At 41.9% G+C, this 576,716-nt stretch overlaps 1 protein-coding gene across 5 annotated transcripts; it reads left to right on the plus strand.

Moving 5' to 3' along the window:
* Positions 1-112,812: 112,812 nt before the first annotated feature.
* Positions 112,813-373,291, plus strand: COL11A1 (collagen type XI alpha 1 chain). Of its 5 annotated transcripts, none has more exons than XM_059728451.1 (68): positions 112,813-113,213; positions 134,612-134,779; positions 155,017-155,230; positions 157,716-157,878; positions 184,623-184,751; positions 199,657-199,773; positions 200,041-200,193; positions 200,383-200,478; positions 204,301-204,555; positions 210,148-210,210; positions 212,747-212,788; positions 213,231-213,293; positions 216,000-216,074; positions 217,359-217,442; positions 218,503-218,559; positions 221,885-221,938; positions 222,862-222,915; positions 223,042-223,095; positions 225,432-225,485; positions 229,570-229,623; positions 229,751-229,795; positions 231,505-231,558; positions 231,655-231,699; positions 232,106-232,159; positions 232,626-232,670; positions 235,627-235,680; positions 240,244-240,288; positions 242,187-242,240; positions 242,393-242,437; positions 249,348-249,401; positions 250,575-250,682; positions 256,587-256,640; positions 259,946-259,999; positions 262,376-262,420; positions 262,563-262,616; positions 262,714-262,758; positions 268,324-268,377; positions 272,153-272,206; positions 275,121-275,174; positions 276,588-276,695; positions 277,208-277,297; positions 277,579-277,632; positions 286,866-286,973; positions 291,508-291,615; positions 292,676-292,729; positions 306,567-306,620; positions 308,704-308,811; positions 314,120-314,173; positions 314,821-314,874; positions 314,983-315,036; positions 329,550-329,603; positions 330,163-330,270; positions 330,471-330,524; positions 331,191-331,244; positions 332,691-332,744; positions 348,695-348,748; positions 349,340-349,447; positions 349,537-349,590; positions 358,383-358,436; positions 359,802-359,909; positions 360,630-360,683; positions 360,781-360,816; positions 360,939-360,992; positions 361,733-361,982; positions 365,671-365,783; positions 366,614-366,682; positions 367,682-367,915; positions 371,537-373,291. In XM_059728451.1, exons 1-68 carry the CDS (start codon positions 113,099-113,101, stop codon positions 371,681-371,683), a joined length of 5,586 nt encoding a protein of 1,861 aa, XP_059584434.1. In that variant the 5' UTR covers positions 112,813-113,098; the 3' UTR covers positions 371,684-373,291. The 5 variants fall into 5 exon arrangements, with proteins under 5 accessions (XP_059584434.1, XP_059584435.1, XP_059584436.1 ...); XM_059728452.1 differs by having other exon boundaries at positions 200,041-200,187; XM_059728453.1 differs by lacking the exon at positions 204,301-204,555.
* The last annotated feature ends 203,425 nt before the right edge of the window (positions 373,292-576,716 follow it).

Genomic DNA, 576,716 nt, shown 5'->3' on the forward strand with positions numbered 1-576,716 from the left:
GAAACCCCGGGGATGGTTTACATGAGTTTGTTTTGGTTTGGCAGCACACATGACTTCAGCCCAGCTCACCTATATATACAAATCATACAACATAATTTGGATCAGGATTTGTCAGATCTATTCCGCTACTGTGATTGTATTAATTAGTTTGTGTGATTATTCAATACTGGATCAGTTGCTCCTTAAACACTAGATTAATGATTCAGTCCAACTTCCAATTCCTGGACCTTGCACTAAATAGAAAAAGTTTGAGTATCACAGGTATGAATGCTTATTTTTCACAAGAAGAGATTTTGTGAAGTGAAACTTTAAGCTTCCAGATTCTTAAATCTGAAACTTCCATTTGGCTCTTAAATAAGATCTTAATATATTTCTTATACATTAATCTGTGGCTTGTTACTATAAATTAATGGGGTGAATAAGTAGGATACTCACCATATTTATTTGCTGCTTAAAGTATTTTACGCCTCTACACTCTGTAATTGCACAGTCTGAATATTTTATATGTCTATAGTAGTCATCTCAGCTAGCTACCATTTTCCTATGTAGTCACATTCCACATCATGGCATCATGAAATATTGTTGCTATTTGCCTTCCTGCCTAAATGTTATCACGTAGCCCAAGAAAGTGAAGTTAAAGTGAACTTTTGCTGCCATTCATGTACTGATAGGGGTGTGGACTGTGTGCTAAATTCACTGATAAACATATTTGCTAGTGAAATTGAAATAATAGGTTCAGCCCCCCCCAACATATCTTGTCCACTAAAGGCTACTATACTGTATGAATGGTAAGGTATTATAAAGTGGGGGTTCTTCTAGCTTACCACAGTCAGGAAATTACTAGAACATATGTGATGGACTGCATTGCCCAAGTTCATTTCAGGAATTTTTAAATCCTTATGTATGTTCCTAAGGGACAAATGAAGATAAAATTAAAGGTAGTATGTTTGTTGTCTTCCTACAGTAGTCTATCCATATGAATGATTCCTGCAACAAGAGACCTTAAGCACCTACTTTATTAAAATTCACCATGGAACGAGCTATGGAAAATGATTTTTAAGTACTAGATTTTAGTTAATATATTTCTCTGTGATTTATTTAAAGCCATTGAAAGCTACAACAGTAGTTCTGAAGTAATGAACATCCCATTTATTGTAGAACCTGTGTCTTGGCTCTATGTTTGCTGATTTTGTCCAAAGTATATAACATAATTAAATGACATTTCCAGACAGAAGTCAGTACTTTACAGCTAGATGTACATCAAAGAGAACCTCTTTTTCACTGGCTGGTAACTACGTGCTATTGGTTCTCAACATAAATGTTTTTTGGGGGTTACAGTTTTTGCTTATATTTCCCCTGAACTCATTTGGCAAAGATTCTATTTTGTGGTGCTATGCTTCCATTTTATGCTCTATTCTGTAATTTCTACAAATCCCAAGTTACAACTGTGGCAAAGTTAAGACTATCTAATGAGGAAGTCAGTTTTCAGAAGAAGTGTGATTCATACATGTTTCAGCTGAAGGGAAATACTAAATATTAACTTTGATAATTACTTTGCCATAAGGCAAATGAAATAGGTGAAAAAAGTCTGTACAGAAAACATATTTGCTCTGGATGTGATGTTAAACTGTGTCCAGCAGTGGGGCAGTTTTAACTGTTAGGGTAATAGTAAGACAAGTACTCTCTGTCATGACCCAATGATTGTGTGTGTGCTTCGGCACTGCAGAATTATTTCCCACCGCATGGAGCTTTCTTTGCACGGTGCAATTCTCAGCTGCAGAGAGAAAACCCTGGTGCAAAGGAGTTCCCGCCACCCGTATGTAAATTTGTTTCCCGCTATTGGCTGTTTCTAAATTATTCCCACATGGCAGCTAGCGATTGGCTTGCTAGTCGTATAAGAGGTTTGAGCAGTTTCCGCCCAAGTGGCAGAGGACTCCACAACCATCTCGTGGGGACTCTGAGCACGCGGCAGAGTAATAGAAACTTTGTGTGTCTCTCAGAGGAGTTCGACGGCCTGATCAACCACCAACCTCTTCCCGTCTCGTTCGTTAAATTCTTAAGATGTACCTACGGTTTTGGACGCTCGTCAAGGGTATCCAGAGCTCTGTCATGTTTGTTTTTGTGGAGCCTAGCAAACTCCGTGCGTGTGTCTTCAGTGGAGCCTAGCAAACTCCACTTGTGTTTGTCTGTAACTGCAACTCAAGAAAGTTTTTCCTGCCTGCACCGCGACCACCTACGGCGTAAGTAAAACAATCTTTAATTAACCGCTACGAGTCCGTGCCTAATTCTAGTCCGTCGTGCAAAAGTACCCGTCCTACCGTTGCGGGCTCCCGGCCACAGCCCGCCGCGCGCCCCCGAAAGCCTCGGACCGCTCCCGGCCCGCACATGGCGATGAGGATGGGATCTGGGGAAGACATGTTGGAACTAGAATTAGTTAAGAACTGCCCTTGGCGCAGTGGAAAACGCCAAGTAGAAAACATCATGGAACTGGAGGTGCATATCGCTTACCACCAGGTGGGTGGAACGGGTGAAAGGTCTATCAGCGGACATCTTTCGCTGAAGGGAGAAGAGGGAGCTTCTGAAGACGGAGTCCCAAGACAAAGGGAAGTGTATCTTCACCCCGCGGCATTCGGGTGTATAATGAATGATGAGCGGGTCCTGTTTAGGCCCCTCGAGACTGTGTCCCTCGCCAGAGTCAACCCGGTAGGCGCAGTAAACCCGACCCTCACCCAGGAGTGTGCCCGTTGCTCGCGATGTGCTCAGGAGAGTGAAGAACCAGTGCCGATCGACCGGTTCGCCCCCCTTTATGGTGGCGTCTAAATTGAGGGGTTGCGAGCGTCTATCCGAGCTCTGCGAGGATCTGGAGATGGAGGAACGCACCACAGATGAGAAGGTAGCCCCGAGGTATGACAAGGGGAAAATGTTGGTTGCAACTTTCCATACTGTAACTGATCTAATGCAGCAAAATGCAAGTTTAAGAGCCCAACTGCGTATGACCGTTCAAGCGGTCAAAAAGGTGGCTGCGAAAGATCTTGAGACGCCACTCCAAGATGGCTCTGAGCAAGAGGGTGACTGCGTGGAAGAACCAGAAGAGAAGGGTGGAGCTTCGGAGGAACACGCGAGAGTTCAGCCGGCGACCCCGCCCGCTGACGCAGCGTCACTTCCGGCGACCATGCCTTCTTGCCGACGGAAGGGAGAATTGAGCGGCGGAGTGCATCCGCCCCTCCTGCCTGAAACAATAACAGCACTGACTCCAGAAGTAACAGCTCGTCCTGTAGCCACGATCAACCCAGTGACTGATGCACAGGGTGCAGTTTGCGCTGCCACCTGTTGCACTCATGTTTGGGCGGAGCTACAAGTGCTTTACGGAAAATCTGGGATGAAATCCAACGAGGCTCTAGCCTCATGGCTAGGACTCATGTCCATGGAGTTTGAGTAATCTTCTTCATCAGTTGTCACTACTGCATATCCTGATGGAGCCAAGAATATCCAGTGATCAGGAACATCGATACCCGACCGAGGCTCAAAGCGCAAGACATCGCGAATCCGATCTCCCACCGTTGCCACAGAGAACACCAGAGGAGTGATTCATGTTTGGATTTCTCCTACAGCGTTCTGGACTCAATAAGCGGCAACTTCAGATTTTAGGGGACTCAAGCCAATGGCAACTGGCCTATGAGTTAGGTTTTCATTATTTAGAAGAACTGGATGATGAATCCTCAATGCTTTCATCTTGTTGAGTGTACAAGAGAGGGTTGTCCAGAGTAGAGTCATGTTCAAACACCTGTATTATATGTTTTGGGATTGATAGTGAGTTTAATTGACAGCCTTGTCGTGCGGTTCCATGTGAATTTTGTAATATTAGTGAAATAACTTTTAAGAGAATTCTTTTCACAGATCCGGAATTCAGAGTGTGTGGCGGAGAGAAGCCCCAAGAAGGACAACATCATTGAAGAAGTGAGGGCTTGACGTGCGACTTCGCCATGACGCCCACTGAAGCCCTAATAGTTCAATTCTTTATTATGAATACAATTATGTATGTATGTATTTGTGCCGGCTATTATTTGATTCGATCCCTGGAGGACAAATTTATTATGTTGCCTGATTTTGTGTTTACCCGTTTAGTTCAACAACCCATTGTAAGAGCTACTGGTGACCCGAGTGACCAGCATGTAGTATAATTCAGCTGTGCCTTCAGCAAGGGGGGATGTCATGACCCAATGATTGTGTGTGTGCTTCGGCACTGCAGAATTATTTCCCACTGCATGGAGCTTTCTTTGCACGGTGCAATTCTCAGCTGCAGAGAGAAAACCCCGGTGCAAAGGAGTTCCCGCCACCCGTATGTAAATTTGTTTCCCACTATTGGCTGTTTCTAAATTATTTCCACGTGGCGGCTAGCGCTTGGCTTGCTAGTTGTATAAGAGGTTTGAGCAGTTTCCGCCCAAGTGGTAGAGGACTCCACAACCATCTTGTGAGGACTCTGAGCACGCGGCAGAGTAATAGAAACTTTGTGTGTGTCTCTGAGGAGTTCGGCGGCCTGTTCAACCACCAACCTCTTCCCATCTCGTTAAATTCTTAAAATGTATCTACAGTTTTGCATGCGCGTCAAGGAGATCCAGAGCTCTGTCATGTTTGTTTTTGTGGAGCCTAGCAAACTCCATGCGTGTGTCTTCGGTGGAACCTAGCAAACTCCACTTGTGTTTGTCTGTAACTGCAACTCAAGAAAGTTTTTCCTGCCTGCACCACGACCACCTATGGTGTAAGTAAAACAATCTTTAATTAACCGCTATGAGTCCGTGCCTAATTCTAGTCCGTCGTGCAAAAGTACCCGCCCTACCATTGCAGGCTCCCGGCCACAGCCCGCCGCGCGCCCCTGAAAGCCTTGGACCGCTCCCGGCCCGCACACTCTCTAGCTACTACAGTCTCTGGGTTGCCCTTAGGCAAGACGTTGCACCCATCAGCCTCCCTTATCAGGGTTACAGTTGAAGCCATTGGGGGTGCAAGATGGTGGATCATCTCACCTGGTGCAACTGGGACAACAATAGAGAAGACTTGCTCAAGTTAGCTGAGCACTGCAACCTGCAGCAAGAAGTGCCAACCTACTGCACTATTTTGCCAAGTATAATCATTGGTCATTCAAGAATTAAGAAAATTGCACAATGGTGTGAAGGAGGTCCCTGACACAAAGGGTGAGGACACCTAGCCTGGTAAGGATAGTCATGGGCAACAGGTGATTCCTGACCGTTAGCATGATACTGTCTGTATTCAAAAGAAAGCAGTCAAACTGGCAACATGAACTGTGAGGATTCTACATCAAACTGGGAAACTGGACAATATCAATCATGAAATTAAGAGATTAAAAATCAATATTCTAGATCTGAAGATCATCTATTCAAGAGGTCAAGTGCACAAAAGAGGAGTTGGGTTCATTTTGGATGAAGAAATCTCAAAATATTTGCATGTTTTTTGGGCAATACCTGATACAGTGATGTGTGTGCAAATAAAAGCTAAACCATTCAACATTGCAATAATACAACTTTATGCACCGACAGCTGAAGCTGGGGAAGAGGACATTGATCATTTCTATGAATGCTTTGATAAGGCAAGAAAGCAATGCAAACCTCAAGAAGTGATCATAGTGATGGAAGAGCTAAATGCAAAAGTTAGTTGAGAATGAGTGGATAATATTGTTGTCCACCTAATGGATTTGGTGAGAAAAATGAAAGAGGAGAGAGATGGATTGATTGGTGTGTTGCAAATGATCAAGTCATTATAAACACATGGTTTGAATACCACACGAGTAAAAGACATACATGGAAAAGTCCTGGAGATAATGTTAGAAACCAAATTGATTGCATCACCATCAACAGAAGATTCAGGAATGAAATTCAACAATTGAAAACTTACCCAGGGGCTGACTGTGGGAGTTATCATGTACCTTAGAATGCACCATCAAGATAAGGTTGAGGAAACTTAAGAAACCAAAAGTGACAAAGAAGCTCAATTATTCAATTCTAGTGGAACAAGATCTAATTAAAGAAAGGTGCACAGTTGCAATCAAAAACAGTTTTCTAGAACTTGAAGATGAAGGAAATATGTCAAACTGAGAAACTTTAAAAGAAGCACTAGTTAAATAGCCAAGGAGGTTATTCCATCAAAAGTAAGGCAAAAGAAACAGAAATGGATGACTGAAGAAATCCTTGAACTTATGGAAGAAAGAAGAAAGATGGAAACCCGTAGTATGGAAGAGTATAAGAAACTGGACAAAATAGTTTGATCAAGGTGCAATGAAGAGAAGGAAAAATGGCTTAATGAAAAATGTACAGAAATAGAAAAAAAAAAGGATAAAGATGTTACACCAATGTATAGGAATATCAAAGACACTACAGGCAAAGGAGGATGTACTGCTAGGTGATGTATAAAAGCCAAGAATCATGATGTGATTATGGAATGAGAACAAGTATTGAAAAGATGGACAAAGTATATTGAAGGGTTATTCTTTGACAGTTGAGAAGAAAAGCCATCTATTAAGAAGAACATGATGGTTTGAAAATTCTTGAGTCAGAAGTATGAACAGAAAAGTTTAACAGTAGAAACTGAATAATTTATCACCAATAGCCAGTTTTTTTCATAGAAAAAGATGCTCTTAAAACCAATTCAGAATTGGGAAGGAAAAAAATTAGTCTTCCTCAACAATAGAGCTAATTAATGTCTTTTTTCCACCCAAGTTCTTAATTCCAGTGACGATTTTTTTCCATTTTTATTTTGGTCATATTTTTACTTGGGGGGGAAAAAGGGGGGGAAACAAATGGTTTCAGTTTTGGGCAATAAAAAAACTGATAAGGTTTTGGCTGAAAGCTACTAAAACTCAAGATCTTTAGCGACATGAAAAATATTAAATATTTTTTCTGAATTTCTACAGAAATGGAAAATTCCAAGGAAAGAAGAAAATCTTAGCAAAAGTTCCCATTTAATAAAATATCTATTTTTGCAATGAAAATAAATATTTGAAAAAGTTTCAAATATTCTATCATACAATGCTTTTCTAAAAGGGCAATAATGGACAACTTAAGGGGAAGAATATGGGAACAGAACTATTATCATATCTTACCAATATGTGTATTTTAGATATGTTTCATAAATGTAATGAAAACATACCCCAACAGGTGAAAGAGCTGGGTACATAATAGTAACATTAAATATAAAAAATATGGTGACATTGAAGGATATTAGCATACTGATTACAAAACAAGGAATCATACCCAGAAGAAGGAGCTAAAGTATGATATAACACCAATATAAAAACACACCATTGGACCAGGTGGGCTTCTGCTTACCTCCATGTGCAGCTTCCTGCTGGAGTGCTGGCAGTCCATGCAGAGGCATGGAGCCGGCCCGACACAATAGCATGTGGCTCCTGGTCCGTGCACCATCAGGCTTAGCTGGCTGGCTCCGTGCCTCCATGTGCAGCTTCCAGCATTCCAGCAGGAAGCTGCCCATGGAGGCATGGAGTCTGCATGGCCCAATGGTGCATGGCTTCCACCTGCAGTGCCGCAGTCCACACATACCAGCATGAAGCCAGCCCTGTCTTGTCTGAAGGCATACGCTGGAGGGCTCAACCGACTCCATGCCAGCAGGCCTTGGGACTCAGCCAGAGGTATGAACCACCAGGGGTTCTGCCTCCTGTGGTCACAAGCACACTGAGGGCACATTGCCTGTTGCTGCTGAGTTGCCACTGGTGGGGGCTGTGCACCACAAACCTCACACCCACCCACAAACCCCACACATCCCTTCACAGTTCTCCACCCACAAACCCTACTCCACACACCATTAGAAATCCCCTACACACACACACACACACACACACACACACACACACAAAGTAATTGCATATATTTCTTAAGAAGATTCAAATAATGTTATATTTAGTTTAATTTGTTGTATATTTTTTTCTTTGCAGAATATTGAGGTTTTCTGCAAATAATTTTGAATTTTTCTGTGCAAAATTCCCTGGGGTGTATAGAGTGGTGTCAGCAAGAACTCTTATTCCATGATGAAAAACCCAAAATCAAATGCCAAAATATATAGAAATTTAGAATTTGTTTTATTATAGTGATGGAGGAACTGGCAGGATTCCAAATTTCTTTAAAACTGTAAATATATCAATAAAACATTGTGTTCAACTGATACAGATAGATAGATAGATAGATAGATAGATAGATAGATAGATAGATAGTGGCTTTTCATTTTAATCATGAATTTGGGGGGTTTAATCAGATAATTTGCAATTTTTTGTCAAAAACTTTGTGATTTTTTTTATCAAAGAAAACCAGGATCCCTGATATCAGACTTCATAGATTCATAGACACTAGGGCTGGAAGGGACCTTGGAAGATTGAGTCTAGCCCCACACCCCAGGGCAGGAAGTCAGCAGGGATCATAGGTTCCCAGCAAGATAAACATCCAAATGTCTCTTGAAGGAGTTCAAAGTAGGTGCTTGAACCACCTCCGGCACCAGTCTATTCCAAACCTCGGGGGCTCGGACAGGAAAGAAATTCTTCCATATGTCCAGCTTGAAACGGTCTTGCAGGAGTTTATAACCGTTCGACCTCGTCATCCCTTGGGGCACTCTATTGAACAAATGTTTCCCCAGATCCTGGTGAGCACCCCTGATAAACTTATAGGTGGCCACCAGATCACCCCTGAGCCTGCGCTTTTCCAGGCTGAACAGTCCCATGGCTCTCAGAATCTCATCATAAAGTCTGTTTTCCTGACCTCTGATCATATGTGTGGCTCTGCTCTGGACTTTCTCAAGCTTCTCCACATGTTTTTTGAATTGTGGAGCCCAAAACTGGACGCAGTACTCCAGCTGTGGCCTCACCAAGGCTGAGTACAATGGGAGAATGATATGCTGGGATTTTCTTGAGAAGCATCTATGGATGCAAGCCAGCGTTTTGCTCACTTTACTAGCCACAGAATCACATTGAAGGCTTATGTTCATCTTGTGGTCAATCATGTCCCTTTCGTCCATAGTGTTAACCAGCGTAGCACTGCCGAGCCTGTAAGCATGCTGCGGGTTTTTCCTTTCAAGGTGGAGAACCTTGCATTTTTCAGTGTTAAATACCATCACATTCTCATCCGCCCATTTCCTGAGCCTGTCAAGGTCTGCCTGGATCACCCTCCTGTCTTCAGGTGTGGACGCTTTACCCCAGAGTTTGGTGTTGTCAGTGAACTTGGTCAGTCCGTTTCTGACACCAATGTCTACCTAACCAAAATTAGAATAAAATGAGGTTATTCAGAAAGAACATATTGCATCCCTTCACTTTTTATAATGTTTTGCTTCTATTCTGTAGGGGTTTTTTTATTTGTTTGTTTTTTATATTATGTTGGAATGGTATAGGTAGATGGCACATATTGGAAGGAGGTACTTTATATATTCTCACTTCCATATGGAGATGTACATGGAGTCATATTCTGGCATCACATCCTTCTGCGATTTAGAAAAAAAACCACACTCTTTCCAAATTCACTGCCAATTAACTTTCAGAGCTTGATTTGTGGCATGTTCTAGTCTTCCAAGCTTTTTTTTTTCCTGGCTTTACTGCTCTAAACAATAGGGTATAAATGCTATGAGCAAAATGGGATGGCAAATTTGCACACATCCTATCCTATGTGTACTGGCAGACCCTACTTGTTCACAATTTCTGTAAGATTTCTGTACTCCACTTCTGAGGAGATTCATTTCCGATTGCACTAAACAAAGACATGTAACATTTTTAGAGAACCTTTGGATGTAATTACATAGGCTGCATGTGACTGGTTAGGGCTAGCCTGTTAGGTAAATAATCATGCACATCGGGGTCTATTCAAGTAGAATCTGATGAAAAGCAGGCATACTTGATTTTCAAGAACTAGTCTTTTGGAATAACATTTGAAAGTCTCTTTTAAAATAATTCTTTCAGCTGCTTTGAGGCTTTATCATACTGTTTCACAAATTCTCTGCTATTCCCTAAGGATTTTCTAACTCATTAAGTCCATCCCTAGCTACTGACTTGTTATTTCCTTTTTAAAAGCTATTCTATATCTTTGGCTTCTCCTTTAAGGAGTAGAACCCTTTTGAAATAACCAGTAATGAGGACAAAAGGATACAACCCCCCCCCAAAAAAATCTGCATAATTTAATGATATACCTTCTAGCAAAATTTTAAAGACATTAGATATTTTAAATCCTTTTTAGAATGATTGTCAATGAAGTAACATCACTGTCCACAAATCATACTGTCAGTATATTAGTTATTTGAAGAAAGAACTCTGTTAAGAGAATTAAAAGAAGTTTGGTCCTGGATGGTAATATATTCAAATTTATAGCAAAAAGAAGACTATGCAAGCCAGCAGAGAGTCTCCAGTTCACCAGCGCAGACAGAAGTGACACTTTTTGCCCAATCTGGCCACAGAAAGCAGTCTATAGTCATGACCAAACACAAGTACATGGCTGCAGACAGCTTCAAAAATGGCCAATTGGGCAAAAATCTGAAGCCTCATTGCATGAGTGGTCAGATAGAGACATTTTCTGTAACTTCTGTCTGCCAGCCTGTTGCTATTTCCAGAATGGAAGCGGGGAAAAGGAGTGGAGGGTGTTTGATTTGGGGGTTTTTCAGCCCCCACTGAAGGTTCTAGAGGTTCCCCACCCTCCACTGCTGGCTGGGGAACCCCTAGAACCAGCTCCCTCTCCTCCCTCCCATTCTGAAACAGGGATAGGTGCACAAGGAGGAGGAGCTGTTGCTAGGGGAAACTGGCTGCAGGATCCCAGCCAGCAGCTAGATTCCCCTCCGCCCTGGAACCAACAGTGAACTTCTGTTCGGTCCAGGGGATTGTTGTAACTCAAAACACTTCCTGCAAAGTGGTTTCAGTTACAGCAGGGAGCTGTACTTTTATTTGCAGAAGAGTGTTCAAGTGATGGTTTGTAAATGAAGGCAGGTGTCTTCCTGCAACATGAGGTAAGAGGACTGTATCTGAAGAGAGAGACAGAATTTAAGAAACACCCCTGTTACTGACTTTTCCTATGAATAGCTTAAGTGGCTCCCTGATCAGTATGGATGCTGTTTCAAGTCTCATTCTCTCCGTGCATTCAACAGAAATTATAGGTGATTAATTTTGTACTGTGGATTATGTTCAGGGAGCTCAACTCTGGAAGGCTTGCAACTGTAATATCTCGGTCCCCTCAACTTCTCTGACTCCTGAAACTAGTTAAAAAAGCAATAGTGCATAACATTTTCATACTTTCAGTTTTACTCCACAATTTCTAAATGGGTTTTCAACTTGTATGTTGTCAGATTTTCTTATTATTCTTATTTTTAAATAAAGCAAGCTAGATATATTTGTCTTTCATGGTTGATCTGTCTCTCAGCTTATGTAGGCAATTTACCATCTCATGCGGTAATAAATTCAGGTCTGTCAGGTGCATTATGCTTCTTCTTTTGGCACCATGATGGAAGTGAGTTGCCAAATGCTATATACTCGATGAAGCTTCCATGGCTACAGGTTTGATAAGCCCACAGTGAGACAGTTAGGCTTCCCTCAGATTTTACTGTAATGGAAAATGGAGTCACAATTTTATATATATTAAGTGCACTACATCTACAATTAATATGTATATCACTAGATTTTGGATGAAATCGGATTAATACATGTTCAAATGCTTACATTCACACTCACAGCAAAAGAACCCATTTTCTTACTAATGCATCCATTTTTATTAACAAAAACACCGTTTTTGGTGCATTTTAGTAGGGCAACAGATTCCTCAGATTTTGTTTAGTCTACAGGTCATCTTTTGGGCAAGTATTTTTGTAACATATGCCAATAGTTAGCTGCATAACTACTGCATGCCAGAGGCTGTAGAGAAAAATCCCTCCACTTACTGTGACTAACAGAATAATAATACAAAATGAAGAGAAAAATGTACAGTAATATTCTTCAGTAGACATTTTGTGGTTACAATCAAATTTGCAGCATTCTGCATTTATCATCATTTCTTCCATTGCCATATGAGAACAATTTTCAAAAACAAAGCAAATTTTCAGGAGCGATTTATGCAGCTACAAGTTTGAATCTCTTTGATTTACAATTAAACTGTGGTTGTTGAGTAACTTTTGAAAATGAGACCTAGGTTTCTAAGTTATTTAGGCATTTTTAAAAATAATACTGAATATCTATTTTAGTTACCCTGTTAGTGTTGGCAACAACTTCTTATGATTCAAAAAAGATGCTTCCCAAATCCATCATTTAGTTCAGGGATGCTCAACCTGCAGTTCATGAGTCATATCAAGCACATGGTGGCATGCCATCTGATCTACAAGGCTCCCCAAGTGTCTGAAAATGTGGTGGCAAAAGAGTGGTAGCACTGCTCCCTGCTGCCAAAACTCTGGACTGTGATAGATTGTGTCTGTCAATCAAAAGGATTTGAGCAGGCAGTAAACAGCCCGCAGGTGGCAGCAGGCCCAATGAGGTGGTCATATATTAAACGGGAGGCCATCTGATTGGTGGAGAGGGCTGGGAGCCTGGGTATAAGGCTAGGCTCCAGAGCAAAGTGAACAGTTGCTGCAGGAGGCCAAAGGAACATCACCCAGATGGATGTTCCCAGAATATCTTGGAGGTACAGGGCAGGAACTTTGGGGATAATGGAGGTAGGGCCGACCCTAGCGGGGTGTGAATCAGGGCAACTACCCTAGGTCCCATGCATTGGGGGGCCCTGTGGAGCCAGGTAGAGTGGCCATGGTGACTCTGTGCTGCTGCAGTCTTCACACCTGGCTGCTTGGCACACCCCCCCGCCCCGCCCCACCCCGCCCCCTGCCACTGAATCTATTGCTGAATCCAGCATGTCTGGACACTCTCACCCCACCCCACCCACCACCACCAAATCCACCACCGGCTTCCTCATGCCTAAGGTAGGGCCCCATGCAGGCTGATTTGTCCTGGGCTGCACACCTTGCTCAGGTCATCTCTGGGTAGAGGTTCCCGGTCCTGGGGCATGACCTAAAACTACACCCTGCTAGGGAGGATGGTGTGGTGGAGTTGCTTGTGGCAAGGCACCTTCCAGAAAATAGCACACTTATGCCTCCCCAGTGAAGCCAGAAAACCTCAGCCCCTGCTGCTTTGTGGGTGACCCCACGGAAGGGAAAAGTTAGGGGAGCACACCCCAACAGAAAAGCCTGCCAAGTTTGAAGGATGTAGGTGCAGGAGTTTCTGGGAAACTGCACCTCAAACTGTTCAAAGCAAGACGTGTGACGTGTGATGTGTGACGTGTGTGTGTGTGTGTTAAGGCACAGTGGGATGAAAACAGCAGGGATGGTAGCCTGTAACAGGGGACCTTTCCAGTGTCAGTTAGATCTCCACCCCTACCTTTTTGGGGGTCAGCTACCCTCCCCTCTTTTTTCCTACCATGCCCTGATGGAAAACTGATTCAGACTTTTCCCAGGTGGGAGGCTGCCCAATTTAGGTGTCTTGGGGTGACATCTATTCCACAGTTTCATACTTCCTCTTACACTTTGGCCCATGCCTCACAGATTGCATCCTTTACCCCCTCCAGCTGTGGTCCCCTCTCTGGAACCTTTGGCTCCCCCTTAGGCCCTTGCCCCACCTTCAGGGCAGTCAGAATCCCAAGCCTCTTTCTCTGGGCATTCCTTGAAGGTGGGCCTCTGGGCCTTTGACCCCCCTCTGAGTCCTGGCCCCAGTATGGACAAGACAAGGGTACCTCTGATATTTTTTATTAGACCAACCGAATAGTTGGAGAAATATATCTTAGCAAGCTTTCAGGTTTTAAAACCCTTTGTCAGGCTGAGGAAGCATCTGCAGTTGGGGTGTGTGTGTGTGCTCTTCCTGGATGGAATGAATAATAAAGAATCCAGAAGCTAGTATGCAATGCAGGCAAGAAACCCAGTCAGTGAAAATGTAAATTGAGGTGTCAGCAGGTGAGAGAGGCTGGAGGGATGGACAGGGTGGGGGGAGGAGAAATGGGGATGTAGCAGTTAAAAGTGGAGAGATACCTGGAGGCATACACCACTCTGGCATGCTATTGCAAGGAGTCAGTTAGGCAGGCCAAGACAGGACTGGAGCTTAGGCTGGCTATAACAATTAATGATGATAAAAAGTCCTTCTACAGATACATAGCAAGCAAAAAGAAAGTGCAGAGTAGCATAGGACCCCTACAAGACAAATCAGGTCAGTTGGTAGTTGACGCAGAGAAAAAGGCAGAGCTCTTCAATGAGTTCTTTGCTTCAGTATTCCTTAATACTGACCAAGACTATTCCCCCACCTTGAGCATAGACAATTATCCAAAAGGCACCAGACCACCAAAAGTTAGTGCTGACTTAGTTAAAGAGCACTTGGAAGGGCTGGATGGGTACAAGTCAGCTGGCCCGGATGACCTTCATCCACAGGTGCTGAAGGAATTGGCCACCAGTGTCATTGCTGAGCCACTGGCATGGCTGTTTGAGCTCTCATGGTGCTCCGGTCAGGTCCCTGGGGACTGGAAAATGCCAACATGGTGCCCATTTTTAAGAAGTGGAGAAGAAATGAGCTGGGTAACTTTAGGCCAGTCAGTCTTACCTCTATCCCTGGGAAAATACTAGAAAAAAATCATCAAAGAGCATATTTGTGAAGGCCCAGCAGGAAAAACTATGCTGAAAGGAAACCAACATGAGTTTGTCACAGGTAGATCCTGCCTGAAAAACCTTATAGCCTTTTATGACCAGGTCACACACTGCCTTGACACAGGAGCTGAGGCTGATATCATCTACCTGGATTTTAGGAAGGCCTTCGACACAGTTTTGCATCCTATTCTCATAGGAAAGCTAACAGGCTGTGGAGTGGACACCTATACGGTCAGGTGGGTGGCTAACTGGCTTAGGGACTGCACCCAGAGACTGGTGGTTGATGGGTCATTTTCAACCTGGAAGGAGGTGGGCGGTGGGGTCCCATAGGATTCGGTCCTTGGGCCGGTATTATTTAATATCTTCATCAGTGATTTGGACAAGGATGTGTTGAGCACCCTCCCCAAGTTTGCAGATGATACCAAATTATGGGGCAAAGTTAATACACCAGAGGGCAGGGAGGAGATACAGGCCAACCTGGACAGGTTAGATCAATGGGAAGAACATAATAGGATGCAATTCAACAAAGATAAATGTAAAGTACTCCACCTAGAAAGGAGGAATCCCTGGCATACCTACAGGTTGGAGGATGTCCTCTTCAGCAGCTCAGAGGCAGAGAGAGGTCTTGGAGTCATAGTTGACTCCAAGATGAACATGAACTGGCAGTGTAACCAGGCCATCAACGAAGCCAATCGTGCCTTGTCATGAATTAGCAGATGCATGACCAACAGATCGAGGAAGGTGATGCTCCCCCTCTATGCGGCTTTAGTCAGGCTGCAGTTGGAGTACTGTGTCCAGTATTGGGCACCGCACTTCAAGGGACACACAGAATCTGGAGAGGGTTCAGAAGAGGGCCACTCACATGATTAGTGGTCTCCGTGAAAGACCCTATGAGGAGAGGTTGAGGGATCTGGATCTCTTCGGCTTTTACAGAAGATGGCTGAGGGGTTACCGTGTAGCCACCTATAAGTTTATCAGGGGAGGACAGCAGGGAATTGGGGATGTGCTGTTTACCAGAGTGCCCCAGGGAGTAACTAGGAACAATGGGTGCAAACTAGTGGAGAGTAGATTTAGGTTAGACATAAGGAAATTTTTTTTTACAGTAAGGGTGGCCAGAGTCTGGAATGGGCTTCCAAGAGAGGTGGTGCTATCACCTAACTTGGGGGTCTTCAAGAGGAGGCTTGACAATCACCTGGCTGGGGTCATCTGAACTCGGTCCTCTTTCCTGCCAGGGGCAGGGGGTCAGACACGATCCATTGGGTCCCTTCCGACTCTATAATCTATGAACCTGGGAAGTCAGATGTTTGGCAGGTTATAGTATGTCAGAATTACAATGTCTATATTGAATCCATTAATTTCTGTATCTAGGAGGCTGATGAAGTTAAGTTCATAGGCTTGTCTGTGAAAAGTGGTTTGTAAATTCAAACAAGCACTGAACCTCACTAACCTCATCACTAGAAGCCAACTTCCTACAGCCCAAAACACACCTATTGGATCCAGACCATGCCATGACAAGAAATGCAAAACCTGCCAACACATCTCCAGTACCCCCACAATTACTACAACCCATAACAAAACTATCATCTTTCCTGGATCTTTCTTGGATCTTACCTGCACCTCCAGAAACATTTTTTATCTCATCCAGTGCACCAAATGCTCTGATGGAAAATACATAGGAGACACCAAGCAACAACTTCACACCAGAATGAATGCACACTGGAAATCTATTACAGACAAGAATACCCAACTACCTGTGGGGGCACATTTATCACAAGAAAACCAGTCTGTCTCCATTCTCTCAGGCCTGATCCTCAAAGGGAATTTACAAACCACTTTTCACAGATGAGCCTATGAACTTCACTTCATCTACCTCTTAGATACAGAAACCCATGGACTCAATATAGATATTGGATTTATGACATGCTACAACCTGCCAGACATCTGACTCCCCAGGTAGCAGGTACCTCTCCACTTTAACCTGCTACATCCCCCATCCAGCCTGACTCTCACCTCCTGATGCCTCAATTTACATTTTCACTGACTGGCTTTCTTGCCTGCATTGCATGCCAGCCTCTGGCTTCTTTACTATACCTTCTATCCAGGAAGAGCACACATACCAACTGCAGATGCTTCCTCAGACTGACAAAGAGTTTTAAACCCAAAAGCTTGCTAAGAGATATCTCTCCTACTATTCAGTTGGTCTTATACATAATATGAGATTGACTCAAAGACCCTTGTCTGCTATGTGTGGGTTAAGGCAGAGCAGGATGAAACCAGCAGGGGGTTGGTAGCCTGTAACAGGCTGGAGTACCGAATCCAGTTTTGGGCTCTACAATTCAAAAAGGGTGTGGAGAAGCTTGAGAGAGTCCAGAGAAGAGCCACGCACATGATCAGAGGTCAGGAAAATAGACCTTATAATGAGAGACTGAGAGCTATGAGACTCTTCAGCTTGGACAAGCACAGGCTCAGGGGTGATCTGATGGCCACCATCAGTTTATAAGGGGTGTTCACCAGGATCTGGGGGAATGTTTGTTTACCAGATCATCCCAAGGGATGACAAGGTCGAATGGTTATAAACTTCTGCATGATCATTTCAGGCTGGACATAAAGAAGAACTTCTTTATCCAAGCCCCCAACGTCTGGAATAGCCTGCCACTGGAGGTTGTTCAAGCACCTACTTTGAATGCCTTCAGGAGAAACTTGGATGTTTTTTTTCCTGGGAACCTATGACCCCAGCTGACTTCCTGCCTCTGGGGCAGGGGGCTGGACTCAATGATATTCCAAGGTCCCTTCCAGCCCTAATGTTTATGAAATCTATGAAACAGGACCTTCCCAGTGTGAGTGAGATCTCGGCCTGCCCACCTGTTTCTGGGCCACCCACCCACCACGCCTTGATGAAAAACTGATTCAGATGTTACCCAGGTGGGAGGCTGCCCATTTAGGCCCCTAATATCTAGGGGTGACATCCATTCCTCAGCTCTGTACCTCCCCCTGCACTGCAGCACATGCCTCACAGATGGCATCCCAGGCAGCTAAAATCACCTGGAGCCTCACAACTCCACTGCAACCAGCAAGCCTCAGGCCTTTCAATGATCTTACAGGTCTAGTCTTTCCCTAGCCAGGAGTGTGCATGTATGTGGTAGCTGGAGGTTATAAGGTGCCGCCTACCGCACCACCGGTGGTCCCACCAGGCCTTCCGACCACCGCAGGGTGCAGTTTTAGGTCATGCCAAGGACCTGGGGCTTCCTCCTTCCCCATAGACCCATCCCATACCTCCAAGTTAATCTTGGCATTGGAGCTCAGCAGGGAGATGTTCTTCCCCTGCTGGCTGGTGATGCAGTGAGTGCCACCTCCAGCTCTGAGAGTGGGGCATTAAATGATTTAAAAAAAAAAAAAAGGAAATAGGTGTGGACAGAGTGAGGAGGGTGGCACTCACTCCATCTGTATGTGGAGCTTGAGGAACCCCAGCAATGGGAGGTTCACCTTCAGGAACACCCGTTCCTCCACTAAACCAGGATCCAAGGAGGTGCGGTGGTATTACAACATCCCCAGCAATGCTGAACATCCTCTCACTTGGAACATTGGTCAGTTGACAGGACAGGTTTTCCCAGGCAACCATGGCCACATCTGGCTGTGGGTTGCCCAATAGGCCCAGGGTTTGCAGTCCAATGGCTCCACATCCTCAGTGAGATAGCACCAAGGCTTCGGTGACTACCTACTTGCCCGAGGCTGGGGTCTGGGGTCTCTGTACCTCAACATTGAAGCTATGCCCTTGGCCCACACTGGCAGCAGCTGGCATGGAGGAGACTGGTTGGTGCTGCAAGTGCTGGTACAGGAAAATGGATCCCCCTCTTTCACATCCCCTTGCTTTTTCCCTTCTGCCTCCCCAACTCTGCTCACCAGCACCTCTGTCCACTGATCAAGGGGTTTAGTGTGCTGCACATGCTACCCTTCACCCTCGGGTCACACATGCTTACCAGCACATGGACCATACTGGACCACAATGGATCCAGCCATCTCCTGATGCTCTCCTTCAGCTGCCTCACCAGTGCCTGCACCTCTGGTGAAAGCAGCTTGCCCCAGTCAGGAACATTGATCCCCTGGAACTTCTCCATTTGGTTCTCAAGCTCCTTGATTATGGAGATCACCTGGCTAAGGAGGGCATTGCCAGTGCTGAGGGTTTCGGTGGCCTTCAGGAATGGCTTGAGGAGCACCAAGACCTGGGAGATGGTAGCCTTCACTGCTTTGCTAAGGGGACTGCTGATCTCAATCTCCCCAAGCAAGGCCATCTCATGGATAGCCTTCTGTTGCTTCACCAGCCTTTCCAGCATCATGGTATGTGGAGTTCCACCGAGTCTCCACATCCTTCATGATTTCTGTGCTGCAGGACTCTCAGCTCTTCCTATTTGTCCTGCAGCATCTTGCCCCCCTTGATGCTGCAGTGGAAGTAGGCTGCCACCTTCCTGAATTTTGAAACGAGCTGTCATCACCAGCAGCTCTGTTCCCCTCCAAGGTGTCCCTGACTATAAGTTGGAACTTGTGTGCCACACAGTGGATGCCAACAAAGTTCACATCATGCACTGCCTTGACCTTATTGGCCCCATTGTCAATGACCATGAACCTGTGGGGGAGCTCACCCTGCCCAATGAGCCACCTCCACAACATGCTGTTCATGGCACTATGATCTCCCTTGCGGTGTGGGAGTCATCCATCTCCTCCACTTGAAGGAGGGCCCATAGATGGCCTGATTGATCGCACCAGTGCCCTATGAGGGAGAGGTAAGCATGATCTCCACCCTGGCTCCTCCAGATGTCTGCGGTGAAGTGCAGAGCTACCTGCAGACCTGCCTTGCACAGCTTCTGTCTCAAGTACTCCCTGAATGCCTCATACAGGGAGGGCACCACCATCCTGCTAAAGGTGGTGTGTACATGCACTTAGTACTCTTTGTGACTGTGTACATTTTCTCTATCCAATACCAAGCAGCTAAGGGAAGTTTAATTTGCCTAGCCAATTTTCTGCTGGGTCAGGCAAAGATGGTGACCCTAAAGAGCTACAAAAAATGGCTCACAGGGGCCAGCTCCACTTCAGTTTGGACACTTCACCTTACAAAAACAAAAATATAGACCAGTTTGTGTGCTGGGCCAGCTAGGGTGTTTTATGCACAGAACTCTGTGCAGTATAATAAATAGACTGTATTTGGATTGTAGAAGATAGCTCCTTATTAAAAGCCCTGCTTGTAGCCATGTTGTATACTTGTGTGCAGAGTTCTTACGCCCATGAAGCTTCCTGGAAGCACCTTGCTATCACCGCCCACATTGTCCCTCCTACAACTCCTGTACCATCCTGAAAGCTGTTACAGAGTAAGCTCATCTTTCCCAAGGTAAAAGATGGATGGCTAGTCCTAAATAGGTAATCCCATGAAGAGCATTGGGGGCAGAAGGTTTCAATCTCTGGTGCTACAGGTGTTTTGTTATTTATAAAGGTTTTCATGCTCAGCCCCTTGGAGCAGGGGGCAGAGCACACACTTGAATTTTCACCTTGTGTTCTTTAACTTTTTTATAATAAATGTTTTAAAAAGTTAAAGTTATCACTCTCTTTCCTTTCCATTCCATTCTCTCCTGTTCTTTCATCACTCACTGCTTAATTGGGAGCTTTCTTAAATTTCCTCACTGGGAAACTGCCCTAAACAGCAAATTCCTCTCATTTGCTGAATGGCCCATACACAGCTAGCTGCTCACACACTGTCCTTTCCAAGTCCTTGAAGGGGGGGCATGCCTATTTGTTATACCCAACTTCTACAATTTTTAAATATTTTTCTGATTGTTATAAGAGCAGAAATACAAAATTAATCAATGTTTGGGATTTTATAAAGATTTTTATTTTGCTCTAAAATATATCCCAATGACAAGTGAAATATACCCCAGTAAATGACAAGTCAGGCAACCTGCAGGACACCCAAATTTTTCCTATAACTTCTTATTGAAATCAGTCAGTTCTGCCTGAACAACACAATGGCACAATATGGTTGCCTATGTTAGTATAGGAAATTGCAACCTAATAGCTGATCTCTAAGTATTATAAGATACAAATAAAATTAAAAGCAGTTAGTATGCTTTAATGAACTTGGTACTAGTTAAAGTATTGCTGAAAGTGACTTGCAAAAATTAACCTATTTGTTCTATCCCGTTCCCCCTAATAATTTTAAGAAGACATATAATTTTCATTCTATAAATACAAATTTCTATTTCCACTGAAGTGTATAATATTTCACTTGGCTTCTAGGTCTGTTTGGAGTGATTAAAGGCATTTCCCAGAAAAATTCCACAGTCCTCTAGGTACATCTAATATGGAAGCTCTGAAAGCAATTTAGGAAGTGGAATCAAGCAATTAAAAAGAATCTTATTTCTTAGATCTGTGGACATTTTGGACCTGGCTTTCCAGTACACCAGGAAGCAATGTTTTGAAGCAGGGTCTGGCAACCTAAGTCCCAGAGTCATTTCATACAGTTAATGGACAGCATTTCATCCAGCTAATGCCTTGGCAGCATTCAGCACTGGGGGCTTTAACAGCAGTCATTTTCCTGTGCCACCCCAAGGAAAACCTTTAGCTGTGGGTGGTCCTTTCTGGCTGCTGTGCAGAAAATCAAGAGAGGCAGGTGTTTCTTTGTGTTACCACCAGGAAAAGCAGTAGCAGTGGTTGGGTCCTAGCACCTTTCCTCTCACCTCTGGCCCACAGCCCACCTGTAGCAGGAAGTTTGGTACTCCTATTACATTAAGGGACAGCAGGCTGCAAGAGAATCAAGCTGCAGGTGTGGCAGAGGGCAATCAAGGGAGCCATATGACCTAAAGGGTCATGCAGGATATAAGACCAGGGTCTATGGTAGGCAGGTGGTCTAACTGGAAGCAATAGAGAAAAGTGCTCCTGAGCAGCAGGGTTGTAGCAAGGCTGCTTACTAATATTTGAGCTGGAGTAAGCAAGACTGGTGGTTTAGGGATTGAGACTGTAGGGACAGTGGAGAAATCAGCTGGCCCAGGAATGGGGTCAGGGCCTGATGGTTAGGGGCCAAGGCCAAGGAACAAGGCCATAGCCACAGAGTGATGAGAACAAATGAGGCCAAGAGCCCATAGCCCAAAACAGGAGGAACCAGGGCCAGGGGACCATAGCCCATGAGGGGTGAGGTGCTCTTTTGAATAAAGTGCTCTTTTGAATTAAATATTAGATGTTTTTTAAAGTGGGTTTACTTTTAATATTGTTTACATGCAAAATTTAAGGCCAAACACTGGCTTCCTATCATAAATACATTAAAAATGATGTGCTGATAGTAATATTATTTAAACCTGCCTAACAACATGTTTGCACCTGAACAAGTGAAATATGAATTTCACACACCTAGACATGCAATCTATTCCCTTTCTGGGAATTTATTCTGTTGTGAATCACATATCTATGTAAACCATATAGGCTTCTGCTGCTAAATCCTTTTTGTCCTAACCATGTCACTATATTGCTTCCAAACTGATTTACTTAGAGCTGGGATGAAATCTTTAAGGTCTATAGCAGGGTAAGCTACAAATCACTCTTTTCCCCAAGTACATGACAATAGGGTACTCAGGCACACTTCAAGGAACTCCTCATTAATCTCCATTTTCAGCAAGAGTCAGGACTTATGCCATAGCAATTATTTATGTAGAACTTCAGACAGGTTCATGCAACAATGGTAAAATGCATAGACAAACCTGCCAAATGAACAAGGGTTTTTGGATGTTTGATTCAGTTTGAGATCATCTCTGTTTCAGAAATATTCATTTAAAATAAAATGTTTTATAAGTATAGATCTATATCTATGTCTATAGGTAGATAGATAGATATAACGAAATAAATGTTATCTATATATATAGAGATAGGGAGTTTGAGATATATAAAATCATGTAAGGAAGCTAGTAGGAGGGAGATGAACACTCAGAATTGAAAGACCTGAACAAATGGAGAGTATTTATTACTAACCAGTTACAGGATGTATTCTCTCTGTACTGATCTAAAGGCCTAGGCCTATAGCAAGATGTCATTCTCCAAGAATAATATACTATTCCATTTTTTTAGCCAGATAAGTTAAAATGTTGTTTTTACTGCATTTTCAAATATTTTTCATGCAGTTCACTTGAACTAAGCAGAAATAAGAATTTGTACACTATTACTAGTTCATCTCACCTGCTGGAGACTTGCCTAGTCTAGCCATCTGGTCTTAAACATATGTAAGTTGCTCACTTTAGTGCAACAGTTAATTTTTTTTTTTAAAGTTACTGAAAGTTAAGTTGAGATCTCTATGCTAAGAAATTTGGAAGTTATAACATTTTGTCATCTGAATTTTTTTGTGAAGTGGTTGCTCTATAGCAAGAAACCTTTTTGCCTGCCCCTCCCACCCCCAAATATGAAGCTCCTCCATACGGCAAAAGCCCCTTTTGCAGTAGTTGCCCCCTTTTGGGGATGCTTTCTCTTTTCTACCTTTTTTTCCTTCCTTCCTTCCTCTCTTTCTTTTATTATATTATTATTATTATTTTTATATAAGGTGTACTTGCAGTGAAAATAGAGCTTGTATATGTTTTTACAAATGTACTTTAAGTTTAAAAGTAAGTTGTACTGTGTAACAATGTTAGCAAGGTCAGGAATCTCTGTATGGAGTGGGTCCCTGAATGAATCATGGTTGATCGTGTAACACAGTAGCTGGTCTGAATAAGCAAGTTAATGAGCAGCAATTAACACCTACATACCACAGACTAAGGAGAGGAAAAAATCAATACAGAGCCAGAAACCCCTCTGAAACTTCACTGTTAAAGGTACAGAAGCCCCAGTTTAAACTAATCAATGCTGGAAACAGACCCTTGGAGCTGAAATACCCCTGATCAACCACTTCCAGAGCTCTATTCATCACAGCAGTGAATCAATCAGAATTCATCAATGGACTCCCGAGACTGCATGTACCTGTGGACATGACCCCTGGGGCTGATAGCTGCCATCCAGCAGCTACCAAGAGGGACTTCCCTCAAAGTCAATGACACCTGGATTGGTAAGCCCGAGAACTGGGGAGTCACCAAAGTCTGCCAGAGAGGGATAAAAAGCAGTGAAGAATGACCCCCAGTGGCACCCTCTTTAACTTGACCAGCACCCTGCCTGTCCAACCAGAAGGACCAACAGATAACCCCCTTCTGAAGCAACATCGCACTGAAAGAAGCCTCGACTGACCATCAACGGCAGACTGCAGTGCTTGGGGATAGGTATATCTTGACACGGGTGCTTAGTGTTCATAACTAGCTACTATGTGTGTGTGTGTGTGTGTGTGTGTGTGTGTGTGTGTTTGAGGGGATCAGCACCAAGTTATACTATGACTTTTGCATCCGTCCAATAAACTAGAATTTTATGATGATCCTGTGAGTTGGTCCGTTGTAGCCAACAACTCAATAGTCAGGTCCATAGGCAATAAAGAAGGAAGAAGCATATGTGCACAACACATTAGCAGAAAAGATTTATATTAGCTGCGTTTCAACCCAAAGACTTTATCTTTTTTTGTTTACTCACTTGGTCTTAAGTTTGTTTATTCTGGTGAGCGATTCACTATCTGTCACATGCCTTGTGTGTCATGTCCTTTCAGCATGCACCCACATAAACTTCTCAGGGACACCTCTTTTGTGTGTAATTCCCTTGGCTCAAGTTTTTGCTGTGCTGCAGGCTATGTTCCAGATACTTTCCTGGGTATACCACTAGTGGGTTGAGCTATATCTGCTCATAAAGCTCTGTTTCTCCACGGAGTATACCTTTCCATGAGATGACATCATATCATCTCACATTTCTAATCAGCTTAATACATCTAAGTCAGGGGTGGGCAATTATTTTGGGTAGAGGGCCGTTTACTGAGTTTTGGCAAGCCATCGAGGGCTGCATGATAGGCAGCCAGGGACAGATAAATATTAACTTTCTAAATTTTTTAGGGGCCCCACAGGCCAGATAAAATGGCCTGGTGAGCTGCATCTGGCCCCTGAGCCGCATTTTGCCCACCCCTGATCTAAGTGAACTGTGGTCAAAATTCATGGAAAAAGATCATGCACTTATTGAGCAGCTAGATGCAAAGTCATGACAAAAAAATCAAAAACAAATCCTCAGTAAATAAATTTGAAGAAACAGTTACAAAGAACATATTTTTATATTATAATTTGAGTTACAAGTTGTATATAATTTGATATAGGAAAAATATGAAAAATACTTAATAAAGCTCACTTTTGAAAGGGTATTGTTCTTGTAATGTTTTTTATTAGGGCTGTGCAAATTTTCACCAGCAGTTTTGTTTCAATGCTGTTTCGACTCGTTTCAAGCTCAAAATAGTGAAATTGAAATGACACAGAGAGCTTCTAAATAGCCTCAAAACAAAACAAGGCAAGTCAAAATGTTTCAAAATTTTCAAAATGTTTCAAGTTTCCAAGCTCAAGCTGGGCTTGCTTTCAGGGAAACAGGAACTAAAGTAAGGAGAGGGAGGGGGAAGAAGGGAGAAGGACTGCTCTCATTATTGACTGTGTAGCTGGCCAGTGACTGTCACCCTTCCTCGAGGTCTCTTCCAATCCCAGTGCTCTGGGGGAGGGATGGAAGAACTGCATGAAAGGCAACATTGTTTGAACTGCCCTGCTTTCTGCCTTGATGTCAGTTACTGAGCTGTGTGTTCCAGTTTTGCCTGTGAGCACCTAGAGGTGCAGGGCCCCAGAACCCAGACTCCCTCTGAACCTATCTCCTTGACAGCTGGCAGGCTTTATGGCCACAGCACAGCCTAGGAGACCTGTAGCTTTCACACCCGCTGTGCCCTAAGGCAGACACAGTCAGTTGCACAAGCACCCATGTCATGAGTTTTGCCTGTCAGCAGTCAGAGGTGCAAGGCCTCAAAACCCAGAAGCCCCTACACCTATCTCCTTGACAGCTGGCAAGCTTCGTGGCTTCAGCAGGGGCTAGCATGCCTGCAGCATTCACGCTGCTGTGGCTTAACACACACACACACACACACACACACAGTATGACTCCTGCTCCTGTCACACCACGCACCACCACTCAGGGTAGGGGGAACTTCCTTCAGCCCAGCAAGCAGTCAGGATGAAAGTAGCTCCCCCAACCCTGAGTGGTGCTGCACAGTGTGATAGGAGCTGCAGCTGCAGCTGAGGGGAGAAAAACAGCCCTGCTGGGCCCAGTGTCTTCTGCCCAGTGCATGGAGCTCTGGCTGCAGTGCCCAGACACCTTCCACCCAGATGCCTTTTACCTTCCAAGGCATCTGGGAGCTGCAGCTCCACACACTGAGCAGGAGCCACGAGACTGAAGCTTTCTGCCCCCCCCCCTTAAAGCAGTGTGGCTGCAACTGGAGATGAGGGGGGCAGAGTAGCCCCCACCCTTCCACCTGGCCTGGCCCTGGCCAGCCTGAAGCTGGTTGTGTGCCTATAGTCCCAGGAGCTGCACAGGACAGGCAGCACGGCGGCGGCTGCCAGGCTCAGAGACAGTCCCTACCCATATTGCCAGGCTGGGCTGTCACACAGCCATGGGCTCAGAAGAGTGCTGCCCTCATGGGCTGGCCCCAAAGGACCTTTCCCAGCCATCTGGGGCTCCATGACAGCCCTGCCTGGCTTGAGCATGGGGAGCTGCACAGTCCCCATTGCCCCAGCCTGGGCTGCAGCCCACTGGGAAAGGTTCAGCCCTGGCAGCCCAGCCCAGCCCAGGCTGGCCCCTCTGCCTCTGCAGCACTCACAGCCTGGCCATGCCCCTCTCAGATCAGCACTATAGAAGGCAAGGGAGGGCAGCTCTAGCGCCCCCACCCTCCTCCCCAGGGCCTAGCCTGAGCCACTGCAGGCATGTGCCTGCATTTCTGGGATGTCTGAACAGTTACAAACTGATTCAGCCTAGCCAGGTTAGATTAATCTGCAAAGATTCAATCAATTCAGGCTCAGGCTTTTTTGGATGTGTTTCACTAGCCTTTGAAGCTGGTTTATGTGCACTAAACTTATGTTCTGTTACAGGTTTAAACCAGTTTCTGATCACTTAAACCTGTTACGTGCAACTTCTGTCTCTAGCCTAAGATGCCATCCTGCTCTATCTTCTGTGATTCACACTGGTGTGAATCTTGAGTAATTTCCTTAATTTCACATAGAAACTTTTACAATGGTATAGCCAAGATCAGAATTTCATGCTTTCATGTTTCTTCTTTTGCTAAAGAGTAGCTGATGGTGATGTGTGTGTGTGTGTGTGTGTGTGTGTGTGTGTGTGTGTGTGTGTGTGTGTGATTGTCCATTTATCTCCCTTTGACTTCTTCAGGCCTCAGTCAGCCTTTTCCATATATGTATCCTTATGGGAAATTAGGACATCACTTAAAATACTGTTTCTGCCTTTTGGGATGATCAAGAGGAGTGTCAATTTAAGGCCAGAAACAGTATGCTAATATCTCTCAAAGGAGTATTTTATAGACTCAAGACTCTTTCTGAGGTTTGCCTGAGACAATCATTGGTTCTAACAGTAGTCAACCATATAATCCTCCTTTTTTTCTCCCTTCCTCTTCCCTTTTTGTCTGTACAGAGATACCCATTGATGCTTATGCCCTTAAAGCCCTAAAGCAGCTAAGAACACTTTACTGCTTCTAATAATCCATCCTTTCGCTAAGACTAGAGGAGCCTATTTTCAAGAAAGATGGTGCTTCCCTTCTGTCACTGTAATTCTGGAACTTTCAAGTCAGCACTGTTGTGGCTCGTAGCTCTCTGCTTGAGGAACTGAACTGTGGTCTCTTGTTTTCTGTAAGTACCAGAAAATTCAGGAAAACTATTAACATTAAAGTATGCCTTTTCAAGGGCAGTAGGCTCACATGGCAATGTGCTGAGCCACCACCAAGGAATGCTTAAGAGTCTATTAATATAGGGACAATTTTGTAGATTTTTTTCCTAAATATATAATCTTACAAAACGGCTTTATTTTCATGCAGCTAACAGTGGAAAAATGTGGGCTAGAAAATAACTAGCATAAGCATGATAACTTTGGCTTAAATAAAAGTAGGATTATGAAGCTTGTAATTTGGAAATTTGCAGTTAGATCATAAAATAACACATTGGTAAATGTTAAATATTAAGGCATGTGATGACAGATATGTCTATGTTTGTGCAGGAGGGATGTAAATAGAGTAAGGCTGACTGACAGTTATTTGATTTGCATATCCAGTCTTGATAAATAAATCATGCAGGCATCCAATTTTACTTCTAACTTTTCTAAAAACAACAACAACAACAAAAGGGTTGTACTTTATGAGTATGTGGATGGGTATGCACATGTGTTTCCTAATGCTCTGAATTTTATATTGGTGATAAGTCAGATCCAAATTAGAGTGTTATTTTTTTGTTGTGGCTGTTGTTTCTACTCAAAACTTCTCAAGGTGTGAGTAGAGCTATATCCCATCCCATGAACAATGCATGCCCCCATTGGCTGGTGGGGGGCACAGTGGTTGTGGGAGCATAGTGGTGGTAAATGGGGGAGCTCCCACAGATGCCACCGGAAGCAAGGGGTGGAGCACTAAGGACACTCCCTCTTCTGTCATGTGGTGCCACTGATTCCCTGAGCTACCACAGGCCAGATCCAGTGTCTCCACAGGCTAGACCTGGCCCAAAGTCTGTAGGCTGCTGACACCGAGTTTCCTTTAAAGTGCCATATTTTTTATTTAACCATGGAGATTCATAGATAAGGGATAAGAGATAAGGGAGGCCTTGTCCAGTTACTTATGTCCTGGGCCTTTTTATAGATTCTGCCAGTGGTTTTTAACAATTGGCCAGGAGCCCCTCAAAGGAAATGGCTCCCCCTGCTCATCTTTTATTTTCCTGTAAAAAACAAAGAATCCTTTCCATATCCTCAGCTCATCCTAGAGGCTTCTGAGAGCAAGTAGCAACATCACAGGCTTCATCACCCTTTCTTTGTCTTCCGGTATTGTCTCTGTGTCCTTGTAGTTGGATTCCTACTGCCTCAGTTTTGGTTCACAGGCAGATAGGTTCTCTGCCTGTGGTATACACTGTTTTCTTTTCCTGTCAGGAACATAGGCTAAGAAGCTTATTAACTTCTTGCCAATACTCAGCATTGAAAGAGGCAAACGGAAGAGTCTTTGCCTTACACTGAAAGTGGAGCTAGAACTTTAGATAAGCGATCTCTAAATTTAAATTTTAAAAGATCTTAAAGAAATATTTTAGGATGTATTATGTATACTTTATTGTAAATATACACACAAACCAAGGTCAGAAATAGATGCAGAGGTAAGAGCTGCCAATAGATGTGTTCTTCATGAGAGAGAGTTTAGATTCCCTTTTTAATTATACAGGGTGTAGAGGGGTTTTACATGTTTTAGGTGTTTTATTTATTTTCAGTACTGCTTAATTTTTTTGTATGGTAGGGAATTCATCTGCTTACACCTCAGAAACAGAGATATATCAATTGCCATTCTGCTTTCCTTTAAAATATACATTTCTGGCTGAATGTGTGCATGTGTGTGTTCGTCATATGTGTGTGTACACATACATATGATGTCACTATTAGAGCTAAGTACCTCTAGGTCTGTAATGCTTGTCCAGACAAATGCACATTCCTGTCTATAAAGTCCTAGCTGGAATGTCTAGCTTCAGAATTTTACATTTTGTGTAGTCATTTCTATTTCATATTCTTAGCCCACACTATAGTTGAAAACAGCAGAAAGTCTGTTTTAAATTAGATGATGTGCATATAGTAGCAATAAAAGCCACAAAAAAAGCAAAGATATGCTATATATAAATACCCAGGACAGCAAAGTGTGAAAGGCAGGCATCTGTTAAAAGACCCTTTCTATCTGATACTTGGATTTAACTTATGCTAAAAATCCTAATAAATACAAAGGAACTGAATTAACTCGAGAAACTGTCAAACATCATATTTGTATTTTGCTTTTGTTACAACTTTTTAAAATCTGTAGAAAGAAGCAGAAATTGCTCTTCACAAGCTCTGTTCCACGAAGATTTTATTTTATAAGCATAATTTTCATCCTTCAAGTGCCCAGTGTGAAAGACATAATGCAGAGCAAGCACCAAATGCTGGGACATACAGAATAACAGATTTAGTCATTTAACAGGAAACTTGAAAAAAGGATAGACATATTAGAGAGGATCTACAGGAAAGCAAGGAAAATAATAAAAGTTTTAGAAAAATGACCTGAGGAAAGGCTGAAGGAACTAGGTTTGTTTAATCTGCAAAAGAGAACACTGAGGGACACAACAAGTCTTCCATTTCATAGAAGAGTGTCCTAGAAGGGTCTGTGATCTTTTGGTATCCATGGTTACTTGGGAAAGGACAAGAAGGGATCATTTAATTTGCATGCCGTAAGATTTAGGTTGGGTAGAAAAGTTTCTACCTTGTTAGAGTAATGAAGCACTGAAACAAGCTACCTGGGGAGGTGTCCAATCGCTTTTGCAGGATGTTTTCAAACACAAGTTAATTAAACACCTGTTGGGTCTAGTATATCTGGTCCTACTTTACTGTAGGGGGTGGGATTAAGTGGTCTCTTGAGATCCCTTCCAACCTGTATTTCTCAAGTTCTATAGTCTAGCTGTTGAAGGACACAGGTATACATAAAACATGAATGTCTATAGATCATAAATGTATGTCTTGTAATTATATCTGTTAGGCCAAGAGAGGTCACCCAGTTCAGGAAGTAAAGTTTCTTGGTTTAGTTTAAGGAACTGCAGTGACTCAGGTACAGAAATGTGCTTTCTGAACTTCTCTTTGACTCTAGTTGTGGTCACATGTTAATGGATGCTTTTTGAAACTCTCCTCTCCTTTTTCAAAAATGCAGAATATTTCCAAACTTAGCAGAAGTGATAATTAAATCATATGAAGTATCAACTTTTGAGAAACATTACTATTTAACCCAGAAGAATGTGATGATTAATTCAATGGTAGTTTAGTGTTTATTTTTAGGAAAATATTAAACATGCTATTTCTTTATGCACAGACATACACACAAGCAAATAAAAAAAAATAGCAAAGATGATGCCCCATCTTTAAAACAAAGGATGAGATTAACTTTTTTTTTTTTATGGTTCTTGGTTTATTAGCTCAGGCAGTTGTTGGTATTTGTGACTACAAAACCTGCAGTCTCTCTTAAGTGGTGACACTTTTTGTAGGGGGACCTAGCTGATGACTCAAGTCTCTCACTTCTCCCTTTGAATGTCCTGGACAGGCAATGAACGTAGGTTTGGATGCCTCTATTTTAATGTTCCCCCCACTTCATCAGCACCCAAGGCTCATGTGCTGCACCTAGTAGTCTCATGTATCTGTGTTTGAGAAGTTTTAATCCCCTGTTAAAAATCTGTAAGACAAACAGAGCTCTTACTGATTTTATTTCAGACCACAAGGTATTCAGAAATCTATCTTCAGAGTGGCCAATGCCTATTTACAGCAAATCTTAGCCAGGTAGTAGCTTCTGTCAATAGGTCTGGCTGAAGTAATATGTAAGTGAAGTATAATCTTAAATGTTGGTTCAAATGACTGGGAGTTGACTATATATTTCCTAATGTGCTGTAATGTCTACCCAAAATAATCTAATTTATTTTAGGAGGGCATGTGGATTGTCTTCTTTGCTTGTGCATCTAGTCACTTATTTACCTTTACAAAGTGCTAGTACATACAGCTGTGTGGAAAAGATCTATGCTAGGCAACTATTTCAAAGTTGGTTAATCCTTTCTGGTTGGCTAGGCTTTTTTTTTTACCCATGCAACTTAATTAATATTGTCATTTGACTTTACTGTTTTCATATGCAAAATGTTTGTAGGATTATTCCTGTAATCCATTATTTATGCGAGTCTTCCTGTTGGCCTCAAAGGAACATTTTAGCAGGTTTATTTCTCAAAATACTGAAAATAGATTTACAGAAAAATCAGTAAAGAAATCCAAGTTTGAAAGGGATATTTGACTTCAATGAAAGTATGCATGTAAGTAAACCTGAGCACACAATGACGTGTTTGTAGGATTGGTACAATAGCTACTTATTACAGTGACAAAATTAAACTCATAGGGTGCCTGCAGATATAAAAAAAATGGTGCTTTACTTTAAACTTCTCATGCTGAGACCCATGCATGCCCAGAAGAGGCAGTATATTACTTCAACCTGACTCACCTGACATGTGTAAAGATTGAGTGCTTTTGTGGGGCTTTTTGATGCTTTTAGCTAATAACTGATTGAAATCAGCTTTTGCTAAAAGTGGCGAAAAGCCCCACTAAAGCATCTGATTTTTACAGATGCTGCAGACCTGGGTTGAAGTTACATGCTGCTTCTTCCAGTAAAGCACATTTGTTTTTGTGGGTTTTTTTTAAACTTCTGCAAGCAGCCTTAATTTCCTGTTCTCCAAGGGTATTTCAGAAAGTAAAGGCAATTTTTAAATAAAACCATTTTGTGTGCAATGACTGGGAAACTGGGAAGCAGCGAACATTAATGGTGATCTTGTCAAGTGAACCCATCATTTATGACTATACAGAAAAATGCTATGGACCAGTAAATGATCACTGCACATAAGATAATGTTATTTCAAAACTGTCAGTGCTTTCTGAAATCCACTGGTATTTTCTTCTATCATCTATAACTAAATATTAGTATTAGTATTATCAGTAAAGCCTTCATTATCTCAAAAACTGTAGGTCTCAAAAGATTCAGATTGGGATACAAATGAACAAGGAAAACATCTCAGAATGTCCATGAAAATATTTCTGTGGATGGCTTAGACAGGCATGATCCTGACTTGAGCAGACAGTTGGACCAGATGATTTTCTAAGGTCCCTTCCAACCCTATATTTCTCTGATTCTGTGTTTAAGAAAAAAAATCCCTTCTTTCTCTAAGTTATTGTCATACTATTTAAGGCCTCATGTTTATCTACTTATTTCTTTCTCCTCCCTTTATTCCTTTCCTCTATATACACCCCTCCCCACCCCACCCCCCAGTGTGTCTGTCTGTCTGATATTTTTGTTTTCCTCTCTTTCACATATTACCCAATAATAAGAGGTGCAAAGACTGTTTCTGCTATAAACAAGTAATGTCAATGAATCTTTAAATACAAGTATCCAATTAAGGATGCTTATTTGAAGTGACTGGGATATAGCAAGGATACAATCAAAATGGGAAAGTGTAACTGGAGGACTCTTGGGGCCAGTCTGTTATTAGCCTACCCACCTGTTTTTGGGCCAACCACCCACCTCTTCTCCTTGATGTTAAATAATTATGGTGTTAATTAGGTGGGAGGCTGCCCATTCTTGTCCCAATGCCAGGGGGCACTATCTGTGACTCCATTCCTCCCCTACACTGCAGCCCAAGCCTTGCAGATGGCATCCAGGTTAATGTTACTCCCTGCCTTAGACCGGAGCAAACCGAGTCCAAAGTTGGGCTCCACACACACTCATACCAACTCCCCTCTCACAAGAGGCCTCTTTCACTCCGCCTCTCTCTCACCAGGGACTCTAGTGTACCACCCATTACCAGGCCACACTCCACCACCCTGCTCCTCCTTGAGCAATCCCTTTGGGCCATCAGGTTTCACTACTCACCAGCCTTGCCATGCAGTCCCTTCAGTTCCCATGAGTTCCCCTACTCTGCATGGCCCAGCTTTGTGCCAAACCCTGGGCCAATTCCACACCATGCCCCTCACCAGGCAGCTCTACACACACACATCCTGGGCTCCCAGCCCTCTGGCTTCCCCCTTACTGGGGTCCCACACCCACCCCCTCACTGGGGCTCCTCATCTCCACCCCCTCACTGGGGCCATGGGGTTTCCCTCCCTGGTGGGACTCAGGTAGCCATAGCCATGCCTGGCCCCCTTGTATCCACAGTGTTGTGGGGGCTAGAGGTTACGGTGCCCCAACCTGCCTTTCATCAGGGTGGTAACTGGCCTGGTATTTCCTGGGGGTTCCCACACCACTGGGAGCCCCAGCAGGCCACTCACTCCTGGCAGAGTGCAGTTTTAGGTCATGCCCAGGACCAGGAGCCTCCAAACCATCCCCTTAAGCTCCTACCCTTACCACCAAGATGTAGCATTCACCTTACACCCAGTCAATGTTACTGCCTGGCCTGCCAGCAGCAAACTGCTCTGTTTATATAGGCGGCCAGAGATCTAAAATGGCTGCCACAATCAAGCACCTGCTGGCTGCTTGTCTCAGCCCTCAAAGTGGCAGGCACCAACAGTGCCCTGACACAGAAAGGAGTACCAAAAGACAAGACAAGACAAGACAAGAAGAGACAAGACAAGACATTCTTCTGCTTGGTCATTAACTTCTTGATATATCTGTCAAGAATACTAAAATATTTCTTCCTAAACATTATTATATATTATCATCTTCATAGTTCAGCCTCAGTCATTGTTTCAAGTAAAAAATACTTTTTTAGTGGAAAAATACCAAAACTTTCCCCCTCAACCCCTCCCCCCTCCCCAAATTTGTTCACATAGCTATTTTGTGGCAACTAAAAAAATGGTAGATCTTCCACGTAAGAAGTTTTTAAAGAAGACTATCCAACCAGCCCTTGCCACTGCTAGCTTGCAGGCAGCCCCATTAGCTGTTGCCATGGCAGTTCGCATCAGGCTGGAACTAAGATGTAGACTTCTATTGCCCCCTGGCTGGAGAGTGTGTCTTTGTAGTGGCTTCATTGTGCTACAGCCAAGAGGCTTTGCATGTGCCTGAGGCCCAAATCTGCTGAACTTTTACTCTCACACTCCACAAAGTTAGTGCTATGACCCAATGGGATTCACATTGAAAGGAATCAAATAGATTCTGTTATCTGTCATCTTTAGCCTGTCCTTTTGAAGAGCACTTTGCTGTCTATTTAAGCTACACTATTACTGTGGTAGCTGCTTGGTGTTATGACTGAAAAGTCTCAACTTTCCCCATCAAATATCAATCATCCAATATTCTCCATATTACATTTAGTGCTTAGATAACAACCATCTCCCAGCTGTGCTTGTACTGCAAACACTGAAAGGAGAACAGTTTAAATTGCATTTTTAATCAAAAGAGATCAGAATGATTGCTTCTCAAACCAGTAAGCAAAGTATATGCTTATCAGGAAATGTCCTAGGCAGTCTTGCTTTTTAAGCATGGGTTGCTTATTAAAGTACACAGAAGTCACATGACTGCACTCCAGACTAATATTCTGAGTTGCATCCTACTGTTATTTCTATTTTAAATCCAGATTGATTCATTTTTTTAGATGCTTTTTTCAAATCTTCATTTATCTGACACATTTAACCTGGAATTCAGGCTAAAATATAGGTATTAATCAATTTCAATTAAAAAAAATGTAATCTAAGTGCTAGGAAAGGCATTGTGTGATATTGCAGCACTATAAATAAATTCTAACTAATAAGTAATAATAATTAATAAGTAAGGGGTTTTTTTCATCACTTTCCCCCACCATAAATACTCAAAATATAAACAGATTAAACCTATTTGTGTACTCATACCTTCATGTAGAGTTATGCAAAATTTATGCTGGTCTCCTGAGAATAAAATTTGGACCAATATAAATCCATTTTTTTGACACTAAGTAGAGCAGAGATATGCAAAATATCATTTTTTTTCATAATTCTGGTAAGATGAGCTTAATGGTAAAATCAATATAAGAAATGATAATAATTATATATATATATAAATATATATATAGATATATATCTATATCTATATATAAGATTGGGTGTTGGTATTTCTTATTTTCATAAAAACATCCTACAGCAATCAGTGTGATTAGATAGAGTATATATACATTTCTTAAATTACAGGAAACTGCAAGTACTAGCAACGAATTGTTATCTCTAGTTGAGTATCATATTGATTATCTATTTCCCTTAAATGTTTCACCATTACATATTTATACCATATTTACCCAAATCAGGATGACTCTGATTTTAAGGTGACCCCCCCTCAATTAGATTCTGTCCATGGAAAAAAAATTAAATGTTCTAATTTTCCATGGATATAATCTAATTATTGGAGGGTCTTCTTAAATTTCCCCACTGCTTCAGTGGGGACAATAGTGGCAAGGCAGGTGGGGCAGGTGGTAAGGGAACAGATAGTGGGGAAGGCAGTGGGGGGCAGGTGGTGGTCAGTTATGTGGCCCTTGCCTCCCCACCACTAGCTCTCTGCTGCCTGTCTCCCATGCCTGCACACCCCACCACCTGCCCTCTTCAATGGTGCCTGCATGCCAACACCAGCTCCCCTGTTTCCCTTTTACTTGCCTTCTGTTTTTGTACTCCCTGGCACCTGCACCACCCCCAGTGCTGATCCCATCCCTACACCACTCCACTGCATGCAACCACTATGTACTCAAAGATAAAGGGCTTTTGGGCTATTTTAAATGGAGGGCAGGGGGCGCGGGAACAGGACACACATCTTTACACAGGTAAATATAGTTAATGCTGATTTTTCATGGTAACTGCCTCAGAAGAACTGTTCTTTCATACTAAAGCAAGAAGCAGGAATGGACACTGGAAGAGGAAGTCATCTTAATCCATTTCAGTCTTCACATCTGATTTACATTTCCTTCATTGTCAAATTGCAACTTCAGTATCGACCATATTTTTTATATTGTTCCAAAACTATATAACAAGGAGCAAACATTTACAGTAGGAATTGTTAAAAAGGGGATATCTCTTCATATGACCTGTTTTAGGATTTTTGTCTTTTTTTAAAAAGTCAACTTTTTTTTTGTCTTTTTCATGGAAAACCAATTGAAAGTGTTCATTTGAATGATTTCATCATCATGTTCTCTGTTTTTGCATATATGGGCTTCAAAACTATCAAGGACATTCCATAAAGTCTTACTGCCCAAGAGGTAAAATAACACTTCATCAAAAGTTTGCTGATCTGCCCAACAATACTTATAGCTGATATTTCCTTTTTTTGGGTAATGCACATATACAATGTGGTTGTTCCATTCAAGAGAGTTGAAAATAATGACTATAACAGCTGTAGTTTGGAGACCATCTGCAATATATGATGGAAGGCATATACCAGGAGCTATAGGAAGTGGGCAAAGTATATTAGAATATTGGCTCCAATTGCCACAAGGAAAATGAGAATTAAGCAACACAATTTTTTTTTCCTTTCTTTCTTGGAAGGCAGTGTACATGTGGACAGTCACAGTGTCTTGTGTCCTCTCTGCCCATTTCAACAGGACCTGGAGGTGATGTTTCGTGGCAGCTGCACCATGAAAAGCCCACCCAAACAGACAGACCTTCTACAAACTGTCCATCTCCAAAAAGAAACAGTAACCAATAGTGCTACTGCTTCATGGAGCCCTGACCACAGGCACCTTTGTTTGCCACTTATATCCAGCAGTGTCAGTGGCCTGCCACTTCTGCAAGAGGAAGGTAGAGGAGAATAGGTGGAGGGAAAAAAAATATGGAGGGGCAGACTGTATGCACACGCTCTGCCCCCCGTCTCCACCCAACAGGTAAGTCTGTAGGGGAAGGTGTGTGGGGGGGGAGATCTGGTGGGTGCAGATTGAGATCCCCATGGTGAGGGAGGAGTGGAACAGGGGCTGGGGTGAATGGGGCCCTGGTTGAGCTGGGTGGTGGGATAATCAGAGCCCAGAAGGCTCATTCATGGGTGCGGGGGGGGGGAGGGGTCTCCCACCACTGTACACACCTCAGCAGAGGCCCGGAGGGCAAGTATCCCCCTGTTCGTGCATGAGGTGGAGGTGGCTGCAGCTGCAGGCTCTGCTCTGTGCCCCACTGCCTCCAGACCCAGGCGATGCCATGTGCATCCCACCATGGGGTGGGCAGGGAGCATGGCACAGTGGCTTTGTGCCTCTCCCAAGGCAGCTGTAGCAGAGAACAAAGTGCAGTGTGCAGTGGCAGCTGCCTCTGCACCATGCACAGATTGGGGCACGTGGCCCCCGGGCCTCCACTGGGCTGCATACTGTGGTGGGAGCGCTCCTATGCCCCTGGACAAGCACCCAGACTCCAATTGTCCTTCCATCTGGCCCAGCCAGGGCCTTATTCACCCCATCCCTTGCCTATGCTTGTGCCCTGCTCCCTCCTTTAACACAGAGGCCTTGATCTGCACGCCCCCCCCCCCCCCCAGCCCCTTCTCCTTCACAGAATACACTAACTGGTACTTGCCTGCCTGTGATTCTGGCTACATGTGCACCCCTCCCCACCCCTGCAGCAGCTGCCTGGAGCCCGCTGCCCCACATTTCAGGGGTTGAGCCCCCTTACCCCCAGCCTTCCACTGCCTATGTAGAGGAGACTTGCCTTCCTGACCTTCCTGGACTGCTCCCAGTTGCAGCCACTCTTTGGAGCCCTCAAGCACCATCTTTAACACAATGGATGTGGGATTTCTCCCAGACTATGTGTATTTTCTTTATCCCAGATTGAGCCATAGAGGAGAGCATTATAAGCCTGGCAAATTTCCTGCTGAGCTAGGCCAAGATGGTGACCTTAGGAGCCACAGAAACTGGCTCACAAAAGCCTTCTGTGGTGACACCCTCCAACTCTTTATGGTCCTAATCCATGTGTTTCTTCTGAGTTTGGACATTTTACCATGCAACAAAATGTGGACCTGTTTATGTCATACTGGACTATGGAGAGGCACTCTGCAAGGTGGAATATGGATGACTAACCCGAAATGTATAACACTATGAAATAAGTTAAGAGGGAAGAGATTTCAATTCCTAATGATAAGGATGCTTTGTTATTGACAAATATTTCATGCTCAGCCCTTTGGGGACACACACTTTTTCATTTTCATCTGTTGTTTTAAGCCGCATGTGTGCAAGAATTTCCAGCCAGCTTTCTTCCTGCTGTAACTCTTGCTGTTCAGACTGATTGGGTCTCTGTGCTCTCAAAAGTTGTTGCCTGCAGCCAGCCCCCTGGAATCTGGCTTAGATGCAGAAAGAACAACTCAAATTCTTGCTTGGTGGTAGAGCTCAGAGTGGTTTTTTGTCTCTTAAAACAGTACATTAGTGAGTCTGTATAGCAATCAGCCCAGCTCAGTGAAATTGTCCAGAATGATGGTAAGTTGCACATTATATGTAGCCGACACCTCTTAAGCCACTATGAGAGGGCAAATCTCACAACCCCATGTTTATAGCTAAGAAGCCCCAACCTGTGGCACCACATCTTTCTCTGTTGATGTGTCCCTTATTTACTTGTCTCATTGCCAAGTGTAAGCGGCTGCAGCTTACCTCTTGCCAAATTTGGGCACCTGCAACTCAACCCTTGCCAAGTTCAGGCACTGGCAGCTCACCTCTGTTATCTCTACTTCGCTATTGAGTTCGAATTTTTTTACAGTTCAAGTTGATCAGCTACTATTTTTTCTTTGAATCCACATTTTTCTCACTGCATATTTTTCTCATCATTCAGCAGAGAGTGAAGCCTAGTACTCCTAAGCTCCTTTATGGTACCTTAGCTTAAATATAGCTTAACATAACTGTGGTCTAGAGTAACTGGAGTGCCTACATCATCTTTTTAAAAAAAAAAAAAATTATAATAAAGGTTTAAAAAAATCCCTCCCTCCTTCCCTTCCTTCCTCAGCAATATTTGTTGACTTCATATGTTATCTGTAACACAGAGAGAAAAGTAGAGATTGCCCTACAATACTACAATCTGTAGCTCCCACACAATTACTGTCCTGCTGTGGAGTTTATTAGTTTACTTTAGTCTCATTGCCCTGCATTTGTAGATGCCAAAACCTTTACTGCACAGCTAATTGGTCAGTAAATATCTCATGTAGCTGTCAGTAAATGTCTGCAGTAAATGTCTCATGTCGATGCACCTACTATGTAGATACTATTCCAAAGTCAAAAGGCTCATGATTTACGATATAGTTCAATAGGCTGGGCCCCAGAAAAATCAACAATGTTTCAAGCCATGTTGAACCCAGAGCTCAGCACTTTTCAGTATGAGCAATGCGCGGGGCCATGCATCCCCTGGAAGCACCAACCGTGAAACCGGAAGTGCCAGCAGAAGTGCATTTCTGGTTTTGCCAGTTTCACCGCTGGTGGTTCCAGGCTCAGCAATTGACCACTAGGGGACCCCCTCCCCCCAGTCAGTGATCTGGTGCCCCCCAGACGCAGGAGGCATCATTCACACATGCTTGTCAGTATGTGTGTGTACTCCAGATACACCCCCACAAAGGATCCACATGCTAATTAGCTCCACAGTCATGACTGGAACCAGGTAGGGGGTCTTCCAAAAAATTATATGAAGATGAAGCACTGGGCCACCTGTGCTGAGGGGGAATGAGTGCAATGGGCACATCCATATATGTTATTTAGATGAGTTACACTAACCTATCTTTGTGTGTTTGTCCAATATAGGGGAGGTGTTTAATAGTCATGCTCAGGGTTGGCTTAATTTAATTCATTTAATTGGTTTCCATTACTGAGCACAAGCTGCTTTTGGCAGAAGTTTGATGATAGAAAATGTATTTAATGAGGTTTCCTTATATGTGAATGTAAGACAAGGAGCCTTTTTTCCCCATGCTCATTCAGGAGGAAAAAAACTTTTCTTATATTTGAGTAAATACAGTATTTAACTTCTCTAAGCAATTCCTAACCTGTTCTTCTCCTAATTTAGGCTTTTTTTTCTCCTTCCCTATCTTGCTGCCAACTGCACTCATCTCTTGATAGCTTCCTCTGCTTGTGAAAACTGAAATTTAAATAAACTATTAAATACATCAGCCTTCTCTGAATCATCTGAGACTAGATTGCTTTATGCATTCTTTAAGAAACCTATGGTTTCTCTCGTCTTCCTCTTCCTCTTTGACATAATTGTAGAATTCCTTTGTATCCAAGTCTCCACTTTTTATAGGATTTCTTTTTGAGTTTCAACTCATTGAAGAGAGGGCTTTCAAGCCAGGTGCATCTTCTGTTGCACTTTCTGTTCTTTCATTACTTTAGCATAGCTTGTTTCTACACCCTTAAAAGGGTCTCCTTAAATTACAACCAGGTGTCCTGGACTCCTTTCCCCTTGACCAAATGCACAGAATGTGGACTCACCATCACTAACACCCTGTTCCACTAGAAAAACAGGCATAAGATATCATGGCAACACCCACAATTTAAGAATTGACACCAAATTGACTGTGTCCTTGTGCATGCATTGCAAACATGTCTGCATCACCCAAGCTATGCTAGGAGTTGATTCTTGCTGAATTGATTACCAACTCATCCACTTAGTTATGTCATTCAAACTGGTTCCCAAATGATGGCTGCAGTAGAAGCAATGCCTATGGAAGATCAACATTGAAGTCAAGGACCCAAGCAAGTGAGACCCCCTTCCACCAGTGCCTCAACAAAAAAATGGTGAATTCCATTCAACAACAATGTGAGAAAGTCAGCAACCTGTGGGGTGCCCTCAAGGCCACTCTTATCAATGCCTATGAAGAGACACTTGGATTCTTTACCAGAAACCATCAAGACTGGCTTGATGACAATGACAGGGATATCCAAGAGTTGGTCCATCACAAGCACAAGGCCTGGTGTGCTTGGGAAAAATGACACCAACTGCAAGCAAAAGAAATCGAATAAGCCAAAGTAGAGGTCCAAAAGAGGATATGCAATATGAAGAAAAAATGGTGGGAAGACAATGCTAAGGAGTTTTAACATCTCACTGGAATCCATGATATGTGCAGCTTCTTGAGTGCCACCAAAGCTATTTATGGTGCAAGCACTCAGGGACCAACCCCCTTGGGACTTAAGGATGGAGGAGACCTGATCAAGGAAAGGGGAGCCATCAATGCTCATTGGAAGGAGCATTTTGAAGACCTTCTCAATCAAGACTATGTTGTTGACAAGAGTGTTCTCGACTCCACTCTGCAACACCCTGTCAGGGATGCTGCCGTTGCTGCTCAGTGTGGGCAGGCAGTCTGAAGCAAGCACGGGGCAGGCTGGGGTGGGGGTTGTGTGTGTAGGTCCTGGCTGATCCACAGCTGGTCCACTCTGGCCAGGGTGATTTCAGAGTGGGTGCAGGGCAGGCCAAGGGCAGGGCTGTGCACTCAGAAACTGCTGGGTACAGGTGACTGTGGTGGGGAGGAGCTGTAGGGTACACAGGCTCTGGGCTGTTGCTGACCGGAGCTGACCAGCCCATGGCAGCTCCCCAAAACTGCCTCTGTGGCCCATGGGCCCAAAAAATTGTCTGCCCCTTGTTTATGGTATCAAGAGGCACAACTAATATCATCTTCACAACTTACTAGATGCAGGAAAAAATGCCAGAAACAATGTAAGCCTCTTTATGTGGCCTTCATTGACCTCACAGAAGCTTTCAATTGTCAGCTGAGAAGTGGTGAGGAGGACTCTTCTAAATTACAGATGCTCCCCAAAATTTGTCACCATTCTCTGCCTACTGTATGATGGTATGCAAGGGGTGGTTCTCACTAATGGAAAACCAGGATAAGCAGAAAATGTGTTGCCAAACAAATCAAGAATCCAGAGCCACACAGCCCGCATGGAAACACAAGTTCAAGCTGCAGTAGAGTCTGTTGACCTCATCAGCCATTGTCAAACACACAGATAAGACAATCATGGAACACAATTATCCTCAACTGCAAGGGACTGCTGAAGAAGAAGGATATAGGACAACACCTTCATTTTTCTGTTGCCTGTCCTTTCTGAACAAGCTATATCCATCTGTAGCATTACTTCAATCATGTGAACTATTCCACCATGTCTCTGTAATCCCTATTACATCATAATTCTCTGATTGTTCAGGACTTCCAGTTTTTTCTGTTTGATCTCTATACTTGCTGTATTAGTGTGTAAGCATTTCAGACATCTGACTGTCCTATCCTGTCCCTGAGACCATTGTTAAGGCTACCATTATTACTTACACATACTACTTTTTTATCCAGGTTCCCAGGCTCTTTACTTACCTCCACATACTCATTTTTTATTCAGGTCCCCAGGCTCTTTACTTACCTCTGGGCTTTTTGTTTAACCTAACAAAAGGAAATCTGAGAGGAAATCTGAGTGTTTTCTATAAATATATCAGGTGGATAAAATCAGGAAGGGAGAAGAGCTATTAAACAAAACTAAATGCAGTGTTTGCATGTGAACAAATGGGTGTAAACTGGCCATGAATTATTTAGGCTGGGTATTAAGAGAAGACTTTTGAACATTAGAGGATTGAGGTTCTGAAACAGATTTCTGATAGAAGTAGGGGAAAAAACCCTTTAACGTCGATTAGTTAAAGATAGAGCCTAATAAATTATTAAAGGGATTATATGACATGGTTACTTGTGAGACCAGGGAACTGAACTTGATGGCCCAAAAGATTCCTTCCACTCCTATATTCCACTCATATTTTTTAATTCTCTATTCTTTGATTCTCTCTCTTGGTCTTTATGCATCCTAACTTGTACTTGGTTCTCTAATTGTGGCTGGACATTGAGAAGAAAGCTGAAGTCAATAATTCTCCACTAGGGTGTCAGATACCTTGGGGTTCCATTAGATCCTCATAAGGAAGCCGTGCAATATCAGCACTGTTAAGAATGCAAACACCTACTCAGGATTGACAAGCACATACAAATCCATGGGGTCAAAATCTTTCTGACCTGTTATAGTTGTTCTGAGTTCTTTGCAACAGAATCACTCTAACATTTTTCTATAGTCAAGAAACAAGTGAAAGATGAGAGCTGGGATTTTCTGAAGGGTGCCGTGAGACTCAAGAGGGGTAACTTGAGTCTATAAAGGTTGAGAATTGCTGTCTTAAGTGAATGGTTCCTAGTGGTGTTCCATTGACAGCAGAGAATGTTGTACCTTGTTTTACGCTTATGTAAGTTGCAGAAAAGCTACCATCTCCTTTTTACTTTCTTATACTAAACACTTCCTCTATGTATATACCCAGGTGGGGGAGTGACAATATTCTCACAAATATTCCATGACATGTGGATTTTCATAAATTTCAGCTGTTGACCACATGTTCAGTCTTCAGATCTTGCACAGAAGGGGGTATTCTCCTGCATCCTATATTTTATTCATACATGTAAACACATTCTATAGTACAAATCATATTTCTAAAGACATATTTTATTTAAAATATATGAGGCCAGCATATTTTATTTTTAATTCGAAGGTTTTAACTAATAAAACAAAAAAGGATATCTCAGTATATATTATATTTTCAGTATCTTGTCTTCCTGTTTGAACATCAGGTTTTGTGCTAAAAGCAGATGTCTTTGCCATGTGTCCCTCAGTCAGCTTAATTTATTCACAGTCTGAATTCATTCCCCAAAGAACTATTTATTAACATAATTTTGTTTTTACTCTTTCCATATAATACTCAAATCATAGTAATAGTAAGAGTATAAAAAAATTGATTAAACCTAGAAAAAAATGTAGATATGTATGTTAAAAGTAATGCTTCTTAATAATGCTTCTGTTTAATTTCAAAACAAAAATCTGTGTTATTCTTTAGGTGCAGAACTTTATGCTTTTCTGGGCAATTGAAACTAAAAATCCAGTGAGTGCAAGTAATACCTAAATCTGATGTTGTTTCCTCTCATAGTCATTATCTGTTTTTAATTAAAATTTCAAATAATCCAGCTATCATTCATTCATTCATGGTGATTCATTCATGGAGGTTGGTTACTACGTGTGTTACAGATGTCATTATTACTCTTTTCTTAGAAATAATTTTAAAAATGAATTGTTTTGCCTCTTTTTTGTGGGGGTTGGAAGCCATCTTTCTATCGATAAGTAAATAAAGCACATCAAAAGGTGAAAGAATGGAGAAAACATCAATATTTAAATTCTAAATTGGATCAATGAAGCAGTCCTTTATGTTTCCAAGGTAGGGTTTGGTGTGCCTGAATCAGTGCACATAAATATAACCCTCTTGCTCTCTATAACCTTTATTAAAATTCAGTAAAAATAAACTGTTGAAAGTTCTGGAATGTCAGGATGAGGGTTTGTAACTTAAGGGTTTTGTTCATCAGTCTGCACTTCTCATTTCTAGCTATACAGTAGAATTTCTGAAATACTAACATGAATTGTCCTTCTTTCCTATCAATCTGAGAAATAGAGAAGTGCAACTTATTCCCCAGCCAGGTCTCACTGTCCTTCCATTCCCTACTCAATGTCCTGCTTATAATCAGTTCAAGTATATCATGATTTAGTTTTATAATATTCTTCAAAAAATAATAGATGCTCCAAGAGTAGAAGTGAGTCACTGCCCTTTGCATTCAATATTCATTGGATAAACTGGATAGAGAGTAGTGCAGTGAGGAAATTCCTGCCCCTCTTAAGGAACAAAGGTTTAGGCTAGAACCCTAAGCAAGTCATATCAAGAATCACTATACTGAGGCTGCATACTTACATTCACATTAACTGGAAGAGTTCCCCTAGGTTTGTTCTCCTCTTAAAGGGTATAGGCTGGAGAAACTTACCCAGGGCAGTGTGTATGACATTTGAATCTTGAGACGCTGAAGAATGAAGAGCTTGCAGTGCTGATATTGTACAACTGGGAGTACGGGAAGGGAGGGGGCTGTACACACATACCAGTGTGCTCTGCAGGCTCCCTTAGTGTTCCTGGCAACAGATGGCAGCAGTTCACAGGATAACCCTGATTGGCTGGGGGGGGGGGGCGGTTCCCCACATGCTCAGCAGTGGACCTGGAAGTGGACTGGAAGTACTTCCAGTCCACTTCCGGGTCTGCTGCCAAGCACATGGGGTGTGTGTGTGGGGGGGGGGGGGGGGCACGCTTCTGTGGGATGGTCCATCCACCCTACCATCACAGCATTCATAAGCCATACCTGGTATTATAGTATTATAGTGCTTAGGGTCAGAAGGGACCTAAATAGATCATCAGGTCTGACCCCCCTTCCCTGGGCAGGAATGAGTGCTGGGGTCATAACACCTCAGCCAAATATCTATCCAGCCTCCTCTTGAAGACCCCCAAGGTAGGAGAGAGCACCACGTCTCTTGGGAGTCCATTCCAGAGCCTGGCAGCACTAACCATAAAGTAATGCGTCCTGATGTCCAGCCTGAACCTTCTCTCTAACAATTTGTGGCTGTTATTCCTAGTAACCCCTGGTGGTGCCAGAGGGAACAGAGCCTCACCCAATTTCTGCTGGTCCCTCCTGGTGTGTTTGTAAATGGCCACCATATCCCCTCTCAGCCTTCTCTTGTGAAGGCTGAATAGATTCAGGCCCTTTAGCATCTCTTCATAGGACCTGACCTGCTGCCCCTTGACCATGCGAGTGGCTCCTCTGGACCGTCTCAATGCTAGCCACATCCCTCTTGAAGTGCAGCACCCAGAACTGGATGCAGTACTCCCAACTGTGGCCTGACTAGTGCCACAGAGGGGAAGGATCACCTCCTTGGACCTGCTTGTGATGCATCTGTAGATGCACAACAAAGTGCAGTTAGCCTTACTGACAACTTCCTCGCATTGGTGGCTTATGTTCATCCTGGAGTCAAAAAGACTCCAAGAACCCTTTCTGCCACTATGTTGACAAGAAGGGTGTTCCCTAGCCTACAGGTGTATTTCTGGTTCCTTCTCCCTAGATGCAGTACCCTGCACTTGTCTGTGTTGAATTCCATCCTATTCTCATCTGCCCACCTTTGTAACCTGTCTAAATCTAGCTAGATTCTGTCTTTCCCCTCCAGCGTGCCCACCTCACCCCACATCTTGCGAATCCCACATCAATGAATTTGGACAGCATGCTTTCCACACCCACATCCAGATCACTGATAAAGATGTTGAAAAGTATAGGACCAGGACCAAGTCCTGGGGGACTCCACTGCCCACATCTCTCCAGGTCAAAAATGACCATCCACCACCACTCTCTGGGTGCGACCATCTAGCCAATTTGCCACTCATCTGACTGCGCAGGTATCAATACCACAGTCACCTAGTTTGTTTTTTTTAAGAAAATGTGGTGAGAAAAAGTGTCAAAGGCCTTCTTAAAGTCCAGAAAGATGACATCCAACTTGACGCCCTCATCCACAGACTTCATGACCTGATCATAAAAGGAAACCAGATTAGTCAGGTAGGATCTGCCCTCAATAGATCCATGTTGGTTGCCCCTGAGCATTACCTCGATGTATGTAGAAAAAACATTTAAAGCTGTGTCTATGGCCAAATCACTGATTCTCCGAATCAGCATTGAATCTTCAGATTCAGATTCATCCAAATCAAATCAGAACAGTGATCTGAATCCATGAATCATATAACTGTCCCCCAATTTGGGCAGAATCTAAGTCCAAATTGAATAAGGCCTGTTTTGCACACCCCCTAATGCTTATATATATGCACTTTAGGAATAATACAATTGTGAACTATGTGTAAATGCCACATACACCACTTTTGCTGCTAGAAAGCGCTGCCTTTTAACTGAATGAAGGGGAGTAGCATTTCACCTCAATTGTCCATAAACTGACAAAATTTGTATAGTCAACTTCTATTTAATTCTCTACTGCTTATTATAGTTCTAAACTAGGAACTGTTTTCTTTAGAGAGAACCATTTATAAAGCTGTCTGGAGAACAACAATTCCATTTCCTGATAACTGTCAAGATTTTGAAATGTGTTTCTATTTCCTATTACAATGAAAAGCTTCTATTTTTTTCACAAAACACAATGGTAATAAAACAGTTGCTTCTGGATCATGTTTTTAATTTGGGCCTCTCTCTCTAGACTTAAAATATTCCAAAATAGTAAATGGCAAATTGTGTCTTTATATTTGCACATGTCACTATTTTAAAGTTTGTCCTTTCCAATCCCATTATTTGGACCACCAGTGCAGTTTCAAATAGAAACTGTAGGAAAGAGGAAATACTTATTTCCCCACATTAGGTATTAATTGAATAGCTTAGAATGTCTAGGTTATGGAAGAAAGCCTGATTCTTTCAGTTCTAATATTAACTAGGCCAATGAATCACTTGAAGAAAGTTATCAGAGGACTGTTTTATGGACGTTCTATCAAATAAATACCTCATGAGTCTAGGGTACATAAGCAAAGTTTACCTTCCATTGAGCTATGCTGATTTGCATCAGGAGAGTATGTGACACAACAGGCTTTAAATTATGAGTTTCTCAATGTTGTGATGAAATGGAAAGCAAAACAAAAGTATCCAGCCTTATAACCCAGGTCTTCACCTTATTTTACCATCTGAATTTTGTTGTTACAAAGTATTTTCTTACACAGTGCAATCTGTGCCTCAAATTCCAGCCAGCAAAAAGAGTGGCTTTGTATTCTGCATCCTCTGAGAATAAACCTGGAAAAAATCTGAAAACAGAATCATTACTCATCAAGTAGTCTATCTCAGAAAGGAGGCCCGAGAGAACATTATGCTTTTCTGTATAGTCTCCTTTCTCCAAATACGATTGGCTGACTACGATTGGGTGTTGATTTTCCAGGGCTTTCCAATTTGGCATATCATTTGCACTCATGCAAAGTAAGTTCAACATAAGTCTAAAATGTTGTTAAATCAGAATATATGCACTTTCCACAAGCACCCATGAAAACATCACACAAAAAGGTGAACTGGCAAATCTATATGTGTTTCAAAGTATTCAGTCATGCATTTCATATTGTTCTTTAAAAGTATTTATAGTTTTATATTTACTATTCTGTTATTTTTATATTCACGATGGATACTTACCATAAAACCTGTTATTCCAAGTGGTGCTTAAATGCAGAAAAAATATAAATCTGTCCTCCTGTCCCTTTAATTTTCCAACCATCATCATGTTGCTGCATAAGTGGGGGTGGAGGGAAGACATACATTTTAACTTTGTGAGTGGAGAGAGGTGGAACTAAAATTGTATACTCACACTAAAATAGTTTATCATGTTGCAGAAGAAAACAAGATTCTTAATGCTGAAATCTTGCAATATAACCCAGTGAGGAAAAAGAATTGGTAGTAGTACTGGGCGATCATTTGTTAATGCCAAACAGAAATATTTGCCCAGCACAGTAGCATAATGTAAGGTGCCAGGATTCTGGTATGTAGATAACATTATATTAGAAGCTATAAATACCACATTCCCTCACATACCATATGCGCCAAAAATCAGCCCTCCAGTACTGGGAAGTGCATCTTAAGCAGGGAAGCGAATTTTCTACACTAAAAGGAAGGTAAAATATAAAGACATTGTCAAATGGTCACTGTGCTTCTTCCCCAGCCAGCCTCAGGGAGGGCAGATGCACTGTTCACACGAGGGATTCTAGTTTTCTCTGATTAAAAATCACAACTTCTCTGGTTTAAAAAAATTTCAAATTCTCTGACTAAAAATCCCAAATGTGTGTTTTCTGTGATTAAAATAAAACACCACCACCTATATATATAGGTAACAGCTGAACACAATGTTTTATTTGTATATTTACAATTTTAAAGCAATTTGGAAGCCTAGCAGTGCCTCAATCACTATAATAAATTGTAAATACATGTACATTTTGGCATTTGATTTGGGAATTTTATTATAAAAAAACAGAGCTCTCCCTGCCTCCATCACTTAACAGAACATGGGTCTAGCTGTGGCTGTCCCCGTGACACTGCTTTCTGGTACTGAGCAGCCCTGATATGCCAGGGCCATGCTCATGCCATTGCCCCTCACCCCCAAGCCAAAGCCCCTCACTCCTGACCCCCAGCTCTCCCAGCCCTCCAGGTGCCCTCACTCCTCAACCCCCAGTCCCACTGGAGGAGGCCTCTGGCTTACAGGGCCACGAGGCCAGGGACCCAGGTCTGCAGCCCCCTACCTCCCCAGCAGTGCCCAAGCCGCTGCTGCTGCCTATGGGAAGCAGCAGCTTCTGCAGCCAGAGCAGACAGCAGAGCCTAGCTCCCCCTCCCCCACAGGTGGCACAGCTGGAGTGGAGCCCATGGAGCAGGGGGAGCAAGCTGGCTGCTGTGGGCTCAGAGCCCCCTGCCCTGCTCCCCTCCCCCAAGCCATCTGCGACCCAGAAGGCAGGACACAGTGTGGCAAGGCAGAGTAGGGCAGGGAGGCTTGGTGCCACCACTGGAGCCTTATGCTACCATGGCACGTGGCGAGGCACCCCCTGCCCACCTGGCAGCAGTAGTGGTGGCAGTGTGAGGTTGTGCCCCCTGCTGCTGCCAGGTGGGTAGAAGGCACCTTGCTATGGCAGCATGGGGCTCCCAGCAGCATCATCAAGCCTCCCTGCCCCGCTCTGCCAGGTCCCACCCATTGGGCAGTGGCGACTCCAGGGGGAGGGCAGCAGAATGGAAAGCCTCGAGCCTGCACTGGGCAACCTGCATCCATGCCTGCCCTGCATACAAATCTGGGGGAAATGTGCTCTCCATGCCCCCACCCCATCAGGAGTGAATGGAGTGGCAGAGAGCCAGCCCCCACACCAACCCCACTGGGTAAGCCACCTGCACCTCTATCCCAATTCATTTCTGGGCCCTGCAGCCATGCATTCCCACTCTATCCCTAGGCCCCAGGCCCCATGCACCACCCTGCGCTGCCCCAGGTGGGCAGCTTTCCCAGCCCCAGCTCTGCCCATCTCCCTTTCTCCCTCACTGTGGGGCACTCAATCCTCCTCTCCCTCCCCCCACACTTACCTGCAAAGAGCTGCTCTCCATGCTGTCTGGCTGCCACAATGGATGTGTGCACATGCACATGCATGTAGCACCCCCCGCCTGATAGCCCTCTTCCCAGTCCCCCAGTGCCTTGCAGGCTGGAACTCTGCCAGCCCGCAAGAGGAGACATGCCATTACCTGCATTTTTCTCCTTAAAAAGAGGAAATCCATGTTTTATTGCATTTTTCCATGGTAAAAGGAAAACCTGGAGCCCTGCAGCTGCAGTTAGGATCACTTGCAGTCAGCATTCAGCCATGAAACTGGAAAACCCTTTTATTTTGTTTGTCTTCCCAAAACAAGGTGCATATCTTATTTGAGGACATGTGGTATGCAATAAAATAAGGTAATTATTGGTCTGACTTAGTATTTGTTTTACCACCAAGGTGCCAGACCTATACAATGGCCTTGATTCTAATTAGTGTTGATCATCCTCAGTATATACTGACTTTAATACCTGCTCTGCAGCTTGACCAATCACATTAATTATGACCAAAAATGGCGCAGGTACATACCTGAAAATGAACTGGAAAAAAATGGAAGAAATCCAAATTAAATATCTGTTATACAAGCACTTCTAAAATATATATCAGGTATCAACATCGAACTCTCAAGACAGGGAATTTCTATAAATGCATTTGAAAATGGCACTATATTTGAAGTGTGTAGTAGACCTAGTGGATTTTGGTGTTGTAAAGCAATTAGAACATTCTGGATAAAAAAAAAAAACTTAAGTAAAATCTAGGAAGCCATGGATTTGGAGATGATAACTATTCCTTGACATTATGATGCATATGTATTATTCATATTAACTATTGCTCAACAATATTCATTTTTGGATATTAGAGGTTCTCCTCCTTTAAGAGAAGGAGGGCTGATTGCTCCACTGAAGCAGGCAGCAGGCTATGGGTAAGTCCTGTGCCCATTGGTCCAAGCTTTTAAGGTTCTCACAATAATTGCAGAAATTCTAATAAGCAGAAGGGCAAGCAACAGAATAGTACAGAATACAGAAAGTACTAAAAGTACAGACTAGCCCTTCATTAACCTGCTATAATTCATTGTTTTGAAGCATGCATGGGGTGTTGGGCAGATGATCAGTAGGACCATAGCCACATGGTTCTAAAACCATTGGTTAGACTTAAGTATAGGAAAAGCAAGGCATATTTTATTTATTATTATTACTGTTTCTGTTTGTTTATGGTGAGAGTTTTCCAGCAATTCTAGGAATCCCAAAGACCTCAGCAAGCACAAAGGATATAATTGCAGCAGCACTTCTCTACTGGATCCTGCCACCTGGTTGGAGGGGAGTCACATCTCAGTCAGTCTTTCACATAGGTCCCTTGCTCAAATAATGTTTCCCTGGCTTTGGACCTGTGAAAGGATGATTTTTTGAGCCTAAGCACTGATGGGGAACATAATATATTAATGTGAACTATAACAGGAAAACAAACTGAGTGTCAATGAAGTATTTCTTGCATACTCCCTTTCCTATTAGCCCCATTTTATTATAACAACAACAACAGCAAGGAGGCTGAAGGCTGATAAAGATAACTATTGTCATATATAAAATACCAATTGTAAACTGAGGTATATTGAGTATTGCACTTTTCTTTGACACCATAACAAAAAACAAAACAAAACAAACAAATACCTCTTCCCCTCCAAAACAAACTAAATATCAAGGCTAGGAATAGACATTACACACAAAGCAGCTTAAGTGATCAGAAACTGGTTAAAACATGTAACAGAACATAAGTTCAGTATACATAAACCAGTTTCAAAATGGCTGAAACTGGTTTGAGATAAATCTGGTTGAATGTAGTATCAGACTTAACTGATTTGGATCAAACTGCTTTATGCAATGTCAGTCCCAGACCCCTTGTTGGTTTAAGTTAAACCAGAGCCCCCTAGCATCTGTGCCTTCAACACAGTTTCGCACCCTATCCTCATTGGGAAGCTAGCAGACTGTGGAGTGGACGCCTACATGGTCAGGTGGGTGGCCAACTGGCTTAGGGACCGCACGCAGAGAGTGGTACTGGATGGTTCTTTCTCAGCCTGGAGGGAGGTGGACAGTGGGGTCCCACAGGGTTCAGTCCTTGGACCAATATTATTCAATATCTTCATCAGTGATTTGGACGAGGGTGTGGAGAGCACCCTCTCCAAGTTCGCTGATGATACCAAGTTATGGGGCAAAGTTAGTACACTGGAGGGCAGGGAGCAGATCCAGGCTGACCTGGACAGGTTGGATTAATGGGCAGAGAGAAATAGGATGGAAGTTAATAAAGACAAATGTAAGGTACTCCACGTAGAAAGGAGGAACCCCCAGCACACCTATAGGTTGGGGAGTATCCTTCTCAGCAGCTCGGAGGCAGAAAGAGATCTTGGAGTCATAATTGATTCCAAGATGAACATGAGCCGGCAGTGTAACCAGGCCATCAACAAGGCCAATCGCACCTTGTCGTGCATTAGCAGGTGCATGACTAATAGAACAAAGGAGGTGATGCTCCCCCTCTATGCAGCACTGGTCAGGCCACAGTTGGAGTACTGTGTCCAATTTTGGGTGCCGCACTTCAAGAGGGATGCGGGGAATCTCGAGAGGGTCCAGAGGAGGGCCACTCGCATGATTAGTGGTCTTCGTAATAGACCCTACGGGGGGAGGTTGAGAGAGCTGAATCTCTTCAGCCTTCACAAGAGATGGCTGAGGGGAGATCTTGTGGCCACCTATAAATTTATTAGAGGAGGTCAACGGGGAATAGGGGAAGCGTTGTTTACTAAGGCGCCCCAGGGAGTGACTAGGAATAATGGGTATAAACTAGTTGAGAGTGGATTTAGGTTAGATATTAGGAAGAAATTTTTCACAGTAAGGGTGGCCAGGATCTGGAATGGGCTTCCAAGAGAGGTGGTGCTATCACCAACTTGGAGGTCTTCAAGAGGAGGCTAGATAGTCACCTGGCTCGGTCCTCTTTCCTGCCAGGGGCAGGGGGTCAGACATGATGATCCATTGTGGTCCTTCTGACTCTACAATCTATGAATCTATGAATCTCAGATGCTTTGCAGACCTGTACTGGACTGGGCTGTGCTCTCTGCTCCAGAGAATAGAGCTGGCCCTGCCCCTCTACTCTCTAGCCAGAGCTCCAGCAGAGACTGCAGGCACAGCAGGGCCTGCCCAACTTCCCCCTGAGTACCTCCCCCGCAACCTGCCCTTGCTGCTCAAGCAGGGATACCTCAGCTCAGCACTCTCCCTCCCTCCTATCTCCCACAGCATGGACCCCAGCCCTATGGAGCATGTGGTATGATAGCTAATGCTGAGAGGTGTCTGTATGTGTGTGTCTTCAGTTTTACTGGGACAGGCAGACACAACAGTAACTGCTTAGGGCTTTTTGAAGTTAATCAACAGGTCAGCTGGTAATATCCCTCCATTCCTTCCTTGGAAAAAGCTATTTAAGAAGAGCTTCAAATAATGAGAGAGGCTTTTGTTTTGTTAATGGGCTGATAAATACTGTGTTATCAGCTCCAGGCTGGCTCCGTCACCTGTCAGGTTTGCAGACAGCATGCGGAAGCAGGGAGAAGGAGATTGAAAAGCTCAGTATCATGAACAGATTATGCACTGTGCACCACCATTCTCTGCACCTCCTTTGCCTCAGAGTACTAGCCAGGGGCTGGGGCTGGCAACACTCCCAACCCTTGAGCAGTGAGTGGGGAAAAACCTGGGACTGTGCAGGAAGGATGGGGTTTAAACCCTTCCTTAATCAGAGGTCCTGCCAGGAGGTGGCCATGCTCCCCCTCAGCTCAGCACTGTTGGAGGGGAGGGAAGGCTGCTGTAGTGCCCCTGGCTTCTAGTCTGAACTATGGCAGGCATGTGCCTACATTTCTTCAGTACAGAGTGAATGCCTGTGCAGTTGCAAACTGATTCAATCTTGGCAGGTTAGACTAACCTGCCAAGATTGAATCAATTCAGGCTCAGGCTTTTTGAATGTCTGTCCCTAGCCCAGAGCATGAAATATTAAGGGCTGCACATTCAGGGCAGTGGTTCTCAACATTTTTAGGCTCAAGGCACCCTTCCATACACTCAAGATGCCCCTTGGAAAAAAACATCAACTGTTAGTTTTCACTCATTTTTGGCTATAGAAAAATACTACAGCAAATTTTCTGCTGCAAACAACTCAGAAAGAATATGAAAATAATAGGCCAGAGTGTTTTTTTAAACACTACTGATTGTTAAATGAACTCATGGTGTTTGTCTTGTGAATCATGTTTACATACCTAACAGTACAAATATTGCATGGCACCCTTGATAAGATCTCAATGCACCCCTGGATGCCCTGGCACCCTGGTTGAAAATCACAGCTCTAGGGGCTGATCTTCCAAGACAGAGAGTCTGGGCAGGGTACTATGAAGCTCTTATTAATGTTATGCACACCCACTTGGAAGCAACACAGAATTTAGGTAAAAGGAGGGGTAGAGCTTAACCTTATGCAGGTTAGAGATGCAACTGAATGAGAGATGCTTAAGCTTTTGTGAGCAAGAACTGACTTCATCAGGTACCATTTAGGCAGATCTCCTCCAAGAACCTGAAGTATTCAGTGATCACCAAACACCACATGGCACAGACAATTAAAAAGAATTAAGAAAATACCTGAATAAAGGAAGAGATACGTTAAGAATTCTACCAGAGCAGAAACTTTTTTGTGTTTCCAAACCAAATGGGGAATATTTAAACAGCACTTTACTTTGTATGTGCAAGAAATAGGTGCCAGCAAAAAGAAAGACAATCTGACAATAGCTGGTTTTAAGGTTCTTAATGTATTTCTTTGTTTTCATTTAACTCCAAAGAAGCTAATTATGAAATCACAACAAAAAAATTCAGAAAGTGCAACATGCGCCTAAAAAAAGAAATATGCAAGAGAGATGTCTTAAAACAAATTCTACAGAAAGAAAGTGGAAATATTTAAAAGTTAGACTTTAACTTTGGGATTTCATTGGCCACTTTATAAAAGAGCAGTTCAAGATTGGGATCTGGAACAAAAGGCTCAGAGTTTACTGGAACACATAAGCTTAACCCTTGGCAAAGCAACTATAATTTGTCAGGCACAGGAAAAATCCAGTTCAGAAAGAAATTGCTGAAGGGTGGTTAATTCTCTGGCCCCGCAGGTATTAAAAAACAAGTACCACAAGGACAGAGGCCTGAGTCCATCCCTCCAGTCCCTTCCACCCCCCTGCCTCTCTTCCTCCTCACCCCAGATGTTCACATGCAGTTGTGATCGTCATAAGCAAAACAATGCCCGTTATATGGGAAAAGATGCAGGAACTGTTATCAGATTATATTACTTTGCAAACAGCAAGGGATTGTGCACAGCATGGTCAAAGAAGGTGACAGAAGGCAGGGTAAATATGCGCCTTTATAGATTTACTAACTAAGATATAGAGAGAGAGCACAATGAACCCAAGTTCACTTCAGCAAATGCTGTGCTACAAAGACAGTGAAAACAGCACCCTTACCAAAGAGGAATAGCATTGCAGAAGAAGAATATTGAACCAACAGCCAAGATACAAATAGAATATCTATTAATTTTAAGCTAATCACTGGTATATAAGCCAAGACATTGTTAGTATTAACATTAAAAAGAAGTCACAAGTGCTGGAGGGTAAATAGGTAAAAGTCTGGGTGAACTTATTCTGATCAAAAACCTATGTAAAAGGTAAATAACAAATGGGGAAAGATACAAATCATAATAGTACCAGGGAACCTATTGTTAGGTTAAAAGCCCATCAAGATCTTGTTCACCAGTTTATGCATTCCTTGGCAGTACTAGGGACCCACCAAGGATGAGTTTGTGGTTATCTTCCAGGGAACAGACAAACTCTTAACAGATTGCAGAACAGAGCTGAAAGACCCCAACCTTCTCAAACTGAATGCCTCTAGTAAGGTTTCTGTTATTATAAAGGAGCAGCTAAAAGAGGAGCTGGATAGGATTATTGTGTTGGGAATCATAAAGCACACAGAAGAACCAAAAGTGCAAACACTTTTCTTAGTCAATGTAGGAAAAAAAGAGGAATTCTTTTATTTTGTATTGAACAATCCCCCTGTACCTCCAAAAAAGAACCCCTAAACAAATATAAAAAAAGGGAAGCATTTCCTGATCCCTACAAAGGGAGAAATATTGGGGAGATGGCTTATGCTGAATATTTTTCTAGGCTGGATGTACCTGCAAGGCTATGGCAGCCCCTATAGCAAAGTCAAACACATACTTGGGCACATTCATTGCTCAGTTTGGAAGACATAGCCTTTTTGGACTTGTGTTTCATTTAATTGTATTAAATATTTCACTAGAACATACCACCATTTTTGATGGGACTGAATGTATTAAGATTTATAGAGATAACTTGATCTGAAGGAGGGAAAAAACAGTAGAAAAGCATAACCAGCTAGCAATAGATGGTTGGCTAAAGCTAAACAAACAGCATGTAAATTCTGTGCAACAGAAGTAACACATCTGCAAGAAAAGTTGGTACATTGTGCTGAACAATTAAATAAGAATGAGGTTGAGGTGATCAACTAGATGCCTTCCCAAACAAAGGCAAAGCATAGAGATTCCTTGCTATAATGAACTATTTAGGGAAAAAAGTGTTCAGCCTAGCTGCCATAACCAGCAAGCAGAGAACACTACTACACAAGGATGGTCATGGACTTAGGAAGTGAATCTTAAAAAAGAAAAAAAAGTTTAAGAAATTGAAGGAGTTAATGAAAGAGTCTCCAGTCCCGAGGCCCCTAAATTATCCATGGATACGTCATGGAGAGTACTGACATAATTAATACATTAAAATAAAGGAAGCTGTTTTGGCTTTGCTCCATGGATGTAAAAAGTTTCATGCTTTTATTTATGGAGACAATGGATATACTGAGGGTTAAGCACCATGAAAGAAAAAACAATTTCTTAAACTAAAAAACAATGTGTGCATATAAGCAAATGGTTTAAATTGGACCTAAATAAATTTAGGCTGGTCATTGGCGACTGGTGCCACCTTAGTCAGGGGGGGCATGTGCCCCCCACCAGTGACCAGTCAACGACCTGGGGCGTCCCCCACAGCCAATCTCACTGACCTGCGGGGGGGAATCCAGCGTAGCACTTCCAAGTGGCCATGGCACTACATCTGGCACTCCCACTCCCCGGACAGCACTCACAGGGGGGGCACTGGCACTCCTGCCTGCTCCCCCTGCCCAATGCCTAAGCAGAGAGCATGGCCAGTCAGGGGGTGCAACAGCACTCTCAGGGGATGCATGTGCACCCCTGTGCACCCCTTACATGTCACCACTGAGGCTGGTGGAAAAGCTTTCCAACCAGTGTGTGGTGGCGAGGTGCTCCCTCAGGGACCAGAGGCACCAGGGGCAGACCCTAATGCTCACAGAGAGGGGGACAGGGACCCTGATGCAGCTGCAAAGTTACCTAGGAGGTGGTCTGGGGCGGAGAGAGAGCCACGTGAGCTAGTGCTGCGTCAGCTCTTCAAGCAGCTGTCCATTAAGCTGGGCAGAGGCCAGCTGATTACGTCATCCGGAGCCACCACCACGGGATATACAAGGTGGTGGCACCTCAGGGTAACAGACAGGCCATAGCCCAGCATTGGTATGGCAACCTGAAGATCCACACAGTTGGTGAGTGGACAGCGTGTAGAGGAGGCAGAGCCCTGAGAACATCTGCAGCGAACCTGTGAGTATCCCCATCTTCAGGTCAGGGGGAAGGAACACCACTGAACCCCTCCTTTTACCATTCCATCAAATTGTGGCAGGCAAGTCGGGGGCCCCTACCATGGAGTGGGAGGATATTAACAAGCACCAGCCAGGGGCACTACACAGTGAAATGCAGTTTTTGTAGAAATAGGAGGGCAAAAAAATCTAGTTAGCTGAAAGATGCAACTTAATCAGTTCATGAAAGAGATTATATGGTATTGTTTCCTGTGATAGCAGAGGCCCAGATTTAATGACCCAGGAGGTGCCTTCCAATCCTGTATTCCTATGTAAGAAAAGACAGTAAAAAAGGATAGAAAATTTTGGTGTCATTTTAGTGTGTCATGTTGTAGCAAAATGAAAATCAACTCAACTGTTTTATGAAATCTGGTTAGATCATGCCTGTCCATATTTCATATGACCAAGAGCCTTTCACAGTGCAAGCAGAACTCTGCAGGGGTGGCTCCACTGGCAACAGTGGTAGCACATAGCCCTTATTCCCCCAGTCATATGGGATGCACAGGCAATATGGAGACTCCCACCACACAACAGTAGGTGGCCAGGGTGGCCTGTCAGACACATGCTGTTCCCTTATAGGCCACTTGTGGTCCCTGGGCCGCCAATTAAGCAGCCAAGCTTTAAATGAAAGTTGCAAACATTTGAAGCAAGTACAATGAGAATATTTGGGGAACCACCACTGTTATACATTTCTCTTTTGGTTTGCCATAAGGGAAATGACATATTTTTTACTATCATTACAGTTCATGATGTGATAAGTGTGCTACCTCACAGCTCAGGAAAAAGCAGGATGACTTCTTGCTTTCAAAAAAGCTTTACTGCAACAACTAACAGACACCCAAAGAGGGCTGACAACTTCCTGTTGATATCATCATATCTTCATGCCAGGGTATTTGTCTTGGTATAGTTAATGCATATGGAACTTCATCAGCTTTTAGGCATTTCTTATATTCACCTGAACTTTTTTCAAGACATAAAAAGATGGATGGGTATGTGGTTCTGTAGTATTACTTCAAGGATTTCTGGTCTGCTATTTCATCTAGTATACAGATATGTTGTAGTGTCTGTATGACTGGTAAGCCAAACAAAGGTACATTAAGATTACGGATCACATAGTTTTCCTGATCTATAGTTCTTCACTTCAGTGTCACTTTTGCATTGAAGGATTCCAGTACTTTGAGGGTAATGCCACCTAGTCCCTGTAACCTTTTAGTAAGAGGAAGGATCCCATCCCTATGCTTCCACTCCTGTATCAATTTTAAATGGAATTGACTGCTCATTGAGCTCTATCTCTGTCATCCAGACCCCTGCATCTGATAAAGGCTCTGTAAGTCCTTCTAAAACACAGTACAATTTTCTGAGTCCTGTTCTGTGACTTTATGGACTCCTGGGTTGAGCAACAAACTAAACCATAGTGACATTTCTTTTTACATCATCAACATATGTCTTCCTTACAGGACACTTAGCATAACCAAACCGTGCCCAGGGATTTTACCACACCTGCAGCACTGGCCCTCTTTCCCATTTGGTTGTTGCTGTGGGTGCCAGTGGGACTACTTCCTTTGTTCATTGGTTAGGGACCTACCAAATTCATGGCGGAAATGGGATGCATGGCAGCTCCTTTATTCTTTCATGTTCCCCCCCCCCCCCACCGGCCCTCCCCCCCCCCACCATTGATTGGCAGAGAAGCCTCACTACTCCCTCCTGATTAGCACAGAAGCAAAAACTATGGTTTTAAACATGCCATGGTTTTTGTCTCCCCACCAGTCAGCAGCAAGCATCGGGGCCCCAGGGGCCCCTCAGCCAGTCAGTGGCAGGAGGCAAAAATGGCACCATATTTAAAACTAAAGTTTTTGCCTCCCCACCAATCAGGAATAAGCTGCAAGTGCAGACCTTCCAACAATCAGCAGTGGAGAGGTACACGGGGGAATCTGCAAGATTAAAGGAGCTGCCACACACCCCACTTCTGCCGTGAATTTGGTATGTCCCTATACATTGTGCATGTCAATTCTATTTATTTTTGGTTGTAGTTTCTTGACAATGTGCATTGCATCCATATGCCTGACAGGGCTTGGAATCACTTCTGATTTCCCTTTGTTGCTGCTTAACTAATGCTGATTGGTGGATTTGTGTGACAGCTTTCTGGAGTGTTAAATCAGGGTCCAACTGTAGTCTCTGCGACAGTTCTTCATTGTGAAGATGCATAACTAAGTGGTCCCTAATTAGTTCTTCCCTGAGCTCCCCATATTGCCATGGAGAATGAATCTAGCTCATTCACAAATCACATTTCTTTTGCCTAAAAAATGTTCAGCTAGTGCCTCTACTGCATCAGCATATTGCTTTTTCTCTGCATTGGTAAGAGGCAGTGACATCACAATTTCATCGGCCTAATTCACATTGAGTAGATGAAAGAACTTACTTCATAAGGTTCAGACTTTTTGTCCAGACCTGACACTTCCCTGAAGCAGTTAAAATGTCTGATACATCTAGGCCACATTCCAGGGGATTGGAAATCAAACTGTTCTGGTGGTGTAACTTTAACTGCCTGCATTGTCTCTGTAGCCAGCTTTTGCCTTGAGCTGGACTCAGCTGCTGCTGGAGCTTGGTCTGTCATTTGGGAATCACCTGATTGCTGATTGACATTTGTGTTCCTGTTGGTGGCAGGATTCAGCCACTCCTGACACCATGTGCTATCTCCGACTTCAGGAAAAGGCAGGGAGACTTCTCGCTCTCAATAGGGCTTTATTGCAACTACTAACACACAAAAATGACTGACAGCTTCCTGCTGATGTCATTATGTCAGCCCTCAAGAAGGGAATTAACCCTTACTACTACAAGAATTAGTCAGAATCATTCCTAGTTGGTTCATTGTTTCCTCTTCTTTTTTTGAGGGATTAATAAGCAGGTAGAATGAAGTCTGAGAAGAAAATGCTCTGCCTAGCACACAGATAATGCAATTACTGCTTTGATAAGTTGTACCTTTATTTAAATCATTTGCCATATTTTCTCACATCCCATGTGTCCCTAAATAAAATCTGTACCTTATTTTTGAAAGGCAGAATGTAGAAAAAAGGTTTTTCCAGAGTCCTGGATGACTGTGTGACAAGGTAAGTCATCCTGGAAACACCAATTGCTCAGGAAGTGTGGCATCACAGGAGGCAGTCTGCATGAGGCAGCAGGAACTTCCCTCTGTGGCAGGACAGCAACAAGACTAGGCTCCAGATCCTTGCAAGGATATTAGTAAGATTGGGCACTTTTACACGTGCTCCTATGCGTTCTGATTAGAGCACATAGGAGCAGACTCAATTAATCCAGTCTGCTGGAGTGTTCTGATCAGAACGCTACGGTGTATTGCAGTGTCTTGTGTATTCAGCATCCAGTGTTTCCAAATGGCAGCAGAGGTGCTTTAACTAAACCGCATCAGATGAACTTTACAAAGCACTCTGCCACCTTGTTCAAATTCAGCACGCTGAATATATGATGCTGAGGGCGTTTTAATTAGAGTGGGTTTCAGGGTGTTTTAACTAGACTACCCCCCACCCAAGAGCACATGTATAGGTGCTTATTGTTATTTCTTTATTGTAAATAGATCTTTATAAGTTCCTGTATATAAAAAAGTGTTGTTTCCTCACCACAAGTCCCATCAAGAGACTACATATTATAGTCAGCAGCATGGGCAACTGGTGCCGCCTTAGTCAGGGGTGCCATGTGCCCCCCCTGTGACAAGTCCTACTAGCGTGTCCACACACAGCTGATCCCACCGACTGGGACCACAACCGGTCAGGGGGTGCACCCCTGTGCAGCTCCTACATGTCACCACTGGTCAGCAGCTCACTCACTCTAAGCCAGACTCCACCTTTTCTGCTTTCAGACCACAAAGACCATCTTGGCAGCTGTATGAGTCACAGTCTTTCCTTGCTTCTATGCCCCTCCTTTATTTCAATGAAGACAAATCAGCATCCCTGATTAAATACACACCCCAATTCTGGAGGTCTGATTTATGGGAAAGGTGTGTATATATAGATACACACACACACTATACATAGAATATATAATAGCTTGTTTCCTTTTTTCTACCCTCGCAAACTTCTTACCAGGCAGCTGCTAACTTTAGGTGAAAATTTTTGAACATACTAAATTATTAAACACAGACACGCTTTTGTGCAGCTAGTGGAAAAATCCTAGTGTGTTTTGGTAGCTTGCTATGTATGTTGATAATAAGAGGCACGTTGGGTGGCCATCTTACTAAAGAAAAATAAAGACTATAATTTCCCTGAGATCTGTGGGAAGCCATTTCTCTTTAATGAGGCCCAGAGTTTGTAACTTTAGGGATTTTGTACAAAGAAAAATCATTATTGATTGAAAACAATCTTCATTTTTTTTCTATTAGTCAATATTGTTTTATTTTTGTATTACTGTACTTCTTCAGTAAAAGCTAATCTACTCTGTAAGTTTAATGATCATTCTCTTTCCACTGTTTTTTTAAAAATTGAATTAGCATAGTTGTGTAATAACAAGCAGTGGTCTGGATGCTCTGCAAGGTTTCATAGTTTCACTGCCAACTTGCTGAATACAGTCTATTACTGCCAGATGCTGCTTAAGGAAAACTTCTGTGTGATATAAAAAGATGTGTGTCACTACTCACTGGGCGTGCCTACACATTCATTAATGTGCCATGATTATAGCACATTAAGTTTAGTAACTGTAATAACAGGTACTAACTTAATGTACCATAATTGGCACTACTGTGCATTAGCACAAACACTTTAATGCGCTTTAGACTAGGTCTACCATACATAAGTGCATCAGCTGTTTTTGCCAGCTGCTCTAATGTGTAGTAGAATTAGCCTTCTGCACATTAAGCATCTCATGTAGACATGCCTCCTTTGTACACATAGAAAAGCGAAGAGACCATTATACAATTTAGATGTTTTCAAATGCAACAAAAATAATTATGAAAGAAAACCAGCCACTGTTTTAACAGTCTTAACAAAAATCAGCTAGTTGTATATAAGGAGCTGATATATTTATAAAATCTTCCTAAGGTGAGTCAGCCTATATTTCACCAAAGATACCAGACAGGGATTCCTACTCATATGAGCAGTAGTCCTACTCATAAAATGGCAGAGGATGTAGGATTAGAGCACCAGAAATTCTCAGGGTAGGGTTTATTGTTAGTATGGCTGATTTGGATTTTTCCATCATTTCTTTTTCCAAGGGAAAATTGGGTTTTCAGCAAAAATCTATTTCTTCATAGAAAGGATCTATTTTCCTTGAAATTTTCTATTAGAAGAAAATTACCATGCAAATGTAGTGGATCTAAATTTCAGTTAAAAAAAAAAATTCCACAGAGAAAAAAAATTATCCAAAATCTAGTGAATAGATATTTTTAGTAGGGCAGTTTTGTAAGGTTGATGGGTTCTGAGATCTAGTAGACATTTCTATAATATAGGAGTCTTCAGATATCCATAAAAATACTGGACAATTACTTCAGCATGCTTCAGGGAAGCTGAACCAAATTTCTAAGGTTCTGAATTTCTCAAAATATATAAAATATATATATATTTTTTGGTGATTCTGCTATTTCCTTTAAAAAATTATATTGTTCTTGTAGTCCTAAAACAAAAGCTATGAAGCGGGTAAGGGGGGGGGGGGAGGGGAGAAAAAAAGGTTGGGGAGGCTGGAATGTAGTGTTAAAGTTTGGGTGATTGAAAATCAAAGTGACCTTATTTTGCCCCATTTCTAGTTTAGCTGCATTTAGCTGCTTGTCTTTTGTCGGGGGAAAACAACTCTTTTATGCATAGGATTAGGTTAATTTATCTCCCTCTCCTACTGTTAAGTTTGTGCATTATATGTATCAGGCATATTTTTAGACTTGCTTGCTCTTTGAAATATTTATGATGGCCTCATACAGAAGAAACTAGTTTGAATGCTGCTATTCCTGTCTGATATCATTATTAGAAGTGGAACACATAGCATTTCCATTCTAAGATTGCAGGAGCATTTCTTTTCTCAGGGGTAAACTTTAGATGCTAAGAACTTTATAATTATTTTACCTTTCAGGCTGAAATTTGGCAGGATTGTTCTCAGTTCAAGAAGGAGACGTATTGGTTAAGTTGAATAAAATTGACTCATCTATATTTGAGTAGAATTTTTTAAAAAGTGAATGAAACAAGTCTTCCCCTTGTAAAAATCTTTCTGAGTATGTAACCTTAATTTCCCTCTTTTTCCAGATCCATTATGATTTAATGTTTTGTTCCATGAGAATATTATACTTCATAATTTAATAACTATTATGTTACATGTTTTTTCAGCAATCTTTATAATACATGTGTAGCTCTTTAGATGTATAGAAATGCATAGGTTATAGCTGTACTAGTTTGGTGATTCTGCTATTTCCTTAAAAATATTATAATGTTTTCTTATAGATTCATAGATGGTAGGGTTGGAAGGGACCTCAGTAGGTGATAGAGTCTGACTCCCTGCCCTGGATAGGAAAGAGCGCTGGAGTCAGACGACCCCAGCTAGGTGCTTGTCCAGTCTCCTTTTGAAAACCCCCAGGGTAGGGGAGAGCACAACCTCCCCTGGAAGCCCATTCCAGATTCTGGCAACTCTCACCATGAAGAAGTTCTTTCTAATGCCCAACCTAAATCTGCTGTCCATCAATTTGTGGCCATTGTTCCTAGTTACTCCAGGGGGTGCCGTAGTAAATAGAGCATCTCCTATTCCCTGCTGCCCTCCCGTGATGAATTTATAGGCAGCCACAAGATCACCTCTCATCCTTCTCTTGCGAAGGCTGAAGAGATGTAGGTACCTCAGTCTCTCCTTGCAGGGCCTTGCTTGCAGGCCTCTGACCATACGAGTGGCTCTCCTCTGAGCCCTCTCAAGATTCTCCGCATCCCCCTTGAAGTGCGGCACCCAAAACTGCATGCAGTACACCAACTGTGACCTGCACAATGCCGCATAGAGGGGAAGCATCACCTCTCTGGACCTGTTCATCTTACATCTGCTAATGCATGATAAAGTGCAGTTAGCTTTTTTAATCACTTTGTCACTGTTGCAGGGCACTACGGTGCCCTGCTACATTAAAGAGCTGAAACTGCTAGGGGAAGAGCCCTAGCAGTGAGTTGGAAGCCCCAACTGCTGGTTACCAGGGCACCTAGATCAAGTTAGTGGCCCACACTTGCCAGTGTCAGCTGACCGGAAGGGGCAGGGCCTGGCTCATATATAAACCCCAGGGCTGGGGCCAGGAAGGCAGTTCCCTGCTGGCAGCCAAAGGGGAAAGAGCTCTCCCAGAGCAAACAAAGGGGAGAGGCCTGACTGCACAAGAAGCTCCTGATACTGTTGTGGGACAGAGTGTTCCCCAGTAGGGTTTGAATGACGTTATAGCCAGGCGGCTTGAATTTATGTTACAGCCCAGGAGCTTGTGTTTTGTTTATTGTTGTATAACACCAGTGATTTGGGTGAGGCTATTAGGGGATGGAGGAGGCCTCATAAGGGGCCCACAGCAGTGTGGGGACCCCAGGCCAGAGAGGGCATGGCATTTGGGGTGCACAGACCCCAGGCACCAGAGTGGGCGCAGCACTTTGCAGGGCTACAGAAAGCCCAGGCGCCAGAGAGGGTGTAGCACTTTGCAGGGCTGGGGAGAGCCCGAGTGCCAGTGATGCGCTGAGCAAGACAGGGCTGCAGAGAGTCCAGGGAGGACAAGGGGGCCAAATTGCAACAAGGCCCAGACCAAACAACGTCAGTACCATCTGCAAGGCTTGGGGTGTGGTAAAGGGGTGGTTGCAGCCACGCATAACCCATAAGGCTAGGGTGCCCCAAAACGCTGTTGTGACATATATCTAGGAGCAGGACCCACCAGGGGTCTGGAAACCCATGGGGTCCAGAGAGTCAATCAAGACCATGTCCAAGACAACTGAAAGGCAGCCTCCCTATCAATCATTCAATCAAAGACTTGGTAGGTGAGAATCAAGGATGCCCATTGGGCCAACTTGGCACAGTAAGGGGGCCCTGGGAAGATCACGGCCATCCTGCAGGACCCCATCCCATGACAGTCATGTTGATGACTCATGTTCATCTAGGAATCAACTATGACTCCAAGATCCCTTTCCACTGCTGTGCTGCTGATAAGGTAATGCCCCAGCCTGTAAATGTGTTGGTGGTTCTTTTTGCCCATTTTTCCAACCTGTCCAGATCCACCTGGATCCATTCTCTGCCCTCTGCTGTGTTAATTTTGCCCCATAATTTGGTATTATCTGTGAACTTGGACAAGGTGTCTCTACACCCTCATCCAAGTCACAGATAAAGATACCGAATAGCACCAGTCCAAGGACTGAGCCTTGTGGGACTCCACTCCCCACATCTTTCCAGGTCAATATCAACGCATCCACCACCATTCTATGGGTGTGACCCCTATGCCAATTTGCCACCCACCTGACTGTGTAATCATCTAAATAACAGCCTGTTAGTTTATTCATGAGAACAGAATGTGATACAGTATCGAAGGCCTTCTTAAAGTCTAGGTAGATGACATGTACCTAGACTCCTGCATCTAAGCATGTTGTGACCTGGTCATAAAAAGAAACAAGGTTAGTCAGGCAGAATCTACCTGCAATGAACCCATGCTGACTTTCTTTCAGCATTATTTCCCCTGTTGGGCTCCCACAAATATGATCCATTACGATTTTTTCCAGAGTTTTCCCAGTTTTAACTGGTTCAGACAAGAAGGCAGAGAAGGGTGGCACCTTTACAACTAATTTGTTTAGAAAAAATAAGCTTTTGTAGGTGACAGCGTACTTTATCGGATGCTATGAATTGACTTGCAGGGAGCGGGGATATTAAATCGACAGGAATGAAGTATTTTAAATACAAAGGATAAGGAAAAGGAGAGGAAAGAGAAGATTATCTACTGTCAGGAGCAGTTCTTGCAGGTGTGGGGGATGAGGTTACATCCCTATGGTATGCAACACAAGTGCAGCGAGATCTTTGTGCTCATCAGCTTGTCAGCATGGCTCCTGCCAAGACTGCCACTGGCACAACTCTGAAATCAGGAATGAATGTTGTCACTGTTCAGCCCCTTATTCCCTGCCGCTGAATTTAGCAGTGGGCAATGATGGGGTGTGGGAGAAGGAGGGGATCAGTGGCAGCATTCAAACCCTGGATTCCAGATCTATGCCAAAGCAGTGGTTCCAGGAAGAGCTCAGTTCAGAGAGCTGACTGCATGACCCACACAACTGAAGGGAGGGTGCAAGCACTCCCTTACCCCCTCTAATAGATTCACTCATGGCAACAGTGTTTATATTTAAACTGAACTTGAGCTGAATTTTACAAAAGTATAAATTAAAGTGATTGAGAGGGCTTGCCAAAGCTATGCTACATTGACTATCAAGTCTTTCAAAAATCTGTATTAATTATTGTGGTAGTTGTATTTTCCTTGATTTGGTGACAATGTATAACTGTTATTCCTAGAGTTCCTATTTTCCTTGAATCTACGTTTATATTATAGTAAATGATTGCTTTAGTCCACATTAAACAATCACAATTCTAAGCATTTATACTTTCATGTTCAACAGTGTTGATGACATACATCAATCACAGTCCTGGCAAAAATCAAAGGTTATTCTAAGTGTTCTTCTCTTAGGCTAAATAAGGGAGTAATTTTGCACCCTTTTGCTTATTAGGGTTTGAGTGTTGTATCTGTGATGATCCAGGAAATGTCCAGAGGCAAGCTTTTAAAAAATATATATCTTTTACTAAATCAACTGTATTGTTGGGAAAGTGTTGGACAAGGTTTTGGGAATCAGGTGCCCTTCCTCAGGTCTGACAGACCTTTATGATTACATAACAACAAAGGAGAAAAGAGGAGGAGGAGGATCCATCTTCTGTATCAATAGTTTTTAAGGAACTCAGGCAAGATGAAACAGAATCACTTAGGTGCCAATTTCATGTATATACCTAGTAGGTGGAATAGACTGTGGCCCTTTGTGTATATTGTTTGTAAAGAGACAGGATTACATCAAAGATTGTGTCACTTCTGTGGCTTCTGTCATTTTAAATTCACTATGCCCATCCTTGTGCTTCCTTCATTTTATCCAGCTGCTTCAAGTATCATCTACATGGTAAGCTATGTAAACTGATTGCCAAAGATGTCTTGCTCAGTTCTCCATAAGCTACAGCCTTCCTGCCATGACTTTCACAACAACCTAGGTAGAACAGCAGGAACACAGATAAATTACACTAACTTTAAAGTATGTTCACACAGGGACTAGGGACAAACATTACACCTAAACCAATTTAAGTAATCAGAAACTGGTTTAAATCTGTAACAGAACAGAAGTTCAGTGCACATAAATCATTTTCAAAATGGCTGAAACTAGTTTAAGATAACCTGGCTGGTTTAAGTGTCCCCCAGCATTCCTGGGCTGGGCTGTGCTGTCTGCTACAGCAGAGAAGTGTTGAGTGGTGGTGGAGGCAGGGACTGCCTCTCCCCTGCCAGGCAAACCCTGGCTGGGGGCTGGGGCCAGGCAGGGGGGTTAAATCCTCTTCCTCTGGTTAAACTCCCCTTCCCCAAAGTACAAAGCTGTTCTACCCTGCTAAACTTACTGAAATTTACTACCAGCTGTGACAGTAGACTACAAATCCCAGAAACATCTGGAAGCAGGAAGAGGAAGCGATGAGCAACCCTGCAGAGTCCTGCTTCTGTGACTCTGGACTGCAAATCCCAGAAACCATGGGGGCAAGAGGAAGTGAACACACAGCCCATGCTGGTTACATGTGAAAGAGCCATGCTTTAGCACCCCACAGCTTCTGGCCTGAGCCACTTTAGGCATGTGGCTGCATTTCCTGAAACAAAAGTAAATGTGTATCCAGTTGTTTCTCAGTTTAATCTCTGCATCTTAGACTAACCTCCAAAGACTGAATCGATTCAGCCTCAGTCGTTTTGGCTGCCTGGGAGATTGGTGTAAACAGACATTCTCATAAATCAGAATAAACCCTTTTGTCTTATTATGCATACTCCTTCTGCCCTATAATGTCCAGTTCTTGGATTGTTTACTATATGCCTAATGCTGTAGCTTCTGGAACAGGTGGGTGAAAAGAAAAAGACGAAATGATTTTGATACCAAGCAAAAGCTGGACATCACCAGTGAATATTTTTGTGTTCTGGCTGCTTGGTTCAAAAGCAAAGCAAAGTCAATCAGTGAACAACATGAATGATGAAAGCTTCCTTTCGTCCTTCATTCTACTAAATAAACTATCAAAATGGCAATACTTTAATTTTTAATCATGAAGAGCAAATACATTTTAATTTATTTAGCTACATAAGCCTGAAATAAAAACAATGACTAAATTTTGATGTGGACTTGTATTGCCCTTTGCTGTAGTTTCTAAGAATCCTTTAAAAAAATAAACAGCATCAGTTAACTACACTATGTAACTATGTTCCTTTTAGATACTCTTCTCTACCAGTTCTCTTCTGCAGTTTAAAGGCCCCTTAAGTGATGCAATAATGATGATCTAACAGGGCACAGAGAGTTATTGGCATGGTTCTGCATCTTTAAAAGAAAAACTAAGAAAGAAAGAAAAGTGAAATTCTTCTGAATCCAGATAATTAAGATAGATCAGATAACCTTAAATTACATATAAATAGGTCTACATTGTGGTGATTTTCAAATTAGTTTAACTGAACTGTTCTAAATGTCAAATTATCTTCTCAGAGATGTAGCAAGCCTGTTCAGTGCCAGAGGAAGAGGGGTGGGGAAAGGTATGCTGACGACTGGAGACCCAGTGGGAGAGGAGAGGGGGTGAAGTCTTGCCCCTGATGCCCTCTTTGCTTCCTTTCACCCCAGATATACAATTGGGTGGAGGGCTGTGCCTGCTGTGGCAAAGACTCTTGTTGGGGCACTCTGGTGCCCCCACATAGTTGGCACTGGGGGCTGCTGCCCTACTTGCCCACGTTAGTTATGTTATTGCTTCTCCTTAGCAGGAACTTCTAAGAAAATCTCCATGGTAGTTGGAGGAGACATAACCCTATCCTTAAGACAATAGCAGAAGCAATTTGTGGCTGTAACTGGCGCCTGAAGACTCTTAAGATCTCTATAGCTGTTCTTTGAGAGAGGTTGGCTAGCTAATGTGTGGATCTACTGATAAAGGCCCTAGTGTCACTGCTGAAGATCACTGATGAAGGCCTGCTGTTTGAAGCACTTCAACTGCCTTTGAAGTACTCCAAAAAGCAAGGATGCAGGTAGTCACATCTGAAGATGCACTTCAGAAGTAGCCTAAGTGCCTCAAACATGACCCTTGAAAAAGCATATCTTTGAAGTGCTTCATTGTGAAAAACTTCCTGAAACATCTGTAGCCTCCAGTGATCCTTTGACACCTCACAGTAATTCCCCCCACCCCGCTTCATGGGAAGCTGGAGGTGAAGCGGGGAGACCAGTGGCTGCTCTCCCATGCACTTTGCTGTCCTCCAGACCTTCTGGAGACCAGAGACTGAAGGACATGCAGATTGCTGCTTTCCAGCTCCCTGACTGGAAAGCACTACCACTGTATACCTTCACAGGTATTTTGAGGTGTTCTTCGGAGGTTGATGGGTGCAGGGTAGTGCTTCACATCTCCACAGTGCTGAAACACACTGAATTTGATGTGCTCCAGGATATGGAGAGCTTCAGATGCATGCCTCTCCATACCCTCAGTCTATCCTCAAATCTTCCATGCATGCTGTGGCTCTGTAGTATATAGTGGATTTAAACATTTGCAACGGCTGATCTACATTGTACCCCGAGTTTAAAATGGAGTGTAACTGCTGCAGTTCTCTTGTGTTAAAGTCCCTTCATGGCCTTCCATGGAAAATAATCCTAAAGGAACCCAACACAGTGGGACCGCTCAGTTTAGGTTGGCATATAAAGTTGCTTTACATTTTTCATGGTAAATTTTTCTATTTAAAAAAAAAAAAAGATAAATTCTGAGTGATGTGTCAGAAAAAAATAAATACATTTTTAAAAGAAAAATAATTTAACTTTTTCTTAATATTTCTGAAATGTGCTATTTTTCAATTCAAAATTGTCTAAATATTCCCACATTCTAATTGCCTAGGAATTCTTTCCTAATGTTTTAATATTTATTTCAGTTTTTCTATGTTTTCTAACATCCAGTTCTTCCTTTTTTGACTGTGTAAAGAAGATGCAGGAAGCAGGTCATAATGATATGATTGCAATGCTATAATTTTGGTCTTGTGCATCTAAATGATTGCATTCTTTTAATATGCCATAGTAAGTCTTACATTGCTGCATTTTAATAGTAAGTCTGGTAAACCACAATTGTGGAGTTGAGTAATGCTTGTTTTGGCTGTGTAAAGTAAGATATCAAAGTGCTGTAATGATCAACTTGCCATATTTGGCACCATAAAGTTCAAGTTATACTTGCAGCATAGGTTGAATGGATACTCAGATACAATCATCCTGAAAATAGTAGGGTACTGTATATAACTTAAAAGAATTATTGGTTGTAAAGCAGTCTGGACTGGCTATAACATAAACTCAGCTGTGTTGAGGTAGGGGAGCTGTTTCTCCTGCTCCATAACAGACCTTTTGTTTCAGAAGCCAGAGACCCTGTATTTAACCCTAACAGCAAATTCTTAAATGAATTAACACTATTTAGATCTTATAGTCTGTTTAGAGGAATTTTGATAGCCAGCAAATATGTGTATTGTTATTATGTCTATATACATTGCACAATAAGGTATGGCTGTCTCTGTGCTATTTACATTTTTAAATGGTTTATTTTTAAAATCTAATGTAAATGATACCACTACAAGGGTAGGTCCTCAGACACACTGGGCTTGTCTACACGAGACACTGACTACGTAGTAGCCAAGAATTAGCACGGGCAGTGCTAATATGCTACTACACAGCATTATTTACCTACTGCACAGCAGCGTCATCTGAAAGATGTTTGCCAGCAGTACTGCATGGTAACTCCAGTTACTGCTCAGTTGTTTAGTACTTGCTAATTCAAGTACTAAATAAATGTCCAGTAATGACTGCACAGCTGTATCTCATGTAGATGCACCCACAGACCCACTATCTGACTATCCATCAGAGAACAACCAAACTGCTTTTCAACAGGTTGAAATGCTCATTGTATCTTTTCATTCTTCTATCTTGTTAATGCCTCAAGGTAAGTAATTCTAGACTTTTGTATTTAGGTTTATTATAAGCTTTTCCTTTTCTATTTCCCAGTATGTGTTCCTTTCAAAATATCTTCAGTCATTTATAAACCTAAGTTTTCATGTCCCACACCCTCATTGTACTGTTAAAAAGTGGTGTCAGATTCAGCAAATCCTGCATAGAGGAGACTTTACCAGTGTGAATGATCCCATTGAACTCAATGTAACTGCCTATGCATGAAAGTGAATTTCAACATAAGTAAAGTTTTCTGAATTAGCCCCACTTTATTTTGGGGAAAATATATTAGCTGGAAATGCATGTATATTTGCATAACCATTTAGCACAGCAATGAATTAACATAAGGGCTGGAAAATTCACTTTAACTCAGTTATATAATTTGAGTTACATGTGACAGACACATCAGAAGATTGGCCAGCTCCCACATGAGATCCCTGTACAAGATCCTGAAAATAAAGTGGAAAGACTGTCAAATGCAGAGGTGCTGAAGCATGCAGGACTGACATGCTTAGAAACCACTAACAAGAAGGAGGTTGCAATGGCTCAGCCATATTAGGAGAATAGGAGGAAACCACATCCCTAAGAATATTTTGTACAGTGAGATTCAAGATGACTCTAGAAAGTGAGGTCACCCTTTATGACAGTACCACGATACATGCAAAAACAACATGAATTAGTTCAACATCAATGTTAAAAGCTGGGAAAAGTGTGTAAACCTCATCTAATCTAGAAGGAACTTCTAGCACTGGGTGCAGTAAAGCAGCTTTGGTCCAGAGGATGGAAGCAATGTGAGAAAGAAGGAAGCAATGTACTATAACCTTGAACTCCAACTTAGAAAACACATCAGTCTGTGATACGTATAGCAACTTGTGTCATTCTTGAATTGGCCTCGTCAGTCACAAGGAGATTCATCAGGCACCTGACTAGACTGCTTAAGCACACACCATGATCTAGAGGACCAACAGTCCCCTATAAATATAACTTGAGTTTATATGCTTCTTTATAGTGGTTATTTAAGAACAGCATCAGGAAGCAAAAGAAGGAATGAAAGATGGAAAGAAGAGTTACATTTATTTGATTTAAAACATTGGTAAATCAGCCATGAAATGAGACTACTGTGCTCAGGAAATATAGGCAAACTTCAGTTGTATACGCTGACAAATGTAGCTGGACTTTGAAAAGATAACAAGGATTATGCTAAAGGGGAGAGAGGGAATTGTTGTTTTTATAGATATGAATATTTGTGACCTGTATATGTACCTGCATGGAGGATGCGACGGGCCAACAGAGGGAGCTCCTTCATTGAACCTCCCACCTCACTACACCTGTCCACCTGCTGGACTCCATGTGTCTCCCCAGGGGCACCTAAGCCCTGGCAGACCCCCTTTTGAGCCCTACCGCAGAGTCCGGGGGTAACGTGCCACCACCACCCTGAGAGGGGACCTTTAGGTTCTGTGTCCTCGGGAAAACACAGGCCTAGTAGTCCTATGGGTACTCGACCCAATACAAGTGCTTAGGGCTCCTCCCCAAGTCAGGGGCCAAAAAGGATAGTCTCCCTTAGTCCGCAGACCTAAGGGGCCTCCTAGGCATAATTAAACCCACCCCTCAATAAGTCTCCTACACCAGTCACAAAGGAGAAAGTTATTGGTTACAAAGGGTAGGGTTAGAATAGGGTAAGAGGTAGAGCATTATCAAGGGATTACCGTTGAGCAAAACAGTCTGGCTGAGGTAGCTGTTTGATATGCAAATGCATCACTGTGAACTGACTAACTCTCTAGAAACACTTACGAGTATCATCCAGAAGATAGTAGAGATCTGGCTCGGAGATTGCCAGAGAGAGAGCATTTCAGTTGGATCAGACTCTCTCCCTATGTCCTGATGCTTGTGCCATGCTGGTAAAATGGCTTCTCCCCCCCTTCTTCTTGGACCAGGCTCTTATATAGCCTTTCTGACCTCAGCATCCCAGTCCAATAGAAGCCAGCCATGTTGGCAACTACCCAACCAATTTAAAAAGCATCACTGGTTACCTGGGCAGATGAGTAGGGGCTTTTCCCTCCCCCACTCAGGTGACCAGAGGGACCACACCCTCGGCACCAGACTTTTGTCACGTAGGCAGGGAGGAAAATCCCCACTCCCTTAGGAATTCAACCCCAGTGTCCCAAGCTGAACAGGACAGGTTTCTGGAGGGAGACACAGATGATGGTATTTCTGCCACAGAGGAATACTGGGTTGTTTGGTACTCCTGACTTACACCTCTGTGCAATCTACCTATAGTGCAAATTACAGCATGAGAGCTGTTTCTCTTTTATCACTCATAGGTGGGGGGGAGGGGTGGAAAAGGACAAGTAGCAACAAAGAGTGGACAAAAACTCACCTAAATCCCACCCAAAATGCTGGCTGGCATGATTGAGCCAACAGAGAAAAGAAAGTAAATTACACCAAAGTGAGAGAAATAGATGATAATTGTTAATGTGGGGGTTAAACTGTAGCTTTGCCAAATGTTAAAAATCATAGTTATTTACAAGCCCTTCCTCAACTGAAAGAGAATATAGGACCTCACATGTAGTAGATATATAGCTGGCCTATGCTGATGAAATCTAAACATGCAGTTGGTCACACAGCCTATGTTAGGCCAAGTATATGGGGTTAAGATGACATGCTGTGACAGGAATAGAGGTGATATCCCATGCATGGTAACTGCATCAATACAAATCTATGAAGTGGCAAGGCATTCTGAGACATGTGCATGCCTATACACATGTTCAGGGGTAAGGAGGGCATTTTAATTAGAATGGTTTCCGGAGAGCTTCTCTAATTAAAACTCTTCACTATCAGGTGTGTTAAGCCTCCGTGCATTTAAAAATGGCTGTGGGACACTTTATCCAAACCTCATTCGACAAGGTTTAGATAAAGCACCCCCACAGCCATTTTAAAATATGTTAGGGCTTATACATGTGATGGTGAGGCCACACTGGAGTGTTTTAATTAGAACATGAACCAGAAAATGTATAGGTAGTTAATGGTTTTATCATGCAGTGTACATTGCTGGAGTGGGGGGAAATCAAAGGCACTGTGTCTTTTTTGGTTAATGGTGTGTGAGGGGGGGAAAGGTTTCAATCAGTTCCCTCTGTCTTGCTTTCAGCTCCTGGTTTCAAGCACCTGTCTTCATACTGGTGGTGGCCCATGATGTGTTTGACATAGATGTCTCTTAACCATAGGATACTATCAATACCATAAGGTGTCTCATCAGTTTTGAGTAGGGTACTCTGCAGGCTTGCAGGATACTGTCATTACTTGGGTCCCATGCTGCAGGTGCTCCAGTGAGTAGGGCCTGCACTGTACATAGTTGTATTGCCCAAGGATGAACCCAGAGACTATGGCTGTGAAAATATCTGTGCCTGCAGCTCATGAAGACAAGCCCAACTTTGTTTTAAACCAGCTAGGATGGGTACTATCAATACTGTCTTAATAGCCCAAAGCTTAGTATGGGCTAGCTGCCCAACCTTTTACCCAGCTGCTACAGTAGGATTGGTAGCCTTCACTGAGTTTTATGCTATCACATCTCCACTGTAATGAGAACACAAATTAGGTGATTTAAACGTAGTTTTGCGTAGTATATCTAGCTGCAGCTGCACTGTCTCTGTGTTCCTCTTGGGGCAGCACAACTATGTGTTATTATGCCAGGCCTGTGGCAAAGTTACAGTTTAACCCAAGATGAATGTTATTGCCTAATATACAGCAATTGAGGTACAGCACTCTATTTTCCTTTGATCTAATCCACTTTTTCTATTTAAATAAAGCTATATATGAATAGTTATGAATAGTTACCACAAATCAGCTGGTCTGGATAGATTGCATCCGAGAGTGCTAAAGGAAATGGCAGACATCATAACACAACCACTGGCAAGGGTATTCAAGGACTTGTGGTGCTCAGGTGAAGTGCCTGAAGAATAGAAGAGGGCCAATGTGACATGTGTCTTCAAGAAAGGGAGGAAAGAAGACCCAGGAACCTACAGGCCAATCAGTTTGACCTCAATCCCTGGGAAGATATTGGAAAAAGTTATCAAAGAAACCATTCTTGACAGGTTAACAGACGACAACATTCTGAGGGATAGCCAGCACGGGTTTGTTGCGGGTCTTGCCTGGCCAATCTCATTTCCTTTTATGACCAGGTGACCCATCACCTGAACAAAAGGGAAGAGGTTGACATCATATATTTGGACTTTAAAAAAGCCTTTGATCTGGTGTCTCATGATGTCCTCATGGAAAAATTGGGCAACTGCGGCCTCAACTACTTCTACAGTCTGGTGGTTGGGGAACTGGCTCCGAGGTCAGACTCAGAGAGTGCTAGTTGATGGAACTGAATCAACGTGGCACTCTGTGACTAGTGGTGTCCCCCGAGGCTCTGTTCTTGAACTTATACTCTTTAATGTCTACATAAATGATGTGGACACTGGTGTCAGAAGTGGACTGGCTAAGTTTGCTGAAAACACCAAACTTTGGGGAAGAGTGTCCACACTTTAAGATAGGGTGGTGATCCAGACCGACCTCAATAGGCATGCAAGGTGTGCAGATGAAAACCTGATGGCATTCAATATGGAGGTGCTCTACTTCAGGAGAAAAATACCCGCATCACACTTATAGGCTAGCACCATGACCAAAAGAGACTTGGGGATCATGGCTGATGACAAAATGGAACATGAGCTACCAATGTGATACTGCAGCTGGCAAAGGAAACAAAACTCTGGCTTTCATCTACTGATGCATCTCGAGCAAGACCCAGGATGTCATCTTCCCTCCGTACTTGGCCTTGGTGGGGCTCCAGCTGGAGTTCTGCATCCAATTCTTGGCTTCACAATTCAGGAAGCACATGAAGAAGGTTGAAAGAGTCCAGAGGACAGCCATGCACATGATCAGAGGGCAAGAGAAAAGGCTTTATGAAGAGAGGCTGTGAGTTATGGAACTCTTCAGCCTGGAGAAGCGCAGCTTCAGGGATGATTTGGTGGCAGCCAATAAGTACATAAGGAGTGTGCATCAGGATCTGGGGGAATGAGCACCCCAAGGGATGACAAGGTTTAATGGTCATGAACTCCTGCAAGACCATTTTAGACTGGACATAAGGAAACACTTCTTTACTGTCCGAGCCCCCAAGGCTTCGAACACACTCCCCCCGCAGAGGTGGTGCAAGCACCTACTTTGGACACTTTTATGAAACATTTAGATGCTTATCTTCCTGGGATCCTTTGACTCTATCTGACTTCCTGCCCCTTGGGCAGGGGGCTGGACACAATGATCTTATGATGTCCCTTCTAGCCCTAATGTCTATGAAATCTATTAAATCTATGGAATCTATTCAGGTGTCTGTTTTTACCCATTTAGGAACCAAATTGTTGGGCAACATACTTGTTATCACTTAATTCAAATGTAGGATTGGAATGGTTACATATTGCTTTGACTTAGAATCTGGTTAGTTTCAATAAGTGAGTCTTTCATGAGTATTGAAAAATATGGCCTGAGTCTGCTAATCTAATTATTTAAACTCTTCTAATTTATTAATCACCTTCTCTCTCGATATTTTTAAGAACCTTTAGGAAATAACTTCTCAAATGAAGACACAACCATTGAAAAAAAACTTTACACAGCCTGCAAAACATACAATTCACAAGCCAACATTTTCAAAAAGAACTCATTTATATGGCCTATTGTGTTTTGTTTTGTTTTTTCTTTATGTGGATTTTGTTATTATTTTTCCTCATGCAAGTAATACAACAATTAAGGTTATTTAAATTCAGAAAGTCTGTGGAATTAATACAGTTTAACTCAGGCACATTCAACCTCTGGCCCATGGGCCAGATCCAGCCCATGGCACTATCTTATCCAGCCCACGGGGCCCCGCTCAGGTCTGGAGATTTGGTGGCAGGAGACCAGTGGCATCAATCCCCTGCTGCCATATCTCCAGACCCATGGGGAGCCCCAGTCCATGTGCACGAGATCTAGCAACTGATGCCAGCACTCAGGGCTGGACATGGGTGGTGCTGGGCCTCAGGACCCAATCCTGGCATACAGGGGGTGAGAGGAGACAGTGCTAGGCCCCCAGGAACCAATCCCAGTGAGCAGGAGGTAGGAAGGGGTGGTACAAATTCCAGTCCACAGAGCAGGGAGAGGGTTGTGTGGGGCCACAAGGACCCAGTCTGGCTCACAGACAGGCCCCACATGACTCATCTGACTCATGGAGCCAAAAGGTTAAGTACCACTGGCTTAAATAATGTACTTTGAATCCACACCTTTAGTAATGTGAAAAAGTCTAGTCACTGAAATATTCTGCTTGATTTACCATGTCAGCCATGAAGATATGGAAATAATACCAGGATATGACAACAAATAAAGCACATCTAAAACAAATATTTGCTTATTCTTGTGATTCTTTCAATATTTATAACATTTAAGAGTTATAAAAATGTTTTGACAATAAGTAATCTGCTTCTGATTCATCAAAATCTATTATTTCTCTCATCCACGTTATCTGCTTGTTGACTGATATTGTGATGTAGAATTAATTGTAAGCTAAAATGCCCCATATTATACCAGATTCATTAATACCTCTGCTTTTAGTGATATTTAAAGATTCCTAATTGATCTGTAAAACAGGCCAAGCCTATTTCCCTAGGGCTAGCTTAATAAGGTCATCATTTTTCAGGAGGGACTGGAGCTCATTAATGATGCAACTCAGATGTTTAATTGGGGGCCTGTATGTGAGGGCCAGAAGGATTCTGTTGTCCTTGCCATGAGTTTTGTAGTACAGCAGATTGAAGCAAGGTCTGAATCTGGCTGTGCTGATATGAGCAGCTACAGTTTGGGAACTGTATTTTAGATCCCCAAGGTATGCATCATTAACAATCTCTAGTGCATCAAGAATGACTACCAAAAATTATGACCATTTCAAATTAGCCCTGGTTGACAGGCTCCCAAACTAAAACATCTTTCCAGCAACAGATTATGTAATTCCAATTCCCACCAAGCCTTGCTATACACCCAAATGTCATTTGGTTGCCCCCTCATCAACAGAAACAACATCATTACTGGAGCAAGCAATACAAATTATAAGACAGAGGATTAATTCATCTGTTCCTCACCAAAATCTTATTGCCATCTCCTGCTTACACTGCCCCACTACTGTCTACGTTGGCCAGAGTGGGCAATCCCTACATAAAAGTATGAGTGGGACATCAACCCAAAAATGGATTCCAGAAACTCACAAAAGCCATAGTGGAACTTTTATTTCCTAGACACTCTTTTATTGGTATCAGGGTAACTGTTATTAAATGAAAAAAAACAAACAAACAAAACATTTGAAAGCAAAGATGGAGAACAAGATATCAGCCACAAACTGGATTGTATTAATCATAGCCCCAAAGGGACTGCATATTCTTATCCCATGACCTAGACTGGCTCTTTTATTCCTGTGTCCATCCAGGTTTTAATTGCCTTGTTCAGCTTCATTGATTGAATCAGTTCACTTATTTCCTGGCTTACCAGTACCCCCTCTCCTTGTTTCTTTTCCTTCTGTATAAAATCTTTTTTCTTCTTGCCAGTCAGTTTGTAGCCTGTGATGAAGCACGTTGTTGCCTAGGAAAGCTTATGGCTCTCTGAAGCAGTTAGTGTCTAAGGCCCCCTCTACCTGTGTAGGTACAGGTGCAATGGGATCTAATGCATAATCCACACAATTGTGCCTCCTGCCATACCATATGTGCATGGAAGAAAGCACTACTGTGGGCTTACACATTTGATCCCAGTGCACCTTATTGCTAGTTCAGGAAAAGCCTGATTCTGGGCTCCCCCTTCACTAGCAAGAAACAAGCTCCAATGTTCAGGAGTCCCCTCAGTTGAGGAAGGAGGAGCCTCATGCAAGCCTGAACCTTGGGGATTGTAGCTGTCACGATCTCCCAAGCCCTGGGGGTTTCAAACACCCCTGGGCCTTCAGGATCATGGCAGCCATGGTCCCCCAGTCCTCAAAAGTTTCATGTACCCCCAAGCCTTTGGAAACACAGCAGCTATTATCCCCCAGGCCTGGGGGTTTCACCCACCCATGAGCCTCAGGGATTGTGGCTGCTGTGATCCTCCAGGCCAGGGTCTTTAACCTACCAGAAGCAAGGTGCACCCCTGTACCTGGGAGCCCTGTCAGGTGATGGAGCTCCCAGCCACAAGGGAGAGACCCTGCTACATGTGCAAATTAAAGTTTGCTAGCAACCAACTATAAAGTTAGTACACATTTTTGAGGTCTAACTTGGAACTTTTTATCATGTGATAAGGACTTTGCATGTGTAGCTGGTGTTAAGGTAATTGCACAATTAATCAGTATATTGTCCGATACCTGTAATGTAGAGAAGAAGCCATACCCTGGCTTAGACTAACATGGCTAACCACATCTATTTCTAGCCTCCATAGACTCTGTTTGAGAATATAACACTGGGGAAGTTTCCCCTCCTGGTCTTTAGGCCAGCATCATTTTACAGAGAAATCCAGCATTTGGCAGGAAAAGGAAAGATTTTTGTGGAAGTGTATCTTTCCAGAGTGGGGGCTGCCTGAAACTCCTAAAATGTTCAGTATGTTAATGGCTGTTCAAGGGGAGATGGGTTACACACATCTTTTGAGAGATGGGCTCTGCAGGTATGAGGAGAGAGTGAAATGCAGGTGTCAGCAGTTTAATCACGTGGCTTTTAATTCAGCACATTATTCCTTGATTTGTCACAGGAATTTCATTGTACATACTAGGTAGACAGGCAAGCAGATGGCTTCAAACCTGAAATGAGCACAATAGTAGGCTATTTTTATAGATATGACTAAAAGAAAAGTCTTTATTGGTACTGTTAGTTTTATGAGCAGATGTACAAAGTGTGGAGTGGAGTGCTCCACATGTGCATTCCTATAAGATTTAGTTCTTTTCCTGCTCCTTCAGTATATGCATAACTGAACAGAGCTCTTGTTCTTGTAGTTTTAATGAGACTTTTAACATTACATCAGAGCATTTTGTGAATGTATGTAAAGATGTATTTTTTCCTTTTTGCAATGTTGTTTATTTTTTATGGTACAGAATTGCCAGGGCCAGATCAACTTTGATAAATCTACTTTCTGTCAGGCACAGAATCAAATTTGCATAGTGCTGTAAACTGGATTTTACTGGCCAGTTTTATCAACTGATTTGTTGCTATTACCAGCCTCCATTTGGTCCTATGAAAATACTGCTTTAAAAAGATTTGATATCTATTAATTATCTCCTAGCACAGACCTATGGTAGAGCTGTGTGATTTTTATTAACATTTGGGATATCATTAACCATTTTTTTCCCAAATAAATTGTTGAAAATACAGAATTGGATGCATTGTTTAATGCTAGACTTTACCTTGTAAGCAAAAGTAAAAAGAAAAAACCTTGTTTACCTGCTTTCGAGGAAGCATGAGGTACAAACTTTGTGCAGTGAGAGGGGGCTCTGTAAGGCTGGAGGAAGTCAAATGTTGAATAAACATCTTTGAAAGGAATTCTTCAGAAACAAAATAGTTTCTGGCATTGCTTCCTGCTGTCTTCTGCATAGAAAGAAGCCACTGTTTTGCAGACCAGACCATTCTGTTTTAGGGAAAGTGTGAGATAGCCTGTTCAAGGGACAGTAGCTTCAACAGCTGGAAGTCAAATCGAAAAAGTGGATAATTCAAGCCTGCAGTTAGGACTGAAAGTCAGTAGACTGTACTAGCTTAACAAGTCTGAATGTACATTGTGCAGTCTTTCACTCTAATTTTTATTGTCTGCTCTGTCTAGGTGCTTTCAGCTTGCTGAGTATCTGAAGTGACAGTGTACTATTGCTCTCTCTCAAGCACCGCAATTTCAGGTTTTACAATGAGGGTAACATTAGCAGAGGAGCAAATATAAAATAAATAAACATTTTATTTTGCAAAGCACTTTGTCCCCTCCCCGCTTTTTTATCAGAGCAGAAATAAAATAAAATTTCCAAGGAGTTGTAAACATGCATTTGGGGGAGCAAATGGTATAATTCATATCTCCAAGAAACTAAAGGAAGGATAAAAGCCTTGGCCTGTTTTTAATAATAATATTTTTAATATTATTAATAATAGTAATAAAAGCTTCAGAGTCTCCTAGGGGGTTTAAGACATTCCATTCAGAACAGATAAATACATGCAAATTCCTCACAGGCTAAGGTAAGCCATAGGAGAAATGATGCTTGGAAGACAAAGTTCAGAAAAATCAATTTCAGTAGAGATGAATAAAATGACAGACCCAGAGGCAACTCCCAAATTAGCAACTCTTCAGCTTGTGAAGTCTGCCATGAAACCTAACATGCTAGGTATTTCCAGCTGCCTGTTGGATATTTAATTAGATTCATTTTGTTAGGAATGAAAATATCTCATAAAACCTTTACTTATGCAACACCCAGTTTAGGTTTGAAAGGCAAAGAGGCCAGATTTGGAACTACACTGAACCAGGTCCAACTCCAATGAGATCAAGAGAATTGTATCCACTTATAGCCATTGATAAATTTGGCCTAATATATGAAACATGTGGCAAATTCTAATCCTACTGAAGTATTCTGTAAACCTCTCACTGAGGTTTATGGTACAAGAACTAGCTTCTATATATCTTAATTTGATGGTTTCTCATGGTTGGGAAAGCAAGAATGTAGTCTTACCGCATGCATTGTTTGAAATGGAGATATTTCTTGTAGGAATTTCTAGCTCCAGGTGTTTCCTGCCACTTAAATCTTTTTCTAAATACTACCTCCTGAATTGTGTATGTAATCAAAATGGCATCATCCTCACCAGCTTTCTGAAAGGCTGAATTAACTTTTCTGGTGAATGTTACAGGATGAAAGGATGGACAGTCTATGGGCCTTGCTACACATTAATTTGAAGCAGCTTGATTGTCCACATGTTAACACCTGAAACTAGTTTTAAGCCCAGGACAGGTTTATCTGTGATCTGTGTTACTCAGCTGGTATTCCATTAATGTGTGGCCATTCCCCATAGATGAGCTGCTGAAGTTTCAGTCCTCCAGCATCCCAGGATGCAGCGTCCTCTCCACCACACTCCCATTCAATGTGGACAAACTTTCCACCCCCTGAACTACCCAAGGGGCAATTCTGGCACCAAGCCAACTCCCCCTCTCTCCACCAGGGGTGCAGCCTTCCTACCCTCAGGGGTACAACCCCACGTAAACATCCTGTAGAGCACATATAAGCTAGCCAGGTCAAAGAACAGATCTAGGAGTGGGGCCAGGGAAGGTAGTAAGGAAAACTAAGGTAGGAGGCAGGTTTGGGTCCCCCATGATCTGGGGCAGGGACAGTGGCCCACCCAAAAGTGCTTTCCCTACTCATTCCCAGCCACCCCAGGAAGCATGACCAGCACCCCCACATCTCACTCCCCAATCCCCATCTATTAAAACATGAGATCTTCTCTAATTTACTTCCTATTTATTTTTTTGTTAAACTTCTTTTTATTTTATCCTTCAGTGGCTGACTTCCTTTATTTCCCCACTATTCCCCCATCCCCTTTCTTTTCTACCTCCCATTTCATTATTCACCCTCATCCCATTAATGTGCCACCTCCTAGCTTCTTCTTCCTGCCCTCCCCAACCCATCTCTTACCCCCACCCCCCACAGTATGGAGAGAAATCTGTCCAGGCTCACCAGCCCTACAGTGGCAACTGGTCCTAGTCAAGCCCCTTGCTTACCAGCCCCCTAGGCTAAGTATAGAGTCATAGAATCATATCATATCATATTCTATGATATGATTCTATGACTCTATACTTAGCCTAGGGGGCTGGTAAGCAAGGGGCTTGACTAGGACCAGTTGCCACTATAGGGCTAGTGATCCCGGACAGATTTCTCTCCCTACTGTGTGTGTGGGGGGGGGAGGGAGGAAGAGATGGGTTGGGAAGTAGGACTTGTCCTGAATCTCCTAACCCAATAGTTTTCAACCTGTGGTCCTCAAAGCCTTAGGGGTCCACAGACTATGTCTAAGGGATCCAAAAGACTACTATGATTAATCAAAAGTATATGAATACCCACACTTACTAATCAGACATCCACACCTCTATTTGAAATTTCTGAAGGGGTCTGTATCTCCATTCAAAATTTCCGAAGGGGTCTACAGATGAAAAAAAGGTTGAAAATGACTGTCCTAACAGGAAGAGCCATAGCCCAGGCTTCTCCACTAGGGACTGGGAAGCTTCCTAGCAAGAGTTTGCTTCCCAATTTGACGATCTTTATTGAGCCAGCATGGTTGTGTGGGCCACGATTCCCGGATGGTGCCTAGGAAATGGCCGCAGTTGTGTGTCAAGTGGGGCACTGGGTGGTGACACCAACCCAGACACGCTCGGGGATGCCAGGTGTGAGAGAGAGGGAGAAAGGGCGCGATACTGAGACAAATGGTAGCTGAGGAAAATTTATAAGTTTACTTACAAGCCAACCAGATGATTAATGAGTTGCAGTTACTTGATGAATACAGGAACTAATTACAAAGACTATTTACAGTTGCAGGTGGATAAAGACGACGTGGTGCAGGTAGAAAAATGAACAAATGATGGGTAGCGGTGAGTGACAAGTAAGATGTAGTCGTGATACAAGTATGATGCCTGGTTGGGCAACACACAGGGCATTCCGGATTGCGTGTGTTCTAACTATAAGCTGTAGCAGCCTATGCTAGAAATCTAGCTAGAAGCCTAGGGGTCTGTCCAGATGGCAAGACAGGTGATCAGGCTGTCTTTTTGATCTGATCCCAAGGACCAGAGTCTGGGAGCGTCTGGGGAACCACGCCGAGGCGCACAGTCCCCTTTATAAACTCCCTAGCCAATCAGGGTCCCCCCTTGATGGAACACTCTAGAGGCCTCAGCATGCTGGTCCAGCCAGTCATGCTCTAGGGGTAACTCCTGATTGGTTAGGCTATAAGCGATCACGCATTGTCCGCATGATGGTGCATATTAAGGTCACATTCCTCCGCCACTGCATCACTGAATGTCACTCACAGGTAGCCATGTCACTTAATGTCTCAAACAACAATTTGGTGGAGTCACATCACCTCCGGACAGGTTGAAACTGCCCCAAGTAAGCTCTGCATACTCTGAACTCAGCTGTCACCTATACCAATGATAGGTGCATCCAGCAATATGCATCTGATATCAGTTGAAAGTTGAAACAAAGTTGAACTAGCATGACAATTCCAGGCTGGCCTCTCTGGGGAGGTGAAGGATTTACTGACTCAACCTATGCTTCCCTGGCCATGGGCTATTTATTTCCCCAAACAAAATTCCTGTAAAATCCATACAGAGTCAAAATGTCTAGACCTTGTTGCCCCCTCCCCAAGTCCAGAAGTAACTTGGGGAACCTCTCAGTGAATGACAACGTTGTATAGTTACTACCCTTAAGGACATCCCCAAGCCAGCTCTCCAATTACAAATCCTAGTTTGCCTGAATATACCTGGGGCCCAACGTACCTGGCCTCTGCAGTGGGCTAGGCTGGACTATGGGGCGGTGGAGACTTTTGTGGACTTCAGATAGCTCAGCTCCTTGAGGTAACTATTCAGGTTGATCCATTACACTCCTATTTTAGTGGAAACAGTGGATGTTCCTCACTGGTATCTGGGACCAGTAGCCAATAGCTTGGGCCCCTGAAAGTCACCACAAGGGAACATTGAGTCCCTTTTATTTAATATAATACGAACACCCTTTTTCTATCAAATCTGGGAGCACTGTGTCTAATTCAACATGACCCTCATGTCTCACAGTACTGCCATGTATTAATCTGTGTTTTGGATTCCGTTATTAATGGGAAGACTACCCTAAGCTCCAGGATCCCTCAACTTAGAAGAGGCCTGTGGCAGGGACAACCTCCTGAGGACTGCCCTAGGCACTTTATCTTTGTCCTGCCTTGCTGGACACTGCCTTATGATCACCTGTCACACTCTGATTTTAGAGGCTTCCCTCAGAAATCAGAGTAAACCTTGGATGCTTTATTCTGCCTTGCTTATCCCTGCGTGGCCATGTTCTTGCCTTGAATAATGTGTTACTCCTTTCTCCTTCCTCTTGGCTCTGGGCCCTCTGGCTCTGCTTCATTATCCCTGTCTCCAGACCTGCCAGTCCTGTCCCATTGTCACAATAACTTCATACTAATCCTCTATGCCTAGTAGGTACCACTTGTGCCCTACCAGCAGCAGCCATGGCCCTGTTGGCCCCAGTCATGTCTCTACAAGCCTTAATCACCTTAAGGGCAGTAATTGTGGTATCCAGCCACACCTGTAGCCATACCCATGAGCGCTTTGCAGATCTTCATCAACAAATTTCCCTGGGACTCCCAACCCCATCTGAGTATCAGCCCACCAGGCACCTGTTTGCCCTCTCAGCTTTATCCCACTGCATCCACTGGACCCCAAGCCCTGGCAAGCGTTTCCCTATTCACTGGGCCCCTGGCTTTGTCTCAGCATCTGCCCACACATGCCACTTGGTCTCAAACCCATGCAGGGCTCTGTCTCTTGACTTCAGCCCCAAAACCATTTAGCTTTAATCTACTAGAGTGGAGTGTCACCCAGAAACCCTACTTGTGGCTTCCCACTCACCTCAAACATACAATCACAACATAAAGAACTCAAAACCAGAAAACACTGATCTCTAGGAAGCATTTAACAACTCCTGAAAAGTTAAGGCCAACCTGAGCCTCAGGCTTATATAGCCCTTTCTCCTCTCACTTCTGGTCATCTAATCTCCAGTCTTCAGCACTAGGCTCAGTGGTTTCTTTTTTCCCTAATTAGCAGGCTTATTACCCTGGCCTGCTTCCTTACAACTTACACCTGCTACCTATCTCTAATGGCAACAGGCTTACTATTTTGCAGCTAGCCTCCCTGTAGTACTGAACCCACTCACTTGTAATAGCAGGGATAGGGGCCCTTCTGCTACCGAGCCCCAGACAGAATCTTCAGACATGGTACACCCGGTAGCCACCCTCCTTGCTTGTTCAAGACCTCCAGTGCCTGATCAGGAGTCTTGCCTATCAACAAAGTTTCTCAGTATCTGAGGTATCCTTGAGAAGAGGAATGTAGATAAGTTGGCTCCACACCATGAATAGAATTGCCCCATAGAACTACAGTCAGATGGGAAAGCCCTGTAGGGATGTCTGTACTCTCTGGCCCTGAACAGAAGGCATTAGAAGGATATTTTAAAGAAAATCCTAGCCAAGGAAGTCATTCATCCCTCCACTTCCCTGCCAGGGCCCCAGGCCTATTAAAAAAAAACAAACCCAACCAACAAAACAGATGAATTGCTTTGACTCCACATTGAATATTGGGCCCTGCACTGAGTGACTGTCTAGAAAAGGTACCCTCTACTTCTCATCCTTGAACTACTTAACAGAATCAGGACAGCTTAGATCTTTACTTAGCTAGACCTTAGAAGGGCCTACAACCTAGTCTAAATCAGAAAGGGAGATGAGTGGAAGACTTCTTCCAGAATACCCCATGGGCGCTTGGAGTATTTCATCATGCCCTTTGGCTTCAGAAATGCTCCTGCCACATTCCAACATTTCATGTTGGCTTACCTGGATGACATTCTGATTTATTAGAAAGACCAAGCCACCCATGACTATCATGTCCAAAAGATTCTAACATGTCTTTTTCAGCATTGGCACAAGACTTAAGAAATGTAAATTTGACAAGGCATCCAGAGAGTTTCTAGTGTTATTCTTGTCAGCTGAAGGAATCCAGATGGACCCCTAGAAAGCAGCATGCATATGGGGCTGAGCTGATTCCTGATTCATAGGAACCTGCAGAAAATGTCCATGAATCAGATAAAATCTGAGCCTTCCACCATGTTTACCCACACTCACCAGGGCCTAGGTTTCCCAGGGTCACAGAAGAGTCAGCAGTGTCAGGACCCTTGTCATTCAAACCCAGGTTGCCCTTGCTTACAGGCTGAGGCCTTGGCTACAGCACCACACAGCAGCTGACCGCACAGCGGTCTGAGACTAGAACAAGCCTTTCCCAAGGTGGACCAAGTGACCTGGGGGCAAAGGCATAACTGTGACAGTTATTATTACAGCTATCAGGGCATAAGAACATATATTATACATAACCCATACATATCTAAAGATTTATTTTCCAGAAGCTGGTAGAATCTTTGTTTGTACAGCATCTGATACAATGGAAAGTTGGTTCATGAGAAGGTACCTCTCACCTACCATACCAGAATAAAAATACCAGCCTTTTTTTTTTTTAGATAGTCAACCATGATGATAAATTGTAAAGCATGCACAACTTATTTTTGTTTTGAATGTTTAAAATTGTCATCAGTAATTAGCTTTTGTATGCTAGAGATTTGATCCTGAATTAATTCCTATGCTGAAGTTAATATCAAGTTCAAAAACTGCTTTTACTTATCTGTGCACTTTCAGAATATGACCAAGCAGAAGACAGGCAGAGTGTACATAATGAAAGGTTTTGACTTTATTGTGATTTTACACTTTTGAAAGCTGTGTGAAAATTATCAAAGGAAACTAAATATTATGAACATGCATCCAAATGACAGAGTAAAAATAACTAGGATGAAATAATGGCTGTAAAAAAGAACCTTGGAGATGCCTGGTGGTATATAAAAAAGAGAAACCATAGACTTTAGGTTTTCTACACCCGCTTAACCTAGGTAACACTGCTATCTTTGAGTGTACTTCTGAGTCATTGGGACTACTCAAGCAATGAGTTATTATCATACTATGTGTAAGTATAACAAAAACTGGATCCTATTGCATTCACAATACTTCTGAAGATTAAAATAGATTATGAGAATTTTTGTTACTGTGTCCAATGATGCAATTATTGTTTTTTTAATCAAAGGAAAAGAGTTCAAACAATTAAAATACATCCTCAAAACTTTGCACCTCTTATCTCTTCCATTGGATAGTATCAACTGTTACTATTTAATGCTATAATGATTTGCAACATTTGAGGATTTGCCTCTTTAGTATTTAAATTCTAAGTATCTAGAGATTGTAAATATACCTTTTTCTATGTTTCATAATAGGATGCAATACCTGAAAAAATGTTATGGAGTTTAGATTTCCTTAAATGAAAATACAAATACTTTAATGCAGTAGTACTCAACTCCTCTGACCCCTAGGCCACATGAGTGGCAAGGGGCTGCTCTATGGTCCCAATCTGATATGTAGGGCTATGTCATTCATTTTGTGGACCTTCCCCTGGTCTGAAAATCTGGTGGCAGGGAAGTGGCAGCACTGTTAATTGCTGTGGCTCCCCTACAACCAAATTTCTGAAGCCATTGGAAGCCCAGTGGTCTGGATGTCATGGCTCTGTGAGCTGACTTCAGACTGCAAGCTGTATCTTAGCCACCTTTGCTTTAGTGGGATTGAACATGTGAATAAATAAGCCCAAACTGCTCCTACATTTTAAAGGGGTTTTTTTTATTTGCTGTTTTCCTTCTTTCTGTACTCCTGTCTCTTAAGTAGGTGTTATTTTTTGCTTCAGTACCAAATTCTGGAAATAAAACTAATTATTTTATAGCTTGCAAAGCCTGCTGGGCAGACACCATGACTTGGATACCTGCCGTTGCTTTGTAGACATGTATTAACTTCAAATGTTTTCAACAAGCATGATAGCCTTCATGGTGTTGACTCAAATTTTAAGAAAAAGAAAAAGGATTGAGTTTCAGGGGAAAAAACCTTATTGAAAAATGCAATTCCATTTGGATATAAAATTACAGCACTCATTCTGACATTGCTCTAATGTGTTGTTATCATCTGTGAAGCTATGATGAGTCACTAGTAATGAAGTAAGTATCAATATACAAACTGTTATATAAATGAATCGTGGTCATTTCCAGGGGATAGTCAGGTTGAAAAATGTGGAGCAAAAAATTGTACTACAGCTTTTGCAGTTATTCATTGTTGTGTCATTCTAATAGTCATTGCAGCCATATTGTAAAACTTTTCTGTACTTTCCTCTTCACTTCATACTGCTTCAAAGTTAAATAGGCACAGGATTTTTGTTTAGGCCATTATGGATATAAAGTTTGGATTTGGATTTGGATTTTTTTATCAGATAAAAAAGCTGTTTGAATCAATGGGTGCTTACACAAGTGATGAGAAGTCCCTTCTGATCATGCTGTAACATTTGTGCTTTACAAAAAACGCTTAAAGTTACAGTGTGATTGAACTTAACATATTTCTGTGTTGGGTGGGGGGTGCTCAGAGCCTCTATGTACTGGCTGAGGCCAGGAGACAGGAGGTTGGACCTAGCTAAACCTGTGTCCAACCAGTGGCCAGGATGTATGACAGTGGCATGCCCAAGGAAGCTGGCCAGGGGACCCCCAGTCCCCCACAGTACAATTTTGCAAGCTGCCTATTGGTTCTGCAGCAGCCCACTGGGAGCCAGAAAAATCAAGCAACAGAGGGGCAAGGCAGCCCTGCCTGGCTGCCTCACTGGTTCTGGCTGGAAGTCTCCCTGGACTTCCTCTAGATGGGGAGGACTCTCTCTAGGATTTGGCAAATTCAAGCTATGGCAAATCAGGCTACAGCAAAATCAAACTAGCCCATCTCTAGTTTTATTTTAGAACCTTGTGGTAGGTACTAAGCTATTATTCTTACCCAATTGTAACATATTAATATAGGCAGATTATACAATTTAAGGAAAGCATGGCTCTCATTAAATACCTATTCCTTAAAGATGAATTTCAGTTTTGTAACTGTACTTACAAAGCATAAGTGCACAAGCCCCATGAGGGAAATTATGAAGGGACTGTGGCATGACAAAACCTGTGTCCAGCCAGGGGGCAGGATGTGTGACAGTTCTGCAGTTTTAGGGTAGTTTCTGTGTCAACCAGGAGTCACCTTCCACAAGGTGCTTTGCACCTCATATCCCATTGGGTTCCTGGGAGTAGGCCCAGTACCCTCACTAGGATTTATGCAATGGAGGCTGTTTCACATAATAAAAGGCCACAGTGAGACCAAGCAAAGGTTTCAAGATGGCACCAAAACAAAATAGAAGCTTTGTCATGCCTTAGCTTTAAGGCTACATACAGGACTAATTCAACCACTTTGATCAGAAAAAAAAAGATTTTGCTGTGGTAAACATAAACAGGTCTGTTAAAAATAATACCTATATTTACTAGTATACCACACTTACCTTATTCACAGATAACAGCTTTCCAAAAGTGTGATGTGTCTTAAGTGGGGAAGCAGATCTTTTGCCTAGAATAGAAGAATGGAGATTCTCTAAAATGGCTGCTATTTCTTTTTATTCTCTTCCTTCTGTAAACTGTATGAAGTAAGGGGCAGAGTCCAGCAGGAGCAGGTTTAGGGTGGGTGGAATGGTGTGGTAGCACGCTACCTTGATTCCTGCTTCACATAAAGTTTGAAACCAACTGCTGTTCAGCAGCAGAAGTGGCATTTCTATTCAGGCAGTACTAAGAAAGTCAATTGACTTCATGGTTCATTATAATGTATTTATTCCTACTAATCTCTTTACTACACAGATGTTAATGACCCTCTCTCCTTTTTAGTGGTCTTGATGTTCCACTAATCAAGCTATCCTGTCTTAATTAATTTTGCTGTCTGGTCTCTCTCAACTTATTTCACAGCCATGAAGACTGGCTCTCTTCAAAATCTCTTCAAGCTCTCTTCAAAATCTTAGATCCATCCAGTCTTCAGCAGCAGCTACGGTTTCAGCTTTTGGCTGAGGAGCTATAAGCTGTTGACAATTCAGCTTTGAAAGAATGGTTTGGGGCCATGTGCATAGTGATAGAAAGCTGGTTCAGACAATCTGTTACAGAGTTTGAGGTATGCTGCTAGAAGTCCTACAAATACATGCATACAGCAGTTAGTTCCAGGAACTCTTTTTTGTCAAGCTCCCACACTGTTTGTTTTATTAGTTATGGTTTAGAACTGTTTGATGTATTAGTTACCATTTTACAGTTGTCACTTTTCCTGGCTATATTACTATCCAATGGTCTTAATAGCTTTAATGTAGTGTTCCTTTCTTGCAACAACATCCATTAAAAAAAAAAAAAAAAACAACAGAAAAACAAAAAACAAACAAAAGAAGAACAGAGAAATATTAATTTTCCAAACATTTTAGGGGCCCCACAGGCTGGATAGAATGGCCTTATGGGCCAGATCCAGCCCGCAGGCCGTATTTTGCCCACCCCTGCCTTAGGATCACCAGGTACTTGTTGCTGAGTCAATAATCCAATAGTTCTTTTTAATTGTCTAATTAGCTGGGGCCCTAACATTGTGTGTTTCCTGAAGTGATCTAACGAATATTGCAGAGAACTTTGTGGGAAGGGGGTTTAAATTTATCACACAACCCTTTAGTCATATGTAAGTTTTTGAAAGGTACTAACACTTAAATCTGAAACTCAGGTCATTTCTCCTTGATCTCAAGTGGAGCATGACTGGGTCTTTGTATTGCACTATTTACTTTATAAGGCATATCTCTAGCCTCCCTTGTTTTGTCTCCTTGAAATGAATTAGAGAAATTGTCTGAGATGGGGAAAATCACTTCTCCAGCTAGGTAATCATTAAAAACAGTTAGAAGTATGCAAAAATTCTACAGTTTGGGCAAGGGGAGAGAGAGAAGAGTACATTCAGGGCTCAATTAAGCCAACTAAGCCTTATCAGGTGAAGCTGCTGAGCTGTAAAGAAAATAAGAAAAACAGCCAGTTATGTGTGTGGGTGTAAATTAGGAAGCACAATCTTGTCTGAAATATTTAAATAGCACTCCACTTTCTTACTCTGTCTGAAGGATTTTGTGTGGGGGGGAAATAACCAAAAAGTAAACTGTATTTCTTGTTTTTGGTATCTACAGTCCATAGTATCTATTCTTTCCATCTGGCATTCTCCAAAGTGATTTCAGATGCATCTGATGCAGTAGGCAGCTGCTTACACTCAGACGTACTTTGTAATGCAAACAGTGTCTTATTTGAACCAAGTTTGTGCTTGCCTGAGACTTAGGGTAGTTCTCAACTCTGAACCAAAAACTCTCTGGACTTGCCGAGTTCATTCAAAAATCACTTTCATGTACAGAAGGGATAAAGCCTTAAATATGACATTTCAATTTAGGTGCCTCGGGGACTGCATTAGAGTCTTGGATCTGAACCTGGCATATGGTTTTGATTCCAATACTAGAATGGAATAGTGTCTCTTCTTGAAGGGTTACAGCTCCATATGATGGAAAGTAATGAGAGGAGATGATTTCAGCTTATCTATGTCTCAGCGCTCTTCTGTAATCTTCTTCCTTTTAAAATCATACACTTCTCCATATGGCATTTGCCACCACAAGTCAGCCCAACTTTCACATTTCTCATGTTTTCTAAAATACATATCCAGATGGGGTATTTTTAATTTTGAAATTAATTTGTAATAATGCAAAACAACCACTTGACAATGTGGTACCTTATGACTCCTCATTTGTGATATCTATATTTATATTGAAATCTCCTCAAAACAGGGACTTTATACAGCGCCAGTTAAGGGATGGGGAAAGAAAAGGTCAAAGTGAAAAAATGAAATCTAATACAATTTGGCAAGTACTAGTTGGAGTTGAAATTCATAGCATCTCACTAATAGAAACCTCTAAACTAAGGACCAAGGACCCTTGCATTTTACATCTCCCTGGGTGGGAGATGTAGATTTGCCAGAATCACAGGGTATCACTGAAAGCCCCTAGATAATTTGAGATTCTGGAGGTGACCTGAGCAATTGAGCCCAGGTGAAACATGAGTAGGGGCCCCATGCCTCTAAAGTGAGAGTGAGAACAACACACTGGAAACTGCAGCCTTGCACTTCTGCTAGTACATCCAGCCAGCCTTCCACCCACCCCCTAGCAGCCAGACCATCACTTACCCATGGACAACTAAGACCCCATGGGCACCACTGTGGACCATGGGTGAATCCAGCCCTTCTGTCCTCAGCAGCTGAATGTGGGGATGCAAGTGGCATTTTGGGGAAATAAAGGATCTCATCACCATCTGGGGTGAGGCCATCCAGTGTTAGCTCCAGATAGGGCATCAAGTCAAATGTCTTCAAGCACATTGCCCAGGAGACACGCACTGGGAACAGTGTCTCACCATGACCATGTTGAGGAGGCAATATTACTGTGGGCTTGACACTTGAAAGCAACCTGTGGGCCAGGGACAGAGTGTGCCATTCTAGAAGGACCTGTCCAGTTTCTTCACTAAGAAGAGGGCAGATGCCCCCCCCCCAAACACCCCCTCACACACACACCCATACCCACATTCATAGGAGGAGTCACCCACAGGGACCCCACCAGAGCAGAAGGAGGTGGAGGGAAGCCCTGCAACCCTGTTTCCTACATAGGGGTCATGGCTGTTCTGGGCCAAGTCCTATCACATGTCTCTGGACTCATCCCAGGGACATGGAGTATAAACCAGCCCCTCTCCCCCCCTCCAGTGCCAGTGCAGTGGGCACTGCACTGGCATGAGCCACAGAACCTATAGCCAGTTCTCTCAACACTTCTGGTGAATAGGCCACACACAAGGACACCTGCAACCCATGATGGTAAGGTTGCCCCCCAAGCTCTGTGTGACCTTGATGGGGACTCAGGTCCCAGGGGAAATGCAGAGCCCCAGGGGAGGAGGGGAAATGGAAGGAGCAGTGGGGGGAGCTAAAGCCACCACAAGCTACCCCCTGCAGTCATAGCCCTCTCTCAGGCTATTGTGGCCAAGAAGCCCACAAAGAGGTTAGGACTGGAGGGTGGGTGGGGGTGGGGGGCTAGGAATTCTGAGGCATGGGGGAAGGGTGAATCACTTGCTTTCTCCCCTAGCCCTCACCCTCTCCAACTGAAGCATGAAGCCCAGCCAAGGCGCCAGATGTCTCCCTGTCCCCCCCCCCCCACCCCCCCCCACACACACACTCTTGGGCATTTACAAGACCATGTCCCATTCACTGGGATCATAAATCTGCATAACTGACAAGTCCTTGCCATTTCTGTCAGAGCCATGCTGCACTCCATGGGAGAGTTGAGCCTGATACCTGAAGAGCCTAACTGTAAACAGCTTCCTCTGCCCCAAAGCACTTACAGACAGGCATCAATACCATTTATTGAGTTCAGCAGGCAAAAGGGTAAACAATTTTTTTTGCAGGGTATACCCCCAGGTCATGGACAGGAGTTACAATGTAGCTAGTCTGACAACTGCTATAATCACAGTACAACAGGAACAAGAAAAAAATATCCCTTTTCCAACCTCTCCCCTCTCCACCCAGTCCTCCCTCCCTGCTTCCCTCTGGGTCTTGGAAAGGGACACATGTGATGGAAGGATTCCTGTGTGGGAACCATTATCTCAGCCAGTCAACACTTGCTGCCAGGGTGACTCCCAGATTCTGTACCTGGAGAGACTGGCAAGCTGCCCAACAGCACTTTTTCCCCTCCCCTCTGATCCAATCTGTGAGTGAGGTCCAAAGGGCACTAGCTGATTCTGATTCTAATGGCATAGGCACTGATCGTATTGACCCCCTCCAGGACAACCCCCAGCCCCTCTCCCACAATCATGGACCCATCCTGACCCTGGACCTTCTCCTGTGCCTTATCCAACTCCTACAAGCTAAGCAACCCCTCCCTGTTGTCTGTAGGCTCCACACCTGTGTGGAAGGTCAGCTCAGGGTGGCTGGCATGGTTGAGTCCAGGATGGGCAGCCAAACACTTGTTAAGCAAATGAAAGATGTGTGTACAAGGTGCTGGTGAAATGAAGAAGAGACGTTAGAAGCTCTGGTCACAGTCTCTGAGCTCAGGCTGTGCACTGCAGATTCCTGTTTCCAGGGGATGTAAGACCACCAGGGGAAATTAATCAAGATTTGTATAGGTGAAATGGACAGACCATGAGGTGCTTACATCCAGGTTTCTGAATTGCATGACCAGGGGCCCTGGATGGCCACCCATGGCCCAGGTCCTGCTATGGCGGAGCAGTACAGCCTTGTTGGGATAAGCATCCCCCCACCTCAGGCTAGCTGCCTGACATGAGCCCCAGGTGTCAGCAGCGGCCATGGGTCTGTGGTCTTTGAAGGGGGAACATGGCCCCGGGTCCTAGGGGCCAGGAATCACCTGTGGGAGGGCCAGCAGTCTTCAGTGCCTGCTGCGGTGATGCCATCCATCCTGTAGCTCTCTCAGACAGACATTGGGTCTGGGATCACACAGCTGTCCATCTCCTACACAGAGAAGTCCCTGGTCTTGACTCTGGACCCCTGAAAGTAGGGTGTCAGATGAAAAGCCCCCTACCCTGTGCCTCCCTTCCAAGGTTTCATGTTTGTTAAGTTCAGCCCCTGTGGCATTCCCATGACCTCAAAACCCTTCCAGGTTATGTTGTCTTGTTCTCGGCCTGCACCCCTCCCTCCCCAATCCCACCACCACCACCACCAAAGGGGAAGAGGATGAGCCTGCCGCCAGTGTTGGTGTTCTTGGCCCTGCCCTGTGACAGGCTGCCCAGATTCGCAAAGCCCTGACCGACTGCCTCCTCACCAGTGTGGACTGGTAGCCCTCCCTGGATGAGTAGGACCGGAGGGTTTCAAGTGGCCACATCCTGGCACTGGGCCATGGGTCTCTTGCTATGGGCTTCTCTGGCCCTGCATCATGGGCTCCACTGCCTAGGCACGTGCACATGCATGTGTTCCCCAGATGCCTGGGTTTGTGTGTATGTGTGGGGCACATGCACACAAGCACAGAATTCAGGCTCCCAGGACATGCACACACACACACACACACACAGAATTCAGGCATGCGATACACACACATACACAGACACTTGATGGGCACAGGGTGCACTGGGTAAGCATGTATGGGACAGTTAACTGATAGCTCATGGCCATGACAGCCAGGGAGTCCACATGGCATGCTCGGATGCATGCCAGAGCCCCCTACCTGCTGTGTTTGGGCTGTGCAGGCAGGCTCCGAGACTCCCTCCTCCCAAAAGGACTAATGTCTGTTCTGCTTCCTCTCAACCTAAATGGGGGTTCTTAGAGTAAAGCTTGAAAGTTAGAGCGCTTCTACCACAAGCTTCTTGAATGCCTGTACTTAGCCTTAGGTATGGGAAATAGATTTTTTTTTCTCTATACCTCAGTTCACACCCTCTCATAAAACGTGTATAAAACTAAATTTTGTTACCCACTGTCTGGGCAAAAATAGGAGTGTAAAAGCAGAAGTAATGAAGGAAATCCCACCTGTTAATATAATGATAATCACAGTTTCTGAAGACAGTTGCTGATTTATCTAATCTTTCCATTGCCAGTCTTACCATCCTGCTTATGTCTAAGTTAGCACTCAGAAAATTTTCAGAGGCACAGATCAGAACAGCTTGGTTCTGAGGGTAGGCTGCTGTTCCGGCCTGGCCTCTGCTGCCACAGCTCTTCCCTGTCACCCCTTCTCTCCATCCCGTACTTCTGATCGTGGTGCAGGGGCAACTCCCAGCTACCATGCTCCAGCACAGCTCCTTGCTACTGTAATCCCCATAGATCCATGGACTGGGTCTGAGCCATGGTTGTATATTGCCAACTCCTTGTTTAAGCCATTTGACTGCAAAAGAAAGTGTGTGCAAATCAATGAAGGGAGCAATAACAGAAGCAATTAAAAACTCTGAATGGGAAATATGCGATTGTCATGTTGGAAGTCGAGTACAGACATCTAATTAGAGCCTTTTTATTGAGGTTGTTGGATAGCTTTAGAACTGGCAGTCAAAACATAGATTCTTAACAGTTCTGGCACCTAACAGCAGCATATTACACATACTAGACGGAAACCAAAAAAATAATCCCTTCTTCAAATCTGGGTGTCTCGCTTTGCTGTACTCTTAAATGAGGAGAGTTCTGGCATCCCTAAGAGGTCATGTTTTAGGAGACATATTACACTAATGGACTATGTAAATTGTCTGCTTTTAAATTAAGTAAAATCATGGTTCCAAAAAGTTGTTTCATCTGAGTTCCTCAAACACAAGGCAAAGAGCCTAGTTTTGATTTTTTTTTTTTAATCACTGCAGAGAAGCATGTAAATTAATAAAAAATGGTGGGGTCCTGTATCAATCATGTTACATTATAAAGTAATATTTGGGGGAACTTCAAAGAATTAGGAAGTTAGGCTGAGGTAAGCACCCATATAGCTAGGCTATGTGAAACTGTGCTAACATCTTTGATTTCTGATACTTTCTGTTGCTGATAAACATGAAGATATTGTGATAATGCATACTTCCTATTATTTTGGCAATTATTTTGGCCACTTGGATAGGTCCAAGAAGTTCAAATGGGTCACAAGCCCAGGTATCTCCTGCCACGCCAGCGTATATAGACAACAGCATTTTTTTTTACTTTTCAGAGGCCCTATAGGCCGTGGTTATCTTGGTTAGCATGCACATGATGGCTCATTCCTCTCTCACTATGCTGGAAGTAGCATCAGGAAAGCCCAAACCATACAGTGCTAATAGTGTCTATGGCAGGGCACCTTTGGGTTCCTGCCACTTTAAGGGCAGAGTCAGGCAGCTACCAGATGCCTGATGATGGCAGCCATTTTGAGAGCAAGGGATATAAAAGCTGCAGTTTGCTGTTGCCAGCCCAGGCAGAAACGCTGTTTGGCTGAGCTGCAGTAGGAACATCTTGAAGATAAGAGCAGGAGGCTCTTGGTCCTGGGCATTACCTAAAACTGCACCCTGCCAGGGAAGGGTGGCCTGGTGGGGCTCCTGGTGGCATGAAAGCCCCCAGGAAATGCCAGGCTAGTTACCTCCCCAGTGAAGAGCAAGGAGGGTTGCCTAACCCCAGCCCCCATCTTTGGGTGGATTTTGGAGGCAGTTATGGGGCCAGGCATGGCAGGTGGAGTGCCACCTGAGCCTAGGAGGGTGGTTGACCCCGAGGCCCTGATGGAGGTTTGGAGTAGTAAGGCCCTAGGGAAGAGGTCACAGTTGTGTAGCCCTGCACAGAGTAGGGCTGAAGGGAGTAAGCCTGAAGGACTGTTCATGAAGGGGGCTGAGAAGGGCTGAACAGGTAGTAGGCCTGAAGGGCAGTCCGAGGGACATGTTGAGTAGAGCCAAACTGGGAGTAGGCCTGAAGAGCAGTGCAAGGGCCAGTTCCTTGAGTAGTTGAGTGTAAGGAGGTAGTTGAGTACAAGGAGGATAAGAAGACCCCAGGATGGGGCATGGTGTAGAGGCCATAGAAGGGGCATAGTAGGAACCCCATGTGTGGGGAAGAAACCAAGGCATGGTCGTGGATGCCTGAGGCTGTAGTTGGGCCAGAGGCTGAGTAGGGGGCTCAGCCAGAGTTAGGGGTGAGTCCTGATCCCAGTAAGTCCTCTGCTGCAAGGAGGCCAAGAGGGGGCCAAAAGAAAGACCTAAAGGGTAAGCACAATGACCTGCTGCTCCAAAGGGGGAGGGGAGAGTCCTTGTGAGACCAGTTGTGATATAGGTTATGATTACATCATGTGGATGCTATCCGCAAGGCCCAGACTGCAGTGTAGGGGAGGTTCAGAGCCACAGATAGTGCCTCCTGGCATTGGGGCTTGGAACAGACAGCTTCCTGCATTATACCACCAGTTTATGGGAACAGCAAAGTCGTGGTGGGGGAGACTGGGCAAACTGCCCCCAGAGAGACAGGTGGGCGAGCTGGCATGAGACACAGGCCTGAGCGTGCCCCCTGTCACAGTGTGCAATACTGATTTGTAGGGCTATGTGAAGCTTCAGTAGCCTATTCAATTCACAGGACGTTCACTCCAATTAGTGGCCAAATCTGAATTGAATCGGGAGACTCATTAAAAGGTCTGAAATGAATTGGAACCCTCTGAATCAATATGGAGAGATACAGCCATTGACTAAACAGGCAGCAGTCCTCAACCATGCTGGACACAGCTGCCTCCAGTTGGTAAGACTAGCTGGTGGAGGGGATAGGGGTGTACAGGAGGTGGGACATCTGTTGTGGTTGGTGGAGGCGGGGGTAAGGAGCGTTGGGGGGGCAGATCAATGACCCCACAGTGAGGGAGGGATTAGGGCTGGGAGAAGCTGTTCAGCTGGGATGGGGTGGGGCACAGGATTCTGAGGGGGGCTTCTGACACTGCAAGCCACCAGTCTGGGAGGGCATGGGAACGGGCATGTGCCCTCCCATCTCTACAGGGCAGGATGGGGTCCAGGAGTCTAGCACCAGCTGCCCACTGCCAGGCTGTGCTCCATGGGGTGGTGGAGCCAGGGCTGCGTTCCGGGTGGCTACCCCTGGCTCTACCTGCCCCACAGAGTGTAGTGGAGTGGGGGCTATGGGGGGCTGCAGCCAACCTAAAATTCTCCATAGCCGCTGCTGCTGGCCCACCCCTATCGAGGTGCAGGCTTCCACCCCCATGACCTGCTGCTGCTTGCCCAACCAGGGTGAAGCTGCGGCTCATCCAGGAGGCACAGGGAGACTGGAGCAGCTTCTGCCACCGTACACCACTTGTCTGAGGCACCGTCCCATGCCTCCCTGCCCTGGCTGGGCAAGCAGCAGGAGGGCATAGCCTCTGCCCCCAGCACCTTCCACCCAGAGCGAGCTGCACCTGCATTGCGCTTCCTCCCTCCACCCTGGCTGGGTAAGTGGCAGCAGGGTATAGGCTCTACTCCCAGTACTGCCACACCCACATCCTTCATCTCCCCTCACACCCTGACTGGACAAGCAGTGGCAGGGCAGAGACCCTGCTCCCAGTGCCTTCCACTACCTGTCCAGAGCTCAGCATAGCCTGGCCCAGCCCACCCTGTGCAGATCCAGGGTCACATACCCACTCCCATGCCCTCCTGGACCAGCAACATGCAGTGGTGGGACTCCCCCTCCCTGAGTCCTGTGCTCCCCCCTCCTCCCCCTGGCTCCGGCTGGGCAGCTTGTCCTAGCCCCAATCCCTCCCTTGCTATGGGGGTGTTGATCTGCCCCCCACCATGCCCCTTCTGTCCCCTCTCCTCCCACCTCTAAAGACTTACCAGATGGAGGCAGCTGTGTCCAGTGTGGTCAAGGACTGCTGCCTGTTTAGTTTATGGCTGAATCTCCAAACTGGGGCTGAATCTTCAAATCCAATTTGGACGAATTGAATTGGGACAGTGACTCAAATCGCCAAATCGAATCGTTGTCCCTGCAAATTGGCTGAATCCAGATTGAATACTTGCCACTTCGCACAGGCCTAATGATCTGCAAGGCCTAAAGTCCCTAATGCAAATTATACTATCTACAACATGCACTAGCGCTGGACATGGATTTTGTTCCTTCTCAATGAAGCAGCAACATGTGCCATCCTGTATTACAGTGCAGCCAGCCCAGTATTCTACAGCAAAATATTCATTTTAATTACTATGCACTAATATAATTGATATATAACTTGGCTCCCACAATCGGAAAAAGGCTATCTGACCAATTTAAGCCTGGGTTTCACCCATACGGAAAGGAGGACCACTGAAGAAGAAATATGAAATATATATCGTTCTCTTCACACTTTGGAATTAAATTTCACAGAAAATCGGCAAATGTGGAATGCAACTCTTCAAAAACACCAGATCTTATCACAAGGAACTTGCAGGGCACAGACCAAACCCTGTGAGGCCTGAATCAAACACTTGAAAGGATAATGTTTAAGAAAATCTTGCATTCCCTTACAGCAGCAACCTTTGTAATGCAGTGCTTAAGTTGTTTCCTTACTTAACCACCCTGACTGTACATGGGTTACAGTACATGCATTCAAACACTATGGGACAAAAATTATGGATAAAGAATTAGGAGAAATAACAAGGTTAATTCTTCATTTCTTCAGTAAAACAGAATATTATTAATGGAAGCTCCCTGAATAGTGTGGGTTTTTTTTGGTTTTTGGCTTGTTTTTGTGTTTTAAAATGTTATTAGAAAAAAAAAAAACAGTTGATGAAGGAAATGTGCCCTGAATAGAAATGACCTTTTTATTGAAGAAGTGAGTTAGTGGCAGTGCTGGTGCCATCATAAATGGATGCTAGTCTTGCTCTAGAATCTTTTGCTTTTTTGCTTTGATTGAAAATATGTTTATAAATTAATGCTAATTCTGTGACATGGACTGTCCTCCCTCAGGGACTTTATTGAAACCACCACCTCATTTATATAAAGCTCCACACAATCTTAAGACTTATGGATCACTGGTGTGAGCTGACCATGCTGCCAGAGCCTCTCGGGCCTTTTTAAATTTCCCAAAGCATGTAAGAGTCTGCCCTCCCCCTTCCCATCATGCTCAAAAGCATGTCCGTTCCACTTTCTTTCCCCTTTGCTCCCACCTACTGCTGCTGCATTCCCTTCTGTCCTGGGGGTGGGGGAAACTTGGAAGCTGCTTCTGCCTGTTCCAGCTGGGTTGTACTGGGGCTGGACTCAGCTAGGAACAGCAGCAGTGGCAGTGATGATGGGTGGGGATTCCCACTCCCCACACTTGCTCCTGGTGATTGGGAAGGGAAAAAAGAGGAGATTCTTACATACACTGAAGACTTTAAGAAAGTACCCAGAGGCTCTAGTCCAAAAGGAGAGGGAGGGTGCAGCTGTGCCACTGCACCCACTCCAGATCTGCCCCTGCTCATTTATTCTAAACTGAAGAAAAACACAAGAATTAAATTAAAGAAGAAAATGGAAACTGACAAAGGCTGGCCCTTTAATCCATAGACACTTCTCTTATAATATTTGCTTTTCATGGTATGATGAGTAACTGGGTCAGGTTTTAGTACAGACCCATATTAATGTAATATTAGACATAAAGTAATGCTGGTGACTCTATACCACCTCAATGTGCACATAAAAAAGAGCCTTGATGTGATGGTATGACAGACTGACAAACAACCTCACAGCCCTCAGTGCTGTATTTCTTTAGGGTCTGTAGGCTGAGGAATGTGAAACTGCCACTTTCTTATGTGGTTTGTGGGCTAGGTTAGGCTAAGGAAACACATTTTCTTTTCAGTACTCCCTTGTCCCCTAGCTCCCAGAATTCCACAATGATTCATCTGTGCACATAAAAGAGATCAACTCCTAATATTTAAACATGAACTAACCTGCCATCGTTGATATACCAGGGACAGCATGATTGTCACAGTGCTTAACTATTTCTTTCTCTATAATTCTCTCTCTCTTCTCTCTCTCTCTCTCTGTAGGTACCATATCCAAACAGGACATGGGTGACCATGGTCTTCCACAGATCTCTTCTCTCTGAGGCATACATAATTTCTAGTGTTGATACATTCATCCATTTAGATAGAAGTTGACTTATGTCAAGAGTCTGTCTTCCACGATCTCTCCTTCCTTCAATCTTTCCAGTTACAACCAGAGTTTCAATTTCCTCTCTCCTCATAATATGTCCAAGAAACTCCAACTGTCTCTATAATACTAACTGAAGTGTAATAATGCTGGGGTTTTCAACCCCCTGCCTATGTGCCACATCTGGCCCTGGTGCTGGGTCACTCAGACCACAGAGCTCCCCATGGGTCTGAAAATTTGGTGGTGGGAAAGTACTGGCACCACTCCTCTGCTGCCAAATGTCTGGACCTGGGCAGAGCCTTGTGGGCTGGAAAGTATGGCCCTGACTGCTGGATCAGGTGTGTAGGATAGTGCAGGGTCCAATCCCAGCATGTGGGGGCAGCATCAGGCCCAATTCTGACATGTTGGAGCTTGTGGAGCCCAAGGGCCCAAGCCTGGTACATGAAGGTGGTATGGAGCCCAATCCAGGTCTGCAGGGCTGGGCAGAGGCAGCACAGAGTCCAATCTGGCCCCCCACTTCTCATCTGGCTCCTGGGACCAGAAGATTGAGCACTGCTCTAATAAGGGATGAACAAGTCAACAAAGAGGACAACCCAATATTCAGAGTAACCTTTACATCAACAGTTGTTTAAAAAAACCCAACCATATTAAGTCATTTGTCATGAAGTTACTAACTCGAGAAACCTCACTTTTTAATTTCCTTTTTCAATTCAGAATTAATATGTTCACTCCACCATTAACATCTCAGTGGTGGAATCTCATACCAAAATATTTACAAGAATTGTATTATGAATAATTTAACTTGGCTATTATCTGCAATTAGTTTATTCTCCGTTTTTTTAGTGTAAACATATTTGAGTTGTCTTCACATGTCAATACTGAGGCGTGGGGGGGAATACTACAGTTGTGTTAAACTTTTCAGATGTATCTTGAATTACCATATGTGACTTGACTGGATAATTGCTGGTAATTCTGTTTAAATGTACAAAGATAATATATTAGAATTACAGCCTTTTAACTGCTGCTATTAGCCATGTGGGTAAACACTGCAGATAGGACCCAAAATAAAGCAGAAAGAGCAACAGAAGATCTTTCTAGTCAAAATTTACTCCCAGAAGCAGTCTCTTGACATTTTGCTCCTTTAGCAAATATTGTTCCTTTCTTCTAGTTGGCCAAAGGAGCAGGGTTTTTTTGTTGTCATTTTATTTTTCTGCTTAGAGATCTAGGAGAAGAAAAGACTGAGAGGGAATTTGCTAACGGTTTTCAAATACTTGAAGAGTGGTTATAAAGAGGACGATGACAGATTATTTTCTGCGCCAGAGGGGACAGCACAAGAAGTAACTATTTTAAATTTGGAGATGGAAAAACTTGGCTGGATATTGGAAAAATGTTCACTGTGAAAGTGGTTAAGAACTAGAACAGATTATCTAGAGAAGCTTATAGACAACATTTGGACAAACATTTGTTTGCTATCGTTTAGACAGAAGCTCTTCTCTTGTGCAGGGGGGTTGTATTGGATAATGTCTTGAGATCTCTTCCAGCCCATTTTTTTCTAAGATTCCCTAATGCTATAAGGACAATGGTGACTGTGTGAGGAAATTCAACCTCATCTTACCCATAGGGAACGCCCCTCCCCCGCAAAATGCCATTTCAGATGGAAGAAAAGCATGTGAGAAGTGACTATCTCCAGCTCCCTTCTACTGACTGAAAAAGGACACTATCTGATAGGTATTTCTTACTGAGTAAGAAACCATTTTCTATTGAAATTAAAGAAAATGTTATGTCTTTTATTTAAATATTCTTAAAAAAATGATTTATTAAAATATATATTTGCTGTAGATTATTCTTAGTGCAAATAATTTGCTATTTATGTTTTCCTCCCTTTCTCCTTTTGTTGGAAAGATCTTTGTAAAACTCTGATTTATTCTAAGAAACCTGGTAAATTACATTTCAACAGTTTACATAATTCCTCTGAGACTGGGGTCAAAGGGTAAAATCATAGAAAATTAAGGTTGAAAGGGACCTCAGGAGGTCAGCTAGTCCAATCCATCGCTCAAAGCAGGGCCATCCCCAACCATATTATCCCATCCAAGGCTTTGTCTAGCAGGGTCTTAAAAACCTTCAAAGATGGACATTCCACAACCTCTCTGGGTAACTTGATCCAGGGCTTTACAATTCTACCGGTGAGAGAGTATTTTCTAATACCAAAGTTAAACGTCCCTTGCTGCAATTTGACACCATTGTTCCTCAATTTGTATACAGTATACTGGGCTGCATTAGTAGAGGCTCTGCCAGCAGACTGAAAAGTAATTCTTCTCCTCTATTCAGCACTGGTGAGACACCTGGAATGCTGTGTCCAGCACTAGCGATGCATAGGGGGTGCATGCGGGTGCACGTGCACCCCCTGAGCATGGTGGTGCACCCCCTGGTTGCCACTCGCCCCCCCCCCCCTAGCCTCTGGGGGCACACAGTGTTCATGGTGTCCAGTTTTGCCCACCTCCCCCCACAACAGAAAGGATGTAGACACATTGGAAAAAGTCCAGTGGTGGGCAATGAAAATGGTTAGGGGGCTGGGACACATGACTTATGAGGAGAGGCTGAGGGAACTGGACTGATTTAGTCTGGAGAAGAGAAGAATGAGAGGGGATTTTAATAGCAGCCTTCAACTATCTAAAGGATGGTTACAAAGAGGATGGAGCTAGACTGTTCTCAGTGGTGGCAGGTGACAGAACAAGGAGCAGTGGTGTCAAGTTGCAGCAAGGGAGGTTTAGGTTGATATTAGAAAGAACTTTCTCACTCAGAAGGTAGTAAAGCACAGGATCTGGCTACCCAGAGAGGTTGTGGACTCTCCATCCTTGAAGGGTTTTTAAGACCCAGTGAGACAAAGTCTTGGCTGGGATGATATTTTTGAGGATGGTCCTGCTTTGAGTAGGGGGTTGGACTAGATGACCTCCTGAGGTCCCTTTCCACCCTATTTTTCTGACTCTGATTGCTGTGCCATCAGCATTCTTCTTTAGTTTTCTGAAGCAACCACAGATTTTTCAGGGATTTCAGCTTTTTCAGACATTGTGAATACCAGCTTTCTACTAGGCTGTGGCAGTTTGAGGCAGCTAGTTCAAGCCTTTGTCATAGGTTCAGGAACTAAGAAGCACTTTCTCTTTGAGGAGTTAACAAGCCACAAGACCCTCTATCGAGCAACATAGTTATTATTGTTGTTCTGGAGTTTAATAACAGTCACATTCACTTTCCAATTAAATTCCTTCAGCCAATTAAACACTAGACCTAAAATCCTGTAATTCTACCCACATATATTGTAGTATCCATTACTTATCAGTTTACCTCAGCAGTCATCTATGCATAACTTTTGTCTGGAGTCTTTCCTGCTCTCCACACACGCACACACCAACTTTGTGCTGGAACTGAGGGCCACTCCAGTGTAAATCTCTGCACAGCTCATAGTGAGTACTGACCCCTTCCTGACCTTTGCATAACTTTCCATTAGCAACATTTGCGTGTCTACAAACTTAACAATTTTGGGAGGGAGGGCTCGTAGACACATAGTTTTTATCCTGCTGCCCTTTACAACTACAGACGTTATCAACAAACAGTAAAACAGGTCTACAAACAGTAAAAATAGGTGTGAGTAGCCCCCAAACCTCTGACCTTGCATGCTAAAAAGGGTCTACAGAGAGAAAATAAACAAAGGTACCATAATGGACCATTAAACATAGCTGCCACACACATAAGAGACTTACAGGTATGAATTGCATTTAGGGAATTTGACCAAAAGCAATTAAATCTATCATTTGTGTTACTAAGATCCTTAATAGTGAAATCAAATGGTTAACAAATGCCAGAACCCCAAACTCAAGAGAAAATTTGTTAGATTTCACTTTTTGTTTGCTCTTTCCTTCTCCAAGGTAGATCAATTATAATAAATATTTTAACAGATAAATCTTGATTACAGAAGTTTAAGAGCCTGTGTTCATCAGAAAGCACAGATGACAAAGTGATGATGTCTCGACCAGGCAATATTGAAGTCTGTTTAAAATTTAGGCTTTTTTTCTTCCTAGAACCTCCTCTCTTGCGTGGGTCTTGTGGGAATTTACACACATATTATGCACACTGCCCCACTTTTACTTTCACCAAAGGAAACAGAACAAAAAGACCGGGATGTCTCCAGGCTACTAAAAATGAAAGACAAACAATACACAGAGGAAAAACATAATGTTTAAAATAACAGGGGATTCACAAACTCTCCAGCTCTTGATGTCTTCAGGGATTTCTATAGAGGAAGAGTTGGGTTTGCAGACAAGAAACCAGATGGTGATGCTTTGCTGGCACTACTGGGCCTCCTCTGGGTACAGGGTGGTCAGTGGCTGGCCTTATCCTTATGGTCAAGAATTTTGCTGATACTGGTTTGAAGTACCTCCCTTCAAGTATTTGGACAAATCAGATACTAGCCTTACATTAAAGTTAGGTAACAGGGCAATCTTGTTTGAACTGTGTTTTACATTTAAACTTGAAGAACTTTTTTATGCCACCGGTTACAGCACGTCGGAGCAGAATTTGATTAATCAAGCCTGCTGGATTGTGGCAATTACCGCACTCCGTCAGGCTCCAGCATCTCATGTATCAGCATCCCCTCACTGAAAAATCGGGGGGGGGGGGGGGGAGCAGGAACAGGGGAGGAGGAGGTGCTTAAAATCTCCTTCAATGAGCTTTAGTTAAGGTGCCCCCATTGCCATTTTGAAGCACCAGGACATTGATACATGAGATGCTCCAGTAGTTTTAATTACAGTGGCTCTCAGTAAAGTACCCCTCCCCACACTTCTGGAGCACTTATGTAAATGCCCTGGGAGCCTAACAAATATCAAAGTCACAGATGCACAAGACCACTTTTGAGGAAACTTCCATGAGCCTATCTGGCTCAGACATCATAAAATATATTATACTACCTACACTAGATAAATAAATAGGGCTTCAAGTAGATTACCTTATGAGGTCCCTTCCAGCCCTAGCTTCTTATGATCCAAGTAAATAGAAAATAGAACATATGTCTGAATGGAAAGGATAATGATACTGTAGGAAACTACAGGTATAAAAGGAGAAGCGAAGAGGATTTAGAAGAAGAAAAAGTTTAGCTGGAGCTATTTTCACTTATTCCCTGATTAGGTGTGTTCAGTTTATTAGGGTTAGACTGAAATGTGAGTATAGATGCAGGAGAAATGATGGCAGATTTTTTTGTGATTATTTTAAACATAAACATGATACTTTGAGTCATAACTGGATGAAGTCACTCAAAAATAGACACAAAGTGAGAGGAGTAAAGGGTAACTAGTAAAGTTCTTTGTAAGTATTTTAGAACTTTTTTTTTAAGCTAAGCATTAATTATCAGTGTTCACAAGGCTTTTCCTCCATCTTTTGACTTCAGATGGGTGCCATGAAGATGCAACAGTTTATCTGTGTACTACATTTTGATGGACTAGGTTCGAAAATAGACAAATCCAGAACAGATACATTCTATTGTTTGCTCAGATGTTTTAAGCCTAATGGTTTTCTCATTGTCCATAGTATTTTTAGGGGGGAAAAAAAGTCAGGAATTCCTACCCTCCCATTCCAACTTAAATAAAATAGCTGTCTTTCTTTATTCCTTAGAGCAGGGGTGTCAAACTTGCACTGTCCCCTCTCCAGAGGGATCCAGAGCACAGGGGGCTCATCACAGGCCAGAACTGGATATGGTGGTACAGTAAGCAGCAGCAGTGGCTGGGTGAGTAGTGACTGTGGGAATTTTACATAACCATCACTCACCATGCTGCCAATACATGTTGCCAATGGGGCTCCATGGCCTGGCTTTCTGTGATGGACCCTGTCCCCACTTGCCCTGCCCCTAAATTCTGTCCCCAGCTCTGACAGACCTACTGAGTTAGGGCAGGATGATACCTTAGGGTTAGTAGGCGCTAATTCTAAGGAGTATTTGTCTGTGTTAAGGTTAACTCCTGCTAGTAATCTATATGTGCACCAATCAGACCTGCAGCTAGGGGGCTGGCAAGCAGGGGCATGGTTAGGGGCTGCAAGTCTGATGCATACCTTCCCTGCTTGCTATCTCTCTAGCCATAGTATAAGATGGGTTGTGGAGGGGAGGGCCTTTCCATGCTGCTTGGCTTTTCCCCTCTGACCCCTAAATCAGCCTACTGCTCCCCATCAGCTCCAAGATTCCCCCTTCACTCTTCAATAGGCCCTTCCACCCCTCAGTTGCCTCCCTCCCCATCCCTCAGTTGGCCACCTGCACCCTTGGATTGCTGCCCTGCCATCCTAATCAGTCTGAGAGCAACAGCAGCAGCAAGGGAGGAAGGGAGAGAAGTCTCCCTACTTGTCTGCTCCCTGCAGCTTGTGCCTTCCCCTTGCATCCAGATCCAGCCCCCACCAGGACCTTGCAGCCCCTTGCCCTCCCCTGCAGCCCCCCACCCTTCAGTTGCAAGGCCTGTCAGAGGCTGGATGTGGGCATGCAGGTGCAGGATGGTCTGTAAGGACTGCAGAAGCAAGCAGGAATTGGGCCGCCCCCTAACCCCACTAGCACCTCCACCACTCAGGCTGATCAGGGCAGCATGGCAGTGATGGTATGGGGGGAGGGGAGGAGCTAATGGTAGAGAAGGGGGCAATTGGGCTGTCAAGGTAGTGATCTGAGAGGAAGCAATTTAGGAGCCAAGGGGGAAATTTGAAAGGCAGAGGGGACAGCAGCCTGGTAGCTCCCTACTTACCCACTCCCCCATCCCTCTTCTCCCTTACAATCCTGCCCCCCACCCCTTCCCTGTACTCCTCTTGCTCTCCTACCCACCTTCATCCCTTTTCCTTCCCTCCCTACGTACCCCGTCCCCATCCGCTTGTTGCCCTGTTGTTTCCAGCTGTCAGTTCAGGGCTGTAATATCATATAGATGGTAGCTAGTTCACCTGAAAACAGTGCCTCCTGGGATGCTGGAGGACTGCAAATTGGTATTTATCTCAGGTGAACACCCAGAAGTGAATTTAATTTCAGCTAGGTAGCCCAGCTCCAAAATAATCCTGGTATAACTTTAAAACACCTAAAGTGTACTTAACACTAGTTAACAACCCTTAATATGTGACCTTTCAAGTTTTAAGTGTATTTAACATCATCTAATTGTAAAGGGTCGTCTCACCTTTACTTTTGGTAAATCACTACATTTGTAATTTGGTAAATTACTACTAAATTTGCTCTGTGCCTCACCTTCTACATCTGCATGTATGATACTTAATGGTATGAAATATACAGATGAAAAGGACTAAGTAGTATTAGTAAGCTCCAATAACCTATTAAATGATATTGCAAAGGGTAAAGGGCTAACCATAGATCTTGAAAGTCATAACGTTTTCTGCTGAATTTGCTGCTTCTTTTCTTAACAATATAACCAATTTTTTTCTTTTTTTGCAAAATCATTATTACGCAGTTGATCAAATATGCATTACTTAATGTAAGTTCATTTTTTCCCCTGAAGCACAGACATGGATACCCATGAGACCAACTTTAACAACCCAGTAGATATTTGAAAACCCAATTGGCTGGAGCTAGGAAGGAGGCAGCCAATGAACCATAACACTGATAGAGTGATCTTCCCTGAGGCTCTTCAAAGTTGGGAACATGGGGTAGTTTCTCTAAAGTCGGCTCAGCTTCAGGGAGAGCTGTGGCAGCCCCCCGCCCATGCAGGAGTGTGTGCAATGAAGAGTGCAAAGCAGGGGTTGATCCTACAGAGACTGCAGACTCTGCCAGCAGTTCCCCGGGTCTCGTGCCCTCAGACCATGTTTCAGGGATGTATTTGGTAGCCGTATTGGTCTGAGACAAAAAGAAATTCAAAAACTCGAAAAGTCTTGGTTCAGAGATTTTGTGATTTCTTAGTTGGTCTAATAAAAGGTATAATCTCTGAACCAAGCATTCTAGAGTTTTTGCATGCCCTCCAACCTGCACTTAGGTGAAGAAGGGATTTTTTTTTTTTTTCCCCATCTTTGCATAGGCTGTGCATTCTGGCAGCCAGCAAGGAGCTTGTTCAAATACCAACTTTTCTGAAGGACAGAAGGGAGAAACTTGTGTCTGGATCAGCTGTTAACAGGCAACTTCTGTCAGCTCCTCTGCTCTGGGGAGGGGTTCAGGTGCAAGGCTGGAGGCTAGATGAAGCAGTACCGCTCAGTGCAAACAAGGCAGGCAAAGTTCTTTGAGTAGATGAGATACCTTTTATTAGACCAACTGAGTAGTTGGAAAAAAGTTCTTAGCAAGCTTTGGAGTGGAGTCACCCTTCAGGCATAGGGAGTCTCTGCTGTTCTGAAACTCCAAGGAATGAGAGGGGCTAAAAGTGGGGCAGGATGTCAGTGAGAATGTAAATAGGTAGAAATTACAAAGAAAAGGTAAAGCAGAGAGGGGAGAGGGAAAAAGAGCAGGGCAGGGGGAGAAGGGCTAAAGGGAGACATCACAGTGATAGAATACAAGGTAGAAAAGAGGCTGTCACTGAAAAAAAAAATAGTTGGAGACAAGGAATCCAGGGATGAGAGAAGCTCCAAGTGTGAGAGGATATTGTAGCCGTGGTGGTCTAAGGGCCTAGGCAGGCAAGGTTCTTTGAGTAAATCTGACCTCTTTTATTAGACCAAATTAAATAGGTGGGGGGGGGGAGGGGGACTAGCTTTATGTTTAATCTTGAAGAACTCAGCCTGATGAAGGGTTTTTAAACCCAAAAGCTCACTACTTCCCCATCCCCCCAACTATTTAAGTGGGTGTAATATACCAGATTCCCCCAAAGAACCTTGTCTGCCGGAGGATGCAATGAACATAAATAGGAAGAAAGGAGACACAAAAGATAAAAAGCAGGGGAGGAGAGGCCAAAGATGAGCAAGGGAGACACGACAACGGTGCCTCCCTCAAACAGTGCACTCTCCCTGGAAGAGTCGGTGCCCCCCACGGATCCTTTTACCCCGCTTTGTCCCCATCCCCTCCGTTTGTCCCCGTGGCCTCTCCTCGCAGGCTGCCCCGCCGCCCCTCCCCGTGGTGTTTGGTGCAGCCCAGCTCCCCCCAGCCCCGAACCCTTCCCGCGGGCGAGCGTGGCCCCGGCGCCGGGGAGCAGGCGGGAGGCTCCCGGGGAAGCGGCGCAGGCTCGCGCTCTCCTCCATTCCTTTCATTCCCCGAGTGCTTTCGAAATGCCCCTCGCCCTTCTCCGGGCTGGGGGCGGCTCCGGGGGGCTGGTCCAGTCCGGAGCTGCCTCGACCAAGGGAGGGCGGGCTGCGGGCTGCGGGAGGAGGCGGCCGATTGGCTTCCGACCGCCGGCTGGCTTGTCAGTTTCAGCTCTTGGGGGGGAAGGGGGGCGGCTGAGTGCCTCTCGCCCAGCCCTCTGACGGGGTGAAGCCTTTAGGGGGATGCCGTGCTCTTTGCATTTTGATTAAAGCCCCTCATCTCCCTTCAGTGTGAAGGCAGGGCGCCGGAGCGGAGGGGCCTGCACAGGGGCTGTGCAAAGAGGAGAGAGAGAGAGACCCCCCCCCTCCCCCCCGCAAAAAAGCAACCCCCCCAACCTCCCTCTGGTTGTCACTGATGGCTCTATAAGAGGAATCATCTCTGGGAATATTGTGGAGGGGACGGAGCCGGTCCGCAGCGAAGGCGCCCGGGTTTCACGCACGCTCCAGGGCGCCCAGCATGGAGATGCAGAGGTGGTCCACAAGGTGGAAAACGAAAAGGTGGCGCTGGGACTCCTCTCTAACCCTAGTCCTCACGTTTACTGTCCTTCTCCAGGCTGCAGAGGTCAGAGGAGGTAAGGGAAAAAAATGGGTGAGAAGGGAGAGCCGGGCACTGCAATCGCCCCTCGTCCCAGCCGGGCAGGAGGATCCAGGGCAAGGCTCCTACAGTTGTCCTGAGACCTGTCAGCGCAGATCTCAGCCGAGGGGGGCCGGCAGGGAGCGGGGACCGGGGACCGGGAACCCTGCCCAGGCTTGGCTCAGGGCACGCTCAGCCTTGTTGGGACCGCTCTGCAGAACTCCTTCGGGGGAGCTTTTCCAAGGTGCTGATGATTTAAAGTCCCACTTGAAAGCATCACTCCTTTTTTAATCTTTTTTTAAGACCAGGAAGCAAGATACTGCTTTTGGGGCTGGGGGGGGGGGGGGGGCGCTGGGGAGGGGGGAGGAAAAAGGCAGCTGCTGAGCAAAACTTTTCTCTCTCTCCCTAGCTCTGAAATCCAGCTTTAAAACCCCGTTTTAGAAAGTGTGTCAGTTTCAGCTCTTCCGCTTGAAACTTACACGCTCCGTTGAGTGGACATGGGCATGAGGCTGATCAGGTTCCTCAAGTCTTGGCTATGATTAAAAAAAAGCTATGATTATAAAAAAAGCTAGTTTTTTTCTTTGAGGGACGAGTGGGGGAGGAAGGAGAGAGGTCTCTCGGCTCTTGGCGTGATTTTTTTTTTTTGATTTTTTTTTTTATCCCTTTACTTTGAAAAGCTCCGTGATTGGCAGCTTAGAGCTGAGTTGAAATGCATTTCAAAGGGCCCCTTCCTAGACAAACAGGAGAGTCAGTCTCCTCGAATAGCATCTCCCTGTGGCCCTGCTAGACCTGCAGGTGGTGTATAGAGCTGCGGGGACAGGCGATCGGCTTGAGGGGGGGAGCTCTTACGTGGCAAGCGGGCAGGTCAGTGGGAGCTGTGCCAATGCACCGAGAAGAGACTCCCCCTCCCTTTCCCCACCTCCCCGCGTTGCTGCATCCTCGGGGAAAAGCGCGTGGTCCGCTAGGTGTCTGTGGATACGGTTAGCAGGGTGCAGATCCCGGGAGCGTGCAAAGCAGACAGGGACCACGATCCTCGCCCTCCAGGGTTAAGGGAGGGGTGGGGGCAAGGATCAGGTGACGGCTGCCCTGCTCTCTGGCCTCTGGGGGTGGGTGGGAAGGGGAGGGACGCGTAGGGGCTCGACTCGGGAAAGCTGAGCTTCTGCACTGACGCCTGGTAGCTTTAGCAGCGGGGACCCAGCCCTTCCAGCACTCTCTGTGTGTGGGTGGGAGTGGCGAGTGGGGGTGTCCCAGCTGACAAGCAATGGAGCTGAAACTAGGATTTGAAACGATCTGCTTGGAGCTTCACCGTGCATTTGCCAGTGCTTTACACTCCCTCGCTGCGTGGAAGGAAGGGCTTCTTCTTGCCACCCCAATAATTAGGTTCTTCTTGTGTCAACCTTACCTAGTTTTTCTGCGTCTGATGCTCCCGGAGTACACTTTTGATTTACATTTTTTTTTGGATGATTTTTGCCAGTAATTTGAAGACGGCAGTTTTGCCTGTGCCCATATTTTCGGTCCACACTAGTTATGCCGGGAGCACAGAAAGGTGATCACAGTTTCTATGCCATTGCTGGTACCTGATCACCACTTTGGTGAACCATCAGCAGTTCTGCCCCCTGCCGGTCCTGTTTGTAAGAAAGGCAGGAGACAGCCAAGTCTATCCTTGCTGCAATGCATTTTAGTTAAACAAAGTTCCACCAAGGATGAATAACCCCTGTGCACATAAAAGGATTTGGCTTTTCATGACTCTGTTGAAACTAAAGTTACTGAAGGAAGGAGACTTCAGGCAAAGACATTTTTTTTCCTAAATTCAATATTCCACTCTGACCTGGAGGCAGTTCTTTGCAGCATTTCCATCATAACAGCATTTATGAAGACAGACAAACTTTGAGTTGTGGTTGAATTCAATTAAAATCTGAACCTAAGCAGCACTGATAACAATTCAGCTCAGGCTACCTGGTATTTACTGGAATATTTTAACTCATAATGGATTTAGGTCTATGAGCATGACATATGTAGTAATAAAAATCCCTTGTGAAGAGTTGCTTTAAAAAAAAGTGTCGTGTTCCCCCCCCCCCCCCCATTGGTTTCATGGAATTTGAGAAACAACAGATTACAAGTTTGGTTTATGCTGTTTGACTTCTGTTAAAAACTCTTTGCAAACCAATAGGTTGTTTTGGCTTCCCTGAAATAGGGTATACTATCAATCTGTTACTAAAGTCAATGGGAGTCTTTCCATTGACTTCAGTAAGCTGGAGTGCTGGATCTGACCTAATTTCCTAGATGGAGCACTGAATAGATATCTCTGAGTTGTCTTTTATATACTCCAATACTAGTTGAAATATTTAGAAGCTTAAAATCAACAGAGTGACTGATTGACAATTAAAAGCAGGGGGTGGGGGGACATAAGTAATATTATACTGAACAAGTCACGGTAAATGCTGGGAGTATATCAAAATATTACAATGTTTCATCAGAATTAAATGTAAATTGACTTTGGAATTGTATTTAGGTTAGGGATTTTTTTAAATTTTATTTGGATTTCCATAAATGGTTACCGTACAAAGAAACTTAGTGTCTGTACTGGAGTGTTAAACTTTTCAGCAATTATTTATTTTTCATTTAAAACACAATTTTCTTGATTTAGAGAGAAGTCAACTAAATTCCTAAAATTCTTGACTGATAGGTAACTTTACTAGTATGAATAAAGAAGAACAAATTCCACATAGGCTCCTGAGGTTTCTCACATTTAGACAGAAAGAACCATAGGAATGAGAAGCGATTGAATTAGGAAAGTAGGGGCATACTTTGTCACTTCAGTGCCCATCACACCCACAGCAGCTCTTGTTAGAAAATACTCTTGCTTTATGACCTGGTACAAGTAAACAAAATTCACGTTTTAAAAGACACTCTTTGATTTCCTTCTCCCCCTTCACCTTTTAATACCAAATCTGTTGGTAATGTTTGGAATGAATAAACTCATTTAGTCTAAATGGCATAGCCTCAACACTATAAATTTTTTGTAAGGGCTTGGCATCAATGCCCTATTGTGATGCTGATTTAAATTTCATGAGCAAGAAATGAAAAAAATAAAGCAACTTTTTTAGCTCTTCAAGCAAATGGAAACCCTGCTATTATTCAGAATACAGAGTGGTATAAAGAATTCTGGTTGAAAATATGAATGTGCAGCTATCTGAAGAATATAACTTTTGGACCTTCTGTTGAAGTAAATTCATGGATGACAGTATTTGCTCTAAAATGTTTTAAGCACTTAACTTCAGTTACCTTACTAGGAAATGCAAAGATTATTGTGTTCCCCAAACTCCCTTGAAAACTAGTAGGAGCTCCGGGTTCAGAAGGACTGCAATTGGGCCCATTAATAATGAGAGGCAGAATATTCTATAGGATCCATACACACTTAAAACAACGTATGTAATTCAATTCTGAATGCTTACCAAGTCTCATTGGAAATATAGCTATTCCGGATTCGTTTATCAGAGGAAACTTGTTTAACATCTGAACATTGCTAATCTGCACAAATTTGCTGGTTTCAAATAGAAAACATATCTATCTTTACTCAGAACTGATTATCAGTAATGTATGCTATTTTTCGTGTCTCACATTCTATGTGTGTCAGTGATGAATGAAGAAATCAGAGTATTTTCATGGATCCTTTAATATAATATTTACTATACTCAAAAAATAGTGTCATGACCCTCAGTAAGGTAAAGAGATCACACATTTCAATGGTTGATAATAATCAAATGAATTGAGGTGATAAAATCATAGGAGGAATTGATAAGATTTTGAATAACTGTTGGTGGTCCAGCTGAAAAGTTTGAGTCCCAGGGATCAGCAGGTGAAATGGTCCTGTCTTCCCAGTACATAGTGACTGATCCAGCAAAAGGAAGCTGCAGCTGCATGAAGATGTTTGTTTTTCTACTTAACTTAGAATCTCTGCAATATTTTAAATGCAAAACAACTGTTTTGTTTCAGGCAGCTGATAAAGAAATATGACTAGTTTTTTAAAGAATATACACACATAGCTCGTGATTTATCTCAAAATTTATATATCTCACAGCTATCATTTGAAGCTGTTTTTTCCAATTTAAAGAAAATCTTCCTTAATATAAATCCTTTCTTGATTGTGTCATGTTTTCTGATAAATGTCTGGAAAAATTGCTGGTACAGTTTGCATCCATGGCAGCTGTAGATTGTAGTAAAGGAAATGTCTGAGTCAGAATGGTAATTTTCTTACCATTTCAGATATATTTGATCTACTGTAAATAGGGACCTTCATTCTAACAAAGTTGCCATATAAGAAAAGAACTATGACATGAGTACTGAAGTGGTGTTATACCTAAAACACACTGGAACAATTATGCCTCATACAGATGTGTTTTGTACAGTGTTGAATAGTAGGTCTCCATCTGTTAGTAAGATTAAGAAGTTGCTTTTTTTTCAGTAGGGCATTCTTTTCATAAGAAGTCCTCCTAACATTTGCTCATTTATTGTTGTTCTGACTGTTTGTTGATAATAGGTAAATAAATGGAACTTGGGAGAATTCTCCTGTACTTTAAGAATGTAGACTCTCACTAAGTAATAGAGTTTTACCCTTTGGATGAACAAAGCAGAAATAGGAAAATTACATTTATTGAAACTAGTCTAACTTGTATGCATATTGCCAGGGATTGACAAATTTTAAATACAAAATTTACCAACTGCAAAAGTAGCACGTTAATGGTGGAGCTTGCTACTAAATACTAGGAGGAGTTGGCAGTATTTGAGTTCCTTCAGCACATTATCACACACAAGGGGTTGTAAAAACCTTTATAAATTCCAGGTTTGGGATTTCACTGTATGTCAAAGTGTTAATGCATTCAACATGTGAAATAGAAGTTAGTTTGGCAGAACTGTTATTATGAGTACACAGTGTTTGTTACCAAGTAAAAACAAAAAAAACAGAGACATGCCTTATAAAAATATGGGTCTTGAACCTGCTTTGGCCATCCAGTTACGTTCAGGATGATAATGAAGGTATGATATGAGCTAAATCCTGGTCACCTGTCCCAAGTGAGAAGTACTATTCCAGTCTGAAGCTTATTGAAATTTTCCTTTGAGCTAAAGGTGAAAAGGATTTGGCTCAATAGATGTACTTAAAAGAGTCTAGGAATCTGAATATTTATATGATAATTTTGGATCAAGATGAAAGTTCAAGGTCTCGCACCTTCACTTCAGCAGAGTTCTCTAGAATGGAAAACTGGGGCCTGATTGCTGACCTTTTTATCAAGGGAATGTATCTCACTGACTTCACTGGATATAGGATCAGGTTTTCAAGCTGTAAAGACAGATCAAATTGATGTGTCTAGACTGAATTCAATGAAGTTACTGTGAATCATAGCTAACACTCTCACCCTTAGATGCTTATAATTCTTCTAAACACTTTCTATTTATGTAGCTGAAAAATGTACACATATTCCACCTTGAAGATTGGAATCAATAATGAGGATATTTTTGAAAGTTAGAAGTTTCTAAATAAATACCTCCTTTGTATATCTATAACCATGTGGGTTAAGAAGTCTTGGTCTACCTTCCCCATGTTTAGCTAGTAGCCACATTTCTTATTAGTGGCAGGGACAAAATGTTTCCTGCTGTGGTGATCATCATCTTTTGGTTACCATCTTTTTTGCTTTGATAACAGGGACACGGTATTCCAGGAATTTCATATCTGTTCTGCTGGCCTCAAAATATCACTTTTGAAAATACTGTCTCCAAGACCTACTATCTCTACAAAGGAAGTGTTTAGCTCATCTGGTAAAGAGAGCTCATCACTCTAAAATATCTTCCATTACTATGGTACAAACCTGGAATAACTCAACAGAAGTCAGCACAGAGCCAGATCCTGATATGCTGGCAATCATCATATAACTTCAATGGAACTGTTCACATTTATATCAGGGTAGATCTGACCTGATGTTAAAGTGGTGTAAAACTAGGGAAAGCAACCCAAAATCACTCGCAATCAATGCAGGCTCAATTTTAATGAAGGCTGCAAAGCAGGTAATATTATTACGAAATAATACATATTACATGTAAAAGAAGTTCATATTGCATTAATGAAGAAGTCAGATTATTTGGGGTTTCACTACCCAATCTCAAAATTTAGGCTACATGTTCATTAATGTGCAGTGGTTACTGCACAATTAATTTAGTACTTGCATAATCAAGTACTAAATACATGCACAATAACTGGAGTTACTGTGCAGTAGCATCAACGAATGGCTTTTTAGCAATGCTCCTACACAGTAGCCTAATAATACTGTGCAGTAGTGTATGAGCACTGTTTGTGCCATGATGTGCTATTGCACAATATTATTACACTAACTGTGCAGTAGCCTTTATGGATGTGGATTAATAATGAAAACTTAAAAGGTAGCCCTCAGTTTCACAATTTTTGCAGAAATAACCAGGCTTCAGGTAAACTCCACTAAGGATCTGATCTTGTAATACACAGGCAAGTCTCTCACTGACCACACTATGCCCATTGAGTTGTGCATTGTTTCTTGCTTTCTGTCTTTTTTTTTTTAAACTGAAGGGGCATTACAGACTTAGAGAAAAGAGATACAAATATATATTGATGGCCATCTAAAATGAGTCAAACACTAGGTGAAGTGTTTTAATTGTCTTTAAAGTATCACTTGAACCTGATGTAGGATTATCAGGTGATCTGTGTTGGCCTAACTGCTACTAATGAAATCAAAGGTCAAATTCCCAATAGCAGACATAGAGGTTGCCTAATTTTGAGTGCATTTAGAAAAATGGAGTTGTTAGCAAAATAATCAGTTCTTCATAAATAATTTAAAGCATTCCGGTATGCATCTAGATCACTGTAGTTTGGTTTATACCAATCAAATATCAGCAATCTACAATATTGGTTTACCCATGCCTTGAAACCCCATCAGCCCTTATCTTTGCTATCTATGTTCTTTTAAAGGAAACATGCATGACAAAACATTTGAGTGATTATATCTCGCCTCTATAAATAGATACCACCAGCAAAATTTTCAAACCCAGGTGCCAAAATATAATCTCCTAACTTCATATTTAGGCACCAAGATGTAGAGGCCAGTTATCAGAGATGATGTGTGCTCATTTCAGTTAGATAGTTTAGATGTCAGTTCTAAATCTTGCAAATGAACTTCTCTATGGCTCATTTCCCCATTCTGTGAAATGGGGTTAACTATATGTATCTATTTTTACATTTATAATGCATTTAAGCTATATTTAATAAAGGACTTGGATAACTTCAAGTACCACAGTGCCTATCTTTTAGGTTTCTGGCCTCCAGAGGGGAATCCAAATTTCTGTTAGCTGTTTAGGCTCCCTACACAGCTTATGGGCAAAGTGTATAAGTAGCAAACTGAGCTAGGAGCTAGGCCAAGGGTACGGTTAAGGGAAGAAATGTGTCTCACCCTTTCCATTGCTTTGGTATGTAAGGCAGCGCTACAGACATGGCCACATAGGATCCAGACTCTAGAATGGTTTCCTGGGGTAGAAGACTACATTCACTGTTTCAAAGAACAGTGGGATTGCTTTCAATTGCAATTTTGAATAAAGGTGCCTAAATCCTTTATTGGTGATAATCATCAGTACATAGATTAATAGGAATTACTATTTATATATGTAAATTTTTCAATTTATAAAATGTGAATAATTAGAACTATCCTTGAGTGCATACATAATTTAAAAAATACTAAGTTTATCTCATTACCAGGAATCCAGGTTTCTTCTTGCCACAGAAAATAGCAGATATTCTTCTTTAATGGAGAAAATGCAGATTTTCTCATGTAAAGGAGAAAAACATGGGAAAGCAAGTTCTAGCCTGCAAAGGGCTGCTTGGGGTTGTGGGGAGTGGGAGGAGGGCAATCAGAGGTGAGGGGAGCCACATGCATGTACACGTGGCAGCCAGGCAGCGGTGAACAGTTCCCACAGCTCTCTCCAGGTAAGTCTATGGGAGGGACTGGGGAGGGGGTACAGGCCACGTGTTAGGAAGAGGGAGGGGGCACAAGCAGGGGGTGCATGTGTCCCCCATGATGTCTGCACCCACAGAAGTGCACAGGGCTGGAACTGGGCAGGACCAGCTGCAGGCAGGTGCCACCTCCATGGCTATCACCACCAAGGCAAGCCACCCCCTACCTGGCCAGCAACGGGGGGGGATGGGGGGGGCACTACTCTGTGCCACTGCAGCTTCTGCACCTCACCATTATGGCGCGGCACTCCCTCATGCACCAGGTCCTGCCTGCTGGGTCATGGAGCTCCTCTGGAGCTGGTCTAGCCTGACTGCAGCCCTGCACCCCTCTGCGGGTGCAGAAAACTCAGGGGGCATGTGAGCTCCACCATTGTGTCACCTGTGACCCCTGCCTTCCCCATACACCCACTCCCTTCCTTACACACTGGGGGCCTGGGAGCGGGGGCCGGTGGGTCTATGGGTCAGGAGTGAAGGGTACCGGCATGGGCAGGGAACCAGCCTATCAGGGCTGCTTAGCACCATAAAGCAGTGGTAGGGACAGCCACAGTTGGACCTGCATCCTGGTGAACTAAGAGGGGAGGGGGAGCTTTGATTTTCCATGATAAAAAACCCAAAATGAAACACCAAAATTCATAGGTATTTAGAATGTATTTTATTATAGTGATTGAGGCATTGGTAGGCTTCCAAATTGCTTTAAACTTGTAAATATATCAATCAAACATTGTGTTCAATTGATACATACATATATATATATATATATATGTAGTATATATGTAGTAATGATAGATTTCCTGTTGTGGACACCTGCTTATTAGGAGGTGGTCAAAGACCATACACATGCAACTAAAAAGCCATTAGGTTAAAATCAATATGTACAGCTAAAGCTGGATGCTACAATGAAGTATTTAGTCTACAATGAGCAAATCCCCAGTTATTGTAAATTGCATTGTGAGTTAATCTTTTGTGTACTGCAGGGATAAATCAAATTCATGAGTTACTGAGTCTGAATTTTAAACCGTATTTAGAAATGGGCATCTCTTATTAATTTGTACTTTTTCAATGGCTGTAAAAATACTGTTGCTGAATAACAGTATAGTAGGAGGAAAATCAAAATAGCTTTTCCATTTGTACATCAAGTGCAAACAGGTATTGAAAAACTTGTCCTTCAGCTTCTATTGATCTTTACACATCTGTAAAGTATATGCTTTTTTTCTTTTTTAATCTTCCTATTCCATCTCGGAGGAAAGGCAGCAAGAGCGCACAGCAGCCCCCCTGGCTCTCCAGGGACCTAGCAGACCTCCTGAGGCTAAAAAGAAAGGCCTACAAAGGATGGAGGATGGGAGTCACCTCCAAGGAGGATTATTCTGCACTGGTCCGGTCCTGTAGGGAGCAGACCAGGAAAGCCAAGGCTGCAACTGAACTCCAGCTAGCTTTGAGCATCAAGGACAATAAAAAGTCCTTTTTCAGATACGTGGGGAGCCAGAGGAAAAGCAGGGGCAATGTTGGACCCCTGCTGAACCAGATGGGGCAACTGACAACTGACGCCCAGGAAAAAGCCAACCTATTAAATAGGTACTTTGCGTCGGTCTTTCATCAGCCCCATGGGATGCCTGTGCCTGCTACAGGGCCGGGAAGTCCGGGTGAGGGTGATCCCGTGCCCTCCATTAATGCTGACTTTGTGAAGGAACATCTTGAGAAGCTGGATACCTTCAAGTCAGCCGGCCCTGACAATCTTCACCCCAGGGTACTCAAGGAGCTGGCGAGCATCATAGCCCAGCCTCTAGCGCGGATCTTTGAAAACTCTTGGCGCTCTGGTGTAGTGCCCGAAGACTGGAAGAAGGCCAACGTGGTGCCTATCTTCAAGAAAGGGAGGAAAGTGGATCCGGCTAACTATAGGCCCATCAGCCTGACTTCTATCCCGGGGAAGATCTTAGAAAAGTTTATTAAGGAGGCCATCCTTAATGGACTGGCCGACGCCAACATCTTAAGGGATAGCCAGCACGGGTTTGTTGCGGGTAGGTCTTGCTTGACCAATCTCATTTCCTTCTACGACCAGGTGACCTATCACCTGGACAAGGGAGATGAGATTGATGTCATATATCTTGACTTCAAAAAAGCCTTCGATCTGGTGTCCCATGATCGTCTCTTGGAGAAACTGGCCAATTGTCGCCTTGGGTCCCCCACGATCCACTGGCTGGAAAATTGGCTCCAGGGTCGGACCCAGAGGGTAGTAATTGATGGAAGTCACTCATCGTGGTGTCCTGTGACCAGTGGGGTCCCCCAGGGCTCTGTCCTTGGACCCATACTGTTCAACATCTTCATTAACGATGTGGACACTGGAGTCAGAAGCGGACTGGCCAAGTTCGCCGATGACACCAAACTTTGGGGCAAAGCATCCACGCCAGAAGACAGGCGGGTGATCCAGGCTGACCTGGACAGGCTCAGCAAGTGGGCGGATGAGAATCTGATGGTGTTCAATGCCGATAAATGCAAGGTTCTCCACCTTGGGAAGAAAAACCCGCAGCATCCTTATAGGCTCGGCAGTGCTATGTTGGTTAGCACTATGGAAGAAAGAGACTTGGGGGTCATCATTGACCACAAGATGAACATGAGCCTGCAATGTGATGCTGCGGCTAGTAAAGCGACCAAAACGCTGGCTTGCATCCATAGATGCTTCTCAAGCAAATCCCGGGACGTCATTCTCCCCCTGTACTCGGCCTTAGTGAGGCCGCAGCTGGAGTACTGCGTCCAGTTTTGGGCTCCACAATTCAAAAAGGATGTGGAGAAGCTTGAGAGAGTCCAGAGAAGAGCCACGCGCATGATCAGGGGTCAGGGAAGCAGACCCTACGATGACAGGCTGAGAGCCCTGGGGCTCTTTAGCCTGGAAAAGCGCAGGCTCAGGGGTGATCTGATGGCCACCTACAAGTTTATCAGGGGTGATCACCAGTATCTGGGGGAACGTTTGTTCACCAGAGCGCCCCAAGGGATGACGAGGACGAATGGTCACAAACTACTACAAGATCGTTTCAGGCTGGACATAAGGAAGAATTTCTTTATTGTCCGAGCCCCCAAGGTCTGGAACAGCCTGCCGCCGGAGGTTGTTCAAGCGCCTTCATTGAACACCTTCAAGATGAAACTGGATGCTTATCTTGCTGGGATCCTATGACCCCAGCTGACGTCCTGCCCTTTGGGTGGGGGGCTGGACTCGATGATCTTCTGAGGTCCCTTCCAGCCCTAATGTCTATGAAATCTATGAAATCTATGAAATCTTCATTTAAAAGATACTTTTCATCAGGGCGTCTGAGTCTTGTGCACAGTTTAGATTAAGATAATTTTCCACTTCTCCCTAAATAGGAACTATATTGTCTCAAGTTTTCTTACAGAACTGGAGGAGCCCAAAGGATAACCTACATTTTATTAGGTACTTAACGAGATTAATTTTTTTTTTAAATGGTTCAGTCTCAGAGCAATTTCTGACAGAAATGAATTCAGGAATGAATTCCAGAGCCTGCATTTTGCAACCACAATCATTTTATTGTCAGCCCTGGAAAATTCTACCTTGAGGACTGATGTCTGAAGTCTTCCTTCTGAATGCAGATAAGGTGACGGGCAGAGAAGTGATCTCTGAAATAATTCTGTCGTAGAATATTTAGTACTACTGTCTTTGAAATGGTTGATTTAAACGATTTGATATGCCATGGTGGAAGAAAAAATAAATGTAATATGCAATGTTGATCCAAAATGGGAACAGCCATATCTTGCTCTCATTGGCCTTGTCTACACGTGCTTTTATGCATGCCTAAACTGTATGTGCATTTTTCTAATGCACATTAAGGTCTACAGGTGCACACACTAAGGCGCATTAACGCTGTGTGCAGACCAACTTGGGACTAAAGTTAGTCCCAATTCAATTGACATACACAGCGTTAATGCGCCTTAGTGCATCTACACATGTGTTAAGGCACTTAAGCTATTTGTGCCTAAATTTGATACCTGTAGATATCAGATTTAGGTGCAAATAGCCTAAAATTGCCATTTTTAAGGTGCATTAAGGGTGCACACATGTAGACCCATGTCCTTAATGCACCTTAAAAATGGCTAATGCACCTTAAATTGACCCATTGAAGCTTTTCAAGGTGTCTTCAGATATTGCAAAATCCACAAAGGAGAAAAACGAACTCAAGATTGTGGGGCCTAAGAATAATTACCTCTCACTACCACCTTCAATGAACAATCAAAGCTGCCTCACAGCTTTGTTTGGTCCACTCAGAATTATCAGTTGAATGAGCAGTGCCTCCGTCCAGATATACTGAGGGTCAATGGTGGAATTAATAGGATTAATGTGAACATCTGACCTTTTGTCCATTGGCCTTAGGTCAGTACCGGTCATGAAGACTAAATGCCAAATCTAGATCTGAAACATAGTTGCCTGGGAACCAGATTACTGGAGAATATTAGCTGCTAATGGAGCACTGTAAGCAGCTTCTCATTGAGCTTCCTGGGGAAAGGATGGTTAGAGACTGATTGATAACTGAGAAAAAAGGCATTTTTGAACAGGGACTGGACAACTGCACACTATGCTCAAGTGAAAGGCAGTTTTTTTTCCCCGAGGTATAAAGTGTGTGATAAACACACATCACCTGATTAGAACAATGAGCCCTAGAACTTCAACTGATGTAAATCAGTGTGGCATAGTTTGCTTGGTAAAAATCAAACCCCATTAATGAATATAGATAAATGGTAGAATAATGAATTTCTGTTTTAAGCAAACCTTACCCGGTTGCTATTTTGACATCAGTTTCTTTTGATACTATTCCCACAAAGGGGTGTGAAAATACTGTTGAAACTAATGACTGGTATTCTTCTGTCAGTCAGAGTGTGGGTAAATGTATTTCCTCCTATGATGGAAACCCCCCTGGAAGCTGCATCCTTATTCTATGGTGGTTCAACCACCTGCACAGAGGAAATGAGCTTCTGCATAGCTCTGTGTGTTTATTAGGAACGAGGGGGGGACCTTTTGGAACAGGCGGAGCCTGTACAGGAGAGGTGATCTCCACCTGAACTGAAACGGTACCGAACTGCTGGCTTGTAACATTAAAAAGGTGCTAGAACAACTTTTCAACTAAAAAGTGGCATAAATCCAACAGGTGTGGAATGGCACACAGTTCAGACTGACACACCCTATAGTGGTAAAACCATAAACAGTGGGAATAAGAAATATGGATGGAGTACTAGGGTGAAACATAGAGAGAAGACCAGTATGAACAAATAGATTTATTGATTAAAAGGTCTCACACAAGTATCCAATCTGGCAACAATAAAAAGTGTAAGTGATTTTATACTAATGCCAGAAGTTTAAGATCCAAGATGGGAAAAATTGAATGCTTAGCAGTAAATAATGATATTGATATAATAGGTATCTCAGAAACATGGTGGAATAAGGAAAATTAATGATATGCTGCAATACCTGGATACTAATTGTACAGGAATGACAGAACAGGTCCTACCAGTGGGGAAGTGGGACTCTACATCAAAGACTGCATCAAATTAAATAGGGTGGATTTTTGAACTGACAAGATAGGCACCATAGAATCTCTGTGAATAGAAATTTCTGTGTTTTAATCAACAAGTACATCTGAGGATATACTGTCAACCCTCAGACCAGGTTGGCATCAGTGAACAAAAAATACAAAGGGAGTTGAGAGAGACTGCAAAAACTGAAAATACCGTAATAATGGGTGACTTCAAATATCCACAATTAAACTGGGGCAATCTTATGTAAGGCTAGGATACAGAGACCACATTTATTGATGTTATAAAAGACTGCTTTCTGGAGCAGTTAGTACTGAAAAACTTAAAGGGCAAAGGTCATTTTGACTTAGCCGTTCAGGCCCTATTTTGCCCACCCCTGAGGTAGAGGGTAACTGAGTCACTCTGCAATAGCGGATCCAATGCAATTGGGTTTGTCATCCATGTAGGAAGAGAGATGAGAAAAAAAATCTACCACAGTTGCCTTTTTAAAAGGGAGACTACACCAGAATGAGGAAGCATATTACCCAGAAGTTAAAAGGGTACAGTAAAAAGGTAAAGAACCTATAAGCAGGATTGGAGCTGCTTAAGAATACCATATTGGAGTCACAGAGCAAATGCATACCACAAATAAAAAGAAAATTAAAAAAAGAAAGAAAATGGAACCAAAAGAAAGCTAGCCTGGTTTAATGGCAAAGTTATGGAGGGCATGTTCCCTTCCTTCCCCCAAAAGCTGTGTTGACAGTATGACAGCTTAGGAGGAATGAGCTACTTTAGTTAACACTGGGCACATCTACACGAGACACATTGCTCAAGATTAGAGCTAATTACTGCATTGTGTTGCCATCTACACATGCAGATGCTTACTGCACAGTAATTGGCTCTAATTGTGAGTAAATTTGCTACCTGAAAATAAAAGTAGCAAATTAACTCTCAATTACTTACTGTGCAGTAGTACACATGCAGATACCTGACCAGGAGCACATTTGCTCCTGGTTAGCCGGGCAGCAAGGGGTGAGAGATTGCTCCCTGCCTACAAGAGCTGCCTGCTGCTGGGGTGAGCTCTGCCATCAGAGCCCGAGTAGAGACAATATCCCCCTGCCCCAGCAGCAGGCTATTAGAGCAAGAGGGGGCTCCCAGCCTCCACTCTGTGATTGTGTGGCCAGGGCTGGGAGATCCTTATCTCCCAAGCGCTACAGTTGCAGGCCTAGCCTAGGAGATCCTTCTCTCCTAGCACCAGCTCTGTGGTCGTGGGGCCAGCACTGGGAGATTCTTCTTCAGCACTGGGAGAGAGGCTACCATGGAAGTCAGGCAGGGAAATGATCTCCTAACCCGGGCCCCATGACTGAAGAGATCAGGCTGGGGGATAAAGATCTTCCATCCCTGGCCATGCCATTGTGATTTTAAATGTGGGGAGGGGGCCTGGGAGCTTCCTGCTACCCAGGCAGAGTAACATTGTTCCTGCCCAGGCTGTGATGGAGGAGTTCACCTCGGCAGCACCCAGCTCCTGAGGGCTGTCTGCTGGCTCTGTGTTCCCTGCCAACCCCTGTGCTACCACCTAGGGGGAGCCTAGAGTTCCCCCTGGCTGCTGCAGGAGGTTGGTGTAGGGTCAGTGGGGGTGGGAGCAGATTGCTGCCATTAGCAGCAAATCTGCTCTTGCATATTTTCACATGTAGACATGTGCGTGGGAAAGTTTACTCTAGACTAATTTACTCTAGAGTAAACTGCTCCCAGATTAGTTGCACATGTAGACACCCTAACTGACTCTAGGCTTTATATTAAGCAGGAAAGAGGTGAGGGAATGGACTCTTGGATTTGCATCAAAAGAATGTTGCATATTTATGGTGATATCAAACAATACCTATTATGAGCTATAATGTTCCACCCTTACCACACTGATTACTCAATTCAAGGGAGACTCCCACTTCAATCACTGTTACTGCTTACAGAGTAAGGTACTATGCAATCTATATCACAATATAAGAACCTGCTTCTAAATGAGAATGGCATTGGTAGTGTTGTAGTATTAATGATATAATACAAGCCACATACTTAAAGAAGTTGATGAAGGCAATGTGTCTTTCACTTGTGAATAAAGGGATCAAAGTGTGGTCCAAGACTGGAATCATGATTCCTTTCTTTAGTCACTTTTCAAAAATAATTACATTTAATTTCTAAATAAAATGTACTGGTTATTAATCTACAAGATCTAATAAGTCACTGTAGTATTTTGGGAAAAAAGGGTGTCTGTACACTCACTATAATTACAGTGCATCAGAGCAGTCTGCTGGAGCATGGTAATTACTGCACTCCAGCAACCTCTCACATCCCATGTATCAACCTCCCATGTCAAATGAGCTTTAATTCAGGTGTCCCTACCACCATTTTGAAGTGTGGGGATGCTGATATTTGAGACGATGTGGCGCTTTTATTAGAGCTGCTCTAGGAACTGCTCTAATTAAAGCATGCCTCCACCCTCACTCATAGAGCACATGTAAAAGTGCCCCAAAAGTCTAGGGCTGAAAATAAAACACTTTTACTAAATCCTTTTGTGCCATTGTTTTTTTCAGTTTTCGGTCTATAGGTGTTTGTTTCTCTAGTGTAGGACAAGCCTAAAAAGCAAGAGATAATCAAACATGCTTCAAATATTAAATTCAGTATGGACTACTGTGGACCAAATTCTGTTCTTACTTACACTGGTGTAAATTTGAAGAGCTTCACCAAAATAAGTGGGGTTATTTCAAAATTCTGTTAATACCCAAGAGCAGTTTTTAACCCTGTAAATTTAAATATTTGAAATATAAAAAAACTTTTTACTATAAAGATACTATTCTTTAAGAACATTTTGTTCCTTAGCTTCTCTTTTTGGGACATTGAACATCTATATTATGCCTAACATCATCACTTTGAAGCAAATCAAGAGGCAGTTTGATTTTCATGTACATTTCAAAACTGTTTTTGACTCTCTCCTTAAAAAGAAGCCCTTAAGCTTCCATGTCATCCCAGAAAACTCCAAAGCACAAAACTCTTTTTCTAGTTTCAGCTGTGCAACACTTACTAGCATACACAGAGGACGAGAACTAGGGTCTCTCAGCAATATCCTGCTCCTGAGAGGTGCAGATGTGCAGCAGAGATCTTAACAATGATGTTTAGTGGGATGAAGAATCCCTGTGTATAGGTTCTCCATTGCCGAGCACCCAGCAAATGGAAACCTGCTTTTTCAATTCAGTTTAGGATTTAGGAGGATTCCACGTTGTAACAAAGGGTTGACCTTTGATCTAGTGGGGCATCTTTGGATTCTAATCTGATTCTCATCTGTTTGTCTGTGGTTCTTTAGTCCAAGTAGGGGTTCATTGTGGCCATAAAATTCTGTGTGAAATGGATCCATTTGCAGAATCTAAGACTTCTTCTGCCAATGCACTATGACAAACAAGCAACCACATTTTAAGACTTGCCATCTTAATTCTTGTGTGTACAATTAATTTTGTCTCAAAAGAGGGACATATGCCCATTCTATACATATGAAGAGTCATTTGTACATGTACGCTTAGTAGCTGCTTTCTCCCCCACCCCTTTCCATTCCCATCCCCAAGGACCAAATCCTGTATACTACTACTTCATGCACTCAGTGGCATGATGTGATTTAACAGCTATTTGTTTTGGGTTTTTTTTCCCCTAGGAGATGTTTCAAACACAACTCTACTATTGCAGTGAAACCTTTATCATTTCATTATTATCTAGGGCAGAAGTGCTTAACCCCTGACCCACAGCCAGATCTGACCCTAACACTATCATCCAGCCCATGGGGTTCCCTACGCATCCATGGAGAGCCCTGTGAGCTAGATCGGGTGCCCAGAGCAGCGTGGAGCCCCGTGCCCTGATCCCAGTTCCTGGGGCTGGGCAAGGGTGTTGTAGGGACCCAGAGGCTGATCTCAGTGCATGGGAGTGATGTGGGGCCCAGGAGACTGAATCTGATGCATAGAGGTGGTAGGGAGCCCCAGGACCTGATCCTAGCCTGATCTGGGCAAGCAGGGTTCAATCCAGACCAGTCCTGTGCCATTCATCTGGCCCATGGGGCTGAAATGTCAAGCACCACTGATCTAGGAAAATAGTACCTGAATACTACTGTGCTGAATAAAAGACCCTTTAAGAAAGGTTTTTGTAAGATAACCCTAGTAATGATGTAATAGAAAGCAACGTAACGATGGAATTAGTCGAAAGTGATCAGAGTGCCAACTTGGATGAGCATCAGGGTCTCTGACTTCACCATGAGGTCAAGGGCTGAATGGTAGTTTTGTGCCCACAAGAGAAAATGTCCTTAGAATGACACACTTCAAAGTTTAACACATTTCATTGTGGGTTGTGGAAAACTTCCTTTTTTCATTGTGGTGCATCACCTTCTCTTAAAGTTGCTTTTGTAATCAGTTGTTTTGTCATTTCCATGATGCCAATCAAAGTGATGGTCAACCAAAAATGTTTCACAGATCAGAGGAAGTTCCTTTGTTGTTTGGGGTCCTTTTTTTATACAAAACATGCATAATGATTGGAGATGCTCAGATACTTGTTTTGAATAAAATACCCTTTTCAATCTGAAATCATTGTGAACAAGCTTTACTAGATTTTTCTATGGAAATTATTTGACTAAGTGTCTGGAAACACATTTTAACCTGTGGGCTGCTTGCAAAGTATGAATTGTGTCTATTCATAGTTTGTAAATGACCATTTAGAACATTGTTATGTTTCTTTATTGGAACTTTGTAAGCAGCAGAACAATAAATTATGAATAACAAATTATCTTGTTTTGAGGGGAACATTATTAATATTTCAAGTGTCATAAGTGGATGGTTCAATGAATATATATCACCTATCACCTTCTTAAAGTACAGGCCAGCACTTGCAAAGTTTGGGCCTATACTTTTAGTCTCTGTGAATTTGATTATTCAATTCTGAAACAATTTTTTAGGAATGTTTAAATAAAATTATTAGAAACTTCCAGGTAGATGTAATCAGTTTATAGGAGGAGTATTTTGTAGGATTCTTTCAGAATGTACTTGCTTGTGATAAATATTCAGGACTTCATTTGATGCAGAATGGAAATATTAGTGGCTGAGTTAGTTAAAAAAAAAACATCTTGTAGAAGCTCACTTATAATGTTTGCTGAAAATACATTTCCAGATGGAAGCATAAATTCTATTAAGGAGACCTTGGAAAAGTTTTTGTTTAGAAAGTCCATTTTTGGAGTAATGCAAGGTTGGGTTTTACCACAGACTTCAATGCTTTTGATTATGTATCTGCATGCTGGCAGTGCAATAGACTGACTAGGTTGAAGGATTTCAGTTTAAGTTTGTTCACATGTGTTAGTGATAGAGAATATATAACAATGATTTATGAAATGCTAAGAAGTAGTAAAATGAGAACTGAAGACACACAATTGCTCTAGACATTTAAAAACAGTGGCTAGAGCTGTGCAAATAGTGGGAAAATCTATTTTGGTTATTCTAATGAGAATTTCATTCTGTCTGTGTTTTCAAACTTTTATTTTCTCTGGGCAATCATTCACTCAAATAGAAGAATATTTGCAAATAGTGATTTTCAGGCTTGTAATTACATAAATGACCTGAGGAAATGAATGGTCAATAGAGAGCAAATGAATAAAAATTGCCATCTGTTGACACTTCATGAACAGGAACATTTTCAGCAGTTACATTTCTGTTGAAATTTGGTTTGCTCAGCTTTTACAGTGGAAAGTCATTTAATCTGAAAACACAGTCTTTTAAAAAAGGAGGAATAGATTTGCTACTGCAAAGATTGGTCTCAGAGTTAAAATGATCATTAAAAAGATCTGTTTCCAGGACTTTTTTCAGTTGAGTGATTCAAGTCTCATGAAGAGTGCCAGATTCCCTGTCCTACTTTCACCTAGAAAGATTCAGCAGGGGCAGTGTAATGTAAGGGACTTCACCCCACTTCCTCTACTGCAGGAAAAATAGTTCATTCTTTGCCATTCAATACTTGGCCCTACTGTGATAGTAAGTGGGAGTGCCAAAGAGTGAAGATTGCAAGAGTGGTTTTTGTTATGTTGACACTTGCCTAGGATCTGGATTTAGATTCTAAAATAATTTCATGTGAGCCAGCTGTCACAGAACAATTACAACCTAGGTTTGATTTATGAATGTATTTAAGTTTTAAGACCAGGGTGTCAAACTAATTTGGCCTATGATCCAGATATGAATTTGGCCAGAAGACCTGTAAGCAGTAGTGAGAACATTTATCACTGGCTTTGGAGCCACTGTGTTGGTGCAGCTCTGGAAGCTGGGCAGTTAAATGCAACTGTCACATGCTCTCCCCTTTCCCGCTGCTGCTGATTTTAGTTGTGAGTGGAAGTTAAAAACTGTCAATTTAGCATCAGGCCAGAGCGGGAGGAGGCTGAATGGTAGCAGTGTTAACTGTTGGGGTTCAGGAGCTGCATTGACACAGTGGCTCCAGCAGCTCAAGCAACAAGACCTGTGGGCTGAATCCAGCCTGCAGGGGTGGGTTGGCCAGTCCACTAGAAGCCTCACTGGCCAGATGACTTGCCTCTATGGGCCAGATATGGCTGACAAATTTGCCTTCCTTATTTTAGATTATGTAGCATGTAAGGTCTTTGAGGCAGGTATTGTTGTCTTGCTCTGTGTACAGTGTGCGACACACTGGGCTCCTGGCCCCTTATAGGTCTCCTATGCACTTTTGCAACACAGTAATAAATGAGCATTCGGACCTTTACCTAGAAATGATTAAAGGCTTTACTTATGAAGTCCTTTTCCTGACCTATCTGGCATGGTTTCCACATGTTTGACAACAGCGAAGATGTTTTCCCTGTCATCTTGGAATGCCTGATACAAAATCTGAAATCAGTATTTCATCATTTTCATACCTGTGAAGTAATTATCAACAGCAATAGTTTCAGAAGGATTAATGACAGAATTTGAGGTGGTAGAGCAGGCTGTTGGAGCAAGAGGTCATGTACCTACCAGGTGCTGAATCAGCTCTAGAAGAGTAAAAAAGTTAACAAAGAAAGAATATCCTTGCTTTTTTAAGAGCCAGACACTTACCACAGGACATCTTTCAGCCAAAATCCCAAGTAAAGATCTGAAATATGGATCAGTCCAGCCAAATTCCAGGGGGAAAAAAATCTACTTAATCAGTTGACCGCCTCTAGCCTTCTTTCTGGAGGTAACTCCTCCTGATTCTTACTGTTGGACTAAAACCCCAGCACATCTCTTTTCTAGTGTGGTCAGGAGGACAATGGCTCCATCCATGTAAATCTATCCAGACAGCACAGACAGTTAGACAGATCTGGGGTGAAATTAACTCCTTCACTTCCGATCTCTGGATAGGAGTCTGCACATTTGGTCCCAGGTGGTCAGAACATGTTTCAGTGCTATAGGTCAGAGAAAATCATGTTTGGTAGCTGAGTATGGATGACATACATGAAAAGCTCTTTAAAACAATTCCATGTATGAAAATTAATTTCTTATGGGAATGTGTGTTGTGACTGCCACTCTCTTAGGTTTTGCTATATTGATGGAATAATAGATCTCAATAATGCATGATTGAGCTGATAAAAAATATGATCTTAACTATCCGACAAAGGAAATAATGAGTTCCTACTTATTTGATGAGAAAAAAAAAATTTCCTAGTCTAGGAACTGCCTGCAATAAATCAAAATATGATATCACTATTGCTATGCTTAAATGAAGTGCAGGCATTTTGCAATGAAATTAATTTGCTTTTTAAAGACTGCTGAATTAAAGTGGAAATGTGAATAACTTTCTGTTGTACTTTTCCCCTACTTTTTCAGCTGAACCAGTTGATGTGCTAAAAGCATTAGAATTTCACAATTCACCAGAAGGAGTATCGAGAACAGCAGGATTTTGCACAAATAGAAGGGATTCAAAAGGATCAGATGTCGCTTACAGAGTTTCAAAAAATGCACAACTCAGTGCCCCAACAAAGCAACTGTACCCAGGTGAGTTTATCGCTTGAGTTCCCTAATGTATTTTCTTATTGTCTGTGTTCTTCTGCTGGCTAAAGGACAAAATACAGCCCTTACCCATTTTCATTAATTACTGTAGCACCATAAGTTTCCTCTCCCTCCAACTCAAGCACAAAAGCAGGCAGCAGATAGTAAAAAAAATATATATATTAAATGTCCTGGACCTAGATCTCTTCTCATGCTGGTTTCATATCCCTATGACTTCACCAACTGCAGTGGAGTTACTGCTGTTTTATTCTGGTATTCAGACATTAATGGGAGCAACATGTATATTGTTCTCAGACCAACCCCTGACATAATTTTACCTGGTTTTCTCATAGTTCTGTCAAAGAGAATCTTAAAACATTTGGTGGTAGATCCAAAATCTAGAGGGCATTGGAAAGTTTCTTACTGCAGTCCCAGGACTGGTCCATTTAAAACGATACTTCTTGGAGTGATGTTGGCATGGTAGAAATGCAGATTGTGGTTAGATGTTGCAAAACCATTCCCAGAAACACCATCTGTTTGGCATTACTTTAGATTGTCTGGGCATTCTGGGGACTGTGCATGGTTAGTTGTGGGTAGCAGGTAATGTGATTCCATCCTGTCTGATTTTCTCTAAAATGAAATAAGCACACTTTGGGAAAAGATTCTTTGTAGGATGAAAAAAGTGACTTTCATGCTTCCATTTTCCTGACACTCTTTTTCACATGATTGAACAGGTTTAGTTAACACTAATAAAAATCTATGTACCCCACTCCCCAATCCAAAGCTCTCAAATTTTCATGTCTTGACATGCTGAGTAACTTTGCTTGTGACTACACAGATTAGACACAGGCAAAGAAAAAATACTCACCATTTGCCTGTTAAGGTAGCAGACACATAGTCAACATCTGGACATTTATAAAAAAAGACAAGCATTTGTTATTGTAAAGCAGGGGTGCTCAACCTCCAGCTCATGGGCCAGATCTGGTCCATGGAGATCCCCATGGGTTGTAAAAAAATTGGCAGCTGGGGAGTGGGGAAGGTCTGTGTGTCGCTATCCAGCCTTGTCCATACGGTTGCCAACTATGAACTCTGTTTCATCACATGACATAATGCCGTAGCATAGACTTTGTCCAGAAGGCAAATGCACATTACCATTACTTGTAAAAAATGACTGGACTATTGTATAGATTGGATTAAACATTTAACTTTTATGTTAATGAATTCCCTATCATTTATCTCCTGTGTGACTCTCAGCAGTCTCTAGGAGATTTATATCTAAGTCCTGTAAACTTCAGGGCAATCCTACAGGGCTGGCAACCCTGCTTGCCTGGACCATTGCTGCACAGTGGCATCAGGCCTGAGCTGCTCCCTGCCTGCTTCACACATCTAGATAGAGCTACTCCACCTTACTCACCCAACCCTGGGCTGCTCTCCACCACCCTCTAGCATGTCTGGATTAGGACCATTCCATCCCACTGCCCCCAATCCTCAACGGTCCAAATCAGGGTTGCTCTGTTCCACCTTGCCCTGCATGTCCAGATCAGAGCTGGGCTGCCGCCCCACCCTCTCCCTTCACATCAGGATTGGGGTTTCTCTACCCCATGCATCTGGGTTGGGACTGGGCTGCTCCCCATCCCTGCCACCCAGAAGATGCATCAGGGTTGGGCCACCTAGCAGATGGATCTGATATTCCCCATCCAGCCTTCAGGGCAAAAAGTTTGGGCACCACTATTTTTAAGTGATACTGTGCTCTGAGTAACAGGCTGATTTCTAAATAGGAACCCCCTAATAAGCCATTCATGCTTATCTTGAATTTTTCACTTAAAGTAAATCACTCAAATTCTACTAAATTTCTTTCTTTTGCTATATTCTCCTAGCTAAAATGAATAGTTACACTGAAGTCAATGGAGCTATGTCCAGCAGCCAATATAACCCACTGAGGGTATGGACAAACGTGATTTAAAAGGGGAGGGGGAACTGCTACTCAGAACAGTGCAGAAGCTGTTATTTTGTAACTGTGACAGTTGCATGATCATGTAGCAGTGCAAGTTAGCTAACTTGTGCTAACTTTTGACACCGAATGAAACAAAAATTGCACCTACAGAGGTGACTGATGCATCACAGCAGCTTACATGGGTGTCTTTTGATGTCTACAGTTGCCATGTCTGTGTACACCCTGAGTATCATACCCTGCAAATAGTCCTATTGAAAGCAGTAGGTCTAAACATAAATTGAAAAAAAAATCCATTATTATATTGAAAACACTGAACAATATAACTGATACAGCCACCATATTAATCAATGCCTTCTTTGTGTTGGTATTACAATGTCTTTCATAGATACAGAGTAGGAACTACAGGTACAGCAGAACTGCCATTCATCCTATTCATATAGTTGGATATTGGATTGTTGGCCTATAAATACTCTTTGCCCAGAACAAGCACCTTCTGCCAAAGCAGCCTGAAAGTCCAGACATTCCCTTAGGGAAGAAGTTCCTGTGTTAACTTGCAGTTATTTATGAATGACACTGCAAAATAACTAGGAGATTTGGCAACTAAAGTGGTAACTCCTCATTTTGGTCTTGAATGTCAGAGCAAATATGTTTATTATGTTACTTTTTGACACCTAAACTTTAAGTTGCCTTTGGCAGCTTTTATGTATGTTTTACTTTTTAACATCTGTATGTTAAAAAGCTTCTGAATTAGAACAGAGCTGGATTCAGCTATTGAATTTCCCATTTCAGGTATGCAAGAGAAAAATGTCCATAGAAAAAAAAAACCCATGACATTTTATATAGAAAAAATGTCATGAGGCCCATTTTTTTTTAAAGGACCTGGGAAGAAAGTTAATTTAAATCTTCAAGGGTCAGTGAGCCTTCTTATTCTGGAAGATTCAGGAGGTATCCAATAGATATAGAATCCTTTCCATCCCACAAAAAAGGAGAAGAAAAAAATCCCTCTTTGGCTTTTAAAGGAACTGTAGGCCTGATACTAAATGTATCAAGGCATCTAACTCCCATTTTCCATAACAGAAAAAAGTTTCAAGAAGATATTCCAAAAGGACTGAGACATGACTAGGCCACTAGGATACAGTTTAGCGAAGCAGGACAACATACCGCAGTATTGCTTCTATTCACTTTGACAACACTTTCACAAGTAATCAGGAAGCTAGAGCACTTTTATTTACTTTGGTTCCAAGAATGGCAACGAAGCTAAAATGTTTAAGATTACTGGAAAAGATCACTAGTGATCACTGAATGTTGTGGCAGAAGTGAAGTGACTTTTTCCAGTTTACCCACCTGTAAAGCTCAGTAAAATATTAACTTATTTCCTAAGTATATTAAAGCGTGCTTAACTAATTAATCAATGTTTGGAGAGATTCAAGTTCATTGTCTACAGGCCCTCATACAAACTTGGAGTTTCATTTACGTAAGTACTTCTATTCCTGTCATACCTCCTTGTGACAACCTACTAGCTGTCTTTTCTGACATTTGCAAAGAATGACAACCCGTTGGTTGTCATTTGCCTAATGACTTTTGCTTAATGACAATGATTTGCCTAATGACTTCGCTGTAAAAATTGTTGAACTCAGCAAGTCTATTTTTAATGTGCTTAAATAAAATAGGTTATAGGAAGAAATATAAAAATATTTTATACTTAGTTTCAGTTTTTAGCTAGAAAATGCTTAATTTGCATTTTCAAATTTTATAGATTGTAAGGCTGGAAAGGACCTTGGAAGATCATCAGGTCCAGCCCTGCCTGCACTAGGCAGGAAATACAGCTGGGGGTCAGATGACCCCAGCAAGATGACCATCCAGTCTTCTCTTGAAGATTTCCAGGGTAGGTGATTGCACCACCTCTGGAGGGAGCTTATTCCACAGTCTGGACACCCTAACTGTGAAGAAGTTTTTCCTAATGTTGAACCAGAAATGGTCTTTCAGGTATTTGTGGCCATTAATCCTGTTTTTCCCCAAGGGTGCACTGGTGAACAATTGTTTGCTGACCTATTGATGTATTCCCCTGATGTAACAGTAAGCTGCTGCCAAGTCCTGTCTCAGCCTTCTCTTTTTTTTTCAGGTTCATCCTTCAGCCTTTCCTCTTATGACTTGCTGTGCAAGTCTCTGATCATACGGGTGGCTCTTCTCTGGACTCTCTCAAGCTTTTTCATGTCCTTGTTAAAGTGTGGTGCCCAGAACTGGACGCAGTATTCCAGCTCTGGTCTCATCAATGCTGAGTAAAGTGGAAAAATCACTTCCTTGATTTTGCTGGAGATGCATTGATTGATGCATGCCAGAGCATTATTTTTCTCTGCTGGCTACAGCATCACACTGCCATCTCATACTCATACTGTGGTCTATTATTACCCCTAGGCGCCTTTCATTCATGGTGCTAGTCAATTTGTCACCGCAAAACCTGTAGGTGTGTAGGGGATTGTTCATCCCCAGGTGGAGCACTTTACATTTCTCAATGCTGAATTTTCTCTGATTCCGATCCACCCAACTTGGTGTCATCTACGTGTCATCTGCCCAACTTGGTGTCATCCGCCCAACTTGGTGTCATCTAAGAACTTGGCCAGTGAGCTCTTCATCCCCACATCCAAATCATTGATAAAGATGTTGAAAAGCAGTGAACCAAGCAGAACCCCTGAGGAATACCACTGGCCACTTCCCACCAGGATGATGCAGATCTGTTCATTAGAACTTTCTGGGTCCTACCCCGCATCCAGCTTCCTACCCACCTAACTGTCACACAGTTAAGCCTGCAATCCTCCAATTTTCTCATGAGGACATCATGGGATACCAGATAAAAGGCCTTTTGGTAGTTAAGGTGTACAGTGTCAACCTCCTCTCTCTTATCCAGGTGGTGAGTTACCTGGCCATAGAAGAAAATGAGGTTGGTAAGACAAGACCTGCCCATGACGAAGCCATGCTGGCTGTCATTCAGGATCCTACCTTCTGCAAGCTTATCGCACTTAGACTCCTTAATGATTTTTTTCCAGGATTTTCCCTGGGATAGAAGTTAGGTTAATTTTCTTACAGTTACCTAAGTCCTTTTTCCTCCCCTTCTTGGAGATGGGCACAACATTGGCCATCTTCCAGTCCTCAGGGATCTCTCCAGAGCACCACGAGTTTTGGAAAAGTTTAGCCAGAGGTTTCGCAATTACTTCAGCCAGCACCTTCAGCACTCTCAGATGAAGTCCATCCGGTCCTGCTAACTTATATATGACTATTTTTTTTTTTTAATTGATCATGCACCAGTTCTACAGCAATAGAAGGAAGGCAGTCATTCCTACTATGCCCATTCTGTACCCTACCTGGCATGATTTTCTCCTTGGCTCAGTGAAATACCGAAGCAAAGTAGTCATTCAGGAGTTCAGCTTTCTCCTGAAAACAGTTTGATAACATTGATATTTTTTCCCTTCTTTTCCATTTTAAATATGTTGGAGGCAATTTTCTTATCACTTGCAACTTACATATGAGAGCAAATACATGAGGATATCCTAATACAGATTTTTTTGTAAAAAATACAGATACCACAAAACTGCTGAACTGAAGGAAAAAATATTACTTACTTTTTGTGACCCCCGCATGAAGCATCCACTATTGATAAATGCACATGCCTCGACTACATGAATTAGTGCCACCTGCCTTAAGAATTTCCAACATATTTTTCAGATTAACAGTTCAGATAAGGCAGGTGTTCAGTTCCTTTCAAATTATCCATTTGGCCAGCCTTCATCCCAATCACCTTTCCTCTTTTGCTTTTTTTTCCTTTTGCCATCCTCTCTTTCTCTTAACATTATGAAAGTGTATTGTATATTGTAATTTAACCTGAAAACTAACAGTTTTATTTTATTCTTGAAAATAATTTGGGTTTGATCACAAATTATTTTTATACAAAGCTCACCAAATCCAGTGTAATGCTTTCTTTATTGACTTGAATGGCACTTTAAGAATAAGGTCCTAAATGAAAATCCAAACCATCCTGGATTCATATTATATTTTAGAAACCTTGCACTAACAAATTAAGGTGGTTTAATTTATACAGTGCCTAGTATTATCACAACCAGTATAATAAATGCAACGTGAAGCATTCCTGATGTTAGTATATAACACGGGAAGTACTTTCAAAACAGACTGTAAAGGAATATAAGGCTAAAACAAAGTAGCACCTACTCCATCCTTAAAGAACCTTTATGCTAGTATTATTAGTAACACCTTTTTAAGATCATGCAAACAGCTAGGCTTTTAAAAAGCTTGAAAATCCAGAATGTGAAAAGTCAAAAAACTCAAAGTTATAAATATCAGCCTAATGCCAGATTCTATATATTGTATATACTATCATTTGCCCTAATACCCAATGACAATATGGTAAGGTTTACATTTAACAAAGAAGAAAAGGTACAAAGTATTAAAAGCATGCAAAGTAGCTGAATTAATGTCACAAGAGCCCAGGTTCCTTAATTGTATAACTTATCATTATAAGACTTTATAATTTTTAACATTATAAATGGTAATGCTTTATACAATTTATAACTTTATATAATTTAAAATGATTATATACAATCATACCTGGTTGTTCCTCTTTTAGCTAAGTCCACGAGCCAGCCTTCCCCTTTTCTTACCTCAAACTAAACAGAATAACAAAACATCAACAAAATTCCCCTCTGCCTCATCTATCCATGGTAAGGGCTTCACCACAGTGCTGCACCATTGCCTTTCTTCTCATTTCCCTCCTCCCCAACATCAACTCTCTGGGAACTTTTAACTTGCTCTAGGGCCAGGCAATCATCCTTGTCAGCTGTCCTAGTGCTCTTAGGCAGGCAGGCAGGCTATGACCCTCTAACATCCTGCAGTTGGGCTCCAGCCCCTGAGCCATGCACCTTGTTACATACCGCCTCCGCCCCCCCCCAGGAATGGAGCCTATGATACATTCTTCCATGTTTTAATTCTCCCCCTCCCACCCCCCTCGCCCTTCCCTTGGAAGAAGAACTTTGCATTTGCATGTACAGTCTCAGGGTGGTGCTGTAATGAAAAATCAAAAGGCTGCAGGGACGAATACCATCTTGTCAAACTGGGGTTGGCCTTCCACATAGCATTAAGCCCCGTTAAAGGGGCATAGTCAGTGACCAGAAGAATTCAGGCTCCTAGAAGGTAATAATAGAGGGCCTAAACTGCCCATTTAATTGCTAGAGAATCCTTTTCTATCATAGTATATTTTTGCTCCCAGGGAGGAGCTCCCTGCTGAGATATAGGATGGTGTGTTCTCCATCTTTAAACTCCTGGGAGAGAACAGCCCCCAAGCCTTGCTCCAATGGATCCATCTGTAATATGAATTTCTTTGTTAAGTGCAGGCTGCATAGGACCAACACGCTCCCTAGTAGCCATTTTACTATACCAAATGCTACCTCACACTTAGATGACCACTGGATCCTTTGATGTGATCCCTTCAGTTAGTGGGGTCATGATGGCAGCAAATTGTGGAATGAATTACCAATAGTAGCTTGTTAACCCTAGACATAACTTCACCTATTTGGTTGCTGACACGAGATTCCATCAAGGCCTTTACTTTGTCCATTAGTGACCTGATCTTGCCATTGTTCAGTATATATCCTAGATATCTAGTTTCCATGCATCCCAGGTGATATTTAGTAGGGGTTGCCATGAAGTCAATTGCTTGTCTTGATCATAGCACTTTTCTCACCTGCTAGAGGTGTTCCACCCACATGTTGGTAAATATCCATTGCCCAGATAAAAATACATTGTCCAGATAGGCAGCCACATATACCTGGTGTGGGTGAAATATTTTATCTACTAGACTGGAAGGTTACAGGGGCTCTGTGGAGACCAAAAATTAGAGTTCAAAAGGGTAGAGTCCCCTGGGTGTTGCAAAGACTGTGATTTCTTGGAACACTGGGTCCAGAGATATTTGCCAATACCTTTTTGTTAAATCCAGTGTGCTTATGTAGTTTGCATTGCCTATTATTTCCATCATTTCATTTATTCTGGGCATAGGATATGCATCACACTTCAAAACTGCATTGACTTTATGGAAATCGATAGAAAACTGGACAGTGTTACTAGGTTTTGGCACCAAAAAAATTGGGCATCTCCATTCACTGGCAGATTTCTCAGTCACCCCTAGGTCCAGCTTCTTTTTAATCTCCTGTTTTACCATTTCCCTTAGCTGTGCTGGAATTCTTGAGTAACCCTTCTGAATTACAAAGCCCAGCTTGAATATTATCTGGTGTTCGATCAACATAGTTGGGGTCAAAGTCTCCCCCAGGATGAAGCCAGCCATAAGATCTGGTGAGGGATCTAGAATACCCAGACCAGCTCCAAGCAAACATGTACAGACCATACAGGCTTCTCAGGCCCTCCAGGACTTTAACAGGTTGATGTGATGTATCTGTGAACCCTACCATTTGCCTACTAGGCAGACTTCATAATTTAACTTGTCTACTTTCAGCAGGACCTCAAAAGGGCATTGCCACTTAGCAACTTACTCTTGGGGAGAGGGGAGAAGTAGTAACACTCTATCCCCTGACTGATAAATGTGGAGATGGGCAGTTTTATTACACCTTTGTTGCAGCCCTGAGGTTTTTTTTCCTTTTGCAAAGGGACCGACCTGGTCTAATCTTTTCTGTAGCTTCAGGACATATTGGACTATGTTCTGTGGTGTTCTTGACCCCTGGGCTTTATAGGATTCTTGTAAGAGATTTAGCATGCACCAGGGCTGCCTCCCATACAATAATTCAAAGGGTCAAAAGACTGTGGAGGATTGTGGAACCTTTCAATGGCAAGCAATATTTATAGTAATAACTGGTTGCAATTCTAAGGCTTTTCCAGGACAAATTAGACAAATTTTCTCAACATCCCCTTCAGTTTCCAGTTAAATCTTTCAACTAATCCATCTGTTTGGGGATGGTACACTGACGTTGTTTCCAAAATGGACCTTCAGTAAACACAAAACTTCTTACAGTAATTCGACATGAAGACCATTCCCTAATCAGTCAAAACCTCTGAGAGAATGTCCATCTGAGAAAATATCTGTATTGATTCAGAGGCCACAGTTATGCTAAAGCCAAGTGGATTGCCACAGCCTCGGGATAGTGGATGGCATAGTTGACAAAGATCAGGATGAACTTGAACCCTCTTGAGCTGAGTTCCAGTGGTCCCACCAAGTCCACTCTGATCTACTCAAAGGGTAAGCCAAGCAATAGAGTAGGTACCAGTGGGAGGCAGGGGATGACCAGCTGGCATTCAGGGCAGTATGCACAATAATCCTTGATTTCTTAGTATACACCAGGCCAGAAAACCCTTGTCAGCAATGTATCCTGGATCTTTTCCATAGTACATCATGGGCTAGTTTCAAAACCCGGTGCAGTACTGCTTCAGCACTAATAGTTGGAACTGCCAGGTCTCTGTGGCCTTGTCTTTGCTTATTCTCATCATGAGGACCCCCTGTAATGCAAAATGTGGGTCCTGGGCTGTTATGCTTTCATCTCCTATAACTCCATTGGTCTGATCCATTCAGCCATAAAGAGGGGCATATACTGGGTCCTCCATTTGATCACAAGTTAATTCTAGGCCTCTCCCCACCTGATCCAGTCCACCCAGAGCTTCTGGGGGATCTTGACTCCTTGAATTCCCTGGAGGGTAGTCCAGATTTCATTGAACCCCAATCCCTTTTCCTGAGCATTTCCTTTGGCTTGAGCGGGCATGCTGCCTGACCCACTGCTGCTCTCAGCATGATCTGGGTTGAGATCCAAACAGTTCAGGGTTTGAAAGTGGAAACATTTCCCCCAGCTCTGGCTCAGTGGAATTGGGGTCAGCCTGGCTTCTATCGACTTTTTAAGCTAATCGCATTAATTTGGCCATTGAGCCCCAGTCTCATCCCACTGCCACTGGGTAAGTGAAATGGCTGCCCATTGCAGCTGTCATGTTAACTTCCTGTGCCCTGATGGTCAAGCTCCGCTCTGTTATGGGTATGGTTAGGTATCTTCATGAATACATGACACATAAATATATTCATTTACTGGGATGTCTGCTGGATTCAGAAATCATTCATGGGCAAAGGTCTGGCTAGAGGCCAAGTTGATGACCCCTACAAAACAGAAATCCCCAACCTGAACCACATATCCCTTCTGGTCCGGGCTGTCCTGCCATGCCTCTGAGACAGAAGCAAGGGTATACCTAGAGTCCACCTGAGGGCAGTCCCATATTGATGGCTCTTCTCCCTGCACTGGACATGAGTCGCCAGAGCAACTGTTCCTCCTCCTGGGCTGTGGGGATGCCCCAGGTGGTTTTCTTTTCTGCAGGAACCACTCAAGGGTTCTACCTCCTCCTCCAAGACTCCAGCCAAGGGAAATGTCTCTACAAGAGGCCTTTCTAGAGATCCTGCCTGTTTCCTCCTTAGTCCTGGGACCTGCTGCTGGCTTTCCAAGGGATCCAGACAGTCTTGATCCACCCCCATAAAGTTCTCCACTTTCCAAGTGGCTTCTGTCAAGCTAGTCATCCATTGGCAATACACCCACCTCCAGGCTCCTGCTGGGAGGATGGTGAACTACTCTAGTGTTACTAGTTCCACTATTTCTGCAGCTGACTTGTGAGTCAGGGTTTAGTCAGTGGCTACATAAGACATTTAGTTTCTGAGCCATGGATTGAGGCCATGCCTTTGGGTCCCAAGTCTCCAGTCAAAACTTGCAGTGGTAAGCCTCCTCTGTGAGACCCAGCTAGTCTAGTATGACAGCTTTAAGAGTCTTATAATCCTGGGCTGCATCTGTTCCCAGGGCCCAGTAAACAACCTGTGGCTCTTCAGTTAACAGATGGGATACCCTCACAGCCCATGCTTCCTGTGGACACTTATAGGCTTCTACTGCCTGCTCAAAAGTTGTGAGAAAGGCCTCTGGATCATCTGCAGGTCTCGTCTTGGTTGAGTACTCCATTCTCTATTCTCTGCGAACCAGGTGACTCGCCAATTTGGGTGGGAGTCCATCTTGACTCCAAATGCTGCTTCAGGAACTCCTGCTGTTGCTGCTGCTGCTCCCCCTGGAATTGTTGCTGCTGGAGTTGGAGCTGCTGAAATAGCTGCTGTTGTTGCTGCTGCATCCCTGCCAGCCATTTTAGCAGGGATCCTGTCTCCATTGCTGGAGTTTAACTTAGAATGTCTGCATTCTCCACCACGTGTATCATACACCATGTGTATGATACACCTATGTGTATCATAGGTACTGGGGAAAACATGGCAACACTGGAAATCAGGTCACAATGGTATCACTAAATGTGGGGTGAATGATTTATTTGAATGTAAATTTATGTGCTCAAGCAGCAAGATGGTTCTCATACACTTGGGAAGGCTATCGATTAAGAATGAGGCATGAGAGTCAGTCAACTATTTTCATCTTTTACCTCCTCAGTTGGCTAACTGAGAGAAAGAGCAGCCCCTCTGTCAGGTGCACGTGCATACGCACACTCAAACACTTTGAGGCACAAGGAAGGCCTATTAGGAATAGCCCTATCATATCTGGCCCATCCTCATTCCACCTGCTGAAGAAGTGGCTATCCTCAGCTGGTCTAACCAAACTTCCCAACAGCTGAAAGGAAGTGTGGGGGGGGGGGAGGGGGAATTTATTAATTTCACTGGAATAGGAATAGGTCAACTGTGAGCATAGACCTCTAGAATGTTGGCACGAATTAATTCCTGAGTCATCTGCATTATACGGAGTGGAATAACTTGTTGAAATTCCAAAGATTAACATGTAGTACCATTTGCTATAACATGTCAATGGATAAGTCAAATTCGTGGATCACACTAAGATGTGTGGAGAAGTGAGCACAATAGAAGGGAGGGAAAGGCTACAACTAGATCTGGACAGGTTACAGGGGTGGGAGGATGAGAATAGGATGGGATTCAATATTAACAAGTGAAAAGTACTGCACCTAGGGAGGAAGAACCAGCATCATACCTACAGGCTGGGGAACTCCCTTCTCATCAGCACAGAGGCAGAAAAGGATCTTGGAGTCATTATTGATTCCAAGATGAACATGGGCCGCCAATGTGAGGACGCAGTCAGGAAAGCTAACCGCACCTGGTCATGCATCCACAGATGCATCATGAGCAGGTCCAAGGAGGTGATCCTCCCCCTCTATGTGACATAGGTTAGGCTGCAGTTGGAGTACTGCGTCCATTTCTGGGTGCCGCACTTCAGGAGGGATGTGGACAACATTGAGAGGGTCCAGAGGAGGGCCACTTGCATGGTCAGGGGGCAGCAGGGTAGGCCCTATGAGGGGAGGCTACGGGACCTGAACCTGTTCAGCCTCCACAAGAGAAGGCTGAGAAGGGATCTGATGGCCACCTATAAACTTACCAAGGGGGACCAGTAGGGAATGGGGGAGTCCCTGTTCCCCCAAGCACTACCAGGAGTAACTAGGAATAATGGTCACAAATTGACTGGGAGTAGGTTCAGGCTAGACATCAGGAAGCACTACTTCACAGTCAGGGAGGCTCGGATCTGGAACCAACTTCCAAGGGAAGTGGTGCTCTCTCCTAGCCTGAGGATCTTCAAAAGGAGGCTAGGTAATTACCTAGGTGGGGTCATTTGACCCCAGCATCCTTTCCTGCCCATAGCAGGGGGTCAGACTTGATGATCTGCTCAGGTCCCTTCCGACCCTACCTACTATGAAACTATGAAGTCCCAAGTTAACATATCTCAAAACCCTTCTTGGAATGAATTACAACATTCCTTGTTGTTTTCCACACTGACAATAATCAAATATTACTTTGGCGAGTTTCTTTTCCATGAAACAAATAAAAGATTAATATAATCAATGACCAGTAATTAGAACCTATACATGGAAAATTATAAATTTGTTATAATTTTCTGTATATAGAATTGAATTATTGGGGGGTTATCTTAGATTTCCCTCCATTGCTGCAGTTGGGAAAGCAGCAGCAGAGGGGCAAGCAACAGGGAAAGCAGCAGTGGGGTAGGTGGCTTGACCCCCTCCCCTCATTCCCTCAGCCTGCACACCCATCATTTGTGCCCCCTGCTGCCTGCACCCTCCAGCACCTGCCCTTTGGTGTGTGCACCCTGCCTGTCACTTGCCTTCCCCCACAGTGCCTGCAGTCTTTGGCATCTTCCTCCCTGCCATCTCTCCTGCCCCCCTCCAGTGCCTCTCCACCAGCCTCCCATTTTCCCTGCTACTTGTCTTTTTGATGTCTGACCCTCTGTCTCCTGTACCTCCCCCCCCCCCCACCTAGGACCTGGCTCTCCTACCACCAGCCCCCTTCTGCCATTTGCTGCACTTTCCCCTCTGCCCCCCACATTGCTGCTTACTTTATGTGGTGGCTCTGGCTCTAGCTCTTGCCCTAGCTAGGCAGCAGTGGACCCAGCTCTGGCTCCAAGTTTGGCACTGGCTCCTGGCCAGGTCAAGGCCAGAGTTAGATCTGGGGCCAGAACCACAGCAGCTGGCCTGCTATGTGCAGTCTCCCCTGCACTATTGTCTTCCTCCTCTACTATGTGGTCACTCCTATGCTCCCTCCTGCATTGTATGGTTCCCCTCATACTCTTTTATAGTACTGTAAAGTCTCTCCTGTGCTCCCCCACCAAGCACTCCCTACACTGTTTCACAAGCCAGGTTGAACCATCCTGGCTACAGGCAGGTGACTGTAGTAGTGGCAGCAGCTCTGGCCCCAGCCCTGGTATTTGAACCCAAGATAAGGCTCCCCCTGACCTTCCCCCGCCCCCCCCCCCCCAATGTTCAATGAGGAAAAATACATCAACTTAGATTTGAGTAAATACAGTATCTTAGGCACAATTCAGGATTTCCTATAGTGGAAGAAAGAATCCCCTTATTGTATTTGAGTGCCTTTTAATAACATTAGCAACATACTTTGGCTCTAAGCACGAAGTTTGTAGGGAACTTAATCCAAGTGAGGCCACATTGTGTCAACCGGGGCTTCCTATTGTGGGACTGGAATTTTACATTGCATTTGTTTTTATGCCTAATACTCATAGAATCATAGACAATTAGGGTAGGAAGGGACTGCAGGAGGTCATCTAGTCCAACCCCCTGCTCCAAGCAGGACCATCCCCAACTTGATCATTCCAGCCTGGGTTTTGTCAACTTGAGAGTCCACCACTTCTCTAGGTAACCGATTCCAGTGCTTCATCACCTCCTAGTGAGAATTTTTTTTCCTAGTATACAACCTAAACTTCCCTTGCTGCAACTTGAGACTATAGCTCCTTGTTCTGCCATCTGCCACCACTAAGAACAGTCTAGCTCCATCCTGTTTAGAGCCACCTTTCAGGTAGTTAAAGACTACTATCAAATCCCCCCTCAGTCTTCTCTTCTGCGGACTAAATAAGCCCAGTTCCTGCTGCCTTTCCTCATAAGTCATGCCACAGCCCCCTAACCATTTTTGCTGCCCTCCATTGGACTTTCCTCAACTTGTCTATATCCTTTCTATAGTTGCAAGGCCCAAAACTAGATACATTACTCGAGATGTGGCCTCACCATTACAGAATAGAAGGGAATAATCACTTCCCTCAATCTGCTGGCAACACTCCTACTAATGCAGCCCAGTATACTGTTAGCCTTCTTCTCAACAAGGGCACACTGTTTGTTTATATCCATCTTATTGTGCACTGTAACTTCCAGGTCCTTTTCTGCAGATCTTCTGCCTAGCCAGTGGTCCCAAGCCTATAGCGATGCATGGGATTGTTCCATCCTAAGTGCAGGACTTTGTACTTGTCCTTGTTGAACCTCAAGAGATTTCTTTTGACCCAATCTTCCAATTTGTCCAGGTCACTTTGAATTCTAGCCTTACCCTCCAGTGTTTCTACTGGACCCCCCAGCTTGGTGTCATCCATGAACTTGCTTAGGGTGCAATCCATCCCATCTTCCAGATCGTTAATGAAGATATTGAACAAAACGAGTCACAGGACCGACACCTGGGGCACTCTACTTGATACCAGCTGCCATTGATCACTACCCTCTGAGCTTGAAGCTCCAGCCAGCTTTCTATTCACCTTATAGTCTATTAATCCAACCCATACTTCCTTAGCTTGTTTGCAAGAATAATGTGAGAGACTGTATCAAAAGCCTTGCTAAAGTCAAGTTATATCATGTCTACTGCTTTCCCCACATCCACAGTCAGTCATCTAATCCGGTTAGTCCAACATGGCTAGCCCTTGGTGAATTTAACATGGTGACTAGCCCTTGGTGATAGCAATCCAGTTAGTCCAACATGACTAGCCCTTGGTAAATTCATGTTGACTGTTCCTGACCACTTCCTTCTCCTCCAAGTGCTTAGAAATGGATTCCTTGAGGCTCCAATCCATGATTTTTCTGGTGACTGAGGTGAGGTTGACTGGCCTGTAGTTCCCTGCATCCTCCTTCCTTTTCTTAAAGATGGGTACTATATTTGCCCTTCTCCAATTGTCCAGTACCTCTTCTGATTGCCACGAGTTTTCAAAGGTAATGGCCAGCAGCTCTGCAATCATACCAACTAACTCCCTCAGCACCCTCTGATGCATTGTGTCTGACCCCATGGACTTGCATACATCCAGCTTTTCTAAATAGCCCCTAAGGTGTTCTTTCACTACTGAAGGCTGTCCACCTTCTCCTGAAACTGTGCTGCCTGGTACAGTAGTTTGGGAGCTCACCTTGTCTGTGAAGACAGATAAAAAAGGCATTGAGTAATTCAGGAATTTCCTCATCATCTGTCACTAGGTTGCCTTCTCCATTCAGTAAGAGACCCACACATTCCCTGACCTTCCTCTTGTTGGTAACATACTTGTAGTAACCTTTTTGTTACCCTTCATATCCCTTGCTAGCTGCAACTCCAGTTGTGCTTTGCCCTTCCTGATTTCAGACTTGCATCCCCGAGTAATAATTTTATACTGCTCTGTAGTCATCAATCCAAGCTTACAGTTTTTGTAAGCTTCTTTTTTGTGTTTAAGATCACTGAAGGGTTCTCTGCTAAGTCAAACTGGTTGCCTGCCATATTTGCTATTCTTCTTGCACATTGGGTTTGTTTGTTCCTGTGCCCTCAGTAAGATTTCTTTAAAATACAGCCAGCCATCCTGGAATCCTTGCCTCCTCAGACTGGCCTACCAGGAAATCCTGCCCATCAGTTCTCTGAGGGAGTCAGTCTGCTTTTCTGAAGTTCAGGGTCTGTGCTCTACTGCTCTTCTTTCTTCCTGAACTTGATTATCTCATGGTCACTGCTGCCCAAGTTGCCATCCACTTCTACATCCCCTATCTATTCTTTGCTGTTTGTGAGCAGCAGGTCTAGAAAAGCATGGTCCCTAGTTTGTCTCTCCAATACTGGTACCAGGGAGTTGTCTCCATCACTCTCCAAAAACTTTCTGTATTGCCTGTGCATTTCTGTATTGCCCTCCCAGTAAATATCATGGTGCTCGAAGTCCCCCATGAAAACCAGGGCCTGTGTTTGGGAGACTTCCACTAGTTGTCTGAAGAAACTCTCATCTACCTCATCCTCCTAGTCTGGTGGCCAATAGAAGATACCCACTATGACATCACCCTTGTTGCTCCCCCCTGTAACCTTAACCCTAATATTCCAGTTGAAGTCAGTAGGAGATTTAGTGGGAACAGAATTTAGGATACTCCTCAATCCCTTATTTACCAGTTATATCCTATATAACATAGCTGTCTCTATAACTAGTGTAGTTAATTATAAGTGTTTTAATATCATTAGAACAGTAGAAGAAAGTGGTTTTCAACCTGTGGTCTGTGGATTTCTGGAGGTCTGCAGTCTATGTCTACAGGGTCTGTGTAAGAAGACTATGATCAATCAAAAGTTTTTGAATACCCACACTTACAACTCAAAGGGGTCTGCACTTCCATGGTCTGCAAGTGAAAAAAGGTTGAAAACCACTGTTATAGAAAAATAATAATATAAAATAAAATATAATTTCATTCATAAAAGTAGTAATTTGCCATAATAACATAATACATATAAAATATTATATTCCAAAACTTTCCACTTTTTATCTGTAATTGTGGCTATTCCAGTTTTGGCTACAAGAAAGCCATGTTTTTCCTATTATTACCCCCCAAAAAAACAAACACAAAAACCCGCCAGCAGTCCCAGTAGCCATAACTAGTCATATCTTTGTATAATTCTTATTGATATATTTGTTAAATTGTTGCTTCACTGTTTTTCCATAGACTGTGTTAAACTGAAGTTTTTAGAGAAATAATTGTATTTATTTTTATTGTGATTTTTTTTACTTATAAACAAGAATATTTTAGTTTTTAAAACTAAGTGCATATATGGAAGCTTCTTCAAGTGCCATGCTTAACTTGCATGCCTTTGGTATGCATGTTTAATTTATAAAATTTTTTGTGAAACAAGATTACACAGTATATTCAAATCTTTAAATAGTCCACAACTTAATTTCTTGTAGGTTTTCTTGCCAATTGAGTCTATTTTTTAGTCTTATAATGATGATGCTTCAGAGGTTAAACCCCAAAATGAGTAAAAGAGATCACAGAGAAGATCTTAGCTCATAATTTTGATCCCTTGCTATTATGTACAATGGCTGTTTTCTAATTGCTATATAAACGTTTAACTTTGATGAAAAAGATTGCTTTCCAAATGACATATGCTCAGACTATGACTTATGTTCATTCTACCCTATCAGATGGTTTGTTTGTTTTTCTGTGTACAAAAACATGGAAGAGAAAAGCAGGCTTTATTTATAGTGTTCCTTTCATAAGAGGAAAAAATACTCATACGCTTGCATGTTCCTTTCTGTCTTTAAATATGAGATTATATGTTAGCTGAGGAACCAGATACTCTATTCATTCATCTAACTTTAGCTAACTCTTAAATCTTTAAGAGTGAGTCTCTTCATCTAATATCTTAGAGGTATCATAATTTTCAGAGGATTTTTTTTTTTATTTTATACAATTTATCCCATACCATTATCCCATACCATTAAATGAGAAGCATTTTATAGTATGACTTAATTATATTTGCTGTGTTTTGTACCTGCTTCTTTTTTAGTTCAAACTACCAACACAATAGTGGTATACTCTTCATGCTTGTGGTGCCTCTGGCTGTGATTAAAAAAATATATTTTGCTTTTTAATTCAGTAAAAAATATTTTTAATTTCATACCAATTCTAACAAGTGCCAAATTTAGCAAATATCCAAAGAATCAAGTGTGAACCAACTAAGCCTAAATTGCCAAGATTTTTAAAAATGATTTTATAAACTTTGCATCCTTATGCATAAATTAATTAGGCCAGACATGGAATATGCCAGATATATTTTTTCTAGTTTTCTAGCCTGAAAACTTGGAAGATATGTGAGATTCTTACCTAAATGCCTAATTTTGAATTAATTATCACACATTTTAAATTTAGGGTAGATATGGACTGAGGAAGTAGAGTTAAGATCTGGATTTGGGTTCAGATTCTATAGCACTGAAATAAGGCAGTTGTTCATACATTTTTTTTCTGCTGGGTAGTGAAGGGGAAGCAAACTTCCAGAAATTTCAAAAGAACTGCAGGTATCACATTTCTTTCCTCTGTGTCCAAGGCTCCACAACCTGAATAATAATATAGACTTACTCACATTGGCTAAGTACATACAGTCAAAAACCCAAGGCTGTATTAATTCAGTCTTCACAGGCTAGTCTAAACTTCATGGATTAAACCTATAAGCAATTGAAGAGACATTCACTTTTGATTCCAGAAATGCAGCCACACACGCCTGCAATGGTCCAAGCCAGAAGCTGGGGGGACTAGAGCACATCTTCTTTCTTGGCTGGAGCAGATAGCTTGGACCGAGGCTAGCCCACTCACCCTGTGGGAGTGGTGGTTTGCAGGGAAGATGCAAAGCATACTGGGATGTGGGGGGACTGTGAGTGAACTTGGATCTGGAGAGGATATGGGACAGAAGTTCAATAAACTGATTTAACCTAAATCAGTTAAGTCAGATACTATATCCACCTAGGCTGATCTTAAACTGGTTTCAGCCATTTTGAAAGTGGTTTGCATGCACTGTATTTCAGTTGTGTTACAGATTTGAACTGGTTTATAATAATTTGTACTGGTTTATGTGTAATTTCTGTCCCTAGCCATTGAATCAGTTATGGATTCTCTTGCATGAGTTAGAGTTCCCAAGGAAGGGGAAAGGGGTATTGTCCTCGTTTCACCCTTCATTTTACCTGATCTCCTCACATTGTGGTGATCCACAGATCACATATTCTACATGGGAGTCACTATCCCACAATTGTCCACGGTAGTATCTGAAAAATGGCTACATGAATGATCTCTGCTCTTGGTTCCAGACTGGAGAGTTTTCTACCAATCAATTGCCATATTGATTTCTTGACAAAGTACACTTAATTGGACTTTGGACACTGGGCAAACTTTGTTCAGGGTGTTTTTTAGTAAAAGGAGTGTCAGAATAACCACTTAATACTTTGGAGCACTTTTTCCATCATACGCATCCATCTTTTGCAATTTCCTCACTTAAGCAATATATCCTGTCTTTATTCTCTGAGTTGCAAAAGTTAAAACAATGATTGACTTCTGGCCTGTACTTCAAAGAGAAATTGTCCAGGGAAAAAAATAAAATAAAGTGGCTTGAAGTTTCTATTACATATAAATAGGCATCTGCTTTGCTTTTCTTAAAATAAGTTACTCATGAAGTTGTCTCAGAAATAATGTCTGCATAATTTGTCACATGCAAGGTTATTGCTCTGTTTATCTGCATTCCTGTGAACAAGGCTTAATAGAGAACATCTACCCCAAACATCTACCCCAAATAAGCTTTGTGTTAAGGGAAGAAGTAATGCATGGAATAGAATGTGACTTCTCTGCATGCCACCCTTATTATGTATAGTAGGATACTTTCTCCAATTTTTAGAAAAGGAACAACAGAAAAGTAATGCATAAGGAACTGCTATCAAGCTGTTTTATGCACACATAAATATGCAATGCCTTAATGATTTAAGCTTCTGTAATGATTTAAGGTGTCAAGACATTTGGGAAGAAAAGTGGGAACTGGAAGACTAAAAAGCCTGTACAGTTTGAAAAAAAAAAAAGGAGTTTAATAACAACAACAACAACAAAAAATTAACATAGCTATTTGGACAGAAAAAAATCCAAGATTTAGAAAACTTCAATCTCTCCTTTAGTAGAAAAGCATAAATGTCCAAGAAATAGTTATATCTTTGTAACTCTGTCACTTTCTTCTTAGGTGGAAACTTCCCTGAAGATTTTTCAATATTATTGACCATGAAACCTAAGAAGGGGATCCAATCCTTCCTTTTATCTATCTACAATGAACAGGGTATTCAGCAAGTAGGTGTGGAAGTTGGTAGATCCCCTGTCTTCCTGTATGAAGATCAACATGGGAAACCTACCCCAGAAGATTATCCTCTTTTTAGGACAGTCAACATTGCAGATGGCAAGTAAGTGTAAAATAAACTGTATTTAATATGAAATGTAATAACTGCAGCAGAGCTACTGGACTGACTGTTATTCAGTTGTATATATTGCATTTATTATAAACATGTGCAACACTTCTTTTTCTTAATATGTGTGTGTGAGGTTTTGAAGTCTAATCAGTCTTATGTGCCTGAGGCTAGCGTGACAATTTGCTTTCACAATTAGAACAACTTATTTCCAGACAAAGGAAACAAAAAATTTAAATCCTGGCTAAGTAGCACTGGTTAGCGATCAGATTCCATTAACTTCATGGCATTCCTTTTGATATTTAAAAGCCTTTTGTAACCACAGTCCAAACGGTCTCCCTGCTTTGGACACCCTTTGTGCCTACAAATGCCAGCTGAAGTCATTTGTTTCTAGACGTCATCTTGCTTCTCACTAGTTCCACATATTTTCTGTGACATTCCTTGCCCATAGCAATCAGATATGTGGTCATATGTTCACTGTCTCATATATATAGTGTCCATGGCTTACAGTTGTTTAGTTGGTCATTAGAAATTTACTTATTAAACTGGTCCATGTCTTTTATCATGACAATAAATTAATAGTATAAATGACAGCTAGGAAAACCCTGCAAATATTCATAAATAACTTTCTAATAAAAATAAGTCAGTTTAACACTATTTACAACTTTTATTATGCATTTTTGTGAATGTTGTAGAAACAAATCTTTTTCAAAGAATACTCATAGAAAAAAATGCCCATGTTACTGTATATATGCATTTGCAAAACTCTTAATGCTGAAAATGCTTGTGCATTCATCTTTTAAAACATCTTGTAAGGTTTGCAATTAGTTCAAGTAGGCAGGAAAAATGATATTGTATTACATAGGTACCTAATCACAGAGGACACGGAACAAATTGCAAATAGCAAAGCCTTGAGCAGAGTGAAGTGTTCATAACCAACCCATACAAATCATTCATCAAATAATTTTAATGACTAACAAATTAATAAAAATTGAAGTCTGTTCACAGAACCTCCATAAATAATAAGACAGGAAGTTAATTCATCTAATAAAATATAGTGAAGAGTTCATTTATCTCTGTTGTGTGTGCATTGAATAAAGTTCTTATATTAGCAAAACATTCAGAGAAAGATAGCTCGATCTGAAGCCTATTAGAGTCAATTGGAGTCTTTTCACTGACTTCAGTGAGCTTTGGATCTTGCTCTAATGTACAGATTTAAAACAGCACATATATCTCTAGGTATCACATAAGATATCTGAGAGAGTGTGAAGGAATATTTCCTATTTCTTATGTCTCTTATAAAGCAAAATTTTATGTATACAGGTTTCCCTCGCTTTATTCTGCACAGGTGTTCCTGGAAAATAGTGCATAACTCAAATTCCCATATAGGGAACCCACTTTACAATGTAACAAATAGGGATATGTTCCAAGATCTTGACTGTACTGACCCCCAAACCCATTTCTACCATTTTTACAAGACAATTTTGGTACTCACCAACAGCAGACAGTACGCACAAGTAGAGGGTTGTGGTGAATGTTACCATAATGGGAATGGCAACTATAGAAGCACGTGTCGCAGACATTGAGCGAGGAGCACAGATCCATACAGGAGACTATATTTTGGTTTGTGCCACTCCCACAATATACCATACAAAGCAGCTGACTGTGGGCTTCCACCACACTGATTGTATAAGAATTAATTTACCTCGTATATAACAAATTTTTGGTATAAAAAGGATCATCGCATAAGAGTGAATTCGCACATACAGAACCCACATAAAGTGAGGGAAACCTGTACAGGACAGGAAAAAAAAATCTTAAATTGCTTCAATGCATAATTTTAGTATGACGAATTGTGCTTACATGTTGTAGGTATTGTGGATTGAATTTAACAAAAATACTACATTTGTAATTTTTAAAAAGCTGGGGTTTTGTTGCTTTTCAGTAAATGTAGGTATTCAATTATTTGCATTACAAAATGTGGTATTACCCTACTTATTAAAAATCTGTATTTTATACTTGACTTCTGCTGGAAGGCTTTGTCCATCAAAATACTTAAGGACTTCTTTGCAGCTAATTCTACTAGTCGCAGGTGTGACACATTCTCACTGACGTTTATTGGAATATTTTTACTGACTCCAATGGGAACTGAATTAGAACATAGGAACTTAAAGTACATGCTTAATCGTTTTACTGGATCAGGAGTAAATGCATCTCCATTCAGACATGTGTAAACACGTTTTATATTAGTTTTAAAATCAAATTTCATTTTTATTTTTTATGCTAGCTATAGAAAAACTTCTTGAAAGTACTTCCTATGGAAATATTAGTCCTTAAAAGGGAGGGTCAATTATGAAAAAAGGAAAGTAATTTAGTTCAGTATGCATTTTTTAATTGGATGACAGTTTGTCATGCACTTTTCTTGATATAGTGGTTTGGGTTTTTTTAAGGGGTTTACAGAAGTGTTGTTTTCCTTTGCTAGGTGGCATCGGGTAGCAATCAGTGTAGAGAAGAAAACTGTTACCATGATTGTTGACTGTAAAAAGAAAACCACAAAACCACTTGAGAGAAGTGACCAAGCAATTGTTGACACCAATGGCATCGCCGTCTTTGGAACCAGGATTCTTGATGAAGAAGTTTTTGAGGTAAACCATTATTGTTAAATGATTTGATGATGAGTAGGGCTAAAACAATAAATGCTCAAACAGAAGATTCATCAGGCAAAGCTGGTGCATTCAATGCTTCCCTGTTAAAGGACCTGTTACTCTGTGTCCCACTATTAGTTGGCTGGGAACCAGTTATCTAGAATACTTGAAAGAAATGTATAGTCTGGAGAGCAGAATGTTGTTTTTTAAACTTCCTTAGCGTATCATTGATTCTGGAAAGAGCTCTTATTTCCTTTTGCTGCCCAACATAAGGATACCTGCAATGTATAGGAGAGCTAATGTAGAAGTGATGGGACAGTCTGAGATGGAAGCATTTTATCCTCCTCTAAGTGGATGATCTATACTAAATATGAATTGTTACTTGCACCCCAGACTTCCTTCCTTTCTTCCTTCTTCCTTCCTTCCTTCAGGGCTATGAAAAGTTCTCTGCATACTGTGGATCACTATCTGTACGGAACAATACTTTGAAAAAAAAAAGAAGTATGCATTTGTTTCCATTGTTTATGGGAGGGGAAAGAGGGGATTGTGGAGAGGATGAAATGCACCCATGTGAGAAAAAATGCAACACAGTAATTAGTCCCCTATAGGAAACATTTCTACAGAAGATTATTTTAACAGGCTTAGAAGAAATGATGTCCCTAAATCTCTGTGCTTGGTTTTATTTTTTAATCCTATTATCTGCCAGACTAAACTGTCAGATATTAAAAGATGGACGATGAGAAGAGAGGAACAGATAACTCCTTTCATAAACAGGAATTGATTAGCATAGCACACATAGATACTAAGCCTGACTTTAAGAAACAGGTTCATCTGAAAAGCTAGAACTGGTAGAGGAAAGGTGGGGAGTCAGTGGAGCACTCTGATACTGCTTTGATGAATGCCTTCGGATTTCATACCCTACAAGAATTAAAGTGTTCTGGGGTAGGGTTAGTGGGTCATATGCTTAGCATTTACAACTGCTCTATCTGTAGTTCCCATGCACCTGTCTCCCTCTAGATTACTTATTGTTTTGCCAAGAATAATCTGCTTGCATAGCTATGTTGCAGTTGTGAAAGCACTTTTGGTTTCTGCTGCAGGTAGTCCTTTTTTGGTTTAATTGCCTTCAGTTTTATTTGAAATCCAAAGCCCAGAATTTGTCTCCATGAGAATAAATTGTCAAGTTATATGCAGTACTAAGGTGTGAAAGGAATTCAGAAAAAGAAAAAGGTATATATCAAGGCTGTTCAACTGGCAGGCCATAGGTCACATTTGTCCTATAAGGGATTAAAGTATATCACATAGGCTCTTGCCCAGCCACTATTTCTGCAATTGCTCCTGCTGCTGTAGTGGCCAGGGTCTCTGGGGCAGGACAGCATGGATAGAAGGGCCCAGTGAGCTTGCTGCCCAGAAAGAGCACTAGCAGGTGGGCTTGTTTTGTCCATGTGGCAGTGACAGGGGAGAGGGCTCAACCAGATCACATAGCAGTGTGGGGCTCACACTGCATACACAGCGCAGAGCTCAGGGAGCCTATGTGGTATGCATCCTCTGTGACATGCAACCTATGCAATAAGTAGCCTGGGGCTCATGACTGTTTTGAAGTTAGACAGCTCTGGTATTTATTATAAAAGATAGATCTATATGATCTTATTGTGATTTTATAAGTTAAATAATGCAATAGCTATTAGCATAATCTTTCATGAACATTTTACCATGATGTCCCTGCTTCACTGACAGTTTTATATTGTGTGATCCTTATTTTAATTCTTAAACTTTCTTGATACAGTAATGGACTAGTTAGTGTTATGAAGCCTCAAAAGAATCTATCAGCTGTCTCACACAGTTGTTTTAATACAAATACAGTGGTTGCTGCTACACTGTTGTATATGTTTTATGTTTGTTTCATACTTATATGTCAAAGCAGAAACCAGCCAAGGACCTATCATCTCTCGAACTGTTTGGTAATAATAATACCATCTCTAATATATGTTAAAATTCAATTGTAAACCTTCAAAAGCTTTTTGTGGCAAAAGGAAGGCCAAAATATTCCCAGGAAGAAGGGCAAAAAGTATAGTCTATTGCAGGGGAAAAAACAAACAAACATTATTTTACCATCCCTCACACATAAATATAGATGACTATTCAGAAAAAAAAGATATATACTTGACCAATTATAAACCTTTCAATTATGTCACAACTTAAGTATTTTATCTCAAACCTTAGTAATCTTTGTTTTATCAGTTTCTTTTTATTTAGAATCCTGCCCTTTCTATTTCAACATCATCGTTATAAGTAATATAACAATCGGTAAGCAAGCAGGAGGGCTGGAATGGATCTGAGGGCCTCACTCTGCTATTCCCCAGAGGACCCTTTAATTTCTCTGAATCGAATTGGAACCCTCCAAATTGATTTGGAGAGATTTGGAAAGATTTGGAAATTCAGGCATAGACACAGCTTTAATTTTTTTTTTACAAACCTCTACATAGGAGGTGGCTCATCAGTACTGCAATGCTGGGGCTCATGGGACACAGGAGCATGGAGGGCTCCCCAGCGTGCTTGGCAGCAGACCTGAAAGTGGACCAGAAGCATTTCTGGTCCACTTCTGGTCCACCGGGGAGTGAGCTGGGGCCCCCTCCCCCCCTGCCCCGGCTTGGTGACTGGTGCTTCCTGGGTCTGGGAGGAACACCTGGTGTCCCCCCGTGGCCGATCTATAGCACTCCCTGGTGGCCCCAGAAGTGGACTGGAAGTAGTTCCAGTCCACTTCTGAGTTCACTACCAAGCACATGGAGGGCCCTCCCGCACTCCTGTGGGATGCTCCATGTGCCCTAGCATTGCACCATTCACAAGCTGTGCTGGTACCTCGAGGTATGTAGAAAAAACTTTTAAAGCTGTGTCTATGTCCGAATTGCTGATTCTCCAAATGAGCATTGAATATTCATATTTGGCTGAATCAAACTGGGGACAGTGATCCAAATGAAGAAATCAAATCACTGTCCCTGATTCGGGCTGAATCCGAATCAAATAGGGCCTGCTTCACACATCCCTAGTTAGCAGCTGTAAGAGGAGATGTCGTCTCCTCTTTTTTTTGCACCTAAGAATGTGCGTTTAAATGCCTGCTTGACATGCATGTCAGTGACTAAAAAAAAAGAAAGTGACATTGTTGCATCCCTATGATGCTATAATGGCTCTTATACTAGACAAGAAGCCTAAGACACGGTTGTTCTAAACTAAAGCAAAGTTTATTGAACCGTAACAGGTACAACTCTAATTAGAATTGAAACAGTGTTAGCAATTAAATATTTTAGGTTTGCAGCTAGTCAAAGCAGATGTTTACCACCCTGTAATGTTGCAAATGCAACTTCACTGGTTGATCGAGTCATAAAGTCTTGACCGGGGCTCCTAGTTCCCATGTCTGATGGCAAGACAAGATCTTGGATTGGTGACAGGATCTCTTCAGGCTTTCATCAGGAGTGTTCCAGAGGGTATACTCTCTCACCTCTCTTTATATACTATATGGCTTGCATTTCTTAATACATAACATTAGCTTAAGTCTTCCTCCTAATGCATATTAATAATCTTGTTTCTGTTTGCCAGATATGGTTACCTTTAACTTTTCTATTTTGAGGTAATCTTTTCATTCTTAGGTGGGGGTAGATTTTTCTATGACTGTTTCTTTTTCACCCAGGTTATATTTATTCACTGTAGTTAGCCAATTTCCTAATTTGTTTTAAGGGACAGTATTTTTCCATCAGCTCCTTTCACTGGTTGAATGTTTCAATCACAATTCAAACTAAGCATGTAGCTTGAACTAAGCAGAAAGGTCAAACACAGGCTTGAAGGCCTCTGGGTCCCAAGACCTCCCCTCCTTTGATAACTCCTAAATGGAGGGATTATCACACCAGTGTCTTTGTGGGCTGTACACCCCTTCATTCCTCCAACATAGGACTCATTGTGGGGGTCTTGTAGAGGTTAACAAAAATTCTGTGCAACTGATAAACTTGGTGATATGTGCAGCCAGTTAAAGCAACAAAAAAGATGATGATAGCAATTTGGATGCCAATTATCACCACACTGGGGTGAAGCATTAAATTCCCAACCACATTTCCCCTTGCAACAGTGAATCTCCAGCCGTTACTCCTGCACTATGTGTTGCTACTGCTCAGGGTGCAGAACTGGCCTGTTTCATGTGACTGTTGCCATATACTGATGTTTCCTCATTCCTTTAAATAAAAGCAGGTTTTTCAAAGAAAGAAGAGACAAAACAAGGCTAAGATGGAAAGCAACCAGTTTGAATAGCTCTCAAACTCTCACCCCTTTACTGGCAACTAGACATATAGGAGACAGGGAGAAGGTTTGATTCTGAAGAGTAAAGCCAAAATTTATGTCAGAAATAAGCTGATCAGATATGGATCAGCACCATGACAGAGAGGCTATGACTCCTGTATCTCATAGAGAGGAAAACAGGGGCAAACTGTGCTCAGGCAGTCACAACTGGGACTAGCTATAAAAGAATAGGCAGCCAGAGCCCATAAATGGGAAGTGCATATTGCTGTGATAGTTGCACAGCAGTAGTACAATACTAGATTAATCTGTGTGAGCACCAAGAAGCCTCCTGCAGGGCTAGCAGTTTCCTGTGACCAAGACAAGAGTCTTGCATGTGAAATAAGGTAAGACAACAACTGTCTGCTGCTATAGGCTACCCTGAAGGCCAATAAGCAAAACCTGTTGGAGGACAACTGCAAATAGCCCAGGGACTCACCTGATTGAAAAGGAGTAGGGTTCGGCTGGCATATAAACTAGGGCTGGAGCATAAGCAGTCAGTGTGGCCCTGGAGGTTGGAGTGGAAGGAGCTCTGCTGTAAGATGCCTGCTGATGAGAGTCCAATAGAGAGCTTGGGATCCCTGAGAGTTGTCAGTAAGAAGATGAGGGATGCCAGGGGGATTAGATTTAGGATGGATGGGGATTCCAGAAGAGATCCAGTGTGCTTAGAGAATTACATTATAGCCGAAGTGCTTATGTTTTGATTGGAGCTTAACCAGATGATTGGGTTTGGGATTGTAGGGGTGGTCAGGAGGTCCCAATGGTGCCAGTAAGGCACATGAGGCTTGAGCCTGCTGGTGGTGAGGAAGGGGTAGGGCAAGTGGTAGTTTAGCCATCTAGGAGGGACAAACACAAGACTAGTGAGAGCCCAGAGCCTGGGGGTGAGGGAGTGGGGAGGAAGGAAGCAGGCAGAAAAGTGGCTACAGAGAGCCCAGTGCCCAAAGAAGGGCAGAGCCAGGGTGAGAGGCCCACAGCCCAGGAAGGGTGTGGGCAAGGATGGACTGGAGAAAGCTCCAGGAGGGGTGGGGATTGAGAAGAGACTGTAAAGGTGTAGAACTTTGGATGAAAGACTGGGGTGTAGGTACCACTGAATTGTTTGATCAGTATACCTGCAAGGCATGGGCTACAGGGCAGGTTGGAGGCCATAATTATCCCATAAGGCAATGGGTGCCCTTAATAAGTGCAAAGGGAGGGTACCTTAGAGATTGAGTGGTACAGGACCTGAGTCACCATGAGGGAGTGTGATGGCCACCATTGGTACGCCAGTTCTGTTACAGGCTTAAATAGATGTGGTAGTGTTTCAGTGATGTTGTAGTCTTGGTGGTCCAGGAAATATGAGAGAGGCAAGGAACATTATGGGTGATACCTCTTATTGGACCAACTTAATGTTTGGGATAGACTTAGACAAGCTTTTGAATGCAATGCATTCTTCTCCAGGTCATTTGAGTGATGTTGTAGCCGTTACGGTCCAGGCTTGAGTGATGTTGTAGCTGTTATGGTCCAGTTCATCCAATAAAAGATATCTATAAATCAGTGGTTCTCAACCACTGCCTTAAATCAGTGGTTCTCAACCTTTTTAGATTGAAGGCACCCCAGCATTCATTTTATGAATGTTATAGTCCCCTAATTGAGAACCACTGTTATACTGGTCTCAGATTATTTCCATAGTTTTCACCTGGGGAATGCTGCCGCCACTGCTATCAAGTAGAAGGGTCTTATGTACCTCTGTTTCTGGGAGGAGTGTGCAGGGCTGGACCAGGAAGGGCTGCAGCAAGAGTATGTGCTCCTGTCTGCATTAGGGGCTCTTGCTGCAGCCCTGCCCTCCTCTAGCTCCTTATGAGATATATGGATTGGTTTCATCAGGCTGCAGCAGTAGCACTTGTGCCAAAGGACCCTTAACAGGGCCTCCTGCCACCCTGCCTTAAATAGATAGACTTTTATGTAGGTTCTTTAAATGTATGCTCCAAAAAAAAATAAGCATGGAACTAGTGATGCATGAGTTTTAAACTTTTAAACAAAAGCTCTTACCCTGAACAGCAAACCAATGTTTCAATTACACTTCTAACCAATTTAAAAGGAAGATGGTTATGACTCATCAAAGAAATAGTGTAGCTGTGTAGGTTTTTGGGTTTTTTTTAACTGTAAATATTCAGCACTAAGAACAGCAACCTTTTTACAGCTTGCAATGATGCTGTGGGATTACATTTCTTTAATGATCTAGTTTTCCAGGGGTATCTGATGACATAGTACCCCTCTTTCCCTTGTTTCAGTCAAGGGAATCAGTTAGAACTGCATTCTATTGCACCTAATAAATGTCTGAGCTGATGTAGGCACCTAAATGCAATTCTATTCTACCCTGTTCAAATCCCTGAAAATCCACAAATATATCTACTTTTGTAATGCACAATCATTTTTCCTTTAAGATTGTCAAAAAAACCCCAAACAAACAAACCAAACCAAACAGCAAGGAGGAGGAGGAGGAGCAGGAGAAAGAAGACATTTTTACTTTTTGCATTAACAGTTTTTTCAGAGAATCAAGTAGTGGAATAGAATAGCATTTAGCTAACTGAGTTTGTAGTCATAAATACCTTTTTTCTGGGGTAACATTTTTTTTCACCCTTTCACCCTTTTGATTATCTCTATAAACAAAGCTTGACTCTTATGTAAGTGGAATGACATTGTGAAGATGCGGTCTGGAATCAGCGATAAGCCTTGGAAAATATAATCCCTGAAGGCACTGAAGGGTCCACTGAGTCATAATGTTTTCACTGTTGAGCTTGGACTTCTAAATACATATAGAAAGGATGAATCACTCTGGGGAAAAATAAGTCTTACTCTTCTTTTCCCAAAATAATTCCCCACATATTTTCAAAAAACAAATTTGAATGGAACCTTGTTTGAAGTTATGACTTGCTGTAATGCATGTTATTTCATTTTCTGTCTTTGCACTTTCAGTTGTGGCAGAAAGAAACTAGAAGTCCCCAAAATGCCATAAAATACTGAGGATTTTTGGTATTTCCTTTGGCTGTTAAAATGGAGTTGCCATACTGTCCCCACTATTTACTTGCATACCATACACATCTTTCCCCAAAAAATCAGCCACCCAAAAATGGGATGTGTGTCTTAAGTGGGAAAGCTGCTTTTCTCTCTAGAATAAAAGCACCCCACTTTAATTCCTGCTCCAGCATTGATTCTTGTTTGAAGCAGCAGTGGCATTTCTATTCAGTCAGCTGAGGGAATCAGCTGACTTAATCGCTCATTGTTTTTCACTCTACAAGTGTTAGTGATCATGTATCTATTTTAATAGCTTTGATATTCTAATCGACCTAACCTTTCTTTTGGCAATTTTACTGTCTTTTAGCTACTCTTGGTCTTTCTTCTATTTTATAGCCTTGAAGATTTTAGTTCTTTTCAAAATTGTAGATCCACCCTTGGAGATTAGTCTTCTGGAGCAGCTAGGGTTCCAGGAAAGGTAGAATGAATGAGCTGAAGAAGACTAGCTTCTGCCTCTGCTCTGTGCAACTATAACTCTGGAAAAATCTCTTTATCTGCATTTTGTTTCCCCCCAAACAAGATGTGTGCCTTATTTTGGGGTGCAAAGTATGTGAGAAAATATAGTAAAGCATACCACAGGAGATAATTATTTTGCCATTAAGTCATTGCATCATATGCACTATAGTATTTTTAATTCATCTGTTTTATTTTTAGATAGGGATTTGTTATTAAAAAAAAAAATCCTATTGAAATCTGTGAGTTCAATCAGTCCATCCACTTATGTCAAGATGTTCAGTCAATATATCCACATATGTCAAAAGTGCAGGCAAACTGATGTGTTGTGGATTGTTATAAGGGTATTTGATTTCTAGGTGCTTGACCAAATAGAGTGTAGGGATGCTGTTGGCGTTAAGTTCATGTTGATACCTTTTGTGCCCAGTGGGCAGCATTTTATTTGGTTTATCCCCACAGCTCTTGCTTCACATTCTAGCTACCTACTGCAGTTTCTGGCTGGAGTTGTCACTTGGAGTTTGTCTCAACTTTGAATTCTCCCAATGGTTCCTTTAGGATGAAAACAGATGTAATTTTGGAAGTGCTTCCAGTGCCTTTGAAATGCTAGTGAACAATCAGATAGATGTGCATGCCCTTTGAAGAATTTGGAAAATGGTGGAAGTGCTCCAAAAATAATTCTGAAGAAAAGCAGTACTATTTACAAATCCTTCAAAAAGAAGTGCTTCCTATTATGTGCGCACGCTTTATGGAGTGCACACAAGAGGACTTGGTCCTTCAGGACCCCACACTGTTCCATGCTCTCCCTGCCCCCTACCAAGGGAGGGGTGGAGAAGAGCATTGTAGACTGTCAGCAAGTGCTCCCTTGTGCATTCTGCCTCCCCTGTCTCAGAGGGCTCCCCATTTGAGAATCAGGAGACTGGAGGCCATATATATGCTCCCTGTACTTCTACCAGTTCTGGCAGGGAGATGCTCCAATCCACTGAACAACTGTACAAATCAGATTCAATGTTTAATATTTATTTTAATGAATGTCCTACCATTTATCTCATGGGTGACTCTCAGTAGTCTCCTGGAGATTTATAGCTATTTCTGGGAGACTCTGGGGCAATGCTACTCCTGAATCACCTCCTGTGCCTCTCCTGGTTCTGGCAGAAGGAGAGAGTGGCACTCCAGAAGAATAGAGGCAGAATGTACTGGAGAGTGCTCACCGACAGTCTGCTCTGTTCCCCTCCCTGACCTTCCCCATGTGCAGGCAGCCACAACAATTTTGAAGTAATTTTCTTAGGAGCAGAGTAGAGAGCTCTATGCCAGTTTTCAGTTGAAACACTCCATTTTTCACTACCATAATAGGTCGCAGAAGGCCTATTATAGAAGGTCACCATAATACATTAGAATGGCATTTAATGGGAGCTGGGGGTTAATTTTAGGCCCAATAACAACATTTTACATAGGGCATGTCTATACATCTACATAGGGCACATCTACATGTACATTAATGCTAGCACTCTAATTGGGCTTGAGTGAGCCTGCTGGATGCAAAAATGATTTTAATCAAGTTGCTCCATCAAGTTTATTTGGAGAATTCATTTGGAGTCCTAAGAAATTACTCCATTTGTGAAAATCTTCAGGTTTTTTTAAAGCATCTTTGTATCACTGTGAATGCATACTTAGAGTAAGGCAACTGATTGTTTTTTTCTCTAACAAGTATTTAAAAAATTGTGGTTCAAGGAAAGTTAACACTATTGGCTTCTTTGTTCACCCTGACAGTGCTCATCCTCTTTCTGCTCCTTCTGTTTGCTGTGCTCTCCTCTTTTTTCCTTTCCAGTCACATTCTCTGTACTTTTCATCACAACATTCCGGTAAAGCACAATTAGACATTGATCTAATCAGTTGAAACTTCTAGCGTGTAGTTTGCCTGGAGATTGTCTTCTGATTCACCTGAAAATGATTCATAAAATGTTGAACCTAATTCTTCAAATGTAGCTCGTGAATAGTCTTTATACTCTCAAGAATTGAACCTATTTATTCACTTGCATTCGGGTCACCCACTCTTAGAAGTAAAACTTTCTTTTGTCAGTAATTACTGGGATCTGTCCTTTTTGTATTTTAATTATAGTCTTACCATGTGTGATCTCTTAGTGTAATTTTCTTTTGGTCCAACTAGATCAAAATAGTTCTATTTGGCCACCAGCAATGTGAATCTACTAAACATAAATACTTATGAAAAAAAATGCTAATGATATATAGATGGAGGTTTTACATTTTTAAAAATATATATTTGTTTTTGCTTTAAAAATACGTTAAGAGTGATTGTAGTTCTCTTTGTGTAAATCACAATAGTTTTAAGGAATATTCAACCTCATAAGTACACTGAAATAAATTATGTCAAGTATTTGCCTTCCTTTTTATCATAAGGGGCTTATTAGTAGGAGTTACTCTGTTACTGCTGCCCCTATTCCTCAACTGAAGTCCTAAACCAATATTTAGTGATACCACAGTTGATTATACAAACTGAAGTCACAAACAGGATACTGACTTCAATAAAGATTAAGCAACACAAGCAGAGAAGGATCCTTAAGAAGCAGGTAATTTATTGCTTAAATAATTTTTGAACTAGCAGTAGAGAGAAAATATGTCTAAATACCGTATTTTTCTACAGGGCAGATTATAGGGCTTATACTCATCCTGATAAGCACTTGCTTACTTAGGTAAACTTTTAGCTTCAGCTGGACTGTTTTGTAAAAGCTAAACCATAAAAAAATATAGCCTGACCTTTCTGTTGTGTTATTTAAAACTAAGCTTTTGTAGGGGTTTGCTTTATAAACCATAATCACATAAACTGTTCCCACACAGAGGGAATCCCTACATGTAATCTTAGACTATTGCAAAGAAAGAGGAAACAAAATCAGCTGCTGGTTCATGGCTTTGGTACAAAAATGTTGAAGTATGTCCATTGAAGTATGTCTGTAGCTTAAATATTTGATAAATAGCAGGGATCTTTTTATATTTTGCCAGCTTTAAGGATTTGTCACTCTTCATTTAGTATCAATGGTGTGAGTAATAAGAGAGGTATTTTATAATAAGTCATTAACTACCATTGAAATTATGCAAGGATTTGGTCCCAGCTGGCCGGAACGAGGTGCCATGCTGGACATGCAGCACTTTGGGAGTGCTGAGTGGGTGGCAGTGGCAGGGGGTGGGCAAAAGGACACGTGAGACTTGGGAGGCGTGGTAGGCCAAGGGGGTGCTATGAGCTTATCCATGCCACTACTGCAGGGTGAAACCATGCCATGTGCCTCAGTTTTTAGGAGGTATGTCAGAGCCAGACTAAAAAGTGGCTACAGCAGAAAGGTGAGCCTGCCTGCATTACATTATACATTATGCTTCTGCTGCAGATCTTCCCAGTTTGGCTATGACATACCTCCTGAAAACCATGGCACAGGTTTCTCTCCATGACACTGGTGCTGGCATTGCGATACTCAAGGCAGGTTTTCACAGCATCCTAGTTGAGAACCATTGATTTAGCCTGTGGAAGCTAAGACAGTATGAAAGTATGGAGTTCTGCGTTCACCTTTCTAATTCTGCTACTTGGCTATAGCATTTTGTCAATTCAGGTATGCTCAGTTTTGAGGTCTGCTAAGTCACTTGAATTGTCTTGCCAAACCATTTTCAAATGTTTGTAGCAATCAGTTGCAACTGCTTGTTATTGGACGGGTAGAAATGAAAGAAAAAAAAAAGGTCTAGAAGCGATCCTCATACCATCAAAAAGTGGTAACATTGCTAACTTACAGCTTAGGAAAGAAATCTTTAATTTCAAAGGTGCTTACCAAAAAGTGGCATTCTTTAAAAGTTTACAATTTGGCTCCTTCCTTCCTTCCTGTTTTAATATTTTTGCTATGTTTCCAAATTTCAACACTGTGGATGAAGGAAAAAAGTGCGTTTCTGGGGTTCAAATATTTTTTTTAGGAATCTCATCAGGAAGCCAAGAACTATAAATGTAACTAAACTGTAATTATAGTTAACAGTCTAGCATCAATAGTGTTACATCTTACAACAATTCAGCACATTTTACATATGGGATTTATTTTTAATTAGATTTTGTATGTCATGAATGGATTTTCTAAAAAATGAGGTTTCAGAGATAAATAGCAACAAGTATTTGCATGTGTTGGCTGTACAAGCACACCAAATTCCAATTCAGCTTCATGTGGCAGCAAGGATCATTGCAACAGTGCTCAATCAGATATGGCATTCTTTAGATACTGTTTCAGGAAGTATTGTTGTGCATCATTTAGCAATTTCTATGTTCCTTCTGGGGCTGGCTTCATTTCATGTGCATGTGTGTGTGTGTGCTTACAGGCACTTTTCAAGTGTAGGTATCAGAGATGGATCCCAGAATCAGAATTCAGATTCATTCTCTTCAGGTAGGCATTGCAACAGAATATGGTGGATCTATGGACAGCTTTGTCCCATGTTTTGAAGATAAAATCTTATATTCAGCCATATTAAATCTTTTCTTAACAAAGCTCAAAATATGGTAGGGTGAATATGGGCGTTCAGAGTCCAGAAGACATTGATTTCTGTGGAAATTTTGGCCTGTATAGAATTTTATGTCCATAATTTATTGCTTTTACATTGCTTCAAATTGGCAAGCTCTTAGTGAAATGTATTTCTGTAGCTTTATTATTCAGTGGACCTGGGTTATGGAATATTATATTTAAGACTGTTGGAACTCGTCAGTCCCTTGGGCTTTTGCAGGAAGATTAAATGAATTCTACAGTATTTTTTTTTCTAAATTCTATAGTAATAATAAACAGGCTGTCTAGACTGCTGTTATTCAAAGTCCATGGTTTTACTGTCAGATAACTAATTAGAGGAGGTTGGCACTTGCCCAGAGTATTAAGATTTCTATTGATTTAGTGAAGATTCCACCCTGGAATCCTGGCTTTGGTTAGTCTATGGAAATGGAAGATATCAATATATTTTTTCCAGAGTTCTGCTTATATGACATCTGGCACTTGGCTTTGTTATGCTCCACTCATCATCCACCTAGTCACCTTCCTCAGAAGCATTGGATGTTGGCCACAGATTTTGGCTGGAGATTTTGACTGGGGATTATGATTTTATGCTAAGCACAGTTCCAGTTGTTACATGAATAAAAGAAGTGCCCTTTGATTTAGGAAATCTAGAATGTATATACAAAAGTTGTCCCTAACATTTAAACTGCAGTTGAGAGAGGTTATTTCTAGTTCTTCAGTCTGTAAGATAGCTAAGTTATTTCTGTTTTATAGTGTATTAAAAATAAATTTTGGCCTGGTGAAAATAAAAGTAAATTAAATTTCCTATGACAGAGTCATTGTAGAATGCCTCACTTTTTTGCAGTTAAAAACTACTGCTTGGACCATGCTGTAATTTCATATTTTAATGCATTTTAAAAGAAACCTAGCTCCATAACAATGGGGCTTACCCACCTGAGATAGTTATTAGGATGTGTTTTGCTGTGGTTATGAAATTCACCTTGTGGCTAGGGTACTACCTAATCCCTCAAAAAGTGCTTAAATATAATTCTAGTTTTTCATAAACTATATTGGCCTTTTGCACATAAATCAGTGTCACCTTGTATGATTATTGATCTGTTGAGACAGTTATGGAAGGGATGTCTCAGAGACCCAACAGCACAATAGGGATGGTTGGCTACATTTGGAACCAGGGAACAATACTATGAATATTAGGAGAAACAGTAGTGCTATCTCTCTTGCTTCCCTAGGCTGGAATGACTGAAGTAATAATAACTTTGGAACTTCCCCTGTCACTTAAGCTAGGTACAGAAATTCAGAAAGCCTGAGGTGGAAATGATCTAAGTGATATGGTTTTTTATAAGCAGCATAATTTACATTGGTAGCGAACAGAACACACATTCACCCTTTGTTGGTGGGGGGTGAGGATCTTAGACTGGGTCCCATCATTTTTAAATGAGTCTGTATGCCAAACTTCTGCTCTGTTATGGGTATAGATTGGTTTTGTGTCATGAACTTCTGTTCTGTTATAGGTATAGATTGGTTTCCAATCATTTATACAAGTAAAAGTAAAATGTCTGTACCTGGTCATAGTTAGCTGTGACAGATGGTATTAAAGCAGGGGTGGGCAAAATGCGGCCTGCAGACCAGATGTGGCCCACCAGAACATTCTATCTGGCCCACAGGGCCCCTAAAAATATAGAAAATTAATATTAATCTGCCCCTGGCTGCCTGTCATGCGGCCCTCGATGGCCTGCCAAAACTCAGTAAGCAGCCCTCCGCCCAAAATAATTGCCCGGCCCTGTATTAAAGAGATGTTGTGTGTGTCAAGGTCAGAGAAATTAGGCTCATATACAAACAGAATATAGACGGCATGCCCATCTGAGAATGCTTATTTAGTGTACTACGATACATTAGTGATGTTATAAAATTAAATGGGAAGTAGCAAGAATTTGGGCCACTGTCTCTATAAAAGAAATAATATGTAAGACTGGTTTTGTGAAGACACAAATACTATCATCAGGATCCACCAAATACTAATTGCATACAATAATTAAATAATTAATTCCTTATATTTAAAGCCAGGTATATATTTCACATCATCAAAGAAGTTGCACACATTATTGGAATTTCCCTTGCCTCTCATTCTTGTTATGAATTCTCATTATGGATTTTAACAGAGGTTCAGAAAGGGTGATGTCGACATCAAATATAGAGATTAGTTCTGAAAAGCTGACCAAAGAAGTATATGCATTGGGATAAATTCAATACATAAAGACCAGAAAGAAAAGCTAGCAGTTTACTATTTTTTCTGTATATTGTATCTTTCTGTTCCATTTCAGATAAACAGCTTGTTTATTTTTCTAAATGCTGTGAGGGGTTTTGATCTCAACAGGCTAACTTTTCAGTACAGAGGGTTTTCCAGTGGACATCATTACTTTAATAAGGCCTACAACATGAACCTGAAAGCTTACACTTCCCGATGCTTTGGCTTTAAAAAAGTTTATAAACAAATTGTCAACATTTAAAAATTCACGGTATGCCTTCACTACTAATTCTCCCTGCAGAAAGATGAATTTGAGAACAACTCTTGCCACAAGCAGGAATGACTATGATCTCCCATCCATAGAGGTCCATAGTAAAGGAGCTTCCATATCATTTACAGCAGGAATCAGGTTCAGGGTGGGCTTTTGTCTGCACTCCTGTTTTGGTTCCTTCCTTTTTCACTATACAAATTAACCCACCATGATGGAGTTCCTTGTGGTTAACTTTGCACAATCAGGGAGAAGAACCTACTGAAGTCTGTGACCCAGTTAAATCCCAGTGTATTATTGATTGATTTTATTTGATTTCTATACCACCCACCCCCAAAACAGGCTCAAAGTGCTTTATGGTTTATCATAAAAAAACAAGATAAATTAAAAAAGAGGCATTATTAAAGTAAAATAGTAAATGATAAAGCAATTCCCCAAAACAGGACCAGAATTTAACGCCACCTACCCAAATAGGAAGGTTTTAAAATGCTTCTAAAAGATCTGCAGGCTCAGGCTTAAATTCCTCAAGGGGGAGGGAACTCCAAAGCCCAGGAACAAAACAGTGTCTGGAAACAGCTTCCCATGATTTTTGCTGAGTGAACTCAATACATCAATAGAATTTGCAGCTCCATTTGGACTTTGGAGGTTGTTCTTGGCTGACTTTAGGGATTGTGATGGAACATAAGGGAGGAGGCAGTCCCTTAGGTAAGTAGGGCCCAGGTCCTATACAAGTAACCAGGACTCATACTCCTTAGTTCCACACACCTTAGGGAGAAGAATGCTATAGAAAGTGCCCTTTTTTTCAACCACAATGTTTCTTTTCTATTTTCATCTAAGCCAAAGGAATTATGGTCCTAGAAAACAGGATTACCTACTACTTTCATATATTTTTTTCTGAACTGTTCAGCCTAGTGCTACTATGGATTGTTCCTTTACTACTGAACTATTGGCCACCTTCTCCATCACATGGTCGTGTGGATATTGTGAATATTGGCTAAACATATCTCATGTTTCTGAAATTATATTTAAAATTTTAGTGAAACCTCATTATTTAAACGTTCTAAAATAAAATAGAGAGCTATGTAAAATACAAATTATTTTATTTTTATAAGCATTTGGCTTTTTTGAACTTGCACATCTAGCATAAGATTAAGGGAATTAAAACATCAATGCTTCACTGAAGTTTTGTGCAAAATAACCCTAAATATATAGGTTTACAAAATACAAGTGAGAAAATCCCAACTCCACACAGACTATAGCATAGGGCTGGGAACCAGGCGCTTCTCTGTACCATTGGCAGGCAAGGTTCTTTGAATTGTTGTGATATCTTTTATTATGCCAACCAAGAAGTTGGAAAAAAGTTCTTAGCAAGCTTTCAGGCAGTCACCCTTCTTCGGCATAGGGAGTCTCTGCTGTTCTGAGACTCCAAGAAATGAGAGAAGCTAAAAGTGTGGCAGGATGTCAGTGAAAATAAATAGGTAGAAATTAGAAAGATGAAAGGTAAAGCAGAGAGGTAAAGCAGAGAGGGGAGGGGAAAGATAGCAGGAGGGGAAAAGGCTAAAGGGAGACATTACAGTGATAGAATACAAGGTAGAAAAGAGGCTGTGAATGAAAAAGAAAATAACTGAAAATCAGGAAAACAGGGATATGAGAAGCTCAAAGTGTGAGAGGATGCGGTGAAAATATAAATAGGTAGAAAGGAGAAACAAAAGGTAAAGCATGGGAGGGAAGGGGAAGAAAGCAGGGGGGAAAAGGCCAAAGGGAAACATCAGAGGTAATAATACAGGGTAAGAGAGAGGTTCTCAATGAAGGAGGAAACAGTAGGAAATCAGGTAGACAAAGCGCAGAAAAGTAGGGGAGGGGAGGGGAGAAAAGGTGGGGGAAAAGAATGTAAGATGTCAGGTCAGGCAGGTACCTGTTGAATCAGATGTCAGGCAAGTTGTAATGTGTCATAAAACCAATGTCTATATTGAGTCGATGTTTTGTATCCAGTAGATTTATTAAATGAAGTTTGTAGGCTCATCTACGGAAGGTGTTTTGTAAGTTCCCTTTGAGGATTACAACTGAGAGATCAGAGAGGGAGTGATTGTCCTGTGAGATGTGTGCCCCCACAGGTAGTTGGGTATTCTTGTCTTCAATAGATTTTTGGTGTACATTCTTTCTGGTATGCAGTTGTTGTGTGGTTTCTCCAACATATTTTCAAGCAGGACATTCAGTGAGATAGATATCATTTCTGGAGTTGCAGCTGTAAGATCCAGGAATGCTGATGGTTCTGTTGTGGGGTGTAGTTATAGTCGGGGTGCTGGAGATGTGTTGCAAGGTTTTGCATTTCTTGTCCTGGCATGGTCTGGATCCATTCAGTGTGGTTTGGGTCATAGGGAGTTTGCTTCTGGTGATGAGGTTAGCACGGTTCGGTACTTGTTTGAAGGGTAGTATGGGTGGTTCTGGAAAGATCTCCTTAAGAGAGGGGTCTTCTTCTAATGTGGCTTACAATTGTTTGAGGATTTCTGCATAGGTTCCAGGGAAGAGTGATATGTCATAACTAGTGGTGTGCGATTTGTGGGGATTTTCTTTTTGTACTGCAGCAAATATTCATGTGGTATCTGGGTGGCTCCTTCAAAAGTCCGGTCTATCTCTCTGGAAGAGTGTCCTTGCTGGCTGAAGGCCCTTTTGGGATTTGTGAGGCTGTGATCATGGGTATTTTCCTCGCTGTAAATTTGGTGGTATCGGAGAGCTTGGCTATGTATTACAGCTTCCTCGGTGTGTTTAGGGTGATTGCTGGTTCTCTGTAGATATGTATGTTGGTCCATGGGTTTCTTATATATGGTGGTTTGAATTTTACCATCTTGGATATTGATCATGGTGTCCAAAAAGGAAATGCTGGTGTTAGAGAATTCAGTCTGAGGGAGGGGTGATGATTGTTGAATTTTTGGTGGAAATCAATCAGAGACTGTAGGATTTCAGTCCAAACAATGAAGATGTCATTTATGTATCTCAGGTCTAGTAAGGGTTTGATGGTGCATTGATATCTTTATCAATAAGCAACTTTAATAATAAAATATACTTATTGATAACTGTATACATACTACTTTAGTAGGTGAATATCAATATCACTGTTTTGCATATGGAGATTACACAGCAAGTCAGTATCTTGTCAGACAGGTTCTTATAGCAACATCCCCCTCTCTACTGGAAAATACACAGAGAGGGCAGATGCAGGGAATACTTTCCCTGAGCAAAAGAAAATGGAATAACATGGAGCTGGTCTAGTGATTTTGCAGATCCATGAAAGCAGGACAGTTGCTCTTTAATGCTTTTTTTTTTTTTTTTTTTTGCCTTTGTCACATTGAGAGCAATACTGGTCATCTCTGTAGCTATTCAGTAGCAAGGAAGAGTATTCCATAAGAGTTTATGCTACTTCATGTGGAATTCTTGCCCAGTAAGATTTCTGCATAGAAACATGGACTAAGACGGGGTATGGCAGAATGGCTGCTCCAGTTTTTTACCTCATCCCATTGGTAGAGGATCCTTCTAAAAAAGAACATTTGGGAAAGGACTGACTACCCTATTTGCTAGTGAAGATGATCATCTTGATCATCATAAAATAGTAGAGAGAAAAAATGCCTCCACATATTCACATTTTAAATTTAAAAAACATAGTTTCTTGCATGCCTCATGCCCCCTCCCTCCCAAAAACCAAAACAAAACAAAAAAAATGCCTTGTTTGTGGGAAGAAAAAATATTTTTTTCCAGAATTATGATCACAGAGAAGGGACAGAGACTATTCTTCAGCTCGCTTATTCTCCCTTTCCTGCTTAGGCATAGTTGTCAGCAGCTTGTGGCTGTTCAGCCAAAAGCTGAAACTGTAGCTAGGACTGAAGACTGGTCTCCATGAGTGGATCTGTGATTTTGAAAAAAGCTTAGAACAGTTTGCAAGGCTGTGAAATGAGAAAGTAAGAGGCCAGGAATAGGTAGCAAAAAGCAAATTTGCTGAAGAAAGAATAGCTTGATTAGTGGAACATCAAGACCATTAAAAAAAGATGATTGTTAACACTTGCGGAATGAAGAACAATTAGAAAGAATCAGATAGGTTATATTGAGCTATTAATTCAGTTGAGTCCTTCAGAGCTGCCTGAATAAAGATGTCATTGCTGCTGCCAGATATTTTTTAGACTTTGAGGGAGCAGAAAACAGAGTGGGAAGTGACCATGCCACTGCTACCCACCCCCTGTCTCTGCCCTTGCCCTCAGAGGTGCTCTTGCTGGACTCTGTCCCTCTCTCCATGCACCTGCTGGAGGAAAGAGGAAGAAAAGAAGCAACAGCCATCTTGCAGAATCTCCATGCTCCTATTCTGGGAAGAAAATCAGCATCTCCACTTAAGATATGCACACTAATTGAGGAAGGCTAATTTTTGGCAAAAGGTGTGTGTGGTATTTGAGTAAACAGCAAGTTTTACAATGAGGAGAGTGATGCATAATCTTGGTATCTGAGTTATTGAGAACCTTTTCTGTGGTATGAAATAATTTTACTGTGCATCTTAAAAACAGTCACTTGTAACCCTTGCTCTGGGCTTCCACATAACTTTTTAGGTTATCTAGAAAGCCTTTGAACATAGATAGTGTCTTCTCCAGTCTAGATTCTGGCACCACTGTCCAGGAAAAGTTTTAAACAGTTGTGTTAAAATATTTCTCCATTTTTGTACATTTTCTCTATTCTCTTATGCTCTCTTTATCACTTCTTTTTATCTGATGAGACTCACTTTCATGATGCAATATTTATAGAAGGACAAGAGTTTATTCATGTCAATTATTTAAGTATGGATTTAAAGTTTGATTCCATTGGGTTATAGGAAAGTAGGTCTGGAAGGGCCTCACAAGGTCATCAAGTCCAGCTCCCTGCTCAAGGCAAGATCATTCTGGCCAAACCATCCCAGCCAAGTGTTTCTCTAACTTGCTCTTGAAAGTTTCCAAGCATAGAGAATCCACAGGCTTCTTAGGTAGCCAATTCCAGTTCAAAACTTCCTTCTGATCTCTTCTCCAGCAGCTTGAGGCTGTTGCTCCTAGTTCTGTCCCCAACAGCCACAGAGAAAAGCCCATCTCATCCTTTTTATAATCACTCTTCAGATATTTAAAGATTGTTATTAAATCTTCTCAAGAAATCAAATGTCTGAGGAAATTCTTAGAAACCAAACTTCCAAGAAACCAAATTTCTTACAAGTGCCTCTAACGTGCAACACACATTAACTTGAAACAGAATAATGGGTGTTCCTTATTTATGGATATGAAACAGCTGGTTTGAAACTTGAGGATTCTGGGCTTAAAATGTAGCCCCAAACTGAACTCTTACAGATTGTTCACAAGGCTCAAGGCTAAAATAAATGTTCATAAAGTTGAATAACTACAATGAACTGATTTTCATTTGTGAAAAGTGAAGGTTCTTTGTGGTTAATTCTCAAACAGAAAAAAAATTTGCTTTTTGGTTAACCTGCTATGACTACATCACCCAATTCTAATTACTATTTTAAGAAGGTACTTGGGTTGTAGCTGCCAGGTGGAATAGCATCTAAACTTAGTGGCTATAGCAGTATGGGTAAAATATGTCCATAACCAGTGTTCATGTCTAGTGGCATGTTCAAAGCTGGTTCCCACAGCCCCATGTGCAGTGCTGTGGACAAGTGGCTCTGCACATGCTGCACAGGGGCAAGCCAGTTGGCTCCCCCTTGCAAGGCATTCATCCCTTGCACCAGACCAGGGGGTGAGTGGAGCAAGGCTGCACCTCCTCTGGAATAGGGTGTCTCCAGTCTCAGGAAGGCTGGTGGGAACAGCAGCAGCAACTCTTCCATGGGAAGAGTTGAACTGTGGGGAAATGCCTCCCACCTTCCCCATACCAATCTCCCTGTCTCAGGAAGGCAGAAGGGAAGCTGTTGATTGACTCCTTCAGGTCATGGAGTCCTCCAGTAAAAACATACAGGCATACATTCTTGTGAGAGAAACTCTTGCGGGTGTCAACCTAGCAGATCTTTCTCCTGCAACAGGCATAAATTAATACTTTTAAACACCTAATTTCTACTGGGAGGGTAGTTATTCTTCTGGTAGAAATGTATTGCCTGTATGTAGCTTGTGCACATTTGATAACATTTTTGTGGGCTTTGTGGGCTTTCTTTTCATATGGACCTATGGCAGGCAGTCAGGCCTGGAAAGTAGTCAATGGACCAGGAGCAGATCTTTTACATTTTAAACAATTTTCAGGAATCTAAGCCAAATGGGAACAGCATGCTCAGTGCTTCTTGCAAATGCACAGTCCAACATAACAATTCTGTGCCATAATTATATGGCATGAAGGTCTGGAATAAATCATAATTAAAAAAAAAACCCCTATCTTGCCCCAACCGGATTTTTTTTTTAACTTAGCTATCAAACTAAATAAATTGTGACTTTCAGGGCATTCCCTGGGTCACACACAACTTCTGGCACACAGTAGCTGTCGATCTCTGTAAGCATCCCAGGAATGCATGCATGCATCCCAGGAACGCATGCATGCCAGTCAATACACTGCAGGCTGCCCAGCTTGGGGAGCGGGTTTTGGCAGGGGCTGAGCAGCATCCAAACACATTACTACACTTCAGTCTCTTTCTGTTGCTCTCTGCTTTCCTTCATTTGCTCACTCCCTCTAGCTTCCCCCTGTCCCAACTTCAATATTGATCTGGCTAAGGAAAAGGGTAAAGGCCACAGCTCAGAAGAACCATTGTTTCCACTTTCCAGAAACACTTTTGTGCCAGATTACAGGATTTAATATCTTAGACACTGAAGTTTCATCAAGATTACAAATCATAATGGTCATTTTTATTACATAGGGCTTTTTTTTGTATAGATCTCAAAGTAAAGTTGCAAAAGTCTGGAATCAAGGCTGGTGGTAGAGGTGATATCTTTTATTAGACTAACAAGATTTTTGCAAAAAAAAAAAATCTTTAATTGCAAGCTTTGGGGCACAAACACCCTTTATTAGGCATCAGAGAAAAGATTGTAAAAGTTCTCTTGGGGAGAAATGAAAGTTCATATTCCATAGCATTTCACAGAGGGGTCAATAAATGAAAAAACTCCACTGGGCAGGCAGTTCGTAGCTGGTAAGTAGTCTCTTAGCCCTCCTGTGAGGCTCTGTGATGATGCAAATTACCTTAGACAAAGGCAGGAGCAGGATCTCAGGTTTCTGGTGGTCAAATAAGGCTACAACCTGCATACCTGACAAAGGTTTAAAAGAACTTGTGGACCTGTTCCCCACCCAGGGGAAGTGAGTCATAGGGAAATTAAGTTAACTGTGTTCAAACAACAGCTGGTGACAGCGAAAGGGTGAATGAACAGGTACCTGTTAGCTAGACTGTTATATTCTTTACTCTGCTGGAAGGCTGACAAATCTACTTCTACATTTTTGAGTGAATTATTCTAACAACAGACCCATTTATGAAGTAAAATATGATACAAGTGAAAATATCGTTTACAGCTACAGTTTTGCTGAATAAAACTTCTTGCATGAGTTATTACAGACAGGTGAAGTGAATATTGTATACAGGTAGTCCTCGACTTACAACGTTTCAAGTTACAACAGCTCGCATTTATAACGTTTATAAATTGACACACTGTTTCAACTTTCTGACGTCAGTTTTGACTTTACAATGCTTGATTCGATGTGATGCCACGTCAGTGAACAAATTCGCTGCGTCGCTCATCTCCCTGGAGAATGTCTGTCCAAACTTCCTTGCACATTTTCTTTAAGAAAGCAGACAAGACTCCAGGAAAACCTGCAGCCAAGACTCCTGAGAAGACTCCAGCCAAGAACCCTTCAATAAGTCCAGTAACAAGCCTTTCAAGAAGTCCAGTAAAGTCACTTCAAAGAAGTCCTTCCAAATCAATATGATTGCTATTTACATTAATGTAGCTATGTTACTCATCTATAATTGATCGAGTACAAAATTCTGGGGTATTTTTGGTGAAAATAGATTATCAGGCCTTGGTTCAGGAATCAGTCCTCGATTTATAACATTGTTTCTTATGAAAAAATTGGTTCCAAGTTACATTTCGACTTAAGATGTGGTTTTCAGGACCCAATTGTATCATAAGTCCAAGGACTGCCTATACTTCAAAAAGTTAAACTCATGGATACATTAATTGATTTGGCAAATGTCACTGTAGAAAATTTAAAGTTTTTTTTCCCTGTTATTGCATGTTATTTTGGATTTTTTTATTTTCATAGAGAAAGATACATAGAATTATATTAAATTTCTCAAAATATTTACCTACTTTTTTTGATTCTGAAAAAAAATGACAAGAGATGCTATTGTTTTGATAAGCTTGCAATCATTTTGGAATGTGTGAGGTAACAAAATTTTCACAGCTGTTTTACAGATTTTATTAAGCATTTTTTAAATTAAATTTCCCTTATTTACTTCCTAAAATTGCACAGCTATTGGTAAGAAGGCTTTGCCAAAAATGTTTATAAAAAATAAAATATAATTATTGTTTTAGAATGTAAATACCTATACATTTCAAATAATAGAAGTGCCTGAATATCATTTCAGGAAAAAAAAAATACATGTAATGCACTTTGTCATATATATATGCCCAGTTTCAACAAGTTTAGTTTTATGGCAGAATAATAAGCCATAAAAAAGGGAATTTATAGTGGAAATGTTAGCTGATTTTTGTAAAGTTTTTTAAATCTTGTTACTATATTAAGAATAAATTGAAAAGCCAAAAAGCTTTTTGTAGAAAATGATCCACATACAAGATTCCTGGAGGGGTTCTTGTCAGAACCACTTTTTTAGCCGAGCCACTTTTTATTGTCTAGAATACTAGATCTTTACTGGTTACATGTTCTTTTTACATATTGTGCCCAGGGATAGATATGAAAATAGAATGTAATGTTAACTACAACCTGTATTTTGATACATTTTGTGTTGTGTTCTCACTTTTTACTCATTATAACTTGTGAAAGACTGCAATTTAGCTTGCCTTGAAGCACTGTATGTCTATTTGAGTCTTTTTGGCCTTTTGTTCTCTGTTTGTTTGCAAGCTCTCTGAATTGCAATGCTGATCACTTGTATGCTGAGTTGCGTGCTGGCAGTTAGAAATGCTTTGAATTAAATCCTAGAAATTTAGACTGGTTCCCAGTGAACAAAGATACAAATAGCATGGAAATTACAGACCAGTAATTATGGCTTTGCACCCTTCACACCCAAACAGATAATGTGTTCGTGAAGAGACTTGCAACAGCCCGTTGGCATAAAGTTATGGAGGTGTATAAGATAAACAATAATATGTGGCAAGTTATTATGTAAAATAACACAGGCAATGTATATAAATACATTGAATTAATTAAAATCTTAATAGTGGATAGCTAGTGTATGTTACCTCTGGGTGATTACTGGACTATGAAATGTCATAATGGGGGAAAGGTGGCAAAAACTACTCAGGAGTCAACTGTCAGCAATACAAGTAAAATGAGATTAACAGATTAAACAAGAGTTTATTTAGTCCTTTTTGTATGGCATTACAAGTATAACATTTCACAGTACATTGAGAATCTATATCCTAATTACCCTAGTGAGTTAATGTTTATCTTGCCTTTGTTGTGCACTGATAGGTCTTATTAAAATTTATGTGAGTTTGTGTTTTTGCTGACAGCAAACTAAACTTGAGTGATGTGCTATTAGCTTTGAAGTTAAAAATCCTTTGTTATATTGGCAATAAATTGCTTGGTATTGTAAGTGGATTACATGCAGACATATTTCAGTATATAGGTTATTCACAAATGATTTTCTTTGATTATTCACGATCTGTTTTTGTATGATGGACTGGATTTGCCCCCCAGGTGCATGGCTACAACATTAATAAACAGTAGGAGTAAATTAAAATATTTCAAAAGGCTGTTCAGAAGCTTCTAGGATGCAATTCTGGTCTCAGTGAAGTCAAAGATAAACTTCTGCTGACCTAAATGGAGTCATAATTTCACCTTTGTGGATAACTTTTTTGTGAACACACCTACTCACAGGAGTATCGTTTCCTATTAACATTCTTGTGACCAAAAAGTCACTCAACACAATGTTCACATAAAATGAAAGTTTAATTGATGTTATTTAAATATATCTGTAGATGGTTACTTCTGAAATTACTTTGTCCAGCTGTAATGCATACATATCCTTCAGCAGAAAAGGAGATATTTTGTGGCTGGGACACAAAAGCTTCCCATAAGTAGTGAAAGCTGTAGCAATGCCTTCAGAGCCACCAATTCAAATTTTGGAAGGAGTGAATTAAATCAAAGAAACAGAGTATCTCACAATTTGCTCTGTGAAAAAGGGGGTTAGAACTTTTCTACCAAAATTAAGTTTTCATAAATCTTCACACTTCCCCCTAGTTCCATTTTCCAGCCCGTTTTGGTTGCAACCTTAAAACAGAGGTCCTGTTTGTTTTCTGTTGCTACTGAAATTTGTATGGCATTTCCCCTAAAAAATATTGGAGAGAGTTACTTTTAGCTATAACAGTGTGATAAAAAATAACATATTTATTCATATACTGCACACACCTGTCCCTTAAAAATTAGCCTCCCAAAATTGGGTTGTATATTTTAGGTGGGGAAGCTGATTTTCTGCCTGAAATAGAAAGACTCTGCTTCTATTCCTTCTCCACCAAGCAGCAGCAATGACATTTCTAGTCAGGCAGCTACAGGAGTCAGTTTACTTCATGGCTCATTGTTCTTCACTCCATAGGTGTTAATGATGGTCTCTCCTTTTTAATGTTCTTGATGTTCCATTAATCAACCTAACCTTTCTTCTGGCAATTTTGCTGTCTACTCACTATTCCTCATCTCTCTTCTCCTATTTCACAGCCCTGTAAACTATTTTAGCTCTTTTCAGAATCAGTCTTCAGCAGCAGCTAAAGTTATAGCTTTTGTTTGACCAGGAAAGGAAGGAAGAATGAGCTTTGATTAAGCTCTGTCCCTAATCTTTTTTTTTCTGTGTTCTGTCTTCTGAAAAACAAGATGCATGTCATATTTAGGAGCATGTGGCAGGTAAGAAAATATGATAACTGAATCAATTCAGAAATGGACTAGGCTGCCCTTGTAGGTAGATTTTTAAACAATCAGTTTAATGTGCAGCTTACAGTCAGAAAAGTAAATCACATCTTAGGTTGTATAATGAATGGTATGGTTAATAATATAGAAATATTTTAATTCATTTACTTAAAATGAATGGTGCCTCATCTGTTGGGATGTTGTAGGCTGTACTGGTCACCCTGTTCAGACTAAGAACATAAAAGATTTTTAGAAGTATGAAAACTTGTAATCGCTTCTCATTGAACTTGCAATGTGTGCTGCTTATTTTTTAAAATGGAAAATTCTAATTTGGACTTCATTCTCTTAGCTCTTAAGAAGTCCTAAATAAAACCTTGAGATAAGGATCCCAATTTTGCAAGGTTCATCTGAATCAAAACTTTTTATATTAAGAACTTGATGACTAAATAACGTCTCATGTTTTGAGCCAAGTCCCAGAATTATTACTCATTTTTTCCTTTCACTCCATCCTTACTCAGGCAGTCTTTATAAAGGAACTTCCATTTGTCCTGAAATTGTTGAGCAGTCTAATATTAAAAACACTTGTATGTGATTAGACCATGCATAAATATTTTTAAATCTAAATTGAAATTGTCGTCTATGAATCAGAAAAGTTAGGTGAAGTTACAGATATTAATGTAATGTATGACATGCAGTTTCCTTTTTTGTTCTATGCATGACAATTACTCATTTTTAGTACTTCCCTTGATTTTTAATTGAAGATATTTGCTTTTGTTAATTTAATCTACCTTTGTTTTTCCTACAGGGTGATATCCAGCAGCTATTGATTATAGCTGATCCCAGAGCAGCATATGACTATTGTGAGCATTATAGCCCAGACTGTGATTCCCCTGTGCCCAATGCTGCTCAAGCTCAAGATCCTCAAGTTGATGAGGTGAGTATTCAGTCATGTATTACTACATTTATTGCACATTAGTGGTTGTGCTGGATATGGAGTACCAGGGGGGCATTTAATTACAGTTAAATGGCGTACATTGTTCTAGACGCACAGAAGGTAAGAAAAGATGAAGTTGCAGGTGTGCATTCTCTTCTCCTACTTACCCATTTTTCTCAGACATTTCTAAGACGCTTATCAATACGGTATTTAAACACCAGCATATTCAACAGGAGTTAAATTGCTTTTGTTACAATATGCAGCATTTTAAAGTTTTTATAAATATATTTAGACATTTGAACACTAAATCTCTGCTTACTTGATGGAGCCTCTTTGCTGCTGCTTATCCATTTATGACTTGATTTTTCAAAAGGAAGAATATCCTTTTCTGCCACAGAATCGCATTCTCTGAGTGCTCAGCACTTTTAAAGTCTGACCATAAGTTCAAAAGAAATATAGTCAATTGTTAATGTGTGGATTCATGCATGCTTGTATCTTTGGGTAAATCTTTGGGTAAATCTAATATCTTTTATTATTTGAGTTGGTCTAATAAAAGATATCAGATTTACCAAAAGAACCTTGTCTACCTATGTCCTTAGACCAACATAGTTATGACCTATGCCCCTGAAACATGGAAGATATCAAATTTTGCCATTTGAAATGGAAATTACACAATATTTGAGTTTGCTTAATTAAAGATATCAGATTTATCCAAATAACCTTGTCTGCATGCCTGTATGCATATATGACAAAATAGGAAACATTCTGTAAAACTCAATTTTTACTTGTCACCAAGTTTTGCTAAACATAGCTTTTGACAAGATTAAAGCACACTGGGACTTTTTTTCTAGAGGAACTATAAATTTTTATATTCAAAGAAACAAGTAGTCACCCATGGGGCAGCCTCACTGATATAACTTAGTGAATTTTCTCTAAGTTTAAATTTGTCACTGATTTATACCAGCTTAGTATCTGGACTGGTATGTACTGTTATATACCTTATGGATATCTGTCTCAGAATTTGTCAAGTAATCTCTCCATTCTCACAGCAAATTGCAGAGACAAGCAGTTCTTCTTTGAAACAAATATTGTAGTGGATAAAGAAATTAGGAGTCCAAAGAGAAAAATAAGTTGTTACCTCTGATGATACCATCAGGACTGAAAAATGTGCATATGCTATGTTATTAAGAGATGTATATACATTTAATGCAACTCACCTGTGTCTAGTCAGGATGCACTCAATATATGATTAGATTTAATATTTTATACCACTAAGGAGGTAAAGATTAAAAGTATTCTGAGTCCTCATATGGTTGTTTTCAGGCAGTCATGAATTAGGAAGTTTATCATACATGTAATAAGCTCAGTTCATTTTATTAACAATAATAATAATTACATTGGAAGGTAAATATTTCCTATGTTCCTTGAAGGCAATGTGGTTTCTTTCTAGGGGATGGAAGACCTCAAAAAGCAAAAAATAAATAAAAAATATTCCCCCCTTCCCATCTAAATGATAAAGAAATATAAATATCAGCTCAGCACTTTCTAAGTATTCCTGCTAGCTGGCTAATATAAGTCTTTGTCAATTATCCTGCAATTAGCTATAAATATGTTCAGAAATATTAGAAATGTTACAGAAACTATGTACAGGTTTTAACTCTACTCCTTTAATCTATGAAGAATTAAAAAAAAAATTTTTGAAATAATGAAGTCAATTTGAACAAATTCTCTCAGTCATTTTCTGATCCAAGCAATGAGACCGTGCATTCAGGACAGATGGTTTCTGGGAGAGGTGTTGTGTAAATTCTGAGATTAAATTGTATGATGCTCGTATGAAAAAAAAGCAATTGAGAGGACAAACAACCTGCTTTCACATTCCCTCAGAATGTGTCCTTCAGCTTCCAAAACCAGATTCTCTTCGGCATTTGGAATTGGTATTTAAACATTTGCCAGATAAGTATAATACTACTCCTTTCTCTGTGCTGAGCATTAACCTGTTCCTGAGAAGCATGAACTGTAGGAGGTGAGATGACAGGGTGTTCTTTTACAAGACAATCTTCTCATAAGTAAACCTCATCCCTGCATCCTTCAGAGACAGATGTAGATATGTGATTTGGAAAGATGGCACATCCTGCCTGCTGCTGCTGCTGCCACTGCCTGTGGGGTCTGTGCATCCTGGAAAGAGTGTAGGGGGGAGGGTCCCATCAGCTCCCCACCCTCCCTCACAGTCTACAAATGCCACACACACATCCTGCCACTACAACCCCCAACATATATACCCCCCAACATACACTACTGCCCCCAGCACACACAGCCACACACCCTTACAGCTCCCCTCACACACACACACCCCACCATACACACACACACCCCAGTATTATACCCCCCACAGCCCACCATGCACATGTATCCCCCACCCCCCACGAAACACACACAGACATCCCCTCCCATACTCCACCATACACACACACAGTCCTACATACCCCCACACCCCACCATACACATGCGCACACTCCCTACCCCACCATATACACCCCCCCACCATACACCCCCCAAACCCCACCCTATACACCCACACACCCCTGGTGGCCTTCTATAACCAGGTCACCAAGTCCTTGGATGCAGGCGTCACAGTGGATATAGTCTTTCTGAACTTCAGGAAGGCCTTCAACACGGTCTCTCACCCCATTCTCAGTAGGAAACTAAGAGACAGTGGTGCTGATGCCTACACAGTCAGATGGGTCACTAACTGGCTGGTGGGCCACACTCAGAGGGTGGTGGTGGATGGGTCTTATTCGACCTGAAGGGATGTGGGCAGTGGGGTTCCTCAGGGTTCAGTCCTTGGGCCCGCACTGTTCAACATCTTCATCAGTGACTTGGGTGAGGGGGTAGAAATCACCATGTTCAAATTCACAGATGACACTAAGATGTGGGGTGAAGTGGGTACGCTAGTAGGAAGGAACAGGCTGAAAGTGGATCTAGACAGGTTACAGGGGTAGGCCGATGACAGCAGGATAGGGTTCAACACTGACAAGTGCAGGGTAATAATGCACCTGGGGAGGAAGAACCAGTGGCACACCTACACGGTCGTGCATCCACAGATGCATCTCAAGCAGGTCCAAGGAGGTGATCCTCCCCCTCTATGTGACACTGGTCAGGCTGCAGTTGGAGTACTGTGTCCAGTTCTGGGCACCACACTTCAACTGTCAAAAGGCAGGGCTACCCATGCGGCCTGTGAAAGCTCACCAAACCTCATTAAGCAGCCCTCCAGCTGAAATAATTGCCCACCCCTGATTTACCCCTTAACTAGTGCTAGTGTGCTAATTGCCTTTTTCCTCCTGGCTAAGGCTACTGCACGTGACAGTGAGGGCTCACATCCTTCAGTCTGGTGCAGGACAGGGTTCTATGGCAAAGTCACATTGTAGGATAAAGGCCTCTATCTAGAGAGGTTAGCCCTGAATACCTACTAGCTATGACTGTCGCTGCACTATTAGATTATAATGCATCATTTATGACTGATATGAAACATGTGAAGATGAAGCAGTGCCCTGGATAATGTGTACATGCTCTCCATAATGAAGAAATAGAAAATGAATATTTCAATTCCTCCTTGTTTATACTATGACAAAGCTGAGAGTTTGAGACTGCTGGCAATACTTGCTTGTGGATAAAAAAGAGATATAAAGCCTTTTATTATAAGTATAAAAATTATGTGTGTGCAGCCTTATAGTTAAACACTTAGTTACATACAGATTAAATACATCCTCTGACTGCCAAGCACTTTTTTTTTAAATGGAGACCTTTAAACTAATTTAACACTTAGCATTTATGGGCTGATCCAGAGTCAACAGGAGACCTTTTAGTAACAACCATGAATAAGTCTCTCAGAGTTTGTGACTTATTTTTTAGGTGTTGTTAAGGTATTTCATTTCAACTCCTGTCACTTAAAAATAAAGATAAATGTGACTTGGGCAGGTGGAGCTGCCTAAAGGTAAACATTTAATGTACCTGAAATAAACTTATAGGATGAAATTTATAGAAAAAACAAAAGAGGAAAGTTTTTATTTCTAGCTAACCTATTTATTGTTGAAATTCCATTTGTGACTGAAAATAACCAAGATGACCAAGGACTTTGATTTGTAAGTCTTATGTGAAAAGACCCAGTGAAGTCAAATGGCTCCTTTTAAATTATCCTGAAGAAGCTAACAAGAGTATCCACAACAATTTCAGAAGTCAGCAATACTCTGCCCCTTGACAGGTGCCCTGCACCCTGGTCACCATCTTGGGACCAGAAGTCCCACCCCAAACCCTAACCTTTGCTACCAGAAGTCCCTCCCTTTGGCCCCTGGAAATAATCCTTTTGGGAGGGGAGGGTTGCCATCTTGGAACCCCCAAAAAACCAAATCATACACTAGAAGTCAAATGCCTACTATAGTATATGTTAATTTTATTACAAAAAATATTTTGGTCATGATTTGTGTTTATGTAGTATATAGAGACGATTGCCTAATAACTCAAAAAATAAAGTCTTAGTCTTGTATATTGTGTGTGTGTATGTATGTGTGTGTGTGTATGTGTATGGTGGGGTATGTCTGTGTCTGGGGGTGTGTGGGGGATGTGTCTGTATGTATGATGGGGTGTGGGGTATGTGTGAGGGCAATAGGGTACATTGTGGGGTGTGTATATGTGGGGGGTTGTGGGGGGCAGTGTGTGAGTGTGTGGCTTTTGTGGTATGTGAGGGATCATGGCCAAACAACCTCCCTGCATGGTGCACGCAGACCCTGTTGGTGGCAGTAGGAGCACCAGCAGGCAGTGGCTGCTCATGCCTGGCATAGATGCTGGTGCCTGGTGGTGCACAACTCCAGACAGTTCTGCATGCAGGGGTGAGGAGCTCAGCTTCGCTGGGCCACCTGCATTGCTGGGGCTTCCTGCATGCCTTGTAGCTCTTGCACTCGCACAGCACGGGAGGGAAACTCTACATGTTGGAGCTGGCTGCCTTCCCCTCCCCCTGCTATGCAGGCCCTAGGACTCCACTGGAAGTAGAGGGGAGTCCCAGCCCATGCTTCCCTGCAGAGTCCCAGGAACTGTTCAGTAGTGGGTGGGGAACACAGGCGGCTCCAGCATGTGGAACTTCCCGCCTTTGCCATGTGAGCGCAAGAACTGCACATGCACATGGGATATATATATATATAATGACTGAATCCTGAAATCTACTTCCCAGTAGCGTAATCCCCAAAAAATTATTTGTGTCTTCTGAAAGTCCATAACTTGGATTAGGATGGTCAATTTCTGAAAATATATATGTGCTAGGACTAAAACTGTGTTAGCCTGTAATGCACCATGTAGACTATCTACATTCCTTATCTGAGGCATGGTCAAAATAAAGCCAGTAGGCTGGATCTGGCCTGCCAGGCACTTTCATCTGGCCCACAAGCACCTGCTAACTAATTGTATCCAGTTATCAATACAAATAAATATATTTGTATCAATAAATAAATAAAATAAATTAATAACACCAATAGTAATAAAACAATACTATAATAAATAATAATGCATGAATAATATACTAAATAATAATGCATAGTCATAAATAAATAAATCAAATACATAAATGAATAAAAAGAAAGCAATATAATTGATGTTAGTCAACATAAGGAAAATAAGACCTGTCAAACAATATGACTTTATGGTGGTTACAAGTTTGTTTGATAAAAGTAACTGGGTAGATTTAACAGATTTTTGTAAGTTTTTTATGTACTACCAATTTAAAAAAACAGCATGCGATATGAATAAAATACTTCGTGAACAGATTAAAAATTAACTGACAGATCTCAAAAAATAGTCATCAGCAGTGAATCATTACTAAATGGAAGACTTGATAATATGATTCCATAAGGTTTAGTATGAGGGGCCTGGAAGTAAAAGTATAATACTACTACTAAAATTTTCATGTGGCACAAGACTGATGAAATATAAGAGTGACTTAGCAGTCATACAGACTGTTAGTTAGCTACCTGTCAAAATGAAGACAAACATTTAAAAACAAGGCAAGTAGGCCAAACCCATAGAATAAGGGTTTTAACCTGGAAATTATAGACTCTGAAAAGCTGCTAAGAACCAGAGCACCTATACAGATGTGCTCCAACTTCTGCTAATTAAGCGCTTAATCAAGTTTGTGGAGCATACTAATTAGCATGCTCCAGGAGCCTCCGCATCATGCATCGACTGAGCTTTAGTTAAAGTGCCCCATTGCTATTTTGAAGTGCAGCACGCTGAATACACATGACACAGCAGGTGCTTTAATTAAAGCGGCTTTGAGACCACCATCAGAGCAAGTGTAAAGATGCCTGGCATGGTGGACAACTGAATATAAGTGCCCATTGTGAGGTTATGAGGTCCTTAGCTACATAAATGGAGTGGTGAGCAGTAATAAGAAGGTAATTTTACCTCTCTGAAATTAGTGAGACTGATATTGGAACTTCTCATATAGTTCTGGTATTCACTTACTAAAAAAAAGTGTTAAAGAATTGGATGGGAGGCACAAAAGCCACAAAACCAATTTCTGGCCTGGAGATAATGCCTACAGTGAGAGACTTACATGTTTAACTTATTAAAACAAAAGAAAAAACGTGGAAGTTGTCTTTATTAGACTGTAAATTCTTAGACAGAAAGAAAATACCAGCTGTGGGAAAATGCATAAAAAAACCCATGGACAGAAGCTGAAGTCAGAAAAATAGAAATTAGATTTAAGACATATATATTTAATGGCTAAAGTGGTTTAACCAATGGATGTTACGGTCCACTGAAGTGATAGATTCTCCATTTCTGTGCTTTCGTATTCAGGCAGATTGCCGTCTTTGGTAAACACGCATGATTTAACAAGTACCAGTTATACTTTAGTCAAACACAAGTTATTGAGCTCTGAACTGGGAAAACTCAGCAAAATTTAAATATCTATGAATATACAGATGTCCCCGTCAAACTATGCTGAGAACTTGACTATGAGTCTCCTTTGTTGTGTAGATGTATCGAAACAACATTCCAAATCAGACTTTTTTAATACTGTTTATAAAAAATAAGTTAAAAGAAGAGCGAGAAACAGAGCAAATGATCAAAGCAACAGAAAACTGGCAGTTTTTTACCTTTCTAGAATCTTTATGGACAGGCTTTGTATAAGGTTTTTTGTGCTGGAGAAAAGATATTTGAAATTCCCAAAACATTTTCTTTCCAACTTGTAAAGAGGTTTTTTTTCAAATTCTTCTAGTAATATGTCTCCTCCTGCAGTGGTCACCATTAAAACAACAGTACTTACACACCAAAAAACGGACTGAAGCATGTAATGTTGAGACTTGCAAGGCCAGCTTTTCACTGCCTGGTTCTTAGAGTACAATCCACAACTTTGAATTAAGAAAAGCGGGTCAAACCAAACTAAAACACCATCCCCACCAGCGAGGCTGACTTTTGTTTTAAAACACATAAAAAGGAAGAAGGGGTGCTGTCCCCCTTTATGCAAGAGGGGCTAGGGATCTTTTACAGTCAGTGGGGTGACGGGCTGCATGTTGGTATAAAGTCAATAAAATGTCAATGGAAACTCATTTATGTAATTGCTCAATATTCCGTTACTTTCTGTCCAAGAAAAAGCTCTTTAATTTGTAAAATGAGGAAGGCTAAACAGCTGGAAGAATTGCAGACCTCTAGCTTTGGTCCTTTGCAAGTTAAAGCAAGTTAGTGCTTGGAGACTTCATACATAATGTCCATTTACTGAGAGCATCTGTTTCATTCTGTGTCTATACTTCAGTAGAAACTGATTCAGTATCAAGATCAAATTATGTCAAAGATCCAGACAAAGTCTCTGGCTGGACTTTTCAAGGAGTATTCAGGAAGATAGGCATGTGATTCCCCTGAAAGTTCAGTGGGCATCTGAAGCTCCCATGATTACTTTGAATATCTGGCTCTGCCTAACTTTTCCATAGTCATCTCTAAATTGTAAATGAAATCACATTAAATTCTGCCAAATCAGAAGCATAGCCAGTTCACAAAAATGAGGGGGAGAGACTTATTTATCCACCTTCTTTCATGATGTTGGATTGTACCCTGTAATATATTTTCTAGTATGTTTTCCAGTTTAATTTTTAGTGGCCTCAGCTATGAGGCTTTCCCATCTTCTCTTGGAAGATTATTTCACAGCCTAATAAATCTTAGTGTCTGACTTTGCCTGGAGAAATTGCTCCCAAAAGGGAACTATGTTTCATTTGTTTTGGACCAGTCCCAGATTCATGGATTACTTGTAAAAAAAAATGAAATGTATGTCTTTTAATGATATGTACTTCAGAATAGAGATGCAAATGTCACCTCTGCCTGCTGCCTGAGAGGCTTGAACAGTCTTTTTTGACCATATTAATTTGATCTCCCTTTCGGTTGTTTTGCTGATTAGAAATTTAGGTTTTCCATTGACTAGTGTGACAGAACTATTTTCATGTTCAGCATAAAGTAGTCAGGTACATTTTCTAACTTCAGTCAAGCCAATTAGCAGGCTGTAGAAGTAACATATTTTCTAACAATTAAGGAAAGTATTCTTTCGAGCAATTGATTTAATGAAAAATCATGAACTTTTTGATTACCATTTATCTTTATATGATCTTTCTTTGGGAGCTATTCTTCCCCTTAAGGATTTACAACACAGTCATCTCTTTAGGCATGACATTTCCTTCACCTCCATTCACAATTCATCGACAGCGTGATATAAGGACTGTTTTTTTGGTACTTTACTGTTTAGAACTTTCTTATCTCTTCTAGCTGTGACAACTGTGACGACCTGTTAATATTATTGTTTTGACTTTTAACTATACTCATTTTTTCTCGGCACCTTTTCTTTATTCTGTTACAGTTTATAATGGTGTTAATAGTCCATACTCTATTGAGGGGAATCTTAACTTCTTTTTTAGCTAATCAAACTGATTTAATGATATCTTTCAGGGTATGGAAATTTGACTTTACTATAAAACTACAGTATGGAATCCTAGAACTCATTTTTCAATCACCTTCTGATATACTTGCAATTGTTTTATCATCATACCCAGTTACTTGTTGTAGCCATTGTATGAGTATAAACAGCTAACATTCATTGTTTATAGAAACAAAAAAAGTTAAACTTTCAAGTAATTTCTGTAGCAGCAGCAGCATCCATTTTCCAAGCAAGCCTCCCCTAGGAAAATTTAAGCCAGTCCTACAGTTGGAATCGCTCTTATATGTCTCTGACCTGTTGCTTCTGAAATTCATGTGATGAAGAAAACAGTACATCTCTTTAATTGAAACTGTATGATGATCTGGTAGTGTAATATAATCACACTGTTCACTCTGCTAAAGAAAGCATGAGATCATACTGGAAATATTTTATCCCATCAAGGAAACCCAAGTTTTATTCTTCCTCTGACTTTTATGAAAACAACCATATGCAATAGTCATTACAAGGGAAGCTGAAATGCAAATTACTGGTGGCTTTACACTAGGAGAGAAAAAAAGACAGAACATTGTGTTACCCTTGGAATGTTAATTCCTTCGCACATTTCACTTGCTGTCCCATTTGGAAGTACTAACTGCAGTGTAGACACCATTTACCACCTTCTTCCCTCCAGCATCCATGTAAAAGATGGCCCCCTGTGTCTTGTTGTTATTAGTAAATCCATCATTACTGGTACTCGAATGAAACTCAGTTCTGCTTTCTTTTCATTCAACTCATTTTCAGCCCTTGCTAAACCTTCACATTATCTGCCACAGTTTGGGATCTGGATAAAAGTCAGCTGAGAACCAGAAGAGAGAGATGCAGTGCTACTCAATGATGTTGTTACTCTTGGGAAATCTAAAACCACACCATAAGCTGAGGACATCTTATTGAAGACTACCATTTTCATTTAGTGTCTTTTCATATATAGTCTGTCTTTCTTTGTCATCCATGCCTTTCATGTCTTCTGAGATGACTTTTGTAATAGCAGCATGGTCTCAGAGCTGCTGCTGCTGCAGGAATGGGCAGCCAAGTCCCTGAGCTCCAGAGGGGCTTCTATGCACATCATGGCCCCAGAGTAGCATGTAGTCACTCTAAGGCTGTGCTGCTTGCAGCTGCTCTGGGGTGCAATCTGGGATTGGGGCCTCATGCAGTGCATGTGGTCATCTGATGCACCCTGCTTGCTGCCTGTTGGTCACTCCAAGACCCATGGGCAACAGCAGGGGCTAAATAATATGGTTCTGTGGGCCAAATCTGGCCCGCAGGCTGTATGTTTGACACCCCTGCCCCATAATTCTCATCAGCTCACCAACTTTCCAGTCTGAGAGTCTGCATCTGAATGACAGCCTAAATGATCAGTTTTTTTGAGACACATTGTATATTTAAAGCCAGTTTCATTTGCATTAAGTATAAAGGAGTAAAGCATCATCCCAGGAAAATTATATTTTCCACTTGCTTATGCATGCTGCAATAGATGCTTCCACACATCCATGCTTTTGTATGCGTATTTTATAGTTCTCATTCATAAGTGTCTGGTTTTTCAAACTGTGCCTCTGGCATAAGTTAGCATAAATATCAATTTATGCACCATGTTCCCTTTTCATACTAACATACTTGGCACAACTGTTTTTTCCAGTAAACATTTTTGTTTGGTTGTGGCCTTTGAAGAACTTTTCTTAACCGCTGTTGTAATTTTATTAGCCACATATTTGGCACTGTCCAACAAAGCCATTAATTATTGAATGTACTGAATGAATGCTGATGTTTATAGCTTCTCAGTTTGTGGATGGCTCTGTGATGCTTGTCAGTATATATAGTATAATTTGGATCTATTTAAAAACAAAGTAAATTCCAGTAGCATATATTTCTTGAAATTTCCTCTAATGAAATAGTTTTGTAATATTTTTCTCCATTTATCCCCTGGAATTTTGGATATTCTATTTTAGTGCGATTCATATCTAGTATAATGTATTAACTTCAATGGAAATTACATTGAGGTGAATTTGACACAATTTTTGCCACAGAACTATTTGCATATATGCGATTCATCTCCCTGGTCAGTCAGTCTGGCATAAAATTCACAGAATCTTTTTTCCCCCCATATTAAAACACTTCACAGACTCTGCGACAGAAGAGAAACAAACCACTGGTGTGGGTTTATACATGTTATAGCACCTCCAAGCAAGTCATGTACCTTGCTATTTTAAAAGGAATCTTTTAATAGTTATTTTACACTGTTGCTAATGGTGTTATAGAAGTTTGTCAATATGTTTTGCTTTCATATTGTCAGTGTTACTCTTCATTAGGAACCAATCATGTTTAGCTCAGTTTCCAGGCATGAGAACTCTTTCCTTTCTTTATTTCCTTCTCTATATGAAAATGGTAATGTTGTCTTTATACAGCTCTGGCAATATGAGTTGCAACTTAAAGTTTTTCCATTGACTTTACTGGGAATAACCAAACAGAAAGGGGATGCGAAATAATCACACATTATTTTAGTCTAAAACGGTGCCTGATTTGTACCATAAACGCAGTGCCATTGATTGTCTGATTGTCAAGTGAATACTCCTAATGATATCCATGGGCATGTCTACATATGCATTAATGCACTGTGGTGCATTAATGCGCTGTGGTTACTGCATATTATGTTTAGTACCTGTAATAACAGGTACTAACTATATAAGCAGGAACTGGTGCTACTGCTCGTAGCACCAGCACATACCTTTCAAGTGATGCTAATGCTTAGTAGACTAATTCTGCTGTGCATTAGCACAATAGCATGGCTTTCATCATGACACACTAATGTGCAGTTAGAATTAGTCAACTATTCATTTAGCATCTATTGTAGATCCGTCCAGTGTCAGAGCCTGGTTTGACCCATATGCAGTAAGTAGTTCATGACAAATAGGTAGATTTAAAAAACAAACATTCTGTAGGAAGGATATTCTTGACCAGATTATAACAATTTTAAGTTGCATTCTAGGCCTAAATAAATCAAAGCTCTGCGTTTAAAGTTTTATCCACAAATATCCTATTTAATTTTGGAGAATATATTTTAAAATTCAAATACTTCCTTTTTTTCTTGTCAGTATATCATGTAACAGTTTTATCTATGAAAATAACCATATGTAACATCAACATAAAAAGCATTACTAAAATTATATATTTTCTTTTTTATAAAAACAGGATCAATACAATAATTGCACACAATGAAAAAGCAAGATTTCAAAGTGATTTGAGGTCAAATTCTTTTGATATTGGTATGAAAATGGGTGCACAGAGTAGAAATTAATACATTTTGTGTAAGAGGTGATTGACTAGTTAGAGGTGCAAAAGCAATAAAATAGCAAAAAGTTAGTCAATTCAGTGGTTTAGCATCAGGTCTTTGCTACTTTTTCTCTAAACACTTTTTCCTCACAAACTTGTCTTCAAGGCAAAGATAGACCTGACCACTGTAAGCTGGTAAACTACCATCTTTGGCAAGATTATGTAAATTATTTTGGGGGAGCAAAGACTAATTTTAATACTTCCTCCAATATTGCTAATACTTTTTATGACAATGACATTTAGTATTCTTGTAAATACTTAAATCACATCATAATCATTTCCCTGTTGGGAGAAAGAGAGGTGTGGCTGCAGCATGTTCTATGTTGGCATGACTATGCGATGTAAGAGTTCCTTGAAGGTTAGTATGTTATTACTAACATACAGAGTGTATAGCAACATTGAGACTGCTTGCATTTGCACGAAGTGGGCAAAACAGTTCCTGCAGCTCCAGGCATCAGGACTGGCATGAAGGTATTTTAAAGATGCTTTCACTTGTTCTGAGTGGAGTTCCAGTGCATCTGATGACCTAGCCCAGTCAGTCAGTAGTAAAGCCCAGACCAAAAGTCTTAATTCATGGCTCAGAGTTTCATGCTATTACACAAACAATTCTATATCTAATTAATCTTTTAAAAGTCTTTCAAAAGACTAAATCCTCAGAGGTGTAAATTTTTGTAGTTGCAGTGAATGCAGTGAAACTTACAATCATTTATACCAGATGAGAATTTGCATATTTTAATTTAATCATACATGGTCTCCTAGGCTAGGGACACACATTCAAAAAGCCTGAATTGATTCAATCTTTGCAGGTTAGTCTAACCTAGCTAGGCTAAACCAGTTTGTAATCGTCAAGACATCCCCTCTGAACTGACAAAATTCAGGCACTTGTGTGTAGTGGCTTTCCTTCCCTTCTACAGTGCTGAGCTGAGGGGGGTGTGGCCAAGTCCTAGCAGGACACTCTGATTAAGTAGGGGTTCCCTCTCCTTCTGACCAGCCCAGCGGGGAATGGGTAACAATGTTTATCACCCCTAACTCAATGTTTATTACCCTGTTAAGAAAACAACAGGGGGACATTACCAGCTACCTGTTGATTCTGCCTTTGTCCCATCTGCCACAGCACAGACCATAGTCAGCATGTGGTCTGCTAGCTAATGCTGTGTGTCTGTGTAAGGCAGAGGGGACGGTGGAATCCCTGCTTAGAGGGGAGGGTGGGGGAGCGAAAGCCAGGCAAATGCCTGCAGTCTCTGCTGAAACTGGAGCCAGGGGACAGAGGAGAGGGGCCTGCCCAGCCCAGAGAGCATGTTGGGGGAGTCTGATTTAACTTAAACAAGTAAAGGGTCTGGGACAGACATTCCATAAACTTGTTTGACCTAAATTAGCTAAGTCTGATACTATATTCAACCAGGCTTATCTCAAACTGGCTTCAGCCATTTTCAAACTGGTTTATGTGCACTGAACATTTGTTCTGCTACAGGTTTAAACCAGTTTCTGATCACTGAAACTGGTTTATGTGTAATGTTTGTTCCTAGGCATAATGTATACAGTCTGAAGCTCCCTAGCATAGAGAAAGTGACAAGTGTTATTTAATTCACTTTCCCCTTCCGCCTAGTCCCATAGGGCATCTTTACATGTGCTCTGGGGTCAAGGGGGGGACTTTAATTAAAGTAGCTCTCTGGAGCTTCCAAGAATTATTTTATAGACATTAGGGGCTGGACCCAATGATCTCGCGAGGTCTCTTCCAGACCTAATGTCTATGAAATCTATGAAAAAATGCTCTAAATAAAGCACCTGCAGCATCTTACGTATTCAGTGTACCATACTTCAAAATGGCAGTGGGAGGTGCTTTAACTAAAGTTTGTTCAAAGACCTTTAGCTAAAGTGCCCCTACTACCATTTTGCAGTATGGGAATGCTGAATACAAGAGAAGCCGAGGCTGCTGGAGCATGCTAATGAACTGATATCTATTTATTTGGGAGTAGTATCCTGAATTTCATTAGAAGTTAGTTGTTTTCCTATTAAGTCCATCTATGTATATGGGAATACCATCACCTCTCCAGCTGTTCTGGCTAGAAATTCAGGAAATCCAGCCTTTTCAGATTTATTTTTTCAAGATGTAAGAGTTTACTGGTGGAAATTTAATTCTACTTCTAGAAATCACACTCTTCTTGCAGGCAGTATGTAAGTAGGTAGAGACCAAGTTGAGAGAGGCAGAAAGAGACTTTATTATCAAATTATTGGTACCTAAAATAATCTAAAAATATGTGATTTTGCAAATGCCAGTAGGATCTCCCCATAATCTAAATTATAGCTGACTATTCTGTGCAACCAATAAAAGATTTTTTTTTCTTCTGCCTCTATTACTTGCTTTTTCATGACTTCTGTATTGCATTTTAAAAAAGGAAATAAAAATCATGATATTGAGTGTTTTTCTCAATGAATGAACATGTCAAATTATTCATGTTTCATCACACTAACATTAAACTTTACTCCCAAGTAAAGGTTAAGATGCTTTCCAATTTTCTAATGTAGTTTGCTGCCACTAACATAGGCATGCCTGATATTTTTCCATTTGCAATGTAGTACCTACCAGAAGATCTAATCGAATATGACTATGAGTATGGGGAAGCAGATTATAAAGAGACTGACACTGTTACAGAGGGACCCCCACTATTTGAGGAGACAGTTGCACAAACTGAGGTAACAAAATCTGGTCCATTTGTCATGTAGTGTCTGGCTGTCTCTTACTGTGTAGTTTGTTATTTTGTGTCATCTTATCTAACTCATTAAATTCCTTTTACTCACTCCTTTCATATATATATATCACTTGTTTTTACTCAGCAGTGGAAAGCCTGACGACTGACAGCATTCATTTTGTCTGTGCTGAGCCTCCTTTCATTCATGCTTCCTCCTTTTCTTTCTTATTTTATTTATGTTTTTCCATTCCATCTTTCACCACATTTGCAGAAAAAGAAAGCCAAAGCCAAAGGGAAGATGACGACAATGGCTGCTTACTCAAAGGACAAACCTAAAAAGATCACAACAAAAATATCTGAAAAATTTGTATCCAAGAAGAAGAAAAGTTACCAAGAAGCAGCTAAAGGCAAACTAGGGGTAAAGGTAGCAAAGAAATAATCAAGATCTTTCTCCGGCCAAGACCGGAAGATCTCTGATCATGAGACATAACTAGCCCTAACCCCACTAGATGAATACATCTCTGCCTAATGCTATAATGTGATTAAACAGTGATTCCTGCTGGATCTTTCCCATCTACTACCTTTTAACAATGTACTTTCTCTTTAACATCAGGCCAACGTTGTTGATGAATTTCAAGAGTATAGTGTAACTGAAACTGACTACAGTTCCCAAACAGAAGCTCCCACCCAGACTACTGAACCAAATGAGGTAATGAGAGCAGGGCACAAGGGTGTGTGGGAGGGGGGTTGTAAAATGCAAATGAAGATGCTTATCAGTGCAATGTTAATGGTTAATGAATTACAATTGCTTTTTTTAAAGGAAGGGGGGGGGATCTCTAAGGTGCCCCTCCTCCCCTCCCCATCTTCTTTTATAACAGAAGCACATGAAAGGGACAACTCCTCTCAGTATATGTATCTGGATAATTCTGATCAATGGGATTTTATGCATGAATAGTGAATGTCAAAACTTTTCCTGAACATACTTCTCTGATGGCTCTATAGGAGGTTTGTTCAAGTAAAAATGGTAAAGTCCTTGCTCCTGCAAGTCCTTCCTTGTTTCATATAGCACATGGAGTGCAAGGTTGCTGCATCCAATGCAGGTGTGAGTAGGACTACACTTTGTGAAAGTAGGAATACGTGCTAGGTATAGCCCTCTGCACTGGTGGGAAGCAAAACTTTCATGCTCCTCCCCTTTACTCTAAGAGTTACTGAGTAAAGAAGAGGACTGACAACAGAGAATGAGGGTCTCTGAGGAGATATGGTTTTAATGTATTCAGGAGTAGTTAATCATTCCTCTCTCTACTGCCTGAACAAGTTCCCCTTCTCCATCTTACTTACCACTTTCTACCTGGCAGACAAACATGCATTCAAATCTCTGCCCCTCAGCTATCATAGATCAGATAGATTTAAAACATACATCTCCCAATCCCTGAGAATTTTCTTTTTTAACTGTAATACCAAAACCATAGCTAAGGGAGAAACTAACTTGTTTGCTATTTTTGTTGTATTTTAGCCAATTGGATTTTTTAACTTCGATGTTTTACTTCACATAATTCATAGCATATTGAAATGAGTTGAATGCCATCACTTTAGCAGTTGTTGTTTTTTTAGCCAAAAAGAACAACAAAAGCCTTTGCTTGTTGTTAAGGTTACATTCATACTAAACATTATTGGTTTGGTTTTGTCAGTAAGTATTTATTTGAGCGGCACATCTGAAAAAAAAAATCATATAGTGACTTCAAATCATGCTAAAATTATTATTGTTTGATAACAACAATAAAGCGCCTAAGCATTATTTTTAAGGAAACATTAATATAAATGTTTTACTTATGTGTGTATATATATGTCTGCATTTATATAAATATGTATATGTGTGTATATTACATATATATGCATATACACACATTACATATACTATATATATATAATATATATATAATATATATTGTATATTATATATATATTATATATATATAAATTACAATAAAAAGGTTTTTCAATTTCCTTTTACATAACGCTTTCAAAATGAACATATATTGCTTAAAAGATGTACAAAACTGAACTATCCTGCTAAAGCAACAATCATAACTCATTCAAGCCAAATATGAAAAATAGTACTGAAATTGCTCAGCATACTTATTTTACGCTTTGAACTGTGGAGCAGATGCCAAAAAGTTCATACAATTTAGATAATATGATGAAATACATGAAGAGAAGTAAGTTGATTTTATCATTTCCTCCATATGCATTTTAGAAGTTAAAATGTAAATGTCAAATCTTTATAGCTATTGAGAACTGAGTTTTAGATTTTGCAATTATCTGGCAGCTGTTGACGAGGAAGGGTTCTGTAGGTATACTCCTTGCATTTTTTACATTGTGTTAGGCAGTCAGGCAATATCTTTACTGTAGTGAGACCGAAATCACAATGCTAAGTTTTTTCTTCAGTGGGAGCCATATGAAGCAATTTTGCATAAAGGAAAAAGAAATCAGATCTTTAAAGATAAGTAAAAAAGGGGTTGATATTGATTTGATTTCTGAATGTATTTGGCTTCATTCTGATGTACACAATGTACATTAGAAATAACAAATTTGTAATTTTTGGAATTGCACTGTCCCTAAATTAAAGTAAAATCAGAATTAGATCATCTGTTTTAACTCTTATATTTCACCATGATTGGACCCATACACCATTAATGATTTTGGATAGCAAAGTCTCCTTGTACACTATTTAAAGATACATTAACTCATTCTAAATAATACTCTAGGGTACACATATAATGTTGAATATTTGGCTTCTTATTTTTTCAAAATGTTCTTTTCCCAAAGACTTAAAGAAATGCAGTTACTTTCTAAAAATAAAAGTTTTGTACATCTTCTCAGATAAAATGCTTTTAAAATATGTTTGGAGTTATATGAAGATTGCTTGGTTTTACACTGTTTGTGTTATTAAGGATAGAAGTTGCAAACAAGATTTAGGACCTTGTTACACTTCTATTTTAGGCAGCTCCTAGAGCTCTTAACACCCAAAACTAGTCTTAAGCACACTTTAGGTAGCTTAAAGTTACATCACTCCAGGGCAGGTTTATCTCTGATTTATGTTACATGGCTCTTGTTCCATTAATGTGTGGCCACTCCCCACAGATAAACTGCCCAAGTTGGAGTCTTCCAACATCCTAGGATACAGTGTCCCCCTACCCTACCCTCTTGTTCTGTGTGGACAAACTTTCCACACCCTGAACTCTACTGCCCAAGGGATGGTCCTGGCACCAAGCTAACCTTTCCATCCCTAGGGCTGTGACCTTCCCATCCCCAGTGGTACAACCCCATGCAAACAGCCTGCAAAGCACATACCATTTAGCCAGGTCACAGGGCATAGACAGGTCCAGGAATGGTGTCTAGAGGTGATGGCAGGGGAATAAGGTGGGTGCCAGATTGGGTCCCCACGAGCTGGGACTTCCTTCCCAGGAAAGGGGCAGTAGCTCCCCAAAAAGCACTGCTTATCTCCCAGCCACCCCAGGAAGCATGATCAGCACTCTCATGCCCCAATCCCAAATTAATTATGTAATTTATTAAAACATGAGACTTGCTTTAATTTACTTTATTTCTTTTGAATTGTTAACTTCTTTTATGTTATCTTTCCTGACTTCCTTCATTTCACCACCCTTCCACTACCCCATTTCCTCCACCTCCTGTTTCACTACCTACCCCCATTCCATTAATTCTCTGTCTCCCAGCTTTATGTCCCTGCCCTCCCCCACCAACCCATCTCTCCCACTCCCCTATCTAGAACAGGACATAGAAGCCTATCCTGGCCTACCAGCCCTGCAGTGGTACCTCACCCCTATAGCTCCTAGTCAGGCACCTGCTCACCAGCCCCCTAGTGGCAAGCAACAGCTGTGAAGGTTAGGATAGTCAGAGAAGTTTTTTAGCCTTAAGGTGTAAGTACTCCAAACATGAGCTAGCACTAACACTGATCAACATTTGAGGAGCTCAAAGTGCAATGTGTAACAAGGCTCTTAGCTTTCACCAAAGTTTCAACTTCATCTTCTACGAGTTTTTCAGGTGGCATTTAGACTGATCCAAAAATATATATAAATTGCTATTAAAGAAATGAACCATGATGTGTATGTATGATGCGTATACTGCAACATCATTGGAAGAAAAATGTTGAAACATTCAGTGTGGCATTGTTATTCATTGATGGATAAGAATGCTGGATCCAGAAATAACAGTAAACTAGCAACTGCACATAGCATATGCATGAACAATTAGAGTTAATGTTTCAGAAAAAAAGATGTATGAAAACATAAGTTCTTTGTACAAACTTGTGTACATAGAATGATCTTTTAATCACTCTGAAATGCTAGCTTTCTAGTCTTTCAGAATCTAATTAAAAGAAAATATGCCATTGTTTACTATTCTGACTTCTTTTTGACATCATCATGGTCAATCACCAATTGCTTATATTGCTTTACTAACAGTAATACACATCTTCCTCCTATTCCCAAATCTTTGCTGCTTACATGAATAGCAAAATCCCGTTGAAGAAGTATTTACTGAAGAATACGTAACTGGAGAGGATTATGATTCAGAAAATAAAAAAACTGAGGAAACTGAATATGAAAACAGAAGAGTAGACCTCAGTGAATCTGACCTTCTGGTAGATGGAGATTTAGGCGAATATGATTTTTATGAATATAAAGAATACGAAGAAAAACCCACCGATCACACTAATGAGGAGTTTGGTCCAGGTGTTCCAGCAGAGACTGATATCACAGAAACAAGCGTAAGTTGCTTAAAGGCAAATATGATAGAATTAGATCAATTTAAATTTAGCAATTCTTCTTTAGTTGTCTGGATTGCTTGTTATAGTTTTTGGAGCATATAGGACTTGATCCAATGCCCACTGAAGATGGTGGAAATGCTGCCATTGCCTTTGAAACAAACTCAGTGCCTTTTCTTGATGTTCCTTTATTTTTATTTATATTAATAATTCTCTTTTTCATACCTTTTGGGGAGTTCTAAGGAAAACTTGTGAACTGAATGAAATAATTTATCTTTCTAAATTTTTCTTAAAGTAGAAAAATAATGGAAATCTTCTTTATTAGATAAAAATGCATGACTTTTAATTGGTTTCAATATCTTTGTATAATGATAGGAGATTTATGAGCTCATAAACTTTGTTATGCTAAAAATCAACTGAAATATATAGGACAGACTAAACAGTTTGAGGTCCTGTAATATCCTCTGTAAGAAAATTATTTGGAGTGGAAACTGAAGGCCATAAATGAATGGTGTAGAATTCTCAGTATCCCTCTCTGATGCTCTTTTCAAGGGTGAAAGCTTTGTGCCCTCACAGATTTTTGCTGGCACCAAGACAACAGGACAATTTTTGTATTTGGAAATAATATTCAGTATTGACTTTCTTGTCATTGATGAGGGATAGTGTTCCTCTTCCCATGATAAAGTCTTTGCCTAGTAGAGAGATTTCACATTTTGCTTCAGTGTTAAATACCCCCCATTTCTCTATAAAGGGCACAACCTGCCAGAGAATGTTGCTAATATGGGAAGCAGCATAACTTCCCCTGTGGATTGAAAAATGCCTGTGTGTTGTAGAAAAGGAAGATTTTGTGTAATATGCCCTACCCATCCTAAAAAATGTCCTACCCATCCTAGTTCTCTCTTGCACACACAGTTTGGGATGATTGATTGGGCTTGCTTTGAAGTGCTACCCTTGAGCTTCAGTTCTATATGTTCAATTTACTGTTTATTTTCCCTCTCTCAATCATGTGGTACAGTTGTATTTGTGACTTAATCTTATCGGTGCCCTGTGACATGGGTTTGGATTTATACTCCTGACATAGACGGTAACAACAGGTAGGATCAAATTCACTCCAGAGGAAAGAGCCTGTACAGGCCTTGTGAATTAGCTGTGTGCTGCATTAAGAAAACTGTAGAGGAATTGGTTCTTATGTGGACACTCAGCCCTGACATTAGTTCTTTTGCATTGTTTTACCTGCAAACACATTCCTTGACTGTGTTTCTTTCATAATTTGTCTCATCCCTATGGAAACTCTTACATTCAAATCATACAAATTTATTTTGATCCATTTACTTATTTCAGTGGACTGAATTGATTTTTTCTTTTGATTCTGAAGAGTAACTACTGCACATTGAAAACCACCATGATTGAGATTTAACTTTACATTTCTCCACAAAGCATCCAAAAGTATTAGGTCACAACAGAGACAAAATGGTAAATTCTGTTAAGGAGTCTGACTACAGAACTTTTAACAGTAATTGAAATCATGAAACTAGATCTCTGCTCTATCCTGAAAACATTATATTTCAGAGTCTTCAGCTCTTCAGGATTTATAATAAATATTTTCTTAGTTATATTCAGTATATATAGTCAATAGAGAATGGAAAGCTTAACCACAAGTCTGGCTAGACAAAGCCTTGGCTGGAATGATATAGTTGGGAATGGTCCTACTTTGAGCTGGGGGTTGGACTAGATGATCTCCTGAGCAGCCAGGGACAGAAATTACCCATAAACTGGTCTAAGTGATTGGAAACCAGTTCAAATCTGTAACACAAGAGACAGGGCCAGCCCACAATTTTGGGGGGCCCCCTGCGGGATATCATTTTGGGGCCCCCTGATGTGAAGAAGTTGTAATTGGTAGCAGGGAGAGTGGCTAATGGCTGGGCATGAAGCTGGCGGTGGCCCCTACTATCCACCTCCCTTCCTAGAGCACTGATTTGGAGTGTTCATGGCTGCAGGTGGCCCCTTAGCTGCAGGGCCCCCTGTGGCTGCAGGTTCTTCAGGATAGGTTGGGCTGGCCCTGACAACAGAAGTTCAGCACACTTAAACTGCTTTCAAAATGGCCAAAACTGGTTTAAGCTAAACCTGGATGGATAGAGTAACAGACTGAACTATTTTAGGTTAAATCAGTTATTGAAATTCTGTCCCAGATCCCCTCCAGATTGAAGTGAACTCCCAGTCCCCCAACATCCCAGGATGCTTTGCACCTCCCCCACAAACCCCCTCCCCCCCGCAGGGTGAGAGCGCTAGCCTTGCCCAAGTTGTCTACTCCAGCCGAGCAGGGAGGTTTGCTATAGCACCCCCTGGTTTCTGGTCTGGGCCACTGTAGGCATGTGGCTGCATTTCCAGAATCAGAAGTGAACATCTGTTCACTGGCTTATCAGTTCAATCTGTGCAGTTTAAACTAACCTGAAAAAAATTGAATTGATTTAGCCTCGGGGTTTTTGACTGTCTGTACTTAGCCCTGAAGTCCCTTCCAACTCTCATTTTCTATGATTCTATGAAGTCCCTTAATGTGACATTTTAACAGCTATAAAGATATCTCTTCATTTATTTTTTAAACACACAGGCTTTTATCTTGCATGGTTCATTTTAACTGGGAGAAAATTAAACAGAGTGAAAAAAAGATTTGTTATGGCAGTACTAGTATATGCAGTGCAGTACCCTGACCAACATGTTATTTTGTGGTGCTGCCATTTTACAAGACTACATGAAAACAAAACATCTTTTGGATTAAACTTTCATTGACTTCAATGAAAGCAGAATCAACCTGTTTATGTGGTTTCATATATTTGGGCCCTCATTCTACCACCCTTATTTGTGCACTTGTTACAGGTTTAGGAAATACAATTTTGATCACATGGAGAACATACTATCTACACGATATCAGCCATGCCTTAATCCTGATGTTTGGTGTGTAAATCCTCATACTTAGTGGGTGAAGCTGAAATATTCTAGTTTATACTGAAAACCTTTACCAATAAATAAGTTCTATAGTTTGAACACATGTTCCTCTCCTTATGTCAAAGGGGATAACACTAAAACTATAACACCTTTCCACTTCATTAATACCATACTTTTGATTTAGCAAAGCTGAGCATCTCTTCTTGGATGCTGAACAAGTAAGTAGCTTTGAATCATGGACAAAAAATGCTAACAGATGTATTACAGCTGGGACTAATGTCTGGCCAAAGACGTGTCCATGTGTGCCTTTCTTTCCTATGGAAGGGGGAAAAGAAGTTATAGACAGAAATGGGAGTCCTTCATTTTCAATGTTACTCAGTAGCCACTTCTACATGAGACACTGCGCAATAGCCTGAGACAATTGTGCAGTAGCGTTGCATGGCAGAAACTGTAACATGATGCTACTGCTCAGTCAGCATCACAACAACCCCATTCATTGCTACTACTGTTCAGTAACATGAGTTACTGTGTAGTCATTTAGTACCACCCAACCATCTGTTTATACAAGTACTAAATGACTGAGCAGTAACAACTGCATGGTCAGTGTCTCATGTAGATGTGCTCGGTGTTAAACAGTTCTCTACAGATTCAAAATTTAATTTTTATTATTACATATGTTTTTAGACTGTTGTTCTGCTCTGCCATATCATATTTAAAAATATATATTATTTCAGAGTGTGGCACAACTATTAAAATATCTTCTTAGAAGAAAAGAAATGTATCGACTGGGAGCTTGATTATGAAACTTTACCTTATAATCCAATTTTTTATGCTGATAATCCCATTACTGTCAGTGGAAATAAATCACAAGCCAGTGCTACTTAACATGAGACAGATTTTCAGAATCAAGGAATTAAAGAACTAAATCATTTCTGTATATTTTTTGAAAAAGAAAAATTTGCAACTTTTTCTAAACTGTGTACCATCATGCAGTATGGCTCTGCTTTTAGATGCATGAGTTATTACTTCATACGTTGGCTCATATGCACACACACACGTATATGTATATGTACAGGAAACCCTCACTATTCGCGGGTTCAGAATTCGCAGTTTCAGGTATTCATGAGTGCCAAACCTGCATTTTAAATACACTTTATATACTTACAGGAGCTCCTCGGGAGCTCCGTGCTTGCAACTGCTACTGCCAGAGCCGTACCCACCTCCCACCCCCAACTGCCAGGGGCACTGCATTCATGAACACAGTGCCTTTTTCACAGATTTTGCCATTTTTGGAGGATACGTGAACGTATTAAGACATGTACCTCAATTTTGGAGGGCTTTTTATGGGAAGGGAAGGTGTAAATGTGGTAATTGCTGGAAGAAGCTGGAGTGATGAAAACTGATATTTTAACTGGTACCTAAAGTACTAGCCCAAGAAGAAACTGCTTTTAAGAAATAAACAGACATTTTAAAGCCAGTGCTCTATGTCCTGGCTTCTTTCTGCATCAGTGACAGTTCTCTGCAAGAATCAGTGACAGGACATGAGATTGTGAGTAATGTTTCCCTGTAATGTTCAATTTATTAAAAAAAAAAAAAAAAAAGAATGACTGAGCCAATGTACTTGTTCATAGTTTTGAAAGGTTCAGTTGCTAACCTTTCTGGAAAAGCTAACCTAAATCCTAAACCCAGCTCTACCATATCAATAACAAATACTATTTTGGGGGAACATTAGAAAATCTAATCTTGATCACATCACATCTTGGAGCTGTGGACTCTGTTACTCTAAGCAGATGCCACATTTTTCCCAGGAGAAAGCATTATGTCCCATGAACCTACAAACATACAAGTCCACTGTCCTGCTTCAATTCCCACTGAAGTGTGCTGGATAAAATGTGCTATCACCTTTTCCTGGGACATTGTGGTGTGCATCTGTAAAGTTATTGTGGGACCTTCCTGGGCCAAGCTGGCTAGGATGTGTGCTTTTGCTGGCTAGCTGCTGGCAGAGGAGCAGAAATGCAGCTAGGAAGGGTGATGTGTAAATAATTGTGCTGCTTTCATTTTGATCCAGGTCAAGTCCAGGGACAGTCAAGCCCATGTCAAATCTAACCTCTGTTTATAGCCTGAAAGAGCTAAATGATTGAGTTTAAGCTAACTTGTGTTCATGATGGGGAAGATCTAGCTAACTTTGACATGGCAGCTCATTTTTATTCATTTTTAGGTTATGGAGTTGCAGATTGTTTCTCGGCTGACTACTCCTTATATAACCGTTAGACAGTGACAATGAAGTTAGGGGCATGAAAAATAAAATCCCAGTGGAGAGCAAGGCAGATTCCTTTTTGGCTTAATAATAAGGGAGAACAAAGGACGTGGGAAAACTTATACATTCTTCTTTTCTTCAACTTCACCCCATATCTTAGCTTCAGTATTCTTTAGGAAAATAAGACAGCTGTTCTAGTCCAAGGGAACAGCTGTCTTTTACTTCTTTTGTTACCCCTATATGAGGCAAAGAGAGCAATAGAGAAGCAGATGGGGTTGCTTGGAAGGTCAAGAGGCAAAATCTCTTTCCTCTTACTCCTCCTTCCCTTTCCTTAAGTTATAGACTCTCCGTTCAGAGTGCACAGGATTCTTATGCTTTATTTTATGATCTGACAGGTGACTGGACATGGTATTTATGGAGAAAAAGGACAGAAGGGGGAACCAGCTGTGATTGAACCTGTAAGTACTTCAGTGGATATTTTTTCTTAAGTTCCCTATGTTTTTCACTGGTACTTTACTTCAGCATTAAACCACATAATTTAAAAACAGGAAGACAATATATTAATTATGAGGTCCTCCAAGCCTATCAACAGTATTATTACATGGACTGGCAGCATAAATGATATAGAAAAGCACCACTAACAGCTTCTTGTACCATTCAGGTTAAGGACAGAAATTACACATAAACCAGTATAAGTGATCAGAAACTAGTTCAAATCTGTAACGCACCAGAAGTTCAGTGCATGGAAACTGCTTTCAAAATGACTGAAACTGGTTTAAGAGAAACCTGGGTAGATGTAATATCAGACTTAACTGATTTAGGTTAAATTGGTTTATTAAAATTCTGCCCCAGATCCCCTCTAGGTTCAAGTTAACTCACAGCCCCTCACCATCCCAGGATGCTTTGCAGCTTCCCTGCAACCACCCCCTTTCCCACCTCCCTATGGGGCAGATGGCTAGCCTTGGCCCAATTTGTCTGCTCTAGCCAAGTAGGGAGGCATGCTCTAGCACCCCTGCCCTACTTTTGACCTGGGCCATTGCAGGCATGTGGCTGCATTTCCAGAATCAAAAGTGAATGTATGTTCACTTGATTATCAGTTCAATCTATGTAGCTTAGATAAACCTGTGAAGACTGAATCAATTCAGCCTCAGGCACTGTTTGTACTTAGCCTCAAAGAGACAGCTATGATGCCCGTTAAAATATAGAAAAGCTTCTTACATATAAGAGGTGCACCTCTATCTATGCTGTAGTCACTGCAGTGAATGCAGTTCATGTAGACATACCCAAGCTAATTATATACCTGGTGTCTTGAGTATTGCTAACAGTGTAGCTGCGGTGAGAGAGGCTCAGTGAGAGCATCAAACTTGCCTCAAAAGCTGGGCAAATGCTCAGGTGATGAGCTCACCTTGAGCTTTGTGTTGCTGTGACTACCTTACAAATGCTAAGACCTTTTTATTGGGTCAGACTTTTAGCAGGTATCTTTAAGCTTTGGGTAGTCTTTCAGGATCTGTGTTGTTATCATTTCATTATTTTATTTGCTTATGTGAGTGTGTTATTGTAACCTGCCTTGGGCAATTTTGGAGAGGGAAGCATAGACATCAAATAAATAAGAAAAATAAAGAGTGGTACCCCTGTTAATTAGTTTTAAATGAATTTAGGTAAATCTATACAAATTGGACTCAATGCAATGTGTGCCTACCCATATCTTAAAAGAATTGGCTCTGCCTTTTTTTTTTTTAACTTTCCACACCACTCATTGTGTGTATTTTGGTCAATTAAATACTTACTTCTGAAGTGGTAATATGGTTACATAAAAGCATTGCAACATCATGTTACACCAGCACTATGGAACTTTCTATTGTTATGGTTTATAAGCTTGAATTCAAATGTGTGGAAATTAGCAATGCTAAGGGAGCATGTGGCCTAAAAAACCTTCTCAAGCTGTAAATAATGAGGTGATAGGGAAATTGCTTGTATGAAAAAGTATAGTTATGTTGTTGTATTTTAGTTTAGAGGACTATAATAAACCTGAATTAAAAGAAAAATAGGTTATATTACAAAATATTTTTCTACATTTGTGTAGTGGTTGAATAACTGTTAAAATATGTACTGGAGCCATGTGGTGGTTTACCTGCAGCACAGAACTGTAACAGGGATTAGTGCGTGCAAAAACAAAATAATTTTAAGAGGAAGCTTAAGAAAATGGGATTAAATGGAATGGTTGCCTGCAATATTAGGTGATTGAACTTTATTTCCTAGGACACCATTCTAGTTTTAATACTCCCATCATTAGGTTTAGTATATCCAGAAGTCGTTGGTCACAGAAAATAAATGAGCGGAAGTTGAGACTGTAGTGCAGTGTCAAATGATGTGTGGTGAACTTCAGACTACATTAGCCCACAAAATGACTGTATCTTTAAAACCTTTCATTCCCTTCTTGTTAAACATAACCAAATGCCTTGCAATATTATTTTAAAAAAATTGTCATCATGAATCAAGTAATGTTAGATCCATTGTGACCTACATTTTTAAAGTCACTGAACTCCTAGGCACAGTTTAGTATTTTCATAATAACACTAAATGACCTGGATACATTTCAATACACCGGCACTCTTATAGAATAGGGCCAATATAGGATTGAATCAGCGTATGTGAGTTGAGTTTGAGTTATGATTGTCTTTATTTTGCAAAAGATTTTCTTTAAAAATTGGTAGTGCAGAAAAGGTGACATCATTGCCCAGAGTAATTCAGGAAAATTCAGTACAGTTAGCTTACCTATATGCTCCAGTGGGTGCACTGGTAAGTGAAGCATGGTCCTTAAGAGAAAATGTTAACCTTGGCTGCTTTGGAGAGTTGTATTTCTGTGTTTCAGTGAAAACAGGAGTATATGGAATAAGAAAAAGGTCCCCATTCAAACATAAGACTTAAATTATTTTTCCTGTAATTATTTCTTTTTGACTTTTAAATGTGTTTCTGTTTGGTTTTTTCCTGTAGGGAATGCTTGTTGAAGGACCACCAGGAGCAAGAGGACCTCCTGTATGTGGCTTGTTTTTATTTGTTTGTACTAGTCATTTTATTTGTTTTTTCTCATCTATTTATACCTCCCCCTTTGTGCATTTGATTTGTCTCTTGTGCTTTGGTACATCTGAATTAACATAATTAAAATTGAGACATCATAATTTCTCATAGGTAACTATACTATTACACAGTACAGTACAAAAGGGCTTGGTTCTAGTGTGAAAATGAGACAATGCTGGTTGACGATCACTTGTAAAAATTTAACCCTGACTTATTGGTCACAACTTTTAAAAACTTGACTATACTTTTTTTTATAGGAAAAAAAAACAAATCTGCCTTAATATTTGGAGATAATTATTTATGGGTCTTGAATGCAACCTTTTTGCAAAACAATAAGCACTTATAAACACTGCTCCAGTTTGTCATGCAGCATAATTACATATGGGCTGTTTTTTCACAGGGTCTTACAGGTCCTCCAGGTTTACAGGGTGCTGTTGGTCCTCCAGGTGATCCTGGTGAGAGGGTAAGTTAATATGTAGATTTTTCAGTAGATTATAGGTAGATCTTAAACCAATTGTTAGTGAAGTTAATGGATGAGATCCTGAACTGGTGCATATTGACACAACTCAAGAGACATTGATGGGGCTGTACTGATTTACACCCCCGAGAATCTGGGCAAATATCGCTTTCAAAATAGCAATACACAGAGCAAACATAGGGGGGAAAAGAGGTTAATTGTGTCTCAGTGGTTCTCTCAAGCTAGTAAAATTCAAAGAACACCTGAGAAAATGCCAGCTCTTAGCTTTCACTTGTGTTTTGACTATGGGAAAATAATAGACCATTTCTTCTGCTGCAAAGAACTGAGAAAAACCTGGAAATATGAAATAGGAATCTGTAGTGTCAAAACCATTTTGACCTGTTGTAGTCTATCTTGTGAATTGTGTAGGTGTTTGAACACCTAGCAGTACTAATATTGTGTGGCACCGTTCAAAATCTCTGACACAGCATGTGAGGGTGGTGCGACATCCTGGTTGAAAATTACTGCTCTAGCTCTTACTTCATTGTGTTATTTTGCTACAAACAATTTTAAAATGAAATAAAATAATTGTATCAATCCAATTACATATTCCTTACATAAAGTTGAATGAGATTTAAACAAAAATGTTTGAACTATAAATCATTCAAAGATAAGGGCAGACATACTGAAATGCAGTACCAAACTCCATATTAAAATGCTGGAAATAGTGTCTGTTCTCCAGTTGAACTATATTGGACATGCTCCAATCTTTACTGGTGCAGCAAAGGACAAATGCATGTTAGCCACATTAAATGACATGGCGTTTGAAAAGTTCAGCTCTGACCATACATAATATTAAAATTGTAGTTTTAAAATAGCCTTTTTCAACTTGTATATTTAACCCTGCTATTATTTAAAGACTCTTGCGTCTTCACAAGTCCTTTGCTAGGTCTATAACTTGTGTAATGTAAAGAAAGTTTCAATGCATTTAGTTTGAAAAACTTTCTGCTTCAACTGACATGAAGTGAATTTCACTCAGCTTTAGGAGTGACAATTTACTGAGGAGTCTAGCATGTACATGATATATTTGTGTGCAGGAGACACTGAGAGTACTTCAACAATTCACTGTGTAATTTGTTGTAAAAATAGGACATACTTAGATATGCACATTTGTATTCAATATTTGGTCTTAGAGATTTAATACATCCATAGAAATGTATCCTTTTATACTGATAAAACAACACAGAAACTTCAAAGCAGCATAATGAAATCACTTAAGATGATATTCCTTTTGCCTGTTAAGTGGCAAGTGTGCAATAATGTTTTTCTTGAGGCAGACCTCAGACTAGACGTACCAAGTCTCCAATTCTGACTTGGGCTTCAGTCTTAAAGAGTCCTAATAAGGTCACAGGAACCCCAAGAAGTAGGTCATTATGCAGGGTCAATGCATAATAATACTTTAATATTAAGGTAAAAGGCCACTTAGAAATTCAGTTTATGCCTGCAAGATAGACTTCTTTTCTTTTGTTGGGGTTTTATTTGTTTTATTTTTCATACATAGCACTTGGAGCATAGCTATTGATATAATTGTTTTAATGGTATCTTAAATTTTTCACTTAAATGAAACTTTTATGAAAAAAATTTCTAACAAAAATCTCATTCAAGCAAAGGGCATTGTTCAATTAAACATGTAGAACAGCAAAATCATATCTTCTGATTCTGGAAAGATATACTCCAGTTTTGCCACAAGGTCCACAATTTATACAGCCATCAGTGATGGTGGAATTCAAATTTTGGTGTTAAGTAGAAATGTTGCATCCTGATAGTTATAGAGAGTTGCCTCAAACTGCCTCAAATTTATTTATTGCCTCAAATTTAAGAGCGCTCATGTTTTATATATGCCCTTAAGAAGAGGACAAGTTTATGCAAAAGTTCCCCTTATGTGTATCACGGCGGTGAAGTTTTCCCCTAAAAATGTGCCATGAGGGAAGAAAGTGAAAAACTAATTTAACTGAAGCTTTGTTTGGGATCACAACCACTAACTAATGTCTTGATTACAATCACATGGCCTGATTTAGCTTTAGGTCATTTACCATTCTCTGGGGCCAAGTACAGACATTATACTTTTACCGGTATAAATGGTTAGAGAGTGGCATATACCCATAACAGAATAGAAGTTCGGCACATATAGGCTGGTTAAAAAATGGCAGAACCTGGTCTATGATTTGCCCTCCTCCCCTCCCCACTCAGGCCAAATATGTGTTTTGTTTGCTACCAAGCTCAACCACACCATTTACAGAAAACCACATAATTTAAATCAATTCTGCCTCAGGCTTTTGTATGTCTGTACCTAGCCCTGGTATTCTTATCCGTAGCTTTGCAGAGTTTTATATTCTTTAGTATTTTTTAAGTTACATCTTAGCTTCACTTTCCTAGATGATGTGTAGTGCTTGTTTTTAAAATGACATCATGTTTGTAATATTCAACAATTAAATTAATGATGCAGACTTGTCAAACCTCACCTCAGTTTATACTGGGTTCATAATTGGTGCCTCCAAAATTAATTATGTCTTGGGTTCCCACATTGGCCTTCTGAATGACAAAACTTATGAATACAGGTGTGGACACTGGTAGTCCTGTAACTAGCAAGATGTGCTTAGTGCATATAGATGAATCTTCTATAACTTTTTCCATTTTCTTTTGTTCTCACAGGGCCCACCAGGACGTGCTGGCCTTCCAGGAGCTGATGGTTTAGCTGGTCCCCCTGGTACCATGTTAATGTTGCCAGTAAGTCCTATTGTCATTACATGGTAGTCAATTTTTGTTACAGAATACTTTTGCTTCCAGAAAAGGGAAATTAATCAAGATGAGAAAACAGATGTCCTATCCTGCAGGTGGTTCTGCCTTTGGCATGCAACATAAAACAGAGATACTCACTTGTAATCTTTTGAAGGTCATTTAGTATGTTTATAAAAGAGAAAATATGTAAGAACTTTGCATGGATTGGACATTTCTGATTTCATTCAAGAGACTGCAGTCTTTCTTGCTTGAAGTTTTGTAAGCATATTTATCACAGTACTGCTTTCATTAGTCAGCAGGAGGAGGAATATTCCCAAAGCTATTAAAGCTATCATACCACAGGTGGCAAAACACAATATATTACTGAGTGCAAATGAAAAGATTTCTCCTGTAGAATATTGCTTAGGAATTAATAGAGTGCAAATTACAATGGAGCATGTTTAGGGAGATAGACTAGGTATAGGTGCTTATTGGTTACTGTTACTATACTTCCACTGAATGCTTAGACTTCCCCATACACCAATTGTATGAGTGAAGAAAGGAGGCAGTCGGAAAGTTTATTTTCTGTTTAAAAGAGAATCAATGAATGATTATTAAAATGTGTTATATTTTTGAGCTGGTACTTTCTCGAAAGTTCTCTTAGATAATGTACAGGCATTCATTTATAGAGCTACAAAATGCTGAGCCCTTGGGGATGCTAAGTAATATTACAAAATTATAGTGCTATAGGGGCACACAGAAGTTATAGCTAAAAAGTTGCCTCAAAAAGGAGCTCTATAGTAAGGGAATAAGAAGGCTTGATCCTTGGGTTTCCCTGCCCCAGGAAAGCCCAATCACTGACAGACTACCTTAGGCATTTTTCTGCTAGTAACTAAAATTACTTTGACTTTCGTTACAGAAGAATGATTTTGGTGCATGTTTTTGTTAGTGCTACTTTGCAGACATTAAAAATTGATTCTTCTCTTTCATTTGCATTTTAATGGCATGTTACATAAATAATAAGAGAAAAAAAAACAGATTTCCTGTTTTTACAAAATGTTTCAATGGAATATTTATATGAGATTAGGCTTGTTTTCAAATTCTGTTATCAGTTGCTTAATATCCACATTAAAACCAATGTTACTGCTTCTCCATCTTTTGGAAATGGAATAAGTAACACCAGAGTAAAACTAAAGGAAAAAAACCAGGCACAGTGTCTTAAGCAGCAGTTTGTACAATTACAATGAATACCTTGTTTATTTTGAATTCTTTTTTTCCTTTTGATGTTTGTAGTTCCGCTTTGGTGGTGATGGGGAGAAAGGTCCAACAATCTCAGCTCAGGAAGCTCAAGCCCAAGCAATTCTTCAGCAGGCTAGGGTAAGACTGTTGTTCTTCCTAATGGTCAAGTAAAACTGCCATAAAAATATATCTGTATATACAGTGGTGAATTTTATAAAGGTCCCTGATACTATATATATACACTATATATATATACTATATATTTATTATTTTATAAAGCTCCCTGTTTTTAGATATATATAGATAGATAGATAGATATTTATATATATATATATATATATATATATATATATATATATATATCTAAAACAGGGAGCTTTATAAAATAATAAATATATAGTAACAGGAACCTTTATGATATATAGATGTAGAGGGGAGGGGAGGCAATCTTCAGTCACACGTAAGAACCCTGAATGTAAGGGCGGCATATTTAATAGGTTTGCTAATTCAGTATGACCAACACAGCATCTAAGCAGAACACTGCAGGAGATTGGGCTGATCGTTTGCTGAGATATCCAAATCAATTTACTTGAATGTTTACTTGCATGTTGATTCTGGAAAGTGTGATATAACCTCGAGAAAACATATTTAAGGTGAAACCATTATGCTTCATCCTTTCTGTGTTATCTAGACTTCCAAATGGCTTAACTGGGGGACAAGTCATCATCAATGTGGCTTAGCTACATGAGTGTGTCTTGAAAATATTAGGGCTTCTTGTTTAGCCAATAGTAGAACAGTTTTCAACTATAGTGACAGAGTTCCAGTTCCTAGTATTACCACTTCCTTGTTAAAATATAATCATTTTTGTATAACTCTTCCTACTGAGAGGACAAACGCTACTGTGCAAATATAGGCACATTCTATTACAGTCTCAATAAATAGTAAATAACACAGATATAGGGTTACGTATTGTCTGTACACTTGTGATAGCTCAATATTCGCTATCTTTCCCTTATGCTTTTTAACATCAGTTGAAAAGCTGAGCAACATAAACATTTATCTATGACCTAAACAGCTACTAGCATCATCAGTGAATGAATGAATGAATATGCTATTATACAATTCTCATATCTGGTTTTGTAGCTTTCTTGCTTTCTCTTGGAGTATTTTATTGGTTTTTTTTTTTCTTCATTCACAGATTGCTATGAGAGGGCCACCTGGCCCCATGGGACTCACTGGAAGACCAGGTCCTGTGGTAAGTTACATAAAATGAGGATAACGATTTAAGTATAGATATCAAAAGTCCATGAAAGTAAGCATGCCAAAGAGCTTTTAGATTACTACTCAGTTTGGCAGTGTGATCCTGAGCCAACATTTTAAAAGTACAGCACATGTAAAAAGAGTAGAAAACCGGGTAGGAAGCTGGGCAGTTTCTAAAGTACATGATAAGTCTACTTGTAATTGCAATATTCTCTCTTAGGAAATTGGTACTTTGCAGACTCAAATAATCCACTAAATGTCATAATTTAGCACTTAACATCATTCAGAAAACCATTAACCTGTACCTACAACAAGACAAAATAACAACTGCTACAACAAAGATCATAGGCTTTGTAGAAAAGTAGTCTTTTCTAAATTTATCCCAGGTTATTATATTTATTTTCTGATATATGATGTAGCCATTTGAATTTAGAAATCAGTAGATTTGCTTTCTTGGAAGGATTAATTGACAGATATTCCTCTTCCCCTGCCTAATCCGTTCCTCTGCTTTCTGCTCCCTGCTTTATCTGCTGTTGTGTTCCCTGCCCCCTCCCTGATCATCCATGTGCCACACACAGAGGCTGCCGATGCCATTGTGTCATGTGCCACAGATTGGCCACACCTGATTTAGATGATCTTTGCTACATCCTATTATGCAAAGCATCATTAAAATATTGTCCAATTTTACCACAGTTATTCCCCCTTCCTACCTTCTATTTTTCTTCTTGTCATCCTCACTTCCTTAATATATAGTATATTGAATCCACTATTAGTTAGCAAGGAAGAAGACAGATTAACAAATATGCAAATTGCATTTTGTGTAGAAAATTTTTGTCTTAACAGGGGGGCAGAATTGTCCCTACTGGCCACACCACAGGCATTTACAGTTTGGGGTGCCACAAACCACTTTGTGGTGCCACAAACTGCATGTGTTGCACATTAAACCAGGCATGACACTGCTAATTTTGCAGCATGGGGGGAAAATTTGCTACTGGGATTTTCCCAAGCTGGGGCTCCTTGTACCCCAGCCAGCTGTGAACAGCTGGCTGGGACACAGTATTCCTCAAGACGGGGAAGCAGGCAGCCCTGGGCACAGTGCCCGCACCAAGGCATGTGGAAATGGGAGAGTTGCCTGCTTCCATCTCCCAGGGCTGCCCTTGTGCTGAGGCACATAGAGATAGGAGACCTGCTAATTTGTGGCATTACTAGTTGTACTGCTGCAAGTGCATGCCCCTGCTCATCTGGATGCAGCCATTGAGGACACCTTTTTTATGTAAGGGAAGATCCCAGGATGACAGAAAAGTTGGCAAAGTGTCTTTGTTCCATTGTACCCCCCAGCACAAAATGTGGAAGGCATATCTGTGGAGGGCAGGACTCAATCTGATGCCCTTATATTTCCACAACTTTTGACTGCTGGATGTTCCCTCAGAAATTATTGGCAGCTGTCATAATTGTGAAATTGCTGTAAATTTGTACCCTGTGTTGGTCTGGCAAGCTATGTCCCTAGCATCATGTAGCTTCAAAGAACTCCTTTCTTGCCAAGTTACAATGAGCTCCTGAAAGACCAGTCCCAAGGATTTGGCACTTCTTATTTATATAGGTAAAATGTTGTGGCTTCAGCTGACTTCCAACTAAAAAAAAAAACAAAGTTTACTCTGTCTTCCAAATTGAAATTGCTGGGCTTTAACAGTAATTTTCAAGCTGATGTACTGAGACAAATTCTGTGTTGACATAACTTTCCTAAAACTAATTAAATTGTCCCTGATGCCCAGCAGAGAGTTTGGCCTACAGACTTTTGGTTGATCACAATAAATTTAACTATATTTATAATAAATCATTTCAATTGGTTTGTTTTTTTTTACACAAAAACAACCCTAATACCCTGTTTAAATGGTGTAAATCAAGGGACTTAGAATATCACGTTCAGCATATGCAGGCACAATAGATATTTAACTACAGTTCACACTTACTCCATTTGTAAAAAAAGCAGTAGATCCCATGGAAGGGTGTAGTTCAATTTATTGATAGTTTTGGCCATGCTCCAGTGCTGGGGCACATGTTAGAAGCATCAGTGATTCTTTGTATGCTGTTTAATGACTAGCTATTTTGCTGTTAAACCACCAGGAGGCTCTAGAAATCCAGCTCTACTGATCTTTAAGTCAAGATTCCCAAAAGTCACTAGTAATTGTTGGTGCCTCAGTTGCTTGTGTGCATAACTTGAGATGTCTCAAAAGAGGCTTAATTTTCAGAGGTTGTAGAATGCTTACCTTCCGAAAAGTCAAGTTCAGTCAAGAACTGGGGTGAACAAATTCACTTGTTACTTTTGGAAATCTCAACCTTAACCTGACATGTATTTGCTATTTTAACTGAGAGAATCCCTATTAAATATGTTAAGAAGCATATTAACTATGCTGTAAAAAAATCCCTTTCCTTAACCAAGAAAAGTTGCTGTTAACTTTTTAACTATACTGTGTCAAGAGTTCACACAGTTAATTTATATAATACATTTATATAAGATTTTTGTCTAAAGAGGTTTCTATTCATTGTGTAAATGTATCCTGGACAAAAACTATTTTATACAGATAAACTGTTGTGAACAGTCAACAGCTAACCATGGTGTCTGTTCCATGTTCAGAAATAACTCAGGATAGGATTGTCACTTTAGAAAAAATGCTCAATCAAACTGATGTTGAAATCCTGTGAGAGAGAATACCTTCTTTCATCCTTTTATTAATGCTGGGATTTTGTATTTTTATATCTCAGATAACATAAAAAAATAGAACAATATATTTATGCAGATTCAGCATATATTTAGAGGCCAGTATGATTATGAATTTGATCCAAAGAACACTAGTAAATGAAATAAATGGATAGGAGTCTTTCCATTCGCTACACTGATATAAAAGTAAATAAATAAAAGCCTTCAGATCGTGCTGGATTTTGATAGCTATACAAGACCAGAGAAATCTGGTTTCAAGTCTTGTTGGCTTCTACCTGGTACAGGAACCAACCATGATTTTTAAAAACCTACATCCCTACTGTTCTGGTATTTATCTTGCAAACACTAATATAGAATGGTTAAATCTGATCCTGTTTAATTCGGTTGGTTTCAACCCTTATTTTAGGGTTAAATATGTTTTGAAACATAGTTTGTCAAACCACAAAGAAATACAATTTTCTGTTCTACAGACTAAAGTACTGGTTTCATAATAATTAATTCAAAGGTGCTTCTATTTTTAATTAATTTATAAAAAATATTTGTTTGTGTAGCATGTTTGTGTTTCCTTAAATTTACAGTGTATTTTGTGTATTTTATAAAGGGTGGACCAGGTTCATCTGGTGCTAAAGGTGAAAGTGGTGAACCAGGTCCTCAGGTACAGTAAAAATTACTGGAATATTTTACCTTTTTATGCTTTCCAATACATGGAAATACATTTAGATAATTTACTATAGATCAACTAATTGTATCTTTTTTACAAGTAACTAAAAGACAAGTTTGCTTGGATAGTGCTGTAGGAAATTGAGTAGTTCTCCATGAAATTCATTTTGAAATGTGAAAGTAACAAGCTGCCTTTATGTTAAAAAAGGTCAATTATCACACACTGTCATTTCTTGAAAACCGTTTTTTTGAAATAACATTACAGGCTCTTTTCTCCACTCAGTACCTTATATGCTTATAGCTGCCATTAATGTCAGTGTCTCCAGTCTTATGACTAGAGGATGTGGTCTTATCAGATCTCATAAACTGAACAAGGTTGAACTCAGAGAGTAATTAAACAGGACATTTCCAAGAAAACTTAAATGGTACCAGAGTGGCATGTGTGGCTCAGTAGCTGCTACTCTTCTTTTTTGTTTGTATTGTATCTGTCCCTCTTTACTGGTATTAGAAACCACTAGACTGTGGGATACAGTAGACTTTCAGCTAAACCTATAGCAAAGTTCATCACCACTTGTGTACTTTGGGCATTACTTAAACTTTTTTATGACTATAGTTCATGTTTGTATGAGAATTTGGAACATGAAAAGAAAGTGTTTGTTAAAATAATTATTTGCATGACTGACTTTCATTTTAATGTTGCTAGAAAAAGTTTTTGCAAACCAATGGCTTGAAATTTCCATAGCCATCCAATCAAGATACTGCACCCAAAATCTTTTATGTAGTTCTGAAAAATCACAGTTTGGGTATTTAAGAGACTAACTCCTTATGCTTTCCTTCAGTTGACTTGTTTAGCTAGCTGTTTGAGCCTTGTGCTACCATATTTAATATGATTTTAAGAACTGTGTTGTTTAAATTTAGGGTCCTCGAGGTATTCAAGGTGCTATTGGTCCAAGTGGAAAACGGGGTAAAAGGGTAAGTAATGCAGAAGCCCAATCTATATTTGGTTTAAAAAACCTGAAATCCCCATGAAAAGCAATTTTTCCTGGTTGTGTTGTATATCACGAGTTGGCCTCTTCATGTGTTTGCATTTGTTTACAGGGTCGCCCAGGTGCTGACGGTGCTAGAGGGATGCCAGGAGAACCAGGATCGAAGGTATGTAATGATCAGGGATCCAGGCTTTCCGTTTGTAATGGAAAAATGCAGCAAAACCCAGATTTTCTCTTTTTAAGAAGAAAAACCCAGTTTTTATCCTTTAAAGCAGAAAAACATGTGAAACGTTAGGCTTCCCCTTGCAGGATGGCAGAGTTCTGGGCTGGGAGAGTAGGAGGAAGGCAGTCAGGCAGGAGGCACCATGTGCATGTGCACATGTACACATGCACATGGCCACCAGGCAGCCTGGAAAGCAGCTCCCTGCAGGTAAGTCTGGCATGGGGGTGGTGGGGATTGAGGCTCCCATAGTGAGGGAGAGAGGGAGCTGGGCAAAGCTGGGGTGCTGCCAGCCTGGGTGGTGCATGTGGTTTGGAATGCATGGCCATAGGGTCCAGGTGGGGAGTGGGATGGGACCACAGGCAACTTGTCCAGGGGTTTGGGGTGGGGGTAGATCCCCACCACTGTGTGCACTCCTAGGGGGGTATGTGCCCCCCAGTTTTGTGCTCAGGGTGGGGGTGATGTGGGCTGGCAGCTGCAGGCTTGGGCTTCCTGCCCTGCTGCCCTCCCCCCAGGACCTCTGCGGCTCAGTGGGTGGGACCCACAGCTGCAGGGCACAGTGGGACAGGGAAGCTCAGTGCCACTTCCAGGAGTCCGTGCCACCCTGGTAAAACACCCCCTGCCTGCCCAGAAGCAGCAAGGGGCACAACTTTGTGCCTCCAGCCCTGCTGCTGCTGAGCGAGCAGGGTGTACTCTGCCATGATGATGCAGGGCTCATGGTGGCAGCACCAAGTTCCCTTATCCATGTCTGCTCTGCCACACTCTGGCCTGCTGTGCCAGGTCCTGTCCACTGGGTTGGAGAGGCCCCAGGGGAGGGCAGCAGGGTGGAGAGTCCAAGCCCACAACAGGCAGCCCAGACCTGCCCCTCCCCCCAAACCATGGGCTCTGCTAAGGCCATGCTGCCTGTGCGGGAGGGGGAGCTGGGCTCCATGCTCTGCTCTACCACAGCAGCTGCTCCCTCCCACATGTGGCAGGCAGGTCTTGGGCACTGCTGCAGGGGGGCAGGGGGTTGCGGACCCAGGTCCCTGGTCCTATAGGCCTGGGAGTTTGGGGCTCCCTCTGGCAGGTCTCAGGGGTAAGGGGCTTTGGGTGGGGAATGAGGGGAGCCACCAGGGGTAGCAGGGGTGATAGGAGAGGAGTGAGGGATACCAGCAGAGCCAGGGGGATGTGAGTGGGGAGTGAGGGGCACTGGCAGGTCCAAGGGAATGTGGGTCGGGAGTGACTGGCAGTGGCATGAGCAGGGCACCGGCATATCAGGGCTGCTCAGTGCCACAAAGCAATAAGGAGGCACAGCTGAAGCTGGACCCACATCCTGGTGAATGAAGGGAGCAGGTGGACCTATGATTTTCCATAATAAAAAACTGAAAATCATCCTCCAAAATTTATAGGTATTTAGAATTTATTTTATTAAGTGATTGAGGCACTGGTAGGCTTCCAAATTGCTTTAAAAGTGTAAATATAGCAATAAAACACTGTGTTCAAGTGATACGTATATATATATATATAGAGAGAGAGGCATTTCATTTTAATCACAGAAAAATGTGGATTGGGGGGCTTCAATCAGAATTTGGACTTTTTTTTTTTTTTAATCATAGAGTTTACAACTTTTAAACAGAGAATACCAGGATCCCTGGTAATTATGAACCGTGTGATTATATTTCAGTCACAGAATGAATTATGCATATTTTAAATCAGGACCAAACTTTTAACATGCCAACCCAAATGTAAAAACAATGTAGGAATCTACTGTGCAAGGAAAATATTGAGGTTTCAAACAGTTGGGTTAGACGTAAGAAACACCATTTAAAAATATGTGAATTAATGGTAATAGGTGTGTAACCTTTAAGCAAGTTGATTCTTTGGACCGTATCCTGACCTCACTAGAACTCTTTTAAGTATTACTGGAATTGCCTCTGCAACTCTAGGGCAGGAGTTAAGGCTTTTGTCTTGCTATAGTTCATAAAAGACATAGTTTTTAGTTTCATAAAAGAAATAATGACATAAATTTTAGTTTAGTTTTTAGTTTCATAAAAGACATAATGACAACAGATTGTAAAATATGATGCATAACAGCTTCCTCTGCTTTGAACCAAAGACATAGGAATACAAAGAACCAAATTCTGTATGTTTGGCTATATGTGCTAGACTTCAATAACTTACTCAATTGGTGTACGCATGCATCTGTGGGCAGAACTTAGCTCACAGGGATAAGGTGTAATTTTACTAAGAATATTACAAAATACAATAGCTGTTTACTAAGGCTGTAATTTCTTCTTTCCTAGGGTGATAGAGGGTTTGATGGTCTTCCTGGTCTGCCTGGTGAAAAAGGTCACAGGGTAAGATAAACATGAATGTTTATATAACAACTTATGAAAACGGTGGTAACATTATATCAACTTAAAACAAAAAAAACTATGAACAGTTTACCGGCAGAGAATGTAAGAATTTTATGTTAAAACATACTGTCAAGTTATAAATGTAACAAAAGTTTCAGAAAAGGAAACCATTAACATGGAACATAGTTAACAATCCACATCAAAATTTTTTGGTTTAAATATAGTTCCAGAGATTGGGCCATATTTTCAACTGGTGTACTTTCTTTAATTTGTTTCAGATCAAAGATGTTGCCATATGGTTTTAAACTGATTGTTCAAAACAAGTTGTAATATCCCAGAAAATTAATGCATATTATTTATACTGTGGGTACATAGAAATGAACAGAGGAGTACAGAGTTTTACAGGAGTTTGGAAATGTTAAATGTTGCAGCTGTCTTAAAAATATCACCTCTGACTTCATTCTTTTTAGCATTGTTTAAAATGTTTCCTAATTCTATAAATTAAGAGAAGTTAAATGGTTAAGCTTTATGTCTAATTCATGGGAATTGCCTCAGTCTGGGAACCTCAGACACAAGCTCCAGAGAACTTTGGGAAAGACCAGATCTGAAAGCTATTTTTGTTGTCTTTCACTTGTATGAATTTAGTCAACTTTATAGTCTTCCTTAGACAAACGATGTAAGATTATTTGCCTGTTACACCATAAAAATCAGTACAGCTAGATTTCACCTAGCCCTTCATGCGTGTATAGGGATACCGGTGGAAATAGCAATTCTGTTTTGAATTGCATTGTTTCTCCAGGGTTTAGCCTCTTTGCTTTCCATAATGCAGTTACCCTGTTAGTACCCTGTTATGCTAGGCACCATAAAAGGAGTACAGAGAAAGCTAGACTGTGATTTTCTTCTGCCCCATATTGGAGCTAGCTTGCAGTAGATGGGAGAAAAACCTTTACTTGCCAAGAGTTCTAAGAGATACTTAGTATCTCAAGCCCTTTGTTTGAATGCAGCTCACAATTCTCTTCATCCTATTTCCTCAATCTTCTTCACAGATCAAACTGAACCCTAATTTGATGCAGTGACCAGCAGAGGGTTATAGCAAGATCTGGTCACCATTTATCCTCGCATGTTATGTGAAGGCTAAATAATCCTTTCAGACTGGCTCAGGGCCATTGGATCCATGTCATTCTTCTAATCTGGCATAGCTGAGCTAGCAGTTTTTGGGTGCATCTACACGAGACACTTTATTGTGCAGTAGATTAGCTGCTGCACGTGGTTACATAATGATGCTTTACTGCACAGTAGATTTGTCTACTTCACAGTAAAGCATCACTATGTAATAATGTGCAGCAGCTACTGCATATTAAAATAGCTTAATGCACAGTTTTCTATTACCTGTAAATACAGGTAGTAACTTTACTGCACATTAGGTAATGCACAGTAGTGCATGGGTACATAGTTGCCCAGGCAGCAGAGTGCTGTCCCCTCCTTGGGCAGCTGCCTGCTTTCTAGCCCCTGTTTCAATTGGCCAATTGGAGACAGGACTGGGTCATTATCCCCTGCCCCAGCAACTGCCTGCTGCCGGGGCAGGGAATAATATTCTAACCGCCCCCCCTCACCCCCCTCCCACTCCAAGATCAGAGCAGTGGTTGGGCAGCAGAGAGCTGTCCAGGGCAAGGGTGTGGGGTGGGAGGCAGCTGCCCTGGAAGTGGGATAGCTCCCCCCCTCCATTCCCTGGAGCCCAGGCCTGACCCTGGTGCCCCCTGCCAGCCCAGGGAAGACACCTGGGGGAGCCTAGAGCTCCTCCTGGCTGCTGAATGAGAGCAGAGCAGGAGTAGCCCTGGCTGAACTGCTCCTGTTGAGAGCAAATTTGTTCCTGATGGGGATATATGTAGATGCACTACCAGGGATAGCTTACTGCGTAGTATTTTACTGTGCAGTAACCTTTCCGCACATTAATTGCATATGTAGACATGCTCTTTGTGACCTTCAGTGTACAGAATAAACTTTTTTTCATACTTTAAATATGGATGAATACTTTCAATGAACAAAACAAATGCAAATCATACATTTGCAGGGGTTAATAAAAAGAATAATCTTTCCCAAATTCTCTATCCCATTACTTGAGAAATACAAAATACTAACATTAAAATGAGAGTGTGGTAAATCTGAAACAAATCAATTCAAAATGAAATCAGATGGATGCAACCCTTTAGATTTATTGCGGTCTATCACCAATAATAAAAAGCACAGAAAAGAATGAAGAGATAAAACTGTTTCTCCTGTTGTTAAATGTCAGCCATGAGAGAATTGATGTTTAAAAAACAAAACAAAATCCTTAGAGTATTCTTTTAACAAATCTTGTCAGATCTAGTCATTTTAAGCTGGCAGCAAATACTGTAATTTCCAGGCTGGAGGGCCATCTGAATGATAAACTTTACCCAAATACAAGTTGTTGGGTTAAGTGTAGGAGAAACTGGATGAAATTTTAAACCATGGTTTTACAGAAGGTCAGACCACACTGCTTACTTCTTACTTCTAATTGGTGACTCTATGAATTTTCATTTCATTTTTGTTACTTATATTTATTGGAAGCATACACATCTACATCTGTCAAACATAATTATAGAATCAACAGAACAATAAAGTGACTTATGTCTAAATCACTTCGAGAGATCCTCCAAAGAAAAGATGTTATGTCTCTTCTATCCACTTGTATGAGGTTCCAGGAAAACAAAAACACCCCCCCCCCCCCAAAAAAAAAATAGAAAAAATTATATGAATCATTCAGACTTCAGCATTACCGTGGAAGAAGAACATTTTAAATAAAAGGACCTCATTAATGATGCTCTTCTGTAGGCCTCATGATGAAACCAGAGCACTGTTGTTAGCTCAAGCTCCCCGGATGATCTCAATTGTCATGATACTGCGAGAAGAGAGAGCTTCTGCAGGAATGCACCAATTCAGAGCTTCACAGATTTAAACTTTCATTACAAATTGTACCCATGTCTTACACATTCATAACATAGAAGCCATGTTCTGTTCCAGTGGATGCTATTGGGGCAGTCTTGGGACTAGCTCCTTATAGAACTCACTGAAGTGGCAAAAGCACTGTCCATACAAATTTACTTTCTTAATGATCTCAAAATCACATTGAATAGAAAGGCAGTAGATTAAAACCCATCATGCTTTATAGCTCTATCTCATGTCCCTGACAACACACCAAAAATAGAAAAGAAAGGAGCCACTCAAGAATGGCTCCATATATCTGTCGGTGTCCAGAACTGTAGTCAAGGTCCTTGGAGGCACTAATAAAGCTAAAATCAACATCAACGTTTTATCTTTATTCAATGCCAAAAGGAGATCATGGACTAAGAATCTGACCCCAAAAAGAGGTCAGTCTGCAGTGTTTGACTGTGCAATACTCTAGCCCTTTTTAAAAAATGAGAAAAGGAAAATAAATCCCAAATACTAGTCCAGAAAAGGCTGGGGCTCTGAGTATATGTGCTGGAAAAGCCCTGGCCTGTGATGGAAATGTAGAAGTCTGTCTCCCTTTCAAGCCCTCAACAAGTCAGTCTAAAGGCTCTCTTTGACTGGAGCCATAGGGCGTAGTTCTGGAATAAAGTCTGGGCAATATAGGCCACGCATTTCACTTTATGCATCTGAGGATTCAGCAAATAGCTGTAATTATCTCTGACCTGGTGCAGATTGTTCATTTCACCATCAGTGACACTTTGTGTTTGGGGTCTGTTGATACAGCTAACTACCAGCTGGACACTCATGTTTTTTTCTTCAGCCATATGTGCCTGTTCTGAAGCTAAAAACACAGTTTTATAGACACTGATAATAACAATATTACTATACCACATCTCTGAATTTTAATTCTTTCTCAGATGAATCTGCATAATACAACTGCAGATAACTGCATACTGTAACTCGTATATTTGTATCTGTTTGACAATGAAGCAACATTTTATATTGAAATACAATATGCAGCCAACACGTTCATTTTCATTTCACTCTCCCATCCTTTATTGTTTCCAACCCTCCAGAGTTGCGTTGCTTTAATAAGACTTTCTTTATCCTGCAGGGAGATCGTGGCTCACAAGGACCTCCTGGTTTACCCGGTGAAGATGGATCAAGAGTATGTTACTAACCATTTTAGATTCATTATATTGGCGGTAAAATCTAAAATGAGTTCTTATGCAACAGAAATACTTTGGTGGCATATACTCTTCACATTGAAACTTCTATTTTGTATTTAATGATAGGGAGAAGATGGGGAAGTTGGACCAAGAGGTCTTCCAGGTGAAGCTGTAAGCAAAACTTTCCTTCTGTTCTGTTTCTGGCTTATGCACTGACCATTTAACAAAGCCAAATCAGTCTAAGATTTGTATCAATTTCTTTTCAGCTTTTCTGAGCTTCTAATATGAAAAAAGGCAGTCCTGTATGAAAAGTAAACAGTGGGACATTTTTTCTGAGTGAGGGAGAACTCCAGCAAAGTGACTAGAATTATGTCAGGGATGAATTTAGCTCATTATAAGCAACTTCCATAATTCTTAGGTTTGATTTTCATTTTTTACAGCTGTTTAACCTCACCAGGATTTAATGGAATTGTTTCTAATTCGCACCAGTTTAAGTGAAGGCACAGTCAAATCATTGAAACTTCTAGAAATTATCACTCTTCATGTAATTACAGTGCGTCGGAGCAGCCTCACTGCTTGTGTATAGGCACCCTTCCCTTTTGCCCATGCCGCTGTTCTCCATTGTATACTTTTGCTTGTTTCTTGCACAAATATTCCACTGATGCATGTTCAAATTCTGCAGATGCTGTCACTGCAGAGTAGCAATTTGTAATACAGACAAAAATCACAGGTTTAAAAAGGAGAATTTTATCTTAAAAATCCAATCTATACACTTTGTAATCACAAAATAGCCCAAAAAGCTACTGAGTCAGAGCGGTGGTGATATACATCCACTCAACACGTGATGAAATAGGAGTCAGACCTTCCTACTTCGGCAGCTGTGTATAATGACATAAAAAATAAAAAGCAGAAACCACTTAACATTGTGTCAAATCAAAGATGATATTATAGAGCAAATCTGACTCAAGAGAACAATTTCATTGACATTAATGGAATTACTTGTATGAGTAAGTTGAGGAAGTCTGGTCTTTTTTGTGTGGAAATATTTGCATTTGTTGTTGTTGATAGTAATAACAACAATCATAATAGTACCCCAAAAGAATCATTTTCAGCTGTTGAACAGTGATCCTTATCATTCAGAACAGCAGCATTTTCCATTTGGTGTAGCAGTACAGAGGATGATAATAATAATATTATTTTAATTAAATACATACTGTTTTATGGGTCAAATCCTCCATTCAGCACTCAACCAAAATGTTTGTAGTGGACGCTGTGCCAATGTTGAGGCCAGCTGTTAGAAAAAATACCCACCCACCTCATAGCTTCCTTCTCTAGCATGGCAACCATGAATCTCAACAGGAGGCTGCTTCTACCCATACTCTAGTCCTGATGTAGAACGTAGGGAAATAAGAATTGGCAAACTTGGTAAAAGCAGTGCTTCACCCAGCCCTGTATTCTGTCTCCAGCAGTGACAATAGTAGATGCTTTAGAGGGAGAACATATGAACAGGGTATATTTGAAGCAGTGATTCCCAGCTGCAGTGATGCATCTCCATGGGGTTCCACGAGATCCTTTCAAGGTTTACACGGGGTGCTGTACAATATTAGTACTGTTAGGGGTGCAAGCACCTACATGTGATTCACAAGACACTCCCAGACAGTTCCAATAGGAATCCATAGTGTCAAAAGTATTCTGACCTATTGTGCTCTTTCTGAGGGAGTTTTTTGCAACAGAAGAATTGCTCCATTATTCTGGCATAGTCAAGAAACAATTCCCACTCCCTACCTGCTACCTCCCTCCCTATGCAGTCCTGATCCCCACCTTCTTTGTAAAGAAAACGTGCACCTACATTTTTAACAAGAAGTGTTTCTTTTCTTCAGGGCCCACGTGGATTATTAGGCCCAAGAGGCACACCTGGTCCCCACGGACAACCTGTACGTATGGCATAAAGTGAGACATTTTACAAGTGCAGTTTCCAGCTTGAAATAATTCCACTGAATGTTTGCTTCAACTTCTCTTCTTTGCTGCAGGGTGTTGCAGGTGTTGATGGCCCCCCAGGCTCAAAAGGAAATATGGTAAGTGGATAATCTGGGAACTAAAAACAAACTCTGGGAATCAAAAAATCATTTTTTTTCTCCCTCTCCCTACTGTTTAATTAACTGTTCAATCTGAAATTAAGATTCCCCATGAGGTTACAGTAAAGATAATGGCTTTGTCACATTAAAGCCTAAAGAGCCAAATTCTGGTCTCATTTAACTTACAGTAGCCCCATAGAGCTCAGGGTAAAAGTGTGGGCAGAATTTTCCTCATTTTAATAAAACATTAGTAATAATTATTTAAATTGAAAATCACTCAAAAGAGAAAGGTAGAAGGCTGTAAAAAGGAGAAACAGTGATATGCTTCTTTTCCTCTAGGCCAGACAATGAAGATTTGTAATCCAGAAGCCCGAATCTAATGCTTCTGTTTCCTTTTTCCTGGTAGGGTCCTCAAGGGGAACCAGGGCCTCCTGGTCAACAAGGAATCCCAGGGCCTCAAGTAAGTGTAAAAATAACCCATAAGCTATACCATATTTACTAAACAAATACTTAATGAATACAGAGTAGGTCAGGGTGAGCAGTTCAAATAAGGAACTGATAAAGCCTGAAGGATTTTATAAATAATGCTGAAAATGTGGATCGTGCAGTGGGAGCAGACTTTTAAAGCAAGCTTGCAGAGGGCTTTTTTCATTCAAGAGAAAAATGACTCATTCAGTGTTCCTGGAATGCCAGCAGGAATGGCCACACCTGTAGGAGGGTTGTGAATAGGATCTTGTTACAGACTTCATGCCAGAATAGTAGCTTGTGCAAAAGTCACACACAAAATTCTTGAACTAACCAGGTAAAAAAAATGGAAACCACTGATATTTGCCAACCTGTTTAAACAAATTAATGTGGGACTTTTTAATAGGGAAGATGCATATTGTTATTCCTTATTTTTATCATACTGACTTCTTTTTTAATAGGGGCTTCCTGGTCCACAAGGTCCTATTGGGCCTCCTGGTGAAAAAGTAAGTTATAACATTAACTCCTTGTTTCATAGTGCAGCTAGTTCACAAATCATGTTTGTGTGGCTAGGGGGTTTGCTCAGTTTTAGGTAATGGTTACCTATGATCTTAAATGCATTACTCAAAACCACCAAATACGTGAATGAACAATGTGGGTCTGATTCTTCTTTCATTTCTACTAATGTAACTTCCACTCTGGACTTACTCTCTTGGTACTAGGTTCAGAATCTAGTCAAAACTATGAAGCAGTACCTAATGAAATACAGGGACCCAACTCCAGGGTTGTGAAAATGACTTTTATTTTAATTACTTTTATTCTTGGATCAGAATAAAGCCCCATGTGTTTATTCTTGTCCTTCTTTGGGGTTCTTTTGTAACATGTAATGATGTCAGCATCAAGGATGAAATTCATTTTAATTATTTCCTTTCTCCAGTTGAGCTCCCTAATTGATTCTGCTCGGTTTTCCTCCTCGTACACTGTTTAATATTCTCTTATTGTTCCAGTATCTTAGTATCAGGTAGGAGGGATGGAAAGGGAGTTCAGGAAACAGTACATACACTTTCTCCCTGCCTGTCTTCCCTTGGCTATTATTTTAGAAAGGTGACTGAATCCACAATATGCTTTCTACAGTCTTTCACAGAGGTATATCAGGACTTCCAGCTGTCAGAGATATGGGGGTGTAAGCAGGGGTAGATCCAGAGATGATGCAATGATACAGTCCCTGTTTTAGCTATGTTTCACCATAAACTCTCAGCATGGGATCAGCCCAGAGTCAAGAGAGTGAGCGGTACTGTGACTGCCTATCCACTTCTTTCTCCTGCTGCTGAATTCAGTGGGGAGAGGGAAGGAGGGGAAGGGCAAACAGCAGGGATATCCCCCCCTGGGCTCTGGAACTATTCCATCTAGACCCTGCCCTGATCAGCTGGTGAGTTCAGAGCTTACTATGAACTCCTGAGGGAAGCAGAGTTGAAAGGGTACCAAGTGTAGGCCCTTCTAAAAGGAGAGATATTTTTTCTTCACTCCTAGGTGTCACAGGCACCCATGTGCAAAAGCCAGTTTGAGATCCTGAGACCACACTTCCCTTCTCCATTGCTCCTTTCTGTATAATGCTTCCATATTTACCAAGGATTGAGGGTCATTTTAAAAACACCACATACATTCTGTGATTTTTCCTGAACTAGTGCTAATTAACTTACATAGAGACCATTCACCTGAAAGCTTTCCTGTGAACACACTTCCTTGGGTGCCTTGTTCACACGTCAGTGGCAAAAGAAACATTGGTAATTAAAGAATTAAGAGAAGGATTTCTCAACAAAATCTGTTCATATAGGCCAGGGGTTGGAAACCTTGTACCACTACTTGATACCCAGCTCCTGCTGGGGTCACAAATGTTTGCACCCTCTGGTGATCAGCAGGATCTGTGTAGAGAATAGATGGAAAAAGGCTGCTCTGGCCACACTGTCTCTTCATGGGCCATATCTGGCTCTGCGCCATAGGTTGCTGACCCGATTGTAGACAGATTTCCCCTTCAAGATTCACTTCTAACTTTTTTCTTGGGGAAACCCAGCAAAATGGGGAAAAAATATCTTTTCATTTAAATGAACTCACTATGTTATAAATAGTATCTTTGATTGGAAATGAGCTGTGAAATTTTAAAATATTAATAAAAATTCCTATCTTCTGACTCTGAAAGCTTCCCTACGGCCCATTCCTGTCATTAGTGTGTATTAAAACTTTTTTGCTGTCTAAATGTGCTGATATAGAAAAGGGTTCTTCACAATAGTGTATGTGTCAAAATTTTAAATGTCACAAATTTGTCATCTCTCAGGATCAGTGTTCCTAGTCATATACAGACTGTATCTTTAAAAAATCAGTCTTGCTTTGGTGTGATAGATTTAGGACAGTTAATATATTCTGAGTACACATGCTGAAGGCCTCACCCTGAAAACTAGCTAATGGGTAGCTCAGCTCTTACAATCAACCCAAGCAAAATCTATGCAAGAAAAGCTGTACAAGTGTTTGAGGGATGTGAAGTTTTGTATGGAATTCTTTAAAAAACCCACCACTTTCCTGATGTTATTTTTCCGTATTCCCTCATTTTGTCACCACAGTTTAGCTGAAAAACATTTTTTTTTCTTGTTCAGGCATCTTTTCTTTCAGTTAATTTCCTTCCCAAGTGCCTTGTTTTTGCTTTGCTTTTCTCTTTCATGCCATAGCAGCTGCCTAATGTTCTCAAGATATTATCTAACTTTACACAATCCAATTTTGATGATTAACAAAATATAGCCATCTCTTACTTTTGGGATAAAAGGCAGGTCAGCTTTACATTTCAAACAGATCTCTCTGATGTAGCTGCAAGTACTTAACTGAAATAAGAATTGCAGTATCCATCTTCTTCTAATTCTGATATATAGAGAGATATCTTTTCACATAATTCATCACAGTCATGTGGAACTCAGTGCCACAGAAAGTCACTGAGGCTAAGGATTTATCAAAATTCAAATTTACATGGATAATAAGAATATTAGCATTTTAGTAGTGCAGAAATGTTGGAAGGGACAAGCAATCTCAAATTTCAAATCTTAAGCCAGTCTGAGCATATGTTATTCTGCATTTTCCTATTGTATTTTGCATCTTCCTTCCTTAGAGGAAGGATACTGGACAGGAAAAACCATGGATCCAATCCAATATGGCAATTTCTCTGTTCTTTGCATGTTTGCAGTGGCATGAATTTAAAATAAAAATGTTTGAAATCAGTTAAATAGTTATGAATTTACACTGGTGTAATAGTAGACTCGAAGTCTCTGGGTCTAACATTTAGAGCAACTTTTTGTCCTCCCCTCACTTTTTATATTTCTCTCTATTTCTGCTTTGTCATTGTTATTTACAACCAAAGTTTGCTTCAACAACCTATTGGTTTAAAATTGTTCCTAAATTTATCTTTATTGTTGTGTTTAGGGACCACAGGGTAAGCCTGGCCTTCCTGGACTTTCTGGTGCTGATGGGCCTCCCGTAAGTAGTAGAATGTCACCTTTGAATGTCTACATGTTGTTAGGAAATATAGTATATTTTGAAGGGGGTAATCAGATACATGTTTTCACCTTTTAATGCACTCAGGTGAACAGCGATATTCACATGAATAAAATTCTTAACTTTATTGCTCAAAAGCAGATCCTAATTTTAAAATGGACATTCCCAATAAATAGAAAAAACCATTTGCCTCAGAATTCCATCTTTATGCTTCCACCAAAGGCCATTTAACTTCTTATACTGTCCTTTCTCAGCCATGCTCCACTGATAAACATATTTCCCTCTCTCTTATAAACTGAAGTCCTTTGCAATTTAATCAAACAAAACTCTCAACAGCGTCACCGATTTTGTTTGGTTAAGAACCAAAGAATTTATCCCAAAAGATGTTACTGCACAGATAAGCGTATTACAGATACATAATTGTATCTTAGGCTCTAACAATCTTTCTTTCATGCCCAGATGGTTAGGGCCCCTCTAGATGCTCAGGTAAAGGCCTGATAGGATCTAATGTGTGATCCAGACAATCACATCTCCTGCCATGCCACAGGAGCATAGCAAGAGGTGTGACTGTGGGATCTAGCATCAAATCCTATCACGCCTTATTGTCAGTCATGATCCTGGGCTTCCCCTGCACCAGCTCCAAGCCCCGCAGATGAAGAGACTTCTAGCTACAGCAGCACCTCACGGGCTTCTGTGGATAGGAGTCTTGTTAGCTGATGAGACTCAGAGCCACCACAGCCCACGGGATGATGCTGTGGCTGGAAGTTCTCTCAGCTGTGGGACTCCCGGCTGCTGCAGCACATGGTGCACCATTACAATTGGGAGCCTTGTCAGCTGATGGGGCTCCCAGCTGTGGGGTGTTGCTTTCCTACACATACACATTGAAGCTGGATAGAAACCAACTATAAAGTTAGTATGCATTTTCCAGCTCTGACTTTATAGCTGAATGCACCTTGTTATGGCATTATAGTAAATTTGCATGTGCAGCCTGTCTAAATTCACTGTGCAATTAATCATGTAATTGCATAATGTGTATAATGTGTAGAGGGGTCTGTCAGGAACATACGTGATTGAAGATGTGATCTCGATGTGATCTCTTGCTTTCTCTCTGGTAAACTCACATCCACAAAATTAGCATGAAATAGGAATATGGCCATATGAACAGCAAGGTTCCTGAGCTCTGAAATCCTTGCTGCCACAGGAGAATGGGTCAGTCCAGAGGCTGCACGGAGCACAGGCTATTTTGTAGTAGGAACTGGGAGATAATTGGCAAGATGATATTTTCCTATGGCTGTCTGTGGCATCTGCTGCTTTTCAGCAGCTGCCAACTGCCTATTGACAGCTTGTCCTCTTCCCAGGCAGGGCAGAGGGCAGGCTGTCAAATAATAGGCTCTCTCAAAGGCAGATGTGACCCAAGAAGAAGCCCTCTAGTGCCCCTTCCTACCTAGCTCACCTTTGCAGCTCTCCATCTAGGGGCCTGGAACACATGCACGGTCCAACTCTTGGGCTGGTCTTGTGTCAGGAATTTCACAGACATTTTTACTGCTCAAAATGAATGCCTGGCCATGGCCTGTGTATTCTCTTACTTGTCAGCATAAACTTTCATTTTATTTGGAGGGATAAACAGTGTTAAAATTTACATATTATCCCAAAGTTAACTGGAAACCAGAGATGGGGCAGGACAGGCAGGATAAATTGAAGTCCCTGCTCAGTATCAAGTTAGCATTTTAGAATTATAGGGAATGTCCACACATGCAGAGGTGTGTGCTTGCAGTGGCAAAACATTTTTGCCACTGTGCATACCCCTGAGCATGAATTTTGGTGTGGGGCAAATTGCCATGCTTCAGAGAAACTGCCCTTTCCCTGCTTGTCCCAACTCCTGGCTGGAGGAGCTAGGGGACAGTTAAAGGAGTGGAGACACTACAGCCGGCAGCCAGAGCATTTCTTGGGAAGACCAAGCCTCTGTGTCTGCCAGCTTCTCTCACATGTGCTGTGCTGAGATTTTTTGTGCCTTTTTTAATTTTTTTTTTTTGCCACCAGGATTTCCCAGTAGCAAAATTTGCCCCTGTGCTGCAAATCTGTAGTGTGGGACACGTTTTAACATTCCAGGTGTGCAGGTTTTTTTGGTTCCACGAAAAAGTTTGCGGAGCCACAAACCACACATGCCTTCATGTCTGGATGTGAGCATAGTGACTATTAAAGTCAATGAGCAGTCTCCTTCAGCAGACTTTATGTCCCTCCCAAAGACCCAAATGAATCTCAGACTAAAGTTCATGGGTATTTCAGTGAATCAGACAATTTCCACCATCTTTTATTTGTCTACATAAAATTTCATTTTATTTGGAAGGATAACCAGTGTTAAAAATACATGTTACCCCTGAGTTAACTGGAAACCAGAGAGACAAGTATGATATATAATCATTTTATATCATGATGCCTTGTAATACAGGATAGAAAGGTATAACCTTGTGCATTGAAAAGTATCTGCTTAAAGACTAGTTTTCTGATTTTTCAGGTCAAGGTGGGTTTGTTTCAGAAAAATGGGGGGGGGGGGGGGAAAGGTTCTAATACCATATTTATCCAAATCCAGGATAACTTTGAATTTAAGATGACCCTCCCCACAATTACATGAAAAAATTATAATTTTGTTATAATTTTCTATGCATAGAATTGGAGGGTTGGCCGAAATTCTGGCCCTCCACTGCTGCAGTGGGAAAAGCAGTGTAAGGAGGGAGGTGAGAGGGGCAGACGGTGTGGGGGGAGCAGATGGTCTGACCCCTGTCCCCTGGTCCTCCCCAACACTTTATCCCCTGCCACCTGTCCCCTGCATCCTCTGGTGCCCCCCTGCCTCCCCCCCCCCCCCAGTGCCTGTTCTCCCTGCTGCTTGCCCCTTTCTGCTGCTGATCCCCTCCCTGACACTTTCCCCACTGCCTCCCCGCCCCTCTATGCCTATTGTCCGTATGGCTGCCCCCCTGCAACTTAGTCCCACCCCACCTCCATACTTGGCTTTCTCTGCTGCTTCTTACCGCTCCCCATTTCTGCCACGTCTCCTTAGTTGGGGCTCTAACTCCAGCTCTGGCCCCTGCCCAGCCAAGGAACTGTAATTGCAGTGGGAGCATTTCCATCCCTGAGGCTGGGGCTGCCACCACTGCTGTGGCTGCCAGGCCAGAGTGGGGTCAGACCTGCAACTGAAGGTAAATGTGGGGTGAGGGACAGAGCTAGGGGGAGGCAGGCAGAAAAACAAAGGCACTGTAGGAGAGCAGCAGTGGTACAGGGCAGAAGCTATGAGCAGAGGTGGTGGTGGGGAGGCAGTGCAGAAGGGTAGGTGAGGGGCAGAGGTGGTATAGTGCGTAGACAGAAGAGATCAGGAGGTTGAGGGCTAGGAAGAGGTGATACGGGACAGAGGTTGGGGCCAGAGTTATAGCCACAGCAGCTGCGTGCCCCCCTGTCTTGTATTCAAATCCAAGGTTAGAGTGTTTTTTCCTCACTTGAATGGGGCAGAAATTCATCTTTGATTCAAGTAAATATGGTATTGTTGTCTGAAGGAACAACTTTGTTGTTTATAAGGTATCAGATAGCTTTCATTTTAATCAATAGTCTAGCATGCATAGGTAGATAGGTGCTGCATAATTATAATTAATAATAGTATATTTTTAGTTTTATCTCCTAGCAAACAGTAGGCATAGGCATAAACAGTAAGGGTTTATGATTTAAAGATGATCAGTAGCAGCCACTTTCAAATTTGTTAGTTGATGACATAATAAAAACATTTAGCGTAGTTTTAAAAAGCTACATGCAAAGCAAAGCTGAAGATTTCAAACAAGACTAATCTACAACAACTAAAAAATGTTGCTTAGTCATTCCTACTTGCTATACTTTTTTATTAACATGTATTTACCTATGTCATACATTTTTGTGCCATTTTACTGTAATTTTTAGTGAGAAATAAAAAGAATCAATCCTGCTTGATAATTAGACTGCCCTTTTTTTTTTTTACATTAGCAATATAGAGCTAAAACAATTGCTGCAAAAAGTAATATTTTCGAGAAAAGGCATGAAAGTAAAGTTATAAATGAAATAAGATCAATGACTTTACAGTTTCTCTGAAAAATTCTGTAGCTATATAAAAATGCTTTAGGGATTTTAGTATTCAGTTGTATCATGTAGATTCACGTTTCAAAGTCAAATCTGAATGTGCATTAGATTAAAAGTGCCTCACTGTTGAAGTATTAACTGAAGAGTAGAAGTGATAAGGCTAGTTTAAAGTACATTCACATCAACAGAGGTACTGCCTGGATTTTTCTTTGTTATGTAAATTAGTTCTTACTAAGAAAAGAGAAATCTCTCTTCAAAATCAAAATGTATTTTTTTATGTAGTAATCTAAAAGGGGCCTAGGTTTGTGGTCAGGATGTAATTCAAGCATCTGAAACAAGTTGATTCTTTACAAAGAAATTTAATATCCAAAAACACATACATTGAACCTACATATGATAGACACACATACAACATATATATTTTGGTTTTGTTTTGTTTTTTTAAATCAGGGTCATCCTGGAAAGGAGGGTCAGTCTGGAGAGAAAGGTGCTCTGGTAAGTTTCAAAGCTTTGCCTTAAACATACATGTCTTTCTTTATCTGTTGAGAAAACTTGTGCAAGTCTATCAACCATATAATGCATCTGTATAATGCACTCAGAGTTATTTAGGGACATAAAGGGCATTTTTATACATGCGGTTTGGGGGGGGGGGGGCAGTGCGCTTTAATTAGAGTGGCTCCGAGATCCATTCTAATTAAAGTGCCCACAGCATCTCATGTATCAGTGTCCTTGTGCTTCAGAATGGCAGTGGGGGTGCTTTAACTAAAGCTTGTCAAATGAGTTTTAATTAAAGCACCCTGCCACTATTCTGAAGCCTGGGATGCTGATACACAAAATATGGAGGCTGCTGGAGCACACTAATTACCTTGTTCCAGTAGACTCATTTAATCGAATCTGCACCAATATGCTATAATTACCAATGTGCTATAATTACAGTGTGTTGAAGCAGACTCGCCACATGCCAACAGGCACCCATAAATAATAGAAGACAAATCATACATTCATAGATCATGAGTGTGAACAGACAAACATATTTACTGATTGCCTTTCTGTCAACTCCACAGGCAGCTTTATTTTAACAGGGCTTTTGGCATGTTTATATTTATTCAAATCTCCTTGGAATAAACTAACTACATATACAAACTTGTAACTTCCATGAATTTGCCTTTTTATACTTAACAGTACCTGTCTGGACTGTTGAAAAACCAACTACTGGAAGATTTACCAAAGCACAGACTTGCCTTAGATTTTTCAGTCACCTTCAGCAAGTCAGTGGCAGCGAAAGGCAATTTATTTATTGTAATGAAGCATTTAAGGAGTATGGGCTTTATAAAACTCTCTGCCAGGGCTAGATTCTGAGACCCATACTTACATTGAATAATGCCCTATCTAACATGTACTCCCACTGAATTCACGGCAGAAGTGGGCTGCACAGCAGCTCCTTTTATCTTGCAGATTCCCTTATGCACCCCTCAGATGCCAATTGGTGGAGGGCCTACCCCTCACTCCCGATCAGCAAGGAGGTGAAAACCATGGTCTGAAATATGGTGCCATTTAAGCCTTCTGGCCTGTCAGCAGGGCCACTGGAGTCCCATAGCCAATCAGCAATGGGGGCTGGGGGGCGGTGCAAGGGAACATGCAAGATTAAAGGAGATGCTGTGCAGCCCACTTCTGCCGTGAATTTGGTAGGTCTCTAGTCATGGGACTATTTATAGTGGAAAATACTATTAATTATAAATAAGGGTGTGAAACACTGGCTCATTTGCTCTACCTTTACAGGGTTTTTTTCTTAATCTGTTGCTGAGGAATATGTATTATAGAATTAAAACAGTTTATCCATACCTAATTCTATATTTGCAAATGTGCAGTGAATTGAGCTGTAAAAGTCCTCAGGAAACAGTGTAAAAAACACCAGGCAGTATAAACAAAATGTTGTGAGTGCTGTGAGTTTTTTACTCAAATTTTAAAGATAATCTTTACTTAATAAAATCAAATTTTGCCATCTTCTTAGCTAATATATAATTTATATCCTTTGGAGTCACCATTAAGTAATTGTGTTGTTCTTCTGATATTTCAGATGATCATAAAGTTCATCCCTTTAGATTCTCTGTATCATGAGTTCATGGTTATGCATCCTATTTTCATCTGGAATTCCTCAAACAATAGATAGATACACAGCAAATTTCCAAATCTATAAAGAGATTCCAAAACAAATTTGAAAGGTGTTTTTCTTTCCCTAGTGGCTGCCAGCCAAAAAAAGGCTGTGAAGCCCAGGATTATTCTGACGTCTCATGCAAGACCCACTTGCAGCACAATTAAAAAACAATAATCACATTCAATATGTTAACTGACTAAACATACAAACAGAGTTTTTCTACTCCAATGTATTTCAGGGTCCTCCAGGTCCTCAGGGTCCAATTGGTTATCCTGGTCCTCGTGGTGTTAAGGTATAACTATTTAAAATTCCATTAATTTTTGGAGTATTTTAATTTTATTATTTAATATTCATGTCTTAATAGTTTAATTCTCCTGGTTGAAAACAACTGGACATTTTTTCTTTCTTTCTTTCTTTTTATTATTATAATTTTTTTTTTCACAGGGAGCTGATGGTGTCCGTGGCCTGAAAGGCTCCAAAGGGGAAAAGGTAAACCTAGAATTTGACTAGGCCCTTTCAAAAAAAAAAATATATGTGTGTGTGTGTATATATATATGTTATTTCTGTAAGCAAAAGGAATTCTTTACTCTAGTATATATTACCTTACTCCTGCCTCCTCCCCTTTACCTAAGTGATGTCAACATACAAACATATAGGGAGTATATGTATGAAACATGACTAAAGTTCACATTTGCATTTCCCTGATACTTCTGTTGTTACATACAAAATAGGGTCAGTCACCCTGCATGCAACCTCCACTTATTTCTAATAATTCCCACAGGCCAAAATTACATTTGTGTTTTGGTATAACATGCATACTCTTCCCAGTAATCTGACAGGAAATGGTGTGTAGCACAAGAGTCTCTATTCCAGCTCTCTCCTAGTGGAGAATTGTCCGTGACCTGGGGAGACCCTGATCGAACTGGATGCCTGTTGTTTAGGTTCATTTCAGTCTAGCACTGTATTGCAAACTACCACACCACACATGAAAATCTCGTCTTATGGCTCTATTTTCACAATATGGTGGTGGTTTTTTGGGCCAAAGATTTTTTGGGCCAATACTCATACGTGATTCTGGATTTATGTGCAGGGTGAGGGCAGGCTGGGGTCAGGGCCAGTGCTGGGCTCTTTGCAGTGATGAGGGGGCTGGGCCAGGGCTGTGCTTGGGGCAGGTGGTGGCAGTGCGTGGGTGGGGCTGTCTATGAAGGGGCTACAGCCACCCTAGAATTTGCCATAGCTTCCCCATAGCCCCCCCCCCCAGTGCCACTGCCTGCCCTAAGTGCAGCCCCTGCCCAACCCCCAGCTGGAAAGAGCCTGGCACCTCCCCCTGCCCCAGCCTGCAGCAGTAGCCCACCCTCACCCTGTGCACAGATCAAGGGGCACATGCCCCCCATGGCTCCCCCAAGGGTGTGCGTAGCAGCAGGATCCCTACTCCCCCCATGCTTCCCAGATGAGCTATGCAGCTCCATCTCATACCCCACTCACACCTTCATCCCCTGCTCCTATCCCAGTCCAACTTCCTTCCTCACTACAGGGACCTCAATCTGCCCCACCACGTCACTTCCCTCCCCCACACCCCTTCTCCCCCAACACACTTATCAGCCAGACACTGCTGTCCAAGCTGCTTGGCTAGCCACATGCATGTTGCAGCTGCATGCATGCATGCAGCATTTATCGGAGACAATGACAGCCACATTAGCCAAAAAAAGCTGATAATGTCAAGTTTCTTTTTTTTGGTGCTGATATTATATGGATTGATGTATTGGTGCACCTCTATTTTTTTCATTTGTTTTGTTTTTTTTTTTTATTAAGGGCTCATTATTACAAAAGCACTGCTATAAGACCTGTCTTTCAGAATCAAATCCTTGGAGCTGTTGCACGCATTCATGCTTTTATAGATTTTATTTGAATTAATCAACTTTGTTGTTTCAGGGCTATTTGTTAAATGTAAGGGTGCAAAAAAGATGGTTCTGTTTGCTCTTCTGGAGTGATAGCACATTTTGACTGAGCAGCCTTCTCCTTTTTATGACCAAGCCACAAGCACAAGTTATGATTCAAAATACAGGAAATGTAATGGAGATAAACATACACTGTTATATAGTTCCATATCATTAAGTAATGTACCTACATTTACAAAAATAAATACATTTATAGATAGAATGTACTCTGCAGTTAGGTGGGTCTTTTGAAGAACAGTTTAATAACTAACCTTTTCTTGCTAAGTTTGAACATTAAAATCCTCTAGTGCTACCTATGATTCTAATATTTGAGAGAAGCTGCTCAAAAAAAAAAAAAAAATCATTGGACCCTTCAGTGTAGATATATATAGTGTAGACCATATATATATATATATATATATATATATATATATATATATATATAGAAACCCCTTTGACTCTAAGATAATTACTACTGTAAAGTATAAATACATGTGACATATAGGCAGTACTGGTCCAGATCATTCAGATGATATTGTGACATTATTATGAAGTAAATTGATCTGTCTGGCACAGTATCGTTGACCTCTGTCATGGGATAGGAGCCTCAAGGGTGGCCGTGTTCTCCTAAAGCCCCTTGACTGTGCCAGTTTGGCCTGCTGGGCACCCTCAGTTCTCACCTGCCACAGCTTTGATGGAAATATAAAAATAGGGAGGCTGCCTTTAAGTCCTCTTGGACACAGTTTGTTGGACTCTCTGAACCCCATGGGTTCCTGGACTCTTTGTGGGTCCTGTTTCACTATGGGTGTTTCGGGGGGGAGGGGGCACCCTAGCCTTACGGGCTATATGCATGGCTCCAACCACCCCTTTACCATGCCCCAAGCCTTGCAGATGGTACCAGCGTTGTATTGCCTAGGCCTCATTATAATTTGGCCCCTTGTCCTCACTAAGCTCTCTGCAGCCCTTATTGCTGCACCCCTCAGTGCTGGGCTCTCCTCAGCCCTTGTCACTGTGCCCCTCAGCACTGAGCTCTCTGCCCCCAAATGCCATGCCTGCTCTGGTGCCGGGGTCCCCATGCTGCAGTGGGCCCCCAATGAGGCCACCTCCTTCCCCAAATAGCTTCACCCAAACCACCAGTGTTATGGAACAACAAACAAAACACAAGCCCCTGGGCTATAACATAATACAAAAGACAAGGGTGTGCTCAGTCCCTTTAAAAGCATTGAACTGCATCCCTGGCACTAAGTATCTAGTGAGCAAGGGTACCTGTGGAGCTCATGGAGCCCCATTAACCCCGGGTGCAGCACATTAAGCCATTGCTGCATCACTGGGCACTTCCTCCCTTGAGGCTCCTTCCCCTCTGACTGCCAGCAGGGAACTGAACTGCCAGGCCCCAGCCCTAGGGTTTATATGGGCTTAGGGCCCTGCCTTTTCTGGCCAGCTAACCAGGTGCAGATGTGGCCAATTCCCTCATTAACCAGTTGTCATGGCAACCTGCACCTGGGCTCTTATCTGGCCCTTCATGTTCCCTCCCTGGACAATCTCTGCTCTAATAGGAGCAGGCACCTTAGTGCCCTGTGACAACCTCAAATGATGCCAAAGATATCTGGGCTTTTTTTCTCAGTATTGGCCAGTGGACTATCACTAGAACATTTGGATTGTTTCTTTTTGGTTACCAGCAGAAAAGGAACTGAGATCATTAATTTATAATCAGCTTTCCTCTGAGATGGCCTATAGTCTAGTTCTTTTAGCTGTTACTACCTGAAACTTCAGTGCTACAGGTGAAGAAGAGTTTCAGTTCACTTTCCAACCATTTGATCTGACTGGCACAAATTCAGTCCTTACTGGTTTGTAATAAGTTCTTAGTTTTTTGGATACCAATATTGCCCCCTTGTAAAACTGAACAGCTCATACTTAAAGCTTTTATCTTGCATTCCAAGCTCTACTTTATCAGCACATCTCTTTAAATGTTAACACATTTGTCCTCTTGAAATTTTAATTTATGGGTTATAAACTGACCTCTGTCACCTGAAATACTGACAATTGTGGTATACCTAAATGTTTTCCTAGTGTGTCTTTCCATCAAGTCATTATTTTTTACAGTATCTCATGCATTGGAAGTGTTTACCTAAACACAAGATATTGAGAAAGGAGATTTGTCTATCCTTAGATGTTTTGAATGTGAATAAGTACAAAGTCTCACGTTGGTGCCTTTCTTGAACCATTTATGTCTGGAATCACTTTACTCCCAGGGCTATAGCATGTGAGAAGTCCTCTTTCATATATTAGATGGAGTAAAAGAACCACATGGTTTTAGCCTTGAGAATTATTATAATTGGCTCTGATAGGGGAATAGAGAATGCTTATCTTGATATAGGAGTCTCTTTCAAAGTGAATAAAACACAGTGAAGTAAAGCACAAAGCCCATTCTGTTTCACTGGAAGCAACTGGAGATCATCATCACTCATTCCTGGTCTACTGCATTGACTGATAGCACCAATAATACCAGTGCATACTGCACGCACATTTTCCCCAAAGATTAACCGTCCAAAATTGGGGTGCACGTCTTAAGCAGGGAAGCTGATTTTCTGCCCAAAATGGAAGCATGTAGATGCTATAAGATGGCTACTTTTTAATGGTGTTGATAATCAAGCTATCCTTTCTTCAGTATTTTTTTCTCTTTGTTAGCTAGTAGTTTCTCTCCTACTTCACCACCCTGCAAACTATTTTAGCTTTTTTCAAAATCTTAGACCCACCTGTGGTGTCTAGTCTTCAGCAACAGCTACTGTTTCAACTTTTGGCTAAGTACTCATTAGGTGCTGACAGTACAGCTGTGGAAGGGTTAAACCTGTAGCTTTTTAATTTGTCTGAACAGGTAAAGGAGAGTGAGTGAGCTGAAGATTAGGCCCTGTCCCTGCTCTATGTAGCCATAACTCTGCAATTTGTCTTTCTTCATTTTGTCTTCCCAAATACAATGTGTGTTTTATTTGGAAGCATGTGGTATGTGAGAAACTTTAAACTTCTTAAAATTCTCTGAAATGTAAGAGCATCATAGAGAAGTGCTTAACTATGTGCTTATTCAGCACAAACACTTCCTTCTTAGTATGCCAATGAGCAAGGATCCAGCTTTTCAGTTTGCTGCATAAAAACACATATTTTCTTATTGAAAGGAGAAAATCTATGGGGGGCAGGGGTTGGAGGGCCAGGGCTTGGGGACTGTCCAGACGGCTGTGTGGGGCATGTGTTTGTGTGTGTGGGAGCCAGGGGTGTGTGGAGGGGATGTGCGTGTGAAGGTAGGGGGAAGGTGTCCTGCTGCTGGGGTTGTGGTGGGGCAGGGGATCTGAGGCAGAACTTGGTGCCACTGGCAAGCCCAGCTGTTTGATGATACCAGTGAGGCCCAACCAGAGGTGCCTGCCCCTCCAGAGCAGGAAGGAGATGGGGGGGGGGGGGAGTCAGGCATCTGGAGGCTTCCTCTGGCAGGGCTGGGGGGGCAGGGGGCTGCAGGTCAGGAGTGAGGGCAGGGGTGGGGGCTGCAAGTTGGGAGTGAGGGGCACCAGCGAGGTGAGAGGGGGCAAGGAACTGTGAGTTGGGAGTGAAAGGCATTGGCAGGGCTGGAGCACCTGTGGCTTGGGAATGAGGGACCCCAGTTGGGGGTGGGGGACTGTGGTTTGGGAGTAAGGGGCACTGGCAGGGTCAGGGGAGCTGCAGGTCAAGAGTAAGGGGCACTGGCAGGGATTGGGGGCTGCAGGTTGGGAGTGAGGGGCACCAGGTGGGACAGAGGACTGTGGGTCAGGAGTGAGGGGCAAGGGCAGGGGGCTGTAGGTTGAGAGTGAGGGACACCAGCAGGGACGGGGGGGCTACAGGTTCAGAGTGAGGAGCACCGACATGGCTGGGAGTGGCAGGGGACTGTGGCTTGTGAGTGAGGGTCAATGGCATAAGCAGGGGCACGGCAACGGCATATCAGGGCTGCTCTGCACAACAAAGCAGTGGAGGGACAGCAGCAGCTGGAACCATGTCCTGGTGAGTGAAGTAGGCAGAGGGACCTCTGATTTTACATGATAAAAAAACAAACAAAATCAAACACCAAAATATATAGGTATTTAGAATGTATTTCATTAGGATGATTTGAGGCAATGGCAGGCTTCCAAATTGCTCTAAAATTGTAAATATATCAATAAAACGTTGTGTTCAACTGATATATATATATATATATATATATATATATATATATATATATATAGCAGCGTTTCATTTTAACCATGGAAAAACACATTTTGAGAGATTCAGTCAGACAATCTGGGAATTTTTATCAGTATATTTGCAGTTTTTAAACAGAGAAAACTAGGGTCACTGCTGATGAGCAAATGAAAACTGTATTTACAATAATCTTTTGTGGCCTTGATATTGAAGCAATCGTTGTGTGAAGAGTTAAGAGTAAAAACTACTGGGCCAAAAGCCACCTTCTGTAACACTAATACTAATCTGGAATAACACAGTGATTTCAGTTATCATCATTTAGATCAATACATTCACTATACATTAACTTTTATGTAACTAAGAATAGACTGTTCCCTGGTGTTATCTGTTGGCATTATAGAAAGTCTTGGAGGAGATTTAACTGTTAAAGTCAAGTAATTATATATAAATTAATGCTTAATATAGACAGTTCATTTATCTTTGCCATTTTCTTTTCATTACCTGTAGAAGGCATGTTGGTATCAGCAAATGAACCATTTGGTCATCAACCAGTGGACCATTTGGTTCCTATAATATTGCAGATTCGACCACTCTGAGGATATTACTCTTTCTTTTGTTTGTCCCCAAATTTTGTGACTACAGGTAGATGCAGTCTTATATGAATAAACATTAGTTTTTAAAGGTTCAACTTGAACGCTTTGAGTCAGTTATGGCAAGTGGAAGGGGCTAGCTGAACTTTCTTACATTATCTTTAAAAAGTTGGTAATGCCATTTCTAAGTCTATTCCTGGAATGCTATTTTTTTCTTTGATGTTAGTATTGGATCACTGGTAAGACAATGGGTCTGCCAGTGAACAGAACCAACAAAGAAGTGCAATCACTTCAGGTGGCCAATTGTATGGGAGCAGGAAAATGTTAAGAACTTAATTGAACAAACAATAAGAAAAATAATATATAAGGGTGAAAATGTATGTCTCCATCCTTAAGCTACTCCTCCCTTTTTAAGAACTTTCGGGTGAAGCAGTAAGTGTAGCTGCACAAATATAATTTTTCTACTGTAGTAATTGCCATATTTAAATAATTTGGCATGTCAAGTTCTAACTTTAGCATTATAAATTACATTAGTTTGTAGTGTATGAATTGCTATGCCTGTACATTTATTACAGTGAAGCACTACAATTTCCTGATGTTCTTAACTTTATTAATAACAAAAAAAAATACTCCCTTTTAACAAAAGGCTTTTTTATACAATATTTCTTTCTTTAGGGTGAAGATGGCTTTCCAGGATTTAAAGGTGATATGGGCCTTAAAGGTGACAGAGTAAGTATTTATATAGAAAAACACAGTGCTTAGAAAGAATAACTATTGTTATCATGAGAAGATTACGTCAAACTCATTTATAGTTAGTTTAAAAAATGCAGCAATCATTTTTACTCCTGGGTATGGACAAATTTAGGGCCAGAGTCTCAACTACTGTGAATCACTGCTAACAGTGGAACTATGCCAATGTTCTGGCCTTGGGCTTCAAATGATATTAACTCAGCAGTGCCACCAACAATGTAATTGTTTATCAACTCTGATTCATATTTTCCCAACTAAGCCAGGTAGCTCACGTTACACCAGATTAATCCTCCTTGGCCAGTTTCTGATTGGTATAAATCAACCAGTGTAATACTAGTTCCTATACTTCTTCCCAATCCCTATCCAGGGAAGCCTGCTGACAGTAGCCCCCGAATAACTGGTTTATCCAATTGACTCAAATAACTGCTGTGGAAAGGTATGCCACATAAGTACTGTCCTTCCATTGGACTACCATATCATGTTTATCAGAGTTTTAGGGGGGCAGGCAAATACAGATGGACAGCTTCCAACCAAGAATTGCCTTAAGATTCAAGGTGTCAAGCTGGAATCTATGTACAAAACTTCTGAAAATACTAATTCTGGATAATGTAAATACATTATGTCCCTAAACATTAGTATTTTGTTTTATTTTCTTAATTTTCTTCTATGTTTGCTGAAATCTTGTGTTTTAATTTAATGTTTATTTTGTCAAGTTGGTGATGGGCAGTCCAGTTGTTTCATACAGTGCATATTGGCTAGAGCACTGTCAGTATCTCAGTACTGTATTTCTTCACATGCAATACACATCTTTTTTTCCAAAATTCAGCTACAGAAAATTGACATGATTGTTATAAGAGAGGAAATACAGTTCATAACAGTTTCTGCCTCTGCAGGGAGAAAGCAAAAGTAACTCTGCTTAAGAAGCACAATAAGTATGTAGGTCTTCCTAGCTGGTTACTATGGATAATTTCTCTTCCCCCAAAGCAGAGACTCATGCTGCCAAAACTGTTACTCAGTTACTTATTGCTTATCACCAATATTTTCAAAGAATGTTTTTTATTAGTTTATTCTGCCTTTCACAGATAATGTGTATCTTATTTCAGAGTGAGTTCTATGCAAGAAAATATGGTATTTACATGTTATTAATTTTAGGGAGAAGTAGGTCAGTTGGGTCCACGAGGAGAAGATGGCCCAGAAGGTCCTAAAGGTCGAGCAGGTCCATCAGGAGACGCAGGTTCAGCTGGTCCAGCTGGTGAAAAGGTCAGTAGTTGTCAGCATATGTAAGGAATCTTTGTGTCCTAAGAGGGTTTGAACCTAAGACCATCAGCTTCTTTAAATAAATGTCTTTAGTTATCAAAGAGCAGGAAGTTAGTATACCTGCTGAGGTGAGCCACTAGAGCATTTACACTAAACACATGTTAGAAATGATTATTAGTAAGTCTACACAAAAGTGTTACAGTATACTACAATGTAGTACTATTGCTTTGCTGGTAAATAATATAGCTAAACTCCTGTCCCTAGGCATTTACATTGCACTCTATTTAAGAAAAAATATGAAGCAAAGAAAATAAATGGACACAAAATTGGACTGTGGCAGTGCTGGAGAGCCTGTTGACATTCAAAGACTATGCAGAATAACTGGAGGAGGTGAAATATGTTGGTGTATGGCAAATGGGAAGAGGAAGGTTGTTTTAACTATAAGTGAATGAAAAGAAAGTAGTTGTGGAAGAGAGAGAAAAGGGGCTGCTAAAATGCAGGAGGGACATTCAACAGAGGAGAAAGCAAGGACTGTGATATTTGCAAGGTATAATAAAGTAGAAACTTGAAAGGGAAGGTGAAGATCCTGAGCCTGCTGAGAGAAACAAGTCAGGCCAGCATTTTAGAGTTGCGCAAAAGATAGTAAGCCTATTTCATGGAGGATTTTGAGATTTTCAAATTCGGCTCATTCTGAATTGGAACACAAATCTGAACAGTTCAGAATTCTTCAGGAAAGAAAATTCTGGGGGGAAATACCATTTTGAATTGAGCAAAACTAGAGCTGGTCAGAATATCCTCAATAAAGCTGAAAATGCTGTTTTTGGTATTTTCTATTGGAAAATATTGGTCTGTCAAAATGTCTCAAAAATGTTTATTTTACCAAATTTTTATTTTGGATGAAAAATAGAACCATGAAAAAAAATTCTGGAAAAAAAATTGACAGACATTTTGTTCATGATTTTACTTATTTATTTAAATAAAAATAAGAAATTAAAATTAATTTTGAGCAAAAAAATCCAAATATTTTATCCAAAAATTATTGACAGTAATAATTGCCCTCCCTCCTCCCCCCATACATGCTTTCTCATAAATTAAACTTGGCCAATCAACACAATTTAACAAATTACTCAATTGTAACAACATGACATCTTAGAAAAAAAAATTCAGGCATCTCTACTTTTTAATCCAGGTTCAACCTCAGTATGATCTAAGGAAGTAATTTCACCTTTTTATCTGTTTCTCCCTCTTTAAGATAGGGCTAAAAGTATTTATTCTGCAATTCTGCACATGTAATATGGAAATTAATTTGTGTGCGCAAAGTATTTGAATATATATAGGTCTGTGAATACCCTTTATATTAATAATAGAATTGATTTTTCCTTTGATTTGGAAAAAGGAACAAAGAGAAAGGAGAATATTTTATAAGGAAGTCCTGTTTCATTATAAACTGCTGCTTGTCATAAATATAACATTACTGTTCATAAAGATTTATTTATGTGGTGTACTACAAGTTCAAGAAGAGGTTGTGTTTATGACTTGATACTGAAGTCATTCATAAGCTGTCATGAAAGAACATATCCTAAAAGTCAGTTCACTCATTTCAAAAAGAGGTTTATTTCAGCTTTGCTTAACTATTGGGAGCTATTTAGGAATTAATGTTCCCAAATATGTTGCAAAGTATCTTGCCAGCTGCTAACAAGGTCATGAATCAAGAACATTTTTTTAAAAAAAGGATGTCCAGAGCTATTTTCCTGCATAGTTGAGATCAGAATATCACTTTTTATTCAGTTGTAACAGGATCAGTGAATCAATCCCTTTATAACAGGATAGGAAATTAGGGCGTTTATACACGTGCTCTGAAAGTGGGGGCAGGGATGCTTTAAGTACAGCAGCTCCAAGAGCTGCTGTAATTAAAGTGCCGAGAGTATCACATGTATCATCACCCCCGCACTGAAAAATGGCGATGGGGCAATTTTAACTGAAGCTCGTTGAACAAGCTTTGGTTAAAGCACCCCCGTCGCCATTTTTCAGCAAGGGGACACTGATGCACATGACACTGGAGTCTGCTAGGGCACAGTAATTACCATGCTTCAGCAGACTTGATTAACTGAGTCTCTGTGACATGCTGTACTTACAGTGCATCAGAGCAGCCTCACTGCTTGTGTATAGATGCCCCAAGTTTCTACTATAGCATGTTCGAATCTTCCTGTATTTTCTGCCTTCAACCAGTTCTGATAGCACTGAAATGCAGTACCAAGACAAGCTAGTCTCAATATACCTGACCTGGCAAAAATATGAAAATCTTAGGATTCTTGCTGGAAGGCATATTGTTCTTATTAGATTTCTAGATGATTACACAGTCCAAAGATACTTGCAGTATAGCCCCTCCACAGCTTTCTAAAGTTACATTAAAATCTTCATATTGTAAGAAGTATGAAATTTGGGACATTTTATCTCCTTTTTGCTTTGGAGCCTTGTCAGTATTTCAAGTTTTCGAGTTGTAATCCTGAACTATGAAGTCTAGAAAGAATTTATTGAAATCTGAGGTTCTCACAGAATCTCATGACTCTGGGGACTGAGATTTCAAAACTTTAAGGAAAGCAGCAGATACCAGGAGAGTTTTGGCAAAATTGTTGGAGTTGGCAATCCTGTTAGCTTAGTTTAAATAAGCCTCTGAACTTTGTATTCCATTTGTATAGATATTATACCATATGGTGCAGATCCCAAATCAAACACCAGTTTGGGGGTGGGGGAGTAATGAGAGTGGGTATCAGGGACTTGCCTAGTGTTCAGTGAATGAAGGGAAAATCCTTACTCTTCATAGCAGGGAGTGGCTGCAGAAGACCTCTGAGGGTGGTGCTACAGCCCAGTGACTCGAATAATTGACATGAGCTCTGTATACTTCTCTAGAGCTGTTGGGGGATACAGAAACTATCCCATGCCTCATTCCTGCCATGCACTGGAAGCTTCATAGCATGTAGAGGGTGCATAATTTGAACAACTCCCAAGGTGGTCCTTCTGTCTTCCCAGCTTTCACATGGTTCTATTTCACTGGAACCCTCTTCCAGGTGGTAGAATTGCTCATATAATGAAATGCTGCAGATACTGAAGAAAGGATGAGAAGCAAGTATACAGGAGTTTGGATAAAGAACAAAATACAGTTGTTTGGTCTTAATGGGAGCATCTATGTAAGACACTGATTGTGCAGTAGCCTAATAACAGTAGTGTGTCACCACACAGACAGTGCTAATAAGCTACTGCACAGTATTATTATTAGACTACTGCATAGTGCCATCACTCAAAAGGCATTCATCAGCACTACCTTGCAGTAACTCCAGTTACTGTTAACTTATTTAGTGCATGCTAATACAAGTACTAAATAAATGCACAGTAACCACTATGTAGTAGCGTCTCATGTAGACACACCCACTGTCATTGAATGTGGTGGCAACAGTCTTAGTGACCTTAGCAGGGTTTGATAAAAAAATGTATTCTGTGAAACTTTTCAAATCATTTATTGCATGCAGCTAGATTTAATGTGACATTAAAATCTAACTAGTAGTGTGACAACTATCATAGAATCATAGAAGTAGGGTCAGAAGGGACCTTGTAGATCTTCAAGTCCGACCCCCTGCCGGGGCAGGAGGAAAACTGGGCTCAATTGACCCCAGTCAGGTAGGCATCAAGCCGCTTCTTAAAGACCCCCGGGGTTGGAGCCAGCCCCACTTCCCTTGAAAGTTGGTTCCAGATCCTAGCTGCCCTGACTGTGAAGTAGTTCTTATGAATGTCTAATCTAAACCTACTCTCCAACAACTTTGTGGGCGTTATTTCTTGTTATCCTGGGGGGTGCTAGGGGAAACAAGGTCTCCCCCAAACCCTTCTGGTCCCCCCTAGTGAGTTTATAGATGGTCACCAGGTCCCCCCTCAGCCTTCTCTTGTGAAGGCTGAACAGGTTCAGGTCCTGTAGCCTTTCATTGTAGGGTCTGCCCTGCTGTCCCCGGATCATTCAGGTGGCCCTCCTTGGGACCCTCTCAATATTGTCCACATCCCTCTTGAAGTGGGGTGCCCAGGACTGGACACAGTTCTCCAGCTGTGGCCTGACCAGTGTGACATAGAGGGGGAGGATCACCTCCTTGGACCTACTTGAGATGCAGCTGTGGATGCATGATAAGGTCCAGTTAGCCCTGTCGACCGTGACCTCACATTGTCAGCCCATGTTCATCTTGGAGTCAGTGATGACTCCAAGATCCCTTTCTGCCTCCGTGCTCTCAAGAAGGGAGTTTCCCATCTTATAAGTGTGCTGCCGGTTACTACTGCCCAAGTGCAGCACCCTGCATTTGTCAGTATTGAAATGCATCCTGTTTTTGTTAGCCCACCCCTGCAACCTATCCAGGTCTTTCTGCAGTCTTTCCCTCCCTGTTAACGTGCCCACCTCACCCCAAACTTTGGTATCATCAGCAAATTTGAGCAGGTTGCTTTTCACTCCATCGTCCAAATTGCTGATAAAGAAATTGAACAGTGAGAGCCCAAGGACCAAACCCTGGGGGACTCCGCTGCCCACTTCTCCCCAGGTCGAATATGACCTGTCCACCACCACCCTCTGAGTATGACCCTTCAGCCAATTAGCAGTCCATCTGACTGTGCAGGCATCGATGCCACAGTTGCCTAGTTTTTTAATGAGGATGGGGTGGTCAACAGTGTCAAAGGCCTTGCTGAAGCCCAGAAAGACTACACCCACGGTGACACCTGCATCCAATGCTTTTGTGACCTGATCGTAAAAGGCAATCAGGTTGGTCTGACATGACCTGCCCCTAATGAAGTCCTGCTGGTTGCCCTTGAGCATCATCCCCGATGCCAGCCCATCACAGATGTGCTCCTTGATGATCTTCTCAAAGACCCCAGGATTGAGGTAAGACTGATGGGCCTATAGTTGCCCGGGTCCTCCCTCCTCCCTTTTTTAAAGATGGGGACCACATTGGCTATCTTCCATTCATCTGGCACCTGGCCCGAGCACCACAAGTGCTCGTAAAGCCGTGCCAAGGGCCCAGCAATAACCCCTGCTAACTCCCTCAACACCCTGGCGTGGAGAGCAACTGGACCTGCTGATTTGAACACGTCTAGCCCCTCCAGGAGCACTCTAACCCGGTCCTCCTCAACCTTAGGTCTTGAGGCATTCCCCTCAAGTCCGTCTTGAATCGCGGTGGGGGAGTCCCGGTCCCTGCACAAGAAAATGGAGGTGTTTATTATCTTTATAAACAAATGATCTCTTCTTTTAAAAGCGTCTCTCAGCAAGCATCTATAAGCCTCCTTGAATACAATTATATACATTTATAGTTACATAAAAAAGTCTTTATTTCATCAGGAATAAACAATTTTAGTTTCCATGTAGAAACTCCCATCTTTTCCAGCATCCCAGATCATTGCTGGAGTATAACATTATGTTTCATTCCTATGAATTATTATTGAGGAATGATGTGTCATCTTATGGTTTAGACCTTTGAAAGGCCAACCTTCTTCTTCAATCTTCTTTTATTTCAGTAATATATAAAAAAAGAAGAAAACAAAACAAAACAACCCCCTCCTCCCCAAGCAACACTGATGGCCATGTTATCGTGATAACACTGTTAAAAGATGTGCAGTATCTTAATCCTCTGTTTCCAATGTCAGTAGGTTAAAGTCTAGGAAGAACCCTGGGATGATGCCTTGACATCACTGAAATCACCAGAGAACTCCATCTACTTCAATAGTATTAGGATTTTATCCTTGATATTGAGGTTTTGGGAGCAAAGCGAGAATATTTGAGGCAGGGTGATAAAACTCATAAACTAGTAAATAATATAAGTTGTAGAAGACAACAATTATATCTAAAGCAATGAGTAAACTACTTCAAACTATATTTTTTTACAGGGTAAACTTGGTGTTCCAGGATTGCCAGGTTATCCAGGAAGACAAGGTCCAAAGGTAAGTAAGTTATTTGAAAAATATACATTAACTGGTCCGTTATCTAAATTCTTTATAAGGACTTAATAACAGTAAAATATATACTACAAAGGGTTATTTTAGTATAGGTTTGAGAAAAGAACCAACTTGGACTAAGCTAATTAAATTAAATATCTTTCAGAAAATTTTCTTTTCAAAATTAATAAGGAATAAGAAAGAAAAAAATTCAAGAACGTTTCTGGGGGCAGGAGGAGGAGAACAGGGGGGTGGAAGGAGAGAGGGGAGAGACAGAGGCTGAACACAGATATCCTATCTTTGAATTGTTTCTCAGATGTGACACAGTATAGTTAAGGATTCCCTTAGCCCTTTTAGCTGAACTGAATGGTCCCTCAGTAAAATATTCAGCTTTGCTTTAGTCTAAGTTCTTGGATGTGTTTTAGCTTCCAGATTTTAACTGATAATACCTCCAGGCTGGCTAAGTAAAATATTTTTTATGTCTATGGCCTACATTTTGGCCCTTTCATTTTACCTAAATGAACTCTCTGAAGAATATTTGTTCACTGAATGCTCTGTTAATGAAAAAGACTCTACAGTCTAAGGGAAGTATTCATGAAGAATATTCACCTTGATAAACAGATCTTTCCTTTCTTTTGCCTTTTAACCCAAATGTCTGAGATTTGAGTCTTTCTTTTTGTTCTCCTTTACATCAGAACTCTCTTTTGAAAAGTCTTAAGATGAAAGAGGTTTTACATTATTCAGTTCTAAGAATAAAACAAAAAAAAAAAGAATAAAATGTACACTTCAAAGAAAATTGACAGATTTTTCTCAATACAGACGTCATCAGGAATTTCATTATATTAAATCTTCCCCATGTTAAAACCTGATTAGATTGCAAGCTACATTCACTGTTCACTATTCTAAGAAGTTTAAGCAAGCAGATTTTAAAAAACCGGTAATAACAGCTACTAAGCATTAAGTGTCTGGGGGCTATTTTGGGCTTCATAATATATAGTCTTCACCTATAGTCAAGTTCAAATCAGCATTAGGAATAATGTCAGCATAAAGCCCACATGAAAGCCAGAATAGTTGCTTAAAGAAAATAAGAAGTCTTGTCCCAATATTCACTACTTGTTCATGGTGATTATTTTCTGTCACTTTTTGCTTTTCATTACTTTACTACTTTGTTCAGTTCTTAGACTCCTGCCATTTATAAGATCATTTTAACTTTATTTTTTTCTCCAGTGTAGTCCTTCCTCATTAGCTTGATTGCAGGAAGTTCTTAGTGTACTGCACATATGAAATATTTATAACTAAGCCTCTGATGCCAATGTTGGAACAGTTTATGAGTGTGTCTATTTTTCTCCCTTATAATTATAAAAGATTTTAAGGGCACATTGGGTCTTGAGACAAAGTTAGACATTGTTCAGATTTTACATCCCCTGAAGTCTCATCTAATGAAAATAATTTAAAACACAAAAAGTTCCTTCTTGCTTTGTTCATTAAAAGCACCACCTCTAGGGCTATCTGACTCCAAAGACAATCCAGTTAGTGGGTAGCTGGAATGATTTGTTGGAAATGAAATTTATTGAAAGTGAACCCTGAAAATCTTATAAAAGAAGTGACAGAAAATGATATTAAGTAAAACTGAAAAGAGAAGTAGTAATTCTTATATTCTGGAAACCAGTGTTTTAGATTGCTTTTAACATATTGCTAAGGTGATTTTTAAAAATTGTAACTGGTTATACACACAAAGATGAGATATCGCAGGAAGAAGCCTGAGCAGAATGTGTCTCATACTTTTGCAGCCAGAATGCACCAATATACCCATGACTTTTAATTTTAATATCTTGAAAGTAAATTTTATCAGGCCATAATGAACTGGCATGGTAACAGCTGACAACGAAATGCTCCAGAATTGTAGGGCAGAAGTAAAAAATGGACAAGGATTATTTGGAAAGCAGAGGAAAACACAAAAGAGGAAAGGGTAGAAATATCCTTAAAAGCAGCTGTACATATTAATTCATGTCATTTCTTCTCTCTGTAACCATATTGAGGTGGTGGAAGGAATGGTTGCAGTTATAGAAAAAGGATATCAAATATTCCCTTGATATTCACTAAATGTTATCTGTTAAAACACACAAAAAAAGTATTTTTGCCGTCAGAGCCAAAACGACCTATGACCAATTATCTAAGTTGCACCGTGTACAATTAATTATCTAAGTTGCACCTTGTACAAGTTTGTATAATCAGTGTGCAAATGTCATAGATAAATTTCATAAGAGTATCCAGTGGCCCAATTTTGATTGGAACACAGGAATAGAAACGAGCAATTTTCCACTCATATACCAGCATGAGATAATACATTGTCATCCTGAAATAAGATCAGATTTACAAACTGGAATGCTGGGAATATGGGACACAGTGGAAAGGTAGTTAACATATCTTGTTGAAGATTAATAGATCTGAGTTTCAGTCCCACTTTGGAGGCTGCCCTAAATCAACTCTGCTGTAAATGATCCCTAACCATTCATGCTATGGAGTTAAAGGTAAGCAGACAGGATGCTAGTCACATCATTCTCTTAGGTAAAATTGGCTCCAAAAAGCATTGTGACTTAAACACATACCAGGTGTATGGGCTAACAAGCTCAGGAAAGCATTTGACCTTGGTCCTGGGTACAAAAATAAAATACCAAACGCTGATGAACCAATTTGGAATATCACCAACTGATGGTAGTGAATGATCCAAAAGGAATCCAACAGTTTCAGGCTGTTGTTTAATTAGAGAAGCAGAAATATCATCTTCAGTGTAAAGAAAAATCTGTTTCCTGATTCTCCACCCCTTTGAAATCTGAAACGTCACTTACTGTGCAAAGTGACTACTATGATTACATTTTGATGTGTTTTTTAACAACTTTATTGCACTCTAGTTAAAAAAGTATAAGTTATTACACAGGTGTGAAGCAGCAGAAAATGGATCATTTTTCTTTCTTATGAGATGATGAAGTTATTTCTAGCGATGATTGATGCTTCTTTCCTAATATTAACAACAAAAAATGCAGATTTATTAAACCCTTTCTTATTTATTATTATGAAATATAATAGCTATTGTTTATGTTGATGTTTTTAATGCATTCAGGACTTGAGGCATCATGGTAAGTTAATTTATAGATATAAATCAGAGATGGTACCATTAAAAGAGATTTTCATTGAACTAGATGTACATTGTGTATCAATTTAGTAATCAGCCCTAGATCCAGAATGAATACCAAATGTACTGTAGTGTTCCCTTAGATATTTTATAATATTTGTATTCCCTTTCCATATAGGGATCCACTGGTTTCCCTGGATTCCCAGGTGCCAATGGAGAGAAAGGTGCAAGGGTATGATACGCTGACTTTTTTAATGCTTTATTAACTATTTAAATGCTTTATTAACCACTAAATGATATCATAGTGTGACAGAACTGAACCAAGCAAAACGTGTTTCTTTAGATAAAACAGACTTTATAGCTACATGAAATATTATCAAAATCTGTAAGATTCCTCATACTTCAAAGCATCAACCCAACTACTCTAAAACTTGCACAGAAAGATTTTTTGGTAGGTTATTCCATAATTATACTTGGGGGGCGGGTAGAGATTTTGTCTCTTTTGAAGCATCTATTATCAGAGAGAGAAGAGTGGACTGGATGAACCAATGGCAAAGATTATTTTCCCTTAGCTGTGGATTATCAAGTTATGATGTAGTGTACACTCCAGGGAACTTAACTTTAATTTTCTATGCATTGATTTACTAAAAGTAAAACATGTCATAACCTGGGCTTTGAAAATATAAAATATAGCAAGCAGCATGAAGAGCATTTATTAACAAATAAATGCAAAATGTCAGCTTTTGCTGCTTTGTTTATTTGAAGCAGGTGGGGGGAAATCTATTTTTCAGGGTCTCCAACTACTGTAAAAATGAGATGTAGGCTAGAAAGATCACTGCACTGCTATGTGTAAAGTTCAACTGGATGTAGCCGATCAGGTTGTTAGAAAACTGATGAAATTATCAGAAATGAAAGGATGACTTGGAATTCATAGGTCATGACAGCGCAGTGTGGCATTAAGCCAAACTGAAGTAATGTATGTCATTACTGTGACTACCAATCCATTTTATTTAGCAGTATAAAAACACAAGTGCAGATTTACCACTTTAAATATATCATTTATGAGAGGCAGTTGAATTTTCCATTTGCTTCTGGAGTTTTTTTTAATTGTTTTCATTGACACAAAAGCATATTATTATTGTGACCAGCCACAAGGAATGGAGAACAATGTTCAAACCATCCTTTTAGGATAAAGCAGCATTAAAACACTCTCCTAATCAGCAAGTTAGCTTAATAAAGTTGAAGCTGTAACTTCAAAGCAAGACTTTAAAATATGAAATCTAAGAATGTTAAACATTCATCAGGTGTTCATAAAGCTTTCAGTTCAGCTAAGCATTGAATCATGTATTAAACACATTTAAGTTAGTAAAGTTTTTGAGTGCTTTACTGAATAGGGACAAACTTCTAAGTTGGAATACAATTAGTTAGCTTTTGTATGTAACAGTTATATATGGTAGAATTGTCTTAAGGTCATAATCATAGGTCAGGACTGCATTATGCTATGCCCACATATACTGAAAAGACAATCCTTGTCTCTAAGAGCCTTCAGCCCCAGTAGTACTATAGTAGTAAAATCTTCATTGTTTAAAGTGCTGTGAGATAAGAATAAATAAAACAATTGAAGTAAGCATTTAACTGTTTTAAAATGAAAGAGAATTTCATACTAAGACAGCAGTTTTGGGTTGTCATTGCTGCTGCTGTTTGTTTTTTAGTTTGCAATTTAGGTTTTAACAAATAGCAGTTACAAACCTTCTTCTTCAATCGGGGGAAACAGTTTCTTGAATGTAAAGCTTCTTCATATGTAAATCCACTGCAAATTTAATATAAAGCCTAGCTTAAGGAAAGTGTTTCCCATAGTATTATATTTATGAAAGATATATTGGAACTACAAGTGAAGATCCAGTTTTTGGTGTAATTTTGTGCTTCTGATGCAAATGATGTGATTGTTATAAGCAGGGATAATAGTCCTTGCTCCCTACTTTGAAGGGGTGACATCTGCCCTTTCCTCTTTGCCAGTGGAGCAGCTCCGGGGTAGTAAGGTTGGCACAGTGGGCATGTTCCCAGGGAGCTCTAAGGAGGAATTCTGGCTGTTCCAGAATTCTCCTCAGAGGCGACTTGAGCAGGGTACGGGACCTGGGGCAAATCATCCTGTGTGGTGCCTCGCCCCCAGATGCAAGGAAGCCAGTGGTGGTTTCAGTGGTGGGAAGGAGGGGAATGGCGAGCGGCCAGAGGAGCCAGATTTGGTGGTGGTTTCAGCTTGGGGGGTTGGTGCTGAGTGGCTTTACGTGTAGCCAGTGGCAGCGTGGAGTCGCTGCAGCTGCTCCACCTTCCTCCGTGGGGCTCCCCAAAGCATGGGCCCCAGGGCGGTCACCCCGATTCACCGCCCTCCAGGGACGGCCCTGGGCTTAGTCCGTCATACCTTCCTTAGCATGGTCTAGTACTTAAGGCAGAATTTAACATGGAGACAAAGGAAAATATCCTAAGAAATTGGTAAATGATTGGTTTTATTAAGAACCTGTTTATTTCAATTAAAATGCAGAATGGATAGTTAAAAGATAAAATAGCATGTCATCCTATTATGATGATGAGTTTGGGCTTTCTTTGGCAGGGTTTACATGGCAAGCCCGGTCCGAGGGGACAACGTGGACCAACAGTAAGTATTTTATGTTGTGTTTTCAAAGGAATTCTGATATTTGCATATAAATTGTCACCTCTGCAGCCCTGTGAAGAATGATGCAACTCACATGTGCTCTCATACCTGAAAACTCTTCGTGTTTGCTGTGTCAAATATATAGGGTCCACGAGGCTCAAGAGGCCCAAGAGGTCCCACTGGAAAACCAGGCCCTAAGGTAATTGTAAGACACTATCAACTGATTTGCTGCAAGTGCTTTTTCATAAGGAAAATGTAAGATTTACCTTTGAAAAAATTATTCTTTGATTTCCTAGGGCACTGCAGGCAATGATGGCCCCCCAGGACCACCAGGCGAAAGGGTATGTCACTTAGATAACTGTTGCTCAGATAATTCTTTCCAGCCACTTATCTTTGAAGGTTTGGTTTTTTTTTCCCCTTTTCTTTTGTTTTAATATTTTTCTTATGGCTTTGTATTTCTTTGGCTTAGACTGGAAGCATTTGGGCCACCACACTATGACACAAGAAAGGTTTTCTTAACGATGCTGTCGTTCCTGCAAAGCTAGAAACTTGTTCTTTTGCTCTTAGTTTTGTATCCCCAAGAAGCTAAAAGAACCGTGTGGACTTTTGGTTGTATATCCCTGATAATTTTGAGATTTGATCTCTGTTACCATCCTCAACACAGCTCCAGTAGATTCATGGGTTTTCAAAAGAACTCACCCCTTCCCTTTCCATTAGAAACTTATTTTTTTATCCTAATTAGTTAAGAATTCCCTTTAACATATTTTCTGTATACTTGTTGCTTCTTATTACATTACACTCAATACAGAGTGAAATATGCTAAGTTTATTTCTTCAACAGCATATATGGAAAATATTTATAAAATTGGTTTCTAACTTCAGGACAAGAAATATAATTCTAACAGCTAAATGAAAATGCTCTTTGAGGTATTTTAAAGTGGCTTAAGCCAAATGACTTCTTCCTTTCCCAATTTCCAAATGAACATTCTGGTGGCTTGTTTCCATATTGCTTTAGGAAGCACTTAAATGTTTGCCTTTTAATTTAAAAGAAAAAAATCTTTGCCATATACATTTCAGCTAGGCATTTAAGCATGTATTAAATACTTAAAATCAAACATATGTTTGAGTGCTGTATTGAATAAGGACAAAATTCTGAGTTGGAACACAATTAGCTAGCTTTTCTGTTCTCCCTATGACCTCCAGAATCTTGAATTCCAAGGTGATCAAGGGCCGTGTCTACATGTGACACTACTGTACAGTGGTTACTGCATATTTATTTAGTACCTGTATAAACAGGTACTAAATAAATGGGCAGTAACCTGAGTTACTGTGCAGTAGTGCCAACAAATGCCTTTTTTGTGATGGTAGCATTTCATCATGGTTTTTGCCATGTGACACTACTGCTACTGCGCAGTAGTATCAGGCTATTGTGCAGTCAGTATCTCATGTAGACATGATCAAGACGTTGTTTTTTTAAGCAGTGTAGAATCTTGCTTAAGGCTATCTTATCTGCTATACTATTTGGGAGGGATGTCTGGATTAATAACATTTGCTGATCAACAGTAAACAATCTTCCCTGGGGATGTGTGAACAGTTAGTAAGAGCAGTGCCTGAAATAAATGTCTTAGTTACCAGAAAAAGTGAGTGTAGGTAAGGATGGCTTCTGGGATGAGGGCTGCAGATCAAGAGTGTATGATAAATCTGAAATCAGGAGAATGTGCAATAAGTGGAAATGCTTTTTTAGAAGCTGCTTTTTAGAAATTTTGAATTTCCACTGCCTACGTGTCTGCAAGAACTGAAACAACCACAGGGAATTTTCCACTGTGTCTGTTTGTCTCATCTCTACTAACTGCAGACAGTGTGCGTCAGCTTCTAAGAAACATCTACTTCTATTATGAAATATGCATGACTGTATGCAAAAGGAAAGGTAGATGTCCAATTTCTTCTCTCAAAAAAGGATGGCAAACTTTTTGGTTGAAAACCATTAAATATATAAAGAAAAATGAATAATAAATATATGTGAACGACGGTTTCTGTTAAATGAGTCTTTATCTGTCTTGTAACTCAAATCGAAGTTCCTTGGAGTAGATGCTTACCTAAAAGCTTAACAGAGTGACTGATGAACTAGGAGAATAACTGGAACAGAGGGAAGCAGTAAGATGGAGCTGGGGGTTAAGGCAAAGGTTAGAATGATAGATGGGAGCCAGTACAAAAGGGAGGGCTATATGTAACAAGTGAGTGTCCCTGGGCCAGTCTAACTGTAGGCCCACCCACTTGCTTTAGGGCAAACTGCCTGCCTACTTTTCCTGCCACACTTTTGATGATTTTAACGATGACAATAAGGTGGGAGGCTATCCATTTACTTGCCCCGATGCCAAGGGTTTATATACATGGCTCTGACCTCTCCTGTGCCATGTCCCATACCTCACAGATGGCATCCATGTTACCCCAGTGCCTCACACTGGGACCACACTCCAGAGTCTCACATGAGACTCTCACTCTCCACTGAAGCTCTCAGTCACTGTGCCCTAACACTGGGGTCTCATTCAGTCCATTGCCCAGGGCTCCCAGTCTCTACCCATTCAGGGCTCCAAGTGCCCTCTCAACTCAGGGCTTCAAGCCCCATCCCCTGCCCTACACTATACTAGGCAGTGGAGGAAATAGGGAGGAACTGGTTTTCAGGTCATGGTCCAGAGCTGAGTGTAAAGATTAGTGAAATGAGAAATATCTAGAAGTTAGAATGAAAGACAGTTGGAGATCACAATGGAGGGAGTAATGAGTGGAGCAGGAGACTTAATGATGATGATTATGAGTATGAGGAAGAATAAGGCCAGGCAAAGAGCTATAGAGTCCTCTGTATGGAGCTGGTAAGCAAAGATCTAGGAACTGAATCAAGGAGGAGTGAATAGTGAAGAAGGGAAAGATAGACAGATATGAGACACAGCAGAAGAGACATCCATGAGAGGAACTAACTAGTTACAGCCAAAGGAGAAATGTAACAGGCGTACCCTTTCATCTGAGAGTGACCCTTATAGATCATTCATTCAGAGTGTCCGTACGTTCCAAAATGGGGCACAGAATGAAAAGGGAGGAAAGATGAAACTAATATTCCAACTACTAGCTGGTAGGTGTTAACTGTCTTTCCTCTATGGATAACTTAAAGAAAATCTAATGACAAAAAAGGAAATGTAAATTTAACAAGATAGTAGTATTCAAGTAGTTCCTATTCATATGAACCATAAGCCCAGCAACTTGAAATCTGAAGTCCATATTAGGAGTTAAAAAAATGCAAACTTTTTTCATTAGAAAACCTCAGGATTTGAGGATAAAAGTATTGGAGGGATTTATGGGCAAGAAATGGCAACTAGCCTTTGAGTTCATAGATTTCATAGGCTTCATAGTCATTAGGGCTGGAAGGGACCTCAAAAGATTGTCAAATTCAGCCCCCTACCCCAGGGGCAGGAAGTCAGCAGGGATCATAGGATCCCAGCAAGATAAACATCCAACTGTCTCTTGAAGGCATTCAAAGTAGGTGCTTGAACCACCTCTGGCAGCAGTCTATTCCAAACCTTGGGGGCTTGGACAGTAAAGGAGGTCTTCCTTATGTCCAGCCTGAAACAGTCATGGAGGAGTTTGTGACTGTTTGACCTTGTCATCCCTCGGGGTGCTCTGGTGAACAGACATTCCCCCAGATCCTGGTGAGCACCCCTGATAAACGTATAGTTGGCCACCAGATCACCCCAGAGCCTGCACTGTTCCAGTCTGAAGAGTTCCATGGCTCAGCCTCCCATCATAAGGTCTGTTTTCTTGACCTTTGATCATGCATGTCGCTCTCCTCTGCACTCTCTCAAGCTTTTCCACATCCTTTTTTAAATTGTGGAGCCCAAAACTGGTTGCAATACTCTATCTGCAGCCTCACCAAGGCCGAGTACAACAAGTTCTCTGCTTTTAACCCAATACCAGAGAGGGATCAATTAATTTCCTATTTAGGTGAACCAGGTTTACTATTTTTCTTCTTACACTGCCCCACTTTTAAGAGCTTCTGATTTGTAAGCAACTAAAATCTCCTCTGCTGTTTCTGAATATGATACAGGAAAGTGAATCAAGTAATATGCAGTATGGAGTATAGTTAAAGAGGGAGAGGTTTGAAGGTTCAACCTATGGATAACTGTGTATAAAGAGACTTTGGAGATGTACTAGAAAATGTGGATAGTGTTACAGAATCAAGGAAAATGTATATTAGCTCTGGTGTGGAACATTTTCTGGGTAACCAAACCACATGGTTGAGTTTTATTTGCTAATAAATAGTAATTAAATCCTGCCCAGGAACTGGATTCAGTTAAGACCAAATTCTGTCTGCTCCTAAACAAAGAGCCTTTTTCCTTACACAGAGACACACAACACTTTCCTACTGCAAGGGGGAGCCATACTTTTGGCTTTAAGCCAGCATTTCCTTATGTTTCAGGTTGTAATTAATGAGGTTTAAAGGGAATCTAAGACAGTTAGTGCCTTACCACAAGAGCAGAAAGCTGTCATAATTCACAGGAGATGGTGGACTCTGCAGGATTTTTACTTGACATTTTAAGCAGAAATTTCTAGCATATTTTGAAGCTGATCTAGTAAAACCATACAGCAGCATGATATGTAGAGCAGGACCAGTGAATGACTTAGATACACATTTTTGCTGTGTAGCCACACAGAATAAGACAAGGATTCTCTGCTTGCTTTCTTAAAGATGCTTTATTACCTTATGCATGTCTTCTAACAGGTAAAGGTCTTTAAAATTGTGAGACTGGGCCCCATTCAGAATATTAACAGCAAATCCCAGCAGTGATCAAATGGAAAAGGTGTAGTTACTTTTTAGTGAGCGCTTCTAAAATTGACCATCATATAAGCTAGTTCTTTGTCTTATTTTTTCAAACTTTCCAAAAGTATGCAACAAAGTATCATCTTTTTTGGAGATGTGCCCTCTGTGTTGCTAACTTTCTTTCAAAAGCGTAGGGTGCAGACAGAAGTCCAGCATTCTGAATTATAATAATCCCCTGGACCAAACAGAAGTTCACTCTTGGTTCTGGGTGGGGTGGGTGGGGATCTAGCTGCTGGCAGCCAGTGTACACCTGGTTTCCTCTAGCAACAGCCCCTTATCCCTGAGAGCCTGTCCCTGTTTTCAGAAGGGGAGTGGGGGAAAGGAGCACAGTTAGCTCATTCTAGGGGTTTCCCAGCCAGCACTGGAGGGCAGGGTGGGTAAATTGGTGACCCACCTCAGGGAACCTTCCATATACCCACCCCACCCTCCAGCAGGAGGACTGAAAAAACACCAGACTGAACTCCCTCCACTCCCTTTCCCCTCTCCCATTCTGAAAACAGTGACAGGCTAGGAGACAGTGCAGACAGAAGTTACAGAAGACACTGATTTGAAACATCTTCATCTGAACCCTCATGCAATAAGGTTTCAGATTTTCACCAGATCAGCCATTTTTGAAGTGGTGTGCAGCCATGCACTTGTGTTTGGCCACAGCTATAGATTGCTTTCTGTGGTCAGATCCAGGAAAAATTGTCACTTCTGTCTGCACCCATAGTTTTTTAGTGCTACAAAATTAGAATTCTTCTCATTCAACAGATATTGCTAGATGTTGGAAAAATTGTCCAAACATTTGGCAAAGCACAACTGTATTTGATGTGATAAAGGACTGCATATCATGCAGTATGTCATACAGGAAATACCATCAACCTGTGTGTATTTGAATTGCCGGTAGCAATATGTATGTGAAATTCATAGTTGGCTTTATCTTTGCGTCCAAATGTTATCTATAAAACTCATGAGCTAACATAATTGAAGTAAGCTCTTTGGTCTGATGAGACAGCCTCTGGAATAATACTTTACCTTTTGGTTTTTCTTCATGTTAGGGACCACAAGGGCCTCAAGGACCTGTTGGATTCCCAGGACCAAAGGGACCTCCTGTGAGTATCTTTTAAAAGTTACATAATTATTATGCAGATAATTTGCCATAGAAGATTATTAAAGTTGATATTTGAACTATGTTACATTTTGTCGCAAACATCTTAGACTTGATTAATTATAATGTATCTGGGGGAGAATATGTAGATTGCAAACAAGCAAATCTCTTTTAAGATTAAGTACCATTAAGGCTGTGGTAAAACCCTACAGAAATTAGATATTCAAAGCACTGAATGAGATTGTCCAGTTTCTAACTGTTGCAGCTCGTAAGAGATGCAGTATTTGTGTACTGAACTGGGAGTGGGAGTCCTACAAGACCTTTGCACTTCAAAATCAGGGGAAGATGAAATTTTAGCAGGAACTCTGAATTCCCTTTATGTTTTCATATATATATATATATATATATATATTTTTCAGCACATATTTTGTTAGAAGGAAAGGGAAGAATAAAGGACTCCTATTATAGACAGAAGTATCTGAGAAACATGGACCATTAAGGGTTACCATATAAATATTTTAGTTTATATTTAGGGTTTTTTTATATTGCATTTAATATAAATTAGTCCTGAGTATGACTGTAAACTTCATTTGACTGGAGAGCCTGGTGGTAATGTGGCGGGTCTGTGTGGTGGGGTAATTCCTATAAAATACTACATTGCAAACTCCAAAGTAATAAGAGTGTAGGGAGTCTCAAAATCCTAGGCCCACTGCCTTGTGGGTACTCCTTAGCTGAAGAAAGACTAGGTGGCATCACCCTAACAGAAATGTACCCTAGCTGAGGGATTAGGCAGTCAGCAGCAATTCTTACCTACTGCTTTGTGGCAGAAGTTGCAACCATGGAAGCACTAATGTCTGGACTAAATTTGGCCTTGAGATTCTGTTTCAGTCGTCTAAAGTGGGGATGGTAGGTCATAGGTAGCCTCCACTCCTGCGTACTGTTGCCTAGCCATACGAGTCAAAGGTCTTGGTGTGATGGTCTCAGGACTTTGTATAAGCAGATTCATCAGGCACCTAACTAGACCTTATTCATGCACCATGATCCAGAGAATCAACATTTTCTGCTACTAATGTAAATATATACTCAGGGTACATTAAAATGTAAATTATCAACTTGTTTATCAGAGAGAGTCTCCCCCGCCCCCCGCAAGCTGCTGGAGTCTGTCATGTATATCCATCCACACTTTACATACTTCTTTTTAAAATGCAGATTACCAATCTATTAGAATGCAGTGCTCATTTTGTTGTGACTTGTCATTTAAGTCTTTCCAGGTTCTTGTAGAGGGCAGATTTGTTTGGTTATGTTTATAAAAAGTGAAAAAAGGACCTTATCTAGTTGCATGCCCTCTAACCACCACGTAATAATACAAGATGTTTGCTGCATTGGATTCATCCTTAAAGCTCATCTGATTGAACATTTTTTTAAAACTACTGCATGTAAGGAAGACAAATGAAATGCTAGAAACAGCACCAGTATGATCTTGAGAACTCATTTACATGAAATCATTTCCCATAATTAGCTCTTCAAAACCCATTCTGAATGCATATGCACCAAGGAGGCATACACGCTTGGCAGTATTGTGTTCCTCCTATTAGGTGCATGAGTGTACTTGGCTGCCTAAGTGCAATTCTATTCCACCCTGCTCAAGTCCCTAAAAATTTGTTAATGCACCCAGTTTTGTCATACAGCATCATTTTACCCTTAAGTTTACAAAAAAGCAGTAAGGGAGAGGAAGACCTACATATATTTTGTATTGACAGTTTTTTAGGAATCTGAGCAAGGTGGAGCAGAATCAGCCATATGTTCTCTCTCCTTCTGTTACATTTCACCTAATAAATGTCTACATTAATTTAAAACTTTGTACTTGCTGGATACAATATTATTTTAGGAGCCTATTCCTCATGGAAAGTAAGTCTACTGATCTGGATTATTTTTTATTGTTTCAAAACGTAGTGCCTGCTTTGTCATGGTATTATACATATGGTCCATAGTAATTTACTCTGTTTTTAGTTCCACTGAAACCAGAAGTAGGTTGTCCTCTTCTAATACTCCTGGGAGGGAACAAAGGATGGGTGGATTTCTACTTTATGTGACTGGAAAGAATTTTTCCCACCTGTTCTGTGGAACAAGATCGCAGTCCAAAGTCCCAACAACCTGTACACCAACTCTGGCATCTCAGCCTTGCCTGCTATCTTAACATAATAACTTCCTTAGGTTTTTTGCTGTGAAAAATGTTATGTCAGAAAGGTTGCACACCCCCACTCAAGTTATCTTCCCTAGGTAGTAGTTGCAAGGGCAGTGGAATCTTACACACATTTTTTCTTTATCCTTTCCATCGCACATGCATAGGGTTGCCATACGTCTGGGTTTTCCTGAACATGTCTTTTTTTGGATCCTCCGATCTGCATCTGGGGAAGTGGGGAGGTTAAATATGGTCAAATGTCCAGAATTTTGGTCAGCTCAGCTGTGTGATGGGGGTGGGTGCCCACTGGTGCTGGGAGAAGCTGTCCAGGTGCTGGAGGTGCAGCAGTGAACTGCAAGGCTGCCAGGCTGCAGATGAGATGTCTCCAGGGTCCTAGCAACTAACAAGTTCAGTTTAGTTTCTCTGCCTCCACAGAGAAAGCACCCCCAGGATCCTAGCACCTGCCTTTTTCTATCTATTCCTCTTGCAGCAGCATCTGATCACCATGGGGTCTGGGACTGCAACTTGTGGAGGAGGCTGGGTTGTAGGCAGCAGCCCATTGTGGGAAAAAGTTTGAGGGGGGGGGGAGGGGGGATGGCAGCCAGGAGATGAAAGGAGCAGGGGGCTATGGCTTGGAAGTGAGCAGCTGGGGTCTGTGGGTCCAGAGTGCAGGGCAAGGGGCTGCAAGTCAGGAGTGAGGGGCACCAGTAAAGATGGGGGGCTGTGGGTTAGGAGTGAGCATCACTGGCAGAGCCAGGGGTCCCTGGGTCAGAAGTGAGGGACAGGAGCAGGGCTGTGGGGTGGGGGGGCTTTGGTTTGGGATTGAGGGTGAAATGGAATGGGCAGGGGCAGGGCACCAACGTATCACTGCCCCTCACAGTCATATACTTCCCTGCCTCACGTGCAACCGGTGTCTTCTTTTTTGGAACTGGAAATATGGTAACCCTACACAAGCACAGTATAATGTTTGCCCAGGAGAGACCAAAAACTAATTTAATCCCTACACCTTGTCCAGGGCAGGTAAATTAATAGGAAAAGGATGCATTTCCCTCTGTGCTTGGATCTTGGAGGGATAGTGTAGAGACTAATGATGCTGATCCTAGAGTTTGGTTCTGCTTAGAAAGAATAAGAGTTAAAGGAAAAAAATCTTTGATTTCTTTATCACAATATTTGTGCATTTAAAATCATTTTGCCATTTTTGATTCTCCCTATGCTGAACTCTGCCATAGCAAAAACTTCTCAGTAAATCTTATCTTTAAAACAGCTTGCTTTAACTTATGGTTTAGGAACAGGAAACAAATGGCAAATATAGGGACTTGGTGTGAATTTAGAAATGTTAAACATCTGCACAAGCACACACACACGCCACAATTACATAAATAATTTTCCTCCAAATTACAGAGTGAACAGAAAAGTAAAATCTTGAAAAAACATATCAAATAGCTATCAAATGAGTAAAGCTGTCCTGAATGCTGTCCTGAAAGCGTATTTTAAAAAGTCAGAGATATTATTTGGCTCAAATGGTGCACTCTTTCCAGAACCAGAAATAACTAAGAAATCTATTTTTTTTTCTTTTTTTCTTTTTTTTTTATTTCAGGGGCCACCTGGAAAAGATGGCTTGCCCGGGCACCCAGGGCAGCGGGGTGAAACTGTAAGTAACTTGATTTTACTGTTCTAAGCTGTTGTCCATCTGCTTAGTTAATTGTGATTTTTAAAAAGAAAAAGGCAGGAAAGAGAAAATGGATGGCTGCTTTCTGGCTAAAATCATAAGAAAGGGAAAGATGATGTTTGTGGTACATACCTGCATTTGTTTGTGGAACACTAAAAATCCACATCTGACAACATGATTTATCTCTATAATTAAGGGTAAAATGATTTCTGCTTTTGCCCTATTATTAGCTTCACACCGAGCATAAGAATACGATACGGTTAGAGGCAACACAATACTTTGAAGAAGATCTGTCAGAAACAACATAGCATTTCCCTTTGTCATCAAGTGCCATGTAACAAGGCAGAATAAAACTTGCAACCTAACAATTTAGCAAAATAGAATCAAGACTGATAGGACCAGGAAAGCAGAATTGTTTGGGATTTCTTGCTGGAAGGACATCCATTTAGGCAAGTGATACTTTCCAGAAGGGCATTGCGTTTAAGTTGCAAAACTCCTGAAGACTAATGGAATAAAACGTGGAGATTTAGTTGAAAATAAAAAAAAATATATCATTTAGACTGGAATTGTTTAAGGAATCTCTACCATTGTAGCTTCTAAGGACCTAATCCAAGCCAGAGAGATTTGTATATAATTCTTAGGATATGGATAAAGATTTGAATGAACCAGTACAGTAAAGTGTAGTAATTGTCAATGTGTAGAAGGCCTTTTAGACTCCAGCTTCAGAATTGTGGAAGCCATTGTGAGGCTGCTGAAGGCAAATTATTAGTCTGGGGAATCCTCTTTGACAAATTACAAGGACAAGTTCTGCTCTTCCCTTAAAAACAGAGGAGTGTAATATCAAGCAGTGCAACGATTCCACCTGTGTAACCAGTTATAGTCACCAACACTATGGCCTCATTTTACAATCCTTACTGTATCTGGGAAGTGCTTTTATGCCAGTTTTGAAAGGAAATACTAACCAGAAATGTTCTTCTGGCTGTTGTTGTTACTCACTGAAAAAAAAATCCATCTTCTTGAAAAGCCATTGTCTACTGAAGGAAACATATCTTTATAATGGTGAATCAGGCCCTAAGAAGCAAAAGTTATGATCCTTCCTTAGGCATCTTTTAATTTTGGTGGGAGCTATGTTCAAATCCATAGTATGGAATTAGGCTGAGGGTGGGATCCACATTTTAATGAGAAATATTTTAGACTCTTTTTATCATTTATAATGGATTCCTAAAGTTTTCAATTTTTCCTGTTAAACTAATATTCTAAATAAATGACAAATCTAGAGTCAAGAAACAAATAATATTTATCTCCTTGGAAGTGACTTCTAAGTTTCGCTGAAGTCATCTGATGCTAATAAAGAGGCATCAGCTCCATAAGTAGCCGGCACCTCTCCAGTTTAGTTAGTATTTTCCATTTTCTGTAGAAATTAACCATTTTGTCTTGCTGTTTTCAACTAGTTTTTTCTTCTTCTCTACAATTTATTCAGCTTTAAGGAATTGTTGCAAAAATCAGATGAGAATATGCCTTATTTGCTTATATTCATGCTTGATGGAATAGTTAAATGCTAGTGAGCACGCTATTCTTAAAGCTGTGAATAGTAGAGGTTTTCAAGGGATTTTCAGAGACTATGGCTCGAGTTCAGCACTCCTTTCTCTTCTTACCCAAGCAGCACTTCTATATAAGGCCCAAAAGCCACAACTAGTATAGCATCAGATTGTATCTGGATTTCTTATGGATACATAAGAGAGAGGGATGAAGGACACAGAGTCCTGATGGAACCTCTGCATGGTAAGGCAAAGACTGCATTGTCCTTAGGTTGTGTAACTATGAATCTCTTCCAATGCTGAGTTGTTTCTAAGTCTACAAACAGACATCAAATTTGTCCCAGGATATACCATGTTATTCAAGGTCCAAGTGCTCATTCAGATGTTCATATCCATTGGCCTGGCATATGTCCTAAAAAGATTTATGGGTAAGAAGTACTGACAGTTTACCCCAGGACATTTCAAAGCATGTCTGAATGGTCACCCTATGATTTCATCCTGGAATCAATAGCAGAAATGTGGCAGTGCATTCAGCTTGCTCACCAAACCCTGATTAAAAGGGTGATGTTTGTCCATGCCAGGCCCAGGATAGTTATATTCTGGGACAAATGGAAGCTCAGCTTGTCCAGGGATGAATGGAACATCTATTCTGAGCCTAAACGGCACCAATAAACATGCAGACAAATAAAGTGAAGATACCAGAGAATTTTTTAACTAGTTATACAGCTCTTGAGAAGGAACTGGAAATGCAGGAAAATTTGGAACTTTCTGAAAAACTGTCCCAACTACATTAACATTAATGTACATTCTCTCCTTTTGATTTCTATCATTTCAAGTTCTCACACACTCCTTTTATCACATTCATCCTTTACTTCCAAGCTCTATTGAAAAATACATATATGCAGCACTTCTGAATCTCTATTTCATTAAATTTTTTTTTTTCTTTTCTCCCCAATCCCATCTGTGCCTTTCTTCATATAACCATTTGTCAGGTTTGGCTTTGTGATTCATGATGAATATGTGTAAAAATATATATTTCAGCTGAGTCTCAGCAGTATCACTTACGCATTCAGAATCACCTAATCAATTTAACTGACAGAGATCTGTGAAACAAAATGGAATTCCTTCACAACCATAGACGCAGACTTCAGAATGATTGGAAATGATACTGTTTGGGAAGATTTATCTATCACTATTTCACATTGAAGTATACACAGGAATAATAGACACCTCAGTATTAATTCTTGAAGAGGATGATCCCCTACAAAGATCTCATATCTCACCTCCTCATTAGAATGATTTTGCTTCCTCTGTGCCTCAGTGTGTCTTTCTATAAATATATTATGTTTCATTTTCAGGGTTTTCAAGGAAAAACTGGACCTCCGGGCCCAGGTGGTGTTGTTGGCCCCCAGGTATAGATTCTAATATATATCTAATTATATAATAATGCTTACAGATTGTTTTATGTCTAGTGTTAATTATTGCCCTTTACATAGTGTTATATAGAACCTTTTTTTCCATCATCTTGTTAATTGTAGCACTACCAGTTTACGTATAGCAAATTTAGCAATTGCCAAACAACCCTATAAAAAATAAAACATTAGGACTGGCTCTTCACCATATATTAGTTTGTCATTTACATAAGTGAGAAGTGGGAGTTTGCAGGAGTTAAGAATGCATAACAAGACCCTATATTTCAACCAGTTTTAGAAAGAAAAAATGTACTATCTGGCCTTCTCTTAAGAGATGAAAATAAAGGTTTCCCTCGATTTATGCTGTACATACATTCCTGGAGAATGGTGCATAATCAAATTTGCATAAAACAAATCCACTTTGCAACATAACAAATAGCAATAGGTTCCCATGGTGGTAAGGGAGGGAGAGAGGGAGGCTGGGACTAGGGAAGGGGCGGGGAGAGGGGTGCCACTTCCAGGGCTGCACAAGGCAGAAAAGCAGAGGGAACAGAGCGGCACTCACCCCAGCCCCAGCTTCAGCAGCTCCGGGAGTGGCCAGTGCCAGCTGCCTGCAGCCTCTGTGCTGCACCATGCTCCACTTGTCCCCACTCATCTCTGCTCCTGGGCTGCACTGTGCCCTGGTGCAGGCAGCTGGTGTCAGCTGCTCCTGAGGCTGCCTTAGCCAGGGCTGGGGTGAGTGGGGCCATGGCCCTTTCTCCTCCCCCAACAGACTTACCTGCTGGGGTGGGGGGCGGGGGGCGGACATCTATGCTGATTACATAAGAGTGAATTTACCTCGCATATAACACATTATGGGTCTAAATATGCTTATTGCATAAGAACGAATTCACATATAAAGAACCCGCATAAATTGAGGGAAACCTGTATGTTGATCGGTTGTTTTTTTTGGTGAGATTTATTGGTGAGATTTATTGGTTAATTAAAAACTAACAAGGTTTTATTTGTATTTCTTATTTTCGGTTACTCATTTGAGTTGCTTCCAATGGCATATTACTTTGTCAGGCTTCCATTTTCTTTCTGTAAGCTGTCCCCATATCTGAGCAATGCTGAGTTTGGGGCCTTCAGTAACTGTGAAGCAGGGTCAGGATTTTACTTTGTGGAAGATGCACAAATATATCCACAGAAAGGATATGTTCTGAGATTTATGTTATAAGGCAGGAATATTTCACAAGACAACTTTGCCTGCAGGTGAAGATGAGGAATGCATGCTATCTAATGGCAATGGTGCTCCATAACACATACTGAGAACCCCTTGAAAAAAAATTGTTGTGGGAGAAGATTGGGGATTAACCAATACAAAAAAAAGTATTGAATTGCTCAAGATGACTGAGGTGTTATTATTGTGCTTAGGGTCCTACTGGTGAGACTGGCCCAATTGGTGAAAGAGGTCACCCAGGTCCTCCAGGCCCACCGGGGGAACAAGGCCTTCCAGGTGCTGCAGGGAAGGAAGGCGCTAAGGTATTATATTGCTTTTTGAAAGTGAGTTGCAGAGGTGATAAATGGGCTTGCAAAGATATACTTTTTATATCCCTACCAAATATAGAATAGAACAAGATTTCTCCCAAATGAGCACATCTTAGCAGCTTACCAAAATTAAAGGCCCTCATTTAGCACTGCTCCTGCTCCCAGTGAAGAAGGGAAGATTTGCTGTTGGCTTCACTGAGAGTAGGGTTGAGTCAATAGTTGGGGATAAGAGTTGTTTGCATATGGCCACAAATTTATTATTGTACTATGGGGCCACAGGTACATTTGTACTCAAGTCAAGTTAATGTAACTTAGGTATAAATTTAAGGTACTCGTAAATTAAGTTTAGGGGACTGTGGAGTACCTGGATGGAAGCATTGATGAATTAGGTGGATGGATATTATTTGTCATTCATTTAACCAGAATTTGGCATATTATTACACATGGGTTAATACATTTTTATTTTTAAACTTCTGCATTTATTACCATGTAATATGCTTTCACAGGGTGATCCAGGTCCTCAAGGCATCTCTGGAAAAGATGGGCCAGCAGGTCTTCGTGGTTTTCCAGGAGAAAGAGGCCTTCCAGGAGCTCAGGTACTGTATAGACAAAGATGAGAACTGTGGCAAACAGTATTTGCATAGCATTCAAGAGGACAATGTAGTAAGCCTTTCTTTACAGCAAGTTTTTCACTCTGGCCAGAAAATAAAGTCCATGGAGAACACCGTAAGGGCCAAATTTCAACTGCTGTTCATCCAATGGTGCTAATGTATTAAGTCATTTCCCCTTAGGTTTTTAAAATCTTTCCTATTAAATATGTTATGAAGTAAAGCTTCTTCATTTTTCTCTGTGTAATATGCTTCTTTCCTTTTTTTAGGGCCCAGCTGGTTTAAAAGGAGGAGAAGGCCCACAAGGCCCACCTGGACCAATTGTAAGAAACTAAAATAAATATTAAACTCCATTTTCCTTTTTTCATATAGTTTTGTTTCCATCAACAGAGCCTGTTGAAAACAGCAAGCTAGCCTAAGCTATTCAAATCAATAAGTATTTTCTGTTAATGAACCTATACATGTAAGGAATGTGAAGGTACTGAAATAACTGAAACTGGTACTAATGGCAAGTAAAACAGTGAATTATTTCTGAGCATTGCCAAACATCTTTAAAAGAAGGGGAGAAGTAAGATACTATGGAGTGAAATACTGGAGGACTGTGCTGTACTGTGGCTTCTTTCAGAAGAGAATATGTACAAACACTTGTTCTCCCAGGAGTAAGTCTCCTGGGAGAGGTCTAACCCTGGTTGTTCCCAGGTTTTTTTCTCCTGGAACAGCCTTTTTTTTTGTCTGAGGGGAGTGGCAGAGAAAAATCCTGAACCTCTGTACACTTGTGGTTTCTCCTGGGAGAGTAGAAAACTAAAATGTCTGTCCATAGCCTAAATCCTTTTTGTGCCACTGCTGTGTATTCATATTATTGACCTGTATAACCATAGCAGAGATGATTGTGGTTTTTAAATTGAAGTTTGCTTCATCTTTCTGAATGTTTAGCCTGGTCAGTTAAGCAGTCGTACCAGTATATGTCTAAACTTCTCTTCATTTCACATACTAAAATATATAGCCACCAGAAAAAATACAGTGATTAAAGAGAAAAAATGGTTAATATTTTCCCCCAGATTTCTGACAATCTGTTGTGAGGGGCCATACAATTGTTGTTTGTTTTTAAATCTTGTACTACTACTTACATACCAATCATGTAAAAAACCAAAACAAAACCCAAAAACCAACAAATATTGTGGTGTTAACTTTGAGAAAATGTTTTACAATTTTCAATTTAAGTCAGTGCAGTTCAAAATACAATTAACTTTATATAACAAACATCAGTAATAAACTACACTTTAATCTCATTTTCAGAAGTATTTTAAATAAGCATAGTGAGTGATATTGTGGCAGAAATACCAAGGCATAGATTTGACAATATTAAAGAAACTGAGCTTTCAGTGAAAAATTAAACTTTTCTTTAGTGATAGCTTTGATTCTGTGGGAAACAAAGAACATTTTAGAAAGTCCCTGAAAAAAACTTCAGATAGCATGATAGTGAATAACATGAACATTCCAACAAGTATAATAGTTCCTGTTTGAGAACTCAGTCAAGCTTCGTTTGTGTCTCCAAAGTTCCCACTCAATTCGTAGAAGTTTGGGTTACACAAAAACAAAGATTTATTAAGCCATAAGCTACACTATCTCCTGCTGTTTAACATTAAATTGTTTAATGTTTTTTATTATCAAATCACCATTTTGCATCAGTTGTTCATAAACAGGGGCTGCACTCACAGCCCCAGCTGCTGTCACTGGTTAGGAACCAGTGAATCACAGTGACCCAGGTGCTGAGCAAGAGGAATTCTCCTCCACCCGTGCAGAGACCTGGGGTGATCAGCTGATCAGCATTAGAGGGGGTCATTAGCCTTGCATTTGACCCCTCCCATGGACACCTCTGTAGGTGGGGCTGCAGGCAGTCATCTTTAAAATTCTAAGCACCTGCAGCCCAGAAGTGAGGGCCAAAAGTGCTCTGGGATCATGGGATGGAGGTGCACCAGGATCTTTAAAGAGGCCACCTGCAACCCCAGATCCCCAGGCAATGGTATTTCTAGATCCCAAGCAGCAAGCACTCCTGGAACTTTAAAGGGCCTAAACGTCTCTGACTGAGCCTCTCAGGGCTCTCCTGGGATGGGGTGAGGTATGGAGAACCCACAGCAGGGGGTTCTGAACAAGTTGCTGCCCATAGCACTTCATTTCTTTGTTATGCTACAATAGTTCAATAATAAATAACATCAGCCAGGGGACCATAAAAAGAACAAGTTATTCCCTAGTGGGCAGGTAGAATTTTGGTCTGAATCAAGCATTATTTAAATCCCTAAATATTTTTTTGTGTGTAGGACTCAACCCTAATTGATCTTCCTATTTCATCCCTAACTATAGTTACAAGGATTTATCAAATGAAAGGAATTAAAAATAGAATACACACTTTAAAAAAGTATCTAATCTCTACTGTCATATTTATGCAAAAATACTCTACAGGGAGACACTGAGATTGAAAAGCAGGTACATTTATTCCCAAATGTGCATTGTGCAATTTTAGACAACCATCAACTTAACTCTTTTCTCTTTCTTGCTGAGCCCATTTGGACAAAAAATCAACAGAAGCTATGTAACAGAGAAACTGAAAGTATATGCATTTTGATAATATAGACAATAGAGGCTTGTAACGTATAAAAACAGAACATATTTAGAAAACCCTAATAGAAAAACTGTTGGGTCTAGAATTTCTGGGTGTTTGGAAAAATTAGCAGTACAATTTTTTAATTCATTCTTGGCTGCTGTGTCATCAGGAAGCAAAGTGTTGGTATATTACTGGTAATTTTCAGCTTCCTTTGCTAGGTCTTGGATTGTAATTTTATTGAGGCAGAGAAGTATTAATCATGGTGTAGCTGCACAATACATCTTATGATCTTATGACCAAATAAAATATATATTTTGAACAAAATAATAGGAACTCACTGGGAGAGTGCTTATACGTATATAGGCACTGTGGAGTGATATATTATATATATATATATATATATATATATATATATATATATATATATAGGCACTCTCCCAGTTAGTGTTCAAAATATATATTTTATTTGTTCATAAGATCAGGCATGTGTGGTCCAGATACTAATGTTGCCTGCTTGGTGTTTTTTGTTTACTGAAATGTTTCTTGCATCTCATGTTAATTGTGCTTTTACTATTATGGTACTAAAGAACAGCAGAAAATTGGACCGTATATATATATATTCCAGTAAACACAAAACACCAAGTAGGCAACATTACTGCTTTTTCTTGCAGCCTTTCAATGGTAACCTTCCCCCCCCCCCCTTAAGATACATAAACGTTGTACTTACCTAAACAATTGTCTTTATTTATTTATTTATAGTTTCATAATTTCATAGTGCTTAGAGTCAGAAGGGACCTAAACAGATAATCAGGTCCGACCCACCTGTCCCAGGCAGGAACAGGTGCTGGGGTCATATCACCCCAGCCAAATATCTGTCCAGCCTTCTCTTGAAGACCCCCAAGGTAGGAGAGAGTACTACCTCACTTGGGAGCCCATTCCAGAGCCTGGCAGCCCTAAACTGTAAAGTAATATCTCCTGATGTCCAGCCTGAACCTTCTTTCTAACAGTTTGTGGCCGTTATTCCTAGTAACCCCCGGTGGTGCCTGGGGGAACAGAGTCTCACGCAATTTCTGCTGGCCCCCCCGGTGAGTTTGTAAACGGCCACCAGATCCCCTCTCAGCCTTCTCTTGTAGAGGCTGAATAGGATCGAGCCCTTTAACCTCTCCTCATAGGACCTGCCCCACTACCCCTTAACCATGCGAGTGGCCCTCCTCTGGACCCCTATATAAATATTATATATATTTGGTGGCAGGATCAGGGAGAGACCCTGACCCCTTCCCCCAAAAAATAACTGTTAAAGCCAAGCCAAGCCATGTTTGACAGGCAAACAGATTGAAATGACCTCTCTGATCTCAAGAATCTGAACACAAGGATTGTGTCTTCTTCAGCATAGAAGACACACTATAATCTTACAGTATTTAGCTCTTCTAGTCTAAATGAATACAGGAGACCCTCAGCATCTGCAGGGGATACATTCTCGTATCCCCTGTGAATAGCGAAATCCGCAAATAAGGCACTGCATTCATGAACGCAGTGCCCCTGGCATCTGGGGGAGAGCATGGTTGCACTGGTGGTGGCGGCAGCAGTGGGAGCATGGCGGCAGCATGTGCAGAGCTCCTGAGGAGTTCCTTTAAGTGTATAAAAGTGCAGGTTCAGCATTCACGAATATTTGAAACTGCAAATCCCGAACCTGCGAATAGCGAGGGTTTCCTGTACTTGAAACAAATGTTAATCACTCACTTGATATCCACCTGCAACTTCTACTATGTATACTGTTTGTAAAGGTGACCAGCAATTAATGTTAATTGATTAAGTGTAATTAATTATCCATGTTATGATAAGCAGATCTGAGAAATATTGAATGCTAGAATGCCGTACCCTTTTTCAAAGTACCTGCCTCTTTTAGGTAAAGATAATAAAGGAACTCAAAATTTTAACATTTAAAATAACCAGATCATTGAATTCCCAGATATTGTAAATAATTAATAGAGGTGAGGAATTTGGAGAAACAAGGCAGGCTGAAATAAGGCTGTCCTGCAAACTTCTATTTCTGGGAGAAGCATGCAGGGTTGGACCAGGAAGTTCTGTGGGAGGACTGTGAGCTTCTGCCTGCTTTATCAGGAAACCATAATATAAGCAGAGGTGTGTGTTCTTGTTACAGCCCTTTCCAGTGTGGTTCCACGTGAGACACAAGCATAGAATGTTAGATAGTCATTCTCCATAAACTTGAAAGAAATCAGGTTACAAGCTATTCATTTTACCTCATTGCCAGAACTAGCTAGCACAAGCTGCCTTCACCTGATAATGCAGACTGTTATGAAGTTGTTCAGTATGTTACTTTAAAATATTGTTATTCCTCCAAAACATACACAAGTGCTATAAATACATAATAGTTACAAGAAGAAGTTACAAGGAATACAGTCAGTAATGAGTTTATACTCCTATATAAAAAGAGATAAGAAAACTTAGGACTTATTTTCCATTAGGCAAGAGTGAACAAATCATAAGGAAAGGAAAGATCAAGGACATGGGTTTCAAAGAGGGATTTTAAGATAGCTAAAAAGTGATATGTAGGATTAAGGAAACTATTTTATACAGAGGTCTTCAGAGTTAGAGAAGATGATGAGAGGAATGGAAAGGCTATAGGTACCTGGATTTCATACATTTAAATACCCAAAGAGACCTGTGTGATCATCTGACCTTCTAAGCTGAGTTGCTGCAGAAACAATATGATACATTGGATCATACCATAGGAGAATGGGACAGGAAGCAGCCTCATATCATAGAACAGAGCAATATGGGGGACCCTGTATTGCTAGACAAATATTAATACAGAAGGTGAATGGTCACCACAAAATCATCTACTCAAGCTAATCACACATACCACACTAAAAAAAAACCCCTTAAAATATACAGTAGGCAAAGAGCAAGAGAGACGAGGAGGCTATCTTTGGCCATTTCAACAGCAAGAGATTTCTTAGATTACAATATTGTTAGAATAATCCTAGGAAGAGGGCCATACCTTATGTTATATGGGAAATCCAAAACCCCCATACAGGCCTTGCCAGAAGAAAAACTCTATTTTTGGCCCCCAAACTGGCAAACAGTTTGACCCCAGGGTCCCAGTGCTCTCGCTCTTTCTCCTGATGGGGTCAAAATACTCAGTCTTGCTTAGGTCAGAGCAGGGAGGTACAATGACAGAAAGCCTGCAAAAACATATTTACATGAATGCACTGGCCCTTACATTCCAAACAGTGGTTCAGAGGGGGTCCTATTTCACCTGATAAAGTGAAATGTCAGAGAGAAAAAGTTGGTAGCAATCTTGTACTGGGATCTAGGGAGTCCATGCCCTCAACCCACATTTACAGGGTGCATAGGTGTAATGAATTCCATCTTTTGCTGTTGTCTCAAAATAAAAGTGTTTCCAGAACCTACAGCTAAAATCTTTTACAGCAAGAAGCCTACAGTTAGGCTCCTAAATACTTATTTTGACATCAATATCTTTCAGACCTTCAAAAAGAACTGATCACTAACAACTCTCATTAAGATAAATATGAACTGCAGGGCATTTAGCAGCAGCAGTAGCTGGTTAGCCTCACTCCCCAAGTCTGGCTGGTCATTTGTAATTGCAACTGAATTGGGACTTATTGATTTGTGCTCAAAGGTATCTAGTAATAGCATGAAGAATAGCAGAAGCTAACTTTTGTGACCAGAAAGATTCTTTTTGTTCCTGCAAATCTCTTCCTTGAAAGTGCATTAAAATGAGACAATTGATAGAAATTTCATCAGTCAGGAAGCTTGTACCTCACTTGAAACACATTCATGGAAAATAAGCTTCAGGCTGAAGTTTGTAAATGACAAATTATTGACTGGATGTATATAGACTTACTGAAAACCCCAAAGTTATAGAATCTTACCACTGCCTCTAAATGTTTATATCTCTACACTTCTACAACATCTTTATGCCCACTCTCTCTAATGTCATTTAGATCCTTCACTTTTGTTGAATACTGCTGAAGGGTTTTGTGTTTTTTTTTCTTCCTGCAATGCCTCTTCTTATCTTTTCAATTTGGCACCTCTGCAATGGCTTAAAACACTTTCACGTTAATGATAATCTCACCTCCCATATGTAATATACAGTAAGTGCTGTGGTATGTCATAGAACGTTAAGGAATGGAAATTGTAGCTGGAGAATGTTTTCCTACTCTGAATATTCATATTTTTCTATATTATTAATATTAAGGGAGAATTAATCTAGCTACTACTTGGATTGTTCTCCTGAGATTCTAAGATGTTTTCTTCTATATGGGTCCAGTTTGCCACTGTTAGCCACGCTGAGTAACCTGTTCCTTCAGGAGTAACACCACTGTGACACTACCTCCAAAGTCACCTGGATAAGGATGGCAGAATAAAGCACAGAATTGGGTCACTTCACACCTGTTCACCCCTTAATTTGCAAGGTTGTCCATCATAGTACTAGAGGCCTGAAAAAGGGGCCAGACAAGATTTTGTTTTACACTGGCTATCGGTGTACAAAATTTGTAACTTGATGTGACTAAATAATTCGTTCCTTTGGGAATGGAGTCTCTCCCCCATTGGTTTGAGACTATTGCAGCCTGCAGAAAGGAAATAGACTCATAGTCATATAGAACTGTGAAGAATTTCACAAGAGCAGTTATTCTACCCCTGGTCAAAGTAGGATTACTTTGCTTATTTTTTTAAGTGACCTAAGCTAACTCTGAAATTAAGTCAACTTCCCTAAAAAACAGATTCTTTTCCCCTCCGGCTATTTGCCTCGCAATGCCGGCATCCCCTGGCACCTGCCTTCATCCTAGTGCCTCCACCCCCTGCCACCTCTGCCCCACATCTGCTCTTGCCCAGCTCCAGCCTGGCTGCTTTGGCCTGAGCCCGCCTTGGCACCACCAGTAGTGGTGGCAGCTCTGGATGACAAACTGCCGTCCTTCCCATTGGAGTGTTCTGCTTCAATATACGAGATAATGCATGACCAAGGCCTTCATTAGTAATGGTAGGCTGATTTCAGAAATCTGTAGACTTCATGATATAATGCAATAATGTTGTACATATTCTTTTATCTATACAATAAGCTTCCATACATAAGAAAAATAAACAACTTTCCCTACCCCAAGATTGTGAACCATATGGTGAAACAGGGTCCTTTTTTGGCAAACCCATCATAAGCAAAATGCAATAAGGGCTGTTAATGGAAGGGGTATAAAATGAAAAATTGGGACTTTAGGATTAGGCCTTTCAACACAGCTTTACTGAAAGCACTCTGAGTCTACTGCTTGGAATCTAACTGACTAGGAACATATATCCATCCTGTTGGGCAAAGTCTTAGGAATGAAGTACATACCATGGATTGAATCTTGCATTTAAACAGACTATCTACAGCATTACCTGATTTTTGGAGGAACAAAAAAACAACATTCGGTCTTTGAGTCTGCACTTCTTTCCAGTTACCATGAAAAACATTACCATTTTTTTATTCTTAAATTTATTTTAGTAATTTGTAAAGCAAATGGTAAACTAGAATCATCCCTTGGATAAGAACTGTGGGGCTAGTCTAATAGATTCCATTTTTCCACTAAATTTTTAGAGAACTATTTAAAAAGCAAGTACATAGGGGAACAGATCTATATACATTCTGGGATTTAGGATTTGAATTACTGCATAAAAAACAAGTAAAAAAAAAAGCAGTCATTCTCATTTTAAAGAAAAGTGCGTGAAAATGCTGATGATATCACATTTAGACAGTCTTCTACTACTTCTGACTCAGACAGAATACTTCAGAATGATTGTCAGTTTTTCTCTTTAGTAGGCACTCCCCTCCCCTCTGCTTCCTGGCTGCAGCTCCATCAGAGACTGCAGGAACAGGGTGTCTGCCTGGCTTCCTCCTGCTTCCCTTCTCCCCCTCACCACTCCCTGCTTCAGCAGGGATTCCCCCCTCCCCTCTGCCTTACATAGACACCTCTCAGCATGAGTTAGCATACCACATGCTGGCTACGGTCCATGCTGTGGGAGACAGGACAAAGGCAGACAGGGCAGAGTTAGCACAGGGCTCTTTGGAGCTAATCAACAGGTAGCTGGTAATGTCCCACCTTGGAAAAAGTTGTTCAAGAAGAGCTTCAACTAATAAGAAATCTTTTTGTTTTGATGATGGGCTGATAAATGCTCCCTGTGTAACTTCCTGGTGTGTAAGTAAATGTTGTGTAAATCCCGGCTGGCCCTTGCTGACTAGCAAGGGCTGGAGGGGGGGGGGGAGACACCCCTCCCTATTCAGAGTATCCCGCCAGGGCCTGGCCATGCCCCTCTCAGCTCAGCATTGTGAAAGGGAAGGGAGGGCTGTTCTAGTGGCCCCTGGCTTCTGGTCTGAGCCACTGCAGACATGTGCCTGCATTTTTTCAATCCATAGGAGATGTCTGTACAGTTACAGACTGATTCAGCTTATCCAGGTTAGATTAACCTGAAAAGATTGAATCAATTCAGGCTCAGGTTTTTTTAATATATGTCCCTAACCTAAGGCTTACTTTAAAATCATGATCTTTCGGTACTGTGTATTAGGCTGCCCTCACATTGGAGGTAATAAATTTAATGCTTATTAGGAAAAGCGTATGAATGCATTTGTAGACATGCCCAATTATAGTCAAACCTTTAGGCCCATATGGAATTGAGTTATGCCCAGTGAACTCTGCTTGGTACTATTGCACACTCAAATCAGTTAAAAACAACAACAACAAAAAGGTCTAAAAACTTGGACTATGAAGCAGTCTGACCAGAAACTATGAAATCCCATTACTGGTGGGAGTTTAACTTTAAAAGAATCCATCAGCACAGAGTCCCATTGAAGTCTGAACTTGGAATGTGAAGAACACAATAACATTTAAATGAGTTACATAAGAATTCTCATCTAACTACAATTTTCTTTTTTCCCAGGGTTCACCGGGTGAACGTGGAACAGCAGGTACTGCTGGTCCAATTGGTCTGCCAGGTCGCCCAGGTCCCCAGGGTCCCCCAGGTCCAGCAGGAGAAAAGGGTGCTCCTGTAAGTAACTGCAAGGCAACCACATATAGGATTGCTATAGTACAGAAGCGATTATTTCTTATTCAAGAATATTATTTTTCACACTTCAGTACATTCCTATTGAATATGTGTCCAATGTACTTGCCTCACTCCCTTTTTATTTACAATATTGTAAAACTGAAAAATTAATTAAACCAAATGACATTTTTCTACATTTTATGAAGCCACAACACATAAGACTAAACAAGACATAACATTATTAAACACAATGTGGGTAAATCTGCTTTGAAACATTTCGTCAAATTTTAGTTTTGATTAAATCTTCATATCCAGCTGCATTGTTTTGGAATGCAAATTTATTTACCATTTTATTGCCAAATTTTAATAATGGTTACTACCTGGAAAAGTAGGGCTAGAATGGGCTTCTGGAGGTCAACTTGTCCAATCTCCTGCCTGAGGCAAGATTGTCCGTATCCAAACCATCCAAAGCAAATCTGTGTCTGATCTGTTTCTAAAACTACACATGCAACCCTGTTGCACAACCACAAAACATAGTATCCTAAGCTGCCTGAAGTAAAGCAGGGGGAGTTGGCCAGTGTCCTGCTGCTGCAAGGTTTTTAAAAATATGTTTAAGAGATCCAAGGAAAAGGGCCATGCCCCCCACTGCAGAGGAAGGCAGAACCCCTATAGTCCATACCAATCTGACCATAGAGTAAAATTCCTTCCTTACCCATTGTTATAAATTAATTTGATTGTTCATTTTTTTTAACTCATGCTATTTTTATTTTAAGATCTGAACTAATACCTGTTCAATAGTTTTCTTTTTTCCCCCTCTTTTGGCATTATTTTTTTTCTTTCACCTGAACACCTCAAGAACATTTTGAAAATGTGAAAGAGAAGATAATGAGATGGTTTACATACACAAATGTCAGACATCTATACAAGTGCTACTGGGTGGAGGGGGGGTTGGTGCTTTAATTAGAGTGGCTCGCAAGCAGCCATAGAGTCATGTGTATTCAGCATCCCACACTTCAAAATGGCTGCAGAGGTCCTTTAACTAAAGCTTGTTCAATGAGCTTTAATTAAAGTGTCCCCACCGCCATTTTGAAACATGGGAATGCTGAATACACATGATTCAGCTGCTCGAGCTAACTTTGGCAGACATGCAGAAGACTCAGTTAATCAAGTCTGCTGTAATGTGTGCTAATTAGCATGCATCAGAGCAGAGGTTTGTCACATGTATAAGTGTCCATCATCTGCATTCAGTGTTGTTATAATATGCCATGAACTCGAGGCACCTACATACCCGGTAAAAACTTGCTACAATACAAAAAGAGCACCTCTGCCCCATATCTGCACACCTACCACCCCACACTTTAACTGATGACAAGCCTTATCAATTATAACCTATACTTAAGAAAGACAAGCCCCACCACTCCTGGCTTTCAAACAACCCATTAGGCTTACCCAGCTCACCATCAGAAACAAACTCCCAGATGTTCAACCAACATCCAGTGGGATACAGCTTGGCCTTAACAGTAGATGCTTGAACTGGAGATGCATTAACAATAGATGCATCTCCACTGCTACAACAATCAACGTTGCCCACAAGAATCCAATCAGAATCCATGAATCCTACACGTGTCTATCCCAAAATGTGGTATATTTCATCCAGTGCATCAAATGCCTTCATGCAAACTATGTGGGTGAAAGTAGATTAAAACTATGTACTAGCATGAATGATCACAGGAAAAAGATTATAAACAGACACACCAACACATGTAGGAGAATGAACCACTACTTGCTTTCTGACCTCACTATCCTCGTGCTCAAGGGAAATTTACAAAACACCGTTAAAAGGCAAGCTCAGGAACAAAATTTCTAGACACTAAGGGTCAAGGACTGAACACTGATATTGACTTCATGGCATATTATAATCCACCTGACTTTGAATAATCTCTTTTCTCACAATCTGTCTTCATTCTACAGGTGATAACAATCCTCCTTGCTTTTGAAAGGTCTTGATCTTCCACTAATCAAGCTATCTTTTCATCTGTGATTTGCATGCCTATTACCCCTGGGAACTATTTTGTCTTTCAGTTCCACATCCCTGTAAACTGTTTTAAAAATTTCACGGTGCCTGCTTTTATCTCAGAACTCAAGAAGAATAAATTATATTTGAAAGCTTGTCCAAGGGTATGGATAGACATATCATGTAAACTGTTCCAAAAATGTCACTTACTGGAAACCATTTCACAACTGGCCCCAGGTCAGAGGTGTCTGCATGTATGCTGCTAAGAGTTCAATTAGGTATTGTAGTGCTGTGAAACCACCAGAAGGCAGGGGCAGTAAGTACTTAGCCAAATTGCAAATTTCTGTTCCCGCTCTGCACTGCCATTGAGTACATTAAAGGCCCACTTCTGTACTTTACTGAAATGTGTGTGCTGATACCCTGACTGGGAATACTTAGGTGCGTGCGTAGGATGCAGGAGCTGCCTGGAACCCTGCTTCTGGGTTCCTAGGGGGCTGGGTACTTCAGAGCTTCCAAAATTTTCATGGCTTTTAAAGAACTCTTTTCCTCAAGCCACTCATCAGTTTATATCTGCCTAGGGTTCAGTGTATTCCAGAGTTATTTGGACTAGGGTGGCTAGGTGCAGGATTGGTTGCCTAGACCCCTGTTTCTATGTGCCTGTGGGCTAGGAGTAGCTCCCTGCGACTTCTAGAGAGCTGTTACATTTTCCTTCCAGTGGTGGCAGTAGAGTCCTTGGGTAGTCCCCCAAGAGCCCTTAGCCCTTAGGCATAGAGAATCCAGGTAGCCCTCTTCTTTCCTCCCACACAAATCTAGCCACTTCCCACCCCAAATAAGCTTGGGATGCACCAATCTCTGGTCAGTTGTCACCAGTAGAAGAAAATTGATCAGCTTTTTAAAAGCAGTAGGGAGCTACTCCCAGAGCCAGGGACACTGCAATCAAAGGCAGGCAATAGAGGTAGGAGCAGTAGAGTTCTGGTTGGTTTCCAAAGAAGTAAGTTGCCATGTGGTGGCTGAAGTAAGGAATGGGAGGGTAAAAAGCAGTGCAGTGTGCAATGCCTGGAGGACTGACAGGATACTTTTTACTATCTTGGGGTCTGCACATAACACTGAATTGGTTCACAGAGAACAAATTCAAAATAACACAATCATCCTGGGAAACTTTTGAAAAGGTTCAGGAGGTTTAAACTATTGTAAACTAGCTTGTACACCTGGATCCTTGCATTTTAAACTACATTTAAACAGGTCTAAGTGATATGTTTGTCTGTACCCGCTCTATTGCAAATATGCAGTTAGTCCAATAGAAGATAACAGCCACAAAAATCCCTGCCTTTTCTAAAGAAACCTCTTGTATTTCATGCTGAATCTCAGCATCAGTAATTTATTTACAAGTTTTATTGCAAGACAGTTCACTGAGGAATTTAGGAACCATATTTGCTGCTGTATCTAACTTCTACCTGGGTGTATCTACACATGCAGTTATAGCAACTGAATAAACTGTTAATTTTATTAACTGTTAATAACTCCAGAGTTAATTTTTCCCAGGTGCTCTGTTCAAATGGTGTGCCCAAGAGCAATAAGCTCCGCAGTTATTCAGGTGCAGCGTGTGGAGCCAGGACAGAGTATCCCTTGCTGGCAGGGGACCCAAGGGCATTGGTGACACATAGGGGATGCATGAGAGTGCACGTGCACCCCCTGAGAGCACCAGTGCACCCCCTCATCTGTTGCACTTGCCACTTAGGCAATGGGCAGGAGGGGCAGGTGGGAGTGCCAGTGCACCCTCCCCCCCCCCCCCCCCCCAGCCCAGCAAGCACCAGCTGATTGCTGCAGCTGCTCCCAGAAGTGGCTGCAGCAGCTACAGCAATCAACCGGCAGTGATCTCAGGTGCAGAGTAAAACAGTTTCGAAACTGGTCTAACATGCACCATCTGCCAGCTAGGAATCGCTACTAGATGCTGGACATTCTTTCTTCCAGCATGCCCATTCTTTGCACTAAAAATGATGGACAAGGCAGACTGCCAGCTACAAGCCTACTAAGGATTTCTTCCGTGCCAGGAAAAATAGCCAGGGGTTGTTCTCTGTGCTGTTCTTGTGCTGTGAAACTAGGAAAGCCAAAATGTTGCCTATACATGAACACTTGGTTGGGGCAGCACTTAAATGGTTAATAGCACACAGTATAAAGACAATTAACTATAATTCATTTAAATGAGTTATGTGGAACATAAACAATTAGACACAAAGGCTAAGTTAACTTCTAGTATTAACTCTTGTGCAATCACAAAGGGTACAAATTGACACGTAGTGGCAATAAAATGTCATTGTCAAGTTTTCATTTGATCTTTCTGTTTTGTGATTTACTGAAATTCTTTTCTTATTATTTTATAGCCCTTACAACATATATGTAAATATCTCTGCATGTTGTTATATGGCAATGTATATACTATTTGTTGAAGTTCAATCCCATAATATCAAATAATTAATTATTCTCCTTTGATCAGACTGGTAATATTTCTTTTTTCAACACCAGGGTGAAAAGGGTCCTCAAGGTCCAGCTGGACGTGATGGAGTACAAGGTCCTGTAGGTCTGCCAGGTCCTGCAGGGCCTGCTGGTTCTCCTGGAGAAGATGGTGACAAAGTCAGTCCATATAGTTTGGTTTTATGGGTCTGCATAGTGATTTGTGTACAAAAATGAACTTGCTGTAGATTTCTACAGGCTAACTGCTATGGCTACACAACCTTTTAAAAAAGCCCGATGTATGAGAGATAGATATTACAGGAAACCAAGATTTCTGTCTAAGAAATAATAGACTAGGATTTATACTGACAGAAAAGAGAGGATGAAAATGTAGCAAAACAATCTAGGATATTTGATATTAAAATTGATATTTGGCTATTTAAAAAAAAATCCTCAGTGAATAAGCAAGATAAAACTTTTCTAATAATATGTAGTCATTTAGTCCTGCTGCTGGTGAGATAAGGTGCTGGAACTGAATGTTTACAGCGTAAACCCTAAAGTCTAATTATGCAAGGTTTTCTTGACTTCAGAAAGAGTTGAAGGCAACATAAGCATCTCTCAGTATTGAGTTGCAAGCTTGGGCTTGGTTTAATATTTTCCTTTTAAACAAGCTTTCAAGTTTTTAACTAATGTCACTAATACAAAAATCAGAACTTTGTTTGTAATACATGATTGTGTTGTTATGTAAGCCAGAGAAACGAATTACGTTAAATCACACAAACTGTCTTTTATTATTGTACTAAATAAGAATATCTCCAGACATGGCATCTTGGGTAATATGACTTAAGCTGAGGTTTTCAAAAAGTATGCACAACAATGAGAAGCAATTGTTTCTCAGTCATGTGCAGTTAGATTAGCTATATATTAGAGTACAGTCATAATCAGTTCATAATTAGGTTGCCTTTAAAACAGGACAAAACAAAACAAAAACAGTTTCCTGTATTTAAAGCCACTTGCAGTATACTTCAAAGCCAGGCCATGGTACAGTTTGTACTATAAAAATCAATACCTTAATCCGTCTTACTAACATGACTGATGGAATAATGTTGTAACTAAAGTATAAAACTTGTAGTATATTCACATTAAAAGTGGCATTTAAAGATGCTATGATATTGACTGCAGTTAAATAGGAGATAAGCTATTCTAACGCATCAGCTTAGCTTCTGGCTTTCAATTACAGGGAGAAATTGGTGAACCAGGTCAGAAAGGCAGTAAAGGTGACAAGGGAGAAAACGTGAGTATCTTAACTGTTTTGTCCCATGTATTGACTTCTTCTTTCTACTGAATTTGAATTAATTGCTTTACATCTCAATCTAACAAAAAGTTTTGATGCATCACACAGGGGTGTGTCTCATGTACTTCCACAAATTGAAACAGAAACAAATTTCAATAACACCATGTTACTTAATTACATCTATGAAGTATATTATATATAATTTTTTTAAATGTCTACGTTTATTTATATAATAAGTATTCTCTTATATTTTGTTAACTTAGATCATAATTTATAGATGGGTAAACTAGAAGGCAGAAAAATATCAAAATGTTTTTGTACAAATATACATTACTATTAATATATAATGGATGCTTGAGTAGTAAACTTTAGGAGTCAGCATGGAAGTGTATTCCATAATACAGCTTTATTGCATATCCTTAACAAGCTTTAAATTGTTTTACTGGTAAGACAACTTCATTGATTTTGGAGTTTTAGTTCAGGTAGACACTCATAAAGTGAGCTGTTTTATATAAACTTTCAGATGTCTTGCGTTCATTCCGGGCTCACTGAAATCAAAAGAAAGATTCCTCCCCTCCCACCTATTGATTTTGATAAAGCTGGTTCAGATTGTAATATTTTGCAGATTTATGCAGGAGTTTAAGCATTTTCTTCTTTCAATCACCCACAAATATCTCAGGAATAACTTTCCCCATATTATCTCAATAATTTCCATCATTCTGATAAATATACGCCAGCTACTGTGGAGGATCAGACCAAAGGTTCATCTAGTCTAGTATCCAGTCTCCAACACTGGCAAGTAGCAACTTCATTAGAGGAAGAACATAAGAAATAGATCTTTCTTAACATGCTCGATCTTCTGTCTCATCCTCTCAGTCACAATCCATAGGTTACATTTCTACCTGCTTTTAATAGACAAAGGGACCTATCTTCCATAAATTCATCTAATTCCTTCTTGAACTGGGCTATACTATTGGCTTCCATAGCATCCTGTGATAATAAGTTGTGCATGGTGTTATGTGTCGTGTAAAAAAAAAAAAAAGTATTTCCTTTTGTTTATTTTAGAACGACTGCCTGGAAATTTTGTTGATCCCTCTAGTTCTTGGGTGGTGAGGCATAGTAAATAGCACTGTCCCAAAACCATTCACAATTTTATAGAACTCTATCACATCCCCACTCCCAAGTCATCCTAAGCTGAAGAGACCTAGCCATTTAATTTTCTCCTTGTATAGCATCCCATGCCCTTGGTCATCCCTTTTGCCTTTCTCTGTCTTTTTCAATCTCTATTATATCCCTTTTGAGACAGGGTGAGCAGAACTGCCCACAGTATTAAAGACGTTGGGATATATAATGGCATAATATTTTCTCTTTTGTTTCCACTTGTTTTTCCTAATGATTCTTAACATTTTATTTGCCTTTTTGATCACCAGTGCATAATGGGCCAATGTCTTTAGAGGACTCTCCACAATGACTCCCAAGTTCTCTTTCTTGAGTGACAGCAACTAATTCAGAGCCCACCACTGAGTATGTATGTATAGTTAGGATTATTTTTATATACTCATTGGCAGGTTCCATTATTTTAAAGTTACTGATTAGTGGTGGAAGAAAATAAACAGACAAACCCCAGTATTTTCACTTCTATTCAAGTTCAGTAAATTTTTAGGTCCGTTTTGTGTGAACAAGTTCCTTAATTAATGAAGGGAAAGTCATTTCAGAGAAATTCTTGATTCCATTATACTTTGAGTAGGAGAGTTAGGTAAACTCAGGGTAAGTGTAGCCTATTCAGTCATTTGAAGCATATTTATAATCCTTGTCATAAGGAAAGGTAGGCGTTTATTATGATTAATAGTGTATTTAGTACCACAGAAATAGATTGTTTCTAGCAGCTGCCAAATGCATGATTGGCTGTATCTTCACATGAAGCATCATCTTGTTTGAATACTATCCATACAGTAATTAGTGCTTTTTATAATAATTTCATAGAAACATATATAGAAAGCAAAAAAAAGGAAAATGGCTATTTTTTAAAATAAGCTTGTCCTTTTGCTATTAATTCACTTGAAAGAACTTGAAAACACACTTGTGAGATCTAAGGAAGTAGACCATGACCCCTGCTACATAGGAAGGCAGAAAAAAACACACAGACCATGCTAGTCTGAATTTGGGGTAAAATTATTTCCTGATGCCAGATGTGGTGATCAGTTTAACCCTAAATGGAAGAGCATGACCCTCTAATCAAGAACCTCAAGGTTTTCCTCCCAGTATGAGCATTGCCAAACCACAGTCAAAATCCCTATCTATGGCTGAAGCCAACAGCAAATGCTTCTGAGAAAGTAGAAAAAACCCTGACACTGTAGCAAAGGGCAATGGAAAAAATTGCTTCCCAGACCCATATGTGAACCAGCAATACCCAGAAGCATGAGAAAAACCAAACAGCTTTCACTGTCCTGCAACCTGAAAAGAGCAAACACAATTCCACACATTATATCATCTACCTGGAGAGTTGGAACTCCCCTTTCTGTGATTAAACCCCCTCCATAAACTTTCCCAAGCTCCTTTAATCTTTTTTTATTACTAAGCCAGCTATGGAGCTCTACTTCATTCTCCTGCTGCTGAGCATGGTCCTCTCCAATAGTCACCTGCTCTGGGCTGCAGAGCTCTTTTCATGATCCCTTCATATGTGTGTGTGGGAAGAGGGAAGGGGCAATGTAGAGTTCCTGGGCAACTTCTTTAGGCCAGCGGTCAGCAACCTACATCCCACTGACCAAATATAGCCTACGGCACCTAAGAAAATTGGTGGCATGCTCCAATCCCAGCAGCAAAGGTGGTGCCCCTAGAGTCCTACCACTTGCCCAGTTTAGCGTATTCTCTATGCTGCAGTAGAGGCAGTATCCCCAGGTCCTAGCGCCTGCCTTTTTCTATCTACTGACCTTACAGTATCTGCTGATGGATGGAGGAAGTGGCGCTACAGTCCATGGCAGGGGCTGGGTTGTAAGCAGCGGCCTATTGTGCCAAAAAGGTGGCCACCCCCTGCCTTAGACAATTAGTTCCACTGTCTCATTGTTCTAACAATGAGAGAGGTTTTCCTGATATCCAGTCTAAGTTTACTTTGCTGCAACTTCAAGCCATTAGTACATGTCCTACTCTCTGCAGCAGTGGAAAAGAGGTATTTCCCCTCATCGTATTGATGGTCCTTCAGATGTTTGAAGTTTGCAATCATGCCCCCTCTTAATCACCTTTTCTGCATTCTGCAGATGCATATTTCTTTCAACCTGTCCTCATGTGGCTTGGCTTCTAAGCTCTCTCTTATTTTTGTTTCCCATTTTGAACCCTCCCTATTGTCTCCGTGCCTTTTAAAAAAATTGGAGCACAAAGCCACTTTTGGTGTTATGCTTATTCTCAATCTAATGGTAAATATTTGAATGAGCCTGAAAAAAAATCCATTTGGTAATTTTTCAGTTCACAAGTGAAAACATTTATTAAAACCACTCATTTTTAGGCACAAGTTTTGCTTCGTTGTTAATTGATGTGGTTAGTATGTTAGTGATGGATCCAGCCTGAACAGGCAAAGATGCCTCCAACCCACCAGGCTGGAAATAAGTATAACTCTCAGATAACCAGCATATTTGATTAACCGGGACCCCCCCCCCCATCCCCCATGGATGCCGGATAACAGAGCTTTTACCATAACTGCAGAATAATTGCTGGAAAATTATATTGTATTCATGGTTATAGCAAGGGGTGAGGCTTTCATGAGTATGTGAAGTATTTTGCCCATTGAAATTCTTAGTTTAGTCTGGCTGGGTTGTATTGTATTCATTTAAAGGTGTTGGATGCTAGAGATACAATTTATCTTAACCATTGAATTAGGTTTTGCCTGCAACAATGCCCATTCAGGTCCGATGACTTAAGAAGACATACTTATTTGAAACCCATCTCCACCCCCACCCCCAAACTAAGATGAAGGCATAAGGGAAGTAATAAGTAGAATGTGTTCACTGGCCTCCTTACTGAAAGCATCTGAAGGAGATAGGACAAATGCTTGTACTGAAAGTCTTTGGATATAGCAAGGTAAAAGACATCAGGTCCCTGAAGTTATCGAGAGCTTAGGTGGGGAAGATGGGGCCTTTGGGAGTAGGGAGTCTTAAGTAATAAAGCATAAGGCCCACATTTTCTTTCTACATCTTTTTTTTTAGAAGCAATTAGATAAAGTCTTTCATACTTCCACTAAACTCATAGAACAAGGATGGAAGAAATGATTTATAGTTTGCAACTATAAATATTTGGATGATATTCAACAAGAAGTCTGTATTGATGACTGTCAAGAGATCTCTGTCTGCCAAGTATAGCTATTCTTTACATACATCCCCATTTCCAGTGCAAGAAGTTCTACAGACTTCAGGACTGTGAGCAAATTGTTACAGGAGCCTACTCCTGTATACTTCTATATACAGGCTATACTCCTTTCTAGGGATTCAACCCTGCCACAAAAATACTCAGATAACTGTTATGACCTATCCCTGCTCTTTTTGTGTCCCAAGAGTGAAAGAGAGAATCTTTCAAGATGTGAATAATGGAGTGCAAACGTAAAAAATTATTAACAAGGGCTTAAATAGGACTTAAGAGATACAGAGGCACTGAACCAAGGTGAGTTCATCCTTAGAGTACAGAAGTAAAGTCTGGTATTTTCAGTGGAGTCTAATGCATTTGGATACATTTGCTGCATACTCTAATGTATCCAGATTACATCCATTAGCTGCAGCCTACCAGGCTCTTGGAAAATACATAATAATATCTATCTAAATGTTACTAAAGAGACAGAAAATTTTTGCCTTCCCCAGTGCCATCCTAGTATGCATGGACTAAATCTTAAACTCATCACTAAAACAGAGAAAAACTGGGCAGAAAAATATCATAGTTATTTAAACACATAAAAAGCTGTGATTTGTAATTCAAGACCCCATGGAAAGTAAGATGTTTTAAAATGCAAAAAAATCCCAATAAGAGCTAAAAAATGCCATGTTATAAACCTTCCTCTTAAGAATAGAAAGAGTAGAAAATGTTCTAATTATGGACCTTTCCAAAGTCTCATATCAGAATGAAAGCTTTGTGAAATCAAGCAAATCATTCCCAGCCCAAGACAGACATCGGCTTAAACTCAGCTCTTGAACTGGAATGTACTGCTCATAGCTGGAACAAACTTTATAATATTTTAGCCTGTCTGTGATGAACTACTTTATCACGTCACCTCTGCATATTTGAATGTCGTATTACTGGTAAGACAACTTCATTGATTTTGGAATTTTACAGTGCAACAGTAATGTTGTACGAGGCATAAAAGCCAACTGTAATGTAAGTCTTTTGCGAGAGGACTTTACAGATATTCCAACACTGTACTTGTCAGATGTATAACATTCCCCCTTCCCAACATATTGATGTTATACCCATTGTAAAAAGACAAAAAAAAAATGCATCTCATGCACACTATTTTACACGCAAACAAGTGATGCTTTATTTATTCACATACTATGCCCACCTTTTTCCTAAATATTAGCAATAAAAAACTTGGGCACACATCTTAGACAAGAAAACTGATTCTGAATAATTGTTTAAAAGGAAAAGAATATTTTTCTTTTGTTTTAGCTTCCCCAAATAAGGTGTATGTCTTATTTCGGCACATGGTATGGAAATAAATACAGTGTCCTGTTTACACGCTCTTCATCTAAAGCATCCACTAATGCCACTGGTGGAGATGGGTCTACTTTTCATGCAGACACAATAGCCCTAAGCCCACGAAGAAAATAAAAGCCCCCTTCAGTGGTCACTAACTGCATAGGAATCATAGGAAAATAGCCATACTGGTATTAGGTTCCAAGGGATGACACTGATCAGAGAAATCTAGCTAGTTCCAGTTGCCCCTCTAATATATCTAAGCAGCTTGTGGATGCCACCCAATGAAACATTGCCCAGAAGCATGCACAGATGAGTGAAAGAAAGACAGATCCACAGTATTCCAGGTTACTTTTAGTCAGAACCTCCTTCTTGGTCTGGTAGACAGAGGACTTGGCTTCAGCCAGGAGGAGATTGACCTAGAAGGTTGTGGGACTTGGTGGAATTGCATAAAATAAAAGGTGTAGAGAGAAGTACATTCAGAACCTCAATAAGAAGTTCCTGAATAGGTGGTAGAGGGGTTGCAGGTTGCCACACTCAAGGTGGGCATGCACCAGGGTCTCTTTCTGATTGCAAAAGGGGCAGGTGTCAGACATGTTCAAAAAGCATGCCAGGTACACACCTGTGCTGATGGCTCAGTGTGGGAGCCACCAGCCTAGATCCCCAGTAGCTTGTTGGATTCAGGGAGAATACAGGCTAGTCTACTGGGGAACCTCACCCACAGTGATAGTGCCCACTATTTGGTATCTGGGAAGAATGTGAGGTTGGGATGCTGAATGGTATGGAGTGCAAGCATGTAGAGCTGGCTGCACTAGGCTGTCTGGTAGCAGGCTGTTTTTTGTGGGGGGTTTTATCCCCCATGTGGGGATTGTGGGGGAGGGGAGATCTGGTGAAACAGGGGCCCCATGACAAGCTCTGGAGTCCTGGGGGATATGGGCAGATGGGGAATACCCTTGCACAGGACCCATTGTATATAGGGAAGGAATGTGGGTAATAGGACAGCCTTGACCTCCTGGAGTAAGTGGCAGGGAACAGTGTGGGAAGCACCATCCACCAGACCAATGCAGAATAATCTGCCCGCTGTCACCTGACAAAATCCAGGAGGTCCTACATATAGGTAATATTGCCACAGGTGATTCTGCAGGACATCTCCATCACCAGCCCCACCAGCTGTGGGTTTTTCAGCAGGGGCTTAGCTGGGAGATCTGCATCCTGGGTGACCACATCTGTGAATCAAGAAGAGGAGACCAACCTCCAAGTCACAATGAGGTCCTGGTAGAAATCTGGAAGCTCACTGTGGTCTCTTATATGAAGTCATCTTAGGTAGAAGAGCTGCCAGCCCTACCTGAACCCTTGGAAGTAGGAAGAAGGCATGCCCCATTAAGTGCTGTGCTGCCTCATTATAGGCACTGTAAAAGAGCCTCTGCAGGGCCTGAAGCTGGAAGATGTGCACCAAGCTGACGATGCAGACCGGGCCATGCCTTCCATCACACAAATGAAGGCACAGGATATCTGCAAAGATCCAGTGCTGTCCTAGTCAGATGAACCTCAGTGCCCATCCCTGGAAACTGGACAGGATGTTTGAAAAGTGTTGAAAAAGTGCTAAATCATGGTTATGATAAACTAGTTGATAACCATCACCCTTCCACAGAGGGAGAAACACTGGATGAGCCATGTCCCTGTGCACAGACAGTCAAACATCCTGACTTGATGTTGGTCTTAGTTTTCCAGTGGGAAGGGATGACTGAGGTACAGGTAAATCCCCACAAAAAACAGCAGGCCCATGCTCCACTAGATGACTTGGAGTGCATGTGTGAGTAAGCCCACCTGCCATCAGTCACCCACCACTAGGCCAAATCTTGACCCAGATGACCCAGGGAGTGGAGGCTATCAAGTAGATGAATTGGAAAACTTCCACGTGTACCAGGTCATCCAGGTCCTGGATGATGAGGTTATCGGCATATGCAGAGAGGACTGCTCTCATGGCAAGCTTCATTTGTGTAGGAGACCAGAGGAAGGGCTCAACAACAATTGCACAGAGCTGGTCAGACAACAGGCAGTCTTTATGCCCTCCCCATCCAAAGGGTCCAGCACAGGGTCCAGTTGAGTTTGACCATGCAGTCTATGGAGGCATACGGCATCTAGAGAAACTACAGGGGACCAAAGGAAAATGCCTTCAGAGTACATGTGAGGTACTCATGTTCCACCCTGTCAAATGCTGTCTTCTGCTTGAGGGAAAAGATGGTGAATGACAGTATCAGTGAGCAAGGTCAAAAAGCTTCCAGATCAGGTCAGACTGTTGAAGATGCCACATCCTGGACTGGTGTATGTCTGGTCATGGTGGCTAATGTTCACAAGCACAGACTTCAGCCACAACAACATAACTTTGGCTATGACCTTGCAGTCCATTTAGAGGAACAAGACTGGTTAACCATTTACTTAGGTCACAGGGGTCACCTTTTTTGAATAGCAGGGTCAGCATGACCATTCTGCATGACAGGGATCTGCTCCCCTTCCTTTTCAGACTTAACCCAGACTGCAGCAAGATCCAAGCCAAGGATGGCCCTAAATGCATAGTATAAACTACACTGTCAGCCTGCTATATTTTTGAGGAAATTTGCATATGCTGATGACCTGGCACTAACCACACAGGCAAGAACCTTCAGAGAGATTGAAGATACACTGATGTATCTATCAGTGTATACACTGATACACCTGTCAATAATGGAAAATATTTCTGCAGGTGGAGGCTGCGACCAAATCCAACTAAGGCCATCATCTAAGTGTTTCATCTCTACAACCACAAAGCACATATTCATCTCAATGTCACTTTTTGCAGAGAAAAATTACAACATGATCCAAATCCGCCCTACCTAGGTGTGACACTCAACTGCACCTTAACTTTTCCTAATCATCTTCAGAAAATAGCTGCGAAGATTGAATCAGATGAACATAGTGTGAAAATTCACCAAAACAAGCTGAGGTGCCACTGCAGGAGTACTCTGCACCTGTGCTACGGCACTGGTCTTCTTAATGGCCAAGTAATGTGCACCAGTCTGGGCTGTTAGCACTCATACCAAATGTGTGGATGTCCAGTTAAATTCTGCAATGTATGCTATCACTGGAATCTTGAAATCTACACCAATTCAATGGTTACTGGTGCTAGCCAATTTTGCTCCTGCAGACATTTGCCACGATGAAACTATATAATAAGGGGTCACCTGCATAAATAAAAAATGAGACCTTCCAAAGAGACCTTTCATAGAGGTTTAAAAAACCTCCCATCTCACTGTTTGGTCTCCCAGAAAGCTTTGTGGATCCATGTACAATCCCTTGTAGGAACAACAGTGCAGCAGCTTGGACGAAAGCGTGGAATGAAATCACCATTCAGAATAAACATCTAATTTCTCACCCAACAATAAAATCTCCTGCTTTTGACCTTCCATGGAAAACATAGAAGGCTCTAAATTGGATCCAAACCAGACATAGCTGCTGTGATCACTTGATGTACAAATGGCGTATTAGGAGTTCTGCAAAATGTGACTGTGGCCATCCTGATCAAACTATGGACCACATAACAACTTTTTTCCCTCTATACAAATTTGACAGTGACATTGCAGAGATACATTCCCTTTCCTTAAGCATTAGACTGGTTAACTAACCTTAACGTGGATTTATAATTGTTGCTCCAAGTTAGCTATATGAAAGAAAACCGTCAGCCTGTAGATGCCTGGAGACTAGTTGGTGGGCTTCAAGAAGACAGCTTCCAATAGCTCAGCCAATGAGAGAATCCTTCAATCAGTCTTAGTCATTTGTGCTAAGTTGAGGCAGGATCTTATCAGCCTTATGTATATTATTGCAAGAAAGTTGGATCCAGCAAGAAGAGTCTTACAAATAAGGTCCTCACTTTTTCTTTCAGCTCAATGGGATCCATGAGAGGAGAACATTCCTCTGATAGGAGGCAATTGATGTACTTCTTAGCACCCCTTCTCTTCTCTAAGGCATAGAAGAAGTAGGAGCCATGGTCCATCTCCTGATGAGCTGGATCTGGAATTGGAAATACATGCCACAGCCATGGCAGTCTTCCAGAGCTTGGAGCTCTTCCCATTTCTCCTGACATTCTCTACAGAGGGACGAGTTGTCTGAATTAGTGATAAGGTGCCTCTACAGTTTGCAAAGCTCCTTTGAGATTTATTCTATGGCTGCCTTCCCAAGCCTGGTGTGCCCTTCCGCCCAGGTGTAGTCTTCCACATACCATCATCTCTGCACCAAGGGAAAGATCCACTGCTGCTAACACCAGACTAGCCAGGACTCCTGGAAGGATTCTACAAAGGTCACATCTACCTATTAGTGATGACCACTTCTTTAGGATGTCTGCAGTGCCCTGGCTCCACTCGCTCCTTGGTCAGTCCTCTTCATGGGTGACATTGAAGCCCGTTTGTGAGGACCTGTCAGGGGCCCTAACAAGTAGTCCAGCCTGGGCCAATTGCCTAGGCAGCCACACATACCTTGAGTCTTTAACTAGTAAGCTGTGTCTCAGTTAAATAACTTGCTGGCTTCCCGATTGGCTGCTGGGAGTGCAACCTATTCATTTAGTCCCAGCTGTGACAGCCAACAGTTCTGACTCAGATGTGCTTTAGTAAGCCTCCCAGTTCCTGTGCTCTATGGCTTTTCTGGTTCCTGACCCCAATTAGCTCTGTTCCTGGACTCTGGCTTTTGGATTTCTCTTTGGATCTGTTTCCTTGTTTTCTGATCATGACTGTTCATTGATCTCAACTTATTCACTGTCTTTTGGATTTGTTAACTCAGCATCCAATTTCTGAACCCTGCCTCTGGCCTGTGTTTTGGATTCTGCCCTTGGATTTACCTCTGGATCTGGTAATTCAGCTCACAAATCCTGACTGAGCCCTAGCTCACCCCGCCTGGCTTCCCTCAGTGGTGTAAGCACTAGGCCAGACCACTTTACAGGACCAGGCACTTAGAGTGTCAAGGTAATTAGCTGTCTACGGATAGAATCATGTCCTCTCTGAGTTGTGAATAGGGACACAAATCCAGGTTCAGGATGAACCCCTGTATTGGACCACAGAGATGGAGAAGGAGGCTGGCACCACCTCAGCTATCTGCAGGATCTCTGGCTGAAGACCTGGGAAGAACAGGGTTGCAGCCTCACATCATGACTCTGAAGTAGCTGAAGTAGATCCTGTTTTCCCACACCAGGCGCCAGCTTGCTTCAGCAGCTGGTGTTTCATGGGCCTCCTGCACAAATAGCACAGAGTACTCTGCTGCTGGTAAGTGAGTATCTGGCATGTGCAGAGATTCATCCTGCAGCCATGGATGTTGAGGCTAATAATGGCAGGGATCTTCATTGCTTGTAGGGGGAGGGTAGAGGAAGGCTCAGTGGGTGCCTCATGAGTCAGCGCTAGTTGTTCAACCCAGCAGAAATCCCATGTTCCTCATGTAGACATAAAGAGCATTGTAGAAGCTGTGGGCCAAATAATTTCTGGCATTCTACCTCATGAGCCCTCACAGTATTGAGGATCTGGTGGTAATCCCCCTAGTCATCCAGAGCAAGCTGCACCCTGTTTCTGGAGGATACCATGCTCTCTAGGAACTGAAGCAGCTGTTCTCTGGGCATAGCTGGAGCCAAGGGATCTGCAAGCTCCACTGAGTCCATAGAGCCTCAGTCATTGATTTTCCAGTTCCTGGGTTAAGCAGGGGCTCCTCCTGATTCCCTGTAGGGGGTATGTGTGTCCCTTTCCTCTGCCCCAGTGGTGGAAGAGGCCTGGTGGAGTGCTGCCCAAACTACCCAGGCCACTATGACCCCAGTCACCAATGGTGGGAGGATAATCAAGGTGAGTGGCAAGGCAGGAGACACAGGGGGTTCTGTGCAGGGTCCTTCTCAGGGTTTGGATGAGTACAGTCACATTGCCCTGCACCCTCTCTGCACTCTTGCCAATCCCCAGGAGAGCCTAATCATCTGCGAGTCAATGGCAGAGGCTGATAGAGGACCATGCCCTCTTCAACCACTGCTGCTGGTACTTTCTCAGAGTCCCATCACCAGATCTCAGGACTGACCAAGCCCCATCAGCCACACAGCAAAGATGATGGGGCTCTGTGTGTTCTCCCTGCATCATACATCCCTACTGACAAGGCTTTCTGTAAGCACCTGCAATGCTTACATATGCTTCTCTGTATGCTTTTTGTAGTGGCAGGGACTGGTCTGAAGGTCTGAACCTAGTAGTCAGTCTTGTCCCTGCTGGTTGCGGAGCCCATCACCCATACTGTCTGGAAGCAAGGGTGATGGGACTCCCTGCAACACGCCCCCCCACCCTCCTCCCCCCAGGAGACCACTTATAAGGTTCTTTTGTCACAGCTTGTTGGTATGCTTGAAATACATCACTAAGTCTCCTTGACAGCTCACCTTGAAGGAGGAAAGGGAGAGTAGAGTACTGGCAGATACTGGCAGATAGAAATACCACTACTAGTATGTTTTAAATTTGTAATAGAAAGTCCTCCTACAACAAATAAATTACTGTTTTCACAACACTTTTTATTGCTGTTGATCCACTATTTTGGGGCCAGATTGAGATTGGCTATTTTTTTTATATGGGGGCAAAAAGCCTGAATGTTTGACCCGATGTGTTTTGTCCTGCTCCAATGTGACAAAAGTAATGTCTGGTAGGGCTTTAAAAGTCTACCTGAACCTGCTTTTGTCTCATTCATTGGAGCCAGTGAACTCCTGGAAGCATTCTGCCTTTCTACTGTATACATGTTTTTTTTGTATAAACCAGTAATTCTAAATTAGTGTGCTGTGGCACCCCAGGGACCCATGAATTCTTTTAAAGGTGTTGTGTAATATTAGCATTGGGTGCAAACACCAACACATGATTTACAAGATACAGCTAGAGATTTCAAATAGGAATCCATAGTGTCAAAAACATTCGGACCTGTTGCAGTCTTTCTGAGTTCCTTGCAATAGAAGAATTGCTCCATTATAGTCAAAAAAATGAATGAAAGCTAAGAGCTAGTATTTTCTTTGAGCCTAAAAAAGACCAAGAACAACTGGTCTGACCAATTCCGTTTTTCTATTAATGTGACCAGATACCAGTAAAATAGAAGCAGTAAGTCTTGTGAATGTATAATAAAATTTAGATTAGCATTTTACATGTCTCCACTTAACTAAATATCTTATCCCTGTACAGCATGATTTATCAATTAATCAATGTCTCTTCATTCTGCAATATAAATTAGATATCCTATTATCTCTCATCTAGAATCCTATCACTTATTGCTTCCTAAACATATCCTGTATAAATGACCAAGTTTACACATGCAGGGCCCTTAGCATTACTGTTTAGTATTTATCCATGTAAGAAGTCCAGTTGGCCTCAGTAAATCTTATCAACATGAGTAAGGAATCCACAGTCAGGACAATAGCATATACACTAAGGTAGATAGATGATATACATAGGTATGCATAGCATGTGTGTTTCATATGTAGCTAGTTTCTTAGTCACACTAAGTCCCTTTAAATTACTCTGGCAATAATGTGATTTACTTCCACTGAGGGCCCTTTACAATGGCAAAATACTGTGAAATAGGTTTTCTCAAAAGAAGCATCTTGTACACAGTGCTGAGAAGCTGAGTACTCAGGCACTTTGCATATTCTCAGTTACGTTATGTCAGAATAGCAAGTTTTCTACAATCACAAGAAGCATTTAAAGTTTTATGAAAACTGTGATTCAGATCCTAAGCCTTCCGTTTATAGACAGATAGGAAGAATACACCTTAAGGGTTGACTTTTCTCTCTGCAAATCTCATTAAAAGGTCTGCTATTTTTAGTTTCGGAAAACCCAGTTTTCATCTTTGATTCATGTTTGCATGGAAATCCATTTTTAAATATCCTGAAACATTACAAATGTAAGTGCCTTCAATAAATGTCAGTTAAATTTATTATAGACATGCAATTCTGAGTCTTTGAGAGCTAAACAAATAATGCTTGACTGCACTGAATGTAAAAGATTTGTGAGTAATATTGCATTCTCCCTGGAGGAATGTAAAAATGCTTAATAGACCTTGCTGATGCAAATACTTGCTCTTTGTAGCTGCTGTTTATCTCATTCCAGACATGAAAATGACTCTTTTTTTTTTTTTTTTTTTTTTGCAGGGTCCTCCTGGGCCACCAGGTCTTCAAGGTCCTGTTGGTGCCCCTGGTATAGCTGTAAGTAGCTGATTGTATGCATAGTTAAATTAGACCTTTTCATTAACTCTAAAACCCTGGAATATTTTTTTTGCTGCTTAACGTGAAGAGAATTCAACATGGTTAACATGGAATGATAACATGTCCCTAGACTCAAGGCCATGTTATATGATAATGTTGGGTGCCTCCTGGAGCTCTTAACATGTGGGTTGTCTGCACATTAATACTTTAAATTAATCTTAAGCACTCGTTATGCAGCTCAAAGTTATGCCACTCCATGGCAGGATTATGTCTAATCCTTGTTACCCAGTTTGTGTTACACTAAGGTGCAGCCACTCTAGGCTATACCTTAGTGAAAACATCTCACTTATCCCCCCTCCCTTGCTGGCCTAGATTGGCCCACTGCCTCTCCTGCCCTACCCAGCACCCCAGATCCATGCACACTGCCTCCCTGCCTTCCCCACTTAATTGTGGCTGCCTGTGCTGTCTGTCCCAGGGGAGCAGTCATGGAAGGATTAACCTGCCTGCCCTGCTGCCACAACTCAGCCTACTCAGCAGGGAGAAGAAGAGCACCCTGTGGTGGCTGGTCAGACAGGTTAACACTTCCCTGCCTGCTCCCCTGAAACAGACAGCACGGGCAGCCATAAGTAAGCAGGGGGGAGCCCCAAAAGGTGGCGGGGCAGGGGAGGGGGGAGAAACACAGGTAGCAGGGGTGAAGCCTGGAATGGGAGGGGGGAGATTCTTACCTTTCAGTCCCACAGACCTCTGCTGGCTTGAAATGTGACTGCTCCAAACTTGAGCTAGCACTAACACCAAATCAACACTTGTGCAGTGCTCAGTGTAAGGTGTAAAAAGCCATTCATGTACTTGTCACTGATTCTGCATTACTATACTCACTATTTTGCTGCAATTTTATGCCAGAGTAAGAAATTCAAAGGAATGGAACTACCATAAAATTGAAATAGGGCATCTGCTGAATTGGATTTAATTCTTGGAGCAATTTTTGGCATGCTATTTATAACGATCCGATAGAACAGGGGTGCTTGGAATCCAGCCTGTAGGGCTCCCCATAGGTCAGGAAATTTGCTGGTAGGGAAGCAGTGGACATTAGTATGGCCACCCTCCCTCCTGCCAAATTTCCAAACTCCAAGCCCCTTGCACCCTGTTGGAGCCAAGCCACATCCTCTACCCCTGTGGGGCAGGTTTAGGGTCAGGCCACATCCCCTTTTCCCTCAAGCGGCCTTTTTGGCACCGGGTCAGGCCTCCTTACCCCTACTGAGCTGGATTATGCCCCCGCATACCCCTACATGGGGCCAAGCCACGCCCCAGTCATACCCCACCCCTGGCTGGGTCACGCTTCCCCATAGGGATGGGTGAAATCCCCTTCCTTCCCTTCATGGGGGGCTACCCCCCATACTTCCCCATGGGGACGGGTGAAACCCCTTTCCCTCCCTTCAGGGGTTGGGCTGCCCCCCTCACTTCCCTCTATGTGTCCAGATGGGGCCCTTATCCACACCTCCCCTTAGGTCACCACTGAAGGGCAAAGCTAGAGATCACCCTTAAGGGTTCCCCTTCAGTGGTTCCACAAGGCAGCACCCACCCAAAGAGGTCTGCTGGTTTTGTAGAGCTTGCAGGCTGGCCAGGTCTTTCTACTTCCTTTGGTGGCCAAGAGGGTGCCTGGGCTGGGAACCAGCCCTCTCCCAGAGAAGCACAGGATGGGAGGAGGGAGTAATTACAAATGTTCTTCAGCCCAGAAAGTACTGCTGGCTTTTTCAAGCCTTTGTTTGAGCCATTCAATGATCAAGTGTCTAAGTAGAAATGAAAGACATAATTACCTAGTGAAAATTAAGCTGAGATGTGCAGCACTGTTCTTTCTTCTTTTGTTTAGGCCATATACCTTTATTTCATTTGGACGAAATGATATTGACTAAAGTTTAATTGCTGCTTTAAGTACATTTGTAGACACAGTGGTTCTGATTCTGATCTCTTACACTGGTCTTATGACAGCATAGGACCAATAATTTCAGCAGAGCCTCTTCTGATAGGGCCTAGCCTGACATGTTTATGCTTTTTGCTTATGATGTTATATATTATTGTCTAATAGGGAGGTGATGGAGAGCCAGGTCCCCGAGGTCAACAAGGCATGTTTGGGCAGAAAGGTGATGAAGGTTCTCGAGGTTTCCCTGGTCCTCCAGGCCCTATTGGTCTTCAGGTAAGAAAATAATTTTTCCCCTACAGCTGTAGGTCATTTTATTTGCATGTCAGTGCAGATCAAAACAATAAAGATTTGCTTTTCACTAGCTACATTTAACATCAACCAATAACATGATAAGAGATCTTGTGTTTGTAGGATTCATAAACAGATTTATAGATTGTAATATTGAGGTGAATCATGATGGGTGCTTGTAGATGTGTTGGATGCTGCTCTGTTGCATTGTAATTACAGCGTGTCAGAGCTAATCAAGTCTGTTGGAGCATGGTAATTATTGTGCTCCAGCAGTCTCCCATGTCTTGTGTATCAGGATCCCCACACTTCAAAATAGGGGTCTTAGATCAAGAAAAAATATCTATGTGTATATGTTGCCTTTGTTGACAATTTTGTCTGGTTTAGTTTAGCCTTTCCTTCCTTTCAAAGTATAGTCAGTGCATGAGGTAATCAGGAACATAAAGAAATGCAGGTGTTATTTCTGTTATGTCTGAGTGTTATTATTTCAGCCATACAAATGCAAGCTAAAAATCTTGTTTGTGAGAATTTTTTATTTGATTCTATATAATAACATAAAGAACAAAATATTTAGGATTTTTTACTCTTCCATGAAACAAATGATAAAGTACAGAGTATTTATCCATGTAAGAAGTCCAGTTGGCCTCAAGAAGTATTTTGTTCAGTTAGTATAAATCTTCAGTTATTCAGTTTCTAGTTATTCAGATATAATATGAAAGTTATACCGTTTCTTTTTTTTTTCTTTTTTTTCAATTTGAAACCATAAATTCAAAATTTGTGGAATAAACTAAATCACTTTTTCCATTTGTTGTCTGATATGCTTCCGGTGCACTGGGTTTTTTACTGAACATAATGTGTGTGCGTGAGAGACTGAAACAATGTCTTTTTTAAAATACTTCAAGATTGAAAGTACTGTTTAAAAAAGAAATGTTTTGAAGAGGATCAATTTTCCTGTACTTTACCTCCATGGCTTCAATGTAATGAAACTATACAAAGAAACAAGAAATCAGCCAGGTTGAGATTTAAACAAATGAATAATTTCAAAAGCAGAATTAGGTTTCCCTGAATCTCATTTTTCTTTGAGTGTACTGGTCCATGGACCCAGATCTCATATACACTAATGGTAATGAAGTACCACTGAGAAATCAAGAGCTCCTTTTATTCATTAATATGGTTCTCATGGTAACTGCAAATCCTTAGAGAGTAACATCTTTATCTTTCTTGTTTATCATATTTCATAGTAATCACATTTTACTAGCTGAAATTGAATTCTACTGAGGTACTTATATTGGGTATTAAATCTTTAAAAGTATTTTTGTTCATGCAGGAAAAATACAGGAAAAAAATTTAAAGTCTAGCATAAGTTTCTTTTTAAAGGTAGTCTTCATTGTTGTGTCTTTTAAGCTTTAATATTCTTTAAAATCCTCAGAAAACTCCATTAAAAACAAATGATGTTGGAGCAAACTTTTAAAATGTGCATTTCCTGTCTGAATTGTTTTAGAATCAATTAATAGAGTCTGAATCTAAAACACAAATACCATGGATGGGCCCTCAAACTGCAATGTTTAAGGGTGAAAACCCAAACCACTGATGTCAATGGGAGGTTTTTCTCATTGATTTTGTCAGGGTTAGCATTTCACCATAAAAATGTGAACTTTCAGGGGAAATTTTCAAAAGCACAATGGGTAGTATATTCCTGTTTTGTACCTACTTGCTTTTTCACCCTTTGAAAATCTGCCTTACAGACAGTTACCAAAATGCTTTGATTTAAGTATGTGCATAAGTGTTGGCACTACTGTTGCCTCAGGTTGTATTTAAAAACTAATGATAAAAAAATCTTTATAACAGTGCTGTATGAGCTATTTGCCTCATACAGACAGAAATCACAGTGCTCTCCCAGGAAAACCACAAGTGTACAGATTCAGGCTTTTTCTTCCAGAGTAAAAATAGCTGCTGTAGAAGAAAAATAACCTAGGAACAACCAGGGTTAAATCACTCCCAGGAGAGTTTTTTTCCCAGGAAAGGGCATGTCTGTGCATGCTGTGGGACTTTTCTCAGAAGAGAATATAGTCCTCCAGCATCTCTCCCTCTTCCCTCTGGGGGAGATGATCTGCTCCTCACTGGACTTTGCTACTCCAGCAGGGAGCAGAACACCTCCCACCCCCCCACCCCAATGCCCACCATGGTCAGTCTAGGTGAGCTAATCAGGGGTGCCCTATGCCCCTGATTCCACTTATTGCCTGCCAGACTAAGGGAGCCTGTGGAGCGTGCTAGGATGTGCGCATCGGCACCTCATCTTGGCTACACAATGTCAACACTGCAAGCTCTCCATTCCAGTGAAAAAGTGAAAGAGAGTGGAAGGAAGAAAAGGTAGAAAAAGAGAAACATATCCAAAGAGGGGAGAGCAAATGCAGGCAAGAGGAAAAGGGGGCTTTCTGCTACAGGTAGGCTTTTTCTACCAGGAGAACAAAGCTGGAAAAATTCTCCCATATAATTGGAACGTGTGCACTCAAAGACTGTCTGTCTTGCCAATGTCATTATTTGAATTCTTCCCACCTGGAATTAGGTTCAATATAGGGGCCTTGCACTTTCCATGCCAAATTTTCATTGGGGGAGAAGGGTGGAATTTTTAACACAGGACATTCATGTAGAGATTATTTTTAAAGTATAAAATAGCTGTATTTCCCCTTTGTTAATCTTGGTCAGACTGAATGGATAATGGCAAAGTAACTTATAAGGAACTCAACAATAAAAGCTGAATCATCTTTATTCAAGGATCCTCACTTTAAGGGAAGTTATACTGATATTAATAGATCACTGAATAGCTGAAATGAAAGTCAAATCAAATATCATTTGCCAATGTATAACAAAGTTATTCAGTAGAATGCCATTAAGGAAGTTAAAAATTATCAAAAAACCTAGAAAGTAATCATAACCTGATCACTGCTTTCCATGTCTTATGTAAAAAGTAAATCATAACCTTTATATAACCCAAAGGCTCCATGCATTTCCCACACTGGGCACTCCCATCTGTTGACTAGGGCTCCAGTCACAGAAGTACATGGTGCACTCCCCCAGCTGCCTTTCAGCTGATCAGGGCTAGGGGCTGGGGGAACGCAGGGAGCCAGACTTGCTATTTGCCAGTCCAGGGAGAGCCCAGGATTGTGATCCTGCTCCCCCTACACCAGCAACATGGTGTAATGGGTTTTGATCACAATCCCCACAATTATGCTTCCTGCCATATGTAAGTGGCATGGCAGGAAGCGTGATTGTTGAGATTGTGAATCAGAGCCCATTGCACCTTTAATTTACCATCTGTCAGGGGCGTCAGTGACATTAAATTTCCTTTTAGACACTATTCATCCAAATTAGCTAGATGTACTACTTTCATGAGACAGCTAGCTAGCAAAAGAACAAAAGTTACATATATTTTCAGATTTAGAAAAAGGATTGCTTGTTATTGTCTAAACATTGAAGAATTTTCTGCAATATTAGTGTTATTCCACATCCTCTGTTTACCAGCTTTTTTCCAGAATTACCTGAAATTATTTAGAATTTTATTTTGCAAATTTGAAAGATATGATTTTCTATTTTGTCTGGAATTAAGTGAGGCTTTGAAATGGTAATGACTCATCATTTTGTAATAGTATGTTTAGAAGGCATAGTGGAACATGAATTCTGATTAATGTGTAATAACATTGCTACAACAAACATTTTGGAGGAATAGTAAAACTGCGTAGTAAGTAAAATGCATATTTAAAAATGGGGACAGACCTCTTCTTCAGTATGATCAAATATAGTTTATCAGTGTTCTTCAGAGTGTGTCAAAGCTTCAAAATATGAAGATTTGTTATGGTATATCCAGTAGTAAATATGCATTTAGTAAGTTTCTAAATAAAGCATCTTTCATTATAACCAGCATCATAAGCCAGTAACAAGACAAATATTCACTGACAGTACTGTAATCAATAAACACATTTTAGTACACCTATTATTATTAGTTACAGTTTTCCATTTTAGTGCAGCACAAACTATTATCTTTAAAAATAAAAAGGGAATGAAATACAGAAATCAATTGCATCATAAGATGAGTTAAAATTGTCTCTCTCATCCTGATTAGATGGTAATAAATAGGCCTTTGTAACAACCACATTATGCCCAGAACTATAGATCAGCAGTGTCTTCAGTTAGAGACAGAACTTACTGATGCCATTATGTACAGGAAGCATATTAAATATATCTGAATTTTATCTCCCCTTGAATTCTGTACTATACAGTTGTACTGTCAATGCAGTATCCACCACTACAATTAAAGTTGGTATTCAATACCACGTTATAGTAGATTAACCTCACAGTCATAATACCAATAGATAGATGATGTTTATTCTTATTTTGATGTATAATTTTGAGAATATGATTACCTTTGTATTTTTTCAGCCAAATTTTGTGATCATTCTGGTGATGTAGAGGGGCCAGAAACTGGCCAGAACTAGCCAGCAAAGAACTGCCCAGTGAAAGATGAACTCCTTTTTGGTACAAGTGTTCTTCTTCCCATCTCAGAAGCTATAAGGTTTCTACACTAGTTGTAAGGAAAGTATTGAGCTCAGACAGACGTTGAGGATTGGATGTACTTGAGCCTAAAGTTATGCTCGAAAGTTCTTTGATAGAGCACTGCAGAAGGTTTGGAGTGAAGGTTGTGCGTTGCATTCTGATTATCAGTTTTTTTGTATGTATGTTGAATGTTATACTACCATTGAAGTAAAATTGAAACTGAGTAGATCTTAAGATGGAGTAAGTGGAGCCACGTTAATTTAGGCCACCTGAGGATTTGGTCTTGAGTGTAATTGTGACAGAATATAGTGATGGCAATGAGTTTAAGCTTGAATTAGTCATATTGCGTAAGGAATGTTTATTGTCAAGAGTCACAATTTATTTCCCTTAATGTTTTTGAGGAGGTATAGTCTAAGTTGTTCAAAGGCAAGCCAATAAATGATTTTTTTTAATGTAGGGGACTATACAGTATGTAATCCAATGAACAAAATCATGCCAATCTTGTTTAAATCAAGCCTATCAACACTTAAGTTTTTATCATAAACTTTCTACCTCACCAGTTATAAAATGTCTGCATTTTTAATATTTTTGACACATGAAAGTAATTAAAAAATTAAAAAATTAAAAAACATTTCCATTTTCAAATAATTTCTGACGACTTCCTTAACAGGTGAAATGTGGTTTACATTTTCTCAACATTTCAAGTAGTTTCTTGATTTTTTTTCTTTTCTGTTCCTATTGTTAGGGTCTACCTGGCCCACCAGGTGAAAAGGGAGAAAATGGTGATGTTGGCCCAATGGTAAGGGTTTCTTTTCTTGTTCATTATAAATGCCATAAAAAAATTGTTTGCTATCGATTTACTTATGTCTTATAATTCAGTATTACATTCATAGTCTCCAGGTATGCTTATAGACCTGAGAGCCTGAACTAAATCCTGGGTCTGTCAACAACCCCCTCTGTAATCCTACAAAAAATTCTGTACATCCATTTTCTCATCTTTAAAATGAGTGTTTGCTCACTTTAATAGAGAGGAAGAGAAATACTACAGCACTGGAGGCAGCAGTGCATTGCAGCCCCTGCTTGGGAGACTTAGGGCACTATGTAAAAACATAAATAAACAATAGAAGTAATCTACAGGTGTAGTAGATTACCAAGGATGTAGGTGTCCTAATACAGGGAAACAAGGATGTACAACTCTTTGAGCCCTTAGCCCTTGTCAACTTTTTTTATTGGGTAGCACAATCTGGCCAACACAGTGTATGTTGCACTTCGAAGATTAACAGCTTTCTACACATCAAACACCTTGTTACTAAACGGCAATGAACCATCTATCCCAACTATGCAGTTGGTCCATTAAAAGGTAATACCAAAAAAATCCTTGCCTTGTCTGTATTCTTATGATTGTAAGCTCCTGAATTCACATATTGCATTTTCTCTCTATTGCAGGGTCCACCCGGTCCGCCAGGTCCAAGAGGTCCTCAGGGTCCTAATGGAGCTGATGTAAGAAACACGCTTGCGTACTGCTTACTTCATTCCTGTTTTAAGCTACAACAATGAGAAATATATGTTGGATAACTTGTATGGTTTTGTGTTGTTTTTTTATTGTAGGGTCCTCAAGGTCCCCCAGGCTCAATTGGCTCTGTTGGAGGTGTTGGTGAGAAGGTAAGAAAGCTGAAAACATTGACATAAAAATGGAAACATCTCTTGGATGGGAAAGAAAGCACTTTTGTTTTCTCTTCTTTTTTAGACATAATAGAGAACCAAATACCAGGCATTGCCTTGTTAAGTGATAAGAGCCACCTGGATACATAATTGATGCATGGTTTGTGAAATAGCAATAACCTAAAGCCTTTCTTTTTGGTGTTAGTGCATTAAAAATGTTCAATAATCATAAAAATGAACTTGAGGAAGAGATATAACTTATAAAGAAAAGATTAGTAGGCAAAGATAACACCATATTCTTCAAGCTCCAGGTTTATTAACTTCAATCATGAGTTGTTTTTTTTTCAATTTGAACCCCGATAGCTCAGGATGAGGCTAATACCTGAAATGTTCAATTATCAGATATTATCAGCTATATCAGTTTTGCATCTGTCTGTGAGATCAAGTAACTCGGTGCTCAAAACATTAATCCATAAGTCACACACACTGTGGATGGTAATTATAGTGCTCCATTAAAAATTAATGATATGATGATGATTTACCATAGCTGAAAATATGGCCCAATATCTCATCCATATCATGTGGTATTAGTACTCTGACATTTGATTAACACTTTTGAAAATTGAAGCTCCTTGAATTTTTGTAATGAATCTTTAGATTTGATTTCATTTTTTTTGTACAAAATTGAAAAAGATCTACACTGGAATGTTAGTTTTCTTACTACTGTGTAGGAGAGAGATTATTTAAGGTGCATACTATTTCTGCAATGCAATTTATTTTGTTTAGTAGTTTTCTTAAGAAACAGCAAATTCTAAATTCAGAAAAGAATACAGAGATCTGAAGACTAAACAGCAGAAACCCTTTGTTATTTATTTGTTGTTTGTTTTAAAATAATATAAATATAAATATGTAAATTGATAACATCTTTATCCTCTTAGGAAAGTTTCTTGGTGTTTTACTGCAACCAAACCAATATTTTTTTTCTTAAACCTCAGTAGGGTAGGGAATTTCTTTGCCTGAAGTACCTCCAAACTGTTGTCCACTGTGCCTGCAGTCTTGTCTTGATTATGCCACCTAGTGGCAACAAACATGCTCTGTTGGTGTTGGTGTGCAGGAAATGTGAACAAATGCTAAAGGTCATATTCTAAAACTCTTATTTATGACAAGTAAGGTTTCACTCCTTTAAATCAGTGTGAGAAAGGGTGTCTGAAACTGGACTTCAGAAAGAAAAATTCCAATGAGAACAAAAATGGTAGAAATCTACCATCCCTTTAGACTATTTTCTTCAGAAATTTCATTATGAACACCCCATTCAACTGGGAAAAGTGAGAGAGAGCATGCACTGAGAATGCTGGTGACTTTTGTGCAAATGCTGAAACTTATATGCTCAAAAATGATGAAAAATGGCAAAAATGAAAACAGTAGCGTCATCATGTAGCATTGTTCTTGAATATTTAAACAATTGCATCAGAATGCCAAATATATTCACTGTAATTCTAGCATCAAGGGAACACAGAGAAGATCTATCACATATAGTAACAGTCTTTTGGAAGATAATGTATATTCTTCCTTGCCCCTTTTTTTCCCCCTGTTCCAGTAGATAATTAAACACATAGGTTCCTTATCCTCTTCTACACTGCAGCACTTTGGGATTTATTCTTATGCTTTCTCTACATATTCTTTTTGGTACAGAAAGAGCTCTAATACTTCTAGGTGTAAATCCATCACAGCTATGCATTTGAAGAAACTGACTTGTATCCCAGGTTTATCAGAATCATTTGTATTTGTTATAGGCCTTCTGTTAATCACTCAGGAAGACTGTAACTTTCCAAGCCTGAGGTATTTTTCCTTTACAGAAGATAAGGAAGCTGCCATTGCTTTCTTTAGATTTCTTGTAAAAATAATAATATAATAGGAATCACCAAGATCTGTGATTACAGTGTCTTGCAAGCCCATTCTTTCTTTATGTCAACAGAAAAATAGTATGTTTCTGTACTGTTGACATCTGATATAAAACTTATGAATCTTTTGTTTTCCTTCCTCATTAAAATAATCTCCCTTCATATAACCCTTCACTCACATTAGGGTCGCATTAAAAGGAATCACTTACTTCTTATCAGTCTGAGCAGGCCATCGTTGTAATAGAATCTTCAGATTTGCTACATGCCTATCAAATAAATCACTAACCATTTTTCAGAGGGACTGTGAAAAAGTAGTGCAATGATGTACCACAAAACTAGTGGTGAGGAGGTGATGAAAAATACAGCCTAATTTGTCTCCTTTCTTTGCTTTCTGAGATCAGTGAATTATGATGTAAGGATCTGAGGCAGATAGGAACAATAAAACTTGTATTTTAGTTTTCGCATGCTGCAGCTTCTGCTGGGACTGGAGCTGCCAATGCTTTACTGCTTTCCTTTGTTTCAGTTATGTACATTTAATTTGTGGCACTGAGCATCAGCCCACATTTTGCTTATGTTAGAATGTTTTGCATCTTTAATGTATTTTACTGCAAGTTGTTGGAAACATAGAAAGCCTCATGCTTTTCTCCCTGGTTCTACAGGAAAGTAGAGGGTCTGTAGCAGAGAAAGCATCTCTTTGGTCATTACAAGGGGTCTACCCAATGTGAGGCAGCTAGCTGATTTCAGGAGCAGATGGCAGGGCTGGCAGCAATTTTCAAAGGCTTGCTGTGGTTGCCCCACCCATGCCTCTTATTGGCCAAGGGTCTCTAGTGGCCCCAGCCCTCACTGGTGATTGGCTGTGAGGGCTGTCCATGATATGGTCCCACCTCTTACCACTGATTGGCTGTGAGTGCTGTCACAGAGCTCCACCCCTCACCAGTGATAGGTGGCAAGGGCTGTCCAACAATTGAGGGTGATGGATAGGGCCACATGGTGGCCAGCTCTCTCGGCCAGTCAGAGGCAAGGGCAGCAGTCACCTTGGCCTCCTCTGTGTGCCAGCAACCCCTCTTCCTCACTGCCCCCCCTGGTGGGCTGCGCAGCCAGGCTGCAGTGCAATGAGGATAGCTGACTCATTCTAGGGAGCCAGCATTTTATTTTCAGTAAGTTTTCAGGGGGTTTTTGCAGACATTGCCAGATTTCACATTTTGCACGAAATCCATTAAATCATTACAGCAATCACCAAATCCACTATCCTTCTCTTAATTATTAGTAAGGTGTAATTTAAGGATTTTCTGGAGTCACTTTAAAAATGATGAGTCTGGTGGCTGATTTGGGTTGTTGAGCAAAATTATCAATTATCTGTATTGGATATGATAGTTTTTTATAACTGGGGTTTTTCAGCTGCTTCATGTCCAGAATAGAGAGACCATAATACCAGCAGATTGTAATGTTTAATCACTCTCCTGGTGTCTGTCAAGATAAGGGCAAAGACAACAATATTGAAACTTCTTGCTCATAGATTACTTAAATATCTTTAATAATTACTGCTAGTTATTTTGTGAGTTGATTTTGTTAATTCCTCAGTTACATTTCATTTTTCACAGACTGCAGCTTATGTTCTCTGTACTATGCTGCATACACACGTACTGTTTGCCTTGGTAAGCTGCTGATGGACACCTAAAATTGTGCATCAGTATTCCTACCACTGATAAAATGAGATTCTCTTTGGTCATTAAGTTAAATTGCACCATGTTCTAGAAATTACAAAGGGTCATATTCTGACATTAACTCCCATTCACTCCATGACTACTTATAATGATCCTAAAAGATCTCATTTTGGTAATTACTTTCAGTTTTACTCTCATAAAATATTTTGGGTTTTCTACTATGCTGTACCTAGGCAATGTTTCCTTACATGCAGCAAGTCTATATAAAAAACATAATTACAATTTAGTTCTGTTTAAATTCATGCTTCAGTAGGTATCACTTCTTGCTATAGTCTGGCCTGTGAGCTTGAACCAAAAGGCTTTCTTTTTCAGCCTCTGTACCTGAATAAATCTGAGTTAGAGAAAAGATTTTGTCTTTTTTTGCTGATAAAGAAATAAGATACAAAAACTTGTTATAAATCTGTTTGACATTGTAGTTAATTCAGGATTGATCCTCAGAGGAAAGGTGGTTGAACAGTCAATGTTAGGTCCTTTTGGACATCAGATGACAACTAGAGCATTCTTCCTGAGGATCTTATTCTTTTGTGGTTTAGAATCCACTCCAGTTTAAATCACAGTCAATTCCTGTTTTTATGTCAGGGCTTTTTCGGAAGTTTAGGCCATGCTGGATAGCTCAGGAGAACTGGTATAACTAATCGTGAATCAAGTATGACTGATGTGCTACCCACCAAGGGTGCATAATGCTCTCATATTTTACAGTGTGCATGATATGATGTGTTGGCAAGATGATTTCTTGGCACTACATTTCCCAATGCTTTGACCAACACAGTTTCAAATTAAATGTAGTTGGGCTTCTGTTACTTTTCTTGGGAGATTCTTTCATCCATAACTCTTAGTTATAACATCTTTTCACACTATAAATAAATCTTTTTTCCTGTTTAGAGTTTTTACCTTTCAAATGCATGGAAGATTTTTGAATATCCACATAAATATGCTTTTAAATCTTTTCTCCCAATTTGCTTCCACAATTTCATTGATATTTCTGTTTATCTTCTCTTAATTCCCTCCCATTTTTTGCAACCTCGATACCAAAAATGAATGCCATGATCTAATTTAAGTTTCACCGGGCACGTCTACATGCACATTTAATGCACACAAATAATTTCTGAAGCTTATTGCTGTGGAGTTTTTTCTTATGCAGCAGAGCACATGTAGACACTGCCCCAGTTGGCTAGGGTACAGGGTGCTTTGTCACCAAGATAGCCAGCAGGCATCTCCCTCACTGAGGCACCCTGCGGACCAGGCAGCCTCTTGGCATCACATCTCCCTGTCTCTCCATGTCGCAGGAGGGGATGGCTGCAGCACAGGGTGCCTCAGCATGGGGCTATCAGCATTGGCGACATGTAGGGGGTGTACACAGGTGCACGTGCACCCCCTGAGATTGGCTGTGCACCCCCTGAGAGTGCCAGCCACAAAACCAGAAGTGCGATTGGCCACTGGGGGACCCCCCCCCCCGTCAGCGATCTGGTGCCCCCCCAGCATTGGGAGGCACCAGTTGCTCATGGCTGTCAGCCCCCATACTGAGAAACCCTGTGCTCCAACCAGCCCCAGCCCCCATAGCACATGAAGATGCGAGGGAGAAGCTGCTCCCCACAGCTCCATGTACTGCCAAGCAGCTGCCTGGGCCACAGGGTGACTCAGCGTGGGGGCTGTGCATGAAAAACTTTGCTGCAGGGTAGTATTTGTATTTTATAAGACTACCCTGCTGTAGAGTTTATTAGTTTTGTGCTCTCTAAAAAAAGCACACATGGAGATGCTGAAATGTTAATTAGTGCAGCTAATTAGTCATCTATACAGTAAACATCTCATCTACACAGTCAGCCTTTCATGTAGACACACCCACTGGGTGCATCTACACAAGACACTTTGCTGTGGAATTGACTAATTAACTCCATAGTAAAGTGTCACTATCTATACGTGTGCCCCTATTAAGCCATAGTAAATTAATCAATTCTACCATAGGATAGTATGCCTAACAGAAATATTATCCTAACACGGAGTTATTTACTCTGCTACAACTCATGTGTAGACAGTGACCAGGGCTGGCTGGGGCATGAGGGTGCTACAGTGCAGGGCTGCCTGCCAACTCACCCCCCACACTCTTGTGCCCCAGCCAGCCCTTCTGCATCAGATTGACCCAGGGTTGAGGGGGGTGGGGGAAGCAGTTCCAGGCTGGTAGGCTAACCCCCCAGGTCTCCTGCCAGCTGGGGTTGTGCCATCCAACTCAACATGGTACAGCCCTGGGCACATGTGTAAACACAATACCTGGGAGGAATAAACTCTGGTGCAAACTGCCATGGAGTGTATTGTGTCTCATTAATATCCACAAGTAGCTGCGTCCAGTAAGGATCTAATGCTTCATAAAGAAAGATGATCATGACTGTCATCCATCTTTTGCACAAATTATCTGCCTGAAAATTGAAGAATACACTGTATTCAAAATCTTATCTAAATCTATCCTAATCATGCAGGTAGTCCAGCATATTCAAAGTAGCTTTTTCTGTCAGAACATCATATTACATTACATTTCCTTTGTGTAACTAGCTTTCTCCTATGTTTATCTACACTTCTTATCACAGCAATGACTGGGCAATTGAAATTTTGTAGCCTGGTATTTTTCACTTCTGAGCATCTTAACGTTCTATACATTTTTCTTTCCCATTTATCCTGTACTTATGGTATATATGGCAGGTTTGCAATGTATTTGCTGCTTTAAATAAGATTCTTTGGGTGAAATACTGACCTCATTGAAGTCAGTGAGAATTTTACCATTGGCTTCAATGAGTCCGGGATGTGACCTCTTGCATTTATACTCAATTTATTAATTCCTGAGAAAATTTTCTCTCAGTTATTTTGTAAAAAATGTGACTTACTTCTCCTTCTCTGTTCCTTTTCCTTATCCTCTGGCTCTTCTGTGTGATTTAGAGCTTTCATTGTGTGAGAATTATCCCACTAATTTAATTTGGGAACATAAATTCATACACACTCTGCATCAGTAGGTACCATTCTTATTTCCTGTTGCTTATTTTCCATATCCTTTACATTCATACATGAATGCTTGCAAGCACATTGTTTTGCTTATTTTTTATTTTAATTGCTTGTTTTTACTTTACTATTCCCAAGTTTTAAATACACGCCAGATTTTTCAGTTAAGATGCTTCCACTTAATGAGTTCTGCCAATTTTGAAAACATAAGGAGTTATTCTGTCTGGAATAGTTTTTGCTTGTTGAATAATTTTCACTCAGATAGTCATGGATGGGTTCAGGAGGATGCAATGGCACACACTCACTCAGGCAAAAGGGAGGTGTGGCTTCATTCCTCTTGCCCTAGATCTGCTACCGCAGATGGTGTATCATCAGTTGTCAGATTGTTTCCTCTACATCCCTTTACTTTCTTTCCTGTATTTTTTTTTCCAATGGATTTTGTTTGTAGGCATGCTTTGGTTTTCTCATCTAATCCTGATATAGATAACAGAATTCTCAACTATCAAAATTTTCCCTTCATCTGCTAGCAAACTATAACTTTTTTGTCATATTTAATGCTATGTGTTTTTAACTAGCCTGTTGTTTCCTCCGTTTTGCATACAAAATATAGGCCTAAAAAATCAAAGGCATCTATGGTACAAATGTTCATGTAGTATTGCATTATTCATGTTTATAACCTCCCTGGAATGGGCTGGAAGCCTTGAGACTCTGTTACACTCAAGCATAACCACTTAAAAACAACTTGTCCCTCAAGTATACTTTCTTTAGCTTGCTTATAATTAGAAAAAAATAGTAGAACAAAATCTACAAGCATATTTTAACCTATATCTAATACAACTCAGGAGGCCTGAATTTCAGAGATGCTAGGCATTTACCAACTGGATTTTAACTTGAGTTACTCATCACCTATGAAACATCTTGCCCTGTTTACCATGCCTAAAATTCAACCTACCCTTTAAATAATACATTTCTTTCAAATACCCCATGAACTTGGGAAATCTATGGGCATCTTTACACATGCTCCAGGAGTGTGTGTGTGTGTTTGGGGGGAGGGGCACTTTAACTAGAGTGGATCCGAGAACCACTCTAATTAAAGCACCCACAGCATCTCATGTATTGAGCATCTCACACTTCAAATGGGCAGTGGCGGTTCTTTAAGCACCCCCACTGCCTTTGTAAAGCCCAGGGATGCTGAATACTAGGGCTGTGCGAGGCTTTGGACAGAGCTTCAGATCCGGAGAACCCTCTGACACTTCAGAGTCTGAAGCAACATGCCCAGGTCGAAGCACTAGCCTCGTTAGGCTTTGCAAAGCAGTTTGTAGCTTCTGAAGTGCTTCGGAGCCACCTCGGAGCCACCTCGGAGATCTGGCCATAGGGTATAATGGGGAAACAATAAAATATCTATAACTTCATTGTTTTTTTGTCTGATTTGGATGAAATGTTCAGGGGTGGTAGAATCTGCAGAGAGCATGAAGCCTGCCAAGTTTCAAGAAGATCAGTGCAGGAGTTTTTGGGGAACTGCACCCCAAGTTCTTGAAAGCAAAACTCCTGTCACGTCTATGTGTTACACCACAGGGGGGTCAAAACTGCAGGGGTGGTTGCTCTTACTGAGGCCACAAAGCCTGCCAAGCTTCAAGAAGATTGGTGCAGGGTTTGGGGGGAACTGCCCCTCAAGCTGTGGACAAGCAAAACTCGTGCCATGGGTGACACTACATGTGCTAAGGCGCAGCGGGGTGACAGCTGGAGGGATGGTGGCCCCTGCTGAGGCCACAAAGCCTGTCAGCTGTTGAGGAGATCAGTGCAGGGGGGTTCTGGGGGCCTGCACCCCTAGCTGCTGACAGGCAAAACTCGTGCTATGGGTGCTTGTTGGACTGACTGTCTCTGTCTTGGGGCTTGGGAGACACTACTGCAGGCCTGGCTGCTAAGCTACTGTGTTACCAGTTACCAATCAATCATGATTCACTCAGGGACCAGCTCAATACACAGGACTTAGCTAATGTAGCCAGTTAATTGCCATCAATTAGCCCTGACAAAAACCCAGGCTAAGGAGAGGAAAGAATCAATACAGACAATCAACTGCCCCAAGAGAGAGACAGTCAGTCCCACAAGCACCCATGGCACGAGTTTTGTCTCTCAGCAGCTAGGGGTGCAGGGCCCAGAACCCCCCTGCACCAACAGCTGGCAGGCATGGTGGCTGCAGCAGGGGCCACCCTCTCTGGAGCTGTTACCCCACTGTGCCTTAACACACACAGGGGCACCCATGTCATGAGTTTTGCTTGTCTGCAGCTTGAGGTGCAATTCCCCCCAAACCCCTGTGCCAATCTTCTTGAAACTTGGCAGGCTTTGTGGCCTCAGCAAGAGCTACCACCCCTGCAGTTTTGACCTCCCTGGGTTGTAACACGTAGACATGACAGGAGTTTTGTTTTCAAAAATTTGAGGTACAGTTCGTCAAAGTCCCTGCACCAATCTTCTTGAAACTTAGCAGATTTTGTGGCCTCATCCAGGGCCACCATCCCTACAGTTTTCACCCCCCCTGTGATATAACACACAGCCATGACCTGAGTTTGGCTTTCAATAATTTGGGGTACAGTTCCTCCCAAACCTCTACACTGATTTTCTTGAAACATAGTAGATTTCATCCTTTCAGCAGAGGCTATCATCTCTACAAGTTTCATCTAAATTGGACAAAAAACAACAAAGTTATAGATATTTCATTGATTCACCCATTATACCCTATGGCCAGATCTCCGAGGTGGCTCTGAAACTTTGGAGCCACTTTGGCCGGATCGAGGCGGAAACCCGGTCCAGAGCTCTGGATTGGATCGATGCCATCTGAAGTGGCTGGATCCGAAGCCAGATCAGATCGCTGCTTAGTCACACAAGCCTACTGAATACACAAAACACAAGCTGCTGGAGTGCGCTAATTAGCATGCACCAGCAGACTCGATTAATTGAGTCTGCTCCAAAGCGCTGTACTTACAGCACGTCAAAGCAGCATCCCCACATGTGTACAGGCATCCTATGAGTTTACCAGCATAAAAATAAAACAAATTCAATAAAAATAAATTAAACTTCTTTCCATTCACTCATCACAATTAAACTCAGTTCATGAGTGTAGGCCTGTTTTTGATTATGGTTGTCAAACACATCCCAGAGCAATATCAATAGATATGAATTGTAACATTAATATTATTAATTTTTTTCATGAAAAATGTAATATTCACTGCATATTCTACCATTTCTCTGTTGCTTCTGCCTTTTTGTAATATCGATTAAGCAGGTACAATCAAATGGTATAAAATGTCTATGAACAAAAATAAATCTAAAAGCACTGTTACAGTTTAGGTACATGGAACACTTTTACCAATACCGAAAGAAAAAATGTGCTTTACTATACTGAAAAGGAAGTTTAGCATAAGAAAAAAACATTTCATTGGTCTTGACTTTATATTCTTTGATGTTGTAAAATTAAAATAAAACAAGAATATTCTATATTAACAATGATTCCTAAACAGCAATCATGACTGAAATCAGTGGGATGATGTACAGGTGTGTATGATCAGATTTTAAGTTAGTTATATTAGGGTGGAAGTGAAATACTTTTAGATTAATTGAACAGTCTGGCCTAAGCTTTAAAAACATGGTGAGTGATTCTGTGCACATGGTCTTTCATACACAAATCATTTGTTCCCACAGGTATTCATCAGCAAACATTTGCATTTGCTAATATTAAATTCAATCGTCTGAGTGAATAAAATTAGAGTGCAGAATTATGCCCGGAGACAAAAAAAGAGCAGAGAACTAGAGACTATATTGAGATCATGTTTGAAAGCGTGGCTGCTAAAACTTATTAATGTTTTGCAATATTTACAACACTCTCAGCCAAAGTGACCCTATGGCAATTTATACTCACTGAAGAAGTAGACTTCTAATTACTTGCTTCTAATTGTGTGCCTCTCTGACTGTTATCACTAACACACTTGCACGAGTTTGTGCACATATGTATGTGCACATGCATGCACCAGCAAACATACATGTGCACACAGCTTCTTCCAAAATCTCTTTTTTGTCTTTGAATTAAATTGAGAGGCATAGCACAGTCCTGTGGATTGTTTAAATCCTAAAAAACAGCATATGTACCTTGGAGTTGAATATAAGCCAATAGATGTAACTTTTTTTCCAAAGGAGATGTACCTTTTTTGGTACTAGTCTGACTTTTATCCACATATTAGCCTTTTTAGATTTTGAGAATTCCTTGTGAGGAGACAAACAGAAACAGAAGTGTTATGAAAATCCTTTTACATTGACTGTTATGCTCAGTTGGTGTTACAGTGGTCTTACAATATTCTAGTTACAGTATTCTAAAACATAACCAAAAGGTGGCAGCCTTCCATCCAGTATCTTTTTGCTAGTGTACTTTCCATGTATATTTTCCAGAACTATTTTAGTTGGTTAATTGTAAAAAAAAGACTTTAAAACTGAGACCTTGGACTGAATAAAAATATTCTACGTGAATGATAGAAGATTCCAGAATTGTATGTTAGTGCCATTGTATCACTCTGTGTAGCTTAGGATTGTTCTTGAGCACTTGTCTGAAAAAGATTCTATGATATTTCAGGCTTGCCCTTAAAAAGATCTGATTTATAGCCTCAGGATTTGCTGTGCAATAGTTAGAGATGGAATAAAACTAGATCATGTGATTTCTTTCCCTGATAGAGCAAAAGGTATTTCCCATGTAGATGATATATCAGGAGTTGAATTTCTTATGCCCTTGATCTGTTTTCATTCTGTTTCATTCAGGTATGAATAAATTACTTGATCTTTGCTAGAAGGCAAAAATCAAGTTATTTATTCATACCTGAATGAAGCAGGATGAAAACAGATTGGTCATGTATTTAATACCCATGAATATATACTCTCTGTGGGTGCCTACAGTTGTTTAGGGGCTGAGCTCTAACTCATGGCACTTTACAGTCCCCCCCACCCCACTCCAACCCAACAGATGTTTGCCTGTTGGGTTGGGGAGGGTGGGGCTCAAGCCCGCCTGCACTGGCCCTGACCAGCAGATGGGGGTGCTCCAGCAGCCTTAGAGGAGGCTGCAGAACCACTCCTCTCCCCAGCTTTGCCCTCTTCCTCCCTTCCCTTCCCCACCCCCCCAGCTCCAGGGCTATCAGCAGGAGAGTGAGGAGGCAGGGGAGGGAGAAGCACACAGCTGCTAGCTGGGCTTTGCCAGGCAAGAGCTGGAGTAGGGGCTCAGGATGGAATGGAGCCCCTTCACCCAGCATGCTCCCTCCCCCCCCCCCTATCCCAGCTGGGGTATTGGGGGTAGCTGAACCTGCTAGGTGAGGGAGGGGCCATTCCATCCTGTCCTCCCTCCTGCCAGGTTCACCCATAGCAAAGCCAAGCTGGCAGCGCTGCTGCTGTCAAAAGCCCCAGTCAGGGGGTAGGAGAAGAGAGGCCTCCTCTCATATGGACCCCCCCCCCCTCCACATTTACCCTGGCTGGGGTATTGGTGGGAGCTGGGCCAGGCTGAAAAGGTAAGGCAGGGCTTGCTTCCCCAACCCCCTGCCTGGGCAGTAGCAGCAGTAGCTTGACAGCAGTAGCAGCAGCCATGGCCAGAGCTAGGGGGGTGGAATAGAGCCCCCTTGCCTCACAGGCCCAGACTTGCTTCCCAGAATACCTCATCTGAGGTAGCTGTGGGGAAGGGGGGGGGGGGGGGGTCGCGTGGCAAGGGGTCTCCACTCTACCCTGCCCCTCCCCTTAAGCTCTTGCCAGGCAAAGTCCAGCTGGCAGCTGTGTACTGCTTCCTCCCCTTATCCTGTGGGGCATGGCTGGGCTGGTGATTGCTGGTGCAAGCAGCAGCCCAGCTCTGCAAAGATGCTGAAAATTAAACCTCAGTGGAAAACAAGTTCCCTAAGGTGTTGCGTTCAATAGCATCTTTAGCTAATAGTTGATTTGAAAAGGTTAATTTTTCATGCGATTGTCCATTTTAAAAGTGCTCTCCAGCTGTGCACTCCAAGGGCACAATCACACAAAAAAATGTAACTTGTATAAGTATCCTAGATGTATTTTTCTAGAGCCAGCTGTTGCAATGTAGTATACGCTTGAAAGGTACCTCATGGGTCATCTAGACCAACTCCCTGAAAAAATTCAGCATTCATTATTCAGACACCATCCCAGAAAGATGCTTACTTTGTCTCTTCTTGAAAAACCTCCAGTGAAAGATATTTTGAAACTTTCCTAGACAATTTCTCTTATTTTCCCCACAGTTCTTACACTTAGGAAGGGTAATGGCAAGCACTAAGAGAGATTATTACCACTAATAAACTAATGACAGTTTAGATTTGCAAAAATTATAGTAAACAGTTTCTAAAATCAAGTTGATAAAAGACATTTTAAAGCACTTAAAAGTACTTTTTAAGGTTCTGAAGATTTATTAATGCTTTGGTAATTGCAGAAATTATCAGATAATAGCTCTGATAATCAGCAGAAAAATCTGTATCTTTTTCCTATAGTTTGAAACCATATTTACAGTGGGCCACATGTGCTGAGTACGTGGGAGCCTGTAGGCCCCTACCCCCCTCAAAAAGAGGACTGTCACGTGAAATGTGAAAAATCTCCACATGTCCATCATCTTAGCCCTCCTCCTCCTGGCAAAAATAAAAGTTATGCCTATGCAGTGGGCCATATTTAGTCTTGCAGAAGTCAGTCAAAATTCTTCCAGAGCAGAAGAGCAATTTGTTTAAGCTACATCTATATCTTTATCATATGTGTGCTTCAATACAGACTAGACAAATGACCCCTTCCACATGAAGATTGAAGACATGCCCCTTATGTAAAATGAGTTATGGTGCGGAGAGGTGTATGCAGTGTTCAGACTTTGAAGAGCCTAGGCAGTTTAATTCATGATATGTACATTTTAATTCTCTGCATAGGTCTTTCATTTTTTGTTGATCTGCATGTTTTTTTATTCTTATTTTAAGGCAAAATTCAGACCAATTTTGACACAGTTCAGTTATTTTAAAAAAGGTATAAACTTAGCTTGAACTTTTAACTTTTCTATTGGAGTAAATTGAATATTTTTCTAATGTTCCTTTTGTCATTTGTTGAGCAAAAAAAAAAAAAAAATAGGTATAAGTAATTCCACACATTATATCAAAAAATCTTTTAAGTAAATCATGCTGTTCTCACCTGAGCACACTCTGATGGCTAGAAAACAGGTTTTGTTATGTATTCACAGATTTATATATTCAGGGCATTAGTAGCAGAACATTTTAGTAACAAACTAGTTTTCTATAAAGGTTTATTTATCAGTCTACTGAGCTAGAAAATAATTGCTCATAACTAAACTTTAAAAGTAGTGCCTGCAAAGCCAGACTTTGACATACACCGTACTGTGTATTGGCTCAAAAAGAGAATAAATTACCTTAAATGTTCACTTAATATAGTATAATCTTTGACTTGCACAGATTGTTTGCATATGGTGTTCTTTTAGAAGCCATCTGGTTTACTAAATAATTCCCTTCAGCAGTAAAAGCACAGTGTGGGTCTTGGTGGTCTCTTTTGAAATGTTATTGCTATTCTATTATTTTATTCTTTTGTTATGGCTTGCCTTATTATTTATTATATCACTAAAGACCTAGAAAAAAAGCCTAAACATCAATGGAAATTAATTTTCAATTGGTATTTGCTAGTTCTTATGGATTTGCTTCCAGACAAGAACATGAAAAATGATGATGGAAGAAAAATGCAGATGGTCAACACGTGTTTGTTTTCTTTCATTCGGAAGAAAGATGACAAACAGGAAACTTTCAGTACAAGGCATATTTTTAATTAAACAAAAGATTGTACAGACAAAAAAGAAAATAAGACTTTTATTTATAAATCATTATCTTTTTTATAGGGTGAACCTGGTGAAGCAGGTAATCCTGGACCTCCTGGAGAATCTGGTACATCTGTGAGTATATTTTAAAATAATTCTGATAAAATAAGCTACATGGTATAAAATCCTATAGAGGAATTTCTGGTTTCCTATAATCAGATTGCTTATGAGATCCTCAGATGTTTTCCTCACACTTTAACTGAAGAACTGATGTTTATAAAAAGTAACATATTTGCTTTCGATTATAGCTCACCTCTTATATACTAACAATGGAATTACACTTGTGGACATCTATCTTATCCGAAAAAGTTACCATGTATTGTTTAATAAAACTATTTCTTCCAGGTATTACTTTTTTCTTTGTTAATGGAAAAGTTAATTAAAAATTATAAATCTTCCTGGATGCTAATAGCTAGGTGCACATGTGAATCTAGGCCTGGGTTCTTCTGGAATTTCAACCTGGAGGCTGGTTTGGACCTAGCATTTAGTCAAAAGACAAGTTTTTATGATAAAATTTGATACTTCTCAAAGTTTAAAATGTAGGCTTTTAGTTGTACTTATTTTATAGCTTCCCTTCCATCTTCTGGCTATGCTGTTTTCAGAAAGCGAATATTTTCTATGTTTTCTTTTACAGGGCCCAAAAGGTGAAAGAGGAGAAAAAGGTGAAGCTGGACCACCTGGGGCAGCTGGACCTGCAGGTGCCAAAGGCCCTCCAGGCGACGATGGGCCTAAGGGTAATCCAGTAAGTGACAAGTGCATTGGAAGTGTAAACCATTCTTGTGTCAAATAAAACATCAATTCATTTAATAAACATATAGGACTGTATATGCATTTCTATGGTGTATATTGAGTTAAATATTGTCTCCTTAAAGTATTTTTAAATAACTTTTACACACTTGGTGGTGGATGACATCTGTCTGGTTTCCTTTCCAATTTGTCTAGGGACCTGTTGGATTCCCTGGAGATCCTGGACCCCCTGGTGAACCTGGCCCTGGTGTAAGTATCTAGGCAAATCAATTTGAGAGCCTTATCCTGCTTTCTACTGAAACCAAAGTTAAAATTTTCATGAACTTCAGTGGTAATGTGGTCTAGTCCAGTAGTTCTCAACCTTGTTTGTACCAGGACCCACTTGTAAACATCAATGGCCAGGCCCGATGCAGTACCCCTCACTCCTGACTTGCTGCCCCTTGCCCACAGGACCCAGCCCACCAATGTGTGGGGCAGGGGGTGGGCTTGTGGGGCAGGGGAAGGGTGTGGTGTGGGGGGCCCCAAGCAGCCCCTCGTAGGCTGGAACTCTGCTACCCCGCAAGTGAAAAGCCACAGTTTCCCATGTTTTACTCCTTCAAAGAAGAATCCATTTTTTAAGTTTGTTCACAGCCCTTTCACATATTCTTGTGACTCACTTTTGGGTCGCAACTCATAAGTTAAGAAACTCCAGTCTAGCCTGTGAGTGATATTGTTCCAGCTGATTGTGTTTCTGGAATCTTAAAAACTGATACATTTTAATAAAGAGTGTATAATGGAATTGTTATTTTTTTTAAATAATATCTAATACATTTTTAAGAACATATCCTAGGAAAGAGTAGTGCATCTGAACATACAGGAGCATTGCAAAATTTAATTAAATTAAGTATTGAGCTTCTTTCTCCCATATTTCTGCAGGGTCAGGATGGCACTGGTGGGGAGAAGGGTGAAGATGGTGACCCTGGTCAGCCTGTAAGTCAACTTGACACTAACAATTTCTGTTTGATGTATTCTTCAATATTAAGAAAAAACCCCAAATTAAAATAAGAGAATATTTTAAAATTATTTTTCTTTTGCATTTATTGTAAACTATCCATTCATTTTTGCACTAATCACAATAAGGCTTTGAGTATGAGTGATCAAATATAGACACAGTTTGTGGTGAGAAATGCGTACCTGGCTTCTGTAGGAAACAATAGAGATACCCAGATTCCAGTGAAATTCAGTGGGCACATCTACATATGCTGTTAGTGCTATAAAGGCATACTGCTCTCTCTGTGCCCTCCCTGTCCCAGTATGGCTCAGCTCCTGGCTCTCCGCAGGACTGGGACTGGGGAGCTCTATCCTTCCTTGCCCAGCTCAGGGCTGGCCAAGAGCTGTCCCATGTCAGCCTCTGGTCAGCCCTAGATTGCTCAGGGATTTCACCGCCCAGCCAGGAGCTGGCAGGGAGCTGTTGCAGAAGTGGGACAACTCCTGGCCAGTCCCTGGCTGCTCAGGCATTTTTGGCCGGGAACTGCCTCAGAAGTAGGATTTCCCTGCTTGAGCAGCACCACAATGGGGAGGTGAAGGGGTGGGGAGAGGTAGAGCGCTACCCTGGCCCAGTGCTGCTTAGCTCCTAGCTCCTGTCCTCCTATTCTAGCTTATTTGTAGTAAATATTTATTTTGGTGAACATTATGATTGACAGAATTATCTGTAGAGCTGAATGCCAAGATATAAAAATGCGAGAAGCTAAAACACTGTTATATCTCATACTGGCCTACACACATTAATTTCTTAGATCACATTTGTTTATAATCCTAGTGACTTTAGTAGAGTAACATCAGGGATGAACTTAGTCCTTCATTTTTAACCTTTTTTGGGTGCATTATCTATAATGGAACATTGGCCTGTGTTTTAAAAGCTGCAAAAATAATTGAATTCTAATAAAAGTGAATGTGAAATTGACAGCAGTTGCCTAGTTCAGTAACAACCAAATCAGCCTCAACAGTGTAGAGAAGCCCACACAAAGGCAGAAAATTGAAAAGCATAAGAACAGTTTTAATTAAATGAGGCAGTTAGCTAACATATTATTCTGTTACACCTTTTAGTTGGAAATGTTTTCCAATAACTAACAAAAGAAAGGAACAAAACCCCTCAATATGGTTGTGTTTGATTCACTAAAAATCCCAGATTGGGTTCTAAATACATTCAGGCTAAGATTTCCTGAGTAATCAGGCATCATTTTTACCCACATTTCTGATCTTAACCAACTATCAAGTTCTTTTATTTAATGAAAGATGCTATATTATTTCAAATTACATTTGTTGTGCTTAAGGCTGTGTGGGGGTGGAAGTGGGGTGGGGGAGAGAGACTTTTTTTCTTTACTACCATTCATCAAATGGTCTTGAAATATTACTATGGATCATTTGTATTTTCAGGGTCCACCAGGCCCTTCAGGTGAAGCTGGCCCACCTGGTCCTCCTGGGAAGAGAGTAAGTAATTTTTGTCTCTTGTACATCTTTCTGATCAGGACACTGCATTTTAAGGAGCTCCTAATAGGCTCAGGTATTTGTTATCAGTGTTATTCCTATTTTATATGATGATTGCAACATTTGAAATATGGTTGGGTTTGTTTTACTATTCAAAGAAAGACACATAGATTCATGATCAGCCTAGAAAGAAGGGGTTTTGAAAAGATGTATTTGGCCTGTGTTGGCTTTGAGACTTGTATTAGGATCGGAAGAGAACTCCAACCTCCCAAGGAAGAGTATCAGGAGATAAGGGTCTCCTGGATCATATTGGAACAAAGGATAGATGGAGCATAATTACTGCCACAGTCCATAGTGTTGCAGAGTGTTTGTGGTAGAAAGCACTAATGACCAATGTGAAGCTAAAGAGAGTAGTGGTATGGCTTTAGCTCCAGTCCTATGAGGTAGCAATGGATACCTACAAGAGAATGCAGGCCCTTCAGTTGTGGTCAGTTTATGCACCAAATTTAGGAGACACTCCAGGTACAGTGGAAGAAGACATCTTGTTTCTAACCCACACCTGGGATGCACAAAATATTCAATGGTGATTTGCAAAGATGGTACCTGAGTAGTAATTTGTTTTTACAACAAATTCAGCATCATTTTGTTTCCAATCCTTAAAGTCACATTTAATTACTTTGCTTTCAACTCTGGCATACTCTCTTGCAAAGATAAGATAATTTACTTCTTCCAAAAATATGGTTGCCTGAAAGCTCATTAAACTAAGGCAAAACTTGAAATTTCAGAACAGAGATGAATATGAAGAATGCCTTTTGGCAATTAAAGTCACACTTTTTGTGATATTCAAAGTTTTGGAAGAAATAGTTGGGACTTTATAGTAATGACTTAAGTTAGAGCAACAACAAAGCTCTTTTAATTCATTCTGTGGCTGGCCTGCCAATGAAGAATCAGGGAGACTTAACCATCTACCTAATGGCCGCTGCTTGTTCACATCAAGCAGAACATAGACATAAGGAAGTATTGATTCCCTATAACCTTTTCTTGCCAAACAAAGAGCCAGAATGTGCCTTATTTCTTTTGCCCCCCAAAATTCAATTTCTGCCAGCATAAGGAATAGCATTCAGAGGTAGCTTTTTTATTCCTGGACAAAAAATGAGAATCAGTACAGGTTCAGCTGAGTAACTTCTACCAGCTACTTCCAGTAAATTCATATAGCTTCCTTGAAGTTCAAACAATGTTTGAGGCTATCTTTTAGTTACAGAATAATAATTAGATTATAATATATTGTTCCAGCTAGACTCGTTTGTCATTTATCTAGTTTCAATTTGTGCACATTTTTGACCATATTTAAAATCCAAATTCAAGCACACTATTGTGTAAACATTGCTGACGAACCGGAACAGTCTCATCTATTCAAAGTGAAATATTATGCAGCTGGTGTTGTCTGATGAGCTGTGAGTGAAAAAAAGCATTGCATATGGAAATACTGAAAGGCTGATGTTAGAAGGTTAATACAAGACAAAATACTTCAGGAGATCTGCCTTTTATTGGCAGTAGGCAAAAATAATTCTCTAACTCCCATAAAGGACTTTAAAAATTTGCTAGGTATATTAGCAAATATATATTATATTAAATCTAATTTTTGGCACTTGAAATAAAATAAAGTATGCAAAGTATTATGTTTTTTTACCTCCATTATATCCACCTTGTAAACAGCTTTAATAGTAAGCATTTCTGCAATTTATGAAGCCCTCCCATTGTTCCCGTGTCTTTCAAGTATTACAAATGCAGCTAATCGAAACGTGTAAATAATGCTACAACTACAGACCTTTCGTGGATGCATCAGCCTAGGTTTGCATTAAAGTAATTAGACACAGTTCTTACTTAAAAAAAAAAAAAAAGATAGCATCATTAAATGTAAGCTGAAAGCTATTTAACCAAATGTGTTAAATTGGTCAATTTAATAGGCTTGAACAAACTGACATACTGAATTAGTTTTATCTATTTTGCACAATAATCTACTTGCTCCACCAAGTAACAGTATGTTCATAGCACTGCAAATGATTATGGTATCATTAGCAATTTTATCACTAGAATCAGAGTACAGCTTGATTGGATATTAGCAATTAATATGTTTGCTAATATCCAATCTCTTCTATACCAAATTTGTATTTGTTCTATACCAAATTACAATTTACAGCTTTATTACCTTGAAAGGGAACCGCTTATTCCCAGCAAAGGATATATTATATTTGATTGTGTTTAGATAAAAGCACAGTAAAAATGCAAGGATCTACCTACACACCTCCAATTTAGTGTTAATAAAAGAGAAAAAACCCTGTGTATATCTCTTGCCAAGTAATCACATTCTTGAGTTCTCTAATAATATACTCTGGAGTAGCAGATTCTGTATTAAATGAATGCTTGAAACCTTAATGCTTGTAGAAAATATTTTGCTATATTTATGTTGCACTTAAAAAAGATAATGAAGGATTTCAGCCTTCATTATTTTGTTAATGCAATGATACTCAAACTACCATTTACTAAACGTAATAAGTAATACAGTAGAATTTGTTTTATCAGGAAACCTACCAAACATCTTCTCATCTGTATCAGGTAGACATGCCATTTCAACAGCCATGCTGCTGCATACAGAAGTGGAGACTTGTGGCATGACCACTGTATAACTGGAAAGCAACATTCCTTCTAATCTATTTTTCTGTCTGTAATGACAAACTAACTAACCTCAACGTTCATACTTGTAAGTGTGGTCCCTAAACGCCTCTCTTCACCTACTCTCTATATTCACTCTATCATTTATTATGATTTTCTCCCTTCCATTTTTCTTTTTTATTTCCAGGTTTATATATATATATATATATATGTATATATATATATATATGCATGCCAAATATTCAGATGATCTGGAATTTTCTGAATCCGATTTCTCTTCTCAGTCATAATAAATTGTATTTATAACTAGTTTCTGAGTTTAGAAAAATCTGACTTCTTATATTATCACTTCCACACTGATACCCTGGGAGATGCCCCAAATAACTAGTTTTTGGTGAAGCAGTTCTTTGGACCAGTAGCATAATTTGAGAGGGGTGCAATTAGCCTCTTAGTAACTAGTGTAACTTAGAGGCGTGCAAAATACTCTCCCCACCAGAAGTCTTTGCCATGGCAGGAGCAGGCCTGTGCCACCTAGTCATAGAAGCCAGGCAATCTTCTGAAGTCAGCAGACTTGGATAAGCTTAGTAAGTGGGTGGATGTAAACCTCATCACGTTCAATACTGAAAAATGCAAGGTACTCCACCTCGGGGGGAAAAAAATACCCGCAGCACACTTATAGGCTCGGCAGTGCTACGCTGTCTAGAACCACGGCTGAAAGAGTCATGGGGGCCATGACTGTCCATAAGATGAACATGAGCCACCAATGTGATGTTGCAGCTGGTAAAGCAAACCAAACTCTGGATTGCATCCATAGATGCTTCTCAAGTAAATCTCAGGATGTCATCTTCCCACTGTACTTGGGCTTGGTGAGGCCGCAGCTGGAGTACAGTATCCTATTCTGGGCTTCACAATTCAAGAAGGATGTCGAGAAGCTTAAGAGAGTCCAGATTCATAGATTATAGAGTCGGAAGGGACCCAATGGATCATCGTGTCCGACCCCCTGCCCCTGGCAGGAAAGAGAACTGAGGTCAGATGACCCCAGCCAGGTGATTGTCAAGCCTCCTCTTGAAGACCTCCAAGTTAGGTGTCAGCACCACCTCTCTTGGAACCCCATTCCAGACTCTGGCCACCGTTATTGGAAAAAATGTCTTCCTAATGTCCAACCTAAATCTGCTTTCCACTAGTTTGCACCCATTATTCCTAGTTACTCCCTGGGGCGCTCTGGTAAACAGCACATCCTCAATTCTCTGCTGTCCTCCCCTAATAAATTTATAGGCGGAGAGCCATGCGCATGATTAGAGGGCAAGAGAATAGGCCTTATGATGAAAGGCTGAGTGTCATGGGACTCTTCACCCAGGAAAAGCGTAGACTCAGGGGTGATCTGGTGGCTCCCTATAAGTACGTAAGTGTTGTGCATCAGGATTTGGGGGAACATCTGTTCAGCAGAGCGCCCTGAGGGATAACAAGGACCAATGGTCATAAACTCCTCCAAGACTGTTTTAGGCTGGACATAAGGAAAAACTTCTTTACTGTCTGAGCCCCCAAGGTCTGGAATAGACTCTCTCCAGAAGTGGTGCAGGCACCTACTCTGGACTCATTCAAGAAACGTTTGAATGCTTATCTTGCTGGGATCCTTTGACCCTAGCTGACTTCCTGCCCCATGGGCAGGGGGATGGACTTGATGATCTTCAAGGTCCCTTCCAGCCCTAATGTCTATGAATCTGTGAATCAGTCTACACCAGTAGTATATGGAGGGTGGGGTTGAATGGAACAGTGCTCCTTTCCCATGGATTTGTGCAATGGGAGCTGCAGCTCCTCACCCAGTAGCATATCTGGGGGTTGGGGGGCGCATATGGTAAAGACCAAACAGGACACCAGGGGCAGCTCCTAGGAAGCTTGTTTTGTCTACTGGGCAAGGAGCTGCATCTCCTGTAGCAAAACTCCTTTGGGGTGGGAGGTGCCATTCAACTTGACACCTCTCCACCTTAATGCACTACTATGCACAGGGCCTTCTATGGTGCTGCACCTGCCATAGCAAAGTCTCCTGGGGGATGGATGATAGCATATTCTGGTGCCCCCTACTGCTTTGCCAGGGAGGCTGCAGGAACGTGGTACACCTTTTCCTTGGGCAGAAGCTTATACAAGAAGAGGGGGTTTTAATTGTGGCATAATTATCTATATAGTATGCAAAATGAAGTGAATATGTTCTGGAAGAAATTAACTAGGTTCTGGTTGATTTAGGTTATTATTAATATCTTACAGGCTCTGCTTTTTGGAATTAGCTATTCATGGATGAATTCAGACATATACTTATAAGGTAGTGATTCTCAACCAGGATGCAGTGGTACCCTGGGGCTCTCTGAGAACATTTTAGGGATGCTGAGGGGTGCCAAACAATTTGAGAGACTTACAAACACTATGAGGTTTACATACATGATTTGCAAGATAAACCCAGAGATTTCAAATTGAAATCCAGAATTGTGGTCTGTTTTTAGTTCTTCACAACCGAAAAACTGCTCTATTAGTTTTTCTGTAGTCAAAAGAGGGGGAAAACTGAGAGCAGTCATTTTCTGCAGGGTGCCTTGAGTCTATCCAGGTTGAGTCTAAAAAGTTTGTGAACCACTGTCATAAGGAATTTATGCTAAGAAATGGTTATAGCACAAATGATAATAATTGTACTTGGAAATCTGTCAAGGAATTTTACACACTGTATTCAGAAAACTATAAATGTAGCAAGAGAAAAATCTACTTGAAGTTATTTTATAGCTAATGAATGAAGGGCCAGATTCTCCGGTTTGCCAGAGAATTTGGCCCTTCAGTCATAAACAATAGGCGCATCTACATGTGTGCCCCACTGCACATTGGTACTGCGCAGTCATTTAGTATTTAGCACTAAGTACTAAATGACTGTGAAGTACCCATCAGTACTGTGCAGTCCCAGCAGCACACGAGTTTTTTCTGACCCTAGTGCTCAGTAGCTCATTGCTACTATACAGTAGCTGCAGCATTGCGGTTAGTGCCTGCTAATGCTATGTCGCCGTAGCAATGAGCTACAGCAGTGTAGTATCTCATGTAGATGCACCCACTGAGTACTTACAACAATAGATGACCAAGGCAAGACATCTGTTCTAAAATACTATTTGATTAATTTATTGGATCAAAGTTTCTAGAAGACTCAGCATTGGCTTAATTGTGCCTCTCTTTAATATATAGACTTTCATTGACTTTTGAAGATCCCATCCAATGAGGTTTAAAGGCTTTTGCACAAAATATAGTACGCATTTTTATACTGTCTCCTTGTTTATATAATCAAGAGGTATTTAGCTGACATGACATGCTAACCTTTATTTCAGCTAAATTACATGTTTTCTTATAGGTTTTAATAATATATGTATAATTAAAATATGAAAAGAATTATGTATTATGAACTTTCTTGTACTTTTAAAAAGAATTTCTCTAGTTTTCAGGTTCTAAAAAGGAACAATCAAAATACAGGGCAGAAAAAATCAATAAATATTTTCTTGTCTTGCTTAGGCAAGCCCAGAAACATTCTTTCATGTCTTTGAAATCCTATTGGAATAAATGTATTGGGTTATGTGTAGATTGGACAACTTGTGGCATTAAGAAGTAAGGAATATTACCATTTTACCTACTCAATGGCAAGAGCAATTTCATATTCTCTCTCAAAGCAATTAATTACCTTTCTAGGCACTATGGAAAGAATTTTGTTTTCCCCACTGGACACCCAGAGAGCAGCTTATAACCAAATCTGAATTTCCTGACTAAAGTGTAGAAGTAATACTATTACCCTCTCCCGGCATGTTAGTACTCCATTTTATAGAAATAGGGAGGTGGCTGTGTGTCTTCAGAAGTTGATCCAATTCAAGTATTGGGGGTCCTGTATGCATCCCAGAGAGATACTAAGGACCACTGCTATATTTTAGTCAACTAACTCATATTTGTTCTCTAGTAGAGGTACCTATACACATGCTTTGACATGTTCTAATTGAAATGCTCTAGTATTGCCACAGTGTCACTTGTATAAGGCCTTGCAGGTTTAAAAATGGCTGCTGAGGCACTTTAACTAAAGCTTGTCAAATGAGCTTTAGTTAAAGCATCCCTGTTCTAATTAAAATGCCCTCCCCTCCCTAAGCAAGTGTATAGGTACCCTCTACATGTGCAGGGAGGGTGCTCTGATATGCTCTCATTACAGTGTGTTGGAGCAGACTCAGTTAATAGAATCTGCTGGAGCATGGTTATTACCACACTCCAGCAATCTCCAGTGTCATGTGTATCAGCATCCCCTGGCCATGGGGAGCTTTGAACTAAAGCTTGTTTGATGAGCTTTAGTTCAAAGTGCAGTCCCCCATCCCCTGACACTTTCAGTGCAGAGATGCTGATTCACATGATGCTGTGGGCGCTTTTAATGAGCATGGCTCTCAGAACTGCATTAATTAAAGCACCCCCCCCCACACACACACACATACACACACCTCCCAGAGCATAAGCGCCCTTACTTCCTATTTTAGTCATTTTAATTTCTTTTTATATGCATAAAAACATTCATCACCAAACACTGAGAATGGAGTCATCTCAAAACACATACCCCTGAGCACACATTCCTCTGTTGTCACCACTTTTTTGAGTAATGCTCAGCGTTTTGGCTTTCCCCTACCAGTCGCCTCTGACAGGATCTATAGTGATGGCAGTCAGCCTAGGGCCTCCAACATGTACAAACCATTATATAATGAGTCACTGTGTATATGTGCATTATATTCTGTGTTGAGCAGCAGGCATATAGTGGTCTACTGGTTTATCTGGAGTCCTGACAGCAGGAAGAACTTTGCTCAAATCTTTTCTTGATATGTGATCCTTCTTTGTTGTACGCAAGACATTAATTTCACTGTCTGAGCTCCCCCCCTCTGTAACATAAGGATTAAAAACTTGCTTATCTTACTGGGTGTGAGGAAGATTATTTCAATATATATAAAGTGCTTTCAAGATACAGAAGAAGAGTTTGTTTTATAATGTTTAGTTTTACATTAAGCCAATTCTTACATCTTTATCTAGGAATCAAGAGATTACCAATATAGCTTGATTTTGTCAATGTCAGTTTTGAGCTTGAGCTCTAGGATTTGCCCGATTTTTGTTGTTTTTTTTTTTACCAGAGTTGTTTTGTTTTGGGCTGGGCTGGGCTGGGCTGAGCTGGGCTGGGCTGGGCTGGGCTGGGTGGGTTGTTTTTTTGTTTGTTTGGGTTTTTTTGGGCGGGGGGAAGGCGTTACAAGAGTTGTGTTTCTAGAAAATTGTACTGGTTTTCAGTTTCACCATTCCACTTAAAGTAAGTGTGAGATGTGATTAGGTTCTGATTCTGATGGCTAAAGTCTTATAAAATAGAAAGTCCACACAGGTGGCAAATATAGGGCTAATAAACCAAAATGAGGATGCAATCTGGATGACTGAAAAAAGTAAGTATTCCCTGCTCTAGGATAATATATCTACCTTGTTCATTTCAGAATATATTCTTTAGTCAGGATGTACATTTCAGCATTATTACAAAACATGCTACCATATTATTTGCTCCAAATTCTTAGATTTTATGTGACAAAGTTTAAAAGGAAGTTTAATGTGTCATCCAATATTACTGATTTTCTTGTCCTTTTTAAAAAGCCAAGTTTTATATGCAATATCCCACATGTATACAATACAATAAAAATAAATACATCAGAGTGAACTGGGTCCTTCAATCAATTGATTTTTCTGCTTATTTTTCTCTCAGGTTTTTGGTGTGTGTGTATTTTGGGCCTGTCAGCTACAAGGCTCTTGACATTTTGGCATGCTAGTTTATGAGGTCAAATTGATTACTCACAACTAAAGCTCTGTACATCATATTAAAAATATAAGGTTAAAGAGATAAAGTAGAAAAAGTCAAAATGAGATTTATCCACATTTCTTTTCCAGCCTAGAAAATGTACGGACTTGCATAAAATAATAATTTTAGACTGTGCATCAGAGCAGGCTTCTGACATTTTAAAACTAGAAGCCAAGGTAACTGCTTGGTCACTTAGTTCCCTTTATGTGTCATCTGCAATAACATGCAACACTTTGAAAAATAACATATAATTTATGCAGGATTTTTTTTCCCATTTTGGTGATAGCATCTTGCTGCCTCAGCAGGATGTCCACAGCACTTGTAAATGAAGCTGAATTCCTCTCTCCCCCTGAGTAAAAATATACAGAATGCATAATAATGTTGTGAACTCAGTTCTGATCCTAACAGATTGCTGAATAGTAGTGTTGTGCCATGGAAATAATTGATGGTGCTTTCTTCAGTAAAAAGTATATTTTCAATCAGACTACAGATAGCTACGAATAACATTAAATTATCAGAAAATTCTAAAAGGGAAAATGCAGAAAAAGAATCCAGTCTACAAAGGTGATATAACATAAATTTGGGTAAAGTTTCTTCTGTTATTTCACAGGCTTGTATAGAATTTATCTGGCATTATATCCAAATTGAAGTGTAACTCAAAATCATAAACATCATCAGGATAGCTGGGGGAGAAAACATGCATTAATTTGAACTTATTGTTGTTGAGGTGTTTTATGTCAGTTAAAATTTACCAGACACTACAACAACTCAAGTGTAGGAAGGTAAGATAAATAACAATTAGTAGTCTTTCTCTGCAGAAGCACCATCTGTGCTATTCCAGCAAAGTCTGTTAGAAAGAGCTGTTCATTTACCTGCTTAGCGCTTGATGCAACATTGGCACTGCTTGATAATTAATGCATCCCCTTTGTTTAGCAATCATGATTCATTGTATTTATAATCTAGCGATCACAGTGTTTTTAGCTTTGCTAATTGATGTTGCAGCTGCATTCCTAGATAATGCAAAGAACATATTTCTCAAAAATGTAATATTGCACTCAACCCCTTTCAGCTTCTGAACCTGAAAAATGATGGTTTTAACCATTTCAGGAAGTTGGACAAAAATGATTTTCTAGCGATAAAGATAAAGTTGATTCAGAAGAGAGGAAAGCTTCCTTCCTTTAAAATGTATCTAAGTGGTTTTTTTCATATACCTGATAATCATTTTAATTTGTGACCACTTTAAAAGATGACCTACTCAGACTTTGGTAGTTAAGCATAGTTCAACATCAGTGTCATAGATCTGACCTCAGAGCCCCAGGTTTTTCCCTGTGTTTTTGCTGCTTGTCTCAATGAACAGACTCAAGTTTGCTCCTGCAATGTCTCTTTGACCCCACAAGCCTTAGTTACAGTGCCATACAGCGGACTGTACATCTTCAGCAGGGGAATCTTTGCCAGCTCCAGGTGGTTTCCCCTTGCATGAGGCAAAATGTAAGGGTCACCTCCTTTGTAGAAGAGGCATGCCTGGAATACCACTTGTTCCAAGATCACAATTTATCAAAGTCTATTAGTAAGGCAACAAAACATCAAAAGGATTTATTATGTAGAAGAAAATAAATGCAAAAAAATGTCCATAGAGTCTGGAGAATGAAAAATAGAATGAAAAATAACAGATAAAATTTCTTACCTTCTTGGAATCATACAAAATTAGGGTTGGAAGGGACCTCAGGAGGTCATTTAGTTTAACTCCCTGCTCAAAGCAGGACCATCCCCAACAAGATCATCCCAGCCAAAATTTTGTCTAGCTGGGTCTTGAACACCTCCAAGGATGGAAATTCTACAACCTCTCTGGGTAAACTGTTCCAATGTTTTATTACCCTCCTAGTGACAAAATTCTTCCTAATATCCAACCTAAACTTTTCATGTTGCAACTTGAGACCATTGCTCCTTGTTCTGTCATCTGCCACCACTAAGAACAGTCTAGCTCCATGCTCTTCTAAACCCTACCTTCAGGTAGTTAAAGGCTGTGAGACTAAATAAGCCCAGTTCCCTCAGCCTCTCCTCATAAGCCATACACCCCAGCCCCTGAACCATTATTGTTGCCCTCCACTGAACCCTCTCCAATTTATCCACATCTTTTGTGTAGTGGAAGGCCAAAACTGAACACAGTATTGCAGATGTGGCCTCACCAGTGCTGAATAGAGGGGAATAATCACTTCCCTTGACTTGCTGGCAACCACACATACCAATTCAGCCCAGTATGCCATTAGCCTTGTTTGCAACAAGGGCACAATGTTGGCTTATATTCAGCTTATTGTCCCCTGTAACCCCCAAGTCATTTTCTGCAGAGCTGCTGCCCAGATAGTCAGCCCCCAGCCTGTACTGGTGCATGGGATTGCTCCATCCTAAGTGCAGGACTTTGCACTTGTCCTTGTTGAACCTTATGAGATTTCTTTTGGATTAGTCCTCCAATTTTTCCAGGTCATTCTGAATCCTAGCCCAACCCTCCAGTGTATCTACTACTCTCCCCAACTTGGTGTCATCTGCAAACTTGCTGAAGATACAATCTATGCCATCTTCCAGGTTGCTGATAAAGCCATTGAATAAAATCAGCCCCAGTACTGATCTCTGGGCCATTCCACTTGACACCGGCTACCAACTAGAAATCAAGCCATTGATTACTGCCCTCTGAGCCCAATGCTCCCAGTTTTTTATCCACCTAACAGTCCATTCATCCAGGGAGTCTGTACTTCCTTAGCTTCCCTGTGAGAATGTTGTGGGAGACCATATCAAAAGCCTTGCTAAAATCAAAGTATACCACATCCACTGGTCTCCCTGCATCCGCAAAACCAGTCATCTCATCACAGAAGACAGTCATGTTGTTCTGACTTGCCCTTGGTGAATCCATGCTGACTGTTCCAAATCACCTTCTTCTCCAAGTGCTTAGAAATTGATTCCTTGAGGATCTGCTCCATGATCTTTCCAGGGACTCAGGTAAGGCTGACTAGTTTGTAGTTCCCTGGAACTCCCCCTTTTTACCTTTCTATGTTTGCCCTTTTCCAATCATTCAGGACTGCTCCTGATCACCATGAGTTTTCAAAAATGATGGACAGTGGCTCTGCAGTCAGATTAGCCAGCTCCTGTAGCACCCTCAGGTGCATCCCATCTGGTCCCATATTTCCATCTTTTCCAAATCATCCCTAACTTTTTCTTTCACCCCTGTTTGCTGCTCACCTCCTCCCAAAACTGTGCCACCCATTGCAGTAGTCTGGGATCTGACCTTGCCTGTGAAGTCTGAGGTGAAAACGGCACTGAGTACTTTAGACTTTTTCTGCACCCTGTCACAAGGTCGCTTCCCCATTCAGTAGATGACCGACACTTTCCCTGATCCTCCTCTTGCTACTGACATACTTATAGAAACTGTTCTTGTTACCCTTCACATCCCTGGCTAGCTTCAACTCCAGTTGCATTTTGGTCTTCCTGACTTTATCCCTGCATGCCCAAGCAGTGCTGTTATACTCCTCCCTAGTTGTTTCTCCAAGTTTCCACTTCTTATAGACTTCCTTTTTTTGTGATTTAGTTTACTGAAGAGTTTCCTGCTAAGCCAAGCTGGTCTTCGGCCATGCTTGCTAGTCTTCATGCACAATGGGATGGTTTGTTCCTGAACTCTCAGTCAGGCTTCTTTAAAGTATAGCCATCTCTTCTGGACTCCTTTTCCCCTCAGACTGACTTCCCAAGAGGATCCTGCCCCATTAGTTTCCCAAGCAAATCAAAGCCTCCTTTTCTGAAGACCAGGGTCCTTACTCTACTGCTCTCTATCCTTCCTTTCCTCAGGACCCTGAACTCAATCATCTTGTGGTCACTGCTGCCCAAGTTGCCATCCACTATTACATTCCCCACTAATTCTTCACTGTTTGTGAGCAGGAAGTCAAAAAGAGCACAGCTTCCAGTTGGTGTCTCCAATACTTACACCAGAAAGTTGTCCCAACACTTTGCAAAATCTTCCTGGGTTGCCTGCACACTGCTGTATTGCCCTCCCAGCAGATGTCAGGGTCATAGAAGGCCCCCGTGAGAACCAGGGCTTGTAATCGGGAAACTTCCACTAGGTGCTTGAAGAAAGCCTCATCCACCACTTCCTTCTGGTCTCATGGCCTATAGCAGACCCACACCACAACATCACCTTCATCGCTCTCCCCTCTGGCCCTAACCCATAGACTTTTGCCAGGCCTATATCCAGTTTCATACTGGAGCTCTGAGCAATCATATGGCTCTTTTACATAAGTGCAACTCCTCCTCCTCTTCTCCCCTGCCTGTCCTTTCTGAACAGTTTGTACCCATCCATGACAGTGCTCCAGTCATGCCAGCTGTCCCACCAAGTCTCTGTTATTGCAATCATGTCCTAGTTCATGACTGTGCAAGGACTTCCAATTCTTCCTTCTTATTTCCTAAGTTCTGTGTATTCATGTAAAAACACCTAAGGTAACTAGTCAATTGTCCTGATTCTTCAGGAAGTCTGAGAACACGTCCCATATTGTCCTACTTGCTCTTCCTTCAGGTCAACCACTTGCCTCAGGGCTTTGGTCTCCATCCTGTGGTGAATCTAGTTTAAAGCCCTCCTTACCGGGCTAGCAAGCCTATCTACAAAGATGTTCTTCCCTCTCTTCATCAGGTTGATCCCATCTCTTTCCAGCAATCCTTCTTCTTGGAACATCATCCCATGGTCAATGAAGCCAAAATCTTGCTTGCGACACCACCTGTACAGCCAGGTATTGATCTGCAGGATGCAGCCACTCCTGCTTGGCCTTTTCCCTTGACCAGAAGGATTAAAGGGAACATGACCTGAGCCCAAGTCCCCTTCACTCTTGCACCCAGAGCCCTGTAGTCATTTTTGATCTGCTCAGGACCTTCCCTGGTAGTATTGTTGATGCCCACATGGGTGAGCAGCATGGGGTAGTAGTCAAAGGGCCAGATCAGTCTCAGTAGTCACTCCATGCTATCTTAGATCTGGGCTCCAGACAAGCAGCAGACTTCCTAAAACAACAGGTCAGATTGGCAGATGGCTCCCTCTGTCCCCTGGAGATGGGAGTCTCCAACCACCACTACCACCTGTTGCTTCTTCTTGGTGGTGGTTGTCTCAATCCTTCCCACCTTGGTGTGGCCTGGCCTCTCCTCCTCCACCAATGCAACATGCTCCTCCCTCTCTGTTGCTAGGGCTGCATATCTGTTCTCCAAACGAACTGATGCAGGTGGAGATGAAAATTTCTGCTTGCTTCCAACTTCCACCCTCTTGGGAGTCCATGTCCTCTCCCTTCTCTAGCACTGCCTCTGGCAGTTCTTCCTCCACAATCCCACAGGTCTCCTTCAGCCTTGAATCGATGAACTCCTCATGGTGGAGGTTGCTTTGGAGCCTCACCACCTCTTCCTGTAGCTCTCTTGCCTGTTCCCTGAGAGATACTACCAGGAAGCACCACTCACACTGCAGGTGGTCCCCGACCTGGCATCACTGGAAGGAACCTGCAAGCCATACTTGCTACAGCACCAAACCTGGACCTGGGTGGAAGCCTCAATGATGAGTGGCCCTGCCTGCACAGAACAGAAACCTCACAGGTACAAGCAGAGGCAGTGGCTGTGGCAGGGGCTCTGGCATTGCAACCGCTACGCAGTTCTTACAGAGTCCTGTCAGAATTTCCAGAGCTCAGCCTTCCTGCTGACTCTGCCATCTCTCATAGCAGGGGTCCTGGTTTTACCCTAGCCATGGAAAAAGCCGAAGACCAATTCCTCCTTCTCCCCTCCCTCCACCCCACTACCTTAGTGACAATGCCTAAAATATGTTGAATCCAGCCCCCCTCTCCATCAATACTGTTCCATTTGCTAAGGAAAATCCTCCAGAAACTTTCCTCCAGCCAGGGAAATCTGGAATTCCCCTAGTTATGGCCCATTTCCCTGAAATATTTTTGTTATTGTAAGGCTGATGTTTCCCTTTGCATGCAGATCACTACTACTCCTACTGTCATGTGTCTGAGGGGGGCAATTGCTCCTGCCCTTTTGAAACAATTGACATGTGATACTCAATAGTTTATCTTTTGCCCTGTCCATAAGGCCTGCATACTACAGTTTTTTCTGACATGTAAATAGCTATTAACTAGAGACCTGTCTATAACCTTTTGCTTAAATTATGACACAAAATTGCATAGATACATACACATAGAATAACAAGTTCTGTGCAGCGATAAAAGTGATACAAATAAATACAGCTTATCATTAGCTTTGGAAAAAGAGAAAACATAAATCTAACTCAGGACAAATATCTCTGCATGAAGTGCTCTGCATCCCATTATTGTTCCTGTTTTTTGGTGTGGATCCATGACAATTAGGCATGAAAAACAAATGTGAATACAGACTGGGCTGGTAGCAGTGGTGACATAATAGATTTCTCTTGTTCCTTTGAGTCAGTACTATACCATTCCCCATGATACTGTTTGGGTACATTGTGCTGTAGTATGTAAATCTGTATCCCTTATTATTCATGGTTATTATAGATGGCCATGACAAAAGCATAACTGCTGTTAACACATAGCTAAATTACAACTGGGTTAATTATATTCCGGTTGCAGTACATTCAGTGGGAAAAGATCCAGTCCTTCACTTTTCTGTCCAGGCACAAAGGTTGTACACCAACGGGGGAGAATAGTAGGTCCTACATTCTGCCCTAGCTATGGCTTCATTTCAGGATTGAATGAGTAATCTTTGCATATCTCTAATTAAATGTTTAAAATTGGATGTAAATCCTCAGTACCTCAATTCAAGTGAATAGAGCTTTGCATCAGTATACATCATAATAATGCATCCTGTGAAACTGTGGGGGCTAAATTAAACCTTAGTATAAATAGATTGAATTTATACTTGAACTGGGAGCTACAACTCAGGGCGTGAAGAAGCGCATATTGTGCCATTCTCCATATAACAGAACAAGATGCTGCTGCTTACATTTTAATTGAAAGCCATGATGAAATCCCTATGAAGTTCGATAGGAGCCGATCTAAGCCAATGTTCAACTTTTAATTATAGTTTTATCTTAATTTTTGTGAATGTCATTGTCATCAGATTGTTGAGTTCTCATTTTTACACTGTTTAAGTGTAATCCATTGTCTTTTAAATGCAGCTGTTCTAACTCCAGATGAACTATGTAAAAATAAAGGAAAAGTTTAATAAGGATTTACTGATATTTTTCATCCTATCGCTAAGAGGATCAAGATATAAATTTCATTTAGATTATTACCAAATGTCAATTGTATTATTTACTGATATACTAGGATTCATAAGAAAATGTCTTGTTATATTTTATATGACTTTATTATACTGGTTATGAGCTAGTGTTTGTGCCATGCCTAACACACTTTCCCTACCTTTACAGGGCCCTCCTGGAGCATCTGGAGCTGAGGGCAGGCAAGGTGAAAAAGGTGCAAAGGTAAAAAACAAAACAAAACAAAAACCCCAAGATTATGTTACATGAATGGAAATGCAAAAAGCATTTTAAAATGCTTCCTACTTTTTAAGCTATTTACTGTACATGGAATATGTGATATTTAAACCCTACCAAAGTCATCGTAATTAAACTGTAAAGAAACAAATTAAGAGCCATGTTTAGTATTTACATTACAAAAATAATTTGCTTATTGTCACATAGTAGTGGTGCCTATTTCTCTCTTTAAAGCATAACCTGAACTTGGAGGCAGTGTAGAGACACCCCCTCCCCCACTTCTAGAGGTATTTGATGGTGCAGTGTATTCAGTATTAACAAAAGTAGGCCTGGCTCATCTAGGCATGAAAGTAGAGAACGGGGAGAATGACTCTGTCCTCACCATTCAAGGGATGTTGTGATGTTCATCCAGGAGACAGGACTTTTTACTCAAAGGAATGCAGATTCAGACTGAGTGGGTCCAGAGGAAAGTAATAAAAAAGCATTTGGAGCCTGACTTCCTGCTTTTTCACCTATGCAGACCCTGACATATTCAATTTCACTAATGCTGCTTCTAACCAGATATGTGGTTCTTTGTAGGGTGAGCCTGGTTCAGAAGGTGCTGCTGGGAAAACAGGTCCAGTTGGTCCCCAGGGACCTGCAGGAAAATCTGGCCCAGAGGGTCTCCGCGGTATTCCTGGCCCTGTGGTGAGTACATTGCACACTCTGTTCTTTTCCTACCATATCACTTTTATATATCTTCTTATGAAGAAAACCTAATGGTTTGCTTCTTATAGGGAGAACAAGGGTTACCTGGAGCTCCAGGTCAAGATGGCCCACCAGGTCCCTTGGTAAGTATCCTTCCTATTCTATTTCAAAGAAGAAAAATCCTTCAAAAATATTCCATTAACATACCTTGTATATTATAAGGAAAATAATAATACAGATCAGTGCTTACAAGACTAATATCCTTCTGCTTATTAGAACTAGAATACTGAGCCCCTGTTTCACCACCACTTTACTTCAGTTATAGACAGAGCAACTGCACTGAACACAAAGGAGTTATGCTGGCATAAAGCTGAAAAGGCCCCTAATCTGTACCAGAATTTAAATTAGATTAAAACACCATATATTAGGAAATATTAAATATAAATACTATCCAAAACATATATTTTGTCTCCAAACAAGCATTCCTAAAATGTAATGCTTATTGGCTCCTTACTTTATTGTCCCAGTCTCTTTTCCATTTGCATTCTGAATTGGGATTTTACTGTACCATCTGCTTGAAAAAGGTAGCAGAAATCACTCCCATAGAAGCACCTTTGAAGCTGCAATATTTGTCTTTGCTAGTACCCAAGCAATCATGAGCCAATGGGCAGATACCAAATGAAATCATTGCCTTCTGCTTAAAATACTACTCATAAAAGAAATTAGCAAAAGCCAAAAAGGCATTCTTTGTAAAGTGGATTGTTGGGTGAAACCTACAGGTTTTCTTACTAACTGCAAAGATGTCTTTAAGCTTTATGTTAACTTTTTAGCCAGAACCAGGCTAATTTACTTTACACTTGTTCATCAGTGTTATCAAATAATATTTGGCAATTATAATATTTATCTGGATCTCTTTTAAGTCAGGGAATTGGCACTGTATAAATAAAACTTGGTTTAATCACCCCAACCTGAGGAAAGAAAAATAAATTTATATTTGCTGCCATTGAGTGGCATTTAACAGTTATCAGTTAAGATGATGCAATGGCTTATTGAATATTACTGTACATTAATAATGAAGATAAAAGGAAAGGAAGCAGCACATGGAAGATTTAGTAATTAATGTTTTGGAAGTTGTGTTACTTGTATGTAGTGGTATATTCACTGGGGTTTCTTAAGTCCCTCCAGATGAACAGAAAAATTAATGCTATGATCACTAACAATATGTTGTTGTGATGGTTCTTACTCGTTGTACATAAAATTTAAAGTCTGCTTAACCAGGCAAAATCGGCTGCACTTTGGCAAGTAAACAAAGGCAACCACGTTGTTGAGAAATGTCTTGGCTCAATTTATCTTGCATTAAAATTCACAAGCATTATCTAGACTTCACTACATCTGTCTGCTCTGAAGTCCTATCTGAGGAAGCTGTTTCCCCAGCTACACCTTTTCGGGGTAGTCAGAGACATCTACATGGAAGGAAGGAAACAAGCAGAGAAAAATGACCCTGTGCACAATGAAAAAGTGGAGGTTTTCAGAATCTGGGTTATAAATATTTTTAGAAGCCAAATTCAGTGGGTTTGGTACATGCCTAGAGTGCCACATCAAGGATAGGAGATATAGACAACATGGACAGCCATGGATGGACAAAAGGAAGAAGTAGGAATGAAGTTCTATCGTAATCCAAAAGGAGGGTCCAGAGAAGGGCCACTCGTATGGTTAAGAGCTTGCAGGCCAAGCCCTATGAGGAGAGACTAGAGCACCTGGACCTCTTCAGCCTCCGCAAGAGAAGGTTGAAAGACGACCTTGTGGCAGCCTATATGTTCATCATGGGGGAACAGAAGGGAATTGGTGAGGTTTTACTCACCAAGGCGCCTCTGGGGGTTATAAGAAATAATGGCCATAAGCTAGCAGAGGGCAGATTTAGACTAGACATTAGGAAGAACTTCTTCACAGTTAGAGTGGCCAAAGTCTGGAATAGGCTCCCAAGGGAGGTGGTGCTCTCCCCTACCCTGGGGGTCTTCAAGAGGAGGTTAGATAGGCATCTAGCTGGGGTCATCTAAACCCAACACTCTTTCCTGCCTATGCAGTGGGGCGGACTCGATGATCTATTGAGGTCCCTTCCGACCCTAACGTCTATGAATCTACGAATCTATGATATAGCCTTACATTTTGCAAGCAGTGTTGCCACACAGCCAATAAAACCCCTGTGGAAGTGCAAACTTATGGTGCAATGTATAACTACACCACTAGATCACAAGATACAGGAGCAGTTAAAGACAGATTCCTGTCCTGTAGAAATGGTGTGTGGGTTTTGGGTGAGCAGGCTGAATGTGGGCATCAGGCCATGGAAGGAATCCTTATGTCCAGTTCCTTCATCTTGTAGCCATGGACAATAAATCACTTGTGTAGACCTGTGCAGAAGCTTTTACAGATTAACTATTCGCTTGCCCTACCCAACTTTTATGAAGATAATTCCTACTTTACACATGCATCAGGAGCCAGGTATGAAGGTCTGGATCTCAGTTTAACCTCTCCAGATCAGGTTCTCAGTATATAAAATGAAAAAGCTGAGAAAATGTACAATACATCTGTGATAGTAGGGTCTAAGTAGGGTGAGTTATGGAATGGATTTCTTGTGGGGGAACACTTTGGAGGGCTCACTGTAGTGAGTAGATCCTTTACTGTAGATGGTTTCAGAACAGGACATCTAGCTGCCCTTTTCAAGCCGAGGAAATTAACAGTTTGGAACTAGCAGAAGGCCCAGGAATATGCCCTCTGATTCTTTCCTGAGTGATAACAGTATTTCATGTTATTACCTGAGTGTTAGTCCCAGGGTTGACTACTATACTTTTATTAGAGTTTGCTGATAATGAGGCACACTGTGCCTGAGGAGAAGAAAAGGAGGCTCTAAGGGAGCCACGGGGAAGAAAGTAGGATTCTTAAGGAGGACAGAGGGAACAGTAGTGATGGCATAATAAAGACACTTGGTTTTGAAGAGGAACTGTCTACCATACTGTCTGGGACGCTGCCAGTCTGATCTCCACATTTAAGGAGGAAAATCTCCTGTCCCAGGAACTGAGCAAATAAGGAGCTCTCTGAGGTGGGGGTGCTATGGATGAGCCAGGAAAGCCAGGGACAAAGAAAAGCTAATTTCAAAGCTAGAGGATTGCTACATGTAACGCACCCCTACCACACCCGGTGCTAATTAGCATGCTCCAGCAGACTTGATTGAATCTGTTCTGACATGCAGTAATTACAGATTATTGGAGCAGCCTCCCCACACATGTAGAGGCACCCTAAAGTTTTGGGTTCTAGGGAGCTTTTCTTTTGGCATTGGGCAGCCAAGGCTCTCAGTTTGGGACCTGGGCCTGCACCCTGCCTAGTCTCGGCTTATTGTTAAAATGGCACAGGGCAGTTCCAGCAGCTGGTAATTGTGCAATGGACTCCTGGGGAATTTTCTGCCCCATCCCCAAAGTTGCTCAGCCTGGCAGAAATGTTTGATTCTGAGTTTCAGAAGCTTACTTCTGTTTTCCTTTTAACTTTTTTGTCCATGAATTATGTATTTGCCAGGGGGTTGGCATTTAATGATAGCCTGAGAAAGAAATGGAAAGGGTACACACTGAATAATATTTTGTGTATGAAGAATTATAATCCTTTTTGAATCTGTGCCAGGTTGAAGAGGTCACTTATTACTACTGTCCATATCATAACTTCTCAGATATCCTGACTGCCAGCAGGAAACTAGTAGTGATGAGATATTGACACAGTTTAGCAGCCATGCTCCTAATGCATTTATGTTCAGTGTGAGTTTAACAGCCTTGAGAAATGTATTCCTCTTCTACTCTTGCATATACCCTGCATAACTTGGATTTTTTACCTTGTTCTATGAAAATTAAAACCAATATTATCCTTCCACTGAATGTCAAGAAATGTATCAGTTTCTGAAGAGTTCTTCCAAAAGTATAGATAGGAATTAAAATATAAATAAATTAAATAAGGAACAGGAACAAGTCAAGGAACAAAGACAACTTTCTTCCTTATGTAATATTTCTTCCTTAATATCCATTCCTGTCCCAGCTTTCCAGTATTTTTAAATACATATATTTGTTTTGGTTAATAGGCTTAGTATCTTAATAGATTTTGTTTAGGTATCTGCAGGTGCATCTACATGTGCCATTAGCGTTACTGACAGGTTTGCAGCTCTCTATTGTAAATCATGGCACTTCACATGAAGTGTCATGATATACAGCAACCTCCCCCAACCCAACAGACGTTCACTGTTCAGTTGGGGCTGGGGGGTGGACTTGAGCTCCACTTTAGAGCTGATCCAGTAGACAGAGGCTGCATGTTTGCACCCCTAGCCCCTTCCCCATCTGTCGCTCTGGTGCTGTCATCAGGATGGAAATGGGGAGAAGGTCGGGGAGGGAACTCCATTCTTGGATTTGCCCAGCCTGCATGGAGGGGGAAGTGGGTGGATTGGAGTCCCCCACCTTGGGAGGGCTCCAATCTACCCACCCACCACTCTAGTACAAGCTGGGCAAACCCTAGACTAGAGTTCCTCCCTTTGCCTTCTCCCCTTCCCATACTGATGACAGCACTGGGGATGGGGCTGAGCTGCATCAACCCAGCCGTGCTCCTGGGCAGGGACAAACAGAACTTAATTAAGTTACTTTGCGTTGGAGTGCCTTTATCTGAACAGTCATTAAATGAGAGTCAATTTGTCATTCATTCAGGCACTTTTAAAGTGCTCTGCAACCATGCTCTTCTGTCAGTGCATGGCTGTAGAGCACTTTCAATGGGCTGACCATGCAACACATATCACTTCTGTCAGCACCTTAAGGTGACATGATAAACTCCGGCTCAGTTTGTGTCAGAGAAAAACAGTTCCTAGTTGTAGCATTTACACATATGCCCAGGACCCCAGAGATTTGAGCTGGGGGAGGAACAGCCCTGGGCTGGCAGGGGACCTGGGAGTTTAGCCCTGGGCTCTGGCTTGCAGCATCAGGTGGTGGAGGGGCTAGCTGTAGCATAAGCATGCTGAAGTGGCACCAGGCAGCCCCCGCATTTTGCACCCTTGTGCCCCAGCCAACCCCTGTCACTGTCTACATGTGCATTTTGGAGGAGTTAATTAATATACTGCACACTAATACTGGCACACATGTAGACTGTGGGTGCAATTACACATGCACTTTAATGCACAGTAGCCTATTTTAATGCACATTAAAGTGTCATGTAAAAACTGTGCTATTATGCTAATGCACAGTTAAATAGGCCACTGTGCATTAAGCATCTCTTAAAAAGCACGTGCTTTCTTTATTGCGTATTAAGGCAGCCTAAAGCACATTTGTTTAGTACCTCATATTGGAGGTACTAAATTTAAGGCACATTAGGAAAAGTGCCTTAATGCATTAGATGCATCCTGTGATACTTTACTTTGGACCTAATTAGTCAACTTGGCAGTGAAGCGTACGTGTAGATGCATCGTGTTACACATAACAGGAAAGCTCTCAGGAGAAAATGGAGAGGATTTTGTTCCAAAATGTTCCATAAAGTATAAGAAAAACTCATAAGATCTCCCATGAATTATATGAAAATTGGGATCAGCAGATTTTATATTGTTCCTAAACTCTATATACTTCATAGGAACTATAGGAGGTGGGGCCTGTTTCTGTGGATGCCCTACTTCCTAACAGTTCCATCCTGGCTCATTTTTAGTGATGTTAGTGATATTTACATAATATAATAATGAATTTGACATCATTTGCAGCTTCTTCTCTAAAGAGTCTCAAATCTGGAACACCAAAAAGAATGGTATTGGAACAACAGCATGAGAAGCTGGCCCATCATCTGCTCACATGCAGCCAAATTATGTCTGGAGTCATTCTGAAATTATTCTTTTCAGGACCATATTCGACCTGCTATGTATACTTACAGCCAATGCTCAATCATGTCTTGGAGTTCTAAAGGCACAAATGAAAATTAGAAAAGCTTTTGTTGTTGTTTTTTGGTTTTCTTTAATGTCCATAACTAGAGAGTTTGAAATCAGAAGCTCTTAGGTCTGTAGAAAGGGCATGCACAGGTTTGCCTATTTTGTACTTTGACAAGGGTGTTCCTCAAATCCCATTGGATCCTCCAGAGCTTCCTCATTTTCATTTTTACTTACCTGTGTCCAACTTTCCCATGTCATAGTGACCTTTTAAGTGAGGAAGGTTAAGAATGACACTATTTGCTCTCGATTTTTAGAACTTGAAACATGTTGGTTCTAAATTAGATCTTAAGCAGCTCTTATCTTCCTGGGTTCTAGGTAGCCTCTTTTAAAACTAAGTTAGATAATACTACATTTAGTCTGATTACAGATGTGAAAAAAAATCCAGTTCCTTATTTTAAGCTCGGCACCCCCATACCCAGAAGAGGCATTACGTTACTTTGACCTGGCATGCCCAACATTTGTATAGATTGCACACTTCAGTAGGGCTTTTTAGCACTTTTATCTAGTAGCCGATTGAATCAGCTATTAGATAAAAGCGCCAAAAAGCCCCGCTGAAAAGTCTGATCTATACAAATCTTGGGAAGCTGGGATGAACTAACATGCTTCCTCTTCTGGTAAAGTGCTGTTTTTTTTTCATTTTTTTGACATTTGTAAGCAGCCTAATGAGCCTGTGTTCATTAAAATCTCTTCAATGTTATGTTATCACATGTTTGTGGTGTTTTATGTGATGGCCTGTGTATTAGTAGCCACCCATTAAGTAGTTTGTCCTAGCTCCTATAGGTCCAATTAAAAAAGAAATAACAGCAAATAAAGGAATGTGATTCAAAATGAACCACAAGAACTTCTTTTATAATCATTGTACTGTAAAGATTAGAACGTTGAACGATATTAGAGTTTTTATTTTAGGATGTCCTACGTTCTATATATTCTGAGGTCTATTTACATAGCCCATAAAAAAATTACATTACTACTCTACTAACATTATAGCATACATTTTTCATGATGTCATTTTAATGTTATGTATTTATTTGTAATGCTTCCATTTTAGGTATTCGTTTTAGTTGCATTGGTTTACAAAGTTAGTATGCCCTGGTCTCACGTTGTCACAGGAGTAAATGGAAAAGGCAAAATTATGTGATTTGGAAGTCTGTGTCATTATAATCCCTGAAAGCCTGAGGAAGTAGACTGCTTTCAAAACATATTGCCCACTTGCATTCTTATGGGATGTGCCTTAAGCAACTCTGCTGTTGAATTTTTGTGCACTGTTGGTGGGATGGCTGAATTTGACAGTGCTTTGCTCTGGCAAAATTTACAGTAGAGCTGACAATCTCTATCTATAGGGTCATAAAGCATGAGTTGTGGCTCAAGTTAGCTTATGTATTCTTCTAATTTAACAGCATATCCCCCTACACAGTGCTAACTAAGAGCTCTGTCCTATAAATCTTAGACAGGCAATACCATTGACCTCCACTGGATTATTCACAAGCTTAATGACTTGTCACAGAAGTAATTTTGAAGGACCAGGTCCTACATTTTCTCTGTAGTACCCTGAGTTCTAACTGAATAATATGGAACTTGACATTTCTGGCCAAATTTTTTTGTTTTAGTCACCACTATCATGAGCTTTATTTAATTTTGCTTTACAGGGGCCAACTGCAGACAAAATATTGGCCAGAATCTTATTTTAGTCTGTTCCATAATCTGTAGCTATGGTGAGAGAAATTTCTTACTGTTTCTCCTGGGCATCACTGTAGGATATGAGCACCTCTCAGTCTTCACTGCATTATCCTCACAATACCCTGTGAATTGGGGTTGTGCTATTATTCCCATTTTTGCAGATGAGGAATTCATATATATGACCATATTTTAAAAGTTTTGTAAGGGATAAGTGACTTCAGCAGGTATCATTTTCAGGCTTCTTCATCTCAGTGGGCACATCTACACGAGATGCTAACTGAGCAATAGCCTAATAATACTGCATCGTAGTACTTCACAGCTCAAACAATGCTATTACGGTACTGCATAGTATTAGGCTACTGTGCAGTAGTGTCACTAAAAAGGTGTGCACTGGCACTACTGTGCAGTAATGCCAGTTACTGTGCAATAATTTAGTTATTGATTATACAAGTATTAAACTTAATATGCAGTAACTATGTTACTAGCACAGTAGTGAATGTGTAGACACGCCCAATGAGTTGAACCCTCCTAAGTCATGTAGGTCTTGTAATACTGAGCAGAGAAACACCTATTTAACTGGCTCAGACAGGTAGGATACAATGGTGTTAGAAGTCAAATCATGGTCCCAGGATAGGGCCCTCAGCACTGGACAAAAACATGAGTTGCTCTCATGAGAACAATAACAAAATAGGGAAGAAATTAATATAGAAATCCTGATTTACATCTGCAACACATTACTGACACTGAGTAAGATGGAAAAAAGACAATTCAGAGGTCTCTTTTTATGCAGTTTTATAAAGTGTTAGGTAGAATTAAGCCAATTAGGAAGTCTTCTTACTGTTGACTTGAAATTGGATAGGTACAGAAATAAATAACTGATGTTGGGAAAGTAATTAAAAGCCTGAAAAGTGCTCCAGGGGATAAAAAGCATAACATGGATAAGACTATTTGTTTCAATATCACATACTTCATTGCGTGTGTCCAATACCACATAAAGATTTTTAATTAACCTTTGTCTTCTCTTATGCTGTCCCTCTCTTCAATTTTCTAGGCTTGTCAAAAACAGCTACATGATTAGTGTAATGAATCAGAAAGGACTCTTTAAAGCACGTACTTAAAGGTTATCTTTTGCCCTAAGTTGTACAGGCAGTCATCCATCAACCACTGAATACCACTGTACTGAAAATATCTTTAATATTTCAGGTGAATGCCATGAATTAAATGTGCTGCTATTTAAAATAGTTTTTAATGTTGTTTCCCTTGACTTTTTAGGGTCCACCTGGTTTGCCTGGATTGAAGGGAGATCCAGGTTCCAAGGGTGAGAAGGTACGTGAACATTTCTCAAATTCTCATTTCTCTTCTGAGATCTTGTAATTATGAAATTAGATCTGAGGCTAAGTACAGATAGTCAAAAAGCCCACAGCCGAATCAATTCATTGTTTGTAGGTTAGTCCAAGTTGCATAGAATGAACGGATAAGCAAGTGAACAGAAATTCATTTTTGATTCTGGAAATGCAGCCACATGCCTACAGTGGCTTAGGCCAGAAGCTGGGAGGTGCTAGAGCATACCTCCCTGCTCAGCTACAGCAGACACTTTGGGCCAAGGCTAACCCTCCCACCCTATAAAAGGGGGTGTGCAGGGGATGTGCAAAGCTTCCTGGGATGCTAGAGGACTGTGAGTTAACTTGACTCTGGAGGGGACCTGGGACAGGAGTTCGATAAACCAATTTAACCTAAATCAGTTAAGTCTGATACTACATCCAGGTTTAACTTAAACCAGTTTTGGTCCTTTTGGAAGCAGTTGTTGACCTTCTGTTGTGTTACAGATTTGAACTGGTTTCTGATCACTTATACCAGTTTCTGTAATTTCTGTCCATAGCCTCGGTGTCATATTGCCTCTGTGTAAAACTAGGAAAAGGAAAAAGTTATTCTTGGCCTAAAAGAAAGTCATAGTGAAAGGAAAGCAAGCTCCTAGATACCCATCAATCAACTCCCTACTTACATAATAATAATAAAATGACAGACTGCATGTGACCATCCTAGAGATATTCAGGAAGTTTTTACCTGTCATAAATTTAATGGATCACAATTGCTTTTTCCTGCTATTAAATGCCCACAGATTTTAAAAGGAGCATAATGAAATTAATTACCCACTTGAACATGTGTATCTTCCATGTTTCACATAAAGGTAGACAATTGACCACTTATTGACCATTAGGTCAGGGGAGAGCTGTATTTAAAGGAATGAAGCTCACTGGGTATTATTATATTTTATTGGGTAAGTGGATAACATCTAAATGGATATCTTTTATAATGAAATAGTTGAAAGCTTTACTGGCAAACAAGTGTGGGACATTTAAATACTGAAGAGTACCCATACATATTGTTAAATTAATCTTGACTCTGTTTCAGTAAAAACCTACCCGGTAGTACTCAGGTATGTTTTTCACTCAATCAGTAGTCAACTATGCAGGTAATCTCTGAGCATAAAAGCATGAAACAATCAATCAGCAAATGCATGCATCTGCAAAATATTTCTATATCTGCAGTTTTCAGGATAAGGCAGTAAGTGGCATAGTGATGACTTTTGAATATCCTAAACTATCAACATACATTGCTTATTTAATTTATTCTTTTCCATACTTTTATAACTTGACCTTCAATATAATTTTCCTCTCATGTTTTTTCTAGGGACATCCAGGTTTGATTGGTCTGATTGGACCTCCGGGAGAACAGGGTGAAAAGGGTGACAGGGGTCTCCCAGGTGCACAAGGATCTCCTGGAGCCAAGGGCGATTCGGTCAGTAAAACAACATACTTTTGTTTTCATTCACATTCTGTACAAGCTTGTCCTTTCTGCAGAGCACAGTGGGAGAGAGTTTTATGTTGCAATACTTAATGCGTTTTTTTGTAAGAAGCATTTAACTATTACTAGTTACTTACAAGAACACCAGAGCAAGAAATCAAAATCTTTGTCACTATACAAGTATGTTTTAAAGCTAAAAAGCTTATGATCTAGCTTCATTCACCAGACAAGATCCAGCAGGTGAATGAAAGCAAACAGAAGAGAGGCAAAGTAATCCATGGCATATTTTCATGTAGACTAGTTGTGTACATAGTGTAGTTCACCATCTGCCTCCTTCTTATCAAATGGCAGTATATTTCAGGCATCCTGTCAAAATGAGTCTTTACAGAGAGATTGGAAAGAAAAGAATATCGTGGCATTATTAACTCTGGAGGGTAAGAACAAGTGTGTAACTGAAATTGGCAGTATGTTTAAAGTATTTTTAATAATAATATTTTTTTATAATAAAACATTATTAATAATAAGTTTAGGTTTCTCTGAAGCCCTCCCCATTTAAGCCAATATAAAAACTCCCATCAACATAGTGGCTCTGGAATGGGTCACTGTGTAGGTTTGCTCTGTATTTGTATATCTCATTATCCCAGTCATTGTTGCCCATTATGACAGACACAATGCAATCCAGCATAATTTAGTTTTGTGCTTATGTTTCTTCAGGGCATTACTGGTCCTGCTGGTCCACTTGGCCCCCCTGGTCCTCCTGGTCTACCTGTAAGTAATGAATCCAGAGTGTTTCAACATGTAACTTTTAGTTCCAAGTATTCTTAACCTAAGTACAACACAGTCTAACTATGTGGTATCCTTCTAGGGTCCTCAAGGTCCAAAGGGTTCTAAAGGATCCACAGTAAGTAACTCCCCTCTAAATTTGTTCTTCATTTTCCCTTATGTTTTCTCTCTTTTTAAAGACAACATTGTCTTCTGTATCCTTTTGGAATTGCTAATACAGTGTTTCTCACTGCTTTCTAGGGTCCTGCTGGTCAGAAGGGTGATGGTGGTTTACCAGGGCCCCCTGGTCCTCCTGTAAGTAGAATCTTTCCTACAGTTCACATTGACTTAAAGATCCTGTTTCATGAGGGAGGCAAATCAGACTTTGAGAAGTTTCAGAGGAGAAAAATACTGAAGTGGGAAAAAAATTTCTGACAATGCAACTTTATGTTGGAAAATACAAATTCATCAAAAGCAAAATGTTTGACAGAAATACATCATCTGTAATCTATATGTGTTTTGAAATTAAAAATGAAAAAGTAGCTTTCAACAAAGTTGAGACATTCCATTTCAATACTTCAAGAATGGAACATTTAGATTTTCCATTTTGAAACATTTCCATTTTAATCCTTTAATTTTATTAAAATATCAAGAAAATATCTTGATTGCTTTTTTTATTGTTTTTGTTTTCAAGGAATGAAAATTTCAATTGACCCAGTATACAAGCTAGTGGAACTGTGGTTCATAGGACCCTTTAGAAACATTTATTTTCATTCTAGAGGGTGTACCAAGAGCCCCCATTACTACATCCCTTTAGAGTGTTGCAATTTATGCTTCCCCAAATGGCAGGTAGCAATGACTTTGTCTTCGTAAAACTGTTCTTTTAAACTAGTCCATGAAAAACCCTAAGGAAACCTGAGCTAAATGACTAAAATAGAGAATTTGGAGTAAGACTGTTGAAATCACCTCCAACCACATTTTCTATTGACCAGTGTATTTTCGCATTTGGAAAATAAGAAAAAAAGGTAACCTAGAATACATTATTTCTTTTACAGGGTCCTCCAGGCGAGGTAATCCAGCCTTTGCCTATCCAATCACCCAAAAAGACAAGAAGATCTTCAGATTACATGTTGGCTGCTGCAGGTGATAATATCCTGGATTACTCAGATGGCATGGAGGAGATCTTTGGTTCACTCAATTCTCTGAAGCAAGACATTGAGCATATGAAATATCCAATGGGAACTCAGAATAACCCAGCCCGAACTTGCAAAGATCTACAACTCTGCCACCCTGACTTCCCAGATGGTATGTTAATATTACATGACAAAAGCAAATAGACTAAGGTTATGATTTACTAAAGTGCACTGATATCTCATTAATTCTAGTTATATGGTTAATAGAACCTCTAAGTAAAGTAAAGAAAATGCTTATTAATTCTATTCCTGCAGGTAAAAAAAACTAATATAAATGTGGATAGAAAAATCCTATGTCTATAAAGGAAGAATTTATTAGATGTGAAATGCAGTCTGGTTTTAGACTTACAACTTCTAAAAATGGCTTTGATAAAAAAGTATACTAGAAAGAAAGGAAATAAAAGTTTACCCAGTTATTTACAAACACACATTTTCCAAAAAACAATGCTTGAAATTTTGTTGCCACAAAGTCAAAAGAACAGTTCTTTTGCCCTGAGAACACATGAAGAAAAAAAGACTGAAGGTTGTTTACCTTTATGTAAAACATGGCAGATACATATGTTCAAGTGTACAAGGTGTTGTTAAGGGTCATATTAAGTGGCATGAACATTTCATAATATAATATGATATTTATGAATAATACAATATTTATAAATAATATGACATTTGTATGACTATTATATAAACTATGCACTTATGTTCAAGAGTGCATAATTGTTTAATTATTTGAACAATTTAACACTTTATTTAATTATTTTTCTCTCTTTTTTTACTAAGCGTACCCTCTGGAAAGACTTAAATGAAGGCCAGTTTTCACACAACACTCATGTTTTTATATTTCTTGTGTGACAATGAATACTTCCCCCAGTTCAAAGTAATTTTTGTCTGGTTTTAAATTAGAGCAAAATACATTTTGACAGTTTAATAATATTTATTTCATTCACTCTAGATAGATAAAAACAGATGGTTGCCTTGAGGAGTAGTTAAGTTATGTGCTATATGAAAAGTACATATTTTACAATTCAGCATCTCTATAATAATGAACATCTTTTATTGATATTCTGACTTCATCATTTACTAGTATTTAGCTATTATTTGGAGCCTCTTTCATATCAATGTAGGTTTAATTTGGTTAAAATAAAATTATTTATTTAAATAAAAAATCTCTTAGGAGTAAGGTGTCCATGGGTAGGACAGTCTGTTTAAAGTAAAAAGGCTGAATCAAAAAAAGTTTTAAAAAGTGGCTTCCGCTATTGTCATAAACATCATACATCCCTGTGTTTGATACTTTACATTCAGGGGACTGTATTGTTCAAAGGATTAGTGGGTTCATCTACACCTAATGTTATATTGCTGCAGCAACATGCTATGATGACATAACATTGATGGGCAAAAACTGTGATGCCGCAGCTACGTCACCATAGCAACATGCTCCCTCATTATAGTGCATTGCTACAGGAACGTAGCAGCTAAAAATAACTGTGCAGCCAGCACAGTGCAGTATGGGCTGTTACTGTAATACATGATGGTGCAGTAACAATGGCGCTGCATGACCATGTGTAGACATGCCCAGTATAACATGCCTTTCACAACTGAAATTAAATCTGGGCTCAAAGAGTGACTATAAATGACTGCTCTTTGCCATTACTACCATTAGTATGAATTACCTGGTGGTATTAGGCCACATCAATAAATTACTAATACACATAGAATAATTATGAACCCTCTACTTAGAGATTCCTGTCTGAATGGGGTAGTTATTGGACCTCAGCTTCACCTTCTACACTAGCTTTACTTTGAATCTATAAATGTTAACTGTGCAGACCCCATCACTGGTAAATATGGTAAAAGCTGTAATGGAGACAAGTGTTTTTATCTCAGGATCCTCCAACCAAAAAGTAATTAAAATATGTTTACCATCTAAAACTACATAAGGCTTCTCTAACAATAACTGAATTAACTGATTAGAGATGCACCAATACATTGATCCATATCATATTGGCACTGGTAATTGACATGATCAACAATTGGCTTTTTTTGGCTGATGTGGCTGATAATGTTACCAATAAATGCTGCATGTATGTGCACAGCTGCAGCATGCACATGGCCAGGAGTGCACCCTGGAAGCTTGAAGAGCAGTGTCCGGCTGATAAGCATTTGTGGGGGAAGAGGTGGTAAAAAGGAAAGGGTATGGGGAGGCAGATTGAGGCCCCTGTGGTGAGGGAGGGAGAGGGGGATGTTGCAGGGGCAGGCGCTGAACAGCTGGGGCAGGGCAGGGTGCACAACGGAGCTGCAAGTGGCTCATCCAGTGGGCATGGGGAGGAGGAGACAGCTCCCATCAATGTATGCACCCCAGGAGATGTATGGGGGGGCATGTGCACCCTGGATCTGTGTGCAGGGTGAGCATGGGCTGCCCGCTGTGGGTGAGGCCATTGCAGCGCTGGGCTGTTCCCTGAAGAGACTGGCCCAGGGCTGCACTCAGGGTAGGTGGGGCAGGTGGCAGCACTGCTGGGAAGGGGGTTTATGGGGTGGGGCTACAGCCACCCCAAAATTTCCATAGCCTCCCCATTCCAGTGCTGCCCACACCACCCCACCTGGCCTGACCACAGCCCTGGTGCAGCTACTCCTGCCAGGACGAGCCCAGTGTCACCCCGGGCTCCAAGCACGCAGTGGCAGGCCATCCTCATCCTGTGCACAGATCCGGGGGGGCACGTGCCCCCCTCCCATGCCTCCCCTGGGGATGCACACAGTGTTGGGAGCTGTGCCCCCGCTTCCCCATGCCCTCCAGATGAGCTGCTCTTGGCTCCATCCCACACCCACCACAGCTGTTTATCACCTGCCCATGCCCTTGCCCCTTCCCCAGTCCCATTTCCTCCCTCACTGTGGGGGCCTCGATCTGCCCCCTGACACCCCTTCCCTCCTCCCGCCCTTCCCCCCCCACAGACACTGCTTACCAGCCAGACACTTCTTTCAGAGTTTCTGGGCTACATATCGGCAATTGGATTGGTATCGACCAATATGGCTCATTAATACTCAGCCATCAGTAATGGCCCCAAAAATCTTTATCGGTGCACCCCTAGCTTAGATAATATAATGGTTAAAATATCTGAATCTGTGGCAGTTTTATTAATGCTGCAACTACAGATAAACAATGTAGGGTGGAAATAGGGGCAACAGTCTGATCTCATAGTGGACCTGCCACCAGAGATGGGAGAGAAAGTCACTGTGTACCTACATTCTGCAAAAAATGCTCACCTCGGCTGATACAGTGTGCGCCACCCAGAATGCAGGGTTATGCATAAATGGCAGAACCCAGTATTTAGACCTCATACTGCTACTGGAAGATGGATCCTTAACTGTTAATATCTGTTTTTCTTGCAATGTGTTGAAATATTTTGATTATGATATGAAAGTTCTGACATCACAAAAGTAGAAACTTATGCCTCATGTGCATCTTCTCGTTTCCTTATAGTGGAAATGTGAAGACTGCAAAATATTTTAGTCTCTTGTGATGTAGTTCCTCAAAAAATGTACCAGAAACATTCAGCAGTTACAGCTTGAAACAAAATACAAAAAGAAAGCAAGAAGAAAAAATAGATTTGGATGCTGTTTTATCCTTAGAAAAAAATATCAATAAAAGAAAAAAAAAGCAAATGGAAATTGTTAATTCTCAGCCTTGAAGATAGAAGAATTATAGCTTTTCAACTGAAAATCTTTTAGAGCAGCATTAGATGGCAGTAAAACATGACTCTTTTTAAATATATCATTATTGGAAGCAAATCCTTTATCTTTCATTTTAGGTGAATATTGGATTGATCCTAACCAGGGCTGCTCTGGAGACTCCTTCAAAGTGTACTGTAATTTCACAGCAGGTGGGGAAACTTGCATCTATCCAGATAAGAAATCTGAAGGAGTAAGTACCAATGTGTGTTTTGGGTTGACTGTTGTCAGTTCCTGCTGTGCTGTTGCAACATTGAACTAAACAGGAAAATTAGACTTTCACAATTTCTGTTTATCTGCCTTTCTTACAGGCTACTTATTATATTTGCATTTGCATAAACATGAATAAAGCAATGAAATGATACACATAGTTAACAAATAGCCACTTTATTTTTCTTTTGCTCAGATTTTTTATGCACCTGCTTGCTAGCTAAACTTCTGCTGTATCTCAGGATGTAACACAGCTGTGCAGCCATTTTTTAATGAGAGCATAAGCATTAATCTGGCATCTAAAAGATAAACTTTTTTGTCAAATTCTACACTTTCTTGTCTCTTAAGTCTCATTAAAACCTTTGCAAGATGCGCATAGAACATTACCTGTAGGATCTGATAAGAGATCCACGCTCACAAGAATAAATGTCAGGGAGCAAATAGTGAAGAAGCAGGTTCATCTTTTAATGTCAGTACCAGTGCAAACTCCTATTTTAGACATCCTGTGCTAGAGCATTTTTACCAGTAACTTATCTGAGTAAACCTGAATCTTAACAGGTAACCATACTCTTTTTCCTTTTATAAACAGAAATAATCTTATTATTTGTAATTCAGTTAGAGTAAACTAATATATAGGTATTGTACCTCTACCTAAACAAAGTAGCCATTTTTAGAGATGTTTATGTGTATGTGTCTTGACAAGCTTTTTTAAGTTCAATACCTCAGGAAAGAAAGATTCATTTTATAGTTCTTGAACATTTTTCTTTCTTACCTGTATTTTAAACACTTATATTCCATGCTTTTTCAATACAGGTAAGAATTTCAACATGGCCAAAGGAATATCCAGGAACCTGGTTTAGTGAATTTAAGAGAGGCAAACTGGTAAGTAGTCATCTATTTGTATAGTCATTCACAAACAAGGTACATGCTGCTAATGATGAATATTCACCAGTGATCTTGATTATATAGATGCTAAAAGCAATTTAGTCAGCTCCATTAGAGAAAAGGAGCCTGCCCTATGCTGTTCCATCTACTACTCTGCAAATATAGCAACAATAACAGTGGCAAATCTATAGTTGATGATTTTGCTCTTGGTGCTGGCAAACTTCACACCATCGTTGAGCTTTTGCAGAGCAACTTGAATGCAGCTCATATGCCCCATCCAAGAAACTGAAATAGACTTGAGCATTATTAAATGAGTAGTGTGTTTTCTTGCATACTACATGTGTCCAAATAACACATGCACCTTGTTTTGCAAAGGAATAATGAAACAGATTTTTCCAGAACTGAGGGTGAAAGATAACTGCATGGAGCGGCTGGCTTGCGCTCAGTCAGCTCAATGCCAGCTTCAGACAAAAGCTAGAGGTTTTACCCTCTACTCATCCAAAAGTTACTCTTAATTTGGTAGTGGCTGTGAGAGGGTTAAAACTGGATTCTGCCTCTGCTGGCAGGAAAGAGGAGAAAAAAGACTCCTGGCAGCCATTACAGTGCATCCTCACTTCCATCCCAATACAGAAATCAGCTTTCCCACTGAAGACGTGTGCCCAAATTTCGAGGGCTGATATTTAGGGAAAAGGTATGAAGGGTATGCAAAGGAATATGATATAATAAAAATATAGTCACTATTAAATGGTTCCAGAATAATTTTCTATCGCAAGCTTATGGAATATAGAAGAGAGGGTTCTCTGTATGGCAAAATAGGATGCAGCTTAAATGTATAGTTCCATGTCTTAATTCTTTACAAAATGTGCTATAAAATCAGCAAACCATATTCAGTTGATTTTTATATTGAAGCTTCTTAATGTGAACTTTGTCAACCATGATTTTTCTCTTTTGCATTTTAGTGAACCAAATGTTCATGTGCCTACTTATATTTTCCAGCTTTCCTATTTGGATGTTGAAGGCAATGCCATTAATATGGTCCAAATGACATTCCTTAAACTACTGAGTGCCTCTGCAAGACAAAATTTCACTTACAACTGTCATCAGTCAGTAGGTTGGCATGATGCATCATCTGACAGCTATGACAAAGCGCTGAGGTTCTTAGGATCAAATGATGAAGAGATGTCTTATGACAACAATCCTTACATCAAAGCTCTTCATGATGGTTGTGCAGTAAGTATAGGCTCAGAATATTCTTTTGTACTTTAATATGACAGGTTAGTTTGATAATCCAAACAGGTCCTTCTTATGCCAGCTTCCTTTGGAGAAAAGCTTTCCAAAGGTTTTATTTTTAATAGTCTGCCATTTCAGTAGATTTTAATTACAGTGAATTAGTCCCTTATTTAAATTGCATAAAACTATTGAGAAAAATAGTATTAACCATATATCAAGCAATATCAAGGGTAGGATCTCTTGTCTAATTTCAAGACAATGCCAGTATCTTGAAATTAGACATTTCTTATTATAGATATAACATAATGGAGAAGTAATAGAAAATAAGCATCACTGAAAGAGGCATCACACTGATGGTATATATTTACAGTCAAAGCAATTGATGCAAGGGAAGACTATAATGTAAGGTAGCAAAAACATGTATCAGGAATCTGTACCATGCATCCAAGGCCTGTGAATCAATTAATTTGACATGTGGCATTGTTTACCTAGAATGGGAATAGTAGAAATAAAATCCAGGTAAAGTTCATAGAGCCCATACCTCTTGCAGCCCTCCTAGTGCCAGTTGGTGTGTTTGACACATACACCAGCTATCTAATCATCTCTTAAGCAAGGTATTGGGTCTCCAAAGGCATAACATTTGGTATCTTCCTTCGTCAGATGCCATGTTTTAATACTAATTTTTTTTGCCATGAGTTATCCAAGCGTATATCAAGGTTTATAACGCTAATCACTGTGATGATTGTATACCACTGGGAGAGCTAAGCATTTTAGAGATAATTATGGAGAAGCATGTGATAAAGGAAGCAAGTATCAGTAACAAAACCTGAAAGCCTTCGGTTTCCTGCAGTGAATTTAATATGGTTTTAACCGGGTCTGATTCAGAGACAAGGTTAATTTAGTTGGCTAGTGATCATTTCTCGGCAATAACATTCTGGTCTATGACTCTTTCTCTTCAATCTGTGCCTCTCTTTTTATAAACCCTCTCAGGTTTTTATATAGCTCTTGTCATCATGCTATCTATATGTGTGGAGCTCCTGGAGATGGCACTAGTTATAGTGCCATCAACAAGATGATGACTATGACAGAGAGCTTGGTGCACCTGTTAATTTAAGAAGGGAGGCTGCTTAAGGAGCAGCCTGCAGGTGTGGCAGGGGCTAATGAGGGAATCACCTGACCAGAAATGGGAAATGGCTTGAGACAGATAAGGCCAGGGCCTAAGCTGATTAGGCAGTCTAGCCCCAGGAGCCATAGGGCAAGGATCTGCTGGCAGCAGGGCTGCAGCAAGGCTCCTGCCTAAACATCTGAGCTGGGGTAAGTGGTGCTGAGCCCAGGAACAAGACAAGCCTTGGAATAGATAGACCTGGGAACAGGAGTAGGTGAGCCCATAACCTGGAGAGGGGCACCAGAGAGTAAAGGGCCAGGGTACAAATAGAGCACCCAAGAGGGGCAAGGCAGGCCTGGGAACAGGGGTCAGGAACACAGCATCTGAGGGGGGTGAGGCAGGCTTTTGAATAGATAAGCTTGGGGACCTAGGGAGAGATAGGCTTGAGCCCCCAGAGACAGAGACAGGGCTTAAGCTAGGGTGGCCATTCATCCAGTTTTATAGAGGACAGGCTGGTTTTCTGGTCCTCTGTCCTCTATTGATATGAAACCAGATGTGTTTGTGTCCTCTATTTTTCACCACTCAGCACCCTCTGCTCCCCCACCACTGACACCATCACGGCCACCTGTGGAAGCTCCCCACTCAGCCCACCCCTGCTGCTGACACTGCCACGACTGCCTGCAGGAGCTCCCCACTTGGCCCACTCCTACTGCCAACACTGCCGTGTTTGCCTGTGGGAGCTCCCCACTTACTGCCACCACGCCCCTGCTGCCAATACCACCACTACCACCTGCAGGAGCTTGCCATGCCCCCCCAGCCTTTGGAGGCACGCGATGTTCATGGTGGTGGGGACAGTTTCACTAAATACAACAGTCCTCTATTCTTGAGGGACATCAATGGCCACCCTAGCTTAAGCCCAGGAAGGACTAGGTACTTGGGAGGAGGTCCAGTGTCCAGGGGGACTAGGTACTCAAAAGAAGGTCTGGTGCCTGGGAGAAGGACAAGGAAAGTCCAACACCTAGAGGGATTAAGCACCCAAGAGAAGGTCCGGTGCCTGGCGGGGGGGCAGGGGAGTCCAGTGCTGAAGGGGGACTAAGCATTCAAGGGAAGCTCCAGTGCCTGGGGCCTGCCAGAGGGCAGAGAATTGTTTTAGCAGATCACTTGTGAGGCATGGCAGTAGTGCTTATTGGGGAGGATGGAGCCCACAAAAGTAGCCTTTAAGGCCATGACCACAGGCACCTGTGGTCATAAGAGTAAGACCAGGCTTGGGAAGCCCTGAGGCAGCCTCCCTTTCCTCAGAAGTTAATAACATCAAGGCATGGTGAGTGAGTAAAAAGGGGAGAGGGCCCCAAAAGGAAGCCAGGTTGGCAAGGGCTGAGTGCAGCGGTGGCAAGTGAAAAGCTCCTGAGGAGCTCCTTTAAGTGTACTTAAGAAGCGGGTTCGGTATTCACAAATATTTTTAACCGCGAATGCCGAACCCACGAATACTGAGGGTTTCCTGTACTTTCTTAATGTCCATGAGATTGGGGTTTAGATGAGGAGCCACTACATGAAGTTCAGTCCAGATGAAAGCATTCTCTATAGGCAGAAAGCAGGGAGGAAAGGAAAGGGCACTGCTGTGAGAAGTGAAGATAACTTCAGAAGATCAATATCTAGTCTTTGTTGAGGCTGTACTTAGCACAATCCAGTCCGGATTCTTATTCCATTACCTGGACTAGCTTTTATAAGCCTGTGTCCCTCAGTAGGGTTGCAGCTTTGTTTATCATCTTTGATGTTTTCAACTCACCTTCCTCTCTCAGCAGTGCCCTCTCCTTTACTTCCTCTCTCCCTATGCTTTGTATATAACTTATCTTATTCCTTTCTGTTTAGTACCCCTGCTCTCTGAAAATCCATTCATAGCATCTGATAAAGTAGGCAGTAGCCTACAAGAGCTCATCCTTCTGAGTAAATTAGTCTATAAGGCAGAGGTGTAGCAATGAAAATGGACACCCAGGGCAGCTGTGACACGTGGAGAAAGCAGCAACTTCCAGCTGTTGCTGTGCCACTGGTGCAATCATGCAGCAACAGTGGGTTTTTTTCCCAACCCCCTGAAGTCAGTGCCTGGGGTGGCTGCTCCCAGAGAAGCTGAGTATATAGAAGCCCGAGGGCCCTGGCCCCACTCAGGAAGAGGGCTGTCACCTGAAATGTGTAAAACTTTCCATATGTCCATCATGTTAGGCCCCTTCCCTCCCCACCATTTGTAAAAATAAAAGTTAGTGCCTATGGCTGTTCCCATTGCCCTGCCCTAGTTACACTTCTGCTATCAGGTGCCACACAGCTTTGCTTTCTTCCTGATTTCAGACCAACACAACTAAGTACCTCTTTCTGTGCAGTTAATATAGTTCATAGCATGTTCCTTTGTTATCCATAAGTTTTGTACTTTAAAAGTGACTGAAAAAGCTATGTAATATGTTTTCTGCTTTTATGTATAACCATATTCGGTTTTGTTTTACTCCTTTTTTTTCTTTTTCATACAGTCTAGAAAAGGCTATGCGAAGACTGTGATCGAAATCAATACACCTAAAATAGACCAAGTGCCTATTGTTGATGTGATGATTAATGACTTTGGTGATCAGAATCAGAAGTTTGGATTCGAAGTTGGTCCTGTCTGTTTCCTTGGTTAAGTTTAGGGCAGAGAGCAGAACAACAAACATTGTGCCTTGGTGCTACCAACCCACTTCATGCCACATGCAAGTTTTGAATAAGGATGGTATAGAAAATCTGTCTGGCTGTGTGTGTGTATCTTACCTAGAAAGTACTTGTTGCCCTTGTAGGGCCAGAATCACATAACTTAAACTTATTTGGAAAATCATGAAGGACATAAAAATGCTGTGGCCGTGTTAGACAGCATAGGCTAATTTTATGAACACCCCCTTTGGACTCTTCTGGTGCTGTAAAAAAAAAATAATGTCATGGTGCTCCTTTCATTACAACAAAGTGGTGTTAGGAAAGTGTTTAACAAACTGTAATTATTCTATGTACAGTACTGTACTGTTATTTCTCTGTCCATTTCCAAAACTTGCATGTGTCTCTGATTGCATCTGGCTCCTATTTTATAATTGCAAAATGACGTTGTCAATACTGTGTATGTATTATGAAAAATAAAGTTGTAATTGACAGTGAATCCAATTCAATTTCCTGATTAATAATAAAAATCCCTTTGTATATATTGATGTTGAAGAGCTTTGTTATTTGAAGTCACCAGCAAAAACTTTGGGTGACAAAACTGGAAGACGTTTGGCAGCACACTTAAAACAACACTTCTCTGCAGATACTACTTTATGATGATAATTTCAAGAATGAATGCACCCGTTAAGGTGCTGTATTCCATGGTGCTATACCTCAGACTTTTATTTTCCTGTTCAGATTTCAGAATTTCTTAAGATACCTGTATATACCTAAAATAAGTAAGTTTATTTTTGGGTGCGGGAAATGTCTATGAAGAAGGATGAAGGGGGAAAAAAAAAAAAAAGCTCAAGCGTAAGAAATCTGTTCAAGTCTATGTGAAGTAAATGGTTAGTCATATAGCCTTCCCTTTTTTGTATCTCATCTTCATTGTGCTTCTTTGATCCACATAAATATTAAAACTGGATTCTAAAAATTATTTATGGATTTGTGCAGTGTTTACTTGGATTTTATGTGAACAATGATAAGTATTTGCTTCCTGAAACAGATACAAAATTCTACACGTAATACCCCATATATGATTTATCCATCCTGCAAATGTGATTTTTTTTCCCCCATTATTTTTTTCAAGCTTAGGGACACAATATGTCTAGGTCATGTGATTCTACCTAGTTGCCAAGCAACATATGAGGGAACTGCTACCTACAGAGCTTGTTTCTGACCCAAACTGTTACAATTTGCAATTCAAATCTCCCAAAAGAGGTGGGTTTGTCCTTCCTTTAAATATTGTTTAGGTAGTGGGAAGTAGAAATAACATTTTGACTTTACAAAACAAATCCTTTTGTAATTATTTTTCATAATATATGTAAGACTTGAAAATAAATGTTTGTTATTTCTTATATAAATTGTTAACTTAATTGGTACCAGATTCCACTGGCTCATTTCCAAATGGTATTTTATCATGCAAGATTATACGTGTGTAAAAGTGAGATTTAAAAAGTCAACTTTTGCTGTTCAGAATTTCTTATATTTTTGAACCAAAGTTTGTAATTGTCACCTCAAAGAGGGAAAATACAAATTTTATTAATAAAATCAAGTCTTGTCTACCTGGATTGGTCACTCTGTTTCTTCAAAATACAAGAAATGTTATATCATCCTTGGTATTGTAACTGCGTTATGATTCCAGACCATCCAGAATGAAATAATAATAATCCTAATATATGTGTGTAAAGCATTACACAAACACATCATGAGCAGAAGTAAAAATACTAGACTCCTCTCCTGCCAGTGGTAGCATGTAGTAGGACTGATGTGCTCAGTTTTAATAATCCCTCTTAAAGGCAGTAAGGATTTGTAGCTCCAGCAGTCTTCTTGTTCTCTATATCAGGACCTAAACTTCTTCCCATAACCCATTTTTGATGTATTTATAGGACTCCTGTCCTTGTAATATCTGAGAACCTTGCAATCTTAAAATAAATGTATTCTTACACCATACCTGAGAGGCAAGGAAGTACTCCCATTTTGCAGAGAACCATGACAAAGAAAAACTAAGGGAAATATCCAAAAAAATATTTAGATGCCAGAGGTGAGGTGTTTCAACACCTACATTTTATATGCCCCAAGGGTAGATCCAGAGTGCTTTATGCCTATGCTGTCTATACGGTGCATGCCTTATAATGGATCCAAAACATAAATGACACTGAATGAGGAGAAGATGTACTCAGAGTGGAGCTTCCCAAGTTACCTAAGAGGCCAGAGAGAGTATTCAAAATTAGCATGGTCCTCTTGACTTGTTTTCAGGGCAGTCACCTGACAAGAGGGTGACTAGAGCTCCATCCTTCGGTTAAGAAATACTTTTATATTTTATTCAATTATTATTTTATGTTATATGCATAAATAATTTTAATGCAAGGATTGGAAGTCAGGTCTCCCTTCTCTCAGGGACCTACACTAAATTTTATATTACAGAGTCAAGCTCCCTTTTGCAACCTTTGTCTTCACTAAATGGATTGTGAATTATTTTTAGCAAGATAGTATAGGTCCAATAACAGGAGCATTGCCAGAACTCATGACCTTGTAAATTGTATAATCTCTGGGGGACATAGGTTTTAATTTTTTTGAGCAAAGGAAAGCATTGAACTCAGAACTACATCTTTGGTAAATTATTTTACCTCCAAGGCTATTACATAAGATGGGGCACCACTTCTGTGAGTTTTAAAAGAAAGTGATATAGCTTTTTCTTTTCTTTTGAGAAGCTACATCCTATAGAGATGTGCAAGGTAAACTCTGGAAGAATCTATTAGAATGAGCCTTTTGGGGGATTTAGGCACATGAGTGACAAATTACAGATTCTGCTGGTATTTAGCAAAAGCAAAATGCCAAATTCTATTGAAATTAGGCAAAAGCAAGATATTGGGCTACTCAGCATAGTCAAAACAGAGACGTTTCTGGGAAGTGCAGAACTTTGAAGAAATTAAAGATGAAAAAGATACCTTAGAAGTTTAGGCACCTCCATTGTTAGCCAGCAACTATATAGGATTTGCATGATTACAGTTTTGAATTTAGGAACCTTTGTCCTTTTCTGTATCTGACCCTGAGTGGCATGGCTCAGCTGTTAAGTTGGAATGTAAAACACAGCTTGATTTGAAAACTTGACTTGAACCTCAGCCTCCTGAAAGTGAAACTAGGATACTAATCACCAAACCACTTTGTCTCACTCTCCACAGCCAAAAATCAATTTGTTCTTCAAATACTTTAAATATTTCAAAGGTATAAGAACAAGACAAAGGAACTAGCAGTCCTTGGGTCATGCTTCTAGAGTTTCAAAGAGAAGTTCAAGAAAGTTTGTACCTGTGGGTGCAGACAGTAGTGCAGTTCCCTACTGTAATTCAGAACGTTTTGCAGGAAGCATTCTGAGTTACAATAATTCTGAGTTACAGGATCTGGGGGAATGATTGTTCACCAGAGCGCCCCAAGGGATGGCGTGGTCAAACTGTTATAAACTACTGCAAGACCATTTCAGGCTGGACATAAGGAAGAATTTCTTTACTGTCTGAGACCCCAAGGTCTGGAATAGCCTGCCATTGGAGGTGGTTCAAGCACCTACATTGAATGACTTCAAGATAAATTTGGATGCTTATTTTGCTGGGATCCTATGACCCCAGCTGACTTCCTGCCCCTCGGGCAGGGGGCTGGACTTGATGATCTTCCAAGGTCCCCTCCAGCCCTAATGTCTATGAAATCTATGAAATCCCCAGGACTAAACAGATGCTCACTGTTGGTTCGGGGGGAATCTATCTGCTGGCTACCAGCCTGCAAGCCTGAAGCCAGTTTTCTCTAACAATGGCCTCTGCTTCCTGCAAGTCTGCACTGTTTTCAGAATGAGATAGGGAAAAGGGAGCAGAAGGAGATCATTTTAGGGGTTCCCCAGCCAGCACTGGAGAGTGGGGTGGGGGGGGGGGGAAATTGGAGCCTCCCTCCCCCCCCCACCATGCACACACTGGGGAGGCTCCAATACACCCATCCCACCCTGTAATGGGGACTGAAAAATCCCCAGACTGACCTCTCTTCACTCCCTTTCCCTCCTCCTCATTCCAAAAACAGTGATAGGCTGGCAGGTAGTTGAACAGAAGTTACAGGAGACTCTCCATTTTGAAATGTCCTCAGTGACTCCTCATGCAATTTTCACCCAGTTGGCCATTTTAGAAGCAGTCTGCAGCCATGCACTTGTGTTTGGTCATGGCTGTAGACTACCTTCTGTGGTCAGGTCAGGGAAAAATTGTCACTTCTGCCTCTCCCTATGTTCCTTATTATTTATTCTTGTGTATGTTAGAGACAAATTTTATTATTTCCTGTATCCCCCTAGCCCATCTACTGTTTTCAGTGTGTTCTCTTTGTTCCCTTAGGAACCACAACATTTCTTGACAAAAGAGTGACTACTGGAACACACAGAAAATAGCGAGTCACATAGAAAAAGTGGGGAAAGGGAAAAACTCAACCAATTGTATAATTGATTAATTGGTCCTCAGAGCACAAATTTTATTACTTTTCCATTGGAGAAAAATAGATTCCTTTAATCAGCATTACTAAATAAATAATAGAGAATCTCCACTGCACATACCAATAGGAAATTTTGGGTTGAAATTGACATTCTAATAATAGTCCTAACTGTACTTAGTACTCTGTAGAAAAAGAAAGTGTTAGATATAAAAATAAAACCCAAGCTTCATTGAGTGACCCAAGCTGCCACTGCCACCTTCCATGCATGGCAGCCAGGGCTTGGGCACTACTGGCCAGATGCAACTGGCCCATAGAACAGAGAGGGGATGGGACAGTCCCACATACCTGGCAGCTGGGGAAGGGGGGCGGCTCCAGCAGACCTGGGGGGAGAGGAGGCTGCAGGTCAGGAGTGAGGGGCAATAGCAGGGCTGGGGAGCCATGGGTTGGGAGTAAGGGGAACTGGCAAGGCAGGGCCTGCAGTTTGGGAGAGGCAGCAGCAAGGTGGGGAGGGGGGATTTGGCTTAGGAGTGATGGCAATGGCAAGGGCAGGGCACCAGCATATCAGGGCTGCTCAATGACATAAAGTAGCGGGGGGGGGTGGAGATAGGGGGGCAGCTGTAGCTGGAACTGCATCCTGCTAAGCAAAGGGGGCAGGAGCAGCTCTGATTTTCCATGACAAAAAAACTAAATCAAATTCCAAAATATATAGGTATTTAGAATCTGTTTTATTAGAAGGATTGAGGAACTGGTAGACTTCCAAACTGCTTCAAAATTGTAAATATATCAATAAAACATTGTATTCAACTGATAACTATACCTATACCTATATATAGTAGCATTTCATTTTAATCATGGAAAAACACAGATTTGGCGGGTTTAATCAGATGTAACATATCACAGGGAATCAAGTGATTTTGCTACTAGCCCTGTGCAAAGTGGCTAGTATTCACTTTGGATTTGGCCGATTCAGGGAACAGTGATTCAATTTGGTGATTTGAGTCACTGTCCTGAATTGATTCAGCTGCTGCTAAATCTCCAAATCTCTGAATCACCCAGACCCATCTGCTGCCCGCTGTCCCAGCCCTGGCAATGGCTGCCCTTGCCGTCCCAGCTCCCTGCACATGGAAAAAAAAGCCCCACTCACTGGGTGCTGCTGGGCAGGGGCAATTCCTGCTGCCCCCCACTGTCCCATGCTGCATGGGGGGCTCTGCACGAGTCCCCTGATGCCCCCCACCTTCGCCTGCCCCAGCCACTCCAGCTCTGCCCTTTAAGAAAAAAAACAAACAAAAAAAAAAACTGAGAAAAATTCCCACTCACCATTCCTGTCTGGCTGGGGTGATTCTTGCTGCCCTTCAATGCCCCACTCCATGTTGGGGGCTCTTCCATGAGCCCCCTGAAGCCCCGAGGCAACTGAAGGAGTGGTGAGTCCTGGGGTTTTTCTCATTTTTTTCCTTAAAGGACTGGAGCTGGGGCAGGACGGGCAGCCATAGGAGGGGCTGGGGAAGTGAAGGGGGGGTCATGGGGCTCATGGCAGAACCCCCCATGTGGCATGGGGAAGTGGGGATCACCCCCCCGCCCAGCAGCACCCAGTGAGTGGGAGTGTTTTTTTAGAGCACCAGGAGCTGGAGCAGGTGGGGCAGCCCTGGAGGGGCTGGGGGAGCAGGCAGGGAATGGTTCCTGGCAGCGGTCCCCCCATGGTCACCTCCTCCAGTCCCTCTCCGCCCCCTACTTACCAGCTCCGAGTCTGGATGCAGCCTCCTGCTGTAGTGAGCAGGGACTATCCAAATCATCGAAGCTCTCTGAGTCTTTTCTGAACCTTTGGAGAGCTTTGAACTGATTCAGACCTTATTGGTTCCCTGATTTGATTCAGATTCAGAGATTCGTCCACTGAATTGGGCTGAATCTCCTCTGCATTGAATCAGCACAGCCTTATTTGCTACCTCTCTACATGATGGATTCTACATTGGTAGAAATTTATTCCATGAACAGTTTAGAGAGTTTCCCCCTACCTTTTCAATAGGACAACTCATTTAATAAACTTCTCTGCCACAATACTAGGGGTGTCATGATTAGGCAATAGAATTGCTACATGATTACAAGCTTTATGAGATTAAAGGTCTCCAGTACATTTTCATTTAGGTTTCAGACTGCTCTTTTGTACCTCATCACTCTTTTGTAGCTCATAGTTTACTCTTGATCTATTTAAAGAAGAACAGGAATGATGTTTAACTATTCGCTTTCATAAGATTACTTGAAAAATTAATATTTTACAGCATCATTCATTGTTAAACAATTTCCTTAATACATAACACCTTTGTGTAAACCTACCTTCCAAACTAGCTAGGTTTGTTGCCTGGCTTCACAGTCTTTTTTATATATTCTAGGATGCAGTACAGGAAGATGTAAGACACTGCAAAATACGTTTGAAGAGAACATAGGCAAAAACTTTTTGTAACGTGAAATGAAGATGATGAAGAAAATACAGTAAAAAGCTGAGAGATGTCAGTTGTAGAAGTGAATTTCATCTTAACCTAGCCTCAACTAGGAAACAACATAAACAGTAGAAGATACCAGTATGGAAAGATCCTTCCAGTCATCATCTAGTTCCCTTATCTTCCTGCATAATGGAAGAAACATTTTCAAATATTTTCAAAGTTCTGAATGAAAAAAAAAGGAAAAAGATTAAATTTCCTATCACTGGTATTTCAGATACTTCCCTCAATCCTATTTAATTGGGGAAAAAAGGAGGGAAACAATGTCCTTTTTATGGAAAACAAATCCTACCCCTTCCACTGGCAGGTTACTTTGAATGTTATTTATTATGTAAAGTGAATAAGATCTTTATTACAGTTAAGTCACATCCACATGTAATTGCTGTGATTCATTGACAGTCATCAAGTGATATCTAAAGGTTACCCTTGTGTTCAATGAAAACCTTTTGTATTAATCTAAGACTCTTCCTCTTGGGACTTGCTAATTATGAGTTTTTCCTGAAAATGACTCAGAAATGAGACCATCAGAACAACAGTATTTTCTATTATAATCAAAATCATTGTTGTGTAAATTAGTGGCCTCTATATTATGCATGTGGTGAAGTTAATGTAGTCTGCAATGAGAAACAGGATACTGTTTTGTTCACCATATTTAATAGAGTTTTGTTTGTGGTCCTTGTTCATTCTGGGGTTAAAGAGGCTTACTGCTAAGGTGGCTGTAAAGTGTTCCATCTGATAACACAAAACCCTATTACAGAAGAGAGGATTAATATGAGAATATTTGTTTTGTTTTCAGGCATAATGTTGAAGATTATTGCACAGAAGAATATCCCAAGTAGTCTAATATACAGCCATTTATTTGGGCTGTTTCAAACGGAGAAAAGAAAATAGGTTTCATTTTGCTGTCAGTAGCATAGGTGCAGGTACTGTTTCAGTCAAAGGGAATTGTACCTAAGAGCTATATAGTGGCCCTAATCTACCAAAATTTAAGGCAAGCTTTTAACACTATGCCTCTCAAGAAAGTGGAAGCTAAACTTGAGGGAATGGGATCAATACTATAATTGTGGATAAACTGTTGGCTAAAAGGAAGACTTCTCTGAGTTACATTGAAAGGTGAGAGAGGAGGAACCAGTTGCATTCCTCACAGATTCATTTTGTAACCACCTTTTCAAATATTTTCAGTAGAGATGTTGGTGTAGGAACTAAATGTATGCTTAGAAAAATATGAGGATGCCTAGGGGCATAACTGATAGATTTTGCTCTAAACAAGCTGCTGCTGCAGGCGTTAACATAGAACTTGATGCTGATCTGTATGTGGAGCAGTAACTTTAAAAGAAGAAATTTAGTGGAGAAAAACAAGTTTAAAACTGGTTAACCCTCTCTCACATCTGCCCTTTCAGCAATGGCTTCCCTTGGGAGCAAATCTTTTGCTTGCACCAGTTCCAGAGCTGCTGCTCTGCCCTCCCTGCCTGTCTCATGCATGGCTGCCAATGCCAGTGTGAGGAAAGTGTAGGGTATGGGGTTGAGGACCCCTCCCATGTCCACTCCTGTCCCCCCACCTATATTTTAGCACCCCCTATGCCCTCAATTAAGCAGTGCCTGGTGGTTGATGCCATTCATCCACCCATAATTACGCTATTGTGAATTACACTAAATAGGGACAGATACAGCCAATATGGTGGCTGATCAGATTATTAAACAGGAAGGTTTAGACAATATGGTGGGTGAAGCATTAAAATCGTAGGAAGTTTAACAACATGAAGGGCAAAGTCTGTACTTATACAAGACTTTTACTACAAGATGTGGTGTCATAGACTGATGGAAGAGAAGGATCTGAGCATAGAGATTGATAATGGGATAGCCATAAATTGCCAGTTAGATTCAGCTATAGTAAAGGCTAATGCAGTTCTAGAGTTTATTAAGCAGTAGAGACAAACAAGTACTTGTACTTGTTTGGTAAAAGAGCCTGGCTTATTTAGCTTAGAAAACTGAAGGTTTAAAAGGGATATGATTATTTTTATATCTTGGATTAATAGTTGAAGCATGTAATATAATTAGGGACTTAGTTCACAATTTCATGGATTTCACAGAAATAGTGAAACTGGGCATTGTCTGTAAAATTGGGCAACGTCCGCTAAATCGGGGGGGGGGGGGGGGGACTTAGTAAAATAAAATGCTGGATACCCAGTGGAAGCGGGGGGCTGTTGGTGTAAAGGGGAGCAGCCAAGATGGTGGCAACCCCCACCCCTCACTGCTGATTGGCTGAGAGGGCTGCCTGTCATGTGACCCTGCCCCCTCTGCCACTCAGCAGTGGACAGTGGGGTTGCACAACAGAGCATTCTCAGCCAACCAGTGATAAGGGGTGGAGTCTCATAATGGACAGCCCTCTTGACCAATCAGCAGCAACAGGTGGGGCCACTGGTGCCCCTTGGCTACAATCAGAGGCATGGGGAGGGAAAAACCCATTGCAGAAAGCCTGCTGAAATGGTCGCCAGCCCCATGATCTGCCCATGAAATCACCTGCCTACCGTCTCAATTTAGGTAGGTTCCTAAATATATGGATTCATATATTGGCAATGCTATTGTTAGAGTTGACAAAATTCTTTGTCTATGTGGAAGTTATCTGGCAATCCTATACTACAGGGCTTCTTCTGGTCATCTTTAGGAGGGAAGAAGGATATTTTTTTTCCCCATCATGAATGTTTTCTGCCTTACTCTGAAGTACTAGATACTGAGTTTTTAGTTTGTGAAGACGATGGTTCTGGCAGTACTTAGAACTTTTCAAGAACTTGGTCATGCTCTTCTGCTAAAAGTCAACCCAACCATCAGTTTTGGGTGGGGCAAGGAAAAAAATTCTTCCTCAGATCAGATCAGCAAAGACAGCAGAGGTGGTTGTCTTTGTTTGTAGCATAAGAGACTTTCTCTTCTTGGATTTCTCTGAGTCTATATGAAGCAAAATACTTTTCTGCCCTTGCAGTGGCAGGTCATCGGCAATTTTTATCCATGGCACATGGTAACGTGCTTTAGTTTTTATTTTCATAATGTATTTTGTGCCTATGGTATGGACTGGTGGGTGATTAGGAGGGCATTTTATATAATTTTTTGCCAACATATGCAGGGGTCTACATTGCTCAAGGGCCCTGCTCTACTTCTATGGTCTTATGTTCCTAACTGAAGGCAGAATTAAGTTCAGTCTGTTGATTTAGAGATCCAAGAAGATCCACAAGACCAGAGTTTTAGTGTTATGTGGTCCCACATTAAACTCACATAACTTCAAGGGTCTGCAGGATCGTGATTGAACTGTCTGCCCTGCTTGCTGTCATACTTTAAACAAAGGAAATCATGTCTTATATCATGTTTAGGAAATCATGATTATAACATTTTTTTAGATAATTTTATTCTAGTTAAAATTTTACAGTGACTTTAAAAAAGAAGCAACTTTGAAAAACCAGATTATCTAAGCATCCCAAGATTCTCCATATATTGGGGAAATTCACGGCTGGTATGGTTCTAGGTATGACAGCTTTATGCTGTTATTGTTCCTTGCAAACAGTGGCTATTTTGCCCACACAATTTAAATTCTGAGTCTGAGCATGAATTCAACCCTACACTGAAGCATCAGCACTATTAATGAAAAGAAAAAAAAATGATTGCCACAACCTCTATATGATCCTGTCATCACATTTTGCAGACACATCATTTCCATTATGTGAACAGGAGACATCCTAGTGCTCAGAATCAGCCAGTAGAGCATCATGAAATGCTCTACTGTTCATTTTTTTCCTGATCCTTTGCCATTTCCCAGCTGTTGGTCTGTCTGGTCCATAAATAAATCCATGACTGCTTATTGGAATACACTTTTTTTCTACAAAGAATATATTTATGTTATTAACCAAAATGCATTCATCATAATTTGTTCATGTTCATATTGACCTCTTGTTTGTCTTGTCCTGCCTCATTAATATTTCATGAAATATTATGATTTAATATACTTAATAAGCAGACCTGCTTTTCCATTTTCTGATTATCAACAATTACACTCCCAAGTGACTAACATTATTGCTTATCTTCCACTCAGCTGGTATTTTCAGTACACCATAAGGTACAGGAAGAATAATCATTCAACTTCCTTCATTATTTTAAAACAAAAACATCTGTCACAAACACTGCCAATAAGCCCTTCAACAGATAATAAGAAAATGAGAAATTAGTCACTTGCCAAACTAAGTAGAATAGTTGATGGAAAATGTATCATCATGTCTTCTTTTGATTCCATTAGGGTGGACTGAATTTAAATATTTTATAAGTATTTTTATTTAACAAGTTATAAAAGAAAGCATTTTCTTCTTCTGATGGACTGGCATCCATCTTGTCACTTAAATAGTAGTCTGTAAATTCCTCATCAGAAATAAAAAAAACAAGTTCACATTCCTCTAATCTTGTAGGTTCTTTGAATTACCCGCTGAGCAGCTGTTAGCCCAAAACCTGAGGCAAAAAGAGAACTTAAAGGTACCTTGGTGCATTCACAACTCCAGGCTTGTAAAATAAGAGTTAGATTTTTGTTTTAAAATAAAACAGTGTTACAGAGCCAGCAGCCCACATGAATCAATCTAGCAACAAAGAATCAAGTACAACAGCATTTGTCCAAACCCCATTTTCCCCTCTCACATCTCCTATGCTGTGGCCATTAAAAGGGAGAAAGCATAATGCCTGTTATACTAGCACTTGAATATTAATTTGACTGTCTAGGCCTGCTGATCTTACAATTACTTCACACCATCAGAACAGCAAAAAGCCAATATTTGAGCCACAGCAGAACTGTGAAAATGGGTCTTTATGCAGAAAGTATTAAATAATAATAATAATAAAAATAATACTTTTCATTCCATCCAGGAAGAGCACACAGCAACTGCTGCAGCGTCCTTAGCCTGACGAAGGGTTTTTGAACCCGAAAGCTTGCTTAATAACTATTCTCCAACCATTTGGGTTGGTCTAATAAAAGATATCAAATTCACCCAAGGAACCTTGTCTCCTTAAATAATACAAGAGATTTCACCACCCGTCACTGACTGAATTCAAACACAGAGCCAACATTCTAGCATATTTACACTTGAAAATGAGAGTGCTTTGTTATTTCCTATTTTGCAATTGAATATTGCATAGTAAACTCACTAAAAACTTCTTCTTGTGGAATATTAATAGTAAAACAATGCAAGGCTTTATACGCTATTGATACAGTCTCCAGAGCCTCTTTCTCTTTGTATTACAATGTCATCTCAGTGGCAATTCAGGTAAAAGGAACAACTGCTCTTTGTGCTCCTGTTGCCCAAATTGGTTTGCTATAGCATATGAAGGGACAGGCACTGGAGAATGAATATATATAATCTTTCCATCATTCAAAATATACCAGAGTTATGATTTTCATGTACAGGGATCACTTATCCCTTTGTTACCACTCAAAAGGATTTTAGAAATATCCACTTTGCTCCAGGCATTCAGGCTTGCTCAGCATGTCGTCGTTAAGATCAAAGCTTTGTTTTTGTTAGAGAAAGAAAAAAAAAAAAAAAGGGGGATTTCAGGTTTGTGAAAAGAATAAAATTTGAAATCATTCTCCAGATCTGTTCTATCCCAGAGCTGAGCACAGTTTTAAATGCTGTATTTGAAAAAATGAAATTTTGAATAGTTTCAGGTTGAAACTTTAGAAGAACATTTCTCTAACTTGCTATTCAAATTAAAGGAAACTTTAAATTGAACTGATTGCCAGTCAGAGGAGAAAGTGAAAGATTGTCATTTGAGCTTGTTTCTCTAGCCATTTCTCTCTTCCCTGAGAATAAGCTCTTCCCTGTTACGGAAAAGTAGAGAAGGGGATTTAGATGGGGTTGCATATAAAAAAGCTGATGATGGGGCAAGAAGTAGCTGAACCACTTTACCAGCCCAGAACAGCAGAGGGAGAGAGCCTGACTACATACTCCTGAATCATTTCCATGTAATTGCAAAGAAGCCTGTAATGGGATCGGTCCTGTTACTGTGGGGAGGAGTGCGTCTGAGCCACTTCCAACCCAGGATACTTCCCCTACACTTGCTTCAAGATGGACACATCCAGCCAGAAGCTGACACCTGCTCCAAGATGGCACCAGCCAGCCAGAAGTTGATGCAGCAGGCACAGACCCAATAGACAGCTCCACCTGTTGGCAACTGGGAATCCTGGTATTCAGGCCGGGCAGAAGGGCCTGCCTCCACAATAGAGGGGGAATAAGAGCATCCAGGAGCAGCTGCCAAGGAGGTTTTCTCAGGGGTGAGGGTTCAGCAGTGCTATCAGGGGTGCATGCAAACAGCGTTTTCTCCATACAGGGCTTCCCTCACCCTGCCGAAGCCCTGAGGCTAACCTATGCTCAGGTGAGGGCAGCTGAGGCACCAGTACCACAGCATGGAGTATAGACTGTGGAGACACCACAGGACTAGCACAAGGTATGTGCACCTTTTTTCATCTTATAATTGTTGCTTTTGTGTTTTCTAGTTATAGACCCAAGGATGGAAGCCCAGGGCCTGGGAAAAATCCTGTATCTTGGGGAACAAGCTTCAGGTTGGCTACTCATGGAGGCCAGGATCCTGGTCAGTGGAACCTTGTCAAACCCACCACAGCTAGACTAAAAGGGAGTGGGGTGTGGCAGAATACCCAACCCAATACTCCCAGCAGAGCCCCTTCAGAGTCATGATTGCCCACCTGGCTCACAAAGCCAAATTAGGGCAAATTTTATTTCTTGAAAATGCATGAAAATGTTCTCAGGAAATGGCATCTGGACTTTCATATTAATCAGGGACAGAAGTCACCTTTGGAGGAATACCCAGAAACATTAGGGAGTATTGCAAAGGCTCTAAAAAGCCACTGATTTTTTTCCCCCCAGCCATCCACTGTAGTTTTGAACTCTGTCTCCCACTCACTTCTTATCCTATTCTTAACTGTAGCACAACCTCAGCTGATCTGGGTCCATCATATTTTGTAAGGGTTGACTGAGCCATAAATGGTTAGTGCAAAGGGATTGTGCTAGGTCAGGGACTACTAAAATGGAAACCAAATCAAATCAAAGCTGGGTTTCAATCCTTATCCAAGATAGCAAACTAAGATAGCAAGACCCCCTTTGGGAAGTACTCAAGTCTGTGGAGTAGACGACTATGTAGGCTGCTGAGAACACTGGAAGACAGAGCTGATAAATATTTCAGGGACAGAAATACTTGTTCACCCCTTTCAAAAGTTCTGGGAAGAAAAAAATAAAAAAGGGGAACACTATTCTGATCAGGAATTTGCTCACAAAATATTTTTTCTTCAAAAAATAGACATTTTCATAAGTATGGTTTGTTTTCAATGTGTTGGGCTGATGTTGCAGCAGTGATGGTCTGGAAAATATGAGGCAAGGATTTTTAGACTTAGACTACATTCAGATGCTTATTGAAGTCTATCTCAGCCATGCTGTTGGTCCAATAAAAGCTATCATCCATGAAAATCCTTACCATTTGCTTTGTTTTCAGTGCATTTCTTGACTTGAAAAAAGATTTTGTCAATGTTTAAAACACTGTATTTCAACAATCTCATAAAATATCATTTTGATATCTAACCTAGGGCATTTTTTTTTACAATATTAAAATGTGCCTGTGTTCTTGCTGATGATATACATGCTACAGCATGTGGTCAAAACTCAACAGTTAGGGCTAGATTCTACAAGTGGCCTTCATGTCTAAGTATAATATGTTAAATACATTGAAGGGATTAAAGAAAGAGGATCATGCCCCTGCCCATACAGAGGAAGGCAACTCCCTCCCCTCCCCCCCGCCCCAGTCCATTCCAGTCTGACTGTGGAGTAACATTTCTTCCTGATCCCAAATGTGGCAATCAGTCAGACCTTGAGTAGAGGAAAGAGCCAGGAATCTCTGGGTTTTTTAAGTCATCACAGAAGCATGAGCACATCCCTGTCACACATCCTCATCCTTGGCTGCAGTCAAGGGCAGGTTCTAGGATTTCAAAAAGGGGTGAGTGAGTGATATAACTGGAGCTACAGTGGTGGCTGCAGTCATCACTTCCACTACAGGCAGGTCAGGATGAAACAGGACTTTTGGGGGACATTTTTGAGTCCCTAAAGCAGGTATGACTCCCCTGTTGCCTCACTCTCCTGTCCCACTCTGCGTACCCCTTCCCCTGTCACTCAGTAGCACCTCCTCTCTCATCCTTCCTTACCCTCACTGTTGCCTCTGGATACAAGGGGGAGACTCACCTACCACTGCCGCTGTTCCCAGCTGGCCTGTGTAGGAGAAGTCCTGGAATAATTCCAGGACAGAGTGGACGGGGTGCCAGGGTCAGCTACAGACAGTGGCAGCAGGTGGGTCCCCTCTTCCAGTACTTCATCTCCCAAGTGTCCCCACTTCCCTAGAGCAGGCACTGAAAGGAGGAACCACCCATTGCTTCCACCATTCCCAGCCAGTGTGGCATCTGGTGTATCTTGGAAAACCCTGGATGTTTTCAAGAGGAGATTAGACAGTCACCTCACTGGGGTCACTTAACCCCAGTTGTCTTCCTGCCTAGAGTGGGAGGAGGGCTGGAGCCAATGATCTGCAAGGTCCCTTCCAGCTCCTTACAATCCATGAATCTTCCCCACAGCTGAAACTTCCATCTGTCAGGGGAAACAAGGGGAAAGGGACAGGGAGCACAGACCTATCTGCTGCCCTGCCACAAAGCCCAGATCTAAAGATCGTAGGTTTAAAGGCCCCATGAACCCCCTGAAGCTGCTTCCAGCAGCCACGGTCTTCAGTAGGGGACTAGAGGCTGGGGCTTTCCCTATCTTTGCCAGCTAGATGCAGCAGGGGAGGGCAGGTCCCCTGTTCCTCACCTATTCCTTGCTTGTTTTCCTGTTATTCCTTGCCATCCAGCCATACCTTGGACTCTGCAGGGGATCCGGGCAACTGCAGCTATGTGAAACTGAAGCTGCCAGCAGGTGAGCTACACTGTTGAAGTGGGATGCCATCTTGCCACTGCCCTGCCCTCTTCCCCCACTTCCCATGCATTCTCCCCAGTTGCATCTAACACCCAATGCATGCAACAAAGGTGAAGAAAACACCTGACATCTGTACCAACAGTAAAGGGAAAATTTCCTTCCCCGCCCAATGTGGTGACCAATTTTAACAGGGCTGCTGCCTTTAAGAGGACTCTGTTTTGAATGTTAGCTGCAAGAGGCAGAGCTTGGCTGCCATATTAGCCACGCTCCAAGAGCTAAAGGCAATCTGGTTCTGGTTCTGAAGGGGAAATGAGCTCCTGGGAAAACTGCAGCAGGCTGCAGCACAGGGACAGAGCCTGGCAATGCTGAAGCTGCTTCAGGCTCATGGACCAGGGAGAAGGCAGTTTGAAAGGCTGGTAAAGCTTTGTAAAAACTTTGTTTTTTGTCATGGGAAGTTTTTATGAGAAGTGAGGTCACAAGCAACTGTATCAGTGTTAGAGAGGCTGCTGCAAACACTGGAAAAGGGGAGGCAAACTCTGTATGGGTTTTAAAAAGATTCCTGGTGCCCAAGAAGTGTGTGTGAGATCCAGCAGGATTCAGAAATTGTGAATGGGGTTTTCCTTTGAAAGGTCTAAATGCTCCATAAAGTTCAGCATGGAATGAAGATTCAGTGGGCCTGCTGAAGGTGTCCAAGAGTAGCCCTCTTATTACTCTTACTGGGTTGCTTCCCAATTTCATTACTAGTGCCAGGTGAGGTAGGAGGGGGCAATAGGGTGCCCAAGAGGGAATCAAGCTTCCTGGAGGCAGAAGCCAGCTTGCAGAAGCTCCAGGCTAGCTACACCAACTAAGCCCAGAACCATGAGCTAATCAAACAAACACCACATTGCACTCCAGTTTGGGGATTGCAAACTCCATTCATCACATGACCTGAATGGAGTCAGAACTGCCCTTTCTATCATTCTATCCCATCTGCAAACTTATCCCAACTCCTTTAAAACCCTTCCATAACCAAGGTACTTGTGGAACTCTACTTCGTTTTGCTACTGAGAAGCATGGCCCTTTCCAATATCCAGCTGCTCTGGACTGCAAGGCTCTTATAATCTCTGAGGTGTGTGTATGTTCATGCACAGAAGATGCCTTTTGGGTTTCCAACTGTTACTCCTCAGAACATTTTAGGCATTGCTACTTCTAAATTAGACCTGGTCAAAGAGCCCAACTTCTTCCTGAAAACTTCCAATGAAGGAGATTCCATAACTTCCCTATGCAATCTGTTCCACTGCCTCGCTAATCTCACATTGAAGATAGGATATTTTCCCCCTGACAGCTAATTTGAACCTACTTTGTTTCAATTTCAAGCCATTGCTATACATCCTACCCTCTGCTCTGCTTCAAAGAAGCAAAGTTGTTCTTCTTTATCACCATCCTTCAGATATTTGAAGACTGATATCACATCCCCCCTTAACTGCCTTTTCTTCAAGCTCAGCTTCTCATGGCTTGACTTCCAACCTGTTTATCATTTTCCTTGTCCACCTTTAGATCCTCTTTAATTTCTCTACGTCATTTAAAAATATGTGGAGCGCAGAACTGCACACAGGACATTGGGGACGGTCTATTTACTAGGCCTGTATGAAGCGGCTAGTATTCGCTATGAATTCGGATTTGGACTATATTTGGTGGTTCGAATCACTGTTCTGAATTGATTTGGGTGAATCTGATTCAGAGATTCAGCCACCACCGAATCAGAGGGATATTCAAATCGAACAGGCCCCATCCCTTGCCTGCTCTACCAGCCCTGTCAATGTCTGCCCCAGCCAGCCTCAGCCCTAGCTCTTAAAAAAAAAGCCCCACTGCTGTTAGGTGTGGGGGGTGATCCTCGATGCCCCTCACTGCCCTGTGCTGTGTGGGGGCTCTGCTATGAGCCCCTATCCCCCACCCACTCTCCTAGACCCCCCGCCAGTCATGGCTCCCCCACCCAGCCCCAGCTCCCAGTTCTTTAGAAAAAGAAAAAGACCCACACTCACTGGCTCCTGCCAGGTGGGGGGTGGGGGGGAGGCGCGCAATCCCCAGTGCCTCCCACTAGCCCATTCTGCATGGGGTGCTCTGCCATGAGCCCCCAGAAGCCCTGACAGCTGCTGCAGCAGTCGATGAGCGCAGGGGTTTTTAATGTTTTTTTAAGAGCTGGGATGCTGGGCCTGGGTGGAGCAGCTGGGGGGGGGTGGGGGGGCTGGAAGAGCAGGTCAGGGATGAGGGCTTGTGGCAGAGCCCCCCATGCAGTGCAGGGCAGTGGGGGAAAGTGGAAATCATCCACCTGCCCGGCAGGAGCCAGTAAGTGCAGGACTTAAAAAATTTTTTTTTTTTTAAGAGCTGGGTGGAGCAGCCATTGACATGGCTGGGAGAGTGGGCAGGGGTTGGGAGTGCTCAGGGGGGCTGGGGGAGCAGGCAGGGGATGAGGCTTGGGGGGGGTCCCCCCATGGTCCCCTCCCTGGTCCTCCAGCCCTCCCCCTGACCCCTACTTACCTGCACAGAGTCTGGGTCCAGCTCCCTGCGGCGGTGAGTGGGGACTGTCTGAATCTCTGAAGCTCTCTGAATCTTTCCCAGAATGATTCGGAGACCTTCAAATCAATTCCAACCTTTTTATTGTTCTCTCAGTTGGATTCAGATTCAGAGATTTGGCTGCAGAATTAGGCCAAATCTCCTCTGAATCAAATCAGCACCTGAAGCCTCACACAGCTCTGAACTTTACAGAACTCCAGACGTACAGTTAATGATTGAGATTTAGAGTGATATTGGATGCCTGTTTTGAGAAATGTGAGGATGTCACATATAGAACATCCTCCCTATATTCAATGCACCTTTTACAGGTTTCTTTTGAGATGCATATGTAGCCTTTTGTCTTCTTTAGCTCCTAGGTCAATTGAAATGCATATGTAGTTTCCTTGTCTTCACTGGCTCACTGGCCCAGCCTTTCCTTTGGCTTTCTTAGCTTAGAAATACACATATGATGAGCATGTCAGGCCTCTGCCAATAATTTTAACCACTTTCATTATTTTATGGCATAGGTCTGGTATTGGGTACCACAAGCTCCACTGTCTCGATGCCTAATGGGTTGCAAGTCATTGGTGGAGTTTGATTTCTTGTGGAAGTCTTGTTACCACAATCCAGTTTTGCCCCAGCCACTGTCTTGCAGTTTTGTGCAAAAGACACTGTCCAAGCTTTCACAGTTTTCATATGCAGCACTCCTAATAGAGTATCACTATCACCACTTGTGTCTTACACCTAATATTCCTGTTCATTCAGCCCAAAGCATATTGACCTCTTTTGCAGTTGCATCACATTGCTGACTCATCTTGAGCCTGTGATCCACCAAAGCCCCTAGATCTTTCTCAGCAGTGCTTCCTTTGTTTGTGCTTTTGATTATTCTTCTATAAGTGAAGTAACTTGCATTTGTCTGCATTAGACTTCATTCTGTTTTCTCTAGTATAGCTTTTCTCTAGTATAGCTATTTACAGTTCTTCCCAGTTTCATGTCATCTGCAGATTTGCTCAGAAAACTTTATTCCAGTATCCAGATCATTAACAGACATATTACACAGCACTTGGCCCAAGACAGACCCCTGTGGGACTCTATTTTAAACCTCCTCCTTTTTCAACATTGATCCATTTATAATTACCTTTTGCTTGCAGCTATTAATCCAGTTGTCTATCCACCTTGGAGTAATTTTGTCTAGTCCATGTTTATAATGCTGGAAATGGGACTGATGGCAGCACAGAGGAAATTCAGAGACAGTCTTTCTCTTGACTGGGCAGGGAAGGAGCTGTTTAGCATAAGAAAAAAGATAAAACCCATATTTGGTGGATGGTCACTCTCTCATTTATCTTCTTGCTCCTGGTTTTATCCCTTTCCCTTCCCAGGGGAAGCAAAGCCTATAGATCAGAGCAGACAGCCAGGAGACAAGACTCTTGGCTTTGGGAAATTGCTGTCCAGTGACAAGAGCAGGGGATCTGAGAGTGGCTCTACCACTACATGGCACTCTGTCCATATTTCCTCCTGGGCTCCAAGTTCTACCTATCTATCTACTATTTATCATCTATTTGGTTAGTCACTTTTGGAACAATAACTTATTTTATTTATTTCTGGAGGGAAAATAGCTTTTTGAGAGAGGCAATGGCCTATGCCATTTTCAGTCAATATTTTATAGCAGTTTATCAGAAGATAGAAATGGATGTTGCCAGTACATTGGAGTACCATACTGCATGTGAGTAGCACAGCCCTACGATATGACAGGAGATGTTCACTAGATAAGGCAATCGCTTCAAACAGTATTTGGGACGTTTAGACATCAGTAGCACAGAATAGGTATTAGGGCAAGGCTGATTACCATGGCAAGTTGCCATGAAGAAATCTACTTGGTAACAGTCCCAACCTGAAAATGAGGAACATGCGTATAAACAGGGTATAGATTCATAGATTGTAAGGGCCTGGAAAGGACCTATCAAGATCATTGGGTCCAGCCCCCCTGCACTAGGAAGGAAAGACAACTGGTGTCACGTGACCCCAGCGAGGTGACCTCTTGAAGATTTCCAGAGTAGGTGATTGCACCATCTCTGGATGGAGTTTATTCCACAGTCAGGACACCCTAACTGTGAAGAAGTTCTTCCTAATTTTAAGGCTGCGGGAGAAAAAATTATTTGGGGGTGCTGAGTGCATGCGCATACATGTAAGCAAGTAAGTCTGTGGGGGAAGAGGCGGAGGGAGGGGAAAGGGCCTTGCGGGGGAGGGGCACAGATAGAGGCCCAGCCCTATACAGCTTGGGTGGGGAATGCGATGCAGCTGCAAGCAGCTCATCCAGGAGGCGCTTGGCATAGGGAGGGAGGGTGGCAGCTCCCACTGCTGCACGCACCCCAGGAGGGCATGGTGGGGCATGTGCCCCTGGATCTGCGCAGGGCAGGGTGGGCTGCCACACTCACTGCAGGCTGGGGCCTGAGCTGTGCTGGGCTCTTCCTGGTGGTGGGGGTGCTGGACCAGACTGTGCTCAGGATGGGCAATGGTGGCACTGGGGAGGAGGGTTGGGGGAGCTATGGAAAATTTTGGGGTGACTGCAGCCCCCCCCATAGCCCCATTCCAGCACCACTGCTGCCCACCCTGAACACAGCCCAGCCCAGTCCCACGCTGCCAGGAAGGGTCCGGTGCAGCCCTGGCCATAGCCCACAGTGACTGGCAGCCTGCCCTGCCCCACACAGATCTAGGGCCACACGCACCTGATATCTCCCAGGGTGCATGTAGCAGCAGGAGCCATGCCCCCTGGATGAGCCACTTGTGGCTCAGTCCCATGCCCTGCCCCGGCTGTGCAGGACCTGTCCCAGCCCCACTCCCTCCCCACTCCTGCTGCAGCCACTGGAAGCCCATGACCAGGCTGCCTTGCAGCCCTACCACTGCCCTGCATTTGCAGGGACTAAGGCCCCTTCTGCCGCCTATGACTGAAATGGTTTTCCAAGAGTTTATGGCCATTACTCCTGGTTTTCCCCAAGGGTGCCCTGGTGAACAGTTGTTCACCGAACCTTTGATGTATTCCCCTAATGTAGTGATAAGCTGCTACCAAGTCCCCTGTCAGCCTTCTCTTTTTTAGGCAGAAGAGGCCCAAGTCCCTTAGTCTTTCCTCATATGGCTTGCCTTGCAAGTCTCTGATCATATGGGTGGCTCCTCTCTGGACTCTCTAAAGCCTCTCCATCTCCTTGTTGAAGTGCAGTGCCCAGAACTGGATGCAGTACCCCAACTGTGGTCTCACCAATGCTGAGTAAAGTGGAAGAATCACTTCCTTGGTTTTGCTTGAGGTGCATCAGTTGATACATGACATAGTATTGTTTGCCCTGCTGACTACAGCATTGAACTGATGGCTTATGTTCATACTGTGGTTTCTTTTTACCCCTAGGGCCCTTTCAGTCATGGTGCTAGTCAAATTGATGCCACTGAGCCTGTAAGTATGTTGGGGATTGTTCGTCACCAGATGAAGTGCTTTATACTTCTCAATGTTGAACTTCATCTGGTTTTGATCCGTCCAACTTGCCAGTCTTTTTAGGTCCACCTGTATCTGCAGCCTGTTTTCAAGCATGACCATGCACCCCACCCAACTTGGTGTCATCCAAGAACTTGGCCAGTGAGCTTTTTACCCCCACATTCAATTCATTTATAGAGATGTTGAAAAACACTGGACCAAGAACAGACCACTGGGGGACACCGCTGACCACTTCTCACCAGGCCGACACAGATTTTTTTTATTAGAACTCTCTGGGTCCTGCCCTGCAGCCTAACTGTTGACCAGTTAAGCCCACAGTCCTCCAATTTTCCCATGAGAGCATCATGGGATACCAGATCAAAGGCCTTTTTGAAGTATACAATGTTGAGCTCCTCTCTCTTATCCAGGTGGCGAGTTTCATAAATTTCATAGATTTCATAGCCATTAGGGCTGGAAGGGACCTCGGAAGATCATCGAGTCCAGACCCCTGCCCAAAGGGCAGGAAGTCAGCTGGGGTCATAGGATCCCAGCAAGATAAGCATCCAGTTTGCTCTTGAAGGTGTTCAATGTAGGCACTTGAACCATCTCCAGTGGCAGGCTGTTCCAGACCTTGGGGGCTCAGACAGTAAAGAAATTCTTCCTTATGTCCAGCCTGAAACGGTCTTGTAGTAGTTTATGACCATTCGACCTAGTCGTCATCCCTTGGGGCGCTCTGGTGAACAAACGTTCCCCCAGATACTGGTGGTCACCCCTGATAAACTTGTAGGTGGCCATCAGATCACCCCTGAGCCTGCGCTTTTCCAGGTTAAAGAGCCCCAGGGCTCTCAGCCTGTCATCCTAGGGTCTGCTTCCCTGACCTCTGATCATGCTCATGGCTCTTCTCTGGACTCTCTCAAGCTTCTCCACATCCGTTTTGAATTGTGGAGCCCAAAACTGGATGCAGTACTCCAGCTGCAGCCTCACTAAGGCCGAGTACAAGGGGAGAATGACGTCCCGGGATTTGCTTGAGAAGCATCTATGGATGCAAGCCAGCATTTTGGTCGCTAGCCGCAGCATCGCATTGCAGGCTTATGTTCATCTTGTGGTCAATGATGACCCCCAAGTCTCTTTCTTGCATAGTGCTAGCCAACATAGCACTGCCGAGCCTATAAGGATGCTGCGGGTTTTTCTTCCCAAGATGGAGAACCTTGCATTTATCGGCGTTGAACCTTGCATTGAGTTACCTGGTCATAGAAGGAGATGAGATTGGTAAGACAAGACCTGCCCACGATAAAGCCATGCTGGCTGTTGTTCAAAATCATACCTTCTGCAAATGTATTGTACATAGACTCCTTGATGAATTTCTCCAGGATTTTCCCTGGGATAGAAGTTAGGCTAATTGGCCTATAGTTGCTGGGGTCCTCTCTCCTCCCCTTCTTGAAGATGGGCACAACATTGGCCCTCTTCCAGCCTTTCGGGACCTCCCCTGAGCACCACAAGTTTTGGAAGAGTTTCACCAGAGGTCCCATGATGACTTCGGCCAGTTCCTTCAGCACTCTCATATGAAATTCATCCAGTCCTGCTGACTCATAAATGTCTAACTTTTCTAAGTGATCATGCACCAGCTCAATGTCAACAGTAGGAAGGCAGTCATTCCCACCATGCCCATTCTGAACCATATCTAACATGATTTTCCCCTTAGTCCCATGAAATACTGTTGCAAAGTAGTCATTCAGGAGCTCAGTTTTCTCCTGAGTGTCTGTAACCAGGTGTCTTGAGTTGTTAAGCAATGGCCCCATGCTACCACTTTTTTTCCTTCTGTTTCCCACATACGTAAAGAAGGATTTCTTATTGTCCTTGATTTCTGTTGCTAGTTTAAATTCAGTTGCCAGTCTAGCCTTTCTAATCTTCTCCCTACAAGTGTGGACTGTTGTTGTATAGTCCTCCTTGGGGACTGTCCCAAGCTTTAATTGTTTGTAAACCACTTACTTCTTTTTCAAGAGGACTATGATATCCCTGTTAAACCAAGAGAGCAGCCCTTCTGCTACCTTTCCTCCACATGAGAATGGACTTCTTTTGTGCTTTAAGGATCATGTCCTTGAGAAACAACCACTTTTCATTCACTCATTTCACCTTCAGTCCCTGATCCCGCAGCACTTCCCATAGTATTGCCCTGGGCCTGCTGAAATTCTCATTTTTGAAGTCCAAAACTTCAACCCCGCTAGCTGATTTGCCTGCCTTTTGATGGACAGTGACTATGATCATCTCATGGTCACTGTCACCCAGGCTACCCTCTATACTCAAGTGGCTCACCAGATTGTCTCCTTTGCCAAGACCAAGTTAAGAGAGCGTTACCTCTGGTTGGACTGTGTACTTCTTGAGTCAGGTAGAGCTCTTTGATACAGGTCAGGAAGTGCCGAGTGTTCCTCCCAAGCAATGTCTGGGTAATTAAAGATGCCCGTGACAACTGTGTCCCATGCATGCACGACCTTTGCCAGTTATCAAGAGAACGCTAGATTGAGCTCCTTCCCCTGTTTTGGTGGTCTGTAGTATACATTCACACTTAGGTCTCTCTCACCACACCCCGCCATAGTTTGACCTAGAGGGTTTCAAGACACTCTTCTTTGGAGCCAATGTCAGCCTCCAAGGAGGTGTACTACTCCCTCACATAGAGAGCTACACCTCCACATTTCTTCCCTACTCGGTCCCTTCTGTGCAGGGTGTAGCCCTCTATTGCTATGTTTTAATCACATGAGGAGTCCCACCTGGTCTCCTTGATCTCTACTAGATCATAATGCCCACAGAAGAGTAGGACGACTAGCTTCTCCTGCATGTTCTCCATGATCCTGAGCACTTGAGTTACTCAAATGAGATTCCCCATTTCCTGTCATGCTGAGAGAGAACCATTCCCTCAGCTCTTGCAAGAGTGGCTCTCCTAGTGTCCCCAACTTTGGAGGTTTCTTGTCCCCCATGCCAGTCCCCGGGCATGCTCCAGTCATTGTTTCCCTGTCCCCTGGTGACCTTAGTTTAAATCCCTATCTGGAAGATCAGCCATCCTGGCCAAAAACAGGAACTTATCCCTCTGCATGAGGTGAATGCCATCCCTTCCCAGGAGTCCTCTCTCCCTGAAGGGTGTGCTATAGTCAAAGAAACAAAGCCCTCTCGGTAGCAGCACCACTGGAGTTGTTGGTTCACTTCTTTGACGCAGCCTTCCCTCCTAGGTCTGTGGCCTGCAACTGGGAGCAAAGAGGAAAAGACTACCCATGCCCCCAACCCCTTGAGACCAGCCCCCAGAGCCCTGTAGCCACTCATGACCCAGCCTGGATAACTCCTGGTCATGTCATTCATGCCCACATGGATGATGAACATGGGGTAGTGGTCAGAGGGCTGGTCAAGCCTAGGGATCCTTCCTGCAACATCTCAGATGCTGGTCCCAGGCAGGTGGCAGACCTCATGGGTAGGGGGTCTGGACAGCAGATGGGTCCCTCGGTGCTGCACAGGAGGGTGTACCCCATGATGATCACCCTGTGTCTCCTCTTGGGGATGGCAGTTTGCTGACTACCCATCTCCTCCTCTGGTGTCTCCATCAGAGCCTCATCATGCATAGGTGAGGGGAGCATACCTTCTGTGCAGTGCCTGGGGGGAAGCAGCCTTAGCCCTGCATGTCCTGAAGTCTGAGATGACCATCTTTCAGGTAGCTCCGGGTGCATCTTTTTAGCCAGCTTTCTTATTGGCCACCTTCTTCTCTAATTTCTTTTTTTTTTTTTAATTTCTTTTGAGGGGTATAGGAGATCTCCTCTAAGCATCAATTCAGAAAGAGTGGAGGATCAAAATGAATTCATTGGTATCTGAGGAGTCCATGCACAAAGCCATTTCCTGAACAAGCTCACCACAATCTCACAGGCCATGATGTCTGTTCAGTAGCTTAGTTCTAGGTTTTAAGTGCAGTTTCTAAGCCACTTTTCCTAGTGGGCTCTGCATATGGAGATACCTTGAAACTCCAGGGGTCTCAAGGAAAGTGGCTTAGTGAACTTTATCCTACTTCCACTGCTCTCGAAGCTCCACTTTGCCAACAAGGTCCTTCAACACAGCTTTAGCCACATCATCATAATCCCAGTGTGTGAACATGTTCTCTGTTCCCATCTCCAGGGTCTGAGGCACCAGTTTGCAGATCAGTATGCAAATTTGATTCTGAGGATAGAGAGGAAAAGGTCAGTGTCTCTGACAGACACAGGGAGGAGTCCAAGGCTGTCCACTGGACCAAAGTCAGTGGGAATGATGGTCAATTACATGGGGTTCTCTGACTGCTTCCCTAGATAGATCCAGGATCTTCCGTTTAAAGTAATGCCAGATGCAAGAGACAGGCAAAAGACTTACATGACCATGCCATGGGTATAATTTTGGCCCAGAATCGAAGCATCTCATGATAGCTTCCTTGTACGAGTTCCAGGTGTGCTAGGCTGTAGTTATGCTAAGCTATAATACTATAGTACACTCCAGTTTTGAAAAGCGGCATGAGAGAAAGTGGCCTCATGACCACTGGATGACCCGATCAGAAAGGCAAAAAACACACTAATGAGCAAAAAGACACTGAAGGGAGTATAAAAATAGCAGCTGAAAAACTTGAGGATGAATGTAAAAAATAAGAAATTACTAATGAGACAGAGATAACAAAAAACAAAGTAAAGGTGTAGAAACTTGGCAAATAAAACAAGTAGAAATGAACATCTCAAAAGAGAGAGATAAGAATTGGCACGAAATGGAGGGGTGAGTATAAATATGTGGGTTGGGGGACCTGTTCCTCATAGACACCTAGGGGAGCTTGAATAACGTATGGTGTCTTTACCTGTCAAAGATGAGCTTTACTAACTTAATCAGACCAACTGGTGTACTATTTAAGGGCAATAAACTTTTCTGAGTTTCACCGCTGAACTCGGATCCAAGTTGTTTTTTCTGTATCACCTTTGGAATCTGGAAGACCACTTGCTAGTATCAGCTTTACAGGGCAAACAGACCCCAGCAGCTTGTATATCAAAAGCTACAGCAACCAGATGCCACCCAAGAAAACACTCAATGCCTCAGAATAACAGTACTAACTGGCAATCATCTACCCTCAAACACGGACAGAAAGCACTGTCTTGTAGGGCTTGGTACACCAGTCCTTTGCCACAGTCCAGAGGAGCTGCTCAATTAGTCTGTGTGCTGCCATGTCAGAAGGAAAATTATCAGCCTATACAATCATTAAGGAAGACTGCTGGAAGATTTCTGGTATGGGAAAGGTCACCATCCTATGGCACAGAAAAATGTTATTTAGAAAATTTTAAATGAGGGAAAGTACTTTGTAAAAATGCAGAAAAGGCCAAGGCTTTTGCGTGGTTTTGGGAGGAAGAACTAGGGCAGATATTTGCCATCCACAGGCTCCCTCAGTCCTGGGGGGCAGGGGGCAACTTGCCTCTCTTAGGACCAATTCCAGATGAGTGGCTGGCCCTGGAAAGAGGCTTACTCCAGACTTAATAGCTGCTTCTGCCTTAAACAACATGGATCTTAAAGACAGGCTACTAAGCTGGAGGCAGGAGAGGTCTCTCAGAAGAGCACAGCAAGATGCTCTCATGTTTTAGGGTCATCCCTGCTTGTCTAGGAGGTGGCATCAGTGAAGAATAAAAGACAATGAATAAATCATGAGGGCTGGCTACAGTCTTCAGACAGAGACTGGTAGAACCTGCACCTGAGCAGCTCAGACAGATAGATGGGAGCTTCTGAAAGTGCAAAGCTGTTATTCACCACCCAGTCCTTCACCACCCTCACAATACAGTTGCAAGGGAAAATTTTAAAAAATCCAGTGAAGCACTGAACTCAGTTGACCCCCTGGTTCTGAATTAGTAATGAAGAGATCCAGCCAGGGTCTTGTGCAGTCGCTTCTCTTGGATGCACCTTTGTGGTATGGAAAGCTGCAAAGTCTCTTCAAGATGACTTTCAGAGTTCTCAGACTTGCACCAAGCTGTACATCCCTTCTCAAAAATTTGAGGGGACAAAAGGAAAAGGGCATTTATCATCTGAAATAATTGCAGTTAGAAAAATAAGATACAGTAGACAGAACTGTCCTTCCCCAGCTTCAGATAATTCCTTAGATAAATGGTGAAACTGAGTGCAAGGTGGGCTAGGTGCCTATGGATACAATAATGTCAACTCCTAGAGGGAATTATGCTAAGCTTCTGGTTCTTGGATGATATACTCTGTTGATCAGCCTTAAGAATGAGGCCCTGTGTTTTATCCGTAGAACAGCCTGGCCATCATTTCCTGCTTGGAACACTCAGCAGTGGGAAGGGCAGGTTGTGCTCCACAGACTGTTATCCAGTTGGAGGGTTTACGAGAGTAAGCCACAGGGGAACTGATGGTATAAGTATTCTCTGATTTAGAAAGATGAATCTAAGGTTTTTGTTGCTATTAGATAAGAGTAGTTTTCAGTAATGGCTGGGCATGAATTGTTGATGTGCAGGTGTGGACTACACCATCACCTGTTGCATAACCAGGCATGTTGCCCAAAGACAGTAAAAGTATCCTAGCCTGCTATAGATAAAGCAAGGTACAGGGAAGCTTTCGGTGTCTCACTGCTGCAAGGTTTATTAATATACACTTGAGAGATTCAGGCAGGGGGCCATGATCCCTGCTACAGAGGAAGGCAACCTCCACCCCATAGTCTGCATCTATGTGATGTTAGAGTAGCATTCCATCCTAAATGTGAATATTGTTCTGACCCTGAGAGGAGGGGCAAGACCCTCTAACCAGGAACTTCTAGATTTTATTCCCAGCAAGAATATTAGCATGCCCAGGTCAAAGTCTCCATCCTTGGTTGCGGCCAACATCCAATGTTTCCAATGAAGAAAAAAACCAAACCAAACCAAACAAAAACAAAACAAAACAATCCTCACAAGCCAATAGCAACAAACAAACAAATCTTGCACCCTTGGCACCTATAGCAATGGACATGGGGAAAGAAGTCCTTCCTGCCCCCTTGTAGCATCCAGGACATAATCCCAGAAGCATGGGTAAAAGAAAACTCCCTCCACTCTGCGTTGCAACCTGGAGACAGCAAACACAACTTCACACATCGCACCCTCTTACTGGGCAACCAGGACTCCTTTTTCTGTATTTCCTCCATAAATATATTCCAACTGTTTTAATTTTCTTCATGACTAAGCCAGTTGGGGAGCTCTGCTTTAGTCTCCTGCTGCTGAGCATGGCTTCTCCCCAGTATCCACCTGCTCTGGGCTGCAGATCAGTGAGGTGGGAAGGGAAGACTACTGAGAGGTTCCCTGGAATTCCAACTGTTCCTTTTCACAGAGCACGCCAGGCATAGCTACTCTTAAATCATCCCTGACTGATGCTTATGTAATCTCTTCATGAAGCTGAAGAGGTTTTCTTTTTCTTGTCAAAAAGAAAAAAGAAGTGTACATACAATGGAAAAATGGATCAAGATCCAGAGAATAGTATGCTCATGTGGCCAGGGCTTGCAGACATGAGATAAGGAAAGCCAAAGCATCCATGGAAATCAGCTGGTGACTGATATTAAAGATAACAAAAAATCCTTCTATAGGTATATTGGGAGCAAGAAAAAAAAAACAAAAACAAGCTTCCCTGTTGCACCCCTACTAAACATGGAGGGGAAGCCCACAGTTGACCCCCATGAAAAGGCAGAGCACCTTAATAATAACTTTTCATCAGTTTTCCTGAAACCAGATGATAACTGGTCACCAGATCAGGAGCACAGGGAATACAGCAATGACAGTGGTCCTCATAAAATCAGTCCAGAACAGGTGAAGACACTCTTAGATCATTTGGATGTTTTCAAGTCGGCTGGTCAAGACGACCTTCACCTGAGAGTGCTGAAAGAGCTGGCCGAGCTCATAGCGATGTGTCTGGTGGGGCTGTTCAAGGACACATGGAACTCAGGAGTTGTCTCTAATGACTGGAAAAACTGGTAAACATGGTTTCCATATTTAAGAAGGGAGATCAGGATGATCCTGTCAACTATAGACTGGTCAGTCTGACTTCAGTCCTGGAGAAGATCTTTGAAAAAATTGATAAGGAGGCCATCAACCACAAGCTCACAACTGGTGGGATACTGAGAAACAACCAGCATGGCTTTGAAGAGGGGAGATCATGCCTAACAAACCTGGTGTCCTTTTATAACCAGGACATGAGACACGAGGTAGACATCATCCACTTTGGGGTCTCTGGGATCTGCATCCCTGCTGGGCTCAGGTGCCTACACATGGGCATACATGGCCCCCACTATTCTCCCAGCTCTCAGAATTACCCACCAGATGGTGGGGGATGGGGTTAAGACACCTTGACCTGCCTTTTACCAGGGAGGTAACTGACCTGGCATTTCTTGGGGGCTTCCTTGCCACTAAGAGCCCGACCAGGCCACCCTTCCCCAGCAGGGTGCAGTTTTCAGTCATGCCTAGGACCAAGAGCCTCCTGCTCTCACCCCTAGATGTTCCATGCCACTCAACCAGGTGATGTTTCTGCCTTTATATACCTAGTGTTCGCAAAATGTCTGCCTTCATCAGGCACCTGGTAGCTGCCTGCCTCTGCCTTTAAAGTGGCAGGTGCCCAAAGGTACACTGCCACAAACAGGAAAAAGAAAATGAATTAACAAGGCTCTTACTCCCTGCTCCCAAAGCAAAATCACACCACAACCACCACCACAAATATTCTACCTTCTCCCCCCATCCCAGCCATGCCCACCAGCACCATGGAGGAGGAGGAGGAGCGGCACCAGCAAATGGTAAGTTTGCAACTGAGGGGGTGTGGCACCTCTTCTTAATACTTTACTTCTTTAAGGTAACTTATATATTTCTTATCATTGCATTCCAGAAATGCAAGGAATAGCAAGGGCAGATTCTGCATGCCAGTCCTGTCCCCTGCGATACGCTGCATCTCAAGTAATATCTAGGTAATGTCAGAAATATCCCACCGATTTTCTATGCTGTCAGGGGTAGGTGAAGGAGGTGGTTTTGGGGCTATGGGCCAAAACCAAACTTCTTCTTTCTTCCCCTGCAGAAGACTAAGCTCAAAAATAGAAGAAGTGAAAAATAATGAATGAATAAGAAAAGGAGAAGACATAGAAGAGAATAATGAAGGAATAAATAAGAGTTATTAATCAATAAGAAACTAGAATAGAAATAGATAAAGACAGACAGATAGATATAGATATGTAAAAAGAATAAAAAGAAAGAGGAATAGTAGAGCATAGAGTAGAAATAGAAATATGTAAATAGTATAAATAATATACATGTGTAATAATGTTTTGATAATATTTGAATAATGGCATTATAATGTTTTTCATGTTTTTATAATATTTTATGTTTTATAATATTTATAATGATTTTATCACTTTTTGATGATATTTTTATAAAGTTTTATAATGTTTTTATAACGTTTTCATACTGCCTTCTAATGTTTTATACTTTTATGTTTTATAGTGTTTTTAGAATATTTTTACATATATTTCTTATTTATATTTTATTTATCTTTACATTTTTTTATCTTTATATTTGTTCATATTTTTATTTTATTTTAATTAATTTATTTACCTATTTAATTTATTTACTATATTGTTTTTTGTAACTATAGATAATCATGGCCTCTAAAAAAAATAAAGATTTAAAATAAACATTTGCCATGTTTTCTTTCATAGGCGGAATAGTGTGGGAATTCATAAAGTTTGGGTGTGTGGGAGGGGCTTCTCGCAGCTTGACATGGAGATCCCTGCAGTCCACGGGCTGTCTGATGGGGGTTGAGGAAGATGCAAGGGGCAGAGCACCTGTTTGGGCAGGTGGAGGAAGGTATGTGGCATGCGCATAGGGCAAAGAAAGTGGTGTGATGGAGGGGGGCTACGTGGTGTGGGGATGGGGGATGTATGGTCTGGGGGTGCAGTAGGGGTGTGTAGATAAATGGCTGGTGCTGAGGCTGGGCTTATAAGCATGGGCAAGGGCAGATTTGGGATAGAGCATGCCTGGAGGGTCCCCTGCAGTGGTCTAGGGATTACTGGTTTGATGGTGCCCTCTGCTGTCATCGAGCAGCTAAAACAGCAGAGGGGTGGATCGGTATGTGGCTCCCACTGCTGGAATTTACTGGAAATTGCACACTGAGCTTAATTCATTGTAAAGGCTATTACATGCAAACATTGCTGCAACATTCTAAAATAAAAGATTGTACATTTAATAAAGCTATTTTATTTAATGAGGATTATACCCCATTATGTGTACAAGCATGTGCATTAAGCATCACTTAAAAAATTGTGCTTTTAATTAATATGCATTGAGAGAGACTAATGTACATTTTCCTAGGACCTCACACTTGAGGGTGCCTACACATGAGCAGTGAGTAATTATAGTATGTTGGAGCAGGCTCAATTGAATCTTGCTGGAGCATGGTAATTATTGAGCTCCAGCAGACTCCAGCATCTTGTGTATCAGTGTCGCTGCATTTAAAAATGGTGATGGGGGCACTTTAACTAAAGCTTGTTGAATGAGCTTCAATTAAAGCACCCCCTGCCACCATTTTTAAGCATAGGGATGCTGATCCATGTGACGCTCTTGTCGCTTTAATTAGAGAGGCTATTGGAGCCACTCTAATTAAAGTCCCCCCCCCATACACACACACTCCTGGAGCAGGTGTACAAATGCCCATAGGTGCTAGATTTAATGCACATTAAAGCACATTAATGCATGTGTAGATGTGCCCCAGTTGTTTAACATCTAACTCCCTTGGGTTCTCTTTAATATTAAGGTAACCCAAAATATAAACTATTTAAAATATTAAACTCAAATAGTATTCAACACAAAACTAATAACCCTTAATATCTCAGTTGTCTGGCCTTTGGGGCCACAGTTTTGAGTGACCCCTCCTCCCACAAGTGTCCTAGGTCACCGCCCCAGGGGATCATCCTTGGCCATTTGCTCTGTCACCAGACCTGGGGAGTTTTCATCCTTCTTCAAGTCCAAGTGCAAACCTGATTTCTGTTGATTAAACAGCTGCTTTGATTCTTCCTTCTCCAGCCTTTTGAAGTTTTCCCTGAAGAATTCCTTGGACCTCTTGGGTCACATGCTACAGAGCTGGACAATGCAATTCTTCAAGAGCTGTTGGATGTTGTGTTTTTGGACACAGAGTTCACATTCTCAGAGGCTCTGCTTCTCCTCCCTGCTGCTTCTGCTGCTGCTAAAGGCTGTCATTGATGCTGGGGCAGGGATACTGGTGACAGCCGTGGAGATGCAGAGACTTTACAGAGAATGCATTGATCCTGGTATTGGCTTTGTGGCTCTGAGTCCAGCTGAGGATCGCTGCTTTTGTCAAAACTTTAAGGTGTGACACTTGCTGCTGCTGTTGCTGCCATAACTCTTACTACTCACTAATGTCTGTTGTCTGTCACCTGTGGCTGCTTAGGGTTGCTCTTGAGGATGCTGCCTCTGAGATAGCAACTCAGGCCTCACCAGCAAGACACTGGTGTAGTCTGTTACTGGTGAAGATTCCACTAGCCTTAATGTAAAACCGTAAAGAGAAAAACTTCACAGACTCCCTGGGCTCTCTGGGCAATCCAGTCACAGCCCTGAACCTTTTCTTCCTTAGACCCTGTAGGGGCCCTCACCCTTTCCAAATGTCACCCAACTGATCTAGAACCTACTCCCCTGTATACCTAAAGAAGGTATGTACATTATAGAACACCTTTAGTAGGTCATATGACCCACCATGCCCCTAAACAGCACTACAAGTCTATAGGGTCATTTTTGTTCTATGGGGAACATCTGTTTTTCTATAGATTGCAGGAAGCAAAGCTTTGGTTTTGGTTGGTTCATGAATTGTGTAAAAAATATATACCAGCAGGGTTTGAAGTTTTGTATATTTCTTTTTACATAATAAAAATACTTTTTAAAAATGTGGAGGCTCTGCTATGGTGTCCTGACTTGGCACACCTTCAGTCTGATAATTTGCCTCCTTATTGGCTAGCCATATCATGGCACTGACACTAGGGGAGTGCAGTGCAGCACTGTACAGCACAATACATTGAGGAATCAACCCCTGTTCTTGAAAGGGACAATATAGTCAATGCAGCCAGCCAGAAAAGCCACCATGAATTCAAGCCTTCATTGTCTGGAATGAGTTCTGTTAAGAGATCATGGGCCTTGAAGCATGATAGGGTGAAATATATTCATTGAGAATGCTGGAATCCTCTATGAATGCTGCAGACGGACAGAAACAAGTGATATAATCATGAAGCAGGAGAGGGTGATGACAGGATAACGGAGTCTTGTGCACCTTTGAGAAGAAAAATCAATTGTGATTCTTTAGTGGGTTTCAGTCAAATCTGAATGGAGCAGAAGTTCAAGCTCCACAGCTCAACACCAACACTAGCACTGACTGGAACCCGTATCCAGAGACTTAGAAAAGAAGTTGGAAGTTGAGTGAGTCAAGGAGCCTGAAATGAGCACTTTTCCCCGAACATCTTTTCAAGCTAAGCATGAGGCATATTGTCTGGACCAATTAACAGGATAAATTTGCTCAGCTATACCTGGGTGTCACGGTGCAGGGTCCTACAGGATGGCCGTGATCTCCCCAAGGCCCCCTTACTGTGCCAAGTTGGCCCAAAGGGCACCCTCGATTCTCGCTGGCCACATCTTTGGTGTTAAATATGTATTAGGGAGGCTGCCTTTACATCTTCTTGGACACAGTTTTGCTGTATTCTGACCCCATGGGCTCCTGGACCCCTCGTCTGTCCTGTTCTGCAATAGGCGTTTAGGGGCACCCTAGCCTTATGGGCATTCTGTGGCTCCAACCACCCCTTTACCACGCCCCAAGCCTCTCAGATGGATCTGGTGTTGTTTGGTCTGGGCCTTGTTATAATTTGGCCCCCTTGTCCTCCCTGGGCTCTCCTCAGCCCTGTCTCGCTCTGCGCCCTCTCCTCAGCCCTGTCTCACTCTGCACCTTCCTAGCGCTCGGGCTCTTCACAGCCCCTGTCTCGCACTGCGCCTCACTGGCCCTCGGGCTCTCCGCAGCCCCAGTGCTGCACCCTCTCCAGCGCCAGGGTCCCCACACTGCCATGGGTCCCCTATGAGGCCTCCTCCATCCCCTAATAGCCTCACCCAAGCCACCGGTTTTAAACAGCAAACACAAAACACAAGCCCCTGGGCTATAACATAAATCCAAGCTGCCCGGCTGTGACATCATTCAAGCCACCCCGGGGTGCTCCATCCCTCACCAGTATCAGGAGCTACTCATGCAGTCAGGCCTCCCCCTTTTGCGTGCCCAGGCAGAGCTCCTTCCTCTTTGGCTGCCAGCAAGGAACTGCCCTCCTGGCCTCAGCTCCGGGGTTTATATGTGGGCCAGGTCCTGCCCCTTCCAGTCAGCTGACCTCTGGCAGGTGTGGGCCACTAGCTCCCTCTGGCTGCCCTGGTAACGAGCAGCTGGGACTCCCCACTCACGGCTAGGGCTCTTTCCCTAGCAGTTTCTACTCTAAGGAGCAGGGCACCTAAGTGCTCTGCAACTCTGGGTTAATTCTGTAGGACGAATCATCTAAAATCCCAGCACCTTCAGCCAACACTACGAGAGTCATTGTCCTCTGCCCTTCTTGGATACTTTTCATCAGTAAGGATTTTGCATCAAGTAACAAGCTTCTATCCCTTTTTCCATCCCTGGTAAATTAGCAATTCTGGACCTGAGTTTGCCTGCCCTTCTGCCCTCCCCCTGAGGCCTCCACATCCCAGCAGGTGGAACCTGACATGGCAGGACAGAGTGGGGCAGGGAAGCTTGCTGCCATTGCCACAAGCCCCATTGTACCATAGTGAGGTGCCCCCTGCCCTGCTGGAAGCAGCAGGAGTGGCAGTGCAGAGTTGTGCCCCTTGCTGCTGCTGGGTAGGCAGGAGGTACCTCCCCATGGTGGTGTGGGGCTCGTGGCGGCAGCACCAAGCTTCCCTGCTGTGCTGTGCTGTGCCGAGTCTCACTTGCTGAGCCTAGGGGGAGGACAGCAGGGAAGGAGCCCCAGCCCACATCCTTCCCTACCTCACGGGCTCCACTCTGACCATGCCACCCATCATGTTTGTGTGTGTTGGGGGGGGTGGGGGCACGGTCTCTGAGCTCCATGCTCTGCTCTGCTGCAGCAGCTGCTGCCTCCCACATGTGACAGTTGGGGCTCAGGTGCTGCTGTGGAGGGGCAGGAGGCAGTGAACCCAGGTCCCTAGTCCTGTGGCCCTGGCCGGGTGGGGAGTGAGGGGTACCAGCCATGCTGGGTGGCTGTGGGTGGCGAGTGAGGGGCACCAGCAGGACTCCAATACCACTATGGATTCCATGCATTCAAACCTGTTGGCAGTCCACTGGAGTTTGGCAAACCTTGTGGTATGCAACGACAAAGCTTTTCTTTTTATGTCAATGGACACCTCATACATGATAGCACATCCAGGAGATTTACCCATTCCAAACAGGTTGGCAACAGACCTGTAGCACTTGGGGTTCTCTGTTTCCAGATAGGTACAGCCATCCTCTGTGACCAATAGGGCTCTGTTCCCAGTGGCTACACAGCCCTGGTTCTCCCCCATCTCCCACCACCTGGCTGTTGACTGCTTCAAAAAACAAAATGTTTTGAAACTTTTGAAATGTTTCATCTAGCCTTGTTTTGTTTTGAGGCTGTTTCAAAGCCCTTTGTTTCTATTTAGTTTTGCTGTTTTGAGCTCAAAATGAGTCAAAACAATGTTGAATCAAAACAGCCGGTGAAATTCCACACAGCTCTTGTGACAAACATGGCTTCATGGTAATAGCCTGCCTTAGCTGTTCTGGGGTAGATCCACATAGATTTCCATGTAAGAGGCCTTCTTTATCATGAATATTTGCTGCTGCTGCTGCTGATCCCATTCTGCAATACAATTCTTTTTACTGCTCCATACTTATTTTCTATGTTCAGAACTAGCAATAAAACTTATGATGGTCCTAGAGCAAGCCATTCTTATTTACCTCTGGGACATCCCAGCCTTCAGTTTGGTCACCACTATCATGCAGAAGCAGGCTATACAGTCCTGTTAAAAGTGATGCTGGCCTTGTTGCAACATGATCTACAGTTTTGAACATCTGAGGATTTGTTATGTAGTGTACATTCAAACAGTGGGAAGCCAGATGTGTCATGGCAATAGTTAGTGAAGACCACATCAAGGAAAACAAGTCATGCCATGCCCATATGGCTGCCATTACTGTTTGAAAAAGAACACCATTTCTCTCTATAGGAAAGAAGCTGCTTAATAGATCTTGGGATTTTTTCTTTGCTTTGCATATGTCCCACACAATTTTAAGTTTGAGACTTTCATGTACTGCCTGCTAAATGTCTCACAACATACTGTAGCATATTTCCTTTGGGGTCCCAAAGTTACAAAAGGCCCTAGGATACGAGTGCGCTCCTGCTGTTGACATAGTTTGTTGTGGCAAGTTCTGCCTTATGCACCCTCTCATTCCTGACTGCTTCTTGTTTATGCGTGGATGCATAATACCAGATTTATGACTGAAGAATTAACCTATCATGGCTTACCCATTCATTTATCCATGTCTATAGAAAATGGAGTGCATTTCCTGAGACACTGTCCCTCCCAGAATTCCATCTGAAGCAAAAGCCCAATTTAACCATCAGACATTCCAATGGCATAATTTCCTACCCCAGACACATATTTTGTTCAGTATCTTAAAGTTAGTTAATTCTAAAAAAAAATTCTTTTTAGGACATTGTCACTGGCACTGCATTGCTTAATATCCCCAAAGAACAGCCAGCTTACATGAATGATTTGCTCTCTGTGGATGAAAAATTGCCCTGGGTAACATGTTACCCCAGGCATGAATGTGTTTTTCTATATGGGGTAACAACTTACCCCAACCCCATGTTAAGGCATTGGGCTAACTTGTAACCCCAATGCAATTTCTGTATAAATGATGGCCTAGACCTGTTTGGCCACTTCGGGTGGATGCATCTGAAAGGTCAGCATTCATTCTCACCTCATTCATGCCCACGTCAGGTATCCATGGTAACTAATGGATGGGCATCCTCCACACTGCTTTTGCAGAAGATGTGCTAATCCCTTTTCCTAACCAGTTTGTTTGCAGGCTGCAAGGTCATCAAAACACCCCGCCTTTGCCAAAAAAACCCCCAAACCCTTTGTCACACCCAAATCCACCTCTGCCCTCTTTTCTCATGGCAAAACCCCAACTCACCTGCCCCTTTCATAACATACAAGCTAGTTTGCCCTGACTTTGTTGGAACTGAGGACAAGGAGCAAGAGGACAGCAGAGAAGAAATAGAACTATATCATAATGCAATACAGCATACATTATGGAGTCCCCTTCAACGGTAAGGGCTTGACACCCCACATGCCCCTTTTACCTGTTCTCAATAAGCCCGTGCATGTGTGGTTTCCAAACAGCATCCACCCACATTTGGTTGCCTGAAAAGGGTGGATGCTGATCTCTGGCTTCTATGCCCAGGAGGAGAGGGTGCTACCTGCGCTGCCCCAGGGCAGGGCAGAATTGTTTCTGTGACATCATAGGTGGACAGGCTTGTCTTTGATTGTTAGTTATATGCATTCAGCAGTAATCATTTTTTTCTTTTTTTTCTGAAGTCCAGGATGAAAATTCATAGATTCATAAATGTTAGGGTCGGAAGGGACCTCAATAGATCATCGAGTCCGACCCCCTGCATAAGCAGGAAAGAGTGCTGGGTCTAGATGACCCCAGCTAGATGCTCATCTAATCTCCTCTTGAAGACCCCCAGGGTAGGGGAGAGCACCACCTCCCTTGGAAGCCCGTTCCAGACCCTGGCTACTCGAACTGTGAAGAAGTTCTTCCTAATGTCCAATCTAAATCTGCTCTCTGCTAGCTTGTGGCCATTATTTCTTGTAACCCCCGGGGGCGCCTTGGTGAATAAATACTCACCAATTCCCTTCTGTGCCCCCGTGATGAACTTATAGGCGGCCACAAGGTCGCCTCTCAACCTTCTCTTGTGGAGGCTGAAAAGATCCAGTTTCTCTAGTCTCTCCTCGTAGGGCTTGGTCTGTAGGCCCTTAACCATACGAATGGCCCTTCTCTGGACCCTCTCCAGGTTATCTGCATCCCTCTTGAATTGCGGCGCCCAGAATTGCATGCAGTACTCCAACTGCAGTCTGACCAGCGCCTGATAGAGGGGAAGTATCACCTCCTTGGATCTATTCGTCATGCATCTGCTGATGCACGATAAAGTGCCATTGGCTTTTTTGATGGCTTCATCACACTGCCAGCTCATGTTCATCTTGGAATCCATTAGGACTCCAAGATCCCTTTCCACCTCTGTGCCACCCAGCAGGTCATTCCCTAGGCTGTAGGTGTGCTGGACATTCTTCCTCCCTAGGTGCAGCACTTTGCATTTCTCCTTGTTGAACTGCATTCTGTTGTTTTCTGCCCACTTGTCCAACCTGTCCAGATCTGCTTGCAGCTGTTCCCTGCCCTCCGGCGTGTCCACATCTCCCCACAGCTTTGTGTCATCTGCAAACTTGGGCAGAGTACATTTCACTCCCTCGTCCAAGTCACTGATGAAGACATTAAAGAGTATCGGTCCAAGGACCGAGCCCTGCGGGACCCCACTGCCCACACCCTTCCAGGTCGAGACCGACCCATCCACCACGACTCTCTGGGTGCAACCCTCTAGCCAATTTGCCACCCACCGGACTGTGTAGTCATCCATGTCACAGCCTCTTAACTTGTTTACGAGTATGGGGTGGGATACCGTATCAAAGGTATTGCATATTCAATGCTGAAGCCTGTCTTGTACAGCTAACCAGGGATCACAGTGACACATTCACTGATGGAATCTTATCCTAAAGCAGTGAGGATGCTGACTTTGTTCCAGACATGGGAGACTGTTCACAGCAAGAAGACCAGGTGTCTATGGAAGCTTCATCCATCTCAGATGAGGAAGAGTTGGTGCCACAAGCAGAAGTGATGGCAAAACTTCCAGTGTAAAAGGGAAGAGGTCCAGCCCGGGCCTGCCATGGAAGACTGAGGAGAGCTACAGCAGGACGTCGAGCAGAACCACTGCCACCACCCACAAAAAACTTTGCAGATGATGACACCTTTAGAGGAAGGAATGGCAGTGTGTGGGGGGAAAAGTCCATAGCTAATACATCAGTGCAAAACAGCCAAGGACATAGTCCATGAAAGTGTTGGGCCAAGAAGAGAAAGTAATAAAGACACAGTGGTGGAAACATTCCCCCTGTTTTTCGCACAATATATCCTGACTGTTATCATCAGAGAAACAAACAGAGAGGGAGAAAGAAGATTCAGGGAGTGGAATGATAGCTATCCTGAAAATAGAAAGGAGTGAAAAAAAAAAAAGAAACAGAGCTGAAAGGTTACATCAGCCTCCTACTGCTGAGTGGTCATGAGGCAATGGAAGAGTTGTGGGAGCAATACACCAGGTGTCCTTGCTTCCATGCCACAATGAGTTTAAAATGATTCCATCAGATCACCAACAACCTGAGATTTGACAACAAACTGACAAATGAATAAAGCAGAGCTGTGGACAAGCTTGCTGCCTTTAGAGATATTTGGATACAATTTGTGGAGTAGTTCAGGAAATGGTATATACCAGGAATACACCTGGCGGTTCATGAGCATCTCATTGCATTCAGGGATCACTGTCCCTTGAGACAGTATATGGCCAGGAAGCCTGCCAAATATGGCTTGAAAATGGGTGGTGCTGTGATGCTGCAACATCATTCCTCCTGTCTGGAGATATCTACCTGGGCAAGCAACCAGAAGCTCCATGCCAAGGTAATCTTGCTACCCAGGTCATTGAAAAACTGCTTCATACCTGGTACAGGATGGAAAGGAATATTGTGGGTGACAATTTCTTCACAAGTACTGACCTGGCAGAAAGAATGTTACATCAGGACTTGACCTACGTGGGTATGTTTTGGAAAAACAGAGCCTATATCCCAAACAAAAATGTAAGCATATCGAAGAAGGGAGACCTTTTCATCCATTTTTGCCTTTTATGGGGAGCTCACCCTAGTTTCCTATGTTCTAAAGAAGTCCAAATTTGCGTTGTTGCTGTCAAGCATGTATCATGACCTGCCAGTGGGCGGAGAGCCAATAAAGCTGGACATCATCCATGACTACAATAAAAACAAGGGTGGGGTGGCTAACCTTGACCACTTAGTCCGTTTGACCACCTGAAGATGTAAAATCAACAGGTAGCCAATGACACTATTTTTCAATATGCTGGATGTGGCTGCCATTGCCAGCCCCATCATTTGGCTAGGCCACAATGGAAACTGGAAGCAAAGATCACGTTTAAGAAGATGGCACTTACTTTTGCAGGAGCTTGGAGAACAGTTGATCGACAGACAAATAAAATGAAGAATGTTGGATACATGGAATCTGTCTAAGTCCATCAAGTATGGTATGACTGCCCTAAATTGCAAATTGCCAGAACACACCCCAGTAGAACCTTCTGCAAGCATGACTGGACGTTGTGCTTTTTGTCCAAGGACAGATGACTGCAAAACCCGGAAATGATGCGAAGGTTGTAAGTGATTTGTTTGTGTGCACCACAGTACATCACTGCTGCTTTGTGAGGAATGCTATATTTAGTTAAAATGTTTAGGAAATGTTTTTGGAAGTAACTGTTAGTTTGAAAACAGTGTGAACGGTAGACTTAGCAAATTGTTCATTCACGTTTTGAAACTAGAAAAAAAGTTTAAATTTTGTTTGTATTTCTAGTTAAATACTATTTGGGGTTCACATCATCATAAATACTCTTTTAAACAATCTATATATTTAATAAATAGTTTTTTGTACATTTATATTGCTGTCACTGGTTCCATTTTGTTCATGTGGGTGGGGTAACAAGTTATTCCATTAGACCAACATTGTCGAATTGTGGGGTAACAAGTTACCCCATGAGAACAACAATGGTTACAGTTTCATGAGAACAGATGAGGCTTAAACAACATGCAACCCTATATTTCTTTTTTCATTTATGATGGCACGAGAATGGTGTGTCTTTATTTCATTTAATCAACCTCCCTCACACCCCTCTCTGCCACAAAAAAACCCCAACTATACTCTTCTGGGGCATTGTAAATTATCTAGTGATGTATCTTTCCTAGAAGCTACAAGGAAAGAGAAAAAGCAGATTAGAAATTCAGATCATACCTGAGAATTTTTTGATTAAATGATTCTTGAACATTTCAGAGTATTAAGCATTTTTTCATGTGTGCATTCATTTTTTATGCTTTGCATAATCTTTCCAATGACTGTAGGCACAAATGTGCTATGTAGAAGCAGAAGCTAGCTTGTGTGATTACTCATTAAATTTAATGGGTAGGTTAAAATTATCTTCTACAAAAAGTAAGATGAAAGTGAAATCACACATTTGAAAGCCAGGCTCAGGGATAAAACATATGCAAGGACAATTAGTCATATAATGCCCTCTTAATATGCACAACTACAAATACTTCATGCAGATATACAGCAGACTTGGATGCACATTACCCAAGTGGAACTCAATTGTGATTGTGTATGAAATGATACATTTAACTCTAATGATACACATAACTCACAGAAAGAAAAACCACCAATGTAGTTTAGGACTCTTTTGCTCTTGTAGAAATGGAATGTTTTCAGTACATAAACCACTGATAGCTAAATCCTATTTAGTCTTTTTTCCCCCTCTCTCTTTATTTAAATATACTGAAACAATGGAGAACCGTATCATTAAGCCAGAATACATTACTGTGTGGTGCCTTATTCACAGACAGATGTGTAACAGGACACAAAGGCAAAAAAGGGTGTAAAGATTAATCTGACCCTTCCCCCGTCCCTTACATTTCTCAGTTCTCACTAAAGGAGAGGGCAGTTCAGTCATGAAAGGCAACAGTGAATGCAGGTGAAAAGTCTACTACAAGGAAGAAAAACAAAAGCAAAACACACTCCCAGACAAATCTTTGAGAGGGAAAAGAGTGTGGTACCCAAATGCGGGGAAGGGGAAGAAGGAAGGGAAGCAGAGTTCATCTAGCTTGACTCTCATTGTCTCATGAGGAAAAGGGGAAAATAATTGACCAATTGATTCCTTCACCTCATCCCTGTCACATGAATAATCCAGAGAGAAGCAGAAAGTAGTAGCAATACTACCTAAATAAGGAGATGCTTTTCTGAAACTTCCTAGCGGGATTTAGAGGTAGGAATTGAGATTAATTTGAGAGCTTCTTGAAGGAAGTTTCTGGGCAAAGGGAATGAATTTAATGTGAACCGTCAGGGACTGCAAGGTGTATAAAGGGCTTATTTTAGGTCCTGTCCTACTCCCAGTAGGAGTGCAATGGACACTGATTTATGCCTGAGGATACTGTGGTTGAGTGACATGATTCTTGGCTGTCCTTTTTCACATGAATGGTCAGCTCTAATGACCTGTGGGATCTTCAGATGTAAGGATTATGCTTGTATCATGCTAGGGGTTAATACTCATCTTTCTGACATAGGCTTTGCACAGGTGGAAATCTACTGGCTTCAGTAGAATTATCAATGATTTACATTCTTTGACACATTGACAGATTGAACACCAGGGAGTTTTTGCTGAGTGGATGTTTGGCACTATGGCAGAGCAAGCTTTTAAATTAGTTCTCAGTGGACTAAAGAGAAGCGGAGCCTTAAAAACATTACATGAAATAACAAAAAATTTAACCTAAAGAGAAAGATGAAAGGGACCAATTCTGACCCACACCGAGATCCTATGGGAGGATAAAATCTAGCCTTATATCTCCAGTTCAACCCAGTCCTCAAGTCACAGAATCAAATCCCAGTGTAATTACAGAAGGAGCACAGCAGCAGCACGCTAATTAGTTTGCAGACTGAACAGCGAGTGGCATTTGTGTGCAGCCAGTGCCAGCAGCTCATGATTCTCAAAGCACAAGTACAGCCTCTTGGATCCAAGGATGCTGAACTAGAGGAGTAGAGAGAAGAAATGAGATTATATAGAATCAAATTAATGTCAAAGCAGCAAAACAGCCCAAGTACCAAAGAGGAAAACATGTATGCACAGCACCCATTTGGACACTTAAACAAAATGGTTGGACTCCAATAGGAGCTGCTGAATACTGCCTGAGCACTTCCAAAAATCTGGCCATCTCATTTAAATGTGAGTTGAGGTAATTTCAAAGTGGAGATTGATTATAAATCCCTGAGAAGTTCCTTTTGAAATCATTGTCATTAAAAGGGGCTTTCAAATATAAAACCCACTCCCTATTAATGACTCTCCTTTTACTTGTATCTCTTACCCTGCTCTCATCTATGCATAAAAACACACCTTCTTCTGCAGTTGGACTGTTATGCCCAGTTGGAAAAAACAGGTGAACTCATAGCTGATTCTGGTGATACATGTGACCATAAGAGTGGGTCTAAAACCAAAATATAACCAATGTAGCCCTATCTTCTTCCAGGTCCTCTTAGTTTAGGATCTCTACAGCAGCTCATTGACGGGCCTTCAAGTGACTTAAGAACCTTCAAATCAGCTCTGCCATGAATAGAAATCAGTGGGCATGTCTACATGTTCATTAATGCACCTTTGCTACTGCGCACTAAGTTTAGTACCTCTTCTATTCAGAATCTGTGCTAATATACAGTAGCGAAGGCAAACTTTTTTGTGATGCTTAATGCACAGTAGAATAACTGCGCTGCACAGTAGCACAGTTTTTACCGTGACACGCTAATGTGCAGTAGAACAGTCCACTGACTGCACATTAAGGCATCTCACGTAGATATGTCAAATGTTTTGTATCCATTTCATATCCCCTTGACCAGGCAGTATCCATTTATGAATACAGATTTATGGGTTCATGGATCTATACTTCTGGTATGTCAGAAAATATAATTCAAAACAACCAAAAAACAAACATACAACAAATTAACCTATTTTAAAAGGGAATTAAATAAAAAGGGGTTTCTAATTCTGGATTCAGGTTTAATAATATATATGGCAGACAAATTGCAAAAGCTCTGAGAAATATGAATATTTGCAAAATAATTGTGACTTTAGACAACAAAAAAGCAAATGCTGATAAAATGTAAATATCTATTTGTAAACTAACCAGGGTTTTTATTAGTCATGTTGGGGCTCTATTTAAAGGGTTAAAATCTTAATCTGAAGTCCTTTAACTGAAAATTGAATCATAATGAAACAGCTCTCTTGGTAAATACTCTTTTATTTAATCTCATGCTCTGAATGTGCTTTCATTGATGGCTGAGGCATATACAGAGTTTTGTGGTAGAAGCCGGGAGCTTACTGCTTCCCAAATTAATTGGTGTTACAGCTCATCACTCATAGTAATGTTTCCAGAATCCTTCCCCTATTATCTTGATCTGTCAGGTTAAATTTATCTCTTTGACATTACATTCACTAAGCAGTATGCGAAAGGAGAATCACAGGTGGTGGGAAGGGGGAAAAAGGCACACTGAAACATTATTGTTTTATGAACCCAACTTTTTCATGTCTGAAGTCTTTGAGCACATCTATACACATTAATGCACATGAGCCTAATTTAATGTGCATTATGGGCACATGTCTACACATGCATGCCCTTAATGCACATTAAAATGGCAAAATTAGGTTAATCACGCCTAAATTTGATACCTGTAAGTGCAGGTATCAGATTTATAGATTCATAGATGTAGGGTTGGAAGGGACCTAAGTTGACCTACAAGTCCAACCCCCTGCCCTGGGCAGGAGAGAATACTGGGCTCATATGACCCCAGCTAGGTAATTATCAAGCCTCCTCTTAAAGACCCCCAAGGCAGGAGCCAGCACCACTTCCCTTGAAAGTTGGTTCCAGATCCTAGCTGCCCTGTGAAGTAGTGCCTTCTAATGTCCAGCCTGAACCTACTCTCAAACAACTTATGGCCATTATTCCTTGTTACTCTGGGAGGTGCTCAGGGGAACAGGTTCTCTCCCATCCCCCGCTGGTCCCCCCAGCAAGTTTACATACAGCCACCAGGTCCTCTCTCAGCCTTCTGTTATGAAGGCTGAACAGGTTCAGGTCCCGTAGCCTCTCCTTGTAGGGTCTGCCCTGCTGTCCCCAAATCATGTGAGTGGCCCTCCTCTGGACCCTCTTGATGCTGGCCACATCCCTCCTAAAGTGCAGCACCCAGAACTGGAAGCAGTACTCCAACTGTGGCCTGACCAATGTCACATAGACGGGGAGGATCACCTCTTTGGCCCTGCTTGTGATGCATCTGTGGATGCGTGACAAGGTGCGGATAGCCTTACTGACCATGTCCTCACATTGGTGGCCCACGTTCATTTTGGAATCAATAATAACTCCAAGATCTCTTTCTGCCACTGTGCTTTCAAGAAGGAAGTTCCCCAGCCTATAGGTATGCTGCTGGTTCTTACTGCCCAAGTGCAGTACCCTGCACTTGTCAGTATTGAATCCCATCTTATTCTTATTTGCCTACCCCTGTAACCTGTCCAGGTCCAGCTGTATCCTGTCCCTCCCTTCTGGCATGCCCACCTTGCCCCAAATCTTGGTGTCGTCCGCGAATTTGAACAGGGTGCTTTTCACCCCCTCGTCCAAGTAGCTAATAAAGAAATTGAACAGTACAGGCCCAAGGACCAAGCCCCGGGGACTCCACTGCCCACATCCCTCCAGGTCAAATATGACCCATCCACCACCACTCTCTGGGTGTGGCCCCTCAGCCAATTTGCAAACCATCTGACCGTGTAGGCATCAATGCCACAGTCATCTAGCTTTTTAAAGAGAATGGGGTGGGAGACAATGTCAAAGGCCTTCCTGAAGTCCAGAAAGACTACATCCACCACTACACCTGTGTCCAATGATTTTGTGACCTGATTGTAGAAGGCAATCTGGTTGGTCTGACAGGACCTGCCCCTAATGAACCCAGGCTTGTTGCCCCAGAACATCATCCCCCCTGCTAGTCCTTCACAGACGTGCTCCTGGATAATCTTCTCAAAGAGCTTCCCCAGGATCGAAGTAAGACCAACAGGCCTATAGTTGCCTGGGTCCTCCCTCCTCCCTTTTTTGAAAATGGGGACCACATTGACCTTCTTCCAGTCATCTGGCTCCTGGCCAGAGCACCATGAGTGCTCATAAAGCTGTGCCAGGGTCCCCTCTATAACCCCTACCAATTCCCTCAGAACCCTGGGGTGGAGAGCATCTGGACCTGCTGATCAGAACATGTCCAGCCCCTCCAGAAATTCCCTAACTCAGTCCTCCCTGACCCTAGGACTGGCAGAGTCTCTCCTGAGTCCATCCTGAATCTCAGTTGGGGAGTCCCAGTCTCTGTACAAAAAAAATGGAGGCAAAGAAATTGTTAAAAATGTCTGCCTTTTCCTCTAGTGCAACCACCAGATTGCTTAGTGAATCCTGCAGGGGCCCTACATTACCCAGTGCCTTCTTCATACTCCCTATGTATTTAAAAAAGGACTTTTTGTTGTCTTTGATCCTTAAGGCTAAGCCTAGTTCTGTATCTGCCTTAGCTTTCCTAACAGCCTCCCTACAGACCCGAGCGATGGAGGTATACTCCTCTTTAGTGATAGCCCCTCCCTTCCACTGGATGTACGCCTCCTTTTTTGCTTTCAGGCATTCCTGAAAGCCTTTGGTGAGCTGGGGTGCTTTTAAGCACTCTTGACCCCTTTGATTCTTATTGGAACTGTCACCCCTTGGGCTTGGAGGATCATCTCCTTAAGAAATGACCACTCATCTTGGACACTCAGTTCCCCTACCCTCCAGGACCCCAGTACCTCTCCTACCAATCTTCTCAACTCATTGAAGTTGGCCCTCTTGAAGTCAAGGGCTACTGCCTTGCTGCAGGCCCTTGACACCCTGTGCTGGATGGTGAATTCCAGTATGCGATGATCGCTGTCACCCAGGTGGTCAAGAATCTGGAGTCCCCTCACCAGGTCATCGCCTGTGGCCAGGACCAGGTCCAGCAGGGCATCCCCCCTGCAGGAACTGTGCATCTCCTGGGTTAAGTGGAGGTCCTGTATCTCAGCAAGGAATCTCCGTGAGCAGTCCAACCTGGCTGATTGCTCCTCCCAGCAGAAGTCCAGGTAATTTAGATCACCCATGATAACTACATCCCTTGCCTTAAGTGCCTCCACAGATTTAAGCATGATAAGTTAAAGAGCATTAGCACATGTGTAGATGCACCTATTAAGAATTTAATGACAACTTCCACCTATAGACCCCAAAGAAAGTTTGAAGTAAGTCTTCCACACAGAAAAAAGAGTGACTTAAAAGCCACATATTCTCTCTTGCCTCCCACATTTCTTTGTGGGATATAGGGAATATCCTATCTTTTATAAATGCAGGATCCTGACCTGCAGGTTTTGAAACACTTCCAGGAAGGGAATATATAAAGGTGCATTTGAACAATCATTGGTGGAGCTGACATTTTCCAAGCTTTCTATACATTAAATAGTTTTTAACATTTAGCAAAACCAGTTAAATATAGATAATTTTCTATATGCTTCAAATACAAAGTTGTATTCTATTTAAAATAAACAAATATTAGCATTAGAAACATCAAACTTGATTTAGTTTATGGAGACCTAAGATTCAAGCCAGCAATTGTTACATCAGTGTCAGGAGTCTACCTCCTTCAAATAAACATTGTCTTCAATAAATTAGAAGTGTTTTACTGGTATTTTGAAATGAAGGTTCATTCTAAATAATAAAATAAAAATCATTATTTGATTATTAAAAAACAAAAAAGGCATTTTAGAAGAGTAATACTTCTTTTCAAATATGCCCATTAAATCATTTTCATATCAAAATATAGTAGGAAAATAAAACCTTTGAACCATGCCCTCATGAACCCATCTTCAGAATAAACTTTCCAGGGAAAATTTCCACTCTAAATCTGTAACAGTAATAAAGACAACCCTGAACTCTAGTGACTGGCACTAACAGAATTCTTTTGCAAGTGAAAAAAAAAACCCATAAGAAATGCATGAATAAAAATATACCAGTATAAAAATACATTGACTCTTCAGCAGGGTTGTGAGTGGTTATGCCAGAACAAGTGATGCCTTGAGGCTCAGGAGGACATCTCTCTGGTTGGACCCCACTTCAGCCCATATAATGGGGTTTGCAGAGCATCCTGCTCATGGGGTACTTCCCTCGACTCACCCACCACGCCTTGATCTTTAATAATAAGAAAGAAGGTGTTACTGGCAACCCTCATGGGCACATTCATGTTGTGGATTTTCCTGGGCTCTTCCTTCCCTTCATCCTGTTCATGTGTCAACCAAGATCTGGATAGTGATGGTAGTCCAGCACTCAGGTTGCAAAGGGCCAGGTCCTCAAACACATTCATAGGCTTCCTGAGACAACCTGGTCCTTAATTAACTCAGGACCTCTGAATTTGATGTTGCTTTCATTGAATTCACTTATCCTCTAATTTATTTTCAACATCTAATTAATATGTGGGTTTTTCTAAATCAGCATAGTCTGCAATTAATACACAGTCGTCATAAATCAAGTCTTGGCCCCAATTAATTCATAGGCTTCCAAATCAAGACTTAAATTAATTCATTCCCACTCAAATCAAATCACTTAGTTAATCAATTCATGGTTTTAAGTTCATACCCTCCTTAAGGATTCTGTGACTCCCAAAATCAATGTCAACTGCTTATTAAGAAAACGGAAATGAAATCTGACAGCATCTTTGTCATGCCTGCGTCTCTGGGCCACAGTGTCTGTCGAACTCACATGCTCTTCCCTTAGTGTCTGGGTGTTGCTGCCCATGGGGAGTCTCTCTTTGAGTGGCCCTGGATCATTGCCTGCCTGGAAACCCCTCTGAATTTCCAGGTTGGGGATCTGGCTATTCTCCCCACCTGCTTCAGCATTGCTGGGTCCATTACAGGTTTGGCACAATGTCCCTCTGCTTTACACAACCCCACTTCTCCCATTCTAGGTGGCTCAAGGCACAGTCTCATGATGTCACTCCCCATATGCTGGCCAACCCGCAGGGGGCAGGTGCTTATAAACTGCAGCTGCAACAATACTCACCACTCCATTTCTGTTGGCTCCACATCTACAGGTAAGGATTGGCCATTTCCTGACCTTACAGGGCATTTAGCTGACCTCCACCAGTGGCTTGCTGTGCCTCCTGTGGCCCTCCCATGCTAGGATGGATATGTCCACTTACCCCACTGTCACAGGGGTGGTCTCAGCTACTTTAAGACATTAGGTCTAATTCCACATTCAGTTTAATGTTTCACACTGATATAATTCTGTGACTTTAATAGCGCTACTCAAGATTTATTCTTAGATAAAATGAGGGGGGAATCAGACTCATTCCACTTATTTTGATAGTCCTATCTGTAATGCATTCGACACCTTGACAGATGCTACAAAAAGTCAATCAACAAAATGTTTCTTCTTTCAACCTAAGGCTGTGGGCAATCAAAGAAACTATGAACATCTGGCTTAGTTTTTTTGATTACTACGCTCACTGATTTACTGCACCCAAATAAGCAACAATTAGTCAGTATAGCTTGTGTCAAAAGACACATCAAGTTAATTCAAATTAAGTCAGGATAAATTGAATCCAATTGGTATCTATGCATATTTGTATGCAGAGTTTAAATAAACTTCTACTGTGCTACATTATCTTTTATTTGCAAGCAAAACACATGCAAACTTTACTTTTTATGCTTTTAAATCAAGTATTTCCCAAACATTTATGACATAAAAAAACCCAATGTTCTGGAAATATAGTACTATAAATAAAATGTATACACTTTATTTTTTAATTTCTCTTCATTCTTATTTCCAACTCATCAGCAAATGTATTGTGTTCTATATATGCGGACAAGCATTTTTCAAATGGACTGACATAATTCTTGTAATATACTTTGGGGTCCTGTCCACACATGCAGGCATGTGTGCTTACAGCAGCTTAAACAGAAGTGGTGTAAATTTGAGCTGGGGCTTTTTCCCTCAGCATACCTGCCCAGACATGCACTTTGGTGTGAGGTAAATTGTGCCGCTTAGGGCAAAATAACCCTGCCTGGCTCCACCCATGTCTGCAGCCAGGGGGAGGTAGAGCCTGGGGCCAGCACCTTTGCTGGCCCCAGCAGTATAAAAAGCTGTCTTGTGCTGGCCTCAGCAGTATAAAAAGCTGTCCTGGCAAGTAGCTCAGAGCTACTCAATTTTAGGAGCTTTTGAGGGTACCCCAGTGGCTAGGTCTGTACTCCACCCTCATCCCACAAGCCACTGGGGACCTCAGCTGGCAACTCCTCCATGGAGCCATTGCCAGGGGCGTGTATGTGATGGACTTCATGGACACCCCAGTCTCCTGCCCATTCTGTGGGCAGAGGGAGACATTGGCACACATGACTTTCCAGTGTGCCAAGCTGCAGCCCCTCCACCTCCTCCTGAGGCTCTGGTTGAATTTCACCCCCAACTTTTTGTTTTTGGTCACCCCATCCAAGATGGTCCCACCAAGTCCTGGGACCTCCTAGTCAAGATCCGTCTGGCCGTGGCCAGGTGGTCCCTATACTTGACCAGGATGGAGGATCTGGCTGGGAAGGTGCCCAGAGACTCTAGGGCCATTTTCTTTTCACTTGTCTGAGCATGTTTCCAGCCAGATCACGAGTTGGTGATGTCCACTGACTCCTTGGATGCCTTTGAGGACTGGTGGGTGTGGCCCAGGGGGGGAGGGGGGCTATGCTTAGTGTCCCCCTCAGGCACACTTTTCATATTTTGACCCTTTGACCCACATGACACTCCCACCCTGTTTTTTTGTCTTAGTTGTCCCAAGCATTTTTTGTGTTATTCATTCACTGGCCCCAAATTGTAGGGACCACTAGCTAGTCAGGTGGGCTTTACAGCCCATGGCATTTGGGTAACATGAATAGATAGGAGCTTCTGGGGACCAGTCAATTCCTCCTGGGGCCATTACCCCTTGTGCCAGCTGGACTGCTGAAGCAGCCCTGAGAGTTTCCTGCACCCTCTACCCACTGCAGCAGTCTGGCAGTGGGGGCTGCTGTCTGGCTGTGGCCTGGTGCCACCTGTGACAGCATGTAGCCCCAAGGCTGCATGCCTGCCAGACCCAGATGGGGACAGCATGGCCATTAGATGTATCTACACCTCTGGGCCAACTGCCAGTGGGGTGTGGCTACACGGTTGGACTTTGTGTGGCACTACTGGAAGTTAGAAATAACTTCCACTACTGGAAGTTAAAAATAACTTCCATCTCTTTCACTAATTGGCAAACATGCTTGTACTTGCATCGAACAAACTAGCAGTAGTACCAGCAAAAAACCTAAATCAGCTACTCATTCCTGGGATAAGATTAAAAAAAACTCAACAGGTTTGTAGAAGAAGACTTCCTAATCAATACAGTAAAATCTCTGTTATCTGGCATCCCCGGGGTAAGGGATTTGCAGGTTATGTAAAAACTCCAGTTATTTGAAACAACCCAGCAGGATTTTCAGATAACATGGAGTGGGGTGAGGGGTGGGTGGTGGGGGTGGCAATGGCTTCATGGCATGTGAAGCGGTGGCAGCCGCTGGATGCAGTATGAAGCGGCAGAGAAGTGGCAGTGCAGGGCAGTACATGAAGAGCAGTGGTAGTGCCTGTGGACTGGCGGCAGCAGCAGTGCATCCACCATATTTGAGCTTCCCTCCCTGCCCCAACAGACGGTGGGGGGGAGCAGTGGCAGCCCAGGGTGGTGGGTGGTGGCAGCCATTGTGTGCAAGCTTTCCCCCACCTCCTCTTCACAGCCAGCTGGAAATTCCGTTCAGTAAAGTATTCAAGTTATTTAAATGCTGGATAGCAGGGATTTTACTGTAGTCTGATTTTTCATAGCATATAGGTGTTTATTGACCTCAGAAAGAGGTCATATTTTCTTGCACACAGTATGCACCTTTCTTCCAAAAAAAATCTTCTGGAAATTTGACTGTTTATTGTATGCAAGAAATATATTCAAAACTGAAAGTAAAGTCCAAATGTAATCAACAGGGAGAAGAATAATGCGTTGCCTTAGCTCCCTACCTGCTGCTCAGTTACTTATTTTAAGGAAAGATCTTTTTTTCTTCATTCTGCTTTTTTAAGAACAAAGTATTTATCTTATTCTGGAGCACATTTTTTTGTGAAAAATACCATCATTTTTAAAGCTCATACAATCATGGAAAAGTAGGGCTGGAAGTTACCTCTAGAGTTCAAACCCCTGCCTGAGGCAGGCTCATCCCTATCCAAACCATCCTATATAAATCCTTCCTTAACCTATTGCTAAAACTACACAAAATCAACAATGTTGCACACCTACAAGATATAGCACACCAACCTTCTAAAGGTAAAGCAGCGGGAAATTGATGGTCAATGTTATGTTGCTGTAAAGGTTGTTAACATGTTTTTAAGAAATCCAAGAAAGACAGCCATGCCTCCCCAGCTACAGGTTCTTGCTGACTTTACCCCTACAAGTTCTTACTATTTCCTTGGTGACCTGCCTATTTTTCCTTTTTCATTTGAGTCTCTTGGTAGCTCCTTGTACAGCCACATTTCTCTCTTGCCAATCATCTTGTGCTTATATTATGTCAAAATAGATTTTAAAGGACAACGTATTGGAAGCCCAACAAGACATTCAAGCCCACTCTATCTAGTGCATCTGTGGCTGCCCTGGACACAAATAAGCCCTGCTATGCTTATGGGAACAAGTGTATGTATTTGACATACAACATGATGACACCATCTTTTCTCCCAACCCTGTCATTCTGAAACAAAGTATAGCCCTCAGTGTTGACATTCAAGTCACAAGAACTATCCCATCAAGTGTCTGTAATACCTCTCAGATTATTGTCATTTTCTAAGGCTGTGACTTCCAGCTCATATTGTTTATTCCCCACCCTTTTCATTCTGTATACATACAATCAGATGTATTTTGCATTTTGACCTAGTCATTTCCATGTTGTATCCCTTACTGCTATCCTGTAGGTCTTTGATCTGCTCAGTGTCATTCCAGGCAGTATAGCTTGTGCATACATGAACAAGTAGGAAAGCATGGTGTTCTGAGGGATGGATGGGCTCTGGCAATCCTTCTATAAGACCCTGAATATGAGCTTATGAAAGATAGCACACATCCTGGGACCTCACATCCAGATAACAAATCGGTGATTCTGTCCTCCACAGAAGGAACTCACTAACCAGTACCACTATGCTCTTCCTTCTTAGTGCAGAGCCCTTGTCCCTGGGGCCCTGCACATCCTGCTCTTTAGACTGCTGTTTAGGACCTCTGGTCCTTGCCTGTTGATATTCTCACCTCTGTCTTTCCCCCAACTGTTACACTGAAGAATGCTAGAAAACAGTTATTGAGTTCAGACTATTTTTCTTGAATTCTGGGACTCCTCCTTCTTCTAGTAGTCACATTCTGCCACTTCCCTTTCCTCTTTGTGGTCACCCATGCCAGATTTTCATATATTTCATAGACATTAGGACTGGAAGGGACCTTGGAAGATCATCGAGTCCAGCCCCCTGTCCCAAAGGCAGGAGGGTCAGAGGATCCCAGCAAGATAAGCATCCAAATGCTTCTTAAAGGAGTTCAGAGTAGGTGCTTGCATCTCCTCTGGAAGGAGCCTATTCCAGGCCTTGGGGGCTCAGACAGAAAGACATTTTTCCTTATGACCAGCCTAAAATGGTCTTGGAGGAGTTTGTGACTGTTGGACCTTGTCATCCCTTGGGGCGCCCTGGTGAACGGAGATCCCACAGATCCTGATGTACACCACTGATGTACTTATAGGCTGTCACCAGGTCACCACTAAGCCTGCACTTTTCCAGGCTGAAGAGTTCCATGGCTCTCAGCCTTTCCTGTCCTCTGATAATGAACGTAGCTCTCTTCTGGACTCTCTCAAGCTTCTCCACATCCTTCTTGAATTGTGGATACCAGAACTGGATTCAGTACTCCAGCTGCTGCCTCACTAAGGTTGAGTCAAGTGGGAGAATGACATCCTGAGATTTACTTGAGAAGCATTTTACTTGAGAAGCATCTTTTCATAACTGCTAATGAGAAGTCTTCATTTTCTCTGGTAGCACACAGTCTAGATACCTGTGCTTCCAACCCATCAATATTTTCCTCCAAGATGGACACCAGCTTACACTTTGTGCAGATGAAATGGTCTTGGGCCCCCTAAAAGAACAGAAACATGGTACATTCCACACAAGTAATGACTGCTGATCCAGTCTCTTTTTATGCCTCTACATTTATGGGAAAGATCTGATTCTTTTGCTCTATTTAGCACTGGTAAGGCCTCAGCTGGAGTACTGTGCCCAGCTTTCAGCCCCACACTTCAAAAAAGAAAAGACACAAAAAGGATTAGGGCCCTGGGAAGTAACACTGAGGAGAAATGGATGAAAAAATAGCTTTATTTAGTCTTTAGAAGAGAGGACTGAAAGGGGGTTTGATAACTGTCTTCAAATACCTAAAGAACAATTACAGGGAGGATGGAGATGGGCTTTTCTCTGTTGCTATGGGACAGGACGAAGAGCAATGGTCTTGGCCTACAGCAAAGGAAATTTAGGTTGGAGAAGAGGAGGAACTTTCTGACTATGAGGCTGGTTAAGCATTGGAACAGGCTACCTTGAGAAGTTGTGGAATCTCCATCCCTGGTAATTTTCACAAACAGTATGGACAGACACTTGACTGGGATGATTTAGTCAGAGGCAATCTTGTCCTGAGCAAGGAGCTGAACTAGACGACCTTGTGAGGTCCCTTCCAGACCTATTTTCCTATGACCCTAAATCACAGTGAAGGTTCCATTTTGGGTAGCTATGAGTTTTGACACTACTGTTCTGTGCATAAATAATGAATTGAAGTTTTCAGGGTAAAGATAATATTGACCAGAGCTTGCAAGGCAACAGCAATTACTTTCTGGGTATAACTTTGAGTGCAAGGTGTTACATAAAACATTTCTATATATATTTACAGCTAAAGTAGGAGGCATGCAAGTAAACTAAGATAAGTAATACAAGATATAAAGAAAAAATAACCATCCTCTGTTTTACAGTTATGCTTATTTCATTGTGAAATAAGCAAATGGCCATTCAACATTCCACTTTTCAACCTACAGCAGAAGAGAAAAATATGAATATATTGCAGGATCCTTTACTTTCATTTACACCTGTATGCAAGCCTTTCAGTAAATTACATTTACTTGTCTAATGCCTATTGATTTTCTTCTGCCTCATTTTATCGAGAATTTTCATTGTGAACGAAGTTGGTCATATATGTAGGCATAACAATGTTTATGATGTCCACTGATAAACAACAAATATTGTATATGAATTTTTTCCTTATCATTAGCAAAACTTTGCTACTGGACCTATGCAAAAAAGGATCAATACACATTTTAATATCACTCTGTAGATATGTTGAACATATTTAGCAGCAATGATTATTACCGTAATAAATTATTTTTATATTTGAATTCTGAGGGAATCAAATTCAAATTCATAAACCCAAACATTCTGACCAACTGATTAGCTTTGAGCATTTTTATAGACAAGCATAATGTGATTTTTATTCGTTTCTCAAAGGAAATCTATACAGTGCAAAAATACTCCTCTGATATTTATTGAGTGTCTAGGAGGGAGAAAGGGAGAGACTTTATAATACAGTTTTTTAACACTAGACTTATTGTCACACAACAGAAGCCTTATTGAGCAGCTGAACACCTCCCTACCTTCCCAACCCAAAACCAAATAGCAGCCAATTGCTGTTGATATCAAGAAAAGGAGCTTGTGATGTATTGTGCATTACTCATAATATATGGTACTATTTCTTTAAATGTGGTTCATCTCTGTGCCTCCTTAGGCATCATGTTTTACTTTCAGTTTAGGTTTCTGTTCAGAACAAAAAAGATACTAGTCAGTTACCACAAGCTGTGTGATGCTCTCTGCAAGTCTAATCTCCCCACCACTGTGGAACTACAAGACAATTTTGGCAACAAGGTTGGGATGTTTCTTTGAGTCAGAGCTTGGAGCCACAGCCTAGATGATCCAGAACAGTAAGGAAATACTTTATTATTACTATGTATGCAGTGAAGGGACTTCATATGTGTACCCAGTTAGACCTACAGTGGCTGCTGTAGCCACAGCAGAAGGTTTAGTACAGAAATAAGAGTAGCAAACTGATACTAAACTGAAGCATATGCAGTGCAGTCTCAGTGAAGTTCAGCAGAAGATGCTAGAGAGAAGAGTAATCATTTTGTATTGCTGCCTAGAGTAAGAGCCTGCAGCCTGCACAGGAGACACACTGAGTGGATGGATTCTTAAAAAAATGAAAGAAAAAGGGAAAATGGCCACACATATAATGCTCTGAACAGTTTATAGTCTGCATTTTGATTCCAGAAGGACAATAAGTTGCAATGTTGCTGACAGCGATAGGTCCCAAGGCATACCGCTTCTTCTGGTCTCTTTTGACTCCAACATTTCCAAGACAGGCCACCTATGCCAAAATTACTGCAGGAATAAATAAAAAAATTTCGCCTACCCCATAATGATTGTAGAACAGTACCATTTGCACCAATGAGCCCATGAGAATGAGGAGTCAGTAACACAATTTGTGGCTGCTTTAAAGAAGTTGTCAGAGCACTATCAGATTGGACAAGAGTTGAGCAGTGCCCTACAAGATTAGTTTGTTGTAGGGCTGCACAATGAACAAACTCAGAGGAAATTATTGACTGTGTCCATTCTTATATTCACAAAAGCTGTGGAAATAGGAGTTACCATGGAAACTGCTGAGAAGGACTCCTAGTAATTTAGTATGGACTGGAAGGTACATTGCTTGAATCAACGAGACCAAGGGGCACAGGAATTGGGGAACTTTTCCTGTGGCCATTGTACACAAACCATGCACACTGAAGGGGATTACTAAGCATGTCAGGTCAGTTGCAGGAAGTACCAGAAAAAAGACACATTGCTGCGGTCTGTCATGCGGTTCAAAGAGTAACACCTTGGAACCATCCATCCAGGGAAGCATCCATCAGTTAGGACCCAGTGGGGGACATCAGTCTAGAATAGGAGTAGGCAACCCCCAGCACTTGTGCAGAGAGTGGCGCACAAAGGCATTTTGCTTGGCACGCATGCATTAGGGAGTACAGCAGGGAAGCTGTGAGGGGCCTGATCCTTCTTGTGGCAATGCAGCCCCAGCCCCTTCCCTGATGTCTGCCTCAAGGCATGTGTGTACCTGCTGCCAGTAACGAGCTGGGCTGGGGCTCCAAAGACCCCAGTGGAACTGTTTGTGGCCTCCGTGCTGCTTGCTGTGAGCAGCCTGGGCTCTGTGGCAGGCAGAAGGGCTTGCGACAGAGCCCAGGCCAGCTGTGGCAGGCAGCCAAGAGGCTGCAAGCAGTTGCACTGAGGTCTGCAGAGCCCTGGCCCAGCTCATTGCTAGCAGTGGATGCACATGCACTTCAAGGCAGATGGTAGGGAAGGGCCAGGGCTGTGCTGCCACAACAAGGATCAGGCCCTTCGCAGCTCTCCTGCCATCTGCCCATGGTATGCCAATACCTTACAAAGTGAAGTTGCAGGTGTTTTTAGTACCCTGGTCTAGACATATAATATGGAAGAAAACTAGAGTTCTAGTGCTACTGACCAGGATCTGGGTTTGAGTATACTATCAGAAGCAGCTGATAGTCTAGAGTCTAAGAGATGGTCTAGATCACACCTTTAACTGAAGACATCTCTATAAGAATGGATAAACAGGAGCTGCTGTTTCTCTAGTACCTGAATCTCTGTATAACCGGTGTTTTTTGCAGGTACTTTTGGATGCCACCTTCATGTTTCTGAAGACTTACACAAGAGAAAAAGTAGTTACAAAAGGGGTACTTCAGGTGACTGTTCAACTTGATAGGCAGTCAGTCCATTTACTCTTGTACATGACTGAATAAAATTATCAACTGTTGTTTAGCAATCTTGGCTAAAGAAGCTGAGAGTGAATTGGAATGAGATCAATTCAATCAGAAAGGCACCACAGGGCCTTCAAGAAATACTGTGGAAGCATTCCAAGCATTCCTTGGGTGGATAAGCAACATCCTAATGCGGTTCAAAATCAAGCCTGGATGTCACCCAAAATGCTATCAGCCTAGAGTTGAACCTTATACTCTGTGACACCTGGTGGAAGTTGATTTGGACCATTTGGTACTTAATGGGCTGTTGCCAGAGATGTGGGGTTTCTGGAAGAATTTGAATAGGAAAATTTTCCGGAAATTTTTCTGGAAATTTTTCCAATGCCCTAAATAGAGTATGATCTGATTTAGCATGTTTATTTGACTTCTTTTAGTAAACAAAACTAAAAAAGTACCCCCATGTTAATTTTATGTCCCAATAGCCACAAGTATTTGAACTGAAATATTTGATTAGGAAAAAAAGTTAAATACAGCACACTTAATGTGGTTTAAATGTTATATTTAAACAAATTCAAAGCATTATGTGGAAATAAATGATTTTTATTGGAATACTTGTAAAAATTTAAAGACAATACACAATAGCATGCACTTCCTTTACATCGTTTGTTTAAATTTAAGAAAAAAACCTGAAGACACTGAAAACTGTTGACACACTAATTTTAGCACACCCAAAGAATTGTGCATGATATGCTGTGGTTGTCCACTCATCTACTTCAACAGAGTTTAATTCTCTTCCACTGAGGTCATTGCAGCACCTCTAGTTTCACTATCACTATCTGTAAAATCACTTGCACTACTTATTAGTTCCATTTCAGAATCAGATTGAGGCAAATCTGATTCAGAACTAATTGAACCACATTCTCTTCCGCTACAGGATGGTTTTACCAATGTGTGTATGGGCAAGGGCAACGTATCATCACACTGCATCTTCTTCACTAATTGTGCTTCTGACTGATTCTCCAGAAGCAAGAGATTTTGATAAATAGAAACAAGCTTAGTGGTGCATTCATTTGTTAATCTATTCCTCTTTTTTGTCTTGATTGAGCTGTGTCACAAGACAGCCTCCCCAGGGATGGCCATAATGTCCCTAGGGCACTGTGATGATGCCGGCTCCATCCTATGGACACCTACTAATCTCGCCTGCCACATCTTGCTGGTATAAATGAAGAATCAGGAGGCTGCCCTCAAGTTGCTGCTCAGTCACAGTCCTGACAGGCTCCTCTAAACCCTGTGGGTTGTTGGACCCTGTAAGAGGAGAAGAGAAAACAACTTGGGGTTTTCCCTTCTGTCTCCTTCTCTGGCAGGTAGAGAGGCACTGACACCAGCATGACAGGCTCTGGCATGGCAGTTTTGCAGCTGCCTGAGCCTCTGGGTTAGGAAAAAAGCGGTGGGGGGGGGGGGCAGGAGGAGGGGGGGCTGGGGAGCAAGCAACAGAGAAGTGTGTTACAGTATCCCTTCTACCATGTGAGAGGAGGCATATTCTCTGCTGCTTGCCAAATGATGTCTTTGCTCCAAAATTTTCCTTTTGCATGGTACTCAGCAATGTCTGTCATCACGGCTATTCCATCAATGTTGGGGACATTCTTAGCTACTTCCATAATCGTATTGATGGCAGTAGATAATTCATCTTCTGATAAATGTTATCCTCTGTTTTGAGGATCCAAAAGGTTTGTTGCCAGATGAACTGGATAAGAGCAGAACTCAGATCTCTTAGTAAACATCTGTTTTACTTCTTCTTTTTTGGATAGAGGTGAAGAAGGTAAAAGCTCAATTAGATTTTCATTCAGTTGTCTGAATATCTCTGGAATATTTGAAAGGCTTGGTGTGTCTCCTTCAAGGTTCTTGATAGCCACTGAAACTGGTAGTAGCAAATTGAATGCTCCTTGAACTCAAACCCAGAACACATTGTTTTTAATAATCTGCTTCTGAACATTCACGGGAATAATCTGGGAAACTGTGTCATCGATTGAAGCACTCTGCAAACAATTCTTTGTGCACAGCAAACTATGTAAACACTTTGTAGCCGAGCCCCATCTAGATTCTCCTGGCAATAAAAGTGCACTTTCCTTCCCCTTCTTCTCTTTCTGTAATTTCTTCAAAGTCTGATTAGTAACATGATGATTGTTGAATACCTTCACAATTGCTTTGAAGTTTGCTAATATTGTCTACGTTGTATTCACACTTACTGTGTCTTTTGCCAGTAGATTCAATCCATGAGCAAGACAGCCAAATACTATTAAATGAGGATACTTTGCCTTTAATATTTGCCATGCAGCTCTCATGTTACTTGCATTATCAGTTACAAAGACTTGTACCCTGGAGAGTTCTTCACTTTCAATCTCTTCAATCAATAATCTGGCTATGTATTCACTTGTATGATGAGAAGATTTGGTAGCAATTGCTTTCAGGAATATTGGTTCAGGTGTTGCTAACATAATGATCAGTAAAGGATTTCTTTGTATATCAGTCCATCTCTCTGACATCAGAGTCAGTGATTCTGCTTGACCTATCCCTTGAATAACCATTGCTTGATCTCTGTCATACTCTCTAAGAGAGAATGTGATAAGTGATAATGTGATAGTAACTTATATGATGGGCAAATTAGTCTGTAATGTTCCTTCCACTATTGATTTTCAGTTATGGAAAGAGGTGTACCACTTGCTAATATAGCTTGAGCTAATGTCTCATCTGCTTTTTCTTGATCTTCTTTTGACATTTTGTCCACAAAGCTTGATAAAAACCTTAACTGTCTTGAACAGCTACTCATTGTGGATTGCATAACTGGTGACAGTGATCTTGAAAGTGAGGATTCCGTTTATTCTCCCCCAAAACTGGCACCTCAAAATTTTCATTTTCCATTTTTTGCAAATCTGCTATTTCACTTGAGCTACCAAGTTCCTGCAACAAAAGATGGAAAAGATTTTTATTTTGGACTATTCTAGTCTAGCCTCATCCATTAGAAAGAGAATGAGAAGTGGCAGGGAACTTGCTTCCTCCCTCTCTGCCAGAAAGAACACTCTGCTGCTCAATTTTCTGCTCAGTTGCCCTGGGACTGCAGAGCCAAAGGGAAGTATAGTCTGGCCTCTGCCATTGGCCAGAGGGCTAACCTTGCTCTGCTGGGTTTAAATAGTTAACTATTTTATCTATTATGTAATTTTTAAAATATATTGCTAAGCCTAAGCCATTTTGGGTGCTTAGTGCAAGCAGAAAAGCAAGGTACAAATATTTTAAATAAATAAATTAATAATAGTCCAGATTTGCATTAACAACTTTTTAAATTATAATGTTTTAAAATAGTATAGATGCTAGTCTATACTGTGTATTTTTTAACATATTCATTTGTTTACTTACATAGGATTCCTGAAGTAGACTTTTCTCAATTGATGTTGTTCCACCACATGGTTGTATTAGCTTTCTGTATATGGCTCATACTCTTTCAGGACAGTTTCTACATGTTATGCAATGTTTCTGTATTCTGGCTGCATTGTTAGCATACTCCTGCCTGCAATATTTACATCTACCAACTTCATTCCTTTCTTCAGTGGCTTGAACTTCACTATAATCATGCCATAAACTCATTTTTTCTGATTAGGCATTATTATGGCTACTTCAGACCAAAAGCACTAAAAAACTAACAGATCATATGCAAACACTTTCAACTTCCCCAACTCAAGAAAAGAAATGAAACACTACTTTGTATGTTTGCTGCACTGAAAGTGAAATAAAAATTAATCACAGTTTTAGTTTTGGTTTTGCTTCCACTTGCAGTCTGAGATAAATAAGAATTTAGATTTGGTTTTGATTTGACCAGCACAGCCAATTAGGTGAATTCAGAACTGATTTTTGGGTTGGATTATTATGTGAGTGTATTTACCCTCCTGTTTACAAATCAATAAAACATGTATGTACTCTCTCACACACTTCTTAGGGATAATTACCTGAAAAACATTTGAAATGTTTGAAAATAAAAATTTGAAACTGCCACGCTTGCCTAATATTATATTGGCATCCATACATTTTTACTAATGAATTTTATGAAACAATGAATTTTTAGAAATGGAAAATTTTCCACGGAAAAATAAAGCACTGTTCTGGGCCAGGAAAGCAGGTGGCCTGGGAGCAGCATGCAGGGCTGCCTTTTAAACATGGCCGCAAGCCACAGGCAGCTACAGCTGGAGCCTCCAGCTCTCCCTGCCAGCAGTAAGGGGCCAGTGCAGGGCCAGCAGACTGCTGCCATGAGCAGCAAATCTTATCCTACATCCCTGCACGTGTAACCACCTACTTCGGATGGGTTTACTCTAGAGTTATTTACTCCAGATTAAACCTACCCCACAGTAAATGCATATGTAGACATGTTCACTATTTAGGATGCTTAAAGATTAGTGGTGTCTGGCTCTTAATGGATACACTTTTTTCCATTAAAAAAAAAATCACTACTAAAAAGGTCCAGAAACATAACCTGTCTTTTTATTCACATTGCAAGTTAGTTAAAGGTAGCAGGTATATAAGTTTTCCCAAACCCCTTCACTAAGCAGGAGAAATCATTGCTAATAATATGAAGATAGTTCATTCTCCTTGCTAATTTACTTCCTTTCCTCAACTATGACAATAAACTTGCCAAACTGTCTGGCATCAGCAAAGATGGCTTTCCATTGTGATGCAAATATTTGTTTCAACAGATTTAAATTCAGTGAAGCCAAAATCTTGCCCTATCTTGAGTAGGAGGAAAGAAAATTGGGAATTTTTTTTCATTTTCACTCTAAGTTTTAATTGAAATACGTTACAATATGTTATGAAAGCTAAATGGGTGTGCCACATTCATGCAAGTTCAGCCACTGGCCTTTCTGATGTGACTGCCAGTCAGTTAAGGATGGACAACCCCACATACACCCATGTTCTAACCAAGAACCTTAATTTAAAATTTCTCCTCATGTTATGGAGCATTGGCAAAGCATTTCTGGTCTAGTATCATGGCATAATAGTTCCAAATAGGTACCCCAAAGACTTCTATTGGCCTAAATTGTCATAGAGCAAAGACATGGCAGCATTTGTACTAGCTTAACTTCACACAAACATCTTTCCATTAAGATATTCCAAACAAACACTGTCTATAAGCAACATATCTCAGATAAAGGCAACATATACTCTGCAACATTCCACAGAACTGATGAAAGTAATTTAGTTACCTTGCAGAATAATTCCTTTTTGATTTTCAGGTCATTAGGATTACAGGAAAGTAGGGCTGGAAGGGACCTGACAAGGTCATCTAATCTAGTCCCCTGCTCAAAGCAGGATCAGCCTGACTAAATCATGCCAACCCAGTGTCTACTAACCTGCTCTTGAAAACTTTCAGGGAGTGGAGAGTCCACAACTTCTTTAGATAGCCTGCTCCAGTACTTGACCACCCTCATGTTCAGAAGTTATTCCTAATCTCCAACATAAAGTTTCTACAACCTAAATTAAAGGAAACTGATGCATCTGTATACCTCTTTTTCTTCCCATCCATTTTTAGTGTGTTGTTTATTTTGCTTGGTACATGACAAATATAATGGAATGAAATCATGCAGGCATATTGCAATCTAAATTACTATTAACTCTATGCATCACACAAGACCTAATTATATATTTACAATTCAGTAGTCATCTTGGATCATAACAAAGTGATTTTCATGCAATTTGAAGCATGATAAGGAGCTTATTCTTACTGAATTCATATAGAGTACTTAAGGCTGTTGAGAATGGGCATCTACCACAATCAAAAATATGTTATATAAATGGCCCAGCATAATCCATGTGGACTTGCTGCTATAGAGATACTATTTAGCCACTCCCAAGGTTGCAAACATCACGTTTAGGCATGTCTTACATTTGATGAAAAACTTGCTTTGCCCTTTCCTTTACATGAATATCAATTCATAAAATCCCTGGCAGAAGTTAGTCATTCTGGTATAGGATTTATGTAATTTTTGGAGTATATATCACCTGAGCTGCATAGAAATGACTATTTTGGAAGTTCTAATTAGACAACCCAAACATATACTCAAATTGCCAAGATTTTTAAAGAGAATTAGTGAACTGAACTGTTAGTGAATGTTATTTACTAAACCCCAGGACACTAGAATTAAGGGGCCCCTGCTGAAATGAGTAAGTGTCAGGTTTAAAACTAATAAGAGGAGTACTTTTTAATGCAAAGTGTAGTTAACTTGTGAAGTTCATTGCTACTGGTGGTGCCAGAGGCAGATAGCATAACCAGTTAAAAAAATGGAATGAATAAATTCATAGATGATAGATTGATTAATTGTTATTGAACAGAATGGTAGGAAAGTTTCCTTTGGCATCTCCAAGGCTATAATAGTGGATGCCAGGGAAGACATTGAATAGAGAATAGATCACTCCAGAGATCCAATTCAGTGCTCTCTTTCTGTTGCATCCACTTCTGCCAGTGTCAGAGATAGAATACAGGGCTAGATAGCTCATTGATCTGATCCAATACAGCACTTCTTATGTGCTTTTTTAATTATTTACATTAGGGGTGCTCAACCTCCAGCACATGGGCCAAATGAGGCTTATGTGGATCCTTGGAATCTGGCCCACGAGGCTCCCCAAGCATTGGGAAATTTGGCTGTGGGGGAGCATTGGCAGTTAATAGTGCTACCCCCCGCCCCTGCTGCCAAAATCCCAAGTGTTCCACAGTGAGTTGGAGCCAGGCCATGATCCTCCCCTTGCATAGTCAGATCAGGGCAGGGCCACACCCCTGTCCCTCTGTGTGACTGGGTTGGGGCCACAGTGTACCCCCCTTGCCCTATGCAGCTGGTTTAGGGTTGGTCCATGCCACCTTCCCACCCACAGATCTGGGCCATACCCTCTTCCCCCTGCCCAGCCAAGTTGGGGCAGGGCCAAGCACCCTTCCCTGGCAGGGCTGGATCAGAGTTGGGCTAGCCCCTGCCCCCATCTGCACACCTGAATGGGGCCCCGCCACATGTACCCTGGGTACTGGATTGGGTCCATGGGTGAGATCTGGCCCACAGAGGTATGGGTCACTGTCCATCTGGCCCACTGGGCAGAAAGATTAAGCACCACTGATTTATGGTCATAAGTCTATCCATTATTGGAAATGGCATACACTAAAAGACACAACAATACAATGAAATAATATACAAAAACTTTCTGAAAAGTAAAGCAGGTGTTTAATACTAAAATTGCAAAACAGAATAAAAATCAAAATACCCCAATGTTGTTCTTGTTTCTTTATACTAGCTCAAATAAAAAAGTATCTAACTGATTCCAACCATTTTTCATGGGAATAGAAGCTCATATGTTCCTATACCTGTATGTTCAAAAAAGTATTATGGAAGTGTTGGACCACATTTCACTCAAGTTTCTTAAGTGTTGTTACTCTGATATTTTGTGCTGAAACGACTATTACAGATGCTTGAAAGTTATGCAAAAATATGCTATACAACCTAGAAGTTGGCATGATAAGGGGCATAAAACATAAAGTTTAATCTGGAGTGAAACCCTCTGATTTCACAGCTAGTTTCATTGAAAACAGTTATCTGAACTATCCACTATCCATGTGACATCTATTCTTAAAGAAAATTCTGATTGCTTTGGTTTTTATTTAAAAGTACTTTGGAACAAATGTTATGCCCAAATATATTCTCTCTAATAAGCACATGCTAGCAAAATAAACAAAACAGGCATATCAAGGGCTCAGTGAGCAACTGTTCACTAGGGCACTCAAGGGGAAAACCAGAAGTAATGGCTACAAACTTCTGGAAGATCAATTCAGACTCAACATTTGGAAAAACTTCTTCACAGCCAGGGTGTCCAGACTAATCTCCCTCCAGAGGTGGTACAACCATCTACCCTGAAAATCTTCAAGAGCAGACTAGACGGTCACCTTGCTGAGGTTACCTGACCCCCAGTTATCTTTCCTGCTTCCGGCCTTACAATCTATAAATCTATGAGTCTATGCATGCGCTGGACTGCACAGTTGTTATTTCATAGTCATTCAGTACTTGCTTAAGCACAGTCCTGACACTGCATGTTTTTTTCCCACGTTACTGTGCAGTAGCAACAAGGCCACTGGTTCACGCCTGTTGATGCTACGTTGCCACAGCAATGAGTTATGGCAATGTAGCTCGCCACTGTGGTAACATAGCACCTCATGTAGACGTGCCCCGCATCTACCCAGGAGTAAAATAGCAAGCATGAGTGCTACTATAACTATCATATGCAGTGAACCCTTTACCATATAGTTTTTAGTGAAATGATAATAATATAGTACCTTAACACAAGCTATTGGGTGACTCAGTCAAGTCCACCTCAACTGTATGTCAGTGAAATCATTTTATGCATATAAGCTGATTTTAAGTCATTAAGACCCTATTTTTGCTTTTCAGTGTGTATAGCCATTACATTTCCTCTGGTTACTTGTCTTCATTGAAAGCAGCACTCAGCCACTTCTAGTGCCTATGACTGCTAACAAGAATGTGGTCTACCTTAATACGGTGTCAAATGAAATCAGACAAAGTCATGTGGATGACTGTAAGAGAAAATAGATCAGTGTCTGTGAGGTTATCATGTAGATGAGAAATATAAATGAAGGATGAAATGCAATCTAAATGAACACTCTGATGGAAAACAAAAATGCCATTTTAGACAGATCATTTCTGAAGCAGCTGTATAGGAATCATGATAGAACAGTCCCAATTTTCATACAAAATATTTCCCTCATTTGTAATTCTGATTCTTGGACTAAAAATCATACAAAATCTGAGCTGTTAGGCAGTCAGGAAGTATCTGATATTTTCACAGGAGGTGGTTGTTTTAAAAGGGACTTCTTATATTTTGCCAACAAGATAAGCAATGTCTGACAGACTGAGTTAACTATATGAGCCTCCTAAAAAGCTTGGATAACAAAGTTGTTCATTTGGCAAGGATACTAATAGGCCTAGAAGCCTTCAAGCTCATTTTAGCACCTTCTGTTTTTCTCATTAATGCTGAAGTTCACCTTCAAACATTAAGTCATTAAACTAGGAACTGATCATATTTAGAAAAATATTGCTACTTCACTCTTTATAGAAAATGCAATTATATGTGAATATTTCTAATTTTAATCTTATTTAACATCTACTAGAAGACTGGGACTTTACCGCCTCTATGACTTCTACAATCTCTATGCACACAGGTAAAGGCTTTAGTATATAAACCCTCTAGATTGGGGTCTGTAGCAGTAGACATCCCAAGTAAAGGACAACAAGAAATTGTTTTTTAGATATATAGGGAGTAAAAGGAAGGCCCAGGGAGGAATAGGACCCCTGCTAAATGGGCAGAAACAATTGGTGACGGACAGGGGGGACAAGGCTGAACTCCTCAATGACTTCTTTGCCTCAGTGTTCCTAAGCGAGGGGCATGACAAGTCTCTCACTGGGGTTGTAGAGAGGCAGCAGCAAGGCACCAGACTTCCATGTGTAGACCCTGAGATGGTGCAGAGTCACTTGGAAGAACTGGATGCCTTTAAGTCGGCAGGCCCGGATGAGCTCCATCCCAGGGTGCTGAAGGCACTGGCCGACTTCATTGCAGAGCCACTGGCGGGAATATTTGAACACTCGTGGTGCATGGGCCAAGTCCCGGAGGACTGGAAAAGGGCCAATGTGGTCCCCATTTTCAAGAAGGGGAGGAAGGAGGACCCGGGCAACTATAGGCCAGTCAGTCTCACCTCCATCCTTGGCAAAGTCTGTGAAAAAATTATCAAGGCTCACATATGCGAGAGCCCGGCAGGACAATTATGTTGAGGGGAAACCAGCACGGGTTCGTGGCAGGCAGATCGTGCCTGACCAATCTAGTCTCTTTTTATGACCAGGTTACGAAATGCCTGGACACAGGAGGAGGGGTGAATGTCGTATACTTAGACTTCAGGAAGGCCTTCGATACGGTATCCCACCCCATACTGGTGAACAAGTTAAGAGGCTGTGACTTGGATGACTACACAGTCCGGTGGGTGGCGAATTGGCTAGAGGGTCGCACCCAGAGAGTCGTGGTGGATGGGTCGGCTTTGACCTGGAAGGGTGTGGGCAGTGGGGTCCCGCAGGGCTCGGTCCACGGACCGATACTTTTTAATGTCTTCATCAGCAACTTGGACGAGGGAGTGAAATGTACTCTGTCCAAGTTTGCAGATGACACAAAGCTATGGGGAGAAGTGGACACGCTGGAGGGCAGGGAATAGCTGCAAGCAGACCTGGACAGGTTAGATAAGTGGGCAGAAAACAACAGAATGCAGTTCAACAAGGAGAAATGCAAAGTGCTGCACCTAGGGAGGAAAAATGTCCAGCACACCTACAGCCTAGGGAATGACCTGCTGGGTGGCACGGAAGTGGAAAGGGATCTTGGAGCCCTAGTGGACTCTAAGATGAACATGAGTCAGCAGTGTGACGAAGCCATCAGAAAAGCCAATGGCACTTTATCGTGCATCAGCAGATGCATGACGAATAGGTACAAGGAGGTGATACTTCCCCTCTATCGGGCGCTGGTCAGACCACAGTTGGAGTACTGCGTGCAATTCTGGGCACCGCAATTCAAGAGGGATGCGGATAACCTGGAGAGGGTCCAGAGAAGGGCCACTCATATGGTTAAGGGCCTGCAGACCAAGCCCTACGAGGAGAGACTAGAGAAACTGGACCTTTTCAGCCTCCGCAAGAGAAGGTTGAGAGGCGACCTTGTGGCTGCCTTTAAGTTCATCACGGGGGAATTGGTGAATATTTATTCACCAAGGCGCCCCCGGGGGTTACAAGAAATAATGGCCACAAGCTAGCAGAGAGCAGATTTAGACTGGACATTAGGAAGAACTTCTTCACAGTTTGAGTGGCCAAGGTCTGGAACGGGCTCCCAAGGGAGGTGGTGCTCTCCCCTACCCTGGGGGTCTTCAAGAGGAGGTTAGATAAGCATCAGCTGGGGTCATCTAGACCCAGCACTCTTTCCTGCATATGCAGGGGGTCGGACTCAATGATCTATTGAGGTTCCTTCCGACCCTAACATCTATGAATCTATGAATCTAGAGGATATTTAGTCACTAACCCAATTTCTTCCTAGGGTTTCCACTTCACTGTCTGCCGATTTTGTTACCTGCCATGCTTTTATGTTATTATTCCAAACAGAAAGAATGTCTATCCCATTAGCGAATTCCCTCACTGCTAACTCTAGCCAGGGACTCTTTCCAGGGCTCCTCCCCTACACCCTGGTCCATCACTCACCCAGTGGATGTGCTTAGTGATCCCTGTTCAACTATGAAGAATTGCACACATGACTCTCTTCTCTCCCAGTTTCTGGGTCTTTTACCAAGCATATCTCTGGCTGGATCTGGGTCAATTAAATCATAAGCACAATTTAACTTGAACTAATAAACAAGGTGACCGGTTCTCTATTCAACGAGCTTCTTCACTTGACCAGAGTTAGTTGAGATTGGGTTCTTTTATATTATGGACTCCTCTTTCCTCACTTAACTTTCCAGCTCTTGGCTAATCCAGCCTGTCAGGTTTCTTATGATGCTCACTATGCCCTGAATGTCCAGCTGGTCCTTTTCATCTAAACACTCTTGGTTACTTAATGGAACTCAGGCTGCCTAGTCCACCCTCAATGCAATCAGTTTCTCCACTGACTTTGTGTCCCTTACTCACTGAGGCTTGGAGTCCCTCTCAACAGAGTCCTGACTCCTGTCAGTCAATTTACTTTTTAATTCTGTCTCTCAGTCCATCAGGCCCCAACTTCCCTTGGCTCAGTTAGGGCTCTGATCCCAAAATAAGCCATCTTCTGTCCTTAGTTAACCCCGATCTCTGACTGCCTTGTACTCAGAATAAGGCATCGGCTCTTGTCAACTCTCTCTCTCTCTTTCTCTCTTCCTCTCTCGTGTTATGCTTTTTTGTTCCAGGGTCCACTGGCAATCCACCATGGAGGACTTGTACCTTTTTCACTCTTTAGCAACAAGGCATCATCCCTACCACCTTGCTTTGGTCAAAAACAGTGACAATCATGTGAGGCTTCTTGTGTCACCTCTGCCTGTTGAAATCCACCATATCCATCACTGGTGGTTTGTCTACACTTCTGTGTCAACCCCAGGTAAGTTTCCTGGCTTTCCCCTTTTCCAGGGGAAAGAAAACCACCTGCCAGTCCCCACAGGCTTCGAGTACTGGAACTCCCAGCACCTCCTGGGAGTTTGTGTTTCCCACACCAGGCTACCATGTGAGAAATTTAACTGTTTCATCACTGCCCCAGTGTTCCTCTGGAGCTGGGTTTCCATGCTAAGTTTATCCAGAGGAGTAAGCCTAGCAGGGCTTGGTGTAGACCACCTGCTACAGAGTTATAACCCCATCTCTCATTATTGTGGCCCAGGAAAAGTTTCCCTTGAGGGCAGGTTATCCCATATGTACCAGATACGTGATATTTTCTTCTGAAAAATGTTGTCTTGGATATTGTTGGGGATAGTGAGTTAAACTAACTGCTGGTCTCATCCAGAATACCTATTCTTATATCATTGCAGCAGAATAGCTATTCTTATGTCATGGCACTAAATTCTTTTGTCCTTATACTGCCTCAGCAGGGACTTTAGCAAGGGCCCTTCAGTGGAAGTTTGTCACATCCTTATCTGCCACTTACCTCATGATCTTAACTACAGATGGAAATAAATAAATTATATAGTAATATAAATGTATAACAAACATGGTAATATAGCAACGTGACTGATATGACTTAATGTCCCATACAGCACCTAACACACTGTCAGCATGTATTCATAAATGAAAGAAAATAACATGTTAAAGGAAAGATCTGTTTGACTAAATATTTATTGTTTTAATCCTTGCCCAGTATTCTTAAACAACTCTGACTTCAGATACATCTCTATTAAACATACATTGTGCTTTCAGTTTCATTCTGGAAAGCTCAGATGAATGGCATTTTTTAAATTATTGTTTTTAGTGTGTTATACTGTGAGAATACACTGTGTATAAAGTTACATGGAAACAGAAGCCTCTTTGCTATTTAAAGAACCTAATAATGGTTCTCAATCAGAATAGATTCATAGATGTTAGGGTTGGAAGGGACCTCAATAGATCATCGAGTCCGACCCCCTGCATAGGCAGGAAAGAGTGCTGGGTCTAGATGACCCCAGCTAGATGCATATCCAACCTCCTCTTGAAGACCCCCAGGGTAGGGGAGAGCACCACCTCCCTTGGGAGCCTGTTCCAGACCTTGGCCGCTCTAACTGTGAAGAAGTTCTTCCTAATGTCCAGTCTGAATCTCAGATTCAGACTGAAGTAATTCATGTTCATTTTTATTTTTCCAGCATGGCAGATGATCAGCAAGCTATTTCACTGTGTTCAGGACTGTTTCTCAATCAGTATGAAAAAAAAATTGTATTGAAGATGCCCACAGAAGATCAATAGTATGATACTAGTGCACTATACTGTGAGAACTGTGTGCAATGTTTTATTGACTTGGCCATAGCCAATGATGTCCCCAAAAGGTAAATCATTATATCTCCAGAGAAAAACAAAGTCTTTCCACATAAATAATTGGGTTCGGATTTTAAGATCACTTAGAAATGATCCGGTTAAATCTGACTGGGCGCACGTACGTGAGATGCTGACTGCGCAGTAGCGCGTCACAACACCAACAGTGCTAATATGCTACTGCACAGTATTATTAGGCTACTGCACAGTAGCATCACTTAAAAGTCATTCTCTGGTGCTACCATGCAGTAACTCTGGTTACTGAACATTTATTTAGTATTTGATTATACAGGTACTACATAAATGTGTAGTAACCACTGCTCAGTAGCATCTCATGTAAACTCACCCACTGTGGGGTAAAATTCCTTCCTGATCCAAATGAGGCAATTGGGCTGACCCTAAGCAGAAATGAAAAACCCTCTACCAAAGAATCTCTGGATATTATTTCCAGCAGGAGCAGAGAGACACAGCCAACACACGGCAACAGCCAACACCCAAAGCTTCTGAGCAAGGGGTGGGGGAAACCAAAAACAAACACAAAAAATTCTGACACCTGCAACAACAGGAGGGGAAAATTTGTTTCCTGCTCCCAAATGGCAACCAGCAAATCTCAGAAGTATGTGATAAACCAAACATCCTCCACTGCTCTGCAAATTGGGGACAGCAAACAGCTTCACATATCACACACACTGATTAGGGAGCTAGAACACTCCTTTCTATAATTCTATCCCCTCCATGACCTAATCTGAGCTCCTTTAATATTGTTTTGGAACTAAGCCAATTGTGGATCTCTCCTTCATTCTCCTGCTACTGAGCATGGCCCTCTCCAAAATTCACCTGCTTTGGATTTCATGAGCCTTCTCATGATCTCCCAGTGATCCATGTGTGCTGGGTTCCTGGATTTCCACTTGTTGTTTTTACAGTATACTCCAGGCATAGTTACCTCTAGATCATCCCTGACCAATGTTTATCTAATCTCTTCTTGCAAATATTCAATAAAGGAAATTCTACAGCTTCTCTAAGCACTATATACATCCTGCTCGCTGCAGCAATGGGTAAAAGGTGTTCCCCCACTCTTTGTGGAAGCCCTTCAGATATTTGAAGATTTGTATCATGTACTCTCCTAATTATCTTTTCTGCAAACTGAACATGCCTCTTTCTTTAAACCTCTCATCATATAGCTTGGATTCCAAGAACTTTATTATTTTTCTGCCCGACAGTGGACCCCCTCTTACTTTTGTGAGCCAGCGGGATGAAGTTCAATACTGACAAATGCAAGGTGCCAAACCTGGGTGGGGAGGGGAAGGAGACAAAAATAAAAGTGAGTGACAATTGGCTGGGTGGTAGCACTATGGAGAAGGATCTAGAGAAGCTGTGGTGGATCACAGACCCGTATGGGTCTGCAGTGTGACACAGCTGCACAAAAGGTTAATACAGTTTTGGTCTGCATCAACAGTAGCATTAAAATGTTACTACATGTTACCTTTCAGACATGCTAAGAGTTCTTAAAACAGGAGTATCCATATATTAGGGAAGAAAAGTTGAAGCCAAATGTCCTCCAAATGTCTCAGAGACAGCCCTTTTCTGATCCAGTCAATAAATCCAGTGAGGATTTGCAGTCACGATAAAGTGCCCCACAGGGCTAAGATGAGTTGGGAGCAGTCCTCCAGCATTTTAAGAAACATCACTCATACATAGCTTTCCCCATGTGGACACACTACCCTGACTCATAATGACAGCAGGAAGAGCTGGCAGCCAAGGAAGCCCTAAAGGTAAGGATTTTTCCCCACACTGCCTTCCTTCTGCTCCCATTCTGGGCTTACCCCCACCCCTAAATCTCCTCCTTCCCACCCATCCCTCAGGGCTCTCCCCTGCCCCCACCACCCAGCTCACAGAAAGGAAGTGAGGAGGAAGAAGACCCACCCACCTCTTTCATTAAGAGTTTTCCATGGACTTCTACAGGGCTGAATAGATTTGCACTTAGGTACCTAAGTCCACTTAACATACCTAATAGATGGAATAGAATGTGGCCCTTGATCTATAATGAAGTGGCAAAAGAAAAAGTTTCTGGGTGTCTTAGCAGTGGCAAGAGTGCTGAGGAAGCCGGCTTTGGCTATAATAAAACTGGAATGTGATAAAGTTTAAATGGATAAGCTTTTTATCAGAAGTTCCCTTTAATTTATCTCATGGAACATTAAAGACCCAACTAGTCATAAAAAGGGCTCTCAAACCAAGGGCTTAGACAGGCTAAATTCTTATCACAGTCATACAGCTATCACTCAACTTTTATGAAGTCACTAGAGTCACTGAATTATACATGTCTGAATAAGATCAGTTTACCTTGATTTCTATGAAAGGAGCTGATTCCAATTTGAGACACAAACTACTATTAAGATAGGTGAGGAGTGGTTTTCTCAAGATATGTAAATGCCTTAAACAACACTCCTTTGCTCTTATTGTAAGGAAATAAGACAACTACACCTCATAGTGTAAGCATATAACAAAGTTTAGGGGAACCACTGAAAAACACAGGCTGGAAAATTCCTTAGGTCACTGCTAATTAGTTCCCTGAAGATCCCTGTCCCCATGCCACAAAGTTAGAATCAGTTAAAATAGAATACTTTAAAGACATGAAAGACTATAAGGGGTCTAATTGCTGGTACATTATTCATAATACTGCAAAATGTACATTACCATAATTCCCAATCTCAACATACAATGGGAAACAGGAATTTGTACACAATTTAAATTTATCCAAGATTGGAAGATTCTGAAAGCTATTTCATTGTTTCAGAAATCGACTGAAATCCCCATAACGATGGGCTTTTTTGTTTTGATTTTGGCTTTTTTAGGGGTTTTTTTTGGTTTTTTGTTTGTTTTTTTGGGGGGGAGGGGTTATGTTGTTGTTTTTTCCTAATGAAAAAGGTCTCTTTCTTGCTTGTTTACAATACAGAAGGAGATTGGAAGTCTCCTCCCTCTATAAAAAAAGTTTTCTTCTTGTTTAAAGAAATATAAAACAGAAAGAAAAGAAATAAAACAAAACAGGATCAAGGTCTGTCTCTCAATTTTGCTGAGGTATTCATGGGATGACTAGAAAATTGAGGTCAGAACATTTCAGTTCACCACTGAAGGTGCTGAAACATAGCTGAACACAGGTGATGAAACATAAGAAAAAGAGCTTTTCTCCTGAGTATTTAGATACCTATATTAACAAAACCAATGCTCTGAAAAATAAGAAATAGCTCCACTTAAGTTTTAAGATTTTAATTATTTTAATAAGCTTCCTAATTTTGGGTAGAATTTTAAAATCTTCTATTAAAACAAGTCCTGATATTCCACCATAAAAAAAAAAGATTTGTTAAACTGGGAGAACTCCCTCTATTCTCCTACAACATTTTAGGCCTCCTTCATAAAGTATGAGGAAACCAAGGACACAAGAATTTTTTTTCTATTGCAAGGCACCTTTAACAGCAGTTTAACAAATGTATTTTACCATATACAAAACCTGCACAAAGCATGAATATTTAACAAAAGCTACCCACACAAACTGTCATCTACATTTAAAAATAAGAATGCAGTTTCATAAGCTCTATGGTAATTATACATAATAGGATTCCAGTGAGGATAATTATTATCACTTTAAGCTACTTTTCTCTTATTTAATGATTTCTTTATCCAATTTTAAATATCATCACTTTCAGTCTCTTCAATATATAAAAAAAGAAATATTATTAATTTCCCTCTAATCCAAAGATCCCTCTTCACCTCAACTGTTTGCACTGTTAGGGCTGATAAAGGCTTTGATTGTCTGTAGTTCCGGTAGACGGAGTTTTTAAAAAATGTGTTGAATTCTTCTCTGTTGTATTCGCACTGTGAAACTGGGATTAGAATTCAGTCACTTTACAGACCCTGAAATGGGATCTCTCTATTTTCTGGTAGATTGTCAGCTTCCTCTTGTGTAGCCTTCTAGGGGGTAGTACAATATGGAAAAGTAGCTTTCCTCAGTCCTCCCTGTGCAATACCCTGGTAATTATTAGGGGTGTGTGAAATGGGCCCTATTCAATTTGGATTCAGTCCGAATCAGGGACAGTGATTCAATTAATTGATTCAGATCACTGTCCCTGATTCGATTTGGCCAAATCCGAAGATTCAATGCTGATTTGGAGAATCAGTGATTCGGATATAGACACAGCTTTAAAAGTATTTTCTACATATCTCAAGGTACCACCACAGCTTGTGAATCCTGCGATGCTGGGGCGGATGCTGCGATGCTGGGGCGTGCCACAGGAGTGCAGTGTGGGACCCTCCATGTGCTTGGCGGTGAGCCCAAAAATGTACCAGAAGTACTTCCAGTCCACTTCCAGGCCTGCCAGGCAGCACGCCAGGGGCTCCCCATGCCGGCTTGGCAATCAGCTGCAGAGGGACCCCGGATGCCCCCCTCTGCCCCCCAGACCCAGGAGGCACCAGTCAGCAAGCCCGGGGAGCGTGGGGTGGGGGGGAAGTTTCAGCACGCTCCCCGGCAGACCTGGAAGTGGACCAGAAGTGCTTCTGGTCCATTCCAGGTCTGCTGCTGAGTGCACTGGGGCACCCTCCATGCTTCTGTGGGGCACTCCAAGCACCCCAGCATTGCAGTGTTCATGAGCCACCTGTTACCTAGAGGTATGTAGAAAAAACATTTAAAGCTGTGTCTATGTCTGAATCTCCGAATCTTTCCGAATGTCTCCGAATCAATTTGGAGGGTTCCAATTTGACTCGGAGAGATTAAAGAGTCCTCTGATTTGATTTGGATTTGGAGATTCCACTACCAAATTAGGCCGAATCTCCACCAAATCAAATCAGGGAATGAAGCTTTGCACAGCCCTGGTAATTAAGTCTCCCTTCTGTAACAAATGCATAGGAGACAAGGCTCCCAAACCTTCAAAATGATAAGCTTGACTTTTCAGCTCAAGTTATAGAAGTTTCCGCTGTGTGAAGGGAGGTTCCTGCTTTAATCTTTGGTGTGTCAGCCAAGATGGCAGTCCTTAATGTGGCAATCCTGCTGCACTGGAGAGGGGCCCAGTAGAATTGGTATCCCGCAGAACAAAATGCTAGAGTTCTGGAGGCACCTTATGAAGTGAACAAGAAGCCAAATCCTAAAGTAATGTAAAGTACCATAGCTGGGCTCAAAACTCAAACTAGCTAGGTTAATTCACAACTCTTGCAAATCCCCTGTACCTCAAATGGATGAACATCCACTCTCCCCATTGCCTAGATCTGCTCTTGATCGATCCTCTCTTTTGACTTCAAATCCCTCTCTCCTTCCTTTGCTGCTCTCCACAGACTTCAATAGATATGATTCAAATTACTCCATTTGCTGCTCACCTAAATAACATGTAGCAGCTGTGTTAGACTATTTTTGCAGAGCTCAAATATCTGGGGATTGATTCTGCACTGCCTTGCACTTTGTTTAGTCATTTACACTTCTGAAACAAAAGTATACAACATTACCAAATCACAAGGGTTGTATTTTACAGCTGTGTTGAATATTTTTTATTCCTGAATTATTTCAGAATTACTTCTGAATTATTGCAGTAGAAAAGAGGACAACCAAACCTTACTTGCTATCCCCCAAATATTTCTCTGATTCTAGCAATTATTATTCAGGATCTGTTTAGCTACAAAACAGTTAAGGTGAAGTTACATGTCACACTTAGACCATATTAAGGGCACTTAAACCACAAGCATCCACACATTAAAGCTCATTAACTTGTGTTAGTTGGCTTTTGAGTGTCTTGAAGTTATGCCACTTCAGGCAAGGGTTAACTCTCGGCTAGGATACTTACCTCATGTTCTGTGGAGTTAAAACAAGCAATTTGCAGGTTTTCAGCATTGCAGGATGCAGTACTCATCTTTCCTCTCTCCCTCATGGGAAGTAGGAATAGAGCTCAGGTGTCCTGCCTCTTAGCCATGGCCCACCTCACCAGCCCTCTAGCTGCAAATCAGAGCTATGCAGGCAATAAATACTATTAATCTTTAACATACAGCTGCTCATGTTATGCATCAGGATGTGGGCAGTCTTGACTAGGATTAGTTACCCAAAACATAGATGTAGTCCAGATTGGCTACCCAGGCTGCTGGGGCCCAAAGGGTTCTGGTGTCAGAACTGGATTTGGAAGTCAGTCATCGCTGAAGTCAGGACAAGCCAGGGCCAGAAGCCAAAGCTGGAGACAAGGTAAGCAAAGGGTTAACTGAGATCAGAAGCCAAAATCCAGATCCAAAGGTCAAGCCAGAATCATGAGCGGGGAACCAGAATTGGGGAATACCAAAGATCTTGCTAGAGTTGGAAGCCAGGGTCAGAACCAGGAGTCAAAACCAGAGGGTCATCAAGGAAGCGCACAGACAATCAGGAGCAAGACCTTTGACGTTTCCCCAGACAAGGAGACTGTAGACTGGGTCCAGCTTTTAAGGCTAGAGTGGGTGGGGCCGGCTGCCTGTGGCTTCCGGGGATTGTCTTCCCTGATTGTCTCACTCAGCCCAGTTGGGACCAGGGTGCTGCTATGTGATTGCTGCTGGTAGTACATGTTCCAAGGATGCCTTGCCCTCATCTGTTGATTGGGACCACCTAGATTCAGGGTTCTGGCCTGGCCTCATTACAGCTCACAGCGTATTCTCATTTTAACACTGCTTAACATTCCACAGATCTAGTATGGTCTAAGTGTAATGTGTAACTTCATATTTATTTGTAGACTTGTTGCTTTTATTATATAAACTTTCCTCTCTTTTTTATCATAGTATCATAGTGCTTAGGGACGGAAGGACCTAAACAGATCATCAGGTCTGACCCCGTGCCCCAGGCAGGAATGGGTGCCGAGGTCATATTGCCCCAACTTCTGTTTTCAACTTTTGTATACTTCTTTGCTGGGAAGTTTCTTTACCACACAGAGGTTGGGCCAGAATACACAGACCTGATAAAGTCACTAGGATTTCTCCTACCAAATCTTTTGTCAACTAAAATATTGTGCATTGTGCAGGGAAGTATTTGATTTATGCATGTGAAAATTGCCTCAGGAATTTTTAAATGGTAGATTCAGTGGGTCATCACTAGCATCTAGATTTCACCATAATATCTGACTGACATAAATAAACCTGATTAAGAAATATTTTCATAAATAAAAGCAGAGCATTTATTTTGTTATGTTCTGTATTGGTCTATGACTGGTTATTCTCAACTGATCACAATACTTTCCAGAAATGTTCACAAATACTGAATGTTAAGTGCATTTTATCACAAACACTTCATTAGGAAAAAAAAAATATGTATTATTTTCCTATTTAAAATGTTTAAATAAACAGTTATGGAAAAGGAACCCTATTATACTGCTTAGATAGCCAGCTATACAGTTGGAACAGTCAAAGCTACTAGTTTGCATACACTCAAAAAAAGCAAAACAAAACAATCTCCCCCAAACTTTCCAACCTCCAAAAAAAACCCCAAAACAAAACAGATATTTAAAATTCTTTATTAAAAATATCATAATAGAAATTCAGTCTATGTGCCCAGATCTAGGTACATGCATTAGCAAAATCAATGGCATGAAAATCGCAAATGCTTTGTTTTATTTTTTGCTCTTCAATGTTAAAGAATTTTTGTCCCATTGCTGAACTGAAAAATTGAGAGAAAAATAAAATGCATGTCAAACTGCCTTGGCCAAAAATAAAATATTTTTTTCTTTCTTTTTTGTTTCTTCTGTGTCATTATTTCACCCTTTTGTTGAATCTTTTTACTTTAAATCACTAAATTTTAAAACAAAAAACAACACTTTGAAATTACAAATAAAAATAAAGCTTTGTTTTGAAAATGTTCACTTACAGCCTCATTTCATGTTTTCTGGTCAAAAATATTAGTCAAATTTAACCCAAATTGTTAAAGTTTTGAACCCTGTAAAATCCATTTTTGTTATATTTACTATTTGTTGAAGAAATTTACTCAGTTCTACCTTTGAATACTTCATCCTAAATAACATCTCAGCTGAAATTTAAAAATTAAAGACATATTCTATGAAACAAGGTGAAGATCAATCTAATCTATCACTCTCCATCCCACTTTTTCATTTTTTTTCTTTAAAGGGGACATTTGGGACACAAAAAAATTATCCTTCCTTCTCAAAATTGAAGAGGAAAGCTATACTTTTTATTTTACTCAGTATTGCCGGACTCTGTCTCTATGGTGTGCACACATAAAAAAAAGCACACAAAATGTTTCGTTTGAGAATAAGAACGAAGGAACAATATGTTTGTGAGCTTTGAGAAGCTTTCTTGACAAGGTTTGAATCTCTAGTGGACATCTCATAGCTGCTCATAGCTACTCCCTATGAGGTTATTGTTTTAATGTGTGAGTTTCTTTGTGAGCATAAACCAAGAAACAATGCAGAACTTTTCACATGAGCTCTTCTAATTGTTCTCCAACCAGCAACTTAAGGATTCTTGCAGATGTGTTTATCATAACACTTCATTAGCATTTTTGTATAACAACTGTCTTTCCGTGCTAATGAAACCTAAGGAGAAAAATATAGCAGTGATGAATACAGTTTGACTGTTAATGAAGAGATACTTTAACTGTAAATGTTTTTAGTAAGGCATCTAAAAGAAAAATATTAACATGTCAAATGGCTACGAAAATTAATTAGCTATGAAAATGATGTTAATACAAACCTGTATTGCCAGTGTAGGAATGTTTTATTTTCAGACAAATTCTCTACATAGAACATATTTGGTTGAAATGTTGGGTAGTAATGAATACTGCCTGAGGAGTTTTTGTGTATGTCTATGAATTATTGCCACAGTCTTCAGTATTTATCCTAAATGCCCTTTGGTAGATTATCAGTGATGACCAATGAGTTACATTCTTGTGGATGAAATTATTTCTCTTTGGGCATGTCTACTTGTCACCCTATGGTGGCATAGCAACACACTACATCACTGTACGGCATGCTACAGTGATGTAATGATCACATTATTCTAGATGCGATTGGCAGCTACATCGCCATTGCAGTTTACTGCCCCAGTATAGTGCACTGCTACAGCAAAGTAGTGGTAAAATGTAAGTGCGCACCGTGCACATAGTGCAGTAACCACCTGTAGTGTGCCATGCTTTAATACATCCAAAAGGAAATGCTAAAGCATGGCGCCATAGCAATGTCACCATATGGCAAAATGTAGATGTGTCCTTTAAAGCATAAATGTGAAACTATTAATACTCTTCTAGCAAAGGATTACCCAGTGACTCAAACCAAGTTAATTATTAAAGCTGTACTGGATGTATAGTCTCACCTCTTTCCTATTTATAAGCTGAACAATAGGAACACGATTTCCGCAGTGAGTATGATTTATTATGTCCTACTGCTCTGGGGAAGGCAATAGAGATTTCAGATAAATATTGCCTGAAAAGCCCCCCAGAAAATAAACAAACACAATTTTCCTGAGCTATTCTACTGAAGAAATTATCTTATAAGATCAAGTAAAAATATCATTAGTGACCATAGCAAACTGTTACGTGACTGCAGTACCCCAGTGCTAATAAACACTGGGGTGTATTTAATTCTTTCCTCATCATCCAAATAGCCATTTTTTTGGCTATCTACAGGGCATTTTTGGAATGTAAATATCCAGACGTATTCTATTCCTGGGTACATAGCTCTGTGAATAGGGATTACTAAGCACACTGACAGAGCATGCCTAGTAGTAGCCACAGCCCCTCTGTATACCCCTTATGGATAAATAGTGGCTTTAGATTGAAAATGGAGTTGTCCAGTATTACCGGATATGCCCATCCCTTTGGGGTATGCTAATTTATTAGAGTTACATTTCTGGGGTTGCTGTAATTCTATCAGTGTGCTGCTTGTGTCACTTGTGTTTCTATATGGAGCTGTCTCTCTCCCTTCTGCAAGTCCTCACCCCCAATGGAATTACCTTGCAGGATTTAGTTTCAATGGGGCTGGTTCCTCCAGCTACCAAATAAATCAAACACATACACACATACAGGTTAACAGAGCACATCTGAGTCAGGCCAGTTACTCAGCATTTCCAGGCTGATACTCTTACGTGCCCCAACCTCAGCACAGGAATAGAGTACATCTGAGTCAGCCGGGTCAGTCACCATTTACAGGCTGACCCCCTCCTATGCCACAGCTCATCACAGCAGGACAATCAATAAAACACAGTCAGATACACTCACACAGGTTAATAGGGTACCTCTGAGTGGGCAGGGTTACTCAGCACTTCCAAGCTGACACCTTCATGGGCCTCTGCTCAGAACACCCATTATTTCAGCAGGACAATAATAAATGCAGTTAGACACAAATGCACATGCTAACAGGGTACGTCGGAGCAGGCTGGGTCCAATTAGCACTTTCAGCTGATACCCTCATGCACCTCAAAACTCAGCACATCCCAATCTCTTGTCATAAGTGTCCTAGTAGTAACTCTATTGATAAGCAGACCCCACAGGATCGTTGGGCTTTACAGGGATCTTTGGTTTAGGTAAAAGAAATGTTGCTACAGAGCAGGTGGGGAGGTAGAGGACAAGGAAGAGTAAACAAGGTTCAGAGAGAAAGTATAGCAACCAGCTTGACTATAAAAATTATAGGTATATAAAATGTATGATGATACTAGTAGTAATAGCCATACAAGGAAAAACAAACAAAACAGTTACAATATTACACAGTTTCAGTTAGGTATTTGGGGAAGTCTAGCTCAAGTTTGATCAGCAAAAGTCAGATTTAGAAAGCTGTGCCTGGAATAAGAGAGAGAGAAAGATTAAAACAATTCTTAGGTTTGGAAAATGAGCTTGCTCAAGTTTGATTAGCGAAAGTCAGGTTTAGAAAGCTGTGCCTGGACTAAGAGAGAGAAGGAGACAGAGGGTTTGAACCAAGTCTGAGATTTAGACAGATGGCTTAAGCAAAAGAGGGGTGTGTGCATGTATGTGTGTGTGTGTGTGTGTGTGTGTGTGTGTGTGTGTGTGTGTGTGTGTGTGTGTGTGTGTGGTGCTAGCTGGTAGTGATTTGGCCCAGGTGTTTTGAAAGGGTAAAAGATGATTGAAGGGCTTGCGATTCCTTTTCCTCACCAATGAGGCCCCAGAGACTCACCCTCCATGTCCCCTGATTGGCCCCTTGGGTCAGCGAGGCTGACTCAGGAGAGACCAGTGAGGAACCACAAGGAAGGAGTTTCAAGGAGCTGGCAAGAGCTGAGGCAGTGGGGTGGAAGCAGTTGCCCCAGAAGCACCTGAAGGAGTGGGACCTGCAGGCAGCAGTTGGACCCTTAGCAGCACAGCGTACGGCCATTAGGAGAGGCTCTGCTGGGCTCCAGGATCGCCTACAAGAGGGTGTGGCCAGCAGGAGAGACTCCCCAGCTCCAGCAAGGGTCTGGGCAGCGACCTGAGAGATTCCCAGCTCTGCTTCCAGGTTGTCCAATAACAGGCCAGGAAGCTCGACATAAGGCTGGGGCTCCTGGAAGGTCAAGACCCCTAGCAGCTTGAACTAGCACCAGCACTGGTGGCTCTGTGGTAGAGTTTCTGCCTACTCTGTGAGTGATCTGACTTCCAGTCCCAGCTGGGACAACTTAGGGTGAGTGAAGTGACAGCCAGAAATCCTTGTTGCAGTGGAAAGGGGTCATTGTGTTTTCTCTCCCCCCCTCCAGGTACCTAGGCCCTATAGTCCTTGTTATTTGATGTTTTGTATTTTGTGCCTTTTATATTTTGCCAACCAGTATTGTTTGTTCTGCTGTTTGCGTTTTATATTTTGTAAACCCTGTCTTTTGTCAACTGGATGAATTATGACTGTAAGTGTCTAACCTTTATTGACTCTTGCCTCCTCGGGGCATTGTAGTATCCCCTATACCCCCTGTTTTATACTTATGTTCTCACTACTGTTCTCTTATTAAAAGGTATATGGTTAAGTCCCCATTCGTGATCTGGCTCTGCTCTATAGGGGGAGGAGGGTCCCTACACCTCCCACAGTGCTTGTGAACCTGCTCTGATCCCTTCAATTGGAGAGGGAATACCTCTTTGAGTACCACCCAGGTTACATACATACATACATACATACAAGAGAGAGAGAGACTTGGCATCTTGTCAGTCCAAGGTTCCCAGGTGTTGGTTGACAGGCAGAGCCCCCCACACGGTCATTTAAGGTATTCTAGGAAGAGGAGTGGAACTGGTGCAGCTTTTGAATCCAAGCACCAGGCCAGAAACTTGAGCTTGGGTTGGGGGTTTTGCAGAGTACTAACAATGGCTCCAGGGAGAACACTAGGTTTGTTTATGGGTAAATGATGGCTCATGTGCTGGATAATAGGAATCGATCGCTGCTGGATATAGGTGGCATTACTCTGAGGGAGCTCACAATGCAAACAGGCAGATTCAGTGTTTTGGGTACCAGTAAAGGAGTCATTACTAGAATTAGTTTGATAAATGCTGAGCTGGGTGTGTGCAGATGTGCGCTGATTAGCATTTGGAACAGGGATCCCCCACCATGTAGTGCTCCCTTGCTTCTCTGGTCCCAGAGTTCAGTGCAGTCTGTGTCTTGGAATCTCTGTTCTCCATCCTGAATGCTAATGGAGGTGCCTCCTTCTCCCATCCCTGATGCAAATGAGGCTAGGGAAGTTGCCGTAATCCTGTCACCCTTATCTGGAGGGATTTAGGTGTCTCTCACTGCATCTTCATTGCCTGTTGTAAGTGCTTCTTCTAATCAGCTCTGGTTCAGGCAGAGATGGGAGCGGGAGAGTCCTTCATGAGTCAGACAGGCTGGGGTACTGTGCCAGGGTTCCCCAGGAACACAGAGCTGACAGGTAACACCAGAACCCCTGACTATTTAATGCAGAAAAGAACTATGTGTCTCTTTTGCTCCCATAGCTCAGTGAGAAGGCTGCTCCCCTGGTATAATGGAAGATCTACATTTTGGGTCCTCCTCAGATGGCACAGTTTTCTAAGCATTCTGTCACAGGTCATGCCCTTGTCTAGCACTTCTTTTGAAACTAAGCCACTAACAGAGTCCTTGCACCTGTGGGGCACAGGTGGGGCAGGGAAGGATGAAGAGCAGTACAGGGGAAAAGTTTCTGCCACCTTGGAAATAAGGGTCCCCACTAGAAATCAGGGCCCCCTCCTTTCCAGGCCAGAAGCCACCTCACTAAGGGTATGGAAACCTATAAATTTGGAGCCATTTCAAAAAGGGATCATTTCAAAAGAGGAGCTGCTGTCTAGGAGCATGAAGCAGCTGTTCTGTTATATGTAGATAATCTGGGAGGAATACAAACATAGCAAAACTGCTCCAAATGTAACCCCCAACGAAGCAGTGTTAAAGTTTTGCTACATTTTTTTTTAATCACTCCTGACTTGTCCACTGAAACTGTTAGAATATAACATCTACTGTAGAGTTTGGAGCAAAAGGACCACCCTGCCCTTTTGAAACAGCTCCAGATGTACATGTATCCATACTCTGAACCACACATCCGCTGGCTTGCTCCCTTCCTCCTGGCTCCACATACCTTTCACAAACCTCCCTCTCATAGAGTACCAAAAATTCAGGTCAAATGTGCAAGTTGAAACACTGGCCACCTAGGATGGACTGAAATGTGTCCAATAGTGGGCTTTGGAGTCACTGGTCAGTGTCATTGCTTAACTATATTTGGAGATGGTGATCTATAACTTCTCCTAGCTGGCCAGACTCATATATCATGTCCAAATCTGGGTACAGAGCGATGATGGGTTGGGTTGGAGTTTATCATAATACTGGTGCTTAGAAACTTGTTCATGTTACACTGTCTTTGGCCACTGCCTAGATGGGCTCTTCCTTATTAAAGAAAGAGTAGAATATTGGTTGAGTTATTGTTCTCTTCTTTAATTAGTCCTTTACTGTTTTCCATCGTTCCTTCTCTGCATTCCTGGGCCAAGGGAAGATGAATTTATATTACCAACAAAGAAAGAGGCTAGTTCCCACTGCATTTCTCTGCAATTCTAATTTCTTTTTCTTCTCTATGACAAAGATAATTTTGGTTTTAAAGGATCCTCATTAATAAGTTATACCAAACTTGCCCCTCTATATTGCCTTTGATCAGAACATCTTACTAACTTAAAAGAAAATATACTGCACGATCAAGCACTGGGGATCTCTTTATCAAATTAATTCAATACTTTATCTTCCTCAGTGCAGCCAGCTCTAATACCAACTGTGTCTGCTCTTTAACAAGGAACATATAAAACAATATAGGAAAATTATAGCAAATAAAATAGAGAAAAACATTGTACACTACAAAGAAGATACAATTACCTGACATGTTTTTATCTTTCTGATCCATAGTATTGCCACAAAAAAGTTCAAGGCAAAAAACTGAAGAAGCTACAATTTTAGTTTGGATTAAGGTATTTAAACAAATTGAACTTTAGCCAAGACACCAACATTTATTATTAGGAAATTATTATTAGGAAATAATATTTATTATTAGGAAAGGGACTATTGATCGTCTATGACCACAGTCAGTCAATACTTTGATTTATCTATCATCTCAAGGACTTTGCATTCAAACATGATTATATTTGGACATTTATTTCTGTGAGACGTGAGGAAGGAGTTACGTAGTCTTAATGTTTTTGCCATACTTTATACTCTATACTTTATAATCTGCCTGGCAACTGACTCCCCAGCCCAGCCTAGCCCCTGGCTTGTTTACTTTTCATTCCATCCAGGAAGAGCACGCAGCAACTGCTGCAGCGTCCTTAGCCTGACGAAGGGTTTTTGAACCCGAAAGCTTGCTTAATAACTATTCTCCAACCATTTGGGTTGGTCTAATAAAAGATATCAAATTCACCCAAGGAACCTTGTCTGCCTATATCCTTAGACCAACACAGCTACAACCTAAACCCCTGCAACATGGAAGATATCAAATTCAGCTGTCTGAAATGGAAACTGTACAACATGAAAAAGAAAGAAGCCAGACTCAACAGCGACATATATTTTCTAAGCCTTTGCAAGAAACACAACTTCATTCCCCGAGGACTAAACATCTACAATCCCCTGACTACTACACACAACTCCAAATATGCTGCACAGCTATGCAGAAGAACTTCAGAGAAAATTAGAAATCATCTACTTCACCTACTCTACTCCAAAAGAGACCAACTCAGGAAGGAAATCGTCATACACTACAACAACTTAAAAGATAGAAATCCATGCATGTTCCCTGACAATATACAGCGGATACAAAGAGACTACGAAAAACTTTCAACAGCATTCATCCTACATAAAAAGAAGAAATGGGACAAATTACTCCAAGTACAAGCTCCCCAGCCACAAAACAACCATCAGAGGAACAACACCAACACCTTACGACCTTCCAACCTCAGACTTGATGAAACTGCAAGCAGCAACCAACCCACAAATATTATCAATCTCTCCACACACACGCTTACCAAAACTGAAAAATCTGTCCTTTCTAAAGGCCTAAATTTCTGTCCAGAAAAATACCCTAATAAAATACTTCAGTGTGGAGAACTAGAAGAATTCTTCTGATGCCTGCGCCTCAAAGAATATTTCCACGACCACACTGAACCCACTCCCAACAACAACTCATCCTCTGACAACATTCAGGAAAGGATCAATGCCAAAAAGCCCAAAAAAACATCAGATTGGACACCTCGCAGTGGACGAAACCCTAACCTTGACCGCTACATTGACTACTTCAGGGAAAGAATGAACAATGAAATAATCAGCAACACGCGCCACCACAACAACCTCTCTCTACCAGAGAAAAAGGCCATAGAATCTCTAAGATCTAACCACCAAATAGTAATAAAACCAGCAGATAAAGGAGGAGCCATAGTCATCCTAAACTGTGAGGATTACATAAAGGAAGCCAACAAACAGCTCTCTGACACCACCTACTACAAAGAACTACAAGAAGATCCTACTCCCCTTTTCACCAAAAAACTCAACAATACCATCAAATCATTTCCACCGAGATTACAAGAAAAACTACAGACCTTGATCCCCCCACTACCTAACCCAGGGACTTGTTACATGCTCCCTAAAATCCACAAAAAAGGGAACCCTGGCAGACCTATCATATCCAACCATGGGACCCTAACTGAAGAAATATCAGGTTTTGTTGAATCCATCCTAAAACCACTTGTCACCCACAGAGCAAATTTTGTCCAAGACACCACAGACTTGCTACGGAAACTTAAAAACATAGACCACCTTCCCAGCAACACACTTCTAGCCACCATGGACGTTACCAGCCTATACACTAACATCCCACACCAGGATGGCATCCATGCCTGCCTTACATATCTACAGGAACAAGATTACAACCCAGAATACAGACCCAAAGATATCACTGAGCTTATACACTTCACCCTCACACACAACAATTTCACTTTTAATAATCAACACTTCCTCCAGATGATGGGAACAGCTATGGGCACTAAAATGGCCCCACAGTATGCCAACCTTTTTATGAGCCACCTGGAAGAAGACCCTTGCTGTACTTACGATATATCGATGACATCTTCATCATTTGGAGTGAGAACCAGGAATCTCTAATTGAGTTCCACCAGAAATTCAACAATCACCATCCCTCCATCCAACTTTCTCTAGAATACTCCAGCACCAACATCCCCTTTTTAGACACAAAGATCAGTATCCAGAAGGGTAAAATACAGACCACAGTATACAAGAAACCCACAGACCAACACACATATCTGCACAGAACCAGCAATCACCCAAAACACACCAAAAAAGCTGTGATATACAGCCAAGCCCTCAGATACCACCGCATCTGTACTGAAGAGAACACCCGGGATTGCCACCTCACCAATCTTAAAAAGGCTTTCACCCAGCAAGGACACTCCTCCAGAGAGGTAGATCGCATGTTTGAAAGAGCCACCTGGATACCACGTGAAGAACTGCTGCAGTACAGAAGAAAAACACCCACAAATCGCACACCGCTGGTTATGACCTATCACCCATCCCTTGAACCTATATGGAAAATCCTCAAAAAATTGCAACCCATATTAGAAAAAGACCCTATTCTTAAAAAAATCTTTCCAGAGCCACCCATCCTAGCCTTCAGACAAGCACCGAACCTCGCCAACCTCATCACCAGAAGTAAACTTCCTCAAGCCCAGAACACACCAAAAGGATCCAGACCGTGCCATGACAAGAAATGCAAAACCTGCCCCCACATCTCCACCACCTCCACTATTACTACACCCCACAACAGAGCCATCAGCATCCCAGGATCTTACAGCTGCACCTCCAGGAATGTAATATACCTCATCCAATGCACCAAATGCCCTGATGGAAGATATGTAGGAGAAACCAAACAACAACTGCACACCAGAATGAATGCACACCGGAAATCCATCAAAGACAGAAACACCCAATTACCGGTGGGGGCACATTTCTCACAGGACGGCCACTCTCTCTCCAATCTCTCAGTCCTGATCCTCAAGGGAAATTTACACAACACTTCCCAGAGACGAGCCTATGAGCTCCATTTCATCAACCTGCTGGATACTAGAGATCAGGGACTAAACACAAACATTGGATTTTTGATACATTACAATCTGCCTGGCAACTGACTCCCCAGCCCAGCCCAGCCCAGCCCCTGGCTTGTTTACTTTTCATTCCATCCAGGAAGAGCACGCAGCAACTGCTGCAGCGTCCTTAGCCTGACGAAGGGTTTTTGAACCCGAAAGCTTGCTTAATAACTATTCTCCAACCATTTGGGTTGGTCTAATAAAAGATATCAAATTCACCCAAGGAACCTTGTCTGCCTATATCCTTAGACCAACACGGCTACAACCTAAACCCCTGCAACCTTTGCCATACTTGGCATTCCGTGTTAATTACTGTCACACGTCACCCCTATTTAAGTTTGAGAACTGATGAGATTCATAGTACAATTAACGTTAAAAAGAATTTTCCCGCGCCAGTTGTTTTCTCTGTGTAATGTACACATGCTTAGGTCAAGATTTCCATGTATTTCTTTGCTTAAATGACTTCCCTTGCCAGTCTTTGTTAGAAATTATTATAGGTTGCATGGATTGGATTAATTCTGAGGACACATGGTTTGGTGGAATTTATTCTTTCATATCTTGCCAAACCCAGTAGAGATCCTAAAGTTTTGCTGATGCTTAAAAATTATTTTTTCAATGTATTGGTCTGATGTATGGATGGCCTTTGTACTATTGAGCGGGAGTCATGGGTACAGTACTTTGCTGAAGTATCTTGTACCTAGAAGTGGCAGGGACTAGGAAGGTTTTATTAAGTACAACCCTTCCTAGTTGAAAGATATGCTGGACTTTAATGCTGGGTGGTGTTTGTGATTATGAAAAATGAGAGATTCACCAAGCTCAATACGGGATTTATGGAATACAGAAAAAAAGGAATAGAATGTTTTTGTGGTTGACAATTAAGAAGATGAAGGTCCAGCCCCCAATTTTGCCACAGACTTTCTACCTAATTTTGGAAAAAACAATTATTCTCTCTCTGCCTCACCTCTTATGTATAAAATACTGATAGTGATGATTACTTTTCCCCATTCTTTTCTTTCTTGTCTATTTAAGGATGGGAACTCTTTTAATATGTATGTATGCACCATGTCTAACAACCCAGAGTACTGATCTTACTTCAGTAATTATATAGAAAAATGGTATAGTTATTTGCATAAGTGCTGAAAAGTCCAAATTTGCCAATATCACTCGGCATGTTATGTTTTTACATAGCTCTATTCCTGGATCTGGAAACTTAAATAAAGGTAATATGGTAATGAAATAACTGGTCTTTCATTTTAATAGCTTTTTTCTTTTTCTTTTTTTGTTAGTATATATCAATATATAGATCATCTGTCTTTCAGTATTTAGAGGTAAGCAGTTGCTTTGTTGTAGTAGCTACTGTGCAGAGAACTGCAATTACTGATGCATAGGCTCTGCCAGTGATCCTGCAGCAAGGTGAATTCACTCAAGCTAACTTAGAGCATAAAGTAGCATTAAAAAAATATGCCCAGCTGGTCAATACTGGAGCACAAGTGCAGAGTAGCAGCTGCCATTCTGTTTAGAGTGCTCATTAAAAGCAGCCAGCTTTAGTTTAATAAGCCAAAAATGGTTGGCTCGAAGAACAGAATGGACCCAGAATTGCCAACTGTTAAGGACACAATGCTCTGACCATTGCCAGTGTTTAAAACCATTACTCTTCAAATAGATCTGCTGCAAATGGTACATTCCACTTGAAGACATTTCTTATCCTGTGGGCCCACCTGACCTCCCTTGCTATGGAGATGGACAAGTTTCCAAAGAAACAGCTGGAGCAAAACTCAGAATTTCCCTTATTCATAATGAATCAATCAGAATAAAGTAAAAATTATAAATATTGAAGAACCTTGATCTCTCAAATTCTAAACACAATTAAATAAATGATAGAGTGATGTAAGTCATGATAGTCCAGGAATTATGCAAGAAGCAAGGATTTTTTTTCAGATATCATTTATTGGACTGACTGTATATTTGGGGTAAGATAAACATGCTTTTGAATATAAACCATTGTTTCTCAGGTCTTGATTCTTCTTTATAAGAATGCCTTGCATTTGAAAGCTTGTCTAACTTTACCCCAAGTATACAATAGATATAGTAAAAGATATCACCCCCCAAAATCCTAGCCTTAAATAAATGATGACATCCAGTGTATCTGCAGGATGATTAACTGAAAGATTAAATGGAATGCATATATAATCGATTTGAAATGGAATTTTCATTGAATTTCCTTGGAAGAAATGGCCTGTGATTTTATTTGTTTGTTGATGATTTTTATAATACAAGACATAAGACTGATTTTAAAAACAGAATAACCTTTAACTTGCATACTTGAGTACCAGAAAACAAAGGAACCATTTTATTGAAAAGAAAACAGCCATAAACAAGTTTAACACCTGGGATTACTTTGTTTAAATATTAGTAGTGGTCAATACCTTTGGGCACTACTACCTTTGCAGGAAATTATATTTTAATACTGTCCTGGTGCAATTGTTTGAAAATAAATTCTTTTATTTTGAAGCCCCTTTTTTCCAGTAGCAGACACTAATCTGAATGAAGCATTTAATTATCTTCAGAAGTGAAAAATCTTTCATTTTGTCTCATCGATCTACAAACTGCACTGAGGTATATGGTAAGGACTGAATACCCAGGCAAAGTAGTTTAGCATCAGTGAGATCAATAAGCATTATTATTTTAAAATTATACCAGTTTTCACCTTAGCTGTCCCTTATTCCTGGTACCATGTATATGCAAGCCCCACACAGTTAAAAATGAAGAATAAAGATTGATAGGTGCAATCTTAAATCATAAGATTTGATAAACTAGTGATAGGAAGTCATTGAAATATATTTGGCAGTGTTAGTGAGCCTTGATATTGCTCATTTATTCTACTGCTTTATTTTAGGCACTCACATAACCCTGACCCCTTTTTTATTTAAGCTGTTGTCGTGAAGATTTGAAAACCTGCCTGTGAACAAAAATCTATTTCTGAAATCTGGCTAACTTTTTCAGCTTGAATACTTTGGACATATGAGTGAATGCTTGGGATACTAGAAAAAATACATTAACTTAATCCTCCTAGATTTGATTGGATTTTTCTCATTATTTGCTTTGCTTCTTAGTTTGCAAACAAGACTGTTTTGCTTACGGTTCTGCCATGCAGCTCTGTCCAATTAAGAGGAGAAAATGGGTTCAACCAGGAGCCATATTTTAATCTACCTGTTAGGAGCCTAAATCTTTCTATGTACCTAAGCATGATTGTATTTCATTCTATTCAAGTCCCTCAAAATCCATGAATACATTCAGTTTTGTAACACAGCATCATCTTGCCCTAAAGATTAAATTACAAAAAGCAGCAAGAAGGAGAACTCATCCAAAATATATATTAACACTTTTTGTGGGACTTGAGCAAGGTAAAATAGATACACAAAGAAGTGCCTAAATCCATGTGCATGCCTAATGGATGGAATAGAATCTGCCCCCAAATTCGTCTCTCTAACATTTTTTTTTTTTTCTATTCTGAAAATATTCCATTTCAGGCTGTCTCTGCAGGCTGTCACACAATTTTCAGTTCAGTGTGATACTGGGCCTGCTTCATGATCCCTTACTTTTAAAACTTACATTCTGCTGCAAAACATTGTCATGTGCTTTATATATCTGACATAGATTTTGGGGTAACATTTTCAAAATCACCTACATGTGGTAGTTTTTTTTCTTAAAACACTTCTGAACATGGGGTATAATCATATCTTTTCAGAGCTAAATGGCAATTAGGTGCCTAATTCTTACTGATTTGTAAGAGGAGATGGTGCTTAACAGTCATTTTTGCAAAATTGCCTATGACCATCATATCTTAAGTTCCTAACACCCGTATTTAAAGTCATGCAAGTGCTGAATTTCCAATGAAATCACCTAGGTGCCCATTAAGTGACAAGCCTGCATCTTCCATTTCCACTCAAAAGACTACAGGCTATTCTGTGATAAGATAAGAGTACTCTCCACCCACCCTTCCTATTGAAGCTGTAACTGTGCAGTAAAGAATTCAGGATTTATTGGGCTTAGACAGAAGGAGAGAGAATGATTATGGCCCTCTAGCTAGGGATTAGAAAACTCTCCTGAGAGTGGGAAGCTATATCTAAAAACTGTTTTACATATTCAGTGATTGCTGCCTTGAACAGGCCAGAAATGATTATTAGGAAACTCTTTTGGGCGATATGGGTTTAAAAGAAGGCAACATACAATCACCAGCCGTATTTTAAAAGAACGGTCTAATGCCTGATCAATTATTCAAAAAAGGCCGTAGGTACGTACCTTCAGGAGAAGGCTCTGAGTTGAAAATCTTGAATTGGGAAGGGGATATGTCTCTTTCCACCTCAGACTTGGAAAAGGGTTGAAAATGTATACCTCTCTTCATAGCATTTCACTTGATGTCTACCTCTAAGTCAGGGGCAGGCAACATTTTCATCTGGAGTGCCAAAAAACCCTGCAAAGTCTACTTTGTAAGGTGACATAGTGCTGGCATACCAGAAAAACAAAACTGGGGTGGGGGGTACATGGCAGGATGCACTGCATATTAATATAGTTAACCATGACTTTTTTTTTTTTTTTTTTTTTTTTTTTTTTACAGTAAATACCAGGTTTTCTAAAATTTTTAAGCCTGGTGACAATAAATAAAACTTCATATACTACCTTTGTATGCCTTATAACTGTAACATTTCCTGAAGCTCCTGCAAACCAAAGGCAGAGCAAACAATGTAAACAGGCAAACAGAAAGCAGAAAGTCATAAAGAAATGAATTATTTAAAGTATGTATAAATCTGGGTAAGTATTTCCAAGAAGGTAATCAGAGATAAAAAGTGAGCCATATGAAATATATAAATCTAGGAATGCAAAGCAGAGAGATCAAAATAAACAGAATACAAACTGTTTTAAGAAAGTAAAAAAACCCCAATATCCACATTTTCCCATGATTAAAATGAAATGCCATTGTGTGTGTGTGTGGTGGGGGGGAGGGTATATAGTGGCATTTCATTTTAATCATGGAAAAATGTGGATTTGGGGTTATTTTTTTCATATCTGAAAATTTTGGGGGTTTTGTAAATAGAGAAAACCAGGATGCCTGGTGATCAGTCTCTAACTCATATATTGCAAAAGGAATTTATGCTCTTAACCAAGGACTTTCCAAGGACCAGGAGCCTGTTAATTAGTTATGGCACTTAAGTCCCTTTCTAGATCTAGCATAAATTTGCTTAGGCACATTTGAACATTTTATACTAAGATTTCTGTATTTTTATTCTGTATGCCTCAAAGAATTCCAAAGCCTTTCTTGAAACCAAAGGGGGCATTTTTTTTTTACGTTGATTTGATCCCTTAAGCTAGTTTCTAAGGTGCAATTCACAACCGCTGTGAAATTACAAGAATTCACTAGTTGCCTCTCTCTGACCTCCCAGCCCCACACCCCACCTGATCTTGTTTAAATATAGCAATCTTATATAGGACATTTTTCAATTTCTTGAGAATTTTAGTGTATACATATCTAACAATATATATATATATATATTTTAAGATCCCAAAATATTATTGCAGAAGTTTAGCAACAACATATTGTACTTTCTGAATGCTTTATATTTCCTTACCTTTTCCTTATGCAAAATCATTTAGAAACCTCCTTCATTTGCAATAACAGCATTTTAATGCTTTTACTGTCTTGTCAGATTATTTTAAGTGAACAGCATTTTCTTGATTTATTGTAAACAACATTTATACTTAAAACTTCCTACTGGTGTTTAAAATCGCTTTGCTACTTGGTAATGTGCTGGGTTTTTTGTTTGGTTGTTTGTTTTTAGTTTTTGCTGCTTTTTTATATTCACCCCTGTCCTGCAATTTCTACATACTTTGCACCTTTTAAATGTTTCATGGTATCATTTTATTGGTTCTTGCATCCTCTTCTCCCCACAAAGGTATCCATTTTTAGTCTTATTTTCATTTAAATAAATGTGAATTCCCTCCTTTCTAACTGTTCCTTAAATAATCATCTGTATCATTCCACAGAAAACAGCAGATGGTTCTAATCAGTTTTACTCCATTCATCCTCTATTCCCTCAAAGTTTGCCTTTTAAAAGTCCAATACATTTGTGCTGTACATTTCATAATACCCTCAGGTATATTTCAGATCTGATGATACCATTATCACAAGATTCCAGATGTTCTGTATTTTCTCTTTCAATTATCATACTTGGGTCTTATGTCTTAGAACTAATTCTGAGATAGTCTTTGATCTTGTCCTTTGCTTCCAACATTTTGAAAGGACACAACACTGTGCTATTTTATAAAATATTCATACCACTACTTGGAGGAAAGGCATCTGAATGTGGAGATGCTTTAGGCAGAAACCATACGAGTTTGAATTCAATGGCACTACCTAAACACTTTAAATTATTCATGGGATTATCTGCCTTCTTAAACTGAGTATTCAAGTTTTTGTCAATTAGAAAAATATATATACAGGAGGAGGTGTTATTAGACAATACTGTCTAATATTGTCCTTATGTGTTGATTTCTTCTTTTATGGAAGCTCACAAGTGTTTTTAGATCTTAGAGCAATTCGTTAGTACAGTTTTCCATGCTGGATACAAATGTACACATCTAAGATGTTCATCCAAATGTACACATACACAGTATTATTTTTGAAAAAATAAATAAAACAGCAAAAGGGATTGAAATCCAATCACATTTGTAACCATCAGCTTCTTGCTAACTCATTGATTTGTTAAGTAAATGTTGCACTTATCACACTACAGGAAATCTTCTTTTCAAAAAGTATTGATACTGCTAGTTTTGATGATACATGTCTAGAAGCCAACGTTGGAGAGGGATGCCTTAATGAAGTCCTACTGGACTCCATGGCTCACAGGTCAGTAGAACCTAAATACCACACGATCATCACATTGTCTTCCAAAGTCTACTCTTAAGCATCTGTGGTGAATTTTGAAAGAAACTTTACTCACTACAGAATTCAACAATTTTATTTTCACATCACCGAATGGACAGAAAGCTGTGCTTTAGCAGAGGGAGGAAAGCAAAAGTAGGTGGAGCCTGAAAGGAAGTTTGTATCTCTTGAGACATCATTACTTCAGCTAAAGCCCTGCTGGAAGACACCCCTATGCCAATCAGTCCAGCTTCCCTAAGTGCTCTGAGGATGAGGACTGATATATTTGTGTGTGTTGCTTAGACTGGGAGTTTTGAAACCTAGTTTTCTTTACTTGTCAGTTTCCTTTAATTTCACTAAATTGTGAGATGATTTTTAACTTCTATGGCAAAGACTTTCTTTTTACATTTCCTTTTTTATAACTGTTAAAGGTTGTATTCAAATGGAAGTGTGTATAGTGAAAACTATTGGGAGAATTTCTGTCAGCCTTAAGTCCAAATTGAGTTTAAGCTTTGACCCATTGTCCAAGGCATAAAAGATCAGCACAAAGTATTTAAAATATATTAAGATGCTAGTAATAGTTTTAGTGGTGGTGCTAATAATATTTCAAAGCCTAGAAGATAACTTTCAGAACTTCAGTATTTTGAAGATGATGACCAAATAGGTCGTTTTTTTTTTAATTGGTAGATGAAACCAACCCTGAAGGATTTACAAGCAGAATTAAAATGATCTTGACAAATTGGGGAAATGAGTCTAAAATCAACAAGATGAAAATCAATGAAGACAAGTGCAAAGTACTTACGAAGGAGTAATCAAATACACATATACAAAATGGGGTGTTATTGCTGAGGCAGCATTCTTGTGGACAGAGATCTGAAGGGTTCATAAACTGAATATCAGTAAACAATGTTGCACTGCTGCAAAAAGGCAAACCTCATTCTGTGATATATTAACAGGAGTCTCTTACAAAAAAGAAATGGGGATAATTGCTCTATTGTTTGTTGCTGGGAGGTCTAAGGCATAGTACTGTATCAAATTGTGGGCACAACAGCATAAGAGGTAGGTAACTGGAGAGTTTGGATAAGCATAGGAATAATAAGTGTTTTGGAAAGCATTACCTATTCTGAAAGGTTGAAATAACTGACTTAGCTCAGTCTAGGTCCAGGAAAAAGAGGATTAAGGGTGGATCTGATAACAGTTTTTAGGGTTCTAAAGGTTGTTATAAAGGCATGATGATCAGTTATTCTCCATATCTTTTGGTAAAACAGAGACATTGGCTTAATTTACAGAAAAGAATATTTAGATTAGATATTAGGAAAAGCTTTAGAATTATGGTGCCTATACATGTCCTTGGGGGTGCGGGGGCATTTTAATTAGAGCAGATCCCAGAAGGCTATTGTAATTAAAACGCCACAGCGTCATGTATTAAACCCCTGTGCATTTAAAAATGGCTTCAGGACACTTTAACTGAAGCTTATTCAACATGCTTTATTTAAAGTGCCCCAGTGGCCATTTTTAAACCCACAGGGGCTTATACACAGGATGCTGCTGCATTTTAATTAAATTGAGTCTGCTCCCATGTGATCTAATTACAATGCATTGAAGCATGTGTATAGGCACCCATAAGGATTAAGTATTAGAACAGAGAGGTTGTGGACTCCCTTTCACTACATATTTTTAAGGACAAGCTAGACATCTTTCAAAGACAGTCTAGATCAGGGATTGGTACCCTATGGCCTGCAGAACCATTAGATCCAGCCCACAGACCTGGGAGTAGGGTTCAGTGGTGTTTGGCAGTGGGGGATTTCAGTGGTATTTGGCAGTGGGGGATTTCTCCCTTGCTACACCACACTGTGTCACACCTGGGTGATGGTGTGCTGCAGCAGGGTAGCAGGGACAAGTAGTAGTTCATTGATATAATAAACCTGCCTTTGAGAAGGGTTATGGACTAGTTGTCTTAAGCTCTCTCGCAGCCCTTCATTATTATAATTTGCTGAATTTATGTTAAAAAATTGAGGCTATGTTTAATACATGCTCTCTCAGAGAAATTAGGAGGCCTAATATGTTCAGTGATTAAAGACAATCTGCATAGATTCCAGTCAACAAGAAGTAATACCCTTGAATGACATGCTGAATATTCTTCAAGGTAATTTAATTGTTGCCAAGAAACTGTAGTTCTCAATCTGGAGGCTGTAAACAGGTATATTGTTAAATCCCACCTAGATGGAGAAAGATTACAAGGGGAAAAAAAGTTTTGAAAACTACTGGCCTTTAAAAGAAACAAAAAACAAAACAAAACAAAACTTTTAGAGAACCTTTCAAATAGGTAGCTAAAATAACAATGTGTTTAGAGTCTGCTATCCAATAACAGCTACCTATATATGTGGGTTATATTCCAATGTAAATGCAATAACCTCTTAATTACTGGTCATCTTGTTTATGAACTGCTATATAAATAACTTTAATAACACAAGCTATTAGTAATGTATTCAGTTTTAGCTGTCCTATTTGCTTGGTCAATCATCTGGAAATCTTTATGCATTTAATTTTCTCAGAGAGCTATCTGTAGAAATTTCTAATATGTTTGTAAAATTTAGTACTAGTTAAATGCAACATCCACTGAAGTAACTGGAAGCATTACCACTAACTTAAAAAGGCACTTGATTCCATCATATGATTTGCAAGTGAACAAGGGCAACAAACAGGGTTTTGCTGCCTGAGGCCAAGGCAGCACTTCTATGGACCTGGAGATTCAAATTCCCTGGAACTGAATTGACCATGACCCTGAGCACAGGGAACTCATGGGCAGGATCCTCTGGGAATCCAAGTCTGCCCATTCATGAAAGTTTCTAACCTCCTTATAGGACCATCACCTATTGCAGGAGGTACATGTTCCCACTAGGGGAAATGCATTATTAGATATGGTACTGGCCACAGGGGATGACTTGGTGGGGGATCTGCAGGTACAAGGTAACCTAGGGGATAGTGACCACCTATTAATAGGGTGCACTATCAGGAGAAAGGTGGGGAAGATAACAAGTAGGGTGGAAGTGCTAGACTTCAGGAAGATCAACTTCAACAAGCTCAGGAGATTGGTTATGGAGGGACTGACTGATAAAAGCCTCAGAGAGATGGGAGTCCAGGAGGGTTGAGCATTCCTCAAGGGGCTAATCCTGCAGGCACAGAAAAGGACCATCCCAGTACACATAAAGTGGAGCAAAACAGCAAAGAAACCCTCCTGGTTGAGCAGGGAAATCCAGGAGAGGCTGGAGGGGAAAAAAAAAGAGGTCTACAGGATGTGGAAGCAGGGGTCAGCCACCAAGGAGGAGCATACCTGCTTGGTTCAAGTTTGCAGGGAAACAGTGAGGAGAGCTAAAGCAGAAATGGAGCTTAGGCTGGCAGCAAAAGTTAAGGATAACAAAAAGTCATTCTTTAAAGTACATAGGAAACAAAAAGAAGGTGCAGGATAACTTAGGACCCCTTTGGGATGAACTAGGGCAACTGGTAACAGATAGGATGGCCAAAGCGGAGCTGCTAAATGATTTCTTTGCATCCGTGTTCCTGGACATGAATACAAATATGCGTCCCATTGGGACTTTAGGTAAGCCCAGGATGGATACCAACCCACCAACTGTTTGTGCTGACCTAGCAAAGGGGCACCTGGAGGGGCTGAATATATTTAAGTCAACAGGCCCTGATGATCTTCATCCTAGGGTACTTAGGGAATTATCTGGAGTCATAGCAGAGCCGCTGGCACAACTGTTTGAGCACTTGTGGTGCTCAGGACAGGTCCTGGAGGATTGGAAAAGGGCCAATGTGGTCCCTAGTTTCAAGAAGAGGAGGAAAGAGGAACTGGGTAACTATAGACCACTTAGCCTCACCTCTATTCTTGGCAAGCCCTTTGAGAAAATTGTTAAGGATCACATTTGTAGGGGACCAGCCAGTAAAATAATACTAAGGGGCAATCAGCATAGGTTCATAGCAGGCAGATCCTGCCTGACTAACCTGGCTTCATTTTATGACTGGGTAACAAAATGCTTGGATGAAGGAATAGAGGTAGATGTTATTTACTTAGATTTAAAAAAGGCCTTTCACACAGTGTCACACCCAGTTCTTATAAGTAAACTAAACAGTTGCAATGTAGATAATTACACAGCCCAGGGGGTAAAAAAAATTGGCTAATGGGTTGCACCCAGAGAGTGGTGGTGGATGGACCGATCTCTACCTAGAGAATTGTAGCCAGCAGAGTCCCCCAAGGCTCTGTCCTGGGACCGGTACTATTCAATATCTTCATTAGTAACTTGGATGAGGGAGTAGAAAGCACCCTGTTGAAGTTTGCTGATGAAACCAAACTATGCAGGGAGGTAAACTTGAGGGCAGGGAGTGAATCCAGGCTGATTTGCACAGGCTGGGGAAGTGGGAAGAACAGAATAGGATGCAGTTTAACAAGGATAAGTGTCATGTGCTGCACCTGGGAAGGAAGAATCATTAACACTCCTACAGCTTGGGGGTACCATACTAAGTGGCACAACTGTGGAAAGGGATCTTGGAATCATAGTTGATTCCAAACTGAACATGAGTCACTAGCATAATGCGGTAATTAGTAAAGATAACCACAACCTTTCTTGCGTAAGTAGGTGCATCACAAACAAGTCTTGGGAGGTGATACTTCCCCTCTATGAGGCATTGGTCAGGCCGCAGCTAAATTACTGTGTCCAGTTTTGGGCACCACACTTCAGGAGGGATGTGGATGGCCTGGAGAGGGTTCAGAGAAGGGCCACTTGTCTGGTTAAAGGCCTACAGAAAAAACCCTATGTGGACTGATTGGGAGACCTGAACCTCTTCAGCCTCCACAAGAGAAGGCTGAGAGGTGATCTAGTGGCTGCCTACAAACTTGTCAGGGGGGGTCAGCAAGAAATAGGGGATATGATGTTTACCAGGGCATCCATTGGGGTAACTAGAAATAATGACCACAAACTGAAAAAGAGCAAATTCAGACTGGACATCAGGAAAAAAATCTTTACAGTGAGGTTTGCCAAAATATGGAATACACTTCCAAGGGAGGTGGTACTGTCCCCTTCCTTGAAGGTATTTAAAAGAAGATTGGAAAGACAACTGACTGGGCTCATCTGACCTCCAGCACTCTTTCCTGCCCTGGGCAGGGGGTCGGACTCAATGATCTAATAGGTCCCTTCCGACCCTAACATCTACAAAACTATGAAACATTCTCACAGGCAAGCTAAGGAAGTACAGGATGGATAAGTGGACTGTAAGGTGGATAGAAAACTGGCTGGATCATCAGGCTCAGAGGGTAGTAATCAATGGCTTGATGTCTAGTTGGCAGCTTGTATTAAGTGAAGTGGCCCAGGAGTTGGTCCTTGGGCTAGTTTTGTTCAATAACTTCCTCAGTTACCTGGAAGAAGGCATAGAGTGCACCCTCAGCAGTTTGCAGATGACACCAACCTTGGAGGAGTAGTAGATATGCTGGAGTGTAGGGCTAGGATTCAGAGTGACCTAGACAAATTGGAGGATTGAATGAAAAAGAATCTCATGAGGTTCAACAAGGACAAGTTCTGCACTTGCGATGGAATAATCCCATGCACCAGTACAGGCTGGGGCCTGTGTGGCTGGGCAGCAGCTCTACAGAAAAGGACCTGGGAGTTACAGTGGACAACAAGCTGAGTATGAGCCAAAAGTGTGCCCTTGTTTCCAAGAAGGTTAATGGCATACTTGGCTGCATTGGTAGGAGTGTTGCCAGCAGATCAAGGGAAGTGATTATTCCTTTCTGTTCAACACTGGTGAGGTCACATTTGGAGTACTGTGTTCAGTTTTGGGCCCCCCAGTACAGAAAAGATGTGGACAAATTGGAGCGAGTCCAGAGGAGGGCAACAAAACTGGTGAGGTCACTGGGGCACATGACTTATGAGGAGAGCTTAATGGAACTGGGCTTAATGGGTGCCTATTAATGTGTAGTGATGCTGCTCTGACATGCTGTAATTACAGCGTGTCAGAGAAGACTCATTTATTTGAGTCTGCTGGAGTGTGGTAATTACCACACTCCATAGGACTCCAGCATTACATATATCAGGTCCCTGCACTGAAAAATGGCAACAGGGGCACTTGAACTAAAGTTCGTTTGATGAGCATGGGGATGTCATGCATGATGCCATTTTTGAGCACAGGGATGTTGATACACATGATGCTCTGGGCTGTTTAATTAGAACAACTTTTTGAGCCACCTTAATTAAGTATGCCCCCCCCCACACACACACTCCTGGAACATGTTTATAAATGCCCATTTAGTCTTGAGAAGAGAAGACTGAGAGGGGATTTAATAGCAACCTTGAACTACCTGAAGGGTGACTCGAAGGAGGATAGACAGTTCTCAGTGGTGGCAGATGTCAGAACAAGGAGCAACAGTCCCAAGTTGCAGCAAGGGAAGTTTAGGTTACATATTAGGAAGAACTTTCTCACTAGTAGGATAGTAAAACACTTAGAGGTTTTTAAGACCCAGTTGGACAAAGCTTTGGCTGAGATGATCTAGCTGGGGATGGTTGTTTGTTCGGAGTGTGAACTAGATGACCTCTTGAGGTCCCTTTCAACACTAATTTTCTATGATTCTAAGATTTGGAAGAGTGCAGTATGATAAAATTATGGGTCTTATACCACTGCCCTTAGAATCTTTCCCTTTAGGGTGCTATTTGGTCTCTTCTGTTTTAGTTATATTGTCTTCAAAACTAGCCAGAATTCCCAAATTCTATTTTTCCAAATATTTATACATTTAGCAAAGTGTTTTCCAGTTCTCAGAGAAGCACAGGTCTGAATAGAATCATTTGTTTGGTCTGAAGGGATTGTTTTTTAGCCCATCCCTTGGTCATGAAGAGGAATATTTAACTTTCCTCCTATGATCTCCATATTGCTTGATTTCATTTTTCCTTCTTTTGAAAAAAAAACAAAAACACCTCATTTCAAAACTTGAGATAAAGCTGACAGTTCTCTCATGATTTCAGGAATGCATACTTCTACCAATCTGCTAAATATTAACTTCATGGAAGCAGATATATCACTTGCAGCTTAGATAAATTTATTTCATAAGATACCTAAGATCTCATCAGTATTATCGCACCTGGTTGAATTTGTCTGGGCCTTGCTCCTGGAGATGCCTCTTGCTACAATATAGGAAAGTGATTATATTTTTTTCCAAATACTCAGTATGACATTGTTTCTCAAATGCTGAGCATCTTCCTTGTTGAGAGCATATTTTTATCTATCCCTGATATTTCTGTTGTGCCTTAGTTTCTATTCCATATCTATAATAGCTTTTGGCCAGTTTCCCAGCTGCTGTAAATTGATATAACACCAATGAAAGTCAGTGGGCTTTTTGGTTCTAAACAAACTGAGGATTGGATACTTTATTATCTATGTGACATGTCCCTTTGTAGAATATTGCATCAGTTGCACATGTATAACCCGTTCAATCATTTCAATCTATTCAGCCCGAATATCTCATGGTTCAAGCACCCTATCTATTCTAATACATTTTATAATTTCAGCTCATTTCTTATAGCTTTTCAACTAAATTGCTCAGATACTCATGAAACTATCCTGTGTTTATATTTCAGAATCTCAAGGAGAAGTCTATCCTCATTTGCACGCTGTTGATCACAGTGTGAATCCTATAGGCTTCACTAGAGTATGGATTAATAAAGCCACTGTTTAGTTCATATACAAATCAAATGGAAACCCTGCTAACAGCATTAACCAAAGTAGGCCCCAAACCTAGGCATAACTTATATGGCTTGCACAAAAAGGCTGGAAAAGTAGCTCTTTCTTTTCAGAGGTGCCTCCAAGGTCAACAAATAGACTGTGAACTGATAAGACAATTCACCAAACATCAAAACAAAGATCAAGATCACAATGGCCTAGCAAACAGGGAAGGATGAACTAATTAGTAGGAAGTAGGATGTGGATGATGTGACCTAAATATACATTAGTAGTCAGTGGGTACATTTACACATGCACTTTACTGCAGAGCTGACTAATTAGTTCTGCAGTAAAGTGTCAACATCTACACCTGTGCCTGTATTAGGACACAGTAAAAGAATTAACCCTACATAGGATAGTACTGTCTGGGATAAGTACTATCCTACAGCAGAGCCATTTACTGCACTGAAATGTACATGTAGATGGTGACTAGGGCTGGCTGGGGCATGAGGGTGCTACAGTGTGGGGACTGCCTGCCAGCTAGTCCCACACTGTATCACCCCAGTCAGTCCCTCTGCCACCTGACACTGCTACCTGGGCCCCCTGCTATCCCAGGGCTGCTCTGCCCTGGCTCAAACAGGCATTTACCTGGCCACACATGAAATCACTACACCTAGGAGCAGCTGACTCTGGTGTGAACTGTGCTAGTGTTTATTGCTATGTGCTAATTAAACATATAAATACGCCCAGTGAGAACTAGGATGCGTATACCCAGAGCCAGCTTTAGGGGTGGGTGATGTGGATAATGATCACCCAGCATGTTGTGTTCAAAGGGGTGCTGTGCGCACACACACACACACACACACACACACACACACACACACACACACACACACACACACACACACACACAGAGTAGCGCTCTCCCTACACTCCATCCCACCCTGCCCCACCCTGGAGGACTCATCCTATCCCACCCCCACACCTCCAGCTGCTTCTCAGGAGGGGCTGGCCCACGCAGTGCAGGCAGCTTCACCTCTCCACCAAACTATGCCCCATGCCCCTGCCCACCTCCCTCTGCCTGCTGACATTGGGAGAGGGGAGTGCCGTAGGGGTGCTTGGGGGCACCAAAATACAAGTTTGTCCAAAGTGTCATTAACCCTGTCACGGCGGGGTCCTTGCAGTGGGCCGTGATCTCCTTGAGGTCCCTCGCTCCGTGTCAGGTCGGCCCAAGACCCCCTCTAATTCTCGCCCGCCACGTCTTGTTGGTCAATATAATGTTGGGAGGCTGCCTTGTGTCTTCCCTGGGCACGGCTACTCGGGACCTCTGTCCCCGCGGTTCTTCCGGACCCCCTGGGGGTCTCCCGATATGGTGGGTGTTCCTTGGACACCCTAGCCTTATGGGCTATGCGTGGCTCCTACCAACCCCTAATACCACGCCCCAAGCCTCGCAGATGTAATAGACGTTGTCCGGTCTGTACGCCCACTTCCCGGGCCTCCTCTCTAGTGTGGCCCACTCTAGGCTCCCTCTCTCATGCCCAGCCTCTTGCTGGAACTCTCGTCTTGCCCACTCTGGGCCTCCCCTGCCGGTGTGGTTCCGCTCAGGGACTGTCTAGCGGGCCTCCGGTCCTATGGGCCAACCGCACGGGCACCCTCTCTGACCCTGGCTCACCGCGCTGCTACTCCCTGTCTTCTCGGGGCAACCGCAGCACCCTGCCTCAGTCTGAGGGGTGTTGCCGCACTAGCCTACGGCCAGGCTCACTATGCCCGTCTCGGGCTCCTTGATATGGCCCCTCTAGGGCTCCTCAGTAATGGCGCTCCCCCCTCTTTGGGGTTCGCCGTGCCCACACTGGGCTACTCAATAACGTACAATGGCGCTCCCCCTCTTTGGGGTTTGCCGTGCCCACACTGGGCTACTCAATAATACCACCCCTTTCCTGGGGCTGGGGTCTATGTTCCCCCCACACGCAATCCAGGGTCTAGGTCCCCGTCCGCAACCTATGGTTTGCGCCCGCGACCCACTGGCCGCGCTTCTCGCCGCCAGTCGCTCACGCACTGGCGTGAGAGCTGCGCCTTCCCTGGCGCTATGAAAATAATGCGCCCTCTTGGCGCTAGGGCACCCCACACTCTCTGGGGTCCCTGTAATTGAGGCCTCCTCCAACCCCTATAGCCTCACCCAAGCCTCCGGGTGTAACAACAGAGCCAAACGTAAACTAGAGCCTCCTGGCTATAACACAAACATAAAGCCCTCTGGCTAAACCATAGTGCCCAATCCTCTCAGGGCTATCATGTGCTGTACTTGCCCGTCGGGCTTCTCCCCATATCTCGGCTGAGGGAGCTCCTGCCTCCCCGGCTGCTGGCAGAGAACTGCCAGCCTGGCCTCAGCCCTGAGCTTTATAAGGGCCAGGCCCTGCCCCCTACAAGCAGCTGGTTCTCCTTGGTTGCTCCGGCAACCCGCAGCTGCGCTCGTTACCTGAGCAGGCCTCAGCTGGGCTCGTTATGTCCGGCCAGGGCGCGCTCACTCGCTCCCTGGCAGTTTCTCCACTCTAGGAGCAGGGGCACCGAGGTGCCCTGCGACAAACCCTAAGAACAGTTTAGGTAAAACAAAGTGCTTTCCAATTAGTGCTTTGAATCCAGGTTTAGAAGACCTTCCCTTTCAACTCACAGAAGAGAGTTTACCCCATTTCTTACTCCATCACCTTCTGTCCAATTCTGCAGCTCTTATAGTCTCTTGTTTGTTAACTATATGTTATCATGCCAGTAATCTTATCTTTTTAAAGGAGGAGTGCATTTTTCCTCCCCTTTCTCCTACTTTATGTTCAGCTTTATTTCTTAAATTGCCTAAACACTAGCCATTTGGGGAATAAATCATTGTGTAGGTTTTGGCATAGTTAATTATTTTTGGTTTTGTTTTCTTTTAAGGACATTTTGGAGACCCTGCCATACCCATCAATTGAGTTCAGATGGCCAGCTTTGTAAATGGGTTAATTGTAAGTCTCTAAAGTGGCAATTTGAGTTTGTGTGCCATGTGGATGCCCTAATTAAATCACAATGGGCCCTGTGTCAAGCTGGTTCTAGTATATAAACTTTCTACACAGTATACATAGAGTTTAAATTACTTCAATGTGTATATTACTGGAAAACTAAATAGTAAATGCACAGAACATCCTATCTGCTTTGCGTCAAACTTGAATAGAACAGGACTCCCCTGAGCCAAAATCTAAACTAAAAATGTATAAAGCATGGCTAATTTCAATCAAAGGAAAAAAGAGAACCATGCTATTGCAGTTCCCTTCAAGCTCTGTTCTTACAGCCAGAAGAAGACCCTAACCTCCTAGGGCACATTTCTAGGAGATTCATTAATTCTCCACAGCTGATCCAGATCTGCTAGTCTGCAAATCCCTGCATTCAGAGCTGGCAGCTGCCAGTATTTCCTTTATTTAGAAAGAGTGGGTTAACTCTTTCCCTTCCAATTCCTAGACAGAGTCAATATGCAAGTAATCAGAAAGTCAGAAATAAGAGGGACAAAAATTAATCTTTGAAATTACTCTCAATTTATAAGAATATAATAAATGTCATGCTGGGTTAGGCTACAGACCCATCTAGCTGAGTATCCTGCATCTCACAGGGGACATATTGGATACTAAAGGATAAAGTATTATGCACGGCCTATCCAGACTATCCTTTACCCACTTTCCCCCAGATCTTCCAGCATTCAGAGGCATAGGAAATCCTAATTTTCAGGCCTTACCCCTAACTGTCATGTATAATACCATTGGCTGGACCTATTCTCAAATGAAATGGTCCAATAACCAGCCTTCACAATATTCACAACCCAGTAAAGTTAAGCCAATTTAAGTCTCATGATTTTAACATATTTATTATTTTTACTTTGTATATATATGAAAAAGAATTGGAAGAACTGTTCTGATCAATACCTTTATTCCAAAATGTTCAAGATAAAAATGCTGTCAAATATTAATATTCCTGCCTATTCCGTATTCTGTATAGCAGAAAATTCAACAACTGCTAAATATTTGATTCACCGTCTTTCATTTCCAGTTCCTTACTATTTCTCCCACCTTACAGTCTTTTCTATGTCCCCCAGATCAACTCCTCCAGAGACAACCCCTGAATATAACTGAAAAGAGGTAGTGTTTCTGACAGAACTGATATCTGATATTTTCTATCTCTATCATTTCCCCTCCTTCAATTTGACCCTGAAACTCTGCTGTCAGAGAGAAGTTTTGAATACCAAGGTTGAACAAGGGGCAAGCTCTTTCCATGCTTGCACTAAATTCTTCACACCAAAAACAGCTCTAGTAAAAACAGCTCATCCAAATAACTGGCACTTTCAGAAGGTCCAAATTAGCTCTGTGACTGAGATGATAAATATTTCTTATTTCATCGGAATCCCTTGATATAAGTATTCAAGCCATAATTATGTCTTCATGAAACACAATGAAACACAATTTGGTAGTCAATTTGGGTGACACATACAGGGCCCATCTACACATGCCCATCTACACATTAATACCTATTAGGCTTACTGTGTAATAAAATGCTGCAGGTGCCTGCATGCTGTGCATTGAGGGCCAAGGACACTGGCTGCAGCCAGATGCCATTAACTGCTTGGGACTGTTGTTCCAAGCCACCAGCTATGCCAGTCCCAGACATGTGGTAAGCTCTGCAATTGGAAGAGGGCCCTTCCCACCTCAGCCCTCACCCCAGGCCCTGCCACTGCCCTTGCCCCTGCCCCACCTCCCTGCCTGGTCCAGCTACACTCCCCTGGCCCTGGATTTTACGATGCAGGGAGGCAGGAGACAGCGCAAACTTTTATTGAACAGCCTGTGCCCTTGCAGCTGGGTGACCATGGGCCTCTCACACCCTGAGGAAGGAGTCAACACTGGCATGGCCTGCAGGAGGAGAGCAGGATTGCAGGACATTCAGGGGCCCATTGCTGGGCCACAGGGAGTAGGACCAGTCTGCTGCTAGAAGCAGCAAATCTACTTTCTCTTCCCTGCACGTGCAGATACACACCTGGGAGAATTTACTCTTCAGTAGTTTCCTTGAGAGTAAACTGCTCCCAGATTATTTCCATGTGTAGACACACCAACTGTGTGAAAAAGAACTTCCTTTTGTTAGTTTTAAATGTACTATCTACTAGTTTCATTTTGTGACCCCTAGTTCCTGTATTGTGAGCAAATAATAAATCCCTATTTACTTTCTGTTTGCCATTTAGTATTTGTAAATTCTTATCATGTCCGCACTCAGGTATCTCTTTTCTAAACTGTGTAGGCTTAGCCTCTTTAGTCTCTTCTCATATGGAAGCACTTTCATCCTTGTTGTTCTTCTTTGTACCTTCTATAGTTCTTCTACATCCTTTTTGAGATGTCTTGACCAAAACTGGGTATAGTATTCAAGGTGTGGATGCATCATGGATTGATAAAGGACCCTGGTGATACTTTCAGTGCTGTTTACAATTCCCTTAATAATAATTACTAACATTTTGTTTGTGTTTTTGATGGCTTCTGAGCACTGAGCTGATGTTTTTAGTGAATTGTCCACAATGACTCCCAGATCTCTTTCCTGTGTGGTAACAGCTAATGAAGAGTCCTTCGTAGTGTAGATATAGTTTGGGTTATTTTTGTCCAGATGCATCAATTTACGTTTTTCTACATTGAATTTCACTTGCCATTTACCTGGCCATTCATTCAGTTGTGCCGTATCCTTCTGTAGTTCATCACAGTCTGGCTTGGTCTTTACCACGTTGAATAATTTTGTGTAATTGGTAATTTTGGCCACCTTGCTATTCACTCTCTCTTCTAGATCACTTATTAATATGCTAAATACCACTAGTCCCAACATAGATCCCTGGGGAACCCCACTGTTTATTTCTTTCCAACCTGAAAACTGACCAATTACACTATTCTTTGCTTTCTATCTTTAAACCGATTTCTAATCCACTAGTAGACATTCTCTGTAACCCCATGACTACCTAATTTATTTAAGAGCCTTTGATGGGGGACCTTGTCAAAGGCTTTTTGGAAGTTCAAATATATTATGTCAAGCTCACCACAGCTATCACAGCTTCCCTGTGATGAAGTATGCATACTCTTGTGCACTGGTGATGAGTTCTTTAGAGAACTCCTTTTGGATTGCACTTGGTAAGTCTCGGTTGGTGTCATTTACACAAACAACACTTGGATCTTATTTGACTAGAGCAATGCAGCTTCATTACCAAGTGTTTCCTTTTGAGCAATGGCAAATGTTAAGTTTTACTTTGCAATGAGTCTGAATTATATAGCTTCATCTCCAACCCCTATACCAGTCAATCCTTCAGTAGGGACTCAGGATGGTACCAAAATTCCACCTTTTGGACAAACAATACAACTCAGCTATGCATGCTACAATCCCTTTGTGTGGCAGCTTGTTGCATTGCTTGACATGGACCTGTTTCAGATACAGGCAGTGTGAAATGATTTTTCAGTAGTGTGAGAATTTCATCATAGGATTTGTCATAGGGTTTGGCTGAGTACATGAGGAAGCAAACAATGTCAAAAGCTTGTGAGCCAATGACATTCTGCAGCACAGCATGATTTTGGTTAGCTTCAATGATCCAGTTAGCTTTCAGGTAGAGTATGAACTAGTTGGTGTAAGGGTCCTACAAAGATGGACTGGTCATATAAATTCCTTAAAGCAGACCAGGGAAGGAAGTTGTACTGAGTATCCTGTGGGCAGGATCCCCATGGCCTGGCCTCTTTGGGTAGCACAGAGTCCCCTTCTCCTTCATAGCACTTTTCATTTACAGCCATGATGAAGCATTAGAAGCATCCAACTCACTGGGATCCTCACTCCTTACCAGTCTTGTGTATTGCAGGGGTTTGTTTGGCCCATTGAGATCAGATAGGGACCAGTTTGTTGGTGGTAGTTTGGCATCAGTTCTTAAGCAATTTTACTCCTGTCCACCAACCAAAATGTAGGTGCCCTGTCTGGAAATTTAATTATTTGGGTGAGGTGGCAGCTACGTGGAAGTTTTGAAATGTCAGTGGCACCGCAATGGTGGCCACAGAAGCAGGAAAGTACCTGTGCACCTTCAAAAATCTGGACATCGATGCCTACTGGGATTACTAGTTACAATATGCAGAATTGGTTAATTGTCTGTGGCCCATATCATGACTTATGTCCAGCCAATGCACCCAAGTTTTTGAGCTGTACATTAGCCACCAGAGGAGACAAGGATTTAACCATTTGTGACATCACAATCATTTTATGCAGATTTTTTAATGTGAATTGGACAGGATTTGTGTTAATGAAATGAGTTCATTAATTAATTGCAGCAAAAAAAAACTAGCCCAATAAATTTGAACAGACTTTTAATCAGTGGAAATGCATTTTTTTTCATTAGCTAATAATGCTAAATATTAGGTAATGAATGTGTGTGACCTTAACAGGACAGAAGACTTCTATTTAAGGTCTGTTTGGAAGCATATCAGCTGGTTCCAAAACAATGTCTTCTCTCAATCAACCTTGACCTAAAGTTAGAGCTCTTGTTAGTTGTCATGGCAATAAGAGTATTCAAGTAGTAGGAAAGAAATTAGCTAGGTTTCATTTGAAGTTACTCTGATAGGGTATGTTTCTAGAAAGATTTATATTCCAGGCAAAGAATGATAGTATATTCTTTCATTGAAGCTGAATGTTTTGAAAATCAGTCAGCATGATAAATGTGAATTTCTTATTATCTGATATAGTTTTACCTAGCTTTCTGTATGCCACAACAGTCTGGTGACTGATTGACTAAATGCCTTGTTTTAAGGGACAGTGGTAAAACAAATAACAAGTAAACTAAGTGTGATATTTTTCCCCTGAGGAGAAAGCAGGGAAAGACATTCAGGAGAAAAAGAGTAAAATAAATCTAGCTAGCAGGAGACTATTTTGCATTTTTCTGTGATGTAGGTAGGCAACCATTGATCCTCTGGATCATGGCGTACACATAACAGATCTAGTCAGGTGCCTGATGAATCTGTTTGTGACTGACAAGCCCAATTTGAGAGCAACATGGCTTGTTATAAGTTTCACAGACCCATAAGCTCTCTGAATTAGAGTTCAAATTTATAGCATGCTGCTTTCTTCTGTCTTGCTTTGCTTCCATCCTGTGGATCAAAGCTTTTTCATGTTAAACTCCACCTATTGACTGAAGTTCTCTCCAGATTGGATGGGATTCTTCACACTTCTCTCAGCTTTCTATGTTGATGTTGAATGAGTTCATCTCATTTTTGCACAGATCACAGTACCCCCATAGAGGGTGACCCCGTTTTCTAGAGCCTTTTCAAATCTAGCTGTGTAAAATATTCTTGGGGATATGATCTTCTTCCATTCTCCTCACATGGACATTCCATCACATCCTCCTTTTCTTGACAGAGCTTTTTCAGTGTGTTAGTCCTGCATGCTCCCAGTACCTCTTTGTTTAGTATTCTGTCTTCCCACTTTATTTTCAGCATTTTATGCAGACATCTCAGGTGGAAACTGTTCATTCTCTTGACATGCCTAGCATATGTGGTTCACATTTCTGAACCATAAAGCACAGATGACAGCACACAAGTCTCATAGATTCACATCTTCACCTTAGTTGTTAGTTTTCTGTTATTCTATGCACATTTCTGTAATAGCCCAAAATTCTTAGCTACTTTTCTGATTCTGTTAGGCAGTTCAGTCTGAAGGTCAAGATTCATGCTGATCCAAGAACCCAAGTAGCAAAAATTTCAATGACACCAAGAGATGTACCCTTCAGAGTGATGTCAGGTATTGGTTCTTTCAACCCTTGGTACTTGATCACAATCTCCTTGAGATTAAATACTATCCTAAAGCTCTTGCATGTTTTCTAAAATCTACCTATACACTGGTATGGTTAGCTTTTGTGCAGAGCAGAGCTGGCATGTTTGGTCAGGCATTCTGAACTGACCACTTTTACTTTTGCTGCTGGCTTTAGCTAAGGATGAGGTGTTCTGGGTCCTCATCTGTGCTGCATCTGAGTTAAGTCCATAGCACCACCACCCTGGGATTGCAAGAAATGCAACACCCTCCCCATACTCCCCTCCCTCCCAGAGTTAAACAAATAAAATGCTACTTAGATTTTTGCTGGTCTTATGCCTCCAACTTGCCAGGCTTCTCCCAGGCTTTACTTCAATCCAATGCTCAAGTTGTTTTTGTTTATCTGTAATTACATTTATGTTTGAGAGATCAAGAAAGGAAACTTACTTTTAAAAGCCAAATAAAATATTACTAATAGGGTTGGAGTGTTATAGCCAAGATGGTTCAAGAAAGGTACAAGAGGCAAGGATTTTTGTGATGTCTTTTACTGGTTTGGTTATGAGACCTGTTGGAAAGAGAGCTTTCAGGCATCACATGCCTTATGACTTATTCAGGTCTAAGAAAGAGGCTGGCACAAGATAAAATAAATATCAGAGAAATGACTCCATACAAATGGAAACAGTCTGGCTGGCAGGATGGAGAAATGCTGTGAACTAGGAGTGAAGAGGTGCTCTTATAAGACAACAATAGTGCAGTAGCAATATATTGTAGGTTGCAATAAGCCATAAAGCCATTATCTGTTTTAAGTCCAGATTTCTTACTGTTCAGTAGGGTTATGAATTTCTGTTCCTGGGCCCATCTTCCAGAGGTGTTTTGTAAATTCCCTTTGAGCACAAAGAATGTTAGGTCAGATAGGAAGTGGTTGTTAAGTGAAAAATATGCTTCCAATGTTGTTAGTGTGTCTATCCATTATATTTTTCTGGTGAGCATTCATTCCGGAGCATAGTTCCCATCTAGGTTCACCTACAGTTTCCTTGATGACATCTGGTACATTGGATGAGATATTTCACATTCTGTGATACATATTTGTTGGATTTGTGGATTCTGATGGTTTTGTTGGGAAGGATGTTGAAAGTTGTGGCACTGGAGACACGTTGACAGGTTTTGCATTTATTGTTAAGGCGGGTTGTATACAATTTGGAGTCTGTTGATCAGAGAGGAGATTGCTGTTGCTGGTAAATTTGGCCAGATTTGAGGGTTGCTTGAAGGCCAGGAATGGGAGAATCAGAAATACTTCCCTCAAGGTCTGGGAGTTTTGTTTTGGAGCCAGCCATATTGGTCTGGGTCTGTACGATAGACACAGTCTTTCGGTTTAGATGATATCTTTTATTAGACCAACTTGGAGGTGGGTTGATGTTTCTAACAAGCTTTCATATAACAAAGTACACACAGTATCCTTTTTCAAGCTAAGTGGTGTGCAGGAGGGGGTGACTTCTCTGTGTAAGCTGGCAAATCCGTCAGTAGTTGAACTGCCATATCCACTTGCATAGACTACTGACAGCTTCCCCAGTATACACAGGGGAGTCATGCCCTCCTGCACTCCACTTAGCTTGAAAAAGGATATTGTGTTTGTTATCTGAAAGCTTTCTAGAAACATCAACCCACCTCCAAGTTGATCTAATAAAATATATTTACTCAAACCAAAAGACTCTGTCCAACAAGGTTTGATCTTTTTCATTATAGGCTGTAACTGTTTGATGATCCTTCTCATAGATTCCAGTGCAATGGCATGTAAAAACCAGAGGAGTGCAATTAGTTGGGGGGGAGGCAGGGAGGGAGGAAGGGTTGTATTGTAGTAGGTTATTGAAGGCTTCAACAGCTCTCCCAGCTACACAGTTGGTCTACTAACATAAAAGATGGCCTTTTTGACTGTGGATTTCTCTTCCGAGGACCCCATGTTATGATTTCCTGTAGATAAGTCTTCAGCATTCCAGCAAGGAATATTCTGTAGATTTCTCAGAAGTTACACGTACTATACAGTATTCAGCTTTGCATATTTGATGCAACTGGGTTTGGGTTTTTTGTGGGGTTTTTTTACCACTAGTGGAGTTGATATTAATTGTGTAATTCAAATAGATGGAAAGAAAACTGAAGAATTTACGGTTAGACCCCAACTCCATGCAGCACCCAACGGCTAGGGAGACGACGATCCAATTGCCCATGGATCCTGTTACTCATTATCAAGAGCAAGCAGGGAGCAACCACCAACACACATTGTTTGCAATAGCTTTATTCAGAATAAAGACAGCTTCAGACTAGCTCCCAAAAACCAACAAACTAGGGAGCCACAATGAATATTAGTTCTTTCACATTTTATACACCTTGGTTCATACTCATTAACATTCACTCCACCTATGTCTCTCCTCGGGTTCCACGCATTTCTCCTCCCATCTCAAGCTCCACCTCTGTTTACTGTTTACTTCATTAGCATGGAATTGCCTATGCATTTCATTCATTTACATACCTTTCTGCTAAGAGCATATGAGTAACACTTTGACCTCCGCTTCTTTCGGTAACTTGCTGGTTCTTTCTAGTTTCTTGATGACATCAGCACCATCTCCAAGGCCTTGCTTCTGCTTTATCTCCTGACGATAGTTGGTTGGCTGCATCTTGTTCTTCTTACACCATATATACTACATACTACCCCATTGTTAGAAAATTGCTTGCTTAAGCATTTGCAAAGTATTTTAATATATCATTCTGCCTTGCAACCAGCAGCTTTTGCTGAAACACAGATTAAAGCCTTGTTTCAGCTGAAAATCCAGCGCTTCCCAAAATCCAAATACTGTCACCCTAACATTTACTAAGAATGAAAATGGCACTATTTTCTAACTCATAGGAAAGGCAGTGTCTAAAGCTATAAATAAGAGATTTCATAGCAAATAAAAGTTACATTTTTGTTCAGAAAATAGAATCTTAAACTTCTGAGTACTGTGGAAGTCTAATTTATGTCATTCTTTGAATTTTTCTACTTAATGTTTATTTGGTTGCCCTGATGTCCAATATTATTCAGACTATATTAAAATTTATGAGAACACAGTGTGTATCGTTGTTAACTGTGAAGCTGAGAAACTAGTTACTCCTGGGAAAAAAGGGACGGGGGAGGGGAACAGAGAAAAATCATATGCGGTAAAGATAACAACTAAATACCTGGGAGTTGTAATGAAGAAAAGCATTGAGTACCATGGCATTTGTGCCCACTGATAGACTGCCAAAAGAATTTCCTACTCATTTGATAAAAAGCTTCAGAATCTGAGACTGATTTACTCCATGAGAAGAACTGGGAATAGAAACCCAAGCAGTTAGGAAAAAGACTGTGATTACCTGTTTTGGTAAATTGGAAGAACGGAGTAGAAATATTGTTTCAAAAGCTGCTGACCCCATCTACACTGTTCATCATATGTTAGTGCTCTTCAAGGCAGTATTCATTCACAATGGAATTTTGAGTGTATTTGAGATGAAGTTCTAGAGATGTCTGATGGGGAGCAATATCTTTAGAAAGATTGTTATTATTGCATTTGTCCCCTTCAATAACCCATGCTGTTGTTTTTGAAGGAAAAAAAATGTAATAACCTGTAAGGTGATGAATCATCCCCAAACAATGTATTGCAGGGGGCAGTAACCTATAGCCATTGAAGACAGTGGACCTGGTCCTCAGCACCTCAGAGAACAGGCAGCAGTGTTTCAGCCACAACAGTAGAGGATGCATCCCTAGGTCTCTATTGCCTACCTCATTTAGTTTATTCTTTCTACTGCAGGAGAGGCAGCATCTCATGTTCCTAGCTTTTTCCTCCTGATTCCCTTTTCAGTATCTGCTAATCTCCAGGGAGGTGCAGGGATGTGGCCTATGGTAGGGATGGACTGGGTTGCAAGCAGCAGCCTGCAGTAGCAAATGATTTCCAACCCCTGATGAATTACATTTTGTGAATTTTTCAGGGGAATGCATAAACCCTATAAGAGGAAAAGTGGTCATGTCTATATGTGCACTTTAATGTACACTTGCCTAGTGTACTGCGCATTAAAGCAGCACATAAAAAGTCATGCTAATATGCTAATGTGCAGTACAACAGGCTACTGCACATTAAGTATCACCTAAAAAGTGTGTGTTTGCACTACTACACATTAGCACAGCCTCATGGAAATATTATTATAAAAATTCATATTGGAGGCACTAAATTTTTGTGCATCAGGAAAAGCTCATTGATACACATGTAGACGTGCCCAGATGAGGCAACCGTATGATATGCTGATATTCATCTCAACCAAGTCATACTTCTTATTTATCTGTTAGAGGAAAAGAAAAAAGCAAGAGAAAAGCCATACCTAAGTAAAACTCAAGCACAAACTTGGGAGTTTTTCCTATTTAAAGTCTGAATAGACTTCATTGTTGATTTTTTTAAGGGAAGAGATAGCAGGATACTTTATGCTTTTCAAGATCCACGATTAAAAAAAAGAAACCCCAAAAAAACATGCTTACATTTCTCTCACAGTGTGAAACAAACCAGCTGCAGAACTCTACAGATACAGGAAAACAAGGTTCTTTGGGTAAATCTGATATCTTTTATTAGACCAACTCAAATAGTTGGAAAAATCCTGAAGCCAGAGAAGATCAGGAGGGTATCACCAGTTTTGAATACACTTGTTCTGATTCTAGTTACCCATCACTAAGTGCTTAAAAACATACTTTGTGTTATATATATAGCTGTTATTCTATGCACTGGCATTATTGCTTGTTTATTTGGGAACTAACATGTAATCCAACTATAAATATGGGAATGGATCACAAAATTTAAGGAGTATGTGTGAATTCACTCAGTGGTATAACCGTTGGGAAGAAAATCTGAAAAGTGCTTTGAAATTTTAAAGATCTACCAAGTATAACTATTATTAACTCATGCTGACAGTATCTGGAAATAAAACATACTACCACATTGAGAGTGCAAAGAGAAGTGACAATTTTCACCTGATCTGGCCAAGGAAGTGGTCTATAGCCATGGCCAAACATAAATGCACAGCTGCAGACTTCTTCAAAAATGGTTGATTGGATGAAAATCTGAACCCTCATTTCATGAGGGTTCAGAGGGAGATGTTTCAAAATAGAGTGCCTTCTGTAACTTGTGTCTACACTGCCTGCTAGCCTGTCACTATGTTCAGAATTGGAGGGGGGAAAGGAAGCGGAGGGAGTTCAGTCTGAGGTTTTTTTCAGTCCACACTGAAGGGTGGGTTGGGTGTATTGGAGTCGTCCCAAGGTGGAGGGGGGCTCCAATTCACTCATCCCACCTTCCAGCGCTGATTGGGGAACCCCTAGAACTAACTCCCTCTGCTCCCTTTCCCCTCTCCCATTCTGAAAACAGTGCAAGCTAGGAGGGAGGAGGGGTGATTGCTAAGGGAAATTGGCCACAGACTGGCAGTCATGAGCTAGATTCCCCTTCCCCCTGGAACCAGCAGTGAATTTCTATTTGGTCCAGGGGATTGTTGTAACTCAGAACACTTCCTGCAAAGTGTCCTCAGTTACAGTGGGGAGCTGCACTTCTGTCTGTGCCCTGCATGTACCTGTAACTCCATTACCTTATACAGAGAGGAGGCAAAGGGAAACATTAGGGTTTTGACATTCATGAAGAGTGGGTGGAATAACAGGATGAAAGAGTGTTTGGCAAAAAAAAAATATATATTTCTAGACAGAAGAAAATTTGAAAATAAAATAAAAGAGGAACTACACAGAGCAGCAATGACTTCATTCTTAAATCTTAGCCAGACCTACAAAATAAGTTTGAAGAAAACCAGTCCATCAACTTTAAAGCCAGTAAATTGAATCTTTTGAATTTGGTTCGGCATGCACATGGCTCAGGATTGAAAGATATCTCAAACTTTGGGGCTGTCATCAAACATGAGCCATTTATTTTTACATGCATACATTCAAAATTACTGAGTTGAAATGGAATAATGACTTCAGCTGTACACACATATTCAAATAACTGGGATAATTCTCCCAGCTTTGTTCTCCTGATAGCAAAAACTTACCTGGAGATGACTGAACATACTTTCAAAAGATGAGCCTTTGAAGAGCAGAGATTTTTGTACTGCTGACACTGCATAGCCGGAGGATCCCTGTGCATACATCGGTGTCTGCTCTGCAGGCCCCATCAGTCTGCCTGGTTACAGATGGCAGAAGTACACACGACAGTCTCAATTGACTGACCCAGACAATGTGTGTCTTCCTGAAACATAATGTGGGGATTGTGAAGGGGGAGTGTTCTGGTTCCTGCCTGGCTGGAGCAGCTGAGTCCAGTCAGTGATATAATGTCTCCTGATTGGTGGGGAACAAAGCACCTGGGATACTGGAGGATTGTGCTGTGCCTTCTCTCAGGAGAGAACATGTACAGACATTTACTATCCCAAGAGAAACTCTTCTGTGAGTGATTTAAACATGGCTGATCCCAGGTTATTTTTCTCCTAGAGTAGCCGTTTTTGCTTTGGGAGAAAAATCATTAACATTTGTACACTCATGATTTCTCCTGAGAGAACAGTGATTCTCCCAGGAGAAACTGAATATCTGTGCATGAGATCTCCTTCTAGCTTGGACTGACATGTAACTGTCAGAGACAATCTAAAAATATCAAAACCAATTTGCAAACGTTATAGTATAGCAGATGATGATGACTATACTAAATTGTAAATTGTACTAAAACATCCCCGTTCATATATTATAGACTGTTATTCCATTTGACAAATAATTTGCAATTATATTAAGACAGACGTATTTTACCTGTGAGCAAAATCAAGTATTTAATGCTATCCTTTTTAAATCTCAACCTTGCTTTTATTTTTCTTTTATATGCTTGTGTTCTTGAACTTAAAGCTTCTTTTTAAGCATATTATATTTTACACACAGAGGGTGTCTGTAGACATGTAGGACATGTGCTCTGATGCTCTCTAATTGCAGAGCATCAGAACAGACTCACCTAATTGAGATTGCTGAAGCATGCAAATTAGCATGCTGCAGCAGCCTTAGCATCTAGTGTATTCAGCATCCCCACACTTCAAAATGGTGGCGGGCCCACTTTAACTAAAGCTCAATGAACAAGCTTTAGTTAAAGTGCCCCTCCCCCCCCCCCCCCATTTTGAAGCATGGGACACTGAATACACGAGATGCTGCAGGTGCTTTAATTACAGCAGGTCCCAAGAGCCACTCTACTTAAACTGCCTTCTGCCCACATGTGGGGCATAAATAAAGATGCCCAGAGATGCACACACACACATGCACAGGGTACATAATAGTGTTTTGAGGCATACATTCAGAGTGGTATGAATGTGGGCTGAACCTACTATTTTAATGTAAATATAAAGCAGAACATGTATATAGGTTTACATGTTTATATATTGAATATATGTGCTAATTAGTTATTTTTTAAAGTTATTTAGCCTTGGTTAAAGTTACATTCACTAATAATGATAGGAACATCACATCCTCCTTCCTTTGCTCTTCATTTGCACATGCATTTCTGTTTCCTATCTTAACGATTCTCCTGTCTCCTACTTACCACCTCTCTTTCAGTGATTCTAGCTCTTTTATTCTAACTATAAGCAGTAATGAATATGCCTCCTAGACCTAGCAGTGCCTTTGGAACATTTAGAACTCCATTTGCATTCAAATGTTTATTTTCGTTTCTCTAAGAATTGCATTGAAAAATATATTGCATTTTAATAATGTCATTGTGCTGTTTTTATGCAGTGGAATATGGGTTTTCTTCTCCTAAAATGTCCAGTTCCTCTCAACACTAATTTACATAACCTTAACATAAGCTCATTTTTTCACTTCACTTTTTACAATGATAAGTTGTTAATACAGGCAAGCTCATTTCTTTTCTACTGCAGGAACATGTTAATGAGTAGTTATACTTCATTTGGCTTAAAAGATAATAACTCTAACTCTAAGTAGTTTTTAGTCATGGAACTTATGCTGTAGAACTGAAATGTCTTTTTCCTATGGGCTCATTAGATATCCAGGACAAATGATTAATTGTTGAGGATAACTTACTTCACTGAAAAATGTATGGGCTATTGTATTCATGTTAAGCAAGTAATCCATGAATGTGTCATTTGAAGTATTCAGTATCTTCATTTGCTATTTTAGGAATCTGTTCTATGCACATTTCTCTGCAAATGGCTGATCTGTTCATAGTGAGATCAGCAAGGCTACAAAATTTATTGCTGGCCTATTCCAACAGAGACTTATTCAGGGAGAAAGCTAAAATAGTGACTAAAGATTTAATTAGACTGGCTCTGCAAGATACCTTACACCCTGCTTGACAGCTAAGATAAAACCGCTCCCTGAAAATCCACAAAAGCCATTTCTTAGGACATTTATACACATGCTCCAGGGTGCAAGGGTGGGGTTACGCTTTAATTAGAATGGCTGTGAGAGCCACTGTAATTGAAGTGCCAGTAGCATCATGTGTATTCAGCATTCTGCACTTCAAAATGGCAGTGGGAGTGTTTTAACTAAAGCTCTTTTCAGTTTTGAAATGTGAGGATGCTGGATACATGTGATGCAGAGGCTACTGGAGTGTGCTAATTAGCACACCAGCAGACTCACAGCAGACTCAGTTACTTGAGTCTGCTCTGACATGTGCTTGTTAGCACACTTTGGAGCTGATGTCTATCACATGTATAGGTGCCCTTAATTTTCAGAGTTAAAGCTGGGTCACTAACGACACATCCTCTTGATCAGATGTATAATGTTCTCTGGTGGAAGTCATGAATTCAAAGAAATGCACATCATATGCAATATGTGCTAAATGTTTAAAGGAATGCCCATCTGTCAGCATATACTTTCCATGGATAAGTGGTACCATAGGACCCTGGCATAAGGGACCACACAGGTTTGATATATATAGCAGACCATTTTATAGTAAATTGATATCTCTTTTTCCTAATATGTGCCAATGCTAGTATTCATTTGGTGTATGCACTTTTGGCATATTGTTTCAACCATTTTAAGGCTATGTCACTATCTAGTACAGTGCTGTCACATGCCACTTTAACTATGAACAGATACAATCCTAAAAATAGTAGGTGAATTTACAGCCTGGTCTCATTCTAGCCTCACATATAACCTTTGTCTAGTTCATCAATGCAAACTTGTCCTTTTTTTTTTTTTTTTTTTTTGTCTTTTTGCAATAGTCCCCTTTTCATAGAGAAGCTTGGAAATAAAAGTACAAAATCTCTGCAAATATGTTTCATTCACCACACCACTGATTTTCTCAAACAGTTTCTTGAAGATACAATTCAATACAGAGGTAATCATAGCTATCATAAACCTGACTCACTATTTGAGGCAAAACTGACTTTGCTTGAAGTATGCTACATTGCCTCTACCTATAATAATAATAATAATAATAATAATATAGGGATTGGTTCAATAGACAGGAAAGGCAGAAGGGTAAAGCAGAAATAGTCTAAGAACAGAATATGTTCTGAGTTATAGTTTGCCTCACTTGAATATCAGAGAAGTCATATCTCAGTGAAGACATAAAAAAGCTTTTTCCCAGGGCCCTACTGAATGAAACAGATCAAATATTTCATCTAAGTTTTTGTTGTTTTTTTTTGGTAAAGCCAAATAGGTATGTTTTATAAACATTTTTTTCAATAACTTGTTAATTGTTGATTTTTTTCTGGTTTTCATTAAATATTATACAACTACATTATTATAATGTTCATCTTTATGTAAGTTTTCTGGTAGCATTGAGGTGATGTTGTAGCTATAATGATCCAGGAGAAATGCCAGAGGCAAGGATTTTTGTGGGCAATATCTTTTATTAAACCAACTATATAGTTGGGAGGGACACAGGTGAGATTTTGAGTAACACTACCCTTCCTCAGGTCCCATATTGTATCCTTCCATATAGGATTCTACAAATTCCACTAGATATTGATATTGTGTTTAGGTCTCATTGAGACCTGAGGAAGGGTACAGTGATACCCAAATGCATTCAGCGTACAACTCCCTTGAAAGTTAAAGAGAATTAGACACCAACATGCCTTTTGTGCCTTTGCAAATCTTCCATTTTATTAACAAATATACTTTAAGGGGAAAACACCACATTTTCTCTCTATATGGAGATGCCCTTGGAATTAGATTAAGTTCAGGCTCCTGTTTCATTACAGAATATATCAAGGAATTATTGAATAACACCTATGTTATCTATGTTGAATAACATAGATTGAGATAAAACTATGTGGCCACTGGGTGTCAGTGTTGAGGACTATTCAATAAAGAGAAAATAATTTAATAGGCAAGAGAAAACACCGTGTCTCTAAGCAGGAAGCATAATAGACTGTTCAGGTCACTTGAGAAAATTTGTGTCAGGTGGAATGCCCTGGGGGGTCAGTCCTGGTCCCAGCTTTGTTCAACGTCTTCATCAGTGATCTGGAAGATGTGATACGAGTACACCCTCAACAAGTTTGTGGATGACACCAACTTGGGGGAGTTGCAGATACGCTGGAGGATAGGGCTATGATTCAGAGAAACCTTGACAAATTGGTGGAACAGAGCAAAAGAAACCTCATATATTCAATAAGAACAAGTGCAAAATCCTGAACTTAGGACAGAACAATCCCATGCACCAGTACAGACTGGGGATTGACTGGCTAAGCAGCAGCTCTGCAGAAACAAACCTGGGGGTTATAGTGGACAATAAGCTGAATATGAGCCAACAGTGTGCCCTTGTGAAGCAGGCTAATGGCACACTGGGCTGCATTAGTATAAGTACTGCCAGCAGATCGAGGGAAGTGATTCTTCTCTCCATTTAGCACTGGTGAGACTACATTTGGAGTACTTTGTCCTTTTGGACCCCTCCACTACAAAAAGGATATGGAAAAAAGGGTGAAAGCCCAGTGGAGGGCAACAGAAATGGTTAGAGGGCTAGGGAACATAATTTATGAGGAGAGGCTGAGGGAACTAAACTTATTTAGTCTGGAGAACAGAATACGGAGGTGGGAATTTAATAGCAGCCTTGAACTACCTGAAGGATGGTTACGAAGAGGTCAGAATTAAACTGATCTCACTGGTGGCAGATGACAGAATGAGGAGAAATGGTCTCAAGTTCCAGCAAGGAAAGTTTAGGTTAGATCTTAGAAAAAAAATTGCACTAAAAGGATAGTAAAGCACTGGAACAGGTTATCCAAAGAGGCTGGGTAATGTCCAATCTTGAAGGTTTTCAAGACCTGGCCAGATAATGTCTTGCCTATGATGATCTAGTTGAGGATGGTCCTGCTTTAAGCAGGGGCTTGAATTAGATGACCTCCTGTGGTCCTTCCCAGTACTAATTCTCTGTGATTCTAAATATGCAGCCTTGGAATGAAATCCATGATTACCATAATTTTATCATTGATTTTGCAACTTTCTTCAATGTCTGTAACCCTTTTTTTTTTTTAATATCATGTAACCCTTCTTATTTGGAGGACTGGGAGCCAATGGTATCCTGTACAGTATAAACTGATGATTTATGAGTTTTAACATGTCTGAGGACACACATTCCGAAGTGTGTTATCTTCCACAAGTCATCATAATCATGTGTTTAGTTTCAAATCACTTGGATGAAAACAATGTTAATTTCCCTATTGAACATGCATTAAAGGTCCAAATCTTCAGCTGTAAAGTGGCATAACTATTGACTTCAGTCTAGCTACACAATTTACAATAGCTTAAGGTCTGGCTAAATGAATTCCTTCAAAGTTACCTGTCCTTCTGTTCCTTTTTATAGGAGATGAAGAGGTGGAAAATAATGTGTGAGAGAAGTGAGTATTGCTACTTCTATTTTATTTCAATGTAAGAACACTTTAGTAAATAGTATTTTAATTCTATTGCTAGTTATAATATCACTGAAGAACATGCCATAATGTTAAAAACATTTTTGGCACATGGTGAAAAACAACTGACTCCAGTGGACTGAAACATATGCTTAAGTGTCCTCCTCAAATAAGCAGACAAGGTTCCTTGGGTGAATTTGATATCTTTTATTAGACCAACCCAAATGGTTGGAGAATAGTTATTAAGCAAGCTATTGGGTTCAAAAACCCTTCGTCAGGCTAAGGACGCTGCAGCAGTTGGTGTGTGCTCTTCCTGGATGGAATGAAAAGTAAACAAGCCAGGGGCTGGGCTGGGCTGGGCTGGGGAGTCAGTTGCCAGGCAGATTGTAATGTATCAAAAATCCAATGTCTATGTTTAGTCCCTGATCTCTAGTATCCAGCAGGTTGATGAAGTGGAGCTCATAGGCTTGTCTCTGGGATGTGTTGTGTAAATTTCCCTTGAGGATCAGGACTGAGAGATTGGAGAGAGAGTGGCCCTCCTGTGAGAAATGTGCCCCCACCGGTAATTGGGTGTTTCTGTCTTTGATGGATTTCCAGTGTGCGTTCATTCTGGTGCGCAGTTGTTGTCTGGTCTCTCCTACATATCTGGAAGAAGACTTCCTCAAAAACTGCACCATCAAACCCTTGCTGTACTTAAGATATATCGATGACATCATCATCATTTAGAGTGAGAACCAGGAATCTCTAATTGAGTTCCACCAGAAATTCAACAGTCACCATCCCTCCATCCGACTTTCTTTAGAATACTCCAGCACCAACATCCCCTTTTTAGACACAATGATCAGTATCCAGAAGGGTAAAATACAGACCACAGTATACAAGAAACCCACAGACCAACACACATATCTGCACAGAACCAGCAATCACCCAAAACACACCAAAAAAGCTGTGATATACAGCCAAGCCCTCAGATACCACCACATCTGTACTGAAGAGAACACCCGGGATTGCCACCTCACCAATCTTAAAAAGGCTTTCACCCAGCAAGGACACTCCTCCAGAGAGGTAGATCGCACATTTGAAAGAGCCACCTGGATACCACGTGAAGAACTGCTGCAGTACAGAAGAAAAACACCCACAAATCGCACACCGCTGGTTATGACCTATCACCCATCCTTTGAACCTATACGGAAAATCCTCAAAAAATTGCAACCCATATTAGAAAAAGACCCTATTCTTAAAAAAATCTTCCCAGAGCCACCCATCCTAGCCTTCAGACAAGCACCGAACCTCGCCAACCTCATCACCAGAAGCAAACTTCCTCAACCCCAGAACACACCAAAAGGATCCAGACCGTGCCATGACAAGAAATGCAAAACCTGCCCCCACATCTCCACCACCTCCACTATTACTACACCCCACAACAGAGCCATCAGCATCCCTGGATCTTACAGCTGCACCTCCAGGAATGTAGTATACCTCATTCAATGCACCAAGTGCCCTGATGGAAGATATGTAGGAGAGACCAGACAACAACTGCGCACCAGAATGAACGCACACTGGAAATCCATCAAAGACAGAAACACCCAATTACCGGTGGGGGCACATTTCTCACAGGACGGCCACTCTCTCTCCAATCTCTCAGTCCTGATCCTCAAGGGAAACTTACACAACACTTCCCAGAGATGAGCCTATGAGCTCCATTTCATCAACCTGCTGGATACTAGAGATCAGGGACTAAACACAGACATTGGATTTTTGATACATTACAATCTGCCTGGCAACTGACTCCCCAGCCCAGCCCAGCCCCTGGCTTGTTTACTTTTCATTCCATCCAGGAAGAGCACACACCAACTGTTGCAGCGTCCTTAGCCTGACGAAGGGTTTTTGAACCCGAAAGCTTGCTTAATAACTATTCTCCAACCATTTGGGTTGGTCTAATAAAAGATATCAAATTCACCCAAAGAACCTTGTCTGCCTATATCCTTAGACCAACACGGCTACAACCTAAACCCCTCCTCAAATAAGGGTTTTTCTGAATCAGGTCCTAATTCATTATTTATTTTTATTAACTTCTTACTTATTTGGAAGCCTGTTTCTTAGAAGTAAGTGTGTTAACAGAGTAAAAAATACAGAGAAACACTCCTTTCTCACTGCCACACACACATGCACAGTGGCTGTGTCTACACGAGATGATGTCTGTAGCTTGTTATTATTGCACAGTAGGGTCATGTGGCAAAAACCATGATGTGACTGCACCGTAATGACTGCACACTAGCATCTTGTGTAGACATGGCCAGTATTTATGAAAATTAATATATATTTTTTTCAAAAGTCACTACCTATTTCCGTTATTCCTGGCATAGTAAGTAGTAAGTATTGAAATTAACTATTGATAAAGCACATGGCAGTTACACAGTCCTTGCCATGAACCTATCCAGTGAGGAGTAGAATTCCTGAACTGAGGACAGCACTGAATCCACCTATGGCAGCGGGTGTCAACTGGGGTACACATATGCCCATGAGTACTTAGAAAGTCTGTAGGGGGTACGTGTGGGTGGGTGGGGATGGACTGGTGCATGGTGGCAGCATCTCTCCTTGGGAGGAGGAGGGAAGCACCAGGCCCCACCGGCCCCACATGATATACTGCGGCGCATCCCCACCCCCCCTTCCGCAGGTAAGTCCATGGTGGGAGAGGAAAGGACTGGGTGGGGAAGGGAGTGGTGCTGGGGCAGGTGCTGCCCAGCCAGGGTGGGGTAGGGTGTGGTGTGGGAAGGAGCTGTGGCTTTTCTGGGAGTCATGGGGAAGGGGTGGCAGCTCCTGCCACTGCACATGCCCTGGGAGGGCAGGGTGGGCTGCCACTGCGGGCTTGGTCTGAGGCAGTGCTAGACTCTCCCTTGTGGGTCACGCTGGCCAGGGTTGCACTTGGGGTGGGTGGCAGTGGTGCAGGAAGTGGGGGTTAGGAGGATATGGTGAATTTTGGGGTTGCTGCAGCCCTCCCTCCCCATAGCCTCTTCCCAGCACCACCACCACCCTCCCTGAGCACAGCCCGGCCCAGCCCCACAAGGAACAGCCCAGCGCTGCCCCAACCCCAGCCCCAGCCCACAGTGGCAGCCTTTCCTGCCCCGTGCAGATCCAAGGGCACACACATCTGTGCCCTCGTGGGGTGTAGATAGCAGCAGAAGCCATGCCTCCTGGATGAGCTGCTTACAGCTTAGTCCAATGCCCCTCCCCTAGCTCCAGTCCCACTCCCTCCCTCACCGCTGTGCCCAGTCTCCTCCCCACCCCTCTTGCAGCTGCTGGAAGCCTGCAGCCAGGCTGCCTCACGGCCATAACACTGCCCCATGTTTCAGGGGGGCTAAGCTCCATTAATCCTCCCTCCTTCCGCTGTCTATGCACGCTATCCCCTTACAGCAGAACTGTGAAGGTCTGAATGGCGAGGTGTGGGAGGGGATATGTTCTATGCCCACCCTTGGCAGCACACAATTGGCTGGGTACGAGGCCAATCAGCAGCCCATGGAGCTGCATGTGTGACTGGCCATAGCAGCAGCAGCACTGATAAAGGCAAATATTTGTGCAGGTGCCTGAAAGTGGTTATTGTTGTGTGGGCCGGGAGCGGTCTGAGGCTTTCGGGGGCGCGCGGCGGGCTGTGGCCAGCAGCCCTGGCACGTGGGTCGGGGAATGCAGGCCGGTGGACTAGAATTAGGCACGGACGTGTAGCGGTTGATTAAAGATTATTTTACTTATACCGTAGATGGTCGTGGTGCAGGCAGGAGAAAACTTCACTTAAGTTGCAGTTACAAAACTCGTACGAACAAGACCCGTAGAAAAACTCGAGCCTCTTGAAATAACTTGGAAAGAGCTCTGGATACACACACACACGAAGTTTGCTAGGCTTCGTGGAATGAGCGCACAGGGAAGGGTACGTCGAGGGATTAGGCGGTGACGGGGAGAGACTAGAGGTTGATCAGGCCCCTATATCCTCCTCTAAGGCACACGCGGGATTTGTTAAGCTCCGCAGTGCTTAGAGTTCTCCACAAGATGGTTACGGAGTCTTCCCTTGCGGGGGTTCTCCTCGGAGTTCTCCAACTTGGGCGGAAATCGCTCAAGCCTCTTATATGGCTAGCAAGCCAATCGCTAGCCGCCACGTGGGAATAATTTAGAAACAGCCAATAGTGGGGAACAAATTTGCATGCGAATGGCAGGAACTCCTTTGCACTGGGGTTTTCTCTTTGCAACTGAGAATTGCACCGTGCAAAGAAAGCTCCTTGTGGCGGGAAATAATTCTGTGGTGCCAAAGCACATACAAAATCATACCCTTGGGTTATGACAATTGTAAATTGAATTAGTTCTTGATTAATCTGCTCTTGGCCCTGCTAGCTCAGTGGGACACCTATGGCAGTACAACCGCTCTCCCTGCAGGGCAGTGGGGCTCCAGCAGCTGCCGTGTTCCCAACTGCTCCCCTGACAGCCTCTGGACTTGCTGCCAGGCTCCCATTGTCCCAGGACCCAGCACAACCCAGGCCCCATTCACCCTGTGCATAGATCTGGGGGGCAGGTGCCCCCTGGGCCTCCGCCAAGCTGCGCACAGTGGCAAGAGCCACCCCCCTCCCATACCCCCCAGATGAGCCGCTTCTCGTGGCTCCATCCTGTGCTCTGCCCCGGCTATGCACTGCCTGCCCCTCCCCCTGCCTCTGCCCCTGCCCCAGCCCCACTCCATCCATTCCTCACCATGGGGGTCTCAATCTGTCTCCTCCTCCCCCTTAAAAACAAGAAAAAATATAAAGGGGTACATGAGCTGAAACTTTGAGGCAGAGGGGGTACACTTGTTAAAATTGATTGAAAACCCCTGATCTATGGAACTAGTAAGGCTAGGAGTGTAGGCTAGGGAACAGAAGTGAAAACTGAAAAGTTGTGCTGACCTCTGGGAGAAAAGCAAAACAAGTGTGCCTAGGAGATCAAAGCTTTATAAGTAGCTAGCTCTATCAGGTATGAATAAAACACAGGTACCAGCAAACTTGTCTCTTTTCTGCATTTTGATAGCAGCACTGAACAGCACTGGTACTATTCAACTAATCCTTAAGGGGCGTGAGGAAAATGTGCAAAAGACTTAGGTGCCTGAAATATAATTTAGGTGGAATTTAAACTCTTAATTTCAAATGTGCAATCTACAAACTGATTAGACACCAAAAAGCCCATACATTTCTGAGCTTTCACCAGGAAAGTGACTTAGGTATCTGAGCTCTGCTACTGCATATGCCTATGTGCAGAGCTGGGCAGTTAAGCATGTCTAAAATGCAGAGATAAAGGAACAGCTCCTATTTCACTGTACCCTTAACCCCTTTCTCTTATCCTCCAAATGACATTTAGCCAGTCGTGTCACATACGTGTCATTTTTGGTACTTGTACCTATCTCCCTGTCTGCCTGCTGAGGGGAACAACTTCAAAAGGAGGGCTGCAGAGGCACTGATCCTCAGTCTTCAACTTTCTAGATCAGTGCTTTAACAGGAGATTACTATACAAAAAATGGTCAGTAGTGTAGACTCCAGATACTTCATAGGTCCCTACAAAGTTGTGGGTTTATGAAGTGCCCTGAGGTATACTGAGCTCCAGCAAACAGCTGTGTTAGATATCTGAGAAGTTTTGGCTGACCAGAGAAGAGCACACTTTGAAGTACAAGCCAGGGCAAACAGATGAGTGCCTCATCACTAACTTGGCAAGGCACTGTGAATTAGATAGTTGTAAACCACCCTGATACAAATGACCTAGGTTCTCTTATACCATCATCTCCTCCTCAAGCTTTATTTTAAAAGAAAAGAGTGAGCCAAAAATCTATCCCAATGAACAAAGTTTTACATGATCTTGGGTTGTGATTCACTTTCATACAGGATTTCTGAAAAAGACCTTTCTCTTTAGCATTTCCTAGTTGACTATTGTGAATCCCATTCTTAGGCAAACATACAGAGTGCTTTATCAGTCAAATACTTAGTACACAAAAAAATGCTCACAAGCATTATTGTCAAATTTGCATTGTTCTATGCCATACCACAAAAGGCTGTAAGATGAGACCATAGACCAAACCATATCCTCTACAACAGGGGTAGACAACCTGCAGTATGGGTGCCACAAATGGCATGGGCAGCCTGCATGTGTGGCACATGGCAGATCAGAATGGAGTAGGCAGCAACACAGCAGATAAGCAAGTAGCAAAAAGCAGAGCAGCAGCTCTGGTGGGGAGCACAGGGCAGAAAGCATGAATCAGGGAAGCAGATCAGTAGGGAAAACAGGGGAAGGGCTAGAAAATAGTAGTAGATCAGGCAAGGGAAGGGGATCAGAGTGGTATTACTCTGGGAGGACATGGGGCTTAATTTGGGGCTGGGCTATCTCCCACCAGTGTCTTAAAAAATCTGTTTCTGATTTTATCTTTTTATTTAGGTTACAGAACAGATTCTATAGGGTATAAATATTAATTTTACAATAATTTAACAAAGTTAGACATTGGGTCATCTAGGCATTGATCATTAAAATAAATAATTATATCCTACAAATACTACCCATTCTAGTGTGCATGACTGGGGATAGTTCAATTGAAGGCAAGATTATCCTTTACACACAATAAAGCATAAGACATAATTAAAATGGTAAAAATGCAAATACATTACTGACTTGTATGGCATAATGGGGAAGTCAAGTTTACAGTAGAAAGCAAGCATGTGATAGTGAAGTGGTTGGCCCACCACTCCTTTATAATGCAACCATTGTGTTTTATATCTTACATAGTATAAAAGTATAAGTTATTTATCAGAAAATGGAAATGGATATTTCTACCTTGAAAGATGCAATGCAAGAATGGGACAAAGCAGCTGCCTTATGCATCTCTCCCTACACCCTCACCTTGTGAACTGAACCCTGGAAACTGCACAGGAGCCAAAAGGAGGGTTCTCTAATTTATAGGGGGGATTTTGGTGGGGAGAGGGTCACAGGCCAATGGCCTAAGGTGACTGGGAAAAACATGAGTGAACAAACATTAAGATACATATGCTTAAAATATACATAACAGGCTATAACAATGACTCACTGATAAAACACTTTAGGGACAGGTAGCAAAATATCAAATAAGGAACATTAACAACATGTATACTTAAGCCCTCTCTTAACTGCAGGAAGGCTCACAGAACACTCAATTACTGTATATCCAGGCTCCCCATCTCAGCCCCACTACTGTAGCTCGCAGAGTCAGCTCTGTTGTAGCTAAATGGGTTTCACTATTCATCTCCCCCTCTGCTTCCTTCCCCTTTACCCAGTAGCCTGCTGGGAATGACAGTTCCTGCCATGATGTCACAGTCCATTACACTTGCAAGGCACATAAATGAACATGGATCTCTCAAATAAAAGGTCATGGAAAGAGCATTTGGCAGACAGGACTTACAAACAAATGAACTCTCTGGATACCTATTTAACCTACATAGAGGTTAACAATGATAAAAAAAAAAAGCTGTGACTGGGAAAAGGAGATGGAACTTGAAATTCTCCTCAGATGACTATTCCCCAAATCTCTACCTTTCTTTCTCTCACACTTTTAAGGCTTTGAATTCCAAGCTATTCCTCCTGGATCATAGAAGGTCATATGTTTCAAACATGATTTCCATTTTTATGCACGTAAGTGACCAGGGTTGCTCAAATAATGTTCACTGAATACATAGTTCTATGATAATGCTCTTACTTGGTGGGTAGTGGTGGAGATTTCTTGGTACACAGCTTTATGGTCTCCACAGAGCTGAACACCATAAATCAGGTGTAGAACTGAGAAGTATATATGGAGAGGAATTGTGCTGACCAGAGGAGAGCTGGTGGGATGGGTGGGTGGTAGGGAGGGGGGAAAGGAGGAGAGCAGAGGGGATATGAGGGGTGGGGCACAGGGAGGAGAGGAGCGTAGTCTTACCTGCCTCAGCTCTCCTCACCTGTGTGGCAGTGGATACAGCTGTGGCTGCTATTGAAGCTGATTGGGTTTAGGAACTTGTAGCTGAAGGATAGACAACAGTGTAGACTCCTTGTAGCCACCCCTGGTGCCCAATTTGCTCCCCTGCCCTCCTGTAGACACAACATTGTGCCTCCCATGGCAAAGCCTTCCTGGAGGAGGGGGCATCCTTCTACCCCCACTGCCCCCAGATAAACTACTGGGCATGGTGAGGTTGTACTTATCATAACCAAGACTCCAGAGGGAAGGGAGACATATTGGCTCCTCTTTAAGACATTATCTGTCCAAGGCTGATGCTCTGCTCCTTCCCACCCCTCTGCCCCCGCCAACTCTAGTTACACTACTGCTATGAATCCAAACCTGTAATTATTCAGAGATGGGTTGTGTTACCCTCATTCACATTCAGAAGTACTTCCAGTAATTCATTCCAAAAATAGTCCCATTGACTTCAATGATGTTAGGACCAAATTAGTGTAAGTGATCATAATTTTAACAGTGACTAATGACAATATTAAGGGTTGAATATTTTTGTAGCAGGCATGATAATATAAGAAATATATGGAAGGTAAGGATTTTTTTGGTAATATCTTTTACTGGACCAACTGTATGGTTAATGTGAAGTGTATTTTTTTTTCTTCCTTTTGTATATTATTTGTAGATCAGACTGAATACCATATTAGGCATGCACATATCAGTGACATAGAAACTATGGCTTTTCAGGTAGGAACTCGTAAGGGCTAGATGCAATAAAAAATTGAGGGACTGATTCAAATCAATTTGAGACTTAGGTACTACAACACCTAAAACTCAGGAATCTTAGTCAGAAGGGCAAATCTGTTTGACAAGGTGCCTAGATATTCTCTACAGTTGATGAGGAGATGTAGGTGCCTTCACAAAAGCAAATCATGGTTAAGTATCTAGGTACACTATTTGCTCCACAGGGTATTTCAGGAAGGCTGCAGGCACATAGAAGTGGAAAATAAGGAATTTGAAAACATAAGAATGTATCTGAACTCCTACTCCTCTTGAGAACTTAGGCTTGCCTCACGGTGCACATTATGCACTTGCCCATTTACTTTAGTTCCACTTCAAAAAATGGGTGTCTAAGAGTGACAGTTGTACTGGTGCCTGCCTTTCCCCAGTAGTTCAGTGGTTAGAGCACTTGCTGAGGAACTGGTAGATCTAGGTTCTAGGCCTTTATAGCTCAAAGGATTTGAATCTACATCTTCCACTTCCTAGTAAAGTCCAATAGACATAGAAGAGTCAAGCGAACAGTTGCCTGTTCAAACTGGGCCAACAGGCAACTTAGAAGATGTCACAGAGCACCACCACCACCCCCACACACACCCCCACACACACCAGTGGGGCGCTTGCTTGGGATCACTGTGGCCTTGTCTGGTCAGAGTCACAAAATACTGTAAGAACATGAGTACAATTAACACAGAAATATCACAATAAAACTCACTGTCTGTCACAAAGAGACTTTACCTCCTGTTGGGGAGATTAACTGCAACCTAAAGTTCCAAGCAGCAAACAGGCAACTCTGCTTCAGTTAGGGCAGTTATTGGAGAGAAGGCCACTCAGGCAGAGGTTCTCTGTCCCCTCCTCAAAAAATTAAGCACTTCCTCCATCCCCATTCCAGCCCACACAACCTAGAGCACACCAAAGACTGTTCCTTTGTTCTCTTTTCAGTTCCAAGCCCCCAAACTCCTGGGCCCCAAACTGTTCTGTAGGCCTCTGTCTCCAGACTGATCCAGTTAGACAATCACCCTGTTTCTCCATTCCTGATGCATCCATTGTAATGTTTATTTTTTTCTCTGCCCCTGATATTTCCTGGATGTTATGTGCAATCCTCCCCTTTGCTGAAGTGGGAGAGGCAGCCCTGGGGGAGTGTTCTAACCAGTAGGCTACTGGACAAAAGCATTTTTTCAGTTGAATTCAAAACAAGGTGAGTGAGCTGAAAATTAGGCACTGTCCCTTCTGTATGTATCCATAACTGGAAAAATATGTTTTTCTTTGTTCTGCCTTCCCCAAAACAAGGTACATATCATATATAGGGGGAGTGTGGTATTCAAGAAAGTATAGTATTTGGATGCCTTAGTCCCAGAGTCAAATCCATAAGTCTGTTAAGCACCTAAGCCTTAGATGGTAGTTAGGGAGGGTTAGGTTTAGAGCAAGGGTGGGCAAAATATGGCCTGCAGGCCAGATCCAGCCTTCCAGCCCATTCTATCTTGCCCATGGGGCTCCTAAAAATTTTAGAAAATTTATATTTATTTGCGCTTGGCTGCCTGTCAAAGATGACAGGAGCCAGGGGCAGTAGAACCCAGGGAAAGCTGACTGCAGGACCAAGGACCAAGGCTAGCCCAGCCCCTACCACCCTCATCCCCCTACCACCCTCACTGCTACAACCAGAAGCTTCTGCTTTCTGCAGCTTTCACTGCTTCTTTGTACATGCACCGGTTGCTCCAGCACAACATGGTCCCCAGCTGCATGACCAGACTGTGAGAGCATGGGCCCATGCTGGTAACCTGAGGCCAGGAGTGGTAAGTTGTGTGTGTGTGTGTGTGTGTGTGTGTGTGTGCGTGTCCAGTGAGAGAGGGATAGAGTGTCTGTGTGTGTGTTTGATGTGAGGGAGGGTCATAGCATGTGTGTGTGTGTGTTCATAGGGTGAGTACTGCACACACATCCTACCATAGACATGCACCCAGCCCCCCCCTCGCACTGCCATACATGCAGACCCCACCCCCCTCACACACCTCAACACGCAACCCCCCACAAATCCCATACTCATCCGCACCCCACATATCCATGGGGATACCAATGATGCCTCCCCACGGGAGTCCCCCGATCTGGGCTGAAATTCTATTGGAAGCAGTCTGGCTACACTTTCGAAGGAACTTTCAGCCCACCCAAAGCCAACTTTACCAGCTTGCCAGGTGAGCTGGATTGGCACCTCCCATGCCCTGGGAGCTATTTCCGTTGGCATGCTCTGGTGGGGTGAGAGGAGATGCAAGGAGGACAAACAGAGCTGGCAGCCAAGATAGACCATCTAACTGCAGGTTTGAACTCAAGTCCCTGGGAATGGGGTGACAGATCAATTGATCTGAGAGCTCAGAGGAGCTCACTACTTGTGATAGGTGGTAATTGAAGCCACAGGCTTTCAATTATTGTGGTGGTAGGTTGTTGCCCTGTAGAGTCAGGCCAACTCTCAGGATCTCAATATTGCGCTGTTAGACAGGAGGGTGTGACACAATTGCACATATACAAACACACAAATTAATTAGGTGCATACACATGCACACTACCAGCTCAGTCACATACACATCCAAACCAACCTAGGCACAAGCATACTTATCACCAATTCAGACACATACACTATATACCCCAAAAGTTAGACACAGATCACAAATTCGTATATCCTGCACACAATGCCATATAATAATACACACACACTCACCAGTTCACACACATACAACCCACCTACATATACACATAGGTAAGCTCCTAACTTGGATGGTACAGTGTGTATGTGTGTGCTTGGGGTACCTGGAATACTTGGGGGAAGTTTCAGGTGAGAGAGAGAGAGAGTTAAAGTGTAGGGAGTGAAAGTTGCCAGAACCGGGATTAGAACCAGTAGACTAGAGGGGCCTGGGTTGAAGAACTGAGGCTCAGGGTTAACTTTAGGTTAATTGATTTTACTTGATTAAAAGACAATGCCCCAAACCTACAGAACAGGGGAGCAATGCCGGCACAGAGGCTGGGACTGGAGCCAGAGCTACGGGGGAGCTGAAAAGGTAGGTGGGGAGAGGGAAAATGGGACTAAGGGAAAGTGTGGGTGTTAAAGAGGGGCTCTGGGTGTGGGGAGCCAGAGGATGGCTCCGGGGCAGCTAGAGAAGTTGCAGGGAGAGACGGTAGGTGCTGGAGCTGGAGAAAGGCTCCAGTTGCTGGAGAAAATTGCAGGACAGCCACAAGGAGCTGGGAAGCTGCAGGGCAGGCGGAAGGCGGGGGGAATGACTACAGAAGGTGCGGGGGAAGCCTGAAAACAGAGAGACAGACAGCAAAAAATTACAGGAAAAGTGGCAGGAGAGACTGAAAGGTGGTAGGGCAGCAGGAAAGCAGAGAAAGATAGCAGAAAGTCACAGGGAAAAGGCAGTAGGAGCGTGGGGAGCAGGGGGACAGCAGAAAATCACAGGAAAAGTGGCAGGAGAGACTGAAAGGCAGCAGGGGCAGCAGGAAAGCAGAGAAAGGCAACAGAAAGTCACAGTGAAGAGGCAGTAGAAATTGATAGGAGATTGGGAAACTAGTGGAGAGGGGTGGGGGCTGGAGCTGAGAGAGAGAGAGGGATTGAGGCTGGAATTTAAGATAAGGAACGGACTGGGACACATGACACATGACACAACTCAGGGTTGCAAATGACAGTGGTTTTATTGAACAGGGGAGATGGTGACACAATGTCTTATTGGTTCTCTTGCACCCACCCACCCACACACATACAATGGCAGCAGGGGTTAGAGAGGCTTGGTGCAGGGACTGAAGTCCACTGAAGTCTAGGAGGAGGGAGAGACAGAGAGAGAGAGTCCAAATTGTAGGAGTAGGTGTGCACATAATATCTACCTTTCCAGGCTGGAAAGGGGTCCTTGTCCAGTAGGTGTTGTCCAGAGGGGGGTCTCCGGCAGGGCCTCTGGGTGGATAGGAGTTGTGGAATGGTGCTGGTCCAGATGGAGAGGGCGTCCCACTGGGTCTGTCTTCACTGCCCCTTTTTATAGGGGCAGACTTTGTGTGACCCTAGTAAAAGGAGGCATGCCTAGGCATGGGTCAGCCCCTGGGCATACTGAGCATGTGTGCTCCATGCAAAGATGTGCAGTTTTGGGTGTATGTAATGGTGTGAGTTGCTGGTTCTGCAGGGTCTTTTGTCTTTCAAATGCTGGGTTCTTGTCTCTGTTCCTGGGTGAGGTCCATGGTTCCTGGATGAATCAATGAGAGGTGATAACACAGTCATTACAGGCCATTCAGTAGAGGCCTGCTACCATTGTATTTCAATCATTCCCGATCATTCTCATTCATCCAGGAACCAATTGACATGGGACGGGTACATGACTCATACAGCTGCAACATTGGATGACCAGGCAGAGGACAGAAGATGGAGGCTTGACATATAAAATGGAAACTTGACATGACTTTGGTTCACTTACAAACACAGGCCTAAACCATACACTATCCATATGAAAAAATAAAAATCAATATGAAAATGATAATAATACAATATACAACAGCAAGAATCAATCAAACCTAATAATAATAAAATATAAAACAGTGGATATCCAAAACCAAAAACTTGCTACCAAAATAAAAATGCTAAAGCTTATCCTAAGTCTGAGTTCACTTATACTTATCTATAGGGAATAGAGAGGGAGAGAAAAAGTCAGAAATGGTTGGGGAAGGGGAGGGAATGCATTTTTAAATAAATTAAAAAAAAGAAAAACTGGGGGTTTTGCTGCAAGGTCAGTTAATTGATTCAGTGATAAGGACTGTGCAGCAGGAGGCACGAGAGCCAGTGGACTGTAGGAAGGACAGTAGCTGAGCCTGTCAGCTAAGTTTCCATCCCTTTTTTAAATTATTTGTTCATTGTTGTGGTGTTTTCCAGAGCCGAACCCACGGGAGAGACCCACAACTTTGCTAGCCTGGGTTAACATCATCCTTCCCAGAACCCAGTAAAACATCAAAGTCATGGCAGGAGAGAGCAAGGAGAAACGCCAGTCTGGCTAAGGCACCAGGAATTTCTTTTCAGTGAGGGCAGGCTCCCGGATGGCATCAGGGCACAGAGGGCCGTGTCCTTATGCAGCGATACCTACCCACACCCCACATATCCACACACACACATGCTACTTCACCCCACACCCACATTCCCACACCTATCCACCCCACCACAAAACCCTTACTTCCTCCCCCACACCTCACACACCCAGCCACCCACAGCCCCCCACAATATACAAGAGTAAGACTTCATTTTAAGCTATTCTGCAATCACCCCTATGTACACTATACAAGCATATGTAAATCAAGACAAAAATATTTTTTGAAATCAAATTAATGAATGATGTAGATGTTCAAGTTTTAGAATATAATTTGGTATTGTTCTGGTTCTGAGTTGGCAAAACCCATTTCTGAAAGGAGTACTTCCAGGGGCAAAGGGAGGGACTTCTGGTGGCAAAGGTTGGGGGTTAGGAGACAGGACTTCTGGTCACAAGATGGCAACCAGGAGGCAGGACACCTACAAAGGGACAGGGCTACATGTGTGGCCCTCGACACCTTGCCAAAACTAAGTAAGTGGCCCTCAGCCTGGAATAATTGCCTGCCCCTGGTTTAGTGACTACATGGGACAATGTGAAATCCAGGGCAATGTGAAATTCACGACACTGCCACCCTCTCATCAGGTCAGGGGCACTGCTGCAGGCAAAGGCAGGGGTGGAGTTGGGTGATGCAGCTCTGGTATTACTATTCAGGCAGCTAAGGATGTTAATGGCCCCTTAATGGCCCATTTACTTCAACGTGTTAACAATCATCTCCCCTTTTTGTCTGGTCATTCTACAAATCCGAGCAAACCTATTTAAAGACAATTTTGCTATCTGCTAGAGCTTCCTATTTCACAGCTCATGCCACTTTGCCTCCTCGCCCCATGTCCCACGCTCATGATACTCATTTTAATTTTCAGCAGCACCTGGGACTGGTCTCCAAAATCCCAGATTGTCCTGGCCAAACCAGGATATATGGTCTAATGTCTGGGAAAGCAGTTTGCACTCAGTAACATATACATCAATAATCTGTGTAAAACTCCATATTTCCTGAGGAAGGGTGCCTTATGCTTGAAAGCTTGCTTAAGATGTTGCTCAACTATACACTTGATCCAATTAAAATGTATCACCTCCACAAAGAATCCCTGACTAGACAAGATAGCAGCCAAAGCAGGATTTTTTCATTCACAATGCTTGACATAGGCCTCTCAGTTCCACCTAATTTCTGTTTTATAAACTTAAATCCTCTATTGCCTCTGGTCCTGACTGTTCTTTTGACACAGGCACAACACAAACCTTGGTGAAAACAAACAAGAATAACTACCACCATTAGGAATGAGAGGAAATTATAGACAAGAAAAATACATGTAAGTACATATTAAGTATTCGCCACGTTTGTAGTGTTTGAGAGTTTAATATAAATCCTAACCCTTAAAAAAATCATCATCATCATCAATATTCTGTCAGTGTCTCTTTCCAGGCATCTCAGTTTCTAGTTTGTTAATTCACCTAGTCTGCCAGAAAACTCCCTATAGTAACCAAACTGCAGGAACTCCTTTGTTTTCCTTCCTTCTCTCCCTTGTGTTTCATCTCAATTTCACTGAAGTAGAAAAGAGGTACTACTAGGATTTGGTACCTAATTAATTGATCTCTGCTCTTATTCATCATGAGTAAATGTTGATCTGATTATGAAAGGTAATTTAAATAGCATTCTCTTCTTTAAAAATATAAACAAGGTGATTAGTGTGGAAAAACTATGTTAACAGTTCATGGAATTGTTAAAGCAGGAAGGAAAAAAACCCAAAGATGTATATGGCAGTAAGTAACTAAACCCTTTTACATGCCATATTTATTTATGGTTGCCTTGAATTTTCGGAAAATCCTATGGAAATCAGACACAACTTTCATTGAAAGTCAGTGGTATATGAATCCTTATTGCCTGTAACTTCTTTGAAATTCCAAGCTGTGACTTTGTAAAAGAAGTATTTTATACCATACATGCAGAACTTGACTGTGTATCTGCTGCAGTAGTAAACATTACACATACAAGTACTTAGGTTGAATGCAAAAGGTCTACCAGCATCAATAAATGCTAATAAAGCTGGTAAAGGTTGTGTAATTTGCCCATAAGTAAAACAAAAACAGAAAATATTTCCATTATATCTGTAGTAACATGGCTGCAAGAATCTTCAACTTTTGAATTTCCTGACATTGTCAATTTTAGCTGAACAGCTTTAACATATTTTTTTTAAATGTAATTATAAAGCCAATCCATTTTTTTATTTACAAACCATAAGTGTTACTGAAAAATAAAATTTTTGGGGGGGTTACCTGACTTTTAAGAGTTTGTCATCTAGTCTCCCAAAGCAACTTATTCCATGAAAACAAATTCCAAGTTACAGATCATTATTGGAGTTATTGCCTTGAACTTAGATGTTTTTAAGTCTAATTTACTATATTGAAGTTTCTTTTCTGGAGGCTTATAGCGAGTTATATACAAACAGATCATTTAACAAGAGATTTAGCATATTTAGTATTCCCTTCTACAACAAAAAACAACTACAAGGTTCAGCCCAAAATTAAGGCTTTCTATTTTTTCTCAGCCAAATATTATGAAAAAAACTATTACACTTGCACAGAACATACGTACATTATGACTAAAAGCACAGCTATTTTTCAACATAGCCCTTTCTGTCAGTAGCCTTTTTCTACTGGTTAAAAAGGGCATGTATCTTGACATTGTAGAAGTCCTTGTCCTTAATGTGCAGCCACTCTTGCACAGCCTCCATCACATCACTGTCCTCAGAAAAAATTTCACACACAGTTTGCCGTTCATCCTTTGGGTTGTAAGGAAGATGGGGGTGCACTGTGCATCCAAGCATAGTTTAGATGTCAGGGGATTGATTTATATACTATTAAACTTGGCTGAGATTTTTTTACCCAGAGGGCAAGTTTATTATTATTATTATTATTATTATTATTATAATAGAGGAAGGCTATAAACAAAGTAAACAATATCCCCTGGATACCACAGGGAGCTCTTTCAAACACTCTGACTTTATCATTTCTTGTTTCACATTAGTTGTTAACTTATTTTACTCCTCTTATTTAAAGTTACTCATTGCATTTCAGTAAAGATGATTATTTCAGGTCTGTTAGTCACCTTATCTCTCTCAGTTTTACTCATTCTATTCTGGCATAATTTAGTTAAGGCCTGTTCTTTTGTGATTTAATTTACCTCAGACTCTTTTCCAGCTTCTGTATTTGCATAACTTATACAAAGGTTGACTAATCTCCTAATGGAAGGAAATAGTTACTGACCTGCAGTCCTTTTAGTAATTGAAATGAAATAGTTTGGCATACACAATAGCTGAGACTGTACATAGTTAACTAGAATCAGAAAGTGGAATTGGCACAGAACCACATCATCCTCGTTTTACTGTGTAGCTCCTCACAGCTTTAAAGGTTAATTGGGAATATTTTGCTGCTGATTTCTAGTATTGAGGTTTCCAGGTTCCTCATTGTAATTAGTAGGTCTCTGTCTGAAAGGCATTGTCTTTGGAACGTATCTCTTCTACTACACTCTGGACATGTCTACATTTGCACCATAATTGGTCCTACTGTGCAGTAGCATCAGTGCATATCTTTTAGATAACACTAATGCTTAATAGACTAATTCTACTGTGCATTAGCCATCAGCACAGCTCTCTCTGTGATGTGCTAATAGTCTACTGGGCCATGTGTAGACAAAATGAGAGGCGCGTGTGCACGACACTTTAAAGCGTACTAAATGCTTTTTCACTACTTTAATGGTGTTGGTATTTGCATGCCTGGGTGATGTATTGTGCATTAATTCCAGCCACTATAGGAAATTCAGCTGCGTAATGTGCCTTAAATGACTTGGGACGCAGCAAACTAAAACTCTTTTGAGGAGTATTAGTTTGCTGCCCCTATAGCCATGGAGCAAAGCACTTGGCTCCATGCTGCTCCACAGCTCTACAGGAAGCCCTGCAGGCAGCCTGACAGCAGCCCAGGAAAGCAGGGGCCGCCCAAGAAAAGCAGTGAGCCTGATCTCTGCCCCCACCCAGAGCCTGCCTGCCTGCCTGAGCTGCTCAGGGGCCTGGTGCTTCCTCCATGGCTGTGCTGTCCCCCAAGTCCACCAGGAGCCAGGTGCCTGTGGGTGGGTGCCACCTGTGGGAGTGGGGGGACCGCAGCTGCCATGGAGGGAAGCACCAGCCCCCCCTGCAGCTCAGGGACCACTCCACCCACCGGCAACTTGCCCTCTCCCCCCCCAGAGAGGCAGGTAAGTCAGTGGGGTGTGTGCATGACATGGGGGTTTCATCAGCCCAGCATTGAAGCAATGTTCTCAGAAACCCACCGCTTCAATTTAGGGCCCCCATTTCATCTACACATGCCCCTGTACTTCTAGTGTCATGTGTAGATATGCTCTCCAAAAAGCAAGTTTTCAGATAAGTGGTAGGATACATCTAACAATTTCACCATTGTTTTAGATGTTATTACACTGGATGAAAATATGAATTCTTGCTTATACTAGGATCAGGATGTAGAATAGGCATAGAACATGTTTTTATATGTTTGAGACTGATGCTACCATCTCAAAGCTTGTTAAACCATTGCTTGTTACAAAAACACTTTATTATATGCCATAGATGCCATAGCTGAGAGGACTGTACTTAAAAGAGACCCAGTATATTAATGATTAACAACTGATTGTAAAGATACCTGTAATATTCAGCCAAAATGGAGTGCATTAAGGATCAGATCTGACAACTAACAGTGGCAATGGGAATTTAAATAGTATTTAGTGAAAAGTAATGTCATTTCAGTAAAGTGGGGAACTGCAAATTATTGCCTTATGTTATAAGGATGGAAGCTGAGCTATAAATATGCTAAGGCAAGTCTTTTCAAACTTAGGAGCTGCAATATTAAGCACTTTGATTCATAACCAGGTACCTAATTAGCTCCTCTTACTTTCAAAGGTGCTCAGTCCCTTTCAATCTCATTGCAGTTAACTTAGGAACTATGGGTGTTCTATACCTATGAAATTAAGGACTTTTCATTTAAATGCCTACCTTTCATGGGGATGCCTAAAGTTATACAATCAAGTCTGAACATTTGGGTTTAAGCACCTTTCCCCAAGTAACATAGATGTCCATGACACAGCAAAGAAATGTACTACCTGTATGTTTCTTAGGCCCTGCTTGGTAAAGTCTTATCTCCTAATATATGTAACATTCCTTTTTTCTGTGATTAACTTTAAGTGGAACAGGTTATTTCTGGAAAGCAGGTATGAGTAGTTAATAGTTGAATGTAGTGTGGTTGATGCCTTATCTATGCTCGTAATAATGTGAATTTGAGACTGCTTTAGCTTTGTGGTGTCATCTTGGGGTTTTTTGTTTTGTTTTGAATGTTTTTATTCTGTGTGTGTGTAAGATGCTGTCTTCTGTTCAGGCACCCAGTTTGCAAAGTGGTTTGCTAGGGCTCTCTCATCAATATCTTCCCCACTTGACATCCTCTTACTCCCTAACTAGAAGAAATTTACCATCACAATCTGATCAACCATTTAAAAGATTCTCCAGATTCTACTACTTACACAAGTTTGTTAGAAATATAACTAACAAGTTTTGCACCCTGGGAAAAACCCTGCTGGAAAGCAGTGGGGTAGGAGTAGTAGTAGAGAGGGGGTCAGTTTTACCTGCCCTAGGGGGCCCAAAGTTCTCAGCATCTGCTGCTGTGGTGCAAGCCGCAATTGTTGTTACTGCTGCTTCGAATTCTGCCAATTCCAATCCCAATCCACCTGTTGCTTTAATTTCTGCTGCCAGGGCACAGATTGCCCAGGAATCTGCCATTCTGATCCCTTACTAAATTCATGCCTTGAGCCAGTGCTCTGCTTTCCCACCCCCACTTCATGGATTTCTTTGATTTCATAGACATTCGGGCTGCAAGGGACCCCGAAGGATCATCAAGTTCAGCCCCCTGCCCCAGGGTCAGGAAGTCAGCAGGGATCACAGGATGATCACTTATGCTGCTAATGCTGGTACCAAGGAACACTTCATGGATTCCTAATAATTTTCCACACATAGCAAACATCTAGTCAATGTTTAATGTAGAATGTTGATCCTTGATTTCATTTTCTCCCTGAGTCTCCAAACTGAATTAAGTGGTCCTTTGTCCTGTACTTAAAAATTATATAAAGGCAAATATCTTAAACCTAACATGTTGGCAGTGGTCTTTCAGAGCTGTTGTGCTCTCCCAAAATTAGCAATTTCCCTTCCGATGCATTATGAATTAGCATATGTGAGTCAGTTTAAGGTAATGGGTCAGGCTTCAAGAGGTTCCAAATATCTCCTCAACTGGTTTTTACTTCATTAATATATTTATCATTGGTCCAATAAAACATATCACCCTAAGAAATCCTTGTCTCTCACTTAATATATTTTCACATAGAGTATTTATACACATGATCTGAGAGTTGTTTTGTGGGGGTTGTGCTTTAATTAAAGTGGCTGCAAGAGCCACTCTAATTAAACTGCCTGCAGCATCTTGTGCATCAGCATCTGCACACTTTAAAATGACAGCAGTGTCACTTTAAATAAAGCTTGTTTGATGAGCTTTAGTTAAAGCACCCCTGCTGCCATTTGTAAGCATGGGCACACTGATACATGAGACACTGGAGTCTGCTGGAATGTGGTAATTACCACACTTCAGCAGACTCAATTAATCGAGACTTCTCTGATGCACTGTACTTACAGCATGTTAGAGTAGCCTCAGTGTTCATGAATAGGCACCCATAAGCTTTGCAGAAAATGCCTTTGTATAGTGACTTATATGGCTCACCTATGACATTCAGGAAAATCCATCTGCCTAGTCTACTTTGCATGGTAGTGCAGAAAATCTTTAACTAATCACTGATATACCAAAAGTAACCAAAGATGCTGAAATGCCAGCATCAACCATTTCCTTAAATGTTTCTAATAAACACATATTTGTTTAAAACTAGTTTCTCCTCAAATTCAAAACAACAGAGTACCATATTAGTAATGCATTAAAAATTGGTTTTGCTTGACCTGACATAATGAGATAATTATTAAAAAGGGTAAAGGTATAAAGTGCTGAAGAAATGCCATCTTTAAATAAAGTCCATCTATTACCCATGTGATAGGATAGAGTGCACTACTCAGCAAATTACTGCTTTGCAAGATCTCCAAATCAAATAGCATATTTCACAGAGAGTGAAGAAATATCTCAAGCAGTGTGTCAATATCATTCAGGTCTTTTTTACAGGAGAGATATAATTATATCATCATGAGTCAGTGGAAATTCATTTTCTCAAACACTGTCTTCAGTCCCTTGAAATAATTCTGTGGGAAAGCCAAGGACAATATTTCTATAACTCAAAAGAAGTTAATCAGTTCCTATTTTTTTCCTTTCTTTAAACTCCTGAAAGCAGCTGCTAATTCAGTTCTTCAGTGCCTAGAATAAATACTGTCCTCTAAGAATTAATATATTTGAAGGTGTTTCACAAAGTAACAGTAATTTTGAAATAAAACCATTCTTGTTTCCAATGAGTGGGAAAGTACAAAGCAGCAGAGAATAACACTATCAAATCCAACCATCAATTACAACTATGTAGAGAAGTGACGTGGTCCAGTAAATGATCATTGCACCCAAAATGGTTTTATTTCAAAATTGTCATTACTTTCTAAAACACACACACCCACACACACACACACATCCACACACACACACACCCACACACATACCCCTACATACCTATGCATATACCTATATATCTATATCTATATATAGATTGCCAAGTCACCAAGATAAGGGGGTCCACTTTGATGGACCCAGAAGTGGACCAGAATAGATAGATAGATAGATAGATAGATAGATAGATAGATAGATAGATAGATAGATAGATAGATAGATAGATAGATATTAGTGGTGTGAAGCAGGCCGTATTCAATTCAGATTCAGGACAAATCAGGGACAGTGATTTGATTCGTTGATCACTGTCCCCGATTTGATTTGGCAGAATCCAATTCTGAAGATTTGATGCTGATTCAGAGAATCAGTGATTTGGCCATAGACACAGCTTTAAATGTTTTTTTCTACATACCTCAAGGTACCAGCGCAGCTTGTGAATGCTGCAATGCTGAGGTGGATGGAGCATCCCATAGGTTCATGGTCCCCGTCCCCCCCGCACATGCTTAGTGGTAAACCCAGACCACTTCTGGGTCTGTTGGGGAGTGTGCACCCCCCTGCACTCACCAGCTCAGCAATCGGTCACAGGGGTCCCCAGCTGCCCCCCCCGAACCAGGAGGCATCAGTGGTCAAGATGGGGGGGGCATCCCCCCCTCCTCATGCTCTCTGGCAGACCTGGAAGTGGAACAGAAGTGCTTACCAGAGTAATGTGTATGTAGATGTCAACCAGGAAAAATTTGCTTCTGGTCAGCCCTACCATTAGGGGGTGCATCCAGACTTGCATGGATGTTTGGTTCCTGGGGGACAAGTAGCGGCGGTGCCTTAGCAGCCTTACCTGGGATCATGGGGGCCTCCTGGGGCTGCAGCCATGACAATTCTGCCATGCAGAGCCTGACTGGCAGCAGACCATGGCTCCAGGTGGCCTGGCTCCACTTTTGAGCATCATGCACTGGCTGAGCATGCATTGCTCCATCTTTTTTTTCCTTGTTTGTTTTGGACCCCTGGATATCCATGGGTCAAAAAAACCCTGCAGAAACACTTCCCCCCCCCCCCCCCCAGTGCAGTGCACACTTGGGTATCATGTCCTCGCAGTGTGGAGAACAGCAGACTGTGCAGTATGTGGCACTGTTCAGGGGGACAGAATAAATACTGTCCTCTAAGAATAGGTTCCTTCCAGGCCTTCCAGTACCTGGACCCAGCTGCAGGCAGCTTTTGGACACCAGGGCAAGCTCCAGCTGCCTGCAGCACACCCCCAGCCAGCTGCCAAGAGCTGTGCAGTGCTGTGGGGCATTGCCTTGTAGTGTGGCTGCCATTCCTGTATCATACCCCTCTGCTGGGTGTTGCAAGCAGCTGTTGAGGCCTGACAGCATAGGGACAGATGCATAGAGGCCTGGAGAGCTAGCACAGAAGCCCCAATGACCTTGTCATCAGTGCCACACCCCACCTCCTGGGACCACAACTGTTCACAGGAGGAGACTGGTGACCTTGTGGTGCTGTGGGATGAGGTGGAGGTGCAGTGGCAATTTTCATGGGGCAGGTGCTTCGATACCTATGTCTACAAGGGGCTGTCAGGCCAGATATGGGAGTGTGGACATGACCGGTCTGGTCAGCACAGCAGTGCCACATAAAGGACAAGGCCTGCACCCAGTGACCCATTAGCCCATGAAAGTGTGGGGATGGGGGTTTGGCCAGCAGCCACCTAGGCCAATGCTTGCCCAGCCAAGTTACCATGGTCTGTGGAGACCCATGCTTGCACAACCCCTGATCTGAGGCCAGGCACCACATGGGCCCCTGCTACAGAGCTTATCTCAGAAATGTTGCAAACTCTCACAAACAGCTTCTGGCTCATGGCTCTGGAGACCCTGATGCTGCACATAGGTAAGAGGCCACCTTTGGCAGCCAGGATGTGGCCTTAGGATCACCACCATCCACAGCCAGGGCCCTGCAGATGTGCCAGCTCTGCCAGAGGAAGATCCAGGAAAGGAGCATCCTCCTGGACCAGCTCATGACAGCTGCAGAGGACCATCTACTGAACAGGTGGGCCTGGTGAGTGAAGAACATCACCTGTGAGGATGTGCAGGATCAGTCAGATTGGGAGTTCTAGGCGCAGCTCCTGGTCCTGGAGCATGAGCATATGGAAGCCCTTTAGGAGCAGTCTGCACTCATGACCAGGGCAATGGAGACTACAGAGGATGACTGCTGGGTGATGGACACTGTCCTGGCCCTAGCTTCACCTTCATGCTGCCTGCTGCTCTGCCCCTGACTATAGCCCCACCTGGTCCCTGGCAGCCAGATGCTGCCCAGCAGAAGACCCCCTCATGGGCCTGAGGTCCAACACTGCCTCCACTGATTAGGAGCACCTTCCCTGGGTCCCCTGCCACCCAGCCTCCTTGCCTGGGCACAGGCCTGCTGCTCACCCCAGTCTATGTAGGCATGGAGCCAGAGCTGCCTGCAGTGAGGCCAGGACTGCACACCAGCACTGCTGACCATGGAAAAGTGGCTGGCCAGGGAGCCGGGAGTGGGGCTGCCTTTAAAAAAATGGCTGGTGGTGGCTTACAGGTGCTGGGGGGAGCCTCGAGCACCCACTGGTAGTGGCAGGGGCCCATTGCAGGGCCTCAGGAAGTGGAAGAAGTTTGCTGCTAGGACAGGAAAATCTGTTCCCATGTCTCTGCATGTGTAAATGCTTGTCCAGGAACCGTTACTACCCCACAGATTGATGGTTAGGCCACCCGTCTGGAGATGTGTGTTTGAGTGCCCTTAAGCTGAACAGAGAGTAAAACCCTGGCCTAGGGTATTGGGCAAAGATAAGCTTGTCCTCCTATTCCTTCTTCATTTTCTATGGAACAACATATTCTCAGCATCAAATGTTTTCTAGACATGCTCTCTCTTCCCCTAAGGAAACAGGGATGGGGGGGGGGGGGCGTATTTGCTTTTCTATATGGATTTGGATTGGAATAGGAGTTAGGCATTCCATTTTAGCTGAGTTGTTTTTGAACATGTTCAGTAGTTCAAATCTCTTTGGGTATAGATACATATATTTGGGAGATCCAAGGGTCAAAAAAGCCCACATGGAAAAAAGTGTGTGTGGCGGGGAGGGGGGTGGGGAAGGGCCGGGGGCACCCAAAACTGAAGCCTGGCCCACTGGATCAATGCCCCCACTGCTGGCCATGCTCCCAGCTATAGGAGCAGCACAGCTGCAGGTTCCCAGCCCATAGGACCCCAGCTAAGGCTGCTGGAGCCAACATAGTTGCTAGCCCCAGACTCCCCTACCCAACCTGGAGTAACTTACTGTTACAGAGCACATGTGGCACAGACATTCCCCAGGGACAAGTAGTAGTGGCACAAGGTGTGCCACTGCTACTTGTCTCCAAGAAACCAAATGTATGCTCATTGGTATATGGCCCCTGATTTCATCCCTGCATGCCCAAGCAGTACTCATATACTCTTCCCTAGTCATTTTTCTGAGTTTCCACTTCTTGTAAGCTTTTTTGTGTTTTAGTTCACTGAAGAATTCCCTGCTATGCCAAGCTGGTCTTCTAGCATACTTGCTACTCCTCCTGCACATTGGGATGGTTCAAATTCTATGCCCTCAGTAAGTTTTCTTTAAAGTACAACCTGCTCTTCTGGACTGCTTTCTCCTTCCCTGAGTGAGTTGAAGTCTATTTTTATGAAGTCCAGGATCCTTACTCTGCTGCTCTACTTCCTTTCTTTCCTCAGGATACTGAACTCAATCATTCTGTGATCACTGCTGCCAAAGTTGCCATCTACTAGTACATTTTCCACCAATTCTTCTCTGTTTCTGAGCAGCAGGTCAAGAAGAGCATGGCTTCTATCTCACCTCTCCAACACCTGCAACATAAAGTTGTCCACAACACTCTCCAAAAATGTCCTGGATTGCCTGTGCACTGCTGTATTGCCCTCCCAGCAGATATCAAGGCAAGTGAAGTCCTCCAAGAGAGCCAGGGCCTGTGATCAGGAAATGTCCACTAGCTGCTTGAAGAAAGCCTCATCCACCACATCCTCCTGTTCTGGTGATCTAAAGCAGGCACACACACCATGACATCACCTGTGTTGCTCTCCCCTCTGACCCTAATCAGAGACTTTCTCCAGTCCTATCTCCAGTTTTATACTGGAGCTCTGAGCAATCATATAGCTCTTCTACGTAAAGCACAACTCCTCCACCTTTTCTACCCTGCCTGTTCTCCCTGAACAGTTTATACCCATCCATGACAGTGCTCCAGTCATGTGAGCTATCCCAACAAGTCTCTGTCATTCCAATCACATTATAGTTCTGTAACAGTGTGAGGACTTCTAAGTCCTCCTGCTTGTTTCCCAGACTCCATGCATTCATGTACAGACACCTGAGGTAACTAGCTGATTGCCCTACATTCTCAAGAAGAATGAGAATCGTCCCTGTTGCACTGTCGTCCCTGTTGCACTGTCCTGCTTGTGCTTACACCAGGTCACCCACTTCCTCTTTTACCTCAGGGCTTTCCTCTCCAACTCTTGGCAAACCTAGTTTAAATCCCTCCTCACTAGGTTAGCAAGCCTGTCTGCGAAGATGCTCTTCCCTCTTTTCAACAGTGGGATCCTGTCTCTTCCTAGCAATCCTTCTTCTTGGAACTTCCCATGGTCAAAGAAGCTAAAGTCCTGCTGGTGACACCATCTGTGCAGCCATGCATTGATCTGCAGGATGCATCTGACCTTGTCCAGGACTTTCCCCATGACCATAAGAATTAAAAAGGACACCACCTGAGACCCCATCCCCTTCACCTTTGCATCCAGGGCCCTGTAGTCACTGTTGATCTGCTCAGGGTCACCCCTGGCATTATCATTTGCAGTCATATGGGTGAGCATCCTGGCTAGCAATTAAAGGGCCAGATCTCAGTAATCCTTCTGTGATACCTCAAATCCAGACTTGGGCAAGCAGCAGACCTCCCAAAATAACAGATAATGGTGGAAGAGGTCAGGCCAGCAGAAGGATGCCTGCACCCCTCATAGAAGGGAGTCTCCAACCACCAACACCCTTCCTCTTGGTTTCAGTGGTCTTGATCCTCCCAACCTTGGGCATGCCTAGACTGGAGTCTTCCATCATTAGAATGTGCCCTCCTCCTCCATTGCTAGGGCTCCATCTAGTCTCTAGTCTCTTTTTATGACCAGGTTATGAAATGTCTGGACACAGGAGGAGGGGTGGATGTCGTATACTTAGACTTCAGGAAGGCCTTCGATACGGTATCCCACCCCATACTGGTGAACAAGTTAAGAGGCTGTGACTTGATGACTACACAGTCTGGTGGGTGGCAAATTGGCTGGAGGGTCGCACCCAGAGAGTCGTGGTAGATGGGTCGGTTTCGACCTGGAAGGGTGTGGGCAGTGGGGTCCCGCAGGGCTCGGTCCTTGAACCGATACTCTTTAATGTCTTCATCAGTGACTTGGACAAGGGAGTGAAATGTATTCTGTCCAAGTTTGCGGATGACACAAAGCTATGGGGAGAAGTGGACACGCCGGATGGCAGGGAACAGCTGCAAGCAAACCTGGACAGGTTGGACAAGTGAGCAGAAAACAACAGAATGCAGTTCAACAAGGAGAAATGCAAAGTGCTGCACCTAGGGAGGAAAAATGTCCAGCATACCTACAGCCTAGGAAATGACCTGCTGGGTAGCACAGAGCTGGAAAGGGATCTTGGAGTCCTAGTGGACTCCAAGATGAACATGAGTCAGCAGTGTGATGAAGCCATCAAGAAAGCCAATGGCACTTTATCGTGCATCAGCAGATGCATGACGAATAGGTCCAGGGAGGTGATACTTCCCCTCTATCGGGCGATGGCCAGACCGCAGTTGGAGTACTGCGTGCAATTCTGGGTGCCACACTTCAAGAAGGATGCGGATAACCTGGAGAGGGTCCAGAGAAGGGCCACTCGTATGGTTAAGGGCCTGCAGACCAAGCCCTACGAGGAGAGACTAGAGAAACTGGACCTTTTCAGCCTCCGGAAGAGAAGGTTGAGAGGCGACCTTGTGGCTGCCTATAAGTTCATCACGGGGGCACAGAAGGGAATTGGTGAGTATTTATTCACCAAGGCGCCCCCGGGGGTTACAAGAAACAATGGCCACAAGCTAGCAGAGAGCAGTTTTAGATTGGACATTAGGAAGAACTTCTTCACAGTTCGAGTGGCCAAGGTGTGGAACAGGCTCCCAAGGGAGGTGGTGGTCTCCCCTACCCTGGGGGTCTTCAAGAGGAGGTTAGATGAGTATCTAGCTGGGGTCATCTAGACCCAGCACTCTTTCCTGCTTATGCAGGGGGTCGGACTCGATGATCTATTGAGGTCCCTTCCGACCCTAACATCTATGAATCTATGAATCTATATCTGTTCTTCAGATGAAATTGCTGCAGGTGGAGATGAAGATTTCTGCTTGCTGCCTGAGATCACAAGCTTCCAGCTTCCACCTTCCTGGGAATTCATGTCCTCTCCCTTCTCTACTTCTTCCATTGGCAGTCTTTCCTCCACAGTCCTAGAGGTCTATTCCAACACTGAATTGATTAATTCCTCATGGCAGAGGATGCTTTGGAGCCTTGCCACCTCCTCCTGCAGCTATCTTGTAAGCTCCCTGAGGGACGATACCTCACCTGGCTGCATATGTAAGGAACCTGTAAGCCACAGTTTCCACAGAGCCAAACCATGACCTGGTTGGTAGCCTCAATTGTGAACAGTCCTGCTTGGACAGACACCTCACAAGTGCATGCAGAGAAAGAGCTGGCAGTGGCAATGGCTCTGGCACTGCAGCATCCTTCAGTCATTTCTTTGGGTCTCTTAATCTGGGTATCTTGGCTTTGGCCTACTTCTTATTCTGGCCCTCTAAGCCTCAGGCCTTCTCTGTCTCACTCTTTTGGGTCATACTCTGCCCGCCTCATTCTCATCCTCTGTCTAGACCTCCAATCCCATCCTGCTTTCAGTACCACCACCTCACCCCCCCCGCCCCATTTCAACCCACTATCTAGGACTTCAGCTGTCCTGGAATTTGATTCCCTGTCTCACATCCCTGCCATTCACAGTGCTCAAAACCTTCAGTGCCTCTTAGGCACCCCTGCATGGCATCCTAACTGCCTTTACACCCACAACCTTGTGCTCCGGTAAAATTTGAACAGAGGACAATAGCAAACTGCTTCAAGCTAAAGCACTCAAACTGCCCCCCCTCCCCAAGTCACCATACTGCTGCAAGAACCACTTCCCCACTCACTGGTTCCCTTTCAACCCCTTGGGGTACCTGTCATGGCCTGTAGCTTTGACTCCCTGAAAGTGTGTGGCTCAGAGATGGGTCAGAGTACAGTCCAGTGAAGGGGTGGGGGGAATGGTCCAGTGAGGGGCCAAGAGGCCAACGTCCACCTAGGGACACCTGAGGCCTGATGGGCCAGATGCCAAGTGCATCCCAGAGAGGGCCTGGGGGAGTAGAGTAGTAGTGGATTTGGATGCCATCTGTGAGGCATGAGACATGATATAGGGATGATTCAGAGCTGTGTATTTTGCCCAGTACACCAGGGCTGCAATTAGGGCAGCCTCCTGAATTTTACAGCAACTCATTAACATCAAAGTCATGGCAGATGAGAGCAGGACAGACTGCCCTAAGCAAGGGGGACATGGATCTCTTTGGGGTGCTCCCCCTGTTACATCCTGACTGGATGCAGGTTCATCCTCTCAGCTTAATGAGCAGCCTACTGCTATTTCTCTGGCTGAGCTGCACTTGTTCCCCTGCTGCTTTCCAGGGATCTTCCCTAATGTCCTATGTTGCTATGTAACTAGCCTTGCAGTAGGCACTTTTGATTGAGATGCATTGATGGATGCATGTCAGTTTGGTTAGCTTTGCCTGCCATGGCATCGTATTGGTGATTCATGTTCCTCTTGTTGTCAATCGGGACCTCCAAGTCTATTTCGCTGATAGTGCTAGTGAGCTTAGCACTTCCAAACCTATAAGTATGATGCTGGTTGTTCCTTCCAAGGTGGAGCACACTGCACTTCTCTACATTATATGCCATCAGGTTTTGGCCCAGCCACTTTACAAGGGTGTCCAGGTTGGCCTGTATCCCCAGCCTGTCTTTTAATGTGGTCACTTTCCCCCATAGTTTGGTGTCATCTGCAAACTTTACTAGTCTGCATCTGACACCTGAATCCAGATCATTAATGATGAGGTTGAAGAGTACTGGCCTGATAACTGTGTCCTGAGGGACTCCACTGGTCACCTTGTGCAACATTGATTCTCTCCCATCAACTAGTACTCATTGGGTCCAGCCCCGGAGCCAGTTCCCCACCCATCAGACTGTAAGAGGGTTGAGGCCACAGTTCCCCAGCTTAACCATGAGGACATCATGGGAGACCAAGTCAACAGCTTTCTTGAAATCCAGATATATAACATCAACCTCATCTCCCTTATCAAGGCAATGAGTCATCTGGTCATAGAAGGTGATAAGGTTGGTCAGGCAGGACATTCCAATGACAAAGCCCCGTTGGCTGGAATTCAGAAGGTTGCCTTCTGTTGCTTGTTGCTGATGGATCTCTTGATGAATTTCTCCAGGACCTTTCCAGGGGTAGACATTAGGCTGATAGGCCTGTCATTTCCTGGATCTCCTTCCTTCCTTTTTTGAAGATTGGAACCATGTTGGATCTTTTCCAGTCTTCTGGCACCTCAGCCAAGTGCCACACATTCTCAAATATCTTTGCCATATGATGTGCTATGATGTCCACCAGCTCCTTCAAGACTCTTGGGTGCATTCCATCCAGGCCTTTGGACTTATGGATGCCTAGCCTTTTGATGTGTTCCTTCACCTGATCAGCACCAATTATGGGACCATTGTCTGGATGAATCAAGACAATGAACTGTGAGTCCATTCCATTGGGTGTAGGCCCCTGGGGTGCATCAACAAGGGGGTAAAGTGATGCCCAATGGGGAAAAGTAAGAATTTAAGGGACTAACCCTAATGGCCATAATGGTGAGAGCCCACTGAACTGCGTTAAAGTGGGCTACTGATTTTTGAGAAAAAAGTAGGCCAATTGAGAGGACAGGGCCATCTCACCATCTGATGGTACTTGACCTGATCAGACTATAAGATCAGGTTGGCATAAGGACAGGGTGAAAGGGGAGGCAGCCCTGAGGAACAATGTGACACTTGCAGAGGCAGGTGAACACCATCAAGGATCTTCCCATGTTATTTGAAGATGAAGATGTGGTGGGCAAGATGGAGGGTGTGCCCTGCTAATATGAGCTAGTCAGGTCAAGCTGTCAGGCCCTAAAAGCTGTTACTTGGAAGATTGGACCCCTAAACCTCAGCAGCACAATAAGAAGAGGCACAGCCACCTACACCAGTCTTGACTGCAACCAACACCAAACACTTCTGTGGAAGCCAAAAAACCATCCAAACAAACAATCCCCCCACCCTGTGACACTTATAGAAATAGGAGGAGAAAAAATCTCTTCCTATCCCATGTGGCAATCAGCAATGCCAAGAAGCATGGGAAAAACTAAACACCCTCCACTGTGCTCTGCATCTGAGCGGCTAGAGAACTCACCAACAATAATTGGCCATCATGGGATATAGATCAACTCCTAAAAGCTGATATAATTCCTGGTTTTATGGAGCACCTTGAAATTATGCTAGCACTGGTGAGTTTCTGTATATTACAAACAAACATGGTTTCCTAATCTACTATTTCAAAGGGTAGGGAGATTATTAAATGAGTTTGTGTAAGGCAGTGATAAAGGACCAACTCATTTGCAACCCTAAGTAGGAATAGTGCAAATGAACTATTATCAATCTGGCTGTCTCTTTTGTCCGATGAATAGGGGGCCTAAACAGTCAACTAATTTATGAACCATAATTAGAGAGGCATTATAATGGGAGACTTCTACAAGGAATAATGAGATGAAATTAAAAAACAGTTCAAGGAGGATGGCTGTAAATGAAATCTGGTTTAGAATGGAATTGTTTCCCCTAATAAGGACAGTGGAAACTCCAACACCTGACTAGCATCTTCTTTTCAGCTAGTTCCTCATTCATTTTGCAATTATTATACTAATCTGCATCTTATTTCTTAACCACTAATTTTCCATTAGGTACAATGTCAAATCTGTTACTGACGTTCATACAAATTAGATAACCTGCGGTAGACTTTTCTTTAAAAAAAATTTAAAAATCAGTTATCCAAAAAAGAAATCAGATCAGCCTAACATAATGTACCTTTAGTAAACCTGGGTGCATCTACACATATAAGTACGCTGAAGCAATACACTCTGGAGCAGTTTCAACAAAAGTAAACTACTCACATGCACAGCATCTACATGTGCACCTAGAACAGCAGTAATTTGAGTCATGGTGAAGCAGTTTACATCAGGGCTACTCCTTCCCTGCTGTGCTCTGGACTCCAGGTTCTGGCTATGGGTACCAGAAGGGCTAGTTGGGGCACAAGGGTGCTGAAATTGTGTTATGCCCCCATGGTGCTAAGGATCATTAAAGCATAATTAGCTTAGTGTAAACATGGAATACATGATACACAGACAGACTAACTTCACCAAAATCTAATTTTATTAGCACATTAAATGAATTAATAGTTTCTAAATAGAGAGAGAGAAAAGCATTTGGTTCAATGATCTCACCCAATGCGAGATGTTAACTGTACTTCACAGAAAATGTGGCCAATCAGTTCCTGAAAGTAGAGGGGTGGTCGTCTGTGAGTAATGGCTGTTTTTCAGTCCATATGTTGTTGGATGATGACACATCCCCAACTTCCTTGTTTCCCCCTTTTTATGCTTTTTTTCCCCTGATGACTCTTCATTTCCAGGTACTGTTGATTGGTTTCCCTGTTATCATCATACTGTTCAGCATATCCCTTTGTTCCAGCATACTGTCAGCATATTCCTTTGTTCCAACAAACCCATCACATGCACACATCTTAATTTGGTTTTGCCAGAGTCTTAATTTGGAGATGCCCCAGACTCCTAATTTGGTCTGTCCATCAAAGCCAGAAATTCAAAGGGCTCTGCAATTGGCCACTTCCAGCTGTGCCCCTCTTTATCACCTTTCATTAACACATCCAATCATGTCATCCCTCTGTTTTAGTTGGTTAGTGCCAAGTTCAGTTCATTTGAACTAGTAACAAGGCCTACATTTCACATACATATGCTGATAATGTCAGAAGAACATAAAATGCTTCTCACAGTGATAAGAAAAGAAAAACCATATGAAAGCAATCTCAAGGCAAGCTCAGAATGCAAATAATAATAAGTTCAAATAATAATAAGACTATACAAAAGCCTAAGAAATTATTAAATAATGCTGAATATAAAATAAAAGTTCAAACAATACTATAATTCACCACTCGAGCAGGTGCAACTAAAGCTAAATGTGACAAGCTACCCTAATATGTGGAGCTGTGTGGCTAGGCAGCAGGCAGGAGTTTGACCCCTTGCTGGCTGGGCTGACTGGATGAAATTTGCACCTGCTGTCACCATCTACACATTCATTTAATTGCAGTTAATTACCCTGCTATAAGATAGTACTGTCCCCAACAATATTACCTTATGGTGGTTTTAATTAGTTTACTGTGGCATATTGTTGTTGCATGTGTAGACAGTGACACTTTACTCTGCAGTTAATTAGTCTACTCTTCACTAAGACACATGTATAGACACAGCACCTGTGTAGCATGTTATTCCATCTTCAATTGGCTTGTGTTTTTAATACATTTCCTTCCCTTCAAATTCTGTTCAAAAGTCTTCCATACTATGGAGAACTGCTGAACAGTCTTGTAATTGCTAACATCACTTTTTGTTCTCTTTCTTAATAATGGATCTATGAAACTTCCACTTTTTTGCCTTGTTACAGTCAAGACTGTTCAGCCTATGTTAGGGAAAAGGACCAGGAATAGTTTAATCTTTTCATAGATGTTAGGGGCTGGATGGAACCTTACAGATCATTGGGTCCAGCCACCCTGCACTTGGGCAGGGACCACTGCTGGGATCAGACTGCTGGGACAGCAAGATGGGCATCAAGACACTTTTTGAAGATCACCAGTTTGGGTGACTGTGCCACAACTGGGGGGAGCCTGTTCCAAACCCTTGGTAATTGATTTATAAAGAAGTTTTTGATTATGTTGTCACAGGCCAGCTGGGCACTGTGAGTGTATCAATTTTATGAGAGGCCAACTGGACTGTTTGGTTCAGTTTTGGATTAAGGAGGCAAAGTTGGGAGTGAAGTAAAGGCAAATTTATTATAACTTACACACACACACCAGTTAACAGAAAAATAAATCTGATAAGCAGATAATGCAGTATTAAAGAGCTAATAGTAAATAACAGATAATAACAATAGACAGATAGATCAATTCTGTTGCAGGCCACCTGGGCACTGTGAGGGTATTAGCCACTGGGCTGTTCAAAACAACAGATAGACAGACATGGGTTGGCAACTTATTGATAGTTCCTCAATGCCAGGGACACGTCAAGTGATTCCAGTTAAGTTAGGTGTCCCCGATCAACACTGTCAGAAGGATTACCGGGGAAACTCCCTTGATTAGGATCTGATCCTCAGTCACACCAGGAGTCTGGGGTCCGGGCATGGAACAGAAATGACCGTTCTGTTCCCTCCTTCCTGCTAGTCACCTGATGCATGTGCTTTTTATACTTAGTCTTATGCTAATCTGTTGGTTTTTTATACTTAGTCTTATGCTAATCTGTTGGCTTTAGAGCCACTCACAATGTTGCCTTATAGCTGTTACCATATGGGATTGAAAGGTGTTAAAATTTATTATAAAAGGTTACTACCTAGACTCGGGTTTATCCAATAAGCAAATTATAATGCAGCACCTTTAGGTTTCAAATTGACATTGCTTCGCCTAAGCCCCAACCCTTTTTGGGTTTTTTTTTATTATACTTTCTTGGGATGTGCTTTCCTGGAATGTGTTGGGTGTGCCAGGCAGTTGGATCCAGTTTTTTATGGTTAAAGCTGAACCCTGAGCAGAAAACATTAGGTCACCTAATCTTACAGCTACAGCTTTGCCTATGGGACCCAGTCAGTTCCACGAACAAATAATTTTATCATTTTGGTTAAACTTATGACAGACAAGTTACATTTGCAGTTTACAAACTTACAAGTTTATATTAACTAATATTACCTGTTTAGGCAAAATACCAAATTCCTCCAAGAAGCAGATATTTATTGTTTATTAATCCCTCTGGTTCTGGCTGTCACATTATGTCTATCCTGAATCAATTTTCAATCAGCTTGTGTCCCTTATTTCTTGTCCTCCCCTGGGGGCCTTGGTAAAAAGTTGCTCCCCCTGTCCCTCATGTACACCCTTGATATAAGTATAGGCTACCACCAAGTCCCCTCCGAGTCTTCTCTTCTCCAGCCTGAACAGTCCCAAGTCTTTCAGCCTTTCCTAGTATGACTTGGTCTCTAAGTCTCTAATCACATGTGTGGCCCTCCTTAGAAATAGTCATCACTACATAAATGTAACTTGGAGCAAGACTGTGGTCTGCTCTATTTGGTAATAATTTGATAAACTGTCTTTAATAAATTACTTAGTTGTGTTTATAACCAAATGGACAACTGTTGCTACTGAGGATAGTAGAGTTTATAAGGTTTATCACTTATTGAATGAACCCAATTGTTTGATTAATTTGATTATTGTAATCAAGTATTATATTTCATTAATTGATTATAGAATTTGATTTTAATACTCTATTATATATTGATGTATCTATAATTTTGCTTTGACTTGAAAATCGTATAGCCTGACTTTAGTTTACCTGGTGGCACTAGAAGTAGTTCAGTTCTCATATGTATATATTTATTTATTTATTCATTCATTCAGATTCAAAACATTAAATAAAGGGATAGTGATTAGCAGATCCTTTAATAGGCAGTAGGAGCCAAAACTCTGTGAACCTTACTAAATTTCAGCGAGTTTTATTAGGAGCCTAGTGGCTCTTCTCAACATTAACCTTATGGTATGTATAAAAGCTTACACTGAAAGTTTCTATATAATAAACTTTCCTGTAAATACAAAGAACACTTTGATATCTTGGTTGTTGAACACCACTTTTCAAAAACTACAAATATCACATAAAAAATGTAAAAGAATTTAGATAATACAGAAAATATTCTAGAAAGATTCCCCTTCCCTCCCCCCTCCCCCCTGCTTCAGGGAGGAGGAAAGGGTTTTGTTTTCTTTGGTGATGAATGGGAAAGGGATCCACACCATTCCCTTCGATCAGAGAGAGAGAGGGAAGCTTTTTGTGGGGATCAGGATGTTTATGTTTTTCAGTTATTTCAGTTATTACTGAGGCATTGTGCTATAAATATATTTCCATTGTTTGTTACAGACTGGAACCCACTTATTTTATGGCTTATAGGACATTGTGTAGCTATAAGTACTGAGGCAATAGAAATGGATAGCAGGCATTAACAACATATAAATCTCTGCTCATGGAATTAAGGGTAAATGGTGCCTTCAGATTCAGGAGTCTTTGTTTCAGAGTCCTAAAAGTATCAAGTGAACATCTTTTCTTTTTACTAGTAAAATATATATATTTACACTAGAATACCCTAAAACCTCTAAATACAGATGGTTATATTTGAAACAAAAAATAAAATATCCAGTCTTGAATGTAGAAAAGAAAAGAAAACTTCCCTAATCTATCAACAGCAATATCCACTTCCTGATGATAAACTGAAAATAGCTTAGTGTGGGGATAGCAAATGCTAATTTTAATTGAGGACTGAAAGAATGATAATAAGGTTTGCACTTTGACTTTCTTGTTTTCCCCTTATGGTGATGTTTTAAAGTTTCATTTGCTAAATTATGATGACCTGATAAAAATATAATTACATGCATAATGTATATGTAATTTTTCATTACAGGAACACAGTTTAGGGAGATCTATGGGATTTACTGTTAATTTACTGTTCTTAAAGGAACATCGCATAGCAGTGTATTTTTTTAAAGATCCTGTAATATTTTTTTTCTTTTGATTCTGCTTAACATATTGAAAATTGCTTAATTTATCAATGTAAAAATATTTCACTCCTTGGTTTTTAAGTGTCTCCATTTCAAAATCATGTTTTCATAATTTTAATAATAATTACTATTCTGAATTAATTCAGGTAATCTATAAAACACTACCAGATGTGTTAATGACACATTTAAATTTGCCCATATTGTCTGTTTAATTTTATATTTTCAAGGATAAATAGAAAGGTAAAGAATCATTTGCTTGGACCTAAGGTCAAGGGGTTACAGGATCTCAGATTGGGATTCCTTTTGAAATTTAACAACCATGTCATATTTTTAAAAACTTGTACTTATAAAAACAAATCTAATTGACATTCATCAGGAAATGGGTGCCTAATTCCCTTAGGCTCCCTCATAATCTCAGTTCTATGTTGATTTAGGGCTTGATGTTCTGATGTGTGGAACCTTTCTGAAGTGGTGAATTCAACATGACCCCAGGGCACTAAGTGAGAGTTAAAAACACTCAGGACCTTGTAGGGCCTTTTTCCACATAACGCATTACCTAGATACATATCATGAAATGGCAGCAAAAATCACCATTTTGCTATCTTAGTCACATTTGAACATACATGTTGACCTGGTTTTACTGTGGCAGATTTTGAATTATTATGGTAAATTTAAATCACCTCCAACATGTTTAAATTTTAGTGTTGCAAAATGTGCCAGCAGGATTAGTTTTATCTTTATATTTTTTCCAATGTGTATTCCAAGACACAGGCAAAACCGGGATTTTCCCTGTTATGCCATGATTTGTCCATCACATACTACTTGGGTTCACTCAGAAATCTGTGCAATTTTTGTTGCAATAGGCCACTACATACCAGGTGGAATGGATGCAAATCTTTATGGGTTTGGCAGTTAAAGGTTCAGGTTAATAAAAAATATTATTTGTTGGTCTGAACCATGAAGGCACCAGCAGGAGACAGGAGCCTCCCCACCCGCAATGCTCTTTGCTGACAGCTCATTGCTTCATCATACTGTTTGGGCAGGCACACAGTCCTGGGGCACTGACAGGACTTTGGGAGGGGTCCCCACCCAGTGCACCATGAAACTTTTGCCAAGTGCCTCTTTGAAAGGAAAAAAAAAAAAGCTTCTCTCACTGCTAGACAATCTTTCCCCCTCACTGATCTAGGGTGTCCCATGGACTCTGCCAGCATCAAAAGTTGCTTCGCACAGCAGCCAAAAATTTATTTTTGTCTTTGATTTGGGGGATCCCCTGCCCCCCCCCAAATACTTCCCCAAGTGATGGAAGGCAATGTAGGCATCCCCCTCCCCCTTCAGGGCACTGAAGGGGCAATTCCACACCACTGGGGCAGTCAGTCAACTTTGGGGTTTGTACACCCAGAGCACCATCACAGGTTTCAGGGCACTGTTGGGGCAAGCACAAGCACACACTACGTGTGGCAGGACTTTGGGGGGTATCTAGGAATCCAACAAGATCACAGCAGGAGAGAAGACCCTCAACTCCACATCATGGGTTCAGGACACTGTTGGGGCAAGCACAAGCACACACTACTGGGCCACTGGTTGGACTTTGGGGGAGGGGGCCCAGCAAGACCCCTACTCCACCTGAAGGCATGCATGCCTTAGTTAATGTAGGGTGGATAATGGCTGGTGATCAGTGACCATTCATTAAAGTTCTTTGAGGTAATAAATGCTCTGAGCCAAAGGCACAACCCTCATTAACACCCACACTTGTGATCCCAATTATGGGGTCCCTACCTAGTTCCCCCACCCACCTAGCCTGAGATTACATGCAAAGGCAAATTTAGTCCCCCCCCCCACCCTCTTTATAGCACTGATGGGCCAAGCACACAGCACTCAGGCAGTCGAGGGACTTTCATTGATTTGCCACCCACCCAGGGCACCATCAAGGTGCCAGCAGGAGAGAGGAGCCTCAGCCCCCACTCTGCTTCATTGCACTGTCAGGGCAGGAACACAGTACTGGGCCCCTGGCATGACTTTGGGGCTCACCCACCCAGTGTACCCCCAAACCTTTTCCCAAGTGCCTCTTTGAAAAATGTGATGTTGGGTGGGGGGGGGAGGGAGATGTCTGCAGGCACTGAAAAAAAAATAGGTCTGGTCAGTCTCTCTAGGCAGCCAAAGTGTGAAGGCAAAGGTTCTTAAGTAAAAGCTATAAAATAAAAAGAAAGAAAGATAACAAAAAGGGGGTTAATGCTGTAATATAAGTTGCAACTAAAAACCCTATTGCAGTAACTGGAAATGAAGGAAACTGGGATTGACATTCAAATAGGGTAATTGATAAGAAAATGCCTCAGCCTGAGCCAAAAATGATTTGCTGACTGCCAAAAAATAATGTGCTTATGCAAGGGTCTCATTAGTGTGCACTTCATGGAGAGTTTTTTCCAAAAAAGAGCACCCCCACCTTTGTGCCTTGAGGTGCCCCTAGGATGAAACCTGGCTTTCTCTGGTCAAGGTGACGGCAGCAAGCATCCAAACAGGTTTCACCCAGCAGGGAAAAATCTGTAAAATTGGGGCTCCAGTGGAAACTCCAAAACTCCACACAGTGATGGGAGTGGGGAAAAAGCAGAAATGCTGGGGGACGGGGGGTGTGGGGTATAGATAGGCTGTCAGTCAATGGCTGCTAAAGAAGAGATAAGCTGTATTTGCATGGTTTCCAATTGTGTTGCCTGAGACAGAATTGCAAGCAGTTGCTTTTTAATGATGAATGATGCTGCATGGTAAAATGGGTTTAGAAAAAGAAAAAGCCCTTTACTAGTGTTCCTGAAAATTAAGCATGCAAATACACTTTTTGAGGAGAGCACCCAAAAATGCTTCACTGACCAGGAGAAAATGTGCCCTTATGAGGGTTCTGATTAGTGGTTGGTGCAGGGAGACCGGTATGGGACTCCAAACCAAAAAAAAAACTGGTGTTTCACCTCAAGACCTCCCCCCTCCTTATGGCTTATTCTGGCCACTGGAGCTCCACTCAAAGCTGGAGGTGAGGAGTGGCCAAGACAGCCTTTCAGGTTTTCCAGAAACAGCACCCCATGTTTCTTTCCCTGGTTACTTAGGTCCCCCTAAAATGCAGACCAGATGCCTGGGTGATGGCTGCAAGCATACAAAGGTGGTTCACCCAGCTGCCAACAATTCCTTGCAGACTTTGAATTAGGGGCTCCAGTGCAGTGCCCTGCCCCCCATTCCCCAAGAGTTCTGATTATGGGCCAGTGAAGGGAAAGTTTTTCCCAAAAAGAGCACCCCAACCTTTGCATCCCAAGGTCTCCCTGGGGTTCACCCTGGCTTTCTCTGGCCAGGGTTATGGCTACAATCATCCAAACAGGCTTCACCCAGAATAAAACAATGTCTTATGATCTTCAAATTAGAGGCTCCAATGGAAACCCCAAGAGTTCCCTCAGTGATGGGAGGGTAAAAACTGGATACCATGTAGATTTGTTGGGTACACCACTAGGAGAGAGCACCCAACAATGTATAGCTGGGTGAACGGAAGCAATTTTGGGGGGGGGGGGCAGGGAGGAGTGTAACAGAAAGCCACCTGAAAAAATAAACCAAGAAACCCCCCCCATAAAAATAAACCAATCACTAAATACATTCCTAAACTGCCCCATTCTGTAATTTAGTACTCAGAGGTCAAAAGGGCAAAATTGTTATGAGGTGCCCCCTAGCGTCTTTTACTAGTAATAACATATAAACCCATTATGAGTCTTAAATGTGTTATGTAATGTAAATGTCATGCCATTCATCATGGTACATTATGAAAGTGAAAAAAACCTAGGGAATATCTTTAGCTAGAAAAAGCCAATAATGTGGACAAGCACCCATAGAAGGTGGTCAGCAGCTGACACACTGGATCACTTAGTAAACTTGTCAGGAGAGGAAAATCATACATGTACATAGGGAAGAAAATTGGTAACAAACATGAAATTAGGTTTTAACTAATGCTGAAAACACCACTGTAGGCATGAGCTTTAGTCAGCAGGGGGCACATGCCATGCCCTCCCCCAGCAACCCGTCAGAGACTGCAGGGGGGTTCCCCACGGCCGAGCCCACTGATTGGGGGGTCCCCCAGGGCAAATCGTGAGATGGCCCATCACTGTGTCCACTTTTGGACATGGTTGTGGCCACTTCTGGGAGCTCCATTCTCCAGCTGGTGCTTGCAGGGGGGGCACCGGTGCTCTCAGGGCATGCACATGCATTCCAGTGCACTCCCTATGCATCACCACTGACCCTAGGAAATGGACCACACAATCCTGCACTACATAAATCCCATTGGATTCTATAAAGAACTGCATCACTGCAGGGCCTCACAATGGTGGATCTGACCCTAAGATGGTCATTAAATGTATGTTGTCCCATAAAAGTATTATCATTTCCAAGGTTACAGATTTTATAAACTAAATTTTCTTTCATTCCATGATGAAAGTGGTAAGGAAAGATCTTTAGCTGATCTAAACTACTTTAGTTCTCTTAAAGTCAGTGGAGCACTTTATACCCACTAAAGGCCTGATAATATTTTAGGAATACATTGATGCTTTTCTCCCCAAGTGCTCCCTTTCATTCCTTTTGTAATGAAGACAACTCCCCTCTTATGTTACTCTTTCTGTCCTTGACATTTATTGGGTTTAATTAATCTTTTATTCTCATTCTTCTGAGTTTTGTTTAAACAAATACATGCATTCCCTTGAAGGTGGGCTCAATGTATTTGTCTCTTTGATTTTAGTTCATCAAAACAGCCCCCCAGCCCTACTGGTGACTCTCACCTCTCCCAAAGCTCCCCATCCCTACTGGTGGCCCTCACTCCCCACACAGCCCCTGTGGCCCTGCTTGTGCCCCTCATTCCCCCACAGCAGCCCCACAGCTCTACTGGTACCCCTCACTCACCCCCCAGCCCCCAGCCCTGCTCATGGGGGCAGCAGTGAGGGGCACGACCCTGTACCACCTGCACTGGCTTTGTGCACAGGAGAAGTGTTGCCAGGTGTTACCAAATTTGCCCATTACTTTGGGGTGTGCTCATTTATTAGGGATAGTTTCTAGGGTTTTGGTGATTCTGTCAATGTGCTGCTTGTGTTACTATACCGAGCTGTATCTCTCCCTTCTGCAAGCCCTCACCCCCAATGGAGCTATCTTGCAGGACTCAATCTCAACGGGACTGGGTTCCTCCAGTCACCAAATCAGTCATACACACAAACAGACACAAATTAATGTGACACGCCTGACCTGGCCGGGCTGATCAACATGGACAGGCTGACACCTCATATGCCAAGAATCAGTTCATAAGAGCAACAATAAAATGCAGTCAGACACAAGCACACAGGTAAACAGAATCCCTCTGAATCCGGCTGGGTGTCCAGCTGACACCCTCATGGGCCAGCATTCAGTTCATAAGGGCACGTCTGAGTCAAACTGGGTCAATCAGCCTGTACAAGCTGATCCCCTTATGTGTTTCAAACTCAGCACGTCCCAATTTTTGGCCTCTTGACGAGCAGACCCTACAATAATTTGGGCTTCACAGGGATCTTTAGTATAGGTAAAAGAAGCGTTGCTGCAGAGCACGGGAGGAAAAAGAAGCAGAGAAGGAAAAATATACCCAATTACTACCAGTTTGACTATAAAAGTTATTTATTGCTAAGCATATGAAATATATAATAGTACTAGTAGTAATAGACATGCAAAAGAAAACCAAACACAAACAATGACAATACTACCCTGGTTTCACTAAGTATTTGGGGAAACTTAGCTCAAGCTTAACTGATACAGTTCAGGTTCAGAAGTTTATGCCTAGAAAGAAGAGAGAGAACGCTGGGATCTCACCTAGTCCATGGTACTCAGGCTGCAAAGCTGACAGGCACAGTCCGTAGCACAATCCTTGAAGAGAGAGATGATCTGTTCTTCCAGCGTCCCAAGAATAACAGGGTAGGGTGGGTGTCAGCACTTCTTCTCCTTCTTTCCTCCTGCTTCTACTTCTTTTTCTTTTTCTTAAGCACACACACTTACAGATTTTTATACCCTCAGTTCAGCTGCTTCGAAGCACCCTCAGTAGTGTAAATCATTGTCTTTTCTATTGACAAGGGGTTATCTGGTTTGGACCATCTCAGGAAACTGATTGATAATCAGGAAACACTTAAGATTAGGGAGTAACCCAAATACTTGGGAGCCAGCTTGAGATTCCTATGGATGGCAGATATACTGATGGGATATCTCATGGTTTCTTCAGGAACAATAGATAGCTTGCAGCATCAGGATTTTGGATTTTTACTTGTTGTGCACAAGCCTCAGCTTAGCATGACTTTTCCAGATCTTACTATAGTCTTTTAACAGACTTAACGCAATTATTGGGGTGCTCATAACCTTTTGTGGAGAGGACTCCCACCAGTTGTCTCGGGAAAGATATGACAACACCTGGGATTAGGGCTCCAGCAGGCTGGATGCTGTGATGAACCCTTAACCATTGTTCAAATGTTGCCCATACCCCCTCGGACTCGGTCTCTTGCCTCAGCATTCCCTAACCTGGCAACCGAGTTTTAGTCAATCAAGTTTAAATAGGCCTCCCATAGTGGGACCGGGGAATGTACGGCCCGAGATGCCTATTAAACTTAGAGGTGTGTGTGTGTCTGGGGGGGGAAAGTCCTTAGTAAATCCAGATTAGAACTGGTCTGATAAATGCTGAGCTGGGTGTGTGTGAACATAGGTTGATTAACATTTGAAGCACAGATTCTCCATCATGCAGTGCTTCTCTGGTCCCAGAATTCACTGCAGTCTCTGCTTCAGGCTTTCTGTTCTCCATCTCTCATGTAAATGAGTGGTCATCTGGTTCCATCTCGGATGTAAATGAGACCTAGGGCAGTTGTTTCACTCTTATCACCCTTATCTGGTGAGGGTCTTAGGTGCATCTCTCACTGCATCTTAATTAGTTTCATTTAGGTAGAGGAGGGGAGGGAGGGGGGGTGAGTCCTTTGTGAGTCAGACAGACTGCATCCTGTGCCAGGGTTGCCCAAGAACACAGAGCTGAGACGTAACACAGGGCAGCATACAGCTTGCAGCAACAAGCAGCTTTTCTGCATGGCCCCGCTGTGTGCTGCCACACTGGGTTGCACACACTGCACTCTGGAGGCCCAAGGGGGGGGCAGCGGGGTGGGGACAACAAGCCTGCAGCGCGCTCTTGCCTTACCCTGCTCCTGTCCTGCACATAGATCTGGGGGGTGCAGGTCCCCCCTGCCCTCTGGAGTGTGTGCTGCGGTGGGCAGCCAGTGCCACCCCCCGCCCCTGAACAAGTCACCCACAGCCTCCTCCTGCTCCCTGCTGGGACTCTGGGACTGGGGCCCAAAGCCCCATGCATTGCCTATCAGGGAATCTACCCAATGCCCAGCCCCAGCCCTGCTCAAGTCCCTCCCTATGGGAGCCTCAATCCTTGCCTCACTTACCTGCAGGAGCTGCTGTCCAGGCTGCCTGGGGCCATGTGCATATACATGCATATGGTTCCCCCTGCCTAATTGACCTCCTCCTCCTTCCTCCTAGCCCCCTGCAGATTGGAACTCTGCCAGCCTACAGAGGGCTCACTGCAAAACTACAAAATGCATAGGTATCTCTGCTAAAATGAGAAATCTGTGTTTTACTTGAGTAAAGCGGGACATTCATAGTTTAATCCATTTTTCCATGGGAAACAGAAAACCCAGATCCCTAGTGATGAGTGACCCTGGAGAGTCCAGCTGCTGTGTTTCTGGACTAAGAATCCCAGAGACCTCAGGGGCAGCAGGAAGAGGAAGTGAACACACAATCCATGCTGGCTACAAGCATGCTCTAGCATCTCTTGGCTTCTGGCTTGAACCACTGCAGGCATGTAGCTACATTTCCTGAATCAGAAGTAAATGGGTGTCCAGTTGTTTTTCAGTTTAAAGTCTACAGCTTAAACTACACTGCAAAGACTGAATCTACTCAGCATCAGGCTTTTTGATTGTCTGTACTTGGCCAAGGTGTCCTTAGATCTCACTTCTTTTAGTCATTATCCAACTTTACAGTTAGACAATGACCCTGAACATACAACATTTCTATAGACTGAGGAGATCTTCCTGCTTCTCTTGTGTTCCTCTTACTGCCATTGACTTTTTTCTTGGCATTCCTGCTGTACTGGTGAGGGGAGAGGTGATGGCGAGGGCAGTAATGAGGCAAGTGGTGGGAAACAGACACTGGAGGCAATACTTGGGGGCAAGTTTTAGGGCAGGCCGGGGAGCAGTAATGGGGACCTGAGGCGGTGGATGACAGAGGAAGCATGAAGTGGGAAGGAGTGGGAACCAGGGAAGGAGGAATCAGGGAAGCCTGAGGCAACAGGGAGGGACAGGTACAATAAGGGGTAAGTGAGGGGTGGTGGTAGGGGTGAGTTCCCTGCCTCTCTCACTGCCTGCTCCACAACCTCCACACTTGATTCCCTTTACTACCTTCCCCCCCACCACCCTCAAGTTACTCCCCAATGTGCCCCCCAACCCCTGCTGCAGCCTCAGGCTGCCTCAGTTCCTGCTTCCCCTGTTTCCCCACTCCAAGCCAACTCCAAACATTCTCTTCTGGTGAAAGTCAGTTCCTTGACCAACAGTAGACTTCTCACCTTCTACGTTGCTACTGTTGCACAAAGTAATATGGTTCTCAGTCTCTGAGTAACTTCAGTCCATTGAGCATTAACCCATACAATGTCATTTCATATGCTAAGTTACAGTTCACCCTCAATAAATGATGCACTTGCTCCCATACCCCTTGCATAAAAGGGCAGTCCCAAAATACATATGATACAGATTCTTCAGCCCCACATTCCTCACTTGGGAACACTGCCAATCTTACCAAACCCCATTTATGCTGAATGCTCCTCACAGAGAGAATATTCTGTATCATCATCCATATGTTCTTCTTTCAGTCTGTCACTTCTATATACAGTTTTGCCATCAGTCCTTCAATCAAATCCCCAACTATGATTATCATGTCTTTCTGTCTTATCATATTAATCAGCTTTTTACAGTCTTTCAAGAATTCTAATCCCACTTCCTCATTTATTTACCTTTAGGAAACACTCCATCTTTGCATAGTGGGTTACTGGCTGCCATACCCATGATTTTTTCCAGTCTTTCCTGTACATGCCCTATCTTCTTAATATTCTTCCTGCCAAGTAACAACAGAAACATGTAGTCTTCCCCACCCTGGCTATTGCCTCTTTACAGAACATACTTACAAAGTAAGTATACATAATCTTTCCAAATCTGGTATTCCCCAACCTCATAATTCCCTGGCTTTGTATAGCTCCACTGTGGCTACACTTTCTCTTTTACTGTCCCCCACAAAAAGCACATATCTGCCTCTGTACTCTCCTTATCTGCTGTCAGGTTGGTGGATACACCATTCTTGTGTAAAGGATGATTGGCAATAGTCCTGTTTTCACTTCATCCACTTTGCCCTTGAAAAACAATGTTCTGTCACTTTACAATCCCAAACTCTGCCTCATTCTTACCTCTAACTACTTCCACACCTTTGTTCCTTTTCCTTTGGTGTCCATCATGATCCTCAAGATCTTCATTACACCCTCTACCACCCACAGCCCAAACTTCTGTAAATACTCCCAATCCCCCACGCCCATCAACATACTTTTCATCATATTTAATTTTACCCCAGACACTTCACTATAGCCTTCAGTGTGCTTTAATGTCCTCTCCATTGATTCATTGTCCTAAGCCACTGTGGGTGCCTACACACATGCAGAAAGGCTGCTCCAATGTACTGCAATTACAGTGCATCAGAGCAGATGCATTTGAGTCTGCTGGAGCATGGCAATTACTGCACTCCAGCAGATTCCAGCATCATGTGTATCATCATCCCTACACTGAAAAATGGCAGTGGGGACATTTTAACTAAAGCCCTGTATGTCTGTATTATATCTTTCCCAAGCCATTGCCAAATTTTTTCATAGATTCCAATGGAATTCCATCACTTCCTGGCACCTTCCCTCTCATGCAAGCTTTTAAGTAGTCCTCCACCTCTCTTATACTTAACTTCTCCTCCAATATTTGGTTCTTTCTATCCTCTATTCCTTCCCTTTCCCCTCTCTGTGACTGAATCTACATGAGATGCCTTACTGTGTAGTAGAGAAGTTTGCTTCCTAGTAAGCATCTGTTATCTACATGTGAAGACATTTACTGCACAGTGAATTACTCTAATCAAAAGTAAATTTGCTACCTGCAAATGTAAGTAGCAAATTTACCTGCAATTAATAACTGTGCAGTAGTGCATGTGTAGACAGCAACTGGGAACTAATTTGCTCTTCATCAGCCCTGCCACTAGGGGGGCAGCCTCAAGCTAGCCCCACATTTCCAGAGTTGGGCTGGTTCTATTCCTGCCCAAGCTCCAGGCTCTTAAAAGCCTGCAGACATGCTGAGGCCAAGGGGCATGGGCTGACAGCCTGTGACCATAGCTGGCTCCCATTCTTCACTTCTGCTCTCTGACTTCTGTTCTGCTGGTTCACTTTCCCTTCCACAGCTGTCACACTCTTCTCCAAAACTGATATGGATGCTGCCCAGGTTCTTCCTCCATACAGTGCCAGATAGTAAAACCAGGTGTCCACCCAGCTGCTGCATTTGATTCTAGCCAAAGAGTATTTGAGAAATTGTCACTGATGGGGACTCTACCACAAAAACAAACAAACAAAAAACCAGGGAAGCCCCGCAAAAAAAAGATATACCATACACCTCTTGAGCACAGACCCCCTCAATGATGAGTCTTTTTCAGGTCATGGTGAACCACTACATTGCATACATTTTTACTTCTTCTTCACTCCCACAGCTGAGCTGTACCTTTCTTTCCCTCATCCAATGATTCCTGTTTCTTCTGCAACCTTAAATATCTGGAAAACATCACCAAACATGGCCCCAAACTATCCACTCAGAATCCTTCTCTCACCCCCCCCACCTTCTCCCAGCCTGTCGCACATTATTAGTGTGCTATCACTCTCCATGACGTGAAGCCAAACAATGTTGTCATATGCATTATCTACATATACATTTTTGGAGGATCCAAACACTCAATACAAGACCACCCAGTTCCAGTCATGAGTCAGGGTTAAGTAGCATGTGGATACTTTGGGGGGCGGAGGGGTTGTATCTGGAATGCGCACACATACTGAGCAGAGCTGAGCTGTGGGGTCGCCATGAAACCACCAAATGCAAAACAACACATTTCTTGTGAAAGTAAATGAGAAAACAGGAATGGAAGGGCAGATTACAGGTTATTAATGACAGTTCTGAGAGACTAAAACTGAGCATAGAACTGCAGCTAGCACCCACTGCTCCTGAATGTATCCTAGGGAGCTCTTGGGTGCTTCCTCATGAAATTCTGCATGGAGAAAGGAGCAGAAAAGGGAAAGGAAGACAGCCTTACTGGGTTCTCAACTAGAGTCAGAGGATCAGGAGCTTCAGATCATGATAGCAAAGTTTTTAAAGGACTGGGACATAGGTGGTCACCCTGGGTAGAACCAGAAGCCAAAGTAGGTATCAGGGATCCAAACCAGGGTCACTAGTCATGGGGTCTAGATCAGGCATCTATAGATATGTAAGATTAGGACATGGATGATTGGTAAATTAATCCATGAACCAGGAAACAGCTGGAGCAAAGGGATTCAGGCTGGAGTCTGAAACAAGGAGTCAGCACTGGGTGCATCTACACTTTCATTAATGCACCATAGTTACTGCACATTTAGTTTTGTACTTTCTTGATAAAGTACTAACTGAATGCTCAGTAACTACATTTAATGAGCAGTAGTGCTGGCATGTGGTTTTTGAGTGATGCTGACCAATAATAACACGCTACTGCACAGTGATATTAGGCTACCATGTAGTAGCACCTTGTGTAGATGCACTCAGTAGGTAGGAACTAGGATGCCATTGGGAACCAATACATACTCCAAGAACTGGGAACAAAACCCTAGACCCAGGGAACCCCATGCTAGACAGAGAACCATCTGTCCTGATGAGTAGCCTGCTGTGCATTGAAACAGCTGCTGTTTATAAGCATGTGGCCACACCTATGCTGGCAACTAAAGCCAGTTGCTGGTAGTTAGGCCAATTGCAGTTAGGTCCAGTCAGATAATGAGGGCTAGCCAGGGGCAATTTCAATTACCCACTGCCCTGGGTCCTAACAGAGGATCCTAAACTTTCTAGGCTGGGGTGGGCAATTATTTTGTCTGGAGGGCTGCTTAATGAGTTTTGGTGAGCTATTGAGGGCCACAAGTGTAGCCCAACCCCTTAACAGGTGCCCTGCCCCCTGGTACCCATCATAGGATCAGAAATCCTGCCCCTAACCCTTCACTTTTGCCAAAGGAAAAAGTGCCTTCCCTTGCACCTGGAGGTATTCCTTTTGGTGGGGTGGAGGTAGGGGAGGAGGGGTTGTCATCTTGGAATGAGAAAAAAAATCATATACTAAAAATCAAACACCATCTATAACATATTTTAATTGTATTTAAAAAAAAATAATTGTCCTGATTTACATGTGTTTGTGTAGTGTATGTAGAGGGGATTACATAATAACTCAAAATAAAGTCTTACTCTTGTATATTGTGTGAAGGGGGCATGTGGGGCATGATTGAGAGGTTGGGATATTTGGGGTAGGGTGCAGGGGTGCATCTTTGTGGGATGTGTGGGTGGGTGTGGGGTTTGTGGGGTGGTGTGGATGTATGGCTGGATGTATATGTGGGGGTGTGGAGGTGAGTGTGAGGAGTTTGAGGGGAGTGTGGGGTTTTGTGTGTGTGTGGGACATGTGTGGGTGGGTGTGGGCTTTGTGAAGTGTGTGAAAGGGAAGGGGAGAGCGTATGAGGTTTGAGGGGGAAAAGAGTAGGGGAGGCATGTGGAGGAGGGTGTCGTGTGTGAGAGGTTGTGGGTGCAGGGCATGTTGGGGTGGGTGTGGGGAAGTGTGGGTGTGTGTTTATGGTGTGGTGTGCATGTGGGGGCCCCTCCTCACACACACGCCTCCATGGCACACAGCCCCCACTGGCAGTGGCAGCCTCAGCAGAGGGTGACAGGCCCTCATGGAACTCATGACCTGCACAATCTCAGGGTACTTATGGCTAAGGCCAGTCCCAGGAGCTGCACTTGGCAGCAGAGAGCAGGGCCATGCTGGCCCACTTCCATCACATGGGGCTCCCCATAGTTCATGTGCAACTCCCGAGACCCAGTGAAAGCTGTGCACCATGGGAGGGAGAACCCTATGCCATGGAACAAGTGGCCTGGCCTCACTCACTGCCACCACATGCAGCTCTGAGATTCTTCCAGGAATCAGGGAGTGGGGCCATGCCAGTCTGGCCCTGTAGAAGGCTTCCCACTGCTCCTGGAACAGTCCCAGGAGTTGTACATGGTGGCAGGGAATAGAAAAAGCTGCTAGTTACATTGCATAGGGCTTTATCTGGTCAGCCTCCACACTCCCACTGCCCCAGTCCTGCACTGAGCACTCCTTCCCAACTTCCCCCCAACCTGCCCCCACTTCCCTACCTGCTACCTGAAGTGCTGCAGCAAGGACAGGAAGAGTCACTGAAGGCTCAGGAAGCCAAGGAGTTCCCTGGCAGCTGCAGCATCAGCTGCATGTGGAAGCTGTGTGGTGGCTAGGACTAGGACAAGGGCCTGAGCTGGGGCCAGGACCCTCCCACACACAAGGATGGGAGCACAGCATGCTGCCCGGTGGGAATAGGCAGGACTCTGCCCCATGTGGAGTGCAGCAGGTGTAGCCTCAGATTGGGCCAGATACAATTAATTGGTGGGTTCCCATTCATGGTCCAGATTAAATTACTTGGTGTGCCAGATTCAATCCATGGCCCATATTTTCTCCACTCCTGTTCTAGACTGGTGTGAAGTGAAGGGTCTAGTGACCCTGGGAGCTTTTTTCTGTAATAATATGCTTTGTTTGTTTAAATAAAATACTATAATTATCTGATTTTCCCTTCTATGGATTTTTTTTAATTATTTTTCATTTCTAAATGTTATAATTAGTTTTCAGGAATTTAGAATTTTTTCTGGAAAGGAAAGTGTGACTATCAATAAGTTCAGCTGAATACAAGCCAGTGAGATATAAAGCCTTCACAAAAGCCCTTTCAAAATTACTCTTCAGGGCAAAGCTACATTTTGAACTTTATAATAATAGTAGTCAACTCTACTTACTGAGGAGTAGAAATTCTGCTAAAATATATCAATTCATGTACATAAATCAATTTCCAAGCAGGGAAAAGTGGAATATATAACAAGTAAAATAATGTTTGGGGCAGATACAGCAGAAGTATTCTTGATCTCAAGGAAGCAAGTTTACTGAAGATGCTGCCATGCTTGCAATTTAGTTACTAAATATGTTTGGGTTCTAAATACATAAATGAATACATCCCAAAAGTGCAATCTTAGGAAAGTGCAATCATTTTATATCACTGTACACAAACATATGAATACAAAGCTCTTTGGCAGTCATAAAGACTAGCTAGAATTGAAAAATGCTTTCAGAATGACAGATGGAGTTCTATGGTCACTTTCATTGCCAGAGAAAATAGAAATTTACATTCTGTGTAATAAATAAGTGACAATGCTGAAAAGCAACACACAGAATTTAGAATATTTAGGAGGAAATGCTCTCTTCCAAGAGACAGAAGTTTTCATGAATCTGTGAAACACAGTATATAATCTTATGTATATTGTTAACAAATAATGTAGGAATATGAAATATTTTCCTATGGGAACTTCAAATGGCTCAAAATTGAATGGTTTAGTTTGGGGAAAAAAAACAGAAGGTTTTGAAAATAAACGGAACCTCATATAATATTGTAAAATCTGAATCCCACATACCTCTTGAAATCTTATGATTTTGGAAGAATAAAATATCTTGTGATATTTGCAATACACTTTGATTTCAGATAAGCAATATTGCAAGAACATCTCCTCTTGCAAATGGAATTATGGTGTTTATCTTTTTTGTCCTGGACACAAAGAGAAAGAACAGAGCCAAACAACAATAAAAACAGAGCAAGTCTAATAGATGTGAAAACAGAATCAGTTCCCATCATAGTTATGTGCAAGTCTAGAACTGTTGCTTCTTTTTGTGACTAAATTAATCATTTAGAGCAACTTTTACTATGGGCCAAATTATGAAAGGCTTCTTTACACACACGATAATAGGGTGTAGACATATGGTGTTCCACCGTCTGGTCCCATGGGCCAGGTGAGTGGAGTGGGACCAGTCCATGGGCCAGATCTAGCCTTGAATATCAGGATCATGCTCTGGGGCCTGGCACCACCCTCTGTCACATTTGAGCACTACTATTGGTCTCCTGAAGCCTGGTACCACTCCCTAGTGCCCCAAGGGACTGGGATTGGTGCTCAGTGCTGACCCCAGTGCACCCCAGGATTGGATTCTGGGGCCTGGTGCTGCCCCTTCCAGCTCCCCACATGCCAGGATTGGGCTCTGGGGCCTGACACCCTCTCTGCCCAGACCTGTACCCTGGGTTCAGGCACCCAATGCAGTGGACAGGACTCAGGGTTTCCCATGGGTCCGAAAAATTGACAGTGGAGGAGTGGGGCCACTACTCTCCGGCCATCAATTTTCCAGACCCATGGTGAGCCCTGCAGGCCAAATAACACAGCATCATGGGCTAGACTTGGCCCATGAGCTGGGAGTTGAGTATCCCTGGTCTAGATGCTAAGAGCCCAGCCTATACATATCAGGAAACCTGAGGCCTAGTGCTGGCTGTACTTTGTGACCTTGTGCAAGTTCCTCCCACTTTCTGTGCTACAGTCTACTCAACTGTTATATGGAGATAATACTACTGACCCTTATTGAGCAAAAGGTACTTGGATCTACAGATTAAGAGCATTATTAATTCAGGGAGTGCTTTGATAAGGGCTAACCAGGCCATAGGTGGTCCATGCAAGGGGATTGTATTCGTTCAGATGTCTACTGGGATGAAAACTAAGGTCAAAGATGGGGTGAGATGGCAGGATACAGGATACAAGCCAGGTTGAGATGAAGTTGCAATCAGGGTGTTGCAGGGCACCTCGGTACCCCCTGCTCCTAGAGAGGAGAAACTGCCAGGGAGAGAGTGAACGAGCCCTGGTCTGACATAACGAGCCCAGCTGAGGGTTGCCAGGGTAACAAGCGCAGCTGCGGGTTGCTGGAGCAACTAAGGGGAGCCAGCTGCCTGTAGGGGGCAGGGCCTGGCCCTTATAAAGCCCAGGGCTGAGGCCAGGCTGGCAGTTCTCTGCCAGCAGCCAGAGAGGCAGGAATTCACGGGGCTAACAGCAAGTACCTCTCGAGCAGAGTTAAGCCATGATGTTAAGTTATAGCCAGGTGGCTGTGGGTTGTGTTTTGAGTTACAGCTGGGAGGCTTGAAGTTGTGTTTGTGATATTACAACCGGAGGTTTGGGTGAGGCTGTTGGAGGAGGCCTCATCGGGGACTCACAAGGGAGTGTGAGGCCCCGGCACCAGTGAGGGCGCACTAGGCCCTGAGAGTTACAGGGCAGAGTCGTGAGGTCAGTTAGCTCAGAGAGAAGCGGCTGAGCCTCATAGGGACCCCAGAGAGTGTGGGGTGCCCTAGCACCAAGAGGGTGCAGTGTCCTCATAGGGACCCCATAGGGGTGGGGTGCCCCAGTGCCAGTGAGGGCGCGGTCCAGCGCCAGGAGGGCACATCATTCTTACATAGCCAGTGAAGGCGCAGTTTACGCGCCAGTGCAGAAGCAACTGGCGGCAAGGAGCAACCAGTGGGTTGCGGATGGGGAATAGAGACCCTGGGTTATGTGCGGGGTACGTAGACCCCAGCCCCAGAGAGAGGGGCGATTTTATCAGGGAGCCTGAGGTGGGCACGGCGAGCCCCAAAGAGGGGGAGTGCCATATTGGTCTATTGAGAAGCCCAAGGGGGCACGGCGAGCCCCAAGGAGGGGGAGCGCCACAATGGACTATTGAGAAGCCCAAGGTGGGCACAGCGAGCCCCGAAGAAGGGGAGCGCCATATTAGGAAGCCCAGGACGGGCGCAGCAGACGCCAGCAAGGGCGTCACTTGCGGAGTGCATAGACCCCAGCCCCAGGGAGGGGTGATTACTGAGGAGCCCTAGAGTGGGGCGATACTGAGGAGCCCTAGAGCAGGGCCATACTGAGGAGCCCGAGAGGGGCAATATTGAGGAGCCTGGTAACAGGCTAGCACTGCGGAAAACCCAGAGGAGGGCAAGGTGCTGCGGTTGCCCCGAGAGGACGGAGAGTAGCAGCGCGGTGAGCCCGCATCAGAAAGGGTGGTGGTGCGGTGGGCCTAAAAGACTGGTGGATCGAGAGGACGTCCCAGAGGGGACTAGCCTATTGTAGGGAAGGCCCAAGAGTGGGCTAGATTATAGAAGAAGGGCCCGGGAAGCGGGCGTGCAGACACACCAACGTCTTTCACATCAGCGAGGCTTGGGGCGTGGTATTAGGGGTGGTAGGAGCCACGCGCAGCCCATAAGGCTGGGGTGCTAGGGGAGCACCCGTCATACCGGGAGACCACAGGAGTCTGGAAGAACCGCAGGGACAGAGGTCCCAAGTAGCCATGCCCAGGGAGTCATAGGCAGCCTCCCAACCTTATATTTACCAGCAAGACGTGGCGGGCGAGAATAAGAGGGTGCCTTGGGTCGGCCTTGACACGGAGTGAGGGACCTCAAGGAGATCACGGCCCTCCTGAAGGACCCCGCCGTGACACAGGGCATATGGTTGATATAGTTGGTGAGATCCAAGACAGGGACAGGAACAACTTGTAACACTAACTTCTCTGTACTCTTCAGGTGACAATGACCCTCTTGAATGGTGTTGCTTTTCAACTTATCAGTTTCCCCTCAGGTTACTTCAGTTCTCTTTCAGCCCAGGGGCCCAGGCCAGGCAACTTTACTTATTACCAAAAATCCACAAATCTGTCAACCCAGGACACCCCATTGTCTCTGGCATTGGCACCATCACTGAAGGAGGGAGTTTCTGGTTATAAACTCTGTCCTATTCCCATATGCCACTGGAACTGGCAGCTATTTGAAAGACACCACAGATTTAAAGGAACTAGACTTTCTTGACAAGCTTCCAACAAACACTATATTAAATAGCATGGGTGTCACATCTCTGTACACCAAACATCTACAGAGAAGACAGATTAGAAGATATATAGAACATTATCTCCAATGAGAAAATAGCTTCTGTCCCCATTACATTCTCTTGCTTTGTCCTCACACACATCTGTTTCAAGTTTTGGGACTCCCTATACCTACAAACAAATGACACTGTCAAGGGAACATGTATACCCCCCAATATGCCAACATATTTGTGATAGACCTTGAAATTTACTTTCACCACAGCTACTTTGCCGTCCTCCTGATCTACCTCATGTACATTCATTATTTCTTCATTGTATGGATACAGGGGAAGGAATCTCTGCATACATTTCACCAATACATTAACAACTTCCATTTCTCCATCAAGCTAACTCTGAAATACTCTGGCCAGAAAATTCATTTCTTCAAAACTACAGTGAAGGTTTGCAATGGCCACACTGCCACCCTATTGTATTGGAAACAAGCAGCCACCACAGCTAACTTCACGCAACCAACTTGCATTCTAAACACACCCCTAGATCCATCAGCCAAGCTCTATGTTACAGCTATATCTGCTCTGATCCTACCATCCAGGACATACACCTTAAGGATATGAAGTGGCAATTCCTACAATTATAATACAATCCCAGAATTGTAGCCACTCAAATCAATAAAGCCCAACTCAGACCTAGCTCTGACATACAATACCAACTCCAGAACAAGGACAACATAATACCTCTGGTTGTCACTTAATGGCCCCAACTTGACATCTTAATCTTATCTTTAATGAAATCTGACTGCTTCTGGAAAAGGATGACCATCACAAAGTAATCATGAGAGGAAAAACTGTCTTTACTTGCAGGCAGGTCCCAAACAGCCTTTCTCAAGCAGCAACCTATCTAGCTCCCAGTCTTGCTGAAACATCTGGCCTTGCAATAGAACCAGATGCCTTCTGTGCCCCAACATTAATACAGACCACATCATCACTGGACCAATAAACACAGACTATAACATCCCAGGTTTATTAACTCGCAACTCTGAAATGTTCTGCTTTATATATAGAAGTAAAAGGAAGGGTAGATGTGCAGCTTATACACTAACCAAACTATGTATATATAATGTTCAGCAATCCCTCACAGTTGAGGATGATTGTCTTCCATGGCTGTCTTATCTGTGTGTCCAAATAGGGTTGATGAGGTATATTCGGGATCAACAGGCTCTACTGCTGCTCAGACGTTTTTTCATGTGGGATGTGTGGCACTGGATTCTTGATTTGGTCAGTGACATGCTGTTTCTACCACTCCTGCTTTTCCATCTCCTGCTTTTCCATCTCCTGTCATGAGGTTTCAAAGTACTGAGATCCCTGCAGTAGACTCCTCTACTTGGGGCAGTCCTGGGTGATAGTGTCTCATGAGCTGACATCCATGTTGCATTTGTTTTAAGTTGGCCCTGAGGATGTCCCTGAAGGATGTGCTTTTCTCTTGAGCATACATCTTGGCAGAGCTGGGAGAATACAACTTGCTTTAGGAGTCTGGAGTTGGACATCCATATGATGTGGCCAGCCCAAAGAAGCTGATGTTGAAAGATCATTGCCTCAATACTCATGGTGTTTGCTTGCAGGAGGACGTTAAGGTTGGTGCATGTGTCTTCCCACTCAATTTGGAGGATCTTTCACAGGCAGCATTGATAGTACTTCTCCAACAACTTTAGACATCCCCTGTATTTTGTCCATGTATTAGCCGTGTACAGCAAAGTGGGGATCATGACAGTTTGATAAACCATGAGCTTGTTTTTGGATCTGAAGTTGCAATTTTTGAACATGCATTTCTTCAGGCCACTTGCATATTTGAGGTTATGTTGGATTCCTTCATTGATGTCAGCTTTCTGTGAGAGATGGCTTCTGAGGTATAGGAAAAAATTAACATTCTCCAGAGCCTCACCATGAGTCTGGATTACCAGAGTGGAGACTGCTTATTAGGAGCTTGTTGGTGGAGGACCTTTGTCTTTGGAGTGTTAAACATCAGTCCCATTTTCTTGTATCCTTCAATAAAAATGTCAACAATTGCCTGAAGGTCTGTTTCTGAGAAAGCACACACTGTAGCATCATCAGCATACTGGAGCTCAATGATTAAGGTCAGGGAGGTCTTGGTTTTGGCTCAGAGCCAGCTGAGATTAAACAGCGTACCATACATTTGGTAGTTTAGCTCTACTCCAGCTAGAGGCTTGTTGGTGGTCAGATGCAGCATCTTGGCAAGGAACATGGACAAGATGGTTGGAGTGATAACTCAGCCTTGCTTAACTCCCAATTTAACCTCAAAGGAATCTGTAACAGATACATTACTGAGGACCACTGCTTGCATATTATCATAGAGCAGCCAGAGAATAGTGACACATTTTGGTAGTCACTCATATTTCAGAAGGATCCTCCACAACATTTCTCAGCTAACAGGGTCAAAAGTTTTCATGAGGTTAAAGAAAGTCATGTAGAAAGGCTTATGTTGTTCCCAGCATTTCTGCAGCTGGAGATCTGTGAAGATCATGTTAGCTAAACAACTTGATGCCTTAAACCCACACTGAAATTCTGGGAGGAGCTCTTCAGCAAGTGGAAGGAAATGTTTCAGGAGTTTTCTTGCAATTACTCTGGTGGAAAGGAAGGTGATCCCTCTGTGTTTTTCACAGTCAAACCTGTCTCCTTTTCTGAAGATTGCCAGAATCATGATGTCCCTGAGGTAGTCTGGGGTTTCCTCATCATTCCAGATCCTTAAGATGAGGGCAGAAAGCTGTGATGTGAGCTTCTCTCCACCCTGTTTCAAGATTTCAGTCGGGATTCCATCTGCTTCAGATGCCTTGTTGTTCTTCATCTGCTTGATGGCTTTCCTTACTCATCAAGGGTTGGAGGGATTCTGAGATCATCTCTGACTGGGTGTTGAGGGATTGAGTCAAGAACACTCTTGGCATCACCAGAGTCTCAACTGAAAAGGTCTTCAAAATGCTCCTTTCAATGGGCATTGATGGCTCCTCTTTTCTCGATCAAGTCTCTTCTATCCTTAGGTCTCAAGGCGGGGTAGTCCCTGAGTGCTCAGACTATAGATGGCTTTGGTGGCACTGAAAAAAAACATACGTATTGTAGATGTGAAAAACATGTTGAATCCTCACTCTTTTTTCCCTTGCTCTTTTCCCTTGCTTTTTTCCCATTTTTTTCCCCACTATTTGCCCTTGCTTTTCTCCCACTCTTTTTTCCTGTCCTTTTCCTTTGCTGATTTATGGTGAGCCCAGACACTGAAAGAATTTGTCTTCCAGCTGATACATTGCTTACGTATGCCCAAGTTAGAGATTTAACTGGGCATAAGGCTTAAGACGCTAAAGTCAGCAGAAGTGTAATGTTTATTTTAACTAACATCAGCAAAATGACATGTTTGTTTAACAAAATTGCTGGACCTAGTGGAATTTAGTGCTTTAAATGGTTAATCATTTATCTAATCATTTGACCATTTATTTAGTTGTGGAATACAGGAACTCAAACCAGACAGGGGAGGAAACCAGTGATATAGCCAGAGGGAAAATGCAACATTAGGCTTTTAAGATGAGTAACCGCAAGTGACTGAAGATAGTAGGGGTGACAACCTCACGCAGGTGCAGAGTGGAAATTTTCATGGTAATGGGCTAATGCATAGCCAATTCCATGGAAATAAGGCAGGGGTGGAGCCATGGGCATAACAGTCGGGGGAGGAGACTGGGCATAGTTTAATGCTAATGAGTGTGGACTGGAATGTATAAATGTATGAATGCAATGATTTTCCGGGCTGCTCCCCAGTTGGGTGGGGACCCACCCGAAGTTGCCACCACTTCAATAAAGTTGTTGAATGCAGTGTGTGCTTGAGTTTGCTCCATGAGGCCATGCTCATGATTCCATGGGGAATTGGTTTGTCACTCCCTAGTCATTGGGCCTGACATGGAGTCGAGGTTTAACAGGCACTTGTGAAAGAGGTCTTGCTTGTTTGGTTCTTGAGTCCTTCAACGTTGATCTTTCACTGGCATTGCTTCTGCTGCAGCCACCATTTGGGAGCCAGTTTGAGTAACATATCCAAGTGGATGAATCAGTGATCAGTCCAGCAATCATCAGCAACTAGCATAGCTCAGGAGATTAAGACATCTTTGTGATCCTAGGCACAAATCAACATAGTCAATCAGGTGCCATTGCTTAAATCATGAGTGTTGCCATGATGTCCTGTGCCTGCTTTTCTGTATTCTGCTACTACAAGGCCATCCTGAGGCCGTGCTCAGTAACACAAGCTGCGGTATGGATGGAGTGCAGCAAAAGGGCACAGCAGCCCCCTTGGCTTTTCAGGGAACTAGCAGACCACCTGAATCTAAAAAGAAAGGCCTACAAAGGATGGAGGATGGGATCCACCTCTAAGGAGGAATATTCTGCACTGGTTTGAACCTGCAGAGACCAAACCAGGAAAGCCAAGGCTGCAACTGAATTCCAACTGGCTACAAGTATCAAGGACAATAAAAAGTCCTTTTTTAAATATGTGGAGAGCTGGAGGAAAAGCAAGGTAACATTGGACCCCTGCTAAACCAGATGGGACATCTGACAACCGACGCCCATGAAAAAGCCAACTTGCTAAATGAATACTTTGCATCAGTCTTTCACCAGTCCGAAGGGATGCCCCTGCCCATTACAAGACAGGAAGGCTTGGGTGAGGGAGATTCCTTACCCTCCATCAATGCTGACCTTGTGAAGGAACACCTTGAGAGGCTGGATACCTTCAAGTCAGCCGGCCCTGACTTACACCTCAGAGTGCTTAAGGAGCTGGCGAGCATCATAGCCCAGCCCCTGGCATGGATCATCAAGAACTCCTGGTGCTCCGGTGAAGTGTCCAAAGATTGGAAGAAGGCCAATGTGGTGCCTATCTTCAAGAAGGGGAATAAAGTGGATCCAGCAAACTACAGGCCCATCAGCCTGACCTCTATCCCTGGGAAGGTCCTAGAAAAGATTATCAAAGAGACCATTCTCAACAGACTGGCTGATGGCAAAATCCTGAGGGATAGCCCGCACATGTTTGTTGCAGGTAGTTCTTGCTTGACCAAACTTATTTCCTTTTACAACCAGGTGACCTATCACTTGGACTAGGGGGAAGAGATTTATATCATATATCTTGACTTTAAAAAGCGTTCAATCTGGTATCCCATGATCACCCCTTGGCAAAACTGGCCAACTGCAGCCTCAGCTTCTCCACAATCCACTGGCTGGGGAATTAGCTATGCAGTCAGACCCAGAAAGTGGTGGTTGATGAAAGTCAATTGTCGTGGTGCCCTGTGACCAGTTGCGTCCTTGGGCCTATATTGTTCAACATCTTCATTAATGATGTGGACATTGGTGTCAGAAGCAGACTGGCCAAGTTTGCCGACAACACCAAACTTTGGGGTAAAGTGTCCACACCTGAGGACAGGAGGGCAATCCAGGTTGACCTCAACAGGCTCAAGAAATGGGCAGATGAGAACCTGAAGGCATTTAACACCGAAAAATGCAAGGATCTCCACCATGCTTATAGGCTCAGCAGTGCTACACTGGCTAGCACTTCATACAAAAGGGACTTGGGGGTCATGACTGACCACAAGATGAACATGAGCCTTCAATGTGATGCTGTGGCTAGGAAGGCAAGCAAAATGCTGGCTTGCATCCATAGATGCTTCTTGAGCAAATCCCAGGGCATCATTCTCCCATTGTACTCGGCCCTGGTGAGGCTGCAGCTGGAGTACTGCGCCCAGTTTTGGGCTTCACAATTCAAAAAGGATGCAGAGAAGCTTGAGAGAGTCCAGAGGAGAGCCACACGCATGATAAGAGGTCAGGAAAAAAGACCTTATGATGAGAGGCTGAGAGCTAGGGGACTCTTCAGCCTGGAAATGCGCAGGCTCAGGGGTGACCTGATGGCCCCCTGTAAGTTTATTGGGGTGGTCATCAGGATCTGGGGGAATGTCTGTTCACCAGAGCACCCCAAGGGATGACGAGATTGAAAAGTTACAAACTCCTCCTTTCAAGAGACATTTGGACATCAGTCTTGCTAGGATCCTATGACCCCTGCTGACTTCCTTCCCTTTGGGCAGGGGGCTGGACTCGATGATCTTCCAAGGTCCCTTCCAGCCCTAATGTCTAAGTTTGTTGATAGATGTCAAGGATAAGGGGGAAGAGGGAAAGGGGAGGTGAGGGAGCAAAGGCTTCATGTGGAGGAAGATTGGGGTAGAGGCTGAAGGAGGAGATGGCAGGGTACAGATATTTTGTGGGGAGCAGGCAGCAGCTACAGCCCCAACCAGGTAGGGGCTGGATCCCAAGCCACAGCAGCTTGCAGCCCTCCTTCCACCCACATATGCAATACTAAAATATTGGACACCCCTCCCATGTTTTTAAATGGGGAAAAAACCTTGTTTTAAAAGTAAGTATGGTATATATTTTGGCTAGTGTATAAAATGCAAATCTACCCTTCCTTCTTCTTCAGTTCAGACTAACATGGCTAACTATGTCTCCCCAATAAAAAATGCTACACACAAAAATTATGGACTTCTGCTAGTCTTTTGTTCGACTCTTAGAACCATCTGATCCACTGTGTTCTGATGTACTGGGGGACAACATTTCTTTGAGGTCAGTATCCGGAATCCTTCCCAAACAACCATTTGCCATCTGTTTATATTAAATAATACACTCAGCAGGTTACAAAACTCTTTTCTGTGAGATTATTGCAGATATCCACTGTTGTCTAATAGTTGCTTACAAGCCAAATGTAAGAAATGTGCCTGCCCTTTCCAAACAAACTCAGCTGGGAGATTAGTCTCTACTCCCCCTGTTTTATGCATTTATGAACATACCTCTGAATTGTCTTTCAAAGGTTACCTCATACATTTTAGAATGTGGACTTTCAAGTATAAACACTAAGATTCATTGTAAAGCAAAGGAAAACTCTGAAATGACAATGCAAAATTTTTAATGAACTAAAATAACTTAAATGGAAAGGAAAATGTGTTTAACTTGGAAAAAACTAAAATGAACCATGAAGATGTATATGATGAACTTGAAAAATCATTTTAGTCTTTCTATGAGTATATGCTTAGCAAGATATTTAAGAGGCTATATTCATTTTATCTCTTCTGCATAGCTAATGTCCACTCAGTGAAAAGAAAAAAAAAAAAGATATGGTTTCATAAAGTCTGAGCAGTAACATCATTCTTTCTGATAAAAAGGAAATGCCAAGGTCAGATAGCTAAGATTTCCCAGTAATAATCCAACCATTGCTAAGAAAGATGCCTCAGTCAGAGGACTAAAATAAGTAAAATCATAAAGGTAACTAAGTCTTCAAGATGGTGTTGAAGAATACAGCAAACTCCAAACATTCTGCACAATTTTTGGAAATTGCTTTTGCAGAAGTAATAACTGCTTCAAGAAGTAGAAATCTCTGTATTTGCAGCATTGAAATTAATGTCATTTGCAGCATGTCATTAATAATTATGTGACAATGATTTACATCATTCACCACCATAAAATTTAAAAAGTGTTTTTTTTTTTAAATAATGTCACTTAAAACATGCCACTAGACATTCATGAACCATTTCAAGATTCCAGGATGAATTAGGAACATTACAATTTACATATGTAATACATTTTAAAATGTCACCCGTAATTAATCACTGTCAATGTAATTAAAATGCACTCAGCAAAACATGCATCTGCTTTTATTTATTATTATTTCTTTATTGTCAGTATCATTTTATATATTTTTTTTACCACATCTGTCACTGTATTTTAAGTTTACCAATTATAAATTGCTGGAAAACTGCATGTTTTCTGATTGATCCATTTCCGTTACATACATATCCAGATACATAATTATGACACTTCAGTACTATCCTATACGGTGCACTATTAACTACAAGACAGTTTTTAATTAGAAATAGAAATTTAGATATTACAAGTTTTAAAATCTCTTCTTGCAACTGTCTCTGAGTATAGCCATAAAACCTATCTTCCTAATAACACTTTCACTTAGAACTCAATGTTTCTGGAAAAGGTACAGTAGGATAATTCTGAGATATTGTTAACCTTTTACAGATAATTTTTAACTAGGCTGTCATGCATATACAGCAATCTTGCCATAAAGTTTTGGGTATCAATGGAGATGAATCAATGACCATAGTGCAGGCCTTCAAGGAATCTATTTTGAAGCTTCTAAAGAAGAATAAAGTTATGAGGAACAGTCAGCATGGATTCACCAAGAGCAAGTCATGCCTGACCGACTTTGTTTCCTTATATGATAAGGTAACAGGATCTGTGCACAGGGGAAGAGTAGCAGATATGATATACCCTGACTTTAGCAAGACTTTTGTTGCTGTCTCTTTTGACCTTCTCATTTTCACGAATCATTTGAACAATGGAATTGAGTGCACATTTAGCAAATTTGTAGATGGCACCAAGTTGGTTAGAGTTCCAGACACTCTGGAGGGTAGTGTTAGGATCCAAAATGATAGACTGAAGAAATGGTCCAGATGAAATTCAACAAGGACAAGTGCAAAGTCCTGTATTGGAGACAAAATAATTACATGTAATAATTGTATGGCAAAATAGGAAGAATATCTATGGGTTTGTTAAGAGTTTGTATGGAATTATACTTGCATAGAAAAAATGCATGCAAAAATACAAGCTGGGGAGTGATTGGTTAAGCTGTGATACCACAGAGAAGGACCTGGAGATTACCATAAACTGAATATGAGCCAACAGTATGCTCTTGATGCAAAAAAGCCAACAGAATACTAGTTTACATAAGAAGACTGTCTCCTGCAAATCAAGCAAAGTGAGTCTTCTGCTTTAGTAGGCAGTCTAGGCCTCCCCTGGAGTAGTGTGCCCCATTTTGGGCCCCACATTTAAAAAATCATGTGGAAACACTAAAAAAAGTCCAGAAGGAAGGGACAAAAACAGTTAGAGGCTTGGGAAGCATGATTTATGAGGACAGGCTGTAAGAAATAGAGTTATTTTAGCTTGAAGGAGATAAGACCAACAGGGAATTTGATAAGTCTTTAAATATCCAAAGGGTGATTATAAAGAGGATGGAGAGAAACTATTCACTGTGGCCTTAGGGGACAAAACAAGGAATGATGGTCTCAAACTACAGCAGGGAAAATTTAGGTTGGAGTATAGAAAGAACTTTATAACTATGAGGGTAGTCAACATTAGAACAGGCTATGTAGAAAACACTCATCCCTTAAAATTTCCAACAGCAGGTTAGACAGACACTTGGCTGGAATAGTTTAACCAGGGATGATCCTGCCTTAAGCAGGATGACTTTATTAGTGCCTGACTGAATGACTGAATGACTTTATTAGTGCCTACCTAGGATCCATTGATCAAATCAACTTTATCCATGCTGATGATAGACCTTTTTAGTTTTCTTTTATGTTCTTAATTCTTACATTTTTCACAGGAATTTACTTCAACCATTGACATCTGTATTTGAAATATGGATATACATTTTGCTAATCACATTTGAATTTGTCTCCATTCTGAAGAATAAAAACAGATTTTTTTAATAGATATTTTGAAGAAAAAATCAAAATTCAAATGTTTATCTCTAAAAATTTTATTTCCCATGGTTTGGTCTGCAAGTGCAATGAAATACATTACATGATTTTTCTTTACCTTGGTTGTTTCTATAACTGTTCAAAATATTCTCAGTTTTGAAAATATTCTAAAATAGGGGAAAAAATATAACTATGGCTCTAACTATTCAGAAGTTGGAAATGGTCTTGCTTTCTCTTAATTAACTGGGAATAGTATGTTTGAGCTTGCTTGTATGTGAGGAGGAGCCCCCACTGAAAAAAGTCTAAACTTAGTTAAACGGTGATATCCATGGGTGCCTGTAGACATTCTTAGAGGGTTTTCTGATGCACTGTAATTACAGTGTGTTGGAGCAGGCTCAATTGAGGCTGCTGGTGCATGCTAATTAGCATGCTCTAGCCAGCCTCCACATCTCATGTATCAGCATCCCATCACTTCAAAATGGCAGCAGAGGCACTTTAAAGTTCATTTGATGAGCTTTAGATAAAACACTTCCACCTCCATTTTGAAGCGTGGGGATGCTGATACACAAGATGCGGAGAGTGCTTTTGTAGAGGAGTAAGTGCGATAGCAGTGAAAGGACCCGGAGAATGCCACTTCCAGAGCTGATACAATATAAGGCTTCCGAGATCGGAGCGCGGTGGTGGCAGCAGCGAAAGTGAAAAAGGGAGCCTCAATGAGAGAAAAGGATAGAGGAAAGAGGGGAGAAAGAGAGAGGAAAGAGGATCCCCAGGGAATCAGTAACCCTGAGGGGACCTGAGGATCTCTTACAGCATCAGTGAGAGAACGGAGCTCCGGGAGTGAGAAGGCAGATCCGGGAGTACATAAACACCGCCGACCTGGAAAGAAAACAAAGGAAAAGAAGAGAGTGAAATTGACCCGTGATTATTCAGCTGTGTAGACAGTGTCTGAGTGCCCATGGAAAAGACCAGAGGCATCAGACACACACACACACACACACACACACAAAAAGAGGGAATAGACTTATCAGCCAATGAAGTAAAGAGAGAGTATATAGTGGGGTTTGAAGATAAAAACTCATGAAAAGGATAGAAATGCAATATGGACAAATAAGAAAGAGACCTTGTTTATGAATACTAGGTTCTGTTCAGTCAAATTGAAAGTAATAGCATAAGAACTGTATATAAATAGAACCACCAAGTTGATATAAATAAATAAATACAAGTTTTGATCTGAATCAGACTACGATTATCTTTACCGTAGAGTGCATGTGAATATATTGAGGAGTGAGCGAGATAACACCGTTAGTACCCATGAAACCCTAACAGAAAAAAAAATAAAAAGAAAGAAAGAAAGAAAAAAACTTTCTTTTTTAACAACTCTCCCGACTAGTGACATCAAAAAATTTGAGCATAGAATAATAACATCCAAGACATGGCAGATGGGAAAGTTGGGGTACTGACGGGTCATTGGGTGACTATAGAGAGTGGTAAGAGGAGACATCCTAAGTGCAACCACCACAGCTTTAATTAGCATGAAACTCAGAGCCACTCTAATATAAGTGCTCCCCCCCTGCCCCCCTCCCCCCCCCGACCACATGTAAAAATGACCCATGAGATTTCATTTGTATAGGATGTTATCAGGATGAGGGAAACTGTGTTTCTTCACACACAAGGGGAGACAATTCATAGGTTTTTCTGAGGACATGGCTACAAAGACTTGCAAGTACAAAGATTTGATTGCACATATGGCTTGTAATTAAGGCTCAGAATCAGCCCAGAAGCATATTCTTAGTTTCAAGCAGAGGAGTATTCCTATTGATTATCAGCAAGGCCACAGCTGGTGAGAACTACTTATGTGGCAGCATTGAATTGTAATTCTTTTTCTTCCTTTTATTCTTTCTGAAAAAAAAACGGGTACAAACCTTGCTAGTAGATTTATAAGTTACCAATTTCTCTGCAGAGAGAAGGGCTTGATTCTAGGGAGGAAGAGGAATGGCACTGACTAAAAGTCTGCTTCAGATCAGTGGGGTGTTCTGACTGCCTGAGCACAGGAGTAAATAACTTCTCAGACAAGCTTTTCTGTCTCCCCACCCATACAGAAGCTTTTGCTACAATCTTTGAAATACATTTCACTGGGATTTTAAAGGAAAGGCAGGTTTGAGCTATTATATGGCAAAAAAATAGAGAATTTTTCCAAAAAAGTTTACTCATTTTCCCCTAGGTTTCTTATAGCAGGAGTAAATAGGCTTCCCCAACTCCTGGGATGTACCATGATGCCTGAGTGTCCTGGGTGCAGAAACACAAGGGTGGCGCACTGTCAATAGCTGTGCTACCATTTGCATGGTAGGAGCCAGTAGAGCAGAGCAGCTGCTTCTGTTTTTTCATCACTGGTAACAGACACTGATGTCTTAACTACATTAAACCAATGAGTCATTGAGGATCTGGATGGATCTTGAATTTAAATCACCTATGATTAAGGCCTTGTTTAAATTCTGGGCCCAGGTGATTGCACAGCAACTCCTTTAGTCTTGGAGTTCTCTCCGTGTCCCCCCTGCCCACTGCTGAGTGGCAGAGGGGCCTGTCAACCCCACCATTCACCAGTTGCTCCCGATGGCCAGGAGGTCAAAACCATGGTTTTAATTGTGCCTCATTTTTTTGCATCCCATCCAATCAGCAGGAAGCAGTGGGATGCAAAAACCATGGCATATTTCAAATCAAGGTTTTCACTTCCCAGCCATCAGCAGGGAGCAGCAAGTGGTGAAGCTGATGGGCTCCTCTGCCAATCAACAGCAGAAGGGCATATGGAGGAACTCCAAAATTAAAGGAGCTGCTGCACTGTCAGCTGGGCCCACAATTTAAACCAGGACCTACCTACAATTTGAACAAAATATTGTTCCATGATCATACACTAAACACGTAATACTGTAGGTAAAAATAGCTCTTTTTGCAGATTTGTTTGACATTCATATTAATCTTATAGTACAAAATTAAGAGTCACCTTAGCCATAGTTTTTTGATATTTGGACTGAAAGGCTTACTGATGTAACAATAATAACAAACATTTCTCAGACAGAATGATGTATTTTGTACTCATGTTATCCTTGCTTTTTTACATGCTACTAAAAAGCTTTATTAAAGCAACATAGAATGTAATAAATACTTAACAAAATCATGGAGATAAATTCCCCAGCAACTCTTTCAGAAGGCAACCCCATCCAGTTTCTCTTGTAGCTGAAAAGCAGTGCCCATCTTTTTGAGCTGTTCAGGGCTACTGGAGCTACATAGAGACACCTGTATTAAAGCATGTTGCAATAGTATTTTAGTTTACTGCATTTATTTTAAAATCTTAATGTTTGATTTTTAAGGGAAAGTTTTTGGTCACACATTCATAGATTCATAGATGTTAGGGTCAGAAGGGACCTCAATAGATCATCAAGTCCGACCCCCTGCATAAGCAGGAAAGAGTGCTGGGTCTAAATGACCCCAGCTAGATACTCGTCTAACCTCCTCTTGAAGACCCCCAGGGTAGGGGAGAGCACCACCTCCCTTGGGAGCCCGTTCCAGACCTTGGCCACTCGAACTGTGAAGAAGTTCTTCCTAATGTCCAGTCTAAATCTGCTCTCTGCTAGCTTGTGGCCATTGTTTCTTGTAACCCCCGGGGGCGCCTTGGTGAATAAATACTCACCAATTCCCTTCTGTGCCCCCGTGATGAACTTATAGGCAGCCACAAGGTCGCCTCTCAACCTTCTCTTGCGGAGGCTGAAAAGGTCCAGTTTCTCTAGTCTCTCCTCGTAGGGCTTGGTCTGCAGGCCCTTGACCATACGAGTGGCCCTTTGCTGTACCCTCTCCAGGTTATCCGCATCCTTCTTGAAGTGTGGCGCCCAGAATTGCATGCAGTACTCCAACTGCGGTCTGACCAACGCCCTATAGAGGGGAAGTATCACCTCCCTGGACCTATTTGTCATGCATCTGCTGATGCACGATAAAGTGCCATTGGCTTTTCTGATGGCTTCGTCACACTGCCGGCTCATGTTCAACTTGGAGTCCACTAGGACTCCAAGATCCCTTTCCACCTCCGTGCCACCCAGCAGGTCATTCCCTAGGCTGTAGGTGTGCTGGACATTTTTCCTCCCTAGGTGCAGCACTTTGCATTTCTCCTTGTTGAACTGCATCCTGTTGTTTCCTGCCCACTTGTCCAGCCTATCCAGGTCTGCCTGCAGCTGTTCCCTGCCCTCCGGCGTGTCCACTTCTCCCCATAGCTTTGTGTCATCTGCAAACTTGGACAGAGTACATTTCACTCCCACGTCCAAGTTGCTGATGAAGACATTAAAGAGTATCGGTCCAAGGACCGAAACCTGCGGGACCCCACTGCCCACACCCTTCCAGGTCGAGACCGACCCATCTACCACGACTCTTTGGGTGCGACCCTCTAGCCAATTCGCCACCCACCGAACTGTGCAGTCATCCACATCACAGCCTCTTAATTTGTTCACCAGTATGGGGTGGGATACCGTATCGAAGGCCTTCCTGAAGTCCAGGTATACGACATCCACCCCTCCTCCTGTGTCCAGGCGTTTCGTAACCTGGTCATAGAAAGAGACTAGGTTGGTCAGGCACGATCTGTCCGCCACAAACCCATGCTGGTTTCCCCTCAGCATAATTTGTCCTGCCAGGCTCTCACAAATGTGAGCCTTGATAATTTTTTCAAATACTTTACCAAGGATGGAGGTGAGACTGACCGGCCTATAGTTGCCCGGGTCCTCCTTCCTCCCCTTTTTGAAAATGGGGACCACGTTAGCCCTTTTCCAGTCCTCCGGGACTTGGCCTGTGCGCCACGAGCATTCGAATATTCCCGCCAGTGGCTCTGCAATGACGTCAGCCAGTGCCTTCAGCACCCTCGGATGGAGCCCATCTGGGCCTGCCGACTTAAAGGCATCCAGTTCTTCCAAGTGACTCTGCACCACCTCAGGATCTACGCATGGAAGTCTGGCACCTTGCTGCTGCCTCTCTACAACCCCAGTGAGAGACTTGTCGTGCCCCTCGCTTAGGAACACTGAGGCAAAGAACTCGTTGAGGAGTTCAGCCTTGTCCCCTCTATCTGTCACCAATTGCTTCTGCCCATTTAGCAGGGGTCCTATTCCTCCCTGGGCCTTCCTTTTACTCCCTATGTATCTAAAAAACAATTTCTTGTTGTCCTTTACTTGGGTTGCCATCCTCAGCTCCATGGTAGCTTTGGCCCGCCTAACTGCCTCCCTACAAGCACGAGCAGAGGAGGTATGTTCATCTTTAGTGATCTCACCCTGTTTCCACTTTTTATGTGCTCCCCTTTTGGCCCTTAGGCTGCCCTGGATTTCTCTGGTCAGCCATGGAAGCCTCCTGGCCCCTTTCCCTCTTTTGCCTCGCTCGGGGATCGTCTTGCTTTGTGCCCAAAGGATCGTTTCCTTTAGGCACAGCCACCCTTCTTGGGCACCCATCCCATCAAAACTCCTACTCTGCAGTGCTTCCTTGACTAATCGCCTGAGTGCAATGAGATCAGCTTTCCTAAAGTCTAGCACTTTCACCCTACTAGTTACCTTACCCACTCGCCGTCTTATGTTGAATTCTATCATAAGGTGATCACTGTCTCCCAAATGGCTACCGATTTGGAGGTCCCCTATCATGTCATCTCCCGTTGCCAATACCAGATCCAGTATGGCATTCCCCCTAGTGGGACCATACACCTCCTGTGTCAGGTGGAGGTCCTGTACACAAGTTAGAAACCTGCGTGAGCGATGGGACCTTGCTGTCTGCGTCTCCCAGCAGATGTCCGGGTAGTTTAGGTCCCCCATGACTACCGCCTCTTTAGCTTTTATGGTCTCCGAGAGTTGCCTCAGGAGCCCCGCATCTATTTCTTCCCCTTGGTGTGGGGGTCTGTAACAGACCCCTACCACCAAATCCCTTTCTCCTTGCCCCCCATGTAGCCTAACCCACAATCCTTCTACTTCCTCAGCCTCAGATTCTGTCTTGATGAGGGTTGATGTATATTGCTCACTGACATAAAGTGCAACCCCCCCCCTTTCTTCCCCGACCTGTCCTTTCTGTACAATCTATAGCCCTCAATATGTACCGCCCAGTCATGGGATGAATCCCACCAGGTCTCTGTTAGCCCCACTAAGTCATAGGTGTTTAGTGCAAGCAGGAGCGCTAGTTCATCCTGCTTGTTCCCCATGCTCCTAGCATTAGTATATAGGCACTTGAGCCCTGCGACTGGCGCCTTTGCTGCCCCCCTGCTCCCAGTCCCATGGGGCCCATTGTTTCTTACCTTCTTGTTCCTTACCTGTTCTGACATTGTATTACAGATACATCTGTAGTTAAGTTATACCCATTAAGAGGGTAATGACTTTTTTTTTTCTAATTGTACACCGTTGAATGTAAGGAACTATTAGCCAAATGCGCATTCACTTGCTTGTTTTAGCCATTTGTATTGCAACCATCTATATCAACAATTCATCCATTTCCATCTAATTATACAGAATAGATCTTCCATATCATTCAGGCACATTTTTCTCCCTCCTTTCCCCTGAAAAAAAACCCAAAGAAACCTACAAACAAAACCTCAATCTTTTTGGGGGTCTGGTTCTCTTCTGTTCCTGGACATCCAATAAAGGATTTGGCTAGAACCTTGTTATTTTTGGCCAGCATAGTTTTTTTTATAAATGTTGAACTGTTAAACAAACCACTGACCTTAATAATGGTTAGTTGAAAACAAAGAAACCAATTCTTGTTTGCTTTTGGTGCCCACTGTAATTAAGGGAGAACAAAAAGACTGGATTGAATACACAGGATTCTGACATTTTGGTTTCTAAAGCAACGAAGGAATCCTTACATCTTAAGTAACTTCTCCTAGAGAGTCCTCCCCCCAAACACTTGAACTTCTGTGAGCTAACTTTGTTATAAGTCCCACTGGAGAAGACTGACACTGTCTCAGATTGCTGACAGAAAAACCCTGAAGATTGCTTCAGGGCCTTTCTGCATCACTTCATCCTCAGCTATGATCAGGTTTTTAAAGTTCTCCTTGAAGTTAGGCTGGAATTGTTTGAAAGGCAAACAATTCTAAAAGCATCCTTAGAAGGTATGAGAAAAAGAAATCAGGAAAAAAGTCAATATCCTGAATAGAGGACAAAAGTTGAAATATTAGAACCAAGCATAAAGTAAAAGTTATCTGAAGCCTTGATATAAAGGTCATATGAAGCAATGCCCTGTATAATTAATGGCACTTGTATTAGAAAACAAAAACATAAATTCAACTATGCTGCTTTCCTTGTGGTTTGGCTAAAAAAGAAATGTCCTAATGATTTCTGGAATGGATTTTGAAAACCTGTGCAGAACAGAAACTCTGTGGTGTGTTAGGAAATAGACACATGGCTCCCATGGAGTTATTAAGTGGGAGATTTGCAAATACCCAAATGACTCTTAAATGTGCATCTCCCAATGAACTTCAAAGACTGTGAAAAACCCCAGTCCAAGATATCATTTTCAAACAATTTTCTCCTTTCCCCCACTTTTAAATATTCTGTCTTTTCCAACTTCTATCCTCACAAGCAGGGCTGGTCCAAGGGTAATTGGCACCCTAGGCAAACTATGTACCTTGGCACCCCCACCACTTCCAATATAGAGGAAAATAAGAAGTCTAGAATTAACTTTTACATATATGTATTTGATACTCTTAATAAACAGTAAAACAATAAAACAAACAAAGTGTGATTGTTTCACACTTTTCATTAACCCTAACACAATTATAACAGCCGGCCAGGGCTGTTATTTAGAATGATGTTCCTGTTATTTTGTTCTGCATATAATTTTGGCACCCCCCCCCCCCAATTTTGGCACCCTAGGTGACCACCTAATTCGCCTAATGGTTGGACCAGCCCTGCTAACAAGCATGATGCATTTCATCATATGTCACATCAACAAACTTGATCTTTTTCAACAAAATAATTACCTGGGTAAAAGATGCAATGGATAAAGCACATTTGTATTTCAGTAAGGCTTTTGACAAAGTTCCATGTGAACTGCTCATAAAGAAATTGGAGAAATGTGGAATAGACAAGCTACTACAAGGTGGACAGACAACTGGCTGAATTGCTACAAGCAAAGGGTAATTATAAATGTATCCATGTCAGAATGGCAAGCTGTGGGCAGCGATGTCTGTGGATCATGTCAAGGTAAGGAGATGCCAGGAAGTCAGAAACCAGGAGATCTGTTAGGGAAATCAGGGATCCAGAAGGTCAGGCAGAACGTGAGGTCAGGAAGCTAGCTGCATCAGGTATCTGGGAGTTCATGCCAGAGCCAGGTTAGGGTTCAGATGGTCAGACAGAATATAAGGTCAAGAGGCTAGGCAGGTCAGGTATCCAAGGAATACATCAGTCAGTAGCAGCACAAACCAAGGGTACAGCAACCTAGGTACAAGGTTGAGACTTATTGCCCAGACACTTCCCCTTCTTTGTCAGAGGTTTATATGGGAAGGGGTTTGAAGTTGGCTGACCTTGGCTGGCCACTCTGATGTCAGGGAGTGAGCATGTGTCTAGGCCCACTTGTGGGGTTCTGGCTACCTCTGTCTGCTTCAGTGTTCTGCTGGGAATGTGGCAGGCCAAGGCCATGGGTTCAAGGTCATGGCCTGGCAGGAGGTTTCAGGTTGAGTCCCACAGAGTTCTGTCCTGGACCTAGTGCTGTTCAAGGTGGTTGTTAACAATTTTGGAGCCTGTAATAAGAGCTTCTAAAATAAACTTGCAGACAACATTAAACTGGGAAAGATTCACAGATTCAAGGAAGTTTAGGGCTGGAACAGGACCTTGTGTCCAGCCCCCTTGCTCTGGGAAGGAAAGATTGCTGGGGTCAAATAACCCCAGCAAGGTGTGCATCCAGTCTCCCTTTGAAGATCTCCAGGATAGGTGCCTATACCACCCCTGCTGGGAGTCTATTCCAGAGTCTGGTCACATGAACCATGAAGAAGTTTTTTCCTTATATGTAGTCTGAAACCTTCCTCTAGGGGTTTATGACCGTTGCTCCTGGTTTTTCCCTGGGGCACTTTGGTGAATAGTTACTCACCTAGCCCCTGATGCTTTTCCCTGATATATTTATAAACTGCCACCAAATCCCCCCAAAGTCTTCTCTTTTCTAGGCTGAACAGTCCCATATCTGTCAGCCTTTCCTTATATGGCTTGCTCTTCAGGCCTCTAACCATATGAGTGGCTCTTCTCTGGACTCTCGCAAGCTTCTCTACATCCTCCTTGAAGTGTGACACTCAGAACTAGACACAGTACTCCAGCTGTGGCCTCACCAATGTTGAGTAGAGTGGGAGAATAACTTTCTTAGTTTTGCTTGAGATGCATTGGTTGATGCATGCTAGCATATTGTTTGCTCTGCTAACTGTAGCATCATACTGGTGGCTAATATTCATTTTATGGCCAATTATGACCCCCAGGTCCCTTTCAGATGTAGCACCACTAGCCTGTAAGTTTGTTGCAAATTTTCCCTCTCCAGATGGAGCACTTCACACATTTCAACATTGAACAGCATCTGGTTCTGGTCCACCCATCTAACTAATCTGTCTAGGGATTCCTGGATCATCAGCCTACGCTGTTGTATGGCCACAATTCCCCACAACTTAGTGTCATCAGCAAGTGTGCTTTTCAGGCCCACATCCAGATCACTGATGAAGATGTTGACAAGCACAGGTCCAAGTACCAAACCCTGGTGGACCCCACTGGCTACCTTCTGCCAGGTCAACGGATCCATCTATTAGTACTCTCTGAGTCCAGCCCCGCAGCCAGTTTCCCACCCATCTGACCATTGAATTGATGACCCCATAGTCCCCTAGTTTTACCTTGAGAGCCTCATGGGACACCAAGTCAAAGGCCTTCATAAAGTCCAACCTCATCTCCCTTATCCAGGTAGTGAGTAATCTGTCATAGATGGAGAAGAGGTTAGTCAGACATGACTTACTTATGACAAAACTGTGCTGGCTGTCATTCAGAATTTTGCCTTCTACTAGCTTATCACATATGGACTTCTTGAGAATTTTTTTGAGGATTTTTTCTGGGATTGAGGTCAGGCTGACTGGCCTGTAGTTCCCTTGGTCCTCTCTCTTCTGCTTCTTGAAGTTGGGCACAACATTGGCCCTCTTGCAGCCTCCCAGAACCTTGCAACCACTGCAACACATTGGACAACAGTACTGCAATTCAGTGGTGCAACTTTGATAGATTGGAAAGCTAGGATAAAGCCACCAGAATTAAGCTAAATGCTGATAGATGCAAGGTGTTACAGTACAGGAAGAATAATCAAAAATATAAATACAACAAGGGTGACAACTAGCTGGACAGTAGCATGACAGATAAGGATCTAGAATCTGGTGAATCACAGACTTAACATGAGCATGCAGTGTGTGATATAGCTGCAAAGAAAATGAAAAAAGGTTTTGGGCTGAATCAATGGAAGCATTAGGTGCAAGACATGACAGGAGATAACTCTTTACTCAACATTGATTAGACTTCATCTTGAATACTATGTGCAGTTTCGGACTCCACATTTTAAAAAGGAAAGGATACATTAGAGAGGGTCCAGAGGCAGGTGACAAAAATGATTAAGGGATTGTAACTCCAGCTACATGAGAAGAGGCTGAAAGAAATAAGTATATTCAGTTTGTGGAAACTGAAAACCCAGGACTGCCATATAGGGCACCTATATATGTGCTGAATGTCTGCTGGAGTATGCTAATTAACAGGCTGTAGCATCCTCTGTATCATGTCTATTCAACATCCCCATGCTTCAAAATGGTGGCAAAAAGGGGTGCTTTAACTGAAGCTTGTCAAGCGAACATTAGTTCATGTGCCCTTGCCACCATTTTGAAGTGCAGGATATTGAATACATGTGAAGCTGCAGGCATGTTCATTAAAGCAGTTCTCAGAGCCACTTGAATTAAAGCACCCCTCCCCCTACCCCGAAGCATGTATAGACATGCACAGATCTCAGAGAGGTCATGAGAAGGGCTCTGCAGTCCAGAGCAGATGGATATTGGAAAAACCTATGCTCAGCACCAGAAGAATGGAGGGGAGCTCCACAATTGGCTTAGTTATGAAAACAAGATGAAAGGAGTTGGGCTAATTTATGGAGGAGATGCAGAAAGGGGAGTTTCAGATGTTCAGTTAAAGTATGTGATACATGGAGTTATGGTTGCTATCCACAGGCTGAAGAGTGGAATGGAAGGTGGTTCATTTTTCCCATGCTTCTGGGCTTCACTGGTTGCCACATAGGGACAGAATAGAATTTTTCCTCCTTATGTTGCTACAGATGTCAGGTGTTTTTATCATCTTCTTCAGAAATATTGAGTGTCGATTGCAGTCAAAGTATGCCAGTGCTCCTGCTGGGACAAAAAAACTGGAGATTATTGGTGGGTGAGTTCCCCCTCCCTATGCATGCTCATGACAGGCAGGGAATACCCAGGGAAACCAAGCAGTGATGAGGATTCCATGTGTTGCTACTGTTGCTGCTGTCTCCAGCTGAGCCCAGTCCCCACACAGTCTAGCTGGAGTATAACATGAGTGTTTCTGGGGCAGCAGGGGCAGCAACAGCAGTGAGAAAGGGAGGAGAGAATGAGAGGAGAGGGGACATTGCTGAGCACAGAGGGCAAGTGAGAAGGACAATTCTTACCTGATTCAGGGACTTTAAAAAGTCCACAGCTACTGCTCTCACAGTGTGGCCTGAACTGGGGGGTGTAATGATAACACTGCCCCCCTTCTGGGTCAGCCCCTGTTCACACCGTCTATTTCAATACATAATCAAAATTGACCACAGCTCAAGAAATAAATGCATCAGTCTGGATCCAGGCATAAAATTAGTATTAATTGTTCACTTAGAACCAATTGCATGTTTCAGACATGAAAATTGATAAACAGCTTTTCCTACAACCAGATGTATACCAGGATATTTGTGTTTCCTTAAAGGACAGAAATTTGCCTATGCATCCCTGCCAAAATATTTTGTTCATATGTACTTTCCATCAGATGAGAGGAATTTGCCTGCCATGACCTTATTAAAAATTATAAACTGATAATCAGGACTGAGTAAAGGCTGAGCTCCATGGCAGCTGTGCCACAGGCTGTGATATGAGTCAGCATACACTGGCTCTGACCCAGGAGCAGTCAGGAAGCAAACTCAAATTCAGAACAAATTTGCTTCCTTTTCAGCAGACCTTTGTCTGGCACAGTCTATGCACAGCTACACACAGATGTGAGACAGCCATATAGAAATAAAGGAGTGCCTCAGACCTCCTTATTGGACTGTATGGGTGTGTAGGATGGGCCACAATTTGACATTTTATAATTCCATGGTCACAAAATTTGTTACTCATGTCAGAGGCTGATTTTGGGAAATCTTCCTTCAAACTGCAGGAAAGTACTTGTTTTTTTCCAATATTCTGGTCATTGTTTGATGTCATTTTCTACTCCCTGCTTGCTTCATTGAATTTCTTGCCTGCCTGTCCATCCCCCACAATGAACAACAGGGTATGCCTTACAGCCAGGACAGTTTGCCATCTATGCAGCCATAATTAGCTTCCCAGATAGAACACTAAACCTGACCTTTTCAGGGCAAAACTCCTACTCTCTATAGTGTAAAATGTAATCATCCTGGAAGCCACCTTTACCAAAAGTGGTTGGCATACCTCCTGCAGCTTTTCTGAACCTCCCTGACAGTTCTGTTTCTTTCCTTCCTGCTTCCTTCTGGTGTTAAGTTTTCTTACACTTTCACTTCCTTTATTCTCCTGTTTTTCCCATTTTTCTGTTTGCTTCTGCCTTTACCTCCTCTCTGCAGCCAAATGTGTGAAGGGAGTAGAACCTTTCATCTCTCCTCCAAGCAGCCAGATGGACAAGGATGACGCATACATCCTAAATTCAGTACCAAGTTGCCCAGATTTGGCAACATTAGCTTCCTATGTCAGGGTAAACATTGTTGAGGGAAGTTGCTGGAATGCACATGCAAAACCTTCCACAAATAATTGTTTTTAAATCAACACAATTAGTGCCATAAAATATTTTCTATTTAAAAACTAATTTCCTGAATGACCAAATGTCCTGAATATGGCTCTTAACCTGCAACTGAACTTAGATTTTGCTGAAATATTTAGTACTGCTATACCACAGAAATTGTGGGAGCTTTGCCACAGAATTCAGCTTCAGTGTGATATGAAGAACATTGGGTTGTTTATAGTTAAAATGATAAACTGACCAGCTGGCATGACACCGTGGTCATTTTTACATCTGTCAGAAGAGCTTAACTGAAAGTCATGTATTGTTGCATTACATCTATGTACATGATTAAAAACAGCAACAACAAAATTCCATGTAATTCAAGGTTACCAGCATACATACAGAAGCCATGTAGAACAGGAACAATTATGCATAGAGATAGACTTGAGCCAGAACTCCTAAAACTTGAACTATGGGTTAATTTGGAGTTTTATTCAAAATCTGAGTTTAGTGGTTGGCATTGAAAATGATAAATGCATTAAAATAAGAATGTGGATACAACCCTAAGTTTGGGGTGGTACAGGGCCATAATTAAGGCAAAATCTCAATCTGATTTCTCAAATGTCTATCGATTAGACCATCCTTTGCCAAGATAAAGACAGAGAAAACTCAGCTTTGAGAAGCCATTTGAACCAAAACACTATAGTATCTTTAGATTAAAAAAAAAAAAAAGAGAGAGAGAGAGGTTTGGACCATTTAGAAAGCCTGGGAAATACATTCTCTCACTTTGATTATTCATGGCCACTAAACATTAATCAAGGAATAGAGAGTTAATCACTGTCAGTAAGACCCCCTCTACACCTTACATCCATTGTGCAATTATCTGGTTAATTGCACAATTTAGACTGGCCACACATGCAAATTAACTATGGCACCTCAAAAAACATCCATCCATCTATAAAGTTATTGCTCAAAAAATCTGTAAAGGCTTTATAGCTTGTTTTACCCAGCTTTAATCTGCATGTGTGGCCCATGCTCCTGTGGCAGTTCCTGTGACCTCCTAACCATAGGAATGTACCACACATCCTGCATCTAGGAGACTCTGCCTGCTGTGATCTCACAACTGCAGGGGTGGTCCATGGCTGCTTGGGCCAAGAGTCCTGTCAGCTGATGGGACACAACCCTGGCTGCACCCCACAGGCAGCAGGGGCTGTGAGTCTGGAAATATAGCCCTGTGGAGTCAGGCCAACTCTCAGGATCTCAATATTGCGCTGTTAGACAGGAGGGTATGACACAGTTGCACATACACACACACACACACAAATCAAGTAGGGGCATACACACACACACTACCAGCTCAGGCACATACACATCCAAACCAGCCTAGGCACACGCATACCTATTACCAATTCAAGCACATACACTATACACCCCAAAAGTTAGACACAGATCACTAATTTGTATATCATGCACACAATGCCATATATATATATATATATACACACACACACACACACAGGTAAGTTCCTAACTTGGATGGTACAGTGTGTATGTGTGTGCTTGAGATACTTGAGGAAAGGTTCAGGTGAGAGAGAGAAAGAGAGTTAAAAGTTGCCAGACCCAAGATTAGAACCAGTGGACTACAGAGAAACTGGCTGAGGACCTGAGGATTGGGTTTACTTAAGGTAGACTGGGGCTGGAAACTGAGGCAGACAGTTGGGATATTGCCGGGGGGTGAGCGGGGCTCAGATAAGTGGTGGCAAGGAGGAGACATCCAGGAAAGAATTGAGGCAGAAACCTGGTTGCTCAGGGGAAAAGGAAAAGGCAGTGGGGATAAGACAGTGACAAAGAAACAGGGGGTTTGGAGGCAGAGAGGAGCTCAGGACAGGTGTTGAAGGTGGCAGTAAGCCAGATGCGGGAGAAATGAGACAGAAGGTAGAGGGGTGAGGGGCAGAGATTGGAGCAGGTCCAAAGCATAGTAAAGCAAAACCCAACTTAGGGGTCCAAATAACAGTTTTATTAGACAGACAGCACACCACACAGCCCCGTGAAGTTATTGGTTCACACACACACACAAGCACTCACAATGGCTGCAGGAGAAAGACAGTCAGTGGAAGGGCTGGAGTCCAGGTAGGGAGGAGAAGCAGAGTCCAGGTCCTTGGTTGAAGAAAGGGTGGAGAGGGATGATCGCTACCTATCCAGGCTGGAAAGGGGTCCTTGTCCAGTAGGTGTTGTCCAGAGCGGGGTCACCGGCATGGCCTCTGGCTGGATAGGTGGTGTAGCATGGTGCTGGTCCAGATGGAGAGGGCGTCCCACTTTTTATAGGGGCAGACCTTGTGTGACCCTAGTGACAGGAGGCATGCCCAGGCAAGGGTCAGCCCCTGGCATACTGAGTATGTGTGCTCCATGCAGGGATGTGCAGTTTCGGGTGTCTGTAACGGTGGGGTACAATGATAGAGTTGCTGGTTCTGCAGGGTCTTTTGTCTTAAAATGCTGGGTTCTTGTCTCTGTT

Source organism: Alligator mississippiensis, chromosome 5 (assembly GCF_030867095.1).
Source record: "Alligator mississippiensis isolate rAllMis1 chromosome 5, rAllMis1, whole genome shotgun sequence".
NCBI classification, from domain to species: domain Eukaryota; kingdom Metazoa; phylum Chordata; order Crocodylia; family Alligatoridae; genus Alligator; species Alligator mississippiensis.

Bases quoted from the DNA above. Each gene is read 5' to 3' on its own strand.
- COL11A1 (XM_059728451.1), top strand. From the start codon at position 113,099: ATGGAGATGCAGAGGTGGTCCACAAGGTGGAAAACGAAAAGGTGGCGC. The intron at 262,421-262,562 runs GTAAGTATTTTA...TCAAATATATAG, and splicing joins GGGGACAACGTGGACCAACA to GGTCCACGAGGCTCAAGAGG. The intron at 361,983-365,670 runs GTATGTTAATAT...CTTTCATTTTAG, and splicing joins CCACCCTGACTTCCCAGATG to GTGAATATTGGATTGATCCT.